This window comes from Canis lupus, chromosome 7 (assembly GCF_003254725.2).
Source record: "Canis lupus dingo isolate Sandy chromosome 7, ASM325472v2, whole genome shotgun sequence".
NCBI classification, from domain to species: Eukaryota; Metazoa; Chordata; class Mammalia; order Carnivora; family Canidae; genus Canis; species Canis lupus.
Window position 1 is genome coordinate 4,544,631 of NC_064249.1, and position 407,558 is coordinate 4,952,188.

A 407,558-nucleotide genomic window follows, 5' to 3' on the forward strand; every position below is an offset into this window, starting at 1 on the left:
GTGATGATGGGTTGGATATGAGAGATGAAGAAAGCTAAGTGTTGTGGATTGCTCTAGGGTTTCTGGCTTGCATAATGGGTAAATGGTGGTGCCAGTCCCTAAAATTAAAAACAAACAAACAAACAAAAAAACAATGAGACTGGGTGACAAATGAGAAAGAAGAGGAATAAATTGCTTCATATGACCCTGAAAACACAGAGAAGAAGGACCCATATATGGAAGAACTGTATATAGGTTACATAAGCCTCCTAGGCTGTGACAGGAGAGAAGAGAGCTGGCATCCTGATGCGGCGAGGTCTGTATGGTTTAGTGTGAGTTGATGTAGTCCTGTCTGATAGTTTATATTTCCTAAGAAATAAACCAGGTCATCCTCCTACAAAGAGTGAGATGTGCAGCTGGGTGGTGTCATGGAGGAGATGATGTCAGAGGTTTGACAAGAGTGGAGTAGATCTGAATTGTTGCAGAGGGTAAGAGACTCGTGCATCAGAGGAATACTTGGCCTACCAGGAAATATTGAGGTCTCCGTTGTGAATTTATCACAAAATCTATCTGACCTACTGTGCAAATCTCTCCTGCAGAGCTCAGCTCTTTTATTGTGGTCGTGAAGAAAAAAAATGCATAGGGAGGCTCAACCAAGGCTGAATGTTTGTCGCTCAAATGTGAGGAAAAGATGGAACAGGAGAACTTAGAGTATTAGCTAAAGTGGATGGATGAGTGAATGAGTGAGTGAATGATAAGTGATGAAAGAATTCTCTTCCGTAAATAGTTTAAACTTAGTTTCTTGAACATTCATGTATGAAAATAACCATAGCCAGACCACATTACATGTGCTTGTATATCATACTAACCTTGCTTGAAGGCAGCCCTCGTCTGACTATTCCAACATTCACTTAGGATTTTGGCTGTCACCTCCCCTCTTCATATATTCCATCTGATGAGCCAAAATTGCAGTGAGCTAGACTTTGACATCAGGGGCTGACCCTGGGGAAAGGTTCCAGGATCTCATTACTGGTGACCTGATTGGGAATGAAAGGGCCAGAGTTATGCCTGTGGCATTGATAAAAGCCACCACGTCCTTTCTCATGCTGCCTGTATTCCAGCAGGGGTTGAAACTGGCCTCCATCGGCCTCACCTAGGTGATACGTATCCTCATTCTGAGACAAAAACAGGAATATGGCCCTGGAAAAGTTAGAAAGAATGAATAAAGGGAAGGGAAGGAAGGAGAGAAGGAAGGAAGGAAGGAAGGAAGGAAGGAAGGAAGGAAGGAAGGAAGGAAGGAAGGAAGGAAGGAAGGAAGGAGATCAGGAAATCAGTAGGCCAGAAATCATATGAAAAATCATTAAGAAGTTTCATGAAAATAAAGTTACATGAAAGTACAAAAATTCAAGTTTTTTGTATACTCAGTTCTTCCATCCTTTTCCTTTCTCTGATTTCTGCATTGTGAATATCTAAGCGAAGAATTATTTTTAAAGACAAACCAAAAATAAATAAATAAATAAAAATAAAAAAAAATAAAGACAAACCAAAAAGACTCCTTACTCTGGGAAACAAACAAAAGATTGCAGAAGGGGAGGTGGGTGCGGGGATAGGGTAACTGGGTGACGGGCATTAAGGAGGGCACATGATGAGATGAGCACTGGGTGTTATACTACATATTGGCACGTTGGATTTAAATAAAATGTAAACGTTTTTAAAAAGAATTATTTTTAAGAGAGAGGGAAAGAAGTAATGAGGCATTTCCAAGTAGATGCACAAATTTGGGGGGCATTCAGCACTCACAGCTTCCAGACTCTGCAACAACCATCACAAACAGGGCCCTCATTTCATGCCCATTGTGCTCTGCCGATACAGATCACGCAGTGATCCGGGCACATCCTGACTCTTTCTCAAGAGTAGAAACACCATGGGGTAGGGTTATTCAGACAAAAACGTCATCCTCCTTTTCTATGAGTGTCTCCCTGCCTCAGTGACCATGACACCTGTTCTCCCTACACCCTTGATGGAATACAAAAGGGTGGTGGGTGTTACCTCTTTTCTCAAATCTTGGATCTCTGGTATTGCTTGCCACCCTCGTCTCAGTCTCCAAACCTCTCCTTCATCCCTACATTTCATTTCTACTCCCTGGAGATCTAATAATTATCCTACCATTTTGTTCTTATACAGATTTCCTGAAGAATGCCCTTCACTGAAACAAAACTCAGACAAATAGTTCCATGAAAGGAAATCATGCCATAACTTCCAAAATCAAAATGTAAGAACTCAAAGAGTACTACAGGTATTAGAGGATGATCACTTTTCAAATTCCTGGTGCGCCTTCATGTAACCAAAGGAGGACGGAAGAGCAGAAATTTCAAGAGGGAAACAACAGCAATTACCTTGCGTGAGAAGGAAATTTCGCTATTTTAATAACCTTTTAGAACATCTGTTCTCAAACTTTAGGTCTTACCCTTAGACTTTATTTATTTATTTATTTGGGAGAGAGAGTATAAGTGGAGGGAGGGAGGGGCAGAGGGACAAGCAGACTCCCCACTGAGTGTGTAGCCCAATGCAGGGCTCGACTCAGGGCTCCATCTCAGGACCCTGAAATCATGACCTGAGCTGAAGTGAGACACAACCGACTGAGCCACCCAGGTGGCCCTCACTCTTAGACTCTTAATATTTGCTGAGGACCCCAAAGAACTTTGGTTTTTGCAGGTTATTTACATCAATATTTACTTTATTATAAATTAAATGGATTCTCATAACTGCTTCTGTTTTCAATCTGTAACAATGAGTTGTTTTGCTTACAGTATATGAAGAAAATTCAGCATCATTAGGGTATGTAATTGGAAAAAAGAGGAATATTTTAACTACCTTTCAGATCGTTGTGAATAGCCTGACAATACCAAACCTTGACAATGGTAGTTTCTTCAAGGTTAGCGGCAATATGGAATCTGGAAGCATGACCATGAACTTCTCGTACTCTCTACACTCATGAGAGAATAAGAGTGAGGTTGGCAAGTCACATCTTGTATTATTATGCAAATAATGATGACTTTGTGGAAGCGCTGAGACCCCTTTGGGAACCTAGCACCATACTTTGAGAACTGTTGTTTTAGAATCTCCACAAGGAAATCGCATGAGTCCAACATGGAATGGATAGATTGAACTGTAGCATAAGGCACCGCATATTATCACCTCCATCTCTGAAGGACATGTTTTTCGATGACTGGAAGCTATAATAGGATTGTGAAGCATTAAAGTCAAAAGGAACATCGAGAGATCATCCCATTCAGATTACTTCTTTTTAAGATGAGGGAACTGTTAAAGGAGGCCAGGGCTAAGTTAATGGTAAACCTGAAGCCACTCTGGTGTTTTAGGAGAGACAGACAGACACACAATCCATCTCCCTTGTGGATTGTAGAAAGAATACTAGGAAACTTAATTGTGTGGAGTATTTTTTTTAATAAATTTATTTTTTATTGGTGTTCAATTTGCCAACATATAGAATAACACCCAGTGCTCATCCCGTCAAGTGCCCACCTCAGTGCCTGTCACCCAACCCAGTCACCCCCACCCCCCGCCCACCTCCCCTTCCCCCACCCCTAGTTCGTTTCCCAGAGTTAGGAGTCTCTCATGTTCTGTCTCCCTTTCTGATATTACTTCTCGGCCTTTTGGCTAAGATCATGTGTGGAGTATTTTTATTGACTCAGCTACTCTTATCCCACAGCCCAGTGAGAAAACAACATACCCTGGTGTTACTATAATTCTTTAAATCCCAGAGGAACAAAAATCCTCCTTTTAAAAAAATTCATATCGTTTTCCAGCCATACCCATTGGTATATGTCTGATCTTTGTAAAGGAAGCCATCTTAGAGCTCCGAATGACAGGCAATGTAAAGGAAAAATATGAGAAAAAAATGAAGAACAGCCTTTTATTATCATTATAGTCTCTGAAAATACTGTCCTTGGACTTGTATAGTCCACAACCTGTGTAGCCATACGTGGCATCCCTGTCTAAGCTTCCAACAATGACAAAATGTTTCTGAAAAAGCATGATGCAAAAAAATAAAAATAAATAAATAAGTAATAAATAAAATAAAATAAAATAAAATAAAAGAATTAAAAAGCATGATGCAAAATTACACCTTCTAGTTGATCACAATGGTGTGAAAACATAGCCTTCCTGTACGGTTTGTCCAGCAGAGACCCGTTCCCTGTCTTGCCTCTCTGAGCCTGTTAACCCCCCATATTCGAGCGAACAACCACATCACGCTATTGGCTTATATTGAGTCCACCTTGATCTAAAACCAATCAAGTTTCTTTCACATTTGCTGCTGCTTAGTCACGTTCCATCCTCCCATCCCTTTCTCCCCACACTCTCCCCACCACCCCAGGGTCTAAGCGTTTTCAAGCAGTGTTTTACCAAATCACAGAGGCTCTGGAGAGAGGTGGCAAGAACTTCCACTCCCACTTCAACCAGAACAGATTTTACCTTACATATAAGAATTCTTGTAAGATTTTATTTCATGGAAGTATTGTATGGTAAAATAAATGTAAACATCACCACCATAGATTCTAATTGTGCAGGACAATTTTAGGGCCTACGTGAGTAAAAACCAGCCTTCCAATCTCAAAGTATCTTTTCAATTCTGATTTTTCCATCCACTGTATTTTCTGTCCCTCCCAGCTTTGTGCCATCTGCAAGTGTGATTAGCTTGACAGCTCTGTCCTCGAACTAATTCCATAATATAAATGTTGAAAAGCACAGAGTCTCTGAAAAAGCCCCTGGCCACCTCCCTCGGGGTCTATTAATTCATTCATTGGTACTCTCTGGGACTGGGTCTTTTAAATCAGTTATCAATCTCCATAGCTATATAGAGTGGCTCTCCCACCTCGAGCCCAAATTAAGATTCAAATACGTTGACTCATGTCTGGCAAAAGGGACAGGGCTGAGAAGAGTAGATTTGTAGGAGTTAGGTGTCTGAGGACTTTTGTTTGGGGCTGAGGGAGGAAGGAGGGTTGGGAACAGATCCCTGGGCATGAACGGTGGGTGATAGGAAAATGGTATTTCTCCCACACACAGTCCTGTGAGCTGGTATGGAAGTCAGGGGAGAGAAGGGACCACAGGCAGATATTGAGGGGACAACTGTGGCAAGGGGGTTCTCACAGCACTACTCAGGTGCCAAGTGACAAAGCGCACCAGTGAGTGAGAGAGAAGGCATTCTCCTCCTTTGGGAAGATTCGGGAAGTAGCACCTTTGGCACAAATGTCACATGCCCATGGTGGCCATGCTTGCTCAGCTTAAAAAGCAGAAGACACCCAAGGAAACCAGAACAGAAGGGGAGAACATGAGGACACCTTCTATGATGTACCCAACGGACTGATAAATTAGGATGTCTAAAACATCCCTGAGGACTCCCAGATGTTTCCAGGATGGGGTGGTTAAGAGCTCAGTGGAAGTCCTTTAGAAGCACAATGCGGGGAAACATTGAAATTTAAATATTTGAAGTTAACAAGATGCCTCCATAGCCCCAGACCGAGGAGGCCTGGATGGATGCAGAAATATTCGTTTTATTATTCAGTACACATTTGGCTGCAAAGGATATTAATATTTTATTGAACCCCCAATTTTTTGCTAGTCTTTGCTACTTTCTGAAAGATTCCTGACAGTTGTCGGGATGAGTTTTGTGGAAGAAAAACACTTTTATATAATTGCCATCGCGCCATCATTCCTGCCTTCCCGAGCTGCTGCACCCTTATCAACGTAAAGAAATGTCCCCATCACAGAAGTTATGGAAGAAATAGTGGGGCTGAGTGGGATCCCAACAAAGGCTGGCGATGAATGTTTATCAAAGAAAGTATCTAAGCCTGTGTTTTGTTCCCAAATTTACGTGATTGCTTGAGAATAACTATGAAATAACAGATTTCTGAGACCTCTTGCATGGAGTAAGGGTGGGATGAGACCGTCCCCCCTTCTTTTAGCAAGCCCTCCAAGTCAGCCTTAGGATCAGCTAAGTTTTAGAAACAGGGTGGCCTTTCTTTTTTGACAGATGTTGAAACTGATACCATCTCTGTTCAAGTGATTTATTCAAGGTCACACACTCACTTAACATTTCCCTCCCTCCGATTACCACAGAGAATCAGTTTTGTTTCTCTCTGCACTTTTATCAAATCCTGTAACAGATCTTAGGACTGGATCAAAAATGCTGGCTTCTGCAGTGAGCCCCTAGAGCCCCTAGACCGCATGGCAAGGCCCGGGGTTGCTGTGTCCAATGGGGTCGGAGACAATGATAGAACTACAACTTTCCATATGCCTTTTTCTCTCCACCAGAACAAGCCCCACTCTTACCTGTTTTATATATTCAGTTCTGTGAAAAAAGCTCAGCCAGAAAGCTTCTCATGCCTAAAAGAATTTGAGAGCAACTAATCTAAAATATTCCCATCTGCAAAGTTGATCATACTTAAAAAGTGTGGGTGACCTATCATGGGCGACCTCAGTGGCTCAATTGGTTGAGCATCGGACTCTTAGTCTCAGCTCAGGTAGTGATCTTGGGGCGGTGGGATTGAGCCCCATGGGGGCTCTGCGCTCAGCACAGAGTCTGCTGGAAATTCTCTCCCTCTCCCTCTTTCCCCTGCTCCTCAACCTGCTCTCTGGCTCTTTCTCTCTCTCTAAATTAAATAAATAAAATATTTAAAAAGAAGAAATTTCACCTATCTCAAAAAAAGAGAACTGCTTCAGAGTCTCTTATTTCAATATTAATTAACCCTTGTTGCTAATAACACCTACATGTATTCCTCTAAAGGTCATATTTACTTTATTAATGGAAAGACGGCCAACAGTATGCTGGTTAGCATTTATGTCAAAAAGTTCATGCTTAATAAGGGCTATTCACATAGATTTGGTAGAGGAAATTAATATCTGTCTTCTATTGTGAAGAATACCAAAACCAACAATCATCCTTGGAAAATAGTAGGATCCATGAACACCCATGAGCTATAGCCTGTTGGGGAAAAAAGCCAACATGCTACCTTCTCTAACACGGGAGTTCTCAACCAGAATGATGTAGTTTGTGGAAGCTAGGCTGTGAATACCACAAAAGTTTGATGCCAAATTTCGATGTATGTGTAAAATTTGTTTTTGCTCTGCATTTATATACTGATAAGATAATGCTATTCGTTAGAGAGGTTTGTGAAGCCAGATACACTTGGTGCCAGTAAAAGGAGAAAATGTAGCTTAACACTAATCTGGCACCAAAAAAATATTTATGCTTCTTGAAATGCAAAAGTTGCCTTGTGACTATATTTAAAAAGTCTGGTTAGGGCAGCACACAATCTTACCCAAACCACGACTCAGTACAGAAGGATGGACAAGTGAAAGGTGCAACAACCGCATGCCTCCCTCTTCGTGTAAGGCATCATGGCTCAGTAGTACGAGTGTGTTGTCATCAGTAGTGATCAGTGCTCTTTGAGTTTTTTAATTCTTTTCAAGTGTGCCTTCAAAAACTAAGAGTGGAAAGTGCTCTTAACCAAATGGAACTTCCGAAGTAACATAACCAAATGGCTTAGGGCAAGGAGATCCCAGGCTTCCCAATCATGGCACCAGGGCTGGTCCCCTGAATGCGCTCCATGTCAGAAATGTATGATGATGATGGGTGCTGTATGCTACATGATATGCCATATTATATGCTCATCATTCTGGAGATGTTAACTCCAAGAAACACTTATTGGTTTCGAAGAAGGAAAGCAAGACTTGAGCAAGTCCTGCTAGACCCGTATCTATAACCCTGACTTCCATCATGAAGAATCCTGAGTGCCAGCAGTAATTCAGCATAAAAGCTGCTTTTTCTCTGGAGTTCGGGTCAAAATGTCTTCTTTAGCCTATCCTATCCACTACTCTATGCTTCACAATTCAGTTTGAAAAATGTTTACCAAACAGCTGCTATTTTCCTAGCATGTTTAGAAAGACGAGAAAAATATGACATCATCCCTTTTCTCGAGGAAGGTATAATATTTGAGGGAGATATAAGAAATAATTAGACATGCAATGTGTATATAATAAAGACCTAATATTACTCATATCAAATGTATGGGACATACAGTGAGTTATACAATGATCAGGAAGGAAAACATGGATGATGGGTAGGTGGCTCAGTGGTTGAGTGTCTGCCTTTGGCTCAGGTCGTGATCCTGGGGTCCTGGGATCCAGTCCTGTATCAGGCTCCCTGCAGGGAGCCTGCTTCTCCCTCTGCCTGTGTCTGCCTCTCTCTCTCTCTGTGTGTCTCTCACGAATAAATAAAAAAATATTTTAAAAATAAAAAAATTATAAAAAGTGCTAATGAAGATAATTGTCATGGTGATACAATTAGAATAATTTAAAGAAATGCTGGTTTTGAGATTTAAATCAGTTACCATTTACTGTTTCCCATGTCTCAGGTACCACACCATGAGCTTTAACAAAATTATTATAATTTTGTAAAAAATACCAGGACTGGAAAAGAACATAGAAAAAGATTATGTAGATGCTATATGATGGTCTGGGGATATTAGTGATTTTATTTCTTCTGAAATGTTGATCTGTGAGTGTTATATGTGAAACAAATAATGAAGAAAAAGGAATTTGTAAGATGTAGATGAATAAGAAGTCACATGGTTAGAGAAGATACGGTGTGCAGAACTGTGATGGGAAGACGCCTGTGATACTGACAATGAAGGATTAGTGCTGGGAAGGAGTGAAAAATAAACTGAAAAAGTAAGACAGTCATACTATGAAGAATCTTAACTGTCTCAGAGAGTTTATATTTAATCATATTTACAATGTGAATCCATTAAAATTCCTGAGCAAGAAAGTGTAGTGGAAAGATAATATTTTGAAAGATTACCCTTGCCCCATACAGGAAGGATTCTGAGTGGAGAGAAATGAGAAGCAAAGGGACCCACAACGTTGTAATCGCAGTATAGGGAATGTGGACAAATCAGGGCTTGGGCTAGCACCTCGGGGGAAGAGGTAGGTTATGAACTCAGGTCTGTCTGTCCAAAGCCTATGATTCTGCTTCTACATACACCTGTCACATATGGTTGGAACCAGAAAGAATCTTGGAGACTGTCTGTACTTCACTACTTCTCACTCTTCCACCTAACTGTTCCCAAGGAACTGGGACCCACCTAGGGACCACAATGTTCTTTGAAATACAAGATTTTATGTTCCTAATTTGAGCAACCCTTATTTTCTCCTATTCTTTGAATATGCAATTAACAACTTAAAATTCTATCAACTAAAACTAATGATAGGTATAGTCCATTCCAGTTTTACATGGACTGTGAACGCTCTCCTCCAGCTCCTCCAAATAAATGATAACCAGGCTCGTTTTACCATTGTTTAGTTCATATGATTCTACATCAGTAAGAAAGCTATTTCATCTAATTCATTTAAATATAATCTTTTAAAAGACCCCAACCAGGGCAGCCCCGGTGGTTCAGCGGTTTGGCACCGCCTTCAGTCCAGGGTGTGATCCTGGAGACCCGGGATCAAGTCCTGCATCAGGCTCCCTGTATGGAGCCTGCTTCTCCCTCTGCCTGTGTCTCTGCCTCTCTCTTTCTCTCTCTGTCTCTGTGTCTCTCATGAATAAATAAATAAATAAATAAATAAATAAACATTAAAAAAAAAACAACCATTGTTTCTACTCTCAGGGCACAGGAATGGGGAAGCAAAATAGTATCTGAAATATCTTCTGACCTCCTACAGAGAATATCTTCCCACAGGCTAAGAAAACCTAGTTCCGGTGAGGATAGTGGTAGCGGGCATGGCAAAAAGAGGTAGATCAGCAGGGTTGATCATAGACATACAAATAAAGAAAGGAAAAATAGGATTTGGTAACAAAATGGTATGAAATAATTTTTCAAGGAGAAGGCAATGGAAAAAGTGCTTACTCGATGATTCTCAGCCTACGTGACCCACTGGGAAAAGAGTGATATCATCTGCAGAAATGAGAAATTCCAGAAGGACAGTTGGTAGAGGAGGGGAAAAAAAAAAAAAAGTGTTCTATTTCATTTATGCTGCACCTCAACTAACAGAGCAGCCAGGTGGAAATATCCCAAGAAATATATTTGGAGTCATCACTAAAAAAGTGGAGCCTTTAAGAAAGAAAGCAGTTTCGAGAGAAGCAGGCCAAGGGGAGACGCGGTGCTGGACTGTGATGTACTCGCTCTGAGTCAGCAGAGCAGGCGAGAGAAGCAGCAGGTGCGCTGCCTGTGGCAAATGCCAATCAGGGAAATCGTTTTAAAGACATGCAAGTAATAAGGGGTGTAAAATCTGGCAGGAAAGCAAATGTGAACAAAGACAGGGAAAATGGCATGATTTTGGTAAGAAAAAAAAAATCATTGCTAACTTGAAGGAAAAATGTTTCAATAGTGTAATGGGAATAGAACCGAGATGAAAGAGAATTTTAGAGGTTGGGGGTGAGCAACTGATGAGCTGAGTAGAAGCTGTGAACCTTTATAGAAAATTCCATGAAGTGGAAACCGACAATATTTTGTAATCATTGCCATGTTTCTCAATGGAATGTCGATTGCACTAACAATGCAGCAGTGGCAGATAAGAGGTATTAGTAGTGGCCACATTGCTGCAATGACACTGTCTCTGCAATGGTTTAAAAAAAAAAAGAAAAAGCAAATCTGCAGAGCTTTAACCTGAAACTCTTGATGTCCATACTTTTCCAAAGAAAGTCCACAACTGTCTGCACTAAAAATACTACACACCTGAGTGCTTCCTGTTTCAGCTAAAAATAATAATAATAAGTGGGAATTTGAACCAGACAGCCTAGAAAGGCTCTTTCCAGCACACAGGGTGATTCCATGAGTTTATCCGTACCTGAGTCAAAACTCAAACAGAAACAGAGCCCATGGCGATCATTTTTATTGGTAACGCCTTCCAATGCAAGGTACTCCAGAAGAATAGAGAATACCAGAGTTGAAATTGCATGCTTCACAGTGCGGCACTTAATAGTCAGGTTTTCAGGCTATTGAAGACACATATATGGTGAAATTCTCTTGGGAGGCCTCAGAACCTAGCTCAGCCTATTATAGAACATGCATATTTAGCATACCGGAGGGTATACTTACATGGACATATATATGGGTAGATGGACCGACTTCTACTTCTCGTTCACTAATGAACTCATGGAGGTCCAGTCACCTTAACACACTAATAATGTTCAATTTCAACCAAAATATCCTCCTCAAATTATCAAGGAACGTTTGTTTCTAAGGTGCCTCTTTTAATAGATGGAGTAAATTAAACTATTCATTTCAACGAAATTTGCCCTTTGTTGTTGCTATGGTTGTTTGTGTTGATATGCTAGCATTAGTCAAACTTTGTTGAACAGAGACATTCAAAGAAGCAACATCATTCTAGTAAGAAGCAAAGTTATGGCCAAACCCTGTGACGACAGTAACCCATGCAGAACCTAGAAAGGTTACTCATATTAGCAGGAGCACTTTCAGGGAGGATAGCTCCGTGTTCATTTAGCAAAAAAGAAGGCCTATTACAATATCTCCAACTGAAGGAAAATGGCCATTATTTTGCTTTTAATTAAAAATTGGTTTACAAGAAATGAGCCATCTTTCGTATAAATATATATCTTCTCCTGGTGTTAGAGAATATACAACACACACACACACACACACACACACACACTTGCATGCACTGGCTGGTGACACTTGAGAAGAAAACTGAATAAAGAGCTATATTAGAACTCTTGCAAATATAAAGATCTCATCAAAATAGCCAGAAGGAGACCTCATGTATGCACTGAGATAATAAAGTGACCGTGTAATTGTATTTATAAAATAAGCTATCTCGATTTATATCCTAGAAAAATAGCATCATTTAATTATTTACAATATACCACTTTGGAGGTTTTTCTAGCTCTTTAAAATTCCTGCAGAGCATCTAGGTCAATCTGGCAAGGTGCTACAAATATTATATTTAAAATAATGCCCCATTATATTTTTCTTCTGAAAAACTACTCTCGAATTCAAACAGCTTCTGCTGCTTGAAATGATGAAATACCTTTGTGCTTTTCAAAAAATCACACTTCATAAAGGGCATTTATTCTACAGAATTAAAGTTTACTGAATAATAAATACAACTTTAAATGATGCAAGCTGTCAAAACCCTTGAATGTCAAAGTTAAAGCAGATAGCCCTGCATGATTTTTACTACTTTGGAGAAGGAAGAGAAGGAGAATGAAAATCAGTAAAGGCAACTTCACCTTTGAATTCCTTCATCTTTGTATATTTGTCATAAATAACAATTTAAATATCCTTTGAGGTTAATATTTTCTGGTTCAGTGGGAAAATACAGAAAGAAAGTTAATATATTCATGCATAATATGAGGCAACAGAGACGGGAGCATCTTATTTGTAGCAAATTTTATTTTCAAATAACCATAAAAGGTATCCAGTTACTCTTCAGATTAATTTATAAGATCATGCAAGATGTAAACAAGAAGTTCCAAAGGAAAAAAATTGTTCCTGACAATTCTAATATGTGAAGAGAAAGTACACAGAAATGCACACCAGGAACTTTCTACATATGGCTAATACCTGGATCTTTATTCTTGCCTGCTTTTTGTCATTTCAGCACAAGATAAATGCAGTGCAAAGAAGCAAAAATTAATAATCCAAGGAAAGAAAACCTTGTTAATGTGATGCATGATAAAGGAGTGTTTACTATATTAATATTCATAAAGAAATGTTGGAAGTGGGAAGTGATGTTAGATAAAAATATCTATTTTGTGGCACAGATAAAAAGAAATTTCATTGTGGTAATTATATTGCTACTTACATCATATTCAGAGACTTTTCCTTGAGTACCATGCATGGTTCTGAGCTTTTTTAATTTTTTTTTTCCTTTTACTTTTTTGCTTTGGAAACAGACGAAATAGACTGGAAATCTTCCCAGAGGGCATTCAAAATAATATGTTAACTTACAATTATAATTTATTTTGAAAATAAGGTAAGTGGCAATATTATTCTTAAAGAAATGCTGGAAGGGCAGAGTAGGTATTATAAAAATGTTTCAGAATCAATGGCACGTCATAAAGACAATTACGTCTGTTTTCACATTAGCCATAAGGCAGACTGTGGCTTTACATGAGAGGGCTTGTCTTTATTTGAATATTCAGAGTTGGTTCCCAATTGCTAAAAATACAAAATCCAAAAGGCCAATCCAGAGTTGATGTATGCATGGCTTCAAAGACCATACGATGCCATTTCTCTAATTTGGACTCAGTCCCAGTGCCCGTACCTAATCCTTGTGTCTAGGGACAATAGCATGTAAAAGGTATTGAATCATCCTGAGAGTCCACAGACTCTCCACCAGTCGAGCTAGCTTTGTTTAAAGCAGAGCTGAAAATTAAATCGCAAAACTTCACACCAAACTGGGTATTTATATCCATCTTTTATGACAACGGTATCATCCCTAGTATTCTCCGTAAGAGCCTAGAATGACATGACTCCACGTTTCCATTCCAGAACTTCCCACTTCTAACACTTTTCTCCATGATGCCCTTTGCAAGCACTCTGCAACAGAAAATGAGATGATAGGGATATGTGGTTTAGAAAATACTTTGACTTCAAAGAAAGTTTCATGTAAAAGAATGTGCTGTGGATTCTACAGGGGTTTTGTTCAATAAAGCTATCTATTTTGCAGGTGATGAAAAATCACCAAGGTCTTGAAAGTGTTTCCTTTGGGTCCTTTATTATAGAATTTTATCCTTATTTGAGGTATGAAAAACCCACTTACTCTGTAAGTCAGCATGAAGGTGGCCACTCAGCCAAAGCTGTCAGATGCTAACTCTCCGTAAAGTTTTTTGTGCCCGAGATCAATTTGCCAGAAGTTAGACTAACCCGGGCATCTGGGAGGTAGAAACTATGAGAGTTTAGTGCCTTGCTCCCTTCTAAGAAGTCCACATCCTTCTCTTCTATGCCCCAAAATAAGTGTGTGGTTGCCCAGACTCAAAAACCGCTGTACATCACAGGAAAGCATCACAGTCCTTCCAACTCTACGTCACATGCTTTTTTTCTCTTCCCACTCACATAATTAGCGCTCCTTTCTTTTGCTTTTTAGAAATGTGCCTGTTTCAAATTTGTATTATTTTTTTCAGATGTCTAATTGCAGTTATGTTCTTTCCCACTTTGGTCTCCTCCTGCATTTCACATACCAGACAAATATTTAAAGGTCTGTAAAACCAGGCGAGGCTCCAAAATATTTCTAACCAAAACTGCCATAGGTGACAGCCCAGGGAAAAAAGGCAAAGCTGGAGGACAGGGATCTGAATAAACTGGGTGGAAATGTATTGGAAAATCTACTTAAGTTGCTATAGCCATGGCCGAGGCTTCAATGAGGCATAAACATTCAAGTTACTGACAAAACCAACATGTTTCATGATCACTCAAAATAGTCTGCTTGTCATGGTGCATTGCTTTTTTTTTTTTTTTTTTTTTTGGAAGTTGCTCTCCCTTTTTAAATTTGTTTTCCCTTTTTTAGTATTCAGGAAGTGAAAGCATTTAAGAAAACATTCAAAGTTCTGAGAATACATGTAAGTGAAATATTTAATGTCTGTCATTCATAAAAGTTACATCATTTACATATGGTTCATTTGTATATAATAAAAATTTCATCATAATGAAAAATTTTCTGGAAAGTTATATGTTAATTTGTTTAACATACGCTTTGGATATACAGCTAAATAGGAATCGTTAAAAAATTCTTTCTTCAAATATTCCTTTTAACAATTAAAAAAAACCTCATTCCTAAATATTTGTTTTTCTTTCCACTTGCTCCTTTGTTTGTAATATCATATGTAATTTGAACTATGCAAAGATTGGATCTTTTCATAGTTCGGGATATATTTGTATACTTCAATAAATTTGCTCATTGCATAGCAAACATGTAAACTTACAAAGGATCTATAAATTTTTCCTTAATAATCTAAAAAAGTTGCTGAAATTTTACATGATAGTTTATTTTAAGGATTTTTTTTTGTAATTTGTGTTTTCTTTGTTTTTTTTTTTTTTAATACATGGGTCGATTGACCACAACAAATAAAAAAGTCACGAATAGTTAAAAACCAAGTAAGTCACTTTATCCTAGACTACCAGAATTTAACCTCCTTCTATTGTTTGGATTTCTTTTTCTAAGGATGACAAGTTGGAAATGTATTGTGCTGCCTCTTAAGACAGTGTTCAAAAGTAATTTCAACAGTGTGTATTTAACATAAAGTTAACTATGTTTGCATCAAATAAAATGTTTATTAATGAAAGCTATTTATCATACAAGAAACAGCAAAGATAAGTCATCATACAGAGATGTACACTAGAAGTGACAGATGTAAAAGTGCATGCAGAGATTTCTGTTTAAAAAGGAAGTAATAAACAATAATACTAAAATTACTGGGTTTTGATCCTATACTCTCAAATGAGTGATAGCTTCTCTTTGAATTTACAATTGGAAAATGCCATTAACAGATAGGACTAATACACATTAGCAAGCAGGTGAAATGGATGTTTTTGGACTTTATTTTACAATTACTGTGCTTGACAAATGTGTGGGATTTTTTTAGCAATAATAATTTTCTTCAAATATGGGGTGGGCATATTACTGCCAGGTTGCTCTGGTTTATACACGGCTTATCTAATCTTGTTTTAAACCACATAACTCTAAGCCTCCGTTTGTGTTAGACACCATAAAGAACAGAATTTTTGTTAACATTCAGTATATGACATTTAGGTCTCTCTGTCTCTCTGTCTCTCTCTCTTTTTTTTTTTTTGGCTCAATAGATTTTAAAATGTATGATTATCATAACCTAATATTGTCTTTGTCTTCACTGCAGTGGATTTCCGATCAAACTTTTCCCCTTCTTTTAATACTTTAGGGAATTTTCAAACGTCGGGATGTTTGGCTGTAATGCCCCAAGATTTGTTCTCCCTGAAAAAAATCATAGTGACAATTTATTAACTACAGAGCAACTTGGCTTTTAGGGGTCTGCAATTTCTATTTTGATTTACAAATATCCATTTGTGCTCAATAGACCTACTATTAAATCTTAATCATAGTTAAGTTTCTTTTCATGCAATTACTTTATCTGCTAATTATCTTTTTTTTAATTCTAAAAATTGGGCGGAGTCAAATCGGTGGGGCATTACTTTTATTATAAGAAAATATATTTAAAGGTAACTCTAAGTTGAATTACATTGCATATGCAATGATGTGTACATTTAAAATGAATCAGAAGTTTGGAAGTCTGAAAACTTTTTGTATGTTTGAATATCTAAAAAATTTTCTGTATTGCCACCTTAATAGCTTTTACAGATAGATATTGGAAACACACTAGTACAGTTAAACCTTAAATAAAACTGAGGGGAAATAAAACTCCTTAGATTCAAAATGGTTTATTCACACAAATTTAATAGGATATATCACAATTGTTTGGTCCATAAATATTTAGGGGAAATAGTTTCTATACAATGCATTTATCAATAAACAAAGAAACATGGACAATTTTGCTAGACCACTTACTGTACTATAAACACGAAGCTCAATATATAAGATTATTGAATTTATCAACTATATTTGAAAGAGTGCACAACTGCTTTCTATGACATGTTTGTCCCCTCTAACAGGATACACCATAAAAAGAGTTTCGGAAATAAGAGGTAAAACAGTACAAAACTAGTGAGGTGTCAAAAGGGCTTAAAACAGTTAATTTAACAAACAACACATATATCCTGATTTTTCACAAACTTACTTCCAAGTTATATCATAAGGCACATAGGAGAACTGAGTTATAATTAGTCTACTTAATAAAGTAGATCTATAGTACCATACATTGTTCTGTCAAAGAACAAAATTTATAAGTATCAATATTTTACCTGTAAAAGTGTATTAATAAGATCTCAGCCTTACCAAGGTTGTTTGGTCTGGTTAGTGGTAAATGCCCAAAATGTAATAGAAATATGAAAAGTCAAGATTTAAGCTCCATATAAGATGATAACCACACTTGCTAAATATATAATGGCAATCACACCTTTCTTCTGTTACAGTGTTAACTTATCTTCCATCATCTTTTTTTAAAAAATAAGCTATTTTCTGTGCTAATTTTCTAAAGACCCTGAGCAAAAGTTACAATAATGCACTTTAATGTGGGCAGTGAACTGTCAATATGTAACCACACATTTATACAGCCAGAAGGACACCTTTAAAACCTATTAAATAGCCACTTTGACCACCAAAGGAGATTTAAGGGGTCCAAAAAGTGGAAAATATGTGCAAAGTTATTCTTAACAATCCACTAAAGCAAGACATATATCTTGACTTCTTTTTTATTTATTTTTCTTTTAGGAAATCCACAATCTAATTGGTATTTAACTACAACAGAAGCATATAGATGAACATTCACCACTGCCCAGACCATTAAGATTTTAGCTTAAATTAAAAGAAAAAAAATGCTACTGTAAACTAGGAAATATATTCAGATCAGCATCCACAAGGCTTCTGAGTTTATCTACTTCAAGACTAATAACTTTAAATCTATAATGTCAGAAAAGGTTTTCTTTTCTGATAAATATATCAACCTATGCAAAAGTAAAATAAAGCAAAACAAACCAAAGATTTCTTGTTGTTGATATTAGTCTACTAAGGTTTTTTTTTTTAAACATTATTCATATAGAATGCCAGATACAATATCATGGTACAGCTGAAGCCAATTAATAGATCTATTAATTAAATTATACTGATTTTTTAACTTCTTAAAAAATTATATTTTGCTTATTTCCATTTTCCCTAGGAAAAAAATTAATTTAGAAAGAACGGTTTTACAACTATCATTTTTAGCTTTAGGTTAGAAGTATAGAATTTGAAACACGATATGGAATTTTCATAGATACACAGGGAGTTTAAGTAGTTTTCAAATGTTGAAAAGCCAGTAACTAACTAACAAGTTTTGCTGGGATGTACATCCCCAAAAGAAGGAAAAATCACATTCTCAGAACACATTTCCCACCTAATTGATCTTTAATATTTGGAGCTGCTATAGATAATGCTTTTGTTTAATCATATTCCTCACTTGTAAGAAAAAAAAAGAATCAAAACATGCTTTCAGTTTGAAAATTAAAAAAAAATTTGTGACGTTTTCAAAATTCCATAAGTACACACAGAGTTGCACGATTTAAAAAATGACTTTAATTAATGATCTGATTCTTTATTAGCCTAATCATTTCACTGGGAATATGATTATTTGCTCATCATAATACCAGTTTTTTTTTTCTTCGAGATTCTGGAAATAAGTAACATACAATTTTAAGAGGCACTTATTAGAATAATTCAAAAAACTCCCCTTACCAGCTGAAAGATCTAATTTAAAAAAAAAAAAAAAAACAAAACAGCTAATACACTTTGTAGACAAAAAAAAAAAAAAACACTTTGTCAAGGAGACAATACTGTAAACTCATTTGCCAAGTGGCTGCAGATGCTACACACCAAGCTGTTGTTCTTATTTCCCAAGTATCTTGTGGGTCAGGAAAAAAAAAAAATCTTGCAAATAATAAAATAATAATAATTAGAAGAAGAAGAGGAAGAAGAGGAAGAATTAAGAAAAAAACAAAAAACAAAAAAAAACCAATGTTAGAAAAGGTTCGTTAAGGTAGTTTGTGAGGGGCTTCCAGATTCGTGGCTGTCCATGTTAGAGGTCACGGATGTCACTACAGTGATAGTGGGATTGGTCAGGTCTGTTAAAGTGGTCGCAGTGCCGGGTGGAGTAAGAGCGCCGCTGTCTGCTGAAGGCGGGGCCGGAAGCGACGTGCCATCAGCTTTATCAACACCCCCATTCTCCTGCCGCAAAAGGTTCCTTCTGAATTTGGCTCGAGCGTTTTGGAACCAAACCTGCAAACCAATCCCAATTGATTTCTTTACCGATGTTTATTTTATACTCCTTTTTTTTTTCCTGTCTCTTTCTTTCCTTTATTATTTTTTTTCTTGCCTTTTATTTTTCTTGCCTTTTATTTTTTATTTTTTTTTATTTTTGGGGGGGGAGTGTGTTTTCTTTTTAAATAGAATTGTTTGTTTTTCTGGCTTTTTTTTTTTTTTTTTTTTTTTTTGCTTCCTTTTAAAACAGAGTGAGGCTACAGATGCTCTCTCAACTGCATAGAATCTCCTCCCCACCCCACCCCAGCATTCGCAAGTGCCACTTGGGATGCTTAAGTGGAGAAACCATAGAGATGGAGGCACACAGGTAAAGGGGGGATATATATATATATATATATCCTGATGCCTTGACTGTTGGTGATCTTTTGAGGATGGGGAGAGGCAGGGTCGTCGAAAGTTTCGAAAAGGAAGAATGATCCATATGAAATGGACATCACAGAAACGGATTTCAGGAAGTAGTCTTTGCATAAGGAAAAACCCAGGGCCACAGACCCCAAGCAGCCAGAAACTGGTAAAATTTTAAGGGTCTGTAATTTGTCACTAAGAAATAGAAAAAGATCACAGGTGACCCACAGCAACCCACACTAATTTCATTAGCTGTCTATTCTGACCACTATGAGTTTAGGAGAACAACTGGACAGCAGATCTAACTCCTAATATTTAGTTTCCAAATATGGTTTATTGAAACAGGAAGACACTTGCTAGAATTGGTTGCTGAGACACTGACCGCGGTTGTGGCTTTTCCAGAGTTGAAAATACAGGGTCGATCTGCATTTAGAAGGCCATGTCCTGTGAGTGAGCCTGCCGAGAGTTTGCTGCTGCGGTAAAACAGCACCAGCAGGTCCCCCTCAACTCTGCACCGAGCCTAGTGTGAATGGAACGCTCTAAAGCCACAATTTTACAAATAACATCAGCCACATTAGCAGAGCAGGGAGGCAGGCTGTGCTGGCTCTGGTGGCCCCATCTCTCCACCTACAGGGAGAAGGTGGCTGCATTTTAGAAGATCCTGGGTCTGTCTTTGGGCACCCCTCCGGGAAGCCCCTGCAAAATTTCGGCCTACCCTCTAGGGAGATAACTAAGGTAAACTAATGAAGAGCAGCACAGGAAATATCTGTATTGCTCTGAACAGGGCAGCAAACTATTTTTCCTGGCAAGGGTAAGGGAGAGGTATACACAGCCAATGATGGAGGTTTCTTACCTGCAAGACTCTTTTGGTGAGGCCTGTTTTCTGAGCAAGCTGTTTGAGGTCCTTGGCATCCGGGTTGTGGTTGATGGCAAAGTAGGATTTCATGGTCCGGAGCTGGTGGTGCTTGAAGGAGGTTCGCATGCGCTTGGTCTTCTGCGAGGGTGGGTAAGGCTGCTGATCCCGGTCCAGGTGGTCTGCCTCATTCTCGTTACAACCTGTTGTGGTAACAGCGAGCAAACAACAGCTCAGGGGCAAGTCGGGCATTAGCTGCGGTGGTGGCAGGCTGCGCGATGCTACGATAATAAAGCACCAGTGGGAAAGGCTGTCCCCCCAATTATAAGCGGTGTCTGGACAAAACAAAGAGGTTAATTGCCCAAGTCAGCCAACCCAGTCTCTTAATATGGACACAACCAAAGTTGATGTGATAGAAAAAAAAAATATTAGATAAATCCTCTCTCTTGCATAATGGTTGCTAGGAAGCTCCGGAAGACCAAGAAGCCATAAGTGTGAAAGAAACACCCAAGAATGAAAAGGAAAAACTCGAATATATTTATGCACGTTGGCACCTGCACTTCCACACACACTCACAGTTTCTAGAGACCCCACGTTTTGTCTGTTTGGGAAATGAGGTGCACTATCTGAAGGCACTATTCTTTACCAGGGGGGATATGCCAACAGTAATGTCACCTCTCGCGAATCAGAGTTCCTGAGAGACCTCCAACTGCGGAAGAATGTAACTCAGTTCCAAGTTTTCACTTTTTCTGATATTCCTAGAGTCTTCGCAATCAGGGAAAAAGGTAGAAAGTGGCTGGAGAAAGGGGAGAAGTTGCAAAATACAAATTTGTAGATTTCTTCTGTAATCCCAAGGTTATCATTTTTTTAGGATTTTTTTTTTTTAGCTGTAACTGGTTAACGTTGGGCAATCCCAAGAAGAAAATAGTTTTCCCTTGGCGTTATTTTAATAAATATTTCTGAAAGAGAGGGAGCCCAGACTTCTCTTCACTCAGTTCATGCCTGAAGCGCTCCCCACAGCTCACAGTTCAGAGACGCTGATGGCACTTACTTCTCCACTTAGATCTCGGCCCTTTTCGCTGTGGATGTGTGTGAGTGGGATTTGAGCTGTGCCCCCTGGCTGGCCTGGCAGGAAGAGGGTAACATCTCTCTCCTTGCAAAAGCCCTGCTCAGCATTGAGGGCAAAACAACCCAGCCTTTGAAGCCAGCCTGAAAGTTTTTATCCCCGGGATGTAAAGTTGCTCATTTAAGAGGCTATTCCCAATAACCTACTGGTTCTGCAAAGAAACTATGATTACAAAATGAAAATATTTGGCTAAATATTTACTGATTTAGCCAACCTCTCAGCTTAAGGGGCATGGCAATTTTTTTCCCTTTGAATGCTTACTTCAGTTACCTATATGGGGCATTTTCAGATCAGCTCGCACTACATTTTAGAACATTACAATAGAATATCTAAAATAAATCTGATCATGTCACTTGGTGGGGGGCAGACAAAACCTGAATCTGAAGAAAGTAAGGCATTGCTTAATATTAGCTCTTCTGCTTGATAAAATATTATTTGTCTGCTATGCTCTGGTTAGAATTATGTTCTAGAACTTATTTTTGATAAGTCAGCATATATACAGAAACAGTAGTTTTGGTCATCAACCAAGAGGCCATCACATTTCCTCACAAAACCCATTTAACAAGAAACTCTCTCTAATGTAAGAAGACATTACATTAAGCATGAGTTAATGTCTCCTCTGTTTATATTTCCACAAGACACCTAAGTAGGAGGGCACATTTGGCAAAAGAGCAGATTAATTCGCTGAGAAAAAGGTTATGTAACATTCACCTTTGGGTCCCCTAAGTCAAGCAACAGGGCCAGGGCTCTACAGCACTCCCCGGGATTTTGAATCTCTGATCGTCAATAAAATTGAGTGGCTATTAATGAAAAATCAAGTCAACTTGAATGGAATCCAAGCTAGACACACACATACAAATGTTGAGCATAGACTTCCTAAACTGCAGCAGAAAAGTAACATGTACTCAGAGATAAGAGAAAGAATATATTTTACATTTTATCCTATTTTAGCCCAGTGGGGATATGTTGGGTTCAAATATTCTACAGAATTGTACTTTCATATCCTCCAATGGATGAAACAGCATCTTATGAGCTACCATAAAACGATACTTATCTCCAGTAAACTGAGCTATATTTCACAACCAGATTATAAATGTGCCCACAAGAAAATGGTCAAAGAGGGGCACCTCAGTCTTTGGAGGCTTCTTCAAATAAGGTTTCATTCCCATCATATGTCAGTAACACGTAACTTTTCCTGAACAGCACATCAAATCCAATATTACACTTGGGATAGAAGACTTGACCTAGTGTTGAAATAACTCCCTGAGCCACTCCCTCGCCCCAAGATAATGTTTTTTAGAGATGAATATGAGTCCTAACCTCACTACGTACTTCATTGGTCTTTAAAAATGAAGTTTGTGAAAAATAATCGTAGAACAGTTTGATTAAATTGCTTTTCTGAGTATGCATCCTATATTCATTATTGGTGGGTAAAAACTCAGCAGATAACCTGAGTTCATTAAACACAATAATGAGACTTGTTTCCACGTAGACTACCATCCAGTGTATAAGGAGATTGTTAGCTGTTCATTACCCAGATATTACTGTCTGCTTTTCCTGCGACGGTGTCATCGTATTATTCAACTTAAAAGAGCAATCTGTGTCTTCCACAGAGTAACTCAGTGCATTATCCTAAATTGCTTGTGTTTAACTACAAATGCATTATACAAACTTGCAAGTGATTGTGTGTCCCTAGGGTGTACTTCTAAAGCTATATGTGTTTTTCCCCCTGAATTATGACATGAAATGATAACGCTCTTAAAACTCCTTTAAACATACACCTCTAAGTACACGTCTGGCATTATAAAGTCAGTGAGAAGATCTAAATATTTTTTTCCCAGTCACTTACGGAGTGGTCACCTATAGGAAAGAGAGTTTCTGTTCTGAAGGTGTGTAACCTTCTGAGAACTAACTGATCCCTGGGAGACCACTAGGGGTCAGTGCCAGGCTAATTTAACAACCATCAGGAGCTTTTTGAAGTTTGGAATAGAAGAAAACCTAAGGAAGGGAGATTTTTTTTAAAACCAGCAAAAAAATGTAGTCTCCCCATTAATGCTAAATTACCCAAATCAGAGCTGCCTATCGGTCAGGAAATCTTCGTCTCACCCCTGGTGGGGGAGGGCGGGCTGCATTTCAATGGCATTCCAAATAAACTATGTCTCTTTCTGAAATATCTGCCCGGTATCTACACAAGGAGGCATAAACTAAATTAGGAATATTCTCATTAAAAGGCATTTGCCAGATGTCAAGCACTATGTGATCTTTGCCAAGTTTCACATCTTCTCTGGATGTCTTTGAACCCTAAACACATTTTCTGACCGTTTAAAAAAATATATATGAACATATAAATTAAATTTGTTTCGTGTCAATGTTACTCTTCCTGAGACTGGTTTACGTTTAAGCAGAGATGGCAATATAAGATCCAGAGAAAGCTAGAATAACGAGTTAAAACCATGTGGCCCATTTTACTTTCTACCCTTTAAAATGTCTTAAATTTGCTGAAGCTTTTCTTTGGCTACTTCTGTAACAAACCGGCATCGGATCCACAAACATTTAGTTTTTAGTGGTGGGGTTGATTTCTAGTCGCGTATCTTTAACCCGATTTCTCCAGATTATTTTCACCTGATTTTAAAGAGGGGTCTATTATTCATTTGCATCCCTAGGGAAAAGAACCGGAAAGGATGGGGTGGATGCTAATTAAAAAAGCATCCAGTCTGGGGTGGTGTGATGTGCAAACTGAGGGTGGGGAGGCCTCAGAACCCTGTCCTCCCGCCTGAGCAAACCAGCATCACCTTTCTCAATCAACCTCACAGCAGCACTAACTTGCAAACTAAATACCTAAATGGGAGAAAATTTTCTTTCTTTCTTTCTTTCTTTCTTTCTTTCTTTCTTTCTTTCTTTCTTTCTTTCTTTCTTTCTCTTTCTTTCTTTCTTTCTTTTTCTTTCTTTCTTTCCTTCCTTCCTTCCTTTCTTCCTTTCTTTCTCTTTTTTAAGAAATAAATGTGCGTGCTCTAGGTCTCCTCCAAGAAGCAGGGGAAACTAAATTGCACCATCCTTAAGACTCCCCGAATCTTGCCAATGTAAAGTAAGATCCAAGGCAAAATCCAATTTGGCTAGTTAGATGACATGACCAGGCTTGCTTGGGGGAGCCAGAAATCTCCACCCAGGGCTGAGGGATCCCCTCTCTCCGAAGGCCCTGTGCTCCTTGGGGGGGGATCCCCGGCCCCTTGGTCTCAGTCTCTCGTCTAATTAGGGCTTTAGGGCCTTGGTGAGTGGCTCGAGATTCCGATGTCATCTTCCATTAATAAGGAACAATTAGTGCCCCGCCTGTCCCGCTCCCGGACCTTGCATCAAAGCAGACGAAATGAGCGGCGGGGCGCTGGGGCCCCAACCTGAGGCGCAGGCGGAGGCGCAGCAGGGGGGGCAGGACCCGGGGCTGCGCGAGGCCCTAATGCGGCCTGGTCCCGGTGGGGGCCCTATGAACCCTCCCGGGTCCCTAACCCGCGGTGCCCAGCCCCAGCCGCTTGCCCGCACACCTCGGCGCTCGGAGCCCCACTGTTCCTTCCAAATGGTTCACACTGGCCTAGCTGAACCACTGATCCGAGGGCACCCCGGTCCCCTACCGCTGAGCATCAAAGGGTCAGGCACCGTACCAGGCAGGGGCCACCGGAAGGCAAACCCCAGCAAGATCTGTGTCCTGGGATGGCCACCCGCTGGCCGGTATCTGGGTGCTCCCGGTAACAGAGCGGGGTGGCCCCAGAGAGGTCCTCAAGCTCCCTCCCGATAGAATGCACCCCGAGCCTGAGTCTTCTGCCTCTGAGATTCCCACCCAGGGCCAGGGGGACCCTGCCTGGGGACAGCAGTCCTTGGTTTCCTAACAGTTAGGCTGGGGCGGGCCAGGCGCCCTTGCCCAGGGTCTGGAAGTCGGAGCCTCCGTCCTGCTTGGAGTCAGACCGACGGACAGCGGCCCTCTGCATCCGGCCTGGGGCGGGGGGGACGGCGAGCCGAGCAGACTACCAACCGCGGGAAGCCGCGAGAGACTGACAACGGGTAGGTGGCCTGCACGGCGGGGAGGGACGTGGGCTCCGGGCCTGCTGCCTGCATCTTGTCTTTACTTAGAAGGCGGGTGGAGGCCAGAGGAGCAGCCTGTCACTCCGCTGCGCCTCCTCAGCCGGCCTGCCCTGGGGTGGCCCCGGGCCCGGCTGTCGGGGCGCCTGGATGAGTCCCCTGACCTACCTGGGGGCAGCCAGCTCAGCTGTGCCAGCTGTGCCAGCTGTGCTGAGGGACTCCCACCCCTACAGCGGCTTTTCACCAACATCAGGGATTTGGTTTTCAACACTCTGGCCAACTGTGTTCATGATTAACTCTGGGCTGCTGACCACAGCCTCTGCTCCCTCTAGACGGACTGGAGTTGGGCTCTGATCACTTTTTTCTTTCTTTCTTTCTTTCTTTCTTTCTTTTTTTTTTTTTTTCAGTATATAGGAAAACCTCCTCCAGGATCTATAATTTGGCCTCCACACAGGAATTGCCCTGGGGCTGTTTTGCTCCAACTGGGAACCAGAAACTAATGGGCTCATTAACTAATGGGCAACAAGGATTTGGCTCCGGCCTGTTTGGGGGAAGTCACTGCAGCCCCTTGGTCTTGAATGTGTTTTTTTGCCACAACCTAAATAAAGGTCCCCCTCTCCCCTCTGCATTTCTCCTTCTTCCCCTCTCTCCCCCTCCGAGTGAAAGGGAGCTGGACCGAGGAAGCCAAACACCCTCTGGCTACCGGATCTGGATCTGGGGTCTCGGAGGGGAAAGGCGCTCTAGGGAGTCCTCCTCGGGACCCCGCAGGGCCAGGGCCCCCGCAGGAAGGACCCACCTGAGTTGTAATTGACGATGTCCACCCCCAGCGCCGGGCTCTTCCGCTTCCGCGGCCGCCCCTTCTGCACGGTGCCCGTGCCATTGAAGTAAGGCAGGGCCAAGCCGCCGCTCTTGGCCGCCAGCTCGGTGTAGCTCAGCTGCGGTGGGTACTCCCCTTGCAAGAGGGTCTCGAAGTGGGCGCGACAGTACACCAGGCTGTCCTTCATGCCGAAATGGTCGCCTGTGGTCAGGGTCTTGTTGCAAGTGGAGCAGGTGAAACAGCTCAGGTGGTAGACGGAGTCTCGGGCGCGCATGACCATCTCGGAGGCGGAGATGCCAAGGTGGCAGCGGGCACATCTCTGCACAGAGAACCTTCTGGAGAGGGAAAAAAAAAAAAAAGAAGTCAGGGCCCTGGGTGAGGCAAAGGCAGGGCCATCTCCCACCCTTGACACCTGGGATTTGGTCAGCAGTGGTCCAAGATTGACACCTAGGAGGCGACGGTGAGAAGAGGACACGGGTCCATTTGGTCATTAATTTTATTTGCTTAGTGACCTGCTCTGGTGAGCAGGACAAAGAACTCTTACATTAAAATTAGAAGCATCAGGGAACATCCTGAGTTTCCTTCTCTGGGAAGTTAAGATTAAAAAGGAAAACCCAAACAAACAAATAAGCCAGGAAAACAAAACAAAACAAAACAAAACAAGCCACACTAGCGAACTCAAACGCTCCGTAAAGAATATTGAACTGTGATGCCAAAGGAAAAGAGTTTCATCCGTTAAAAAACGTTCTATGGAGGGTGGTATGATTATTATTATGATTATTATTTACGGCTGTGTGTGCATGAAGGCATTCAGAGAGACGCTTTTGCAGAGGAAATCTAATTCTTTTTAAGTCACCTTTCCCCCTTTGATTGAGAGCAGAGCTAGGTCACTTGCAGGTAGTTCTCTTCCCCACTCCAGAAAAATAACTGGGAAGCATCAAAAAAAAAAAAAAAAAAAAAGAATCCGTGGAGTTTACACTGCAGGCTAGCCGGCACGGTCCCAACTAGCAGTAAATGGAACTCAGAACTGAGCGGCTTGGGTTTCGCCAACCGCAATTTTTCCCTTTTCACGGTCCTATACGTGGTCTCCCGCCACCCCCGCGCAAACCTAACACGCGGTGTCGGCGGCCCCGGCCACCAGTTCAGGTCCCTGGTGCGGATCTCATCCAGTTCGTAGTAAACGGAAAAAAAGGAAAGAAAAAAGAAAAAACCACCCGCTTTCGTCTCGGTGGACAGACACCTATTCACTATTTCCCGGCTTCTCCAGATGCCCCGTCCTGAGCTGCGAAGTGTCGGGAGTGGGTGACAGACGCTCAGCGGTAGCTCCAGACCTTGGGTGTCCCTCCCACCCCTCCTCGGCGCCCTCCGGGGGTGGCGCGGCGTGAAGGTGTCGGCAGTGGCCCGCCGGGGCTCGGGGCTCGGGGCTCGGGGCTGAGGGCTGCACCCCGAGGGGGCGAGAGGGGGCGGGCCGCGGGGAGGCTGGCTCCCAGGCTCGGGCAGGTGGCCCCGCCAGGTGTACCAGGTGTACCGGGGCGGCGGGAGGGACGGGGGCGGGAATACCTGTAGTAATCCTCCTTGCAGTAAATGCTACCGTCCTTGGCGAAGCAGGTGAGCTCGGACTCGAGGGCCAGCTTACATTCACAGCACTTCAGGCACCTCAGGTGCCACTGTTTGTCCACAGCCAGCAGGTAGTACCTGTCGGAGATCTTGCCCCCGCAGCCGGCGCACAGGGCCGGCTTCTCCGGGCTGAGCGGGGGCATGCCCTGCAAGGCAAAGCACGGCGCGCCGCTGAGCATCCGCGCAGCTCCCTCCCCGCCGCGCGGGGTCCAGCAGCCCCGGGGGCGCGGCCGGGGTCGGGGGCGGCGCGGGGCCGGGGTGCGGAGGGACGGAGGGACGGAGGGACGGAGGGACGCAGGGACGCAGGGAGCGGGCGCGAGGCTCCCCTCCCGCGACCACGCACTCCCTTTCCGCAGCGGCTCTCCGGGGACTCTTAACCCCCAGGCAGGCCGGCCGTCTCCATCCTCCCTTACGCCCTAGAGATGTGCCGTCCGCCTCGAGCCTGTTCTTAAAAATGCCAGGAGCGCACCGGAGTCTAGTTTGGCGGAGGCTCCCCAACTCGAACAGACGTGCTAGGAAATTGTGGCTTTCGACGCACACGAAATAAAACAACGGAGGTTTTTGCTGGGGGACGGAAAGGGGCTTTGAACGAACACAGATGGTCTTTAAACCATTCCGTTTCTCTAAGTTCTTAGAGGCAGCTTTCGGTCGGAAGGAAGGCAGAGATGATGAGCCCTGTGCTGGACCGGGGTATTTGGGGCCGTTGTCTCATTTGCAGGGAGATGGAAGGGCCTAAAGCGCCCGTCCCCAGCAAGTCCCCCTTTCCCGGCACTAACAGACCCCGGAGAGCTGGGTCCGGACAATCTGTTTAGTGCCCCAAGCCAAGCGTCACCCGCCCTCCCGCTCACCCACCGACCCGGCTGAAGGGGAGTCCAGCCCCGCCACGCGATTCGGGTGGGGGATGCTGCCTTTTGGTGTTCAACAGGAGAGCCACAAACAAGGAAAAGGGGGAAGGAGAAAGTGACCCCCGGGCACTTCCCTCCACACTAGCAGGAACGGGGCGGACTTCCCCACAAAACTTTCGCGGGCCTGGAAAGGTAAAGTCTGGTCCTTTGCTCAGACCAGGGGCCCTGCACTCTCCCTTCGTGCTGCAAACGTGGAAGCACAAACCCCAAGCACCACCGGGCCGCCCGGGGCAGGTTCGAGCTGCAATTCCCGGGGTGATGCCCCAGGACCTACACAGCTCCGTGTGGCTGAAAGCATTTCCGGAGACTTCTGCACTTTTCCCCCCTCTGGCTCCTAAGTGGGGAAGGGAAGCACGATGCTTGGTAGCTGGGCTCCTTTATCAAGTGCACAGGAATCTTATTACTACGAGTAGGAGTAACAGCGGGAGCCGATCACCTCGCGTGAGGGTTGTCGCGCGTGGGCTCGGGGTGTTCCTTACCACCCCCCTCCCTCCACGTTACAGCCGCCCGGGCCCGGAAGCTGCGCGCAGCCCTGTTTCTCTAGAGGGGCCGGGCCGGGCTGCCCGAGACCCCGGGAACCGCGGGGCGTCCCGGGAGCTCAAGGTGACCCCGGCGAGCCCCGGCATCACCCGCAGAGGCTAGAGCCACCTGGGCTCCCGCGGGGCCGCGCGCGCCCAGCTCGCCCTCCCGGCCGCGCCCCTGGCCCGCGGGCAAGCGGGGGGCGCCGGAGCCCCGAGTCTGAGGTCTGCAGCGGGGGACACCCCCATGCGCCCCATCGTCTCGCTCCCGGCCCTCCCGGGTCTGCCGGGAGCAGCGGCGGCGCAGACGAGCGAGCTCAAGGTCGCAGTTGCGGAGACGTTTCTGGTCCGAGGAGGGGTGTTCTCAGCCCGGCAGGCAGGCGGAGCGGAGGAGAGCCACCCGCCCGCCGGGCGCGGACGTCCCGAGGCCCCCCATCCTCCGCGCGGCCCGCCGGGGACTGGAGGCCCGACCCCGCGGAGCGCGCACGGGCGCCGGGCAGCCGCGGCCCGGGGGCCCCTCCTTACCGCGTCGCGGCCGTTGAGCTGCGCGCCCTTGGCCAGGCGGGCCTCGGTCTTGGATCTGCGCTCCATCTCCTCCATGATGCCTTGGATGTGGCCTCCGGAGATCCCGTGGAAGAGCATGGCTGGGGGACGGAAAGGACACGAGTTGTCTTCTGCTCGGCACCCCACTATTTCCATATACACACGCCCGCGGCTCTCAGCTCATCCGAGGGAAGGAGCAGAGGCGCGGCCGGGAGCTGCGTGTTGCAGGAGCAGGAGCGCAGCGACGCTCGGGGACGGAGGGCAGGAGGGACAGAGGGAGGAAGAAAGACGCAGACGGGGTGCAAAGCGGTCTGCTTGGAAAAGGAAGGGGGGGAGGAAAAGAAAAGGAAAAGAAAAGAAAAAGAAAAAAGAAGGAGGGAAAGGAGCCCAGTGGCTCCCTGAAGATGTGCAGAAAACAAACAAACAGGGGCGGAGGGAAAAAGGAGCCGGAGAAGGCGAATCTTACTGCTCCGAGAGAGATCGAGTTACTAATGTGAAACAACTGCAGCGGGGGGAGGAAAACAAAATCTGGGGAAGAAAGAAAAATAGTTTTGAACACAAAGAAAGAAAAAGAAGTGCTATTTTCAGCGGTCCCTGGCTGCTTGCAAGTTCCCAGTGCCTGTAGGTTGGGTTGGGGACTGCTCCTGCCGTAGCTGTGTCCAATTTGTTAAGAGACTAAAGCCAGCCCATTTTTGATAATTTAGTAGGAGGAGTTCTCTCCCCGGAGCTGCCACGGATTTTTATTCAGACAACAAAGACCTGTCATACTCCTCTCAACCCCCTGGTGATGGGCAAGCAGGGACAAACATTACAAAGGGGAGGGGGCTGAAGGGGGGGTAGTAGGAGGGGGTATTTGTTCCCCCCCAACATACACACTCACACACACACACACACACACACACACATCCTTCCAAGAGTTCCCAGTAATCACATTTTAAAGGGGGGGAGGGGGAAGGAGCCCTTATTGTGCCCGCCCTGCTACAGGAGGCAGAAGACGGGTCTATTTGGTCCAAGTTCAAGATCAGACAGGCATAGGAAGGTGAGCTCCAACCTTGGGGTTCCCTCCTTGTGGGCTTTGTGGTCCCTCACTTACAGCCCCCCTCCCCAATAAGTAAATGTTAGATATCCCTCCCTTCCCCTCTTCCTCAACTCACTCTTGAAAAGCAGGTCGCCTCACGTCCCCTAGAGGCCCTCCACCCTCCCGGGGCCTGGGGCACCACCCGAAGTGAAGCTCGGGCTCTGAGAACCGAAGATCCTCAAGTTTACTTTCGGAAAAAAAAAAAAAAAAGGTTTTGTCTGAAAACTGAATGCGGAGGACAGGGCATGGACTTGGAGGGGGAGAGCGCTGCTGGGAACCAGGACTCCAGGGCCAGGTATTCTCTCCCCCGGCTCGGGCCTGAAGGTGACCTGCTGGCGAGTCGGGGGTCCCACTGGCGCCTCGGCAGCGTGGGCAGCAAGTGGAGCCCCCCTGCGGGAGGAGGGGCGCGCCCTGTTGCCCGGGCTCCCAGTGCCCTTGCAGGATGGGGGGGGGCTTGTACAACTGGGTGCCCCCCACATGCAGGAGGATTGGAAAGGGGGGAAGGTGAGAGCCCACACCAACGGCCGACCTGAGCCTCACAAGGGGCCGGATTGTTCCGTCTCCCTCTGTTCCGTTCGCGGGCCCCTCTTGGCCCTATAAAAAGTGTCCACAATACTCTGATATTGTCGATTCATTCAAACCACCAGAAGCCCCCTGGGGGCCCGAGGCTCAGCAGCGGCAGGAACCAGCCCGGCTTTAAGCAGAGAAAGGAGGGAGCGGGCGGCTCTCTGCAGCTCTGCAGCCTCCTGCCCGTTTCCCAGCGCTCCCCATCGCCGGCCTTCCAGCCGGGGCTCATCTCCCCATGGCCGGGGACCCCGGGCAAGAGCCTGGGGGCCCACAGCGGCCAAATCCGGGGAGACGGAGGGAGAGGGAGAGAGGAGCAAGGAGGGAGGAAAGGGAAATGGGGAAGGGGAAGAAATAAGAAAGAGGGGTTGCGAATGAGAGGGGGGGACGGAAGGAGGGAAGGGATGGAAGGGAGGGGAGGAAGGAAGGAGGGAAGGCGGGAGGGAGGGAAGCAGGGAAGGAGGGAAGCAGGGAAGCAGGGAAGCAGGGAAGCAGGGAAGGAGGGAAGGGAGGCAGACTAGTGCGGAGGGAGGAAGGGAACTACTCGAGCGCAGTCTGACTTCCTGTCCCAAAGCATCGCCTTCTGAAGCTGCTGGAGTCACCTCTTCCATGAAACCCAAGACTCCACTGCTTCCCCTTGCTCTTTTCTCAGGGTCAAGAATAATGTTATTTGCAGACTGGACGCTGTTCCAGTCCTCCGGGTGCCAGAATGCAGCTCATAAAACACAATTTCACACAAAAATGAAGCCAATCAAGTGAACTAAGCTGGAGACCTCCCCCCCTCACTTTGGCAGCCCTACCGGACAGCAGGGCTGCTATTTACTGTAAGTAATGTAATTAGCCCCTTTGGATGGAAATCAATGAGCTTTTCAAACCCACGTGCGCAAATGAAGGGGCCCTAAGAGGGGCTGGGAGCAGCAACCCTTTCAGAGACAGCAGGTCCTCTCACAAAGGGCAGATTGCCTTCCCACAAGTCAGCAGCTAAATGGACTCAGACCCGGAGTTGGAGGAGGAGGAGGAGGAGGAGGAGGAGGAGGAGGAGGAGGAGGAGGAGGAGGGAAAAGAGGAGGAGGGAGGAGGAGGGGGGAGGAGGGGAAGAGAAGGGGTCTCTCAGAAGAAAATCAGTCACTTAACCCAAGGAATCTCCAAGGAAAAAGTAAACTCGGGACCTCCATCCAGGGACTTGCTTTGTCTAGTTTCTGGACTAAACTACCGTTCCCCGCCCACCCCCCCTACCAAATGGGGGTGTTTGGAATCGGGTTTGGCTGTTGTTGGATTTTGGTACGGCTCAGCAAAAACAACAAAGAACCCAGGAACACGACCCTGTTCTTGCAAGAGATGAAACTGTGGAGACTTAATGAAGTGAAAGTTTAACAAACAACTCCAGGAAAAAGCCAGAGTTCTGTGCAGTCTCCAAGGAAGCCAATCACAGAAGTGCTGTAAAGCATCCTTCATCCCTTCATCTGTTCCACAAATATTTGTTAATCGTCTATCAGGTACAGGCGGGGCAGAGCACCTTCCACAATGAGCTTCGGGGTTGGATCCCAGCTATGCCTGCTTTTTCTTATAAAACTCAGGTTATAAGTTCCTGCACCCGGTGGGAGTTGCTGCTTCCCATAAAGAAGTGAACTGCCAGGAGTCTTCCTTCTCAGCCAATGCAGGAAGTTTGCAGAAAGCTAGGGGTGGGGCAGGGGGTGCTGCTGGAGTTTGGGAGGTCCTTTTTAGTTCCGCAGAAACTGCTCCCCATCTGCCCAGCCCGTCCTCCTCTCACAGCTCCTTAAAGTGGATGCCCACGGTGGGGAGGAGATGCTCCAAGAATTGGGTGTGTGATCTGGGGTATCCTTTTTGTCTTGGAGCCTCAGAGGTTACATAAGAGCCCCCCCAACTACTCTTAGAAAGGGCAGTAAGCACTTTAAGGAGAGCACCTTTGTACCTCTGACTTCTTTCACCTCTTGAGTGGAGGGACTGGAGCCCGGTGTCCCTCAGAATAGCCCAGGAGTGCTCTAGAAAGGTTGGAGTGCTGCCTGATTCATTTCCTGGGGCTCTGCCTCTCTAAATGGGACAGGTGCTCCCCCCTACCACCACCACCCTTAATAGGATCTCCACTCTCCTCCCTGAACTCAAGGCTCTGTTCGGAGCAGTGGGTCAGAACCCTGGCCAGGCGCAACCCTCCTCACAACTGGTCACACTCGATCCATTCTCTCCTTGGCTCTGCGATCCATCCAGTCTGGCTACTGTTGCCGCTTTCAGAAAAGCGGGTGGCTGGTCTCTAGCGGGACAGAGCAGTAGGACAGAGATGGATGGTGCAAGGTCCTGGAATCTCCACATAGGCGGCAAGTCTGTCCCAGGCTCCTTGCTCAGAAAAACTCCCCAGAGGGCAGGAGAGGGGAATTCAAGGGGATGCATGGCTCTGCCCAGGGAGCAGTAGCTTTAGGATCCAGAGAGGAAGATAACCCAGGCCACCGGTCTCTGGAGAGCATTGGCAACTCAAGTTCTCTTTATACCTGACATTTGGAAGCCGAGATCCTGGGCCCTGGGTTTGCCCTTCACAGGGCACAGGTCACCTTTCCTCCTGACCCTGCTAAACTGGTTGAGGAGCCCCCTTGGTCTGAAAGGTGCAGCTCCTGAAGCCGTGTCTGGCTTTTGGCTCTCGTGAGCACCCCAGGGCCCGGGGAAGGAAGTCGGCGTCCTCTGGAGCTGGGAACCGCTCCAGTCCCGGTCACCCCGGCTGCGCCGGGCGGGGGCTGAGAGGATGGTCCCGAGCCGCCAGGCCTTTCCCTGGTCGGTGGGCTTGGGGACCCCCTCCGTTCAAACGGGTCCAGCCTGGCACTGCCGCACGGCCGCGTCCCTGGCTCAGTCCTGCTGGGAGGGCCTCCGTCCAGTCGGATGCGAGCGGCCGAGCGGAGCTGGGGCGGGGGAGCCCTCCTGCGCCCCCCGGAGCCTCAGAGCCGCGCCCCAGCTGCGCCCCGCAGCGCCCCAGGCCCTACCCTTCCGCGCGCATCCTCTGCACCCGCAGAGCCACCGACCGTCGCTGGTCCCCTTCAGGTCTCCGTCCTCCGTGGTCCCCCGTTGCTTCGGGGAAGGGGAGGCGGGGGGGCGGGGGGGCACGGGGGGCGCGGTCGCCACATCCGAAAGCCGAAGCCCCTTTACCTGACCTTGGCTGCTCCGCGGGGCCCTCGGCCCCCCCGCCGAGGAATAAAGGCCGACGTCCCGCACAGCGTCCTCTGTGGTCGCGCGCAGGACCGGCTGCGCGCGGTTTGCATTGAACAAAAAATGCGGGGGAAGCCAGTTTCCAGGCAAGCCCTACGCAGGTGGGAAAGGGTGTCAGCCCTGCCCCCCACCCCTGGCAGGAGGGGAGACGCCCCCAGCGGCACCGCGGGGCGTCCGGGGCGCATCCCTCACGCCGCCGACAACTCGCGGCTCAGCTGCTCGGTGACCTCCGCCTCCCCCTCTCCATCCTCCAAAAAGTCGACGACATTGAAGGCAAAGGCGAAAGGAGGGGACCGCGGCTTTCAGGAGCCCCGGTAGGAGACTGGGTGAGGCTGCATTTTAGAGCCTTGGAAGCGCGGTTTAGTTTGTAACACACACAGGCGCACGGGCACACGCGCGCACACCCCCTCCCCCCCCCCAGGAAAGGGGCGCAGGAAACGAGAAGGAAGCCGGCGTGGAACTCACCTGCCTCTAGCGTGGTGCCGTTCAGCATCCTTAGAGCAGAGGAGGTGATCGCGCCGGAGCGGAGGCCGCGCTGGCGGAGACGAGCGCAAGTCAGCGGGCGCGGCCGGGCTGCCCCTCCGCCGCACCGACACGCTCCGGGGCACAACCCGGCCAGACAGCCGCCCCGACGAGCCCACCCCCCGTGGGATCCTACCTTGGGGTCCAGACGTTTCCCCCCAAGCCCCCGGTCCTCGGCGAGGGAGGGCGGCAGGCGGCGGCCAGAGGTGCGGGCAGCTCCCCAGGTCTCGCCGAGGGCTCCTCTGCTAATCCAAATAATAAACCGTAGAATGGATGAGTCTCTCTCTGCCCCTCCCTCCCTCCCTCTCTCTCCCTCCCTCCCTCCCTCTCTCGGTCTCTCTCTCCTGGAATTGACCCGGGTCCCTCACCTCCGACCCGCAGCTCCTGCCACCTGTCTTTTATTTTCCGTCTGCGCTTCCAGACCCGGAGGAGGAGGAGGGAGGGGCGGGCGGGGGCGCGGACCCGGCGGGCGCTCCCAGCCGCGCTCCGAGGCTGCGTTCCGCGCTCGCGGCCCCTCCGGACCCGGGGAGGGGTTAGTGGAGGACGCGGCCGTCACCGACCCTCGTAAAGCCCCGAGCATCCCGGGGCTTGGGCGCAGCGGGGGTGCGGGCCCCCCGCCCCCCGGCCGCCTCTGCCCCCCTGGAGCTCCTACCTAAAGGATGCTGCCGCCGGCTGGAGCCTGCGTGGAGCGCAAACGGGCGGCAGCCCCCTGGGAGCCGGGCTGAGCCGCTGCTGGCGCCCCCGCCGCGCCCCCGCCGCATCCCCGCGGCCCCTCCCGGTGCTCCGCGCTCGGCCCCCCGGGCTGGGCGCCCGCCACCCGGCGCTCGGGGTGCGCTCCGCGCGCGGCCGCGGCGCTCCCGGGCGGGTCCGCGGGGGGCTGCGGGGGGCTCTCGCGCCCGCCCCGGCGAGAGCTGGGGAGATTACCCGGGAGAGCCTTGGGAGATGCGCCTCCTCGGGAACGCGGACTCGCAGACCCGGGATGGGGCGGGGGCGGGGGGCAGGTTACCTGATCTCAGGTTCCCGAGGGGCTGCGGCGCCCCAGCAGCCCGGGGCGCAGTCAGGCCGCGGGGAAGCGGAGGGAGAACCGGGAGGCCGGGCCGCTGGCCAATTCCTCGCTCCCTCCCCCACCCGGGGCGCTCCCGGCGGTGGGAGCGGGGGGCGGGCGTTGCTGGGAGGCTCCCGCGCCGCGGCGGGGCGGGGGTGGGAGCCGCGAGATTGGCCGCGCGGGGCTGCGGGGCCGGGGCCGCTGGGCCCCCCGCCCCCCCGCCCGCCCCTCCCCGCCCCTGCGCGCCCCTCCCGCCCCTCCCGCCCCTGCCCGCGGTGCCACCTGAGCCGCTGCTCCGCGGCGCCCGGGGCTGGGGAGCCCGCGCTGCTCCCCGCCGCCCCAGAACCCGGCGCGGGCTGCGGGGCGCCTGGGGCGGTGCGGGGCGGGGGCCCCCACCTCCTCGCCAGACCCGCAGGTTCGGGAAGGGCTCCAGCCGGAGCCGCGGGGCCAAGCCCTCCCTGGCTCTTCTCGGTCCACGCGACCCCCGCACTGTGGCTCTGAGCCCCCAGGACAGGCACCCTGGTTCCGCCGCAGCCCTGGGCTTCACTGGCCAGTCCCACCGGCCCCCTAGAGCACCGGCGTACCTCCTAAAGTCCCCCTCCCCGTCCGGGCCTCCTTAGCTCTTTCTCTCCTGGGGAGCCCCCCGGTTGGGTCCCGCCGCCGCCAGGGAGAGGACCAAGGACCAGCCTCTCAGGTTTAGCTCCTGCCCTCGCCCGCGAGGCCGTCGCCCAGATGCACGGCGATACTGACCCAGACACTTAGGTGCTGTCATCCACTCCTGTCCAAGGCAGCGGTTTTTATCTTCTTTGGGGTCGCGAACCGTTTTTAGATATTGGGGAGGGGGGGAGCCTCCATCCTGCGCGCGCGCGCGAGGTGCACGCGCACTGAAGCGCACCGCGGAGCCCACACTTTCCTACAAATTTTGGGAGGGGAGACTTGGTCATCACGAATCTCCCAATCCCTCTACCGGCCCGGGACTCCCAGGTTTCCACTCTCTCTTACACCCATAGTCTCAAAAACTGGGGGGCCGTGAGTCTGGAGATCTTGTGTCCTGAGCCCAACGCTGAAACCCTTTGTAGGGGCGAGGAGGGTCAGCTCAGCGCCCGCGCGGGGTGCTCGGGGCCGGCCCGCAGCAGGGTGTCCAGAGACCCCAGGAACGACGTGACCTCTAGGTAGAGGTATCTGTGGCTTCCTCCCCAACCTCTTCTCAGAAATCAAGGTCTTGACAACCCCCTCCCCCTACACACAGGCGCACACGCCTAAACTTCTGACTTTTTTTTTCCCCCTTGAGGGGAGGGGATAGTTAGGGCACCAGGACGCACCTTTTAGTTGCTGCAGGGCGGTGCAATACAGCATCGACTTTGAAATCTTCCACCAGGAGCAGACGTCCACAAACTCCAGCCTTTGGTCGAATGTAGAGTAGGTGAAATGGCAGGTGTCTGTATGGAGGGGAGGGGAGGGGGGGGGGTTCCTTCTAGGCTGGCCGAGGCCGCCCGCAAGGTCTCTAAGTGCTCCTAGGAGTAGAGCACGCTGGCCGCCGTTGGCCTTGTAGTGAGCCCGCTTCCCTAGCTCTGCCTGCAGATTAATTTAAGCCCGGCTGGCCTCTCGCAGTGGAGACCCGCCCGTGGCACAGACTTTGCCTTTGGATAAGAGGCACTGCCGTGGAGCAAAGGTCCGCACCGGGCCCAGGAGCACCTCCCCTTCTCCTGGAGCCTTCTTTTCCAAACACACAGGGTTTGGGAACCCCGAATTTCACTTGGACGAGAGGGGGGAGCTCTTCTCTTCCTTTGCTCTGCAAAACCAAGGGGGCCAGTTTGTCTTCCGAAGAGAGGGAGGTGTGCGTGGAGATCCACCTGCAGGGAGGACTGCCAGGACGGGTAGCACCGCCTCTGCAGGAACGCGTGCCCATCCTCCATCTGGGAAAACCTCATTAGAAGATTCCCCAGTTTCTGTCAGGTCTTCCTAGATTGGGAACAATCGAGAAATCCCTGCTCCTTGATTTACGTGACTTGCCATAGGAGTCTCCAGGAACCATGAAAGTGGAGCAGCACCAGAGCTGATTTAAACTGAGAAGTTTCTATTTCTTGGCATCCACATGTGTTTGTATACACACACCCAATAAGAAACCTGATTTTTTACTTTACAATGTGTGAATACAATATAGCTTGAAGCTCTCGCAGTGAGGCCCATTTATGTGGCCATATTGTGTTTAATGTGGGAGCACCAACCTGCCGCCACCCCTGATGTGTGGTTCACAAGCATCTCCTCGGAACCACAGCGGAGAACTTCAGGCCTTGGCTCCCTGGCCCCCTCCAGACGCTGGAGGGAGTAAGAGCGCCCCCCACCTTGAGACTGGGGCTCCTTCGGGGTTGCCTGCCTGGCTTGAAGGTCTGCCAGGAAGAATCCCCCAGGAGAATCAGCCGTGATGGACATCAGAGTCCTTTCCCTGGGCCAGTTCCCTACCACAGGAAGTTCACAAGGAGGAGGAAAGAGCTGTCTCTAGGAAGGAGGCATCCTATAAGTTATTTCCATCTGTCAATGAGGCTTTCTCAGAACACTGCCTCAAATGGGGACCCTTTCCAAAGTGAACTTCCTTGCTTGTCCCTCTTGTTTCTCCAGGAACATGACCTTTTCAGGCTCCTTTTCTCTCTCTTCTCCCTCTTGGGACTGCTGAAGAAAGCACCATCCAGCCCCCACCCAGAAAATGGCCTTGGTGATCTTCAAATCTAGTGGAAAACATTGAGCTATCTGGTTGCTTCTTGACCTGAGAATAGAAAGGAAATTGGCTCCCAGGAGTCCATAAAACTGCCTCCACAATGCTGACGCTCTTCTTCTATTCACCTCCTCCAAATGGTTTCTAGAGAGGACACCACCAGACCACAAAGACTTTTTTTTTTTTTTAAATCCAGTGCAGCTGCCAACACCTCACAAGCCCATGGCAGTGTTACTTAGGGCACCACAGTGGGAGCACTAGCAAAATTGGGGAAAGCAATTAATATTTGACATGCAGATAACAACATAAATCACAATCAAGGGGAAAATCAGAACTTTGCTGGGCTTCTTTTTCACTTACTCGATAGTTTAGAATGGCTTTTACTTTAATATGTGAGAAAGCACCAGAATCTTTTGGTCGCTTCAGATCTCTAAAACTCGTATTCAGGCCACAGGCAGAGACTAAGGAAGACCCCTGAGATGTTTGAGAGCCTTTCAGGTTCTATTGGAAGGAAAGGCTGAGGGTCAGCTCTGGGTAGAGGCAGCCTGCCAATGGGCAGCAGCCTCATTTTACTGAACAGCTTCCACCGGCAAGGCAAAGGCTTTCCAGGGCCATTGTCCTCAGAGGGAAGCAGGGAAGAAAGTGCAGAAACAGTAGTCCCGGTGGGCTCCTAACCGAGGTTGGATACTGATGCCCAAAGGTGTCACTGTGGTGAATGGAATGGGTATAAAGATAATAAAATGTCCTAAGGCAGACTTGTCTGGGAAGTGCCATAAGACATGGAGAAGGAAACTGTGGGGGAGAGAAGTGAGAATGGTCTAATCAGAGGCATCGTAAGCGGCCTGACCTCCAAGTCAGAATGATTTAGAGTTTTTATTGAGAGAACAGATGGAAGATGAGAGCATTTCTTGATGCAGAATGGCACTTCTTGGGCACTCATATGCTGCACAATATAGCATTATATCAATCTTCTTATAGCTCAAGATATAAATAAAATGAAGAATGCATTCAAACTCTTGTATTTGCCAGCAACATCCCTTGGGTTGCTAACACAGAGGAGAAAACAGTAGGCGAACGGAGGCTATAAGAAAAATCGAGAGCGACTAATGTGACCCGATTGCTTCTATTTATTTAATGGAACAGTCATTATTTTCTTTCTTCAACATATGTGTCTGATAATGAAGCAAAAAGAAAGGAAAATAACTATCAATGTGCCACTTCAGAAACACACAAACATTTGCTAGCTTTTTCATTTTATTGATGTTCTTTTAATATACGTACTTATGATTAAACTAGTGCTCAAGCACTCACAGCACAGAGCAGTTCTGGATCAGGGTGTTTGTTTTTAAATCTAGGCTCAATCAGATGGAGAACAGAGATGCAATTGTTGTCAAACATAAAAATACGAATTGAATTTCTTCCTTTTAGATGGATCTTTAACATTGACTTGACCATAGGGACACTGCGGAAGAAATAAAACAAACTATGGTTAAATTATATCACAAGCATCTTGAAAAAAGTACAACACTTCTCATGGTGGAAAAGGAGCCTGCTAATCATGTTATGTAGATCATTTGATCTATTGGGTCCTGCAGACTAAGAGGAGAATAATGGCAACCTCTGGCAAATGGTCCTAATTAGGGTCCAAGAATCACTTCCTAAATGCATCCTTCCAACTTTAAGAGTTCTACTGTCAAAAACTCACTCTGAGAAAATTCTCAAGTCCTCAATTTACGCAAAGCTCTTATGCATTTGATTAGAAACAGCTAAGGGCACAGGTAGGAACACACATAAAAGTGAAGGCTTAATTTTTCAATACTGGCTACAACCAACCTATGCATTTAGTGCTTAGTCCTTAATTGTCAAGTGGGTCAGTTAAAGGAAATAATGCCTTCTTGCTCCCAAACGTAGAGTCCAAGTGGTCTGTAAACAGAGGTTGTTGCCTGTTTATAACCTCAACGCTGTAACAATTTACCTTACTAGTATGCCTTTAAAAAGTTATAGTGACAAACCGGATCCTATTTCTTTTCCTTGCTCAAGATAGGGAAGGATTAGTTCATCTTCATCAGTGAACACAGAGATAGATCCACTGAAATATACATTTTAGGAAATGTCCACCACTAAGTTTGGGGTAGGTTAACCACGTTTGTTTTTAAGCTAGAGTACAGAACAGCCACGGGAAGAATGAGAGAGAGAGAAGGAAGGGAAGAAGAAAAAAAGGAAGGGAGGGAAGGAGGGGAAAAGGGCGGAAGGGAGGGAGGAAAGGAGGAATCATTATCATTTAAAGGAAAACCACTTCCCAATGCTGGTCAAATTTCTATTTATTCAGCTACTAGTGAAGACAAAAACGCCTTCTGTGATCTAGTTTGTAATATTCTGGATTTCTTTTCCTGCCCTCTCTGTACTTGCCTAGTGAACGGGACTTACTTGAAACCTCGTGAAAAGTTTCCTTGTAATAAAGAACTCCCATGAATTTCAAATCACAGCATTTCAAGGAGCTGATGCTCACAGTGAAATGCTACAAAATTCCATTAACTTTAAAGGTCCTATGTTGGTCCTAAGGACTTCATTGTCCTTGGCTGAAGTAGCTTGTGAAAAGTGCACTCCAGGTCTATTTAGCTTTTTTATTTGACTTGTTTTTCAAATAATAGGTATTTACAAAGTTACAGAAGCACGGAAAACTGCTGCTGTAATGCGAGAGTTTGCTACTCACGTGTCTGCAGGCAGAGCCACAGCATTCACCTCTCTCCAAGTGGGCGAGCTGCGTGAGCACAACATAGCCAGTAGCTGGATCCACATAGTTTAACTGGCCAGACTGAAGAATAATGAAATAAAACAATTCATTAATCTCAATATTCACCATATCTCCTCACCATAATTTCTACTCATAAAACACGGCAAACATTTTCTTTAAACAATATTGAACTTCTTCCCAGCAATTTTGGTGGCACTTGCAATTAAAGGCTGAACGCATTCCAACATTATATACAATCCAACTTTATGTGACATAAGGAGAAAATATACAGTTTGAGAAAAATGAGAAGTTGATGGAAAAACAAGAACTCCTCTATACCCAATAACTACGTAGCCACTGCTCAGGTATTTTTCATTCAGTTTCTAGGTAACAAGTTTAATAACAGGTGATTTAGATGACTTTAAGAGCTTAAGAGGCTGAAAATGAACTTTCACTCAGAAGTTGCAGTTGCAATTTCAGTACTTAAAATATGTGGATAATGATTTAAACTTACAGAAAAGGTGCTAATCAAAACCAACAGTCCTTACAGAAAAGTATTACCTTGCTATTATTGAACACTTTTCTTTACCTTCATGATGTGTTACTCCATGGCACATTTTACACTATTTTCTTTTTTGGGGACGGTTGTTAGTTCTGTTTTTAAGTGAAAAAAGTATTGTTTTAACATATTAACACTCGTTGCTTTCGCAAGTTTGATCAAAAGTAACGTTTACTACTTTACCACTTCAGATGTCAAGGAAGCATACTCTACTGACATTCAAACATTTTTTTTTTTTTTTTAAGTATCCCAAGTACACTGTGTGAAGGCAAAGGAAATAATGCAGCCTATTCGATGGATTTGGGCCATGTGGGTGATATTTATCCTTGAGATTCTGCAGAGGAACTGTCTCTTGGGCTTTTTATATAACCCTTTTACCGTGAAGTAACTCGGCATCACTCTTGCATAGAAACTTTTTGTGAAAATATGCATGACCTGTGAATGTCTTCTAACATATTTTTGTATGTGCCACAAGTTACTTCTTCAGGGTGTCTTCCTTAATGGCTAACAATTTTGATCTGCTTGAAAATTTAACCAACTGTGCTCCATGAATGAGGCAGGAAGCAAAAAGACATATAGAGTTCAAGTCTAGGTCTTAGACTAAGGTATTCCAGCAAAGCCAGACCCAGGCAGCAGAAATCCAGCAAGCAAGTGTCAAGGTCAGTCCATAGGGCCGCTCAAATCTTTGGGGACCACAGAAGCAGATGACATGAAACCAGGGGCACTAAACACTACTTGAGAATGACCAATTGTCAAGACCTTACTTCTTTACTTGTGAAACCTGTGTTTGAAGATTTGGAAGAAAACCCAGCAAACACTGGGGGTTCTGTTAGCAGCCTTCTTTTCACTTTTCATAGTTTCTGAGAGTCTTCTGAGGGCAATTATCTAGCAACCTGGAAGCCTAACGAACAGACTGCTCCTGCATTTGTGCTGCCTCTCCTGCTCTCCGTGTTGATTGCAAAACTTTGAGCTTGTTGGCTGCCCACACAAACTTCATTTGTCCCCAGGAAAGGAGCCTAAAGTAATAGTGGCAACAAAGATGTGACCAGAATGGTGGCTGGCAAACAAGATGTTCAGTGATGCAGATCAGCACCGGGAGAAAGGTAAGAGACCCATCTGCCTGGAGGTGTGGGGACAGGACCCTTGGGGGTGGGGGGGCTCTGATTTGTTGAAAAAGCAAAACCACAGACTTGTTTTCGGATTCACTTCTGGTCCCCAGATAGCTACTTCACCTGTGATACCGACACTGCTGAAACAAGTGTGGGTTTCTTAAGTGAGAAAAAAATCCCTCTCCTTTCCCAGGCTGACTGACCAGTCTTCACATGCTCTTTGCTCTATAAAGAATGAAACTTTTGCATATATTCGCCAAACGTATATGGTGATGATTGGCAACAAAGTACACGTTATTTTTAACCGACTATAAACAAGATCAATCAAAAGCTGCCAGTCATTTCCTGATGAATCTTTATGCAGAGGTTTCAACTCTTCCATGAGCCAAACAGTGGATTTCCAGGGCCTACTCACTGGCAGTGGGTGGGGTGGGATTAGAATTTTAGAAAATCTCCAAGGTTTTCTTCTCTACTCCCTTGGCTCAAGCATCACCAGGTAACTGTACCTACACCAGACATCAAATACTGGTCACACAGAGTGTATTAAATAGGTTACTTTTGCATCGTTTTCTACATCTTCATGCTACAAATCTTTTGCTCTCTCAAGAGAATGAAAATGCTCCCTTCAAACTGATACAATCTGAGGTGTTAGCAACTCTGGGGGGAGATGATGGTGATATCGGTACTGGTAAGTGATGGCCTGACCCTCCAAACAGAAGACAACGGAGCTCAAGATGGGTCTGGGAAGAAAGCAAGTGCCTGATTGGAGTCTCCTTTACAGCTGTGCTGTTAGGGTGGAGAGAAGGGACGAAAGGATAGAAGCAAAAATTAAGGTGTTTTTTTTTTTTAAATTTTGCATTAAAAAAAAGAGAAAAAAATTTTGCATTATTAGTATCATTGGATGGCTAAATGTTTAACCGAGAGGACAAACACACAGCCTGTTTCTCCCGTGACTTCTCAGCTCCTCTGCGTCCTCCACCAACGCCTTGGGACCCCCCCAGCGCGCCCACACGCGCCCACACGCGCACACACGCGCACACGCCGTCCCGATGGGGCCCAGACCGGGACCGGAGTTTAGCTCGGCCGCTGATCACAAAGGACCCACATTTAATACAGACGCGCGTTAGCTCTTTGCCCATCAGAGGGAACTGAGGGTCGGAGCGGGAAGCGCGAGGGCTCGTCGGAAGCCGGAGGGAGCAGGGCGCGGGCTTCCAGCGACCTCTCCCGCGGCCGGCGGCGCGCAGGCGCACGGGGCCCGGGGCGGGGCCCGAGCCGGAGCCGGAGCCGGAGCCGGGTGGGCGGGGCCCGGGCCGGGTGGGCGGGGCCCGGGCCGGGTGGGCGGGGCTGGGGGCGGGGCCTCACCGCGCAGGCGGCGGCGTGCAGGTCCGCGATCCGCCGCTCGGCCGCCGTTAACTCTTCGCTCGCCGGGCGCCTCTCCGCGCCGGCCGGTCCTTCCGGCGAGCGGGGCGCGGGGCCTCCGCGGCCTCCCCCGGGAGCGGAGCCCAGAGCCGCGCCGCGGGCCCGCGGGCACCGGCCTCCGACCCCGAGCGGCGCGGGCCGCCGTCCGAGGCTGGCGAGCGCGAGCGCCGGGCCCCGCCGGGCCGCCATGGCCGCGGGCGGCGGGAGAGGCCGGGGGCGCGGGGCGGGCGGAGGCGGCCCGGAAGCCGCGCGGAGGGCCGGCCTGAGGTCTGGGGATTCCGTGGGCCTCGGCGTGCACGGACGAGTGCGGTGATGCCCGGCGCCGCGGCAGCGCCCGCAGAGGCCGCGGGAAGGCGGGAGCGCGGGGCCCAGGCGGGGGCGCAGGGCAGGCGCGGCCGGCTCGGGGAAGGCGGCCTTTCCGCGTGGCTCAGTAGTCGCAAAATCCAACCTGCAGTCGTGGCTCCTGTCTGCAAGGTAAACGTAGCCCCGGGCCCCCCCGCAAGACTGCACGGGGGGAAGTGAGCGCAGGGCCGGGAGGCGGCGGCAGGTGTTGCAGCGGAGCGACCTCCTCCCCGCCCCGCCCCGCCCCGCCCGCGCCCCGCCCGCGCCCCGCCCGCGCCCCGCCCGCGCCCCGCCCGCGCCCCCGCCCGCGCTCCGGGGAAGGCGGTCGGAGAGCAAGCGCCCCTAAGTGCCCTTCGGGTTTGAAGACTTGAGGGCCACGGTTGAGCCCTGTGGCCCAGACATTTCCTGAGCTGCACCGAAGTTCCACTAAGCCACCATAGGGCCATCACTTTCTCTTTTTCTTTTTTTAAATATCTGCATGCAGATATCTGCATGCAACCCTGCAAGTGTATTTCGAATTTTCTTAGTAGGTGGAACCAACCCTATTGGTCCACTGTGAATCTCCCAGCGAATCAATAAATTCGTGGAGTCAGTCCTGTTTTGGAAATCTGGTTCCTTTATGCTGGAATAATAAATTAGGTATCAGGGTCTGGAGACTTGCCAGTGATGTGACAAAAGAGCCTGAAACCAGGAAAACCAAAGAGGGACCCTTAGCAAAAAGACACGAAAAAGTGGACCCAGACTTGAGAAGGGAGTGCACCCCAGGTCAGGTGTATTTGTGTGTCTTCTCCAGAACCGAATTCTGGAATAAGACAAATAAGTGGAGGAGCGGGTTGATTGCATTGTCTTTGAAATTGAGGATGAGAAGAAAAAAAAGAAAGAAGAAAGAAAGAAAGAAAGAAAGAAAGAAAGAAAGAAAGAAAGAAGAAAGAGAAAGAAAGAAAAGAAAGAAAAAAGAAAAGAAAGGAAGAAAGAAAGAAATTGAGGATGAGGACCTATTAAGCGTGACATGAATTCAAAGGATGGGAACAAAGGATGGGAACGGTGTTTTACAGAAATGAAACAGACTGGACCAGGTTCAAATAGAAAATAAATACTCATCTTACAGTGGAGTTACAAGACCTTTGTACTGAGGGATGGGGTGGGTGTGAATGTAAAGAGCAGAGCAAGGGAAATCTTTGTGTTAATAAAATAGTTCTGTATTCCTTTTTTTTTTTTAAGATTTTATTTACTTATTCATGAGACACACAGAGAGACAGGCAGAGACACAGGCAGGGAGCCCGACATGGGACTCCATCCCGGGTCTCCAGGATCACACCCCGCCCGAGGGCAGCACTAAACCACTGAGCCCCCCAGGCTGCCCCAGTAGTTCTGTGATCTGATCATGATGGTCACACACGTCTACACATGGACTATACACCTTGTTCTCATGTCAAATTCCTGGTTTTTGTGTTGTAAGGATGTAAGATGCAACCACTGGGGAAAACCGAGTAGAAGGAACCTCTCTATATCTTTGCAACTTTTTGTGAATCTATAATTATTTCTTTTTTTAAAATTTTATTTATTTATTCATGAGAGACACACAGAGAGAGAGAGAGAGAGGCAGAGACACAGGCAGAGGGAGAAGCAGGCTCCATGCAGGGAGCCCAACGCAGGACTCGATCCCAGGTCTCCAAGACCAGGCTCTGGGCTGAAGGCAGTGCTAAACCACCCGGGCTGCCCTATAATTATTTCAAAATTTAAAAACAATACCTTAAAAAATGTGAAAATGGTTTTTTAATCACTCAGTAGCATACATCGCTGGATTAACCAGAACCTTTCCATATCACCTCCGTTCCCAGGCTTAAAAATCCTTTTCAGGGGCACCTGGGTGGCTCAGTTGGCTAAGTGACCACCTCCCAGTCTTGGCTTAGGTCATGTTCCCAGGGTCGTGAGATGGAGCCCCAGGTCCCTCTCTGTGCTGTGTGGGGTTTGCTGGGGATTCTCTCCATCTGCCCCTCCCGCTCATGCTCTTTCTCTTATCTTTCTCTCTCTCAAATAAGTCTTTTTTATTTGTATATATATATATATATATATATATATATATATATATATTTAAATTTATTCATGAAAGACACAGGTAGAGAGAGGCAGAGACACAGGCAGAGGGAGAAGCAGGCACCATGCAGGGAGCCCGGCGTGGGACTCGATCCCGGGACCCCAGGATCAGGTCCTGGGCTGAAGGAGGCGCTAAACTGCTGAGCCACCTGGGCTGCCCAAATAAGTCTTTAAAAAAAAAAAAAAAAATCTGGGATCCCTGGGTGGCTCAGTGGTTTAGCACCTGCCTTCGGCCCAGGGCCTGATCCTGGGGTCCCGGGATTGAGTCCCACGTCGGGCTCCCTGCATGGAGCCTGCTTCTCCCTCTGCCTGTGTCTCTGCCTCTCTCTGTGTCTCTGTCTATCATGAATAAATAAAATCTATTTTAAAAAATCTTCCTTTTCAGTTAAGGCCTCTGGGCACAAAACAGCTGAGAAAGCTCTTTCGTACTGTTCACAGGTTACCTGTGTGTACATCCTCGTAGACTTTATTTTTAAAATAAAATGACAGAGGTCTAAGTAAGAGTTCAGTAAAATGTATTATTACGAATAATTTCCGAACATTTAATAACTGGGTATCATTTAGACACTGAATAGATTGTCTGCCTCTTTCAGTTTTCATTTGATCTTCATACTTTAGGGTCAGAGTCATTTCACATCAAGTTAAGTTTCATTCATTGGGTCTCTTGCTTTAAAAAAGCCTCCTCAGGGCTTAGGTGTGTACATTTTCTTAGATCCTCTACGCTCACAGTAGACGGAACTATATGGGAGTAGGGGTGTAACGTTCTGCCTTCGAATGGTAAAGTGAGTCCTCACTTGAGTTGCAAGGCCTTTACATCCAGATTTGCTCTAGAAAGAGCTATTTTGTGTCATGCGTCTGCATGTAACATGAGATTGTATATATTTTATAATCCTTCCCATCCTTTGAGATGTTTATGTTGATACCGAACCTACTGGTTATTTTGGGGAGGAGGAGGAGAGGAATTCAAAGAAATGCATTCCCCCTAAGCTTCACCTATCTTAATTTTTAAATAGTTACGTTAGGCTTCTCTAGGTTGCAAGATACAGGTCTCACAACTTAATCTGGTGGCCTTAAAAGGAATTTGTTCACAAAACCAGGAAGCATGACTTGGTTCAGGGCCCACCAATATTACCAGGGCCCAGTCTCCCCATTTTCCAGCTATGCCTCTTCAGTGCTACTTCCCTTTTGAGGCAGGCTCTTTTCTCACTGGTGACAGATGGCTGCAACCAGCCCCTCGGGCTTCATCCTTTCTCACCCTTGTCCACTTAAAAAGAGAGTCTCAATATGAACACCCAAACAAGAAGACGCCTTTCTGCCCCCCAAAGCCCTAAGAGCCATCGCTTCACCCTGTGTCCTTTCCTGAGCCAGTCTTTGTGAGTACCTGTTATCCATGAGCCACCCAAGGCCTTTCCCTGGAGCTGCCAAGGGGCAACCCCACCCAAACTCATGGCTGGGAATGGCCTGTAGTGACACTGGGGACACAATTAACAAATGTCCACCACGGTGTGACTTGCAAAGGCAAAATAAACTCTACCAGCCTACTCAATTCGTTGACTATTTAGTATTTGTCATTTAAGACGTGTTTTCATTGTTCCTCTGGTTCCTCTCTACATATCCTTCTTTTGATCTCCCATAATTATTGGCTACATTTTAGCTTTCCCTATGATTTTTTTTTTGTTTGCAGTTTTCCCAATAGTCATAAATGAGAGAGCAAATAACATGTCGTTTTCATCTTTGTACCTCCACGGCCCCTCTAACGGTACTGTGACACGTAGTGAATAAGAAACAATGAATTTTCGAATGGATAAGTGAGTCAGCGGTTCTTCATTCTCTAATACATGTTCCTAAATACCAAGGGGCACCTGGATGGCACAGTTGGTTAAGTGTCTGACTATTGATTTCAGCACAGGTCATGATCTCAGGGTCATGAGATCAAGCCCCAGGTGGGACTTCTTGCTCAGGGTGGAGTCTGCTTGGGATTCTCTCCCTCTCCCTCTGCCCTCCCGGCCCCCCACCCCTGCTGTCTTGTGGGCTCTCTCCCTTTCTCTCTGTAAATAAATAATAAAAAAAAATCCATATACCTAACTACTAGCCAAAAATTCCATATGGAATTTTTAAATTAACATTCTATACATTTGCAGATTTGAAAATATTTATAGGATTTGTTACAGATAAATACTTTAAAAAACCAGATGATAAAGACACTAACTTCGAAGTTGTATTTATTAAAGAACAAAGGGGTCATTTTACTGACAAATAGGACAGATGCATACATTATCAAATTATTTGATCTAAAGTCCCTGAAATGCTGCCTCGAAATGATTTTAAGTGTTGCCTTTGAATAAATTATGAATGTATTGCCCTATTAGTGGACAAACTAGTGCTAGAATCACAGAGCTGCCCAGAGATTTCTTGTCCATATACTGCCGGTTTTGCACGGTTCTTTTTGGACACTGATTTATGTATTTGATGTTTTTCAAATAGCCAAATGGTGTGTTATGACATGTCCTGCTCCATGTAGAGTGCATTTTCACTATCAATTCTTATGATTGAGAGCAAATGTTACATGCCCCTAAGGTTGCCTATAGGGAATCTTTGTTTCATTTAATGGGACATCCAATAGCACACTTTGTTTCACAGAGCTGGTCTTAGAAAATTCTTTGGGGAATTATAAACATTTTTATTTGCAAGCCCAGCGAACCTCCACTGACTTCACAATGGATGCACCTCCACCAATTGCTACGTGCCCAGAGCACTACCCCACTGGGCTCTTATGTTCCTATTTTGGTTTTGTTTTCTTGGGTGAGCTGTAGAAGGGCTACACGGTATGAAGTAACTTAGCCATTTACCTCTTCCATCCTCTCTGTCATTCTTTAATGAATAGTTGTTCTGTGTTCCACCCGGATTGCCAACTTACAGTGTCAGGGATGACTTGATGGTTAAAGCCAGTGCACTTAGACACTACTTACCTGACTAAAATTGCATGTTGCTTTTAAAGCAGTCCATCGTCTCTCCTTCTTCCGTAGTCCTCAGCCCTTCTTCCTGTAAAATATTTCCCTGAGTATATCTACGCTTAGGTTTTTAATCTATTACATATATGCTAATGGTCTCTGCTTCAGAGTAATTGTGTATGAGAGCAACACACCTATCTATCCATCCACCTGCTGGACATACACACTTAAAAATACCCCAAACTCCGAGAGCCTGCGTGGCTCAGTGGGTTGTCTGCCTTTGGCTCAGGTCATGATCTCGGGGTCCTGAGATCGAACCCTGCATCGGGTTCTCCGCTCAGCGGGTGAGTCTGCTTCTCCCTCTCCCTCTCCCTCTGGGATCTCTCTGGGTCTCGGTCTCTCTCAAATAAAGAAAATCTTAAAAAAACAAAACAAAACCCAAACTCTTCATATCCAAAATGCACTTAATCATCATCCCCTTTGAAATCATCCCTGTTTATTTTCTATTTTAAAGATACAGCCATCCAACAATTCATCTAATTCAGAGATCTTAGAGTGACCCCTTAAGTCTTCCCACATATTCCCCTGAAATCACCAAGTCCTACCAGTTTCAGTTTTGCTTGTCTGTATCTAAACCGATCCTCCTTTGCCCCCATCATTGCTCTAGTTCAGTTCATTATCACTTCTTACCCCGTGACTACAACCAGGACTGAATGATTCACTGATGTAAATAATAAATAATGAGGGCTTATTCTATATTCAGGCTCCTTTGATGAATGCCAGAGACTTCTTGTTTCATAAGTGTATGTGCTATTTATTCTGATAAAAAATACCCTTATCTTTTTTGGACTGGTGAAGTTACACCCGTCCTTAAATCTGCAGCCCTTCTGTTGCCCCCTCTGGGAAACTCTCCCTGACTGTTCTCTTTGTTTAGGGTTTCTCCGGCTCCTCTGCAGGCTGTGCTGGGCTGGGTGTACCACCTCAGTACTCCCAGTTTATCCAAAACATGTTACACTGTACTTTCTTGTTGTATAGGTTTTTTTTTTTTTTTTAAAGATTTTATTTATTCATGAGAGACACACAGAGGAAGAGACATAGGCAGAGGGAGAAGCGGCTGCCTGCAGGGAGCCCGATGTAGGACTCGATCCCAGGACCCCAGGATCACAACCTGAGCCAAAGGCAGACACTCGACCACCGAGCCGCCCAGGTGCCCCTCTTGTTGTATAGTTTTATGTTCCTGAGGGCTTTTTGTGAATTGCCAGATTATAAAATCTTTAAGCGTAAATACTGTCTTAATTATCTTTGTAATTGCCCAGTGGCACGAGTACTTAGGAAAGGCTGCACAAGAAATGCTTGTTGAAATGAGTGGGTGAATGAATAATGGGAACAAAACCTCACCTCTGAGTCACGTAGTAAAGAAATGATACAAATGCCTTCCCCCTTATTATTTCCTAGTTCAGAATCAGTATTGAGTTTTATCAACACATCAGTTGTTTCCAGGATATTGTTCTGAGACACAATATACTGAGATAACAAGGTAACTATGATTTTATTTGGCAATCTATTTAGTAAGTTCCCCCCAAACGGTCATTGAATTAATGGTAAGTGCAGTGTATGGGCTGCGTTTCAAATGAAGTAAGTTTGTGTTGACAGTGAAGTACGGCCTTGTTAACCCCGAACAATCATTCCAATTATAAAGTACATGCACACAATCACTGTCACATAAAATATCCAGACTAATTACTTCTGGCCCTTTTGTTATGCAAGTATTAGAAATGAAACCTACTCTCATGTATACTCAATATTAACAATGTAATCCGCACGCAGAAAAACATTACTTCAAAAACCCAGCAAGTATGTAATTCCATTTTTACCTTATTACAAAAAAAAAATGGGTCGGTATTGTGATTTTATTTATTTATTTATTTATTTATTTATTTATTTTAGTATTGTGATTTTAAAATGATATGGGCAGCCACCGTTTTGTAGGATTTCCCACACACCAACACAGTTGTAAGGAGATCTTGGTGAAGGCCGTACATACAACATACAAATCAGAGCGTTGTTCTCTGCACTCCTGTTGCTGCCTGAGGGAGAAGAGCATGCCCACTGTTCCATGACTGGAATGAAAGGCACACTGAGTTTCAGGTCAAATACCCATGACATTGACGTGTAGGACTAGTCTGCCGAGTATGATACATGTTAATATCTTCCCAGTGGTGGGCCCGGCTGATATGCCTCAGCGATCAACACAGGCCGCACGGCCCCTTTAGGTCTTCTACAGGTGTAAAATTGATGCCTCTTTGAAATCCTGTGGAATGTGAATCTTTCACGTGTAGTTAAACTGTAATATTGCCATGTGAATTGTCATATTCGTATAATCTGCAAGGGTGTCATCAGCGCCAGTTGCTCTATCTGATGATATCGTCTGATGGCACATTTCAGATGGCGTTGCTGCATCGTAGGAGCAGTAATCACAGAAAAATCAAAATACCATGGCTGACTGAGCACCACACGGCAACAGTGCTCTGTCCGTATTGGGATTTTTTTTGAAATCGTGGTACGTGTGGAATATAATCGAATAATTCATCCACCAGTCTAAATCCCATTATGGTAGGAATATATATATTCCGCCTGCCGTTTAATTCTGCTGTTATCAACAGCACCTGACCCATAATAAATTTATATTTATATTTATTTATAATGAATAAATCCTTGCGTGGTAGCATGTGGAAATAGTGTTGTTCAATTCCTAGTATTGAATCTTAATCTATTTCTTACTTCGGTGACATTGAGATTACTTGAATTCTCCACCCTTGGGCTTCCTCCTCTGTAGAACGTGAGAATTCTCTCAGAGCTGAATTGCTGTGAATGTTAAATGAGATATTGTATACAGAACATCTGGCATGGTGCCAGGCTCACAATCTGCTGTTACCATTGAACCAGGAAAGTGCTTTTTTGTGTTTTCAGTTCTCTTGTATGTTAGCTCCCAGCTGCTCAGTAGTTCCGTGGTTATCTTACTATCAGTCCTTTATGGCATGAGGCTTAGCTTGGTTGAACAGTTATTACTTTTTTACTAGTAAATGACAAAACCTTGTTAGCTGTGTGCATGATTAAACATTTTTCAATTAAATAAAAGAAAAATCGACATCAAGCTTAAAACCTTCTGTACAGCTAACGGAAACAATGAACAGAATGAAAAGGCAACCTGTGTGGCGGGAGAAAATATTTACAAACCAAATATTGGATAAGGCGTTCATATCCAAATTATGGAAGAAACTCCTACAGCTCAATAGCAGAAAACCGAAAGACCCATTTAAGAAATGGCAAAGGATTAAATAGTTTTACAAAGAAGACATAAAAATGTCCAACAGGCATATGAAAAGGTACTTGACATCACTAATCATTATAGAAATGCAAATCAAAACCACAATGAGGTAGTACCTCATACCTTTTAGGATGAGTGTTGTCAAAAAAGACAAAAATTACAAGGGTTGGCGAAGGTGTGGGGGAGAGGGAACCCTTGTGCACTGTTAGCAGGAATATAAAATATACAGCCTTTGTAGAAAACAGTATTGAGGTTCCTCAAGAAATTGAAAATGTACCTAGCAGTCCCACTTCTTGGTATATATCCAAAGGAAATCACTATTTTGAACATATGTCTGCACTCCAATTTTCATTGCAGCATTATTTACAAAAGCCAAAACATGGACATAACTGTTATCAGGTAGGTATGTGTTAGTCTGGTTATCTCTTTTCTAGAAAACAGCATTATTGAGGTATAACTGGCATAGAGTAAACTGAACTTATTTAAAGGGCACAGTTTGATAAGATATGCCCATTAAATCATCATGACAGGATAATGAACATATTCATCACCCCAAAGTTTCCTTATGCCCTTTTGTAATCCCTTCCTCCCAACCTTCCTTTGACCACACATCGGAATGGCACGTGTATTTTGCTGTTAGGTGGAATAGTCAATAAATATCAATTAGGCCGAGCTGTTTGTCAATGAGTTCAAGTCCTCTATGTCCTTGCTAATTTTCTACTTTTTCGATCAATTGTTAAGAGTATTGAAATCTCTGACAATTAGTTTGGATTTGCCTATTTCTACACTTGTTTCAGCTTTTGCTTTATGGGTTTTTGAAGCTCTGTTGTTAGATGCATAAACATACAGGATTGTTATGTCCTCTTAATGAATTTAGCCCATTATCATTATATAATGCCCCTTTTCATTTCTGATTTTTTTCTTTGTTCTGAAATCTGTTTTGTAAGATATTGATATAATCATTCCAGTTGTTTTTGTTTTTTTTTTGTTTTGTTGTTTTGTTTTGGTAAGTGTTGGTGTGGTGTATCTTTTCCGATCCTTTTACTTTTAACTTATTTGGGTCTTTATTGAAAACGTGTTTCTTATAGGCATCACAGACTTCGATCTTTTTTTTAGATCTGATTTCAGTCTCTGCTTTTAATTGATATTTAGACCTGTAGTGGGTTAATGGCAGACCTCCAAAACATATGTCCATGTTTTAATCTCTGGAATCTGTAAATATCACCTTCCTGCAGGGAAGAAAAGGGTGTTTCCGACGCAATTAAGCTAAAGATTTTAAGATGAGGAGATTATCCTGGATTATCAGGGGATTGGGAGTTGAGAAGAGTCTAAATCCAATGACAAGTGTCTGTAAGAGAGGAGAAGGCCACGTGGACATGGAGTGATATAGCCGTGGAATGCCGGGACAGCCAGGAGAAGCTGGAAGAGGAAAGGAATGTATTCTCCCTTAGATCCCCCAGAGAGAGTGCAGCCATCCTGGATTTTGGACTTCTTGTCCTCTAAACTCTGAGACAGTAAATTGTTGTTTTAAGTCTGATAAAATATTTTTCAGGCCCACCTAAAATACCATTTCTCCCTTCAAAAATTCCACACATATGTAAATAATGTAATCTCCATTTTTGGGATGGCTTGTTTGTAAAACTGACCTCAATGAATCCCCCTATCCATATACTCATATTCCCTCACTTTGTGATTTTTGCATCTTCTCCCACTAAGTGGTGGGGTTGAGCTTTCCCTCTTGAATTGGAACTTTTATACTACTTACTTTTGTCCAGTGTGACTTTAGCAAATGTGACACAAGCAGCTATTTGAATAGCATTTGTACATGGAGCTTCCCCTTTTTTACTTGGAAGCCTGAGATCATGATGCAGACGAGCCCGTGTTAGGATTTGGCTGAGGTCTGGAGAAGAAGAGTCAAAGCACCCTAGCTGACATCCAGCACCAACTGACAGTCATGTGAGTAAGGCCCAGCCCCAGGAAATGTGCCATATGAATACAGCCTCAAGAGTGACTTCTAGGGAGAAGAGAACGGCTTAACTGGGCCTGCCCAAATTGCTGCCCATAGAGTCAGGACCAACTTAAGTGGTTGTTGGCTTCAGCCTACTGAATATTGAGGTAATTGGTATTACATCAATGATTGACTGCAACACTCTCTTAAATTCCATGTTTTAGTCCAAGGAGGCTAATTGCAACCAACAACAAACAATACCAAGGTCTAAGTGAATTTACACAATCAAAGTTTATTTGTTACTCATGTAAAATTCATTGAGGATGTGTCTGGTCACCTCTCCTGGTCAACCCTCCTTCAAATAGTGATGCAGGAATTAAGTCTTCTTTCGTCATTTGGTGCACTATTTTCTAACAGATCACCTCTAAGTTCACTGGAAGGTACTTGACCGTCTCAGCCTGGAAGTGGCTTTGCTCACTGGCCATATCGCCTTACCAAGATGTAAAAGTAGATAGGAAATGTGTTTAGCTATATTTGCCATCTCTGACTTATCCCTATAGCCCTTTGTTCTTCATACCTCCTCAGGACGTGAATAATTATGTGGGTCTTCTCCACAAGGAGCCATAACCTTAAAGAATGGAGTCATATCTATGAGTTTCTGTTGCAGCACCCAATCTAAATGTTGTATATGGTAGAGATGCCCTAGTAGACATTTACGATCTTATATAATTTTCAATGTACATTCAGAAACTCTATTTCATTTAATTCTCACAACATTTTAGGGTAGTAGATATATAATTATCTTCATTTTCACAAATCGTAGAACTGATGATCAAAACTTCTGAGTAATTTGTCCCAAGTTACTATCTAGGGTATAGCCGACCTGGGACTGACACCCAATACCTAACTCTAATTCTCTATCACACTATCGGATATATTTATTTAAGTGAACTCGGTCTTTGCCTTTATCCTGTCTCCAATTCAGTCACCAAATTTTATTCATCCTTTTCTCATCATGTGTTTCCCTTCCTTTAAATCCTTATTGTGGTGTTACCTGGTTTAGGTCATTGTCGCTCTATGCCTAAGTTACTGCAAAAGACTCCTGAATTATAACTCCTGCCTCTAGTCTCCTCCTTCCCTAATTACCTAACACTTTTGTCAAAATAACAGTATTTACCACACCAATTTTATAGTCATTTTGTGGTTCAAAAAGCCCTAATGTCACAACTTTACATGTAGGATAAAATATGGACTCATTAGCTGGGCATTAATGGCACTCCCATACTGTGACCCCTGAAATACCTTTCTAGTCTTAGGTCCTGTTACACTCTAGGTCACTCTGTACTAGCCAGACTAATCTACTCAATCTCCCCTAAATTATCTGTAGTGTAGGCATCCTATTTTGTCTCCATAACAGTTATTCATTCCCTATTTCCCAAATTTGTTTCACTGTCCATTCCTCCCACGTGGGTCCCTGAGAAAAATTTTGACCGGTCTAAATCAATCTTGGAAAGATTGATTCTTCCTGCATTTATTGATTTATGCAAATTCCTGGCCAATGAAACATCAGGGGTGGGGGGAGTCTGTAAGGAGGCTTCTGGGAATGGTTTTCTTATGCTTTGGTTTCCAGGCATATAGCACTGAAGATATGCTTTAAAAAAACCTTCACAAAAAAATCTCAATGGGAACATTTTTAAAGTGTAATTTTAAATGCGTAAATCTGAAAAAGAAGAAAAAATCCAGGTAGCAAAAACCCAAAACTGAGCCTGACATCAAAGTGGTAGTTCATCTCTGGCACTATTGTTGCTCTGAAGAAATTTGTCAGTCTTGGTAACGATAATGCCTGAGTTTTAGCGGCTGAATGAAGTCAAGAGACTTGGCCTTGGCCTATGCCAGATACGTGGTTTCAGCCAAGATCCTGTTATATAGTTTAGACATTCAAAAAGCTAAGCTACCCTTAGTCAGGGCCAGGCCCACCGTGAAGCCCATAAGGCACTTCATTTACCCTATTCATAGCCCTGCCCTTCGTGAATAAGTGGACTATAAAGCAAATCTGCCTGCCAGTAGGGAGAGTCTCTCTGCCTGGGCTTCCCTGAAAATTTATAAAGAAAGGTCTACCTACCCATGAGTTAGAGGTCAAAAGTTTAATTTCCTACTGTATGGACCTGCTAGGGCTGTGATAACAAAGTTCCCCAGATTGGGTTGCTCAACCAATAGAAATGTATTTTCTCACAGTCTGAAGGCTGGAAATTCAAGATTAAGATATTATCAGGTGTAGTTTCTTCTGAGGCCTCTCTCCTTGGCTTGCAAATCACTGTTCTCTTCCCTTATCTTCATTCACATGGTCTTCCCTTTGGGTACATGCATCCCTGGTGTCTCTTCCTCTCCTCCCTGTATGGACACCAGCCACATTGGATTAGGGCCTCACCAATATGACCTCACTTGAACCTAATAAAAAGGCCCCATCTACAAATGCAACCACATTGGGGGTTAGGATTCAACATACGAATTTAAGGGAAGTACACAATTCAATTAGTTAAACCTACTTAGTCCATTAAAATCCAGGCCAAGATAAGAATAAGAATTTATCATAAGTTAGTAGAACCCCTGGTTGTCTGATAGGAGAGAAACGAGAGAAATAAATTCTTTCTTGGGAGATAAAATTTCGATCCTGGCCCCATAAGATTTCTATAGAAAAGAACCTGCTGATGTGATTGCACAGCACGAAATTACAAAGGACATGAGGAATCAAGGAATCCTGAGCAACAGCAGACATAAATAACAAACACTAAATTCTGACAACCAAAGACAACAGTGAAGTTATTGATTACAGAATATAAAATAACAATCTAAAATGCTTAAAGAAATAAAAATTGGCATTGAAAGCATGAGACGGACGCAACACAAAAGATTTTGAAAGCCAGACATTGTAATGACAACTAACTGGAGATTCACAAATGAAAAACAGAATGACTAACATTAAAAACTCATTGGAGGGAGGGGCTGAGATGGTGGTGTAGGAAGGTCCCAAGCTCACCTCCCCCCAGGGACACACCAGTTCGACAGCAGCAGAGGCACCTGGCTGGCTCAGTGGGTAGAGCATGACTCATGATCTCGGGGTTATAAGTTCAAGCCCCACGTTGGGTGTAGATTACTTAAAAATAAAATCTTTAAAAAAAAACTACAGCTACATACGCATCATATCCCTGTGAAAAAAGATCTGAAAACAGAATGAACTGTTCTTTGTAACAAAGGATAAAAGGACCCTGACATGGGTAGGAGAGGCAGAGACGTGCTCTCCCACAAAACTCCACCCCAGTTGCACTGACACCCAAGACGGAGGGATCTCCCCAGACAGGTGCTGCTCATCAGGCACCCTGGCCCCTGGGATCCACCCCGGAATGATGAGGCCCTGGAATGTCTGGCTTGGAAAACCCATGAGGCTGACTCTGGGGGATCCCAAGGTGCTATTGGAAACTGAGATTTCCCTCTAGGGTAGCCTTAGGATGGTCTCATCAGCTCCCAGAGCCAGAGTAAAACCCGCAGGTCTGAAATGCACTGAGGGAGATTCATATGCTGACCTCGGGGCATTGCAGGAGGAGGGGTACGGTTGCGACGCTCCCCGGGGTGCTCTCCTGTGCTCTCCCCAGGCTCTGCTGGCATGAGCAAATTCAGGTGGAGCAGCACCCATCACCTTGCTGGGATGAGTGGGCAGGAGGGAGCCCAGGGCTCAGAGGTCCAGTGCTGCCCAACTCCCTGGCTGGGGTGGGCAAGCAGATCTCACTTCCGAGTTGAGCTCTGTGCACGTAGGCAGCGGGGACACCCCCACCCCGCTCCCACCCAGAGCCCAAAGCCGTGCCTGCCGAAGCCAGCGGGCCTGCAGTCGAGCCCACAAGTGTGCCCTGCTCCTCCGCGCTCTGGCCACCTTGCTCAAGCCAGTGGTCACACGCGGTGCACACAGGAGTGCCCCTTGATCACTGGGCCACCAGACCCACACAGGGGTGCCCCTTGATCACTGGGCCACCAGATCCTCACAGGGGTGCCCCTTGATCACTGGGCCACCAGATCCTCACAGGGGTGCCCCTTGATCACTGGGCCCTGGTGACCTAGAGGACTGGCATTCCAGAGCTCAGCAGGGCTCCCACCACCAGAAAGACAATTGTTGCAGGGCACCACTCCCAGGGCACAGCAAATACAGCCAACTGAGAAACGGACCTCAGTCTTTCTGTGACAAAGGTCTATTCACTTAGCCTGCAAGTTCGCATCTAGAGACGAGGGAAGTGCTCCCGGGAAATGGGAACATGACTCACAGGAAAAGATCTCAAGGTGTTAATTGAGTTTCTCAGGGTGGATGAGTTCCTCATGTTGTTCTTCTGATTAACGTTTATGATATTGCCTCTGTAATGATAAAAATAGAAGAAAATTAGAAAGAGGATATTATTGCTGAGCATTAGGTTGTTACGACTCAGTAGGTACGCCTCGCTGGTTCATAGCACTTACCAGTACGTTCCAGGACAACTAATCCTTCTTTGGATTTTGAACTTACTTTCCTTTTCAGGTAAGGATACTTGGGTGGAATGATTTGAAAGGCTTTGCTTTATGGTATGCCTCAGATTGTTACGTACCGGTACACATATTGTTAAGTCTCATTTCTAGCTCCATTTACCCGCACTTGCTTAAGTAAAAGATCTTACCAGTTTACTGTCATTGCTTTTATCTATCTATCTCTCTCTCTATATATATATATATATATTTTTTAAAGATCTCATTTATTTATTCATGAGAGACACAGAGAGAGAGGCAGAGACACAGGCAGAGGGAGAATCAGGCTCCATGCAGGGAGCCCGATGCGGGACTCGATCCCAGGTCTCCAGGATCACATCCTGGGCTGAAGGCAGGTGCCAAACCATTGAGCCACCCAGGGATCCCCCTGTCATTGCTTTTTAAATTTAACAGATGAAAACTCTTTTAAGTAATGTCATTCGTTTTAGGACTTTAAGATTTGAAATCTTCGATAAGATACACTCTAAATACATTTCTTCAGGATATTTGGTCAGCAAAGACTTAGCTCTCTGACTTCAACGGATATTTAGAGATTTATTCGAGTTCAGCTTGTTAGGGTGCTTCCTATCTCCTTATCCGATCTCGGTCTTGTTCCCCGAGAGAAAAGGGGAACGTTAAGAGCGGTTCTCAGTTGTGTGGACCTTTCACAAATACTGTTTTTTACCTTTAAAACTTTCAAGTGCATCCTTAAAGGAAGTGTTATATTTGAGTCTCCAAAAACTCCTATCAATTAGATGTAATAGATATTAAATTATTTGATTTGTTAAGTCATTTGATAGCTCAGAGAACGGAGTTGTTACAGAGAACCTAAATCAAAGTGATAATTATTTATTATCTGTATATTTATATGGTTTCTGTATATATCAGATAAAAGAACTCTTCCTGCTTAAAAAATCTGGGGGGCATAAAGATGTGCTGTTCAAATCTCTAGGGAGCACAAGTGACTGACAGCTCCTGCCACTGCCCTTCTGAGTCAATGTGGAGACCAATCGTTGGACACCACAGGGGCACGTCCATTTGGGCAAGATGTAGGACTCTTTTAATGAGCCTGCGTCAACTTTTCTTAGAATGGCACTATCTGAAATTTTTCCTACCCGATCTTCTTTCCTTCCTTCTCTCTTTCCATAGTTGTCAGACCTGCATATGGTCTTAAAGCTTTCCTTGCTTTCTCCTGCTGTCTCTTCCAATAAATATCTTGCCCATCTAATGCCGTCATGGCATTTGCCTCTCAGCAGATTCAAACTACGTAGTGGTGCCAACAGTGGTCTGAGAAAACAGATAGTAAGATGGGGATTTGTGACTGGTTTGCTCACTCCCTAGTGGGGAGTAAAAAGGTAGGTAGGTGCACGGATAGTCCATGGCACAAGATGGTAGCCTAATTGCTAAATATTTCACCAGTAGTGATCCAGGAAAACATCCCAGTGACCCAGGAAAACATCACAGGGGTGGAGAATGCCCTTGGATGTGTGATAATTAAGGTATTTGAAATAAACTAGGGGAAAATGCTTATAGACAGTAAAATTGGCTGGTTATGACCATACTGAACTGGTGCCCTGCAGAGGGAAAATGAGAAACTGAGAGCCATTAACAGTCCGTTAAAGGCCAGGTGTGAGAACGAGAGGGACTCTGGGGTACCTTATAAAGAGGCTGTTATCTCCTGTAGTAGGAAGCAGATGTAGCTGAGCAACAGATTGTAGGTCGTCTAATGGGATCCATTTGGATGCTCAGCCTAGGCAAGTCTGGCATATTAATGTCATTACTCTGGCTGGGAAAACCTGGAACCTTTAAACATGGGGTGGAGATGTCTAGGTGGGTGCCCCTGATATTCTAGAGAGTGACTTGAAACCTCAGAGCTCTCTAGTAAGAGCTAGAAATTCTCTTGTGCTGAGAAGATGCCTTAGCAATTTCTCTTCTACAAGACAACAGGTGCCTCCCTCAGAAGTTGCCCCAGCTTCCTTTCCTGGCTGCCAGGTTGATATCTAGAGTTAAATTTCAGCATAACCCACCTGAGGATAAACTGAGAAGTGAGGAAAGGGACTAGTCACCAGGGAGGTACAGGAATTAGTAATAAGGCATACCAGGAGGAGTCAATGAGTATCCTTAGGATTGGATTTTTTTTCATGGCCAGAAAGTAAGACAGACTAAATAAGAATTCTTTGCCATGAACGATCACTCTTGGAGTTTAATACCCTTTCAATGATCCTAGGATTTGGCAAACTCATTGCTAGGATGGCTTTTAGAAGTCTGAAAAAAAGTAAGGAATGCTCAAGATGGCCTAGGAGAAGGAAGAAGGAATAAAGATGCTAAGGGAAGTAAATATGCTGGGAGTTAATTTTGTGAGGCCAGAAAATCTCCAGAAAGAATATGTTCAATGGCATGACCCAGAGGAGATACTATTCACTGAGGCCACTGGGAATGCACCGGTGAGAGAGGTACCAACATTATCATTGATGTGTCTCCTCCTTAAACCAGGGAGAAGGAAAGAATTATGGTACTGAGCTTGCTGAAATTCATGGACATGATGGAGCTTTGACATAACAGAGGCCAGGTGATGATACTTAAGCCCCAGAAGCCAGAAGGTCACAACTACTGTAATGTCCGGCTGGGTTTGAGGGACAGCCAAGAGAGTTTGAACTACAGGAAGTTGTGGAGATAGTTAATAGTTAATAGATAGTTAATAGATAACAGCATCCTGGGGGGCAGGAAGCCAAGAAAACGGCTACTTAACATGTACAAACAAACAACAAAAAAATGGTAAGAGTGGGAAAACATAATGCTCAGGATGGTCACCCCAATGAAATGTCTAATCAATCAATTTTTGGATCCAGAACCCATTAATGAAGAGGTTGCCAGGTTCCTAGGAAGCAGAACCATGCAACTCCATGACAAGCATATAGTGTAGTAATTCCCTTGGTTCTTCCCTAATGAGAAGAGGTTGGTATCTAGACTTTATAAGAGTCTCCTGGATGCAGAGTCTGAGCTGACTTTAATACTGCAGCTGAAGCACTGTAGTAGCTGTGCCTGGAGAGAATAACTAGCTGACAGCCCCACTGGCTGAGTGCTAAAATCTAGCACCATATTCATGCTGAGGCTATGCTTTCCCTGGGTGCTTGCAGCCAATGACTCAGCATGGCAGAAATACTAAGTTAGGACCATTCCTGGGAGGTGAAGGACTCCCCTCACAGGGGAGAGAGAATCCCCAGATAGCCTTGCCAAACTTTGCTTACGATGACGGCAGGACTGACACCTCACCCGACCTTCCTGCCCCCTCTCCTTCACTTGGGGTCAGAACTACATCCTGGTCTATTGGTTCTCCCAGCCTCTCTTGGCTCCCCATCCATTTTTTTGCCCAAATTTTCTCCTCAAATAAATTTCTGGCTCCCAGGGAGTCTGACCCACTGAGGACACAATGGATCTGCAGATCCACTCAGTAGTCACTTCCCCAAGTTCTGAATGTGTCACCAGTCTTGATATACTTGACAACTGGAGTAACCCCAACATAGGGTTCTAAGCCTATGGAGTAAAATCTCTTACAGTGATGAAGACCAAGTGGAAAACTGTGCAACAACCCTCTACTCCACCAAAATAGATAACCAACACCATTATTGATCCCAGGGGTCATGATAGAGGTTAATGCCATCATTAAAAGCCTAAAGGATGCAGGCATAACTTTCCATATCATAACATCCCAGCAGTCTGGCTCCTATAGAAACTGAAGAATGACTACACACTACTGTAAAATTAACAGGCCTCAACTGTGCTGCTATGCCAGATGTGGTACCAAGGCTAGAACAGATTTGTAAGGTCACAGGAAAATGGTATGTGGCTATCGAAGTAGTGGATGTACTGTTTTCCATTCTGATTAGAAAAAAGAAGGAATAACAAAAATATAACCTGTGGATCAACTCTGGTCAGCTCTCTGCTTTGTAAATAAAGTTTTACTGGAACGTGGCCATGCTCATTTATCTATTGTTTGTTTTCACATTATAATGATGGAGTTGAGTCATTGCAGCAGAGACCATATGGCCTGCAGAGCCTCAAATATTTACTATTTCCCTTTATAGAAAATTTTGCTGACCCCTGGAAAAGAAGACCAGAATCAGTGTGAATTGACATTGGATGAACAACAATTATAATTTGCAGTTTTGCATCACGGCTCTTTAACTCTTCCACTTCCCATCGTAAGATAGTCCAAAGAGATTTGGGCTCCCTGAACCTGCATAGGTATCCACGCAATCATTGTAATGATTGGACAAAATGAACAAGAGGTTGTGAGTAATCCGGAGGCCTTGGCAAGACACATATACTCTAAGAAGTGGGACATTAATCCTATGCAGATTCAGAGACCTGCCACTTTGGTGATGCTTCTAGAAGTCCAGTAATCAGGAGAATGTTGGGATATCCCCCACAAAATAAATTACAAATTGCCACATTTTGCGTCCCCTACCGCAGAGCAGGAAGCACAATAGCTGACAGATCTCTCGGGTTTCTGGAGGCAACATATCCACATGTAAGGATACCGCTCCAGGTGATCTGTTGGGTGACCCAGAAGACTTCTTGCTTTGAATGTGGCCCAGAGCATGAGAGTTCCATAGCATAGCGGGTCCAGGCTACAGTGCAAGCAGCAGTGCTACCATTTGAGCCATAAAATCCAGCAAACCTGATTATGTTACAGGTGTCAGCAGAGGGAAAAGAGCCCCAGGGAAAGAGTCATAACACAGGCCTCTGGGATTCTGGAACAAGCAACATCTGTAGCAGAGCATGATATGCTTTTGAAAAATAGCTTCTGACACATTCCTGGACTCTGATAGAGAAGTAGTACTTGAACATGGGGTCCTAAGGGACTATGCATTTAGAGTAGCCCATTATAAACTGTGTTGTATCAGACCCACCAAGTCATAAAGTCAGATGGGACCAGTGACAGCAAGTTATAAGATGGTAATGGCACACCTGAGATCAAGTTTAAGCAGGGCCGAAGGGCATGGGTAAACTGCATGAACAGACATCCCAGACCCCATGTTACTCCCAACACTTGCACCAGTGCCCCTTCCACAGTCATACTTATGGCCATATGGAGGGTTTCACGTGACCAGATGAAGGGGGAGAAAAGGCCGATGCTTAGTGTGCAGATGGGCTGGCTTGTGAGTATAGGCAGAAAATGGATGGTGTCTGCATTTAGCCACATTTCAGGTGTGGTCTTAAAAGACAGTAAAATGGAAAAATCTTCTTAATAGTCAGAACTGTTAGCAGTGCACCTGGTCATTCATTTTGTGTGGAAAGAAAAGTAGCCTGAGGTTAGAATGTACATTGACTCATGGACAGGGACCTGTGACTTTGCCATCTAGTCAGGGGCCAAGAAGGAAAAGAAGAGAAGATCGGAGATGAAGTTTGAGCTAGTCGTGATGGACTCTGGTAATAGGCAGAGAGTGTGAAGATTTTTTATGATAACCACAAGAGAGAATTTACCATGGAAGAGACACTGAACAACCAACCAGACAAAATGACTTACCTAGTTAATAGAGTTGGTGTGATGGACACATAAATGACATGTTGGTAGAGAGGGAGGCTATGTACGTAGGCCCAACAGAATAGACTCCCACTTGTAAGACTCAACTAGCTATTGCTGCTTCTGAATATCTGTTGTTGGTCTCAGCCACAGAGACCAATGCTGAGCTCCTGATGTGGCATTAGCCCTCAAGGAGACCAACCAGTCACTTGGTGACAAGTCAACTCCACGGGGACCTTTCCATTCTGGAAGGTTCAGGGGTTTATCTCCAAAGAGATAGATGATAGATAGATAGATAGATATATGATAGATAAATAGATGATAGATAGATAGATAGATAGATAGATAGATAGATAGATAGATGGGAGGGGCTTGCATTTCTGCCCTCAGACCCTCAGTCAGCACCGTAATCCAGGGGTTTACAGAACTCCTGATCCCCAGCCATGGAATAACATACAATATAGCACCCAACCCAGGGACTCAGTTCACAGTGAAGAAGGTGTGGGAGGAGTCCATAACCAGGGGACCCACTAGAATGGATAGTAAAAAGTGAGCTGTGAGCCACCAGCTATGACCAGGAGACCAACCAACTACAACAATGGGAGGTATAATTTGTCCCACTATCCTCCCTTTACTAAGTTTACCCTCAGAAGAAGAAGCCTCCAGAAACCATGGAGTAGCTAGCTGTTTCCTAAACTTGCCTGGAGTGATGGTCTTTGAGGCACAAAGGTGGATTGCTGTAGTCATGGAAACATGCTGCTGGGATCTCCTGCTACAAGGAGCAAAACTGAAGACAGGCCTAGTTGCTGCTCCGCTGGGTCCACCCCTGTGTTCTCATAGATGCCGTGTTTCCCACAAGCCTCTCCTCGCCAATGGCTAAGCATAATGAGGCTACAGAAGCAGGCCCATTCCAGTGAGATGAGGAATCCCTTTCACAGGTCACTCTGGGCAAGGACAACCCATCTTCCTGGCTGAGCTTTTCTTAGAGCTGAGCTGTAGTCTGAGACTTTTCTCACCCATTCCTCCTTTCCACTCCTTCTACTCAGGTCAAACCAGCATCTGCTCCTTCCCTCAGTAAATCTCTTGCATGTCTAATCCTGTCTTGGCAGCTGCTTCTAGGAGCAACCTGAACTAATACACTTACGTGCTTACAAAATACTTCAGAGTTTATGTTATTATACCACAGTGCAGATGCAGATGAAGAGCCTAGTTGTAAAGAGATTAGATGACTTGCCTGATATCACTGAAGCCCAAATGCACCTCAGACATCTTTCCAACATTCTTAGTTGGCATTTGAAAGAAAGGCTGTGTTGTAATACTAGAGAAATGCTTCTTAATTGGTTTGTTTCAGGAAAATAGGATTCTTCTACCCCAAATATGTCAGTAATTGGAAGTCTTTTGAAATGAGAATCTTGGACTCGTTTCCCTCTGTGTCTTCCAATTCCATGAGCTTATAGTTTTTCCCAGTAGATAAAGATTATTTTTTTTATTTATTTCTCTGGCTATTTGAAGAAATGGATCTCAGTGCTATAGACTAAAACTGTAGAATGATCCAGAAAAAAGAAGATTCTATTTTCAATATATTTCCATAATTTGCAGATTTGAAACCTACCAAGCTCTCCTATCCCTTTTCATCTCTTAACTTCTTTTGGCTCTACAGGTTAGTCGAATCTGCCTTTATTGTTCTCAACCCCATACTCCACTAAACCTTCTCTAAAACTGACTCCTCTCCCCCTAGCATTTTCTATTATTTTACTGCTTTATTTCCTTCTTAGTGATTATTACTACATATTTTTGTGTATTTGTTTACTTATTGTCAGTAGTCTCCAGTAAAATGTAATATCTGATACTAGGCAGTTTTTCTTCTTCGTTATGCTTATAGTAGGTTTTTAATAAATTTTTTTGAATTAATCATTAACACAGAAAATACATACCTTGCTCCTTTGGCAGGACTCTTTCCCAAACTTTCCCCCCCTCTATTCCCTTGCCAGTCACCTTTTCATATAGGTAAAATCTGGTTAAAATAAACATACATTTTGAAGAAATAAGTAAGTTATTAAACATGCAGCTATGTGCTACTCAAAAATAAATGTAAAGAGGTAACAGGATGGAGTGAGTGGGTGAGTACTTGAATTAAATAGGGACGATCTCTTTGAGAAAATTTGCAGAAAAAAGCATTCTAGAGATTCATTTCAGAGTTCAAGAGACCCTTAGAAATTTCCAAAGTGGTTGTACCAATTTACACTCCCTCTCTCAATTTATGAAAGTACAGGGGGGGAAAGAGCCCATGTAAAGGCCTAAGGCAAAAATGAACTTGGGGAGTGTGAGGAAGACAAGAGGAGAGAAGTGAGTGAGGGGGAGAGTGATCATAATGGTGCTAAGAAAGACAGGCAGCAGGATGAAGATCCCGTAGGCTTTTGTTAATCTGGGTAAGAGGATTGGAATTCAATGCGGAGATGGGAAGGCATTGAGGGGTCCTATATAAGAACTAACATAATCTTGTTCATATTTTAAAATGAATGAAAAGTAGAAACAATCCAATTCAGAAACAGGCAAAAGAGGAGTATTCTGGGAAAATAGTGGAGTAGGGAGTACCAGAAATCTTTCTCTAACCCAGACAATAACTTGCACTGGAAGAATCTGTCTGACATAATTATTTCGGAACTCTACAGTCTACTGGAGATTGAAACTTGCAAGGGAAGTCTCAAAGAGTAAATTGCAGTTTATTTTGCTCAATTTTGAATCTTAGCACAGTAGCAGCTACCCATCCCCCACCTCTCAGCCCTCTGGCAGGCAGCTGTGCATGTGTTTTGGATGTAGCTTGCAGGAGCCAGGGTGGGCCAAAGGACCTTGTGTTCCAAATGTAGATCTGTGTTCTGATCTCTGAGTGCTGCTTCTGATCACAAGAAGGCAGACAAAGAAGCAGTGGCCGTTGTTGTTGCACCTTCCCTTATTGTTGCAAGCCCCTCTCACTCTGGCCGAAGTGGTTTCCAGGGGGTTTAAAGTGATGGTGCCTTTCGCCCTTACCCCTTTCATTTTTCTTTTTCTCCTCTTGGGAGCCAAACATTGAAGAATAGATAATCCAAAAGCAACTACATATATAGGGGAATTTAGAAAGTCACCATGCAGGTCCAAGGAAAGGTGTATGCTCACAAAAGACTTGAGGTCTTAAGCTCCCACATTGGGCTGATCCTTGACACAGAGACAACCTACTACAATAAAACCAGAAACAAAAATGAAAACAAAATCCAGTAAATCTGAGCAATGAAGAGAATCTAATTTCGAGTTCCCATATTATGAGATTCAAATATCTACTTTTTGACAAAAAAAATCACAAGAGGTACAAAGGAAACAAGAAAGTATGGCTCATTTAAAGGCGGGGGTGGGGAACAAGCCAACAGAAGCTGAAAAACATTTGATGGTAGATCCACTAAATGATAATTTTAAAATAACTTCCTTAAAGATGCCCAAAGAACTAAAGGAAAACCTAGAGAAAGACAAGAAAAAGATGTACATATGACCTAGAAATACCAACAGTGACATGGAAACCCTATAAAGAAACAAGAAATTCTGCAACTGGAAAATTCAATAATTGAAATGAAAAATTCACTAGAGGGATTCAAAAATTTGAAGAGGCAGAAAAAATAATCCTCAATCTTGAAGATGGGACAATGGAAATTATTGAGTCTGAGGAACGGAAAGAAAAAAAATAATTGAAGAAAAATGAACAGAGCCAAAGAAACCTGTGGGATATCATAGAACATACCAACATATGCATTGTGGGAGTCTCAGAAAGAAAAGAGAGAATACTTAAAGAAATAATAGCAGAAAACTTTCCAGATGTAAGGAAAGACATGACTATAAATGTCCAAGAAGCTTGGTGAAATCCAAGTAGGATGAATTCAAAGAGACTCACACTAAAACACATTATAATCAAACATCAAAAGAAAAAGACAAAGAATTTTGAAAGCAGCAAGAGAAACAATTTATCACATACAAGGGATCCTCAATAATTGTCAGAAGATTTGTCATCAGAAACTTTAGAGATTAGAGGGAAGTAAGCTAATATGTAAAAAGTACTAAGAGAAAAAAGTGACCCATAATCCTATATCTGTAAAACCTGTCCCTCAGAAGTGAGAGAGAAATTAATATGCTTCCAGATAAATAAAAGCTGAGGGTGTGTATTACCACTACCTACCCTGCAAGATAGCAACTCTAAGCTGTATGAAGAAACAAAGATCTCTCTAAAGGTAACTACATGAGGAATTATAAAGTTAGTATTATTGTAACAGTGGTGTTTACCTCCACTTTTTATTTTCTACATGATTTAAGAGACTAGTACATTTTAAAAAAACTATCGGTCTAAAAGCAACTACTATTGTAACTTTGGTTTGTAGCTCCTTATTTTGTTCCTTGTTTGTTTTTACATAATTTAAGAGGCTAATGCATCAAAAATTGTTAGTTTATGTTTTGGGACACATAATGTATAAAGATGTAATTTTGTAACATCAACAACCTGGGGACAGAAGTGTTAAAGGAACATAGTTTTTGCACATTACTAAAGTTAAGCTAATATAAGTTCAAATGAAAGTGTTATAATTTTATGATTTTAAACTTTATCCTCAGATAACCACACGCACACACACACACACACACAAAAACAGCTAAAGAATACACACGAAAGAAAATGATAAGGGAATTCAAGTAATCCACTATGAAGAATTTCAATACAAAAGAAGACGGGAAATGAGGGATAAAAAAATGGATAAGTCATATAGAAACTAAAAAGCAAAATGGCAGATGTCTCTCCTTATCAGTAATTGCTTTAAATGTAAGTGAATTAATCTCCAATCAAAAGGATGGCAGGATTGGGGACATCTGGGTGGCTCAGGGATTGAGCATTTGCCTTCAGCCCAGGACCTGATCCTGGAGTCCCAGGATTGAGTCCCACATCGGGCTCCCCACATGGAGCCTGCTTCTCTCTCTTCCTGTGTCTCTGCCTCTCTCTCTCTATGTCTCTCATGAATAAATAATTTTTTTTTTAAAAAGATGGGAGGATGGATTAAAAAATGATCCAACTGTATATTGTCTACATGAGACTCCTTTTAGATCCAAAGACACAAACATGTTGAAAGTTAGAGTGTGGAAAAGGATATATCACGAAAACAGTAATCAAAGGAGAACAAGGATGGCTATACTATTATCATACAAAATAGATTTTAGTTCAAAAAAACTTATAAGAGACAAAGGACATTATGTATTAATAATATATTAAGTATATATCAATCAAGGTTCAATACAATAAGGTGTAGCAATTATAAATATTTATGCACCTAATAACAGATCACAAAAATATATGAAACCAAAACTGACAAAATTAAAGGGAGGAATAGAACTACAGTTATCTTTGAAGACTTTGTAGTTCACTCTTGATAATGGATGGAACAACTAGTTAAAAGTAAGGAAGCCGAGGACTTAACACCACAAAAAACTAGATCTACCATGTATAAAATAATCAACAACAACAGGATATACATTTCCTGAAGGGTATATGGGGCATTTTCCAAGGCTAAACCATGTTAGGCCATAAATTCTTACAACATATTTAAAGACAGATATCACACAAAGTATCTTCTCTGGCTGCAATGGGATGAAGTTAGAAATTAATACAGAAAGAAAAGTGGAAAATTCACAAATTTGTGGAAATTAAACTACATAGGGCAAAATATGATCCAGTAATTCCACTTCTGGATATTAATTTGAAGGAAATTAAATCACTATCTCATAAAGATGCCTGTACCTTCATGTTCATTGCAACACTATTCGCAATAGTCAAGACCAAGAAAAAAAAAAACCTAAGTGTCCACTGTTGGATGAATGAATAAAGAAAATGTGGTATACGTGTGTGTGTGTGTGTGTGTGTATGTGTGTGTGTGTATTTATATATGTATAATGGAATATTATTCAGCCATAAAAAGAAGGAAATCCTGCCATTTGTGACAACATGGGTGGAACTTGAGAGCATTATGCTAGCGAAATAAGTCAGAGAAAGACAAATATGATATGATTTCACTCATATGTGGAACTTAGACAAACACCAAATTCATAGAAACAGAGAACAGATTGATGATCACCTCAGGTGGGAGCTGGGGGGTTGGCAAAATGGGTGAAGGTGGTCAAAAGATATGAACTTCCAGTCCTAAGATAAATATGTCCTGGAATGTAAAGCACAGCATGGTAACTGTATAATATATTTGAAAGTTGCTAAGAGAGTAGGTCTTAAAAGTTCCCATCACAAGAAAAAAAAAAATGATTGCAATGATACATGGTGCTGGATATTAACTAATTGTGGTAATCATTTTACAAAAAAAAAATATATATATATATATCAAATCATTGTGTTGTGTACCTAGAACTAATACAATGCTAGATGCCAATTATATATCAATTAAAGAAATGTCCAAAGATAGACAATCCCCTGTATATGTTCTACAGGAATATTTGATAGAAAAATTCAGATAAGTAGGCACACTAATGGTTATGTATTTATGTATAAAACAGTGGTTCAAGAGTTTATATATTAACTAATTTTCAGTAAAGTACACACTTTATTTTTACTTATTATTATTTTAATTCCAGTATAATTAGTATACAGTATTAGTTTCAGTATTAGTTTCTATGTAGTTATTCAACAATTCTATACATTATCCAGTACTTGTCATTATAAGTATACTCTGAATCCTCTTCACCTATGTCACCCATTCACACACCTGGTAACCCCTAATTTGTTCTTGAAGTCCACATTATTAAATAGCCCATCCACCTCACTTAAATTTAGAAAACTGATTAAGCCTTCAAAGTGGTTGAATTATCTTCAATTTATTCAATTGATAATTAATAAGCTAATTCAAAGCTAACCAATAACAGGGATATTTAGATAGATTAAACAATGACCTTAACAGTTCATTAATTTTAAAAATGTAGAACCAAATTTATAGAAGTATTATACAAAATTGCTTACAATTTGCAAATAAGAAATAAAATAAACCAAAAAAACCCATAATCACCCAGTGAAGTTACATTTTCATTACTAATTTTTGTATTTACTGTTTGAGTGGAGTGCTTAGTGTTGGGTTCTCAATTATTTTGATGCAAGACAACAATATAGGTTGACCTCTCAAGTTTAAAGAAATGACAATGAATGCACTGAGAAGTAAGCAGTGAGAAAATGTGGAGGAGTCATCAGGAATAAGGCTCCATGAGCTCTTGGCCTCACATGTGTGCAAATAACTTAGCAAAATAAAAAAGCTGTACTGTTCATATGGCCTAGATTTCAAGAAAACAACTAATTTGATTGAGTGCAAAGGATAGAGAAAAAGTGAGAAAAAATAATCTTCTGATACAGGAGATTATAAATGGAACTTACAACCTACATCATAGGTTTTCTTTTTCTTTTTTCATCATAGGTTTTCTAAACAGTGAAATTAACATAGTTAAAGACCTTATAAAAATATATATAAAACATAAAAACCTTATATTAATACATCCTTGCTTAACCTTTGATTGACATACTTGATAGTCATCATGGGCATATTTTACTTCCATTGTACTATCTAATTTTGTTTTCTATTTGAATTTTCACTGAATCCATCCTCTTAGGATAAATGTGGAAATTTTTGGTGGTTTTAATGCTAATTTTATTATTCTATCTTCCACTATCTTTGAATACCTATACCTGGGACATTATTAAACCTGTTTCTTGGGCCCTACTCTTTTCTGTCATTGTATTCTTAAAAGAGTTAACCTTTAGGTATGTGAGGTATTCTGTGGGAGTCTTTTTAGGAGCATGCATTTCAGTGATGGACAAGACTTCAAAAATACAATGGTGTTACGTGACTGTTTCCTATTAATGTTTTGTGTTTTAATGCTGGGTACTTCATCCTTCCTCTGGAAATTTTTAGGCCTGTTTCCTGTAAAGACTCACAGTTGGCCTGATTTGTCGTGTCGTAAGTAAGAGATTAGGGACAATCTCATTTTCTCACTGTTGCCACTGGGTGAGGGCTGTGAGCTGATCCTTCTTTAGCTTCCATTAAATACACTCTGGTTTCTAGAACCAAAGACTAATAGGAAAAGAGCCTCACAGCTACTTTCAGTTAGTATTTTCGTATGCAAAAGGTTTTAGGAGGATTCATGGAAATAAGAGGAGTAGAAGTAGGAGCAATGAAGCAAAAGTACAGGAAGAAATGTTTAGGTCTGCAAAGCAAAGGGGTTGGCGTTCACAGTTTTATAAACCTGCCTCTGGGAGGCAGTAGGGTGTAGAGGTTGAGTATGGCTTCCCATTGACTTCAAACCAACTCTCACCATTTCCTAGCCCTGTGATCTGTGCCTTGGTTTATTCTGTGAGATAAGTGTAATAGTAACGCCTCCCCATAGGGTTTTTGTAAGGATTAAATGAGATGCTTCCCGCCGAGCCCTTTCAATTGTGTCTGGTACAGAATAAACGTTCAGTAAAAGTTAGCTTTCTTATTATGGAATAGGCTGTCTGCTTTTGTAGGTTCCCTATCAGAGGAATTTAAGCGGAGCTGGAATAATAAATTGGTAGGGGTTTTATAGATTAAGATTTAAGCATTGGATAGCCCCTTCAACCCCTGAGATTTTCTGTTTCTATCATTTTGTTTCCAGTGAATATCAAGGTATCTTTCATATATGACAAAGGTAGTATGAACCTGTATATCATGCTTTTTTCCTGGTAGTACAATTCGGATGGTACAGTCTCCTAGAGGCAATCTATGACTCCGAGTAGGGCAAAGAACATCACTGCTTCAGTGAAGTCCACATGCTGACTTCATGGAGCAAACCTACTACAGATGCCAGAGACCTGAGCAAATAAACTGAGTTCAATCCAGGGAAAACACGAAGAAATGCTTCTTTTGATAATCTAGAATCTTTCATATTTGATGGCAAAAATCAAAAAGTCCTAACACTCCTTGTTGGTTAAGACATAAATGAGAAATCAACAGTAATACATTCATTGTTCCTGGGAGTATAAGTTGTGACATAAATCTGGCAACATCTATTAGAATTTAAAATACATATACTCTTTGGCCTACCAACTCCACTTTTGAATAGCTTTACTAGAAATATAATCATCGTTTTTCAAGGCCACATTAAACAATATTTGGTGCAGCATTGACTGTGATGGCCAAAGAATGGACACAATCTCATTATCTATCAATAGGGCAAGAGTTAAATGTAGTACATTTTTGCTATGGAGAATTATGTGACTGTTTAAAAGAAGGATTTCGACTTCTATTGACTTGAGATGTTCATGATGGAATCTTAGTTCCAGCACAATGTGTACAGTATTATCTAATATTTGGAACAGCAAGCAAATGAAAAACTTCCAAATACCTTTGAATGTTCTTATATACGTATAAGGGGAGAGGTGAGGACCATCACATGCCAGGTTGCTGACATAGGTCACCTCAGGACGGAGGCTGGGAAAGAATCAGTTGTTTCCCATATATGTTAATGCGTCACAGAATACATATTGCTTTTCAGAATGAAAAACTTTAAAAATGTTTTAATTAAAGGACTTCATAATTACAAAAATGTACCTACCCTGCAGATTCCTTGAGAGAGCTACTTTCTATCTTTATATGTATTCATTTCTTCTTCTTTGCCCCTGACCCCTACTTTCTTTCTTGCCCCTTTTCATCCTCCACGTCCCCTCAAAAGAACAAAGGTATTTTTGTGGAAGTGGGAACATATTACAAGTCGAGTGTTTTATGAACCTGGAAGTGTACATTTCCCCCCTTTTCCTCTCATGCACGAAGAATTTACTGCAAAACTTTTTAAGCAGAATAGAATCCCCCTGGTGTCCTCCCCCCATTAGTGGAGCTCTAACATTTTAAGTGAAATGGAATTTCCTGATTATGCTTTGAAGACAGAACACAAAAACAATATGCCTAAAAATATATGTATATTTAAAGTATATAATAAAGACACCTATTAAAAAACATATACAACATGTAATATATATGAAGTGCAGTGGCAGTATTTCTTCTTATGGTCAGCAACAACGGCCAGTGCTCTGAAAGAAAGGTCAAATTTTTTGACTTCAGCTTAATGTGAGCAAGGGCAAAAAAAGAATAAAATATATGAATTAGTCAAAATAAAGGACAAATAAAGCTAAGATTTTTGTCATGTGCTTTCAAGGTCTACCATGTCTGGACTCGCATATTTTACTTCCACCTGAATAATGGAATGTCACTGGGTACGCGTAACTCTGTGACCAAGGTAGTCTGGTAACTCTCGGTTTATGATACCAACAGTGGCATCATGTCACCTGATGTCCCAAAGTCAGACGCTCATTCTTCATCAGGGGTAGGTAGATCAAATCAAGAGCTATTTCTCAAAGAAGATTGTTATTGCTAAAAATAGGTAGTGTAGAAGGCAAGCTGAGCATGTTTTCCCCAGTGTTTGCGACCTCTTAGAAGTATGAAGCTTTTTTGGCAAGTCTGCTAAATGGATGGGAACAGCATGCTTACGTGTGATGCGTGTTACTTCCAAAATCAAAAGATGTTTACTACACATGGTGTCTCTTTCTTTATGGTAGAGGGTGAAAAGGTATCGGGACTTCTCTTTCCCTTTGGAGAGGGTATGTAGACATGCTCAATTTCACTGGATCTCCAGAAATTTTACTGAGGCAGCAAATCTCTGCATTTTCCTGGAACTAAGATCCTATCCCTTGGCACACAAGTCTCTTGTCAAGGCTTCTTGCACAGCTGCCACTACGTGCTTCCTAGACCCTTATCAGCATGTTGTCATCAATAGAGGGGACTGTATGAACTCCTGTGGGATGGAGAGACAATACATATCCATGGATTCAGTAGTGGCAGTGAGTTGTCACCACTGTGGAAGAAGACAGTGAAGGTGTCCTGCTGTCCTGCCAGGTGAATGGCAACTACTTCTGTGCCCTCTGACTGTCAGTATAGACCAAAATACTTACCACTTCAGTAGCTCTGGCATCCAATGTGCCAGTGGCATCGATTTGTTCCAGGAAAAAGACACATCTGTAGCAGCTGCTATAAAGTAGAGCCACATATGAATAGAAAACAATGATTTATATATTCTATAAAACATTTACATGGGATAGGAATTTTAGACAATTGGTTACTTACATTTTTATTTCTTTTTTTTTTACATTTTTACTTCTAGAATAGTTTTCTTCTCTGATGCTTGTGTTCATTAATTTGAAAGTTTTGAGAGTAAGTCACATTTGATACAAATTAATAGTAATGGAATTTAACATATAGAAAATAAATATAATCTAGGGCACTTTTATGTCATCTGGTTCATATTCCTATGTGACTCTAGAAGGTCATTATGAAATAGCTGGTTTTAAAAGCTATTTTGAAATAACTAAATGGGTGTAAAAAGTGTAACTCTTACAATATAAATTATTCTTTTTTTTGCTTTCATTTATTTTCTGGTTTATTTTTCAAACATGTAATTAAAATGTTAAAGTTAGATCAGATAATGAACTTTATCAATTTTAAGAAGCATTGTAGTGTTAGGGCAGAGGTCATTTCTCTTGAATAATAAAAAATCTGGTTGTTATTTCCCTAGACCTTAAACATAATGCAATTCCATACAACAGAATAGGTTTCTCCCCTGTGAAAGATGAATGCAGTCATTTACCTGTGTACTTTTTATGAAAATACACTTTTCATACTGGTAATCTTTTGTGATCTGATATTATGAATGCTTCTTCCTTGTTAAAAGGGCTTCTAACTAGATACAGTTGGATTATTAAGTAATAGTAATAATAATCTTTCATTATTTCTGTTTCCAATTCCCTTGTTTTCAATTACAACCCCTGGTCATAAAAATGCAAATTTAATATGCAAATTATAGTCACTTAAAAATATATTCACAGGAGATTTAGGTGAAAACACAACTGCCTTTCACATAATTCAAAAATGAAAATCATACCATTTTGCAAAATAATATCTATAATTTTTTTCTTTAGAAAAAGTATATATGCGTAAACAAGTAACTCTGATCTGTCTGGAGATCCTGACATCTGTGAATAAAAAGAATTCGAAATTGAAAATTTATTTTTATTTTTATTTTTTTTAATTTTTTATTTATTTACGATAGTCACAGAGAGAGAGAGGCAGAGACATAGGCAGAAGGAGAAGCAGGCTCCATGCACCGAGAGCCCGATGTGGGATTCGATCCCGGGTCTCCAGGATCGCGCCCTGGGCCAAAGGCAGGCGCTAAGCTGCGCCACCCAGGGACCCCCGAAATTGAAAATTTAGATGAATGAAACGCAGTGCATAGAAACTCACAGCTTCAGTGAATCTGTACAGACTTCATCTTGAGCTATGCAGGGATTAAGCAATGGCTAAACAAACGCTTTAAAATACCTAGAACACAGAACTTTTATAAAAATGCCAAATATGTAGGCCCTGAAAGTGTTGTCAATAATGTCAATCATGGCTATACTGACTTAACAAATATTTACTGAACACCTACTAGGTGCTGAACTGTATTAAATGCTGAGGATTCAAAGATGAAAAAGTCATAAACTCTGTTCCTAAAAAGCTTACCTATCTACTTAGAGAGAAGCATATAACAAATGGAATTCAGCATATGGCAATAGCGATGTTAAAATGGTTATGGCCATTAGAGGAGAGCCTGACAGATTTGCATGAAAAAGTTGGTAAAGTTTCCACAGAGGATGTGGATTTTGAGCATTAAAAGATATAAAGATACGATAAATATACTACATGTTGGTATTCAGAACATTGTTTAAGCACGGTCTTAGAGATATAGCAGGGTGAAATGTGTCCGTTACCTACTGCTCTATGGCAAAGTTCCTAAATGTCAGTGACTTAAAACAAAAATCATTTATTATTGTAGGTAATGCATCCATAAAGACTCTGAATTTCCACAGAAAGGCAATTACTTTATTCTCTATTCCATGTGAAAGCCTTACACTAAAGTTAGTTGTTTCTTTCTCTAGACAAGAGATCAACAAACTTTGGTCCACAAGACAAATCTGGTCTGCTGTCCATTTTTGTAAACCGAGGCTTATTGGAACACAACCATGTCCGTTTCCTTACTCCATTGTCTATAGCTGCTTTTCCACTACGACAGCAGATCTGAGTAGTTGCAACAGAGACTGTATGACTCCCAAAGCTGACAAGCACTACACACCCCTATTCTAGACCAGATGATGGAAATGTGGCTACAGAGCACTTGAAATGTGGTTGCTGTGACTGAGATACTCAATCCAACATTTTATTTAATTTTAATTACTTTAAATTTAAATAGCTACGTGTACCTAATGGCTACATATTAGTCCATTTTTAAACAGTAAGTTCCCTGAAGCCAGGGGTAATTTTTGGAGATCTTTTTTACCCAAAGATGTTCTATCATGCCCAGTATACACCTCTACACTTAGCAGATTCAATAACTGTCTCAACAAATATTTATTGAATTAAATTTATCATGATTTTTTTTTTTACCTTATTTTAGTCAAGCTTTACCTAAGACAGAAAGCTAAAATATTTTTCCCAGGATAATTATTATTGAGCTCAGCTCAAATACCCAAAAGCTTCTTCAAAATATCTCTACATGTTCTAGTCTGCTGGAATTTTTCCTTCTGAAAAAGCAGTTATTTTTGAGAGTCTAGTCCATAGCATGGAGAATCCAACCAAAGCTTTGGCCGCTATCTCAGATAGGGCAAGGCCCTTCCTCTCCAGGTGGTTCCTTCTTGGAGATGTTATTAAACAAAGCAAAAATTTTTTTTAATATATCAAAGGAAGGGGCAGCTTTGCCAGACCAAACAAAGATGTTCTTATATTTTCCCAGAGGCAGGGGCCTTCTTGCCATATATTTGCATAACTAAATGATTATCACTCAAAGGACAGGGCAGAGTGAAGTTGCTTCAAGGCTACTCGTTTTGCTTGTTTATTTGTTTGGTCTGTATTACAGGTGCTTTAAGGAATGACACTTAGCTGCTTTTTCTACTCTAGAAGAAGGATAGATAGACTGATAGAAAGGATGAAAGAAGAGGAGAAAGAAGAAAAAGGAAAAAAGAAAAATTAAAAATGCTTTGCTAGGATAGTCATAATTTTTCCCCCCATTTTGTGGATGTTCTCCATTGGTTTATTCAATTCTCAATTGATGACCCTTTACTTCTGCCCCCAACCCCCATTTTCACTGTTACAAATAACTGCAGTCTACATATATCTTTGTGTACTTGATAGGATTTTTTTCTGTAGGATGCTGTTAGATCCAAAATGGCTTTTACTTGGGCCAGCCCAAGTTACTAACCCAGAGCTTACTACCTAACCTAATTGCAGTTTCAACCTCCCCCAGAAATATGTCTCAGCCTGTCAATCAGGAATTTTTTGATAAGCACCACTGAGGTAATCTGTGCCTTGCGCCCTCTCCAACCCCCAAGGGAAGATGAGGTAATCTGCCTAGTAAGACCCCCCACCTCCTGCCCTTCCCCCTAACATAAGGTGATCTTGCTTGGAACAGTCTTTTCTTCTGTTTACAACTTCCTCACCCACCTTCCTTCCTATAAAAACCCATCATTTTGTATGACTTCCCAGAGTGCCCTTCTACTTGGTGGGTGGCATGCTGCCTGATTTGTGAATCATTCAATAAAGCCAATTAGACCTTTCAATTTACTCAGTTGAATTTTGTTTTTTAACAACAGGTTAAGAGTATAAACATTTTATACTGGATAGGGTACCAAATTGCCTTCCTATTGCCGCATTAAAAAAAAATCCCATATTTTGGTTTTCTCTTGGGAAATTGGAAGTTTGGCCATTCTGGGCCTACATTCTTACCACATTTCAACGAACTGCAATTGAGCAAGAGCTGCAGCCTTTAGACCGGAGCCTATGTGGTCCAGTTCACCATGGTCCCCATGCCCCCACTGACTGTTTCTTTGAGGTATGTAGAGGCTTCCTGAGCCTCTGAGTTTGCAACTCCTGCCTTAGCACCTAGCTGGAAAGTAATGAATTCAAAATAAATAAGTGACTATTTTCAAAATAACTAGGAAAAAATAAAAAGGACATTCTATCCTCCCCTACGTGTCCTGTAGTTTTAGAAGTTTGGAGAAAGTGGGTAAATATATAGAAGATTTTAAGAATCCAAGTTGAGTTTGAAAGCCAAGTTGATGTTAATCAGCAGTAAGATATGGAAACTATGACATGGGCATTATGAGATAATCTATTCTGACACCACTCTTCCTCTGCGTAAGTGTTGAAGTGCAGATTTCTTCTCTGATATGGTCTGAGGAACCGAGGGAGCAGAGTAGGACTAACTCAATTGCCTTATGAAGAAAAACACTATAGTAATCAGTTCAAAGCTAGACCTCTAGCTTTTTTCAAAAAAAAAAGCTTTTTTGAGTATAGCTGACACACAACGTCATTAGTTTCAGGTCTACAACAACAACACGGTGATTCAGCATCTCTGTGTGTTGTGCTCAGCTCGCCCCAGCCTGTGGCGTGGCGGTTTCTGATGGTGTCATCAAAGTGTTCAATGACATGAAGGTGCGTAAGTCTTCAACACCAGAGGAGGTGAAGGAGTGCAAGAAGGCAGTACTTTTCTGCCTGAGCGAGGACAAGAAGAACATCATCCTCGAGGAGGGCAAGGAGATCCTGGTAGGTGATGTGGGCCAGACTGTAGATGACCCCTACGCCACCTTTGTCAAGATGCTACCAGACAAGGACTGCCGCTATGCCCTCTATGACGCAACCTATGAGACCAAGGAGAGCAAGAAGGAGGACCTGGTGTTTATATTCTGGGCGCCTGAGTCTGGACCCCTTAAGAGCAAAATGATTTATGCCAGCTCCAAGGATGCCATCAAGAAAAAGCTGACCGGGATCAAGCATGAGTTACAAGCAAACTGCTACGAGGAGGTCAAGGATCACTGCACCCTGGCAGAGAAACTGGGGGACAGTGGCGTCATCTCTCTGGAGGGCAAGCCCTCCAGCCCCCTGCCTGGAGCATCTGGCAGCCCCCGACCTGCCCATGGGGGTTGCAGGCTGCCCCCTTCCTGCCAGACGGTAGGGGCTGGGGGGATCCCAGCAGGGGGAGGGCAATCCCTTCACCCCAGTTGCCAAACAGCTCCCTCACCCCCTGGACCTTCCTCCTCCCTCTATCCCTGACGGTTCTGGCTTTCCCAAACCGCTTTTGATCTTCTGATTCCTCTTGGGTTGAAGCAGACCAAGTTCCCCCCAGGCACCCCAGTTTGGGGGGGGGTGTATTTTTTTTTTAATGACACTCCAGTTCCCCACCTGTTCCTCCCTTTTCCCATGCTGCCAACTTCTAACCACAATAGTGACTCTGTCTTGTCTGTTTAGTTCTGTGTATAAATGGAATGTTGTGGAGAAGACCCTTCCTTGCGCTACCTGGTTCCCCTCCCCTTGTCCCCTGGTCTTGGCACTCATGGAAACAGGACCAGTAAGGGACCTTCAATTAAAAAAAACCAACAACACACACAACAATAAAAAGGCTCACTAAAAAAAAAACAAAAAACAAAAAACAAAAAACAAAAACATTGTGTTGTGTCACCATACGACACAATTACAATGTCATTGACTCTATTCCTGATGCTGCACCTTTTAGCCTCGTGACTTACTCATTCCATAACTGGTCTCCTGTACCCCCCACTCACCTTTACACACTCTGTCCATCCCTCGCACCCCTCCCCTCTGGCAACCATCATCAGTTTGTTCTCGGCCTTTACAAGTCCAATTCTTTTGGCTTGTTTGTTTATCCATTTGTTTTGTTTTTCAGGTTCCACATAGGAGTGAAATCATGGCACCTGTCTTTCTCAACCTGTTTCACTTAGCATAAGAAGTAAAACACTACTGTTACTAGTTCAACGTCAGAGCTCTTCCTTAAAAAATAGAAAGCTAGTTCAACTTATTTGAAAACATAGTTATTTTGGTGATGACACAAATAAATACATGTAAATAAGATGTGAGATAATGCAGGGAATAGGAAGTGCTTTTTCTCCCCGCCAGCGAGGGTGCTGGTGTAAAATTGTTACGCATTAGTAACTTGGACTACGTCTTTGCCAAAAGAACCATGTCAGATCATCTGGCAAAGTCCTTTTAGCCCCTAAATAGTTTCCTGTGGTACCGCTTCTAATTCCTGAGAGCCCATCTGGGCTTCAGTTCTCAACAGGGTTGTGGGGGTGAGAGGGAGTGGGGGTGGGAGAGGCTTGGAGAGTCCTATGGTGGGATCTCTCTAGCAGATAGCACTGATGGCAGCATTTGCAGAAAAATGAGAGGAGTGAAATGTTGAGGTGGGCCTAGAAAGGACACGCAAGAAGGGGAGAGATGTGAGATCAGCACTCCGGTTGTGTGGGCAGGAGCACTGTAAGTTTTTGTATGAGTAGTAGTTACGCACTGCTCACATCTGCCTTTGAGAAAACAGGCAATTCAGATAAAGGGGGTGCTGTTGACTGTCAGCCTCCAGCTGCTGGGCCTTCAGGATATATACTCAGTGGTTGGGCTGATGCCATGCTCTTCCTAGGGAGCCGCCAGCTAGTAGGTGAGCACCAAGTGGGCACTAAGACCTTGCCACGTCTGCCCAACATGGGGCTCCTCTAACAGGGAGAGATTTCCTCCAAGCTCCCCATTGGGTTGGCCAAGACTTTGTCAGACCTGCCTGCTGCTTTCACATTCTCCTTGTAAAATTTTCTTTCCTTTCCCTCGAAACTTTCATGTTTCAATCAACATCATGTTCTGAAAGCTGCCCCTGCCTAATTCTGCATCCTTCTGCTTTTATTTTTCACTGGTATTATTCCCCAATAAACTGCTCACTCTCCTATCTCTCTGTCGGCATCTGCTTCCTGCAGGACCCAAGAGACATAGTAATTATCAGTTGTCTGTAAAATCAGTATCCCTAAGAAAGGTACTTACTTATATATATATAAGTATATATATATTTAAACATTCACTAAGTAAATCTGATGCAAGCGCTATCAAGCGTAAGAGAGTAAATTAGCTATGCAAATGCTGAGACTTTTTTTCCAGAATTAATCATATACTTCTAATCTGCTTAACATTCTTCATTTCTTTTAATGGCAAAAGGAAATAAGTGTGCATTTTCAGCTTTTTTATTATCATTTCAGAAGAACCATTTACATAATGTTTTCTTCATATTATTTCTTAGCAATATTCTTGATATGTTGATGATGTTTAAATTGCACAGGACATTCGCATGCACCTGTTCTTGTTTCAGATTGTAATATTTACTAAAATGAAGGGTGTGTAGATTTTAGATTTACATTCTGCTATCCTTTAATGTCCATAAACCCAACATCTCCATACTTCTCATTGGAATTGAATCCTTAAGGTACTTACTTAAAAATTGTTTTCCCTCTTGTTAATTATGAGTTTTCTACTTTTTTACTGAAACATTTTAGACAAAGTCTATCACTGGCTCATTGATAGGCATCTAAAGAATTGATTTGATGAGATCATAATGAGATATCACTTCCCACCTGTTAAAATGGCTTTTGTCAAAAAGATAACAAGTATTGATGAGGATGTAGAGAAAAAAGAACCCTTGTGCACTGTTGGTGGGAATGTAAATTGGTGCAGTCCTTATGAAAAACAGGGTGGAGATTCCTCAAAATAATTAAAAATAGGACTACCATATGATCCAGCAATTCTACTTCTGGGTATTTATCTAAAGAAAATGAAATCACTGTATCAAAAATATATCTGTATCCCCATATTCATTACAGCATCTTGTCTACAGTCAAGACACAGAAACAACCTGTCATCAACAGCTGAGTGAATAAGGAAAATGTAGGGTATACGTATATGGAACAGTATATGTTATACAATGGAGTATTGGTGTGTATATGGCATAGTGTAGTGGTATAGAGTGGAATACTGTTCAGACATAGACAGCCCTTGAGGCATTATGCTAAATGAAATAAGTCAGCGAAAGACACTGCATGATCTCACTTACATATGGATCTAAAAACAAAACAAAACAAAAAACTCATAGGTACAGATAACAGATTGGTGTTTGCCAGAGGTAGGGGTTGGGGATGGGTGGGTAAAATGGGTGAAGGTAGTCAAAAGTACAAATTCCCAGTTATAAGATAATGGATGCAATGTATACATGACATGGGGAGGTGTAATGTATAGCTAGGTGATTATAATTAACGATACTCTATTATATATTTGAAAGTTGCTAAGTGAGTAGATCTCAAAAGTGCTCATCATAAGACAAAAAATCTAATCGTGTGTGCTGACGGATGCTAGCTAAACTTTATCGTGGTGATCATTTTGCAGTGTATACATATATTAAATCCTTATGTTGTGTGCCTAAAACTGGTACAATATTATACGTCAGTTATATCTCAATAAAAGCAAGTTTTTAAAAAAGAATTATTCTGATGCAAAGCTGTATACATATAAAAGACCGAAAGCAAACCTCAGAAGTAGATTTTTTTTATGTTGACTGCATTTGTTTTCCACATTTATGTTCACTGCAAGTAGCCATAGGCATCTGTAAGTGATGTGTTAAAAAAAACAACAAATGATTTATGTATTTGTATTTAAACAGGCTCTGGGGATAGCTGAGCTTCAGTGGGTGCAGGAAACAAAGTATGGATCTAATCTGAATGATGCCTCTTAAGGACACATAGTATATTTTATTTTTTTTCTTTTTGCTCCAAGGCAGCAAACAAAATGTCAACAATCTATTCTATCAAATGATTGATTGATTAAAGGAGTTAAGATAATGCTTGATAGAGGATTTGATAAAATCTTTCCTTTTTAGGTCCAAGTTATCCTTTCAATGTTTATTTATGTTTTCATGTTTTTGTTTTTTTTAAAATAAGGGTATATACAGCCTTTGTTTCAAAAGGCATGCTTTAGGGGTGCCTGGTTGGCTTAGTCAGTAGAATATCTGACTCTTGATCCCCAGGGTCATCAGTTCAAGCCCCATGCTGGGCATGGAGCCTACTTAAAGAAGGTGTGGCATATATACATATATTCCAGTCATAAAAATTGAGGAAATCCTGCCATTTGTGACAAATGGATAAACCTTGAGAGCATTATGCTAAGCAAAATAAGCCAGATAAATACAAATGCTGTATGAGCTTACTTCCATGTGAAATCTAAAAACAAAACAAAAAATTCAAACTCATAAAAAAAAAAAGATCAGATTTGTGGTTACCAGAGGTGGCAAGAGGAGGAGGGGATTTGAAGAAATGTGGTCAAAAGGTATAAACTTCCAGTTACCAGATAAATAAGTACTGGGGTGTACCGTATGAGATGGTGACTATAGCTAATACTGCTGTAGGGTGTATAGGAAAGTTGAGGGTAAATCGTTAAGAGTTCTTACCACTAAGGAACTTTTGTCTGTTTTCTTTTTCTTTTTTCTTTTTTCTTTTTTTTTTCTTTCTCTTTTTCCTGCATCTATATGAGGTGATAGATCCTAGCTAAACTTAGGTGGTCATTGTTTCACAACATGCATAAGTCAAACCATTATGCTATCCACTTGAAACTTATTCGCTGATGTGTGTCAATGACATCACAGTAAAACTGGAAGAAAAAAAGACATCCCCCCAAAATTGGATATTTTCTGACAGCAGGTTTTCTGGACTCTAAAATAATGTTGTGCCTGTGATTCTTCTCGACATGTCTCACTTACTTGATAAGTGGTGCATGTTTACTACGCTAAATCCCCAAACATACTTTCTGTCATTTGCTCTTTGAGTACCATCTTATGTTTGTGTGTGTGTCTGTGTTTTTTTAAACTATCTCGTGCGACTCCAAATGAAAACAGCTACAAATAACGTGGTGAAGGAGAATATTGTCGGCACAGATGTGTTTCTGTTAGATCATCGATCATTTATTGATGTTGGTCATTGCATGAACTTGCACACGTGCATTTGTGTCCCACAGAGGCTCTAACAAAGTTGTTTTAAGCACACTGGTTGGCTTAAAACAAAAGAGATTTATTATTTCACAGTTCTGGGGGGTAGAAGTCCAAAATACAGGTGTCAGCAGGGTTGGTTCTTTCTGAAGTTCTGCTCCATGCTTCCCTCTTAGTTTTTGCAAAAACCTTGGCACCGCCTGGCTTGGAGATTATCACTCTAGTTTCTTTCTGCCTGTCGTCACGGGGCAATTTCCTCTGTGTCCATCTCCATGTCTCTTCTCTTCTTATAAGTCATATTGGATTAGGATTCATCCTATTTCCGCTCAAGATCAATTTAAATTGATTACGTAGGCAAAAGTCCTATTTCCAAGTAAGATCACATTATTCACAGGTATCCAGGGTGAGGACTTCTTTTTGGAAGGCCCAATTCAACTCCGTAGCAATATGTAAAACTACATTTTCGTTACTACATTTAAGTTTATAGATGGCTTTAACCTATATTTTCTCATTTGATTTCAAGTAGGCCACTTGGTTCACAAATACATCTTCCTTCTCATGATGACATGAAGGGGATTATTATGACTCATAATTGTTTCATATTTAATCCTGGAACCATGAATACTTACTGTCAGTATAGGAGATCCCACTGCTTACTTAATTAAACCAAGACAGCATGAGCCAGTTTACATAGTCTGAACATTTACACCAAGATGTTCATCACCCGATACTCCAGTCTAATCTTCCAACCTTCTCTCAGTGTCTGAAATCTCTCAGTGTAGACATCGGACAGTTGCATCTTACTATTTTCAGTTTCCTTACTCTGAACCATCCCAAAGTCTCACAGGCTTTAGGCTGAATTTCATGTCCTGTTATGAACGTGGCTCCCTTGTGAATACAGGAGCGCGGTGTGTGTCATAAGCACATGAAAAGAGGGCATGTGGTGGAAAGCACACCGGCTTTGGACAGAACCCGATTTAACCCCTGTTCTGCTACTATGGACTAACGTTCAACATGCTATTTAACCTCATCTGTAAAGTGATGCTAATTGTTTGGAGGATTACATGACAATCGCTAAATGACAAGTGCTAATAGCTTCAGTAGCACTTATTATAGGCCAAGCAGTATTCTAGGTGCTTTACATGTATTGACTTATGTAATTTCTGCACAACATAACTATGAGGTAGGTGCTGCTATTATCTCCATTTTATTTTATTAAATATTTTATTTATTTACTTGAGAGAGAGAGAGAGAGCATGAGCAGGTGGGGAGGGCGGAAGAGGAGAGGGAAGCAGGCTCCCCAATGAGCAGGGAGCCCGAAGCCCGAGGGGCCTCGATCCCAGGACCCAGAGACCATGACCTGAGCAGAAATCAAGAATCAGTGGTTCAACCAACTGAACCCCCCCGGAAGCCCCTATTATCTCCATTTTAATGAAGGGAAACCAAGACACAAGCAATCTGGTTCCAAAGTCCACACGTTTAATATAACACCACACTGGCTCTCCAGTGAGTCAGTCATTTATTGCACAGCCTGAGCCAGTGGCCTGTGTGCCCTGTGGCATTTGCGTAGAAATGCACTCGGACCCCCCTTTATATCTGTGGATTAAAGGGAAGTTCTGTTTTTTACTGGAAAACTAGAACTAATAAGTCTTGAAGATTCTGAGTTCAGGAAAAAAAAATTCACTTTAAGAAAACATATCCAGCATCAAACTGTTCTCTGCTTGGGTCAGTACTGTTTTCTCTCTAATTCGTTTAACTTTGAAGACACCCACCTTGTCTCATGTTGTACGTGGGTGGCCACCAGGAGCCTGCCTGATAGTCGTTAATTTGCTATGTACTAACGGCTACAGATGCGTGCATGTGTGTGCACATGCGTGTGCACGTGGGCAGGGGGGTGAACATGGGATCTGCACAGGCAACGTTTAAATCCTTCTTGAGTTTGAAGCGGTTCAGCAACACTTCAGTAGCCTGGTAAGCTTAGAAACAAAATAGATCATGAAATAGCCTCTTGACCTCCACAAGGACAAGGCCTGTTGAACTCTAGAAAGCAAAACACTCCTCTGATGAACTTATCTGGTAACTTCAACCTTCCCCAGGGAGCAAAGTGTAAATGAGAGGGAGGGAGGCCTAACCAGATGTGACAGTGTGGGACCCACGGGTGCAGCAGGAGAACCGAGGCCTGCCTGAGTGGACGCGAAGAGTTAATTTCTGGCTCATGGCACTAGATAGTGGTGGTCCGCTATCTGGGGAGGGCCCAGGGCACCCGGCAGGAGGCTAAATCAAAAGTGTCTGGCACGTAAGAGCTGTGGGAAGCCCCAGTCTCCCTGCTGATAACTTATCTCTCTCCTTCCATTGAAGCTGGGCCGTGGCGTTTAAAATATAGTCAGGGTGTATTTTATGTTTGTGGTACTGAGGAGGTATTTATACAAATTTCAAGCTTTTAGAAATTTAAATCATGTCATATTTCAAACTTCACCAAATACACAGAAAACACAATGGCACCCCCTTCAATGTGAAACCCCCTGGTTAATAGATGTTTATTTATTTTTTCTTGTTTGCTTCCATTTTTTTCTTCTCCTCTTTCCCTTAAAAGAAACCTTACTCATAAGGTTGATAAATTTCGAACAACTAAAAGAAGAAACATCCATCTTGTGTCATCCATACCTCTGCTCACTCCGTCCAGCTCCCCAGGTTCTTGGGAAGCAAGTCCTAGACGTCCTTCATCCACCATTTCATCCGCACTTCTTTTTAACATTAATATCTAAAACAAAAAGGATTATTTAGATATGTCCTCCATATGATTGTCTCACCTGAATAATAGTAATTCCTTATTCTATTCATTTGCTATTCAAATTTTCCTGTTTTCCCCCTCATAATTTTGAATAGTTGGTTTGAATCAGAACCAAAACCATGTTTATACCCTGCAATTAATGGATTGATCTCTTAAGTCTCTTATAGTCTGCAGATTCCTTACTTCTCTATTTTCTTCCTTGCAATTTATATGTGGAAGAAACTTATACCCCAGATTTTGCCGATTTCAGTCCACTAGTTCCACTTAACAGTTTTCTTTGCTCCTTGTTTTTCCATAAATTGGGAATTGGATATAGAAGTTTAAACAGATATAAGTCCTCTTTTTGAGCAAGGATGTTTCACAGATATCTTGTGTATGTCTATCAGGGGCATAACATGTTGGATTGTTTTTCTTTTATGATTATGGCTCAGATTATCAATTTCCCTTTAAAGAAATAAAGTATTATTGATACACTTGAAAGTGCCACCTCATCCCTCATCCCTTCCCCAGAGGCAACTATTGTCTGAACTTTCTGTGTTTCATTATCATAAGAATTTTATACCTTAATTGTATAGAGGCATATTTTTATAAACTAGACTTAAAATGTGTTTGTATGTTTTAAAGTTTTACACAATTAGTATCACACTACGTGAAAGTACTTGCAGTTTCCTTTGGGAATTGATCTGTGTCCACACATGAGAATCTAATTTATTTTGTTTTTAACCACCATTTAATATTGCATCATAGTAAATTCCAGTTTATTTATCAATTTGTGTATTTATGGACAGGTATGTCATTTTCACCTTTCCCTGTTATAAACACCAGCACAATAAATATTCTTATACGTATACTGCATCACTAGGTATCAATACTTAAGTTTCTTCAGGGAAGGAGCCTAAAAGGGAAATTTCTTTCTTTTTTTTTTTCTTTTTTTTTTTTTTAAAAGGGAAATTTCTAGTTTGTATTGGATTATCATGTGCCAGCTCACGAGAGCCTATTGTTAAATTTTCAAGAATTTTGTGAGCTGGTTTTTAGACACAGACATTATTAAAAATTAAATTATATAAACTTACAATTAAGCCATACATCAAAACCAAAAGCAATAAATCCCCAAAGTTCATCACTTACTAGTTATTTTGCTATAATTTACTATGTTTTTGTATGTACTACAATTATCTATGCTCTTGAGGTTATTTATACCTATTTTATCTGCATGAAGGAAATGCCATATAATAGTGTGATACTGGTTATCTCTTCCCAACTCTGCTCCGAGTGGCACCACATTGGTAGCTTGAAGTCAGCCATGGTGGGAGTATTCACACCACAGAAACTGGACACTGCTACAAATCAGGGCTTAATTTATTGTTTTGTTGATGGTCTACTTAAGAAAGTAAGTGCAAAAAGTTAACAATGCAAATTAACCTTAAAAGTGTATTGTGCCTACAGTCCTTACATGGTGCATAGCCCAAAGATTGACGAGACTTTTCTTCTGATGCTTAAAAAATTATCCAATAACACATCCAATGGCACATTAAATGGTCACATTAAAACTCTTTGAGACAGATCATTCAGTGAAGGATAGAGCAATTTAGAAGCCTCACACCATACTCAAAAATAAAATCCTCATAAATCAAAGCATTTTTCTTTTGAATGAAAACATAAGAGAACCTCTTCATGGCAAACAAGAAAAGGCACCACTCAGATCCATTTTCAAGGAGGGTCTCATTGGCTAGCTCCAAGCACGTGGATATCTGTCAGCCTCCAGCTATTTGCGTGGTCTGGAACTACATCAGCTTTTAGCCCAAATTCAAGCTGTTCTTGGGGAAGATGCTGGCCAATGACTGAGCACGGTGGTAATTCAAGCTTCAAGCCATTTCCACCAATGAGGAATTGCTTGGATGGGTGGTGCTGGTAGGGACTGTGGAATCTACACTGCGGTTTGACAGCTCCTTGCCTGATCCTGCTTTCTCTCTTTTTTTCTTTTTTTATGTGTTGTCCCCTAATAAAACTTTCACATGCTTGATTTCATCTTAGGATCTGCTTCTTTTTTTAGGGAAGCCACCTGCAGCACTCTTTATGACTTTGAGTTAGAAAAGGATTTTTTTCCTTTACTAGCTGAAAAGTTCTACAATGTGTGTCCAACATGTCTTTGTTTGGAATTATGGCCTATATTGTGTTATGGCTTATATACAATTCCAGTGAGTTTGGAATTCTTACACTAAATTCAGACCAGGTGCTAAAAGGGTTTATTTGCTTGGTGGAATTACACTAAGATTTGTTGAGAACCTACAAGTGGCCAGGCATTGTTATAAAACAGTAGAAGGTTCAAATACAAGCAAGATTATGCTTGCTCTGAAAGATCATACAAATGAGAACAAGGCAGGAGACACTTTGTAGGGGTGTTTGGGTCAATTGATCATATTCTATCTTTTTTTTAAAAATTTATTTATTAATGAGAGACACAGAGAGAGGCAGAGACACAGGCAGAGGGAGAGAAGCAGGCTTCCTACGGGGAACCCCATGTGGGACTCGATCTGAGGACTCCAGGATCACGCCCTGAGCCAAAGGCAGACGCTCAACCACTGAGCCACCCAGGCATCCTCATATTCTATCTTAATATATTCTGGTCAAATCAACTTTGAGAAACTTGATTTTTCAGTTTCAGGGGGTAGCATCACCACATCTAGAAAATTCCCCTCTAGATTTACTTACAGGAGGAAATAATCTTTTTTTTGTGTGTGTGAGATAGGGTCTTTCTCACCTTATTTCCAAATGTCACTAGGATGTAACTATTGCGTGAGTGGGGAAATTTCTTACAGTACTTAGCTAGTTAGCTAGCACTACCGAATGTATATCCTCCATGTCCCTATCTGATGGGGCCAGCTTATAAATGTTGCAACTATAAATAGAAAGACTGTACAAACATGCAAGGAGTGCTCTTCTCCCACCACATATGGTCCTGTTCTGAGATCCCTTTCTTGATCTCTGATAGTTGGCCCTTTCCTCCCTACAGTGGCAAGAAGATGAGTGCCATATGCTTAGAAATAGGAGTAGGAATGCGGCGTTACTTGGCAATAAAATAATATACAATTTTTAAAAAGTTATTTAGGCTGATATTGAGTGAAAAAATGTGTAGGAATGAAAAGGAAACAGTTGTGTTCTAAGACTTTGAAATAAGCTGGCCAACAATCCCTTATGACAGAGAGAAATATGTGTCTGATGAGGCCAGTGGCACTAGACTAAACTCAGCGATAGTGATGATTTAGAATCTGGCATTGAGAAGTTTTGAGTTCTGTGTGTAAATTGCAACACCCCCACATCCACTGGATCTGAAATGGAAAAGATACTCTAACTCATCTCACTCAACCTTCAAAGAAAAGCTAATCAGGAGAGGGGTTGCAGGAGAGGAGCGAGGGCTGGTTTTATGTGTAACCTGTCAGGGCAGTAGTCTCTGAATTTAGTCTTTGCAAACAGAAAAGATTGCTTATTGTTTTCCTTGTAGACCTATCACACAGCTGGCAATGTCCCAACAACTCAATTTATTCTCTAGGGTCTTAGAACCAGAAAAACACAAAGGAGAGATTTTTCTCATGGTCACTCAGAGGAAATGGAATGAAAGTCTTATGCAGCTGTCTTTAAAAAGGAAAAGCCTTGAAGACCAAGAAAACTTCTACGCAATTTCTGTGTTTGGGCTATTTTTAAATTTAAAGCAGAGAAGCCTGAGAAAAGGCAATCATAAAAATATTTCAGTCTAGTTTAAGTTTAGTTGCATTTTGTTGAAACACTCATGGCGAGATACGTGAGGAAGAAAGAGAAAAACAGGCAAAGGCGTGGGTTACTAGTAGTCTTCTGTAGTGCTTATGGGAATTGAAATGATCCACTCTCACATACCCAGGCTTGAGGTCTAAGAATTCAGGCCCCGAAACCCCTGACGAACCAAGGGGCAGCCTTTTGTACACTTCTTTCTCTCTGTCTCCACTTCCCAGACCGGGGAGCCTCCCTCGGTCATGAGCCAGTTCGTGATCCCCCACCTAGCAAAACTAGTATTTTTCATTTATTTAAAGCACATTTTTTCCCACATCTTTATCTGAAAATTGAATACATCACATCGTGATGGCCCATTATTATGTAATTGGCAGTATTTCTTCCTTTCTTGGTGGTAAAAAGAATAATGGTCTGTTTTAAAATACAGTAAGTGAAATATAATAATGACAATAATTATAATATCAGTTCCATTTTTTGAGGACCTTCTTTGTATTAGTCCCAGCGCTAAGTGATCTACAATTAGTATTTTATCTAGTATAACCCTCACAAAGATGTAGGAGGATCAGCTTCATCTTATGTATTAGAAATTAGACCAGGAGATCTTACCTTGAAAGAAGGAAGGCCTTCCAGAATGCGGGTCTATCTGAATCCAAACTGTGCTCTTTCCACTCGGCTGCATTGCCTCTCAGATGACAACAGCTGCTTCTTCTTACCCAGCTCTCTGGATAACAATGGGGTAATGATAATAGCAGCAAACACTTATATGGCACTTATATACTCTGTGTGTGTGTGTGTGCACCCTCATTTAATACAATGCAGACATAAAGTAGGTACCATTCACCATTATTATCCTTGTTTCATGGAATAGGAAACTGAAGCACAGAGGCATTGCCCCAGGGCACACAGCTAGCCCGTGGTGGAGTCAGTGTGGACCCGGGTAGTGTGTCTGCAGACCTTGCTCCCACATTGGGATTAACACTCAACCATCAGGAGCTCTCCTCTCAATGAGAGCTCACAGCCAAGTCCACAAGACTTGACCATAGTTCATTCATCTGTTTTTCAGGAAGAACAGTAATTTGTACTCTAGTTGATCATCTTTTTTCCTTCAGGTCCTATATGCCTCCATGTAGAGCAGGCTTTTGTAGGTTGCAAAAGAAATGTATATACAATGCTGTTCCTTCAGGGGATTTTATTGAATTATCAGGGCTTCACCACATAAAAACAGCAAAGTAAATTGTAGGGCAAGAGAGAATGGAATAAACACATTTTGTACTTGTCATGAGCTAAATATTTTGCTTGTGTGACACGTATAATTCTCCTAACAATCTATTATTCTTCTTCTGTTATAGACGAATATGCTGACTAAAGGTGAGACGTGAAATAATGTCAACAAAGTGACAGAGCAGGTCTGTCTGTAGCCAAAGTCAATACACAGTCAGTGGCCAAAAGGTAAGTGGTTCACAAAGAGGACGAGTTGGAGCAGAAGGGAACATGAGTTGGAACAGAATATGGGCCCCAGTGGTGGCACTTGCATTGGTCTAGGAGGCGGAGATGGCGTTCTAGAAAGCTGTAGGAAGTCCATGAGAAAAGCATGAGAGGAGGAGAAACCTGCCATGTTGAGGACAGTGATCCCAAAAGCAGTGAAGATAACTTGCGGGAGAGGGAGGTAAGCTTAGCTAACATTTCACTTCATAGCGCTCAGCTTTAAAAGACCATATGGAAAGTCTGACCCTGATAAGCAGCCAATGTGAAACCATTGTAAGTCCCCAAGAAGTGTCTAAAGGACAATATCATAATTAATGAAATGAAATTATTTAGTAAGAGAGAGTGTCCATTAAGCTACAACTGAGATTAAATGGACATTCTACAGTTAAAATTAAAAATCTGGCAAACAATAAAGAAAATTCGGCCAAGCTTTTACCACAAATCTGCTGCTTGAAAAAAAAAAATAGGCCAAGATCTTCAAAATAATGCCCAGGCAATTGAAAAAGCCAGCGTGTGATTTATAATATGCCACTGAATTTGAAGAGCATTGGAAGGAGGTTTGCTTAAACCTCATGAAGACAATGATTTAGAGCATGGAATGGAGCCACTAGTGTGGGCAGAGCGAGAAAGGTTATTGCAAAAACAGCCTGTCTTCTCTTGCGTAGAAAAAAACCAGAAGCAGGGAGGATCTGTAGTCAATCAGCGTGTCTAAATGACTATATCATCCTAAAAAATGCAGGTCAACACTGGGCTTTTCAAAGTTGAGGTGGATTGCACCTCCCACCACCTCCTTCCCCCACCCCCCACCCCCAAGACCCTGCACCACCATCTTTTGTAATCGCTACAGGATACAACGGGCAATGAGCTGGAACTGAGATTTGGAACAGAGCTCCGTCAAATCAATACACCAGCTGGAGCAGAAAGTCCAAGAAACATAAATTTCTTGGAAAATGACCCTGTATTTTGGCAATTATTACTGTGAATGAGAATACTTTCAAAATCTCAACCCAGAACAACGTAGCAGTATTTTTTCCTCCAAACTCCTTTATAGTATGTTTTACTCATGTGTTTACTCCTCAGTCACATTTGCAGGAAAGTTGTTATAACGTTCATTCCTGAATGACGTTGAAGGATTCTATGCTTAAAACAATACCAGACATTATTGTCTACTGTCTATTGAAATTGTCTCTTAAACTTTTTTTTTTTCACTATGAAGATTTTTATTTTCTTTTTTTGGTCTTTTTTTAAAAATCTTTTTAAGATTTTATTTATTTATTCATGAGAGACATACAGAGAGGCAGAGACACAGGCAGAGGGAGAAGCAGACTCTCTGTGTGGAGCCTGATTCAGGACTCGATCCCAGGACCCGGGATCATACCCTGAGCCGAAAGGCAGACGCTCCACCACTGAGCCACCCAGGTGTCCCTGAAGATTTTTCTTTCAAAGAAAGCATACTGAGGAATACTTTTAAAATGAAAAACACAACAAACTTAGAATACACTAATGTTTACAGTGTAAACATCTCCATCTTCAAGGATGAAATTGGTATAGCGAGTCAGGCAGCCTTAGAACCTCCTGTAATGGGAACCCCACAGACTGGAAGAGGGAGGTGAACGAGAAGTAAAACACTCTTGGCATTTTGCTGACTTATTCCTCTAAAAAAGTAGTGTACAGTAGGGAACCTGAATAATTCCACCTTATTCTATAGTAAATAGTACAAGCCCTAGGGTCTTTCTCCTGTGGAAATTAGTGTTCTTCAGTGAAACTCTAGAAATGATTTGATTGTGACCTACCTGGAGGTTAGGCCATCACAGTAAAAGACCCATTTCACATCTTTTCACAGTAGGGTTTTCATTTTTTGCCTCCATGTATTCTCGTATTCTTTCAGTTGAGCTCTGAAAAGCAAATGGCGTACGCAAGTGGAAATAACTTGAGAACAGAAACTCCTCTTGGGGTTAACACCTGAGTTCTCATCACAGCTCAGCTATTTAATAGTCTGGTCGTGCACAATCCTAACCTCTGAGATGCAGGCTATCTTTACTGGGTATCTACTATTGTGCTAGGCCTTGGGTTCCACACTGGGCTTACAAAAATGAACACTGTATTCACAGACTCTGTCCTCCTGAAGCACATAGCCCTGGAGAGAAATGGACATTAAACAAACACACACAATGCATTAATAATTAGTTGCTTATAGTTTTGTTAAATAGAAAATGACAAGACCAAAATGGCATCACTGGGGTCAAGGCCCCCGGTCAATGTACCAAGACTTAACTACCCAACCTGACTGCCGTTGAGCTAGGGAAACTGAAGGATGCTATAAAAATTGCTTTTTGCTCCTTTTCCTGTTTCTAATCATGCTAGCACCTGCACCCCCACCCTGCCCATGCCTTGTAATGCCAATCCAGTACGTCCTCCTTGTAAGGGACAAGGAGTTAGTGATCTCCTTAGAATAGATAACGTCTAAGGAGGGACCAGGTGACCAGAACCCAACGGAGCTATCGTAGGCCAGAACACCTTTGGGCCATCGCCTTTGTTCTAACCAGGCCCTGGCTGCCTGAGAGGACACACGCATCCTCAATGAAAACCCCAGACCCTGATCATAGCTGGGGTCCTTTCTGAGTCTCCCGCACACTGCACCTGCACTCCCTCTATACCTTCAAAACACTGTCCTTTCACCCCCTGCTGGGTTCGAGTTTGATTTCTAACCTGTGTTTAGTCAGAAGTCCTCTTGGTGGTCCTGTGGGATCCCCTCAGGGCCCCTGGACCTGGCCTGCCCCTATCACAGCTCCAACCCCCCCACCCCAGAAATGCAACCTTTAATCAGTCAACATGGGAACTGCCTGGTCAGCACTAGGAAATTTACTGAGAGACCCCTTCCGCTCCCCCTAGGATGGTAAACTTGCCTAAAATAATGGATTCTTTGCTAATTGTTTCCTATTTTCCACTCCTTTTTCACCTTTAAAAAACTTTCCTTTTGGGGGCGCCTGGGTGGCCCAGTGCTTGAGCATCTCCTTTGGCTCAGGTCATGATCCCGGGGGCCCTGGGATCAAGTCCTGAGTCCCAGGTCCTGCATCAGGCTTCCCGCAGGGAACCTGCTTCTCCCTCGGTGTCTCTCATGAATACATAAATAAAATCATAAAACACACACACATACACACACACGCGCAACTTTCTGTTTCCTTAGCATCTCATCTCATCTCCCCTCTACTTGCTAGATGGGGTGCTTCCTAACACATGGATAGATGAGTATAGCCAATTAGATCTTTAAAATGTACTCGGTTGTGTTTTTGTTATTTAACCGACTTCATAAGTGTTAAGAAGGAACAGTGGGGTTAGGTTGGCACCTCATGATGGAGGTTTCCAATCTTTCTTTTGTGGATCCTAATTAATAAATTTTCACTGGTGCATAGAAAGCCCAATAAGTGGTTGCTGAGTCTATAAACATCCTTTTGGCTACTGGAGAAACTGGGGAAAAAGTAAGATCAAAGTTCTCTGATTCCTATTTAAGTTCTCTTGCCTACCAAACACTGACAGCAACCTGCTTAGGAGGCTGGCAGAGGGAAAAGGGAGAATGTCATGTAATATATGCTTTATCTTGAGGACAGCAAGAGAAAATCGTAAGGATTCAAATTATTTATTTATTTATTTTTGTATATATTTTTATTGGAGTTCGATTTGCCAACATATAGAATAACCCCCAGTGCTCATACCGTCAGTGCCCATCGTCCAGTCCCCCGGTCCCCCCACCCACCTCCCTTTCCACTACCCCTTGTTCGTTTCCCAGAGTTAGGGGTCTCTCATGTTTTGTCACTCTCTCTAAATTTTCCCACTCATTTTCTCTCCTTTCCCCTAAAATCCCTTTCTTTCTTATATTTCTTATATTCCACGTATGAGTGAAACCATACAATTACTGTCCTTCTCTGATTGACTAACTTCACTCAGCGTGATACCCTCCAGTTTCATCCACATTGAAGCTAATGATGGGTATTTGTCATTTCTGATGGCTGAGGAATATTCTACTGTATACATAGACCACAGCTTCTTGATCCATTCATCTGTCCGTGGACACCGAGGCTGCTTCCACAGTGTGGCTATTGTGGACTTTGCTGCTATAAACATCGGGGTGCAAGTGTCCTGCCATTTCACTGCATATTTGTATCTTTGGGGTAAATCCCAGCAGTGCAATTGCTGGGTCATAGGGCAGATCTATTTTTAACTCTTTGAGGAACCTCTACACAGTTCTCCAGAGTGGCTGCACCAGTTCACATTCCCACCAACAGTGCAAGAGGGTTCCCCTTTCTCCACATCCTCTCCAACATTTGTTGTTTCCTGTCTTGTTAATGTTCCCAATTCTCACTGGTGTGAGGTGGGATCTCATTGTGGTTTTGATGTGTATTTCCCTGACGACAAGGGATGTGGAGCATTTTCTCATGTGCTTGTTGGCCATGTCTATGTCTTCCTCTGTGAAATGTCTGTTCATGTCTTCTGCCCATTTCATGATTGGATTGCTTGTTTCTTTGCTGTTGAGTTTAATAAGTTCTTTATAGATCTTGGATCCTAGCCCTTGATCTGATAGGTTGTTTGCAAATATCTTCTCCCATTCTGTAGGTTGTCTTTTAGAAGTTTTGTTGACTGTTTCTTTTGCTGTGCAGAAGCTTTTTATCTTGATTAAGTCCCAATAGTTCATTTTTGCTTCTGTTTCCCTTGCCTTCATAGATGTGTCTTGCAAGAAGTTGCTGTGGCCAAGTTCAAAAAGGGTGTTGCCTGTGTTCTCTTCTAGGATTTTGATGGCTTCTTGTCTCACATTTAGATCTTTCATCCATTTTGATTTTATCTTTGTGTATGGTGTAAGAGAATGGTCCAGTTTCATTCTTCTGCACATGGCTGTCCAATTTTCCCAGCACCATTTATTGAAGAGACTGAAGGACTCAAATTTAGTTATGTTTCTTAGTAGACACACTAAACCTTTATTTATTTATTTATTTATTTATTTATTTATTCATTCATTCTTTTTCTTTCTTTCTTTCTCTTTCTTTCTTTCTTTCTTTCTTTCTTTCTTTCTTTCTTTCTTTCTTTCTTTCTTTCTTTCTTTCTTTCTTTCTTTCTTTCTTCCTCTTTCTTTCCCCTCTTCCTACAGCTCTGGTTTCTTACTCAAAACTTAAATCCTATGGCAAGAGTTGTTGTTGTTGTTTTTTTTTGTTTTTTTTTTTTTTAAATTTTATTTATTTATGATAGTCACATAGAGAGAGAGAGAGAGAGGCAGAGACACAGGCAGAGGGAGAAGCAGGCTCCATGCACCGGGAGCCCGATGTGGGATTCGATCCCGGGTCTCCAGGATCGCGCCCTGGGCCAAAGGCAGGCGCCAAACCGCTGGGCCACCCAGGGATCCCTGTTGTTTTGTTTTTTAAAGAAAGAGGCTTAGAACATGAAGCAACAGTTCAAGCACCCAGGGTAAGAGATTTAACAGAAATGAATCTAATTCAATTTTGTTCAATTCACCACATGTTGAGGTGGGAAAAAGTAAAAAAAAAAAAAAAAGGAACCTGGCCTTATAACTGAGTGGAGGCTTGTTCTAACTTGTTCACCGTACTAAATGACTCTTCTGCTCCAAGCCAAACTAAAAGTGGAATATTACAGACCCCAGAGGCAGCTTCACAATGGCTCACCTGCTGAATTCAATCCATGAGGGAAAATACTGCTTTGTAGACAAATGCTCTGTTTGGCACGCCATTGCTTGAGCTATGTGGGATATCTAGTGTTTTTGTGGCCATCTTTAAGATCAAGAAACCAAAACAAAATAAAGGAGGAAGTTACCTCCTCAGGGAAATGTTGTTAGTCATGAGTAAAGTCAGAAATACCGTTGTCTGATTCACTCTGCCTAAATCAGCTTCAGAGGACAGTGGTGATGAAGAGAATTGGCAAAATGGACAGAGAGGGGGAAGGGAAGAAAAAAAAAGGCCCATGTAAAAGAGAGGAGGAAAAAAATTGAGAGAGTCCTTAAAAGGAATGATTCTTCCATATTTAGAGTGGCTGGTGATACTTGTGTAGAAATGTCAATGAAAATGCAATCTCTGGAAAGTTTTTCTCTGTTTTTGTTTGTTTGTTTGTTTGTTTGTTTTTTAATGCAAATTCAAATTCTGATCAATCAAAGGTTCAGAAGCTCCAAAATTGGAAGGGATGACTTAATAGGATAGAAAGAACCAATATTAAAAAATTACACAGTGTAAAAAATTGGGTCAAAACAAAGAAACTAAAATGTAAAACTGATTCAGAATCTGACATTGAGATTGTGGATGTAATGACACAGCCCCTGCCTGCCCTGCCTTTGTTCGGAGCCCATGATGCTGAGCCCTGCAGGCTCCACTTACTCCCTGCCCAACACCCAAAGTGGCTCGTGGAACTGGACTTGGGAGTATATTTTTAACTCCTTCCTTACTACCTGAAATTAGTATAGGTTCACATACTGGAGGAGGTGCCACATTGTGATAGCTAAGAGTATGGGCTTGGTGGTTAAAAGAACTTTTATTTAAGTTCGGGATCTGCATTCTGACCTAGTAATTTGCCGACTGATCTTCAGAAATCAGTTACTTTCTGAAGTAAAGAAATTTAGAAATTCTTTCTAAATTACTTAACCTATCTAACTTTCAGTTCTCTCATCTAGAAAATGGAAATAATGACAGTACCTAAAGTAATGAGTCGCTGGGAAGATTAAACGGAGTGACACATAACATGGTTAACGGTAGACTTTGGAGGCAGTGTGCCTGAGTTTGAATTCTAACTGTGCTAATTGTCCATTGACTGCAGGTAACCTATTTACTGTCTTCAGGTCTGTTTCCTCATCTGCAATATAGGAGTGACATATAGTATCTACCTTATAGGTGGTAAATATTTTAAGTCTTACGGGAAGCACTTAGAATAGTGCCTGGAATATAGAAAGCATCCAATAGATGATCACTATTATTATTATATAATTGATAAATAAATATTAGCTACTATTATGTGTCTTCATTTTTTAAAAATATTTTATTCATTTATTCATGAGAGACACAGAGAGAGGGAGAGGGAGAGGCAGAGACATAGGCAGAAGGCAGGCCCCATGCAAGGAGCCCTACATGGGACTCAATCCCGAGACTAGGATCAGGCCCTGGGACGAAGGCAGGCACCAAACTGCTGAGCCACCCAGGGATCCCCTGTGTCTTCATTTTTAATGTTATTATTACCACAGCATACATTTCCTCTATAAGGTAATGGGAACTAGTGGGAACAGTGACCCAGAGCCTCCTTTCTAATGACAACTTCAGGTGGCTAATTATAATAACTCTCTTATTTCTGATTTAATTTTAGAACTCTTCTGGTTACTTTTCAGTCAGCTGGAACTCAGTTGCCCTCATCCCATTTCTATATGCTAATATCAGGATCCTCCAACTATGGTTTGATCCCCACACTGATGAAGACAGATTTCCATGAGATGACGACTCTGAAACCCCTCTGTGACAAGAATCTTTTCTTCCTTGGAAAGCCATCTGCCTTAATCCCTTCAGGCTACTATAAAAAAATAGCTGGGTGGCTCATAAACAATAGAAATGTATGTCTCAGAGTTCTGGAGGCTGGGCAATGCAGGATTAAGACACTGGCAGATTCAGAATCTGGAGAGAGTCCATTTCCTTGAAGGTTGTCTTTTTGCTGTAACCTCGCATGAAGATGGTAGGGGTGAGGGATCTCTGAGATCTCTTTTATAAAAGCACTAATCTCATTCATGAAGGGTCCACCATCATGATCTAATCACCCCAAAGCCCCACCCCCAATACCATCTAAGGGGTTAGAATTTCTTTTTTTTTTTTTTGTTAGAATTTCAGCATATGAATTTTGGGGGACAAAAAACATTCAGCCATTATACCAATCATTTCCACCTGTTGTATTTTTTTAATATCCACACTGGTGGAGATCAAAATCAAGTTTCACAGGTCTTGATTTAGAATTCTGGAACACTTGATTTAGAATTTAGGACCAGGCTTCGGAGGCATGGCGCTGGCAGGGATGACTTCCTCCATCTCACCCACCTCACCTTCTGACAGCCACTACTAACATCTGGCTAATTTACAGTGACCTAAGGAAAAGTGTGTGTGTGTGTGTGTGTGTGTGTGTGCGCACACACGCATGGGAGCATCTTAAAAGATCCAGTATATGAATTTCCAATTTTAAAATACGAAGCGCCATTTTGACTGGCAGGAAAGATTATCCAGGAGTATATCTAGCTCACTTTTATACAAAATTAACATAAAATGCACAGGTCTTATTATTAATGCAGTAATTTTTATTATTTTCATTTCTTTTTTTCTCTAAAATTTTCTTGTGGATGATTTCCTGTTTTAATATTCTATTTTGGGGGGAGTTCCATAAGTAATGCATATATACACTGCTTCCATGTATATAATGGAAAGGCACTGAAATCTAATGACCTTATTTGACCATCCAGTCATATTTTTATTTAAACCCTATTTTAAGTCATTAACTTTACTGTAACTTTCAACTTTTTTAATGCTTATATACCTAAAAAGAGAAGTCTCCAAAAGAAGCTTTCTTGATAAACCAGGCAACTATTAGTTCAAATGATAATAGACAATTGGGTGAGACCTTTGTGACAGTGAAATAACCTAACATAGAATTTTTAAGGATGTCCATGCAATGTCTTAGGTTACAGGTTTAAGTTTGGTATAGGAGTTCTTCTGTTATTTTGTTCTTCCCTTAAAATTACACGATATTTTTATTGCTCATTTACTTTTTGTTATTCAGCAAATTTAATTCAATTCAATCAATGCTGAGTTAGCACCTATCACTCTCAAAGATGTGCCAAAAAGAGATCCAATAGGAACATTTGAGTAAAACATATTTTCAATTTTGAAGTAGCTCACATACATGAAGTGATCAATTATCCCACTTTGTTTTTTTTTTAGTTTTTATTTTAGTACGTTTTTGACTTACAGAAAAATTACAAAGATGATAGAAAGAGTTCCCATGTATTTTATAGCTAGTATTTCCATCCCTGTTACTAACATTTTAAATTAGTATAGTATATTTGTCACAACTAATGAACCAATATTGATACATTATTATTAACTAAAATCTTAACTTTACTCAAGCTTCTTTATTCTTTACTATCACCTCTTTTATTCTAGGACCCAAGTATTCATATCTTCTTAGGCTCCTCTTGTCTGCAACAGTTTCTCAGAGTTTCTTTGTTTTTGATGACCTCAAGAGTTATGAAGAGTACTGGTCAGATATTTTGTAGGATGTCTAATTGGGATCCACCTGATGATTCTCATGATTAGAGTGGAATTAAGAGTTTTTTTGAGGAAGACCACAGAGATGAAATGCCATTCCCATATTGAATGAAGAATACATACTATCATCATGGCTTACTACTATTGATATTGACCTTGATCACCTGGCTGAGGTAGTGTTTGTTAGGCTCCTCCATTATAGTTACTTTTCCCCCTTGCTTTTCTGTACAAAGCACAGAACAAAATCACTATGGAATAAAATCACTATGCACAAGCCACACTTCCCGACTAGGGAGTTAAACTAAACAAATTATTTGGAATTGAGTACACAGATTATTTCAAATTCTTTTTTTAAGATTTTATTTTTAGTCATCTCTATACCCAGCATGGGGCTCAAACTTAGCAACCCCAAGATCAACAGTTGCACACTCCACTGACTAAGCCAGCCAGGAGCCCCTGAAATTCTATCGCATGGGAAATTTACCTATTCTTCCTCATTTATTTATTTATTCAATCATTTATTATATTGATTTGACTCATGGATATTTATTTTATTTTATTCTTCAGGTTGTAACTCAGTACTACTTTATACTGTTGCTTAAATTGTTCCAGCTCTGGCCACTGGGAACTCTTTCAGTTGGTTTTGGAATCCCTTTGACATATCTCCATTCTTGTGGGTTTTTTTTTAAGGCATTTTCTTTCTGATACTAATATCCTCTGGGATTATCTTGTATATTTTCTTTTTCTTAAAGAAGTTTGCAATCTTTTTAAAAGCAGATTTTATTTATGTATGTATGTATTTATTTATTTATTGAGAGAGACAGAGAAAGAGAGAGAGAGAGTGGGAGAAAACATGCATGAGTGGGGGAAGGGGCAGAGGGAAAGGGAACAAAAATCATAGGCAGACTCTAAGCTAATCATGGAACCTGACTGGGGCTCAATCCCATGGCCCTGAGACCATGAAATCAAGAGTTGAAATCAGAGTTGGCCACTTAACTGACCAAGCCACCCAGTCGCCACCATCTTGTATATTTTCTGATCCATTCCTAGTATCAGCCATTTCTCCGAGGAGTCCTTGTCCTTTTTTTGAAAAACAGTATTAGAAACTAAGATGTGGGCACTAAGTGTACTTGTTACTACTAGAGAGTTGTTGCTTCTTGACCTTCTTAGCTGGTAGAACAAGGAAATATATGTGTGCATATGAATCTGGGTATATAGGCATGAACTAGAAATATATCTATGTGTAACCATCTGTATCTATATTAAGGCTGAAGTTGAGTTTGTATTGTTATCTCCAACTCTATTCCATTACTACATAGCTCATTCTAGCCTCCATCTCTGGCTTATTTGCAAGCTCCCACTTCAACTGTGAGGAACATGGGCCCCACTCACTTACTGAATTGTTAGCCTGTATACCTGTGGGAAACAACTTTATCAACTAGAGTACAGTTAATACTTCCTCTTGGCTTTAATCCTGCATACTCTACTCATTCTCAGTTACTTGGGTCAGGACATTTCCCCCAGCCCTTTCAGTGAGGTGGTTTCATAACCATTATTTTGCAGTTAGTTTCTTTTAGTCACATTCTGTGTTCCATCAAGGTTCTCCTGAACTCTTATGTTCTTAATTTAAATACATTAAGGTTCACTTTTTGTGCTGTAAAAGAGTTGTGGTTTTAGGTTTAGGGTTCACTCTTTGTGTATGGGTTTTAATAAATTCATAGAGTCATGTCTTCACCATTAGAATATCATATGTAATATTTCACCATTCTGAAAAAAAATCCTGTGTGTTTCACCTACTAAAGCCCCTCCCATGAGCCCCTAACAATTACTGACCTATTTTTTGTCTCTATAGTTGTGCCTTTTCCAGAATGGCATGTAAATAGAATCAAATAGTATAGAATCTTTTCACCTGGCTTCTTTCACTTAGCAATAGGCATTTAAGATTTAAGCATATTGCTTGATGACTTGATAGAATTTGTTATCACTACATGGTTATCCACTTGTTCATTTACTTTATGGGCTTATTCGTGATATTATACCTTTTGTAAGGACACAGACTCATCTTTCTGGTTCTTCATTTTATCCCCAGTGCCTAGCATAGTGCCTAGTAGATCAAAAAAGATCAATAGCTATTTGCTGAATGAATTAGCCCAATTAAATCCCTTTAGGTATTGTTGTGTAAGAGCTCTTTGCTCTGTTCCACTGCATGAATACTAATATTATAATTGTTAATGTCTGGGTTATAACAAGAGAACTTGCTATCCAATTTTATTTGCTTATTACTGAAAATTTCTTAGAATTTCTATAAATTTCATTTTAACATAGGATTTCAGCTATAACCTTATTTGTGACAAATGCAAAACTGCAATAGCTAATTGGTTTATTTTCTTTTAGTATAATGAATATAGTTTGAATATATAAAAATAGCATTTAAAAAAGTCTAAGCAGGACAACCCCAGTGGCTCAGTGGTTTTGCACTGCCTTTAGCCTGGGGCATGATCCTGGAGACGGGGGGATAGAGTCCCACATCAGTCTCCCTGCATGGATCCTGCTTCTTCCTCTGCCTGTGTCTCTGCCTCTCTCTCTCTCTCTCTCTGTCTCTCATGAATAAATAAAAATTAAAAATAAAATTTAAAAGTCTAAGCAATAACGTTTGGCATTCATTTTTACAAACTGATTGAAGTCTCTATCTGTATTTACTTATATTTTAAGACAAAAGAGAACATTGTTTTTTTTTAAATTATATAAGCCCTTTGTAGAAATAGAAAGCACATACAGAATAATACATTAATCAAAGGAGTACAGCTCAATGGATTTTCCACAGTGAACATATTCAGGTAACCATCACCCAGATCAAGAAATAGGATGTTGCCAGAACCCCTAAAGTTCCTGTCATGTCCCCTTTTAGTCACTACTTCCTATTGAAGTTACTCACCCTTCTGACTAAGTTTGCCTGTTTTTCTGCTTTATATAACTGGAATCATGAATTACATATGATTTTTGTGTTTGGCTCTTTTGTTTAACATTGTGCTTATGAAATTTATCCATATAGTTGTTTGTAGATTGAGATTTTTTTTCATTGCCAGATAATCTTCCTTGTATGAGTACACCACTACTTATTCATTCAATCATTAGTAGGAATTTAGGTATTTTTTGGTTTGGGGTTATTATGAATAGTGCTGCTGTAAATGTTTCAGTATATGGTTCTGATAAACATAACATAAAATGTATTGAATATATACCTAGGAGTAGAATGGTTGGGTCATAGAGTATGTGTAATGTTGTAATATAATCTATCCTTAAAATGAGGTCAGTATTTTACTGATTATTCTAGGAAGCTAGAGTTGAGTGTTTCTAAATTCAAAGTATTTAATAAAAACATATTATATTGTATTTTGTTTAAGAATATGAATATACCTGTAGTGGGTAAAACCACTCCCTACCCCCACCTCCTTCCCAAAGATTCTACATTCTAATCCCTAGGATCTGTTTAATATTGTTACCTTACAAAGCAGAAGGGATTAAAGGTATAATTAAATTAAATTAAAGATCTTGAGAAGGGTAGATTAGCCTGGATTATCCGGGTGGGGCTAATATAACCACAAGGGTCCTTGCAAGAGGAAGTAGGAAGTTCTGAGTCAGGAAGGAGAGATGTTGACAGGAAAGAAGAGGTCACAGAGACAAAGAGATGTAAAGATGCTGCACTGCTGGCTTTGGGGGCAGAGGAAAAGGACCATGAGGCAAGGAATGAAGGGGACTTCTAGAAGCTGGAAAATAAAGGGGACATATTCTCCACAGAGGAGTCATGGGCAAGGAAATGGATTCTCCCTTTGAGACTCCAGAAAGAACACAAATTTGTCAACAATGATTTTAGCCCTGTATGACCCATTTCAGACTTCTGACTTGTAGAATTGTAAGATAATAAATTTGTGTTACTTTAAGCTACTGTGTTTCCGATTTGTTACAGCAGCAGTAGGAAACTAATATAATACTGAATATGGTCCTTTATTTATTTTTTTAAAAAACATTTTATAGTGAAAGGGAATAAAGGGGAAAGGAGAAAAAATGAGTGGGAAATATCAGGGAGGGAGACAGAACATGAGAGACTCCTAACTCTGGGAAATGAACTAGGGGTGGTGGAAGGGGAGGTGGACGGGGGGTGGGGGTGATTGGGTGACAGGCACTGAAGGGGGTACTTGATGGGATGAGCATTGGGTGTTATTCTATATGCTGGCAAATTGAACACCAATAAAAATACATTTATTAAAAATAAATAAATAAATAAATAAATAAATAAAAACATTTTAAACTTTTTTTGCATTCTCTTAAGAAATATGAAATTTGTATTATATTTCTAACACCAAGAAAAATGATTTAAAATTCTTTTTTTTACCACCAGTGTATTTTATTATTTTTTATTTTTTGTTAAGTTTTTACTTTTAATTTCAGTATATAGTGTTATATTAGTTTCAAGTGTTCAATTCTATACACTACTCAGTACTCATTGTGATAATTTTTAAATTTTTATTTTTTTAAATTTTTTTTAATTTTTAAAAATTTTTTTAAATTTTAGATTTATTTTTTTATTTAGGGAGTGGAGGATGGGTAGAGAGGGAGAGAGAATCTTTAAGCAGGTTCTGACCTGAGTGTGGAGCCTGATGACAAAAGGCTCAGTTCCATGATCCTGAGATCATAACTTGAGCCAAAACCAAGAAAGTAAGACACTCAACTGACTGTGGCACTGAGGCGCCCCTTGGTAAGTATACTCTTAACCCCATCACCCGTGCCCCACCCACCTGCCCTCTAGTAACCATCCATTTGTTCTCTATAGTTAAGAGTTTGTTTCTTGGTTTCTCTTTCTCTCTCTCTCTTTTTTCCCCCTTCGCTCATTTGTTTTGTTTCTTAAATTCTACATATGAGTGAAATTATAAGGTATTTGTCTTTCTCTGACTTACTTTGCTTAGCATTATACTTTTTAGCTACATCTGTTTTGTTATAAGTGGCAAGGATTTCATTCTTTTTATGGCTAAATAATATTCTATTGTCTCTATATATGTATGTGTGTGTACACATATATGCACATACATATATGTGTACACACACATATATACACACACACATATATATATACACACACATATATATATCACATTTTCTTTATCCATTCATCTACGGATGGACATTTGGGCTGCATCCATAATTTGGCTATTGTAAATAATGCTGCAATAAACATAAGGGTGCGTGTAACCCTTTGAATTAGTGTTTTTGTATTTGAGGGGTGAATACCCAGTAGTGTGATTACTAGATCATAGGGTAGTTCTATTTTTAACTTTTTGAGGAACCTCCATATTATTTTCCACAGTGGCTGCACCAGTTTGCATTCCCCTGAATGTGGTCTTTTAAAAATGAGCTACGTTAAGTTCTATTTACATTTTTAAAAAAATGAAATCTCTTATTTTATTTTAGTACATAGTTTCATTTTAACACTAATGAGGATTCATCTTTTGTACATTAAATTCTACTGCATAAGAATTGATAAACACAGGTTAAGTGCTGAAACAAGCTACTTTTCAAAATATTGCATTTATTTCAGTGATACCATATTTATTGTTTAGTTTGTCTTTTTTCCACAGTTTTATCTTCCCATTTGTTCCTTTTTCTTTCTTTTTTCTGGCCCCTTGAAATTTTTAAGCTTCCTATAGTTCACTCGATTTTGCAAGACCATCCTCTTTTTCTTAGGACGGGTAAAAGTTTGCCCTTCTCAAAGTCAGATATAGAAGAGTAGCCTTTGTGCTGGAATTCAGGAAGCCAGTAATTCATGAGTCTACTCACATTTCTAAAATATGGTCTAGTAAATCCATTTGTGGACATAGAACACATACAGAATTTCAGATTTAAAAATCACTATTTCATTAACCTCCTTGATCTCTATTTTAATCAATCTTATTTTTGATCCAAATTTGGACAAAATTCATATGATCAGCACCCTGATGTTTATAGCAGCATTATCAACAATAGTCAAACTATAGAGAGCCCAAATGTCCATCGACTGATGAATGGATAAAGATGTAGCATATATATACAATGGGATATCACTCAGCCATCAAAAATAATGAAATCTTGCCATTTGCAACATCATGGATGAAGCTAGAGTGTATTATGCTGAGTGAAGCAAGTCAGAGAAAGACAAAAACCATATGATCTCACTCGTTTGTGGAATTTAAGGAAACAGACATATAGGAAGTGGGAGAGGAGAGGAGAGTGGGGAACAAGCCATAAGTGACTCTTTTTTTCTTTTTAAAAAATATTTATTTATTTATTTATTTTGCCATAAGAAACTTAATGATAGAGAACAAACTGAGGTTTGATGGAGGGAGGGAGTGGGGGATGGGCTAGATGAGTGATGGATAATAAGGAGGGCACTTGTTATGATGAACACTGGGTGTTGTATGTAAGTGATAAATCATTGGATTCTTTTTTTTTTTTTTAAAGATTTTATTTATTTATTCATGAGAGACACACAGAGAGGCAGAGACACAGGCAGAGGGAGAAGCAGGCTCCCTGTGGGGGCCTGGTGGGGAACTTGATCCCAGGACTCTGGGATCCTGACCTGAGCCTAAGAATCACTGTGCCCTGAATCCTGACCTGTGCCCCGAATCACTGGATTCTACTCTAGGAACCAATACTGCACAGTATTTTAACTACCTAAAAGCTAAATTTAAAAAAAGATTCATATGATCAACTAAGTAGATAAAGGAAAAGTATAAGAATAAGTAAGACCTACTAATGTTCTCTGGACTCCTCAACTGTTCCATCTGAGTTTCGGGACCTTTCTTTTTCACTAGAACAAAGCCCCTCTTTAACCCAGCAAAGAAACATTTAATAGTTAGATTCAGAACAGAAATAAAGAAAAGCCCGAGAATTAACTGAAAGTCCAGGAAAATTTTGATTGCTAGAATGTATTTCCTTAAATTAGAATACGGCCACAACCCCAGGCTAAATCCCAAACCTCAAAGCAGCAGCATTGCAGGGATTATCTGATCCATCCCAGGGAAATCAAATCCACTTCAGGGACTCTGAGGCCATGTATAAATTGTAACAAAGACTCAAAGAGTGAGATTTTTAATATTATAAATATTGCATTATTTTTGTACAGATTAGAAGGAAATATTTAAATTGTCTGAAGCAGTAAGTGTATTAATACTTTGACCATTACAGTATTCCCAGTTCTAGATCTATCAGCTATACAGATGAGCCATAAAATTAGACAATACTATATTCAAAAATTTTGTAAAGAAATAAATTAGGTAGTAAATATTTGCAGGTCTGTGTGTATATGTGTGTGTGTGTGTGTGTGTGTGTGTACGAACATCCATGATGTATCTTTGTTTTGCAAAAGGATTAATAGAAAGTAATTGATACATTTAGCATGTGATTCTTGTCTAATTTATGACCAATATTTAAAAATCCTCTTTCCAGTTTTTCTGCCTCCTGAGCTTGCTCTTGTGTCTCATTATAGGCTGGTCAGGGGAACTCTGCAGTCCACAGTTGCACACTAGCTCAAAGTTCCTGGTCCTGAGATCTAAGCCTGCTGCCTTTTGTTGAACTGGTAGGCTTGGTCAGAAGGGAAAGTAACAGGAGAAGACCGCGTATCAGGGTCAATTCCTAGAAAGAGAATGTGTGAATTCAAAGGAATATAAATGGGTTACCAAGTTGGGGCAGAAACAGAACTCAGCAGGAGAAACCTTAGTATGTTTTCTTTCTTTCTTGAAGCACAGAGATAAGGTGAGCCAAATATCCCAAGTAGGTTAAGCTTTCAGTAAAGGGTGAATTAAAAATCCTCCACTCCCAGGTGCCTTGACAGAGGCCCTCTCCCCAGGTCAATGACATTAAAATGACAAAAGATACAATTGCAGCATTATTCAGAATAGTCAGGATGGTGGGGACAACCCAAGTGTCTGTTAACAGATGAATGGATAAAGAACATGTGAGATATATAGATATTTATATAGATACACAGATATCCTTTAGTCATGAGAAGGAAGGAAATTTGTCATATGCCACCACATGAATGAACCTTGAAGGCATTAAGCTAAGTGAGGGTAAGTCAGAGAAAAACAAATACTGTGTGATCTCACTTATATATGAAATTCCCAAATGCCAAACTTGCAGAAATAGAGGGAAATGGTGGCAAAAAGGGGTAGGGATTGGCAGAAATGGGAGATGGTGGCTAAAGGGTGCAAATTTCCAGTTATAAGATTCCAACATTCTGGGGATCTAATGTACAGTAAGGTGAGGATAGTTCATCGTAGTACTCTGTTATGTACTTGAGAGTTGCTAAGAGAGTAGATCTTATGTTTTTACCACAGAAAAAGAAATGGTAATTATGTAACGTGATGAAGGTGTCAGCTAAGGCCCAGGTGATATAATCATTCTGCAATATGTAGGTGTATCAAATCAGCACATTGTACACCTTAAACTTAAACAATGTTATATGTCACTTATTTCTCAATAAAGCTAGGAAAAAAGCCACAATAAAAGATACATGCAAAGGAGGTAAATAGTAATTGGAAGCAGAGCAATACATGGTTTAATTAGCTACATTTTGGGAGAAAACCTTGGTGGAGGAGTCAGTCTGTGAGAGCATAGTGCTGTAGACAAAAGATTAAATCATGAAGGAAAGAATTCAAGATAAAGATAAAAAGTAAAATGAAGCCCACATACTCATGTGCCTCTGGGAGACTGGAGGCTTTGGCTAAGTGGTGTTGATAATAAATCTTTTGGTTCAATATGCCCCTATCTTGCCTGGTCTGGTTATCTGCATTGCTGCTTGGAAGTAACCTTGGTCTGGGAAGTTACAGAAACTCATTTTCTTGGAAACATGAGCAACTTGGCTAAGGACTGCAGAAGTTGTCTCAGCCTCGTTAGACTTGTTCTATCTGCCCCATATGATCACTGTAAGAATTGCAACAACCCAGAATGGGAATAAGAAGGAAGTCAACACTTTTCACCATTTATTGGCCTCTTCCCGACATATTGGAGCAAGCTTCATCCTCACAGTAAGCAACTTAAGAAAAGATAACTCTTTGAACCCTAATTGACTGCTTTGGAAATTCTCTCTCATCCTCCCCCCACCTCCTACTTCATCCTTCTGGTTTTGTATGAGTTAAGACGAGGCTGATGGATACAACAAACTGTGTGTGTACCATACCTTCCCTGCTCTTCAGCCTCCCATGAATGAAACTATACCGATTATATTCCTTGCTTAACGTTATATCTATAAGACTAATCATGTCATTGCATGTGGCAGTGATTTATTCTTTATACTGGTGAGTAGGGTTCTATTATATGAATATACCAAAACTGATTTATATAGGGTCCTATTGATTGACAATTGGATTGTTTCCAGGTTTTGACCCCAACAGATAAAGTTGCTGCGAACATTCTTGTACATGTCTTTTGGTGGACATGTATACTAGTCTCTCTTGGATATATACCCACAAGTGGAATTTCTATGTCATAGGGTATTTTCCGTGTTACACTTTAGCTGATACTTCGAGAGTTTTCCAAAGTGGCTGTTGTACCAGTCACATTCCCATTAACAATGTATGAGAGGGCAGCCCCGGTGGCCCAGCGGTTTAGCACCGCCTTCAGCCTGAGGTATGATCCTGGAGACCCTGGATTGAGTCCCACGTTGGGCTTCCTGCGTGGGGCCTGCTTCTCTCTCTACCTGTGCCTCTGCCTTTCTCTCTCTCTCTCTCTGTGTCGGTCATGAATAAATAAATAAAATCTTAAAAAAAAAAAAAAACCAATGTATGAGAGTTCCAGTTTTTCAAATCCTTGCCAACACTGGGTATTATCAGTCTTCTAATACTTCTGGCCTTGTGGTATGTATATTGTAAAATCTTAATGGTATTAATTTGCATTTCCTTGATGACTAATGACATTGAATAATTTTTCTTGTGTTTATTATCCATTTGAATATCTTCTTTTAGTGAAGTGCTTGTGTAAATCTTTTGTCTGTTTTTTTTTGATTGTTTTTTTTTTTTAAGAAGATATTTATTTATTTATTTTAGAGAGAGAGCGCACACACTCAAGTGGTGAGAGGGGCAGAGGGAGAAGAAGAGAGAGAAACATCAAGCAGACTGCCTGCTGAGTGTGGAGCCCAATGTGGGGCTCCATCCCAGGACCCTGAGATCATGACCTGAACCGCAACCAAGAAGTGGCCGCTTAACCTACTGACTCACCCAGATGCCACTGGATTGTTTGCTTTTTAAAAAAATGATTAATGGGTGATTTTAAAACATTTTGGGTATGCATCATTTGTCAGATAGAGACATTCATATATATGTCATATATTTATATATAAATGCCAGACATAGATTATACATATTTTAGATATAAATGTATATATCCTTTAGGTTGGCCCATAAGGCAGTGCTCCAGGATAATCTTAAAAGGGCACACAATCATCATTTTGCTTTATTTCTACAGTGTATGTAAGTTTTCTCAATGGAGAAAACATTTCTGCTTTGTTTAATAAAATTAACATCACTGTCTTATGGCTCTTCAGCTGTTCAAAGGCTCCTTTCTTTCCACCCAGTGGTACATGTTAGGGATAATATTGAAAATAGCCAAAAAGAATGGGTTTTTGCTTAAATACAGGAAAAGGCAAAACTGTAGAACAAAAATTATCACCACTCTGACCACTCACTCTTTCATAGTTTTCAATTCATAATATCCCAACATGGTCCAAAATACTCTGTATTCACATTGACAGAAATAAGAGTAGGAGGGGAAAGGCAGGAAACCCCAGAAGTGTATGAGGCTTTATCATAATGAAAAGTTCCCCTTTATTTGGTACTCCAGAAATTTGTATATCTTGGTAAAAGACCATTTATTAAGATTTTGGATAGGTGAGGTGCAGTTCCTTTCCTTAAAAAGTGAGAGCCTCATTCTCAAGCTGAAAGCTTGAGAAATGGGTACAATTTCAGGAAATTAAAAACCTAGAGATGGATTCTCTTACAATCTCTCCCTGTACACCCCTTGGAAAGTGTTCATGTTTGGAGAAACTCAGAGAAACTCTGTATTAAGACTTGGGTTAATCATTCAAAATTGAAGCTACTTAATAATTTCAATTATCAGAATTCTCAATTGGATGAGGGTGTGCTGGACACCTTCCATTGGCCCCTTCATACCACTCATCACCCTCCATCACCCGGCTCTCTAATCTGGCAGTCCGGGTTTCAATGGATTAAATCAACAAGCACCTCTGCCTTCTGGCTTCCAGAGGGGCTTGGTCAATGGATGGGAATCCCTGACAAGAGACTGGGGAATGAAACAGGGTACTGTTAACCCTGGCTCTTCCCCTGTGAAATGGCCTTTGAGCTGGCCCTGTTCCTCTTCTGAAGGACGTTACTCTTGAGTCTCTCTCCTGGGCTCTCTAATCCCTCTGTCTTCATCCTTTTGGCCTTAGAGATGGAACAATTCTTGTGCTGGCAGCCCAGTTTCTTGCGCTATGCTTTGTAGCTTCCCAACATCGCCACACCTTTGTGATTAGTCCCTTTGTAAATAAAACCTTCTTAAACTTTATCCTAATTTGGGAGTGCCATCTGCTTCCTGTTGAGACGTTAACTGATACTCAATTTAGAGATTACTGGCTATGCCCGAGTTCCCTTGTGAATTGCTCTAAATGTGTTTTGGAGCCAAAGAGCTCAAGTTGATTATGGGAGGGTATTCTCAGATCAAGAGATCAGGCACAGAGCCACTCTGCTGGGTTTCCATCCCATGGTCCCCTGCTACACCCCAGTGAAGCAAGCGTAAGAATGATCTAAACCTGGACTATTCAGCTATTTGGGTGGCTTTCCTGGGTAGATAGGCTGCAAAGTACCTCCGAGGGTCACAGCAGAAACTGCGGTGATGACAGAGATCCCACAAGGGCCAGACAGCCTACAAGAAGCCTCCTCACAATAAAATGGACATTTACTGAAAGTTGGGGAAATAAAAGTTATAACAGCATGGGAAGGAAAAATTTATTTTTTTATTTTTTATTATTTTATTTTATTTATTTATTTTTTTGGAAGTAAAAAAATTTAAAACTATTCCTTGGATATAACCATTTCCCATGTTCAAGGGATCAAATAGTCAAACAGCACTTCCCATGTTCGAATACCAAGGAAGTTATCAGTTAGTTTATCTAGAGTCCCCTTGAGGATGCTCACAGTTTCTTGGCTGAAGTTGTTAATAGCCCTGCCCCCTGCCGATCTCTATTTTAAATTCCTGTAAAGCCTCCACCTACTTTTTGAGAACCCCTAATCTTATACTGATTCACAGTTTATTATCCCAGGATCCAGTCTCTTTTGTCCTATAGTTACTATCCCTGAACCGAGGTATTCCATTCTAGGGTAACCTCAGCAGGCCAGGCCAGGAGAGGTTGCAGCTCTCCAAATCTCATCAAAAAGCCAGAGTGGAGGGACACCCACGATGGTGTCTAGCCTTCACCCGAGAGTGAGAGGGTGCCAGCCAAAGGGCAACTGTCAAAGCAAGGCAGATGTTAGTGTGGACAGAGGACAGCTTCCTAAACCCATGAGGAGAAAGAGAATCACTTTCCAAACTGCCTCTTTCTTTGCAAAGCTATCAACCCCTGCCTTCCACCTTGCTAACCCTCCACATTTTTATGCAGAATGCTTTAAAATACTCATTTTCCTCTTTTCCCAAACACTCCCCTTTCCACATCATCACGTCTAGTCCTAATAAGATTAAGGACCACAGTCTTTGAAGTGTGATAGACCTCTCAATGGCTACTTCCTTAGCCACATACACATACACCCACACACCAAATTCCTTAAAAACTTTTCATTTTCACGTCCTGGAGTACTCCTAGCATTATGATAAAGAACAGCAGCACCTGCTCCACTCCTCCCCAGTACCTGTCCCATCCCTTGAAGCGCCTCTGTTTTCATCCTGCATATTTACCTAAATCTAAAAAGTATGCTTAGTTTGATATTTCTGGGTTTTCCTTTTTTGATAGTGCCGATCATAAATATGGTGATGAGCTGGTCCTTTAGGAATGAAGCAGCTGCCGCAGATGCTGCTGGCACATAAACCCAGTCGTCAGCTCTCTTCAAGAATCCCTTGTCTGCCAACGTCACAGCCTCCTCCCAGGGAGGTCCGTATTCAGTGCCTTATATATACAAGGGATAGGTTACCAGCCCCCTCATCCTGACTTGGGTGAAACAAACTTTGAAGAGCTATTTGGTGTCAGAGCTTCCTGGAGGGTTGGCTGAGACCTTCCTTGAAACTCCATTACAGCCCATCTCTGCTTAATCCTCCTCCTTTTCCTTCCCCTGTAAAGACGGTTCCCTAATAAACCTCCAGCTGTTGACATCCCTCTCAGAGGAGGCTTCTGGGGGATTCACATGGGGCGTTACTACATTGACTTCCTGCTCTAGGAGATGAGGTCTTGCCTATTCTGCATAGCACTCCCCCACCGCCATCTTTTTGCCCTTTCATGGTTTCCTTTTATTTCACTTTCTCTATATAATTACAGCATCATTTTTAGATAAATTGTAACAGACGTGTTAACAAATGCTTGACCTTTCTACCCTAAGGAAACTCCGGTTAACCGGATTGATTAATGAGCCTGCTTTGCAGAAGTTGACTTGCCCCTCCTAAGACCAGCTAAGACCAGAGCAAACTCGGAATTGTTGCTGTTGTGCAGAAGTGACTAAGAGGGAATGAAAGTAACCTCCGTGACAACACACAACCTGAGATTGCCCCTCATTTGTCATGCTTACGCCACCGTTTAGTGAACATGTGTCCCATGAAGACACGTGATTCCTGAATGCTCATGCTCAGGGAGGAGGGCATCTCCCCTTTCCTTATGTCCAACCAGCATTTCCCATTTGAACTACATCTCTGATGACATCCTGACACCTTGTCCTTAAATACACCCAACCCAAATCCTCTAGGAAGGAGGCAGATCTGAGGCTTATCCTCCAGTCTCCTCCTTTGGCTGCCTAACAAACCCTTTCTTTGCTGCATATTGGATGTCTCAGTGGTTGGCTTTGCTGTGTGTCCAGCGTATGAACTTGGAATCCGTTACAAAATCCACATGCAGTAATGAAAAGGTAGCGATTATTCACAGCTGGGTCACATCCTTTACTATGGCTATATTTTGTTTCATGTACTTTTACTTTCTCTCGATATAAACAGCTACCTCATATTTTTATTTTTTGTTTTTAAAGATTTTATTTATTTATTCATGAGAGACACACACACACACACACAGAGGCAGAGACACAGTCAGAGGGAGAAGCAGGCTCCCCACGGGGAGCCCAATGCGGGACTCGATCTCACACCCTGAGCCGAAAGCAGATGCTCAATCTCTGAGCCATCCAGGTGTCCCTACATCATATTTTTATTTCCTTAGTTTTTGTACCAATTATCTCCTCATCCCAATATTAAAACTAATTCTCAAAAAAAAAAAAAAACTAATTCTCCTTTGAACACGGTTCCTAGTATTAGCTATTCAGTCAGTCATATTCTTAGAGACATTGCTCTTGGGGGCCTCTGTTCTGTTCTGAGCTGGTCGTTCTCCACGCCTGCTGATGGCTGTGGTCTTGGTATTTCTGTTCACCCTCATTCTGGGAATCCCTTTCACTTATCTCCCATGTTGAATCTCTTGTTCTCTGGGTCCCATAGCCTCCTCTTTCTTGATTTACTCCCTCATTTCACTCAGGGAACATTCTTTAACAGCTTTCTGGAAATGGGTGTATGTGAGGTAAACTTTTTAGACCTTGAATTTTTGAAAATGTCTTTATTATCTCCTCGTGCTTGGTTGATAGTTTCAATGAGTATAGAATTTTAGATGAAGGATCATTTCCTCAGAATCTTCAAATCTTCCATTGTCTTCCAACCTCCTCAGATGCTGGTGGGAGGATCCTGTTCTTAATTTGTGATTTTGTTTGCTGGTCCCTGAAGGCTTTGAGGATCTTCACAGTAACCCTGGTGTTCTGAATCTTCATGGTAATGTGACATGTGTCTCTTTCGAGTCAATGAATTGGGAGTGAGCCCCTTTCAGTTTTGAATCTCATGCTCTTTAGTTCTGGGAAAATTTCTCTCACTATTCCTTTGATGATATCTTCTCCCCATTTCTTTGTTCTCTCTTTTCAGGTGTGGGACCTCCTGGCTTCATAGTCTAGTTTTCTTGTTTATTCTTTTTCTCTTTCCATTTCTGACTTTTTATGCTAATTAGGGATAGTTTCTCAACTTTTGCTTCCAATCCTTCTGCTGATTATCTTTTTACTATGACTTTTGCTATAGTTTAAACTTCAAGAGCTCTTTCTTCTCCTTCTCCATCTTCAACAGTATCAATTTTTATTTCAGAAACTCAATAACTTATGAGTATAATAATGATACAGTTTAAAAAAAAAAGACTTGTTTATTTATTTTAGAGAGAAAGAGAGAACAAGTGAGCCAGGGTGGGGTGCCAGGGGAGAGAAAGAATCCTGAAGCAGACCCCCAGCTGAGAGCAGAGCCTGATGCAGGGCTAGATCCCAGAACCCCAAGATCATGACCTGAGCCAAAGTCAAGAGTCAACCACATAACCGACTGAGCCACTCAGCACCCTTAATTACAGGGTTTTTAAAGATTTATTGTTCCTTTCTTCTGTTTATCTTTCTCTGCATTTTATGTTAGAGATTTTTTTTCAGATGTCAATGACAATTTGCTACCCAGTTATTATTTTTTTAAGAGTGGGACACCAAAAATCTGATTAGAAGCTCTGTGTGCTCAGAAGCTTTTCCACTGGTGGACTTTACCATTAGGTCATTGTGTGGGACTCAAGAGTATGTGTAGTTCTTTTCTCTTGGGCTAGTTCATTTTCTTGGAAAATAATCTCCCCCTTTTCTGCTTGGAGGTTGCAAATCTTGGCTGCTAGTGTTTTACGGACTAGGAGATGGAAATTGCAGCATTTGATAGATCAATTTTTAAAAAATCTTCCTATCAAGTCTGGAGTCTCTGCTTCCCGTACTGCCCCCCTCCCATCAGCTCTGCCTTATGTAGTTGAGGCTTAGAGCCTCCATGGTTCAACTGCTCCAGACAGTAAACGTATCTTCTATTTGAGAAGGTGTATTTGCTTTGTTGCATAGGGTGGCAGAAACCAGGGTTACAATCCCATTTTTCAAAGACTTTCAAATAGCTCTCTTCAGCCTAACTCACAACCCTGTTTCCAGAGATACTCATTGCTTCGGATTCCTTCATCCTTCCACAGATCTGTCATGAGAGTTGATTTGCGTCTTTTGGATTTAAATGCTTAGATTTCAGCTTTCTGTAGGCTGCTAAGCCAGTTCTCTTTTCCATTTCCAAGATTTCTTCTTTTGTATGAGGGCACATATTTTCCTAGCTGTGTGTGTGTGTGTGTGTGTGTGTGTGTGTGTGTGTGTGATTCTTTCTCTTTGTGATCATTGCCTTGGGATTTGGGGAGGAAGAAGTATGTTTTTTTTTCTTCTATGATTAAATGATAGTCTTCCTTATATCTCCCTTTTCTTCCATGTTTAAATGACAGTCTGAGGGAAATTGAGAAAGAGTTTTACTCTTCCAGCTACATGCACAAGAACATTATAGAGTATTGTTTTCATTGAAAAGATAGGAACACAGAGTTAGTGACCAGCCTGGTGTACAGTATAATGCAGTGTTGTTAACTGTTACTCAAGAAGGACAGGCTGTGAATAACATGATATTTGGCCTTCTTTGGGTTATTCAAACTAAGTATGTGGGACATGAAGATACAAAAATAGGAAGGGCACATCTCAGACTCACGAGTCTGAGGGCTTGAGGAAACAGAATAGGAATAAGCATGCCAACAAGACTTTTTACCTTTTATTTTTTTTCCCTTGATGCCAAACTTTATGCTGGGTGAAAAAAAAAGGTAAACTTAAGTAAGTAAATGTGTTGTTTCTGTTTTGGTATACTTCAGTTTGGAATTTAGGATTTATAACTCATCTACTTCAAAAGAATAAGAGGTGATTTAATGTATTTATAAATACAAAATGGACAGTGGGTTGAATAGCTTCTGTTTGCTCTTCCACATCACTTCTCCACCTTTCACTCTGCTATGGGAGACTGACTTGGACAGTTTACATCAACTCAGCTCTCATGCAATTTTTTTTGTGGGAAAGGAGGGAGATAAACTAGCCTATTTCTTCCCTTGACATCCTCCTTGCATTATCTTCTCTAGCTTTCTCACCAGAGGTGACTACTCTTCTCAAGGGACCAACTCTACATGACTCTCTCCCTACTGCCTATGTTTTCTCTCATCCTGCAGCTGGTATTCTCTCTTACTTTGTGATTTTGGTGGGAAGTGCAGGTATGAGTATACCTGAACTTCCAAACAGGATGCATAATGTTGAAACTGAATAGTTTTAAACAACTTGAGCTAAGTGCCTTCTGGACCAAATCACTATAAGGTGGTGAGGGGAGTAGGGTTTTTTTCCCTCGGACTTTTTGTTGCCTCTGGGTACATTCCTGAGGGATCTAAGTTGCCAATTTGCGAGTTTGGTGAGTATATTTTAATGACTCTTCTTTCATACTCTTGCACTTAACAACTAAACTAAATGGATTTGCTTCTAGTTTGTTGGCTAAATACTTATTATTTTGCAGAGGATTATAACTGATTGATGCAGCAGGGCTAAAAGAAGAAAAATAAGTATTTTTGAGAATGTGCCATATTCCAATATGGAAATCTTTCCACTTATTTCTATATTCACCATTTTCTTAGAGGCTTGAAGGGAAGGCTGAATCCACATTGATCCACATGAACTATGTTGTATAGCCTGGCATTTTAACATGATGATCATGAAATAAATACATCTGTGAAGTGGTCTTTAGGCAAAGGGTTAGTGGAAATATGATACTAGAACACAGGGTCATAGAAAGATAAGGTTCAAGGTGGCTGAGTATTGATCAATGGTAAGATTTTTAAGGACTCACAAATTATTTAAATCAATTTCCATAGTATATGTCTTAAATGTTACTTCATATTCTTTTTCTAGACTATTCGATATCCTAGCTGTTCTTTTTAAAAAGTATTGATTCATAAAAAAAATTCCATGGAAATACTTGGTGATTATTAAACTTTAAGGACAAACATTATTTAGGGGAAAAAAAGCATTAAAAATGGTAATCTTCAGTTTGGATATTGTGAATTCAAGCACTGATGGAAATGTTGCTTTTTAGGGGTCACAGTTAAAAAAAGCATCAAAAGGAATATACCAGGAGCCTGATACATTGTTTTGCGTGGGATAAGAGATTGTATTCATTTTGTCAATATGTGAGTATAAAACTCCATGGGCCAGTTACATAGACGCTGTCCAAGGGTTTTGAACGTAGATACCAAGCACTGTAGGTAACAGGTGTGTTGGAAACGTGTTAATTGATGGACCTGCTTGTGTAAACCCATGAGAGATCATGATTCTTGTACCTTTCATGGGCTGCAGAAGGAATAAAAGCTTAAATAAAAGCAAAGGGGGGCAGATTCCATGTAGTAAAATGCTGGAGAAAGTAATCTTTTTAGTTCACTATTCAGCAAGAAAAGGACAGGCCTAGAGGCCTTTCTTTTCTTTTTCTTTTTCTTTTTTTTCTATCAAGGCAAAAACTGCTATTGGTCATATTGGCCAAACTTCTGCTGAGGAATTTATCAGTTTACTGGTCTTAAATGTCGGAGCTTAACTAGCCTATTCGTAGACTCATGATTAGCCATGAGAAGCCATAAGGGAGAAGAGGCTGCAAGTTCAGAAGACCATGTGACGGGAGACTAAATTTCATTAACAACACACCGAGAGGAGCCAGTCAGCCGAAGGGAACAGCAGGGGGAATCCCCACCACTTCACACAGAAAATGCTCATAACAGCTCCACCTCTACACTCACCACATCTGCTGCAAAATAATTCATCAGGCTGAAAGCCGTAGGTGTGATTGAGGGGCAGTGCCAAGATGATGCACAATGGTGAGAGGTTTACAATTTGTTCGTGGATTTATGGAAATGCAGAAAACATCTTTTTCAAGCTAGATTTAATTGTTCTTTAAAAATAGATACTGAGTCTATGCAGTTTTCTCACTGTTGCCTCTAAATACCTAGAAGCTAGAAAAAGAAGCACTCAAACTATTTGTCGAATAGATGAATGAATAAAATAGTAACTAACTAGGTTTGGTAAGATCAGAGGGAAAGGAGAAGCAGAAGACTACCAAATCTCATACTAGATAAGGTTAGATTAAATCTGATACCTTTGGGGGAAAATCTATTACTTCTTGAGGGGAGCTCCTCTCTTCTCCTTCCTTCCCTCAAGTGATTGGAGTAATAACTAAGCACTCATCTTCTAAGTCATGTAAACTTTTTACGGAAAAATTCTTATTCAGTTAGTATTAATGTTAGACATATATTTTGTTCACTTTCTCTTCTAGCTTTTTTATTCTTTCAAGCCTAATTTTATATATTGAACCAATTGTCTTTCTGACTTAAAATCTTAGGGAAACAGGGGCGCCTGGGTGGCTCAGCGGTTAAGTGCCTGCCTTCAGCCCAGGGCATGATCCCTAGGTCCCGGGATCGAGTCCCACATTGGGGTCCCTGCATGGAGCCTGCTTCTCTCTCTGCCTCTCTCTCTGTGTCTCTCATGAATAAATAAATAAAATTAAAAAAAAATCTTAGGGAAACAAGAAAGCTTTACAGATGGATCCATCCTGAAAGTAATAAAATCCAGAGAGTCTTAAGATTTCCAGAATAACAATATAACATACAGTTTATCATTCTTTTCTTCTTGACATGATGGTCACTCGATCACTGCATCAATTAGCCAGTAAAACCCTATTAAATACCAAATGGCCCCTACATAATGTGGGGTATTACAGAGGGGATACATGCACACGTGTGCACACACACACACACACACACACATACACACAGCAGAAATCATAGTTCCTGCTCTTAAGGTATTTATAATTGGAAGTGCTTAAATTATGTATGTGTATAAAGCAAAGAGTAGTCAAACATCGTACAGCTGGAAATTGTCTAAAAGTGTCATGGAAACACAAAGGAGAGATGTTATTATGGACTCAAGCCAGTAAACGGAGCTTTTATGAAGGAGGCAGGACCTGAGCTGAACCTTGAGGGACAGTTAGCAGGGAGACAAAGGGTCTTCCAGATGGGATGGATAAACAGAAACACAGGCATAAAAGCTGGAAGGAAAATGAGGCTGACACTTCTTGCACCCCACGTTAGAAGCCAAAGTAAGGTGTGACTCTCACAGCAAGTGACAGGCTGTAAGTACTAGGCTAATATTACTTGAGGAGAAATATTGCTTTGGGACAGTGACAGATGGCACTATTGTTTGGGAATTAATTTGAGTCTTAATGTTTTGTGCCTGCAACAGGTGTGCTGTGGATATTTTTAAAGAAGCTAAGGGGGAGTAACTGGATGGGTGTTCTGTTTGAAACATGGTTATGAAATTTAGAGGGCTGATTACTTTTTAAAAAATTTTCATTGGAGCACGGTTGACACACAATGTTATATTAGTTTCAGGTTTACAACATAGTAATTCAACTTCTCTATACCTTATGCTATGCGCACCACAGGTATAGCTACCATCTGTCACCATACATCACTATTACCAATATCTTTGACTATGCTGTGCCTCTTACTCTAATGACTCATTGGTTCCATGACTGGAAATCTGTATCTCCCACTTCTCTTCACCCATTTTGCCTGTCCCCACACCCCTCCCCTCTCTGGCAACCATTAGTTTGTTCTATGTATTTATAAGTCTGATTCTATTTTTTATTGATTCTTTTTTATTCATTTGATTTTTTTAGATTCCACATGAGTGAAATCATATGGTATTTGTCTTTCTCAGCCTGACATATTTCACTTAGCATTAATACTCTTTAGTTCCATCCATGTTGTTGAAAATGGCATGATTTCATCCTTTTTATGGCTGAATAACATTCCATTATACACACACACACACACACACACACACGCACGCATGCACTCACACACATCTTTATCCAGTCATTTATCAATGGACACTTGGTTTTTTTTCCATATCTTGGCAATTGTAAATAATGCTGCAATAAACATAAGGGTGCATATATCTTTTTGAAGTAGTGTTTTCATTTTCTTTGGATAAATATCCAGTAGTGGAATTTACTAGATCATATAGTATTTCTATTTTTTAATTTTTTGAGGAACCTCCATACTGTTTTCCATAAGGTCTGTATCAGTTTACATTTCCAACAGTGTACTAGGGTTCCCTTTTCTCCACATCCTTGCCAACACTTGTTATTTCTTGTCTTTTTGATATTAGCCATTCTGACAGGTGTAGGGTAATATTTCATTGTGGTTTTGATTTGCATTTCCCTGATGATTAGTGATGGTAAGCGTCTTTACATGTGTCTGTGGGCCATCTGTATGTCTTCTTTGGGAAAATATTCAGGTTCTCTGCCCATTTTTTTAATTGGAATTTTTTTTTTTAGTGTTGCATTATGTAAGTTTTTAAAATATATTTTGGATACATTAGATAGATATATCATTTTTAACAATTTTCTCCCATTCAGTAGATTGCCCTTCTGTTCTGTTGATGGTGTCCTTTGCTGTGCAAAACTTCTTATTTTGATGTAATCTCAATAGTTTATTTTTGCTTTTGTTTCCCTTTCCTCAGGAGACATACCTAGAAAAATGTTTCTATGTCTGATGTCAGAGAAACTACTGCCTGTCTTCTAGAATTTTCATGGTTTCAGGTCTCACATTTAGGTCTTTAATCCATTTTGAGTTTATTTTTGAGATTTGCGTGTGGTATTAGAAAGTGATCCAGTTCATTCTTTTGCAGGTAGCTATTCAGTTTTCCCAGCAGCATTTTTTGAAGAGACTCTTTTCTCCACTACAAATTCTTGCTTCCTTTGTAGTAGATTAATTGATATCTATTTATCTATATCTATATATATGTCTCTATATATCTACATATATAGATATAAGTGTGGGTTTATTTATGGACTTTCTATTCTGTTCTATTGATCTATGTGTCTATCTTTGTGGACGAACCACACTGTTTTGATGACTACAGTTTTGCAGTGTCTTTACATTTTGTATATGTATCATAAGTTTTAGATTTGTAGTTACCATGATATGAGTTTCATATATAACACCCTAAGTATATAGCAGTCTATGTTAATTTGATAGCCACTTAAGTTCAAACACATTCTAAAAAACCCTTCTTTAACTCCCAACCCCACATTTCATGAATTTCCTGTCATAGTTTACATCTTTTTATTCATAATTGTCTTATGTCTAATTATGGCTATTTCTTTTCCACTTAAAGAAGTCTCATTAGCATTTTTTGTAAGGTTGGTTTAGTGGTGATAAACTGCTTTAAATTCTGTTTGTTTGGGAAACTCTTTATCTCTCCTTTAAATCTGAATGATAATCTTGCTGGGAAGAGTATTCTTGGTTATAGGTTTTTTCCTTTCAGCACTTTCTGGCCTGCAAAGTTCCTGCTGAAAAATCAGCTGACAGCCTTATGGGGTTTCCCTTGTAGGTAACTTTTTATTTTATTTTATTTTATTTTATTTTATTTTATTTTATTTTATTTTTTTATTTTATTATTTTATATATTTTTTATTTTTTCCTTGTAGGTAACTTTTTTACCTACAGGTAACTCCCTGCTTTTAAATTTCTCTTTATCTTTAGCCTTTGATATTGTATTGTATTATGTTATTTTGAGAGAGAGAGAGAGAGAGAGAGAGGAGGAGGAGGAGGAGGGGAGGGGCAGAGGGAGAGAGAGAATCTTAAGAAAGTTCCACGGCTAGTACAGAGCCCAGGGCAGGGTTTGATCATGACTCTGAGATCATGACCTCAGCTGAAATTCAGAGTCAGATGCTAAACTGAGACACCCAGGTGCCCCTAACCTTTGACATTTTAATTGTGTATCATGATGTAGGCCTCCTTGGGTTCATCTTGTTTGAAACTCTGTGCTTCTTGAACCTGGATGTCTATTTCCTTTCATAAGTTAGGGAAGTTTTCAGCTATTATTTCTTCAAAAAGTTTTCTGTCCCCCTCTCTCTTTCCTCTTCCTTTTCTTTTTCTCCTTCTCCTGGGATTCCCATAATGCCAATATTTATTCACTTGATGTTGTCCAAGAGAGCCTCATTTTTAGAGAAGATTTTATTTATTTATTTGACAGAGAAAGGAGAGATCACAAGCATGGGGAGCAGTAGGCAAAGGGAGAGGGAGAAGTAGACTCCCCACTGAGCAGAGAGTTCCATGCAGGGCTCAATCTCAGGACCATGGGATCATGAGCTGAATGCAGACACTTAACCAACTGACCCACCCAGGCACCCCAATCTTTCCTCATTAAAAAAAATTCTTTTCCTTTTGTTGTTCAGCTTGGATGCTTTCCATTACCATGTCATCCAGATCGCTGATTTGTTCTTCTCCATTTGATAATCTGTTGATTCCCTCTAGTGTATTTTTTAATTTTGGTTATTGTATTCTTCAACTGTGTTTGGTTCTTTTTTATGTATCTTTATTGAGTATCTCACTGAGTTCTTCCTCTAGCCTCTAGCTCATAATGGTGAGCATTATAATCATTACTCTAAATTCTTTATCAGGTATATTGGTTATCTTCATTTCACTTAGTTCTTTTTCTGAGCTTTTGTTTTGTTCTTTCTTTTGGAGCATATTCCTTTGTCTTCCCATTTTGCTTGATTTTCTGTACTTGCTTCTATGGATTGGGTGGAACAGCTACTTTTCCTAAACTTGAAGACATGGTCTTATGTATGGCTGTCCCTTACATAGACTATAAATAACTTGGTGACTTTTGCTGGCTGGCCGGAGCTATGGTTAGCATGGGCTGGTGGTCCCATGGCTCCACACAATAGGCACCCTGGCAGGACAGCTAATAGAGTGCTGGTTAGTTTTTAGGAATGTAAATAATTTGTTCCTTAATCTTTGCTACTCTTCGACTTGCTTATTTAGTCTGTGATTCACCCAGTAAAATCCTGTGCTTGGATGGCTTAAGACCCAGGAGACCTGAAGCTTACTTACATAACTTTGGGAAAGTTATCTTTCTGAGCTGAATCCATAAGAGAGGGAGAAAAACTTGGCCTCACTCAATGACTGTGAGGATGAAATGAAAAATATATTCAAAATATGTAGTAAATCTCTTAGTGTATATTTTTCCTCTTTTTTCTTTCTCAGTTCTCAAAAAATAGGCAACTATATTCAAGAAGACCACATAATGTATCATATAAGCTTGTGACATCTTTTGGACTAAAATGGAGCATTTCTGAAAATTACACTGGGGAACAGCAGTAAATTGAAACTGACCCTTACTATTTTTCTTTATGAAAAGAAAAGAAAAAAGACATGAGAAAAAATTTAAACCCTTATAAACCATTGAATAAAACCCGTGCATCACAAGAGATGTTCTGTGCATTTCTCTGTAAGTATCTTGAAATCAAAATCTCATTGCAATGTGAGTGGCAGTTCTCATTAAAAGTAGAGATGCACACAATATTAACTGTAAACTGCCACTCCTGTTCCCTCATGATATCACCTCCTTTCTCTATCATGTGCTTTCCTCTCGAACTTTCTGGCTGATACATTCTGGCTGTTCTGGGAAATTAGGGACACCAGTAATTGGGGTCTATAAGGGCCAGGTTTAAATATATTTGGATTCCACAGTGATTACATTTGGGAGATAAAATTGAATTTATATAGTGGCCTTTCCTGAGAGGGATTTCAGGGGGGCACTGCAGCATAATGTGGTGTTGAAGTGCAAGGGAATAGCTGAACTTGTCATTAGAGACTTCTTGACATTTCATCATTTTATTTTATTTTTATGCTTTGAATTCCTTCACTAAAAGGTAGGAATAGAAATATAGTGAAGCTGCCATTGGAATATTGCTGCTCTCTTTCACAGATGACTTGAGTCTTCTGTAACATGCCTTAATACTTGGTAGCAATTAATACTGTGTTTATAAACTTACCACTTAAACTTAATTCTATGCTTGCCAAACAAACTAAATGGAGAATCTCAGCCTAAGAAGCTTCAGTCCTAATACATTAATTAGCACATGCATGAGTCTGACTGGATAGCCTAGGATAAAGTAAGTCAACAGAAACTGAACTCTAATCTACTTTTTTTTTTTTTTTTTTTTTTTAAATCAGGAATTGTTTGTAACCAGATGTATTCATTACAGTGGGGGGACTTCTACCCCTATGTACCCAGGGCTTAAGGTCTGATTTCAGGAAGTGTTGGGGTGCCTTTTAAAGTCACTTCAGTAGCGTACCTGGATGGCTCAGCCAGTTAAGCATCTGCCTTTAGTTTGGCTCATGATCCCAGGGTTCTGGGATCAAGTCCCACATGCGGAATCCCTGCTCAGTGGGGGATCTGCTTTTCCCTCTCCCTCTGTCCCTCCTCCCCACTTGTCTTCTCTTTCTCTCAAATAAATAAATAAACTCTTAAAAAAAAATGAAGTCACTTCAGTGATTCTATGTAACCTGTCCTGGCCTCATAAAGCAGCCAGGCTCCTCCTGTAAGAGCCCCTAAATCAGTGCCACAGAATATGAGGTAACCAGAGAGCATCTTAATATCTTCCTGCTGAGTACAAAGATATAGCTCCCTTCTTTTCTTGGTTGAATTTATGTACGCTTTTTCTTGATATATATTTTAGACTTTTTGGTACATATTGCCAAAATAAAGGACTCTATTTTTCATTTCGCATAGGGTCTTTTCAGGCAGGAATCATTAAACAAGTGCAGCTGATAACCTGAGCCAGAAAAGTTTAACCTATCATTGGGCTCTTAGCATCCAGTCAACTCTATTTATAGGTGGGCTGAAAGCATGCCCCGAGAACTTTGGTGTCTTCCTATATATTATGATGGTAATAGTGAAGGTTCACAGGATAGGAATTCTTAGGCAAAGAAATTGAACCTCTCCAAAGAATAGTAAGTACTAGTTTTTATAACTAGCTAGAGAACGTATATCAGGTACTAACTAAGTTTGGGAGCCAAGACACAGAGAGTTCTCTAGAAATGGAGGAAAAGTAAAAGCTTGAAGCAAAAGGACAACATCTTTGGAGACCGTGTTCATTGAAAGGAAGAGGGTGAGATCTGGACAGGACAATGGCAACTGTACAGCAGAAGAGAGCATAGCCTAGAGGCAGAGGAGGCATAATAGATACACAATAGATAAGATTTGAAGACTGGTTTGTGGGCGAGGGATTGAACCCATCAAAAGATAATTGCTAATTCAGATCTACCCAGGCAGCTATTTCTAGCATCCATTTCTTATAACATGCAGCTTGACTATCTAGACAGTTTATGTTCATTGGCCTCTTTTTTTTTTCTAGGTCCTCATTTTGCATAAAAAAATTCCTACCACATAAATTTTTCCCAATATGTAATTTTAATGTAATAGGTTTAAAACTCTATGTCAGAGGGAGGTTAATTTCACAAATATATGACATAAAATAAAAAGAACCATAATATATAATAATTAATATATTGTTATATAATATATAATTAATATTAACATAATTAATTATATATAATATAAGTTATATTTTCTATTTTTATGAATGTTCATAGAAAATCATACTTCGGTTTTGCTTTTTCATTTTTGAGAACCAGAAAATCCAATTCTCAGGCTACTTTTTCCCAAAGATATAGTTTGTCTATGGACTAATCACATTAAAGTTTCTTTCAACTTTAACTTTCATTATTATTTTTTTAAAAGATTTTATTTATTTACTTGAGAGAGAGAGCAAGAGCAAGAGCAATCACAGAGGGAGAGAACGGGAGAAGTAGACTCACTGCTGAGCAGGGAGCCAGATGCTGGGCTTGATCCCAAGATCCTGAGATCATGACCTGAGGCAAAGGCAGATGCTTAACCCGCTGAGCCGCCCAGGCGCCCCTAACTTTCATCATTTGTAAAACAAGTAAGTAAATAACAAGTTTTTTAGTTTCTTTCAGTTTTATAAAACAAACTCTTTTAGTTTGTTATATAAGTGCTTTTGTTTATCCTGCAACTTGTACAAAGGACTTTTAAAGAACTGTATGACTTCAGAACTATTTATTACTGCTTGTAATTTGGGTAAAGGTATCAATGAGGGGGATGCCATATGGTAATACTTTTGAATTGAAATATAAACCCCCATTCAGCCTTGCTCACTTTCGTTAAGCAAGTGAGTGAGCAAGAGAGAGAGCAAGAGCGAGAGAGAGCAAGAGAGAGAGAAAAGAGATATATATGTGCTTTGTGAAGAAAATGGCTTTTAAAAATGGCTCAGTAGTATTTTGCAGGCCAACTTTATTTCCTGGTGCCTCTGGCAAACAGGGGAAAGTGCATTCTTCCACCCAGGCGTTCTTGGAATAAAACGTCTTTAGGGAGTTCACTTCCTGCTTCATCATGTACAGTACCTGTTTTACCTACTAATCTATACCTCACAGGACTATTGAGAGCCCCAGCTAATAAAAAGTGATCATAAAGCACTTGGCAAAATCACAACAACTATAAAAGGATACATGCAAATGTGGTAAGGCTTGTCTTTCTGGTATGAACATGAAGTCTTTGTGTGTGAAATGATATAGTGATTCAAATGTTAAGCCATTTTTTTTCTCTTTTACAAACTGGAAGTAGTTTTGCCAGCTGGCGTGCTGTAGTGAGTTGTTTCTAACTAATATTAGGCCTCTCCTCATGAATTTGTGCATATATTACTTAAGAATTCATACTGGCTTATTTAAAGGGGAAGAGCAATATATTTGTGTTAAAGGAAAAAACATAGGGAAATAAATGGGTTGTATGGTCATCAATGGCTTTCTATCATCACTGAATGGGAATTAGTAGCTTCTATTTGATAGTTTTCTTAAGTAACTGCACTGAGAACACACTGTAATTATACATTGCACAGACTAATGTCATATGCTCCCCGTCCACAATTCAACCTGGAGGGAGCTAAAGGGAAGACCCAGGTTGTGGCCAGATAGCAGAGAGAAAGAGTGGTCAGTCCACATGGTGAGGTGGTTCCATTAAGTTGCAAGTAGACTCTCAGGCTTAATCAGGGGTCCAGATGCCTTCATCCCACTCCAGCCAAGGTTAGCTGTTGGCAGGAGGAGACTAATGCAGTTGTCCACAGTGAATGAAGAAAGGCAGGTGAGATCGAGTCCTTTAAATTTTTTTTTTTAATTTATATATTCATGATAGACAGAGAGAGAGGGAAAAGCAGAGACACAGGCAGAGGGAGAAGCAGGCTCCATGTCAGGAGCCCGACGCAGGACTCGATTCCAGGACTCCAGGATCACACCCTGGGCCAAAGGCAGGTGCTAAACCACTGAGCCACCCAGGAATCCCCTAGACTGAGTCCTTTTACAAAGAAAGCCAATTCCCAACAAACTAAGAAGACCTTTATCAGTTTCATTCTGCTACTCCGTCTCTCCTAGAAAAGATTAAAAGCTGAGGTTTTCTTAGCAAATACTTACCCATGTGTTGGGTCAGTATCAGAGACAACAGCAGAGAGATAAGATGACATCCATACTTCTGAAGCCCAGGAGACTTCTCAGTCCTTGTTTATTTTTATCTTGACTTTGTTTGGAATAATAATAAAAAAAAGGAGGAGTGGTCAAATATTTTGAAGTTTTGAATCTGTTTATCATTCTAAGGATCTTCTGCTGTGCAAGTGTACCTTTTTACCTGGTATTTGACTAAGTTCTATGCTGGCATGTAGTGTTTTTCTTTTTCCCCCTTGAATTGATCAGATTTAAGTACATGCAATGTTTACTCAGTTATTTTTTTAGATTTTGAGAAAGTAGAACTTATACAAGGATGTGTGTGTTTGGGGTTTTTTACAGGAATTTATTTTGATTATTTATATCAGGATTAAGGTTGCTTCTAGAGGTTATTGATTTTGTTGAGCTATCAACGTCATACTAGATGCTCTTATATATTTCCTTCTAGTAAATTCTTATGTTGTGGCTCACTGGATGTGATTACACATTCTCCTGAGAGTATTAAATGGGTGTGAATGGAATTGCCATATGGTAAAGATGTTTTTATTTATGTGGAGTGTCTGGTGGGTGGGGTTAGGAGATTCTTTCCCAGGCATTGCCACAGGGTTACACAAACACTGCTCTGTTTCTTGTAACCCAAGTGAGGCTCCTCAAAGAGTCCGTGAAGAAAATTTGCCTTCGCTGATTACAGTCTATTGGTGATACTCTGCTTTAGATAATCTTTTTTCTTAACTCCGAAGACTACTTTAAGTTTTCCAATGTCTGGCAGATGCCAAGATAAAAATAAAGATGAACTAGCAGAAGCTGGTCAGAGGTAAGAGAATTTGATTCTATAATTTTGGGCAAATCACCCAAAATATGGGGAAATTAGGGTATCTTTCCTGTATTATTTCTGAGAATTTTATTATCTTTTCCACTAAAAATTTAGTAGCAAAATAAATAAATATCATAATTTCCAACTTGAATTTTATAAATATTTGGATAGATATGTTCAGATTTGGTAATTAAGATCTTAAGAATTATTTGAGCCTTTTTGTCTCCAAAACTAGAAGACCTTTTTTCTTAGAGTTGGCTTTCAAATTAACATTGAATGCTAACTTCATAGGCCATGAGTTGTGACAGAAAGAGGTGAAACATACTTTCTGGAAAGATACTGCTCCCAAATATTCTCTTTTATCGTCTCTCTGTTCGAAAAGTACTTACATATCATTTTGAAGGAGAATTTCACTTTCAGCTTCAAATTCATAATGTTGTTGCTAAGTATAAAAAGGAGTAATATTCTTGGAGAATGTTCTTCTTAACAATACCGTCTCAGTTGATACTAAAAGGCAGTTCCTGGTAAAATATTTTCAAGATGGTTTTCTAAGGACTTCAAGAAATCTGACTTCTTAAATACTTTATATAAAGGATTTTAATCCTATAGTAAATGAAGACGGTGATACTATTAATAAATGTTACCTAAGAACAATAATAGGAGGCAATATAGAGTTGATTCTAGAGAATATCTGACTTTAATACATGCTGACTATAACTCATGAGAGGATTGTATCTAAAAAAGTTCAATTCAAGTTAATTATTTGGAACTCAAAACATTGATATAAATTGGTGAAGCTCACAGCCCATATGTCTAGTTCAGTTTTACTGAAGTTGCATCATTGTTAACAGTATTATATTAAAAAAATACCATTATAGAGTTTACAATATTGTTTCTCTTTCCACGTTCCAAAAAGGGAAGGAGCTCTCAGCTCTATTCCTAGGTATTAGTGACCCTTCAGTTCTGTCTAAGGCAAATTTCCACATTGACACATCGTATGAATGGATGAAGGGGACCAGGAGTTACCTTTTGGTTATCACAATACATTGGGAAGAAGGACAGGTGTCTCACTAAAAGGCATTGAACTTAGATTTCCTCATCATTAGTGTATAAAAATATATAATTCAAAAAAAAAAATATATAATTCAGGGACTACTTGGGTATGGCTTAAACATGATGGATATTATTAGGTAGATAAAAAGTTGTTACTAGTACATTTTATATGATGGTATATTTAAAACTAAGCAATTGTGGTATCTCATCAAAACTTCTATTGAAGTTAATTAAAAATTTAAAATTAAACTTGAAACTTACTAAATACATTCAAGAATAGTCAAGGAAATAAGGAATACTTGGTGGTGGCGTGTGTGAGAGTGCAGCTTGGGAATAAGTAAAAGTAGCCACCAGAGCCACTGTTCATCTTGATGGTATTGTTAAGGTAAATGAACTTGAGTGTAATTATTACAGCCTCATGGGGCTTGAGGACTTCCCTAATGTGAGGAGTTCAAGAGGATACCCTTAAAACCTGACATTCCAAAGAGATTCAAGAGAAACTGATCGTCTCAAATACTGGAGCAGAATTGGAGGTTGGGGTGGGGGGTGGTTGGGCAGAAATCCTCTTTAAGGATTCTTAACTATAAGCCAGACCTCACATGGGTGCTTAAAAAAATTTTAAGTTGAGAATTTAGTATGAAAGTGTCCTGAATGGGTAGTGACCCCTCAGACATCTACCAACGATAAATGAATAATCTTTCCAGAGAACTCCTCTCTTCAGATATCACTACATTTCCACATATAAAACTCCAAGGATCAGGTGACATAAAAAGAAATCACCAAACAGAAAAAAACAAGAGACTGTAAGTAAGAATCAGATGAAAATCAGAGAGTAGAATCAAACTCACAAATGCTTCAGATATTGAAATTATTAGAAATAGAATAGAAAATATACATGTTGAATATATCTTAAGAAATTAAAGAAGGGCTTAACATATGAATAAAGAGAAAGTAGATTTAAAATAACCAAATAGAACTTTAGAAATGAAGATAATATATATTAAAAACTAAATGGGTGGCTTTAACAGAAGATTACAGAAGATTTAGTAGCCAGAGAAAGAATTAATGAACAGAAAGATATCTGTAAAATTATCCAGAATTTAGCCTGGGAAGATTGGAAACAAACAAACAAACAAACAAACAAACAAACGCCTATGAAAGAAACGTTAAGAGAGATGGAGGGGGTAAATGAGAATGTATGTATAATCAGAGTCCCAGAAGGAAAGGGGAGAAAGAACGGAGTTCAGAATTTTACAGGACTGACGAGAAAGTCAGTTTCAAAGGTGTTTTAAAGGTCCTGTGCTGCCTAGGAGAAGGTTGGTGGGTTGATAAATTCTGAATTTAATCAGAATTTACCTGTTAAAATGTCTAGGATAGCTACTAAATGGACAGGAATAAAGTATATAACTTCCAAACTAGAATCTAGGAGGAGAAGGCAGCATTAAATAAGTAAATAAATAACCCCAAAGAAGGCAATAGTGAAAGAAAAAAGAAAACAGATCAGAAGACAACAAATGGGGAGTGCAACATTAGATGGCAGAAATAAATTTAAATATATCAGTAGTTATAAAAAAAGGCAATGATCTAAATGTCTGATCTAAGAGTCAAAGATTATAAAACCAGACTAAAAGTCAAAATTAACACTAGTTAGATAAATCTGAAACATAATGACTTAGAAAGTTTTAATGTAATAGAATGAAAAGAGTTATACCAATCCTAGGCAAATAAATACTAATCCGAAGAAAGCCATTTAGATGTTGAGGCAAATCATTACTAGAGTTAAAGAAAGTCGCAACATAATGATAAATTTACCAAGCATATAAAATAATTATACACTGGTTTGCATATTTTAACACAGGCCCCCCAACTACATAAAGCAAAAACTGATAAAACTATAAGATCAGATAGACAAATCTGCCATCATATTGGGAAATTTTAAGTCATCTCTTTCATGAAAGAATTGTCAAGCAGATTCAAGTTCAGGAACAGAAGAAATCAATAACAATCATAATGTTTGATCAAGGCCTTTGTTGTTTTTGTTTTTCTTAGGAGATGCAGCTTTCTAATTTAATTTTAGGAAAAACAAGTAAGTCTGGGGAGATTGGAAGTTCCCCATCATGGCCCCTGAAGTTCTAAATTACTTTCGGTTAAATTGATCCATTTAGTGTAGAAACACACAGGAGGAAGGACCAAACTTCTTAAACATAAAACCACTAGGGTCCCAGTAGTGGGGGGACCCACTGCTCTCAAAGCATTTTGATGAGTGGGCTTCCATGTTTTAGAGGTTTTTCTCTAGAGCAGAGAGAAAAATTCTTAAACAGCACAGTTTCAACAGGAGCATCCTGGTTCCAGAAAGAACGAAACCGAAGGCCAGCACAGTTCCACCAGGAACAGTCTGGTTCTGAAAAAGGAGTCAGACCAAAGGACAAACAAGAACTCTCAGAAAAGATAGACCTTAAAATAGAACCTGAATACAGCCCGGAGAGTTCAAACACAAAGAGAGCGGAGCTCTAAATGCAGGAAAAAATCTTACCCTCAAACTCCAGGGTTGGCAAGAAAGCAATGGGCTCAATTGATTTTTGTGGCATCTGTTTCCTCACCAGCCACAGAATTGTTGAGGGTCTTGTCTGGATTCCACTTTTTTTTTTTTTTAGATTTTATTTATTTCAGACAGAGAGAGAGTGAGAGTGAGAGAGTGAGGGAGCATGCACAAGCGGTGTGTGTGGGGCAGTCGCCTAGGAAGAAGCAGACTCCTGCTGAGCAGGGAGCCCAGCTGCAAATATGAGGCTGGATCCCAGGATCCCAAGATCCTGACCTGAGCCGAAAGCAGGTGCTTAACCAACTGAGCCACCCAGGAGCCCCTGGATCCCACTTCTGATCACCAAGGTTATGCTAACCTTAAAAATAAAACTGTCAGTTATTTTTCCAGCAGAAATGGGTTTATTTGGGAATAGCAGAGAACTGCAATTTGGAACAAGCAAGCTGTGGCAAAACCATAGGCAAGTCCTGACCGAGGACATATTTTTAGAACACCTTGCCCCAGACTTGATGAATATATACTCTTTATAAACACATGCAAAAAATTTAACATGAGCTTAAAACATTGAAAAAGACTGTTTATAGACTATGTTCTTTGGCAATGATATAGACCATGTTCTTGACTAATGTGGTCTTGAAAAATGTTAGTATCAATTGTCAAATAGGAAATATGAAGAGGGATCCCTGGGTGGCGCAGCAGTTTGGCGCCTGCCTTTGGCCCAGGGCGCGATCCTGGAGATCCGGGATCGAATCCCACGTCAGGCTCCCGGTGCATGGAGCCTGCTTCTCCCTCTGCCTGTGTCTCTGCCTCTCTCTCTCTCACTGTGTGCCTATCATGAATAAATAAAAAAAAAAAAGGAAATATGAAGATATAATATCAACTGGAAGGCTTGCCCTTTGCACACTTCTCTATCAGTCATATCAGAAATTCCATATGAAATAAGCATTGTGAAAGTTCTACTAGCTTCGTTAAACATATCATCAAAATAAGTGTTCAAAAAATTTCCCTTTTTTTTGGAATTTTCAACAAATCATGCAAATTGTGTCCATCTGTGTTTCTATCCCTTTTGCTTCATGGTCAGCCTAAGAGTTTGTTTAAAATGATTTGCTTTGTGTGTGCATATGCAGTGTTTTCATCTACTTAAGATAAACTAAGAAAAATAACAATTTTATATTATGCAGGGATATGACTGTCACTTAAATCCCAACAAATGGAGAGGGAAAACCATTATATTAATGGTGCCTTACTACTACTTGAAAACTCCTGATGTAGGCATTCCAGGTAGGGTTCCTTTTTGGGGAAAAAATAATTATAATGAAAGGAGAAGTTTGAGAAATTTAGTAATACTTGGAGCAGAAGTGGTTTTTAGTTTACAGAATTTTTTTTTTTTTTCAAGGCTTTGGGCTATGGTAAGTTCTTAGGTAGAAAAAAGCTTCATTTGGGAAAAGAATGCATGTGGTATAGACTGCCTAATCGTGAAACTGAAATCCTCAGAATAATTTCTTAAAAGATCACACAGATATGTTGCTCTCTCTCTCTCTCAAATAAATAAATAAAAATCTTTTAAAAAAAAGGGGGGGGGCACCTGGGTGGCTTGGTTGGGCGTCTGCCTTCAGTTTGGGTCATGGCCCCGGGGTCATGGGATCGAGTCCCATGTGGGGCTCCCTGCTTAGCGGGGAGTCTGCTTCTCCCTCTCCTCCCCACTCGTGCTCTCTCTCACTACCTCTGTCTCTCTCTCTCAAATAAATAAATACATAAAAATCTTTAAAAAAAAGATCACATGGATATGTAATGCTTTTTAACTTGAATATCACATTGTTCATGTGATATACAAGTAATAATTCCCATTTTGCAAATGTGGGAACCGAGAAACTGAAGCGCCTCACCCTAAGTCAAGTTGTGACAGCACATCATGCTTAAATCTAGTGTTCTTGTTCCCCTATTATGTCCTGACCTTATTTTTGACTATTGGGTCTGCGGCTATGAAATGTATTTCGTCTTGTTGACCAAGTAACACCTATCTTTGGCAAGAACGTTTAAGATCTGCATAACCGAATTGAATGTTAGCTTTTTGCTTCTGAATTCTTTAATTCCCAAGACTCCTTATATGACTTCTTATGTCTCATGACTCATTCTCTCTTCAGACCACATTTGGTTTCCTCTCATCGTCTCACCTTCTGCTAGAATAGAGTCTGAAGCAACCCCTATTTGGATAAAAACCACTGTGACCATGTGTCAAGAGTGGTAACGTTAGTAGGAGAGGCCTTCTCCATAAGGTCTGTATAATCGTGCAGCTCTGGACAATCCTCCACATGTGCATGATAAGACTTTTTCTACATCTCTTTTCGGTAGATCCTAGATAGAAGGCAGCAGCACACGGACAGGCAAGTACCCGGTAGAAGTAAATAAATATCAGCATCGTGTAGACCTGACCTGAAACCGGCTTTGCCAAGACCCACTGGATTAGCTGGGCCTGTTTCTTCATCACTAAAATGCTGATGCAAGTATCTGCCAGGCAGAGTTAGGGCAAGTGCCGTGACAATGTATGTAACCTGCTTAGCGGGTGCCCTGTACATTCTAGCGTCTTGTGTTAGGCCCTCTCCCCCTCCGCTGTGCCCTGGCGGAGCTTCCTCGCCTGCGGCAGCTCTGTGAGGCCTGCAGCTTGGAGAAACGCGTCCAAAGTCGGTCTTTGCTCTGCCGCGGCCCTGCGGGGTAGGCACGTCTGGCTTCCATATGTGCAGGCGAGCGGAGCACTACCATCCTGCTACTTGACAAGGCGAGGGAGCAGGTGCACGAGTCTGAACATTCCTGAGTCGGGAGGGGGGCCGGCTCTGCGTTTCCCAGCGCAGTAACCAGGCCACAGCTGGGGTGAGGCGGGGGCCCGGGGCCGGGAGCATCCCCTGGAGCTCCGACAGGTGCGGTCCGAGGCGACGTGAAGGTTCCAGCCAACGATCCCGGTCCGTTAGTGATCCAATTCCGTGGGCCTGTGGTGTGGAAAATGCTGCAAATCGAGGTACCGCTGCAGTCCCCTCGCCGTTCGGGGGTGGGTGGGGGTGGGGGTGGGGGTGGGGTGAGGGCCCGGAAGCGGGACCGTCCGGACCCAGGAAGGGAGTCGGGGGGCCGGCCCGGGGCGAGGCCGCAGGGGGCACCTTGCGTTTCTGGCTCGGGCACAACGCGGGCCGCCGGCCGCCCCCCCAAACCCCCCCGTCCCCCCCCGCCCCGTCTCCTCCCCCGGCTCCCCCACGCGGCCCAGGTGAGGCCGCCGGCTGCCCCCCAAGCCCCCGCCGCCCCGTCTCCTCCCCCTCCCCCCTCCTCCCTCCCCCGGCTCCCTCCCGCGCGCGGCCTAGGTGAGGCCGAGGCCCCCCACCCCTCCCCCCTCCCCTTCGTCCCCCTCCCCCGCCCCCTCGCCCCCCCCGTCTCCTCCCCGGGCTCCCGCGGGGCCCCAGGTGAGGCCGCCCCCCGCCCCCTCGCCCCTCCCCCGCGCCCGCCGCCCCGTCCCCTCCCCCGTCCCCTCCCGCGCGCGGCCCAGGTGAGGCCGCCGGCCGCGCCCCCGCGCGCCCCTTCCCCCTCCCGGCGACTTCCTGGTCTGCGGAAGGTGCCGGAGCCGCGGCGGGCGGCGGGCGGCGGGGAACAGAGAGAGGCGGCGGCGGCGGGGGCGGCGGGGGCGGCGGGGGCGGCGGGGGCGGCGGGGGCGGCGGCGGCAGGGGGCGGGGGCCGGGCCACCGCGGCCGCTGTCACAAAAAGGCTCGGGGGGGGGCGGGGGTGGGGGGAGGCGCCCGGGCGCCGCCGACATGGGCCCGCAGCCGCCGCCGCCGCCGCTGCCGTGAGTCGCCTCCTTCCCCGCGGGGCGGCGCGACCCTCCGGCGGGGGCCGCGGGCGGGCAGCGGGCGCGGGGGCGGGACGCACGGCCCCAGCGCGACATGTCACCATGGACTGCAGGACCAAGTGAGTGGGGGCGGCGGGGGCGGCGGGGCGGCGGGGCGGGAGGCGGGAGGCGGGAGGCGGGAGGGACCGCGCTAGGCCGCAAAGCCTGCGCGGCTCCCCGGGGGCGGCTCCGGCGGCGGCTCCCGGCGGCCCCGCGTGTCTGGGCCGCGGCGCGGGCCCCCCGGCTGCGGCCGCCCCCGCGGGGAGGCCCGAGGTCCGCGCGCCGCGTCCGAGCCCCGCTGCTGCCCGGGGCCGCTGTTACCTGCGGAGGTTCCTAACGTGAGGGCGACCGTCCCGGGGCTTCCCTCGCCGCTTCCCACACGTCGTCTTCCCATTTCCCTCGGAAACCCGGACTGGCCCCCGGTAGCGGTCCGCACGGGCCGCGGGACAGACCGCGGCAAGATGGTCTCCCGCGAGCGCTCCCAGAGGGGGCGGCGGTGCGGAGGTCTCCTCAGGAGGTTCATGTGGTGAAAAGCAGTGGAAGTGTGGGGACTGGGGCGTGGGTCTCAGAGGTAGGAGTTTTATGGGTCGTTTTTTTTCCCCTCTCCCCCGAAACTTACTTTGCAGAGCATTTCTTCTCCCTTTACGGCCTCTTCACAACCCCCCCCCCCCGCCCCCCAGCTTAAAATCCTGAAACGGTGCATTTTTATTTGTCTTAGCGTGAAAGACTCGTCAAATTTCACAATGTGACTGAGCCCGGCATTGAATTTTTATACATAAGAGACACTAAAAAATATTAGGAAAACGGGAGAATTGTGTGCTTTTCAGCATTTTCTTCAGTGTCTGACAGTGTTGAGGGGGCGGGGTAAGGGATCGAAGCAGAATGCGTTATGTTTTTTGACATTAATTGGATTAGAAGAGAGGAAGTTACCAAAGTCCATGTTATTTCCATTGAAACAAGTTGAAAAGGGGAGGGCTGAGAAAACGTCTGTATTTGCAAATTGATTTATATAGCCCGTCACTTCCTGTGACTCTAGGTTCTTGTAATAAATTTAGAAAAAAAAATGTTAATTTGGAAATCAAAAGTGGCATTACTCTGTTCTAGGAAGTACATACTAAAAACAGGCGATGTTACAAAGACGCTGAGGTCTTCTTCACAGGAATAACAGATTAACACTTTGGTCACGTGCACATTGTGGTATCAGATTTTGCTTGATCTTTTATCTTCCAGCAGAAAGAATAAAACAGAACTGTTAAAAAAAATGTGTTTCAGTAGATTTCAATTTGCTTTTTGAAATTAAACCCAACGAGTTGGTTGAATGTGTGAGAAGTTAACAAAGACGTGGATAACTTCTGAATGAAGCAAAGCAACCTTACTGTCTGTCACTGGGGAAATCTAATATTGAGGTAGATGTCTATGTTAATTTCTCCAAAGATAATTGACAGAAAACAAGGTTTTTGCTGTTGTTGTTAGCCTTTGAGTTTATGTACAGTGTGCTCCTTTGAGCGTGCTTTGCAATGATTACATTTCAAGAGAAGCATATGCAAAGTGTCACATTTAAGGAGCATTAAAACTGTTTTACGGTGGTCTGGAATATGGCAGGTGGAGCCAGATATTTATCATTTACCCTTACACTGCAAGTGCTTTAAAAACAAAACAAAACAAAACAAAAGCCTGAGAACCTGCTGGCCAGCTTTGTTGGCAGGGAAAAGTAGAAATTCTTAGGAGCATACTTGCTTTGCAAGTTCAGTTAAATAAGATAAAGTCCATGCTTTACGCTTATATAGCACTTAATACTTTTTACTTCCACATTAATTAGTTGATTTATAATCCACAATTATTATTCTTTTAAGGGAGCAAAGCACTTTATAGGTGAGAGAAGCAGGCTCAGAGGTTAAATGCTTGCCCCAGGTCTCCTAAGGTCACCTAAGCCTCTTACATTATTGAACTGGGAAAAAAAACTTTTTTATTTTCGACATTGTGCTCATATAGTTACGTGGAATACACTGCAACAAGAACGAGGTTAGTTTTTGAGTTAAGAAAATATAAACTCTGCAGAGATGCTTGTCATAGGAAATAAATTCTTTTTCTTCTAGGGAAAACCCAGAAAGAACCTTTGACTTGGTATTGAAAGTGAAATGCCATGCCTCTGAAAACGAAGGTGTGTATGCTTTGTTCGTTCTTAAAATAACTGCATCTATCAAAACAAGTGTTAGTGTTGTAGACTGCTAGAACATGATAGTATCAGGATAATAATGGTCCTAAATGTGTATCCTGCATCTAGCGTCCCAAGGTGCTATTAGGAAAGTGGATGCTAGGTCTTTGGCATGAGATTGTAGAAATCATGACTGTATCTGTGCAGCTTAAATTTCACCTGTACATTAAGGCCGTGGAACTTAGAACCTGGCTTTATCATTGAGGGATCATTAGTTTTGGCGGTAGGGCACACTTTTAAAAATTTTCTTTCATTTGTCTTTGAGAACTTAGCTCCTTTTTTAAACATTAGTGAAAGTCCCCTTGCCAGTACAAGGGGAGGCACACCAATTCCCTTCTGATGTTTCCAGAATGCGGAATGAGACGGGGTACCCCCTTCTGTTGGGTTTACCCCAGAAGCAGAGCACTTTCAGAGGGAGGTAAATAATAGTGTGACATTACCTGGAAGGGGTTCACTGCCAGTTCTGTGTAATTTCCTGGAAAGAGGAGGATACTTTGGTCAGTTTCTTTGCCATTTTTGTCATATGTAATATGTGTGCACAGGGAGGTGCATAGAAAGGAATGAGAGCTGTCTCTTCCTGCTTATTTCCTTTGGATGTGTCCTTGTGTGATATGTTTTCATGGCTCTTTCCAGTGTGATTTCACTTGCCGTGTACTTAGATTCTAGATAACATGGTGAGTTAGTGTGGGATTTTCTGGAGACTAGCTGTCCATTCTAAAGACTTGGTAGAAAGTCTGCTGACACTCTTAGCTCCAGAAACTGCCCAGCGATTATATGCTTTTAAGCAATTTGGAGCTGCACACCTTAAAATAGAGGAGCCCAACCCAGCTTGTGGTGAAATGGGTGTGGCTAATTTTAGGTAGGAAGTCACACATGTTCCTGACTCCAGCTCTGCCTGCTGTACTTTTGGGCCTGTTTGAACTGTAGCTGGGATCAGGTTTGTCCCCAGGCATGGAGTGATCCTAGGTTGTAGAGAGCTTTTTCCAAATAAAAAAGTTATCTTTTGTTGTCCTATATGAATTAAAGTTGGTCTACTTACATTCTTTCTAGGCACAGCCAAGTTCTCTTTGAAGACTCACTCACATGGATACATTAATTTTTTCAGCTCCAATTTAAATCTATTCTTTAGTGTATTTATGGAACGAATAAATCTTCAGAATATCTGTATCATAACATTAGTTCAGGTGGGTGAATTAATGCTCACCTGCTGTGTTTGTAAAACAGGCCAAACTCCTTTGGAAAACATGATTTTTCTGAAATTTTAAATGCATGCTGAAGTAATTTTGAACAAGGATCAATCTACCTTATTTAATACCTGATCTGTACTTATGTCAGATTGTGACCTTTCATAAAGACTTCTGAGTCTTTTACTCTTTCCTTCCTCTCTTTGCCCTTTTCCATTTTTAGGAACTAGTTATTCCAGTTTTTATCTTCTACTAGTGCCCTTTTTTGCTGCGGTTATTTTTTAAATCTTTACTCATCAGAAGCATCCTCATGTGTATTTTAATAGCTTATCAAGCACAGTGACGTTGAGAATATAACAAATGGTTAAACACTTCAGCCTCTCTGTAGGATGCAATTAGTCCGTTCTACCCGTATAGTCCATTAATATAACTCATGGACAGTATATTCCGTTAATATAACTCATGGAGAGTTTTAATAAAGCTAAAGTCAACTGTATAAGAAGCATAAACAACTTTTCTTCTTTTAGTTGTGACTTAAATAGTATAAATATGACTAATATTTTAGGGCCTAACAAGACATACTTTTTTGTGTTTTAAATCTTATGTTAAATTGAGAGTTTGGTGTTTCTAAATGTTATTAATTTTCTACTTTATTGATGAACATCACAGAGAAAATATCCAGAAATAGTTAAAGAGAGTTATTGGAATATTCATATTTAACTGTCAATAAAACTTATTTATTTAATGAATCTGATATGTGTATTAGTTTATTTAAAGTAGGATAGTTTTTTGTTTTTTGTTTTTGCTAACATTCCAATGAACGTGGATAACATTTTTATAACATAATAAATCTGGAAAACAAAAATGTGTAAATTAGGGTGTTTCAGGGCACAAAAATAAAACCAATTTATTTTTAATTTTTTATTTTTTTAAAGATTTTATTTTATTTATTAATGAGAGACACAGAGAGAGAGAGGCAGAGACACAGGCAGAGGGAGAAGCAGGCTCCATGCAGGGAGCCCCATTTGGGACTTGATCCCAGGACTCTGGGATCACACCCTGAGATGAAGGCGATGCTAAACTGCTGAGCCACCCAGGCTGCGCCCTAAAACCAATTTAAGTAATGAGGGAACCTGATAGTTTATATGACAGGAAGTCTAGATGTAGGTCATTATAGATCCAGGCTCTTTCTGCATCTCAGCCGTACCACTTACAGTAGTTGGTATCATTGGAAGATTTAGATTCCTTGTGGTTATAGGATGACTGTCAAGAGAAATTGGAACTCTACTTTCTCTTTTATGACCTTGGGGGTGACAGACACTGGCTTTTCATGGTACTTTGCTTAGAGCCAGAAAATTTCTTTCCCATAATCTTCCAGAACATTGGATCTTCGTGGCCCACCTTGGCATGGGTGTAACCATACCTAAAATAACCATACCCCATTGGTGGGTTAGTGATAGAGGGGTGAATGGCAAGATTATTATGATTGATTATTACTAAACAACTGACAAGGAATAGTTGTTGGGACATCAATTAAAATGCTTTGCATTTTTCAGAATATTGGTTTATTTCTTATTTTTTTAGATTTTATTTATTTGAGAGAGAGCACGCATGATTGGGGGCTGGGGGAAGGGGAGGGAAAGGGAGAAGCTGGCTGCTTGCTGAGCAGGGAGCTAAAGTCTGAGCTCCATCCCAGGACCCTAAAATCATGACCTGAGCCTAAGTGAGCAACCTAGGCACCCCTGTTAGCTTATTTTTTGAAGATTATCTGTTTGATCCAATAGAAAAATACCATGCTCAGGTTAAATTTGGTTTATGCTAAGATTGAGGATATTACACTAAGATATTTGGCATGTTTCTCTTGTTTACTTTCTAATAGGTTCTGAATTCTTTCATTTATTGTATGTAGTTTACTTCATAAATATCTTCAGAGACAAATTATTATTTAAGTTTTAGTTGGTGTTTTGAAATGGTATGAGTTGTCTTAGAACACTAGAAAATCATTTCACATGGAGGGCCCCACAAATTCAAACAATTGCCGTGAGATGGTTGGTTGTGTTTCCCTATCATGTCCCCTTGTGTTGGTAGAACCGGTTCTGATGGTGTCTGACAGACTGGTTGGCCCGTATTTTCACGGATGTCTCCTTGGCGGGACAATTTCCTTAATAACTTCTGCTGCAACTATCCAAGAGGGAAGTGCCAAAATTTAGATCTTAATAACTGTTCCTTGGTAGATTTCCAAGGGAATTGCTGTTGTCACTCTTCTCTTTGCTTGTCTTTCATGCTTCCCAGCAGTCAGCGAAGTAGAGCCAGCTGTGATGGCCTCTCCTCAGTTCTAACAGCAGAAGTTATTGTTACCACACTGCCCCTGCATTCCCCAAAGCGGTTCAAGACTTCAGGGAACTGAAAAGTAACACTTCCTCAATACAAGGTTGAGGATGCCTCCTCTTCGGGTTTTTCTTTGGACAGTGGATTTGATGCTCTAGCTTTTTCTTCTATATTTTGTTGATCACTTACCTCAAGTGGTAGTAGCACTAGTAGTAGTAGTAGCGTTAGCAGCAGTGGCAGCAGGACGGCTAATAATACTTCCATAGCACACTTTGTGCTGTGCTCAATTCTGGCTGTTGTACCTATACTAACGGATTAAATCTCACAGATGTCTTTCTGGATAGGAAATGTTTATCTTCATTTTGCACGAGAAGAAGCTGAAGCACAGAGAAATGAAGAAGTTGGCTGGCTCCAGAGTCTGTATTTTAATCTATTGCTTTTTAATAGGTTTAATCTAATTAAAAATGTCTGCTCTGCTGCCTCTGGTTGTGTGGTGACCTCGAATCAGCTCTAAGTAGGCTGCATTATTGCCATGTGAAGAAATAGAGTATAAACTCTATGTGGTAGAGGTATACATATTTTTAAACAGGAATGCAGTGTCCTCCCTGAAATTAATGAATCAAGGGTAATTCCACATAAAAAATCCCTGAACTTTTTCCTTGTGGGTATTGATGCTGACTCAGAATACCCCCCTTCCCCACAACTCCTCTTTTTTAGGATTTATGTTATGTCTCCGTGTTTAGTGAATCCTTCGTCTAAACAATCCTAGCTGTTTATGTGTAGTTTTCAGCACATCTTTATTAAGTCTTATTTTCTTTATTCCTGTCTGTTTAGAATAATTTCTCTTAGGAAACAAATGTTCTTTTGCTACCGACTTTCCACTTTTGTGAACCCGTTCAACCCAGCACCAAGTTACCCACCTTTCTGATCTTGAGCTATGTTAATAGCTTACCTCCTTCTTACTCATTTCCTAAATCAGAACTTTAGGCCAAAGGATCCTAACTTAGTATCTCCCCCTGCCCTGTACAAGAAAGGGTATTTCTAGGCTCGCTCTTGCATTTGACAGTTTTTGTCTCTAGGGATACTGTTCACACAGAATCTACAGCATTTGGCTTCTGCCTATATTTTAGCACTTACTGTTCCTATAGATATGTCTAATATAGTAATATATAGACACGTATAGCTGGGTCTAAGTGTTGGCTCTGCTTAAAATGAAGTCTTTAAGAAATAGGCCACGACTTATTAATATGTATCCTTAGAGAAAAGCTTAGCACAGTATCTGGCATGTTTAGTGAATATTTACAGAATGAATAAAAGAAATTGGACCTAGCATAGTGCCAACCATAGTTCATATAAATGATCAGATTTTTGTTTTTAAAGATTTTATTTATTCTGAGAGAGAGAGAGAGAGAGACAGTGACACGGGCAGAGGGAGAAGCAGGCTCCCTGCCAGGAGCCCAGTGTGGGGCTCTATCCCAGGACCCTGGGGTCATGCCCTGGGCCAAAGGCAACTCTCAACCACTGAGCCACCCAGGTGTCTCAATGATCAAATTAATTCACTGAGAGCTGCTTGTTGTAGAGTGATCTGAAGTGTGCACTGGTATGACAGGGGCGGGGACAGTAGAAATATATGACCATGTGTATCTTGGACCTGTACGCTTGTTTAGGGATACTCTGTGCTTACACTCTTCCCCTTCAAGACCCACATCTGCTTGTTGTCCTCTCACATCACAAGATTTATTGGGTCCATTGCTATATACGTATGTTTTGGAGTCTACCTTAAAACTCATTTATACCTATCCACACATACCTGAAACCCAATGAAGACCTAACATTTGGAAAGTCGAATTTTGGTGAATCATATACAATAAGGTGGTTTGGGAGACTTTAGATATTGCCCAACATGGAAGAAAAATCTTTGAGTAAAATGCAGTTACTGGGTTTTTGCTCTAGCTGTGTGTTCATTGCAGAGCTCTGAGTCCCCCTCAGTCTTGGTGCACATGGATGAATTGGAGTCATCCTGACTGGAAGTGTTAGCTTCATATCATAGACTGTTGAAGAAAACGAAACTTTAATTTTTTTTGTACTTGCTAACCAAGAACAAAACTCAATGTGGTTCTTTAGAACTGTATCTTTGAGATAAGTCATTTTTGGTTTTATAAAAAAAATAGTTAAGAATAGCAGTACTTTTTTTTTTTTTATTTTTTTTATTTATGATAGTCACACAGAGAGAGAGAGGCAGAGACACAGGCAGAGGGAGAAGCAGGCTCCATGCACCGGGAGCCCGACGTGGGATTCGATCCCGGGTCTCCAGGATCGCGCCCTGGGCCAAAGGCAGGCGCCAAACCGCTGCGCCACCCAGGGATCCCCAGTACTTTTTTTTTTACATTTGGCTTTGGAACCTTATGTGCTTCCTGACACAGCTGCTGGCAAGTGTAAAAAGCAAATCAAATTTCAACATCCAATATTTGTTGACTAATACGTTGATAGGGCTGCTGCCGAGTTTATATTTTAATAGTTTGATTATGACTTGTCTCATTGGGTACTCTTATTTGTTCACATGTTCTTTAGTTTTGCTGCTTTAATCCAAGGTCTCTTGATTTTTGATGTTGATGATCCCCACTGTTACCTGCGGGGTGTTCAGGGGGGTGGTGCCTCTGCTGCCCTTCTCTTCACAGTGGTATGCTGTTGGGCTGTTGCTTGGGCACTGCTGTGTGGCCACAGTGCTACAAGTTTGTGCATATTTTTTCCTTGGAACATTCTTGTTTCCGTGACCTTCAAGGTAATTTGTTCCTGATAGTCTTTTGATAATATTCTCTCATTTGGAGGATTATTTAATCCTCAAGTAATATCCTTTATTTTCCTCCAAATTTTTATTTTTGATAAGCAAGGTACAGGACAACCATTTACCTTTTAAAAGATATGTTTTAAAGTATATATACAATATTAGCACTAGACATTCTGGGGGTATTTTAAGCAGGCAGCCATAGTTACAATTTAAAATAACAATGGGTGACGGGCACTGGGGGTTATTCTGTATGTTAGTAAATTGAACACCAATAAAAAATATATTAAAAGAAATAACAATGAAAATCAAAGGTGTTAAGTGTGAACTATGTTCTCAATCAATTCCAAAAGAATCTTTCTTCTCTGAAGATATTTTTTAATATTTAACATTCAGAAATTGTTTCCACTTTCAAACTCTTAGGCTTATGCTAAAGTAATATTATATACATGCTAGAAGAGATCTTTTACTTGAAGATTTCTTTTTAAAGATTTTTTTAACTTGAGCCAGAATGCATTAAAGATACCTTGAGAAAGTCCTGAAATACTGTGCTGTTTTTATATATTTAAATTGAATGGTTTTCCTATTGTTGTATTTATTTTGAGCATAGTTAGACTCTTATTTTATATAAATTAAGAGTAAGTTAATTTATTCCAGGTAGTGATTTATTCGTAGGAAAGGGTGTCTTGTTTCATGTTTCCATGGTGATTCAGTCATTTTTTTTTTGCTTTTTTGGGAACTTGCCAAAAGTGCTCCTCAATTGATTTTTTTTTTTTTTAAAGAGGTATTTAGGAAATTGGTATCACTTGGGGTCTTAGGGCACATTGCAGAAGAGAACAGTGGAATAACAGAACTGGAAGTTTCCTTAAAGAGGGGAATTGGCTTTGGTGGACCTTAGAATTCCAGCCCCCATACCCCCTCCACTGTCACCCTGCAGGTGCTATTGTCCTCATGCTGTCCTGTGACTGCATAAGATGCTCAGTATGAGCATTAAACAGGCCTTCTCCATGCCAGGCACTCTAGTTTCAAAGCTACCCCTCTTCTCACTTCTCTTCAAATAATAATTTCTTTAAGTAGGTGGTGTTACTTAATGCATTTATCTGATTAAAGTAATTCATAGTGAGGTGTGAACAACTGATAGACAGCCCTCAAGGGAGCATTTTAATTTTAAAGAAAGCCTTGTAAAGCTGAATTAATTAAAAAGATGCAGTTTGCTCTAGTGGAAAGCTCTCTGAACTAAAGATCAAATGTACCTCTCTCAGTTTCTAGTTAGGTTTTTACCATTTCTTCCCCCATCTAAATTGACACTCCATTTGTAGATGAACAGCTTTAATAAGTGTGTAAGAGTATTTATGTATTCAGTGAATTTCATTAAGATGTTTTTTGTTTATAAGTTTTCACTTAATAAAGCTATAACATGGTTATAAAAAAGCTTTTTAAAGTCAATTTATTTTTTCTGATTTGGCTTCCAGTTAGATGTTTTACAGAAGTAGTAATAAAAATAATATTTAGTACTTAGAGTACGTCAGTAAATGTGCTCAGAGCCTATATTTCCAATTTATCTTCTTGACAGCTATATGAAGAAGGGGCTGTAAACTTTTTCTTTTTTTCTTTTTTAAGATTTTATTTATTCATGAGAGAGAGAGAGAGAGAGAGAGAGAGAGAGGCAGAGACACAGGGAGAGGGAAAAGCAGGCCCCATGCAGGGAGCTCGATATGGGACTCCATCCTGGGTTTCCAGGATTACACCCTGGGCTGGAGGTGGCGTTAAACCGCTGAACCACCTGGCTGCCCCTGTAAACTCTTTCATAAAGATGAGGAAATGGAAGCTCGGAAAGGTTAAGTAGCTTGACCAGGTCATACAGCTGTAAGAGGTGGGATTGGTATTTGAACCAGTTTTTCTGATTCTAGAGCCTGAACTAGAACAGTTAACACCATGCTGCCTTTAAAATACAAGTCATCCTTTTCTAATAACGTTGACATTTTTCTCAGCAATTTTTGAAAGTCACTCATTTCGGAAATCCACGTCTAATTCTAGGCTTGATCAGAATTGTTGTGATACTAATTTTTAGTAGACGTGGAAAGGTGACAATGGAAAGAAGAGCATACACACCGTATAAGATATTCAGCCCTCTTTCATTCATTCATTGAATGTTTCTGAGTGTCAGGCACAGATGAAAAGCAGTTAAAAAGATGATGTTCTCAGAGTTTCTTTTTTAAAAAATTTTTTGTATATTTTTTATTGGAGTTCGATTTGTCAACACATAGCATAACACCCATTGTTCATCTCAGAGTTTCAATCAGTGATTGTCATAGTGTAGGAAAGGGCTGTTGGAGAGGTTGCAGTGTGTAGCAGTGAGTCTAAACAGGACACGTGACTCTGTGCGGGGGAGTACGGGAGACAGTGGGGGAGAGGGCCGAGGGCAGAGTCAGGGCTAGTCCTCAGGTGATGGAGGGAGAGACAGTGAGATACTATATTGTCAGCTCTGAGATGGGTACCTGGCTGTTATCTTTTTCTGGAGTTGGTTGGAGTTTTAATTCACATTCAAAATCTGGTGTGAATAACTAAGAGTTAAAGAATATATTACTTTTAATATAAACATTTATATCTAATGAAGATAATTAAGGAGCACACTCTGCTGAGGTGCAGTCTGCCCTGGTAGGTGGTTGTGTGTGTTTAGTTTTGTTCACTCAGAGCCTAAAACAGTGTCTGACCCAAGGTGTGTGTTCAGTGAATATTTGTTGAGTGGTGGAAGCACAATTTTCAAGGTATTGAAGTGGCTTCTAAAGAAAAGGAATGAGGGTCTCCTGGGTGGCTCAGTTGGTTAAGCATCTGCCTTTGGCTCAGGTCATGATCCCAGGGTCCAACCCCATTTTGGGCTCCCTGCTTAGTGGACAGCTTGCTGCTCCCTCTCCTTCTGTCCCTCCCCGCTGTGTGTGCTCTCTCTCTGTCTCTCTCTCTCTCACTCTATCTCAAATAAGTAAATTCTCAAAAGGAATGGAAATTGTAAAGGGTATTGAGACTATAATAATTATTGTTAAATTCATTTGTTTTCTAAATTATTACAATTATAGAACCGATGAAATTTGTGAAAGTGAAGCTACAGAAGTCAGAGATATAAAAAGAAGTTGCTGAGTAATATTCCTTTTGCTATCTGTCTGTGGCAGTTATTTTCTGCCTTGAGTTTGATCTTTATCACCCTGACAACTTGCCAGCCACTGGATTTTAGGTCTTTGAGGACAAGTACTTCTTTGGACCTCTTGTAGATTTCCAGAAAACGTGTCTTCCATATGGATGATATTCAATAATTACTTGTTAAGTTGTACTCTGTTAATAAAGTAAAATTAGTAAAAGGTTGTGCTGTGTTTTTAAAACCTATTGTAGATTTCTTACATCTTTAAAAAAATTTTTAATGTAAAAGAACTTTAAAAGGCTGTACATTTTTATATCACAAGGAATAGATGCTGTATTTAAAACATTTTTTTTTAATAGAGCTGTGTTGATAAACCACAAACTCTGTAACTTAGTAGGCAGAGCCGGTAAAGATCAGATAGAGCCTTTTCCTCTTTCAGTTCCTTCTTATTTATCATTTGAATCTGAAAATAAAGTGTAGAGCTATCAGTTGAGGACATCTGATGGTCTTCTGCAATGTGTAAGTGTCCAGAAATTAGTCATTTCAAAACTAGTTTGTCTTAGTTTGGTAGCAGAAATGCACCAAGTATAAGGATATGTGTAGTAGTCAAATTTATCATTAATTAAAATTAAGCTGTCCTTTAAAATTTTGTCAACTGGGTAATTGTAACATTTAGCCTTCTTTTTAATTTTGGTAAGAGAGTATTTGAAATGACTTATGAATTTGTGTAGAAAAACATTGGTTGAAATGAAACCCAAATAAGTTCAGATGTGTTTTAATATGCTAGGGCACTGTATGTCCTCAGGATCTGTACATTAAAAATACAGTTGCTATGAAATAAACAAGTTTATAAGTGGTTCAGAAAGGATACTTAAATGCCTTTTCTTTTTTTTTTTTTTTTTTTTTGAGATTCCAGGGTACTTTGGATATGATATTTGAAAGAGGAAGTTGGGATTCTTTTTCTTGGAAGAGGAAGTTGTTTAATATTTGGGGGATTTTTTTTTCAAGGCCTTGGTCACTGATACTCTTTTGTATAAACTAAAATAGTGTTTTCTGTTTAGTACTTATAAACAATTAATGAGGTTAATTTGATTTTGAGATAATGTGTTATCTCTTTTTATTTTGTACTTATTTCTACAGAGAATGTGAGAACTAAATTTTGAAGTAGTTTTGCTATATAAAATGTGTAATTTTGGTAATGAATATCTGCAGAATAATTATTAACAAGGGCAACACGATTTCATCAAGATTATGTGTTGGTTGTATTCACTATGTGGGTTTAGACGTGTTATTGAAGAAATAGTAAGCTGAGAATTTTTATATACAAAACTACTAGTTTCCAAGTTTTTCTTTTCTTCTTCTTCTTTTTTTTTTTTTTTTTTTTAAAGATTTTGTTTATTTATTCATGGGAGACACACAGAGAGGAGCAGAGACACAGGCAGAGAGAGAAGCAGGCTCCCTGCAGGGAGCCTGATGTGGGACATGATCCCAGGACCCCAGGGTCATACCCTGAGCCAAAGACTGATGCCCAACCACTGAACTACCCAGGTGCTCCAGTTTCCAAGTTCTTGATGGTTACTGTTGTGTTTCTCAGTGAAATGTTTACTCTAAAAAAGTGGAAATACTAAAACTGAACACTAGTTGGAATAGAAAATTTTCATTTGTACGTATTTACTTCATTTTAAGCTTAATAGTTGAAGATATAAATGAATCTCCAATACTTTATATATATCATTGTCCTAAATTTGGCCTTTGACGTGACGTAGCTGTCCAGAATTCTTTATAAAGCCATTATGAAATCCATTTATTTATGGTTTACTCGATTTGGGAATTTATAAAATGTTTTGGCAATCTTTTTGACTCCTTTCCCTCAGGTATTATTCAGATTAGCAATGATAATTTTTTTATAGATGGATAAAGAAAGAAGAGAGATGGCCCTCATGTCAAATTTTCTACTTTAAACCTTGTATCATATACAACTACTTTCCTACCTGTGACATATTCAAAATGGTGGTCAAAGTAACGAAAATGAAGTTACTGAACACTTCCGAATTGGCTTCTAAATCATCACAGTAAGATTAAGTTATATTTAGCATGGTTTACAGTTTATATATATATATATATATATATATATATATATATATATTTACAATTTATATTTTTATGATATTTTAATCCTTTGAAAATGTATGATTTATATTATGTTTAATATATATGACAGATTTAACATATACAACATATATTTCCTTTAAAACATAGTTTTAAATATGACTAGCATTTTACCTTTTTAGATATGGCTGAATTTAATTTGGCCAAAACGCAAAAATTATTTATATGTTGTTAATAAGGGAATTGATAGTACTTATTCTAAGTTGAAACTCTGCATTGAAAGCTAGGGTTGAAGAGAGTAGATGATGGGTTGGCTTTTGCTTGATTTATGGGTTGGAAGAAATGACTAAGCTAGAGCTCAGTGCTCTTTAAGAGATATCTTCCTCCCACACAGATATTTTTAACCCAGAAGGATAGAGTGTTGAATCTTCTGCAACCAAGGAAAGACTAAAGACTTTGATACTTCTGGTATCTGTAATCAGCAAATTGACCCAAGGGAGGCCTGCTATTTGTTTGTACCACCTCATACCATCTGCATGGAAGTGTTAAATTTTAGAATTGGTATTTTTGCCTTGTTTCACTTTTACTTTTTGGAGTATTTGGTGTTTCTTTTTTTTTTTCATTAGATAGTTAATGTTTTTATATTTTTTAACTGTTTTAGCTTTTACTTTTAATTGTACTTTGCTTCTTTATTATTTTATATTAGTTTTGATTTTTAAAAAGTCTTAATTTAAAAATAGTTTTTAAACAGATTTTATATATTTATTTATTTGAAGGAGAGAGAGAGAACCAGCAGAGAGAGGGACAGAGGGAGGGGGGAAGCAGGCTTCCTGCTGAGCAGGGAGCTCAACATGGGGCTTGACCAGGACTCTGGGATCATGACCTGAGCTGAAGGCAGACGCTTAACTGACTAAGCCACCCAGGTGCCTCTGTTTAAAAATATTTAATGAAATATTTCTTTGGAAAAAGTTCTGTTCTTTATATAGTGCCCTTTGAACCTTTTTTTTTTTTTCTAATGAGGAGGCTGGGAAAGCCAAAAGAGGAGGGTGAATCCAGGCATACCTCAGAGGTATTGTGGGTTCTGTTTTTTCTTTTTTTTTAATTTTTATTTATTTATGATAGAGAGAGAGAGAGAGAGAGAGAGGGGCAGAAACATAGGCAGAGGGAGAAGCAGGCTCCATGCACCGGGAGCCCGATGTGGGATTCAATCCCGGGTCTCCAGGATCGTGCCCTGGGCCAAAGGCAAGCACTAAACCGCTGTGCCACCCAGGGATCCCCTGTGGGTTCTGTTCACACCACCATAATAAAGCAAATATCTCAATAAAGTAAGTCAAATGAAATTTTTGGTTTCTCAGTGGACATTAAAGTTCTGTTTACCTTAGATGATATTTTGTTAAGTGTTCAATAGCATTATGTCTAAAAAACAACGTATATGCCTTAATTAAAAAATATTGCTAAAAACACATTTAAGCTTCATTTGAGCTTTCAGGAATCAGAATATTTTTGCTGGTGGAGGGTCTTGCCTAGATGTGCTGGGTGATTAGGGTGGTGGTTGCTGAAGGTTGGGTAGCTGTGGCAATTTCTTTTTTATTTTTTTATTTTTATTTTATTTTATTTATTTATTTATTTTTGGCAATTTCTTTAAAACAACTGACGTTTGCCGGCAGTGATAGACTCGTCCTTTCACTAACAATTTCTCTGTAGTGTGATGCTGTTTGATAGCACTTTACCTACAAAATTTACTTCAAAATTGGAGTGAATCCTCTCAAATTCTGGTACTGCTTTATGAACTACATTTATATAATATCCTATGTTGTCCTGATATCCTAATGTCCTAACATCTTAAATCCTTTGTTGTCATTCAGCAGTCTCGGTCTTCACAGCATCTTCACCATGAGTAGGTTTCATTTCAAGAAACCACTTTCTTTGCTCATCCATAAGAAGCAGCTCCTCATCCATTAATGTTATATCATGAGATTGAAGCAATTCCGTCCCATCTTCAGGCTCCATTTCTAATTCTAGTTCTCTTCCTGTTTCTACCACATCTGCAGTTGCTTATTCCACTCACATCTTGAACCCCTCAGTGTCATCCATGGGAGCTGGAATCACCTTCTTCCAATCTCCAGTGAATGTTGATGTTTTCACTTGATACATGAATCGTGAATGTTCTTAATGGCAACTCGAATAGTAACCCTTTCCAGGGGGTTTTTATCTTACTTTATGCAGATCAGAGGAATCACTGTATATGGCATCTACAAGTCTTATGAAATGTATTTCTTAAATAATAAGACTTAAAAGTAAAAAAAATTACTTTTTTGACCCATGGGCTGCAGAATGGACATTGTGTTAGTAGGCATGAAAACAACACTAATGTTGTTGTACATCTTTGTCAGAGCTCTTGGGTGACCAGGTGGATTGTCAATGGCCAGTAATATTTTGAAAGAAATCTCTGAGCAATTCTCAACAGTGGCTTAAACTATTCAGGAAACCACGTTGTAAGCAGATGTGCTGTCATTCAGGCTTTGTTGTTTCATTGATACAGCATAGACAGCATAGATTTAGCATCATTCTTAAGGGTCCTGGGATTTTCAGAATGGTGAATGAGCACTGACTTCAACTCAGAGTCACCAATTACATTAGCCCTAACAAGACAGTTAGTTGGTCCTTTCAAGTTTTGAAGGCAGGCATTGATTTATCCTCTCTAGCTATGAGACCCCCATATTTCTCTTCTTCCAGTATATGGTGGCTTTGTCTACATTGAAAATCTGGTGTATAGGGTAGCCACCTTCATTAGTTATGTCAGCTAGACCTTCTGGACAACTTGCTGGAGCTTCTGTATCAGTACTTGCTACTTCACCTTGCGCCTTTATGTTATGGAGGTGACTTCTTTTCCTTCAATGTCATGAACCAACCTCTGCTAGCTCAGATTTTTCTTCCACAGTTTATTTACCTTTAAGCTTCCATAGAATTGAATTGAGTTAGGGCCTCACTCTGGATCAGGCTTTTGGTTAAGGGAATGTTGTGGTTGGTGTGATTTAAAACTTTTTCCGTATCAGCAGTAAGGCTGTTTTGCTTTATCATTTGTATGTTCACTCGAGTAGCATTTTTAATTTCCTTTAAGAATTTGTCCTTTGCATTCACAACTTGCAGTTTGGCTCAAGAGGCTTAGCTTTCAGCTTCTCTTGGCTTTGGCATGCCTTCCTCATTAAGCTTAATCATTTCTGGCTTTTGATTTAAAGTGAGAGACCTGTGATGCTCCCTTTCATTTAAACACCAAGAGGCCACTGTAAGGTTATTAATTTTTTAAAAAGATTTTATTTATTTATTCATGGGAGACAGAGAGAGAGAGACAGAGACACAGGCAGAGGGAGAAGCAGGCTCCTTGCAGGGTGCCCGATGCAGGACTCGATCCCAGGTCTCCAGGATCACGCCTTGGGCCGAAGGCAGATGCTCAACCGCTGAGCCACCCAGGGATCCCTGTAAGGTTATTAATTTACCTGATTTCAGTATTGTGTCTCAGGGAATTGGGAGGCCTAAGGTTAAGGAGAGAAATGGGGAAATGGTTGGTTGGTGGAGCAGTCAGTACACAGTCAATGTTTATTGCTTAAGTTTGCTGGCTTATATGAGTGTGGTTTCTGGTGCCTCAAAACAACGACTATAGTAACATCAGAGATCACTGATCACAGATCATCATAGCAAATATAACAATAATGAAAAGTTTGAAATACTCTGAGAATTTCCAAAATGTGACACACGGGTTAAAAGTGAGGAAATGCTGTTGGAAAAATGGCGCCAGTAGACTTGCCTGACCCAGGGTTGCCACAGCCCTTCAATTTGTAAAAACGCAGAGTATCTGTGAAGCAAATACAGTAAAGCAAAACACAGTAAAATAAAGTGTGCCTGTACTATGCAAGGTAATTGTGGGAACTCTCAAAACAAACTGATGCTTACTCTGATTGAATATGAATAACTAGTTAAATCTTCCAAGGTGAACAGAAATAAATGGGTTTGATGACACACTTTTCTGTGAGCTTAAAAGGTAGAATCCTCTTATGGCTAAAACAGTATCTTCCTTATAAACACCATGGTGAAGTGGAAAGATAATGGACTAAGATTTGAAATGGCTTTTGGTCCTGGCTTTGCTACTTATTAGTTATGTAACTTGGTCGAGTCATTTAACTTCTGTTAATTTTACTTTTCACAGTTATAAAAAGTTTGCAATGCACAGCTCAAGAATTGTTATGAGAGTCAAATACAAAATGACATGAAAAGTTCATTGTCAACTGTGCTGTAAAACACTATGTAGATATATAGACTTCTATTTGGTTTCTACAGAGTAGTGGTATTAAAAAAGGCATGATCAACAGAAATTAAGTGTTAGTAATGAATATTCCTTCTGTTTTGATATATGTGATCAATCTGAAAGAAAGGAATGCTAAAGGAAGGTCTCATAGTAACTTCCAAGTCCCCCATTTAATATTGCAGAAGCGCCAGAAACAAGGAGGGTGGAAGATGTATTTTGGGCTGATGAATTAGTTTCACTTTTAAAGCAATATTTAGCAGAGAATAAAAATCTGTGGCACTACATTTGATGGTACTCATTTATTTATTTTTTATTTTTTTAAAGATTTTTAAAAATTTATTCATGATAGAGAGAGAGAGAGAGGCAGAGACACAGGAGGAGGGAGAAGCAGGCTCCATGCCGGGAGCCTGACGCGGGACTCGATCCTGGGACTCCAGGATGGCGCCCTGGGCCAAAGGCAGGCGCTAAACTGCTGAGCCACCCAAGGGATCCCCTGATGGTACTCATTTAAAGGCTTGGTGGCATCTAGAGGGATTAAGCAGGATTTGGAAGCTACAATGTGTCTTTTCTTTGCACTGCTTTCTTCTACATTTTTTATATGCACAAACTTCAGCTGGGAAAGGGGAATTCCATATATATATATAAAATTTTTAAAACTTGTAAGAGTTAATATTGACAAGCTAGAAGGTAACTAGAATGGAAATAAACTAAGGGTTCACATGTCTGACAGGGTGTTGTGAGATGAGACTAAGGGTAATGTTATATAAGTGTAGGGTTCTCAGCGGAAACGTTACCAGTTGTGAAGTCTGTTGCGATGCGTTATGAGTTCTGTGTAAACCGATAGTATTGCAATGTGTGAATGATTAAATGTTATAACAAATGCAAGGCCATCCCAGTAGTGACATCACTCTTACTTATTTGTATTCCTATATAACTTTTTTGAATGAGTGCTAAAGGAATAGTGTAGCTGTAGTTAGGACTAGAAATTATATGCAAATTGTGGGCTGTCTTATCAGTGCTACAGAATAGAATAAGCCACTGATTGTATAAATAACTGATGATTGAAAATTACTCCAGTGTAATTATCTGAAAAATTTATTAGATTTTGACAAAATCTGGATTATGTAAGAGTTGGTTGTGAAAATGAATGTTATCTTTTATATGAATGTTAATGGATAAAACTGGAGAACCCACTATACCGTACTCGGAATTAAAATCAGCAGTTACCCTTGAAGCTGGATTCTGTTATATCATCAATATGAAATTTTTTAATAGACAATTTTATAAAGTTTATGAAGTTTACATTTTTAAAAAACAAATTTATTTTTTAAAAGATTTTATTCATTTATTCATGAGACACCCACAGAGAGAGGCACAGACACAGGCAGAGGGAGAAGCAGGCACCTTGTGGGGAGCCTGATGCGGGACTTGATCCTGGAACCCCGGGATCACAACCTGAGCCGAAGGCAGATGCTCAATCCCTGAGCTACCCAGGCGTCCCAAAAACAAATTTATATAAGACCATTCTGTATATCTGTGGCAGTGTTTCTCAACTTTATTCATGTCACAATACACACAGAAAATGACAGTGTTTGTATGGACATCTGGGCAAATGGACTTTGTGCAATGGTAAGGAGGTACCTGGCCTGGGGGCTCCTAGAGTTGAGGGGATTATTATATTATCACTCTTCTTCACCATTAGAGAGACATACTGGGATCTTCTCTTTATGGTTTCTTTGGTGAGAAGAGAATCTGTTCTTTCATTAACTATTTTTGTTGTTTGATGCTAACTAGGAAGGGAGAACTCTAACATCAGGCTGAATTTAGAAGAATTTCGTTGGAATTCTAGCCTTGTATTAAGACTCATAACCTCTCTGAGCCTCAGTTTGTCTTTAAAATGAGAACATTAGCAACCTTTCTCATTCTGCCGTAAAGCTGTGATGATCGAGAGAGAGAATAAAATATATGCATATGCTTTTAAGAAATGGTTATTATAATTTAAGCAAACTGTAAGTACCTCCCTTTCATAACTTGCAAGAAGAAATTATGGGGTGCTTTTGACATGTATGTAGTGTGTGTGTGTTTATATATAGTGTATAATGATAGAGTGTCTGTCAGCGAGGGCTTTTGACTCCAAAGCCAGGAGGATAAATTGCAGGATTTAATGACTGTAATAATTATGGATTAATGAGGGATGTATTGCATTTATTTAAGTATTTCATTCCATTTCAGGCTAAGGCCTAGAATATTCTTTTAATAATAATTAATTCTAATTATGGATTCTGATAAATATTATAAACTTATATTCACCTTTTTGATGATTTTTTTTTAAAAGGAAAATGAATAAAATTCAATTAGCAATTAGCAGTTACTGAAAGTCTGGATATTCTTACCATATTTTTTTCCTAAATAATAAAGATAAATGCCTAATGGCAACATATTTTAATTGCTGGAAAAACACCTAGGAATAAATAGCTTCTGGCATTGCACACTAAAGCCACAAAATAGCATGTTAATTCTGTGCATCACAATTGACTAAACAAAAATTCTTCTCAATAATGTTAGACCCTGTGTTTAGGATCGTTCTTAGAACTTTTATTGAATAAGTAGTCTGATACCATTGATGAAAACAAGGATTTTGTTTTTTTACCATGCATCTGTAATGTGCTTATGGAAACTTAGTGGAGCGCCACACTATTGCTAGTGGGGCTGGCTGTTCTTACCATGTGACCAGTAGATGGGGCAGTCTTTGCCTAGCCAAGGAACTATCAATCTCTGTTGTCAACTGCAGTTTTTCTCAAACTGGGGCCTTCAGATTCTTAGGTTTGAGATACCCTGATCTCCAGGAATGAAGTCTACATTTCAGTCTAATATTCTGGTCATCCATGACCTGGACTCAGAAGACCATTTTAGACTTGATTTTTTTGCTCCACATCACTCATGCTCAAACAAATCTTATGTGATCTTATTGTCATTTCCTTTATGTCTAGAGTGACATTACCTTCCATTTCTATATAGTCTACTTGTACCCGTAAGTAAAGCTCAGCTCCCAAGTCTGCCTTCATGATAATTATATTGGTCATCTCTAAATGCACCTTAGTGTATTAAACCTGCATATAGCAGGCTTATAACTAGGCTACAAATTCTTTAAAATTTATATTTGTTCTAATGTAAAAACATCTATTAGTAATAGTCTTTTAAATCAGAAAATAATAAACGATAATAAAATTTATATTACCATTATACAAAGGGGGATAAAAAAAAGTACCTCTCCGACCTCAAAGTCCCTTAGCACCCCTTCCTACAAAATACTTTGTTAATCATTTCTTATACATCTTTTTCAGAAAATTTCAGTGCATTTGCTAGCATATTTATATAAGTATTCCCTTGGATGCATACTGTGCAAACTGTTTTCTCTTTTGCTTTATGTAATTTAGTTTGCAGAGCTTTCTAATTCAGTACATTGAACTTTCCTAACTGCAGGATAGTATGTTCACTCAATGACTGTACTGTGGACTGGTTCAACTTTACAGTTTCTTCTATATATAACTTTTTCATCTTTAAGTTAATTTAGATGTAAATATGGGGCACCTGGGTGGCTCAGTTGGCTGAGCATCTGTCTTTGGCTAAGGTCATGATCCCACATCGGGCTCCCTGCTCAGCAGGGAGTCTGTTTCTCCCTCTCCCGCTGCCAGCTGCTCTCCCTGCTTATTCTCTCTCTCTCTGTCAAATCTTAAAAGGATTTAGATGTAAATGTTAAAATTCTTGAAGCCTTTTATTTTCACTTTTTCCCTCATTTGTTATTAGTTGCCTTCAATTCTATAAAGTGGAAATAATTAAGCTTGCTTTGAGAAGTAGAAAATTTCACTATCTCTTGTATAATTTCTTTTTACCTTGGTGTGTGTGTGTGTATACTATAGAGATCTTTTCCCCCTAAAATTACAGTTTGAAAATATTCCTTCATTAATAGTTTATTATAAAATTTGAGAAATCTGTTTTAAAATCCATTTCTACTCTCTACTGTATGTGACTTTGGGCAAATTGTTTACCTTTTTTTGTGTCTCTCTTTTCTCATCTATAAATTTGGACTTAATAAACATATCCATTTCACATTATCATATGAGAAAGTATATGTGAAAAAATGGCAAATTGTGAAATGCTATACAAATTTTATGAGAAACTAAAATCAATTTACATCTATATAAGCTTTTATTGACCTCTATCTGGAACAAATGAAAAATAGTATGTGTCAGCAAACTTTTTCTTTCCTTTTTAAATTGTGTACAATTATTTATTTTTTTACCTAAATGGCTAATATAATTCTTACTGTTTCTCTCTCTTTTCCCATATGTTTTGGAAGTCAGTTGGTAAGGTTGTTTGTACTATACTGTATTTAACTTTTTAATGATGCTAGTTCTCTTTTTGCATTTGTGAGCACATGTTGTTTTTATTGAGAGAACCATTATTAAATCCTTAAAGTAAGATTTTAAAAAAGTATATCTCTGCTCTTAAGAGCCACATGACTACTGGTTCTGTTTAGGTTTCTCAATACTGATTGCTCTATTTACTTTTAATGTCTCTCCTTGTTGTGTTTGTCTGTTTCCTTCATTAATTCATTTTTCTTTTGTTAGCGCTCCCTCCTGGCCTTTGTATTATTTCTCAGTGCCCTTTTTCTTTCTCCTTTCTGCTGTGGAGGCCATGTTGTAGAGATCACTGCTGCTTTCTCCCTTCCAGTCACCTTCACTTCCTGTGTCATTTCTACATTCTCCAAGTCTGTCTTTAATAGTTTCACAAACATTCCAACTATCCTGTTAAAAACATTTAATCTCTGTGACACATCTATTTGTTGCATGGCTTGTTTGTCCATCCACTTATCCATCCAGATGTATAAAAAGTCATTCTTGATGCTTGAAGGAATGCAGACTTGATACTAGTCCCAGCAATTAAGGAATTTATAAGAGAGAAACATATATAGGATTTTTTAAATTTGTTAGATTTTGGACTCTTTCCAAGCCCCATCTGTAGCTGCTACTCTCAGTAAAAGATTGAATGCTTGAGAGTGCAATAATTATAACCAGAACTGATAAACTTTTACTTTGCTCTTTGGTTTTACTAAGCTTTTTTTGTTCGTTTGTTTTTAATGTTTATTTATTTACATATTTACTTACTTATAGTTTTGGGGAAGCTCTCCAGGTCATGAAAAAATTACCCCTTCAACTTTTTTTGTTTTTTTAATAAATTAATGCATGGGTGATGTTAATGTCAAGCTGATAGAGACAGCCATTATTTCCTGATGGCTTCCTCTTCCTGTCAGTTTTGGCAGCATTTCAGTAGGAACCCAGCATTGCCCAGGTGGTGTACTGAATGACAACTTATTTAGTGTTTATTATTGCCAGTGAAGTAATGCCTGTAAGTGACTAGTTCCAGTTCCCTGGCCCAATCACGCTCAGAACAGGAGGAATTCAGTTGCATTTCTGCATAGCATCAAGTTGTTCTTGCTGCTGTTGCAGCTTAAATACAGGTATGATGACTCAGCATCTGTCTTTTTTTTTTTTTTTTTTTGGCTTGTAATCCTGCTCTTCTCCCCTTTGTCACCTGTGTTCCAGTTCTTATAATTGAGTTTATGTTTGTGTTGGTACTCCAGTTCCTTCCTCAAATAAATGGTCAGTTTTTCAAAAGCAAGAAGTAACATCACATATACCTTTGAATTCCGTATGCCTAGCATGCTGCTCTGTATTTAGCAGGCATTTAAATGAATGTATACTAATTAACGAATGATGATAATGTTTATTTATTTTTATAGAGTAGCCATAAATTCCTTTGATGGCAAGGGCCAAGTATTACTTTCATTTTATTCATTAAAAGTGTAAAAGATACTTTTATAGAGAATTTATATTTCAAATACATTAGTTATCAACATGTGGTGAATTATGTTGTTTTCACTCTGTATTTGGCCAAGTTATTACTATTTTTTTTTAAAGATTTATTTTTATTTATTTATGATAGACATAGAGAGAGAGAGGCAGAGACACAGGCAGAGGGAGAAACAGGCTCCATGCAGGGAGCCCGACGCGGGACTCGATCCCGGGACTCCAGGATTGCAGGACTACAGGGTCACGCCCTGGGCCAAAGGCAGGCGCAAAACCGCTGAGCCACCCAGGGATCCCCTATTTTTTTTTTTTTTTTTACTACTATTTTTTTTTTTAAAGTTTCTTTTTTTTTTTCTTTTTTTTAAATTTTTATTTATTTATGATAGTCACAGAGAGAGAGAGAGAGAGAGAGAGGCAGAGACATAGGCAGAGGGAGAAGCAGGCTCCATGCACCGGGAGCCTGATGTGGGATTCGATCCCGGGTCTCCAGGATCGCGCCCTGGGCCAAAGGCAGGCACCAAACCGCTGCGCCACCCAGGGATCCCTACTACTATTTTTTATACTTATTTTTTCCTTAATTTTTCTTTGGGACAGTTTAGTCAGTGGTTACTTTTTTAAAAATGGAAATTCTTAGCAGTTTATGCTCATTTTCTTTCTTCAGTACAAATATTTATTTACATAGTTCCCTTTTACTAATTTTTTTTGCCATTTTTGAAACTCTGATTTTTTCCCCCTCTTTTCATTGTTTTGGTGACCTGTCCATTACATTATATTTTTGTTTTGCAGTATACTACAACTACTAATTTTTATTATTTGGAAAGTATTTTAGAAAGTATTTTACACATGAATTTTTATTTGATCCTCCTATCAATCTTATCACTGGATGGATACCAATATTATTGTATATTTGAGGAAACTGAAGCACAGAAAAGTGAAATGGTCAGGTTCAGATAATTGGCAGACTTGAACCAAGACTTTATTTCTTTAAATATTTATTTATTTGAGAGAGAGGGAGAGGGGGAGAGAGAGAGAGGGAAAGACAGAAGGAGAGAGAATACGGGTGGGGGAAAGGGGCAGAGGAAGAGAGAGAAGCAGACTCCTTGCTGAACAGGGAGCCCAATGTCGGATCATGACCCGAGCAGAAGGCAGATACTTAACCAACTTAGCCACCTAGGTGCCCCATGAACCAAGACTTTCACTCTAAAACCCACTTTCTAGTACAGCTTGATTTTGTATCATAGAAGTGGAATAGATTGAAGAACTTGCCCCAAATTATGGAATCAAGTGAATTATTTCTTTAGATATAAAGAACTTTGTCCTTGCCAGAATAAATTGGAAGTTAGAGTAGCCAGATACTGTCAGTGTGTATGTTTGTGTGTGTTTGGGTGTATAAATGCCTTGATGTTTTAGGAAAAGAGATCCAGGCCTATTGTAGAAAATTCAAGTAAAAGAAGAAAATAATAGGAAGAGACTAAAAATCTTTAAATCTCATCACCCAGAGAATATCATGATTAATGTTGTGTTGAATAACCCATTGCACATCTCTGTTTGAATAGGTTTGCATTAATTTGATGTACATATTCCTCAACTGGTTTATCTGTCCACAGTGTCCTATAATCTGACCTTTACCAATTGACAGTTTATCGTGAACATCTTCTTGTGTATAAAAATAGCAGTCTACTTCATTGGATTTACTAGCTACCTGGAATTCCACTGTATGGGCCTACTGTGTTGTACATCTCATTGCACTTCTATTATCTACTTCAGATAAATTCTTATTGTGTCATTGTTGGACTTTTGATATGTTTTGGCAGATTGTCATACAGAAAGGTGTATATTCTTAACATGAGTGCAAGAGAGCATTTGTGTACCACAGTTCTCAACAATACTAAGTATTCTCTTTATTAAAATATTAACTATATATTTTATTCAACTCAGCACGTCCAAAACATCATCATTACAGCTATCCAGTCACTATTAGAACATTATTAAAATAATTCATATTTTTTCCCAGCTTAGTCTTTGAAATAATATGTATTCTTGGAGAAAATAGGCTATTTTTTAGAGCAGTTTTAGGTTTATAGTAAAACTGAGTGGAAACTACAGAGTTCCCGTATCTCCTGTACTTCCCACTTTTCATCCTCCCCCACCATCAACATTCCTGCCAGAGGGTTAGAACATTTGTTAGAATTGGTGAACCTACATTAACATATCGCTGTCACCCAAAGTCCATAGTTTACATTACAGTTCAGGGTGTTGTAAATTCTATGAGTCTTAATAAATGTATAATGACCTGTACCTGCCATTAAGGCATCATACAGAATACTTTCAAAACCCCCAGAGTTCTACCGAGTCACCCCTTCTTTCCCTCTGCCTCTGGCAACCACCGATCCTTTTGTTTTCTCTACAATTTTGCTTTTTCCAGAGATATCTCCTCTTAAATTTTTGAAAATGTTTTTGCCTATCATGCTTCATTTATATAATTCTTATGATTGATTAGGAAAATTGGCCATTATTTCATGTTGGTATTATTATTTCTTTGAGGCCATTCCTGTATTGATAAAGACTTTCCTTTTATCCATATCAACCAGTTATTTATTAAATATTGATATTTTCCAGTTTAACATTTATCTTTTAATTTTTTTAATGATGTTCTTCACTCAGAAGTGTAACTTTTTTTTTTTTCCTAGTCGAATTAGTCTTTTTTTCATGGTTTCTGTTTTGGGTATTTTTGCCAAAGATCTGAACCCAAGGAAATAATTAGGAGTTACTGTTTCAAACATATTTCTGATACAGGTCGGCTTTGTTACAATTACATTCTTGTTAGTGTACAGGGAAAAATCAAGTATTTGAATGATACTGATATTTTCTTAAATGTTTGATAAGAATTTACTGGTGAAGCCACTTGGGCCTGGAATTTTTTTTAAGTAGAAGAATTTAATTATGAATTCAATTTCTTTAACAGATAAATGCCTATGAAATTTTTTTGTTTTATTTTGATAATGTTCATCTCTAAGGAATTATCTTGTTTCATTTAATTGTACAATATATTTGCACAAAACTGTTCATAATATCTTTTATTGCTTTTTAATTTTTTAAAAAAGATTTTATTTACTTATTCATGAGAGACAGAGAGAGAGGAAGAGACATAGGCAGAGGGAGTAGCAGGTTCCACGCAGGGAGTCCAATGTGGGACTCAGTCCCAGGACTCCAGGATCACGCCCTGAGCCAAAGGCATACGCTCAACTGCTGAGCCACCCAGGCATCGCACTTTCCAATTTTCTGTAAGATCTGTGATAATAATCCCGTTTTCATCCAGTGTTGGTAATTTATATATTCTCTCTTATTTTTCTTTATCATTCTAGCTAGGGGTTTACCAGTTTCATGGATATTTTCAGAGAACCAACTTAGGATTTTGTTGATTTCTCCATGATTTGTTCATTTTCTGTTTCAATGATATATTCTGTTATTTTCTTCCTTCTCCTTGTTTTAATTTTTTCCAGCTTCTTAATGTGGAAAGTTAGAGCATTGAACTTTAAATCTTTCTTTTTTTCCTAATCATAAATGTATAATTTTTAAAGATTTTATTTATTTATTCATGAGAGACAGAGGCAGAGACATAGGCAGAGGAGAAGGAGGCTCCCTGTGGGATCCAGAAGCTGGGTGTGGGACTCAATCCCAGGAACCTGGGATCCAGAGCTGAGCCAAAGGCAGTTGCTCAACCACTGAGCCACCCAGGTGCCCCATAAATGTATTGATTAAGTATTGTTTTAGCTGTGTCTCACAAACTTTAACATGTTTTCATTATGATGTAGTTGAAAATATTTTCTAACTTTCTTCTGATGTCTTTCTTGATCCATGTTTTTTTTAGAGTTGTGGTGCTTAATTTCTAAATATTTGGGATTCTTTTTTTTTTTTAAAGGTTTTATTTATTTATTCATGAGAGACACAGAGAGAGGCAGAGACACAGGCAGAGGGAGAAGCAGGCTCCATACAGGGAGCCCGATGTGGGACTCGATCCCGGGTCTCCAGGATTAGGCCCTGGGCTGAAGGCAGGTGCTAAACCCCTGAGCCACCAGGGCTGCCCCATATTTGGGATTCTTTCTGATATATTGTTACTGATTTTTTTAAAGTAGCACTTTTAATGATCATTGTTTTTGTTCCCAACTGCATTGTAAGTTCATTTAGGACAGGGACTTTTTTAACCTCATTTTGCCATTGCTTCTGTATAGCAGTTCTCTTTCTCTTTAAAGATTTATTTATTTATTTTAGAGGGAGAGAGTGTGTGTGAGTGCCCGGAGAGGCAGAAAGAGAGAGAGAGAGAGAGAGAGAGAGAGAGAGAGAATCCTCAGGCAGACTCCCTGCTGAGTACAGAGCTGAACATGGCACTTGATCTCACGACTCTTGAGATCATGACCTGGACTGAAACCAAGAGTCACATACTTAACTGACCAAGCCACTCAGGTACCTCTGTCTAGCAGTTTTGAATGACTTTTATTTTATTTATTTATTTATTTTTTTAAAGATTTATTTATTCATTCATTCAGAGAGAGCGAAGAGAGAGGCAGAGACACAGGCGGAGAGAGAAGCAGGCTCCATGCAGGGAGCCCGATGTGGGACTCGATCCCGGGTCTCCAGGATCACACCCCAGGCTGCACGCGGCGCCAAACTGCTGCACCACTGGGGCTGCCCTTGAATGACTTTTAAATAAAATACCAGTCCTATCTTTGACTAGCACTCTAATGAACAACTTTGTTCATTTCTGTCCAGTTCTGTGTGCCTCAAATACCTCAACGCAGCTGTGTTGTAGCCAGTGGCTGTTAGGCTTGGGAATCAGGAACTTTGACTTCTATACTGAATTCTGTAACTTAGCCTGGAGTCTCTTATAAAATGAGAAAAATCCTATCATTCTCTCAGTTTTACTAGATACCAGTAAAAGAACCTATCACAATGCCTGGCACATTGTGCACAGTCAATAAAGCCAGGTGTGTTGAGTAACTGTTAAATGCTGCTGCTTTTCAAACAGCACTTGAACATGAAAGATGAACAGGGGATTTCTTGCTCTAGTACCAGTATTATTTGTGGTTATACTCTGTCTTACACCCAACAGATACCACCCAGCCCACTTCCCTTGCCAGTCAGGCTTGCTTATAGTCTCTAATGTAGTCACACAGCTGCTGCCTGTCTAAGCCTAGATACTGACTGAGCACAGTCTGCATCCAGCTCCTAGAGTGCAGACTCTGCTGATTTTTAGGTCAGAGAACATACTCTGTATTATTTCATTTGAAAATATAAGTTTTTTTTTTATGGCCCTTAGTATGGTCTATAGTTGGTGAATATTCAGTACTTGAACACAGTATATATTCTGCACTTGTTGGGTCTATTGTATACATGCCAGTTAGGTAAAATTGATTGATAGTTTTTCACATCTTTCATATGTTTACTGAAATTTTGGGTCTGTTTCTCTCCATTCCTGGGAGAGGAATATTAACCTCCTCTAAGAGGAGTATAATCCTCTTAATTATGGATTCGTTGATTTTCCCTTTAGTTCAGCTAGTTTTAGTTTTATGTATTTTGAAGCTCTGTTATGAGATGCATATGTGTTTTTGATTCTGTCTTTGTGAACTGACTCTTCTAACATACAGAATTTCTTTCTTTGTCTCTGGTAATGTTTTTTGTTTGCATGAAATTCTTTTTCCTTTCTTTTTTCTAAACTATCAATATCTAATATGTATGTATTTGGGTTTCCCTTTTCTCTCCTGACAGTTGCTGTCTTTAATTAGACTGTTTAGTACATTTACATTCAATTAATTATTGATATGTTTGAGTTTAAATTTATCATCTTGCTGTTTGTTTTCTACTTGTACTACAAGGATGTAAATACTTTTTGTTTTCTTTTTTCTTCCTACATTGTTCTAATTAATGTTTTTTTTTTAAATTTTGCTTATTTATTCATGAGAGACACAGAGAGAGAGAGAGGCAGAGACACAGGCAGAGGGAGAAGCAGGCTCCACGCAGGGAGCCTGACGTGGGACTTGATCCAGGGTCTCCAGGGTCATTCCCTGGGCTGAAGGTGGTGCTAAACCACTGAGCCACCCAGGATGCCCCATATTAATGGGGTTTTAAAAGCATTTCATACCTTTCTTCTTTTGGCTTTGTTTTTAGTGGGTATAAAATTTAGTGGCTCTACATAAAACATTAAATTATCAGTCTCTCTTAAGTTAATGATGTCCCACTATAAGAACCTTCCAACAGGAAATTATATTTACTCCTTTCCATCCTTTGTGCTACTGTTGTCATACATTTTATTTCTACATAGGTTGTAATCCTCACATAAATTGTTATTATTGTTGGGACACCTGGGTGGCTCAGCGGTTGGGCATCTGCCTTTGGGTCAGGGTGTGATCCTGGGTCTGGGGATTAAGTCCCTCATCGAGCTCCTTGTGAGGATGATCACGTCCTTCACAGGTTTTCTGATCACCCTCCCCTCTACTCTTTCCTCCTCAGGATTACAATTCATGTATGTTAGATTGTTTCACTAATCATAGAAACTGTTTTCTATTTTTCTGTATTTTACAGTGCTTCAGTTTGTATCATTTTAATTGTTCTGTATTCAGAATTTTTTATTCTGTAATATCCAATCTGTTGTGAAGCCTATGCAGTGAATTTTTGTTTCAAATAATGTATTTTTTCAGTTATAGATTATCCATTTGGTTCCTTTTAGAGTTTGTTTTTCCACCGAGATTCTTTCTCTGTTTGCTCATTCTGTCTTCCTTTAAGTCCTAGACCTATTTTTAATAATTTATATTAGTTTCTTGTTGATGCTATATCAAATTAACACATTGTGGCTTGAAACATCACAAATTTATTGTCTCATAGTTCTGGAAGTCTGAAATGGGTGTCACTGAGCTAAAATCAAGGTGTCAACAGGGCCATGTTTCTTTCTGGAGGCTCTAGCAGATCATGTTTTCTTTCTTTTTCAAATTCTAGAGGCTGCTTGCATTCCTTGGTTCATGGCTACCTTTCATCTTTAATGGTGGCAATGACCAGTTTCTTCCATTATCACTCTGACACACTTAGGCTTCCCTCTTTCACATTTAAGAATCCTTATGATTGCATTTGAACTACCTGGACAATCCAGGATGCTCTCCCTATGTTAAGGTCAGCTGATTAGCATACTTAACTCCATCTGCACCCTTATTTCCCCTTTACCACGTTACCTAACATATTGATGGGTTCTAGGGATTAGGACATAGATTCTTTGAAGGGTTATCTGCCTCCTATATAACTGTTTTCAAATTGTTATCTTCTAATATCTAGTTCATTTTGGAATTTGTTTCTACACACTGCCCTCTCCCCACCTAGTTATGGGCTACATTTTATTGCATCTGTGCATATCTGATAGCTTTTGATTATATGATAAATATTATGGAGATCATATTATTGGCAGTTTAAAATTTCTTTTTGTAAATGTTTTTTGTTTTTGTGGGCAGTTTTTTTGTTTGGATCCGCTTGATCCTTTCAAAATTTGTTTTTAATCTTTATTTGAGGGAGTCCTTTACTTCCAAGTTATATGTTCAGAACTGTGCAGGGTTAGACAGCCCCGGTGGCGCAGCAGTTTAGCACTGCCTGCAGCCCGGGGTGTGATCCTGGAGACCTGGGATCGAGTCCCATGTGGGGCTCCCTGCATGGAGCCCGCTTCTCCCTCTGCCTGTGTCTCTGCCCCCCTCTCTCTCTCTGTCTCTCTGTCTCTATGAATAAATAAGTAAAGTCTTAAAAAAAAAAAAAAGAACTGTGCAGGGTCTGAGATTTTACCCTACTTAATAATTAATTAGCTTGTTACACTTTCATGGATACTATCAGGTGACATAGGTTTCCTGAAACAGAAAGGATATTATATTATCACATATGGTACATTCAGCAACATGAGCATCAGCATATTCGTCTCAGTTTTCCTTGCCCCTAAATTATATGAAGGTGGTGTGAATGGGCATACATGGATGCCTGCAAAGGCAATTGGTTATAGTAGAAGAATTTTGAGCTTAGAGGACTCAAATAGTATGCAATGTGCAGTAAGGATGCCTCCCCTTAACTCCTGGAGGGAGATCCTCTAACTTCCCAGCCTGTAAGTTAATGTGCCCTTTGTTTTGGTTGGAGACAGTCTGTATCTTACAAGACTATTTGCTTATACACATTGGTATCATGTTAATAGTTTAAAACTGTTTTAGTGATTGTTTGCCTTATTAATCAAATATCCCGGAAAACATAGTCTGGAACAAAACCTAGTCAATGCCTCTGTTCTCAAGAAGCAAAGAAAGTGGAGGGGTACATAGAATTGTCTCCCAATGGTGTGTTCTTTCTGGGGTAGTCTCAGTTGAATTCCCTAGATAGTCAGTGTAATTTTATCTGTGTGCTGTCTCTCAGTATTTTGTGACCCACAGAATCTCCATTTAGCTAATCACTGCCTGGTTTTTTAGAGTGTCATTCTGGGCATGTGCAACCCAGCATTTGGCTAAAGACTTAATGTGATCCTTATGTATATTTCTGGAGCTTCTTGAATTTGGTATTCCAGCCCCCAAATTTTGCTACGTCCCCAAACTTTATGCTCTTCTTTTTCTGCTCAGCAAAACTGCTGTTCTTTGCTTATGTGCTATAGTCTTGAAAATGCCTCCAGACAGAAAGACAGGGAGAAGGTCATGTAGTGTCCATTTTGTGTATTTTCTTTTTCTTAGGGACCATAGTCCTGGTTTGCCTTTTGCCCAAGATCTAAAACCATTTGTTTCAAATATTTTTTACAGTTTTATTTTACATTGTTTATGGAAGGCTGTTAACATGGCCAAAACTGGAACTTTCTGTATCACTTTAATTGAAATATTTGTGCATATGTGATGTTATGGTATCCAGACTGTTAAAGTCATGGATCTTATTTTTTCTACTGTTTTTTATTCTTCAGACTATTATATAAGTAGGTACTCAATAAATATGTCATGTTCCACAAAACATACAGTAGAAATATGAGACTGAAGTACAAAGTTTATACTGAAGCACAAAAATGCTGTCCCTTGATGATGTTGTGATAATGATGAGAATGAGGATGTTATATGACAGATTGGTTTATAGTTATGTACCTCTGTGTAAGCATATGCCTAAAGCTGGTAACATAAAACTTTTTATGAACTGTTGCTGAGTTTTTTGAAAGAAAAAGAAATCACTAGGGAAATTAGTAAAAATTAGACTGCTGTGTTTGGGCTTCTTTTTATTGAGGCTTAACATGGTGCCATTGTATTATATTTAATATTTCTCTCTATTTTAAATTATATTTAAATTATTATAATAATTTACAGGTCAAAAAGGAATTTTGCATACATCACTTTTAAGTTACTCTTGAATTTCTCAGCAACTCTCTCTGTTAGGTTCAATAGCTGTCCCCATTTTACTGATGAGGAAATGAAAGCTCATTGAAGTGTTCATACTTAAGGTTCCAAAGCTATGAAGTGGGAGACCAGGGACTCCAAAATTGGATCTCTAAATGAAGTTTAGTGGTCTTTCTGCATACCCTATATATGGGTCTCCAAGTTAGATTTATTTATTTTTTGAGTGTGTGCAGTTTATTGTCATTTGATGTACTTTGATTTCTAAATGGAATCATGAAACTGAAAATTTAAATTCTTAGTCTGATAAGATTGTATAAGCACTAGAGTTATATACTTTTTCTGTGTAATTGCTAAGTATTTGGAAGTGTGCTGCAAGGTTTTTGTTAATAGTGAACTCTTCAGTAAAGGCATAAAAAGTACTTTTTTGGTGTTATTTCAGTCTATTTATTTTAAATGTTCATTTTGATATTTAGGTTTAAACAGTGTAAAAACTTGTCAAGGATTGTGTATTGACACATTCTCATATTAGACTTGTTCTCTTGTAGATATTATTCTAACATTAGAATCTGTTTTAAATCATGTTAATGTATAAAACTGCTTTAATGATTATTTACTTTATTAATATATATAAGTAAGGACAGCACCATTGGAATCACTTTATTTACTTGTTTGGATAATGTGTTCTTAGTTGGATTGAGTTGGAAATGTTGACTATTTGGAATAAATATATTCTGGAGTTATATTGGTTACTCTATCTCAGAGCATTTTAGAAGAACTACTACTTTAGTGAGAAGGTTTTTTGGCACGACATGTTATTTTCCACCAGCCAGTGATGTTTGTACTTGATTTGAGAAGAGGCTAGCTCTATCAACACATAGGATAATGATTTACTTGCCTTATTCTTTTTCTTTGTAGCCTTGAGAAACTCCAGAAAACAGAGTCTCTTTGTTAGAGAGAAAATACACTCTTTTATGAAAAGCTCTGAATGCTTTTTTTTTTTAAATCAGAATACAGAAAGCCCTTTATCTTTTGATCCATTGGATTTACTTATCAACATAGGTATCAGCTTTACTTTTCACTCCTTCCCTCAGAATTGTAGGGCAAATCTTTGGGGCAGGCTGAGCAGCTGGTTTCTTTGGAAATTGTAACAGCAAGTGGATGTGACAAATGTTTATCTGTTTTGGAAAAGTGCTTTATAAATGTAGTCTTTTCTTCAGCTCATCCTTCATAACATAGTTTTGCTTGACTTCGAATCTAAGAGAACTTCTCTTTAGTTCTAATTGAACTAATAACTAGTTATACAACCTTGCATAAATCATTTCCCCTTTCTTGGCTTAAATTCCTTTGGCTAAACAAAAGCTATAGACTAACTATTCTAAGACTCCTTGCAGTTAAAACATTCTATTATTTTAAGTGTGTTTGTGTTTTGGTTCTTTATCTAGATTATCAACTCGTCAAAGACAAAGATTTTATCTTACCTTTGGGAGTTTTCACAATATGTATCATGACACATTGGATATAGTAATAGAAATTTGTTCACAATCTCAATTTCCAAACCTCAGCTTTTCAAGAATCCGTTTTCTCTATGCAGTGTCCTGCTCATTGTTCTCTTTTTTCCATCCCTCTGACTTTTCAAATCATTCAAATAAAAATGAAAAACTTTCCAGGGATCTACCATGGCCCCATATAATCTTGTTCAAATCCCCTCTTTTTATGTTTATAACCTCATCCTCTACCATTCTTCCCTCTTCCTCTCTCAACTATAGCCAGATTGGCCTCCTTTCTCTACCAGGAACACATCAGAAATGCTTTTTTAAGCCTATACGCTTTTTGTTTGCTCTGCTTCTAATGCTCTTCCCCAAGCTACCTGCATGACTAATTACTTTCTTCAACTTTTTGCGCATTCTCAGTGAGACCCACCTTGACCAAGTTAATGAAAATTCCATACTCTTCTCTGGCACTCATGGTTAAGTTATGTGCCCAGCCCTAAATCAAACACAAGTTCAATTGAATGGAATTATTTAGCAATATCTTAGCACATTATACATTTTAATTTAGAAGTAAAGGTCTGATTTCCTAGAAATTGGTAGAAGCATTTGTAGACTCAGTTATGTTCTGTTGGCATGGACTCCATTCCTGGGATTGGGAGTAATGTTAATTTCCTTGAGACCACATAGTTCCCAATGAAAATCCGAGTCTTTGGAAAAAGTATCTGAGAAAAACTCTGAGAAAGAACTATGTATGTTCTCACATATCCACATATATGTGATGGTTGATTATCATATAAATGTTTGTAGATTAACCATCACATATATGTGGATATGTGAGGACATTCATAATTTCTTCATATGTTCTTTCAGTTATAACATTTGATTTGATTTCAGATGCTATTTACCTGATAATGCTATATGGTGTGTGTGTACATGTACATACATATAGATACATATATATTAATAGTCTTTGAGTTGGGTATATAAAATAAATTTGATAGTACAAATTCCTTAGGATAACTGAATGGAATTATTAGCAATATCTTAGCACATTATACATTCTCATTTTCAGATAAAGGTCTGATTTCTTAGAAATTGGTGGAAGTATTTTGGAGATTTGATAATATTCTATTAGAATGAATTCACGTAGGGGTGCCTGGCTGACTTGCTAGATAGAGCATGTGGCCTTGATCTTGGGGTTGTGAGTTTAAGCCCCATGTTGGGTTTAGAGATTACTTAAAAATAAAATCTTAAAAAAAGAATGAATTCATATGCTTCTTGTCCATCTGTATATTTTCTTTGGTATAAGTTCTGTTCAGATCTATTGCTTATGGAGTTTTTATATAATGTGCACACACACACACAGAGGATACAACTTTGTTGGATTTGCAAGTTTCTTCTCCCAGTTGTGACTTTTCTTTTCATTCTCTTAATTTAATAGTTTCTTTTATAGAGAAGAGCTCTTAGTTTTGATCAAGCTCAATTTATCAGTTTCCATTTTTATTTAGTTCAATATATCTAGCTTGCCTTTTGATTTTTCTGACATACGGGTTATTTAGAAAAGTGTTCCTTTGGTTCCAGATATTTGAGGGATTTTCTAGTGATCTTTCCATTATATTTTGATAATATAATTCCAGAAAATAGAAGAGGTATAATTTGAATCCTTTAAAATATATTGAGACTTGCTTAATGACCCAGAATATAATCTCTCCTCTTAAATATCGTGAGTGCATTTCCTTTTCCAGTCCTCTCATAGTTTCCTCATGTGTGTCCACTGAAGACTTGGGCAGATTGGGGGAGTTTGGGGAGGGTGGCCCAATGCAGATGTCCAGAGCTCTATTTCTGTGCAGCTTTCCCTTCTGTAGTACTCTTTCTGTGCACTTCAGCTGTCTTGGCCTCTCAGCCTCCAAAATCCATCTCCTCATCTCAGGGAGACACTAGGTTCTGCCTGGGTTTTCTCTCCTTGTGTTACATGCTGGAAAGTCTCCAGACAGTAAGCTGGGAGTGATTATAAGGCTTACCTTATTTGTTTTCTCTCTGTCCAGGATCAGTATCCTGCCCTGACTGATGTCTAGAATTGTTTCATTTTTCTTCTAGATTTTCATTTGTTAAAGATGGGAAAGTAAATTCAGTCCTTGTTACTCTCTCTTGGCTAGAAGCAGATGTCCTGTTTATAGATTATAAAGGTGCTGCTTTAACATTCCATACCTATGATTAGAGGAAAAGACATGGTAACCTATATATGGGACAAATAACTTTTGGAAATATAGTTACCACAGTAGTTCTAGAGATCTGTCATCTTTCTGCCAAAAAAATGATTCTGCATTAACTCTTCCCATTTTGTTTCTTTTTTTTTAAAAGATTTTATTTATTTATTCATGAGAGACACACAGAGAGGCAGAGACATAGGCAGAGAGAGAAGCAGGCTCCATGCAGGAAGCCTGATGTGGGACTCCATCCCAGGACTCTGGGATCACGCCCTGAGCCAAAGGCAGACCTTCAACTGCTGAGCCACCCAGGAGGAGTCTCCATTTTGTGTGTTTCTTAACTTCACAATCCAAATTCTTCTGAGAGGGAGCTTGGTCCAGATTAGGTCATGTGTTTGGCTTATTCAGTTCTGGCCTGGGGTCAGCTTTACCAAGTATGGATGTGGCTACTGGGTCCTCACCCTGGGTATGGGCTGCAGCTGCTAAGAAGGAGGGAATTGTTGTGACTTGGGCTTCACTCCCTTGTAGGTTTAATATTGTTATTTTTGGTTATGAAAGGAAAATATTTATAAGTCCAAACGAGAAAAATAGCACTGTAAACTCAAAATTCAGCATTGTTTCAAAGTAATTTGTCGTGAAAGCTCTTCCAGTTGTAATTATATTAGATACTCCCGTTTTTCCTATTACATAACAGTGGGTACTCATGCTTGCTAATTCATCTTGGATCAGAGGAAAAGGAAATGTAATAAACAGGCATCAGAGAAATTTGTATAAAAGAAATTGAGGGGAAGTGTAGGTGGAGAAGATAAATTATAGGGAAGTAATCAGATCCTGCTGGAAGGGAATGAGCTGGATTAGGTGCCCTTCAAGTTAGTATCCATATATCATTTCTTTCCCTTCCAAATGCTGTTTCAGCAGAACACTGGGAATTTTGCCGTTAGAGCTAAGTAATGCTTCAAAGACTATGTAATTGGAAAACTCAGCTCTACCTAGACTAAAGGGAGATGTATAAGTGAAAGAAAGAAGCCAGACATTTTTTTTTTTTAAAGATTTTATTTATTTATTCATGATAGTCACAGAGAGAGAGAGAGGCAGAGACACAAGCAGAGGGAGAAGCAGGCTCCATGCACCGGGAGCCCGATGTGGGATTCGATCCCGGGTCTCCAGGATCACGCCCTGGGCCAAAGGCAGGCGCCAAACCGCTGCGCCACCCAGGGATCCCTTTTTTTTTTTAAAGATTTATTTATTTGAGAAAGAGAGTGCAGGGGGTGGGAGGGACAGAAGGGGAGGGGAAGAGAAAAATCTCCAGCAGACCCCCTGCTGAGTGTGGAGCTTGCTGCAGGGCTCATTTCCACAGCTCTGGGATCATAATCTGAGCTGAAATCAGGAGTTGGATGCCCAACTGACTGAGCCACCCAGGTGCCCCTTCCCCTTTTAAAAGCTGAGTTCTAAATATTTATTTTGAAATTTACCAATTTTTACATAATTGGAACCTTAAAACTTTTCAAAGTTTAGTAAACTAGGTTCTCATTACCTCTGTGACTATCTTTGTTGTCTAGCTAAGGAAAGGCCTAAAATCTAATAAGGATCATGGCTGCATTATTATTGTAGTAAGGAAGTAGAATTTTCTATAAATACTTGGTAGGGGAGGCAAACACATTCAACAAGAGAATGCAAAGATCTTATTTTGAAGAGTCTGGAGTTTGGTCACGCCTTTCAGGTGGAATGTTGCTACATGGAGGTACACAAATTTTTGAGAAGAACTGCTTTCCATGTTTGTCAGTATGTTTTTTGGAGCTACTGATTGGTTGAGAAATCAGGTTTCTGGTGGCATACTTTAGATTACTTTTATGGGAAAAGAGAGGTAGGAGTGGAATCTCCCTTTTTGGAAAAAGTTTCCTAGGTTATTGTTATGCATCTGAAATGAAAATTTAAAGTAATTATCTTAAGGAATGGTGGTGTATAGATCCGGCTACTTGAACATGGGCAGTTGCCTGAGTCTGAATTTCACTACTCTGTGAGAGAAGTTGCAGTTAAATTGACAAGCTGCCTGATAGATGGTTGCAGGAGAGAGGCAGTGTCTCTTATGGGTCCCTACTGGAACAACTGGGATATGGTTGAGGGTGGGCAAGGGCTGAGAGTAGCTAATTATATCATGTAATGAAAAAGAGTAAGGGTAGTTTGGACTGATAATAGGCCTTTGAATGTGTAAATAGGCAGTCTTGGGTGGTTATCAAGAGAGGTGGCAATGGACTTTTGATGTGGTGCATGAATGCTAGTATTGAGAAATCCTATTTATGGAATAAGTCTCAAAGAGACATTTACAGGAATAGAAGCTTGGGTGTATGCTGCATATGGTCACAAAAAAGAGGAAGCTGTTTTCAGAATGAGTGGTACAACAAAAACATGGAAGACAGAAGAGAAAAGTATACAAATAAGTGGGGTGTTGAATAACCCTAATGAGTAACCTTTCCAGTATAATGGGCATGGAGTATGGGCATCTGTAGAGAAGGGTTACAGTAACAAATCTGTCATCAATCATCTCAGGGATGATTTTTATGACATATATAGAATTAATCACTTCAAGAATTGGGCAAACCATTTAATCTTCTTGAGTCTCAGAATGAATGGATTGGATTAGATAATATCTTTGGTTCCCTCTAACTCAAAATTTTCACTAAAAGTACTAATTTGTAACTGATGAATTCTAGAGAGAGGGTTCCTTTACAGTTATTCCAACCTATATTTTCCAGTAGTATTTTTATAAATTAATAAAAGTCTAAATCCTCATTGCACATTGAGTATAGAATAAGTCCTGAGAATAAGTATATTTCTTTTGTTAAACTTGTTGGTCATGGCCTCTTGAGGTTGTCAGGCTAATAATCATCTTTATAGGTTTCAGAAAAAGCACATTTGTATTTCTCCTAAAATCTGGATAATCAGTTTATATTGCTCTGTGGGCTATTTAACAGAAATTAGTGATTCCCCAATTTTTTATACAGTGGTAACACATCTATTTCTTATTAGTTGCTATCCATTTGTATTCTGAAGTTTCTTCTACTTTTAAAATTATTAGTGTAGTGTGTTATGGATAATTTTGAAAAAAGTAAAAAGATTATTTTTTTTCATACCACTAACATAAAAACATCTATTTTTGTGCATTCACTTTCAGATTTCAATATGAGCTTACTTAATATAGTTTTAATCATATATAATATAGTCTTAAAAATTTTCAATATTGGTTGCTGTCATGGATGTGAATTATAAGATTATGTATATTTTAAAAACTGCAATTCTCTCCCCAGCCATTGTAAATATTCATGAACTCACCCATAATTTAACATGCTTGAGATAATTCTTCTCTTATTGTTGTGGTGTGGTCAAATATAAATTTGATGTCTTTAATATTTGCAGGTTTTTTTTTTAAATATTTGCAGGTTTAAAAAAAATTAGAAATAGTTTTTATAAGTGTGGTTTGGTTCCTGTACCGTTATACTTCCAATTTTAATCAAATGTATGTTTTGTGGTTTACTATTTCTCCTTTGTTCAACATTTAAAAAACTTGTAAAAAGATAAATATTATGAAATGTGAAAAGATATGAGCTTTCTTTCAACTTATGCATTTTGACCAGTTCCTTCAGTGATAAATACAGTAATAAAATTTCTAATGAGAACTAGTTGAATGTAAAAATAATAAAAAATAAAATAAGTCTAGTATAATATTTTGAATGTATCCTTTAGTTAAGCAGATTTTTAAATGCAAGAGATTAGAATGTCATAAATAAGCCTGTGTATTATTTTAAGAGACCATATAGAAGAAGGGGTTGTATGTTAGTAAATACATTTACTGACCCATGTGTGAATTCATGAACAAGATTGTTAAAGCATTGAGTTCCAAAAGTTTTTCTCTTATCTTTATGTTAAACAATGGAAAGTTTTACCGTATGGTCAAATAGCATCTTCATCAGGTTCTCAACAGGGTACCTTAGTGAATTTTCAGCTGAGTGCTTGACAGGATTTTCTCTTCAGCTAGCTGGTTGGATGAGAGTCTAGACACTGAGAGGCTAGGCTTTCCTGGGGCCTCACAATATTGTTATTGTGCATGTGGAGTAGGAGCAGCTTCCTCTGATGTAGGGGCTCTGTGCCCAAACCACGAAGACAAAGACATTGCTTTTGTTCTCGAGAAGAGGGGCTAATCCGACTGCTGCACATGGTGAAAAACCTTTTATGAGAGAGGAAAAAAAAAACTTTCCTGGAAGGTGAAGGGTTAGCAGTTTAACCTCTGACCATAAAATAAAAAGCCAGTAAGGAGGAGAAAGTGTTGGGAGGGGGGCAAGGTAGAAGAAAAAGAGGAGAAATATTCATCAATGCCTGTATGCAGTGTTTGTACAAACAGGTTAAAGCAGATGTCTGTCAGAGATGGATGCTTGAGTTCTGGTAATACATGCCTATTTCCAAATATGTCTTTTGACTTAATATTCTTAAACATAGGTGTTTAACTTTATTTGAAGTTTTAATCATGCAGACCACCAATATAAATGCAGGAAACAAGAGAAGTGTAATATTTTTCTTTTACCTTTTCCTCCCTAAATTAAGAAGCCCCATTACAGATTTCTGCCAAATTCAGAATATTTATTTTCTTTCTATGTCAGAATAAGAGCCTGTTCATCTTTTGTTTTGTTTTGTTTTCCCCTAATTTCCTTACTTAATATGAGCATGTATCTTTATAGACATAGAGAAGTGTAGTGCACATCTCTGGTGCATAATAAGACTCCCTTCCATTTGAGCTATGGCATTTTGGTACCTATTGTGTTAATGTACAGGTCTTTGGGTGGTCAGTGTTATTATACAACTCCAGGGAGGAGCTAGTTGCAATTCTAGTGTAAAAAGAATCTGGAGACTTTTGTCTCCCAGTATTAACAATAATGGGAATTTAGTTATAAGCCAATTAGAATTGATAGAAGTTGAGTCATTAATTAAATCATTGAGTCATCTGCTCTCTTCGATCAACCAATATGGCTATTTGCTTTCCCTTCTCTTATCTGGTATCAATCTTTGATAATGGTTAAGGTCTTAGGTATTTGGGCTCATTGCTTGGCTATACTAATGTATGTAAATTATTCTTGAAAGTGATCGTGTAAATGTGGGTAAAGAGCTGCTTATATTCTGTTATGTGAGATATAATCTAAAGCTGAGTCTGCCATAGTGTCATCTTTGAACTAACTTAGTATTTCTTTTGTTACTTGGATTTTCTTTGGTAACAATAGACCTATCTTCCTATAGTTACCCAGTTTCACTTTTATCCTGACAGAAAAAGAGAAAAGAGATAGGGTGAGAGGTGAGGTGGCGGGGGGGACAGTGTGTGCTGGCTAGACAGGGATAATGAGGCAAGAGAGAGAGAAGGATAGGAAGTAGAAGTTGAGAGAAGGTTGAGGGAAAGAGGAAGGAGGTGAAACATAGAAAATGGACAGGTTAGGAATGTAGTAGTGCAGGGCTGTAAGTTTTCAACTAATACACAGCCCATAAATATAAGTATTTGATAGGAATTTTCCTGTAAGACAGAAGTATGGAAGAAGGTGGTGTTACAAGACAAGTAACCAGACTTGGGAATATCCTGGATAAGCAGAGGTAGATATATGTGAAAAGACAGAAATAGATAATAATAGTGAGTGATTTGGGCTAGTGCATAATTTTCATTCTCCATGGCCACGTTTCTGCATCCATATCTCAGTGTGTTCCTTCTTGCCATACAATGAGTACTAATGATACTTAATATTGATCCAGGACTTCCTCTGTATTAGGCACTTTTGTTAGCAGTGTATGTATGCGTGCATGCATAAAACCTCCACTCATTCTAACAGCATCCTACCAACACCTTGGATACTGTTATTGTCACTGCTTTAACAAGGAGACAGCTGAGGCACACTGTGCTAAGTATCTTGGGAAAGGTCATGCATAGCTAGTGAATGGCAGTGTGTGGCATGTCTATGTGCAGCCAAACTCCAGAGCTTAAACACCTAGCCTCTTAACTACTATGCTGTGCTTTCAAACTTCACAGAAGGTATAATTATATACTGCCTAAAGTTTTAATATTCAGACAGCAGTCCCCTAACTCTTTCATTGTTTTACTTCCCTAGCACTTCTTGTAGAATAACCTAAACAGGAATCAGTTGCTTACTTTCTCAGAGGAAAACCTGGTGTTAAAATACACAAATAAATATAAGGGTATTTTTTATCTGTATCTCATGGATTCCAAGTTCACTTTTTTCCTTCCAATTTGTCTTTTCTTCCTAATATAGCTTCTTATTTTTCTAAATATATAATTCTGTTCGTTTTCCCAGTGACATAATTCTTCTCTAATTCCTTTATTAATCTGTTTTAATCCTTTGGCTGTTTGTTTTGTTATTATTTCTTCCAAGTGGTAACATGAGTACTTTCAAGAAGTTACCAGGATAAAGCAGGATCTGTTGTTCTTCAGAATGCTGCAGTGGCTCCTATCTGTTGAGATTACAGTTGCCTTTATGTTGCATAATAGAGTTGTCATGATAATATCAACATTAGTGAGCTTTAAAAGTTACTTTTTAGAGTGGTAGACTCTATTCTGTCTTGAGACTGTGCTTTCTTTTGATAGTATGCTATAACATCAGGTATCTCAAAAATGTTAAAATTTCTATAATGTGTATATGTGCCAAGTATGATTAAACAACCTGTATCTGACTTGTTTAAAAAAAGAAGAGAGTGGTTCTTAAGTTTAAGGCAATTGGTTTGTTAATACTGCCCATTTTCATTTATTTCAGAATGTTACCTTAGATTCAGCAAAATTAGAAGGGATTCTGTTGCATGTAGTGAGTTTACTTAAATGAACTTAGCTAAACAAGAACCATCTTGATTCTAAAAGCCACCAGAACAGATGACAAAATTTCCAAGAAGTTGTTTATTTTAAACATGTGATCAACCTTCAAGAACTTTTGCCTTTTCTAATTTGTATCCAATATAATAAGATAGAAGTTAAAAAATAATGACCCCCTGACTCACATTTGCCTCATATAAATTTATGAAATGCTCAATTATTTTTCCCAACTTAATAAGTAATTTTTCTTCGTAAAAATTTTGGCTTTTCTTGAAAAATCAAGAGTATCTGTCAACCCCAGACATACATTCCAAATGGCTGGAGCCAAATAATATCTGCCTTCTTGAGAAGGTGCTTGGGATCTGTCTTTTACTATGTCCCTTCATTTCCTATTGTCTCCTGTAGGCTCATTCCACTCATCTATATTATCTATTTCCTATAGGCATTTAACTTTGAAATACTATTTTTCCCTTTTCTGTCTATAAAGAGGGAATATATTTGTATAATGAATACATGACTATATGTCGAATTTATCTCCGATTTTTAAGAAAATTTTATTAATTTTTTTTGGTTTTATGCTACATAGAAAGAAAGCTTGTTTGGTACAGATATTTGTATCTTTTTTTAGAGATTTTTATTTATTTATTTGATAGAGGGAATGAGAGAGAAGAAGCAGGGGAGCGGCAAGCAGAAGGAGAGGGAGAAGCAAACTCCCAGCTGAGCAGGGAGCCCGATGTGAGGCTCGATCCCAGGACCCTGGGATCATGACCTGAGCTGAAGGCAGACACCCAACTAACTGAGCCACCCAGGCACCCCTGGCACAGATATTTGATTCATTATATTACTTTCATTCAGAATTAATCAGATTTAAATTATAGACTGGTTCTTCTCAAAATGAGCAGATTAAAATAAGCAAATTCATGAAATTTACTCTGAAGAAACTAACTAGTATGATAGACAATTTTATGTACATTATATATGTTCATTGAATGGAGCAAATGAAAAATTCAATTAAAAACTGAACAAGCTACTTCTATGCAATACACATGAAGAATATAAAACATGATTTTTGCCTTCAGGAGCTTTATTTAAATGAGAAGACAAATAAAATAGGTAAGTAGTAGCATAAAGTGATATATTTCAGAATAACTGGTTCAAATGATATATGTGGCATGGAAGAGGAGCAATATTGTGTAGTTGCAGTGTTTTGGGAAGGCCTCATAGCTTGGGTCCATAGAATTTGGAAAGATGAGGAAAAAACATAAGATTTCAAGAAGGGGTTGGGTGTGTGTTAGGGGATGGGTAAATGCTTGAATTTGGAAATAAACTTTAAGTATATGAAAGATAGGAGGTTCAGAATGAGTAGAAAGTTTGTATTAGAGTCTGGTGGGAAATTCTCTTGGATAGATAGTATGTAATTTGGTATGAAATACTAGTCTTAATATGTGGAGTTATTTATTATGTTGAGATTGGGATATTTTACCTGGGGACAAAAATACTTATATAGTTTAAAGACTTGAATTTTGTTAGCATAAGCAATGGGGAGCCACTGAACATTTTTCTGTGAAGGGAGTCATATTCAAAACACTGTTTTTAAGAAGAGAAATTTAATGACCATGTGTTGAGAAGGGCAGAGTGGCCGGAAGACTGGTTAGGTTATAAGAATGGATATGGAAGAGGAGGATGGATGAGAGCCACATTTCAAAGCAAGAACTAACATGATTAGGAAGTTGATTAGACATAGAGGATGAAGAAGGTACATGAGGGTTGAATCAGAGATTTTGAAAAAGCTTCAGTGGGTTCTGTAAATAGAGTGAGTTGGATAGGATTCAGTGTTAGATACTAGTTTAAGGTGATGGTGTAGTGAAGTCATTGGAAAAATTGAGCATGATTACAGAATCTTATTTTATTGATGCTTTTGAGTAACTCTATAAAGCACCTATGTTTTATATATGGTATTATGCAATATATTCTAAGTCTAGTGTTTGAAACAATATTTGAAACTTGAAAAAGTCTGAAGGTTTTTAAAAGGTTTGGGCAAAAGAATTTCTTTACAGAAAGATTGGGGCAGTGATTCTCAGCCCCTTGGGCACATTAGGATCACCTGAGGAGTTTTAAACACTTGCAGACATCTAGATGCTCTGGAATGTGGTCAAAGGGGTCATCTTTTTGAGGGGGGAGTTAATATTCCTTAGGTAATTGTAATGAGCAGAAAGGCTTGAAAACCACTCTACATAGAGGAAATAATTTGTGATGAATGGGAAATAGAGTTTCACTAAAGGTTTTGAAGTTTTGTTTTAAATGATATGTGGGGATGATCTACTTTTCCCCCAACTTTTCAACAAGAGAGAAAAGATTTAAATTGTCTTATGAGAGATTTAGTTGGATATTGGGAAGAACTTTCAACCATTAGCTTATTGTACCCTTTAGGAAGGGAACTAGGATATTTGGAGTAGTTCCTGTGTATGTGTGGAATATAAGTAAATATACCTGTTTTAGTGCAATGTAAAGGGGCCTGACATTTAGGGAGAGGAGATAAGGCCTCTTGAGACCACCCTAGCCTATGATCTACAATATATGGTATTTTTTTTTAAAGATTTTATTTATTCATGAGAGACACACTCACACAGGCAGAGGGAGAAGCAGGCTCCATGCAGGGAGCCCGGTGCGGGACTTCATCCTGGACTCCAGGACCATGCCCTGAGGTGCAGACAGATGCGCTCAACTGCTGAGCCACCCAGGCATCCCAATATGTGGTATTTTTCAGCTGTCAAAAATAACTGCATCTTCTGTACACATTTATCTGTAATCTCACATGACAAATGGTCCTTGTGAAATTGCTTACTCATGTAGTCTAAGAATCCAACCCAATAGGTGCCCAAACTAGATCATTGTTTTCTATTTAAAATACATAGGGAAGTCTTTTGAATTGTATGTTTTAAGAAGAATGGGTGAAAATTACTCTAGGACTTAATTATTTGCAAGCGTGTCCAGGCTACTAGTTTTCTGCCCCTTCTAGGAAATGTCCCTTGTTGCCAATATTAGTGTTTTGCTTGCCAATCATAGTATTGACCTCAGAGGTTAATGGTATATACCCATTATTAAGGAAATTCAAGGAAATTCTGGATACTATGAGGGAAGACTTTAGAAATAAGATAACATAATTCAGTTACAAACAGCCTCCTGTTTGTAGAAATGTCTATTCACATCTCTACTTTCATTTGTTCTCTTATATGTAGCAACATAGATCTAAGAGTTTATCTCTTGTAAATGAGAATTTAAATGCAACATCTGTGTTATGCCCATTTGTATTCATTATGCTTTCTTTTGAATAAGTGTTAATTTTTACTGTGGATGTTTGGAAGGTGTTACACAGAAGTCCTTAGATCTTTAGGCTTCTCTAGCTGGAGGGTACAAATGACATCACATTGATATTTAGAATTAAATGTTGACTGCTTGATAACCCTTACTAGAGTACCTTCTAGGTTTCTATCCCATTTTGAAGTATTCATTCTTTTTTAATATTTCTATAGGTCCCACAGAGGTATCTCACAGGTACTGAGGAATTGCTTGCCTACCTCATATGCTATGCTTCTTGCCTTTGCTCTTGATGTCTCATTATGGTGATTGCATCACTGATGAAATAATATCTCTAGACCTTCTTTAATGTGCCACCTAGGATGATGCACATGACACTGATTGGTGCTGACTGTCTATCCTGGGCTGCTTGTTTTATTATTGCTGCTTTTGGCTCCAGGACTGCCATTCATGACAATGTAGCCAGTCATAGCTCTTTGCACTTTAAATGTCACTTGGTGGGAACCCTGGGTGGTGCAGTGGTTTACCGCCTGCCTTTGGCCCAGGGTGCAATCCTGGGGACCTGGGATCGAGTCCCACGTCGGGCTCCCGGTGCGTGGAGCCTGCTTCTCCCTCTGCCTGTGTCTCTGCCCCCCTATCTCTCTCTCTCTCTGTGACTATCATGAATAAATAAAAATAAAAAAAATTTATAAAAAGATAAATGTCACTTGGTTATTCACAGGGTGGATTGCATTTCTGTAAAAGTGGGTAAGGAGATGGCTCCTCATCATCTATGTTAAAGAAATTCTGCAATACTATGGCTCATAGTTTTTATAAAACACTGTTCTTTCCTTCCCCAGAATACCCACGTGACACTAAGATCACTGGGTCAGGTTAGTTTCATAAAATATCTCCTATAATCTATTGGGAGACTTTCACTTCAACTCTTAGGCCCTATTGCCAGGAGGATAGATCATCTTGTAAGTTTTATTTTATCTGCTTTCTTCCCTTCTATTTTCAAATTGTTCATATAGGTCTGACTTGTAATCCTGATATTATGTAAGATCTAAGTTCTTTTACCAGGAGGTTCAGTTTTTATGTTACCTGTTATTACAGTAGCCTTATGACTAGCTTCAGTATTTTGTTGTCTTTCACTTTATACTCAACATAGCAGCCAAGTGATCCTGATAAAATACATCAGAGCATTTTACTTCTCTACTCGAATTCTCATGTGGTTCTCTTTCTTAGAATAAAAGCCAAGTTCCTTTTGATGACTTACAAGGCCCTTCATATTCTGCTGCTCCTTTTTTTTTTTTTAACCTCATCTTGCCTGCTTGATTTTATCTAACACTATGTTTCAGAGACTTTTTTTTCATATGAACAAATAATTTTTCTCAAGGCTTTAGTCTTTTTTGAGGCTATGTAGTGTTTCATAGAATAATTATGATATAACCATTTCCATACTAATGGGCATATAGGTTATTTCCAGGAATTCTTTAGTTGTAAACAGTGCTTTAGTAAATATTGCTGTATGTGTATATATTTATATATATATATATGTGTGTGTGTGTGTGTGCGTGTGTGTTTATATGTCTTTATACATGAAACATCATTTCTTGCATTACACTTTTTTTTTGAGAATTATCCTTTCTTCCCAATACTTCAGTCTTTAGATGTTCCTTTAGCAAGGGTTTATTTTTGATAAATCTGTATTGTCTTTCTAAAACTATCTATTGCTCACAGTTCCTGTGTACACAGTTCTTAAAAGACAAATATACTTTTTCAGAAGTTTCAAATATATCATTCCACTGTTTTCTGGATTCCATTGCTGCTAATGAGAAGTCCGCTGTCAGTATAACTTTAGATAGGTAGATAGATTTGCAGTTATCTCTGTTTCTCTTGGATGCTTTTAAGATATCTATGTCATTTTGAATTCTGTAACTTCATTATAATGCCTCTAGATGTGTCTTTCTTTAAATCTTGCTTAGGTTTGTTGTAATTTCTAATTCTGAAGATTTATGTTTTTCACTGTTTTTGGAAAATTTAGTCATTATTCTGATACTATCTCCATGCTTCCCCCCCCTTTTTTTTTTACACTTCTGTCTCTTAGGTCTGATTGTTAGAACTCTAAATGAGCTTTCCTTTCTAGTTTTTATTTTTCTGAACCTCTTTTATATTTCTCAACTTGGAGGGGGGGTTCTCTCTGTGCCTCATTCTGTTTAATATCTTCTTTGATTACTATTTCTCTCTTCAGCTGTATATAATCTGTTTATTCCATCTATTGAGCTTTTACTTTAATACATTGTATATTTTTTTATTTCTAGTCATTTTCAAAATTTACCTTTTTTTAAAAAAGATCTCTCATTGTTTGCTCATGTTTTTTATCTTTATTCTTTAACCATTTTAAACATTCTTATTATAAATGCTATTTCAGATAATTTTAATATCTTAAGCCTTTGAGTGAGAGGTGCTCTAATTCTCTTGTTTCTGATGGTTTATAGATTCTCTGTAGTACCAAATTGCAAACTCCTCTTTGGCAAGACCTGGTTCACTGTTTCTCCTTCCGTAGAGCAGATCTACTTGCCTGAGGATCTCTTGGTATCACAGAATTCATTTTTTAGGCTCTGAAGATACAAAGACAATTATGATAAGGAGTTCTTGCATTTATAGTAAGTTCCATAGTGAATTTATTTGTTTGAGTCTTAAATTATATTTCTTCTCTATTTAGTTTGATCCTAACTTGAAAGTATTTTGAAAAAACTAGATGGCATGGTTTAATGTGGTTCTTTGATATTTTGTCTTGTAATTTTATTTTTCATTTTAAAATTAGTTTTTAAAATGTTTTAGTAGTTCTTAATATAGCTCACACAGATTTTAATTTTTAGTAAACTTTGAGTCATTTTTATAGCTAGTATATTCTATTTATCATCTTTGGCTTTTTTCTAAAAGATTGAAAATGTGTCTGTTATATCTCAGAGTGCCAGGGATCTATTATACTTAAGACTATATGTCAAACAAGAAAACCTTTGACTTGGTTTGCACTTCTGTTTATAATTATTTTTTTGCTACAATATGCAAATTATTTAAAATGTTATAAATACAGTGAAACTGCTTTGAAGATCAATTAACTACATTTCTGAGGTTTCATGTTAGTGCTATATTTCCTGAAAATCTACTTTAGTTCAAAGAGTTAAATTTGAGTACTGTGAATATAAACACATCTTTTTATTGAATAATATACTGTAGAAAGAATATATAAAAAATTAAAGTCTCAAATGCTAGTCTGAGAGCTAACAAAATATGGTTTCTTGCCTGCTCGCCTCTTTAAGGGAATCAGAATGAAAGCCATTGCTTTGGTATATGATGAATATCTCAGTTGTCTGGTAGGTATTTGAGATTTTGTATGAAAGATTATCATTCTATAAGCACCTTATTAACTCCTCCACCCACCGCGTGTTCTTATAAAAACTTTTGTGTTGGCTTTAAATGATCGGTATCTGAAAAACGTCAAAACATTGATTCTCAGTTGTAAGTTCCTTGTCATAGATTAATCAAGATTGAACATCTGTGGTACGGCATTTCTTTCCTTTTTTGTTGTTGATTTTTTTTTTTTTTTATAACTCTCATGAAGGGCCCTTGGGACAGATGGCCCCTCACTGTTGATGGTTCGATTACCGTGATCACCCACAGCTTCAGAGGAGTGCGAAGAAAAGAAATTGCTTTCTTTGTCAAGGTGTTTTCAATTCAATTCTCACCCATTAGCCCCTGTTTGGTTAAGTTTGGAATTACTCTATCAGGTGATTGATGAGGGTTTTCATTTTATTATAATAGGTCTTATTTAAAAGGAATGGAAGTAGCAAAATGATATCTAACCTACTATGAATTATATTTATGATGTCCTTTGAAGCTCCATTTTCAGTACCTTAGCTAGAATTTGCTTATGTATGAGTAATTAGAGCTTCATTGTTTTCAGTTGTTATGCTAATTTTAGGTCATTCTGGGAAGAAACATTTGGAAAGGCTAGAATTATCAATTAAATTGCTTCTACGGTTTTAGTTTCAAAAGCACCAAAATAATAGGACAGTAGGAATTGTTTGATTATCCAAATAATTCTTCAGAATGAAGATAACGCAGTAGGATCATTAGATTAGATGTTTCTTTTTTTTTTTTCTACTACTGCTTATGCATTTTACTGTCAAATTTCCAAAATTGGATACTTTTAATTTAAATATGTACATTATGTAAGGCCACAAATGGAAATGTGATCTGTACTGTTTTTGTAACTGGTCGTAAAATAAAACATCTTCAAATAATAATTTCATTTCCTTAGGGTTTTTGTATATGTAAATGGAACTCAAATGATTAAGTGAAGAATGATTTTAGTTCTAGAATAAGAGGGTATTGATTTGGATCTGTTAGTGATTAATGTCCTTTTCTAAGGTTCTTCACAAATTTCCATTATGGTTCAGAGGAAATCAGTAGGATTTAGTCCATTACTTTACAAAAAACTTAAATTTTTTAAATTTAAATTTAAATTTAAAATTTAGCTTCCTGATAATATCTTCCTGTAGATAGTAAGGAGATTTTCTAAACTTAGAGTATGCCTTAAATTGGTATCCACTCAATGAACAATAAAGATCAAAAAAGTAGGAAAAATTTGACTTATTCATAGTTGTGCTTTTATATGCAGCAGCATATTTTAGAAAGGATGTCATATTAAGAACAAGGATATCTGGATTCTAGTCTTGGCTTCAGACATGGGATACAATAAAACTTCCTGATTATGGAGTGGTAAAAAAGAATCTTTAAGGTCCTCTCCCATTCAGAAAACTCTGTGATTCTATTCATACACAATGAACCTTTCTTTGAAAAGTCCAAAAGGGGGAAAAGCAAAACAGAGGCCTTAAATTAGTTTTTACATTCATAGACACTGGCATTCATCCTTTCTATTATTCAAATTGGAACTAATTGCCTAAATTCTATGAAAGAAAGCATTGTTTAAGAAAGCACAACAAAAAGTATTTTCTCAGAGATATCTTAGAGAGTAAGGAGGTACAAAAAGGCATATATCTTATTTAGATATGAACTACCAATGTTTATGTATATGGCATGGGACATATATAGGGATAGTGGGGAGAAAGGATAGAGGGATATTCCTTTATCCCTATAAGGGATAAAGGGAATAATAGTGTATTTTCATTTATATATGGTTATAGTTCCCCATCATTGTTCCTTAAATCATATAGTTCCAACATCATAAAACACTTAAGTTTGAAATAAAATGATTTCCATTGTTCTACAAAAGTGGAATTATAGTATTAATAATAATTACCAGCACAGAAATGATTTTTTTTAAACAAAATGGTTTTTAAAAATTTAGTAACACTTTGTCAAAAGTTATTTCCTGCTATAGCTGTCATGGTTGATGTTTCTTCCTGGCCCTCTGTAGATATACCTGTTGCCAAACATGGCCCTCCCATGTAATAAAGGGAGTTCTGAATTATTTATTGCTGTATTTTAAAGAATATTTCTAGCCAACAAATATTAAATTCTTTAACACATGATACATAATGCTAATTGTTGTGAGAAATACATGATCTGTGCTATTAGTTTTCAAGGTGTAGTCCTTAGAGTAATAGCATCAGTATCACTTGGGAACTTGTTAGAAATGCATTTTTTTCAGACACACCTTTGACCTATTGACTAAGAAGCCTGGAAGTGGGACCCAGGGATCTTTGTCTTAACAAGCTCTCCTATGCATGTTAAAGTTCTGAGAACTACTAAAGTAGAAGTTGCTAAAATTCTGTATTATTATCTATATGTTAACCTTAAAGCAATTTGTTAAAACTATCTTACAATGTGTGTTTTAGTAAGATAAAATGTAGTCTGATTTTGACATTTTTCATAATTTTGTTTTGACTTTCACGATTGCTAGTAGTCTTAAAGTTTGTAATGTTATGTAATCAATGATTACTGTTGTTTTGTTTTGTTTTGTTTTGGGTGGATCAGGAGATTTGATTGCAAAGAAAGTGAATCTTTCCACTATCTGTATTTTGCTAGAGTGCATGACAAGGAAAAATGGCAGGTTTTTGGTTTTTTGGATCTCTGGCTTCACCAAGGTCATGTGTGGCCTTAAATGAGGAATGAGTTGCTTTTTAAAATACTTTTATTGTGGTCAGACTAGATAGAAAATTATAGTAATTAATAAGTTTGCAAACTATTTTGGTAAAGGTAGTGAAAATTAAAACTTTAGGGTGTGGCATTAGCAGAAGATGGCAGAATCAGGGACCCCAGCCTCCATCTCCCAACAAAGATTAACAATTAGACAGCTGTCCACCAACAAAAACAGTTGTGGGAGAGCCATGGAGTCCACTTAAGAAACTTTAACAACACATTGTAACAAAAAACTTGAGAATAACTACACTGAGGAAAGAACAGATTTATTATGCCTGCATCATTTCATTCCCAAGCTGACAATGCTCAGTGCTAAGAGGGAACTTTCCATCTAGAAAGAGTTTCTTTTGTAGACAAGGGATAGTGGGATGAATTAAGTCACTTTTGGGGCACCACATTAAAATCCTGCTTCAATTTCACCCCACTCAGAGACTAGCAAGGTAAGATGGATAGAGATGGTTGGGAACAGAGAAGAAAAATATGCTATCAATATCAGTCATACAGTGAGAGCAACTGTGGTTCCCACTTTACCTGCTCTGTGAATCTTATTGGTTTTTACCTCACAGATATTTGGGTTCACTGACACCAGTTGCTTGAGTTCCTCTCTGCCCCCCACCCTACCCTTCTCCTGTTGTGAGCCTAGGAATCACATTGGCAGCAGCCCAGACTTCTACAGCTATATGATGCAGGACACCATCCTACGTGCTCCCGTGGCTGACCCTCACAACTGTGCAAGCACTCAGAGTTAGCTCTTCCAGCTGTGTACTTGCATGGCATCAGTCTGACACCTATTACCAGCCTTCACTGCTATGTGCATGCCTGGGGGAAGATTCTGTGGCCATGGGAGAGCATGTTGACAGCCAGGTCCTCCAAAGATGCTTGTGGGCTTAGATTATGTCACTCGCCTGCACTGTTATGCTCAACTGGAGCTAGCCCTTCCAGCTGTGCATCAGAATGCCCTGGCTAGATCCCCATCACTAGCCTCCACTGCCATGCACTCATGGTGAGACACATGAGCAGCCACCAATAGTGTAAGGTAGTACCTTACCTACTGAGAGCACATCACTGGCACTGGCTACTACTGCTGCTTGTTCTGGTCCCTATTCACTGGACCTGGAGGCATAGTTGAGGGCCTTCACAGCCTCAGTGGAAGCCCTGCAGCATGTATGAAAGACCATGTAGTTGGAGATACTGTGAACTCCAATGTCCTCAGCTGAATGAGCCATCACATACCCCCAGATCTGATGCTATTACATATCTCGAAATTTAGTGTCTTACACCACTAGATCTGGAGTCACATCACACTCCAGCACACCGCAACCTGCAGATGAAAATCTTCCCTTAAAGAAGTCAGTCTATAAATTCTGGAAAAAATGACTGCTCCTTCTAGTGGGTAGACACCTAGACATGGTTACAGAGATCATGAAGAATTAGAGAAATATGACTCCATCAAAGGAGTATAGTGAATCTCCAGTATGTAGCCCTAAAGAAATGGAAATCCAGAATTTCCTAATAAATAATTCAAATAATTGTTCTGATGATGCTTGAGCACTATAAGAGAATACAAATAAGCAATTTAAATATACCAAGAAAACAACACAAGAACAAATGTGAAGTGCAACAAATACAGAAAACCTAAAAAAGAACTAAACAAATTTTGGAGCTAAAGAATGCAGTGATCTGAGGAATTCAATGGAGAGCTTCAACTGCAGACTAGACCAGGTGAAAGAATCTTTGAGCTTGAAGACAGATAATATGAAATTAGCCACTCAGCAGAGCAAAAAGAAAATAAAAAAGAATAAAAAGGAATGATGAAAGCCTCCTAGTCTTATAAGAAACAGTTAAGACAGTCTTTCTATATTTGGAGTCCCAGAAGTAGAAGAGAGGGAGAAAGGGGTAGAAAATGTATTTCAAGAAATACCAGCTAAGAACTTTTCAAACCTGAAGATAGATTTGGACATCCAGCTTTTGAAGTTAATAAGTAACCCCCAAATTTCAATCAAAATGGTCTTCTCCAAGACATATTATAATATAGCTGTCCATAAGTAAAGATAAGAGTTTTAAAGTAGCAAGAGAAAAATATTTCTCTTATGAAGGCTATCAGCAGATTTCTCAACAGAGGCCTTGCAGGCCAGGAGAGACTGGAATATTATATTCAGAATACTGACAGAGGGGGATCCCTGGGTGGCCCAGCAGTTAAGTGTCTGCCTTTGGCCTAGGGCGCGATCCTGGAGTCCCGGGATCGAGTCCCACGTCGGGCTCCCGGCATGGAGCCTGTTTCTCCCTCTTCCTGTGTCTCTGCCTCTCTCTCTCTGTCTACCATAAATAAATAAATAAGTAAAATCTTAAAAAAAAAAAGAATACTGACAGAAAAGACTGCCAACCAAGAATACTATATCCAGCAAAGTCGTCCTTCAAAAATAAAGGTTGAAATAAAGACTTTCCCAAACAAATAAAAGCTGAGGTAGTTCACCATTACACTTGCCTTTCAAGAAATTTGAAAGGACTTATTCAAGCTGAAATGAAAGAACAGGGACTATGAAAACATGTAAAAGGAAACAACACACTGGTGAAGTCAGGTGTGTTGCCAACTTCAGAATGCTCTATTTGTATCAGGCAAAATAGACTAAGTCAAAAGCTGCAACAAGAGAGGAAAAAGGTCATTCTATGATGATAAAAGGGTCAGTTTGTGAAGATTATATAATTGTACATATATATGCATCCTATATGTAGAGATATCAAGGAAATATTAACAGATCTGAAGGGAGTAATAGATATCAATGGATAAGAGGACTTTAATACCCTGTTTTCAACAATAGATAAATTACCCAGGCAGAAGATCAATAAAGAAACACTGAACTTAACCATACTTTAGGTCAAATGGTCTTAGCAGACATATATAGAATGTTCCATCCAACAGCAGCAGAAAACATTCTTTTTAAGAACACAGGGAAAGTCTCTAGCATAGACTATATATTATTTCACAAAATAAATGTCAATAAATTTAATAGGATTGAATTATACCAGGTGTTTCTTGTAACCACAGTGGTATCAAACTAGAAATCAATAATAAGAGGAAAACTGTAAAATTTAAAAATATGTAGAAATTATTAACATACTGCTGAACAACTTATGGGTCAAAGATTAAATAAACAATATACTGAAACAAAAAATGGAAACAGCATACCACAAGTCATGGGATACAGTAAGAGCAGTGCAAAGAGGAAGTTTATAGTGATAAATGCCTGCGTTAGGGAAATGGAAATAATCCAAACAACTTAGCTTTATACTTCAAGAACTAGAAAAAGAACAAATGAAGCCCCAAATTAGCAGAAGGAAAGAGATAAAGATTAGAGGAGAAATAAATGAAATGGAGAAGAGAAAAATAGTAGAAAAGATCAGCAAAACTAAGAGTCATTTTTTTGAAAAGATAAATAAAATTCACATTTAGTTGGATTTACCATGAGAAAAAAGAAAGGACTTCAATAAGTAAAATTATAAATGAAAAACATGTTACAGTTGATACATAGAAATACAAAGGATCATAAAAGACTATCATGAACAACCATATATCATTAATTAGACAACCTAGAAGAAATAAATGCATTCAGTCTTTCAAACATACGACCTACCATGTGTGAATCAGGAAGAAGTAGAAAATCTGAACAGGCCAATAATACGTAAGGAGATTTAATGTCATAAAAAGCCTCCCAACAAAAAAAACCCTTAAGACCAAATGGCTTTGTGGGTGAATTTACTAAACCTGTAAGAAGAATTAATGCCAATTCTTCTTATTCTCTTCTAAAACATTGAAAAGTAGGGAACATAACCAAACTTATTTTATAAGGCCAGTATTGCCCTGATACCAAAAGCAGAAAAGGATACTAAAAGAAAACTTTAGGCCAGTATTCTTGACGATTATAGGAGCAAAATTTTTCAACGGAATGCTAGCAAATCAAATTCAGTGGCAGATAAAAGGATCATCTATGAAGGAACTCCCTTCTGCTTGCTAGATGGGATGGTGCCTGATTCGTGAATCAATAAGGCCAGTTAGATCTTGAAATAAAAAAAAAATGATAAAAATCCATGAGCAAGTGAGATTTATTCTGGGATTCAAAGATGGTTCAACATGTGAAAATCCATAAATGTGCTATATCATATTAATAAAATGAAAGATAAAAATCATATCATCTCAATAGTTAAGAAAAAACATTTGATAAAAGTTGGTATCTTTCATGATTAAAACTCTCAACAAGTTAGATATAGAAAGAACATACCTCAGTACACATGTGACAGTCCTATAGCTAACATATTCAATGGTGAAAGGTGAAGGCTTTCCCTCTGAGATCAGGAACAAGATAAGGAAGCCCACTCTCACCACTCTTATTTAACATAGTACTGGAAGTCCTAGCCAGAGCAGTTAGGTAAGAAAAATAAATAAAACGCATCCAGATGGGAAAGAAAGAAACAAAATTGTTTGCCGATGACATGATATAGAAAATCCTAAAATCTCTGCCAAAATTTTTTTAGAATAAACAAATTCGATAACATTTCAAGATGCAAAATCAACATACAAAAAGTAATTGCATTCTTTTTTTTAAAAAGATTTTTAAATTTATTCATTAGAGACACAGAGACACAGGCAGAGAGAGAAGCAATTTAGTTGCATTCTTATACACAAACAATGAAATGTCTGAAAAAGAAATAGCACAATCCCATTTATAATAGCATCAAAAACAATAAAATACATCAAAAACAATAAAATACTTAGGAATGAATTTAATCAAGCAGTGAACGATGTATACCTTGAAAACTATGAGACAGTGGGTTGCCTGGATCACTCAATTAAGTGCCCTACTCTTTATTTCAGCTCAGGTCATGATTTCAGGGTCCTTAGAGTGAGCCCTGCTTTGGGCTCCAAGCTCACTGGGGAGTCTACTTGGGATTCTCTGTCTCCTTTCCCTCTGGCCCTCCCCCTGTTCATGCACTCTCTCTCGTTCTCTCTAAAATAAATAAATCTTTAAAAACAACTATGAAACATTGATGAAAGAAATTGAAGAAGACAAATAAATGGAAAGATATCCTATGACCATGGATTGGAATAATTAATATTGTTATCATTTTGTTCATATTACCCAAAGCCATCTATAGATTCAATATAATATTCGTCAAAATTCAATGGATTTTTTTTCACAGAAATACAAGAACAATCCTGAAATTTATATGGACTCACAAAAGATCCCCAAAAGCCAAAAAAAACATTGTGAAAGAATAAAACTGGAGGAATCACACTTCCAAATTTCAAATTGTGTTACAAACTACAGTAATCAAAACAATGTGGTACTTGCATAAAAACAGACATGTGGACCAATGGAACAGAATCCAGAGCCCAGAAGTAAACTCACACATATATTATCAATAAATATTTCACAAGGGAACCAAGAATACTCAGTGTGGAAAAGGACAGTCTCTTTAATAAATGATTTTGGGAAAACTGGATTATCTGCATACAGATGAACAAAACTGGATTCCTGTCTTATACCAATCACAAAACTTGAAATGGATTAAGGACTTAAACCTGAGATCTGAACCCATAAAACTCTTATAAGAAAATATAGATGATAAGCTCCTTGACATCAGTCTTATCAATGACATTTTGCATATGACACACAGTGCACAAGCAACAAAAGCAGAAATCAGTAAGTGGGATTACATCAAACTAAAAAAATTTCTGCACAGCAAGAGAAACAATCAAAATGAAAAGGCAGCCTACAGAATGGGAGAAAAAAGTTGTAAACCATATATATGTTTTTAGTTTCCACATATGAATGAGTGCAGTATTTGGCTTATATATCTTATGTATCTGGTAGGGGTTAATATCCAAAACATATATGGATCCATAGAACTCATGCACTAACAAAAAACAAAACAAAACAAATAATTCATTAAAAAATAGAAGGGGGCACCTGGGTAGCTCAGTTGGTTAAGTGTCTGCCTTTGGCTAAGGTCATGATGTTCGGTCCTGGGATTGAGCCCTACATTAGGCTCCTTGCTCAGCAGGGAGTCTGCTGTTCCCCCTCTGTAGCCCCTCCTCCTTACTCTGCTCATCCTCTCACTGCCTCTCTGTCGAATGAATAAATAAAGTCTTAAAAAAATAAAAAAAAATAGGCAGAGGAGTAATTCATTAACTATCATGGAAATGCAAACCAAACCCATAATGGGATATTATCTTACATGTGTTAAAAAAAAGAACAAGTGCTGACAGGGATGCGGAGAATAGGGAACTCTGGTTCACTGTTGGTGGGGATGAAAAATTAATATAGCCATTGTGGGAAACAGCATGGAAGTTTCTCAAAAAATTAAAAATATGATCCAGCAATCCCACTTCTGGGAATATATCTGAAGAAGATGAAATCATTATCTTGAAGAGAGATCTGCACTGCCATGCTCATTGCAGCATTAATCACAATAGTCAGTGGATGAATGCTTAAAGAAAATGTGGGGTATATGTGTGTATAATGAAATATTTTGTGTGTGTGTGTGTGTGTGTGTGTATTTATATGATCTCACTCAAATGTGGAATCTAAAAACATGGAACTCAAAGAAGGAGAATAGAATGGTGGTTGCCAGGACCTGAGGGAGAGATGTTGGTCAGAGGGTATAAACTTTTAATTATAAAATGAATAAGTTCTGGGGATCTCGTGTACAGTATAGTGATTATAGTTAACAATACTGTATGTCTCCTTGAAAGCTGCTATGAGAGTAGAGTCTTAATGTTCTCACCAAAACCACAACAAACACAATAAATTAATAATTATGCAAGGATGTGTGTCTTGTTAACTAATCTTATTATAAAAATTTCACATATAGTTTATTGAATGAAGTTGCACACCTTAAACTTAATCTTATATGCCAATTATCAATGAAGCTGGGAAAGTAGTTTTAACTCTAGTTGCCTAATTCCATGCTTTTCAATCCTTTTCATGTAATAGCATATGTAGAAAATGATATTTATATGGTAAACTTGGGAGGGAGGGAGTGGGTAATAGGGAGGAGAAGAGGGAAATTGATTTCACCTTTTTCAATACCTGTCTCTGATCAGAGACAGAAAGCATTAGTATTCATTACTGTAAGACCAGAACTTCAGCCACCTAATTTCATAATTACCAATGCTCCATGTATTTATTTTACCTTATTTTTCAGTCCTACAGTCTTCAGACATATGCAGTGGATCTTCTTTTGAAAATATACTGTTTTAAAGTGCATCAGCATGATTTGGTATAACATTTAGTTGTAATAGACTTTACAGGAAAACAAAACACCTCACTTCCCTTTTTATTAGCTTTAAATCAGCAATTCCTATCTATAACAACTCTTCTGTTTAAATTTTCTATCATACCTGACTTAAAACCTCAACCCAGACTGAATCTACCAATTATCTCTTTTACCTAAACTGTTGGGACATGATGGGGAAATACCACATTGTTGCCATTAAACACTAGGTTAGATACCTACCAAATTGAGTAGTCAGCAGTGCCTGAAACAGTTATCACATTTCCTCCTTCAGCCGCCAGCAACTTCTCTCTTCTTTGCAGAAAATAATTAGCAATTTTTAACAAAACTTTTGTCTTTGCACCACCAATTCTAAAATCTCTTTGGATTCAGATCTCTCTCTCTCTCTCTTTTTTTTTTCTATAACAATGGAAAACATTCTCCAGCTTCCTTCCAGGGCTCATCTCATTATCTTGATCAGGATCCCATCCTCCTGCCTTTTGAGAGATATCATCTCATTTCTCTTTGGCTCTCTGCTGGCTCAATTCCTCTTATTTAAATGTGTTCAAGTCTGCACCATATTAAAAGAAAAATCCATCCAGCCTCATCTCTCTCTCCTCCTCCCTTTACTTTCTTCTTCCCTCTACAGTCTGTTAAGTAAGTTGTCTCCATACACTATGCCTCATTTATTCTCACTGCATGATCCTAGGTCTGCCTTCTGCTTCCCATCCTTCCACTGAAGCTCACTTTATTGTGGCTTTATGCTTTATGGATAGTTGCCATTTTCTCGTAGTCACCTTGCTTAGTATTTGGCCACATTTGAGAATTTTTTAGGTATACCGTTGTCCTTTGGCTTTCATAACAACACACACTTTAGCTGTATTCTTTATACATTTCTAGTTGTTTTTTTCTCATTTGGTTTATGTCCTCATCTGCATTAATGGCTTTCCATGATACCCAGGATCCATTTTAAACTCTAGTCTGTCCCCTACCTCTCTAGCTTCATCCCTTGACATTCTCTCTTTTATAGTCTACATTTGGGATATAATACTTTTTTTTTTTTCCAGTTTCTAGATTCATCCTCTTTTCTATTAACTTACAAGATGTTATGCATATCGTCTCTCCAGTCTGGAATGTTCTCCCTTGCCCACTTTAGAACCCAGATCCTAACATGTTGGTTTACATGTACTTTCTTTCCTAAGTAGTTTAGTGACTCTGAATTAGATTAGATTTCCATATGTTGTCCTGTAGTATCCTGTCCACTAGTGTAATAGTCATTAAATTTTATTGCATTATATATTTTAGATGCTTTCTTTTCTCTAAGTTGTAGAGGCCCTATTTTGTTTAGTTCACCTTTATATCTCCAAAGGTGAAAGAATAAAATTACACATTTTCCTTAATGAGTCTTGGTCATTTATATTCAAGAGACATCACCATTCCTTCATTTGGAACATTTTTTGAAATGCTTACACCAGTGAATTTTTAAGTTGAGTCCAAGTATTTCTATAGGATACCTTGTTTAAAACAATAGTTTTTTTAAATTGGAGTTCAATTTGCCAACATATAGCATAACACCCAGTGCTCATCCCGCCAAGTGCCCCTCTCAGTGCCCATCACCCAGTCACCCCAACCCCCTGCCCACCTCCCTTTCCACTACCCCTTGTTCATTTACCAGAGTTAGGTGTCTCTCATGTTTTGTCACCCTCACTGATATTTTCACACATTTTCTCTCCTTTCCCTTTATTCCCTTTCATTAATTTTTATATTCCCCAAATGAATGAGATTCCCCAAATATAATGTTTGTCCTTCTCCGATTGACTTATTTCACTCAGCATAATACCTTCCAGGTCCATCCACATCAAAGCAAATGGTGGGTATTTGTCATTTCTGATGGCTGAGTAATATTCCATTGTATACATAGACCACAGCTTCTTTATCCATTCATCTTTCGATGGACACCAAGGCTCCTTCCACAGTTTGGCTGTTGTGGACATTGCTGCTATGACCATTGGGGTGCAGGTGTCCCGGCGTTTCACTGCATCTGTATCTTTGGGGTAAATCCCAGCAGTGCAATTGCTGGGTTGTAGGGCAGATCTATTTTTAACTCTTTGAGAAACCTCCACACAGTTTTCCAGAGTGGCTGCACCAGTTCCCATTCCCACCCACAGTGCAAGAGGGTTCCCTTTTCTCCACATCCTCTCCAACATTTGTTGTTTTCCTGTCTTGTTAATTTTCCCCATTTTCACTGGTGTGAGGTGGTATCTCATTGTGGTTTTGATGTGTATTTCCCTGATGGCTAGTGATGTGGAGCATTTTCTCATGTGCTCGTTGGCCATGTCTGTCTTCCTCTGTGAAATTTCTGTTCATGTCTTCTGCCCATTTCATGATTGAATTGTTTCTTTGCTGTTGAGTTTAATAAGTTCTTTATAGGTCTTGGATACTAGCCCTTTATCATATAGGTCGTTTGCAAATATCTTCTCCCATTCTGTAGGTTGTCTTTTAGTTTTGTTGACTGTATCCTTTGCTGTGCAGAAGCTTTTTATCTTGATGAAGTCCCAATAATTCATTTTTGCTTTTGTTTCCCTTGTCTTCATAGATGTATCTTGCAAGAAGTTGCTGTGGCCAAGTTCAGAAAGGGTGTTGCCTGTGTTCTCTTCTAGGATTTTGATGGCTTCTTGTCTCACATTTAGATCTTTCATCCATTTTGAGTTTATCTTTGTGTATGGTGTAAGAGAATGGTCTAGTTTCATTCTTCTGCATGTGAATGTCCAATTTTCCCAGCACCATTTATTGAAGAGGCTGTCTTTTTTCCAGTGGATAGTCTTTCCTGCTTTGTTGAATATTAGTTGGCCATACAGTTGAGGGCCCACTTCTGGATTCAATATTCTGTTTCATTGATCTATGTGTCTGTTTTTGTGCCAGTACCACACTGTCTTGATGACCACAGCTTTGTAGCACAACCTGAAATCTGGCGTTGTGATGCCCCCAGCTATGGTTTTCTTTTTTAAAATTCCCCTGGCTATTCGGGGTCTTTTCTGATTCCACACAAATCTTAAGATGATTTGTTCCAACTCTGAAGAAAGTCCATAGTATTTTGATAGGGATTGCATTAAATGTGTATATTGCCCTGGGTAACATTGATATTTTCACAATATTAATTCTTCCAATCCATGAGCATGGTATATTTTTCCATCTCTTTGTATCTTCCTCCATTTCTTTCAGAAATGTTCTGTAGTTTTTAGGGTATAGATCCTTTACCACTTTGGTTAGGTTTATTCCTAGATATCTTATGCTTTTGGGTGCAATTGTAAATGGGATTGACTCCTGAATTTCTCTTTCTTCAGTCTCATTGTTAGTGTATAGAAATGCTACTGATGTCTGGGCATTGATTTTGTATCCTGCCACACTGCCGATTTGCTGTATGAGTCCTCGCAATCTTGGGGTGGAGTCTTTTGGGTTTTCTATGTACAGTATCATGTAATCTGTGAAGAGGGAGAGTTTGACTTCTTCTTTGCCAATTTGAATGCCTTTTATTTCTTTTTTGTTGTCTGATTGCTGAGTCCAGGACTTCTAATACTATGTTGAATGCAGTGGTGAGAGTGGACATCCCTGTCATGTTCCTGATCTTAGGGGAAAGGCTCTCAGTGTTTCCCCATTGAGAATGATATTTGCTGTGGGCTTTTTGTAGATGGCTTTTAAGATGCTGAGGAATGTTCCCTCTATCCCTACACTCTGAAGAGTTTTGATCAGGAATGGATGCTGTATTTTGTCAAATGCTTTCTCCTCATCTATTGAGAGGATCATATGGTTCTTGTTTTCTCTCTTGTTGATATGATCTATCACATTGATTGCTTTAAGAGTGTTGAACCAGCCTAAAACAATAGTTTGCACAAAAATAGAGAGCCTTTTCCCATGTGTGCTATAGGGCTTTGGAGTGCAGGGACCTTTCCTCTTTCTTTAGCACTGCATAGAATTTTGAATGGAATAGATTGAATTTAAATGGGACAGAGAAATGTATTGATTCTGGAAATTATTTAAAATAGCTGCTTTTAGGGCGCCTGGGTGGTGCCATCAGTTAAGTGTCAGAGTCTTGATTTTGGCTCAGGTTGTGATTTTTTGGGGTCCTGGAATCCATCCCCACATCAGGCTCTGCGCTCTGCAGGAAAGTCTGCTTATCCCTCCCCCTCTGCTCCTCCCCCCACTCGTGCGTGTTCTCTTGCTCACTCTTGCTCTGCTTCTCTTTCTCATATAAACAAAGTCAAAATAAAATAAAGTAAAATAATATAAAATAACTGCTTTTTAGATCTCAACTAAGAAAGTTCTAGTCTCTCACATTGACTAGCCTTATAACTAAGACAAACTTCTTGTTTTGGCCTTGGTTTTCTCATTCATAAAATTCTGATTCTGCAAGGTATGTAAATCAAACACTAATATATATTCTACTTTCAAAAGTACATTGTCTCTAAACTATAATTTTACAAATGCATAGTTTTAAAAATTCATCTGTGAATTCCACAGAATTCAGTGAATATTTATGCAAATTTAAAAGTTTGCTTTCCATTTTTTTTTAATGTAGCTGAATCACGCTAGTATTTTAAGTTATTTTAATTATTGTTTCCAGTGGAGGGCCAGAAAATGTGAAAGACCTGATTGGAAAGGGAAAAAAAATTTGCTGAATTTATCTCACCTTATATTTTAAAAAAGCCTTAGTCATGAATTTGGAATACTTCTGATGGAGGTGCAGAAATAATATTTTAAATATTCTTATTCCAAATTTACTGATTTGATAAAAATTTTTATATTTTCCTTTCTATACTGTAACATCTTTTATTAGAATGAGATTGGCTATATTTATGTACAAATTGAGTCATATATTCTTCCTTTCACATTTATTTGCTTTCTAGATAGTTGGTGGCAAAGGTTTTTTTTAAATTAAGATATGGAATCTCCCTTGAATTGCTGGTAGAGATTGGTAAGAAGAGAAGCACAGTGTACATTGGGCCTCACCAGCAGCAGTGATTTTTGACAGTGGTTCTCATCCTTTCACTCATAAAATAAGCAGAAAATTGACCTAACATTGCCAGCTCAGATCTGATAGCTAGAAAGTAATCCTTAGGGAATTACATTTGGGAATCAGGTGTTTTTTTTTTTTTTTTTTTTTAATTTTTTTTCCTTTGAGGTAAAGTTTCCTTTGTGAAAAGTTTCTACAGAGATGTGTCAGATATAGTGTAAATCTAGCAACACAGGCAGTAATTAAGTTAATCAATTTCAAAATATAGATTCCCATTATAATAAATTTTTGAGTGCTGAGGTGGAAATTTCATTTAATGAAAAGAAATAGGATATTTTTCACTAAATAAATCAGTAGATGAATTTTCATGAATTCACTTGTTCATTCTCTGTGAAATAGGCGATAGAGAAAAAAACAAAACAAAAAAGCCAGGACACTTGAGTGGCTCAGTGATTGTCTGCCTTCAGCTCAGGGCCTGATCCCAGGATCTGGGATACAGTCCTGCATTGGGCTCCCTGTGGGGAGGCTGCTTCTTCCTCTGCCTTTGTCTCTGCCTCTCTCTCTGTGTCTGTCATGAATAAATAAATCTTTAAAAAAAAAAAAAAGAAAAACAGAATAATAGAGGATGAGGAAAAGTAAGTTAGCAAAATACACTTGAGTAAATGCTGTGAACAATAGCCTTGTCTGTACAAGGTAAACATTCTGGTTTTAAGACATAAGCTTAAGAGACTTGTCACAAACATTTTCTTAAATGGCAACTATAAAATTGAGGTTGTTCAAAAGGGATGTTTGAAATATTCACATTGTAACTCTTAAACTCCATTTTTTAAAATAATAAATTTATTTTTTATTGGTGTTCAATTTGCCAACATACAGAATAATACCCAGTGCTCATCCCGTCAAGTGCCCCCGTCAGTGCCCGTCACCCATTCACCCCCACCCCGGCCTTCCTCCCCTTCCACCACCCCTAGTTCATTTCCCAGAGTTAGGAATCTTTATGTTCTGTCTCCCTTTCTGATATTTCCTACCCATTTCTTCTCCCTTCCCTTCTATTCCCTTTCACTATTATTTCTATTCCCCAAATGAATGAGAACATATAATTTAAACTCCATTTTTATAAGAGAGAACTATTCTACGTTTCTTTATAATTGACTTGCTTATATGGCTATTAGTGTATTAACTTATCAAAATAATATTTCATGAAAATTCCATTGTATAACTTTTATGCAATTCAAATCTTAATAACTACTATTTTGGTAAAACTGACTTACACTTATGTATTTTCCAACATAACACAATCATTACACGTGTGTGTGTGTGTGTGTATATATATATATATATAGTGTGTGTGTATATATATATCTCCACCATAATCTTCCATATCTTGAGTATTTTTAGGTGAGTATAATGTATGTGATTCATTTTAGAAATGTACATTTTGTTTTATATGAAGAGATAATCATTTAATATTACCTTTGTGAATTTGTAATGCATTATTTTTATGTTTTAAATGATTTCTTAATTTATTGACCTATATAGAAACCTTCTATTCCTTACTAAGTAACAATGTTAATTTAGAAAGTATGCTTTCTTTTCTTTTTAATTTAAAATTATTGAAAAAAATTCTTTTGAATTTAAGTAATACAGCAAGAGGAGATTGCTCGTGCTAAAAATGTTTCTCGGTTATTATTGAGTTTTGTAATTGAAACTTGAAATTATGCATTCTTGGACTGTATTTTTATAAAAGCAGCATAGAATTAGAGGAAATAATGGACTAGAACTGTAATTGTTTACTGACTGGAAGATAAAGTGCTATCTTTGGTATATCCTTTTTACTGGAGTGGAATTCAAATCCTGTTTTATCAGCGGTACTTGTTATTTATATTGTCTTGAGCGTTCAAAGGCTTTTTCAGAAGTAGTATTGTCTGTTGTACACTATCGTTTTAAAGCACATCTCTACAGATATTCAGAAGTTTGTTTTTGACACATTTAAAAAGTGAGCACACAACCAATATATTTATTAATGCTAATTTAATTAAAAGGACATTTTTAATATACTAAAAAGATAAGAAATATTGTGAGAAATGATGAAAGTGAAAAACCAGTGGGAATATTTATAAAACAACAATGGGAAAAACAACAACAACAATGGTTTTTATATCTGAATAACTAGATACGATATATTAGAAAAAAATTTTTTAAAATACCCTGCAAATATCAGTTTAAGTAAGCTTGATGTCTTATACATACTAATTTATATCTGTTATTTTATAAAAGGCTTTTTAGAGTTGCAAATATAGGATATCAGAAATGAATTTTGATATAAAGCAAGCATTATTACAGTGTTCATAAATATTTAGGATTTTAAATGGAGATTTAAGATGATATATTGTGACCTAATTTCTACTATAGTATATTTGATTACATATTTATCACATTTATACTTTTCTTTTCAAATTAAGACCAATATGTTAAGTATAGTTAAATCTGAAAATTCATACTTCAGAATCTTAAAGTGTGAAGTATGTAAATAAAAAAGTGAGTTGTGAAAAGAAATAATGAGTTTTAATAATCTGACCAAGTTACTACTTTTGTTCCTGTTCCCAGAGGTCATTAAAATGCTTAAAAGATCAAAATACTTTATGTTTAACCTCATCAACTATAAATGTTTAAAGAGAAATTTAAAAATTAGTTAAAAGGTAACTCTGACAATGTTTTAACAAGAATGTTGGTGTAAATGTGCTCTTTTGCCTCTAATTCCATGTGTCAATTATTTACAGATCCGGTGGTATTGTGGAAATTCCCAGAGGACTTTGGCGATCAGGTTGGAACTACATAATCTTTAAAAAAACATTTATAATGAGGGTACTATGATTATTGCTGCTGTTACTGAAGCAACTATTACTACACATGAATTGCTATACGTACTTTCTCTTGACCAACTGTGAGGAAAAAAGCATCATGTGTGCAGAATGAATAAATGATTAGATCTCTCCTTGTTACAGTGATGTCTGAATTGCTTACATGTATATTGAGTTGACTATATTTCCTTATTTTATATAATTCTTATCTATAGCTTTCTTAAAAGAAAATGAGATTTCAGAATGAGTTTATTCCATTTAGATTTTAAATTATAGTCTTCTATAGTTCCTTAAGTAATGATTATGACCAAAATTATGAATTATATATTGACATGATATACACAAAAAACTTTAAGATTTTATATTACAGATTTATAATTTTGAAATGAATTATATGACAAAATTTCAATTTTCATGGAAATCTGATGAACTTTTTTTTGCCTGCAAAGCAATGGTAAAACAATCTTGTCACTCTTAAAATTAAAAATTTTATTAGTATTAAACTTAACCATAAGTTAAGTTCACAGATACAATTCTTAAACTTCTCATAAGTTATAAAAATGAAAGCTGACCATTTATTTAAAGCAGTTCATTCAGAAATAAGTAAACAGAAGAATGTTTATTTAAAGGAGTTCATTCAGAAACAAGTATACAAATAAGTGATTTTGATATGTGGAAGGATAACTTTTGCATGTAAGGCTAAGAAGTTACGCTGAAAAAAAGTAAATGAGCATGTTAAATATTAATTCAATCTAATGCAGTCCTTGACTATTTTTCACATGAAAGGAGAGGTGTGCACTCTTAATTAGTTTTTAGCTTTTTAGAGAAAGAATAGATTTATAAATATCTTAAGTATGCAAAAGGAGTCCCTACAGTGAATACATGATTTGGATATATGATGCATAACTGAGTTTGTTCTGAAGTAATGTGTGGTTAGGGGAGAGCCTTACTGATTCATTTTTAGTGTTTTGCAATACTATTTTTCTTCTGGTATTTTCCATTCTTGTCCACTGACCCAAGAACAAACCTCTTGTCCAGGACATGTCTTTTTTTGCTTGTATTTTCTACCCCTTAAACCGTCTGGAGAAATCCCAGGAGATCTGAAGAATCCTCACTTTGGGTCACATAAGAGCAATCATATACTTGTTGAGTTCAACTACAGTAAATTTTTCAGTGAGACCAACTATTGCTGTCCCTCTTTGTGACTGATAAACTGGTGATAGGAATTTTTTAGTTGGGGCTGAAATGTTTTGTTTCCCAAATTTGTGAAGTTAGTGGAACATTAATAAGCCCTTACATACCCATTAAAATGCAAAAGCAGTTAACTGGGAAGTGGTGAAGAGTGTCCAGAATTCTAGTTCATAGCAATTCTTATACACTTTATTGAAAGTTAGAACTGAAAAGAACTTTAGATACCATTTTGTCTAAATATTTCTTATTATGTCTGAAGAAACCAAACTTTCTATGGGAATCTAGCCACTGACCTTGAAGAATGGTTTTGCTATATGCTTTTTGGTGAATATTCTGAATACTAGAGATGATTCAAGTGCGCTGTATATTTCTCATCTTTCTTACCACTTACTACTGTTGTAGACTATTTCTTGCTAACCAGCCTTTTCACTGGATCTGAGACTTGCTTCAGTAAATAATTATAAAAAGCTCTTTATTTAGCTGTTACCATGTACTGGTGATATATTATGTGCTTTATGTGCATAATTTCATCTTCAAACCCACCCAGTACTGCTGGGAGGTAGTATCATCCCCCAAAGTAAGGGTTAAAAAAGTTGACTGTGATCACACTGCTTATCAGAGACAGAGCTAAGATTTGAAGGCAAGTTTGTCTAATTCAAAAGCATATGCTATTAGCAATTAAGCTATCTTCTTTCTGCTTAGAATGCTGTCTCAGATCCTACTCACTTACTTTATTTTAGCTCTTTTAACAATAGTTTATCATAACAGTTCTTTTCCCTCATTATTTTTATAATTTGAAATCAATGTGTTATTTAATCCAAAGGAACAGTATTGATTAATTACCCTTTGGTTCTATTACATAGGGTTGTTGGTTCATCATAGGTGTTGGTTTATTACATGCTCCTCAAGTGTGTCTTCCTTCTTTAGTTGATAGAACTAGTGGGACAGTTCAAAGTCACATTTCAGGAGCTGTAATTTGATTTTGGGGGGAGGTAAATAGAGAATTTTGTATAGGAAAGTAGGAAATGAAACTGTAAATGTAAATAGAGCTGAGTTTTGGTAACATTAAAGGCTTCGCTGAAGAGTTGGTCCTTCAGAACTTGAGGAGACTGTAATATAGCAAAATAAGTATGTTAAGAATATTAGTTGGGAAGAGATTTCTGTAGGGATTGGTTGTGGGAGAAACCAGAAACATGGAAATTAGTTGGCTATTACAGTAGTTCAGCTGTAGGCATCAAAAGGATCTGAAAGGGTTGGTTACATTAGGAATGAAAAGTAAGATGAGTATAAAGAGGAAGGAGGAAAGACATTGGTGTAGAAGTGCTTTGCAGGGTATGGGGTAGAGAGGAATAGTGACGAGAGGATGAATTTGATTTTTGTCACTCCAAGAAATGTTGAATTATCTTTGTGTAAGTGGTAGATGGGACTTTGGAGATTGGAGAAGAATGGAGAAGTGTTTACAGCCTGAGGAAATACAAAGCTGTAAGCAAATTAAAGAATTGCTAAACAGACTGAGTTGATGTCAGATTTATGTTTTGCAGATACATTGAGGGCTTTGGCTGAGAAGATGAATGCAGACCAAGTCTTCCCCTCTGTGCCACTGATACTGGCAGTATCCCTTTGTGCATTTGTGAGGGGTTCAGGGGTTCTATATAAAATGAGTAATTTTGTTTCTTTTTGTTGTAATCAAGGTAATTCATTGCCCTTAGTTCTCTGTTGTTCACATTTATACTTATGGCTTGAGGCTGTTTCTCAGAATACTTAATTTTCCCTTTACTCTCTGCTTGTCATTTTTATGGTTCATGTTTCTATAGCATCCCTGCTTGCATATACCATGCCCTTTTGGGGCCATGGTTGGTCTGTGTTTCTTCAGTAAGAGGAGCAATCTTTGTGAGAAAAATACACTTTTAGAGTGGGTTCAGAAATAAAATCTTAGGGGTGCCTGGGTGGCTCGGTTGAGCATCTGCCTTTGGCTCAGATAATGATTGCAGGATCCTGGGATGGAGCCCCGTGTCGGGCTCCTTGCTCAATGGGGAGTCTGCTGCTGCTTCTCCCACTGTCTCTCCACTGGCTTGTGCTCTCTCTCAAATAAAAAAATAAAATATTTTTTAAAAAGAAAAAAAGAAATAAAATCTTATAAATACTGGAATCAGGGATGCCTGGGTGGGTCAGCGGTTAAGCATCTGCCTTCAGCCCAGGGCATGATCTTGGGGTCCTGGGATCAAGTCCCACATTAGGCTCCCTACATAGAGCCTGCTTCTCCCTCTGCCTCTGTCTCTGCCTGTCTCTCTCTCTCTGTGTCTCTCATGAATAAATAAATAAAACCTTTTAAAAAAATAAATGCTGGAATGAAACACATATGTGTTTGAATACTGGCTCTGTATTTATAGATTGTGTGAAGTGTTGCTTTAGACAGGGACTGAATCTCTCTTAATTACTCATTTGCAAAATGGGACTGATTTTACTGGTCCGAAAGAATTATGATAAGAACGAAATGATATGAAGCTTGTAAAACACTAAAAGTCATGCCTGGCATGTAGAAAACACTCAGTAAGTGTGAACCAATAGTTTTGTTAAAATGTCACATGGCCATGAATGTTTATTAACTTATGGTGAGGGATAGATAAAACTGCTTCATGTAGAATGTCATTTTAAAAAAAAGATTTTATTTATTTGAGAGAAAGAAAGAGAGAGAGGATGAGAGGCAGGAGAGTCAGATGGAGAAACAGACTCCCCACTGAGCAGGGAGCCCAATGTAGGGCTCTGTCCCAGGACCCTGGGATCATGACCTGAGCCAAAGGCAGATGCTTAACTGACTGAGCCACCCAGGTGCCCCTAGAATATCATTTTTATAGGTGAATAGCAAGTTTGAGAATTTTACTTTTATTTTGCTTTATAGACCTTCAGGAAGATTTATAGTGTAATAGCACAGGTACTAATATGTAAAAATTCTTTTTGATGTGTGCTTTCTGACTTTCTGAAATTTCTGTGCCATTAGTTGATGACTACAGTGGATATTTGCTGTTTAACTGGTGAAACTTTATTACTTTTTAGTTATTTTTTTGAAAATCTTAAACTCAGGATGAATATGAGTGGAAGTCATAGGACCATGGAGCCACAATCTTTTAGTAACGGCCAAGACATCAGAAGTCATTAAGATCATTTGGATAGGAAAGAAGGTAATGAAGAGCTGACCCCAGGTCATACTTCTTATTTACCTTCTGCCCTGCAGTACTTTTTCTATTTTTCCACAGGCTCCAGGCCTTTCATGCTTCTAGGCCATGTCGTATATCTCAGATGCCCTTTCCCATTTCTCTGATGTACTCTCTCCATAATACAAAATGAAATGTTTTGTCTGTTGTGATATTTTGAGGCATTCCTCTTTTTGTGTTCCAGACCCATTTTTGTGTTACTGTGCCTGCCACATTACCTGAGTAACCTGGAGTAATTGTTCTAGTGTGTCTTATTTCAGTGAATGCTCCCACTTGCTTTCCCAAGCCAAGGACTCTTATTTATTTTTTATTCTTTTTCCTTCATTCAACTGCTCCTTGCAATCTGTCATCAAATCCTATTGCTTGTGCCTCTTTCATGTCTTGTAACTCTCTCCACTTCTCTTTACTTCTGGGGTCCTTTCCTTAATTCATATCTTCCTAATTCTTCTTTATGTTTTTGTGCCTATTTAATTTATTCTCCACAAGTGTAGCTAGACTGATCTAAAAGACAATGGGATGATCTCTCTAAAAACCAAATACTGTTACTCCTGTCCCTACTGTCATTGGTTCCTTACTATGCGCTAGGCAGTTTCTAGGTACTTGGCCTGTATTAACTATTGAATCCTAATTATGCCTCTATGAAGTAAAGGACTACTATATTTCCCATCTTACAGATAAACAGACCTACAAAGTACTTAATTTACGTGGCAAAAGTCACACAATTAGTAAGTAATAGAGCCATTATTCCAAGCCAGACACTGACTCCAGAGCCTGTAGTCCTGAAGACTCATTTAAACTCACTACTCCCGATTGACACCTTCAAGATGAGGGTCAACTTCTCAACATGATCAAGTTCCTTGTTTCAAGTCTTTTGTTTTCATCTTTAGCCACCTATGTCTCTGTGCCTCTGTCCTTTCTCTGTATAAGAAATGGCCTGTACTTTTTAGTGAACATTATTTTCTCTTCTGTACCATTTATTTATATTCTGTCTTTGAACATGTAAGTCTTTCTGTCTGAAATGCTAATCTCCTACTTGCACTCCCTTTTGCCTGTCTTTCTAGTGTTGGCTTAGAGGTCATTTCCTCCAAGAAGCCTTTTTCTTTATGTCACTGGTCTGGATAGAATGCACCTCCTGGGAGTTCTCTTGGCATTTTATGCTTCCCATATTATGCCACTTATTAGATCTATCATTTTCCTTACGTTTTATTTGCTCCATTAGACCAAATGTTCTGAGACTAGTATTAAAGAATAATTTTTAAAAGAAGATATAATAATGACTCTAATACAAATGTAACATTTTATTTTTAAGTTTTTAAAAACTCGTTAGTTGATGAGGGTGTGAGTAAAATGTTGCATCCTATTCAAAGAGGAGCTCAAAGTAGAATTGTATAGATAAATCAGGAAGGCTGTAATAAATTTACAAATAGATGTAGAGTTCTATGGTTTTATCCACATGGGGTAAGGAGTAAGGAAGGAGGGGAGTCAGTTATCCCTCTATAAGACATGTCTGTGGACAAATATTATTTGCATTGCTATCATTTATCTACCATTTAAAGAGTTGTAAAATAGGCACAGAGCCCCTAAAAGAGTATATTAGGCAATGGCTTATTTTCCAATGAGAACAACCAGTGATCTTTTTTGTTCAGGTTAATCTTTTACAAATATTTCCTATAGTCTTCTTCTTCCTATTGCAAGCATAAATAATTTCAAAGAAAGATCACTCTAGAAAGCAGAATAAATCACGTCCCTAAAGATTTGGCCTGATTTTTTACATGGGTACAACAAGAGAGTTAATTTAGGCTACGAGCCTCCATGAATTTACTTTACATATCTAGAATCATGCAATGTAGAATAATTGCTATGTCTACAAAATTAACTTTTTTCCAAAAATTTTCATAAGGAATTTCTAATAAAAGATTAAGTTTTTAGAAGCCTCTGTTATTTACTATCCCAAAGGTAGGAAATTAGGTCCAAGCAAATATCTTTTCCAGATTTTACATGTACTGCCTATAACTTTGGTTTTTCTTCCCAAGATTTAGAGAATTTGCTAAGGTTCCTGGTCTATGAGGATGGGACCTTCTTCAAGACCTTTAAGTTTGGACCCTGTCAGCCAGGCATCAGGCCACTTTTTCTGGGAATGACATTGTAGGCTCCATAAGTACAGCTAACTTTGTTCCTTAAAAGTGTCTTGGCATGGCTGATTAAACAAGCATCTTTCTCAAAAATGACGCTTTAAGACCTTGGTTGTGCAATCACCAGTTATATACTGGTATAATGAAAGACACATTTATTGAATTTATGCAAAAAACAATATTGCTATGAAAATGAAGGGGCTTAGTAAGAGTTTCTGAATTCAGGGAGGAAGAGTATCAGTGAGAATAAGATATAACTTAAAAATATTTCAGTTTATAGAAGTAGAGTTTACTAAATCGTAGGTTACAGTGTAGGAAAATGAAGAAAGACTTTCTTATACGTCCAGAAAATAGATAATTAAAACAGCATCAATAATGTTTCAAACAATAAAATTTCCCTCATTATTTAATACGATACGATTAATTATTGTTTTGCTGGATTTTTGTCTTAAAGGTCTCATGAAACTTTCTGTTTCTTGACTAAAATGAGTCTCAGAAGTTCTGCCTCAGTCTACAGAAATGGCCTGAAAGTTATCTAAGTGATGTCAGTTCAAAGGTGTCCCTAAGAGTCTATTCTTTGAAGTGTCAGAAGTTTGAAATACCTGATACAACCCTTTTGCGAGGCTTTGAGACTGACATACTTTGTTAAAAACAAAAACGCTGCCCTGTAGCTTACAGCAGAGGCTTCAGGCAAGCATCAGAAATAAGACTAAACTACCTGTAGATGTAGATGCTTAATGGTTATGGTTAAGTTAACCTGGGGAGGATGGGCAAAATAGGTGAAGGGGATTAAGAGGTACAGACTTTCAGTTATAAGATAAATAAGTCACAGGAATAAAAAGTACAGGTACAGGTACAATAATATTGTAATAATGTTGTATGGTGACAGATGGGAATTACACTAATCACAGTGAGCTTTGCATGATGTATCAAATTGTTGATTCACTGTGTTGAATACCTGAAATGAATACAACGTTGTATGTCATCTATAGTTTGATAAAAATACAAACCAAACCAAACAAACAAAAAACCCAAAAGCAAATGGTAAAGGTCTGGTGAGGGTTTATAATAAAAATAAAATAGGAAAAAGAAAATTTGGTTGTTTCTGTTGTATGAAAAATGTTATAAGTCCATTCAAAAAGGTTTTAGAGAAAATGTTTCAAAGACAAGGAGTAAGACTTTTCAAAGGAGTTATATTTGATTTATAAAAGTGGGTGAATTAATTTGAGGAAATTTGAAGAAAAATTTTGAGATACAGCATTCAATAATCTTGAGACATAATATAACAAGAATATACCAAGAATATCAAGTAAAGAGATTTAAGATGTCTGGAGTAGGGGCCTGAAATGTATTTTTGTAAAAATTCATGGGTATCTGATGTGCATACCCAGTTGAGAACCGCTGGCCTAGAAGTGCCAGAGATTAAAATGAAGTAAAGGTTATGGACAAGTAAACATTTTAAATAATAACTGAAATTATAACTGGCAGTATTACATTATTGTTGTCTAATATCATTGGGCAAAGTACTGCCAGGAATCTGATAAGTATAGAAAAACCTAAAAACTATTTCATAAGAGATTTGATCTTTTTTTTTCCCTGAAGAGTAAAACATATTATGGACAGCAAGGGCATTGTTCCTGAAGAGTAAAACATATTATGGACAGCAAGGGCATTGGTATATCTCTTGGGACTTTCTATACAGCATATGATTTCTTAAATATTCATATTCATAAAATTTATATACATGCAAGTTCAACCTAGGGCAGGCTAAGCATGTTGTCTCATTTTCTTGCTTTTTGTATGCAACTATTAAATATAATAACACATCAAGCAAGTGAAATTTTTTCTAGCATCTCATTTTGTAAGGTAAGAGAACATATCACTGTGCTTTTCAAGGAACCTCTAGGAAATTTCTGAGATAGTTTTGGTTATAAAAACATACTCTGGAAGTTTTTAATTTTTTTTCTATATTCAGAGTGAGTTTGGGAAGTCAAAATTTGAAAAGTTGTTAGAAGATTTGAATGTTTGACTATGATGGGATCCAAGAAGTAACATGTAGTTATTTGTTTAATCAAAATGACAATGAAATATTTAAAATTAATATGGCCAGGAATACTATTGAATAGTTCTTTCATAAATGAACTTTTGTACTTTTTTTCTCCCTTAAGGAGTAAAAGACATAGTGAACTCAGAATTAAGTGAAGAAATTATTCTGTTAACACACAGATTTTCAGCTGTCTCAGAGGTACACAGGTAAGAACAACATTGTAGGCAAAGGCATTAATCAATAATCCAAGGAAGCAAGCCCAGTAAAGTTGAGTGATTTTTAACAATTTTCATAGCTTTTCACAGTCATATATTATCAAATAAGACAGACAAAAGTCACATTTTTATTTCACTGTGCCCTTTCATATTTAAGAGAACACTGACACTTTAAAACGTATCTCAGAGATCTGCAAGACCAAACTAATTTTATCATCATCATCACCATTTACATTTATATTGTTTAACATGCAGTGCATCCATGATTATTGTCCTCAATTCATATATCTGTTAAACATTTATGAGTTTTAATTTCTAATACAGTAGTTTTCAGTATTCAATAATATTGTTATATAAATAGTAGCTCTTCATCATCCTCATTAACTTCCAAGAATATAGAGGTTAAAAATAAAAGTCCAAGAATTGCTGTTTTTAGGACAAAACTGTTTTTGAAAACTGTTCTTGGAAAACAGTTTTCAAAACCGTTCTTTGAAAACAAAATATACAGTTATATTTATCTGACCCTGTTGTTCCCAGTGTAGTCTTACCCCCTCATTAATTAAAACCTTTAATCTAAATAACTGACTTCTGTTTCATGGAAAAAGAACTCTGAGGGATGGATAAATGAGAACTTTCTGGCATGCACATACATTTTAGCAGTCAATGTGACCTCATGAATACCCTTTATATAATATGTATAAGTTATAAATTATTTGGTGTGTGTATATATATATATATATATATTATAAAATATAATACTACTACTTTCTAAAGCCCTACATATCCCATGTACATCTTTGTAGAGTGGAGAAAATGAGCACGTTCCTTAAACACTAACCCAAAGGCATACCATTTTATAGCATACAAAAATAAGCACATAGACTTAAATTATGCTTAGTAATCAATATTTAGTATTCTGTCTTAGATATTACGTGGGTCTCCAATAATTATATATTAACTCAATTTAATATCAGTTTAATATTTTAGTAACCTAAAGATTTTGGAAATTCTGTTTAAGCAGATATATAACAAAATATAATTACTGTTGAATCAAGTTTATCAGTAAGGGCATTTGGGTGGTTCTTCTGGTTAAGTGTCTGCCTTCAGCTCAGGTCAGGATCTTGGGGTCCTGGGATCAAGCTCCTCATTGGGCTCCCTGCTCAGTGGGGAGCTCATTCTTCCTCTCCCTCTGCCTCTTCCCCTGCTTGTGTGCTTACTTTCTCTCTGCCAAATAAATAAATAGAATCTTTAAAAAAGTTTTACCAGAATAATGATTCAATTTAGTCAAATAGAAACTTATATTTTTTAAATAAGCTTAAACATGTTAGCTTATTTGCTCAGTATACCTGCATATGTTTAGGAAAAACAAACCCGAGTAGAATAAATCTGTCCTTGTATTATATTTAACAATGATAAATCAGAGAAAACAGCTATATTTATTAAACTAAGGGATAAACTTAGATGAGTGTGCTAAAGATCTATCTTAATTATGTGAATTTGAATTCTCTAAGAATTTTTTTTTGAGGTCTAGCCCATTTGAAGCTTTAGAAATTAAGTTTTCTTATTTTACAGTACTTTTAGGGATAGTCATTTTATGTACATATCTCTCGATAAGCCATTCAGAACAGAGGTTCTGTATTAAAATTTTTTTTAAGATTTTATTTATTTATTTATTTATTTATTTATTTATTTATTTATTTATCAGAGAGAGAGAGAGAGAGAGGCAGAGACACAGGCAGAGGGAGAAACAGGCTCCATGCAGGGAGCCCGACGCGGGACTCAATCCCAGGTCTCCAGGATCACACCCTGGGCTGAAGGCAGCGCTAAACCACTGAGCCACCAGGGCTGCCCAAATTTTTTTTGAAATATTTTATTTTTTTAGAGTGGTTTATGGTTCACAACAAAATTGAAAGAGAGGTGCACAGATTTCCCATAAGCCCCCTGCTTCCCCACATGCATAGCCTCCCCCATTATCAGCATCACTCATCAGAATGGTGCATTCTTAATGAAAGATGAATATACATTGACATACCATAATGACCCAGAGTCTGTAGTTTACCTTAGGGTTCACTCTTGGTCTTGTACAGTCTGTGGGTTTGGACAAATGTATGATGACATATATTCATCATTATAATATCATACAAATATGGTGACTGCCCTAAAAATTCTCTCTGCTCTGACTATTCACCTCTCCTTGCCATCCCCACCCCTACAAACCACTTATCTTTTTACTGTCACCATGGTTTTGCATTTTCCAGAATGGCATATATTTTGAATCATAAAATATGTAGCCTTTTCAAATTGGCTTCTTTTACTTAGTAATACATATTTAAAGTTCCTCTGTGTCTTTTCATGGCTTAATAGGTCAGTTATTTCAAGTGCTGAATAATTTTCCATTGTAAGTACCACAATTTATTTATCTATTTACCTGAAAAGGACATCTTGGTTGCTTCCAAGTTTTGGCAATGATGAATAAAGCTGCTATAAGCATCTATGCAGGAGTTCTTTAATTTATAAGATTTTATAATCTACTTTATTGATATTCTCCAGAGATAGGAAACATGTATCATCCTTAATCTTCAAGAAAGCTTATTAGGCAAAGGAAGATTGTCCTGGGAATCAAAAGTGAACAAACTATCATTCTGCCTTCTACTTGACAGAAGACTAACGTGGGTGTATGACTTTAAGTAAATTTTTTCTCTGAATTTCAGTTTTCTCTTCTGTAAAAGGGGGATGCAGGAGCAAATAGTTGTTTCTTGTTTTTACAGTATTCATTTCTACATATAGTTCCAACAGAAGTCCAGCTGTAATAAATGCCATGAAAGTTACTAACAATATAATGTAGGAATTCTGGGAAGGAAGACATTACACATTTAAACAAGCCAAGAGTTTAGTGGTTAGTGAGGAAGAGGAGGTAGTAAATTTAGATTAACTTCTTTGGTGGTGGCAATATGCGGTATACTTTTGGTCGCTTCTAGAATTAAACGGCTTGAGGAGGGAAAACCATGTTTATATAGAACAGCAAGAAGGCACTTTAAAAGGAATTGAAGACAGAAGCTAGAAGTTGATCACTTATATAGTTGATCACTTATTATAAGAATTAGAGTTGGCAACATGACAGATGTTACCTGAGTATACACTATGAATTATTTTTTTAATACTAAATGAATAAAGATAAATATAAGAAGCTCCCAGCTCAGAAGGACCTCATATTACAGCAGAGGAGACAAAATTAAATTAATCATGATACATCACTATATGAGCTATGGTACTGATGCACAGGCTATAATGGTGGTTCAAGTGAGATTGCATCACAACTCCAAGCAGAAGATTTAGCTTTGGATAGCGTGTGCTTCCATCTTTAAGACAGGTGGAAAGAATGAAGAACAGATGGCAGGGGCCAGGATAAAAAAAAGACAGTATTCTAGGAAGACTCAGTTTCTGGAATGTTGAAAGTACTTTCGTTTTTTATCTCTTCTTGATTGTCATTCCTACACTGGCATGACTTGAGAAAAAGGGAGTAATGGGATGTGACAGGGAAATTTGTCCTAGATATTTTGCATGGGTCCGGTCTACATTCTTGTCTCTTGCTTCACCAGGATTTATTGTCAGTTGGTGTAAATGGAATAATGACAGCTGAACTGTTGTGCTGGAAGAGTGTGAACCTCATTGATTGTTTCTGGGATTGAGGATTATCAGAGACCAGATTTTAGGGTACCACTAAACAGAAGGCAGTTTACAGGTCTCTAAGCTGGCAGTAGAAAGGTATTTAGGAAGGGAATGTAGTTGTAGCATTGATTCCATGTTTTGATTGCATTCTGAGATTCCTTTGGAGATGCTGGTGGTTAGGAGGAGTGCATGGTAGTTGATCTTTAAGCCTTATTCCTGAACACTGAGTGATATTTTCCTTAATTTATTGTGTATCTATCTGTATATATGGTGTAGTGAGTGTAACTGAGTATGTCACCCTAGTGTATTGGAAGACAGAATGGTGAACTTATTTAATGAGCTGACATTGAAGTAGACTGATAGATTACATAGAAGACTTTGTATTTTTTATAATATAGATTGGAGTTTGAATTTTGTCAGTTCCATGCTTTGTTCCATGAAACAAGTATCCTCTGCAATGAATGACATGATGATTACTTCACAGGATTCGTTGTAGAGATTAAGGACTATATGAGGCACTTGGGTAGGCATTCAGCAAATGGGAGCACATGATCAAATTCCTTTATACCATGACCCTAGATTTTCCCAGGTCCCATTTCTTATTTTTGTGTGTAGCATTTCTGTTTTTACTCCCCATTTTCATTCTTTCTTCTTTCATTATCATCCATTGTCAATCTTTTTTTCTATTTATTTATTTATTTTTTTAAAAAGATTTTACTTATTTATTCATGAGAGGCAGAAAGAGAGAGGCAGGGACGCAGGCAAAGGGAGAAGCAGGCTCCATGCAGGGAGCCTGACGTGGGACTCAATCCCGGGTCTCCAGGATCTGGCCCTGGGCCGAAGGTGGCGCTAAACCACTGAGCCACCCAGACTGCCCTCCATTGTCAATCTTAGCTTGAAAATTAATTCTTCTTTGAAGGCTTTCCTGACCTCCAGTGCAAACTTCTACACTTCCATAGCTTCTTGGGTATATTTTTATATTCTACCATTATATTTCTTTTTTTAATATCTCTATATCCCCTATTCCATATGTGTGGATTTTTTTTTTTTTAAGTTTCAAGGGGCAGACTTTATCATTTTTAAATTCCCACATCTAGCATAGTGGCTCGTACATAATAAGATCTGAATAAATGATTTTTGAATGACTAGATGAATGAGTGAGAAGCCAATAAACTTGTGATAGGTTATCCTAACCTGAGAAAATCAGGAACAGGATAATCTAAGAAGAATGGATTTAAGAATGGTATGGAATATTAAATTTAGAAATATTTCAAATTGGTGTTCTGTAATAGGGATTCATCAAAATATGAATGAAAATATGTGGTTTAGCACAGAAGTTAGGCAACAAGATTTAGTAGCTCCCTGTTTGTTCACGATGAGTACCTGACTTGTGTGTTCCTTTTCTCTTTCATACATTTCTATAGAAGCATAAAACAATTAAAATTCAACATATGCTGACAAAGTAGTATGTGTTCCCATGCTAGGTGAGAAAAATGCATTTAGAAATGCTTTGAGGGGCACCTGGGTGGCTCAGTGGTTGAGCGTCTGCCTTCGGGGCAGGGTGTGATCCCGGGGTCCTAGGATCCAGTCCCATATCGGGCTCCTCGCAGGGAGTCTGCTTCTCCCTCTGCCTGTGTCTCTGCCTCTCACTCTCTCTGTGTCTCATGAATAAATGAATACAAACTTGAAAAAAAAAAAAGAAATACTTTGAGAAAAGGGCACATATTACCTAGTAATTTTAAAATACAACAATAGTAAAAATACCATTAATTAAGGAAATCTTGGTAGGTATTACCTGGAAACACAGTTTGAATTACAGTTCTAAGAATGAATAGTAGTAAGAAACTAGGTATTATACAGTAACAGAAGAACATTTCAAATCTTAACCCTTCAGCTATATCTTCATAGACCTTTCATAACTGCAGATAGCTAGCTGGTTAGTAGATTCTAAAATAAATATACTCAATACTGTTTACAATTTTCTTTTCATGTTTAATGATGTCTAATGTTTGGTCTGCATGCCTTAAGAAGAATGCCTGTTCTTTATTTTTAAAAAATCCTTTTACACTTCCATCATTTCAAAAAACACAGTTGACCCTTGAACAACATGGGTTTGAACTGCACAGGTCCATTTATATGCTGATTTTTTTCAGTGAATACAGTACTATAAATGTATTTCCTCTTTCTTATATCTTTTAATAACATTTCTCTAGCTTACATTATTGTAAGAATACTTTATATAATACATATGACATACAGAATATGAGTTAATTGACTGTTTATGTTATCAATAAGGCTTCCAGTCAATAGTAGGTTACTAGTAGATAAGTTTTGGGGAAGTCAAAAGTTATATGTGGATTTTCAACTGAATGAGAGTTCAGTGTCCCTAACCTCTGCATTGTTCAAGGATCAACTGTATTTCTTCTTTTAATGATTTTAAAAGGATTTGGTCAGAACAATATATAAAATGTTTTGTAATTTGCAACTGAAGTAGATTGGTAGCTGGACATTTTGTAACTTTGCTTCTTGAATCAGTTATAAAGGAGATGTAAATTATTTGGAAATCTATTAAATCTTAATATATTCAAAATAAATGTTTAGATTACTACAGATATATAAAAAATTAGATTTCTTTTTGCTTATGTGGACTTGATTATTCCATTTTTAACTATCAGTAAATCACACCAGACAGACACAAAATCACCTAATTGTATTCTATATTTTTCTAAATGAAAAGGATGAAATGTCTTGCACTAGTTTTTGATATGTGTTGACTAATTTTATTTCACTGCCCCTATAAGTATGTATATTATATATAAACATGTATTTCTGAGGCAAATTGATTTCTTATTTTTTAAATAAAATTTTGTAAAGAAATATGGCTGATATAAGAGAACTAACTATATCATGCCTTCATACTTTGTTTCATGTCAGTATTTTATCAGTGATCTATCTAAATAACCCTAAAATATCAATTACTTCTTATTAATTTGTGATGTATATACAGAGTTAGGTGTCTTGTGCATTCTTGTGTCTCAGGAAGAAGAATCAGAATAAAACATTGTAAGTAAGTGGCAAGCACGTGGGAAAGTACTTAAATCTAAGAAAATCATCACAATTATGTCTTTTTCTCTTCCCACCTTTCTTTATATAGACAAGATTGTTTCTTTTGTAGATGCAGTGTTAGAAAGCCCGAGGCAAAATGAGATCAGATTCTTATTTTACCTGCATGTTTATCTTCTTTTTTCACGTTAAAGTTTTAAAATTTTATTGCAAACTAATTTGGGAACACATGATATTCTATAAATTTTGCTTTATAGCTGAAATATTTATTGGGAAACAGAATTATGCAATCTGGCAAACTCATATTAAAAATAGTATTTGTGCATACATTTTAGATAATAAAATTTGAGCCCCTGAAGAAATGACCTTATTTTTCTGCTTAAATAAGGTGAACAAGTTTTATTTTAATGAGCTCTTAGGGGTGAGGTTTTTATATTTATTTTGATGCAGTGAAATTATATTCTAACTATGCACATATTTCAGACCAATTCTGGCACATAAGGCATTACTCAGCAACCTACAGAAATTAAATAATAATAGAGGATACAGATTGAAAAAGATAAATGTGGTTTCACAAGAAAATTTTTTTTATTTGACAAAAGCAAATTTAGAATTAGTTCTATAAAGGGTTTTAAATCTTTGAAAGGAAACATTTAAGAGATCATTTTTTTCAAGGTAACATAACAGGCCGATGAATCAGAAGTAATTCCTCCAAAGTCAGGAGAAGAAAAAAGTATTTAATATTTAAATATTAAATAGAAACATGAAAGTCTGCCAGTTCAAAAGGTTACATTTCAAATTTTCTTTATTTTTAGTTGAAAAAGAAGTTAAGATTAGTTAACTATGACACAAAAGATGGAAACAGAAGTCATATTTTCATATGATACTTGGAAAAATTAAAATTCTTTAAAATTAATATAAAGTCAGTATTCACATGGCATATGTTATTTTTGAAGTAATCTAGCTAATTATAACTGTATACTGCTTTAAATAGTAGCTTTGAGAGGAATTTTTTGGGAATTGGTATAAGTTGAGTGAGCCTTGTAGGTTGCAAGAATCAGTAACTAACCATAAGTTGCCACCTTACCTTTTTGTTTGGTTATTTCTATTTTTCCTTCCCATTTCAGTATATTATTAATAGATAAGCTCTTTTAAAGTAATACTGCCAGATTGTTTACTAGTTTAAAATTTAAGCCCTAAAAATGCAATTGTGGAGAATAAGTAGATATAAAGAACATTTTACTATTAAATTTTTGAAGTTTAAAAATATTCTCTATTAGCTGAAAGTGTTGAACTTGATCAACATATGGTATGAGCTAGCCTCATCCCCACCCGTTCTTTTGTTATCTTGTTATTGTTATAAGGCTTAATGACAGTTGTAAGCCATAGTTCTGGATGTGGGGGTTAGTCCACCCTGGGGAGAAGAGGAGGAAACAGCAGTGTGGATTATGGAAATATGGATTGATCTAAAAAGAGACCTCTTGTATAAGAATGGGCTCAAAGAAAAGCTAGGAAAAACTGATGAAAAGATGATGGAATATGATGTGAAAATGATCATTTGAAATCTTTCCTTTCATTCCCAGCTGCTATGTTTTGGAGAAAAGGAATGCATTTGTGTGTTAAGGGAGAGCTAAAAGAGGCCAGATGAATAGTACTACTTATAGATATATTTTCATTTTGGGTAAGATAAGTTATGTGCATTTTAATAGACTTTGCATATGTTAGACTTTTTAAATCTTAAAGACATAATGTTAGGTATGATGTTTCATAGAAATGTTTCAAGTGGTACACAACACTTGATTGGCCTTTAAATCGATCTAATTTCAAAAATTAACTTGATTGTTAAAAATAAAATATTTTAACTAATTGATAGTAAATGTTATACTTAAAATACTAGTGCTTATTCTATCAATTATTATTTGAATACATAGTTACATGTTTATTCACATGTATTTTTTTCTAGACAAGTGATAACATCACATCTTATTTTGGTAAGCTGGTATTAAGTAGTAACACATTTCTTTACCACCAGCCTATTTGACCAGAAAAGACAACAATGCAGTCTAGTGGTTGTTTTGGTGAATGCAGACATGAGGTCCATGTGGTTTTAACTAGTTTTTGATGTGCTTGTGTATAGTGAAAGAAAAATTGTTGCCTGATTCTAAAGTTTGGAAAAAGTTTGGGAGAAAGTTAGCATGACAGCAGAGAAATAAGGCATTAGGGAGAGCAACATATTTTGAAGGAAAAATTATGTTTTTGATTTTGGGTATGCCAGGTATTCTGGTAGGGATGTCTTCTAAGTAGTAGGAAACCTCTGACCAGAGTTTCCGAGAGGATGTCGACATAGTTTCACACAGCTATTAAGTAGCTGACCTGGGTTCTGAAACTCTTACTTCTTGCTAGAGTGCCCAGATTTTCATCTACTATGTTTAACAGTGAGATTGGATTCCCCATGGAGAAGTGAGGGCTAAAGATGGAACCTTGGGACCCCAAATGGAGAAGGCTTGTGCAGAAGAAGTCATGAAGCAGCCCAGAAAGGAATGACAAAGATGGGAGGAGAGCTAGATAAAGTGGACACAGACAGCTCAGGAAGATACTTGTAAGCTGGGGTTGTTAGGGAGAAACCTGACCTTCCTCAGATCAAGGGGAGAATCACTTTCATCTTCTAATCCCAAGTGTCTCATGCATGGTAGATACTGAATAAATGCATATTATATGAATAAGTGAAACAGGACACATTGTAGAAAAGTCAAATATGATAAAGACTGGAAAAAAGGCTATTAGATGAAGAAATTAGAGATCACTGGTGGCACCAGGCTGAGAAAAATCAACAAGAAGTGATGGAGGCTTGCTGGATTTACATCATACTTTCAAGAACATTTTCAGTGAAAGAAAACTATTTTATGTCTACTTTTTAGCTGACCAAGGTTGACCTCTAACTTTGCAGAATTGATTTTAGTCTACTTTTATAGATGAGCCACTCCTGTTTGTATAGTTATTCTTGTCTCTGTATATTCCAACACAATAGCATGTTGTAAGGAATATGTAGAAGGTATAATTTATTCAAGAGAATTATTACTCCTTAACTGAGAAAGTTTATCAAATGGCTATGTGTAGTTTTTGGTTTATTTAGCGAAATCCTTTACAAGATATTCAGGAAATTGTGTTTTCTCTTTAAGGTCATTTATGCCAAAGTGGACTAAACTAGGAGTGATCAAAACTCATTGCTATTTGGTGAGGCCTGTTTGGTGGCTTTCTGTGTGTGAAAAGAACCAGTGTTCACAGTTCAATTTCTCATAGAAAGACTTTTCTGCATTACAAGAACTAAAACCAAAATTGGCACCTTTACTTATAATCTCACCAAGAGGCCAGAGATTACGTCAGCAGGGAGTGTGAACTAAATTTTTATTCTAAGAGGTGGATATTCTATAATGGGTGCGGTAGAGTAAGTTTGCAAAATAATAGCTCACAGTATTTCTATTTAGAATTTCAAGAAATATTCATTAAAAAAACCCCACTATGACTTCAAGTTTAATTGTAGTTTGACATATTAAAAATTACGGGCATGTACATTTTTTATAAAAGAAAAATCTTGGGTAATTTAAGATAACCTAAAAAATACACGTATAAATTCAGAGTTCTAGGAGTCCTGCCTGTTGACTGTATCTGAATAAGGTTTTATATTCAGTACTAAGAATTTAGCTCTTGCTTTAGATTGAAAGGGATAAAAAATCTAGCAAACTAATAGAATGGCTAAAGGTGTAACTAACCTGAGGGTGTTCAGTATCTGAGTTACAGTTTTGCTTGTCCATCTGACCACCATATACAGACAGCTTTGACCTATCTACAAATCTTCATTTTTGAGCCTAAGATAAATACATACTCTCTCAACCCTAACTCCCTCTGTTATTATTAACCTTGTTTAACGTCATCTTGCTTTTGTTACTCTAGTATTATTTACTTATTCTGGTATGGTCCTTGTTCTGTTATGTGACACATTTTTTTTTCAGATTTTAAATAATATGCTTCAAATTTACTTGGCATTTTATTCCTCTGTGAGAATCAACTTAAGCCCTTCTTTATAAGTCTGTTATTTGAAAGGAGTTAGAAATATACTTTTACTGTAAATCTAATTTTCTCAGTAGTAATAAGCATAGACATAAGCAGCATTTTTTTTTTTTTTTGCCTCAGAAATTAATTTTGAGGGAATAGAACAACCTAGGGCAGGTAAGACTCATTTTGTAATTACTTATTATCTCACTTTTCTCCTCATGATTCCTCCATGTCCTGGCCTCTTTTATTATTTTTTCATATACCAGGTTGAACTTTGGTTTTGAAATATTAATTGTATAATTTTAGCTTTTATTATGGGAAATAGCCACCATCTAGAGACTAAGTGGGCATCAGCTTTAGGCATCTGCTGGTTATATGTTGGAACCTTCATGAAAACAAAGTGGAAAAAAAAATACATAGAATGGAGAATAATGGTTAGAAGCCTTAGCCTATGAGTTCATGGCCTGACTCTAACATTTGCTAGCTGTGTGGCTTTGGACAAGTTACTTTGTCTCTTTGACTTCTTTTTTTTTCCCCCCACATATAAAAAACAAAACAAATTATAAGGATTAAATGAGGTAGTAGATGTAAAGGGCTTAGGTCAGAACCTGGCATAGAGTAAGCTATTATTATTACATTATTATTATTATCAATTAATAATGTTAAAGCCCAATGTGGGGCTTGAACTCACAACCCTGAGATCAAGATCTGAGCTGAGATCAAGACTTAAGCTGAGATGAAGAGTCAGATGCTTAACCAACTCAGCCACTCAGGTGCCCCAGCAATTATTTTATTATATATTTACTTAGGAAAATAAATAAGAAATAAGAAAACATGTAGACTGTTAAGTCCCATTTCCTTGAACTATGAAGGCAAGTTTATTCTGATTATGTATGCTAGAACAGTGTAATTTGACATGAGTTCAACAATTTTTTTTTCAAAGCATGAGTGATGTGCCAGGCACTGGTTAGTAGGCATGAGAGGAACTCCAAAGTTGAATAAGCCCCAAAGATTTTAGACATTCATTTGCTTCCATTGATCCTGCTAATTGTAACCACTAAGACTTTTTGATTTTCTACTACTTTCATTGATCCCGGGTTGCTGATGAATGACATCTGTTGATTATAATGTTAGAAGTGGTTGAACACCCAATAACCTGTATCTTGAAACAAATCATTAAGAAAACAAAGACATATGTTTTCATCATCGTATGAGAAAATTCATTGTTTTTATAACCTAGGGATATAATGGAGTATTTGTTGAGGGGAATATAAAAATATGAAGAATAATATTGATCTTTCCTAATGTTGGAGAATAAAACAGTCATAGCTCTTCTCCATATGTTTTCCTCAGTGCCATTCCCTTTCTTTATCTAGGCTCAGTTTTCTCCTAGAGCACCAGTTTATCCAGCTACTTCCTGATGTCTCATCTTTACTTCCATACATATATCTTAATTTTGTGCCCTTCTCTGCATTCTTGATGTTACTGTTTTACTTCAGGCTACCACCACTCACCTTGATTATTGCAGAAGCTTTCTGATTTCCTAGTCTTCAGTCTTGTCCTTTTAAAATTTATTCTACATGGAGTAGCCAGAATGATCTCTCTAAAATTCAAGCCCAGTCAGATCCCTTCTTTGCTTTCAGCTCTTCAAAGCTTCCCTATTTCTCTTAGATAGGGTGAACCATGATTTATTGACCAACTGAAATACTTATTTATCAGGGGGTTTTTTTGACCAATAATTTATATATGGTACAATGCAGGTCTCAGATGTGCAATGAAATGAGTTTTGACAGAGGCATACACCCATGTAACCCACATTCCTTTGAAGATACAGACTTTTTTTTTCCACTGCAGGAAGTCCCTTCTTGCTGCTTTCTGGGTACTCACTGTGTCCCTTATGCCACCCAACAGCCCCAGGCTTTCACTGCTATCATTTCTGTTGCAATAAATTATGACTTGGATAAGTTTGAGAGTAAAAGGGGATGCTATTGATAAATTTCTTAAAAGATAAATGTGAAGTGCTGTAGGCAAACCAAGAAGAATGATTTCCCTACTCTTTGCATCAAGCCCAGACTTCTTAGTTAGCTTAAAGACCTTATGTATTCAGCCCCTTGATTATTTTTCAAACTACATTCTCTTATCATTTTTCTAAACTTTATACTTGTTCTTTCTCATTTCCAGACTTTTGTCTATTTTCTTTCCTATGAGGGAAGACTATTTTTATATCTTCTCTACTTCCCTCTTCTCATTCAGTGGCCTGGCCAATTTCTCATTCTCCCTTCATTTCTCTACTTAGGTAGGATTTCTTCCCTTGGGACTTCCACTACACTTTTCCAGAAGCACCACTTCTAAATTTGCTTTACACATCTGTCTTCTAGACTTCCTGGTATTCTTCACTTTTCCTTCTAGTACTCTTATTACATTACAGTGTGATTGTCTGTGACTGCTATTTGCACATTAAATATTTGGTAAAAGAACATATATAACAATATTGATAATTGATAAAAAATATATAACAATATTGATAATTGATAAAAATTAAATTCACATTGAGTTTGTCAGTATATGAGTACTAGTTAGACTTTATACCATTTTAAGTAAGTGGTCTTCATAGAACAGTTTGTATTTTATAATTGTGTAATTATAATTTAATTCTTCCAAAGTCTCCAAATAGCTAAATAGACAATCAACTATGGTTTTTCCAAACTTTTAGAATATACTATAATTTGCATTTCTGCTAGATGATTTGTAGACTCCAAGGACTTTCAAGGCATAGAGAAATAAATATACCATTGCTCCCAGAATATATACCCATCTAATGGTATGTTTTCCCCAATATCTTAAAGTATATAGTCCCTGATTTATGCTTTAAAACTAATATTCTATTCTTTCTTAAAGCTTCAGACAAATGACAAGATTCCCATCTGGCGTGTCACAAGATTCGCTATCTGGGGAAAATTAGCAGTTCAAGCATAGTTCTGAACTAGGTTCAAGGCAGGACCAGAAAAAAAGGATAATTATAATTTACTGCTCTGGAACATATCATATCTCTGTTTGTCATTTGTAATACAAAAATCTGTTCTCTAATGTGTGACCTACACAGTGAATGGAGAATATGTCATGAATATCACGACAGAAGGATTATCTGCACATGGCCTAGATATGAAGAATAACAGAAAAATATGAATCAAGAGTCTGGCAGCCTACAGAATGAGGAAAAATATAAATTAAAGATTAACAAAGAACAAAGAGAGATAACACTATTACAGGGCAATGAGAGAAAGAGAGGATATGTTTTCTAAGCGTACCTTTAATAATATCTTTGCCAGGACAGTTGAAGGGAAAGGCTTAATTTGAGGCTATAGAAGAAAGCAAGAGATAGTTTTATTCCTGGTTAGTACCCTATTTAGAATTGGTAATCAATCTTCATTGTGTGGATTGATAAATAAGTACATGAAAAATGAATTTTATTAATAAATCCTCCTTAAATTAAAAATGTCTGTTGGCAAGATTTTTTGATAGTTTATTTTTTTTTAGATTTTATTTATTTATTCATGAGAGAGGGAGAAAAAGAGAGAGAGAGAGAGGCAGAAACATAGAGGAGAAGCAGGCTCTCTGCAGGAAACCTGATGTGGGACTCAATCCTGGGACTCCAGGATCACCCCCTGGTCTGAAGGCAGGCACCAAACCTCTGAGCCACTCGGGGGATCCCCCCTTTTTTTTTAGATTTTATTTATTCATGAGAAGATAGTTTTAATTTAAAATAAGTATCAAATATCACAGCCCAAAGTAAGTCCTATACCTATTGAAATCGTGAGATATGCATATAGTATGACTTACAGGATTAATAGAATCTGCTTGTATTGTGTTTGATTAAATAGAAATAGGATACATTCAAATCTATATCTACATGTATATCTATATCCATATGCACCTATATTAAATATATGAAAAATCTTCATAGGAGGCAGATAAATTATTCAGTATAATACTTTTCATCGTTTTATGTCTCAGTATGCTAATGTTTTGGCATAGGCCATTGAACCCAGGACCTTTAATGTTTTAGTTATTCAGTAAATATTTGTTGTGTAAATAAGTATCTTCATTGGAATTCATATGATGTTTGAGAATTCTTAAACAAGAAACTAATTAATAAAAGAGCTAACAGTTGTTAGGAGGTTTTTATATGCCTGACAGTGTCTAATCATTTATGTGGATTTCTCACATAATCCTCCTATAAATTCCCCTCCCCCCCATCCACAGTCCTACAAGATAGATAACTTTTGCCCATTTTCTAGAGGAGGTAAATAGAGCACATAGTCAATATCTTGCAGAACCAGAATTTGAATATTAACTGCTTGACTCTGGAGCATTGTGCACTTGACCACTGGGAGTTTCCATCTAATATGTGTGTGCCAGTGTACGTGTATGCATGCATCTATTTTGTAACAATCTAGTCTTTAGTCTCCCTAGTTATGAATATCAAGAATCATATTTCCTTTTTCCTGCACAACATCCAGCTCTGGGGTGAAAGTCATGGTAGTTGACTAAGGTAAAACTTGTTTTTTTTTTTTTTGTTTTTGTTTTCTTTCTAAGAATTGAAGTATTTTCCTACTTAATTATGCTTATCTTGATTTAAATGATTGACATTCAGTTTTAAATACTTTAGTATCGGTAAATGAAAATACATTTTATAGGCAATATGCTATTTTACTATGTATTTCCTTCGATCTAGAAAATGTTATTAGTTACAATAAGGTGAATGAAGCAAAGAGGTATTGGTCTGAAAAGGGTAGGAGGTTATATGGTTATTAGAAAACAAAGAGAGTCTTCCTAAATGGCTTTTTCTTAGATAGAGTTGGATAATTGTTATTCAAATCCTTGATGAAAAGTTAAAGTTAACCTAGGTATAAAAGTTTGAAGGCAGTTTTTAGTAGAATTTTTGACAAAGAAACTTTGGATACCTATTTCCATGTATATGTTTAATTTCCTTTTTTTGGCTTTTGCACATTACTCTTAAATTAATGAGGGAAATCTATTACACCTTTTATTGACCAAGCAAACACCTATCTCACTCTGCCCAGCTTCAAATCTAGGCTTTGTCATTGGCAGAGGGTTCGAGGAAAGTGACTGTAGACTACAGAGGTCTCCTCATCCTTCTGAAACTAATACAAAGAACCAAAATCCTTGAAATTTATGTTTCAAACAGCACAGTTCTCTTTATAGCAGAATATATTTGCTTCTCGGCAGTTATTTAAATCTTTCAACAATAAAAATTCATTTTTAATTTTTGAAAGTGAAGAATAATTTGATCAGAGTTCACAGTCTAAGTAGTTTTACTGGCAGAATGATTTCTTACTTATAGTACTTTCCCTAATTTAAGGAGGAATGATGAAAGAGAAATTTATTTCGAATTGAAATAATACATAAAAATAAATACCCAGAGAAGCATTCCTCAGCAGGCTCCATTATTCTGATAGCTATTCTTGGCTTTAAGTTTAAAATACATGCTCTAAGATTTTTTTAAAAAAATCTTATTTAAAAATGAGATGATGATGTCTAAAGAGGCTAGACGTGTAACTTACCAGATTAATATAATCCTACCTTTCAATAAAATGACATCTGATTTAATCACCCTATTAGTATAGTTGTATTTCCCTTGAAATTTTAAAGCATCTTGCAGTGCCCCTGTGAGTTTGCTGTGGTGCCTGAAACATCTTAGTGTGCAGTATAGGAATCTCCGTTCTGCACCATGCAGCCGGCTTGTGACCAAGCAGCTTAGTGCATGTTCTTTGAGAAAAAAACGTTGATTCCCCCGTATAAAGCACAAACAGGTTGAATTTATAGTATTAATTAATTTTCACTTATTTGGGAGACAATATTCAAAATTAAGTAGCCACCTTTTTAGAAATTGATGGCCTTTATTATAATTAGATTAGAATTGACAATCCCCTTATTGCTACAAAATGGTTCTGAAAGTTTTACTGAAATGAATAAAATATGGATATTCTTATATTGTGTTACATTTTTCCTGAGAACTTTAGTATAAATTTAATTATATGATTAAAATTATTGTGAGGAATCTTAAGAAAATATGGTCAGCTTCTTTATTATAAAATTACATGTGTCATGGTTAGCAGAAAATGAATAGGTTGAATTTTGACTTTTCCTATAAGTAGCGTAAGGCTGGCTAAGTAAGCCTAGGTAACCATTTCCCTTGCCAGTGATTAGTTTAGGAGTGGCTGTGACCTTCTGGCTAATTAAACATAATGGGAAAGTCAGCCAGGAGTGGGGAGGGGCACTTATGGGAAAGGTTTCCTCACTGATAAAAAGAAGTAACAGAAAGAAATCCTTCTTTCACTGGACACTGCTGTGTCTTCATGCGGTGTGCTGAACTCTGGCAGCTTATTTTGTGACCATGAAGTAAAGTAGCTGAGGAGAAATACACAAACGCAGGAGAGCAAAGTGGAAAGGACAGAAGATTCTGGAGTCCTCAAAGAGGATATTAAATTAATCAGTCCCTGAACAAATCTTGTCACTTCTTGCAATGAGAGAGTAACTATTCCTTATATATTAGGCACCCTTAACTGATACAGTTAGTCTTACTCCTTAATTACGGATGGTATTCAAATTGAATCAAGACCCTTAAGGGTCTGTAGTATAGGCAATCAAATGTATCTTGGAAAGCCCTCCCTGGTGATTCTTACATCTTCTTATCTTCCTTGTAGTTCTTACTGCCTTCCCATTGAGAACTTCTGGAATGAGATAGTTATGAAGTTAAATTAAGAGGACTTGATGAGTGATTGTATATGGGAGTTAGGAAAAGGGAGGAGTTGAGGCAAACATCATGTTTTGGTTTGGGGAACTGGGTAGATGGTGCAGCTCTTCTAGGTGATAAGGGCTACAACTAAAATATTTCAGTTCTGAATTTGAGGTGTCAGGGAACATGATACTGAAGAGTAGTTAGATATATATTCTGGAGTCAGAAATAACTGTGTAAGACTAAGATTTGGTAGCTGTAACCGAAACTGTGAATGTAAACAAAATCACCTAGGGCAAATAGATACACTTTATTGGCATGGAAGAGAGGAGTATATGGAACCTTAGAGAACATTAGTGTTTCAATATAGGGTAGGGGAAGAAGTAGTTGAGACAGAGGAAAAAAAACAGTTACTGGTGTCAATAATGACATGTCTCATTTCATTTTAGATTTTTCTCCAAGAAATTCTAAGACCTTTGTAGTTGTTGAGCTTTAATTAGGAGGTAAATTCTGTATATTTTAGTTTTTTTCAGAAAGTAGATTCTAAATGCTTTTTTCCCTTTTATTTGATCAATTTATAATGCTGAACAGTAGCCTCATGGGATAAAGCGTTAATAAACCCTTCTAACACTGGCAGTTTGCTCTCTTTTATGAGCTCAGTTTGACCATAAAAATTATTAATACAGATCTGGGATATGGTACCAAAAAACCCACACCCCAACATATAGATTTTCACCAGTCCTTATTTCCAGTCATTCATATGAAGGTAGATGTGTTGTTTTTAGGGAATATGTATATAGATATATGTGTATCATGCCCTTTGTATTTTGCTATTGATGTATATTCTATTTCATTCTTTTTGTCATTACTATTTTTAACATTTGACATTTTCATCAGTGTATTTTTTTTGTATAAACATAAAATATTTTAGAGAATTAAGATGGTTTGGAAATTTCAAATAACTTTTCTTGGCTGAGGAAATTAAGTATTTCCTGGAAACAAAAGCCTGAAGTAAACAGAGAAACATAACTTTTGAAGAATTTTATCTTAAATCTTTCACATAATCTGTGGATCCCAATCTACTGTGCATGTGTGTATGATACCAAAAACACTTTATGATGGAAACGTCAGACTTTATGGACAATTCCAATACATATAAAAGTACATTTTCAATTAACATTATTGCTAAAAGAATAATAAAAAAAAACCCAACAACTATTTGCATGTATCTTATTCTCCCTTCAACCTCTCTCTCTTTCTCTTTTCTTTTTTAACTTCAGTTTGAATAGCACCTGTAATTAAGGAAGAAAACCGAGCCCTGGGAGCTAGGTAGGACTTTCAGCTATTGATCTGTGTAAACCCAGCTTATACTGTCAGGGGAGAAACAGTCAACTGCTGAGCTGCTTTGTCACTGACATAAGCTGAGAGAGGATTTTTTTGTCTATACTGTTTATACACTAGTCTATAGACCTGCTGGCTGGTTGAATTTTAAAGAGTGCGGAGGTTTAAAGACTTGTCCCCTGAGGGATGCTTCTGCCAGTTGGGAAGCGAGCTGAGGCTGTTTTGCAGAAGTGTGTGCATGTGTGTTGCTTGTGGAAGAAGGGAGGGGGAGGGTGTGAAAGATTGAGCAACTAACTGGGAAACATTCTTCTTAATTTGAGTCTTAAAATTGCTGTGAAATATATTACTAATTTGGGTATATTTAGAAATAGGCAATGAGGTTTGAATATATATCTATTGTTACAAAAATTATATGACCCACTTTGCAGGGGGGGTTCATATGTGTCATAAATATGGTAAATAGCTTCACATTTTGTAACACAAGATAAAGATTAGCAATGGACAGATGAACTGTTCTTATTTGTAGTGAACTGTTTTCAGTGTTCAGTTACATGTTCATAAGCAAACCAGGGTACTCTGCTTTAAAGATAGAAGGATTGCTTCTTTTACATGCTGCTTTTCTTTCTGCTTCAATGTTTTAAGGTCTTGAAGCTTTCTTAGGTATTAGCTTTGGAATTTTACAATGTTTTATTATTAGTTAATACCTTATTGCAGTCTACATTTTAAAAGAACATGATAAATTTTACGTTAAAACACTCAATACCATGATTCTGTAGAAGGCTTAAATATGCAGGTATTAATGGTTTCTCTGGATGTAAGTTTTATTGGTAAAGAGGTAGTATTTTTTGGTGGGGGTGACTACAGCATTAAGATATTTGCTCTTTTTTCTTTTTAATAGGAAACATTTTCATAAATCTCTGCTTTGTCTTGTAAAATTACCTAGTTTTGAACTTATAATATGATATTATCTTCAATTCTAAAACTTAACTTTTAGAATCAGAGTTAATGTTGTTTTCATATATAACAAAATAAATATTTTTGTATTTTTTGCCAAGTATCTGACAGGTATTCATATTTTGTTATAATTATAAGATGTGTGATTTCTAAAAGCTTTTAAAATTATTTTATAATGGCTATAAAATCACTGCAGATTATTTTCTATGTTTAATTAAAACATAATTTTCATATTAAGCAACTCATAAACGAAAGTGCACGGAATAGAAGCTATATTGTTTTACGTTTAAAGGCTTATTTTTAGATACACATTTTTTTAGAGACATGTTATTTGAGATAAACTTAGCGTTACTGTTGTTGAATTTACCTAAAGTTGAAACATACAAAAATGTTTCTTTAGCTATAGAAAGTCTTTTTTTTTTTTCTTAACCGTTTTACTATGGGACATGTAGAGTTGTTATACCTCTCAGTAATTCATGCTGCTGCCAACTTCATTCCCTTTTCTCTGCCTGCATTTTAATTGAAACAACATTTATATTTTTGAGCCAGGATCTGTCAGAAGTCCCTGTGGCTAGTCTGCGGTACAAGTAGCAGCAGACGTAGCTTACCCATATGGTGCGGTGCTTCTTGTAAAATCCATATGGCCTTGTTGAAGGGAATCCCAGCGGGGATGTGAAGGGTGTTAATACCCTTCAGGCCAGGCCTTTCCCTCCTGGGGCTTCCGTGGCATTGTCAGTGCAATCTGCCAAAGCACCAACTTAATTCCTTTTTAATAATCAATTATTTTAGTCTAGGAACCTGTGCTATTTTTCTTAAGAAAAAACAAAAAACAAACTTTTTTTCTCCCCTTAGAAAAGGTCTCAAAAAAAAGTTTTAACTGCATTTTTAAAAATATTCTAAAGCTTTTTTCTTTTTAATTTGCATTTGCAGGAAGTACTACAGAGTGTGCCCAAGTTCTGTTTCCCCTTTGACATTGAAAGGTACTGTATCAGCCATCATTCACAGTAACTTCAGCTCATCTTAGCATTTTAAAATTGTCTCCTGTGTTTTTTTAATAAAAAGGAATGTACATTCTCTTCTCTGCTTCTAACAATAACAACAAAAGGACCTGAGTTTCAAAATTAAATAATATTTGGAAGGAAAAAGCCTTCTTACATCATTGTATCCTTTGTTTTTTCCACTGTGGCCAGTTAGGAGAAGTCCTAAGGTTCCATTTCTTCCTTTTGTTCTTCAGGTACATATTGTAAGCACCTGCAGAAAAAAATATTACTAATCAGAGCCTTTGTATTGTGTCTTTTAAAATTAGATGTATATATCCTGGTTTCTATCTCACTTCACCCTAATTGAAAAGACCATCTGTGTGATATTGTAAAACTCATGGGTAGTTGTCTCCCAAGAATAGCTGTATAGAAATAGTGTAATATTATGGAAGGCTGCAGGGAAATCCTCCCAGCGGTTTTGAAAATCTCATTATGTTTGTATTTTACTGAACAAATACTGAATGAATAGAGTATTACCTGTGTGTAGTTGGAGTTTCACAGAATATATAGGCCTTTAAGCATAAAAACAGATCATTTATTGTTTTTCATGTGATTTTCATACCCTATTATCAGTTTTTTTAAGAGTATGGTATGAAGGGTTTTAAAACAAAATTTATTTTTGGAAAATATTTGGCTTAAGTAAAGATTAGTAAAAATCTGAAATTTTACAATGTTAAAGATAATGCCTTCTGAATGATGGGCTAATTGATACTAGTAAGTATTGCTGATGAATGATACCCCTTTTTATACCTCCTTTCTGGGGCATCAGTTGTGCTTGTTAAAGTTAGAATTTTCAATTTAATAGCAAAGATAAAATACAGGAAGAAAAGCCTTGGAAAATATATTGTGAACATCAGGCTCTAGAGGGCACATCAGGAACTAGAGGTTGTTCTTGAAGTTTGCAAAAAATTTTTCAAAACTATCCATTTAAATCTGTATTTGTTAAGTGTTCAGCATTTGAAATGCACTGTTTCCTGACAGTTGGAAATAGTTGGTAGTGTTGGCACAGTGGTAGTAAAGGAATTACATAATTCTGGTGCCTGTTTTAGAACCAAAATTTAGGTGCCATGGATATTTTATCTTGAGACCAGGAAGCAGATGTTCAGTTATGGTTATCTAATGGCAAGATGATAGTAACAAGAAATGTCTTTATGTATTTTAAATGGTGATAAGGATCCAGTATAATGATTTATAGCGCACCTTACACTGTGGTGTGATTCCTACCATGATACTGTGATACCTAGGTCAACAATTAGCTAAAAAGTTCTTGGTAGTAAGCTTTTCTGTGGAACCTGTATTCTTATTTTGTACTTGGAAATCTGTGTTTAGTATATAGGCAGCTCTAGAAGAGAATGCTGAAAAATGCTAATAGTAATTTTTATGGAACTCTACTGGGTGAGAATGTCACCAGAAGCAACAATTAAACAGAGGTGCTGGTGGCTGCCATTGGATGCTAAAGCAGCCTGATTTGCTGTCTAAGCAGTCTTAAAATAATCACAATGAGAGAGACTGGAGTTGAACAGAATCAGTCATCATGTCTTGCTTCTCACTTCTACAGTCTCGGTAATACTATTTTCAGATTTATGAAATATTTTAGAAGTACTTTTAGGCATGTGCAAACTTACAGTGAAGTACGTTATGATTCTCTATTAACGGGTTAGTATATGCCTAATTGCTCAGCCTGGAGGGAGTTAAAACTTACTGTGATATTTGACTCATGACTTAGTTTACACATTTCACACTCATTTTAGTTTTAGAACTTAGTTCTAGATTTGAGAACCAATGGATTGGGAAGGTGAAACCAATGACACATGTAAATAAAGTCTTGCTTTGTTTTTCTTTAAGAAAATTCTCATTTAAAAAGCACATTAAAGTTTTATAATATTGCTGTATTTTAGAGTATCTCAAAATCAAGTCGGACAGCATTTTACCTTTGTACTGACAGACATTGAAAGTAAACAGAGATTTGGATTCTGCAGACTTACATCAGGAGGCAAAATTTGCTTGTGCATCCTTAGGTAAGTATTTGTAGTGAAAAGAAAATTAGATGCATTAATACATTAATGGTGTCTTTCTTTTCTACTTTGTTATGCTTAGGATGCTTAAAATATGCATATAATATTCTTAATTTGTTTTCTCTAGATCCAAGTAAATTGAAAAATAACTTTATTTTCTATATATAGCATCAATTAGATTTAAAGATTTACCAGTAACAGTAAATTTTTTCTTGAAAGAATGACTCTTTTAAGATTAGTTTTTGTGGGTTTATTTTTGAAAAATTAAATATTAAGATGTGAGTCCAAATAATATATATGTTTCATCTATTGAACAGGATGCAAAAAAATCAATTAAATTAATACATGCTCTTTTTTATCACTGAGCCAGAATTTGGATTTTTGAAAGTGAATTACTGCTTTTTTTTTATTTTTTTATTTTTTACTTTTTATTTTTTTGAATTTTTTTTTTGAATTACTGCTTTAAAGCAAAGTTGTAAACTGATGATTCTGGGCAAAAAAATGTTTGGATATGTTTTATTTGGCCATATGGTATTTAAAAAAATTTTAAAGAGGTTTCCAACTTTATAATTTTAGTGAAGTCTTGCATAAAATTCAAATTTCTAATTTCTTTTGCTAAATGGGAATATTTGCTAATTGTGGTCTTGCACTTCTTGGTAGCAGCAGTATGCCAGAACTAAGCAGTGGGTTTTTAGCTGTGTCATGAATTTACTAGTTTGCCATAAGTCCTACCTGCCCTGCTTCAATCACTTACATCATTTGCCTTGAGATGCTGGCTGTTGACAAGGAAGGACTCTAAAAAGTTAGCTTTCCTTTATGATGTCTTGATGAATCAGAAATCTAAATCTATTCCATAAAAATAGGATTCTATACCATGATTATAATATAGATATTGGTCAGTCTAGCTTCTGTATACAGAAGTGTTTGTAGGAGAAGAAATAACATTTAATATGATAATTAAAATATTACAGAGAAAACTCTGATATGAAATTATTCATTTGCTGTTTAGCTACATTCATATCGTTTGTTGAGGTTGAGGTTATAAATTTACCCGGAACGTTTGTTAGAGCTGCAAGATTTTTCAATTTTTATTTGAAAGTAAATGCTTACCTTAGAATGTGGATGTTCCTTCATTCTTTCTTTAGGCAGCAACTTTTTCATTTGGATAATAACTGAATTTAAAACTTAGATTTTATCTGGGAGAGTATTATGCTTCAAACTATAGGTTGATTCTTATAATATGAAGCCAGTTGGTTGTGTAGTGAGAGTAGAGGTGACAGAATGGAAAATGGGGAGGAGGGTTCCTTTTATTGTTGTGTTTAATGCTAAAGGTTCAAAAGCTACACTTTAAAGGGGAGTAGAACCTTACCACTCTGCCCAAGGCATGTTTGTCCTAATAGAAAGACCAAAGCTGTTGGTGCTTTCTACTTTTTCTCTATGAATTTTTAAATCTTTTCATTAAAAAAGTCAAGTTTACCCCCCAAATTTAAGACTACTGCAGTGAACTCTTGTGTATATATCCCCTATATTGACAATTGTTAACATGCTTTTCTCCTTCCTCTCCTTCCCCCTCCGTGCACAAACACATACATGCAAAGTCTTTATCTTTCTCTTATTGTTGTTTTTACTGACCCAGTTGAGAATAAGTTATAGACATCAGTTTTCTGTAATATTTGAACCTGCATTTTACAACTTTACCTCGCGGCCTCTAAAATGAGTTCCTGATATTCATAATTGAAGAGAATGAACTTTTGTCTTTGTTTTTAATTCTTAAAATATTTTGAATATACTGAGCCTATTGATAATTAGCAAATAGTGGGGTGCCCAGGTAGCTCAGTCACTTAAGTGTCTGACTCTTGGTTTCGGCTCAGGTTGTGATCTCATGGGTTGTGAGATGTAGCCCTATGTTGGGTTCCTCACTCAGTGTGAAGGCTGCTTAAGATTCTCCCCCCTCCCTCCCCTTCTGCCTCTGCATGTGCATGCACATGCTTTCTCTCTCTCTCTCTCTCTCTCTCTCTCTCAAATAAATAAAATCTTTTAAAAATTAACAAATGGGTACTAAATGTTCAGAATAGTCCCTATAAAATGGGCTTATAGAATAAACATTCTTAGAAATTTCTGTTAAAATTTAGGAAAGCCTACATTATTTCAAAATATTTGCACAAACATGAACTGAAGCTATTTGTTAAATTCCTGAAAGATTGATACAGTATTCATATCTCCAACCAGGGTCATTAATTTGTAGGAAAGATTCTAAAACAGTTACAGTAATCAAGTTATTGCTATCAAACTTGTTTATGTGGAAGAACACCTGAGTGTCTTAGTACTCTTTGAATTTGGGACAGTTTTACTACAGGAAATAAGGCTTTACTGTATAAATGTAATAAAAAAATAAAATCATATATGCCAATAAGGAAAACTTTTCACAGTATGCATTATTGGTTGTTTTATATTTTTTAAAGAAGGTTGTTTTTATATTTGTTTATTTTTGTCATGTGATAGTGCTTTCTGGTAGATTAAGAAATAGTTAGCAAAGCTTTATGAAAAAAACAGAGGAGAATCTTAAAATGAGAAAATTCTCTTCTCCAGCTTATTTTTCCCTGGGAAATTTTCAAAAGTTGCCATCTCATGATTTTAATGGCATAACATAATCTTTGTCCTGAAAGACAGTGTACTATGTTGAGAATAGCCAGTAAATTAAAGACTATTTTGTTTTAATAGTGAAAGATAATGAAAATATAATGGAATTCAGAAGCTTATTCAGAAAGCTATCATAGGTAAATGCCTATCTATAGGTAATTAATGTATGTTTGTGAAAATAATTTTAACAAATCTCTTAAGTGCTATATTAAGGGGAATAATGGTGTTTTGAGTCCTGGTTTGTCTCTGAACCAGATCAGGTGTCCCCCACTTTAGATTTAACTTTATAATTGTTGAAAAGGAGGATAAAACTTTAAACATACTGGAAGAAAACATTGTTGATTTTAAAAAATTACTGTAGAAGTTCCTGGGTGGCTCAATCGATTGAGCATCTGACTCTTGATTTCGGCTCTGGTCATGATCTCAGAGTTGTGAGATTGAGCCCTACGTCAGGCTCCACACTAGGCATAGAGCCTGCTTGGGATATTCTCTCTCTTTCTGCCCCTCTTCCCCAAAATATATAAATAAAAATGAAAATTATTGTAGTCATGAGTGCCTTTATTTTTTTTTTTTATTTTTTAAAAGATTTTATTATTCATGATAGACATAGAGAGAGAGAGAGGCAGAGACACAGGCAGAGGAAGAAGCAGGCTCCATACTGGAAGCCTCATGTGGGACCTGATTCTGGGACTCCGGGATCATGCCCTGGGCCAAAGGCAGGTGCTGAACTGCTGAGCCACCCAGGGATCCCCAATGAGTGCCTTTATATGCCTACTACCACTGAATCTTGAGGCCAAAAAGATTGGCTTTTTTGCCTGTATAATGATAAAAGATTTTGTTTGATGACAAATATATGAAAATTGAAAATACCAATAATTAACTGGTAGAAATATATTTATAGCCACTGTAACAGAATTAATAGCTGTGATACAGGATAAGTAGCTACAAGTTATGACACAGAACTGAAGAATAAGAAAGACATGTGAGTAATATATTCACAGAGGAAATTTAAATAGCATATACACCTATGAATGATGCTCAGCCTTACTAAAGATGAAAGAAATGAACACATTAAGATTGGCAGAAATGAAATTAAACAAAATAAGCATGAGGGGAAACAGACACGTCATGTACTGTTTGTGGGACTATACCATGATATAACCTTTAGAATAGAAATTTAATAATATCTATCACATTTCTAAAATCTCATACTCGTTGATTCAGTTATTTATAGTTCTAGAATTTTAAATCTCAGGAATATTCCCAGTAGAGAGCAGTAAAGTGTGAACAAAGTTATCTATTATGGCGTGGTTTATAATAGCAAATAATGGGATATAAATGTCCTTCAATAGGAATTGATTAGGTATGTTATGGTACATTTCCCAGTCTCCCCTGGCAGCCCCGCCTCCCCCTACCAGAATGTTCTGTTTTTTTTCACTTATAGATTATTCTCCCAGTGCCTACAATAGTGCCTAGCACATAATGAATTCTTAATAGATATTTGTTGAATAAATAAATTAATGAATGAATGACAAACAGAATGGAATATTATTTATCATGGAAAATTATGTATTCATACAGACTCTAACTCAGAGAAATGTTTATGATATATTGTGAAACTATGAGAAGTGTCAAAGTAATATTTATGGCATGTTCTTACATTGTAAAGAATAATTTATTTATGTATGTAAATGTATTTACTTTAAGAAGTAGTTAACAATAAGAAAGATTTACATATTAATATAGGGTTGTTTATACCTATAAAAAAGACTAGAAGAATAGATCTCCAATTTTTTTGATCTCCATTTTTTTTTACTTTATGCACTTCAGCATTTATCCTTTTTTTTTTTTTTTACGATGAATGAGTCATTTTAATCAGTTTTTCCGTGTTCTAAAATTCTGATGTTAGAACTATAAATAGTGCATTAAAACTCAGTGGGAATTTAACCAGATCATCTTTTGTCAGGTAAAATATATAGTCTGTTTGCAGGATAGGAGATTATTTTATTAGTGTGTTTTATTACAGGCACTTCAAAGGCAGTCAGTTTATCATGGTGGTATAGCAGAATTAAGAATGAAAAGGGTCGTTTCATTCCGTGCTCTTGAGATTTGGAGTCACAGTGTGTGAAAGAATGGCCTTTGGAAGAGAAAAAAAATACTGCTTCTGAAATGACTTTCCCATCACCATCGTGGAGCCTGAGATTAGTGTTTTTCCATAATTTCAACACAAAATGTTTAACATAGCAGAAACGGTTTGTGAGGTGGCAGGAGAAATGCTACTACATCTGTAATTTATTTCCTATTATTTGTTTCTCTTCCAACACTACTCGTTTAATTCTGTTGTATTTTGAAGGTGTAACGGAAGAAAATTTGTTTAGTTTCAATATAAAACCAAGACATAGAATTTAACTAGTAATTTTCTGAGGTAAAGAAGGAAGATAGAATTATCCACTGAACTATTCGCAGAATTTGTTAGAGCAATGAGAAGTCTTCATTTGAAGGCTAGTATGTGTGTGTGTGTGTGTGTGTGTGTTAATTACGAACTGTGGTGTTTGCAGGGGTTGTGAGAGACTCACCTATGCTAGTATTCTGAGTATTAACTGGTAGCTAGGTGTCCAATACTTTTGGAGTAATGTTTGCATTTGGTTTTGTGGGAGTATCCTGGTCTTAGAATTCAGCCTTAATTCGAAGGCTTTTTAGAGTTTAGCCTTAATTCTAAGGCTTTTTAGAGGTTAGCCTTAATTCGAAGGCTATTTAGAGTTTAGCCTTTACTAGGGCTAGAATTTTAGAAAAATGACAAAATACTTGCATAAGCAATACATAGAAAATTATGTCTTTATCCATGTTTTTCTGATAACAAAAGTAATATTTTTATTAAGGAAAATCTAGATGATTGAGAGAAGTTTAAACAAGAAAATAAAGGACTTGTATTTGTAACACCTAACTGTTACTTAAATTTTGGTATTTCACTCCTGTCATTTCTATGACTTGTTTAGATACATTTACAAATCTTTCTATTGGATAGCAAACTAAATAATTAACTGTAGGCTTTAGTCACAATTTGTAAATGAATGAATGCATGTAAAGCAGTTTATAAATTGGAAAAACTTCCAAGGCTTTCATAGTATCCTCTTTAAGTGTTGAGAGTTTTTGCACATGCTCAAGCTGACAGTTGGTCATTTCAGTGTTTTTTTCCTTAAAAGTTGAGATTTAGCACAAAGATAATTTCTTTTCTGATTATAGTTTTTAAAATAAGTTATTTATATCTTTACTTGGAATATATTTTGACTTTTGAATATGAAAAATCATAATACCTTGCCCATGATGCTGTCTCATGTAAAACTAGTGCATTTATATTGAATCATGCAATATTCTAGTATTCTATTGTGAGATAATACTGGATTAATTAATTAGAGGTCATTCTCATTAAATGATTTAAGATTTTTAGATGCAAATTAATATTTCTCTTGTTATCTTTCTTATTGTGATTGAATGTTATCTTAACAAAAAATTCATTTATATTACCTTCTAGTTTTTGTATTTGAATGATTTAAATTGTACATGAAAAATATAAATATCTCTTGAGTTTTGTTGATATTGAAAAGTTTAAAACATTTCAGGTCCTTAAAAGTCATAATGAAAATGAGATACATTAAGGATGGTTAAAAATTTTAATACAAGGTAAAATCAGGTACAAAAGTTGGTGTTTAACTTTGAATTTTCAGCTGAGGTTGTGTGCTTTAGCTCTTTCCATGACATATCTATTTTAGCTTTAAATAAGATTTCAAAAATATTCTGAGATATTACTAATTTAAATCTTGCCATTGTTTGTATTTAGAATTGCTTTCACAGGCTAACAAAAATGCAAGAAATAACTTTTTTTTCCTAATTTGATTCACATAATTTTAGAACTATAAAATTGTTGCCAATGGTTCTAAATGAAATACCCTAATAAGGAAGACAGATTGATGTTTAGGACCTTTGTAGTCCCTTCCCCTTCCCCCCTTTAACTCATACCAAACTTGAAGCTTTCACACTCTTCCTTTGGGCAAATCCCTTAGAAGCAGAATGTTTCAATTTTACACATTTTGTGTCAATTTTCCAGACAGAAAAACAGCCTCTAGACATTAGACGTTTTTCTACGGAAAGGCAGTTTCCTTAGTTTTATTTGATTACTATAAGTTAAGGTTCCTGCTGATCACTTAGACTGTTAGTGGTTACTTATTTGACAAAAAACATTTCCTTTCCTTTATTTAACCTTTGACTTTTGAATGTAAAAGTTTTATCAGCCCTATAGTGGAAGCACAAGTGTGGGGGGGAAGTCTTCTTACTGCCACAAAATGGATTCATGACTTTATATATACTCTGTGTTTTGCTTTATGTCTTTATGAAAAATTAAGAAAATAGTCTTATAACTAAACTTTGAAGAATCTCTTGACTTCTTAAGAAATAATTGGTCTTAATGTTTTACATTTATATATGTGTGTAAGACTATGAGAGTCAATTATTCTTTGTTAAGAAAATTACATTTTCAGGTTTTATAAGATTCAGGTAAAATATTAAGCCATTATAGTATGTTGAGTACAGTTTTTTAACTTTCTAGGATTTTTGTGGTTGGTTGTAAGAGAACAAATTTTTACTGTCTTTGAGTCTATAAAATTTAGTGAAAAAATATTTTAACTTATTGATAATCAGTTTAAGGGCTTATATATTAGTGAGAAATAGCTTTGAACATATATTGTTTGAAATTATCTAAAAAGCCACAGAAATAAAAACCTGAGAATAACATTTCTTACCCAGTGAGGTAAGTTTATATAATTTATAATGTTTTATAAATCTATAACATTTATAATATAGATGTTATTTTTGCTATACATTTTGTCTTTAAAATTTACAGTGTAGGGACACCTGGGTGGCTCAGTGGTTGAGCCTTTGCCTGGGGTCCTAGGATTGAATTCCACATCAGGCTCCCCGAAGGGAGCTTGATGTTTCCTCTGCCTATGTCTCTGCCTCTCTCTCTCTGTCTCTCATGCATATATAAATGAAATCTTAAAAAAATAAATAAAACTTACAATGGAATCTTGTTAAATATTTGAATTATTGTCTACTTTGTGTACTCCAAACCATTTTCTTTGTCATATAAAAGAATGAGCAGGACTTCCTGTTGAGTAGTTGCTTCATATCAAGGATTGTGGATGCAATTACTTACAGGGACCAGGAAGGAATTCAAATGAGATATGTAGGGTAAGTGTCTGACAGTTAGAAGTTGGGGTTAGTGTGGTGATTCAGATAGGACATGCCATATGCAAAGACAAAAGCCATTACACAGCTCTAGGTACAGAGTGAAAAATATGTGACCAGTTCTTTTGATTTTTAAGAGGAACAAGAAATCCAGATCTTTAAGGGAATTATCTCAGATTTAGAAGCTGGCAACTTATTTGATTAAACAAGGGGGTGTTGACCAAACAAAATATGCCCATGGGCTAGAGATAGTGTGCAAGTAGTCAGTTTACACCCTCTACTCTAGATGCTATTGTTTATTAGCAACAGAAAATGTTCCAGCTTCCCTGACATTTCTAGGAGCATGACTAGGTTACAGAATAGCTCCACTTTGATATATGATGTTTTTATTTAAAAATATGAATGACTTCCATTCTTAAGAAGGAATTGTTATCACCAAGAATCAGTATATGTTATAAAATGCATGTTGTGTGTAACTAAACTCAGTTCTTCATGATGACACTGGTGTATCAGGCAGTGCTGTAAAAATTAGAGTCTTCTACTCTCTCTCATGAACAAATTATGTAGAGAGAAAAATATTGCCTAGATAATAGATAATGAAGTTATGAGTCCTTCTATTGGTTAAAATATCATACTTAGATTATTGGTAGATAGACTTATGTTATTTTGAGAGGGATCTTGTACTATATTGAGGGCCATGTCCTTTTTAAAATTTTTATCCACAATGATAAACGTAGAAGCAGTACTAACATCTACAATTGGAAGGAATTACCAATATATTAGATAAAAGAGTTAAACAGATCTTTATCTGCTGAGAAATTCGCCCATATGAACAAAATATAATTTGAAAGGCATAAAAGTAATGCTCTGAATATTAGTTAAACAGATTTGGAAGATAGAATTTGCTTCAGTGGACAGAAATTATAAGTAGACTGGTTTAAGATTAAGCCAGAATATATTTTGTCATAGTTTATTTAGCTGCCTGAAAATGTCTGGTTATTGGACATGTTTATTCAAAGATTAGATATAGAACTACATGCCTGCATTGGGTGATAGGCTATCTATAGAGAACACCTGAGCAAATATTGCTTAGTCAGATGGATCAAGAGTTCTAATCTCAGGCTTGCCATTTGGTAACTTTGTGACCCTGATCCTGGGTAAGTTGCTTTACTTTAGTCAATTACACATTATGGCATTATTTTAATAATTAAGTGAGATAAAGTACCTAGCATGTTTTCATACATATAGTTAGTGTTTAAAAAGTTTTATTCCCTGTTCTTCCAATTATTTTAACATACAGAATGTCATCCCTTAGATTCTGCTGTCTTCTCCCTAGATAGACATAGGACATGTAACTGACTAGTTCCATGTTCTATTGCAACTTTGTTGCAATAGTTTTTTTTTTTTAAAGTCTGATTTATAGATGAAATCATATTAGAGGTAGTTATAAAACATCATAGTGTCTAGCAGTGCTATAAACATAATAGAATTGAGTGTTGAATCTGATGATTAAAAGAATGAAGATAAGAACAAAATCCAACATATCCTGTATTAAGAACAAATGTAATCTGGTACCAGGATGAAGTTCAGCCAGAATTGGTATTCTTGGAGATTATAAAAAATAGCATTGATTACATAGATAACAAAATATTTAGCACAAATAAGAACTATTACGTTTTGAGAAGTAATCTAAATATTATTTAATTCAATTTGTTTTATTTTCAAAAACAGTTAAATAATCTTACAGATAAATTATATTTATATAAATTAGCTTTTGTGAAACATTGTTTCAGTTAATCTTCACAATTTGAAAGAAAATGGAGAGGGGAAGAAAACTAATGAAAACTAATGTAAAGATGAAAAAACCAGAACACAGAAAAGTATTTGCACTGTTGGTGGGACTACAAACTGGTGCAGCACTGTGGAAAACAGTATGGAGATTCCTCAGAAAGTCAAAAATAAAACTACTATGTGATCCAGCAGTTGCACTACTGGGTATTTACTCAAAGAGTACAAGAACACTAATTCAACTGGATATACACACACCTCTGTGTTTATATTAGCATTATTTACAATAGACAATGTATTGTCAGCCCAAATGTCCATCAATAGATGAATTGATAAAGATGTGATATTTATATATATAAATAAATAATGGAGTATTATTCAGCCATAAAAAGTATGCACTCTTTCTATTTGCAATGACATGGATGGACCTAGAGAGTATAATGCTAAGTGAAATAAGTCAAAGACAAATACCGTATGATTTCACTCATATGTGGAATTTAAGAAACAAAACAAGGAGAAAAAATAGAGGGAGAGATAAAGCAAGAAACAGACTCTTAATTATAAAGAACAATCTGATGATACCATAGGGGAGAGTGGTGGGTAGTTGGGTTAAATTGGCGATGGGGATTAAGGAATTTATTTGTTGTGATGACACCAGGTGATGTATGGAACTCTTCACTTACTGTATTGTACACCTGAAGCTAATATAACACTGTATGTTAACTAACAGGAATTAAAATAAGAACTTAAAAAAAAGAGAAGCATTCAAGGCAAAAAGAATTCTTGTGTAGACAAAGATTATCTCACTTTGTAGTAACTTAGAGTTATCAGATATTTATTGTAATTTTTATTTTTATAATGGTCCAGGAAGGAAGAATTAAGGTCAAAAAAGTTTCACATTATTTGAGTAAGGTGGTAATGACAGTGTAAGAATTAACAGGTAGACGTGCAACTATCTAAAATCAATAAATTTTGCTTTATTTAGACATTTTTGAGAACAAGACAGAAACAGATCAGCATGCTCATTGAATAGATTAGGTCTCCTCTTAATGTGAACATACAGATTTGAACTACATGACATACTGAAATTTTCCTGAAATAACACTTTCTTCAGGCCATTAAAAGTTGAAATATGAATATGAAATGCTTGCATATGTGAAAGAAATGGCACTCTGTCCAAGGAAGTGTAGTGTGCTTTAGTAGAAGAACATTCTCCATGAAAATTATTTCGTTGAGTTATAATGAGTGTAGAAAATAAGATGTGGTAATTTGCATGGTATTGAGTTGAAAATTTAAAAATAGTATTATTAATCTTTTTTCTTTTTTGGTGAGAGGTATAGTAGAATAGTAATCTAGGCACTAGAGTTAGAGAGTTGAATCATTTAAATAAGAAAATTAAGAATACCAGTACTAACTTCTGATTTTCCAGTTCCCCAAGGCCGTACTTTGCTCCTTAGACCTTTGTACAATTTATTCCTAAATAGAACTTTTCTTCCATGAGTTTAGATTTGTTTCTTATATCGTTGAGATTGATGCCCTGATATTTTAATATTTATTTTCCTATTATCCATTGGTTTATCTCTTTATTCTAGTTGCTAGGAGATATTCTTGATTTAATTTCTAATCTTTCTATTGATATTAATTTTTTTCAACTTTTATATTTTGAATGTCTAAAAGTTCTTTCTTGTCCAGAATTTTTTTCATCTCTTTTTTTTAGATTTCATCTTATCTAGTAGCATCTCTTTCTATATTAAGCTCCTAAGAATATTAATGATAACTTTTTAGAGTTCTCATCTGCTGCTTGTATTGTGTGTTTACTTGGAGTTCCTTTTATGTTTGTATTCATGTCTGTATATATTTCTCTAATATCTAGTGGTTGAGCCCTTCATTTATATTTAAGATAGAGGCACCAAACTGAATTAGAAACTTTGTATGCACAGTGGTGGATTTCATTCCTAGAAAATAGGACCTCTGAGGGTTTTTAAAGAGATTCCCAGACCAGTGTTTCAGGATCCTGAGGAGTGGGGTACAAATATTCCAGCTACTGGTCATTTTCTCTTTTATTGCCACCTAGGTTTTGGTGTTCTGTATTTTGCTAAGTCAGGTATCATTCTTTGTTTCCGTTTCATCTTTACAAAACCTTTCAATTGTGTTGCTCTCTTTTTGCTTTTTTCTTCATTTCTCTTATCCTTATTAATTTATACCCTTTTTATTCATTTACTATCGTTTTAGTGTCATTTCCAAACAGCACAGAGATAAATGTGTGTCTTCAATATACTAGATTTAACCAGAAGTTAGTAGTTTAAAATATCATAGGCATCTTTTATGTCACCTTTTATTATCATTAATAGTAATTATTATTATTTTAAAGAACTCTATAACAGTTCTACTGAATAAAGAGACTATACCCCACTGCTCTTCTGTTGTAACTTTAGGTTACTCTTGAATCAAAAAGCATCATTCATAGCTATTAATAAATCAGACATTATATGAAAAAATGCAGATAGAATGTTGTTTTCTAAGCTCTATTCATTGATTTTTAAATGAAAAATTTTAATTTATATACATGTACTCTTGTCAGGGTACAGTTATATAGTAAAAACATCATACTGTTTTCTTCTAGAAAGTAGTCTTATGTAGTAATTCTTTAAAAAAAAAGTTTTTGTTACTTAATACTTAATACACTGGTGTTTCTATGGTTTACTATATACTTCTATGTGAAGAGCATGCATTTTAATGAACAATTAACCTTTGAATAGATTTTAAATGTACTAATATCTTAATTTGTAATAAGGAGTACAGATTTTTTGTGTATAATTGAATTTTGGACAATTCTATTTTGCTTACATAAAAATTAGTTATATTTGTATCTAGTAAGGTGAATCAAAATGAATTTTCAATTATATGTATTTTTGATATTGAAAAGTTTTTTACAACTTTAAAATAGACTTTGTTATTTATATTGATGTTTACTTTGAAATTTATTATCCTACTTGAACATCAGTTTCAAAATAATTGACTAGGCACATAATTCTATTGAATTATATAGTGACTTTAGTAATCATAATAAATAATTATGTCTTTATTTTGAAAGCATTTTAAAATTAGTTTTTATTTTGTATTATATTTTATTACAGTGGTTAACTTTTATTCTCTGAGTGCTTATGGTGCACTCATTCTATGTATACCATGATATAGGATTACATAATTTTACTACAGATATAAAATAGAAGTGTGTAATGAATAAATTTTATAATAGAACTTTGGATGATTACTATTTTGTGAAAATTATTAATAGATAATAATAAAATTTTACTGTAACATTAAGGAGAACATGGATATAGTTCTTTTCTGCCATCCAGGATTAAGCTGTTTGAAATAAAACAAATTTAATGTTTGTTATCTCTTTTCTTGATTCTAAATAATATATGTATTGGTTCTAAATAGTATATGTGTATACATTTTTCAAGTTTTTTTGTTTTGTTTTTTACAGTTACCTGCCATGGTTTGAAGTATATTACAAGCTTCTAAATACTCTGGCAGATTACTTGGCTAAGGAACTGGTAAGCTATGTTTTTCCCCTAAATTTTTTCTAATGTTGTAAAATACATGTAACATAAAATTTACCATTTTAACTATCTTGAAGTGTACAGTTCTACGTCATTAAGCACATTCACATTCTGTGCAGCCATCGGCATCATCTCTAGAACTTTTCTGTCTTCCCAAATTGAAACTCTGTGCCCCATTGAACAATAATTTTCCTTTCTCCTCCCTTGATCCCTGACAACAATCATTGTATTTTCTGCCTACTTGAATTTGCCTATGCACCTCATGTAAGTAGAATTGTATAATATCTGTTCTTCTGTGACTGGATTATTTCCCTTAGCATGTTTTCAAGGTTCATCCATGTTAAAAAAAAAAAGGTTCATCCATGTGTCAGAATTTCTTTCCTTTTTGAGGAAAGGAATTGCTGAATACAATTTCATTTTACGTACACATCGCATTTTGTTGATCTTGTCATCCATAGATGAACAGTTAGGTTGCTTCGATCTTTTGACTGTTGTAAACAGGGTTACTAGGAACACGGGTGTACAAATATCTGTTTGAGTTGCTGTATTCAGTTCTTTTGAGTATATATCCAGAAGTGGATTGCTGAATATTACAGTAATTTTATGCTTAATTCTTTGAAGGACTGTCATAATATTTTTCACATGGTGTCACCATTCTGCATTCCCAGCAGCAATGCACAAGTTTCCAATTTCCCTACATCATCCCCAACACCTGCTATTTTCTGTTTTGTTTTTGCTTTATTGAAGTATTATTTATATACAGTATATTAATTTCAGGTGTACAGCATAATGATTTGACATTTGTGTACATTGTGAAATATTATTACAGTAACTCTATTTACCATCTGTCATTACCAATTCTACAAAGTTAAAGATTTTTTTTGTGTGTGTGATAGGAACTTTTAAGATTTACTTTCTTAACATTTTTCAAATTTGCAATACAATGTTATTGACTTTAGTCACCATGCTGTACATTATAGGCCCTTGACTTACTTATTTTTTAAGTGGAAGTTTGTGTCTCTTGATTGTTTCACCCATTTCACCTATCCCGCAACCCTTTACCCTCCAACCATCAATCTAATCTGTTCTCTGTATCCATGAGTTTTATTTTGTTTTGTTTTTTCTATTTGCCTTGGTTTTTAGATTCCACACATAAGTCAAATCATATGGTATTTGTCCTGCTCTGACTTATTTCACTTAATGTAAGTGCCCTCAGGGTCCATTTGTATTGTCACAAGTGGAGATATTTTTGTTCATTTTTATGGCTGAGTAGTATTCCATTTTGTACACTACCTCTTTATCCATTCATCTTGTGATGGATACTTATGTTGTTTCCAAATTTCGGCTCTTGTGAATAATGCTGCAGTGGACAGAGGGGTGCATATATCTTTTCAAATTAGTGTTCTTGTATTCTTCAGATAAATACTACTTGGATCACATGGCGGTTCTAGTTTTGATTTTTTGAGGAACCTCCAAACTCTTCCATAGAGGCTGCACCAGTTTGCACTTCTAGCAGTAGTGTACAAGGGTACACATCTTTTTTCCACATCCTTGCCTATACTTGTTACTTCTTAACCTTTTTGTTATAACCATTATGACAGGTGTGAGGTGATAACTCATTGTGCTTTTGTTTTGTGTTTTCCTGATGATTAGTGGTGTTGAGAATCTTCTCATGTGCTTAATGGTGATCTGTCTTTGTTCTTTGGAAAAATGTCTATTCAGATCTTCAGCCCATTTTTAAATCATTTTTTTTGTTTGTTTGTTATTGAGTTGTATGAGTTCTTTATTTTGGATATTAAACCCTTATTGGCTACATGGTTTGCAGGTATCTTCTATGCAGTATATTACCTTTTAATTTTGTTGATAGTTTTCTTTGCTATGCTTTTTAGTTTCATATAGTCTCATTTTCTCTTTCTCTCTTCCTTTCTTTTCTTTTCTTTCTTTTTTTTTTTTTTTTTTTTGGTTGCCCTTGACTCTGAAGTCAGATTCAAAAAGTATCTCTAAGGCCAGTGTCAAAGAGCTTACTGAATGTTTTCTTTTAGGAGTTTTATAGTTTCTGCTCTTACATTTAATTTTTTTTAAATTTTTTATTGGTGTTCAATTTACTAACATACAGAATAACCCCCAGTGCCCGTCACCCATTCACTCCCACCCCCCGCCCTCCTCCCCTTCTACCACCCCTAGTTCGTTTCCCAGAGTTAGTAGTCTTTACGTTCTGTCTCCCTTTCTGATATTTCCCACACATTTCTTCTCCCTTCCCTTATATTCCCTTTCACTATTATTTATATTCCCCAAATGAATGAGAACATATAATGTTTGTCCTTCTCCGACTGACTTACTTCACTCAGCATAATACCCTCCAGTTACATTTAATTTTTTAAAGATTTTATTTATTCATGAGAAACACAGAGAGAGAGAGAGGCAGAGACACAAGCAGAAGGAGAAGCAGGGAGCCTGATGTGGGACTTGATCCCAGGACTCCAGAATCACGCCGTGAGCCAAAGGCAGGCACTAAACCGCTGGCCACCCAGGGATCCCCTCTTTAACCCATTTTGACTTAACTTTTGTGTATAGTATAAGATAGAGGTTTAGTTTCATTCTTTTGCCTATGACTGTCTAGTTTTCCCAACACCATTTATTAAAGAGATTGTCCATAAAGGATAAACCATATTCTTGCTTCGTTTGTCATAAATTAATTGACCATGTATGTTTGGGTTCTCTGTTCTATTCCATCAATTTTTGTGTCACTGTTTTTGTGCCAGTAGCATACGGTTACTGTTATTGTTACTATATCATGGTAATATAGTTTGAAATTGTGAGCATGATACTGTTAGCTTTGTTGTTCTTTTTCAAGATTCTTTTGGGTACATAGCATCTCTTGTGTTCCGTATACATTTTAGAATTGTTTGTTCTAATTCTGTGAAGAATGACATTAGAACTTTGATAGGGATTATATTGAATCTGTAGATTGCTTGGAATAAAACGGATATTTTAACAGTGGTCTCTTAATCTACAAGACCAGATTATCTGTCCACTTATTGTATCTTCTTCAATTTCTTTCATCATTATCTAATAGTTTTTAATATATACCTAGGTATTTTTTCCTAGCTATTTTATTCTTTTTGATACGGTTGTAAATAGGATTGTTTTCTTGATTTCTCTGATAGTTCATTATATAAGAAACACAACAGATTTTTGCATCTTGATTTTGTATCCTGAAACTAGCTGAATTTATCAGTTCTAACAGGTTTGGTGTTTTGTTTTTTGTGGAATCTTTGGGGTTTTCTCTCTATATATAAGATCATGTCATTTACATTAGTGACAGTTTACTTATTCCTTTCCAACTTGGATGCCTCTTATTTTTTTCCTGTCTACTTATTCTGGCTAGGGCTTTGAATACTATTTTGAGTAAAAGTGGTGAGAATGGACATACTTGTCTTAGTCCTGATCAGCTTTATTGTTGAATATGATATTAACTGTGGACTTGTCGTATATGGCCTTCATTATTTTGAGGTACATTCTGTCTATACCCACTTTGCTGATAGTTTTAGTTATAAATGGATGTTGAATTTTGTCAGATGCTTTTTCTGCATCTATGGAGATGATCATATGATTTTTATCTTTTATTTTGTCAATGTGGTATATCACATTGATTGATTTGCAGATATTAAATCATCTTTGCATTCCCTAGAATAAGTCCCATTGATTATGGTGGAGAGTCCTTTTAATGAACTGTTGAATTTGATTTGCTTATATTTTGTTGTGGATTTTTGCATCTCTGTTTATCAGGGATATTGGCTTGTAATTTTGTGATTTTTGCCTGGTGTTGGTATGGGGGTAATGTTAACCTCATAAAATTAGTTTGGGAGCATTCCCACCTTTTCAGTTATTTAGAGAATTCAAGGAGGATTGATATTAAATCCTCTTTGAATGTTTGATAGAATTCACATGTGCAACCATCTAGTCTTGGGCTTTTGTTTTTTGGGAGATTTTTGATTACTGGTTCAGTCACCTTATTAGTAATTAGCCTATTTAGATTTTCTATTTCTTCATGATCAGTCTCAAAATACTATAAATCTATAGGAATTTATCCATTTGTTCTAAGTTGTTGAATTTGTTAACATAAAATTATTTATGGTAGTCTCTTATGATAATTTATATATACCTTTGGTGTCAGTTGTGTCTTTTATTTTTGATTTTATTTATTTGAGAACTCTTTCTTTTTATCCTTGTGTATCTAACTAAAAGTTTGTCATTTTTTTGTTTCTATTTTTAAAGAACCAACTCTTAATTTCAGTGATCTTTTCTATTACATTTTTTTTTATGATAGTCACAGAGAGAGAGAGAGAGAGAGAGGCAGAGACATAGGCAGAGGGAGAAGCAGGCTCCATGCACCGGGAGCCTGACGTGGGATTTGATCCCGGGTCTCCAGGATCGCGCCCTGGGCCAAAGGCAGGTGCTAAACCGCTGCGCCACCCAGGGATCCCTTCTATTGCATTTTTATCCCATTTTTAATTTATTTGTGCTCTGATGTTTATTATTTCCTCCCTTCTACTAAATTAGGGCTTCATTTTTCTTTTTTAGGCTTTAAAATTTTTTTTTTACGTACAAAGTTAGTTTGTGTACTTGATATTTTTCATTTTTCATGTGGTAGGTTTATATATCTATAAAATTTAGAACTATTTTGGTGTGTTATATTTTCATGAGTCCCAAAGTATTTTTTAATTTCTTGATTTCTTCATTGAGTCATTGGTCATTCAGTAGTATGTTGTTTAATCTCCATATATTTGTAATTTTTCCAGTTTTCTTGTAATTGACATCGAGTTTCATACCATTTTGGATGGAAAAGATATTTGATGTGATTTCCATTTTCTTGAATGTATTGAAACTTGTTTATAGACTAACAGATGATATATCCTGGAGATTGTTTCATGTACATTTGAAAAAATATGTCTTTTGCTGTTTTGGGGATGAAATGTTCTTTATATGATAGTCTATCTGGTGTAATGTGCCTCTTAAGGCCAGTGTTTCCTTATTGATCTCCTGTTTGGATGATCTATTCTTTTATGTAACTGGGGTATTAATGTCTCCTGTTATTATTCCTGTCAATTTCTCCCTTTACAAATGTTATATCTTCTTGCTGGATTGACACCTTAGTCATTATGTAATGCCCATCTTCGTTTTTTATTATGTTCTTTGTTTCAAAGCTTATTTTGTCTGATACAAGTATAGCTGCCACACTTTCTTTTGGTTTCCTTTTGCATGAAATATCTTTTTCTGTTCCTTCACTTCCAGTCTCTGTGTTCTTGCATAGGATATGAGTTTCTTGTAGACAGCATATAGATGGCCTTTAAAAAAATTATTTAGCTACTTTGTATTTCTTGACTGGAGAATTTAGACCATTTACATTTAAAGTAATTATATCTACTATGTACTTATTGCCGTTTTGTTTATTTTCTGGTTATTTTGTAGTTCTTCTCTGTTTCAGTCTTCTCTCGCTTTCTTCTTGGTTTGGTAGATTTGTATAGCTGTATACTTCGATTCTTTTTTCATTTTCCTTTGTGAATCTATTATAGAGTTTTGCTTTGTGGTTACCATGAGGCTTACATATAATAGCTTATATATGTAATAGTGTATTTTAAATTGATTGCAACTTAAATTTGAATGCATTTTAAAACTACATTTTGACCCGCTTCCCCATAAAAACATGTTTTATTTTTACTTTTTTAGTGAGAGAGAGAGTGCACACATGGGAGCTAGGGAAGGGGCAGAGAGAGAGAGAGAGAATTGTAAGCAGGCTCCGGTGTACATGGAGCCCTGATGCAGGGCTTGATTTCATTACCCTGAGATTATGACCTGAGCCAAAATCAAGAGTCACACACTTAACCAACTAAGCCACCCAGGCACCCATCATTTTGTTTTTGATGTCAAATTTAAATCTTTTTACCTTGTATATCCCTTAAGTAATTATTGTCTCTATAGTTATTTTCACTTTTGTTGCCATTTAACCTTCATACTAGCTTTATAAGTCTTTAATCTACTACCTTTACCATGTATTTACCAATGGGATTTTTATTCTCATATATTTTCTTAATAATTATTACCCTTTCTTTTCAGCTTCGAGAAATCTCTTCAACATTTTTAGTAGGGCAGTTTAGTGGTGATAAATTCCTTTAGCTTTTATTTGGCTGGAAAGCTCTTTACCTCTATTTCAATTTTGAGTGATAACCTTGCCAGGTAAAGTATTCTTGGTTGGAAGTTTGTTTTTCCTCAGTATTTTGAGTGTGTCATGCCATTCTCTTCTGGCCTGCAAAGTTTCTGCTGAGAAATCTGCTGATAGCATTATGGGGGTTCCTTTGTAACAAGTTGTTTTTCTCTTGCTGCTTTTCAGATTCTCCAAGTTTTGATGTTTTAATTATTTTTTTTGGCATGTGTCTCTTTAGGTTCATCTTGTTTGGAAGTCTCTGGGCTTCCTGGGTCTCGATATCTGTTTTCTTTCTCAGATTAGGGACATTTTCAGCTGTTATTTTTTTCAAATAAGTTTTCTGTCCCCTTTTGTCTTTCTTGGACCTCTATAATATGGATGTTATTCTGCTTGATATTGTCTACAGATCTGTTAAACTATCTTCACTTTTTAAAATTATTTTTTTGTTTTACTGATTTGTTTGGGTGAGTTCCACTGCCCTGTCTTCCAGATCACTGATTCTGGTCTGCTGTTGAACCCTTCCAGTGTATTTTTTAGTTTAGTTATTGTTCTGTGGCTTCTATTTGGTACTTTCTTATATTTTCTCTCTTTTTGAAATTCTCATTGTATTTATCCAGTCTTCTACCAATTTCAGTGACTATCTTTATGACCATTACTTTGAATTCTTTATCAGATCAATTACTTACCTCTACTTCTTGTAGGTTTTTTTTTTTTTTTTCCTGGAATCTTGTCTTATTCTTTCATTTGGAATATAGTCCTGTTGCCTCATTTTGGTTGGCTTTCTATGTTAGTTTCGGTGCATTAGACGAAACAGCTCTCTCTCTCATTCTTTAAAGAATGACCTTGTGTAGATGACCCTATCATTTAACCTTGCCCTAGCTCTTGGTTATCTCTTGAACCTTTGTGATTGTCTAAGGAGCTTGATTTATTATTAATAGCTGTTGAGATAGTGCTCTGTCCTCTAAATGTTCCAGAGGTAGGGATCTATTTAGGTTGCTTAGAAGCTAAACCCTAAGGCAGCAGCTTTTTAAAGGTATGTAAGTGTATAGTTTTGCAGGACAGCAGTCAGAAAGACTGCTGGTCTTCATTCCAGTCAATCTGGAGGAGTACTTTTGGTGACGATGGCAAAAAGTGTGGCTTCATACAAGTGTATGAACTTTCTAGGAGGTACCAGTGAGCTACTGCAAGGCCAGGGGAGAGTGCAAAAATGATATCCCCTGGTCTGTGTTCACTGGGTGTACTTCAATAGCCTCTAGATGTGTGGTAGTTCTGCAGTGTGCCCCTCAGTTGAAGCTCCAGTGTAAGTAAATAGGAAGACTCGGTAGTGTGTTTCCTTCTGCTGTTTCTGCAGTGCCCTGAGGGTAGTATCCTGTCAAGAACTGTCTCTTCTATTATTTCAGACCTGTGGGGCCCAGAAAACATAATTTTCCATGGCCACCAGAGCCAAGTGCTCAAGCGGCATTCCCTATGTAGGCTGTGCTTTTCCACTGCCTCTGATGGGGCTGCAAGGGTGGTATAGAGGCAGGAGTGCCTGTTGGCACTAGAAAGGTAGAGGGAGAAGAAGTGACACCCACAAGTGCCTCTCTGTCCCAGAGAGAGTTTGAATAAGCTCCTCCTCCTCTGGCAGATGCTTTAAGATTAGCAAATGAATCTTTTTCATGTTGGTCTAGGTACTTTACATACTGCTGCTTTTGTGCTTGGTCCTGAGGCAAGGGAGTCTGTGCCTAAGTTCTTTAAGAGTAGAATCTCCATTCCCTACAACTCTTTGTTCTCCTAGATATAAGCCCTGTTGGTTTTCAAAGCCAGACATTTTGGGAGCTCATCTTTTTCATGTAGGTCTGAAGGCTTGAGGTGCCTGATATGTGCCATAAGTCCCTTATTTCTCAGAGAGAAACTGCTTGAGATCCCTCCCACTTGTGGGTCACCACATATTAGATGGGGTTTTGGATGAGATCATGTCTCTGCATCTTCTACATTTCTCAGTGTGGTTCTTTTATCCTTTGTTGTGGAGGAGCTATTCGGCTAGTTTTCAGGTATTTTTCTGAGGGAATTATTGCATATGTAGCTGTGGATTTGCTGTATCCATAGGAGGAGGTGAATTCAGATTCTTATGCTGCCCTGTTGAAATGTCTCCTTGTTTTGTTTTTATAAAGCCATTCTAATGGGTGTGAAGTGGTATATCATTGTGGTTTTGATTTGCATTTCTTTAATGATTTGTGATGTATTTTCATGTACTCATTGGTCATTTAATTTTCTTCATTGGAAAAAAGTCTGCTCAAGGTCTTTGCCCATTTTTAAGCATGTTTTGTTGTTGTTATTGAGTAGTAGGAGCTCTTTATGTATTCAGATATTAATCCCTTAGTAGATACATGATTTGTAGATATTTTCTTCCATTCCATGGGTTGCCTTTTTACTTTGTTGATTGTGTCCTTTGATTCATGAAAGTTTTTAATTTTCATGAAGTCCAATTATGCATTTTTTCTTTTGATGCTTGTGCTTTCAGTGTCATGTCAAGAAATTACAAATTCAATGTCATGGTGCTTTCCCTATACGTTTTTTTCTAAGAATTTTAGTTTTAGCTCTTACATTTAGGTCTTATCTTTTTTTCTTAAAAATGAAAATGAGAATGCTCAAGTGTGCTTTTGAATTAATCAACTTCTGTAGGATGATATTTGTAAATTATCCCCTTAGTCATTCTTTGATGTTTGGAGCAAGAACTAATTTACTAAGATATGAGCTGTACCATTTGGTGTAATTTAATTCAAATAAAAGTTTTTTTAAAAAAATATTTATTTATTCATGAGAGAGAGAGACAGAGAGAGAGAGAGAGGCAGAGACACAGGCAGAGGGAGAAGCAGGCTCCATGTAGGGAGCCCGACGTGGGACTCGATCCCGGGTCTCTAGGATCACCCCTGGGCTGAAGGTGGTGCTAAACCGCTGAGCCAACGGGGCTGCACCAAAGAAAAGTTTTTTAAAAAGTTTTAACTATTGCCTATTATTGTTTTCTGATTTTTAACATCAGGATATATTTTCCATCCTTTTCTTATCTGTTTAAATTCTCAGTTGATGTATACCTGGGTGGCTCAGTTGGTTAAGTGTTGACTCTCAGTTTCTGTTCAGGTCATGATCTCAAGCTCATGGTATTGAGCTCTGTGTTGGGTTCCATGCATAGTGAGGTGTCTGCTTGAAATTCTCTCCCCTCCTCCCTTTCCCTCCTGTCCTCTCTTCTCCCCTACCCCTCTACCTGCTTTCATGTGCTCTCTATCTCATTCATAAATAAAAAAAATAAAATAAAATAAATAAATAAATAAATAAATAAATAAATAAATAATTTTTTTAAAAAATAAATTCTCATTTGATATTTTATTACTCTTGAGGTTGTATTTTTCTGGGTTGGCCTAAAATTTTTTTTCCTTTGTTTCTAGCTATACTCTAAGCCTTTCTGTGACTTTTTTCTCCTATCTACACCTAAAACTTGGATGTTCTTATTTTATATTCTTAGTTTCTCTTCTTTCTACACATTTATTGGCATTTCATAACACTGATAGCTCTAAGTGCCACTGTATTTTGATCTTTAAGAATGTTCTTCCTTCCTGAACACTGATTATATCATTCCACAGCTTATAGTCTTCTCATAGCTTCCTTTTTCTCTTAGAATAAAATCTAAACTTGTATGTAGCCTGATGTATAAGAAGCTCCATGATCTGGTTTATGATATTCTTTCCTAGCTCATCTACTTCTTTTTTGTTACACATAATGTATTGTCCAATAATTTTGAACTACTCAAATTTTCCAGAACATAAGTCTACATAGTTATCTTTCAAGATTATAAGTCATTCACTCATGATTACTGATAGGACAATCATCTTTTGAGATTCAAAGTAAATATCTTTAAAAAACAAAACCCTAAATTCAGCACAGATACTACTATAGATACTTCTTATTTAATAGAATTTAAATGTATCATTAATGAATTAAGATACTCCTTTTACACTTCTAGTGAGCAATCTAATCTGGCAATCAAATTTTATTATTAGAATAGCAAAGTTTTGGTACTTGTCAAAAGTTCAGGTATTTTTTGTGGATGTGTGTAAATATTTCCCCTGATACACTTGATGTACTTAATTCTGTGAGATATTCATTAGAAGGTCATTTTACATTTGAACAATTTTATGTTGAAGCTATGCATTCAGTCATTTTCCTAGGAAAATAACTGGAAATAAAAATATTTAATTATAACAATGGAAATTCAAAACCAGAATTCTACTTGGTGATTATTTCTTGTTTTTTGTTTTTGCAAGTATACAATACATGTGGAACCAGCATTAATTCTAATAGTCATCCAAATTTTGAATACTTTACTTTTAGAAACTCTTAGTGTTAAATATGGTCTTTTCTTTTAAGTCATTCTAAAGAACATTCTAAGTAGGCAGTTTTGAATGCACACTGTGTAAACTCTTATAGAAATTGGAGTTACGAAATTTTCTTAGGTAAAAGACAAATTGTGAGAAGTTATGTGTCTCATATCCAAGTTCCTTACAATTAAAATTTACCTTTTTTGAGCAATTTCCATTTCCTTTGGTATATTGTCCCCACCTAAATATTTTAAGAAAGAATAAAAATTATATATATAAAAAGCAACCTTCATATATTTATAACTGGGTTTATATGTATAATTCAGAAAAAGTGAGTGTGCTTATCAAGGTACATTATTATTATACATATCCTAGGAAGTAAATGTGTTATATATTTTACTTAATGCCATTTATTATTAGCCACATCTGTGAGAATATTTTACGAGGAACACTGACTTTCAGGTGAAATCTATCCATAATAAGGAAATACACATACACATGTGTGCTGGTAGCTGTTTAGAAAAGAGCTATTTAGAATAACCTGTACATTGTATCGTAGTACAATGATCATACTAAATTGTATCCCTTAAAAATGAGGTTTAAGATTTTAAAATTAAAATGGAAAATGGAAGCATTCAGTGATCTGATAAAAAGTATTGTTATTTTTATTCAATCCCATTGCTCTTGGATTTAATGATTTAGGTGATTTTCTCTGTAGATAGCATCGGTGTATTTTATAATAATAGTTTTGCCAAATATAGATTTATATTAAATAGAAACACTGCTATTTTACTTTCTGGTAAAGTAATAAAGTAATAAAAATATTTGATTATCTTTTCCATACTTATTAAATTTCAATATTTCTATTTCAGTTTTTTGAAATGTGCTTGTGGTAAGCAGTTGTGTGAAACATGTCTAATATCAAAAGGCACAGTGCATGATTTATCAGGTAGTTTTAATTATATTGCTCTGTATCTAATTCATTTATAAAATGTACTTTTTAATTTTACTCTAGGAAGATGATTTGAATGAAACTCTCAAATCGCTCTATAGCCACCCAGTACCAAAGGCAAACACTCCTGTCAGTTTGAGTGTGGTAAGTATTAGCTATTAATTGATTTTTTAGTCATAGAACATTCTCATTTAAGAACACATGCACCATCAAGAGATTCTTCTACCAGGGAAGCTTTAGTGCCAGTAATAACAGCACTACATGATATTGGAACTTTTTGCCATGCTTTAACTATCATAACATATAGTAGATGTGAATTTTTGGAGTTCTTAAATCACAGATTTTTTTTTTTATTATATGCTAGAAGTAGCCACACCTGTGAGAATATTTTACGAGGAACACTGACTTTCAGGTGAAATCTATCCATAATAAGGAAATACACATACACATGTGTGCGCGCGCACACACAATACTTCTCATAAAATGAAAACAGTATATAAAAAAAGAATTGAGGGTATAGCATATAACTAATCATATGATAAAAATTCTGCGTACAAAGTTTCTTCTTCTTTCCCCATTCTGCAATCAATCTTCAAGTATAAACACCAACCAATGAAAATATGATTGATATTTATCAAACAAGCCTGTTGTGGTATAGATTATTTACCACTGAAACTTCACTAAGCACACTAGTATTTTGGGAGATTTTGTAAATATTCAAAGTTAATGATCACAAATGTGGATATTTTCATTAATATTCAGTATACCAAATGAAATGTTAGCATTTATTTATATTCATTTTAGTTCTTCCAACAGAATGATAAACGGTGCCACTCATAAGAAAGAAAATGTATAGGATGATGTAAGAGAAATTGAAAGAAAAAGTAAATTGAAGTATATGTAATCGTATTCATAGGTCTTTACTTTTTTGCACAACAAAGAAATTATTAGTTTCATTATATTCTTTGGTAATAACTTTCTTTTTGCGTAATTTTTCCTGCAGTTTTACTCAATAATAGCATTCTCTGACTTTATTCTTTTTTTCTCTGTCAGCAACCTAGTTCAGATGCTTAGCACTTTAAATAGTTCTTACTCTAGAGTTTCTCTTTCTAGTCCTTTCTATAAAAGCCTGTCAGATTAAACTTCCTTAAACTATATAAAGTTTCTTGCTGAAACCTAAAAGCTCCCATTTTCTATAGATTTTGTCCAAACTTTCCACCAGGCTTTCATGAACACACACTAGTTAGCCTCAGTCTACCTTTTCATTTTTGTTTCACTTTTTTTTTTCTTCCTAAATTGATTTCCTACTCTGGTCACATTGTTCTGTTCGTCTTCTTGAATGAACATTGTGCTTTTTCACTTGTACACCTTACTTTTTTACTAAAGCCTCTTTGTAGAATATCCATCTGTAGTCTAGAACTAGCTCACTTCCCACCTTTGTGAAACTTTCCTGTATGGTTAACAGCGTATTCTTTTTCCCTGTGATCTCCGCACCTTTATGTCTACACCCTCTTTTGTTGCACACTACCAAAGAGGAAATATTTAGTAGTCATTTGGAGATTGTAGACTGGAAAGCTAAGGATAACCTAGAATTTTTAACGCAGATGTAGTAGTCATCAGCAGAAATAATTGTAGGAATACTTGAGCTATTTAAAGGAATACAGAGAGAGTAAAGCAGAGGCCAACATCTCATTGTCCAAATGGATTGTATAGAAGAAAAAAGCAGATTGTATGAAAGAATTAGAGGAAGGAACAGTTAAGGAGAAACTCAGATTTGTAGGTCATTGAAGCCAAAGAAGTGCAAGGTTTACGATTAGTGGGAATGAAATAGGCCAAGGGAAAATATCAAGAACAAAGAAAGGCTCTGGATTATCAAAAATAAATGTCATTCTTTGAAGGAGTTGTATTTATAAAATGATTCTAACACTTTGTTAAAAGGTGAAGGAAATATACGTGCTAAAATAATAGAGGTAGCTATTGTAGAGCATTAATGAGAGATGTAAAAAATGCATGCTGGCTTTAAATTGGAGTATCATTTGTTCTGGAGTAAATAAATATCTTACAAAAATACTGTTCAAAAATACTGGCTATTGAGGGGGCACCCGAGTGGCTCAGATGGATAAGCATCTGTCTTTGGCTCAGGTAATGATGCCAGGGTCCTGGGATCGAGCCCCATGTTGGGCTCTCTGCTCAGTGGGGAGTCTCCTCCCTCGCCCTCTGCCCCTCCCTTCTACTCATGCTTTTCTCTGTCTCTCAAATGAATAAGATATTTTTTTAAAATGCTGGCTATTGAAACAATTCATCTTTATTAGTAAGGATTGTAAATAAAAAAAGTATTAGACCTCTTAATATCTAAGAATAGGGAATACTGGTTTAAGTCACAGTCACTAAGTGTGTGATGTTAAGCCAAAAAGTTAGTATCTTTTGATGATTCTTTTTCTTCATTTGAGAAATTGAGTGAGTCTATTTTTGAGAAAGTTGTTTGGGGAATTACATGAAATGATATATCTAGATATACCATGAAAAGCTATCCTAATATCAGTTGTTAGTGAATTGAAGTTTTATCATATGGAGAAGATATTTTGTACTGTAGCTGAAATAATCTTGTTTAGTGAATTTGAGTGTGTTCTATTCCATGTATGACAGTTATTTCTATAATTTAAGCCTTCTTATAAGCTTTTGAGTCAATAACTATGGTAGCTTTCAAATTTTGTATTCCTTTTCTCAAAACAGTATCTAAAGAATTGGCAGATTCAGCTGATGGATAAAATATTGTCTTAGATTCAACTAAAGTCCATTTAGTAATTTCATTGGATTCAACAGCGGTTTACTATAGTGCTGAGCCCAGTGCTGTGCTGTTCATGAGTGGCAGAGCTGGAATTAAAAGCACTTGTCTTCAGCTTCTCATAGAGGTTTTAGTTTTATGATGCCCAGTTAAGATTGATTGTCCTGGGAATTTTTGTTCTTCCATAAAGTAGAAAGAAAATTTTGTTTGCACAGTTTGTGATAGAAAAATGTAAGAAGCCTTGGGAAGTTACTATACTTCCTTATAATTTCATATTTCACGAATGCTGTAACACATGAATTTTTCAAGGCTTGACATTGCAACCACAAGAATATCACAGAGATTGCATAAAAAGTTAGTATTTAATGTAAATGTTTATTTTGAAATTCTATTTCAAAATTATTAATATCCACAGCATTTTCTACTCTCTGTTGAGAATGAAAATACTTTCTTTGAGATTTTTCTAGCATAAAATTGGCAAAACAGCATTTAACATAGCATTTATAATTAATGGTACTTTCAGTGAATAATGTGGCTACATGGGTTTGTTTCAGATACACAGCAAATTCTGTAAACTTCCCCCATGAAAGTAAAATATTCATTTTTTCTCTCATATATTATAAGAACCAAGAGATATATATTGCCAGTGAGCAAGTTCTGAAAGATCAGCCCTTCCTAGTACCGGTGAGTTAAAAGGACATTGGCTTCTAAAAATCACTATTAAATTGAGAAAATAATTACTTCTTTCACTGTGTTTTTCAGATTCACTCCAGTCCTTTAGGAAATGGCTAATTTGACTCTTTTAAGAAAATTAATCATTCAGAGTATATTTTCTGTTTATACTATCTTTTAGAGCATAGTTTTATGAAATACAGTACTATTAAAAAACCCCTCCAAATAAAGCAGTTAATAGAGACCAAATCTATGCATATTTCTTCATTGTCAGTAGTAGTAATGTGAAAGTGCTTCACAGCAAGAGATTTCTGTCACATTTTTTTGTCACAAGGTCTCAAGAGACCTTGTGATTTATCTCATATTGTTTTTCTACCCTGGAAAATTATGCATTATGACTGTGCTAACTAGCCTGTTCTGACTAGTTAGGTGTGCCCAATATTGGCTAGAATGTTTCTTTTCCGGTCTTTAATTATGACAGTATTAAATATGTCCTTATGTGATTAAGATAGTAAAATAATTTTGGAGATTAATATGAACAGAAAATAAAACAATTCTGGTGATTTAGTTGTGCTGATTCTGGGTGGTAAAATTTGGGAACATTATAGGGGAACACGAAGACATACACAATATGCTTTTTATATAAATAGATCTATGAACTGTTGTGTTGCTTTGAATGTTATAGGAGCTAATTACTGTTTGTTTAGTGGGTGTATGAGAGTCAACTTTTGAGATCATGTTTTTAAAAAACTTTTAAATATTTAAAAATTATGGCCTATTTCTGCTTTCTAAATAATATAGTAGCTGATATGTACCAGAGAACTTTGTTGTGACTTACCCTAGAAACTGAGGAATCTTAATAGATCTTGAGATATTCTTGGGAAAGCAAACTTCATTATTTACCAGTATCCCTCAATGTGTTCGTATGTACATACATACCTTTCAGTAATATACTTTTTTGTCTTAATAATTATTTTCCAGGATTCTTATTTCAGTTTTAAAATTAAATATTTTTAACTAACACTTAACTGTGTTTGTATGTGAAAGTTATTGTTCAATATATAAACCTGCTGTCTTATTTAAGAATCTCTCAAATTCCACAAATCCTGAATGTTAATCCTTGGTACTTATTAATTTAATTGATATATCTTTTCATATTTTTTTCTTAAATTATATGTAATATGACCAAATTTTCATTCTGCTTTTCTTATGTGATTTATTTCTTTTTGTTAGCATTCCTACTTCATTGCTCCAGATGTTACTGGACTCCCAACAATTCCTGAGAGTGTAAGTTTCTGTTTTCTATATTTTTTTTATGCTACTCATATTATGAATTTTATTTATTTTGGTCTCAGTGTCTGAAGATTTCTGTTTAGAGAAATAGAATACATTTTAATTATCTGTTTTGTTAGAAATACGAAATAGGAGTAATGGTGTTATCTCTTTTTCTTTTTGATGTGTCTCCTACTTTACTTCCTTCTTAATGTCTGGTTGTAGGTAAGGAAAATTGCATGAGAAAAACTGTTTCTACCACTTGAAGTTGTTCAGTTGGATCATAGATATTTATATGCATATATGATATACATATATATATATGTATCATATATATATATATATGATATATTAGGTCCTGAGTTCTCCTAGATAAGTTAGAGGAAATATCTCAGATGGACTCTACTTGGTGGGGGGATGAATACTGGCAATGGGAAATATTTTCACATACTTAGTTACTTTAGTGAACTGACTGTAGCATTTTAGATTACTTATATAATTCTGTGAAAATCTTAATGTCCTGTACTTGATTTCTTGATTTTAATTGAAGTGATATATATTTTGTAGGGCTTGAGGGGTACTATAAGAAATTATAAAAATTTCTAAAGTTTGCATTTTATTTAGAGTCCTAATTGTAGCCATGCTAGAAATAGTTTCAGTGTTTTAATCAGTATTATAAGTTAATATTCTGTAGAAAAATTTACATGGAAAGTGAAAGTGATAAATAGGCTTTTGGTTGCTGTGTAAAAAAGGAAATTTTCTCTTATGCAATCTATTTCAACTTCCCTTGTAAAGATACAATGAATTAGTAAAAATAATTCAATAAAAAGTGAAAGAAACATCAATAGGAAATTTCTATAAGAAACATCAATCCTAAATTTCTAGAAATACTTATTATTTTTTCAGAACTCTAATGTTCTTTCAGAATGTTTTCAAACTTACTAAGTCTTTAATTTCCAAAAGTACATGTGTTATGAGTGAATGAAGCCTGGGGAAACAATTGTAAGTTTTCCAATATTAAACCAAGGCTGTCAGTGGTATTTTTAGTACAGATGAGTCCAGATAACTCCTATGAAAAGAGTAGATGAAGCAGTTTTTAATGTTGGCCTGAAATAGACTATCAGCACAGCATTCTGTGTTGAGAAATATTTTTCGATCTAGAAATTATTTTTCTTTGAAATTGCAGGGAAAATACTAAGGTTGAATGCCATTAATCTTAGATATGAAGAGTTGAATTGGAAAGTGAGGTAGACTTCAGATACAGAAAACAGCAAATCAGTTTCTCCCTACTAAATTCAACATCATTCACTGATATTGCAGGTTCTGTGTCCTGCTGTTACGTTTGTCCTGGTAAAATTTCTCCCTTCTGGAAATCAAAGAAACGATTGGATTTCTTGTTTTCTTGCCCAACTAAAAGTTTTCACCTCCTAGGTCATAGTCTACTTGATATTACACTTTTTAGTTTATTATCACATCTTATTCAATCTCTTTATTATTTTATAATTTTCTGGTTTGCTTGAGTTTGAGTACAGAAAGTTAAAAATAAGTTAAGGAGAAGTTCTAAAAGTCCAAGTTATGTAGCTTATCCCAATTTTGTTCTTATGTGGGGAAAATAAGGCAATGTTAAATCAAGGAAGTTAATTAGCCTACCACCAAAATTTATTTGGTTATAGGAGCATAGATTAGATCTGACATCTGATATAAACAAGGGATTTTCCTTAATAAAGGACAAGGATCTGCTTTATAAATTCATCTCATCCTTTGGGTGCCTTGTACATAGTACATACTGTCAGACAGTAATGTTCCTGACTGAATGATCGGCAAACATAAAAAGACTCAAATGTAATTTTTGGAACAGCTGTTCTCAAAGTTCAGTGTATGTGTGTGTGTGTATAAATATATTACTGATATATGTATGTATGTATGATATATATATATATATATATATATATATATATATATATATATATATCAGTAATACATTATTTTTAAAAACAGATACTTGGAGCCATACTCTGAAGATTACAATTCAGCAGGGCTATAGTTGGGGCCCAAGAAAACAGTTTATAAATACTTGGGGAGGGACAGTGGAAAATGTGTGATTCTCTGATTATCCTCCATGAAACATGTTCCTGGGGTAGGATTATGTTTCAAATAATAATAGAGTGTTATGTGCTTCATGTGGCAGCAGAATAGTATTACATTTAATTATTTTAATGAATATTTTTAATAATAGCATCCTTTGAACTTTAAGACTTGTTGGTAAATGTATAAAATATTTTCCTTCATAATCACCATGAGCTCTAACTTACACATTTACTTTTCACTTGTACAGAGAAATCTTACAGAATATTTTGTTGCTGTGGATGTGAATAATATGCTGCAACTGTATGCCAGCATGTTACATGAGAGGCGCATCATTATTACCTCTAGCAAATTAAGCACTGTAAGTACTTCACACTTCTCCTTTTAAGTAGAATGTATTGAGCATTTCACAAAAAGACCTATGAACCTCTGCAGACTTAGAAATGTTCTATGTGTACTTATGAGACAATATCTACATACTTTTTTGATATATGGTTTTAATCTGGCTCTTGAAGTACAAAAGTCTGATTTATAGAAGGCCTTCTCAGATGCATTAAGTCAGGTTAATTATTTTTTCTTATCAGGAGATGAGAGTTTTTTTTTTTCTTTTTAACTCTCCAGAGTTCATTTTAGTGCCTTCTACCATATAAAGAATTCTTAAGAGCTATTATGAGATCTTTATTATTCACTTGTGGCTTTTTCCATTGGAGCTACTTGAAAGAAATCAAGGGGCCATAATAATAGCTGCTATCCTAACCTGGTAATAGGTAGATTCATCTTTGTTGCCAAGTAGTGGTTTGGGAGTAGCTTCTATAATAGTTCTGATTTGGAGGAGCTCTTCAGGCTGATAATAACTTAAAAGTCAAAGTAGCATTCTTTTTTTAAATCACAGGTTTTATGCTACTCATTGAAATATTCTTTTAGAAGGTCTTCATTACTGTAGTAAAGGCAATGAGAATAGGAGTTTTCTTGGGTTATAGAAAAATATTCAAAAGTATTTTGCTAGTTTTCCTAACTTTTTTCTATTGTAAGCATTAAAATTTTAATATTTTTGACTTAAAAGTTTTAATATAAACAAACAGTTTTTAGTAATATACAAGGTATTTATTAAAAGTGTAATGTTGCATGAATTTGCTTCCTTACAAATTTGGTTATCGATAAGAATAAGATAATATATATATTTTTTTGTTCTCCCATAGTAGAAATGAAAACCTCATTCTGTGAAGTTTTAGAATGTTAGCAGCAGTTTCAGGAGTTCTCTAGGATATCTGTTTAGTCTTTAACAATGAGAAGCATATTTTTTAGACAGGATAAATGGCCACCCTGGGATCAAATAGCTAATTAGAGAGAGAGGTAATGTGAAACTGAGTGTCATAATTCTAATTTTGGGTTATTTCCATTACTCTACATTTGAAAAAATGAAATTTTGAGATTTTGAATTATAATATATCCCCACTTATCCAAAAAGATTGAAATAATATATTTTATGTATTGAAAAACACATTATATGCATTTAAAGGAGTAAGAAATGGAGAAATGGTGTAGTATAATCAGAGAATAAGCACAAGTCAGTGACACAGATAATTTGCATTTTCTTAAAATGATATTGAGAAATTTAATCTGAGTCATTTGGTGCTATATATATTTTTTTTCTGCTATTTTTAATTTACCATTGAAGTAAAACCATTTTTCTCCTCATTCTCTTCCTCATTTTTTAAACATGTTTTTTCAAGATTATAAGTAATATTTCTATATGGGTATTGTCCTGAATATTAAAAAAGATTGTATAAACTGTCTTGGACACCTAGGAACTAATTCTTATCATGAAATCTGCTATATGCGAGGCACTTTCTAGGCACTAAGGATTCAGCAGTAAGCAAAGTCCAAACACTCTTGGAGTTTATATTGAACTGATGAAACAAAAAAAGAAATTAATGAAATAGCTGTTATGTCTTTTGATGGTGAGTGCCAAGGGAAAAGTGATAAAGTAAATGTGTATGCAGGATGAAAGGTGAGGGGCAGGTCTAAATTTATATAGAGTGGTCATGGAAAGCTGCATAAAGTGCAGGAGTGAGCTATGGAAATGAATTATAAGCTTCCCTATTTGCAAAAACATTTGAAATAAATCTGAGTATATGACTATTGTAAAATATTGGTGTTCTCTTTATTGCAATTTATAAACACCTCTTAAGAGCTGGGTAACCTCTCTTTGACTCAGTTTCTTCCCAGGTAAACTGGGAAAATGGGAGTAATATAGTCTTAATCTCATAGGGTTGTTGTAGATATTAAGGAGATCTCTTTATAGCTATATAAATATATATATTTACATATACACATGTATAATATACATATGATGTGCTTAGAATTGTATCTGCATAGCATTCAATGATGATTCAATGATTATTAGCTATAATTTTATAATAGACTAGATCTGCAGTTTAGAGTAAAAATTAACATGCCTACCCGTAACTTTATTTGAGTTAAATAGTAATATTATTATTATTATTTAATAATATTATTTTAATAAAGGCTTGGTGTTATTCAGGGAGTCGTTTCTTTGGTTGAGGTAAACTTCTGCCAATTATTTATGGCAATTCATGAAAACTGGATGGTGATGTCACCTCTAAGTTACCAGCTTTTTTTGGTTCATTCCCTGGGATGGTAGGACTGATAAAAAAAAACATAATTCAAGCTTGCTTTCATGATCTTCTTGCCCTTCTTATGTGGGGAAAGCTGTTTTACTTGAATCTTATCTTGCAAAATTCAAGATACAGGTATAGATATAGATATATATCTTGTGTGTGTATATACATCTACATATATACACACACACACATATATATATCGGCTGTAAATTCCATGCATAGTAACATTTAAGGTCAAAGACTAGGACTATGGCATAAATTAGAAATAAGCTATTTTTAGGAAGAATTTAGTGAAATCTCTGAACTAACCAAGGAAGGAATAGTTAGTTGTTAATGGACTGACTTGCTTTTAAGCTTTTTACATTCTTATTTTATATATCATGAAGACTATATTGTATTTAGTATTAATACAAGAAATTTTACCCATTTTTCATGTTTTAGATCTACAGTCAAAATTTTAACTATTAGAAGAACATACGCAACTTAAAGTATCTTTACATTTATAATTTTATTATGGTTTTAGGAATTTTGTGTGAGTTACTCTTCGACACATATTTTATTCAAATCATATTAGTCAACCTTATAGCTTCCTGGCTGTTTTAGTGATGATACACTGGTAGCAATCACATTGCTTAAAGGTCCCTTTCCTTAGGTATTGTATAATTTGTGATTTATAGAGATAAACTTTAAAATAAAAAAATAATTTTGAGATATGTTAGCATAACTATGGAGAATAGTGGTATGTTTTTAAATTTAAAAAGTTTTAAATTTTAAATTATGAATTTCTGTCCATATAAAAGTGTGGTGTTTTAAAATTTGTTTTCAAATCTTTATTTAAATTCCAGTTAGTTAACATACAGTGTAATACTAGTTTCAGGTGTAGAATTTTGTTTTTATTTATTTACTTATTTTTAATAAACTAATTTTTTATTGATGTTCAATTTACCAACATACAGAATAACACCCAGTGCTCATCCCGTCAAGTGTCCCCCTCAGTGCCCATCACCCACTCACCCCCACCCCCCGCCCTCCTCCCCTTCCACCACCCCTAGTTCGTTTCCCAGAGTTAGGAGTCTTTATGTTCTGTCTCCCTTTCTGATATTTCCCACGCACTTCTTCTCCCTTCCCTTATATTCCCTTTCACTATTATTTATATTCCCCAAATGAATGAGAACATACACTGTTTGTCCTTCTCCGATTGACTTACTTCACTCAGCATAATACCCTCCAGTCAGGTGTAGAATTTTGTGATTCATCACTTACATACAACTCGGTGCTCATCACAAGTGTGCTGCTTAATGCCCATCACCTATTTATCTCATCCCCATGGCCACTAAAGTATGGCATTTTGTTAGGACCCATTATTACATTTTTCTGTATTTAAGTTTAATCAGTTGGGACATAAACAGTTCAGTGTTTTTTCTGTTGATACATTACCAAGTTTACACAGAAGGGTTCCTGGTAATCCTGAACAAGAATACTGATTTTATACATGCTGTAGGCAGGCCCTAGATGTTTAAGCCCCAAGTGAATCTCTGGTAGACTCGCAGAACATCATGCCAAAGTCTCATGTATTCAAAGCAAAGGAATAAATCATGATATTACAAGAGTGTATCAGTTGACTTATTGCTGTTTTGTGACCAGAGGTAGAGAAGATTGCTGTTTAAAGTCATGTCATTGGTTCTCAAATCAGTCAGGCATGAAGTCTTGTCATATGCCTCTATAATTGTACCTCACCAGACTTTCTTTAACTAGTCAGCTGGGGCTGTGCATTTTGTCTCAAACACCCGGCTGGCCAGCGTCTGACAGGAGCTTTCTCATCATCCTGTCAGTAATATGTTAACTAGAGTGTATCTTTGTGGCCTGTAGAAGCAGGTGGAAGAGATGCTTCTCTTTAAAGCAGATGTCTAAATGTTAGCTACTATTTTGACCAATATTTAGCTGGTAAATATCACCCTCTTAAAGTCTATAAGCACATTAGTTACAGAGATTGGATTGTATAGTGCATGTTCTTTCTGGAATATTTAGAGCAAGCAATATGCTATGAGTGCTGGAATTGTGTTAATAAACTGTAATTTCTTCCTTTGTTATAGTTGCCCCCAGGCATTTAAGCATATGCTTTTCTCTCCTTCTCTCATTAAATCCATCAAGGGCATATGCAAAAAGAAATCTTCTGGTCTCTGGAAAATCAGCTATTAAAATGTAGATTTTATAGGTTTAGACTGAAGGGGAATCCGGAGGATTTTAACCCCTCCATCTGGATTTTACATATTCTTGATTTGTCTCTTAATGGTACCACCTGTATCAGCATTTAATCTGAAACCTGAAGCACAGAGAATCTTGCTAGAGATTAAGAATTGAACAGTTGGTGAGAGAACAAAGATTACCCAGGTCTACTTGTAGTTAAGACTATTGAAATGTGTTTTTCCCCTTGTGTTTTTAAAGCTGCAGCAGCATGGTGCAGTTAAAAATTGTTATCAAGACCTTTCAGGGACAGATAGTCTAGGAACAATTTTTAGATTTTTAAAAATTCTTCCCAAAGCCCATAGCAACCAATTATGTCAGCTGAAACTGTAGATAAGAATTCTACTTACGAGTGTATTATTTGACACGTATACCGCTCTTCTGAACACTGTATTTTCATTCAGTGCTAAATGAATGTGACTGGAGTGTGGAAGTTGGCCTGTTGTGGTCATCCTCTAATGCTCTGTTAAAAGATACATGTGCAGATCAGTTAGAGGAAACTTCTTTTTTTTTTTAATTGTTATTTATTTATGGTAGTCACACACAGAGAGAGAGAGAGGCAGAGACACAGGCAGAGGGAGAAGCAGGCTCCATGCACCGGGAGCCCGATGTGGGATTCGATCCCGGGTCTCCAGGATCGCGCCCTGGGCCAAAGGCAGGCGCTAAACCGCTGTATCACCCAGAGATCCCCAGTTAGAGGAAACTTCTAAGACAGGAAAAGTGGAGGTGCTTGTATCTTCCAAGTCTTGTGACGATTGGTGTTCTATTCTTCACGGAAACAAGCATATATTTCTGCTTTATGGTTTAGTCTATTTGTCCTCTAAAATTAAACTATTGACTTTTAATTTAAAAATCAGTTTTTAACATAATAATTATGTTGGGACACCTGGGTGGCTTAGCTTTGACTCAGGGCGTGGTCCTAGTCCTGGGATCAGGATCTAGTCCCACATCGGGCTTCCTGTGGGGAGGGAGTCTGCTTCTCCCTCTGCCTGCCTCTCTGTGTCTCTCTGCCTCTCTCTCTGTGAATAAATAAATAAAATTAAAAAAATAAAAAAATATATCAATTATGTCATTATCTAAGGGGCATATTGTCCATCACTAGGTTCTGTGAATTTTGTTCCTACAAGTACTCAGATCTCCACACAAACAACCTTGGAAGATTTTGGTTTACTGCAGTGTTTCCTATCTGGAATGACTGAATTTTGTGCTGTTCATGATTCTCAATCTTAAATATAGGACAAATTAGGGATCCCTGGGTGGTGCAGCAGTTTGGCGCCTGCCTTTGGCCCAGGGTGCGATCCTGGAGACCCGGGATTGAATCCCACGTCGGGCTCCCGGTGCATGGAGCCTGCTTCTCCCTCTGCCTGTGTCTCTGCCTCTCTCTCTCTCTCTCTCTCTGTGTGACTATCATAAATAAATAAAAATTTAAAAAAAATTAAATATAGGACAAATTATATATGTCTTGTTTCTGTTTTCTTAGTACAACTATTGAGAACAGTTGGTTTGTTTTTAAATGTACCTTTTATCTTTATATGTTTTTGCACAGTACATTGTGTTTTGCAGTTAGGCACGTTTTTCTCTTCTGATGAAATTTCTTAAGTTATATCCTCTTATCCTGCTATGGGGCTGATTTGGGGATTGGCCCCTCTGTCTCATCTTCCTCCACCACCCAAGTTCTGTAGATATTATCTTCTCCGTCTTTTTTTTTTCTTTGACATCCTTTCCCCATTCCACCTGCCCATTGTCTTAGTTCTGGCAGTTGTCACTTCCCACAAATGCTATTTTCAGATCATCTATCCTGAATGTTGACATTTTCTCCATTTACATAAAATGATGGTGATGATGAGAAAGAGTAATTACAGCCCAGAATTATGTAGTGTATACTATGACCTAGCTGCTCCTTAATTTAATCATCACTTACTATAAACTCAGGGAAGATTTGATTCAGTCACTACAGTAAACCTAACCTCTTAGGGTAGTGCTGATACATAGTAGGTTTCTAGCAATAATTTTTTGAGTAAGTGCCTGAAACTGCACTTTTTGGATCTTCACATGTATTTTGAGTGCTCCCATCTTCATCCCTCTGAATGTTTTTCGAAATCTGGTTTGCTCTTTAGAGGCCTAATTTCTAACTTCTGTTGCTTTTATCCCTGAACTGCTGTAGTACTTAACACTGCTTAGTCTCAAGTTAGAGTTATTAGTGAATTTGTTGAACTCTTGTATTAGATATTTATCTCTTTAAAGGTTAGAACCTGGTGTGTGTGTATGTGTGTGTATGTGTGTGTGTCTGCACGTACACATGTATTTAAAAAAACAAATTTAGTTTTTAAAATTGTGCACAACAGATGAAGTTTTTAAAATTTAATTAATTATGTAATGGGAAGTACCATCTGATACTGAAAATGCCAGAGTAGAAATTTGTCTTTTTAAAAGTAAAAATGTGTCTGATTGTCCCTGTGACAACTTGGCTATTTAAATCATAGTAATGGGAAGCCTGGGTGACTCAATGGTTGAGCATCTACCTTTGGCTCAAACCATCATTCTGGGTCTGGGGATCGAATCTCATATCTGGCTCCCTCTGAGGAGCCTGCTTCTCCTTCTGTGTCTCTTCCTCTCTTTGTGTCTCTCATGAATAAATAAAATCTTTTAAAATAAATAAATAATAATAAAAATTTCATAAATTCTGAAGTTTATAAGTTAGAGGCTAATTTCCCTGTAGGTTTTATCTCTTAAAAAAAGATTTGTGTTTAGCCATTTTCTGCTAGATAATTTTAATTCTTTTTTTTAAAGGTTTTATTTATTCATGAGAAACACACACACACACCACACACACACACACACACACACACACACACAGGCAGAGACACAGGCAGAGGGAGAAGCAGGCTCCATGCAGGGAGCCCAACATGGGACTCGATCCCGGGTCTCCAGGATCATGCCCTGGGCTGAAAGTGGTGCTAAACCGCTGAGCCAACCCGGGCTGCCCAAGAATTTTAATTTTTAAAAAAGTCTGTGTCAAAACTGTAATTCCTTAGGGAAGACTTATGTAATATATCTTGAACTCTTTTCAGCTTTATTGATTTCTGTTGCTATGTTGACTCTTGTTCAGTCTGTGCAGGAACTTGGTTTGTTATCTCTTGGCCTTCCGATAGTCCTAGGTAGTAAACATACTGCTTTCTCCCTATAAAGATGTTTATTTGTTCATTCAGTGAACTATTTCTTATTTATGGAGTACCTAATTCATGTCAGGCAGTGTCCTACAGGTAGGGTAAGGAGGTCACAACATCTGTATCAGTCTGAGTCCAATCGGGTGAGAGAAAGTACACAGTAATTTGATTAAGGAATGTTTAACATAAAGAATTTAAAGCTAAGGCAAGGGACTAGAGTAGCAAGGGCTGGGCTAGCAAGCAGCGAAGAGAGCACTACAGAATCCAGGCATAGCAGATGTAAAGCAGCTACTACCTTTAGGGCTGAGTTGAGTATACAAGGAAGGAGCCTCACTGGGGCCTGAGATCTAGACCCTCTTGAAGAAGGCAGAACCATGACTCTTAGATAGCAGAGAAGTTGTTGTGGTGCTCTACTGGTAGAATTTGTTGGAAACCTGCCTTTGGATGGCAGGCAAAGTTTTCAAAGTTTCTGGAAAGCTAATGTAGGGGTGCTGAGTAATCTGTTCACAGAGAGATACCTCACTGCCAAAAACATTGCTGTGAGCCCACCTGAGGGGAAGCTGGTTGTCTCAGTGGAGTCACTGCCCTGAGAAAACCAACAGAGGGTTGGATGGTGCCAAGGGAAGCTGCTGGCTGCTTGGTGCGGCTGACAGTTGTATACTGCAATAACCATAGGCAGGCGCTTCCCACGTTATAGGAGGCAAGTTCTGGAAAGGCTGCAAGCAAGCACTGCAAGAGCCAGGAGCACTCCTGCAAGAGAACTGCCCATGGTGGGAAGTGCTGGGAGAAACCTTTGGCTCCTATAATTTGTTGGAGTCGAGGGCCCCAGGAGCTGCCTCTTACACAGCGGCCTGCCTGTCTGTGCTACAGGACCTGGAGCCTGAGGAAAGTATGCCCTTGACAAGCCACCAGCTTTGCAGGAGCCTGCTGAGTCAGTACATTGGAACCAGGAACCAAAACCCTTGCTTCCTGAAATGTCTCTTCAGTGTCCTCTCCTGACAAAGCTTAGCATGATGCCAGCTGTTAAAGGGAGTAAATATCCAAAGGGCACAGATCCATTTCCATAGATCAGACAGTAAGGGGTAAATTAGGCAATTATTCATAATTGGTATAATCCACCCCTTTGGATACTCAGCTTTCATTTATACCCTTCTAAACATATTTGTACTTCTGTACAACAACAAATCTATATGTTGAGCTATTAAGATATAGCTATCCTTTTTGCAAATGTAGACATTTCCCAAAAGCAGTCCCAAGAGTCATTATAATCATCTCTTCAAATTTAATTGCAATCACGTTTAAATTTCTGTTAATTAGTAATGACTTATATATAAAATAAAAAGTAGAGAGAAGAAAAATGGTTAGCAGATGAAAATGAACACATGCATATGAAAGGAAAATAAAAACATATGCAAAGCTACCACACCCCTTTGTTTCTATAACTAATCATGAAATGATTCAGATATTATTCTTCCTTGTTTCATTACCCATTCCATGTTTTCCTCAACTGCAGCCAGAACCTCAGCTAACTGGGTTCTTTACCTGGGATAATAACATGAATTTTCATTCCAAAAGACCTGAATCCTCAATAGTTCTGCTTTTTTTTTTTTTTTTTGAATGATTGCTATAGTTTTCCATTAACTTTTACCAAGAGGTAGCCCAGAGAACCTCTTAGTTCCAGACATAGTCCTTTTTGTCTCTTGTGTGGAAGCAAACCAGTTTCCTTTTGGTTAATGAGATCAATCACTCCAGCCAGTAGAATAACCCCAATTTTTAGACTGTTGGTTCAGTGGCATAAGGAGACTGAAATGGCCAGATGGCGATATTATCTTCCAATTCACGTGGATGCATTTCTTTATTGGGAGGTAAGATCTCCAAACCAGAAGAGTTCTAAACTAATGAGACTAGAAATAGAACTTATGCAAGTGGGTTATTAAGACTAATAATTAAAGGGCCACTCCCACTTCCCCCTGTTGGTTCCTAGTCCCATGTATTCTGGCTATGGGAGAAACAACACTGTAAAATGCTTTCTGATGTATTTAGATTATCCTTCATCATGTAAAATAGAACCCCACCCTTTATAAGAGTATAATAATACCAACTGGCACTGCGACTGAGTCTTCAGTAAGCTATTCTACTTTTCAATTAGGCCAGTTGCTATTGGGTTATAAGTATGGCTGAGACTAGTTAACTTAATGGGCACAGGCCCCTAACTCTACTTACTTTGCTGTTAAATGAATGCCTTGATGAGTGAGGTTCAGTTCTGTACAGAATACCATGCTGATGGATATGTTATTCTATGAACCTAATGATTTTGGTTACTGGCAGAAGCATTATAGCCAGAGAAGACCTTATCCAGATCATTTATTCCAATAAGAATGGACTTCGGCACCTCCTTGGTGGAAGAGTTCCAGTGTAATTAACCTGCCACCAGGAAGCTAGCTGACTGCCGTGGGGAGATATCTCACCAGAAGCATTCTGCTACAAAACCACCTGAAGAAGCTACCAAACAAGTATTATGGCTGGGTGTTACTGGCCACTGTATACTGCAAGAGCCAAGTCCTGGAGAAGCACAGGCCCTGGAGGAGTCTGCCTGAGAGCAGCCTGGAACCAGGAAGCAGAAACCCTTTCCTTCTGCTGTGTATCTCCAATGGCCTGCACTGACAAAGTTCTGACTTTCCTTCTGCTGATATTAGGCTGTCTGGTAATAGAAAAAACATCAGGGGCACAGATCCATTATTACAGATAGGTAGCAGAGAGTGGATTTGGAGCAAGTGGGGAATATGTGAAGGGCACAGCTTCTATGAATCAGATATTTTATTTTGATTTCCTACTGTATTATGGAAAGAATAGAAAAGAAAGGCCTTTAATTGCAAGGAAATAGTTAACATAGGTAAAGTTTTCCAAAGACCAAGTATAACGGTATTGATAGATTCATTTGTGCATCGACACATATTATTATTTGCCAAGTATTATGTACTGAGAATTTCAAAGTTACTAATTAGAATCATAAATATAAATCAAAAGATAAATCATATTATGTCAGTGAATCAAGGCCAGTCAATGTGGTAAGAACTCTAATAGAGGATATGGAAGAGAGAGAGTGCTAGATTAGAGAGTTGACTTCAGGATGACACTGGTTCTTAAAAGGTGTTTATGTCTTATGTAGGAAAAGTTTACTTGTTTAACATATTTGTGTGTTTGTGTGAAGAGAGAGAAAATTCGTGCTACATAGTGTAGTTGGAGAGGTAAGCGGTAGCCAGATTGTGCGGAAACCTGTCTGCTAAATTAAGGGGCTTGGATTTTATCCAACAGATTGTGGGGAGGCAAATGAGGTACATAATATGACCAATTTTGTTTTGGAGGAAGGTAACATTGGTGGCATTATCAAAGAAAAAAGGGGTAGGGAAATTCCTTCTAATAGGAGTCTAGTTAAAGGGCTGTGCAGTCAGAAAAACAGGGAATGACTCGCTCCTGTATTAGGAAAGTGGCCATAAAAGGATGATGAAGTTGGTTTTAGAAACATTTCTAAGGAAACTTCTGTTGGATATAGAGTCTGTTTGAAAGTAGGTAAGGAAGAAGGAGAAAGAAGTGTAGAATGACACACAAAGGACCAGTCTTCACCAGGTATTTATTTAGTTGCTATATAATGGCATGGGCTTGGTGTCATTTAATTACCAGTGAAATATAACTTAATAAGTATATATGTCCATATAAATATTCACATGCAAGTAGATGCTTATACATATGTTTGTAGACAGATGCATATATTTAAATATATTTGATAAGCATGCTAAATATACATGTATGTATGTTTTGTGTATATGGGAATATTATATACAATTTTAATATTAGAATATGCAATATATGTGTATAATCACTCCTATTTAATGATATATGCTTTACAAATTAAAAGTTTTTGAATTCCATGTATAAAGATTTAGAGCTTACCTTGTGATTCCTTTGCAATTGTGATGGTCTCTTTTCCAATTGCTAATGGTTTGCAACCAGTTTTATTTTGCTTCTGGTGAGGGATGTTTTATATTCTGATTTTCAGAAATACCTAATAGTTTATTTTTTTTTAAACATTTTTTAAAAAATTTATTTATTTACGATAGTCACACTCAGAGAGAGAGAGAGGCAGAGACACAGGCAGAGAGAGAAGCAGGCTCCATGCACCGGGAGCCCGACGTGGGATTCGATCCTGGGTCTCCAGGATCGCGCCCTGAGCCAAAGGCAGGCGCCAAACCGCTGCGCCACCCAGGGATCCCACCTAATAATTTAAAAGTAGCATCAGCTAATTGGATTTATTTATTGGTTATTCAAATTATTACCCTACCCCAAGGTACAGTAGCGGTGCAATTATATTAGTAATACCTTCTAAATTAGAGATTTGTGTTTTAGTCCTAACTACTTAACCAAAAAATTAGATGATGTCATATTAGACATTTTTATCCTGAAGTTTCTTAACTAAAAAATGAAAGAATTGAACAAGAATGATTTCTAAAGTCCTTTCTAACTGTTGTATACAGTGATTCTTTAATTGTATTGTTTATTTCTTAAATAATTGGCTAACTTATGTAGTCTTTATATAATTCACATGAACGTCTTAGCACATAATCCTTTAGAATTCAGTATCTACAGGTTTTTGAGGAGAGAAGATAAATATATTGAATCAGTTTTGTAGATTAGACTGTTAAACTTCAGTGGAAAGGTAGGTGGTCCTTTTCCAGAAACAGCAAAACTGCTATTGAATCAATTTTGAGAAGTAGAAAGTAGGAAATTTAGTAATAGGGAAAGGTCATGTAGGGGAAGAAATTTATTTAAAGCCAATGGCATTTATGTGTAATGTGACAGCAATAGAGAGCCAAAGAGTTGAGGAGAGTTAGTATGACACTAATGTGGTTTATAGAGGGTGGCTAAAGACAGATTCCCTAAGGGCAGAGATTTTTGTCTCTTTTGTTCATTTCTATATCCCCAGTACCAATAATAATGCCTAGCACATGTTCAGTGTCCCACTTACTAGTTGTGTGATCTTGGGCAATTTGTTTAACTTTGCCTCAGTTTTTCCTCTATAAAATCATTAAAAAAAAATGAATACCAAAAGAAGTAAGCGAGCAAGAAAAATTTAGAGTCATTTGGCTAGGAAAAGCTAATAAGCCGGTGATCAAATGTGAGATGATTAGAATTTTCCAAAGGACTTGTGTATGATGGAAAGAGGTTAGGTTAGATTGATTTTTTAGCAATTAAGTGGCAGAATTTGCCATCCTAATAGGATGAAGAAAAAATGAATATAAAATAATATTTTAGTATAAAAAAGCATTAAAATGTACAAATACTGTCTTTTTATTGCATAAAATTGCTATTTTTGCAAATATTTTCTTACAACTGTCACTTGATTTAAATTTTAGAATTTTGCTCAAGAATTTTTTTTTGAAGATTTATTTATTTGAGAGAGAGAAAGAAAAATGTGAGTGGGGGAGGGGCAGAGGCCTAGAGAGAAAAAATCCTCAAGCAGACTCCCTGCTAAGCATGGAACCTGGAGGGGTGGAGTAGGGTGGGGTTTCAAAAAATAAGACATATTATTTTGGATTTTTTTTAAAAAAATCTTGACAGGGAAATAAAATGATCCTTAGGCTTATAAGGTACAGAACTACTGGAACACAGCCAGGAAATGAAGGTCTAAGTCAGCAGTGAAGAGCAGGTTCTCCAGAGTTGCCATGTACTGCTGGTTTATTTGGTAAGATCTGCTGGAGCCTCTCTATGCAGTTCTTATACCATGGGGTTAATATTCTGGTCCCATCAGTCTCACATCGCACTAAGTACCTGGTCAAGATCATGATAAAACATTGGGTTGATCCCAAAACCTAATAAGATCATGACCTGAACTGAGATTAAGAGTCAGACACTTAACCGATTGAGCTACCCAGGTGCCCCTCAAATAAGATTATTTTATAGTCAGGATAGCTTTGTAGTTTTCAGATATCCTACTGCTACTCTTTTTGGTTTAAACTTTTAAATGGGAATGTAAATTAAACATGTTTAAACAGATGGTTTCTTTATGCTTTCCACTAATTTTTTTCATTCCGTGAGGAATTTATCACATTCCCATCTGCAGCAATTTATTCTGTATACCTATAGTTATTTATAGTGCATAAATTTCTGAATTAAATATTGATTCAGTTAAAAATCAAATGAAGTCTCTAATCTTTATTTCTTGTTTTTTTGTGCATGAATACATTCTTAGGGGACATAAGTTTGCCCCTCAATAATTCATATAGAACTTCAACTGAAGCTAATAGAACTTATCCATAAGAATGAGGCAAGTCTGACTATGAGATACATGAGTGGTATTGTGTCCATATGAGAGCTCTACTTGTAGAGTGCATTGAATTGGAATTGTGCTGCTTTCATTGTGGAATCACACTGGATGGGTTGTTTATCTGTGGTATCCTTGGGAATTTGATAATGTGATTCTCCCCCCCCCCCAAAATGCATGTCTATTTAATTGCTTAAAACATTGCTTAGTTTTATTAGTAGCTGATTTCCTTTAACAGATATAGCTTTACTTTAGGAAAAGGGGATGAATGTGATTTTTATGTCACAAAGGGAAAGAACTTTAGTTTGGCTTCCAACAAAATATTCTTGCAGATGCAAACTGAGATAATAACTGGTAGAATTTTTTTTTATCACTTATCTTTTTAACATCTGAGAGAATCTGTTGTATTGGTTTCCTGCTGAATTTGCCCACTGTGATGCCTGAGGAAAGGTTTGTAAATTGGTTCTCTGTCACAAACCCCAGCTTTTTCTTATAAAGGTCAGTTGTTCTTGTTTGTTGACTGTAAAGGCTCATTCTGCACCATACAATTAAGATAGAATATTTTCAACTGATAGATATTATTCAGAGTTTCCATAATGATGGGAATTTTGAATGCTTGTATATCAAAAGGCAGTTTAAGATAATGGTGATTGGGGGACGCTTGGGTGGCTCAGCAGTTGAGCATCTGCCTTTGGCTCAGGTCATGAGCCTGGGGTTCCGGGATCGAGTTCCACATCCCACAGGGAGCCTGCTTCTCCCTCTGCCTATGTCTCTGCCTCTTTCTGTGTCTTTCATGAATGAATGAGTGAATGAATGAATGAATAAATGCTTTTAAAATAATGGCTATTGTACTCAGGAGCCTGCTTAGGTTGGTATGCTGGCTTTGCCACATACTTGGTGTATGATCTTGGGCCATTGGCTTAACCCTGCTGCAGTGTTCTGATCTGTAAAATGGGAATAATGATGATGGAATCTATTTCATAAGGTTGTTGTGAAGATTAAATTTGAGTACATCAAGTACTCAGAATAGTGCCTGGCAAATAATAAGCATTATTATCAGTGATAGTATCTCCATTAGACCTTGTGGCCTGGGACTAGAAGTTCCGAGAGCCTTTATTCAATGACTAAGTTCACTATTGTCAAGTTTCTCCCCCTGATTTTATAGGCCTCATCAGTTCTTTCCTCTTCACATGGTTTCCATATATACTTATTTTATAATTATAGTGCACAGGAGATAAATGTTCCCAGTGATTTTATTGTGCATTAGTCAGTATTCTGGGATGGTATCAAGTCAATATATTGAATATGCCTTGTGAAATCATATGTGCATTTAAATATTCACTTGTTATTTACCAAAGATGATAAGGATTTTTTTCTTAGATCTTTATTTGGGAAATTTGTTTTTCTCTGAAAATGATAGCCTTATTGTATATTATTCCTTATCTATTATTCCTTTAGTTTCCAGGGTATAATGGCTGAGTTATGTTCTGACTCAAATACTGAAACATCTTCCCCCACCCTCCTTGCTTTCATGAAGAACAGCTGTGGTATTAAAGAAACTGCTGACAGAATATTTAGAAAAACATGTATAGAGTTCTAGTCCCATCATGAACCAGACGTAGAGTCTTGGGTAATGCTAGTCCAAAGACATATGATTGTCATTTCCCTCTATGCTTAAAGAATCAATATATCATAAATAGCCTACAAAAGATTCTTCTCACTGGGCTTAAAAATTGATCTCATTTCTTTATAGTACTTTATTATGCAAATCAGACTTCCAACATACATAGTTTATTTTCCTTAATTTGCATAGGTGTTAGAATGTTCTAGGTAACTTGTTGTGACAGTTAGCTTTCTTCAGAGATATGGACAAATTTCATGAAGAGTAAGACTTCAGAGCCTCTGCCACGTCCTGGAAGGCCCTCCAGTTCTGACCCCACTTGCCCTTACCTCTCTGACCTTGCCTCCCGCTGCTATCCCGCTTATTCCAATCTAATCATGCAGACCTCCTTACTTTGTGAAGATGGCTAGCATGTTCCCATCTCAGGACTTTTGAATGTATTGTTTCATCTGCCTGGAATGTTCTTCTCCCCAAAGCCAGAAGAATGCTCTCTTGTATCAATTGGGTCTCAGTTCAAATGTCACCGCATCAGTTTGTCCCTAACCCCCCCTGTCTAAAACTCCCCATCTGTCACTTTCTACCCGCTTACCTGCTCTAGGTTTGCTCTTAGAACTTACCCCTAACCCACATCATGTATATTTGTTTCTTGTTTGCGTTTCCACTAATATGTAAGTTCCATGAATACAAGGACTTTGTTCTATTCAGTACTTTGTCCCTGTGGCTTGGTAGAGATTTATGATAACACATAGCAAGCACTCAAGAATTTTGATGAATTAAGCAAAGTAACTTATGCTATTTCCAATTGCTCAGTTACTTCATGTGCTTTAAAGGTTTTAAAGATGATCTTTAGATATACTTTGAAAGTGGGTCTGCTTTGTAGTCTAGCTCTGTTAACCACCTATATGGAAAAAATCATTACCTATTACTAAGAATGTAAAATGTTAGAATTGATCTGATCTGAGACTAGAGAATACTGCATCTCTCAGAAACAAAGCTTACAGATCATCTAGCATTTACTTCTTATTTTAAAGATTAGGAAACAGATCTGGTTATATTTGTACATGTACCAGCTGTAGCTTCTTAGTGGCAGAGCCCTAATTTTGTATACTTCGTTCTTACTGTTTTATACAGCTCATGTATAACTGTGTTTAATTTGCTAGTAAATCTATTTTTCCTTAGTTGTGTTTTTTTCATTTACTGCTTTACTAACTCCTCCACAAAGTTTATGCTATAATAGTGTTTTCTCTAGTTTTCAATCTCGTAGCTATTACATCCTGCTAGGGGAGTGTGGGCGATCTTTGGTCTTCTCCTGCCTCCTTTGGAAATCTCCACTTGCCTGTCTTGCAGTTAACAGAATCAATATTTCCAAAAACAAATTCCTTGTAGTTCCACCTGAGCCTGACACTTTTTGCTATGTTACTTTAAATAATTCATTCTAGTTGCTTAGGCCAGAAACTGTGGTTGGGAGGGGTTGTATTTTTACCTTTCCCAGTCACCTATCCTCTAAATCCAAAAAGTTGCCAAATCTTGTAGAACTTCTTTCTTTCCTGGCAGACCTTGATTAGCAGAAATGACCCTTTGCTGCATGCTGGCTGTTGCAGGTGTTTTTTAACTCTCAGTCTATCGTCACGTAAAGGAATCAACCTCTGTGAAGCCAGTGAGATTCATCAGATGATATTGTTCCTTCTTAGTGAATAATTCATAACTTCACTTTTGGATGACCATTAAGGGCATAGGGAAAATATCTATAAAGCAATTAATAGAGTGCTTTGGATTCAAGGTGTACCCAATAAAATAAATTGCCTTTATTATAATTCCTCATTTTTAGAATGTAGTTTTATTTTTGTTACAGTTATTTTCTTAACAATGTAAAAGGAACACTTTCCTTTTTTTTTTTTTTAAGATTTTAAATGAGCTGTTTTAAAAACCATCTGTGTGCAAATGGAGAAACTGAGTAAAGGAGCTACCTTTCAAAGCTATATAAAGGCTTTTAGTCATTGGGTTACACTGAAGAAATAGAAAGAGTTAATATGGCTTTAAAGATGCCTAATTTACAACCAGGGAGTACCTGAGAGCTCTCAGAGAATTTGACTGAGTTAGATCAACCCTATTTCATCTCCCTCTATGAAGGTTCAAATAAGAAAAATAAATCCAGCATCTGTAATTGTTAAGTGAAAGTATTTGAATGCCTCCTAGTGGTATATTGTATGCTTTAATTATGGAAGTTTTTTAAAAAATCATGTTTTGAAGGAATACTGTAGATAAACTATTAAAACTTATAAGTGCAAAATACTAAAATCCTTTAATGATGAAATCCTAAGTAGAAACAAAATGCATTGTTTGCCATATAAAATTAATTAAGTCTAACTTGAAAAAATACATATGATGAATATACTTTTAATAAAAATTTATATATTTTTAGTTCAGATTAGATTCCTTTAATTTTTTTTAGGGGAACTATGTTACACTTAAATATAGACAAATGTTTTTGTTAAGATTGAATTTTTTTTATACACTTACTCTTTTAAGTTAATTTGATTACTGTAAGTTTTATTTTCTTTGTATAATAGGAATAATGGTTTACAGAAAGTCTGTGGTTCATTTTCAGATAGTTTTATTTTTGAATTCTGATTTTCAAGTTGAATAAAATGATTTAATTAGTAAGCTTGAAATGCTGACTGTAGCAAGACTTTAAAATCAGGAATGCTGACTAAATTATTGCTTTAAACATTAAAAAATGATTAACACAGAAATATAATTTAAGATGTGAAGAAAAGTCCCATGGAAAGAATTCTGGTGAGGGTCAGTAGGAAGGAGGGGGAAAAAAGTGATATCCCTTTGTTAAGCATTAAACAATATTTAATTAACTGCTTGCCAAAACAAAACAATTAAAATGGCAATTACCTTTAAAATAGCATCAATGTATTTGCAGCTGTTGTGATATAAAGCTAGGAAACAAAATGTTAATCTGAAATGAACAGTTTAAATATGAAATTATGATATACTTGGCTTCCTGTAGTACAGCTGTCAAGCTTGGGCAGTTCGCTGGTCAATAGTGACATTCTATGTGTCAGTGAGCAGAGTCTCTTGATACCATAACCCGCAGTTCACACATTACTGAAGCTCCAACTGTCGAACATTCAAGTCCCCTGGTATTATTGCAGCTTCCAGACTCTCCTGACTGGCTCATGTTTCATTCTTTGGCAATTTGCCCTAATGATATCCCTCAGGAGCTTTCAGCCTCTCTTCCTTTCCATATTTAATCGTGGTATATTAATCTGAGTGATGCGCAAACCGTGCTGCACAAATTGTAATTTCCTACAATTTCTTCTAAGATGCTCGCCTAATTTTTCAGTTTTACTTTTATTTATGTTCTAAGTTTTGACCCCAGACACTATATTTTCAGATAGTTAAAACTGCCTCCATAAGATGCCCAAGAAGCTACTTTCCCTATTTATATATTTTTCAGAGGGGCTTTTGAACATAATATTTTTTTCTTCTGGCAGAATTGTCAAAGATAATGTGATTTAGGTAACTAAATAAATTGTTTTATGATTGTCATTAATCTTTGATAATTTGAGCATGTCTTTTTGTTCGGCGGATCAGCAGCTACTTATTGTTGTCATCCTTTTGCAAATTTTAGTTAACTGCCTGTCTCCATGGATCAGTTGCCCTGCTATACCCAATGTACTGGCAACACATATACATCCCAGTGCTTCCTCCACACCTGCTGGACTACTGCTGGTAAGATGACTTTTGCCAGACTCCTTTAAATCTAGGCTTTATCGTTAGAAAAAATTCGTTTATTTGTAGGTTGATATCTATATAGCTGAACGAAGTCCCGGAAACTTGGCTTAGAGATTACTAACAAATATTCAAAGGTGCTTTTATGAAGGGCAGAGTAATTCATTACAAAGCTACAAAGATATATACTTGGCAAACGTAAAGTTCTTTAGATTTTGTGAGGTACTTCTGCAGTCATTTAGATAATTAGATCCATAAAGAGAAACACATACAGTCTTAGTGGTGGTTAGGAAAACTGTGCAGAAGTTACACTATCAGTTAGAGAACTCAGTATCCCAGGTGTCAGGATTTGTTTGCAGAGTGTATCAGGAACCAGATTGTCTCTGTTGGGGCATGCTTTCGTTACCTTTACCTCAGGACACACTTTCCTAGACTTCTCTTCCCTCAGCAGCACACTGAATACCAGATGCCAGCAAAAGGGTTGCCTCTAATTCAGGGATTCCCTAAGTTTCTGGTTTAAATCAAAGTCTCTGCCCTAAGCCACTATGAAAAGCAATGTTGAAAAGTGTTGGGAGTAATTTTGAAAAGCTTCCTGGCGTTAGAAACAACTCCCAGTGATCTCACTGAATTTGAATTCAACTACAGCCCTAGAACTTTTCTGTTCTCTTCCTCTAGAAGAGCATTTATACTCACAGTGAGGCTGGACAAGGGTCAGAGTCTGAAACAGCCACCTTGGGATCTAGACTGGAGGGTAAAATATTCTCTTCACTGCATAATTATCTTCTGCTGCCATAGCTTAATTCTTAAGAAATCTGAGATTTTTTTCCTCCATATCATGCATGTGCACATATACACAGAGAAGGAAATAATTTTGACTGTATGTTTGTTCATTAATATGAACGAAGCTCTTTTAGAATTAGTATTTAAGTTTTTTATTTCATGAAAAGCAAATCACAGTATTTAAGTGTTAAGACAATTTAAATTTATGCATAGAGGTTTTCTATTTTTTATGACTAACCCTCTTCAGATCAAATGATTGTAATGACAACATGTATATTTGGCCACATATTGATGATACCAATATATGATATGTTTCCACAGCATGGTAATATTATTAGTGTTGATAATGCCATAAAGTAGAGTCCCAGTGATCCTCCACTGCCATTCAACCCTTTGAGTACTAGGAAAGGAGGAAGTTTGGAAGGAGACTATAAGTATTCAGCTTAATTATTTTGTGGAGTCTCACATACACACAAATCTGAGGGTTAAGCTAAATCTATAAGTAGTTTCTTCTGTATTCATTTTAGAATGGTTTTCTGTGACCACCATACCTAGTTTATATATTAGCATCTTTGAAGGCAGGAATGGCAGTTTATTCACATTGACAATGCTGTAGACATTGGCATATGCTGTTCAGTAACTACAATTTATTTGTACTAAATAATTTCTACAAAAATATTTGAAAACATATTGATACATGATTTTTTAAAATACGTGTCAAATTAGTGGTTCAAGAACTGACACTTCTAATGAACAAACCTTAGAACTATATTTTATCGTATATAATGTTACGCTATTTCAATTTTTCTGTTAAAACATTACAACCTCTTAGGAGGTAATGTCCCTTTAAGTTCAGTTGTCTGTAGTGATTACAGATTTAACTTTCTAGAATACTGTTATTTAGAAACTATTCTGTGATATAGGTAGTTCTGTGCAAATTCTTTCCAGAGATGTCTTCTTGATACTTTCTAACCCTGCTGTCAAGTCCTTTTGCTGCTTCCACTATAAGGAAGGAGGATTGTTTCATATTTCAGTCCCTCAAATTTTCTTACTAGTTTCTAACCTTGAAATAGCCTTTAGGACAAATTCTAACAGCCTCCATGCCAAACAGTTCCCTGTTCCAGAGAGCACAGCAGTGATAATCAAAGAAGGAGTTCTCTGAAACTTCCTGAACCTGAAGGCCGCAATGATAGGCTCAGCTTCTATCATAGGAACTGAGCAGTATAATGTACTTTTTTCTTTTTTTTTTCAAATTTTTATTTTTAAAGAAATAGCTGTCTAAGACTCTAGCTCTCTTCTGTCAGAAAATTTTATGGACTAACGTATTTCTTAGAGAAAATGGTTTTCTTCCCTTTGTGTCCTTGCAAATGATCTTAGAATCATACTGATCGGTATATAAAAGGAAGAGAAATGTTAGAGATTGTCCTTTCAATCTCATGGTTTCTGAATAAAGACATTTTTATATTTCACTTTAAAAATAGCACCAGGATGGAATAGATGTGTATTTGCCAGCTCTTCAGTTGATTCCAATTGATTGGAACTTTCCAAATCCTGAAATAATCCTGTCTCCTAGAAGTATTTTTGTTTGCACACCGGGTATCTCTGGTGTGACATAGACTGTGGAGAGCCATAATGCCATCTTGTGACCATGCATGAATATAACATCTGGAACCAGTAATGAAAGGCTTGCTAGTTTGTTGGCTCATTCATTCTTTCATGCATCCATTTGTATGTCAAATATTTAGTGAACACCTATTGGCCAAGCAGTGAGTATATGTGAGATAATGAGTAGAATTTAGTTTCTGCCCATGCAGTATCCACAGAGAGGAAGAAATCCACACATACATGCATGGGGCACACACATATATGCACACACAAGAGAAACACAGAGTAATACTGCAGTATTATAAGGTTTATACCAGAGGCATGTGAAAGACACATGGATGAGGCCACCTAGGAAGAAGTAGCCCACATCGCATAGTAGGATTGGGAAGGAGACTGGGAGGAAATGCCACCCTCTACATTTTTCTCTTAATCTACTAGTATAAAGGGAAGGTGGGAATTTCTATTTAACAGTTACAGGATTTCAGTTATACAAGATGGTTAAGCTGTAGACATCTGCCGCACAACATTGTGCCTATCATTAACAATATGGTGTTGCAGACTTAAACTTGTATCTTAAGAGGGCAGATCTCATGTTAAGTGTTCTTACGGGAGGGGGTGGAGGGAAGGAGAGGGAGACAGAGAGAACTTTAATGTGGTCAGTTCATGACACTGCCATACACACACTCTTAGCCTTTCTGAGTCCTTGAATGCCTAGGAAGTACTATGACTATAGGACCAGTACAATTATAGTCATCCATTATTTATTCAAGAGTGGTTGAACCACTTTTTTATTTAGGCTACCTATCTGACTCTTCTTTCTGTGAAAGGAGCAGATTTAGCTTTTAAGAGAATTTTTTTTTAAATATAAATAGAAAATTATGCTGTTGAGATTCCCTAAGTTAATACACTGCTGTTACTGTGTGCCCATGGGTGGTCTCTGTAAGAAAACCTAAAAAGAAAAAAAAAAAAAAGCTATTACATGGTAATTATTTTTGAATAAAGATTAATTGCTATGCAAAAGAAGCAGCAGTCATAACAGAGCCTTTTGTATCCTATCTTTATAAAATAACTTCATTGACAGAAAGATCTAGGACAATTTTGCATGTGGATGATAAAACATCTGTGTTGCCAGAATCTCTTCCTGACTTATTAACACCCTTCTAATTAGGAGATTTCAGCTAGGGTTGCAAAATTACTTTTGTGAGATTTCGCTGATTTAATATTAGGATGTACACATTCAGTTTTCATGAGAAAGAAAAAACTATTCAGTAAAGTCTATAAAATATAAAATTTGTCTATAAAAATGTTCTATAAAATCTGTATGCAAAACATCATAATTATTTTAGGAAATTATGCTCTAGAAGAATAACATTTGTAGTTCTAAAATCTCTATTTTTTATTTTGTTAGTAATTAGTGAGATAAGAACACATAGATACCCAGTAATCTCACAGAAAAAGTTATGAGTTACTTTCTTACTAACTTCTACATAGGAACCCTTTATTGGATTTTTATTCTAGCTTAACAACTGCTAACCATTTATGTTTTGTATTCCAAGAAATGACTAACTTTCATGAGGTTTTAAAAGTATTATCTTAGCTGTATTTCATAGGACTTCCATAGGTTAGCTACTACTTTTGGCTCTGAAGTTTTGAAGTCTGATCTACTTAATGTTCATCCAACATCTGTAAAATAGACATAATAATTGTTAATTTTAGGTGGCTTATATATTTTTTGATAAACCATTATATTAAAACGGGTGTCAAAATTGGAGATACCATGGGCTTTCTATGTTGTAAATTTTGTGGGTAGGATAAACCTAGTGTGAATTGGAAGTTTGCACAGTAACTTGGGTAATTTTGTACTGTTTGGACATGGACAGCTTGACATATTTAAGATCTTGGGATTTGCTACCCTGTTTTGTGAAAATGTTCTGAACCCAGTCGTGAGAGCCCAGAATAGTTAGTGACATATATTTTATGTCTTCTGCGGAGTCCCAAAAGGATTCCAGAGATGAGAACTTGAACAAGGGAAGTAATCAGCCTTCCTTTATTTAAGCAGAAGTGGAACAGTCCACATTTATTTCTCCTGTTTCCTTTTGAAGGCAGAAAATCTGTTAGGTCTTAAGAATATCAAGGCCTATAAATAGTTCTTAACTTTCAGTCAAGTGATCCAGAATATCAGATCAATTCCAGATGGTCTGTTGTATTAAAAATAAATAAATAAAAATAGGAAGGAACAAAGCTAAACAAAAGGGAGATAGAATCTAGTACAATAAGTAATGAACAGAATAATGTGGAGTCAAGTATAAACTTTAACCATCCTTATTTTTAGTGAATTATGGATATATATTAGTGATTAAGCCATCTTTAAATAAAGGTGGAGCTGTTTGAGGTTACCTTGAAAACTGGATCTTCGAGGTGCCTGTGTTAGCTTTATCTGTGATTGGTTCTCAGTAGCAAAATGGATATGCTGGAGTTTGGACAGCTCAACTCTGTTCGTGAAAATGATGCTTGAAAAATTAAGCAGATTCTTTGAAAAAGACTGTTTTCATTAACAAAATGTTTGCATTAAATAGAACACAGAGATGTCTATACAAGAAATGTCAAAAAATGTTATATTTTTAAATAGCTGTTTATTTGCATAATTTCTATCACCTTTGTAGACATCTGCCCATTCTCATGTTCTCTTGTTAAATAATATTTTAATTTTAAAATGTCAAGTTGGAAATTCCCTTTTTGTATTTCATGAGAAATGTTTTTGAAATTACTTGTAAGCCCGATTTTATATTACAAAAATTACTTAATGTCTGTATCGTCTGATGGAGTATAAGATCTGCAAGGGAATATATACTGTTTATATTTATATCATTTATTATTGTATCTAGCCCATAGCCCAGGTTCTAGCACCTGGTGTGCTCCACAGATTATCTGCTGAATTAATTTAGTGCTATTCTTAAACATATTAGAATATTTTGATTTGTTAAAATTATTTTATTAATAGAAGTGAAGCTGGGATAAATAGGAATATATGACATTTCAATAAAGCCTAAGGTACGTGAGCAGAAAGATAGAATAGAAAGTGAGTGATAACAGTGGAGGAGGAGCTTGGTATCTTTGTACTTCTTATTCACAAATAGTGCTTGGTAGATAGTAAGTCTCAATAAATATTTGGTGACTGACTCAAAATATTTTGGTGCCATAGTAGCACCAAAACAATGATGGTATATTAAGAAATTCATTGAAATAAGAATCTAATTGAATAAAAAAGTATATAAAAAATGAATAAATTTGATAATTAGGCTATATCTAATAGGAAGTGTATGGAAGATTTGACTCAGACTATGGCCTAAACTCTAATCTTCTTCATAAATAAAAAATTTTTTTAGGCATTACCACTCTTTAATTATAAATTATTTTGTGATTTTTATGCAAAACAACCTTAATTTAAATATATTAATGGCCTCTCAGATTAAATTTGACTTTTATATATTGAATAATTTTAAATATCTCTAATGGGCTATATTAGTACTATACATTTAATTCAATATTAAAATCTTTTTAAAAATTTAATTTTGTAAATCTTCTGAATTACTTATATTGTTGTTATAGCTTTAATGAACTTACAAATATATACATTATATATCTTTAATTTAGCGCTCCAATGCCATACCTGATTGGAATACATTCCAGCCTCATAGAGGTAAGTATCATTGAGACATGAGATACATGAGTGATAAATTAATTAATAAAAATAATAGTTAAAACAGTTGTGTTTTAAAAGAGTATCAATTGAATAGTATAAAGCAGTGACTAGCTTCATATTTGGGGTATACTTACATGATCATTTTCAAAAAGGTAATATTTGGAATAATTTCATTTTAATTTATATACTTAATGACCATCTTCAATGGCATGAAATTGAGGAAAATATGTTAATTTTGATCAAAGTCGTGAGGTAAGTTTTAAATGTTAAAATCATAGTCTTTGATGATCCACTTACTTTATGTCATGTGGGATCTTTTATATCTATTTCTTTTTCAGGCCTTATTTTGAAGGTCAGAGGTTATGTAGTTCTGAGTCATAAAGGGAAAATGTTTTTATTTTTCAAGCTACATTTATGATCCAGTTTATCAGTGTGCTTTTTCAAGATATGATTTTAATACACTAATCATGAAGTTTTAAATTAGAATATAGCTTTAAAATTTTTTTAAATTTTCAGTCCTGTTGGAGATTTAAAATTCACTAATTTTTTTGCATTGTTATTACTTCATTTCAAAATGATTTTGTGACTTGTCATCATTATAGTGAAAAACTTTGAACTTTAAATACGTTGAGCATGGAATCAGAGAGATTTCCAGAGAAGACTTGTTAGAAGATTAGATTCTAAAAAAAATAAATAAATAAACAAAAGACTTCGATCCAAACGAAAGACTTGGATCAGTTGCATGGCATCATTACATTATACTAGCTGATTTCAATTTTATTCAGTTTTCTTTCTTATTTTTTTTCTTTTGCTGATTGTGCATATTCACCTTTAAGCCAATTCCTAATTGATAACTATAACCAATTCATAATCAGTAACTCCTAAATGAGTTAGATTTGGTTTTCTCATTAGTTGTCACTGTATACACTATACATCAGTACTCACTTTGCTCATCAAGGAAGATCCCCTTGATTATTTTAAAACTTGTGAGGATCACGTCTGGAGAAGTCATGTTCCTCCTATAGTAGTCCTTCTTGAGTTAGAGAATTCTACATGTGTTCTGGTTTTGGTCATTCTCTTTTTGCAGAATACTAGGGAAACATTTGTTAAGTCATTAACAAAGAATACATTTTAATGAATTTCTTTAATAGACTTACTTTGTTTTTAATTTTGAAGTCTATTAGATAAGGTTATGCATCTCTATGTTTACTAATTTTTAGGAAACTTGTTCTTACTGGCAGTGAAAGGTCAATTTGCATAAAGCAAAACATGAATGAATAGGTACTTAGTCTATTATTTGATTTTGGAATATATAACTGGTATTTTATTCATCAGTATTTTCACTGTATAAAATCTAAGTTTAGTAGGTTGGTATGTTTCAAAGAAGTCATCAGATTTAATTTTGATATTACTGCACATCTCTTCTTAATGTATTTAATAGGACACAAATTTTTTTATTTGTGCAGATGAAAAATATTTAAAGTTTTTTATTGTACCTATTGATATTATATTTTTGCATAATGGTTTTATATCAAATTTTAAAACAACTGATTCAGCTTTTCCAAAATATTATGGAAGTGGGTGCATGTTTTAAATATCTGATTACATTTATCACACATATATGTTGGATACCTATAAAGAAAATCAGTACTTTTTCTAAGGAGCAAATTTAAGAATTTTTTACTTCTTACGGTATTGTCTTAGAGAAATGGTCCATTCTGATTTTAAATTGGCTCATGATTAAATGGGACTGTTTAGATCCATGATTAGATTAGCTGAAATGTCTGTACCTTTTATACTCTCGATTTATTGAACTGTCTTTGTAGTCAGTTCTATTTAGTTTATTTTGTTTAATAGTTAAGGAGAGGGTATATTAGGAACTTCAAGAATGTCTTTAAACCAGTTGGGTACCATTTAGAACTTTCTCCTTAATTTATTACAAGATGATACACATCCTGCAATTCCATTCTTATTATGTCATTAGTAGGCAGGTTTTTTTTTTTTAACTAAAATTTGTATCTTTTGTGCTTTTTACTTTATATTAATGGTATTACAATTAAAATGTGGATGTATCTATTTACATATTTTGTATGTGAGACTGAGCTGAATAATTTTTTAAACTTTGCTAGACTGAAGTTACAACAGATTTTTTTTTTTTTAGGAAGAATCAAATATTCCCTATTCTCTCTTGATCAAGACAGTTTCAACATACCAGCTTTACAAAGACTTCTAGACATAATTATTCAAAGATGTGAAATTAGTATCCATTTAAATCTTTCTTTTAATTATTTTTATGTAGTCATGAGTGAAATATGTCTAAAAATCTTTTTTTTTCAATGTAAATTTGCTCCCCAGAAAAAGGATAAGGAAATTTTGTTCTCCCTGAATGAGACTTTAGGGAGGAATTCCTATAAATGATGACAAATAAGTTAGTGGAGGCTACAAATGATAAGGATTGCATTATATGTTTTAAGATATACAAACAATTCTAAATAAAAGTTGTCGTAGTTTTACAAGAACATATGATTGCTGCCACTGTGTCACTTCCTTGCTTTACATGATGCACATTTGTAGTTACATTGCATGGAAGGGTTATACAGAGAGGAGATGAGAGAAAAACTTACCAACTTTAGTACCTTACTGTTGTCCTTAACAAGACATTCAGTTTCTGTCCTAATATTTTCTTATACTTGAAGAAAAAGGCAAATTCTCCTTTTTATTAGTCTTTCCTGATCCAAGCAAGCTTATGAATTTTATGAGCTATAACAATATGAGACAGAGAAAGTGGTACCATTTTGTATGGTGTAGGACCTTTTACTCTTCTTTAGAAAATAGTTAAAGCCTGTCTTGGAGGGAAACATAGCTAAAATACTGACATTAATCCAAATTTAAAGAAAGTTTTAATTACATACTACTTTTCCCTTGTTGCTTATGTAGAATCATTCTCATTGTAGTAGGTCTTCGTTGTATTGATTTATTGAAATTAATACCTTTTCCATTGTTATTGAATGATCTCTTGGACAGAATTTAATATTCAGCTATTATCGGACTTTTTTAAACTAAGGAAAACTTGGAAAAAAGTATATATTTATGTTAATACTAATCTTCTTTATTCAGAGTTTAGCATTTGTATCATCACAAAGTATTTAGGCATCATATAACCATTATTCCAGGCTATTTGGAAGAACTCATTTCAGCCTTTAACAAGTGCATTGGGTTTCTGGATTATCTTTATAGTTTCTGTTAAGGGACAACTTAGAATTGAAAGTAGAAATCAAAATTATGACACAACTTCCCCACCCAAATGCCACTGATATAAATATACTTTTGCTTATAAAATAGGTTATTTTTGTTGTTATGCTGTATGTAATTTATAGATAACTGCATATTTATATATGTAAGCCTTTTTTACATATATATATATATACACACACATTAAGGGAAAGGGAATTAGTTTATTTATAAATGTTTTGTCAATAGTGTTACAATCGTAGGTGATTCTCTGTTAATTTCTAAGAAATAGCCATCCTCTGACTCTTATTTTAGAATAATTACAATGTCTTTAACAAGATGGATTTTTAAAATCATGTGTTCCTTGATAATTCATATTATACATAGACATTATGGCTTTCTTAACACATACAAATACCGTACTCTAGACCATCATTTCCCTAGCAAATTTAACATTCTACCTAATTTGCAGATATTTGAAGTTCTAAATGGATCAGGGAAACTAGAATCTTGAGCAACTTAAAAAATTTGGTTTGGCCAATTTAAAATTTAAGATATTTAATAATTCTCAAAAATGGCCATTATTATGGAATGTCATTTTTAAAAATACTATACTGAAAAAAATACTACACTGAAATTAATTGACTTATTGCTAGCTGGCCTATACAATTAAGGAATTCTGAATTGATAGATATATTTCATTAATGAGCACTTTATTTGCATCAAAGAGTAATACTATTTGCTATCATTTAAATAAGGCAAATGGAATTAGATGATTTGCTTAAGTATAAATATCAGTTTAAATAGGAAAAAGAAACCAAAATTTCTTCTTTTAAGAATGAAAAATTTGATGAAATTCTAATTTACTATCATTAGTCCACATATTGAGAAAATTTGACCATTTGACTAAGTCGTCAAACAAAAAAGACAAGTCAATTAATCTAATAGGCTATGCAATTTGATCTTTTATATTAAATTCATGTGATAAATATTCCAACAATTCCTTATTACTGTTCTGTCATTTTTCTTATTCAACTTACAGTCCTCATCATCAGCTTACACTGAATTGATATGGAAATACAGAGAAAATATTTATTAATTTAAAACTTGGTTCACTACAGTAGTGTTAATTATTGGCTTATGTTATCCCTACAATATGATTTATGTTAAAAATAGGTATAGAACAAGCCACAAGTTCCTGTATCATAGGATTGAAATTCAGTTGATAACGGTATAAATTTTTGTGGTTTAGTATAGCTGTGCCTATTTTGTGAGTTTTTGTTGTAATATATCTTTGGTAATTATATTCAGTATCTCCAAACTAAGTCAATGTGTTTAGATGAGCAAACATTTTATTTTAAGGATATTTTACCCAATCTTCTTGAACGGTTGTAGGCAAACTTTCATGAGGCAAAGTGGTTTATATGTTCTTATAGCATAGGATTTTCCTTTTTTCTTTTCCCAAGGCTAATTATCATTAAAATAATTTTCTCTACATTTCTAAGCTCATCATAGTTTTGGAAGGAAAATATACTAAGATGTTTATTTATAATTGTGTTTTTTAAACAGAGAGTGAAAAATAAATCTTTGGAGGATGTGGTTATGTTAAATGTTGACACAAACACTTTAGAATCACCATTTAATGACTTGAACAACCTACCGAGTGATGTGGTAAGTCTGAAGGTTATTTTGTGGTGAACATATATCTCTCTATATATATATCAATATATATGTTTTCTCCTGGACCCTTGTATTACCAAGACTTATTTTTCCCAATTTTCTATCTGAAATAAAAGGGATGAGTATGTGCATGGGTGTGAGAGGAATCTGTGTAGATTCTATATTTAATATTTTCTACCTTTTGGCAGTTGAGATGTTGAATGGAACATCCTATTCCTATTGTAAAAGTAGGATCATAATTAAAAAGCTAGATGCATTCATTAGGCAGAGTTTCTTTAAACCTAAGTCTCTTCATCTCATCTTAATCATTATATTACAAAGTAGGCATTTCTGTCTGCCTAGTGGCATGTCTTGCAAAAGAATGAGAGAGTTTTTGAAGGCAAGGAGAAGAAGGGGGCCAATTACCGGCTTTTGCTTCCCTGCCACCTGCCAGTGCTTTTCCTTTTAATTAATGATCTGATGGCACTGGTCAATATAATAAGAAATGCTTGTACAGTTGGGGTCAGAAAATTCTGGCTTTGATCTCCCTCAACTTTTTGAAACATTTATTTGTTTTCTCTAAATTATTTCAGTTTTATTTTAATCTTTTCTATCCTGCTGAGGGCCTCAAGAATGAAAACCTACACTGTTTGTCATTTGCTTTGGCAGAGCAAAGACTGCTTACTTAGAATTCTATTTGTAAATTAAACTGCAAACCCAGTTTGTCATAAAAGACATCTGATCCTTTTGAAATGACGAAAACTGTCTTTTGTCTGTAAAGGCTGATAAATTAAGTGCCAGTTCTCTTCTGGTCTTTGATCTTGCAGAGGGTTTGTGTGTGTGTGTGCATGTGTGTGTCTGCAGCTTATAATAGGATATATTCTGTATTTCATGTTAGATAGTCACCAAAACTGCATTTTTGGGGCCTTCGTATTCCTTAGAACGGTGCAAAAATGCAGACTTCCACTGTTTCTGTATGTATATTAATGGCTATTAAGAAATATCTTAATGACATAGTTCTAAGTTAAAAATAACTCTCCTAAAAAACTCCAGTTTTTTTAGGGATAGTCAAATTTGAAAATAAAAATCCTTCGTCATATATTTTTCTGCATTATGCAAGTACTTTGAAATCATTATCAGGGAGTTTGAAAAAGTGAATTTAAAAATTTTGAACAAAAAATACAATGATACTGACTTTGATTGTTTTTATAGCTAGTGATGGGAAAAATGTGATTTTAAAGTTAAAATCAGATTATCTATGCCCGTAAATAAACTAAAATACTTGCTGACCTTGAAACAAATTAAATTGAACTACTTTATCTTACTGTAGTAAAATTTATGCTATGTATGAACAAATCCAAACCCAGACCAGTAAAGAATTATATTATCTTTTAGCTCATTACAAGTAGATTGCCTCATTATAAAAATTTTGCAGAAGCTGCTAGAAATGATTAGAGTTATTAACTTAGAAATTCATCAAAAAATTCTTCATTGGATAGGAAAATAATTATGAAATAAAGTCCCAACTACAATACTGTCTTTATGTACAATGCATTTCCTACTGTTAATGCCCTAAGGAGAAAGGATTGTTTATTTAAAAAAAAAGAAAGAAAGAAAGAAAGAAAGAAAATGAAAAAAGAGAAATAAATCAGCTTTTTTGTGTCATTAAAATTTTTATAGTCAATTTTAATGATGGCTGATTTTATTTCCTTGAGAAAAACAATCCTTAATAGTAATTTTTTTATGGGTGATTCTTTTTTAATTCAGAAGTACTACTTTCCCAGTAGAATTAGTTTGATATTAAGACATTTACTTTAAAATAAAAGGAAGTCAAATAGTACTCATAAAATACAAGAGCCTAAAAATGTAAAATGACAGGAGGAACCATCTTGTTATTTATTTATAAGGAACAGTTAACTGTTTATAACCAAAATATCATAAAAATCATAAAAAAGGCACACTGCAAGGTTCTATAGATATAACCATGCGTATGCTTGAAATTAAAGAGTGCAGACTTACAGACAAATTTGAAAAATGAATAAGTGGATACAGCCGTGGAGTGGAACTAGGACCATTTGCTGAAAGTATATGAGTAGTTTTAAAGTTATGGTCATTTTCTAAAAATATTTTAGGTGATTGTTTAACCCCTCTCTAATAAATTTAGCTTTTTCATCAGTTTTACAAGAGCTATCTCTTATAGTTCTGTAGGAGATATGATAAAGTATCACATCATACTTTCTCTAATTATAAATGTTTTAAATGAGATGTGTTAAAATTACAAATGATCTTACTGATTTTTTTTGTGATCTGAATTAACAAAATCACTTGAATCCTGAAAAATATTACTACTGGTATTGTTTGATTATTTAATAAATTAACTGATATTTAAAAGGGGGCCTTTTAAAATCATTCACCAAAGCGTTTAAATTATACTTAGAGGCTAGATGACTTTCTATGCATGTGCACTCTATTATTGTGTCAGCTTGACCAGTGGTCTTGGCTGTTCAAAGGTCAGTGGTCACAGTTGTCCTGAATTACTAGTTCTTTTTTCCTGTGGACCCTCTGCTGTGTTGCATGCTGTAATCTTCTTAATGGCTTCATTCCAATATTCACACATAATATTTTAGATTTATTGACTGTTAGAAATACTACCATGCCAGTAGCAGTTCCGCTACTCTTAAGGTATTTAAAATTGGAAAAATAAATCAGGGCAAAGCTTTCAGGAATCCTTTGTTTTCTTTAAGGGAAGGGAAAAAACTCTCTTCCTGTCTTCTGACAAGAACACTTGTTTTTCGATTTCATCATTTCACTATAGATTTAGATCATTAAAAGAAAAAAACAAATGTTATTGAGAGTGATTTTAACGATACTGATTATTACATGGATATCTGTTAAAAGCAGTAGATCCATTAAAATATACTTTTGTAGTTTTCTGTCTAAATGCATTGTGATTTTATTTTTTAGTGGCTATGTCAAATATAGATACCTTCAAACATGTAAGTTGAGTGTTTTGAAATAAAAAATTTTAGGGCTATGTAACAACATCAGTTGAATTTATCAGTGTTACTGTGGTATGTTTTTAAATGTGGGAAATTGAAACAGTTGAATTAAATCCATTTGAAATTTCAAGTGAGTTCATTTTAGTCTAAGAAAATGTACTACTGAGACCTCCTCTTTTCCAAATATATACACAAATTTAGTTTCAATTACATAATAATTTAAAATGTACTGTTTCTAAGGTATTACTGCTCATTTTAATTTTTATCATTAATATTTTAAAGTAATTTGGAGAATTGTTAACTATTTCAAAAATAAATAGGGAAACTCTTGTTAGAAAATTAAGCTAATTAGAATTATAATGGGATTTAAGAAATCTCTTCATGAGAAAATTAAGTTAAAACAATTTTAAACTAATTCTTATAGATGAAAGCAAGTTAAAATTGACATCTGAAAAAGTTACATGCATTAAAATATCCATTACCAGAAAAATGAATTTGGCCTATATTGCTTAACTGTCTTTAAATAATTTTAACTCATTAGATTGTAAAAAATATTATTCTCTCAGGCCATACTTATCCCTATTTTAGGTAAGATGAAGACATAGAAAGTATACTGTTGATGATATTTCTAGAGCTTTAGTTTATATAGTTTGATCCTCTCATACTTATGCCCCAAATACTAGACCATGGTACCTCTCCTATAAACATGATATACAATGTAATGAGTAATTGTTTTGGACTTTTATATAAAAGCTTACTCTCTATTCTAATCTTGGTGAAGAAATATCAGTATGTTGTATTTTATTTAAATTAGGATTGTTAACACTGTTTTAAGAACTTATTTTTATCTTACATATAATCTACTGGAAAATGATTTTTTATTTTCTATTATGAGAATTTGTAGGACTTTTAGTACACGTAAGCATTATTGTACAATTCCCTATAGACCCTGATATGTTATAGGATAGCTACATTTAGTTTAAAGCATATTTAATTACTAAAAAATTGAAAATACTTTATTATAAAATGGGGCTATCTAAAATACTGTTTCTTGTAGTGACCCTTTGGAGAATCACATGAAGGAAAGGTTAATGGTTTTATTTTGCAATGAAAAGAAAAGACACAAATTGCTCTGAATCACCAAAAATCATTAAATTAAAAGCCTAAAGACCTAGAGAAAAGCCCCAAATTTCTGACTTGAAGTAAAATTTTAAGATACCTACTTTCAAGTGTGTTAATTAATTTTGGAATAAATTTGGAAAATAATTGGCTATTTTAGAGAATTTTTTTAAAATCAGCTTTTTAAAAAATATGTAAATAAATTTAACTCTTGCAACTATGTGAATAGTTAATAGATATGTTTAGTTTGTTGGATATTTCCTCTAACCTAACATGAAGGCTTAATATGTTAAATTGTCATAATATGTGTTATAAAGAAAAAAAAAAAGACCCCAGAGAATATTATATTAGTTCCAGGTTTGCCATAGCTCTGCTCTAATCCTTATTATATTTAGCAGTAAATAAATTCCTCAACAAATTTCTGGAGTGGTCAGGTTAGGAAGGTAACCTAATTTTATCCAAGTTCTAGAGTAATTATGAGAAGTATTTTTTTTTTTTTTTTGGTTTGATAGAGTAGACTTCAGGAGACAAATACTGCTTTCAGTTTTCCCCTAGAGAAATGCAGTTATGCTCTCTCCTCAATCTCCAGCTGTTAGAATTCAGACACATAGATGCACGTAGCCCCTGCCACAAGCCTTAGTGCAGGGCTTTGTAAATAGTAGGCATTCAGTAAATAATGGTTGAAGGGAAACATAATTGCACTTCTTTTATCTCTGTAATAGAAGTTGCTTTTTAAAGTCCCTGTGTAGTCACTTCTTAGAACATTTTATTAGGATTTTTTCATCTGACTCTTACAGTAATGAAAAGAAGAAACCTGGATGCATGTTTAATATATACTTTTTCGGCCGTGCGTGTAACTTACTTCCTCTCTCTGGAAAGGGAGACCATGTTGTAATGGCAGTCACTGTGCTTCTGCATACTACTTTGGGTGTTTGAGGAAACTCACTCTTCTTTTAAATATTTTCAGAGATGTGACTGGTTATAAGAGATTTTTTTGTTGTTTGTAAGTAGACTATAGGTTTTGCTATTTTTTGTATTTTCTTGGTGTGTATTTTTTAGCTGCATTTTAAATACAAAAGCAAAAGAAAACAAAAAGCAAAACTCAAAACCTTAATTAATTCTGGGCTTCCAAGCTATATTTTTTAACTGAGTAAGAGAATCTATCCCTCCCACTGCAGTGATCCAGACTTTAGCAGTTCCCTCCTCCTTGTCTCTGTACCTTTGCCATTTTAAAGTTGATTTATAGTTTGTTACTCTTAGTGATTTTAAGTACTCATGAAGTTCCTTGGCTTTCTCATGGGTTTTCATTTCCAACTAAATTACCTAGCCTTTCTCCGAATGTCTTTTTTCCCCGTATCATCTTAATAGCATGCTTCTCTCTGTTCTTTTTTTTTTTTTTTTTTTTTGCTTCTCTCTGTTCTTAATGCTAGTACATACATACATATGCACATACATACATATATACATACATATTTAATGTAAAGACCTTAATTTTGGCTTTAAAAATAATTTCCAATTTGTTTCTAGCCCTTTAAGTTCATGGCTTTCCCACATTCAAAAGACCTTTTGTATGTATGATATTATGAGCACTGTCATAATAGTGGTTTCCGGATCTTGCTGATAATATAATGACTTGGTGAACTTTTAAATGAATTATGTTCCTGGGCCCCATCACAGATATTCTGATCCAGTGAACTAGAGAAATTATTGTAGAAGTGTGACAGTTTGCTACTTACATATTTATTCATTCATTCAGTCATTCAAATATTTATCAAGCACCTACTATTTGCTTGTATTATGCTAGGAGCTGAGTGAACAGGAAGACATAATATACTGCTCTCATGGAACTCACATTCCATTCATCTAAATGCAACCACATGGCCACACCGTGTCAGAAGGGATGTTGAAAAATAGCTGGGTCAAGGTAACTGGGTTGAGCAAGTGCCAGTCAAAACTTAGGATTTCTCTTACCAAAGAAAGGGAGAGTGGATGTTGGTGGACTAGCAGTCATCTCTGCAATAAGTAAGCTAAAATGAAAATTATTTTAGCCAAACTGATATCATTCTTACCAGTTGAAAAACTCAGATCAGCCATTTGTGGTCCAGCTGAGCTCAGCGTGTCAACATCTGTTTCCAGAATTGGCCTGAATGATGAGTATGAGTAAGCATTGCAGAGTAGCAGTAGGAGGAGGAATAGCATGTACAAAGGTTCTACTGTGGGGAAGAGGTTGGCAAATCCAAGAAATGGAAGGAAATCTTGTATAGCTGCAGTAAGATGAACAAAAGAGTTATGCAAAATTAGTTTGTATGGGACACTTGGGTAGCTCAATGTTTGAGCATCTGATGCCTTGCATAATGGAGCCCCGCACTGGGGGCTCTCCGCAGGGAACCTGATTCTCCTTCTCTCTCTCTCTCTCTCTCTCTCTCTTTCTCTCTCTCTCTGTGTGTGTCTCTCATGCATAAATAAATAAAATTTAAAAAGAAACCCAAAATGAGATTGTAGAGATATGCAAGAGGTGCTATCATAAAGGATCTGTAGCTCTTGTTAAGGACATTTGGACTTTATTGGAAATTCACTGGAGATATTTAGCAGAAGATTGGTGTGATCTACTTTAACTTCGAAAAATCTCTTCTTTGGGTCTGGGTCCTGAAGATGACTGGGAATAAGCAATGAAACAGGAAGATCATTGAGACCATTTGCAGTAATCTAGGTAGAGATGCTAGTTGCTTGAACTTGGTAGTGGCAGGTATGTAGAGAGAAGTGGACAGATTTGAATCTCCATCAGAGGTCTAATTTACAGTGCTTGGTGATGTATTGCATGTGGGTGATGAGAGAAAGGGTGAAGTGTTGAGGAGGACCTGCAAGATTCCTCTTTGAGTTACTGAATGAATGGAAGTGACATTGATATTATAGACACTGGCCTGACATTGGGCTTGAGGTGTGGGATAAGAGCAGTTTGGTTGTCTTAATTTCATAATGGCTTCTGAAAGGAAAATAGTGAGAACTGGCCCTGTATTAATTGAAGTTCTAAAAAAAATAATTTAGGTTTTGATAGGTAATTTAAGCATACAAAGAGACAATGTAATGATACCCTCCACAAATATATCTTATGCTTTTCATTTGATATGGTTACTGTTTTAATCCTAAAGTAGAAGCTTGCTAGAAAATTAAGAAGGTAAAGTTAATTTTGTTTCTAAAAAAAAAAAAAAAAAGAACATTAGAAGGATTAAAGAATGTGGGGATTTAAAATCTGATTCATGTACTGACCATAATATGTTTCAAGGGAGAATAAAATATTTTATCTTCGTAACTTTTTTCTAAAGCGGATAATTATTTGAAGCTGCGACTTTTCTAAATGTGTGTGGCTTCTCCAGTACAGTGTAGTTACATCAAAGGAGGTATTTAAAACCATCAGAGGGGTGTTTTAGAGTTGTGTAGGTTATCTAAATACTATTTCTGGACATTTATTTTTACCTTCTGTTCTTTACCCTCATGTTTATTTTGTGATCCAGAAAGCAAAATTAAAATTTCTGGGTAGAGGGGTTAATTTACATTTCGTGAAAAGACACATCTAAAAGTCAAGAGAAAAATCTGTCACTTCTCTGAAAAACTTAGCTCCTTTAATAGGTTTTCTCTTCCTAACTCCCGGTTGCATAATTACTTCCTTACTCACACTGTGTGCACGTGCCTTGCACTCTTTTAATTTATACCTGTTTGTTATGTTTACTCATGTAATTCCCTACTTTTATTCATAGTCACTTTAGTGTTAAGAGGGTAAAAGTGGAGAATTGGTGGTAATATTATTCATGTTGCAGTGAACTCCCGCTGTGCTAAACCCAGGTTATAATTCCTCCAGTGGATGGATGCTTAGAAGGCTGAATTCTCGCTGTGTGAAAGGAATTTAAACATTTGATAAGAGTGATGAAATTATGTCTATTTCTGAAGTTCTTTTCACTGTTTAACTTTTTTGGGAGTCTAGTATAATACCTAATAAGACTTAAAAAGATAATTTATTTACAGACTAAAGAATGACATAATAAAATCAGATGTCAGTTTTCAAGTAATCCTTAGCCATTGGAGATTGAGGCTTGCTTACTTTCTTAAGAATAAAAAAAGAAAAAAAAGAATAAAAAAAGAAAATAGTGGATACTTTTTTGGTATCACATAATGGGATTGTGTGGTAATAGCCATGTGACTAAAGTTACCAATGCTCTTCTGGGTTCAGGATTACATGTGACTATAAACTTTGGGATTCCGGGAGAACATGTACATTTATTTCCTAACTAAATTAAGAAGTTTGGAAGTTAAAAGAGAAAATGCTATTTCCCAGACCAAATATTGAAAAAGTACAAAAGAGACACCACCGTTTTTATAGATAGAAACTGCTAAAAGCTAATTAGCACTGCAAAGGGCATTGGCAACTGGTGATAATTTACTCCAGTGATCCAAAGGACAGGGAAACAGCAAGGTTGACCCAGTCACTTTATATTAGAGTCATATCTTTCTGTCTAAAACTGATTTTAAAAACTATATTTCATTTTTACAAGCTATTTTTGAGCATTCATTTGTGCATCTAGAAACCACTTAATTCACCTGCTCTCTTGGTCTCTGAAAAACAGGAACAACTGTAGATCTACCTACTGATAGTCAAAACCTGCCTAGAAGAGGTCAAGGAAAACCTCTCTTCCAGCAGTTTGTAAAGCTTGAAATAATGTAGAAATAGGCAAAGAAACAAAGTGACCATATTTCTTACCAGGCAATGTTTTAGTCTCACATCTCTATATGAAATTAGATAGTATGCTCATGTAGAATAGTACTGTTCAATGGAAATGTGAGCCACATATGCAATTTTAAATTTTCTGGTAACCACATTAAAAACTAAAAAAAATAGGTGAAATTAATTTTTATATATTTTATTTAACCAAATATTCAAAAAAAATTTTGTAATGAAATCACTACAAAAATTATTAATGACATATTTTACCTTTTGGGGGCTATTAAGGTCTTCAAATTTCAGTGTGTATTTTACACTTAAATCCCTGTTTGGACTAGTCACATTCCAAGTGGCTACTGTATTGGACAACACAGTTCTAGAACAAATGTTTTCTTTTTTTTTTCCTATTTTCTGCAGAGCTCCTGAGGGAGCTCAGAAACTACACTGACTGGCTAATTTTGAAGATGAAGGCCCCATATTTACGGTTTCGTTAGGTAGGGCTTGTGGCAATATGATTAATATCCTAGATAGCTTAAGCGGTATTGAATTCAGCACTGAAGGATTTGGAGTAAAGAAGGCTAAGGCATGGTTTGACTTACCTCCATTCTCTGTGGGCATGTATTATGATTATCTTAAGAATACTCGATTTGTGGAGAACTGAATTATCAATTTCATGTTTTATAGAAGAATGCACTTTGAGGAATTTTCTTTTGCAAAGATGTAAGTAAAGCATGACATTTAAAATAGTTTTTTTATTTTTAAAAGTAAAATTTGAAAATAACCCAGCCATTTACTTTTTATAATACATAAGATATACTTCCATCATTAGCCTTTTTTGGGGGGAGCAGTTTTTAAATACACGTGTTGATATTCATTCCCATTGGTTTTCCTTAAAGACATTTAAAGCTTAAAAAATGACATGATTATAAACTTTAGAAATAAGACATTAAGTCATAAGATATGGTTTTTCATCATCTAGCTATATTTATTGTTTGAATAGGTGGGTTACCTAAAAATGTGCATTTATTGAGTTTAGATTTTAATAATAAAAACTTCCTCTTAAATGAATCCTGATTTATGCACTTTGTGGGCTAAATGAATTAGGCTCCAAACTTTTATCTGAATCTATGGAGCTTGGATATAAATTGAAAAGATCACAGCTATGGGGAGAAGACCTATACTGCAAAGGCCTTTCTGCATAGATTATGAACATCATAACTCAATAATTTTTTCAAAACTGTGGTTATAATTGGACCCAATGGGGGTCTCTTTCTTTGATCAGATCACAGTAACTGTGACTTTACACTGGAAAATGTCACTACTGTGAAGGTTTATCACCTGTAGAGCTGGTCTTTCCTCTGATGCTGTGTTCATTTCTCATTAGCATTATTCAAAGTTTAGTTGTTAATTAGGTTGACACTTCAATTACAATCATCATCTACAGGAATAGCCAGGGCTGCTTGCATAAAGAAATTTAAAAAATACCATTCTTTGCATATATATGTAAAGGAGAAACGACATTATTTTGTTATCTGGTAGTTTCATAAGGGTAAGGATATGCTTCGTTAAGGGAACAATCCAACCACAATTTCTCCCACCTTTTTTTTTTTAAGATTTTATTTATTTATTCATGAGACGGGGGTGGGGGGGGGGGCAGGACAGAGACACAGGCAGAGGGAGAAGCAGGCTCCATGCAGGGAGCCTGATGTGGGACTTGATCCCGGGACTCCAGGATCAGGCCCTGGGTTGAAGGCGGTGTTAAACTGCTGAGCCACCCGGGCTGCCCCCGGTTTTGTTTTTTTAAGAAAACAAAGTTTTTATGTGACTTCATGTTCCCATGTAAAGCATCAATAAGGAATGTATATGAGCACCAATATTTTTTAAGTGTAGGGAGTGTGGTTTTCCATAATGTGTAAAGAATTGGTCAGGTGAATTAGATGATAGGAACATATCACATCGCTTCCCCTTAAAAAAATAAAAGTATACATCAGGAGTTTGACTAACCTATAAAATACTCATCTGAGTAAGGGCCATTCATAAATAATACGCATTCTCTAAGATAATAGAACCTGAAATTGAAGGATCAAAATGTTTTAAAAATTTAACAAATTTAGATGCTTGAAAAAATTATGCAAACCCTTGGGTAATAAATTTTTCTTTGATTTAAAAACATTTTAATCTGATTACTGGCTTATAAGGCAATGACATTGAACACAAACCCAGCACACTGTGATGGAAAAAACTGGACAGAACTGGGTTGAAATCTCAGTCTTACCATGTATTTCCTGTATACTGAGGACCAACTGATTCACATCTTTGAGCCCCTGTTTCTTCATTCATAAATGGTAATATGAAGTCTTTTTTAGAAGCCTGTGAAAATTAAATGAGACAGTGTATAACATGTGCATAACCTACTCATGATAGGTTCTCAATCACTTTTAACTTCTCCCCCCTCTTTTTGTCTAATAATGGTGAAAACTGTTCAACAAATGACTAGAAAATTACATATGCAAATGAGGCTTCCAAAAATAAAATTAAATGGTAAGTGATCCTGGAGGACCTGTGTAACAAATAACCTTACATGGCAGAAATGAACGATACCCAACCGGCTTCATCTCAAAACAAGTAGACACATGTTGTAATTGCTAAAAATCTGCAGAAAAGTGGCTCACAAGCAGTTTACTGTAAAATAATTAAAGCTTATTTATGTCAAGAGGCCTTGGGAAAAAAAGAGAGCATAAACCAATTTGCATTAGCACGTTACTATGGGCTCCTGCTTTCGTTTCAATTAACAGACCAGCAGGTGCTCTCTGCAGTTAAAAAGATAAGCTATCTGGGAGGAGGATGAGTTTTTGGCTGACCTGCAGACACTGTGGTTTGCCTGCTGATTGGGTTCGTACCTCGCTGTACCAATTTCTGAGGTGTTAATTTAACTGTTCCTCTCTGTCATGCAGGTCTCGGCCCTGAAAAATAAACTGAAGAAGCAGTCTACAGCTACGGGTGATGGAGTAGCTAGGGCGTTTCTTAGGGCGCAGGCTGCTTTGTTTGGATCCTACAGAGATGCACTGAGATACAAACCTGTAAGCATTTTATTTCATCCCTATTTTAACTTGCTTTTTTATGGTTCTTTGGAATGGGGCAGAAAAAAGAAACATTTTAATATCACACATGAAAAAAGTATCATAAAGGTCTTTCAAAATCCAAAATAATATGCTTTAAGACCTTATGTTCTGTGTCCAATTCCTTGACTTTTCAGTTTTAGTTCTTTTAGTAACCTTCAGTTACTGTTTCCCACATTCTTTTGCACATCATCTTACATGGTGTTCTCAGTTGCCTCCCTCTTAACTAATTAATGAATTGTGTTAATGCATTTTAATGAAGGTACCTGATCTTAAGATTTTGAAGAAATTAACCAGACATTTGGGTTTTATAGATTAGTGCATTTAGAAGTGACAAAATGAAAGTTTAAAAATATTGGAGCTTGCAAATTTTGCAGTATTTGGAAGTTTATTGTCTTCCTATTCCATAACACTTTTCTGAGTGGGCTTATCTATTTAGCATATGATAACTCATTTTGGCATTTCTTTTTGTTTTAATACCCTAAAAATGATTATTCTGTAGAATTGTAGCCAGGCAAATTTTTACATAGTCCAAAAAAGGTATAAATAAAAATATATTTGTTTCTTTCTCTGGATTATTGGTTAAATATGTTAGTTGATTTTAATGAAAATAGCTACACTGCCCTTCCATGACTGAATGAATAAATTGTAATGGATAAAAAACACTCAGTAATTAGTAGTAAGACCTGCTATCTACTAGGAATTCCACTGTTCTTAAGCTATGTAATTTTGACCCATTTCCTTATCTTTGTAGACTTTGATCGTCTCATTTGGAAAATGAGAATTCTTACTCTTTCCCGGTCTACTTTTTCAGAATTGGTGTGTGAACCCTATCATAAGCTATGAAACACTACACACAGTGAATGGGTTATATCCTTTCTAAACTGACTTCTCAATTAGTAGTTCCCACCCAATGACTCTTACATCTCTGAGGAGTTACTGAGTTACTAGGAGTCCTTAAATGGATAGGCAGATCAACTGCTGTCTCTAGAGAAGTACATATGTCTAATTTGCATGCTAATCTTTTTGAAATATGTGTCTATTTTTTAAAGCATTGTAGAAGTCATAATATTGCACATAGTATACAATGAGGGAATCACATGGGAGAGTCTTTAAAAATCATTGACAGTTAGATGGTTTCCTTTTTTAAAAGACTGGAAACCAGTCATCTATACTAATAAAATTATAAAAATCATCCAGTTGTCAAATTTTTTTAAAAAACATATTGATTTCAAGTTTACACTACAGGAGGGAAATTTAGAAGTATCACTTAGCTTAAATTTTGCCACATTTAAATAATTTTTAATCTTTGCAGGCTACATTTTTGTTTTCCTTTTTAAATATGTGAAGGACTTCAGGTTTGAGGAAAGCAAATTGAAGAGAAAATTTTCTTAAATGATTTAAATAATCAGTTGAGAAGCTAAGGGTCCAAGATTTCAATGACTTTGGCTTGCTTTTTTTAATCTTCAAAGCTAAATTTCCAATTTCTATAGGAAAATACATATTTTCATCAGGGAATATCTTTCCTGTTTATCAATCACATCTTATTATAAATTTGTTTGTTAAATTATCTACCTTTTTTCTTTTTATTTTTGGTGTTTTTTTCCTTTTTTCTAGTAGTTCTTTCTGGAAGTTGAGGGACAGTATTTTCATCCTATATGTTTTCTACATTTCTTTTGACTCAATCTTGAGTGAAAGTTTAATTTTTAAAGTATATTAACTATATTTAAACAATTTTTTTTATTTTCCAAAGAAATAGTTTTTAAAGAAAATTATTTGTTTCTTTGTTGTGGATATTTTTGTTGTCATTTAGGCATTATCTTTAATTACTCTATATTTTACTCTATATTTTAATTCATTAAAGGTACATTTTAATGAATTACTCTATATTTTAATTCATTAAAAGTACATTTACTTTTTATTTTGTTAACTCTTTTGGACATTTATATAATAGGCATATGTCTTTAATATACTTTGATTGATATTTTAAAAAAGAGCCACATTTAGAAGTTCGAGTTATTTCATGGTATTGTCTCTTTTCATAAAATATCTCAGTAGTATCTTCTAGCTATTAGGGTACAACTGGAAAAAAAAACATTACTAAATAGCTTTAAATGAACACTTCTTTTAACAAGGTATTACTTTTCCAAATTTCATGATTGTTTATATACATATAAAAGCACATCATTCTTTTTATTATGTTATCTCTCTCGCCTTCCAAAACCAAACCTGTAGATTAGGCCTATGACTGTCCTTGCAGGTCTTGGGGATGGCCAGGCACTCTGTCTGTCTTGACTTCTTTTCCTAAACTTTGACCTCTGTGCTGAGAATTCTGCCTGAAGTTCCAAATGTCCCAAGCTTCTCAGGCTTCCAAACATTCCAAACAAATTATTGCCATTAATGTTCTTTCTTCCTGGTAGCGCTCTTATCTTTCTTGCTTTTAATGGCCACCTCGGCCTCCTGATCCTTGAAGCTGTTGGTTATACTGACACATTTTCCTGTGAATTGATTATACTTACTTTTCTTTCACACCTTTCTTCTCCCTTTTTTGAGTGTTATTTATTATGGTTCTTTTAGTCTTATTTTGACTGAAACTCGTAATTTATTAGTTGCTCTTTAAAACAATAAATTGACCATTAAGTACCTGCTGGCATTAATAGGCATTAATAGACCCTTTAGATAGGCTATTTACCCTTTTCATTTTAAAGATAAGGGAGATGATGGGACGCCTGGGTAACTCAGCGGTTGAGCGGCTGCCTTCAGCTCAGGTCATGATCCCGGGGTCCTGGGATCAAGTCCCACATCCAACTCCCCACAGGGAGCCTGCTTCTCCCTCTGTCTGTGTCTCTGCCTCTCTCTGTATCTCTAATGGATAAATAAAATATGAAAAAAAAAAAGATGAGGAAAACGATGTTCACAGAGTGTAGATAACCTCACTGAGTTTCTGTAGCTGGTAAATAGTGGGGGCCGCACTTGAATCTGTTCTTTCCATAGTCCCATTCTTGTTCCAGTGTGACATGTCTCTGCCCTCCCTGGCCTATGTTACTGTCTCAGACTCTCCTTGACATAAATGTCCTGAACTTCTGTTTCTTTGAAATGAAGATGCATGGAAGGTATTCAGTACACACGTAGGGAAAGATAGAACAAATGATGCAGTCTTAGGACTTTTTTCCAAAAGGAGCACATGGTATAAGCATCCCACAGTGTGTGTATAAATTGGAGAAATAATTTGTTATTCGTGCTCCGTATTTCCATTTGTGGTTTTTTCGACCTGGGGTACTGCCACTGTTCAGACCACACCTTCTCCTTCTGACTTCTGTAGTGTTGTTGGGAAGCCAGTCAGATGTGGCTTGTGAGGGAAAGCCCTCAGGATGACTTGAATCTCCATTTTCAAATGCAAGTACTAAATACCAATGCTAAATGCTGCCAAAGAGGAACTTCTATTATAAATTAAACTTAAAATGTCTGAGCAACGACTCCAAATATGTTGTGACTCTTCTCCTATTCCTCACTTAACACCTTCTGAATGACACACTGGCCCGATTGACAAATAAATTGTGCCTGCTCTTAATTATAAAGAAAAGTATACAAACATACAACTCCTTAAAGTTGTTGGAAAGTGATTGATTGATTGATTGATTGATTTTAAGATATTCATTTATTTGAGAGAGAGAGAGCATGAGCATGAAGAAGGGAGGAGCAGAGGGACTCCCTGCAGAGCAGAAAGCCAGATGTGGGACTCAATCCTGGGACTCTGGGATCATGACCTGAGCCAAAGGCAGACATTCAACCACTGAGCCACCCAGGTGCCCTAGGAAGTGTTTTAAATAAAACAGTGGATATTATGCTTTTTGGGGAGATTTTAGCCAACAGCAAGTTAGCTACTTTTTAAAATTCAAAAATATGAGATCAAAGTAATGTACTAAATGGATTGAAGAAAAGCGATGAGAACACAGACTCTATATATAACCAGGCTGTCTGGGTTCAGATCCTCCTCCTGTGACTGACTAATTGTATGAGTTTGGGCAAATTAATCTCTTAGTGCTGTAGTTTCCTCATATGTTCTTTAAAAAAGGTAATAATTTTTCTTGGGTTGTTTAGAGGATAAAATGAGTTCATAAATGTAAGTTACTTAGAACAGTGTCTGGCATATAATCAGTGTCTTAAATATTAGCTGTTATTATTTAAAATGACATTTTAGAAGTAGTAAGTTTGGGGAGGAAAATCCCTTTAACAAAACTAAAATACCCTCCTCTTATTCCTCAAAAGAAAAACACTGTTATAAACATGAGAATGCTTTTAAGTGATGTATTAAATAACTAATAAAGGGTCATCAGTTGTACCTCTGTGTATCATTTGTGTCACAAGCTATTAAAAATAAAAGGTCGATTTTTGACCAATAGCAAATGCTAAAAAAATGTTTGCCTGAGTCAAAATATTGCTTACTACATTCAAAGGCACATACTTGATTATCCTGTCTAGGATCATAGAACTAACACTCAGATCTAGTCCTTTGAATACTTAGGGTGCTGTCATTTGTTTCAGTCACTCAAGCTTTTCTGGGCAGCAGTGAGTCTTGCTAATAGATAAAAAACAAATTCCTTTTAAAATAAAGATTGGCTAGTAATCTAGTCCTCTGGTTGGCAATTTGGAAGAGTTGTCCTTTGGATTATATACCTTTAAACATTATCAGTAAATAATGTTATATTTTGTGATTAAACTCAGACAATTTAAGCACAGGATTGGCATCCATAATTTAAGTGGCCATTCACTAAATATTTGCCTTGGAGTTTCCATTTAACAGGTTTGTAACTGTCAACTTGTTAGAGATTTAAAAATCCAAGTTGAAAAGTACATTTGCTCACCCCTCTTGGTTTATGGTTACTAAAACATTTTAGGCATCCATTCATCTCATTACCCAAGGTTGAGTATGGACCTTTTGACTTTAGAGATGGTTGCAACTAAAGAAATATTTGTTGTGTATTTGGCTTTCTGATAGAATATGGTTGTTTTTATGGTACTTTCTTTCTATTCCTTTTTTTTTTTTTAACAGAAATGGAATTTTGCTTAACTGCTTTAGCAAAAACATAAGAATTCTGCACCACTACAATGAGATAGGTAGAGCTAGGGACTCTAATAGTAAGGGTTTCATTTTTATATCAGTGGTAATATGTTTCATGAGAATAGAGAGTGTTTTTCTTTAAATTATGGGAAAGAAAAATGTAAATTTTTAATAGTATGTATAAAATTAATACATTACTCCATTAATCTTTTTAAGTGTTCACATTTAACTAGAATGCTAGAAACAGCTGTGCCTAATTTAGAAAAATAAATTTCTCTCCTCATCTTAACTGAATCATAGGCAAATAGTACATTGATAGCTATTTTTATTCAAGACAGATCTAATAACTTTAGGACAAGCTCATATAATAATATGTATAGAGAGAAGATTTTGCTGTAAATAATGATTAAAGTTTATGATATTAATATATGGCTTTTTTTCTTCAATAATTTTCAGCAATACAAAAAGTGTTGTTTTCATGGTTAATAAACTCTGAGGGTAGACTTATGATAGCTTACATAATAATAGCATTGAGATACTTGGTAGACGAATGCTATATAATCTGAAAAATCTTTAGATGTTATTTTCTGTGAGAACCTGAATATATTTGACTGTTACCTTAAGATAACTGATAACAGAATGTTTAAGAGATTTAAAAATTTAAAGACATATGCCTTCATTTAATGTCTTCATTTAAAGACATTTTTGCTTGTTTATATTTATTATGTAACAATGACATTACATATTAAGCCCCAGTGTATTAGGGAACTGAATAAGAATTATGTTGATGCTTTGTTTATTATAGTTCACATTTTTATATAGTATCATTCTTCATGACACCTTTATTTTTTTTCAAAATGAATTCTTACTAAGTCATATATATCCTTAAAGCATAAAGATCTAAGTTTTTATGTATTTAAGTATTTTCTTGTTCTTGTAAAGGTTCCTACTCCAGAAGACAATATAGAACTTGAAAGATAGCCATCTGTAAAGACACAAAAATATTAACTTAATTCAACCTCATCTCCTCCATGTCTTTATGTCTTAATTATCCTGTAAAAATAATTCAAATAAGCTAGTGGATATTTATTGAATATTCAGGATACAGAGTACTATGTTGAGTATTAAATAAGGAATGCAGAGATATATAAGGATAGAGTCCCAGACCTCAAAAATACACAGATAAAAAATATAAAAATAACTTTTAATACAACTTAGAAAATAAGTGCTAAATGAAAGATACAAAAGGCTCTGGTTTTTCAGAGGAGAGAGAATTCTTTATGTTGAAGATAGAATCTAAGACTGAAAGGTAAAGCATGTTCCATAAAGACATGATTAATGTCTCTGGAAGGCATTTCTAAGCCATTCTTCTACCACAACTACTTGATGGGTCTTATTTAAATACCATCAGGTAAAAATGACATGTAGTTTGTAGTACACTGGCTCTAATGGCAGCTTTTTATTTCCCACTTATTAGTCATTATAGTAGGGAGTGAGTGTGACACTTGTTACTCTGTGGATAATCTTGAATCTGCTCTGATTTATTTGTTTTAACACGTAAATCAAGTATGAAATTTGATGTTTTTTACTATTATTAAGAACATACTATCTACCAAGCCTCATCATAGAATGCCCAATAGGTTGTTGACTCATTCTTAGTATGTATTTATTGACTGATGTAATTCTTTAATGGCAGGTAATGTTGGTTCCTTTCTGGAAGATATGGTTCTTTTCTCTGTAATAAGAACTTCATTCCTACTCTAGTGCAAATTGTATTTTTTTTTCTTTACATCCTTTCATGCTCCTTAGTGTGACATTCTATTGAAATAATTTTATCTTTAGTTCCTTTCTGTTGTCTCATCACTATTCTGTGGAGCAAAAGATTCAGCTGGTTTACCATCACATCAGATTTTTTTAAACCTGATTTTATTTAAATTCAATTAGTTTTTTTACCATGAAGGGTTTTTTTTTTTTTTTACATAGTTTTATGTTTTTACATGATTATTCTGTGTTTCCACGGAGCTATATACTTCTTTACTTGATTTTTCTGTTGATGAACAGTATAACTTTTAGAAAATAAATTGGATTATAGTTGGGTATTTCTCAGTTGCATCAGTCTTTTTTCCCTAGAGTGATGAGCTTAATCTTAATACTTGGTTCTATACAGATAATTCCTAAATATATATTAAAGAACAAGTTTTCCAGACTTGAGTTTCTAGATGTGTGCTACCTTTGCCCACATGACTTTAAGCATCTTGCTTGCCTTTACCAAGCCATAATGGACATTGGTGATGCCTCAATCAGATCCTTATACTGGTTGGCATCCTTTTCAGAGAAAAACTGCCCTGACCACGTAGGAAGGGCCTCTCCAGGCACCTCCATTCTTCTCTCCATTCCTCCCACCAGGAGAGACTATGCTTAATGACTGACTGATAAAGGATATAAGTAACGGTCTTCTTGCTTCAAGATGGGAATAACGTGGTCAGTATATGGTGCTTTTTCATAGGTTTAGGCTGAGGCTGATTTCTAACTGGAACCACATTGTTGTTTGGTTTTTTTTCCTTCTGCCCTACTTTGCTTCACATAATGCTTATTTCCTGAGAGTTCTCCACCAACAAATCACTTAAACAAGAATCCTTGTCTCAGGCTCAGCTTAGAATCTGACCAAAGACATATGCCAAAATTTATTTTGTCAACTTCTTCTTAAATCTGGTTTTGTTTCTGTATTTCTGGTCTCTAATAAATGGTATCATCCATCTTTTGATCCTTAAGCTTGAAATTGGGAAGTGCTCTTTGACCCCTGTGTGCCTTGTTTCTGTATATCAGTGGTTCTTAAACTTCGTATTTCTGGATGTCTTTATGCTCTTAAAAATTATCAAGCACTTTAAAGAACTTTTTTTTATGTGGGCTATATCTTTCACTATTTACCATATTAGAAAATTAAAACTAGAAGTATTTTAAATATTTATTAAAAACAATACAAAACTACTACAGATAAACATAAAACATATTTTTATGAAAAATAAATATTTCTAAACAAAAAGTAATAGAAAATTGACACTGTTTTATGTTTTTCCAGCAGTATATAGCTTATGAGAAGGTCACTGGATTCTTATACTTGGTTTAGCTTTCAGTCTGTTACATTATTGCCAGTCATGGAGACTCCACTGGATCTCATGAGAAAAGAAAAGTGAAAAGGGCAAAGAATGTTTTAGCATTATTATAAAAATAGTTTTGATGTTACAGACCCTGTGAAAAGGTCTGAGTCTCTGGACCATGCTTTGAGCACCACTGCTGTGTATCAGGTGATAAATAGTCCTGTTGATTTTTGCAGTAAAGTTGTACTTCTACAGATTACATGGAATCTGAGATAGATAAAAGATTTCATGTAGTCTTGAATACTCAGAAATGGGATAATTTGAAAGTGTAGACTGAGTCTGAATACAACTTTTTACCACTTCCATGCTATGTAATCTTGAGCCAGTTGTTTTACCCTTCCCCATATTTTAGTTTACTCTTGTATAATATGACAATAGTAAGTTTGAGGTTTATGTGAATTAATACATGTAAAGTGGTTATAACAGTGCCTGGCCTATAGGAAGCATTGTGTAAATATTAACTATTTTTATTAGTAGTAGTAATAGTACTGAGTGCCCTATCAATGTTAGCTAATGGTAGTCATCACTTTTCCCTTCTACTGCCTGGTTCATCTTTTCTTGCCAGTTTTGTGTTGCAATATCTGCCTATTTCCATTATTTCCTCTTGCTTATTAACTTTCCTTTTATTTTTTTTTTAAAGATTTTATTTGAGAGGAAAGAGAGCATGTGTGAGCACTAATGACAGGGGAGGGGCAAAGGGAGAGGGAGAAGCAGACTCCCCGTTAAGCAGGGAGGTTGACATAGGGCTTCATCCCAGGACCCATGAGATCATGACCTGAGCTGAAGGCAGATGCTTAACCAACTGAACCACCAGGTGTGCCATAACCTTCCTTTTAAAATATACAGTCTTGTCACTTCATTGAGTAGATACTTCTGTGAGCTTCTTGATGTCTTCAAGAAAACTTTAGAATATAACCTAGGCCTTTTCCAATATGACTTAGCCTACTTTTTATTTGTCTCTGGTATTTTCTGTAATTCATATCCATTAGCTACTAGTCTTTTATTACCTTCATCTGGCGCTTTCTCTATAATTCATACTCATCCCAAACACACTACCCACTTTCTGTCCATATCTGACTCTCTCAATACTGTTTTCTCCATCTTTGTTTCAGAAAGTTTCTGTTAGTATTCAAAACCAGCTCCAGTTTCCCTTGTGGAAACCACGGGTATCCCTAAATGAAATTTTTTGTACTTCAGTAAACTGGGAATTAACTGGGCAACACTGGATATATAGTCACTCTACTTAGAGCAAGAAAAGTTTTTGAAAACCACTTTATCCTAAACCTGATTTTTGACCAGATCATAAGTAAATCAGAAGACCCTAAGCAGAGTTCCTTATAGTTCCATTCACCTTGACTCCAATTTAAAAGAACTCATACTGTGGAGTCATTTATAATTTGTTTGATAGCATACACCCCAGCGTGACAATAATTGAGACTCCTGTGTATTAATATTAATATCTCTAATAAAATTTAGAGCATTGTTAATCAAGTCTTATTTTTCTTTCTCCTGAGAGAAAATTCTAATATGAGTCAGGGCTTTATATTTTTTGTTATTATTAGAGATTCTAAGAAAACAGGCTGTGTTAATCATTTGAAGGCTAAGTTCAAAGCTTTTACTGTGATTGGTTTTATGGAAAATGGATGGACAGCATATCTTAAGTTTCTCTTTACTATTTCTCTTGAAAGATTGAAAGCAGTTGCTAGAAGATTAATGAGGACAGAGTTCTGCAGCATAATTCACATTGGCTAAAGCCTAAGTTATGCCAACTCTTAGGAAAGCATAGGTAGACTTTCCTCTCATCTATTTCCCCTCACCTTGAGATTCTCTATCTCCTTGTCCTCTACTCTTTCCAATCAAAAGAAATGCTTGATTGTAACATAGAAAGTCTAAACTTTTAGGTTGGAGATAGAACTTTATATTTGAATTGACAAATATTTCAGTTGAAGATAGGCCTTTGTATTTGAATTAGACTGTTCTGCAGTGTTGATGACAACTTTTGGACAAATCACAGGTGATAATAAAATGCAACTCACATTGGGAGAAAGGTCTGTCAAATAAAAACTAAAATTATCAGTAGTACCAATCACTTTGTAATAATTGTAGTATAGTTGGAACTACCATTAAAAACAGTGATTTTATTTGTTTTTAAAATTTGTATTTACTTTTGAAAGGAAAATAAGTCATATGGAGTGAAGTTTAGCTCAGTTGCAATTTTTTTTATTGACTTATAAAACGTTTTTGGTTGCTCAGTGTAACTAGATATGCTGATACCAGGGATGCAAAAACAATAAACTTTTATCTTTAACAAGATTGTCTGTTTGTTGTCCTCCCCACCCTCCCCTACCTACCCCTCCTGAAATATTCTAAGTTGTAAGTTCTATGATAGTGGGAAAAACAGTGATTTTTGATTATCCAAAATATATTTATGTAAATTAATCTAATTTTTAAAATATATAATTCAAAATCATTCTATGGCACTTAGGAATGGCAATAATCAGTATCAAAATACATAATGGTGGTTTTATTATGAGGTATTGTCTGGTCGCTAATATTAGGTGACAACAGTTAATAGATTACTGATTGTCTTCTCTAATAACTTGTTTGAATTTTATTTTCTTCTGTAGCGTCACTGATCAAGATGACGTTCTGTGATAAATGAAATGTTCTACATTTGTGCTATCTAATAGTAGACAATGAACTTGAATTTGTGGCAATTGAGCATTTCAGATGTGGCTAGTATATTGAGGAACCAAATTTTTTGTTTTCTTTAATTTTCATAAATTTAAATTTAAATAACTGCATGTAATGAATGGCTACTGTTTTGAATAGTGTAGATGCTTCCATCAGCCAGTGGTAACAATTGAATTACTATTAGATTATTAGTTTCATTTTATTCATCCAGGAGCCAATTTTTAGAATTTTATTTACAGATACCTATAATTAAGGCATTGAGTTGTCCTTAAATTATAATTAATATTTTTTCAAAGTCCTATTAGAAGGTGAGCTTTTTTCCTTTTTCCTGCCAACATAGAGATGGCTGCAGGATTCATTATAATGAATGAATCATTGTCACTTATCTCAGTTTTCATTTGGATCAAATTATCTCATATTCATTTGGACCACTTATCTTTACATGTATTGAATGTTCAAGAGGACCCTTTAGGCTACTGAGGGAAGTAGCAGGTGGTAGGGATCAGCCAGTGAGTGACAATTTTCTGAGGTCATGTATGCGAATAAATGGAATGAGTGGAATCTGTATTCAGAATTTAAGTTCTTGATGATTTGGAGGAAGAGCAGGCCAATGGAACATAAGCTACCAGAACACACTTAAAAGTTATGGTTACTTTAAAAATAGGATCAATTACAGCAGATAACAAAGTGGGACTTATTCTAGAAAGTATCCAATCAGAATTGTATTTTCAATCAGGAAGAGAATATTATTGTAAGAACCTTTAATTTAAAAGAAATTAATGGTCAAATATAAATGGGAAAAATCATGCAGCAATTTTTATAGCAAGAATGTTTTCTCATCAGGACAAAACCAGTTTTATCGGCTATGCATGTCTTTTTAATAATCTAATAATATTAAACCCTTTGTTTTTAGAAGATTGATTCTTACTTTGAAGAAGTGAAACTGAGCAATTTGAAGCCCCCAGGGATCCTTGATTAGGAAGGTCTAGTAGAAGCTTGTCAGTAGGGGAATATTTCTCCGAGGCTGAAATCCAGCTATTATGTCTAAGGATCTAAACGGATTGGATTCCGTTTAGACTTTCAGCACCTTGAAGTTGATTCTGTGTCTCCTATTTCTTCCATGACCCTCTGTGTGCTTTTTAGAGAGACTTGTTCCCTCTGACTGACTTCCTATTGACACCCTAAAAATCTTTTTTTCTATCTAGGGTGAGCCCATCACTTTCTGTGAGGAGAGTTTTGTAAAGCACCGCTCAAGTCTGATGAAACACTTCTTGGAAACTGCAGTTAACCTCCAACTTTTCAAGCAGGTAGGAGTGGACCTCCACACTTCCTTCTGTAACAGAAGATGACAGAAATGTAACAGAAATGTGTAACGCATTTTTATCACTTTTATCAAAAGTATGTCAAAGTCCTGAATAGTATCTATCCTAGAATTACAAGAAATTTTTCTTTCTTTTGTAACTGTAGTTATCTATGGTGTGGCACTTCAGAAAATGATGTAATAGTAACTTTGTTATGAAAAAATTCGTGATTGACAGTGCTATTCTGATGGTCTGAGGAAGAGTATTCATTTATACAGTTATGAAGCCAGCGTGACTAGTTTCATATAAGGCATCTAGGAGTTAGTTTGGTATGGTAGATTGATAATGGTAAACAAATTACATTTTTTTGTAGGACAGTCCTTTTTTTATTAAAGATTTTATTTGTTTATTCATGAGAGACACAGAGAGAGAGGCAGAGACATAGACAAAGGGAGAAGCAGGCTCCATGTAGGGAGCCCAATGTGGGACTGGATCCCGGGCCTCCAGGATCACGCCCTGGGCCAAAGGCAGAAGCTCAATCCCTGAGCCACCCAGGCATCCCATTTGTAGGAAAGTCCTAATGTAATCCAGTTTGAAAAAACAGATGTCATAATCATAAATTTAAAATTCAGAAAAAAATTCCTAGTCATACTGTGTTATCTTAATTTTTGGCTCAGAAAATGTAATTGCCATTTCAAAAGGCAGTAGCTTAACATCAGAACTCAGAATGTTTAGACGTACTAGTTCTTTCATTCCAATTTGTGATCATAGCAAATCTCTTAAGTCACGTTTATCTTAGTTTCTCTTTACATAATTTATATTAAGTTCGAAACACTTTCTTTTCTTATTCCACAAGATAATTTAAATGTAAAGTTACCTATGTGAATTTAACATTTAATGAAGACCTATAATGGGCTATAGACTGCTCAGGATCAGAATACAACATGAATAAAAATTCAGTAATGCCAAAAAAAAAAAAAAATTCAGTAATGCCCTCGAGAAGCTGAAAATCTAATAGAATCCTTTGGACCATTTGGAGAAAAGATATAATATAACTGGAGATAAGCTTTAAATTAAACAAATGATTTACTTTGATGGTGACAAAACCAGTACTATTATCTATATTCTGAGGAAGTTTTCAAAAATAATTAGAAAATACTCTGGGGGGACTATAACTGCCTTCTAATGTGTGAAGATTTACCTTAAAGAAAAGGTTAGATTTGTCCAATACCTAGAAGCAGCAGAATCAGGTTTGATAGATTTCAGGATCCAGGATGTCTTATGGGTTTCCAGAGTTGGAATGGGTTACTTTTGGTGCTCTGGCCCTAGAGGGGTCCAATATAGACTGAACTGCTTCCCAAGGCTGTAGGAGGATCACAGGATGGTCTTTATACATGCTGAGGTATACAGCACAGTGTCGTCCTAAACTAGTCTTCTAGTGCATGTTCTTGAGTTAAATAATAGTACCCTCTTTGTATTTTTATCTGTCAAGGACAGATAGTACTACTGCCCATTGTCAAAATTGAATTGTGAAGATCAGGGTCTATGGGGGTCAAGAACTGAATGGGTAGATAGAATATCTTAACCTTTGGACCATGAGAGTATAACTAAAGTCTTTTCATTAGATGTAATTCAGACACAGTAATTTATATACTTACAAAATGCTTGTATTTTTAGGAATCAGAATTGAGATAAATCTTGGCTCTGTCACTTAATAGCTGTTTGTACATAAATATCTGTTTTCTTTTTCTTTAAAATAGAAATACCAACTACCTCAAAGGGTTATGGTAAAGTTTATATGAATTAATACATGTACACCTCAGCACAGTGCATAACACTTTATAGAAGCTTAATAAATTTTAGTGTATGCCTCATTTTAGAGCAATTACATTAATAAAATACACATTTATGCAGGATTTTTTTAAAAATAAAACTCGGTAAAAAAGAAACCAAGTGTAAAATATTAAAATGATCAAAGTAGAACCCATTATATAGACAACTTGGATAGTTTTACATGTACCAATTGACTGTATTCTCAAACTTGATACCATTTTATGACCCTTAAGAAGGTGATACTTGAAGATAGCTCTGAAAGAATTAAAAATATTTCTGTTAACAGTTTCACAAACTTCCAAAGATGAGTAAATTCCAGAGATTCACTATGTAACATAGTGCCTATAGTTAACAATTATCTTACTGTGTATTTAAAATCTGTTAGGAGAGTATTTCTCTTGTCAGTGTTCTTAGCAGAAACAAAAATACAAAGGGATGCAAGGAAACTTTTGAAGGTGTTGGATGTTTATTACCTTGATTGTGGTGATTATAGCAGAAGTGTATACATATGTCCAGACTTACCACGTTATCTCTGTTGTGCAGCTTTTTGATTACCAATTACTCTTTACTGAAGCTTGTGGGAATAGGGGGGGAAAAAAGCAAAAATTGGGATCAGTTTGTAAAAAATTATCAATAGATGAAGCCTCAAAGACACCATAGCCTTTCTGAAAGAATATAAGAATATTTATCGGGTACAAATGATTACTATTCCTTATTATGAATTTGTGTTCCACTATAGATCGGGAACACCTCAGGTTCTCTCTTTATTTAGTGGTGCTTATGTGTCAAAATTGAGAGAACGTGGGCCCACAACAGCAGAGTATGATTTTAAGTGAAGAGTTAAACTGTTCTTTCTTTCTTTTTTTTTCTTTACTGTTATTTCTGATAATATGGCAGGAAGTTTTCAGAGCTTAACTTACATACTGAAACTACCTTAAATGCAGTATATATAAAAAAACTTTCCTTAATGGGGGCACAGGTGACAAAGCCCAGTTCTTATTTCCCAAGTTAAGTGACTAGGAGACCCTACTCCCACAAATCTGGGATGACTTAGTGTAAAAGTAAACAAGAAATAAGGTTGCACCTTCCCTTAACTCGTTTCCCGGTGATTGTACCTCCGAAACACTGGTACTGAGTGGATGGGAGGAAAAAGGGCTGCTGAAAAGTAAACACACCAGTCTGTACAGGAATTAATAATTTCAGATTTGGTCTGACACAACCAAAGCCAAGTTTAAATACTAAGTTGTTAGCATTTTCAGGCCCTAGGCAGAGGCAAAAATACATCTTCTCTTGAGGAATCTAGGCACCAAAGAATTCTCCCACCTGTGATTACAAAGAAAAATTCTGAAAAAAAAATTCTGCTGTTAGAAATTATCAGACATACAAGGAAACAAATCATGAATTAGAATTAGCAGAAAGAGTGGACAAAAATTGACATGAAAAGACTTTAATTATTGGAATTATCAAAAATAGAACATAAAATAGCTATTCTTAAGATGTCCAAAGAAATAGAAAATGAGCTTTAAAAATGTTCAGGATATAAAAAACATTCAAGAAGTGGAACCAATTTTAAGAATTTAGCAAATGTAATTCTGGTAGGAAGCATGTAATTGAAATGAAAGGAAATTGATGGATATAACAGCAGATCAGATCTAACTGAAGAGAGATTTGCTAAACTGGAAGATAGATCTGAAAAAGTAATTATCCTGAAGATAATGCAGAGAAATGAAAAAATAGAGAATATAAGAGAGGTTAATAGGCATGAAGGGTAGAATGAAAATGCCTAAAGCCATCTTATCAACTCTAAAGGAATAGGACAGAAAATAGAGGAGAGATAGTAGTTGAAAGGACAATACTAGAACCAATAAAATATACCACCTTATAAATTTTAATAAGTCCAACATATCCAAACTGAATAAATAAAAAGAAATCTACAGCCATACCATATTCAGCTCTAAAGTGTTACATAGGAAGGGAAAACTGTAAAAATAACAAAAGGAGCAAGATTACCTTCAAAGGAGCAATATACTGACAGCTGACTTCACATCAGCAATCAGAGGATACTGCTGTATCTTTAGTGTGTTGAGAAAAAATATCTATAATCTTATTAAGCCAACTAAAAGACATCTTAATTATAAGAGTTATATGAAAACAATTCTGGGGATGCCTGGGTGGCTCAGCTGTTGAGCGTCTGCCTTTGGCTTAGAGCGTGATTCCGGGATCCAGGATCGAGTCCCACATCAGGCTCCCTGCATGGAGCCTGCTTCTCCCTCTGCCTGTGTCCCTGCCTTTCTCTCTCTCTGTGACTCTCATGAATAAATAAATAAAATCTTAAAAAAAAACAAACAATTCTGTCCAAGAAACTGAGTTTGCCCCTTGTGTTGGCTTTATTGATGTGTCTACTTGGTTAGGTTAAAATCCCCAGTTACTTAATCAAATGCTCATCTCGGTGAAGGTATCTTTACATATATAATTAAAACTCCCAATCATTTGACTATAGGTGATCTAGGTAAGCCTATCTGAATCAGTTGGAAGGCCTTAAACTCAGAACTGTGATTTCTCTGGGAAAGAGAAAAAATTCTACCTGTGGATGACATCTTTGGCCTCTGCCTGTGGATTTGGCCTGCTCATGATTTCTCCTTCCTGATGCCTACCCTATGAATTTCAGACTTGCTTAGCTAGCCCCCTAATTATGTAAACCAATTCTCTGTAGTAACCTCATATATGTATGTGTGTGTATGTGTGTGTGTCTGCCTATCTGTCAAATTTCCTACTGGTTCTGCATCTTGGTTGAACTCTGACTACTGCACCAACAACAGAAAGAAATCCTTAAGGTACTTTAAGAAAGTACTTCAGGGAGAAAGAAAGGGTTCTCAGATCCAAAATGGAAGGTCTGAGATGCAAGAGGGAAGGAAGAACAAAATAAATGGTAAATATGTGGATTAAAGTTAAGCAGTATTAACTGTGTAACATAGGCAAGTCCTACCACATGTTCAAGAATGAAATGGTTCTAATTCAAATTCCAAAAAATTTCTCTTTTGATAATGTACAAAAGGAGATACTCTTCAATTTGTTTTATATAGTTAGGATCATCTTGATTCCAGATCCTAAAACAGTATGAGCAAAGGATATTATAGGCTAGCCTCACTCACAATCATAGATGCAAAAATTTAAATAAATAAGAGAGTTAGAACAAATTATTTTAAGAATTGTGTGGAATCAGAAAAGACCCCGGATAGCCAGGGGAATTTTAAAAAAGAAAACCATATCTGGGGGCATCACAATGCCAGATTTCAGGTTGTACTACAAAGCTGTGGTCCTCAAGACAGTGTGGTACTGGCACAAAAATAGACACATAGATCAATGGAACAGAATAGAGAACCCAGAAGTGGACCCTCAACTTTATGGTCAACTAATATTCGATAAAGGAGGAAAGACTATCCACTGGAAGAAAGACAGTCTCTTCAATAAATGGTCCTGGGAAAATTGGACATTCACATGCAGAAGAATGAAACTAGACCACTCTCTTTCACCATACACAAAGATAAACTCAAAATGGATGAAAGATCTAAATGTGAGACAAGATTCCATCAAAATCCTAGAGGAGAACACAGGCAACACCCTTTTTGAACTCGGCCACAGTAACTTCTTGCAAGATACATCCACGAAGGCAAAAGAAACAAAAGCAAAAATGAACTATTGGGACTTCATCAAGATAAGAAGCTTTTGCACAGCAAAGGATACAGTCAACAAAACTAAAAGACAACCTACAGAATGGGAAAAGATATTTGCAAATGACATATCAGATAAAGGGCTAGTTTCCAAGATCTATAAAGAACTTATTAAACTCAACACCAAAGAAACAAACAATCCACTCATGAAATGGGCAAAAGACATGAAGAGAAATCTCACAGAGGAAGACATAGACATGGCCAACAAGCACATGAGAAAATGCTCTGCATCACTTGCCATCAGGGAAATACAAATCAAAACCACAATGAGATACCACCTCACACCAGTGAGAATGGGGAAAATTAACAAGGCAGGAAACCACAAATGTTGGAGAGGATGTGGAGAAAAGGGAACCCTCTTGCACTGTTGGTGGGAATGTGAACTGGTGCAGCCACTCTGGAAAACTGTGTGGAGGTTCCTCAAAGAGTTAAAAATAGACCTGCCCTACGACCCAGCAATTGCACTGTTGGGGATTTACCCCAAAGATACAGATGCAATGAAACGCCGGGACACCTGCACCCCGATGTTTATAGCAGCAACGGCTACAATAGCCAAACTGTGGAAGGAGCCTCGGGGTCCATCGAAAGATGAATGGGTAAAGAAGATGTGGTTTATGTATACAATGGAATATTATTCAGCCATTAGAAATGACAAATACCCACCATTTGCTTCAACTTAGATGGAACTGGAAGGTATTATGCTGAGTGAAGTAAGTCAATCGGAGAAGGACAAACATTATATGTTCTCATTCATTTGGGGAATATAAATAGTAGTGAAAGGGAATATAAAGGAAGGGAGAAGAAATGTGTGGGAAATATCAGAAAGGGAGACAGAACATAAAGACTCCTAACTCTGGGAAACGAACTAGGGGTGGTGGAAGGGGAGGAGGGTGGGGAGTGGGGGTGAGTGGGTGACGGGCACTGAGGGGGACACTTGATGGGATGAGCACTGGGTGTTATTCTGTATGTTGGTAAATTGAACACCAATAAAAAATAAATTTAAAAAATATTTGCATCCAATTTTAGCAATATATAAAAAGGCTACTTTATGAATAGGTTGCATTTTAGGAAATCATTGAGTTGCATATTAGGAAATCATTGAGTGTAGTAATTCACTACATTAGCTGATTATAGAAGAATCATTAGATCCTCTCAATGGATGGAGAAATTTTTCATAAAATACATGATAAAAACTAAAAAGAAGAGGCATGATTGAAGATATTTTCAACAAACATCATACTTAATATTGAAACACCAAAAATTTCCCTCTGAAAAAGGTGTTACGTATTACCATTGAAATTCCTAATGCATATAATTTAGCTAAAAATTTTTTTAAAAAGATTTAGAAAGAAGACACCAAAGTAACTTATTTTTATTACTTTCAGGAGAGAGACAAGTTTCTTAAGACATAAGAAATAGCTTAATAAGTTTGACTTAAATAATCAAGAACTTTTGATTTTTAAGACCTCATATTTGTGATACATATGAACCACCCAGGGATTTAGAATTTAGAATTCAAACCAAACCAAACCGGGGCGCCTGGGTGACTCAGTCAGCTAAGCATCTATCTTTGGCTCAGGTCATGATCTCAGGATCCTGGGATCCAGTCCCACATGAGGCTTCCTGCTGAGCAGGGAGCCTTCTTCTCCCTTTTCCTCTCCCTCTGCCACTCCCCCTGCTTGTGTTCTCTCACTCTCACTCTCTCACAAATAAATACATAAATAGAATCTTAAAAAAAAAAAAACCCAAACCAAAAACTCCTACATGTCTGCAAGAAGTATATCCATCCAATGGAATTGTGTAAAAAACTTTAATTGGCATGTGCAAATGAAGCCTGAATAGCTAATAAAAGTATGCAAGGTATTCAACCTTATTTGTGGTTAGAGAACATCAAATAAAAAAAAAAAAAAACAGTGATTGGCAGAATTTTAAAAACCTGAAAATCTCAAAATTTGGCAAAGGCATGGAGCAAGGGGCCAAGTTTAACTCTTCTTGGGAATGTAAATTTACACAAATTGTTTAGAAAACATTTTGGCACTAGCATTTAAAGCTAAACATGCAAATTTCTTATGAATTGCGCTCTAAATTGCGCACCAAAAATCATTTTCTAATACTGCTTGTAAAAACAAAATACTGGCAGTAATCTTAGATGTTCATCCGTATTAAAATGAACAAATTATTATGTTCATATAATAGAACATGATTTAGCAGGAAAATAAAGTGCAGCAAAACCGAATATGAATGAAGTGAACAGCAAATCACTGAAGAATTACTATGATGAATCCTTCTGTGTCATGTTTAATAGCATGAAAAATTAAATAATATATTATTTAGGGAAGTATCTATGTGGTAAAATGATAAAGGCAGGCAATTAAAGGATAAGCTGAAGGGATTCTGGCCTTTCCTGTGGGGAAAGAGGGACACTCAAGGAGGGACCTTTAAGAAGGGAATGTTCTGGTAGTTTGCTTTATCATATTATTTAAACTTAATTATTTAAGTTACTATTATTTGAATTATAAGTACTGTATAAAAACATATTGTTTATTTCTAGATCAGTCTGTGATAGGCGGTTTTCCTTGGCAGTCGACTTCTTAACCTCTTGCGGCCTCAGTTTCTGCATCTGTACGATGAGTTAGACTGGAACGTCATGAAGTTTGAGATACCTTTCAGCTCTAACATTCCATGATATTATGGAATAAACATAGCTTAGACGGATGATAGTAGTTTCCATTTGGATAAATTCCTCTTTAGATAATGGATTTGGAAGGATTCCCAGAAACAGCTTCTTAAATCCGCAGCCTTGACATCACCGTGTTTCTTTAGCTAACAGCTTTATGGAAGATTTAAGCTATTATTTTTAGGACTCTTACCTTTATCTCATATTATGCCAACACAATAGTTGGAATTATTTTCTTGTGTATAATATTATTTGTTATTAAGGCCACTGGAAGTAAAGTTTTTTCCTACTCATTTTATTATACACTTTTCCTGGCTAAGGGCCATGACTGAGTTAGGTGCATTGATCCAAGAGCCTAGTCTAGAACTACAAACATATGGGATCTCCATGAATGTAGACCCTCCTTTAGCTGGCAACTGAGATTTATGTTAAACATTATATATTACAGGTAAGGAATTCAAGGATAAAAACAGATTCAAATTGGAAAAGTCTCTTTTTACTGTTCTTCCAAAACCCTTTCCTACCTGTCATAAGATAATACAAATGTGTCTTTCTTAAACTTTTCCATCTGACAAAGTGTCCCTCGTGATAGAAGAGAACATGTCTTTAAAAAAGAATGGGAATGTGGCTATAGGAGCCTGCCGAAAAGTACAACATTATGAAAGCCATTTGTATTTTTCAGAAACATTCATACATATCATGCATTCTGTACCACAATATAGTTGTGTTTATTTTAAAATAAAAATATTTTAAATTAATTACTGGTTAAAAAAATAAATTACTGGTTAGATGACCTTTTTCCTCCCTTCACCTCCAGTAAAATTAAGTTTATCATCCTTTGGCTTTGAGTTCCTGGTCTCCCCACCATGTGTCCCTAGTGGCATGCCTACCCCATTGTTAATAGCATTGGCTCTGGAATGTTCTAGAATCCAACAAACCTAGGTTTGTATCTTGGCACGCCCCTTTCTCAGAGTAGCATACATTGTAAAGAGCTTGGTCTGTCTCTGTGCTTTAAATCCTTGCCCAGTTTTTTACACTATGGAATATCCAAGTACACTGAATATCCCTTCGAATACACCTTTACAAAGTAAGGTTTTGTATATGTTGTGCCGTGAAACCAGTGTTAATCTGCTTTCACTCATTGTTCATAGCTTGCTAAATGTCAGTCCTTATCCAAATCAGCCTTTACGCTTACATCCTCTCTGTTCCCTTAGAGCTTTGTTCGTACCTGAGTTACAGCATTTAGTCTTTGTTACTGTAATTTATCTCTTTGTTGTGCCTTCCTTCACCTTCTTAAAGCTCCCCCTGATTCCTCCACCACTAGGTCTGCACTCCTTTCTCTGTGCCTGTACTACTTTGAAACAAACATTCAGTTTGTTTATTCACTTAACAGTTTCGTACTGAACAAGCATTTGTTTTTTTGTCAGGTAATGCTACTTCAAGCATTTGAAATTCAGAGCTGTGTAACCTGCTTTCATGGAGTTGTTATTTCTAGTGAAGGGAATGGCTTAACAAACAACAAAGATAAGTATCAGCAGGATATGAGATATTGATTGAGTAGCTAATTTTAGACCAGAGGTTGAGAAAGGGCATTACTGAAAAGGTGATACTTTAAGCTAAATCTAAAAAAAGCATTAGTTTTAAGAATATCAAAAGAGGAACATCATTTCAAGTAGAGGGGATTCCTATTGCAAAGACCCTAAAGAAGGGAAAGAACTTGGCATTTCCTAGCATCAGAATTAAATCAGCTATGAGCAAGAAAGTTGTATTAGATGAGATTAGAAGAGCAGAGAGGGGACCGATCTTACTGATCTTACTGGACTTTGAAGGCATAAGAGTTACATTTTATTCTAAATGAAGTAGTATGCTATTGGAAAGCGCTCGCTGGTATGTGACTGCATCTGATTTGTATTTTATAAAGATTGCCCAGATTATACTGTAATGGATTAGAGGAGAGGGAGGTGGCAAAAGTCCAGTTATGGGTCTGTTACAATTGGGCAGAAGAGAAGTGATGGTGGCTTGGATGATAAGAAGGATAGTAGAAAAGATGGAGTGAAATAGAGCAGAGTTTGGGGACGCCTGGGTGGCTCATTGGTTGAGCATCTGCCTTCAGCTCACAGCGTGATCCTGGAGACCCGGGATCGAGTTTGGTTATGTTTTGGAGGTAGAATTGCTGATTCTTGCTGATGGGTTAGAGAGCGTAGAGGGAAATGCAAAATCAATGATAATGCTCGTATCCATGTTTTCATATTGGCACTTCTAGTAATTCTTTGAGTTTATCAATTTTTCTTTCTTTCTTTTGTATCAATTTTTCTGTATAGATAATGAACTACTCCAGTACTGGGGCCATATGTGATTCAGTTCTGTAGATGTGGTTTCTTATAAAGGGTCTTGTTAATGCTAGGTGCTAAATATTAGTAAAATTTCTCTGGGCAATGTTTTGTAATTATTACTTATAAAAAGTGATTTTTGAATACTAAGATATTTACATACCACAGTGATTAATAGCCATAAATTATATATAAGGGCTCAAAGATTAGAGAGATGGATTTGTTTCATGAAAGTAAACTTCTCATTATAACCAAAGAATACAATAACAAGCATACATCCACTAAATAATATATAAATAACAACATTAGGGTAAAAATCCTCAAGATCAATCCACTTCTAATGAATCACTATTTCATTTTATAAATATGCTAACAATTCCATCAAGTTTTCATTATATAAGGAACATGCTTTTGGTGATATAAGTAGAAAGTTCTCATGTCAGTTCATTAAGAGGATACTTACCAGAAATTTGTATTAAAATTCATTTAAAAAGTCTTTGATGAACTTTGGACAACTATTGTGTCCAATACAACTACTTTTGTGAGGGAATACCTGAAAATTTATGATTTGATAACATATATACTGTACAGTTTTGGATGGGGGAAGGGATTCATGTTCAACTAACCTTCAGAATTAGTGAAGGGGTCTCTTTTTCGTGGCGCCTCCGAGGCAGTAGGTCACTTCAGGATGAAGCTAAACATCTCTTTCCCAGCCACTGGCTGCCAGAAACTCATTGAAGTGGATGATGAGCGCAAACTCAAACTGTGTACCTTTTATGAGAAGCGTATGGCCACAGAAGTGCTGCTGATGCTCTGGGCGAGGAATGGAAGGGTCACGAGTCAGTGGTGGCAATGACAAACAAGGTTTCCCCATGAAGCAGGGTGTCTTGACCCGTGACTGCGTCCGCCTGCTGCTGAGTAAGGGGCATTCCTGCTACTGACCCAGGAGGACTGGAGAGAGGAAGCGCAAATCTGTTCGGAGTTGCATTGTGGATGCCAATCTCAGTGTTCTCAATTTGTTTATTGTGAAAAAAGGTGAGAATGATATTCCTGGACTAACTGATACTACTGTGCCTCGTTGCCTGAGCCCAAAGGGGCCAGCAGAATCCAAAAGCTTTTTAATGTGTTAAAAGAAGACGATGTCCACCAGTATGTTAGAAAGCCCCTAAACAAAGAAGGTAAGAAACCTAGAACCAAAGCACCCAAGATTCAGCGTCTTGTTACTCCATGTGTCCTCCAACACAAACGTTGGCATATTGCTTTGAAGAAACAGCATACTGAGAAAAATAAGGAAGAGGCTGCAGAATATGCTAAACTTTTAGCCAAGAAAATGAAGGAGGCCAAGACAAACGCCAGGAACAGATTGCCAAGAGGCAGAGGCTGTCCTCTCTGAGAGCTTCTACCTCTAAGTCTGAGTCCAGAAAAATGAGATTTTCTAAGAGTTACAAAATAAATAAGATCAGACACACACACAAAAAAAAAAAAAAAAAGAAAGAATTACTGTGAAGATGAACAACCATGATACATAAGGAAAACTCAGTGGCTATGATACAGAATAATATTTCTTTTTCTAAAAGCGCTTGACAAGGTGCCACATCAAAGATGAATAAATATTACAGTCTTGGAATATGAGGCAAAATAATGTGATATATAAAGAGCTGATTTGGGCCCATAAAAACAACTTTCTGATATACCCATTACTTGATTTTAGATCCTAACTTATAACATAAATTTTGAAATGCATTGTACAATAATTCTAAAAACTTAAAATAGAAATTTATCTATCATATAATAATAAAATATCATGGATGGTAATATAGTTATCTGTTTATTCAATAAATATTTGGTAACTACTATTTGAAGTTACCATATTTAACATAAAAGTGTTTTCATATTTATCAGAGATTTTTAAACAAGTGACATATTTCCCTAAGATATTGTACACAAAAAGATTGTACTTTATGGTGGAGAAACCCAGCAGACACCACCTTAACAGGTGATCAGTGTTCACATCACCAGCAGTAGTAACATAAAGTGACATCGTGTACTCCCTGATGAGATTCACTGAGGGCACAGTTACCCCCATGGTATTCTTTCCAAAATGCATAACTTCCATCTAATGATGGGAATATATTAGACAAGCCTGCATGGAGGAGTATTCTACAATATGACTGAGCAGTGCTCTCCAAAGGGCAAAGAAGATTTACAAAGGGCAAAGAAAGACTGATGAACTACAAATGGAAAAGACTGGATTAGAACATGGAATAAAAATAAGACATTAGCAGAAAAACCAATATAACCTGAATATAGTCTGTAGATTATTTAATAGTACTATAACCATGTTAATTTCTTGCTTCTGATAAATGTACCATGGTTCTATAAGATGTTACCATTAAGGGAAATTGGATAAAGGTTATGTGGGAACTCTCTGTTCTATTTTTGCAACATTCCTATAAATCTAAAATTATTTCAAAATAAAAAGCTTAAACAGATTCTCAAGAAAAGAATACCAATAGGACATTCACATTTAGGTATCTTAGTGTCTACTTAATAGAGTCTCTTTCATGCCACTATTATTGTCCCTTGTGTTATAGTTTCTCCTGAGAGGATAGCTTTTGTTACAGGTGTAACGAAAAAAATCCTTGCTCTAATCCTCTTTAATGTACCTTTCTTGTATACTTATTTCTCTATCTGTGATACGTTTTTTTAAAACTTTTTTCCCCTCCTTTTTCTCTAGGCTGTTCCTTTAAATGTTCGTTACAGTTGTACTCTCCTTTTACCTGTCCTCTAAATGTTACAGTCCTCTCGGCTTTATCCTTAGGCCTCTCCTTCTCTAACTCGTATATCTCACTGGGGGTTCTTATGTAAGACCACAACCACATTAATTACCTATATATGATGAGTCCCCAATACATCCTTCTCACAGACCCATATAGAAGTAAATGTATGCATATATGTTTGCGTAGTATATATCTTTGTGCACACCTCCCAAGGTATACCTGCATCACCCTTATGGTGATACCTGCATCTGTACATGTGCACACATACTGGATCCTCCTGCATTCTGTCTTTTTGGAACTAGTGCTACCCTGTTGCCTAAATCAGAAAATGAGGGGCCCTCTTTTCCCATATTACCACTACTGACCTTTCTTGCGTCCATTTTCTAGTTCTTTACTATGTTCTATTGAGTCTGCTTTCTAAATATTATTTAGATGATCTGTTTTATCCTCTCCAATTTCAATGTCAATGACTTATGTTGGATAGCTGGTTTCAGCTCCCTGTAAGCCTTCCTGCCTTCTATTTTTTTTTTTTTTGCATTCTGCTTTAAGATTGTTCTTTCTGAAAAGCACGTCTTATATTTTTCTATTATATTTAGAATGGAGTTCAAACCCCTACATGGCACACAAAATCTTTCATTTTATGACTTCTGTCTCTCAGATCTTTTCTCTAATGCTTCTCCAGATACTTTTGCTATAGCAGTTCTGAATAATTTGCTGTTAGGTCTCTGAAAATAGTTTCATGTCCCTATGAACAGCCCATAATCAGGGGCATTCTACAATATGACCAAGTAGTACTCTCCAAAAGTGTCTAGATCACTAGAGGCAAGGCAAAAGACCAGTGAACTACAAATGGAAAAGATTGGATTCAATCCTGGGGTAAAACAAGAAATTAGTAGAAAAACTGGTATAACCTGAATATAGTCTGTAGATTATTTAATAATGCTGTATCTATGTTAATTTCTTGCTTTTGATGAATGTACCAAAAAATAATTTGGATTATAATAAATGCTTACTAATAAACAGTGAGAGTGAAAGAATAGTAATTATGAAGAAATAAAAATAACATTTGTTGAATACTGATTTATGAACTTAGACCGTAATTCAGGTTGATTTGTTTGGATCTTTCTTGAGTTGTAGGCTCTGTAAAGACAAGGGTCATTTTTTTAAAAGTGTTTTGTATCCTAATATGTAATACATGATAGATAATTAATATTGTCAAATAAATAAAATAAAAACTACTGAGTGACTCATTATAAAGAATATATATGAAAATGTCAGTTTTGATAGAAGAGCTTATAAAATTGATCATAATGAAGCTTACTTAGGGAAAATCCAGAACTTGTAGGAGTCAAGTGTTACTGTGTTTTAGATTGAGTGGTGTCTATAACTTAAACCTGGGGTCACATAATGCTGTGAGATGTAGAAGTGAAAATTCAGTGACATCCTGAGCATTCTCTATATTTTGTGCTATGACCCACTTTCTCTGACTGAATAAGATGTTGAATAAAAGGAGTCAGTCAAAAGCCATAAGTCTTCCTTTTATGTTAGCTAGATATTTTGGAAGACTTTAGAAAGCTTTTAACATAAATAATAAAATCCTATGAATTTCTACATTATCCTATTAATCTTTTCTTAAAAGAAGCATGATAGTTACTTATGTATGGTATGCAATCTATAGCTAAGATCAACACATGCCTTACTATATTAAAGATTCAACAGGTTTGGAGTATTAGGAAACATTTGATATATGAATTATTGGGAAATGGTAATTGTATTAAGCACTGATTTTGTAATATGAAAAAATAATCAAAATAAAATGTGACATAGGAAAGGTCTGGAGACTTATTGGTAGAAGGAAGGAACGTACAGGAGAGATAGCTTATCAGGACAAAGAATATAGATTTTTCAGCATCCTTTGTTCACTTTACTTAGTATTTTATTTTTTAATTTTTTTAAAGATTTTATTTATTTGAGAGAAAGAGAGTGGGGCACTTGGGTGTCTCAGTAGTTGAGCATCTGCCTTTGGCTCAGGTCATGATCCCAGGGTCCTGAGATCGAGTCCCGCTTTGGACTGCCTGCAGGGGACCCTGTTTCTCCCTCTGCCTATGTCCCTGCCTCTGTGTGTGTGTGTCTCATGAATAAATAAATACAATCTTTAAAAAGAGAGAGAGAGAGAGAGAGTGCGCACAGGTTGGGGATGAGGGGTAGAGGGAGATGGAGAAGCAGACTCCCTGCTGAGCAGGGAGCCTGACATGGGGCTCCATCCCAGAACCCTGGGATCATGACATGAACCAAAGATAAACACTTAACTGGCTGAACCACCAGGTGCCCCACTTCAATTAGTATTTTAAACAGTGTTTCTCTAAGAGGGGTCTCAAACCATCTGCATCAGATTTACCTAGAAAGTCTATTATAAATGGATATTCTTGAGTCTCACCTTCAAAATTTCTGATTCAAGATGCCTGGATTAAAACCTGGCAATCTACATTGTTAATGAAATAGATAATATGCACACTAAAGTTTTGGAAACATTCATCTAGGTATTCTTTATTCATTCTCTCAATTCAATATAATTTGAGTGTCTTGAGTGTCTACTTATGTATGAGGTAGTGTTCTGGATGCTGAGATGTATCAGAAAACAAAACAAAAAATAATATCTGACTTTGTGAATCTTTTATTTCTAGTATGAAGGGGACAGATAATAAATTATGTAGAATGTTCAAAGATGATAAGTACTATGGAAAAGTAAATAGAATGGAAAAGGGAGGCAGCTTGGAGGCTAGGAAGGAATTTAAGATAGTATAATCAGTGTGGATTTCATGGAATATGTGGCATTTGAGCAACTTCCTGTAGGGTGGTCAAAGACAGAAGCAGAGAGGAAGATGTGGAAGGCTATTGCTATAATCTTGGTGAGAAGTGATGGCATTTAGGAACTGGCTCATGGAAGATAGGGTAGCAGCTGGTCAGGTTATGGATCCATTTTGAAGATAAAGTCAGTGGATATTCTGAAAGATTTAGTATGGTGGGTGGAAGAAAGAGGAATCACAGATGTTTTCATGATTTCTTATCCAAGAAACTGCTAAGCTGTAGCTGTCGTTCCTCTGAGATGAGGAATATTATGGGCAAGAAAGATGTTGCTGAGAAGAATTCAATTTTGGATATGTTAAGTTTGAGATGTTAGACATCCAACTTGGTTAGCAAATGGATAAATGAGGCAGAGGATACAGTTAGAACTGGAAATAGAAATTTGGAAGTCATCAACATAGGGATAGGATTTAAAGCCATTAGACTCAAGGAAAATTGAGATTATCGGAGGAGTGGCTATACAGAGAAATGGTCTTTAAGGAGCCCAGGAACTGATAATAAATAGCAGGAGGCAATGGTGAAGGAGGCTAAGAAAGAGTGAGTGACCGGTGAGGTTAGAGAGAGTTCAACACAGTAAGGTATCTTCATGGCTCAATAGGGAAATAATACCAAAGAGAAAGGGGACAGCACTGCCAAAGTCTCGTGACAAGTTAATTAAAATAAAGACCTGAAACTGACCACTGAATTTGGTGAGATCTGATGACCTCAGCAAGAGCAAATTCGCTGAAATGGTGAGGCAGAAATCATGGTTGAAGCATGAGAGAAGAGGAAGTGGAGACCAAAGTCCTGACATCTCCTTTGTGTTTTACTGTAAAAAGCAATGCAGAAATGGACCTAGCCAGAGAAGTAAAAGGGATCAGGAGAAGAAATAACACGTGTGTAGGCTGATGGGAAGATCTAGTAGAGAAAGAAAGCTATATTCAGGAAAAAGCAAAACTTGTTAGCAGGGTTGGTCTTTGTGAGAAGCACAGTTATTTCATGCATAACAAGAGAGAAAGCAGAGGCATGGGAAGAGGAGGAGGTGGAGGGGCTGGATAATTGAGATGCTTAGAACTTGCAGAATTTTTCTTTTAATGACTTCAGGATTCCACTTCCACCCCCCACCCCCCATACCCCGCCTCCTTCAGTGAAATTAGGAAGCAAGGTCATCAGCTGAGAGAGAATGGGGAAAGTGGTTGAATATTTAAGGAGGGGGAAAAAAAAGAAAAAAATATTTAAGGAGGGAGAAGATATGAAATAGGTGGGAGAGAGAGTAGACTAGAAAAATAGTAGAATTGTTTGGCATCATTCAGAGCACATTGGAGATGGCAGATTATGACTTTAAAGTGAGAGTAGTCCTCACGGTTGGCTGAGTTTTCTGTCAACACCTGTAGCTTCCTACAGGCCTACTGATTATATGCTTACTTCTCTCTCAGGGTGTTATTTATGCTGGTGGCTCCCTTTCCCTGGAATACTTTTTCCCATAAACTGTGGCCTACTTCCTCACTGCTTTCAAGTCTTGACTCAGATATCATCTTCTTCATATCTGCCCCGACTACACTCTTTAAAATTGGAAGTTCCTTGCCCAAACTCCCCAGTCTTCCTTATGCAATTCTATCTAATTTTCCAACACCTATCACCACCTAACTCACTACTTAATTTATTACATTTTTTTAAATTTCATGTTTTCACTCCCCTACTCCCCTGCTAAATGTCTAAGCATCATGAAGGGTTTTTTCGTTACTGAATTATAATTGACATACAGTATTGTATTAGTTTCAGGTATACAGCAAGATAGAGATTCGATAGTTTTATACATTATGAAATGATTATCACCATGGGTCTAGTCACCACCTGTCACTATCTGAAGTTATTAAAATATTATTGACTTTATTCCCTATGCTGTAGTTTATATCCTTGTGACTTACTTATTTGATGACTGGAAGTTTGTACTTAATCTCCTTCACCTATTTCACCCATGCTCCTGCCACCTTTCCCTCTGGCAACTGGTGGTTTGTTCTCTGTATGTATAAGTCTGTTTCTGTTTTGTTTTGTTTGTTCTTTTTTTTTTTTTTTAAGATTCCACATGTAAGTGAAATCCTACAATACTTGTCTTTCTCTACCTAACTTATTTCACTTAGCATAATACCCTCTATGTCTATTTACATTTTGGCAAATGGCCAGATTTCATTTTATATATATATATATATATACACACACACACACACACACACACACACACACACACACACACATAGATTCTTTATCCATTCAATTATCCATGGACACAGGTCACTGTCCTATCTTGGCTATTGTGAGCAATGCTGCAATGAACATAGGGGTATATATATCTTTCTGAATTAGTGTTTTAATTTTTTTGGATAAATACCCAAAAGTAAAATTGCTGGATACTATGGTAGTTCTATTGTTAATTTTTTGAAGGAGCCTCCATACTGTTAGTAGCTGCACCAATTTACATTCCCACCAACAGTACATGTTGCCAACATCTTTGCCAACACTTACTTTTTGTTTTTTTGATAATAGCTATTTTGACAGTTTTGAGATGTAATCTTATTTTAATTTGCATTTCTCTGTTGATTCATAATGTTGAACATCTTTCCATATGCCTATCATTCATCTGTATGTCTTCTTTGGAAAAATGTCTGTTCAGGTCCTCTGCCCATTTTTTAATTGGGTTTTTGTTTTGTTTTGTTTTGAGTTGTATGAGATCTTTATATAATTTGGATATCGACCCTTCAACTGCTACATCATTTGCAAGTATCTTCTCCCATTCAGTAGTTGTATTTTTTCATGTTGTTGATGGTTTCCTTCACTATGCTGGAGCTTCTTAGTTTGATATAGTCTCATTTGTTAATTTTTTTCAATAATTTATTGAAAAAACCCTTTTTAGCTTATTTTTTTTAATGTTTTATTTAGTTGAGAGAGAGAGAGGCAGAGACACAGGCAGAGGGAGAAGCAGACTCCATGCAGGGAGCCCAACGTGGGACTCCATCCTAGGTCTCCAGGATCACACCCCAGGCTGCAGGCAGTACTAAACCGCTGCGCCACCAGGGCTGCCCCCCTCATTTGTTAATTTTTGCTTTTGTTGCCTTTGTCTGAGGAGACACACAGGTATCTCAAAAAAACAAGGAAAGTCTCAAATAGTCTAAGTTTAAACGAACAAAGTTAGTAGAAGGAAAGAAATAATAAAGATCAGAGAGGAAATAAACGAAAATAGACACTTAAAAAAGAATAGAAAAGATCAATGAAACTAAGACCTAGTTCTTTGAAAAGATAAATCAGTAAGCCTTTATTTAGTTAGACTCCTCAAGAAAAAAGAAAGTTCACAAAGGCTTGAATTTTTCTTTTATTCATTTCTGTATTTTAGGCATCTAGAAAAGTTCCTGGCATACAGTAAACATTCAATTAGATATTTATCAAATGATTGAATTAATTAATTCTTTGGCCTGGTGGTCATGAAGTTTAAAAGACCTGGTTTTGTTGCAGATTATTTAATGACTATCGGTTGATATATCCTGGAGGATAGTGTTATTCCATTAATGTTGTTTTAAGTTATTAGTTCTAATAATAAATCACACCAAATGGGATTTTTATGCTCTGCAAAGTGCTTTCTGGTCATTATCCCATGGTACTGGAATTTAGTAATCTTACAGTTTCAGTTACCTAATACTTGAAATGGAATAAAAATAACAGTTTATTTCTATTCCTTCATATATTTAATTCTTTTGGTTTAGCTCTAAACTGACCTACCTTATTCCCATTTGTTATAGCAGTTTGTGTTTATATACAGCTACTAACTGAATGCCTTGCATTTAGCAGGTGTCTATAAATATCTTTTGACTTAATTTATTGTAACACTTTAGTGTAGTTTTCACTAACCTGTCAAGGTTTACTGAGCATTTATAAAAAGGGAATATTTAAATTAGACTACTTATTTTTTTTAGCCCAAAGCATTATATAAAAAGGAAATTTTAAAGATCTGTCATAAATTCATATATTTTAAAAGTAATTTTTACTGTATTTAAATTTTTCTTTAAATTGCTAAAGATTGCTGTCTCATTAAAAATGTATTTTTCTCTAGCTCTCAAACCTTTATTAGATTAGTTATCTTATATTTGTGCCAAGAAGAATTTCTAACAAGAGATAAATTTTGAGCTATGTTAATTTTTCCTCCAGGCTGAAAAAGGAATTGGGGAGGATGGATGTGTTTATTGTGTTGTTCCGGTGCTTCTGCTGCTTTGCTTCAGGAACAAGCACAAAAAACAGCACTCCGTCTTTCCGCTTCTACAGCACAACAAAGAACTGTACCACTAACCCTCTTTCTCCAAATCTCTTTTTAAAAAGTCAAAATCTTTAAAAATCATATAAGCATCTTAAAATTTAATTATTGTCATCCTCAGACTTTTGATGGATTGATTGCAATTACGTATTTACATAAACTATGTCTGTCTACACAACTGAAGGCATTTAGGACATTGATTAATAGCATAATTTGTTTTGTATTTTTGGATTAAATGCCAGAAGTGCACTGGTGAAGAATTAAAGAACTGTGAGAAACATACAATTTATCTCTTAAAGGAAAGATACATAGTCTCCTGGGCCATTTATTTAAGTTTACTCTGTGAATCTGAATCTGATCAGAACATATTCTTTATATTTTCTGGTGAAGAAGCATACTACTAGGTCTATTCTTCACATTTTATTGTATTTTTAAAATATTTATATTGAATTGCATTTGAAAATTGATGATGAATGTTTATTTAACAGTATTGCTTACTGAAGTCCATTTAAAATGATAGTTTCTTTAAATGGACTCAGTTTCCTATTAAGGTGGTTATTTGGAGATAAAAATGCTTTGAAAAGCCTTAGCAATAATAGTATCAAAAAGAGTAGCAGGAAATAGCTTTACTGCTTAAAAATATTTCTCATCACCTGTCACGCTATTTTAAGATTGTGTCATAAGGGTCAAAAAAATTCAATTCTTGAAATAATTGGTGATTTGGAGGGAATAATATTAATGATCTTGATAACTATATATCTTTTTTAAATTTTATTTATTTGAGAGAGAGAGCACATGAGCACAAGAACAGGGGGGAGGGGGAAGAGGCAGAGGGAGAGGAAGAAGCAAGCTCCCTGCTGATTAGGGAGCCCCACACGGAACTCTGTCCCAAGACCCTGGGATCATGACCTGAGCAGAAGGCAGACAGTTAACCTACTGAGCCACCCAGGCACCCATATATATATATATATATATATATATATATATCCTTATTTGAATGAATTTTATCTATTTCTAATTTACGATAAAATTATGGAATCCATGCCATGGAATTAGGTCTATGAATTTTTTTGAAATTTCCAATTATGTTATTTGTTATTTGGTGTGATTACATAGCATGTTTAGATCTAGGTTTTAATTTTCACTTTTGGAACGAAAAGCAAAATATTAAGATTCATGTAAAAAGCATCATCTTAATGCCAACTCTTAAATTCCTTTAAATATTTGCTATACTTGGAACCTAATGTTATGTTTTATCTGTAGCACTTTCATTGTTAATAACAGTGTTACTTGTCATTACTTGTAATTCCAAATTAATACTTCCAAAACTTACATCTTCTGATTACCTAAAGATACATGTTTACTAAATTATGTGGTAACTATTAATCAAGAGACAGGTTACAGCCCATTATAAAGTCATAGCTTTTCCAACAGATAATATTTTTAGTTCAAAATTATTTCTATGCAAAATAGCTAAAAATACTCTTATCCTTTTTACTTACTATGAGATCCTCCAGAATTACAAAGTAGGGTGACCACGAACCAACTCCACTTGAAGAAAAAGAAAAAAGATGTTACTGGTTACTGAATGAAAACTAGAAAAAGGAATTTAGAGAACTGTTACGTTAAGCATATTTTTCTCCGTTAATGCCACTTCTCAGCTTATCCCTGGGTATCTATATTTGTGTGTATGTATATTGAATATGTGTGTGTGTGCATAAAATCCATCTTTTATTTTAAGAGCAAACATTTTCATTAAGTATGTATGTAGATAAATGTCTGATTGTCACTGACAGGGTTGTTTGCAAAGTCAGTGATAGCACATAGCATTTTACCAAGTGATTAATTTTTATTGGCTCAATTCACTAGTTCAGTAACACAAAGTAGTTACTCATGCTCAAAAATGCATAATCAGTAAATAGTTTGGGGATTTATCTCTTTTTGGACGTTGAACTATTCCACTCAAACTAAAATGGATGGATTATTTCTAGTAAACATAAAAATGAAAGCCTTTTAAAAAGTCTTGTAGTCTTAATCTTTTAAAGCAAATTAAGTCCTTTAAAAGGATGTCTTAGTTTGCTTCATTTGTCAGTAATGTATTACTTTGAACTTATCATTTTGCTTCACCTTATTTTTTCAAAATGATACTTAGTCCATCAACTTAGATCACTTCAGTTTGATTTATAATGCTGTGTTGAAAATCTAAGAAAGTCAAATTTTGCAAGCATTTTAAACCACTTTGTTTTCAAATTAACCATTTATCATATGTAGCAAAGATGCCAACATTGTGTTTTACTACTTTTATCTCAATACAATGAAATGAATAATTCCATATATACCTTTCACATTGTTTCAGTATACTTCAGTCTTTCAGCAAGCATTCATTTCAAACTATATGTTAGGCATTTGCCAGGTATTAAAGATACACACATGAGAAAGACAGTGATCCTGCACTCGGGAAACTCATAAATGGATAAAGATCAAAAAGGTGGTGGTGGTAGTGGGAAAAGGTGGACTTTAGTATTTAACATTTATGCTATGCCTGCAATCTAGGTACTTCATATTGTTTCAATTAAACCTCACAAAACACCATAAGATATTTATTATTTTTCCCATTTTATAGAAGGAGAAACAGACTCAGTCAGCAAGTTGCCCAAGATCATAAAGCTAGTAAGTGGCAGAGATGTGATACAAACGTCTCATTCTCCAAACTCCTATTCATATTTGTTTATATTACTGGCAACTTTTTGAATTCCAAGCATAATGAAGATATAAAACTGGGTAATCTATAGTGCCTACCCTCAAAAATTTTAATTTTCATGAGAGCAACTCATACTTTTTTTAAAAAAAGCTATGAGTGTACATCCTTTTAGACTATGTTTAAACCCATTTTGGGTCAAAATTATTCTATGATAATATAGAGGTAGTTAAACCACAGTTTGAACAGAACTCTGTTGACTTCATTTGTTTCTTTCTTAATTTGGTCTGTAAGAAATTTTTGTCTCAAAGTTTTATAACTGATACAACTTACTACCATTAAATAATTGCTAAATTGCTGCCTGAGGAATATTGTATTGCTCTATAGAATTCCTCCCAATTAGTTTTGTTCATTTAAATAGAAAACTTTTTTAAAGAACTAGGGCAGATTGAGAAGTATTTAAAAGTCAAGCTACTTTATTTTAATTTGGCTAAATTTAAATTCTCCAGGGTAAAAAAATTGCAGCCAGGATTAATTCCAGCATAAAAACAAACATTTTGTATTAATCTCTAAATCTTCAAGTCTACATTTCAGACATCATAAAGTCTTTCTTTATGTTACCCTTGTCTTCTTATGCAAGGGAACTTAAAGATACTTCACCTTCGTTATGAATGGAGAAACCTCAAAACATTTATAATATTTTTATGATTCAAGAGATACAAATTTCAGATGCTGCAGATAAATAAAATAGAAAGTAACCAAGTGCCAGTAAATGTACATTCTTTATCTTGTTCATGAAGTTAGAATCTGTGCCATACATTTCTGATTTAACTACAGAGCTGTTATTTTACTGAGCTCTTGCTATTTTAATTTTTTGTCATGTACCTATATATGTGTGTACACACATATATGTGTGATTTATATTTATATGAATATCTGATACTAATATTTTTTATAAGTAAAATTCATTTTATGAATGAAAATTAACATATGACACTTTTTAATTTCAGTTTATTGATGGTCGACTGGCAAAACTAAATGCAGGAAGAGGTTTCTCTGATATATTTGAAGAGGAAATCACTTCAGGTGGCTTTTGTGGAGGTAAAGACTAGTTCTAGTATGATTATCCATTTTCTGAGTAATAATTGTCTTGATTTTTGCACTTGTATCTATCTGATATACTCTACTATTTTCTCTAATGTCTTAGGTATATTTTTTCATCTTATGAGAGCTATGGTATTATTATTCAAGGTGTTAAGATGGTCTCATGAATTGCTACTTGTTTACTTGGATAATCTCTTAATATTAGTAGAAATAAATATCACAGAAATGCAGTTAGCTTATATCTTCCTGTCTTGCATCCTGACTAGTATTCTCTGCTAAAAAAAAAAAAAAAAACCACAGTGATGGCTACTACTAAGTAAGAATTACAGAACTGAGATTATAATTGAAATATTAGATTGTAATATTATCTAAAAAATTGAATACCACAAGTGCTTTTTTACATTTTAAGTAAGTGTATTGTTATAGAAGTCTTTACCTTTTTTTTGCTTTGCAGAACACTGCAGCATGAGGAAAAGACTTTTCAGTTTACCATCCCATGTGCTTACACTTGTCACTGTAAAAAGTGCTCACTAAATAAATGGAAGGCGTCGTATTATTTTGTATGTGTGAAACATAAGCTAGGTGATATCTCATTTTTATTTAATATAATGCACTTTAATATAATTAAACAATTGCAATGTTTGATATGTAAGATTTCAAACAATGTTACAATTATCTAGGCAGTTAATGACTTATGAACTGGTACTTTGTACATGATTGCTCTGGTATATAGTCCTGACTCTAGCAGAGAATTTTGCTGGAGTCCTTGAAATGTCACATTGATTTATTCAGCTGGTATTTGTGCTAAGTGTTTACCTATATACTAGGCACTGTTCCAGATACGGGGTGGACTAAACAAACAAAAATCTCTGATGTTCATTCTCACCATGTATAATAGTAATTTTTTCTCTTTATTTATAGGTTTAATTTTGGGGAAAATGTCTTTGGGATATGTGTGAATAAATAGTTACTAGAATTGAGAAATAAAACATGAAAAAACAAAGAGTAATAAGTACTCATCTACAGATTTCCCCAAATTTAATTTTATTCCTAAATAAGATATATTTTTGTACCATAGAAATACAAAAACCATTTAGATAATTTGTTCATTAAAAGAGGTACAAAGGAACTGAGCATTTATGGATCTTCATCTGACATAAGTATAGCATTTCATTGAAAGCATTTAGCTTTGGGAAAAACTTTAGTTTACTTGACTCAGCAAGTAAGCCAAGTGTGCAGTCAGTCATTCAGCTCCTTGCTTTCCTCAACTCATGGGTAAAAATTTAGCTTCAATGGAATTTTTGTGTTAAAATAAGGCTTTTCTGCTTTTCAACTCAGACAAGCAAAATATTGTCAGCTCATGGACAAATTGCTTGAGGCATCTATTCAGTATTTATATAACTGCTGTCTCATTATTTTTATGACCCGTGGGGCTAGTATCTTATAAGGAATTGAAGATGACATCTTGTGACAGTAATGGGGTAGAACTATGATCGTTTTGTATAGTTAAATTCTGTAGTCTTAACCATTAGTCCAGATACCTCTGTACTAGAATAGAGAATAGATGGGCTTTTCCAGTGGGAAAGCGGTTGCTAAAATTGTTCATTAAAGGCCTTATGGTTTAAAAAGGATAAAAAATTGATCGCCAGTTGGCATCTGACTTAGAGACTGCTACATTTTCAGTTCAACTTCATGCCAAGCACTTTGTTGTCCTTTCTAAAAATGAAAAAGATTTTGAACACCTATCTTAATTTGGTGGTGGCGGGGGCAGTACTGACTCAAAAGGAAAGCATAGTTCAACAAGTACTAATTTCAGTGTGTACAGCAAGAAAGTATATTAAAAATTATGCCTGGTTAGCAAGTGTTATTTTTTAATTATTTTAGTTTATTATTTTAGAGATACATAGAGATTATTCTCAGAAGAAAGGAAAGCACAATTTGTTCAGGTTTTAAATAAAAATATGAATGATCTAGTAAAAAGTAGTAATGTTCTTATAAATGAGGAGATATATAGATAAAAGAACATTATACATTTGTCACTTAACCTACATTTGTAAGAAAGAATATGTCTATATCATGATATGAAACTGTTTTTCAAAGAAGCAAACTATTTTAACTGTTGTTTCTCTCATAGTGATAATAACTATACTTGTTCCTACTTATTAACATGTGGCAGGATCTCTTAGAAGAGCTCTACCAATTTTATCTCATTTAATCCTCACAGCACCTATGGGGTATTTTGATTATCCATCCCCAGCTTTATGAGGGCACTTACCTCAACAGCTTCCTCAAGGTCACATAGCTACTGGGGCTAGAGTCTAAGCTCGACATGTATCTGCCTGGCTTCAAAGCTCTTGCTTTAATAACGATAATATATTGCTTTCTTATGATAAGAAATCTTAATTGGAAGACATTCAGTAAACAAGAGCACTACCCAAACTTTCTCTACTCTGATTGGATAAAAGTAAAATTCCCATCCCTTGATTATCTGTTGAAGATTTTGTACACATAAAGCCCTAAGAAGGATCACTATAAGAGAAATCAACATTTGCTAAAGCTGAGGAAAAAATTATGTTCCTTGAAACAAAAATTATTAGGATGTTTCAGAGAAGCATTTAGTTTCTCCCCTTTCTGTGTCGTTACAGTGGCAGTTTGTATGCGGTATTTGCTGCCAGTATACACAATTATGATAAAATGAATGTGAGCATCATAGAATTTTATAATGATTGTGGCTCCGATAAAAATATACAGGGCAGGACAGTCATACATAGAAAATCTAGATCCAGATTGAATCTAGAACTATGGTTACAGACTGTAGATGCGTACAGATTTCCAAAAACCATTTTCTGTCCTGTGAATCCCTGCAGTCAGGGCTGTTAAAGAAATCTCTGTTACTCCTGATTTTTTTCATGAGACCCTTGTAGAATATTCAATCTTAACAGGGAAGTAATACCAGGAAGTGTGTAAAGTGAAGAATATCCAGAGGTTGAAAGGTAATAAAAGTGGACATGAGTAGAACAAATGATGCAATTAGGTAAACACACGTATTGGTCTATGAAAAAGCAGCTAAGGAATATTGAGTAGTTAAGAACATGGGTGGGGTTTTTTTGCATATTATTTTTTCACTTAAAATAAGACTAGTTTTTAAAATCCAATTCCAATTATCTAAATTTTAAAAAGGAGAAACATTTTCAGATTGATTTTATGTAGAAGCATATAGTTATTCTTCATTAGCATTTGTTTCTTCAGTGATTTCCTCATATAATCTGATCAATCTTTTATTTATTGTACTGACCAAAGCACCAAGGGAATTTGAAGAGGTAGTAGGTAGTCATCTGCTTTAGCGGCATTTTTCTGTCTTCACTGAACCATTTAGGTAAATTTATGTTTTTTGAGAAGTAACTCCAAATCACTGGAATTTAAACAAATACATTTGAAGAAGAAATCTTTACACAAGTGAGAAACAAAGATAATTTTGTCCTTGAGTGTGAGAAAATCACTCGTATGTTTAATGAGAACAATGTTAGGAATTTCCTCAATAATGGTTATTTCCATAATCCAGTTACTTTGGTGGAAGAACTCAGACATTTTTTTTGGCATTCAGATCCATTTTTAAGAAGAAAAACAGCCTTAAATTTTTTTTTAAGAATAATGTGCTTGTCTCATAAATTTTGTGGAAATAGAAGCTTTCAATATGAAAAGCACTAAATTTAGAGATACAAATATCTTTTAAAAATTTCTTTAACAAGAATCTACCTAAATTGTACCACATGTTTCCCTATCATCTCAAGCAGTTTATTTAGGGACTTCCTGTTTTCCCCTCTGCATATAATTCTGGATTATTATTGCTCATTCTGCCAACTGTTTCTTCTCAAGGTATCTGCTTTCTAATGAAATTAGTGTGAAGTGGTACAGAGGAAATCTCTGTTTTATCATATTTTATTAAGCAATCTTAAGAGGTAGAATTTCAGAGTTGAAGGACTACTGAACCAAGAATTCAAATACCTAGATTCTTTTTCTTTCTCAATTGCTATCTTTGCAACCTTGGGCAAATAATGTACCACCTCAGAACCTTTGGCATGTTACTGACAATAATGACTTACATTTTTGGTGTAACTGTAATGTTCCAGGTATTGTACTAAGTAACATTGTAGCAGCCAGGTTAAAGACCTAGTCCCAAATTGCATAGTTTACAAGGATACAGTGGACTTGAACTCTCAGATCCATTGTACTCCAAAACCTACTTGCTCCCTCATTGAACTGTGCTACCTCGCTTTGCCTATCTTAAGAGTGTAAAAACACAACTTAAATAAAGTAATGTAGGTAGGTAGAAAACATTTTGTGACCTCTGAAGAGCCTCATAGGAGCCATTTTTGTTCCTCACAACTTGAAATAAGACACTGAACTTTCTAAAACTGCTCTGATGTTTTATGATACTTATTTTCTTTGTAGTTTAGAGACTTAAAAAAGTATTTTCTGGATTGACAGTGTTCTAACTAGTTATATAGAAGTTAATGTTTCTCTTTCTACTTTCTTCATTTCATTTTGGAAAAAGGGTGAAAATAAAGCACTTTCCAAATTACTATAAATAGTAAGCAAGTCTTAAATGTGTGATTTTTAATAGAGAAGTTAGTAAGTATATGAACTGATGAGAACTTTTAATAGAGAAATAAAAGTATATGAACAGTCTAGATAAAGATACACTGTTTATTTTTTTGTATTTAATAAACTCTCCTTGGAAATAAGTTGATTAGAATAAGTTTAATTTTTTTGTCATTCTACAAAGGAAATATGATTTAAAAAATTGTTCAGGGCAAATACCACCTGAAACTCATCGTTTTTAAACACTGCAAAGCTTATTTATGGAGACTTTTACATAGATACATTTTGCTATAATCATTTCATAAAATTAGAAAAAAATATCATTTTTGCCCATGTATTTTCTTCTAGAAAAGTGAAGTGCAGTGCTGAGTAGTAGTAAGAGATGTTTTTCACAATGGGGATTGTTTCTTGATTTTCTTTTTTTAATTAGAGAAAGATTTTTAATTACAGGAGTAATTTCAGACTGGGACACATTTTGCATGATGTTGATTAGGAATGCAAAGAAAACAGCTGGAAGTCAATTCTTGGGCTGGGTTCATTCTGCTTCTATTGTAATAACAGCAAGGTAATGAATTTTTTTAAAAGAACACAACTACATACAAGTAGAGAACATATATGGTGACAGATGTTAACAAGATTTATGTGGTGATCATTTTGCAATATATAGAAGTATCGAATAATTATGCTCTATATTTGAAACTAATATAATGTAATATGTCAACTACTTCAATTAAAAAAAGAACAGATCATAATCTGTTTTAGGGATTACCTGTACTGGAAAGTCTCTCAGTAGCCATCAGGATTTTGTTTTTTTAAGCATTTAAACCAAGAAGGTAAAAGAAATCAAGTTGATACAAAACATTACTTGAGACTGTGTATTGGTTTTTTGCCTTCTGAAATAATTTTATTGATTAAATTACCATATTTGGAGCCAAATATGATTACTAGGTTTATTAGAACTGGTTTTAAGGAGTGCACTTGTGATGAGCACTGGGTGTTGTATGGAAGTGTTGAATCACTGTATTGTACACCTGAAAGTAATATTACACTGTATGTTAACTAACTGGAACTTGAATAAAAACTTAAAAAAAAGAACTTTGTCAGTATTTGAACTTTCTAATAACCATCATATTCTGTAGACTATAACTTTCATTTGCTTCATATTTCCTTGGGTAGTATCTTTCAAACTTGGATTTATGACTAGAGAATATCTTAAGAACCATGACTGTGATTTAATTGCATTATAGTAAAATTTGCTATCAATTAATGTTAATAATAAAAAGACATAGAATAATTGCTTTTTGTCTTCAAGTTTCTTTGCAATTTTTAAATTCCCTTCTAGTTTTTTCTTTCCCTTTGCACCTGCAGTGTTATTTTTAAATGAACCCAGTTGCATAAAAGAGGCAAACTTTTACAAGACAACATAGACATAAAACATTGAAAATTTATTATAAAAGACATAGGAATCTTGGATTTCAAAAAAGGGGATATATTTTCCCACTCTGAATGTGATATTAAAATGAAAGAAGATATGTTGCCTTCATATGGGAGTGAAGAAAAAATGTCTATTCTTAAACATTCTAATCACCGTGTTCCTAAGAATTAGAACAATTTAATAGTTCTTCAGATACCACTGATTTTTTCACAACATTGCAGATAAATAAAATTTGCCTGCTAAAAACCTGGAAATGTTAGTTCTTGATTAATTTTAGTTTATGGACTTATTTTAGATTAAATATTCCTGACATCTTATTTTTATATTTTCCAGGGAACCCAAGGTCATATCAACAGTGGGTGCATACTGTCAAGGTAATGATAATCCTTCACTGTTTTTAATTCCTTCACTCAAGTATATATGGAGAAATGTTCAATAAAAGAATACTACTTATACTTACGCTGTTAATTGGCAATATTTGAAATGTTTGTATATTTTTTCACATTTTAAATATTTTTATTTTATGTTATTATAATTTGATACCATAATTTTAAAATGGAAAGCTTTTGTTCCATAAATGCCACAATTTGAAAAGCAAGATGTTATTGTAACCTTCTATTACATCCTAAAACAAAGGAATTACAAGCAGGATTCGAGGGTAGTTTTATCATTTTTGGTAATGTGCTTTTGTTAATGTGATTTTTTAAATGTAAAACTTGCCTCCACAGATTTAGGCTTTATTGTTCAACCTTAAAACAATAAAGAGTTGATTGTAGCTCATTTTTTTTTTACTAAGTTTTAAATATAAACCTATTACTGGTCATATTGCTCAAGTCTGCCTAAACTGCAAAGATACAATGATTCTTAAATCATATATTACACTAACTAAAAGAACAGAGTAGAATGTTTATATTTTGTCTGAAATTACTATAGTGTATGAAAGTTTGAAAACACTTAATGTGACATAATTTCTGTAGGTCTTTGTTTAACTTTGAGTAAAGCTCTTTTTCTATACTATTAATAATGCTTTGCTTTCAGGACAGTCTGGTTTAAAATTTTTGGAAATATGTTTCTGTTTTTCCCTTTGTAGAAAGGAGGTGCACTATTTAACACAGCAATGACCAAAGCAACTCCAGCTGTACGGACAGCATATAAATTTGTAAGTTTTCTTTTGATATTTAAAAATTCTATTGATGGGACGCCTGGGTGGCTCAGTGGTTGAGCGTCTGCCTTCAGCTCAGGGCATGATCCCAGGATCTGGGATAGAGTCCCACATTGGACTCCCTGTAAGGAACCTGCTTCTCTCTCTGCCTGTGTCTCTGCCTCTCTCTGTGTGTCTCTCATGAATAAATAAATAAATCTTTTAAAAAATTCTTTTGATAATACATTTTCCTACCCTACAGACATATAAGTCTAGAATACTTCCTATTTTTTCTTTTAAAAAATTCAGAGTTAATATTGACCAAAGTGAATTCAGTTTTTACAACTACTGTATAGAAAGGATATTCCCTTTATGTAACCTAAAAACAATTCTTCAGTTTATTTCAAAGCTATCAGCAAGATTGTGAACTTAAATTGAAACAGCCCATAATGAAGTGCCATTTTTAAAGATTTGATTCTTTCATTTAACAATGTATTTTAAATTCTCATTGTATACTTGAGGCTTAAGTAGGAAAAAATAGAAAAATATGGCAGTTTCTCTTCCCTCAAAGATACTTGACTCTCCATAATTAAAATTCTTCAGTGATTTTATTTTAGGTTTTAGTAAAATTTAAGAACACCTGTATCAATAGCAATAACACAGAATAAATAATGAAATAAAAATCTCTTTAATGTGATAAATAAGACCATTTAAGACCTTGTAAGACCTTGACCCCTATGTCCTTTCAATTCACCCCAACCCTCTGAGCCTGCCATATCCCTAAAGATACTGAGCTACTCCTAATTTCATGAATGCAAGATGTTCTCTTCTGCCTCTATTCTTATATAATCCATGTCTACTAACTGAAACATTTATTTCTTGGATTTTATTCACCCAGTAAACACTAATTCATCCTATTAAAGGTTTAGTTTAGGCATAGTTGTTTCCCTGAACAAAAATTTCCATATTTCTAACCCCACACTCCAAGGGTTTTTCTCTACATTCTGTGTGCTCATAGGGCCTGTAGACATACTTCTATTTCAACACTTGTTTTGCCTGCACACATCTTTATCTCTTAGGGGGTTGGTATTTAGTAAAGTATTTTTTTAAATGCAATAAATAAAATAAATATATAAATAAAATAAAAATATTCAGAGCAGTAGTTTAGGATTTTATTTATTTATTTACTTGAGAGAGAGAAGAGAGAGTGGGAGCGAGCATGTGCAGCATGGGAAGGGGCAGAGGAAGAGGGAGAGAGAATCTCAAGCAGACTCCACACTGAACACAAAAGAGCCCAGTGCTGGGCTCCATCTCATGACTCTGAGATCATGACCTGAGCCGAAGAGTCCAACACTCCACTTATCCGCTTACTGAGCCACTCAGGCGCCCAAGGGCAATAATTTTCATTTTATAGGAATTTATCTTCAAATGCTTTCTCAGTAAAGGAATTGATGTGATTGAATTAACAATGGAATACTACATTTTAAATAAGCTTTGAACTTCTTTTCTTGTTTTAACTTACAATTATGACATATATGTAGCTACCATTACTGTTAAAAAAAAAAAACGTTTCAAAGATTACATATTATAGTAGGAAAGCTAATCTACAGAATGGATTCAAAAAAACGGGCCAAAATTCTGAACTGTTTGAAGCCTTATCATAATGTAAGAGTAGGAAGAGGTCATGATTTTTCCTGGGAAACATCAGCCCCTGCATTTTGTTTGGTCATTTCATAGTTTTTCTGGAAAACCTCTCTGAATATATCACTATCTTCTTATAATACTGGTGATTTGATTTTTGGAGAGTTTTTGGAGAGATTTTGTTTTTTTACAATGAAATAGCATATGGCTGCCATGAGAAACATTAGGCTAGCCTTGTTTCTCACATTCATTTAAGATTCTAAAAAATGTTTCCTCGTCAAGTGCCCTTTATTTTATTCCTTGAACAAATACTTGAAGTTTTTCCTCAGGCTTAGAGAAATTGTGTTATATTATTTTGCTAAATGTGTTTTTCTCCTTAATTTCACTCATATTTTCCAAAAATCCCAGAAATAAGCATGTTCAAAATTTCATTCATTTTTCATATTTTATCTTTCTAATCAGTAGAGTGTTTATTTTCTGCAGAATAGTAAAATGTTTCCTAGTTAAAATTCTCTCTGGAAGATTATTTCCTAAATTAATTTCAGGCAAATGAAGATCTTCAGAATATATTTAATCACTTTTACCATTTATCTCATGATCATGTTGTACATGAATCACAAAGTCAAGAGGTTTGGGACAAATAAAGTCAATTTATGACTTTCGTAGTTGTATCTAAAACTACTCTTTCCAGTATGCTCATATTCTGAAATATGAACTCTTGAACTTCCTCCTTTGACCACAGATTACTATGAACAAAAATTCTAATCTGTCTTGAATGGGTTTAACAGAATTTATTTACTTGACTTTCCATACATAGTAAATTTTTAAAAACTGGGAACCATGTTTTAAACTGTTTCATTCATTCAGTAAATTGAGTATCTCTAATAAACTAGGTGTTGTACTGGTTATATGAGTTAGAGAAATGAGTGTGGTACATACTGTGAGTGACAGAAGTACTGTCTCTGCTAATTTTATGTTTATAGCACTGTCACTTCACTCTGTGTTTTGAACATACTACAAAAGAATTGAAAATATATTTGTTGAAGGAAATAATGATTTTGTCCTATTCAGAGAACAGTTTTTCTATGCTTAGAACATTTCTTCTGTGCTTTTTATGCTTATATTTTTCTATGCTTGCAAAGATCGTAAAGAAAACTAGAATTAACACATATACTTTTCTTATCAATCTGAAAGTAACAGTAAAGTGAAGACATAATTAATTTGGCTAAAAGATTTTCTGAGTCAACTTTCTTGTTAGGTTTTTGCATTTTAAATTATTTGCTGGATGCTTCTCTGTAGGGGATATTTATTGCTTAATTTTGACTTGGTATTGAAAACCTGTGCCCCATCTTCCAAATAGTCTGAAAGAGGTCAGTGGAGGGGGTAGGGCATTTAGAACCATGACTCACTCTCAATTCAACTTTATATGCATAGGAGCATCTGAAAAGATTAGTGTGAATCAAGGGAATTTCGAAAGAATAGAGGATATTTAGAAAAATTAGAGTATAGACAGAATAAGAGCATAGATGGAGACAAATTCTAGGAGATGGAAACAGGAACATTTTCTTGGTAGTTACTCATTTTTACCTAATGGGAATGTAGGGATTAATACAGGACCCTTTGAGTCACCTGGGTGGCTCAGTGGTTGAGTGTCCTGCCTTTGGCTCAATTCGTGAACCCCGGGGTCCTGGGATTGAGTCCTGCAGGGAGTCTGCTTCTCCCTCTGCCCATGTCTCTGCCTCTCTCTGCGTGTCTCTCATGAATGAATAAATAAAATATTAAAAAATATACAGGCTCTCTAAGTAGATTCAGTGGCTTTACCAGTAAAACAATGGATGTGAAAATGCTTTATTAATTCTAAAGAACTATGGAAATATAATTTAGTGTTTGGCTTTTAGGTTATCTCTTACTGTGTGTAATATGTTTTGATTTTACCTCACTTACAATAAAGAAATAATTGTTTAGTTGAGTTTTAGACATTTCTTGAAGCAGTTACTATATACTGAATTTTATATTAGGTACTACAGATATTAACAGGAAAGAATTAAGAGCCTTCCCGTAAATGAACTCGGGAAGACATGTATTCACTCTTCCTAGAAGTAACTTGGGAAAGTGGGATGGTTTGGTAGAAGGAACAAGAACACTAGAGTTGGAAAGTTGTTGTTGTTGTTGTTGTTTTAAGATTTTATTTATTTATTTGACAGAGAGAACACCGGTAAGCAGAATGGCAGGCAGGGGAAGAGGAAGAAGCAGGCTCCCTGCTGAGCAGAGGGCCGACTAGGGGCTCAATCCCAGGACCCTGGGATCATGACCAGAGCCGAGGGCAGATACTTAACCAAATGAGCCACCCATGGGTTCCAGGAGTTGGAATGTCTTAAGTCTGTATGACCTTAGTTTCCATGTCTATAGAATGAGACTCATAATGTCTTTTTTCTCATGAGGCTTAGACGCCCTGGATATATTTTTAAAACTTTAGTTCTTCTTTCTCCTTTGAGAAGGGAAGAAGTTGGACTTAGAAATTATATAGGCCCAGATTTGAATATAGGCTATGCAGACTGATCCCCCCTGAATCAGTTTCCTTATTTGTAAAATGTAATAATAATGGTATTAATTTCAAATTGTGATGGTTAAATGAGCTGATACATGCTAGGTACCCAGCATATAGTCATATACTGAGGAAACATGATATAAATGTGAATTTCTTTTCTACTCTGGCCACTCTGGGAATTCCCAGTGGAATAAAGGCCAAGGCTTTTATGGAAGGGCCATAGTTGTCTTTAGTTAAATTATATCCTGCAGGAATCATATCAGGACCTGAGAGGCTCAAATGCTGCAGTGAGATTCCCTATGGAACATGAGGATAGCATCTTTCGTTAAGTGACTTTTAATTTGTGCCAGAAAAACTGGACGTGAAATAGCTATAACATTAAGATATCTCTGCTATTAAAAACTTGTTTCTGCATATAAAAGCACTTCGATAAAGCTTTGTAAAGTTGCCCGTTTCTTAAAGTCCAAACATTTGTGCGAATAGCCTGCTGCTATGATGGTGTGCTTTCTCCTTTTCACCCCCAGTTAATCACAATTTCAAATTAAGACTGAGTAGTGTAGTCATCTGATTGACTCCTATGTTTTCTATAGTTTAGGAGGCAAAATAGGCTACATGTTAGCCTTTGTAGGATACTAGTATGCAAATAGAGACTAATCATGTTTTCACTAATTCAGATATAATAGTAAGTGGTGTGCTCTTCCTGAAAAAAGTTTTAGGTTATAATATGTTCTTTTTCTAAATAGTAGGATGTTATTAGCAAGTTCCATGAAGTGAGATCTCATCTACTTACCCTTTAAATGGTAATAGAACCATGCTGAGCCAGACACTTGTGTTACCCTTTTCTAGGCAAAAAATCATGCAAAGCAGGGAATAAAGGAAGTGAAGAGTAAGCTAAAACACAAGGTATGTCATATTCTTCTTTTCATTCTTCCTTGATTCTTGCATTGGTTTGAAGCTTAAACTTTACAAATCACATGAGATTTATGTTTTTAATGATGTTTGAAATATGCTTAGCCCTTTGTTCAACAATGTATTTTTCATAACAAGCCCTCTGGCAACTATCTGCCATTCTATATGCATCTACTGAATAATCTCTTTATTGTTTGCATATTTTATCACAGAACAATGGAGATCTTCAAAGATGCTTTAACAGGATGTATGTTTTCATAAAGTTGATTGCCTTGATATCACAATTGAAATTCTTGCTTCAAGCTGAGAATTTCTTTATAAAGATGGTCTTTGGTGCAGAAGTAATCCAGGAATGCCATCATTTGGTTTTCTAGGGTCTTTGCAACAGTGGCTACTTTAATTTGAAGCGTGTTCTTAATGTAAAGAGGGTTGTTTTTGAAGATACATATTTGAATCTATGAATATTGCATATGTATGAATATGTGTGTGTTTTCGATTTGAGTACATGTTACATCTTTGCAGATTTTGTCAGTTCTGAATTTCTACCTTTGAAGAAAAAGTATTACTTAAAACTTCCATTTTTGTGATGAGAGTTAATAATCTGTGTACAAATTTTATTTAGATTATTCCAAATAGAGATGATTTTGGAAATCATTGATTCGTAATAAAGAAAAATACATTTTCTTCCCAAGTAGATCTTTTAAACTTATATCTAAAGCATAATTTTGCTGTTCATATCGGTATCAGATAGTTTGTCTAAATGTAATTTAAAAAGTATTTTAAAATAATTCCTCTTGTATATTTCCCCATATGTAGGAAAATGAAGAGGATTATGGTACCTGTTCTGGTTCTGTACAATATACACCAGTTTACACATTACACAATGAAAAGGGAGGAAATACAGAAAAACGAAAACTTGCCCAGGTAAGGTTTACACTTATGTCTCCAAATCCTAAAATTATGTAATGCCAATTCTTTAAGAACAATTTTGGACCTATTAGTTTTTTTTTTTTATCATATGATAAGAAAACCTGCACTTAAAGTCACGGAGATTGAGTAGGTATGTTTGGGCAAGCTGCAAGAAGATTAGGGATCTGTCATTTCAGGTTGCCAGTCTCTACATACTTTATTATGTCCTCATAGAGCTCACAGTCCAGGAAGGGGAGAGAGACAATTAGTTGTCTCTGTGATTAATTAATTGCCTCATCTGATTGCCATTGAGTATGAATAGCTTGACAATGAAGGGGAAATCACAGATTTGTATTACAAAAATAAAATGAAACTCATATATGGGAATTTGACCATGAAAATCATCTATAGAAATCAGAATATAAAGTAATATGCCTGTTTTTTCTAAAGTTAGATATTTAATTTGCTGTAAATATTCAAAACTTCTGCTTATATGCTGATGTTATATAAGATACTGTCCTAAAGGGGGAAAGTCTTTAGAATTATAGCTACATTTATCTCTGATTTTGCCTTAAGTATGTTTCTGAAGGTTTAAATGATGCAAAATTTATACACCAAATCATATTTTAAGTGGCCTTAGAAAACTAGCTTTAAAAGAATTCTTAACTGGATTATAGTTCATTTATTTTAGTCACTGAAGTTTACAGATGAAGGAATTGATAGCCAGAATGGTCACCTCACTTACCCTAAGACTCATAACGAGTTAGTGGGAGAATGGGATGAGAACCCATCCCTAATACTCACTTCGCTTTCCTGGGTCTGCAGAGGAGAAATGGCCTGAAAGTGCTTCTCCGTGTTGCTAGGGAAGGGGAGACGGCCAGTGAAGCTGTATGAAAACTCTCACCTTTATAAAGAAATCTCATTCATTTAATCATTCAGTACTTACTGTGCACCAGTCACTACTCTAGGTGTTCCAGGAGAAGCAAAACACATCTTTGCCTTCATGGGACCATTTTTATACCATACTAAGTGCCTTCTCTATGATGTATATTCATTTATAAGTGTATATTTTCATACATTAGTGTTGCTTAATTGCAGCATATTGGTAGTAAATGCTGATTGAATAACCTAAAACAAGCCCTTCAATGAAATAATAATTCTACGAGTATAGAAACCTTCTCTGGCTACTACTGTTAACTGGAAAACATGTATTAACTTGTAAACTAGTGATGGATTTACAATCAATATCTCTATTTTTCTTTCATCACTTAGTATGTTCAATTCCTATTGGTTCTCAAGCTTCAACATCTTAAACAACTTTCTGCAAATGCTTATTGGCTTAATAATGGAGTATTTGGGTTATATTTACCACGGTGAATTGATTTTTATGGGAAAAACAGTGAGATCTTCGTTACTTATCAGATGATTTAAGATGGAAAGAAAACCCTTGAATTTAAAGAAACACCTGTCCTAAATGTCAGTTTTAAGTTAGGAAAACTATTTTCAGCCACTCGTCTAAATTTTTATATCTTTCTTTCTTTACCATGGCAGTGTATTTCTATGATAATTTAGTCACAAAATTTATTTATTTATTTATTTATTTATTTATTTATTTATTTATTTTAGTTACGAAATATATTACAGATTTCTGTTTTTATTTGTTTTCTGTTAGACAATTTCTGATAGAGTAAATTGTATTAAGGTACAGAAAACCTTATAGGATAATAGGTTACATGCATTGCATACTTGTCCTGATTTTTCATGGCCATCATTTATTATATCATTAATTCAACTATCTGTATTCATCAGTTAGCATTTTGTGGTTTTCAGGTAGACAAGACAAATGATGATTCTAACAAGCATTAAGAGAAGTAGGGCTTATTCTTTTAATTATATGATTTTCCTAGTTGGTTCATAGGAATTTGTTAAGCCAACATATTTAGGTTTATTATGCAGGTGCTCATAATGTCTGAATAATAATCTCTCCACGTGATAAATATCTGAGTTGTAGGTAATGTGTATTCCCCATATATATGTTTCTTTGTATACTTATTCCATTATATAAATAAATATATATAACTGTGTATATATATATTTTGCACAGCTGAATTTATTTAAGAGTCCATATATCCAATCATTTGTAACCCAGTACTATTTATCGCAACCTAACATTTTGTCTTTGCTTGTATCAGGCATAGGAATGCATGTAGCCCTCTGATAGGAGTAGAACCACAAAATGGACAAAGCAGTCGGGGAAGAATATCAGGCCTCCCCACCCCCCATCTTCCAACCCTTCTTCTCTCTGCCTCTCTCTCACCTGGCTTCTTGTTCTCTCTGCCTGATTACTCACTGTGCATTCCATAGATGGGCTTTCTCAGTCCCTCCTGTGTGCCTGACACTGTGCTTGCAGGCCCTCATTTCAAACAGTGGCTAGGATGGACCACTATTCCCAGATCCACTTTCTTGTGGAAGAATGTCATCAGCCCACTAGGATCAAGATTAATCCTTGGTTCAGTCAACTCTAGCCAGAGAAGCAAGAAGAATGCCATATTACCAAGGACATTGGCAAGTAGTAGGGGTGAATAGGGAAAGCAGTTCTCAGGGAAGGGTTTTAAGGATGGTGACAAAATCTCAGAAGAGTTTTGCTATCTCCAATTGTTTTGTAATCATTTACCAGAAAGTCCTCTTTCTAAAAAACAAGTAAAAATTTGTATTTTGAAGTACTTAGAGGCTGGATCTTTGTACCACGAACTGGAAGCCTGGGAAGTTTAAGGTCTGCCTACCCTAATGGGTCATTGTTGTCTCAGTCCTCACATGAGAACTGAGCCACTTACACAAACAGACTACATAGACAGTAAGCTTCAAATACATTGTTTGCATTTTGGACAAGGAAATCAATAGGGACCAGATATAGTCTACTGCCTTTTCTGTAGGGTCTGATACCACAAAATCTTCCTTGGTTCACTTTTTGAAGATAATCCAGTCTCAATGATTTGATAGAAATATGATTCAGTGTATTATATAGAAGACAGAAGCTGATGCTAGAACCATGAAGATACTGTTTTATGATTATTTCCAAATCAGTAAGTAGTCTTACTACTGTCTCTCCAAGTACAATAATACTAGGATCTGAGCACATTAAGATTTTCAATTAAATATGTAAGCATTTCAAAAAAATAAATATGTAAGCATTTCTAGGAATAGTTAGATGTGGTTAAAGACATAATCTAGGTATCAATAAATACATCCAGAGACATTATGGTTATTTATTCATTTGTTTATATTCTACTTATTTCCAAAAATAAATGGATATTTTACCAAGAAACACAGAACAAAAGATTAAAATATATTTAATTTAGATAATAAGCTTTAAGGCAAAGAGAAAGAAAGTTAGTGCAGTAAGAAACTAAGGCCCATTCCCTTGCTTAGCAGCCAAAACAAAGAGACAAACACACCTGCCTACTATGATTCATGATGTACAAGGATTTAAAAAAAATTGTTCAGGAAGCACACAACTATTTCAGAAATGGCACTAGACACTGTGGATCCACAGATGAAGTCAGTATCCCAAAAGCTTTCATCCAGTGAAAGTACCCGGGAGAGGCAAGGATCACAGAAATCTGGTTTTCCTTCTTTGTCTCTTCTGTGCAGTGTCTATCATTTGAAATACTCAGGTTTATTAATACCTCTCTCAAAGACAGCTTAGTTTCCTAAGAAACTATTAAAAAAAATAAAGGTTACAAAGAGAAACAAACTTAGAATGCACTCTTTTCTTCTTTGTCTCAGACTCACCGAGTTAGAAGAGTAACATCATTCTCTCATGTTAGAGCCAGCCTCCCACTGAAGGCCTGTTCTCTCTGGGCCTCATCTCACATCTGATTATTTAAATAACCATACTCTCTTAAAAGTCTTGCCATGTGGTAAGTTCAGTTACCTGAAAGCAAGATTCTGTAGGACCTCTGGGATTCAGTGATCCAGATAATTTTGAGGTTCTTAACTGCTGTTTTCCAAACTTCAGTTTTTAGAGTTGAATCACATTGAAGGACCCTAGAGCAAACTTGGAAAACATGAGGAAGAGACAGATACTTGATTAACAGCAAGGCTGTCTGTATGTTTATATGATTGATTAATTTAAAACTCTCAATAATCCAAACACACTGGGGACTGTTATCTGCATTATTCAGATTTAGTGACAACAGAGGGATGCAGAAATGTGGCCGAAGTTCTGTAGGTAATAAAGAGCCAGAATAGGGATTGAAAAGCAGACAAACTGATCCTGGCAGTTGAGTACCTACAACCACTATCATCGTGTGTCTGTGATGAGTGGGGTGTTTGTGGAGGAGGGGCAGTTAGAAACAGAGGTATGGTGCTGAGAGCCAGAGACTGGACTTTGAAAAAAGTATTAGCATTTAGCACTGAGCAAAACACTGTGTCCCTAAGCCTTACTTTCTACGTTTGTAAAGTGGTAATAACGACACATGTCATTTTGCTAAGCTGCTGTGGGCATTACATATAATGTATATAAAACACCTGCCACATAATAGGTACTTAATAATTGACAGCTACCCATTTATACATATACACATATCTTGAACTTCATATCTCCTATCACAGCAGCACTGGCTTTCTTTTCTCTTGGTTGTAACTGTCCAGAGACACTAACCATCCTCTATTCCAATAAAGTAGTGGGGACCCTAAATTTGTCTTCAATCTAAGTAGGGATAACTTTAGATCCTGGTGTATGATTTGAGGAGAAATGTATAGGTTACTTTATTGAGAGATCTCTTGATTTCTAAGCTTATAAGACCTCAAGACGTCAATTTATTGCCAGGAAAATGACCAAAATAAAGAATGTGGGCTTTACTTATCCTAATTCTTTATCCATTTGAGAAGTTGATCTCAGCTATGTAATTTCCAGTTAGACCTGGATAAATGAAACACTTTATTTTTATCTGTTTTTCAAAAGATGAAAACAAGATTATGGTCATTTAAATTCTAATAATATATTTTAGTAAGTGAAAAAATAAAGTTTTATAATCAAAGAAAAGAACAAAAAGTGAAAAATGTATGTTGTTTTAAGCCTGTATTCCATTACTTAGCTTATGTTTGGAATAGATTGTGAATCTACATCTACACCCCAACAAATAATACTTTGTGTGCTAGCCTGCTAATTAGTATGGTTATTTCCCGTTTTGTTGATGAGGCTTAAATAAATGTCAAGGGTACAGCCATAGAGATCTCCCAATTAGGCTTCACATTTGTAAAACCCAACCCTTTTCCCTTTTGTGTGAAGATGACAGTTCCAACAGCAGCCCCAGCCTAACAGGACTCCAGGGAAAGGATCCTCCTCTGGTTTTATTGAAAACAGGGCCAGTTGGGTCCAGTGAGAATACTGCCACTGGTCATGGTGCAGAACAGTTTTAATCTTGACCACACATTTACCTTCTTTCATCAGTTTTATTTTAGAACAAATACTGTAGTCTTAGTAAACAACATTTTGACTAAGTCTGTCACTGAAAATTATGTTTTAAAATATTTACTTGTAAAAATCTATTGGAGTTTTTAAGAATGAGAAATTCCTTTAAGTAAGGTACAAAATTTATCTGAATCTAAAATATTGCCCCATTTTTAATGCTATTAGCCATTCTTAACTTACTCTAACAATTGTAATGTGTTATGTATCTGAGTGTCTATATAGGACACACACAAGCACACACACAGACATACACATCAACTAGACTAGTGAACTGCAAGCAGGAGCTTAGCTATATTACAAGTCAACATTAACAGATGGATGGCCCTAAGCAAGCAAAACCACGGCAACAAAATCTAGTGAAAGTGGAAGATTGAAGCTTTTTGTTGTTAAGCCCTATTAAAACCCTGGCACACATATCACTCTTAACTGTTTCATGTCTGAGACAAATAGCAATGCATTCAGATTTATTTTCAAACTGTCCAATTAACTGTATAAAAGCGGCATGAGAAAGTATGAATGGAGGATTATTTTCTCACTTGTACTAGGACATAAAGTAGTGTGCCTGTTGATAAATACTCACACTTGGAAAATAGTCAAGACCTTAACCCAAATACAGTGTTTACAAATAGAAATATGTTTAATGGTCATAATTTCGACTAACAAGACCAAGTGCTAGTGTCCAAGACTAGGACAGTGATCATTTATTCTGTTGAATGCATAAATAAGGAGTATACACTATAAAATGTAATGTATGTGATTTTCCATTTTACCCATTATACAAGATGATATGCATACTTTAAAAGAAACCATGCTATCATTTGGAGTCCTTATGTATTTAGTGGTTTATCAATCATCCTAATGGATTTATGGAATATAGCACAAAAGCTGTGAGCTCATTTTATAATTAACAAGTAATATAATTTCATCTTTAAAGAATGTACTTAGAAGTTTTTATATATATCTTTTTAGCATGTAGAGACTTGCAAGTAAGGCATGTCAAAGCCACATTTTGGTTGACTAGGGACTTAAAAGACATTCCAGTACATAAGCATGTTTTTAAAAATATGAGTAATCAGGTTTATATTTTACAGATCATAAATTTCATATTTTAAAATGTCACAAATGAAATTAAGTTGCTGTGAAATTTATAAGATAAAACCTTATACTCTCTAAATTACTTAGTTCCTGAGCATAATAAATGAAGGAATATTCATTCATACCTAGAAGGATATGGTTTATGGTATTGTGTTTACGACCCTCTTCATCGGATTTCAGTGGACTCTGGGAATAAATGAATGTAATTAAAGATACGATTTATTGCTTAGGTGACAAAATGGTACATTGGTTGGGATCTTTGGAAAAATACAGTTCATTCAGTAGCTTTGCTGTATTGGTCAAGAAAGAAATGGCATAGTCATTGTTTGCAGAGGGAAGACACCACTTGCTTCTTCTAACCCAGAAAAAACAGTTGCAAATCACAATGAGAAAGATTATAGTGACCTGGGGGCACGGGGAAGAAATGGGTGTATGAAGGTGGAGGGCCCAGATAATGGAAAAAATACTTAATGTCAATTTTACAAAATAATAACAGTAAGTTTAACCAAATCATGATAAGCAAAAAACCCTTATTTTTTTTAGCACCTTCTGTAATTTGGTTTAGTATTGAGAATACTATTATGATAATCAAGCTAAATTGTTGAATTAAAGTGATAAATTTATTAGAAAGTTTCAAGTGACAAGAATACTTTGAAATAAATAAATGTGTTTCTATTAAAACATGTCTGCAAAAAATACTGCCTAAATGATGACACATTCTAGTAGTCTTGTCCCAAAGTTACTCTTTGACATAGCATGTATTTAATCTAATTTATGCTAATGTCACTAATTTAAAATTGATTTCTTTAAGTCCAATTTGAAAGATACAGGACATATCTTTAATTTTAAAGAAAGTTATTTTTTTCCTCTGTTGTTTTCTGTTGAAATAATATTAATTTACAATATGTCAAATTTGATCATAGTTAAAATCTGTACCCTGTCATTCCCCCCATTCAGTTATGGATTACAAGAATGCCCTCTAGTGGGCATTATATAATACTTTCTTTCCTTGAAAGAGGATTGTTACAAAAAAATTATAATTATAAAATTTGCCTTTCAGAATAGTCTCTTTTAGAAATGCAATAGAATACACATTGAAACATTTATATTGTCATAAAACTATTCAAGAACATTGCTTTTTCAGAGAAATAATTCAAAGCCAACTCCTTTCAGTAAGTGGCTGGGACTTCGTTTTTTAAATGTTTAGTTTTGCTAAACAATACCGGGTATATTAAAAAGACATAGTGGAAGGTAGTCTCACTTATGTGAACATGTTCAGTATATATTACGAGGTCATTTTAGTTGAAATGTACCTCTCTAATGTTGTAATTTTACCCTTCAAATTTATTGCCACAATTGACTATGTCATTTATTACAAAGTCTTGAAACAAAAACAAGGCTACTCAGTTTTCCTTTTAGCAAATATAATGAGTATTACCATTCTAGACTTTACATCAATAATCATGTCGCTAATATTTTTCCTCATTAGTTTCCGTTCTACTTAACTTAGAGTTTTTCCCTGTTACTTCTTTAATTATTTTAAAGGCATTTGGTGAAATTAACAATAGCTCTCTACTCTAAAGGCACCCGATTTTTAATGGACAAATTCTTGTGTTCTGTGAGGCATCCTAGGATAAAGAAATGATGATGTTCTTCCTGTTTTGCATCTAGAACTGCTTTTAAGGTTGGTCAGAGATCAATGTTCGTGTTGATGAAAGAGGAAGCCAGTCTTTTCTTTGTAGGGTTACTGCTGCTGCCTATTAATGTCCCTCAAGAGAGAAAAATTTCCAGGAATGTCAGTAGATTATAAATACAAGACTATAATAGAACCTTATTATAATTCGAGCTGGATTTTTATCTACTACACATTGTTATATTTCCTGATACCAAGCATAAAATATTAGAATAATACACAAATATCTTGTTAGTCTGTGCCCTCATGCTAGTTACAAAATAGGACCTCTGTGTGCAGCTTTCTTCGGTTCTTTATGGTTTCTTTAATGTTTGAGTTTAATACTGGCCAATTCATAAAAGTCTGTTCCCTCTTTGCGTTTATTAATGTCTTTGATATTGTAAGATAATGCTTTTGAAACCAAAATACATACAGAGTAATTGCAATTTCAGTTAAGATTCTTGCTACATTCAACACAGAAACCATTTTAAGACTCCACACATATACACATGTATGTTTATGATATATTGATGCAATAACCTGAAAAATGAAATCAGCTATAAATATTTTAAAACTAAATATTTTACTCTATTATGTGCTTTTTACAAACATAGTTCATTAAGGCGGTTGGAAGTAATATTCTTTTGTTCATCATTGCTGAGTTTTAATTGTGTATTCCAGCTAGAAAAATCATCTTCATATCGTTTGGTGAAAAGAATCAAATTCTGTTTTATTGAAAATACAGTGGACTTGTTATGCATTAAGAAACCTTTTTAAATGTTAAAATATTGAAACCCTGTCAGCAAAAGTGAAATTACAAATAGTTTGCCATTTATAAAAAATTTATTTATCTATTTTGCTTTGAGAATAATTTTAATAGTCTTATACAACTTCTTATAGTTACACTGATCAATAATTTCTCAGTACTGAAAAGTTACTGCAAGAGCTTTGTTAAATTTTGCATTTCTAAATATTAAAGAATGGAAAAAATAATGAAACAATGTATTTTAAATATTTATAGTTAACATAATTATTTGGCATATGAACTGTCCTGAAATACTGGCTTAGAAGTATTAACAATAGGGCAGCCCAGGTGGCTCAGCAGTTTAGCACCGCCTTCAGCTCCGGGCCTGATCCTGGAGACCCGGGATCAAGTCCCACATCAGGCTCCCTGCATGGAGCCTGCTTCTCCCTCTGCCTGTGTCTCTGCCTCTCTCTTTCTCTGCCTCTCTCTTTCTCTCCCTCTTTCTCTCTCTGTCTCTCATGAATAAATAAATAAATTTTAAAAAGTATTAACAATTCAGTCATATTACTTACAAGCATAGATGAGTAATGAATACTGTGAATACATGGTCTTCTTTCCATTTATTAACACACTTCAGTGGGAGCCTTTTAGAATAGCTGGTGCAGTGCTGCCATTGGATAGGTTGTATATAATCTCTAATAATGAAGAAATAATTTGTGTTTCTAAGATGACTTTGATATAGTATTTTGCCAAACTAAAGGAAGACAAAACTTCCTAAAGGAAACTTCCTAACATCAGTAAAAGGGCTGTATAAAGGGATCAGGTATGATTTCAAATATTCTTTCAAATTTAATATGGAGATTTTTTTAGTCTAATTCTATAATAGTCCTCAACTTAATATTAATTAAAATAAGCTTCCATTAATGTAATTAATGGCGCAATGTAGACCCAATGGACAACATAATGGAGAGACTATCTAATTCAATTCAACAAAAACTACCTGAATTTCTTGCTGTGAGCTAGTTTACAGTTTTCAGTCAAGGTCATATACCTCCCCTAGACATTACTATGTGCAAGAACTGCTTTCAAGATCATTTACCTCCTCTTATTTTACTAAGGACCATCATTTACAAATTCAGAAAGACTTTCCTTCATTGACCTTTGTATTTAGTCTTCCTTTTCACTTCTTTACATCAGTTCATCAGTAGGTGACTCCATGTGGAAGTGTAAAAAGATCTTGGACTTTGGAGTATAACAAACCTGGACCAGAATACCAGCTCTTCCACTTGCATGTATTTGAACTTGAGCAACTTGCCTAACCTCGCTAGTCCTCTTAGCCTTCAGATCTATAAAATGATGATAGCTGTATCCACTCCCATAGAGTTATTGTGGAGATTGGAGTTAGTGTAGTGATAGAATTTATTTTTCCAACACTCACTAGAAGTTTAGTAAATATTTGGTGATATTGTTTCTCTTCTATCCACTACAACAATAACTGTCACAAAAATTTAATGAACACCTACTGTGTGTTCTAGAAGAGAAAGAATTAGACCCATTGATAGTATTCTTCAGTACTTGGATGCTCTATTGTGGTTTTTCTTGCAGTTTTTGTTGTTCTTGCTGCTATTGTTTCTCCTGTTCTCTTTTTTGTGTTTCAGTTTAGATAATTCTTTTAGATTTGGTACATGTATACACTGTGAAATGTTTACCACAATAAGATTACTTAACACATTTTTCACCTCACAAAATTACCATTTCTTTGTTCATGGTGAAAACATTTAAGACCTACTCTCTGGCAACTTTCAAGGACACAATACAGTGTTGTTAACTACAGTCACCATGCTGTTTATTATGTTTTCTGAAATTATTCATCTCAAAACTGGTAGTTTGTACCTTTTGACCAACATTTCATTCCCCCCACTCCTAGTCCACTTTCTGTTTCTACGAGCTTGACTTTGAGGTACACAGATGAGATCAGAAAGTATTTGTCTTTCTTTGACTTATTTCACTTAGTTTAATGTTCTCAAGGTTTATTAATGTCGCAAATAGCAGTTTTTGTTTTTACTTATTACTGAATAATACTTATGACTGAATAATATCACATTATATACATAACACATTTTCTCTGTTTATCCATCAATAGACATTTAGGTTGTTTCCATGTCTTGACTATTGTGGATAATGCTGCAATGAACAGGGTGCAGATATCTGTATGAGACAGTGATTTCATTTCCTCTTGATAAATAACCAGAAGTGGAATTGCTAAACATATGGCAGTTCTATTTTCAGTTTTTTGAAGAATCTTCATACTGTTTTCCATAGCGATTGCACCAGTTTACATTCTCACTGACAGTGCACAACAGTTCCGTTATTTCCATATCCTTGCCAATGTTTATTATCTCTTGTCTTTTTCATAATAAGCACAATAGCAGGTGTGAATTGATATTTCATTGTGGGTTTGATTTGTATTTCCCTGATGGTTAGTGATATCAGGCATGTTTTCATCTACTTGATGGCTATTTGTATGTCTTCTTTGGAAAAATGTCTAATCAAATCCTCTGCTCATTTTTAATTGGATTATTTGTGGGAGGGTTGGCTATTGTATGAGTTATATGAATTCTTTATATAGTTTGTTTATTAAACCCTTATCAGATATATGATTTGCAAATGTTTTCTCCCATGCCTTGACTGGAAGAAATTTCCATTTTGTTGATTGCTTTCATTTTGTTGATTGTTTCTTTTGCTATGCAGAAGCTTTTTAGTTTGATGTAGTTCCACTTGATTTTTCTTTATGTTGCTTGTGCTTTTGAAGTCATATCCAAAAAATCATTACTAAAACCAAAGTCAAGGAGGTTTTTTCTCTCAGAGTTTTATGGTTTCAGGTCTTACTGTTAATAATTCATTTTGAGGTAATTTTTAAGTGGTGCGGTTCATGCAGTTTTATTCTTTTGCATGCGACTATCCAGTTTTCCTAGCACCATTTATTAAAGAGACTATCCTTTCACCATTGAGTGTTCTTGGCACCCTTATCAAAAATAGTTGACCATATATGTATGGGTTTGTATCTGGGATCTTGATTCTGTTTCATTGTTCTTTTATGTATTTTTTATATCAGTACCGTACTACTGTTTTTGATTGTTATAGCTTTGTAATATATTTTGGAATCAGAAATTGTGATGCTTCAGCTTTGTTCTTCTTTCTCAAGATTGATTTGCCTATTTAGGATCTTTTGTAGTTCTATACAAATTTTAGGATTTTTCTATGTATGCCATTGGAATTTTGATAAGAACTGCATCGAATCTGTAAATAGCTTTGTTTAATATAGATATTTTAACAATATTAACTCTTACAATCCATGAACATGGGATGTCTTCCATTTATTTGTGTCATTTTCAATTTCTTTCATTAGTGACTTAAAGTTTTTGTTATATAGATTTCACTTCCTTGATTAAATTTATTTGAAGTATTTTATTGTTTTGATGCTATAGTACATGGAATTATTTTATTATTTTTTAGATAGTTCACTGTTAGTGTATAGAAATGCCAGTTTGGATGATTTCTGTTGACTAACTATTTTAATGTTCACTGATTTTTTTCTTCATCTACTGATGAGCCAATTAAGAGAAGTCATCTCTTATGTGTTTTTCTGTCATTTTGATTTGACTTTTTTATAGATTTCATCTTCCTGCTGTCATCTCATCTGTTTATGCATGTTGTCCATCTTTTTTTTTTTCCTTATTTATGTCTGGTAGTTCTTGAGTACTGGACCTCATGTGTGAAAAAGCAGTAGAGAATAAGTTAAATAGTCTTTATACCCAGAAATGAACAAGAGTCTTCTTCTATAATGCTATTAGTACAGACATTGAATCCATCACAAGCTGAACTGGTTTGGATTTTGTTGTTGATATCATTACTTGCAGTGGACTGCTATTATTTTGTGTTTAGAATGGACTACGTGTAGTGGAGGTTCTGGAAGGTTTTTTCGTAGTGATTCTCCCTTACCCTTAGCTATATCACAGCCACATAGGGTATCTCTCAATATTTTTGCCCCTGCTCTAGCAATTAGCTTCTGTTGCTGATTACTCAGTCTTGGTCTTCTGGGTTTTCTGTGCTGTTACCGCTTCAGTCTTAGCAGGCCAACATTCCTCCACTTCCTTTCACAGCAGATAAACTTTCTTATACCTGCAACTGGTGTTGGGCAATTTGGGGGCTGCCTCTTCCTCCGTACTGGTGGTAGATTTCTGCTTGAAGTCAATATAGAGTCCTATGCCTAATAGGGTTTCCTGCTCCTCCCTAAAGCAGTTTTGGCCTTTGCATGTCTCCCAGAAGTTTTGGGATTGAGTTTGCTGACTATCTGCCATCAGTTTATGGCTTTTGTTACATATAAATTCATGTTTTTATAAAGTAAGTAGGGCTTTTTACTTGCTCCCTGCAGCAACCATCACTTTCTGCTTGCCTGGGCCACCAGCTCTTTTCAGTCTCCTGTCTTACCCCTAGTCTTTCTGTGTAGCACTAGCTAATGGAGTTGCCTGATTTAGCAAATAAAATTATAGGATTTTTATCTGTAGAAAAGGGCTTGCAAGTGCCAAGTATTCCACTGATATCTTAGCCTACATTTGGTCTTTAAGACTATTAAATCTTGGCAGATTTCTTCTCTCCTGCTTATATGCCAGCTATCTCTTTCCTTGTGCTTTGCCTGAATGAAATAGGTCTTGTCTCTCATCTCTCCTTAGAGGGGCTTATGACCCTTTGGAATTCAGTTTATTTGGCTGCCTTATGACTCAATTCTCTGATAGGTTTGAGAAGAATTGTGATTTGGGGTTTTTGTTGTTTTGTTTGAGATAACCCAGCCTTTTCTCATTGTTAGGATGGGAGTTGACATTCTTTAGCTGCTCTTTACATTCTAAATGGAAGTGGAATTAGAAGCAAAAATGAATTAAAAGATATGATTCTTGGTCTCAAGGAATTGGTAAGACAAGAATGTACTTAAAATGAAATACTATGATTATAAGAGAGCATATATCTGGTGACAGCTGATTAGTAGAAAATGAAGTGAGTACAGCTGACCAAAAAGCCAAGATCATTGTGAACTAGGAGAACCGGTAAAGGGTTCTTGGATGTATCTGGACCATTCCAAAGCATCCCTCCTGAATTAGTCTCACGTAGCACTCAACTGCTCAGAAATACAATATTAATGCTTCTATGAAATCTTATTTCCTTCATCTAATCATAATAGCTCTCATCAACTGAATACATCAGACTTCACCAAACACTATCTTGATAATCCCTCCAATTTACTTTTTTGCCCTGACAAGAATATGTCTTCAGTATCTTTGGAAAAGTGTGTTAATCCTTTGTCTCTTCACCCGCCATTTCACCCACCTGGAACATTAGTACTCTTGGTCATTCTGTTAAATACTACCTGCTTTAAAAATGAAGTTTAAAAAATGAGGTTAGGGACGCCTGGGTGGCTCAGCGGTTGAGCATCTGCCTTCAGCTCAGGTAGTGATCCCACGGTCTTGGGGAGACCCACATCAGGCTCCCTGCATGGAGCCTGCTTCTCCCTCTCTGCCTGTGTCTCTGCCTCTCTCTCTCTCTCTGTGTCTCTCATGAATAAATAAGTAAAACCTTTAAAAAAATGAGGTTAAAACTTGCCATCTTGAGAAAGTCTTTCTCAGATTAATTCTCAGTTATTTCTCCTGAGTCTCTCAGAACTTACTTACATAATTATAATGAACAGAGTTCTACACCTGGGTTGGAGTCTTAGCTCTGTCACTAGTTGTGTAATCTGGCCCAAGACACTTAACTTTTTTAAGCTTTTGGTTCCCTGTTTCCTTTTTTTTTTTTTTTTTTTTTTTTTTTTTTTACAAAAGGGGAAAATGTTGACCAAAAGTTGTGGTAAATTAGGAAGTTAATGAAAAACAGTATAGTATGTAAAACATCTAACAAATCAATCATGGGTAAGTCACTTAACTTTGTCCTTTAGTTATTAACTATAAAAAATTACAACATGTTTTAAAACTCTTTTCAGTAAAATTCCATGCATTCTTAAGGTATAGTTATTGTAATTTTGTATGGTAGAGTTTCTTTCATTTATTTTCATATTATTTCATCCAAGTATGGGTTGGGTTTTTTATCTGTTTTTTATGGTTTTTGTTTGTTTGTTTTTTGTTTTTTTGGCTTAAGTCCAGGGATTTACTGTGGACTTTGGGTAAGCAAGATCACACTTCTGGACCTCAGTTACTTCAACTCTGAAATGGGGACAGTAGCACAGAGAATGCCAATTAAAAAAGAAATTTCATATATTAAAAACATCTTGATTTGTGAAGCCTAAAATATTGTGTTTTCCCATTCATCTGCCTATATCCCTTATTTTCCCCCTACCCTCTTAACCCCTCCTATGAATTTAAACTTAACCCAGTATTTTGCCTTATTAGTGTCTGTCTGCCATCTAGTGACCAAGATGGTAACAGCAAGATTACCAGAGTCCTTGTGCATCAGGGGAATGGTTCTCACCACTCACCTGTCAGATATGCTTTACGGAAACAATGGGGTGAAAAGGAAGGAAACATTGATCTTGCTTATTGTAGCTGAACCAAATTTATTTCTTGAAGTCTCTTTAAATATTTATCTTGATGGTTTTATGACTTGGGCCTTCTGCCACTTTCACTATTTATACATTTGCTTTTGGTTTTTTCTTCGTATGAAATACTTCTCCCACTCATTTTTACCATTCCATTTTCTTTATTTTATTCAATGTCTAGCCATAGATTGAGTTTCTCTATTAGGATACCTTCTTTAATAAATGTTATTACATACCAAAAAAAAAACCCTTCCTTTTGCTTTAATGTAGTATTTTTTCACATTCATAATAAGCATCCCTTGCTATACATGCGTTTACTTCCAAAATTTTGTGAATGTTTATGTATACTAGATGTGTATTTTACATTTTCATGTAAACAAAATTTTATTTTACAATAATATGTTAGGACCTAAGAGTCTGATTGCAGAACATATGACAACCAGTGCCCCATCTTATTTTTAATTCCTCATATCAGAATGATGTAAAATTCTCCAAAATTGTACTTATTTTGTTTCTTATGATGTCTTTTGGCATCCAAAAGATACAGACTCTTTTTTCATGTAGTACTGGCTCCCATAAAAGTTGCAAATGCTAATACTTATTTGCTAATTTGTATAGCCTGTGAGTGAAACTGAAATACTGAAGTGATCATTGTGAATACTATAGCTGCACCAGCTCTGTACAGTTCAGAAACTTCTAAATCTCTTTATTTGATCTCAGAATTTGCCATTGTTTATAGTATGTGATTTCAGCTCTATATTGTTCATATTGCTAGTCTGTTGACTGAGCCTACTAATTAGAAATACTACAATTTGACATTAATCGTGACTGGTATTAATGGTCACTTAAATTTTCATCTCTGATCAAAACGTTTGAGTTCAATTGTATTCCTAGAATGAAGGATAAGTTTATATGCACAGCTACTTTTTTATACTCAATGATTGGCATTTTTACCACGTATTTATTGGAAATCTTGAGAGGAGGGATATCTTTTTCTTTCATATTGCCTCACAGCATGGAAGACAGTAGTGTGTGTATCTGGTGTTTAATGGACCTTTGTGGAATGAAAAGATGCTAAGAATTTTTTAAAACTGAGATGTGGTTACTATCTTATTTTAAGGAATACACAATAGCAGCTTTCAGTGGAGTCTCAAATATTTGTTGAAGGAAAATAAAACAATAATTGGCTTTCTGTTACTATCGATTAGCAGTCTGTAAGTTCTAGTGTGCCCCTTGCCTGTGCCCCCACTCCAATCTATTTTTTCATCTCCCACTTTTTCTTGCTAGATCCTTTAATTTCCCTCATTTCCTTAAAACCCTCCATAAATGTAAATCTATCCAGTCTTTTGCCTTCTTAGTAGGTATCTGCCATCTAGTGATCAAAAGGGCAATTGCAAAATTAATGCACCCTTAAAGAATCCTGTGCACTAGCACAGGTTTTAACCCATAGTGTCTGATAGTGGTCTTTCATTCCATTATATAGTGATCGTCCCACCACAGGACCTTTGCACATTTTGTTCACTCTTATCGTCATCTCCTTAATACCAACTGATCTTTCAGAGCTTCAATTCAAACATCTTTCAAGGAAGATTCACTAGTCATCTTCACTAACTAGGTCAAGTTTCTCAAAGCATGTTTTAATACAAATTATTACAGTTGTAATTTAATATTAATTTCATGACTATTCAATTTAATTTATGTTTAACTTACTAGAATTTAATCTACATGAGGTCAGGGATTCTTGGTCATGATTGTATCCTAGTATAGAATCAAATGCCTAGCACATAGAAGGCATTTCTGTAATCATTGTTGAATGAACAAATATAATGCTTTTCTGTACTTCATGAATACTGAAAATGCTTATGCCAATCAATTAGGATAGTTCTTTGAATTATATAGTTTATCAGTTTTTTAATTCATTTAAATACTCAACAGAAACTACCTGCTATGTATGGAGATATTCATTTATTCAGGAAACATTAAATGCCTACTTCAAAGAATAATTTTATCTAACTCCCTTATTTTGTTCGTTAGCTGATGAGGTTGAAATAGTAAGATGCTAAAAGCTGATATAACAGGTAATATGAAGAAGCTGATATAACAGGTAATTCCTAATTAAACAGGAATATTGAAGTGAATATGGTAATGGATACCAAAACCATCAATATCTACACCATAGTAATTGGCTCTTCACTGGACAAAATCGTATCTCCATGGACATGAAGCTGTTGCATTATCACCAGTCTTCCATAGGTTGACTTCTGTCCCTGCAGGGTTACAAATAGTCGGAGACTATGAATGGTTCAGACCCCTATAGTATCAGATAATCCTGGAAAGGAATGCTAGGCAACAGCCAACATTCCTTTGAAAGGACACAAGTGACTGCCCATCTCAAAATCTTTTACAGTTTTCCCTGTGACAATAATCCTGAGGATTATTTCTGATCAAAAAAGGAAGGCTATTGGGATCCCTGGGTGGCGCAGCGGTTTGGCGCCTGCCTTTGGCCCAGGGCGCAATCCTGGAGACCCCAGATCGAGTCCCATGTCGGGCTCCCGGTGCATGGAGCCTGCTTCTCACTCTGCCTGTGTCTCTGCCTCTCTCTCTCTCTCTCTCTCTCTGTGTGTGTGTGACTATCATAAATAAAAAAAATAAAAAAAATAAAGGAAGGCTATTCTCATTAGGTTTGTCCTAATTATTTATATTAGAGCAACAATAATGATAATTCACTATATACATCTCCTGGACTCTGCTCTATAAATCTAGAGCCATGCAATATTGACCAGCTTAATGCCACAGAATTTACTTCTTTCTGAAAGCTTCCTTTTCTTTTTTTATGTATTTGTTTATTTTAAAGATTTATTTATTTTAGCAAGAGAAACAGAGAGAGTGAGAGGAGGAAAGAGCAGAGGGAAAGGGAGAGAGAGAATCCTAAGCAGACTTTCTGCTGAGCATGGAGCCCAACACAGGTGTCCATTCCACGATCCATCAGATCATGACCTGAGCCAACATCATGAGTTGGACACTTAACTAAGTTAAGTCACCAGGTGCCCCTTTCTGGAAGTTTTCATAAGAAATCTCAGTTTGAGCTTATTAAAGTCAATTATTTCCTATCTTGAAGCTAGGAAACTAAGCCCAAGAAATCTTTCCACCATTAGTTCTATCTGAAATATCTATAAATTAGGGTGAATTTCTCTTGGAGTTCTCCAGATTTGCTGTTCCCTGCCTTGCCTGGAAAGGCGCTTGTAAAGCTGGACTCTGTCAGGCAGGCACCAGGCAAGTTTTCCTGGGAAAGACACTTTTGCCATTGGCCCCATAACTATAGCCAACCTTTGCTTCATGATAGTAGTTTGTCCCAAGTGCTACCTGGTTGCACAGTGTGTCCTGTTGTATCCTGGCACAGTAGATAAAGATAATGAAAGATAAAGAGTACTGGAGAATCAGATAACTCCACAAAGGCTTCTAAACAACAACCCAGAATTCCACTGATAGGACACTCCATAATCTTTCGTTCCTTTCAAAGTCTTTTACAGTTTTTCTGACACTAATATGTGCTTGGTGAGGGTATGAGTGGTAAATTAGCAAGATACTTACTATCAAGAATCTACCGTACAATGGGAGAAAGAGGATTTAACCATGACCACAGCACAGTGGAAAGGACAGGTCCCATGAGAAATGTGTGTACACGCAGTCTAGGAACACACAAGGTGGCATGTTAATTGATAAATGAGGAAGTATTTCCTGAAAAGGAAACTCATGAGCCACAGCATGAGGGATAATTAGAAAAAGAGAAACACCACGGAGAGGGATGTTCTGGTAGGCACATCAACACGTGTAGGACAGAAGCAGAAAACACGGGGAAGCATACAAGCAAGGAGGAGGGCTTAGTGGCATGAGAGCATACATCTGTATAGCACATGGAGCCTTCAGAGAGATTAACTTACCCTGATCCCTCTGGGCAACGGTGAAGAGTATGAGATTTATCCTCAGAATTGTAAGAGGGACCATTGAACTTCTTTAAAGAGGAATATAGTATTGTTAGATTTGCCTTTTAAAAGATCTGTCAGCAGTTTAGAGGCTATAGCATTCTACAAAGCAGGATAATAGAGGCTTAGATTTTCAAATGATAATAAATGTGTACAGACATAGTGGGGATAGGAACAGAGAATAAATGTGAGAGTGGAGCTTTCATGGAGAGGAATCAACATGTGCAAAGATCCTGTGATGGAACAAGTCAGGGCAAATATAAGGAATTGAAAGAAGGCCATGACAATGCCTTGTGGGTTAGAACAAAGTAAATGAAGTGGGTAAATGGGCAGGGCTTGGACTTGCAAGACCTGATAAATGAAGAGAAAAATGAAGAAAGTTATTTATCCTTTTTGTTTGTTTCCTTTAACAAATATTTATTGAAAACAGACTAAAAGCTTCTACTCTGTACTCCCTGAAAATAAAGCAGCTACATCTCATTTTTTCTCGGACTTCTTTGGCATCTCTTTATTTCACAAACACCCATGGGGCACCTATTATATCCATACTACTGTTTTCCATTCCAAGAAGGCATACCAAAAGCACAAAGGTCACAAAGAAGCATGAGATGTGGACCTCTCATAGAAGGTTCAGGATACGATGGTGCAGGCAGACACACAACACAACGTGATTCGTGCATTGCCCAGATGTTTGCCAAATATGTGGCCACACAAAGAGGAGGTTTAGGGAAAGCTTTACAGAGGTTACATTTGATTCACATATTGAAGAATAAGTAGGATTTGTTTTTTTCCAGTAACGAAGAAAGCAAGGGTAAATTCTGGCAAAGGGTACCTTGTGTGCAGCAGTGTAGCAGTGGATTTTCTATGGGAGCTAACAAGTCATTTGCTGGGGCTAATGTAGTAGGTGGTGGCCAGCTGGATTTGGGGAGAAGAATAAGAAATAAAAGCAAAAAGATAGCCACGTTTGGATGGGAGTCTCTTCTTAATGCCAAGAAGTTTGACTTTTACTTTGAAGGAATTTAATGCTTCTAATTAATCAAGGGAATAAGATTACCAGATACAAGGGGGTTTTTAAAAGTAAGATTGAGGCACATTCTGGAAAATGTATATTTAGGTTTTAAAATAAAATTGTATAATGCTGATCTGAAAGATGAAGAGATATCCCTTTTAATTAATTTTAGCTGTATTTTTTAAATCCATGTATATGGTCAGATATTTAAAGGCTGAAATGGTTGCATTTCATTTGGCAGAAACTGTGTGTGCGTTTTTATGAGAGTATTGTTCATCTAAATAAAGTGTTACTTAAGTGAAGTTTTTCATCTCCAAGTTAGATTTGATTACTGGTATCAATATCCATTAAATAATAGACCAAGAGATTTTGCCCGAGATTATGAAAATCAGTGTGATACCAAGTGCTAAAGTGTATACAACATAACTGTTCTCTTTTTGTTTGATTTATTTATTAATTACAATTCCTTCATTTCCTACAATACTAATCATGTCTTTAAATATCAGAACCAGAAAAGCTTGAGTTTTATGATTAAAAGAGGCTGATGGCTAACTTTGTGGACACCCAGAAAATGTCATTCCAGTCCATTAACATGTCCTAGAGATTGGAGGCAATACAAAACAACATTACAGTTCTGTCCCTTGTGGCAATAAATTTTAAAAACCAGACTATTATTGGTATTCTGACCAGAAAAGAAGAAGTCTCTTCACCCTTTTTATAGAAAGTAATGGGGGTGCCTGGATGGCTCAGTCAGTTAAGCATAGACTCTTGATTTCAGCTCAGGTCAGGATCTCAGGGTCATGGGACAGAGACCGGCGTCAAGCTCTGTACTCAACAGGCAGGCAGTCTCCTTGAAGATTCTCTCCCTTCTTCTCCTTCTCGCTCTCAAATAAATAAATAAATATTTTAAAAGTCATGAAAATTACACACCTTTCAAAATGCAGGAAAAAAAAAAAATGCAGAAAAGAGAAGAACCTAAATAATGGCAAGCAGCAGACACCCAGGCAGTGACTGGCTTGCCTGACATCCCTGAGTTTCCATGGACACGCACCACGTCCCATCATTCAGATCTCTGAAAAAATATTTTTAAGGTTCCCTGCCCCTGGAAATCCACTTATTTTTTTTCCTTTTCTTCAGTTTTTTCCACCATGTTGACTGCTTTTAGCTTTAGCCCTTGATCACATCATAATCATTCTTTAAAAAAAAAAAGCATCTGTTCCTAACTACAAGCCATGTTATGACTGTCTTGGTGCTTATTTCAGGGAGTTGGAGATAATCACTTATGATGAAAGTGTTTATTGCCCCTTACAAACTTTTTTGTTGTACACTTCTTACTGTGGCATTTCTATCCACATCTGATACAGAAATTTTTCTCTGGATGCATGTAATATACAAAACATTCCAGTGGCATTTGCATCTGTTTTTACTGTTGTAGTTAAAAAAATAAAGAAGATATATACTTTCCCCAAAAGTCAGTTGTATTTAAAAAAAAAAGGTGTATGTATTTTATTTTTATTCTGGGTATTGAGATGACATTTCCCTTTCTTAGTCACGTATATTTCAGTTTCTGTTTAGTGTGTAGATTTTCAGTAACGACGTATCTGTGATTTATGAACCAAGATAAAGATGTACTGTTGTTGGCTATGTATTACTACTCTAAAGAATACACAGTATATTTTCTGGAGTCTAACCTTACTTGCTACCAGCCCATAAAAAATTTCTTTTTTTTTCCCCATAAAAGATTTCTATTTACAAATTGTGACCAGGTCTTTTTGCCCCGTGTTGTGTGTTCTGAGCATAGTAGAAACAATCCTTTATTTCCCCTGAAAGCGTGGTGCCTGAGTCCCAGTCCACGGGAAACAGTAATGTAGAGATAATCTGGGTTTATAAAAGCTCAGAAACTGATAATGCTCTTGTTAAATAAGCTGCCATTTTCCTCTACCTTGAATGTTAATCAAATTGTAACTTCTTTCTCCCTTTTTCTTGTGTGACCTTAACAAATTATGTAATTTGATGTCATCAAGCAAGTGACACATTCACTGTGTTTTGTACATTGTCACTTCATATATAAAGGTTGCAGTTCCTACTGTAACTACTAATGAGAAGTCTTTTCAGATAGTCAAACAATTTGTAAGTACGTGTACTTAGAGGATAGTACAAATCTTAACACTCCTAGAAAGGAAAATATTATACAAATCAGTTGTATTTCTGATTTTAATTCTATGGTGAAAATTCCTTACAAGATATACCATTAGACAACATCCCTATTTAGAAATTGATAAGACCCTCACCTAGTTAAGAAGTAAAAAAACAAATTCAAACATATTTATGAAGCTTATATGAGTAGCTCTTTTTAAAAAAGTTATAATTAACAACAACAAAAAATAAAACAACTGAGAATCTCTAGTATATTCAGGCAGAAGTAGAATATAAAAGTAACTTGTGAAAGAAAATGAACAAGGGACTAACAACAAGCAGAAAAAGACATTGGCTGCGGTTCCTGTTCTTGATAAGGCATATGACCTTGGGCAAATTATGGAGCCTCTTGGTATAGCTCCAGATTTATCATGGGGTTCGTTAGACTCTGAGCTACTTAATGGCAGAGACTCTGCCTAACTCAACTCTGTTGCCAGACCATAGCCCCACTGTGCGTGTATATGAGAGTGCTTTCCAAAGTATTTACAAACATAAATATTAAGCTATGTATTTAATGCCTTAACTTGTATTAATTCTTGTCAATAATGATTTTTTAAATACCATGAAGTCTCAGCTTCCTCATAGTTTTGTTTGCTTTTAGTTCTGATTTGTTTGTTTGTTTTCAAAAATTGAATGCAAGACCCCTAGCTGGCATAATGTTAAGGATATACAGATGTCAGTGTAATAATGACTTGTTTTTAGAAACAAAGAATTGTATTATATTTTGTGAGTGTTAGAGGGGGTGGATGAAAGGTATTTTTCCTTCAGAAATATTGTAAGTGGCAGTTGTGTTCCTAAGCCCAAAATTTCTTTTTAACTCAAATACCTTAAATTTGTTATAAAATGATATTACAATTCTAGGCCCAAATACATAGCTAATTACCAAACTCATGGAGAAACTCACTACACATTCCACCAGGTGTTACAAGAACATATTTCTCTACTCATTCTTCCTTTCCTTTCTACCACTCCCAGCACTGGCATAGAGGAGGTGGGGGAGTAGGGATCAAGTACCATAGATTCCAGAGGTTTCCTTATCCTTTATGGCTACAATAGAAGAAAACAGTTACCTGGATTGGGAGAGCAGAATTGGAAGCCAGAAAGTCCCCAGGTGATAAAATGGTGAAGTCTCCAAATTCAGCTTTGCTGCCAGCCATTCAAAAAGATGGTTTACAGCCATGGGCACTCATAACACCCAGACTGTGACCTTTAAATGTCATTTCCTACTTAAAAGAACCAAAACTCCTGCAGGAAGTGACTGATTCCAGGTCTGATGCAGAAAATTAATTTACCTAAGGATTATCATAAGCTTACTAAAGAACATTATCTGAGATAATGTTTATTTTTTTAATTTTTTAATTTTTTTATTGGTGTTCAATTTACCAACATACAGAATAACCCCCAGTGCCCGTAACCCAATCACTCCCACCCCCTGCCCTCCTCCCCTTCTACCACCCCTAGTTCGTTTCCCAGAGTTAGCAGTCTTTACGTTCTGTCTCCCTTTCTGATATTTCCCACACATTTCTTCTCCCTTCCCTTATTTTCCCTTTCACTATTATTTATATTCCCCACATGAATGAGAACATATAATGTTTGTCCTTCTCCGACTGACTTACTTCACTCAGCTGAGATAATGTTTAAAGGACATAAGAACCGACTTGAATGGGCTAACACTGACCTAAGATGGGACAATTAAAAAAAAAAAAGCACCTAAAAATTATTTTATTGGGACGCCTGGGTGGCTCAGCAGTTGAGCACTTGCCCCTGGCTCAGGGCATGATCCACAGTCTCAAGATTGAGTCCCACATCAGGCTCCCTGCCTGGAGCCTGCTTCTCCTTCTGCCTACATTTCTGCCTTTCTCTCTGTGTGTCTTTCATGAATAAACAAATAAAATCTTTAAAAATTATTTTATTGTGGATAGAACACTTAACATAATTCAAACGTGTAAAAGTAAAGAGAAGCTTATAGGAATTCCTGGATACCATGGAGTACCAGGGTAGCAGTCAGTTGAGCATCTGACTCTTGGTTTCAGCTCAGGTCATGATCTCAGGCTGGTGAGATCAAGCCCGGCATTGGGCTCCATGCTCAGCATGGGGAGTCTGCTTGTGATTCTCTCTCTCTCTCCCCCACCTGCACTTCCCACTCATGCATGCTCACTCTTTCTCTCTCTCTCTCTCTCTCTCTCTCTCAAATAAATAAATAAATCTTAAAAAAAAAAGAATTCCTGAATACCTTTCAAAAGTACAGTATCAACAATTATCAATGTATGGTCAGTCTTATTTCAATGCCAGCCCTACCTGTGATCCTGCCCCCATCCTTGGCTTTTTTGAAGTAAACACCCAACAGCACATGATATATCATTTAAGTAGCAAATATTCAAGCTATATCTCAAAAGTTAAGAACCATTTTTAAAATACAATCATGTTATAATTAGAAAGTGATATAGATCAAACATCAAGAAGAGGGCACCGGGTCACTCAGCACAGAGTCGGCTGGAGATTCTTTCCCTACCCTTCTGCTTCTGCCCCCTCCCCACCATGCACACTCTTGCATGCATGTGTTCTCTCTTTCAAATAAATAGATCTTTAAAAAAAAATCAAGAAGAACCACTGTGATAGGCTGAACCACATCAGATATATACAAATGATGATGACTTTTTTCAGAACCCTCACGACTCACCTTTAGAGATTGGTAGGCATAAGTTCATTACTCTGGAAATTATTAAACAAAAGGAAAGAATTAAGGATTTATCCTACCTCTGCTATACACTTTGTATTTCATAATAGCCAAATACTTAATAGGACAAAATTCTCAGTAGAATGCCAACAAGTAAAGATAGAAGGAATGCCTTTGAAAAGCATAGTTTTGAAGCCCCTTAAGATATGAAAACTTTAAAGTGAAAGAAAATTCATAATGGATGATATCAGTCCACCTGAATCCTGAAGCCATTCAATCTTAGTACTACCAAAAGTTGAGACTTCTTATGAGTCTCCTGGTGTGATGCAGTAGAAAAACCACATCTCAACACATGTAGAATATTCTTGCCCAAAACAGAGGAAAACAAAAAACCAGAAACAGTCTAACCAAGCTTCCAAATGTGACTGCCAGTTCATAGGAAGAGGATAAAATCACATGTTCAAGGACACAAGTGGCATAAAGTATGGGGAAGATGGAACTGATAGTCTCTGGAGGAGACTTGACAGACATGTCAACCAAATACAGTGTCAACCCTATTGAGAATCTGGTGCAGATAGACAAACTAAAATATTTTGGAGATAATAAGAGCATATGCGAATGATCTGAGAATAGATGGTGTTAAAGAATAATTGTTAATTTGTATGTATTATGATGATGTCTGTTAAAGATACATATTGTAGTGTTTACAGGTGAAATGATAGGTTGTCAAGCACTGAATTCAAAACCTTTCTATTCAAAACCTTCAGAGCCAATGGCACCTTCACCTGCCTGTTAGAAATGCAGAAACTTGGACCTCAGGACCCCCGGGTGGCTCAACGGTTTAGCGCCACCTTGGGCCCAGGGTGTGATCCTGGAGACCTGGGATCGAGTCCCACATCCGGCTCCCCACATGGAGCCTGCTTCTCCCTCTGCCTGTGTCTCTGCCTCTCTCCCTGTGTCTCTCATGAATAAATAAATAAAATCTTAAAAAAGAAAAAGGAAACTTGGACCTCATCCTTAGAACCTAGTAAAGTCAGAATCTACATTTTCACCATGACCTCCAAGAGATTTATATACACATTAAGTATTGAGAAGTGCTACTTTAAGATAATTGGGGAGACAGATAAAAGAAACAAGATTGGCAAATACTGGTGATTATTGAAACTAGGAGACAAGTGCATGGGGACATGATTGATTATAAGTATTGTTAAGCCAGGGACTCACAGACTAGATCAGTGGGTGTATGTGTGTGTGTGTGTGTGTGTGTGTGTGTGTGTGTGTATTCAATCCAGTGATTTGTTTTTTGTCTATCAGTTTGAGCTGTAAGTGTTGACATAAGTATGACCCGATTCCCTCCCCTTCTTACTACACAGCTTGTGAAATTATCAGGTAATATTAAAAAATCCTTAATCTATATTTATTTTAAAAATATTCCTTGTCAAATTAAATTGTTCCTTTAAAACTTATGAGAAAGACTTATTTTCACTACTAATGCCAACTTATTGTCAACCTCTCTCTCTAGGCACGCTTAAAAAGACCTCTTAAGAGCCTTGATGGTGCTCTGTATGATGATGACTATGATGAAAGAGCGAGCAAGTAAGTCTTGGATTTTAGTGTCCTACTAAGTGTTGTGGCTGAAAGGCAAAAGTTTTGGGATTTTAAAAGGCAATTCAAAGGACATACACTCCTAGAGATCAGATTTTGCTCCTTTGCAATGCTCTTCAGCAAAAGGAACCAGTGCTCATTGGAGTCTCATGGGGTATGAATCTTGAGATGAGAAAGCAAGATAGACCTGAAATACCTTGTTCTTGGAAAGCAGTAAGACCTACAGAAATACCTGGGATAGTGCTAAAGAGGAAATAGAAGCCCACCTAAAGTAGGCTCCTACCCTCCTAGTGAAGAAGGACAGGTTAAATGGCAGAAGTAGTGATAATAGTCAATTAAAACAAGTGGAATCGGGGGAAGGGAAGGAGTTTAAATCTGTGGTGATATCAGAAGAGGAAATTTTAATACAAAATATTAAAAATTAATTTTACTAAGTAAGGGAAATAATGGTAGATGTTTAGTTGTTTTGAACAATTTAAACTTCTATGGGAATGACAAAATGGACATTCTCTTTTCTCCATTAAGTATGTTTTTGTCTACGTAAAGGAATATGCATTCTTCTCTAAAATAAATGAATAAATAAATAAAGGAAAAACCACATACAAGTATTGAAAGTGAACCTGGGCTATAGCAAACATTCCAGGTATTCATCTACTAATGTTGCAAATCCCACAGAATTAGACCGTGTGAAAAGCCCTCCTTGTGCTTCCAGATTGATTAAGGTCCCATAGCTATTTGTTTGAATTTTCTGAGTGCACGTACTCAACCTTTCCCATATTTGAATCAGTATACACACATCACTGAAGAATTTGGCCATGAACCAATTTGCCGTTTTGTTGTTGCTCCACTGCAAAGCACTTTAGTTTTAAGACTCTCACAATAATTGAACGTTAACTAGGGAGAAGTTGCTCACATGCAGTGTATGTGACTGGGTGACTACTAGCACATGCTTCATTTTCCTCCAGGTTATCCTCTGAAGATGGAGAAGAAGCTTCTGCTTATTTTTATGAAAGTGATGACTCTGTTGAAGCAAGAGTAAAGACTCCTTACTCAGGTGAAATGGACCTACTAGGAGAAATCTTAGATACATTGAGCACACACAGCTCAGATCAAGGAAAGCTAGCAGCAGCTAAGAGCTTGGATTTCTTCAGATCAATGGACGATATTGATTACAAACCTACGGTTAGTTGATTTTTCCACCTATGAACTTAAAACATTCTTACCCTTTGCTGTGAACTGCCTCATGTCGTAAACTTAGTTGGTCACAACATTTAACCTCTATCAGATAAATAGTCGGATCTTCAAGAATATGATACAATTTAATCATGAAGAATTATTTCTAGTTTCAGAATTACAGTATTTCCCATTTATGTATCCAATTCTGGTTGTTATTGTCATTCATTGAAAAAACTTATTTTTTTACCAAGCCGTAATACTCTCTTACAGTCTAATTTATTTATGGTTGTCTTTTCTGAAGAATTTTTTAAACATGAAATGTTCCCACTTTTGTTCTATATTTCCTGGATCTTAAAAAAGTTTAAGAAATGTATCAAGTAATTTTTTTCATTATGTTGCTTCAAAAATATATTGTGTTTTATTTTTTATTTTTTTAATTTTTTTTACATATTGTGTTTTAAACAAAATGAAATTAATGTTTTAAAAACACAAGAGATGAAAGTATGAGTAATGGCCACCCTGTCATGATTTTAAGTTATTCCAGAACTTAACACTGATTATATAATGTATTTGGTCTGTTTGGGGATTTTGCGGGAGGTTGGCAAGTCTTTTCATTGACTTTTTCAACTTTATTGAAGTATAATTAACAAATAAAAATTGTGTATGTTTATATATTTTCTTGTTAATGGAGCCATTTGCAGGTGTTCAGAATTAAGAGTCAGCACTGGCTTTCCTCTGGGGGGAACTTCCAAGCTCCCAGCCTTGAAAGATACTAATATTTTATTTCAAAATGGAAAAAAAATGCTAATGTAACATTATAATCTCCTTAAAATTTTCCTGAACTTGTTTATTCTTTCAGAATAAATCCAATGCACCCAGTGAGAATAATCTGGCGCTACTTTGCAGTGGTTCTGGTGATCAAACAGAGTGGCATCTTGGACAAGATGACAGTGCCCTCCATGGCAAACACCTTCCTCCCTCTCCCCGGAAGCGGGTTTCCTCCAGCGGTTTGACAGATTCTTTGTTTATCCTGAAAGAGGAAAACAATGAAAAATACCTCAGTGTTGACAATGTGAGGGGGCCTGCAGTCACGGAAAAGCCAGCTTCTACTTCAGGATTGGATTTCCAGCTAGCTCCTCCTGAAGTTTCCGAAAATGAAAAAGGTAAAACAGAAAAGAAGGAAACACTAAGCCAGGTTTCAGATGATCTGCTCACACCCAGCCTTGGGCGACATTCATCTACTTTTGTTCCTTGGGAGAAAGAAGGGAAAGAAGCCAAAGAGACTTCAGAAGATACTGGACTGCTTCATGAAGTAGTGTCATTATGTCACATAACGTCTGCCTTCCAGCAAGACTTAACCATTTCAGAAGAAAACACAAGTGGAAACCAAGCTTAAATCAACAATTAGTAGTCACTCTCTTGTATCCAGGCTTCTATGGAGGCACTTTAGGATTCCATGTAATCTCTATAGTAAACAACTATTTGTAGGAATGACAATTCTTAGTACTGTCTAAAAAATTATTTTTCATTTGGAACATACATTTTCCCCATTCATCTTGTGAGTATATATTATCGATTGATTTTTAAATGTAATGCTAATTCTTCTACTGTGCTCTTAAATCAGGTACTAGTTTGTATGTATGTTGAAAGTATATGTGAAACATATGATTTCCCAGTATTTGGTGCTTAATGCCATTCATTTTATTTAAACTAAGTATGCATCTATAACCCTTGCACATAACCAGTAGCTACTATACTAATCTGGTTGAGCATGAACTGATCAGGATATCAAAACTTATCAAAACTTGCCTGAAACTGCTGAAACAGTTGACCCACTAACTGCCTTAATCCTAAGCCTATATTTAGCATACTTTAGTAATTTATGGAATTAACTGTAAATTTTGAAGGATAAGTTATAAGTGTTCTGCAGAGCAATAATGCCTTTTTCTATTCATTGAATCAAGGACAAAATTCATTTTTCAAAGTTAAAAAGCTCTCTTGTGGACACTGCAGCCATGTTTTTCCAAAATGTATAACGGTACACATTTACCTTCCACTCAGTGGAATATATGAAGTGCTAAATTACAATGTGATATTGATGACTTCTGTTTACAAATGAGACACTTTAAAATTTTTTTCAGTCTCTCTGTATGCCTTTGCTATCTAGGAGTCCAGCCCCAGAGAGCCAAATGCAACACAAACTGTCCTGAGAAAGAAATGTTCCTGTCTTTTTTTTTTTTTTTTACCTAACATAATAACTCTCTATCAAAATGTTTCTCATCATAATTGACTTTATACTTTAGAAGTTTTAGATCTATAGAAATATTATGAAGAAAGTACAGAGAGTTCCCATTTTGTCCCTGTGTATAGTTTCCTCTATGATTAATATCCTACATCAGTATGGTACATTTGCTGCAATTAGTGAACCAATATTGATAGTCCATGCTTTATTCAGATTTCCTTCGTTTTTTCCCTAATGTCTTTTTTTCTGTTCCAGAATCCCATTCAAAGATACCACATTACATTTGGTTGTCATGTGTCTTTAGAGTCCTCTTGGCTGTGACATTTTCTCAGATTTAACTTGTTTCTGATGACCTTGATAGGTTTGAAGAGTAACGATCTGCTGGTCAATTATGTTATAGAATATCCCTCTATTAGAATTTGTCTGCTATTTTTCTAATAATTACACTGTGATTGTGGGCTTGGGATAGGAAGATTACAGAAGTAAAGTGTCGTTTTCATTGCATCATATCCAAGGTACATAATGTCAGCATGATTTGTGAATGTTAATGTTGACTTTGATAACCTAGGAGGTGGTGTTAGGTTTTTCCACTATACCCTTTTCCCTCTCTTTCTATGTTGTAGTCTTTGGAAGGAAGTCACTGTGTATAGCCCAAACTTAAGGAGTAGGGCTTTATGCTTCGTCTCCCTTGGGGAGAATCTACATAAATTATTTGGGATTCTTTTTGCATAGGAGATTTGTCTCCTCTCCCTGAAATTCACTGTGAAACACCGAAATTCATCTCCAAAGGAATCATGCATGCATTGACTCTTTCATGATAGGCTAGACTGACAGGAAAAAAACCCCAGTGCTGTTATGATTAATTGGATATTTGTGTATTCAATATATACTCTGTACATCCCCAATCATGATTATTTTTTAAAAATTGTCATTTTAGAAAAAATATTTGAGAAACTATCCAAGAACCCTATCAGGACTGTACCCCCCTAAAATATTTACTGAAAGAATTTAGTTTTTAGTTAAAAAGTCCTAGAAATGAATTTGTTAAAAACATTGCTTAAAAATATTTGTCCAGGTCAATCTTTAAGTAATTTAAAGAAAATGACCAAGTTTTTTTCTTCTTTAAACCACATTCCAAAACCTAAACAGATATGTTTTATGGGGGACAATTATTCAGTCATGTTAGTAAAGACAAATCTTGTTTTCCTTCCTTCTAAGGAAAAAAAAAGTGTTTAATCTTTATTTTATTAATATAAAAGTAAGACTCGCAGTTCTTGTCAAATCTTGTCTATATACCCATTACAAAATTACATTTCACTTTGTCAAAGCATGTAATAAGTCGATTTATCAGAAGAGCTGTTTTATTAAATGAAAAGGAAAAAAGGTCACTCGGGTTGTTAATATGCTTGGCAAATATTTCTTCATAATTTTTGAAAAAAGATCTTTCAATATGACTATTGGAATGAGGCATGTTTTCCTTCAGAATTCATAGTCTGAAGAATGAGATAATTATTAGTGTAGCTTAGGTAAAATTAGAGTTTTTGTCCATTTGCTTAATAAACATCATGACCTCAGAAATGCAGGTTCTTCTATCATCTGGTCACCTCATGAGATGTTTGACTACAAGACGTGTTGCTGCGAGGATATTTAGCCACTCACAAGTACACTTGCGTGAAGGTATTTTGAACTGGATTTGTGCCTTATTTTAACATGCAAAGCTTTTATATTCAATATTTAAAAAAAGCAAAAACAAAAGCTCTACATGTTATTCTTGGAAAACATCCAAAGGACTAGTATCCAAGAGACTGCTTTTCCAAGAGTATTAATTTTTCAAATCATTAATATTTTACGTATTCAAAGCTTGCTCTTAAACTAGACTTCCTAGTATTATGGTGGTTATAGGGAGAATAAAATGAAGTTAAAGTGAATTCTGAAACAAAAGTATTGTCTTATTTTCTCCTTTGTTCATATTTTCTATTATAACTGAATGAAGTATTTGTAGACTCCTCTGCCGTTCGGATTTGTTTTTCAAAGAAGCTATACCTGTTCTACAACAGTTATATAAATGAATAAGATGTTAGCTTTCGTGCATGGTCTTTTATGTGGCCTCCAAACCGTCATGATTCTCCCTGAATCCCACTCTAGCTTTTATCCTTTTTGTCCTTAAGTATTGCATCCATGATATGTCAGGGGGTGGATAGAAGAGTTGTGAATTTAGGAGCTATTGTTTTGTTAAGTCAACGTGATGTTAAGTGGTAGATTTTGATGGTTACCTAGTTTGGCATATTTTAGGAAGGCACCAAAATATAGCAGAATGATTTCTCTCTATAAAAATTAATAACTTGTCCATTTAGGAAATATTTTTGACTCTTTGTACCATTGCATGCAAGGTACAGTAACTGGGGATATAAGGAAATAAAATAATTAATATAGTCCCTGCTATGAAGGAACCAATTAAGAGGAAAAGAAATGACAAATCTCTGTTAATAAATGATTACTTAGAAGTTATTAACCCAAGATTCTAACACCAAAAAAAAAAAGTCCTTTTAAAGCTGCTTAATCTAAAACATGCTCTAGATAGAACCACAGTATCATTTCTAATTTCATTAACTGTATTATTTTAACAAAGTATAACAATGCTGCTATTTTAAGATACCTACTTTTAAAGGACAGACTTAGAGGCTCTTAGAAACTAAGTGTCCTTGTTTCTCTGATTCTCTGTCACCACAATGCTCCATCTTTGGGCCAGGCAGCATAGAGCTCTATAATGGAATGATGCTCCTTTGCAATACTTAGGCCACTTTATCTTACTTTAGGATTAACTGAGGGTGTAGGTGCATGTTGAAACTAGTTTTTACTGTCTTTATCTTGATAATAGCGTTCCCGAAAAATAGCCTCCCCTGTCCCCGCCTCTTAAAACCATATGTAACAGTGCTGTCATACGGACTCTGTGCTAATATCCTATTAATAGGATCCAGGAGTGTTCATGAATTAGTTGTTTCTTAAAGTAGATCCTGATCAAGGGGAGAAAACTGTGAATATTCTCATAATCAGCAGTAGCTCTTCCTTCTCATCTAGAAAATCTGGATTTTCAGGAAAAGATTATTTTCATGAATACATTTTCTAATGCAAATTCCATTTTGTTTAGCATAAAAGACCCTGATTCTGCGTAGATATTTGTAAGTCAGAACACAAATTTCAGAAAGTAAAATGAATACCCAAGTCTAATTCCCCAAAGCACTTCTTAATATAAGGAAACAGCTTTTACAGATTCTGTGTCAGTACTCACATCTTTCCTGTGTTGAGTCCAGTACTTTGTTAGTGTCTGTTTTTTAAAGCTTATGTAAGAGGCAGAATTGTTTTGAGCAAACAGGTTAGCATTTTCATTTGGTCAAGTTATAAGGAATTATGTGTATTTAGAAAGAAGCATATTTTATTTTGAAAATAATAGGATTCTGTGCAATATTTTTCCTGCATAATTTAGTTCATATAAATATGCACATCTGCTTTGGTAGCAGATGCCTTAAGGTCATGTTTTTCAGTATTTGTGTAAAACTGTATGTAGCAATGTTCTATGTGATTTTAGAAAAAAATCTTTATATTGTTGGCAGGAGAAATGTTTTTGTTTATTTAAGATAATTATGGATATTGCATTATTGTATCATAACTAACTGCCTCAGCGACAATAAATATGCAATAAGAAAATCCTGAACCTTAGGTTAGTATTGACAATACTATTACTTTAAAAAAAAAGTGTATATAATGCAAAATGCTGATTCTACACATGTACATTTAACAAATATTCAGTTCTGTACCACATAAATCTAAACGGCATTTGTATGGTGATGACCACATGTGTAGATTGTAATATCCTTTGTGATGAATCTTTGGTAAGATTTATAAAGGGCATTGCCAATACTTCTTGACTGTCTGTAAATTAAGTTAATTTTTTGTATAATGTACAGTTTGTTTAACCTTAGAGCTTCTATAGATTTCTACTTTTATTATACTTGAATGAGGCAGAAAAGCACTGTGGAAAATCTGTAGCTCTGGATGCAATATGCAAACATACCAAAAAATTAAGGTACTGAGCAGCAATGTTAACTGGATGCCTTATATCCAGAAAGCTGTGGGGTTTTTCTCAAACCATACTTTAGTCAAGTAATTTAAAATACACAATCTTTTACTGTTAAAAGGCTGCAAAGTCGCAAATGATTACCTCTTTGATGTGAGAAACCTTTGGGTCTCTTGTGTCTCCGTGTTATTTCGCTTCCCAGATGAGAGCCTTAATGGGGTACCTTAACAAATCCACCCTCTGGTTGGTTCTGTGATGTTTAGGACAGGCTAGAATTAGAACTCCGTGCATGCTAAATGACCGCAAGTATCCTATCACCATCCTTCAGGTGGTGTCACTTCCAGGTGGTTATTTTGAGAACCATTTAGTGATCGTATACCAAAAGCAAGATCTCCTGAATCTGTCACGGTTTATTTAGTACTTATGGCAATGCAAACAAGTATGAACTCCATGAAGTCTACAACTTAGTATGCATAAAGTCCTTTCTTATATAAAAGGTACTTGAGAGGTTAAAACGGGACTTTCCCAAAGCTTATTTCTTTTTGCTTTAAATGAATAACTGTTTAAAAGGACTGAAAATCTTGAGCTCTTTGCTAGACACGGTGACAAAGATCTGTCAAAACCTACCCAGCATTGAGATTTGTTCACTGTTCTTGCATCCTTGAGGCTACAGTATAAATCATCTCTGAAAAAAGTTGACTACTATTGGGAGGACATTGTGCATAAAAGTATTGTTTGGGGAATTGTTTAAAAATATGCAAACACAAATATTGGATGAATTACATACTACCATAAAGTGCCCAACAATGCAGTGATGAAATAAAATTGGTCATAATTAACATTTTGCATGGTGGTGACTCTTCTTTTCTAATTAGCCAGTTGCTCTCCTCGGTGTTCTAGGTGGATGTGCTGTAGGACCCGGCCATCCTCCTCTCTGAGCTTCGTAACTGCTACAGTGTAAACTCCAGCCTGGATCTTCCTGACAGGTCTGTTTGAGAGGCATCCATTCTTTCATGTGTGGTCACCTAATTTCATGAGGCTCTAACCTCATAGAATAGGTAAGTGGAATGTCCCTAGATAGACCAGAGCAGGACTGTCCAAGTCAAACAACTGTAGCTCTGGATGCAATATGCATGCAATATTTATTGACTTTGATTTAAAAGTTGAGGACAGAAATCAAATGCAGTAAATGTGTGTGAACAGTGCTCCAGAGACTAGAAGGGTGAGCACCCAAGAACTATAATAGTCCCACCTAAGGCAAAAGTCAAATTCCTACTGCAGCGAGCACAAAGTTTCCCTTTGGGTACAGAATTTTGGGGAGTCGTATGATGAAGCTGTCTTGTTTCCGTAGAAGCAAAGGTCTGACAACAAGAAAAGAGAGTACTATCCTTATAAGCCTCAGGTTTAGCTAGCTTTTATTGATTTAAAAAAATGGACTTTCTTTGTTTAAATCAACAGGGAAAAAAATCAACATACAGTTGAATACAATGAAACGTTAGTTTCAAGTGTATGTTGATTTTTATTTTCAACATTTTGCCTACCACCTTCACAGGAAGTAACCTCAATACCTCTAAGTGTCTGTGGATGAGAGATGGTCATATCTTAATTTATAGACGCAGAAACAAAAAAAACGTAATTATATTTTCCTTATGTATAAGTGAAAGAAAATATCCTCTTTGGAGTATTCTTATGTAGTGAGTCTGAGAATTTTCTTGCTTAGAAGGAACAGAATGAGTTACAGGATACATAAAAAATTTGTACATATGTGAAAAATACAGTATGAATAGCATGAAAATAGTGCACTGTGGATGTTTCCAGGTGAATTAAAACCTTCCCCCAAGTCCTCCCATTGGTTTGAGTCTGTTACTTAATTTCCCTGAAGCTTTAAATCCTTTTATTTAAAATAGAAGTGTATGTTCCTAGAATGAATTGTTACTGAGAACCTTTGTGTATATGGTTGAGTTCATGGCATTTTGGAGTATACAACCGTAACATAAAACTATACAAATCTTATATTAATCTAATCCAGTGACTTTCAAACCTAGCTTTTTATTAGAACTGGCTGTATGGCTTTGAAAAGAGGGGGGAAATGCCTGGATCATGTGGATCATGTTCCTAAAAGTTTCTGAGTAGGGGCACCTGGGTGGCACAGTCGGTTGGGCAACCAAATCGGCTCAGGTCGTGCTCTCTGATCCCAATCTCAGGGTTGTGGGATCAGGCCCCACCTTGGGCTCTGTGCTCAGCGTGGTGTCTGCTTGAAATTCTCTCTCCCTCTCTCCTTGCCCCTCCCCGATGTGCACCTGTTCTCTCTCTCTCTAAAGTAAATAAATCTTAAATAAGTTTCTGGAGTAGGTACTGTAATTAGTTCTTTGTAGACATGAAGAAACTGAGGAACAAAATAGGTAATATCCTTAAAGTCCCTTACCAACAAATGACCAAGCTGGGATGTGAGCCTGACAGGCTAGCTTCACCTCCATAGTAGGCGGAAATGCGGGACAGAAATTAAATGGCAAGCCAAACATGCGTTCTCGATATGATTTTCTCTCCTGTCAACTCTCTCCTTCATTAGACAAGCCTTTTTTTTTTTTCTTTTTTCTTTTTTCTTTTTTTGCCAAGTTGCACTATGCAAGACTTTATTGTGGAGTACGGAATTTCCCAATACCCTTTGGTGAGATTGTGTTACTGTACAGATTCTCCTTTTCTCTTTTTCTTTCTGTCCTCCCATACTCTCCAGCTCAGCTAACTCAATCTTGACTGAACCTTGTTGTTTATGTGTTGTCTGTGGTATCCTTCGCCCTTTTGATTTTATGTGCTGTTGTGGGAGAGCAGGTGGGGGGAGCCCCACCCTGAGTATGCATGCTGACTGTGAGAGCATGCTCAGGGAGACCAGGAAAGCTGTTCAGAGCATCCGAACACTTTCAAAATCTTCACAGATGTTTTCTACAACTTTTTCTTTAAATTTTTCTTTTGTCCAAGAACCAGCATTGGAGGCAGCCTTCTTACTCTTTTTTGTTACTTTAGGATCAGGCTTACTTTAAATATGGAGACTGTTTCATGGTGATAGTGTTTGTAATGACACCATTTAAGCAAGGCTTTAATTTCAAGGCGTGTGTTGAGAATATACACATTCCTTTTTATAACTCCAGTTTCTAAGTTGAGGTCTCACTTTGGGATATCCAAACACACTGACTGTATTCACTTAGTACTTTATTCAGCTTTCCTCCAAATTTAAACTTAAAAAATATTTTTAAGTAAGAGCTAAGTTTTCAGAGATTTGGTAAATGTCTGAATTGGATACAAGACATTAGGGCAAAAATCCCAAGTTGTGAGACAAGTGTTAGGAGAAAATGCTTTTTTACGTTATGGGCTCCTTATAAGGGACATGCTTACTGACAAACTATTAGAAAAATACTTGAATTTCTAAACGAATGACAATTGAGACTTGAAATTAGTCCTTTAAAAACTTTCTGCTAGAAAAATTGAAGCGATTATTTCTCGTCAAAATTATATTTAAAACATGGGTGACCATGCACATAATAGCAAAGTAACAAACACTCTGTATAACAATCAAGAAATGCTGTTTTGGGGGACTATTGCAGAGTATTAATATTCATGTTTGACTTGCAATTATAAGGCAAATTAAAAGTCTCTGGACCTCTTGATCCCAAGATTTTAAAAGGATTTTCAAATTGCTTTGCTAACACTCATGTATTACAAGCTATAGGTTAGTCAGGGTTAACAGTGTTAACAGTACAGACCATTATGTATTTTGAGGTTTAAACTGAATAATATACACAAGCAACTGGCATTTGGTTTGTTCCAGTGATTTCTCTACGCGTATTTGTTTGAGGATTTTGAAAATGTTAGCATAGCAGGAAAGAATTTAGAGGTCATCTAAAACTTATTGGTATTTAAATTATTTGATAGAATCCTCATCAGATTTGACCCTTGGCACATGGTAAAGCAGGTCATGATCTCGTTTGATACCATGGATACTTTGAACGACATACTCAGCAAAGTGGAAATTTCAGCCTAATTAGCTGCATCTTATTTTGTGATTTGTCTTGAGTGCCCTTGCTTGAAGGCTGAACTTTATTTTTTTTAACCTTTCTCATCCTATCACATTTTAAATGTCACCAGACCAGCGTTTATATAGTTGGCTTCTCCTTTCCCTCTCTTCCCCATCCTTTACTACCTCCCTCCACACAGGAGCATGTCTTTTGGAGCTCTGCTACTTTTTTGCCCTGGACAATAAAACAATCTCCCTTCAGGATAAGTGACTCCTTTCAGAAATTTCTATGTGTTTTGTGCAATCTTTTCTACCACCACTGTGTCTCCTCCCAGGTAAGATCGATAATGTTTGATTTAAATTAATGATGTACTTGGCACCAAATGCAAGACATTTGGTGATTTTTTTTTTCATTAAATGAACAGAATAATTCTGCTATTTAGAATGAATGTGAGGAAAGTATTATTATATGTACTGGTTTTAAAATCAGATTGGTATGTTCCAGATATGTTTGAATAATTCAAAACACCTGCATTTTGATAACCTCACATGGGTTAGGAAGTATGGAAAGCCTTAGAGGTCTGAGCATCTGTGAAACTCTCCTTCCATAAAAGAATGAGTTGGGAAATTGAAGCAGGAGTAGGAAACCCTTTGGAGGGAACAGATCCCTGTATTTAATTAACTTTAGTGATCCAACACCTAGAAGATGAGAGGTGCAGAATGTAGGGAGATGCCCAGGAGTTACCAGCCAGCTCAGTTTGCTTCCTTGTCTTATAGGTGGAAGAAGTAGCAGAAAATGATTAAGGAGTGGACTTTACGGCAGAACAGAATACTCTGTGCTGAAAAATAAATAGTATTGAACAAGGAAAACTTAGATCGCATTTCCTTTCATAGGTCACAAAGGGATATGATGCTGATATACAAGAAAGTCTACTGGGACCCAACACTGATGAGAGAAAAATAGCTACATCTGCCTACGAATGTTTCCACTAACACGGCAGTTACTCGCTAGGCAGATTTTCACCATCTGCGTGTTGATCCAGGTCACCAGTCAGGGTTACGTGTGCGTATCTGCCTTGCAGAATCCTGGGGTTACCAGGCTCTTATCTGTGTGTCCTAAGATCAGGCCATTCTTAGGAGCAGGTGGAGAGATTTGTTCAAACTCTTCAAGGGAGTTAGTGCGTGGAAAGGACTCTGACTTAAGTGTGTGTTGACCACAAGAGAGGCCTAATCTCCTAATGAATTTGAAGAGACTAAAAAGTTCTGGAAAATGCCAATTGTTGCAGGAGCTGTGTCCCCTCTAACTGTTACCTGACGGCTCAACCTTGGGTTGGGGTAAGGGAACAGTGCTGATTTGTGCAGCCACTGCTGACCTGGCGACGTTTACGGGACCCAGGAATACATCCCCACCAGACCTCTCTCACAGTGGCCTCCGGAAGCCTAATCTACAGAGTAGGAGTGGTTGATGGAGTCCTCTGAGGCCACCGTTGCTGCCTGCATGCTTTACTCCTGCTGCCACAAGTGACGAGAATGAGACACCCGTAAAGGTCAACACATCAAAGGGAACTAAGGAGGCTGCAGTACTTCAATGTCTTCAGCCTTCCTATGCTCTACCACGAGTCACCATTGAGGGAGTAGTGGGGGTGCCCTTTATCTTATCATAAAAGGAGAAAGCAGAGATGATGAGTTGATATTTTTCATTCAGATAAGAAGAAGCAATCTTGTAGGGATTGGAATTTCAGGATTTTTCAGTGGGGATTTGAGTTAATGAGTCTTTAATAAATAGCAGGAGAGTATGACTGGAAAAGAGGTTTACACTCAGGAACTCGGTGGGAAAGAGAAGTTAGAACACACAGTTGGATTGAACATTCCGTGAGGAAGTTCACATTTAAAATGGTAAGTGCTCTGTTTCTTCAACTATTGCTGCAAACATTCAATGATCACAAATACCTGTTTGTTTTTTTACAAAGAGAGCTATTTAAAGAGAGCAGTGATAAGGGCCGGATTAGCATTCTTATCCTCGACCTGAGGACACACTCACTAACTACATCCCAGCTGGCATCTCATGCCAGCATAGAGAAATTTTTAGACTTAAGGGGAAAATAAATTGACTTCAAAATGGAACTTTTTATATCTAACTTGTAGCAGTGATGAAAAACATCATGGCTTCCCCAAAATCTGTTTTTACTTTCTCTGTATAATTGATTAAATAATGTGAAGTTTGTTTAGTCTCTTGTCAGCAATGACTTTCATGCAGGGTGATGACTTGTTGTCGACCAATTTTATCCCTAAATGCTACCAGGATCTCCCTTGCAATTTTAAATTATGAATTGATCTGCCATCTTGAAATATTTTTTTTTACCTAGATTTATTATCTCTAGTTTTAATTTCTTGATCAAAGAAAACAGAAATAGCTTCTGAAAAGAGGCCTGGTCGCCCCCTTTAAAACAAATTGAATATATTTATTAAACAAGATTTAAGATTAAATATGCAAGGCAACAATGAGTTTATTTTTAGGACACTTCTGAATCTTTCACAATTGTCTCCTCTCTGGGCTAGTAATTCTTGAAGACTGATACGAGGTCTACTAAGATGCTTTCAATAGATCAAAACAATATTCATGTAAGTTACTGAACTCCATTAAATCTAAATAAATGTAATATTATCATTTGGTTGTGTTTGGCCAGTGTTTTCAAGAGAGAGGTTCTGGACTTAATTTGTATTTCATTTCAAATAATTTAGGTGGCCTCTATCAATATTGTATTTTCCTTTCTAATTAAAAACAATATTTCCTATATTCTTTTTCTCCCTTTGACAAACCTCTCATTCTACCAAAGCAACAGCACTCTACCACATACAAAATAAAACAACAAATTGGAATCTCCTCTAACGTGATTCTGGCCATTTCACAGGGACAGTCCATGATTATTAGATTGTCCTTGATCCTCTTCAGTTTGAGACACTTAAGTACATTTACTATAGATTCATTCAATATTTGAACTAAATTAGTACTTGGCCATGGAGGGATGCTGGATTGAAATCCGTGTTCTAGTCTGATCACCCGTTAAGAGGACCTTCTGGCTTCCCTCTGTCTACCAGAAAATGAAATATCAATGCATTAGAAAAATAACAGACTAGGAGATGTTAGGAGATGTGAGCTTGAGTTCCCATGAGGATGTCTATATTCTGGACCTCAGAGACCTAATAATTTTAGGATCTCTATAAAAGAAACTGTTTAAGAGGAAGACTTAACTGAATTTTTCCACATGACAGGATATTTTCAAATTGAACCTACACTTGGTGGTTAGTGTTTAGTTTTTTTATCTTTTTGCAAAATTAATTTTTTCCAAATTGTTCAAACGGAGAGCATTTCTCTTTTCTTTTCTTTTCTTTTCTTTCTTTCTTCTTTCTTCTTTCTTTTTCTTTCTTCCTCTTTTCTTTCTTCTTTCTTTCTTTCTTTCTTTCTTTCTTTCTTTCTTTCTTTCTTTCTTTCTTTCTTTCTTTCTTTCTTTCTTCTTTTCCTCCCTTCCTTCCTTCCTTCCTTCCTTCCTTCCTTCCTTCCTTCCTTCCTTCCTTCCTTCCTTCTTTAGAAAAGCAGGAAAAATAAGTGTTCTGAATTCTCTCTGTTATGGGGAAACCAACCCGGAAGTCATCTTGTGGATCACTGCCCCAAGCAATAAATGGCTTTTGGATGGTGAGCACATTACTGATCGAATGGACACATCTAAACCCGTGACAGGAAGAGCTGAGTTGCAACAGGTTTCTGGAGCACCTATATTTGGGGACTTTTAACAACATCTATACTCGTATCCACTAAGGGTTTGCTTCATTTCAGCCCCGAATGAGCTCTGATTTTGAAGCCTCAAGCTGTAAACCATGAGCACCTCCAAGGGATATTCCACTTAGAGCTGGAAGATGTGGATTTGGGTGTGGTTTTCAAGGGGGACATTGTCACCTTGTCACCCAACATATTAGGAGAATCTGGGATTGGTTCCTAAAGCAACTGTCCTTAGGCCAGTACTGCCAAATATATTTGATGGATAATTGTTCCCGGGTTTCTGGAAACATGTAAAGTGAAACCTGGGCACCAAATCACAGAAGAATGGGCTTAAATTGGAAACATGCATTTTTGTCATCACTATTCGGTGCAATGCACAGCAGTAAAGTTGCACTTTTGCTGGAAGCAGATTGAAAATGTGAAAGGTCATATTCACTCCAGGATTAAGGAAAAGTGTCATGGTTTGAATCATACCCCTGTAGAGCATAAAACCAGGTGAAGTTGGCTCCCTAATCATTAAAAGGATGATTTACATCAAAATACCTGGGTCAATCTTGCTTGCTCTTGGGGATTATAGACGATTGTGATTCCTTAACAAAAAAGGCTTAAGGAGTA

At 37.1% G+C, this 407,558-nt stretch overlaps 5 protein-coding genes, 2 long non-coding RNA genes and 1 pseudogene across 20 annotated transcripts; 3 read left to right on the top strand and 5 right to left on the bottom strand.

Moving 5' to 3' along the window:
- Positions 1-15,004: 15,004 nt before the first annotated feature.
- Positions 15,005-30,413, bottom strand: LHX9 (LIM homeobox 9). 2 transcript variants are annotated; one of them, XM_025429710.3, is made up of 5 exons: positions 29,738-30,408; positions 27,733-27,935; positions 26,152-26,507; positions 20,162-20,364; positions 15,005-15,969 (listed from the first exon to the last, which is right to left on the bottom strand). In XM_025429710.3, exons 1-5 carry the CDS (start codon positions 29,909-29,911, stop codon positions 15,913-15,915), a joined length of 993 nt encoding a protein of 330 aa, XP_025285495.1. In that variant the 5' UTR covers positions 29,912-30,408; the 3' UTR covers positions 15,005-15,912. The 2 variants fall into 2 exon arrangements, with proteins under 2 accessions (XP_025285495.1, XP_025285491.1); XM_025429706.3 differs by lacking the exon at positions 15,005-15,969 and adding an exon at positions 15,977-18,921 and having other exon boundaries at positions 29,738-30,413.
- A 9,586-nt stretch (positions 30,414-39,999) lies between these two features.
- On the bottom strand, positions 40,000-45,300 carry C7H1orf53 (chromosome 7 C1orf53 homolog). The gene is made up of 3 exons (XM_025429712.3): positions 44,652-45,300; positions 41,601-41,702; positions 40,000-40,349 (listed from the first exon to the last, which is right to left on the bottom strand). The coding sequence occupies exons 1-3, from the start codon at positions 44,895-44,897 to the stop codon at positions 40,278-40,280; spliced, it is 420 nt and encodes a 139-aa protein (XP_025285497.1). The 5' UTR covers positions 44,898-45,300; the 3' UTR covers positions 40,000-40,277.
- A 12,038-nt stretch (positions 45,301-57,338) lies between these two features.
- LOC125755363 (uncharacterized) lies at positions 57,339-80,567 on the bottom strand. The gene is made up of 3 exons (XR_007411701.1): positions 80,317-80,567; positions 59,685-59,772; positions 57,339-57,765 (listed from the first exon to the last, which is right to left on the bottom strand). It is a non-coding gene; the product is annotated as an uncharacterized LOC125755363 (long non-coding RNA).
- A 390-nt stretch (positions 80,568-80,957) lies between these two features.
- LOC112648284 (cofilin-1-like) lies at positions 80,958-82,348 on the top strand. The gene is made up of 2 exons (XM_025429713.2): positions 80,958-81,540; positions 82,274-82,348. The coding sequence occupies exons 1-2, from the start codon at positions 81,019-81,021 to the stop codon at positions 82,331-82,333; spliced, it is 582 nt and encodes a 193-aa protein (XP_025285498.1). The 5' UTR covers positions 80,958-81,018; the 3' UTR covers positions 82,334-82,348.
- A 3,998-nt stretch (positions 82,349-86,346) lies between these two features.
- Positions 86,347-141,166, bottom strand: LOC112648287 (uncharacterized). Of its 6 annotated transcripts, none has more exons than XR_003128891.3 (4): positions 140,859-141,166; positions 93,549-93,663; positions 89,051-89,147; positions 86,347-86,995 (listed from the first exon to the last, which is right to left on the bottom strand). XR_003128891.3 is itself a non-coding variant. In XM_025429724.3 (3 exons), exons 1-3 carry the CDS (start codon positions 141,058-141,060, stop codon positions 89,141-89,143), a joined length of 324 nt encoding a protein of 107 aa, XP_025285509.3. In that variant the 5' UTR covers positions 141,061-141,166; the 3' UTR covers positions 87,844-89,140. The 6 variants fall into 6 exon arrangements, 2 of the variants coding, with proteins under 2 accessions (XP_025285509.3, XP_025285508.1); XR_004817261.2 differs by lacking the exons at positions 86,347-86,995; positions 89,051-89,147; positions 93,549-93,663 and adding exons at positions 130,521-132,342; positions 133,470-133,601; positions 138,847-139,656 and having other exon boundaries at positions 140,859-141,091; XM_025429724.3 differs by lacking the exon at positions 86,347-86,995 and having other exon boundaries at positions 87,844-89,147.
- Positions 140,441-399,995, top strand: DENND1B (DENN domain containing 1B). 7 transcript variants are annotated; one of them, XM_049112036.1, is made up of 25 exons: positions 140,441-140,617; positions 142,634-142,698; positions 208,920-208,963; positions 238,568-238,617; positions 240,576-240,695; positions 253,855-253,924; positions 265,506-265,586; positions 268,852-268,911; positions 270,133-270,186; positions 272,507-272,617; positions 291,896-291,996; positions 298,036-298,081; positions 302,885-302,986; positions 314,761-314,886; positions 327,045-327,146; positions 336,809-336,903; positions 350,257-350,305; positions 351,344-351,434; positions 357,808-357,848; positions 358,565-358,633; positions 363,651-363,707; positions 364,530-364,637; positions 391,581-391,654; positions 392,629-392,845; positions 393,699-399,995. In XM_049112036.1, the coding sequence occupies exons 1-25, from the start codon at positions 140,601-140,603 to the stop codon at positions 394,233-394,235; spliced, it is 2,487 nt and encodes an 828-aa protein (XP_048967993.1). In that variant the 5' UTR covers positions 140,441-140,600; the 3' UTR covers positions 394,236-399,995. The 7 variants fall into 7 exon arrangements, with proteins under 7 accessions (XP_048967993.1, XP_048967995.1, XP_048967994.1 ...); XM_049112038.1 differs by lacking the exon at positions 302,885-302,986; XM_049112037.1 differs by lacking the exon at positions 268,852-268,911.
- Positions 295,117-317,259, bottom strand: LOC112648288 (uncharacterized). Of its 2 annotated transcripts, XR_003128895.3 has the most exons (6): positions 317,155-317,259; positions 314,082-314,176; positions 309,162-309,356; positions 296,779-296,891; positions 295,949-296,064; positions 295,117-295,330 (listed from the first exon to the last, which is right to left on the bottom strand). It is a non-coding gene; the product is annotated as an uncharacterized LOC112648288 (long non-coding RNA). The 2 variants fall into 2 exon arrangements; XR_003128894.3 differs by lacking the exon at positions 295,949-296,064 and having other exon boundaries at positions 295,121-295,330.
- On the top strand, positions 336,913-343,515 carry LOC112648286 (40S ribosomal protein S6-like; annotated as a pseudogene).
- Positions 399,996-407,558: the final 7,563 nt, after the last annotated feature.

Bases quoted from the DNA above. Each gene is read 5' to 3' on its own strand.
- LOC112648287 (XM_025429723.3), bottom strand. From the start codon at position 141,060: ATGAACCTCCTGAGGAGACCTCCGCACCGCCGCCCCCTCTGGGAGCGC. The intron at 139,657-140,858 runs GTAACAGCGGCC...TCCACACCACAG, and splicing joins CACGTTAGGAACCTCCGCAG to GCCCACGGAATTGGATCACT.
- C7H1orf53 (XM_025429712.3), bottom strand. From the start codon at position 44,897: ATGGCGGCCCGGCGGGGCCCGGCGCTCGCGCTCGCCAGCCTCGGACGG. The intron at 41,703-44,651 runs GTGAGGCCCCGC...ATTATTCTTCAG, and splicing joins TGCACGCCGCCGCCTGCGCG to TCTGGCCAGTTAAACTATGT. The intron at 40,350-41,600 runs GTGAGTAGCAAA...TTTCTTCCGCAG, and splicing joins GTGGCTCTGCCTGCAGACAC to TGTCCCTATGGTCAAGTCAA.
- LHX9 (XM_025429706.3), bottom strand. From the start codon at position 29,911: ATGGAAATAGTGGGGTGCCGAGCAGAAGACAACTCGTGTCCTTTCCGT. The intron at 26,508-27,732 runs GTATTCCCGCCC...TTCCCTCTCCAG, and splicing joins TGCAAGGAGGATTACTACAG to AAGGTTCTCTGTGCAGAGAT. The intron at 20,365-26,151 runs GTGGGTCCTTCC...TTACCACAACAG, and splicing joins CATCGTCAATTACAACTCAG to GTTGTAACGAGAATGAGGCA.
- DENND1B (XM_049112036.1), top strand. The intron at 270,187-272,506 runs GTAAGTTTCTGT...TCACTTGTACAG, and splicing joins TCCCAACAATTCCTGAGAGT to AGAAATCTTACAGAATATTT. The intron at 272,618-291,895 runs GTAAGTACTTCA...TGCAAATTTTAG, and splicing joins CCTCTAGCAAATTAAGCACT to TTAACTGCCTGTCTCCATGG.
- LOC112648284 (XM_025429713.2), top strand. From the start codon at position 81,019: ATGAAGGTGCGTAAGTCTTCAACACCAGAGGAGGTGAAGGAGTGCAAG. The intron at 81,541-82,273 runs GTAGGGGCTGGG...TTTGTTTTTCAG, and splicing joins TGCCCCCTTCCTGCCAGACG to GTTCCACATAGGAGTGAAAT.